The 553,067-nt window shown below is 41.3% G+C and overlaps 3 protein-coding genes and 1 non-coding gene across 12 annotated transcripts; all 4 read left to right on the plus strand.

Moving 5' to 3' along the window:
- Positions 1-111,892: 111,892 nt before the first annotated feature.
- On the plus strand, positions 111,893-355,832 carry chn1 (chimerin 1). 3 transcript variants are annotated; one of them, XM_080198952.1, is made up of 14 exons: positions 111,893-112,068; positions 112,148-112,277; positions 149,510-149,548; positions 152,184-152,239; positions 168,946-168,977; positions 177,141-177,254; positions 250,985-251,273; positions 306,107-306,184; positions 310,732-310,816; positions 318,129-318,302; positions 324,971-325,048; positions 334,649-334,786; positions 347,936-348,041; positions 350,830-355,832. In XM_080198952.1, the coding sequence occupies exons 2-14, from the start codon at positions 112,259-112,261 to the stop codon at positions 350,999-351,001; spliced, it is 1,380 nt and encodes a 459-aa protein (XP_080055078.1). In that variant the 5' UTR covers positions 111,893-112,068; positions 112,148-112,258; the 3' UTR covers positions 351,002-355,832. The 3 variants fall into 3 exon arrangements, with proteins under 3 accessions (XP_080055078.1, XP_080055079.1, XP_080055080.1); XM_080198953.1 differs by lacking the exon at positions 168,946-168,977; XM_080198954.1 differs by lacking the exon at positions 152,184-152,239.
- Positions 355,833-398,051: 42,219 nt separating this feature from the next.
- Positions 398,052-398,124, plus strand: trnam-cau (transfer RNA methionine (anticodon CAU)). The gene has a single exon. It is a non-coding gene; the product is annotated as a tRNA-Met (tRNA).
- Positions 398,125-409,865: 11,741 nt separating this feature from the next.
- Positions 409,866-434,832, plus strand: chrna1 (cholinergic receptor, nicotinic, alpha 1 (muscle)). Of its 2 annotated transcripts, none has more exons than XM_080198955.1 (9): positions 409,866-410,110; positions 413,355-413,497; positions 415,707-415,751; positions 415,934-416,043; positions 419,776-419,971; positions 424,096-424,333; positions 425,325-425,548; positions 429,885-430,124; positions 433,473-434,832. In XM_080198955.1, the coding sequence occupies exons 1-9, from the start codon at positions 410,053-410,055 to the stop codon at positions 433,602-433,604; spliced, it is 1,386 nt and encodes a 461-aa protein (XP_080055081.1). In that variant the 5' UTR covers positions 409,866-410,052; the 3' UTR covers positions 433,605-434,832. The 2 variants fall into 2 exon arrangements, with proteins under 2 accessions (XP_080055081.1, XP_080055082.1); XM_080198956.1 differs by lacking the exon at positions 409,866-410,110 and adding an exon at positions 410,117-410,178.
- Positions 434,833-442,210: 7,378 nt separating this feature from the next.
- Positions 442,211-540,231, plus strand: wipf1b (WAS/WASL interacting protein family, member 1b). 6 transcript variants are annotated; one of them, XM_080198960.1, is made up of 10 exons: positions 442,211-442,644; positions 448,987-449,097; positions 459,454-459,534; positions 509,769-509,869; positions 528,962-529,091; positions 530,503-530,652; positions 532,136-532,966; positions 534,626-534,835; positions 538,689-538,802; positions 539,713-540,231. In XM_080198960.1, the coding sequence occupies exons 4-10, from the start codon at positions 509,810-509,812 to the stop codon at positions 539,772-539,774; spliced, it is 1,557 nt and encodes a 518-aa protein (XP_080055086.1). In that variant the 5' UTR covers positions 442,211-442,644; positions 448,987-449,097; positions 459,454-459,534; positions 509,769-509,809; the 3' UTR covers positions 539,775-540,231. The 6 variants fall into 6 exon arrangements, with proteins under 6 accessions (XP_080055086.1, XP_080055088.1, XP_080055083.1 ...); XM_080198958.1 differs by lacking the exon at positions 442,211-442,644 and adding an exon at positions 445,265-447,708; XM_080198959.1 differs by lacking the exons at positions 442,211-442,644; positions 459,454-459,534 and adding an exon at positions 445,265-447,708.
- Positions 540,232-553,067: the final 12,836 nt, after the last annotated feature.

Raw genomic sequence — 553,067 nt, forward strand, 5'->3', positions numbered from 1 at the left:
ACAAGACAGATGAAAATGACATATCGTGACAGCAGATATTCTGACAGGAATAGCTACAAGGAGCAGCAAAGAAAAATTATATTTTTAAACAGCCAATTTGGAAAGAAATGTAATTCAGTATTTTTTTTACAGCATTTTTACCTCATTAGTTTGCTTCTCTTGCTGTCTGTCTGCCAACATGTTTCCAGCTGTTCTATGGTCCATCTTCCACCTAAAGTTCCCTGCAGCCTTTGAGAGTACAGAAGATGGCTGAATTGATAATACAAATAAAAATAAATTATTTTATAATACCTATTACAGAAATGTGGTTACAAGGTGACCAAAACTAGGTCCTGAATATTCAAATGCATTTGATATTTCGAAAGACGAGGAGGAAAGGAAAAGGAGGTGGAGTTAATAAAGGATATATACAATAGTAAGAAATGATCTTTCGGAAAATCAAGATTTAGGGTGGAACTTTCCATTCCCACAAACAGCAGAAATCATGGGCAAAACATTAAATTTGGCATGATGGATAGTTGGTTTCCTGCTAGCAGGAAATTAATTTTTTTCCCCCCAACTTTGATATTAGGTTAAAGATGGATCAAGTTTCCTGCTGAGCTATGTCGGGAACCATCATCAGAATTATGTCCATCCTCCAAATTAAGTGAGCATCACTGGATAATTAGAACTGTCTGCTTCCTGACTGAATGGCATGTATCTTCAGTTCATTAATGACTTTGAGGTATGTAGACACTTCTTTCACCTACATTTAAAAGCAATGACGCCTGTATCACTAACTGCACCAAGGATGGCATGGGAGGCCATGTTGGGGGAATATAGAGAGACTGCCCTGAGATTGAGGCCATGCTGTTGGGGGCATATTGAGAGACTGTCCTGAGGCTGAGGGCATATTGAGAGACAGTCATGAGGCTGAGGGCATGTTGTGGGGGGGCTATAGAGAGACTGTCCTGGGGCTGAAGCCATGTTGTTAGGGGCATATTGAGACTCCTGAGACTGAGGGCATGTTGTGGGCATATAGAGACACTGTTCTGAGGCTGAGGCCATGTTGTTAGGGGCATATTGAGACTGTCCTGAGGCTGAGGGTATGTTGTTGGGGGCATATTGAGATTGTCCTGAGGTTGAGGGCATGTTAGGGGCATACTGAGACTGTCCTGGGGCTGAGGCCACACTGCCATGAGCCTATTGAAGATATTGTCCTGGGTTTGTGTGAATGTTGTTAGAAGGCTCTGCAAGGCACATATATCTCGGTCCTGAACTTGGGTATGTGAAAGCCTCTGTGCAGTGATAGTTTTGGCGATATTCTTCCTGGGGTTAGAAGCATGGTTCTGTAAAGCAGCTAACACCATCAGTCAGGGGAAGCTTCTGGATTCAACAAGTCAGTTGCTGAAACTCCTGGGTGATACTGGATTGACTCATGGGTGAGCTCCAGGGAAGTCAGGATTCATGTAACCATGAGAGGGGAGGGGTCAGGTCAACAAAGTGCATGGGAACATTGATATCACAGGAGTCACGCTGGAGAACAGGATTACACAAATGGATAATGATGTGTTCAAGGATAACAGGAGGCTAAATAGCAATAGAAAGAGAGATTAGGAGGCTTTGAGGCTGCAGGAGGATGGGAGTGACTTGTTGGTTATGGGGAGGTCAGAAACTGGTCTCCCAGATGAAATTCTGCAGCACCATTTTCGAGCTCACTTTACAATGAAGCAGTTTGATAAACAAGCTAGAGAAATATATTGGTCAAGGATGGATCTTAGGGCATGTGGGGAATTCAGCACAGCAGATCTTAATGATATAACTATCTTGCTCAAACCAGGGAGAGCATAGGTTAATTGAGTGCTAGACTCGAGAGTCTAATGCATAATGAATGAACTGGGTTCCTTTCCTAATGGGACCTGTTCAGATGACAATGAATGTCATGAAAAAAATTCATTATGTTTATTTGCTGCAGTGCATTTGTGCATTTGAGGCTTATCGGAATGGTTGTGGATTCAAAAATCAGTGACTGTATCTACTGAGCAGGGGCCCTTCAAGCCTCTGTGTTCCCAGTGCACTGGTCATGGCATTCAAGGTATTATGCTTGCCATCAGGACATTTGTAAATGAATTGGGTATCCAGAGTTACTGCCAAGGCTACTGGAGGACAACACATCACTGGCTAGCTTCTATGACTTGAATCTTTTGACATGAAGACACTCATTGTGAATGTGCAATCATATCTGAGGTTCAGCCACTTGTTACCTTTTCTGAAAGGGGCAACCTTGGTATATGATGTGCAGACTGAGGGAAAGTCAAGGACTAGAGAAAGCATTTCTGGTTTGTACATGAAGGGAGACCCACAGGAAGTAATGTTGCTTGCTCAACTATAACCAATTGCTGATAAAAAGGGTGAAGAATGCAGGCAATGTGCCTTCCTAATAGTGTTGATTGAATTGAGAAGAAACAAGACTCATTGCCAATTGCTACAGCTCAGGGAAGACTGTTGCTCTGTGGATAAGATTCAGTCGGGCCTTAGGAAGACACTGATGCTGACGAGGAGGCAAATCCACAAAAACATTTCATGCAACAACGGTTGTACAGAAGACAGAGCTCATACGTGGAGATGAATGAAAGACAGCGGCACAGGAGCCTTCAGCTGTAGGGATGGAGTAGCTCATATTTTCCATGTTCTCCATGAGGAACAGACGCAACAGGGAGCTGAGGCTGAAGCACTTGCTCTAATTCTTGCTTCACTTTTTCTGGCTGATGTCTAGGATCAAAAGGAGAGAAAGTGAATGATTGACAAGGCAGGCTCCAATACTATAGTTCACTCACACTCATTGTCCATGTGTGGCTTTCTCTAGGCCTTGACTTTCCCTCAGTCTGCACATCGTGTATGTATATATATATATATATATATATATATATATATTCAATAGATGCTCACTGACTTGTTGGGGAAGGCTGATCTTGCCTTCTGTGTAGAACAGGTCCCGATCCTTTCCAGTGAACTCTACTGCATGCTCATCATGAGAGGATAGTAACCTGAGCTCTAGGAGAGCCCTCTGACCTTGGCTCTCTCATGTTGATTGTGGGTGAGCTTGTCCTGCATAAAGACAGATGGATTGACTGTGAGAATAGTACGAAGTCTCACAATACCAGGTTAAAGTCCAACAGGTTTATTTGGCAGCACACGCTTTGGAAGCATTGCTCCTTCTTCAGGTGAGTGAAGAGTCGTATTCACAAACAGGGCATATTCAGACACAGACACAATTTACAAGATAATGGTTGGAATGCAAGTCCTTACAGGTACAGACAATGCAAGTGGAGAGAGGGTTAAGCACAGGTTAAAGAAGTGTGAATTGTCTCAAGCCAGAACAGTAATGAGATTTTGCAAGCCCAGGCTTGCATGGGGGTTACAGTTAGTGTGACATGAACCCAAGATCCTGGTTGAGGCCATCCTCACGTGTGCAGAACTTGGCTATCAGTTTCTGCTGAGCGATTCTGCATTGTCATGTGTCATGAAGGCTGCCTTGGAGAACACTTACCCGAAGATCAGAGGCTGAATGCCCTTGACTGCTGAAGCGTTCCCTAACAGGAAGAGAACACTCCTGTCTGGTAATTGTTGATCGGTGATCATTCATCCATTGTCGTAGCAACTGCATGGTCTCACCAATGTACCATACCTTAGGACATCCATTCTTGCAGCGTATCAGATAGACAGAGTCGCAAGAGTGTATACCCGGTGTCCATGTATGCCCTGTTTGTGAACACAACTGTTCATTCATCTGAAGAAGGAGCAACGCTCTGAAACCTTGTGTTACCAAATAAACCTGTTGGACTTTAACCTAGTGTTGTGAGACTTCTTACTGTGCTTACCCCAGTCCAACGTCGGCATCTCCATATCAGAACTTTGGATGACAGAGAAGTTTAGAAGAATGTACATCTGATGTGTTGTCTAACCCTCTCCAGTAAGTGATTAAGATGGTGTTTGTGCTACAGCTTACATGACATAGTCAGCTGAAAATGTCCCATCTACTGGTAATATGTGATAGCTCCATGGAGTCTAATCCTTAACCTGCCTAATACCCTTATGAGCGTGTGAGCATTGAATGAGTAGAAGTTTCTATTACCCAGCAAAGCATCAGATCATTCATTCATTTCCTGCTTTGAAGAATGGTTCCTTTTTTGAGTGGAATGGGTGCTGACCTTTCTAGTGACCTCCAAGGCTGGCATGGTCAAGTGAGAGGACCATCCTTCAGAAAGAAGATTTGATGTCTCTTCTGGAAGGCCTGGAGTAGAAACCCTCGGTGGGGGGTGGGGGGGGTGCTCACTGAACCATGAAACCAAGGGTTTACACGTTTGATCACCGTTGGTAGAATTTTTTAGCCCACACCTGGCCAGCTGTAAGTGAATGTCTGTACAGGTGCAATTTAAATATGGCACCATGATCTTCAACTCTGAGAAGCAGGCAAATCATTGCCCATCCTGCCATGAGATTCGATCATTGTTTCATCAATGTATAATTAATGAACTGAAAAGTGGAAAATCGGACGTGAAAAGCTATCCCACTAACCAGTGGGGATCACATTAACTTTTCCACCATGGTCTCCAAATGTAAAATTTTGGCATGAAATCAGTTTGAGTAAGATAGGAAATAGCAAAGGAGAAAAGTCACTGATGGGAGCTATTTATTGGCCTCTTTATTGGTCACAGAGTATATATCAAAAACTAATGGTGGGGTTGGAAGAAAGGCACTGCAATAATTAACATCAGTTTAATGTTCACATGGAGTAAACAAATCAAATTGGCAAAGGTAGCAGAGCATAAGTTCAAAGATTGTATTCAGGATGGTTTCCTAGAACAGTGCATTTTGAAACCTCTGAGGGACAAGACTACTTTGGATCCTGTAATGTGTAATGAGGCTGGATTAATGAAAGATCTCAAAGAATTGTTCAAGTAAGAATGATCATAACATGATGGAATTTCATATTTGGTTTGAGAGCAAGAACTTTGTGTTCATAAAGAATGTCTTAAACTTAAAGACCATTACGGGGGTATAAATACAGAATTAGTTAAAGTGTACTGGCAAAGTAGATTAAAAGATAAGATGGTAGATAAACCAGCGGCAGATATTTAAAGAGCTATTTCATAACTCCCAACAAAGACACAGGGGGCAATTCTCCTGGCCCATTGCTCTGCTCGAAGTATGCAGCGGGCTGGGAGATAGCAGCAGCAGCCTATAACAGGATGCAGGACCGGCTTCCACCCAATCATGATTCTCCCAGCCACTTTTTTTAACTTAAACAGCCTCACACAGGAAATCAGCGTAAGACTGATTACATAGAACATAGAAAAACTTCAGCACAAACAGGCCCTTCGGCCCACAAGTTGTGCTGAACATATCCCTACCTATTAGGCTTACCTATAACCCTCTATCTTACTAAGTCCCGTGTACTCATCCAAAAGTCTCTTAAAAGACCCTATTGAATCCTCCTCCACCACTACTGCTGGCAGCCGATTCCACGTACCCACTCTCCTCTGGGTGAAAAACTTACCCCTGACATCTCCTCTGTACCTACTCTCCAGCACCCTAAACCTGTGTCCTCTTGTGGCAGCCATTTCAGCCCTAGGAAAAAGTCTCTGAGAATCCACTCGATCAACACCTCTCAACATCTTATACACCTCTATCAGGTCATCTCTCATCCTTCATCTCTCTAAGAAGAAAAGACCGAGCTTTCTCAACCTATCCTCATAAGGCATGCTCCCCAATCCAGGCAACATCCTTGTAAATCTCCTCTGCATCTTTTCAATGGCTTCCATATCCTTCCTGTAATGAGGCAACCATCTGAGCACAGTACTCCAAGTGGGGTCTGACCAGGGTCTTATAAAGCTGCAGCATTATCTCCCAACTCCTAAACTCAATTTCTCGATTGATGAAGGCCAGTACACCATACGTCTTCTTAACCACATCCTCTTTCTGCGAAGCTGATTTGAGAGTCCTATGAACCCGGACTCCAAAATCCTTCTGATCGTCCACACTGCTAAGAGTCTTACCCTTAATATTACATTCTGTAATCCCATTTGATCTGCCAAAATGAACCACCACACAGTTAACCAGGCTGAAGGCCATCTGCCACTTCACCCAGTCTTGCATCCTATCTATGTCTCGTTGCAACTTCTGGCATCCCACCAAACTATCCACAACACCTCCAACCTTTGTGTCATCAGCAAACTTATCAACCCATCCCTCCACTTCCTCATCCAGGTCATTTATAAAAATCACAAAGAGCAAGGGTCCCAAAACAGATCCCTGAGGCACTCCACTGGTGACTGATCTCCATGCAGAAGAAGACCCATCTACAACCACTCTTTGCCTTCTGTGGGCAAGCCAGCTCTAGATCCACAAAGCAATGTCCCCTTGGATCCCATGCCCCCTCACTTTCTCAATAAGCCTTGCATGGGGGACCTTATCAAATGCCTTGCTGGTCCATATAAACAAAGAACAATACAGCACGGGAAACAGGCCCCTCGGCCCAACGAGCCCGTGCTACTATTTTAACATTGTGAGTGCCCTCCTCTACTTATGCCCTTTGTCTACGCCTATTGGAGAAGATTGAGGGAAGACTAATTTAGGGACAATTTGTTACACCAATCAGCCTACGAGCACGTTTTTGGGGTGTGGGAGGAAACCGGAGCACCCGGAGAAAACCCACGCAATCACGGGGAGAATGTACAAACTCCCACAGACACTGGCCCAAATCCACGTATTTGCACAGCAAACAGTGACCACACCTACTACTCTTCCTTCATCAATATGTTTAGTCACATCTTCAAAAAAACACAACCAGGCTCGTAAGGCACGATCTGGCTTTGACAAAGCTGTGCTGACTATTTTTGATCATACTATACCTCTCCAAATGTTCACAAAACCTGTCTCTCAGGATCTTCTCCATCAACTTACCAACCACTGAGGTTAGACTCACCAGTCGATAATTTCCTGGGCTATCTCTACTCCCTTTCTTGAATACAGGAACCACATCTGCAATCCTCCAATCCTCCAGAACCTCTCCCATTTCCATTGATGACGCAAAGATCATTGCCAGAGGCTCTACAATCTCTTCCCTCGCCTCCCACAGTAAACTGGGGTACATCCCATCCAGTCCCAGTGACTTATCTAACTTAACGCTTTTCAAAAGCTCCAACCCATCCTCTTTCTTAGTGTCAACATACTCAAGCTTTTCAGTCTGCCGCAAGCCTGCACTACAACCACCAAGATGATTTTCTACTGTGAATACTGAAGTAAAATATTCATTGAGCACCTCTGTTATTTCTACCAGTTCTATACAAACTTTCCCACTGTCACATTTGATACGTCCTATTCCTTCACATCTCATCCTTTTTCTCTTCACATACTTGTAGAATGTCTTGGGGTTTTCCTTAATCTTACCTGCCAAGGCCTTCTTATGACCCCTTCTGGCTCTCCTAATTTCCTTCTTAAGTTCCTTCCTACAAGTCATATACTCCTCTCCTCTAGATCCCTAACATTACCTAGCTCCCTGAACCTTCTGCACGCTTTTCTTTTTGACTAGATTCATTACAACTTTTTTGCACCACGGTTCCTGAAATCTACCAAAATCTACCAAAACGACGTTGTCGTGCAGAACTCCAGACAAACATTCCTTGAAAATCTGCCGCATTATTTCTGTACATTTCCCTGATTTAATTACGGTAGTGAGCCCAGGATGGTATCCTCGGAGCTCACTAAAGTCTCCCGTCCCACCGGGAGAGATTCACACCAATAGGGATTTAAACTGGTCCCGATCAATGGGAACAAGATGTGACCACCCTGCTGGTGGGGATAGAGGCCACTGAGGCTCCCCCAGGACACCAGGGACAGGAAGGGTGTGCCTTGGGCAGTGCAAAGGGGATGGGGCTTGAGAGGCAGTGCCCACGGGGGGGACAGGTCTGATCAGTGATGTGGGGGGGGACCCATTTCGCACTCTGCATTAGGGAATGATGGAGTTGCACGATTGGGACTGGACGTGAAAAATGGGAGGTCAGGTTGATTATTAGGGGAGATCAGACTGAACCGGGATTTGGGGGGGGGGGGGTGAAATCACAGATCTGGCAATCAGGGCGGGTGGGGGGGTCATGGAAACAGCAATCGGGAAGGAGGGTGGTAGGCCAGCTATCAGGAGATTGGCTATGGGGCCAGGGCGCATTCGCTAATCTCACCACTAACAGATCGGCACATGCGCAATGGCCCGCTTAGGGTGCTGATGCTGGCCTCTCCAGCAAGAGGAGGCCTTGCACCGCACCCCCCACCACCGCCTCCCCCACCAAACCCCTCCCCACCTCCAGCAGCATAAATTGCGGTAGGGACGCCGTGATGCAGAGTTGTGAAATTCATTGCACTCAGCTGCCCAAAGAAGGTAGGAGAAACTCCTGTATTCCCATCCATTGGATATTTAGTTTTTTTGGGGGGAGACTCGCACCCATATTCTATTGAGGAAGAAAGACACTACCAGAAGGATGTACCAACAGTGACTAACTGAGGAAATTAAGGATGTTATCAAATTGAAAGCAAAAGTATACAATGTTGTGAAGATTAGTGGTAGGCCAGAGAATTGGGAACATTTTAGAAACCAGCAAATGATGACTAAAAAAAAATTAAGAGGTACAAACTGGAGTACGAGAGAAAACTAGATGATATATAAAGGCAGACAGTAAAAGCTTCCATGGTATTTTGGACAAAAGAGAGTAGCTAAAGAGCTCCCTCTAAAGGGTGAAACTGGCAAAATAATAATGGGCGACTTGAAACCCTCTTCACAATAGAATACACCAAGAAGGAACTTGGGGAACAATGGAAAATCAAAAGGCAAAAGGGAGGGAGAAAGTTGAAGTAATCATGATCAGTAGGGAAAAGATACTGGGAGTACGGGTGGGACTTAATACTTACAAGTCTCCTGGACCGATAGCCTGAATCCTAGGGTCTTAAAAAGGTGACTACTGAAATAGTGAATTCACATGTTATAATCTCTGAAAATGCTCTAGATTCTGAAAGCCATAAATGTAACAGCTCTGCTCAAGAAACTGAGAAAATGCTAGAATGCATTATTAAAGAGGTAGTAGCTGGACATTTAATAAATCATAATACAATCAGATAGGGTCAAATGAATTTGTGAAAGCAAAATCATAGAAAGAATCATAGAACCCCTACAGTGCAGAAAGAGGCCATTGAGCACATCGAGTCCCCACTGACTACAATCCCACCCAGGCCCTACCCCCGCCCCCCATATCCCTACATATTTTACCCACTAATCCCTCTAACCTACACATCTCAGAACACCAAGGGGTAATTTTAGCATGGCCAATCAATCTAACCTGCACATCTTTGGACTGGAGTACCCAGAAGAAACCCACACAGACATGAGGAGAATGTGCAAACTCCACACAGACAATGACCCAAGCCAGGAATCGAACCCAGGTCCCTGGAGCTGTGAAGCAGAAATGCCAACCACGGTGCTACCATGCTGCCCCAAATCATATTTAACTAATTTATTAGAGTTTTACGAGGATGTAACAAGCAGGGTGGGTAAAAGGGGAACCAGTAGATGTGTTTTTTTGGATTTCGAAGAGGCAGTTGATAAGATGCCACATGGAACATTACTATACATGTTATGAGCTGATTGTGTTGGGAGTCATACATTAGCACTAATAGAGCACTGGCTATCCAATAAGAAACAAAGGTTCAAGGTAAATGCATAATTTACAGGATGGCAAATGGTAACTTAACGGGAGGCAGTGTCAAATCATCACTGGATTCCAGAGACCCAGGACAAGATCTGGGGACCTGGGCTCAAATCCTGCCATGGCAACTGGTAAAATCTGAATTCAATTGAAGCCTGGAAGTCAAATGATGACCATGAAATAAATCAGGAGATAGAAAAGGCATATAAAAAAGGCAATGTTACAATGATCATGGGAGACTTCAATATGCATGTGCACTGGGAAAATCAGTTAGGTAGTGGATCCCAAAAAAGGGAATTTGTAGAATTTCTAAGAGGTGGTTTTTTGGAGCAGCTTGTGACAGAGCCTATTAGGGAATAGGCAATTCTGGATTTGGTGATGTGCAATGAGACAGGCGTGATTAGAGAACTTAAGGTGAAGGAACCCTCAGGGAGCAGTGACCGTGATATGATAGAATTTACTCTGCAGTGTGAGAGGCAGAAGCTGGAATCAGATATAATGGTATTACAATTAAATAAAGGTAACTACAAAGATATGACGGAGGAGCTGGCCAGCGTTGATTGGAAAGGGAGCTTAACAGGGAAGACAGTGGAGCAGCAATGGCAGGGGTTTTTGGGGTTATTCAGGAGGCACAACAGAAATTCATCTCAAGGAGGAGGAAACATGCTAAGGGGAGGATGAGGCATCCATGGCTGACGAGGGAAGTCAAGGACAGCGTAAAAGCAAAATGAAAAGCATACAAAGTGGTGAGGATTAGAAGCCAGAGGATTGGGAAGCCTATAAAAATGAGCAGAGGATGACTCAAAAAGTAATAAGGGGGGAGAGGATGAAATATGAGTGTAAGCTAGCTAGTAATATGAAAGAAGTTAGGAAGAGTTTTTCAATAACATAAAAGGTAAGAGAGAAGGAAAAATAGCCATTGGACCATTGGAAAATGAGGCTGGAAACATAACAATAGGAAAAAACAAATGGCAGGGGAACTGGATAGTTACTTTGCATCAGTCTTCATGGTGGAAGACACCAGTAGGATGCCAGAGCTCCAGGAGAATCAGAAGGCACACGTGAGTGTACGGCCATCACTAAGAAAGTTCTGGGGAAACTGAAAGGTCTGAAAGTGGACAAATCACCTGGACTATACCCCAGGGTTCTAAAAGAGATAACTGAAGAAATTGTGGTGGTATTGGTGGTGATCTTTCAGGAATCACTGGAGGCAGGGAAAGTGTCAGAGTACTGGAAAATGGCTAATGGAACACCACTGTTTAAGAAGGGAGGAGGCAGAAGACGGGAAATTAGAGGCCAGTTAGCCTGACTTCAATCATTGGCAAGATTTTAGAGTCCATTATTAAAGATGAGATCACAGAGTACTTGGAAGTGCATGATACAGTAGGACTGAGTCAACAAGGCTTCATCAAGGGGAAGTCATGTCTGACAAATCTGTTAGAGTTTTTTGAGGCGGTAACAAGGAAGTTAGAAAATGGAGAACTATTGGACGTGATTTATTTAGATTTCCAGGAGCCCTTTGACAAAGTGCCGCATAGGATACTGCTAAATAAGTTAAGAGCCCGTGATGTTAAGGGTAAGATCCTGGCATGGATAGAGGATTGGCTGACTGGCAGAATGCAGAGAGTGGGGATTAAGGGTTCTTTTTCAGGATGGCAGCCGGTGACAAGTGGTGTGCCTCAGGGGTCAGTGCTGGGACCACAACTTTTCACAATATGCATTAACGATTTGGAAGAAGGAACTGAAGGTACTGTCAATAAGTTTGCAGCTGATACAAAGATATGTAGAAGGACAGGTAGTATTGAGGAAGCAGGGGGCTGCAGAAGGACTTGAACAGGCTAGGAGAGCGGGTAGATGGAATACAATGCGGCAAAGTGTGAGGTTATGCACTTTGGAAGGAGGAATGGGGGCATAGACTATTTTCTACAAGGGGAAATGTTTAGGAAATCAGAAGCTCAAAGGAATTTAATGTTACTTTCAAGTAACAGAAACAGCTGCAGGAACTGTATATTTCCTTAATGTCAACTTCTTGATCTAACCTCTGTATTCCACCTGCCTGTACTATATCATTAGGATCTTCATCTACTACTGGTCTCTGATGGCTCAGTCTTTCTTCTTTTACATGGCTTTTAGGGAAAGGAGTGGCATAGTGGTATTGTCTACTAATCCAGAGGCCCAGGGTAATGATCTGGGGTTCAAATCTTACCATGCCAGATAGCAACATTTACATTTAGTAAAGATTTGAAATTAAAAATATGTAAGTCTAATGCAGACCATGAAACCATTGTCAATTGTTGTAAAAACCCATTTGTTATCTATCTGGTCTGACCTACATGACTTCAGATCTATAGCAATATGGTGATTCTTAAATGACTTCGGGAATGGGCAATAAATGCTGGCCTAGCCAACAATGCCCAGATCCCATGGGTGAATAAAAAGAAACATAAGTTTTTGTTTGCAATTCTCAGTCTTTGTCTTAGTTTTATTAGCAACTGGGCTGACCAGTTTCCTTTCTCAGTTTCCCTTTGCAGAAAAGGTCTGTCTCAAAGAATGCAAGCTTTATGGTAGTACAATGGTTAACACTGCTGCCTCACAGTGCCAGGGACCTGGGTTCAATTCCTGGCTTGGGTCACTGTCTGTGTGGAGTTTGCATGTTCTCTCCATGTCTGCATGGGTTTCCTCCAGGTGCTCCGATTTCCTCCCACAGTCCAAAGATGTGCAGGTTAGATGAATTGATGATTAGGGGATTTTCACAGTACCTTCTTCGCAGTGTGAACATAAGCCTACTTGTGACTAATAAATTAACTTCACTTTACCCGCAGATTTCATCACAAATGCAGGAGCACAGTTTGAAAATAAGGGTTCTTCCATTTAAGGAAATGAATTATTTTTCCCAACAAGCAGGTTATTGGCTATACTCAAGGCTGAGTTAGACAGATTTTTGATTTACAAGTGAGTTGGGGGTCAGGTGGAGATGGGGTGGTGACTGCAGGGGTGCAGTCAAGAAAATGGAGTTAAGGGCACAATCAGATCAGCCACAATTTTATTGAATGGTAGAGCAGACTTGAGGGACAAAATGGCCTATCTTACTCCTATTTCTTATGATTTTATGGTTTTGTCAATGTTGCACAGGAAGAGGTGGAAAGAGGACAGATGTCTTGTATGTTTTTTAAAAAATTTGTTTATCAATTTCACAAGTAGACTTACATTAACATTACAATGAAGTTACTTGAAAATCTCCTTGTTGCCACACTCTGGTGCTTGTTTGGGTACACTGAGGGAGAATTTAGCGTGGCCAATGCACCTAACCAGCACATTTTTTGGACTGTGGAGGAAACTGAAACACCCAAAGAAAGCCCACGCAGACACAGGGAGAACGTGCAGATTCCACACAGACAATAACCCAAGCTGTGAATCGAACCCAGGTTTCTGGAATTGTGAGGCAATAGTGCTAACTGTGCCATTAAGAACCCTCCAGACATGCACTGAGATGGCAGTGGGAACAGATAGCCACGGAGGCCAATTCCAGGAGTCAAGCCACAAGAACCTGGATGCAGTTTTGCAAGAAGCTCACTGACCTCACGCTTTCTTCAAATGCCAAATCCAACCAACTGTACTACTAATCTTTCACAATATTCAATTCACCACAAGCACATCACTCACTGAACAACAATCCCCATTGATCAGGATTTATGCCTGACATTCATATGCTCCACTGCATAGTACTAACTAACATATCTCTCTTGCAGGGCAAAGTGACCCAAACCGAAGGCAGCATGAGTTAATCAGAGGAGTAATCTTCATGACCTAACTCTTGGAGGTCATAACTGAGGCCATGGCCAATGACAGGGCTGAAAACATCTAGCCAGTCTCATTCTCCATGCCCCAACATCCCAAAGTTTTTCCTAGTTTACAAGTTGTAAATGGTTTAAGCATGCACCTCGTGTTTCATCCCTGGGAATCAAACTCCACACCCCCTCCTCCCACTCCCCCGCCAGCCCCACTCTGCTGGTCCCCCTCCTCCAACCACTACTATATAGGACTCATGGGCATTTCAATCTGGCAGCCAACAGAAGATGGGTATGCACATTGGGATGCTTGTAAGAATGCTGATGTCAATATCAAAAAGCATGGAGGAATCCAGCACCAATTTGGGGGCAGATCTTAGTGTCCCTTCTCTCAAGCATGGAAGTCGTGGCCAACTCCACGCCAAGAAGATACAATATGCAACAGACCTTCTTATACAGAACTGCTCACAGTTATCCACTAAAATGATCTGCAGTTTCCTCCACTGAAAATCAACAGCCTCCCATCAGGCATGCTAGGGGTGCTAGGTGTAGGAGCACTGTAAGTATAAGTGGGGTATAAGTGAATGCACAAGGATTATTATTGACTTTGGAATGCAACATAGCATTATTTCATTTATAAGTTTTGTTTGTAAAGTTTATTCTCTGATGACTCTGGGAACATCCATAGCATTATTTCAGCACACCAATACTCCACTCTTATCATATTTTTGAGGTAGTATGACTTCCATTTTATGCATGCTATGCACATGTGTGTGGATTACACATAGGAGTTATCTCCGTGGTCAGCAGATGACTCCCTCTTCCAGCAGCTTGTCTATATGCCCTTTGTTCCCTCTGCAAGTTATGCTATAGTCCCAGAGGGATGCCTACTATTACACCAATCTCTAGAAAAAAACTGGCCTGAGCAGAGGCCTGAAGTCAGCAAACGTTCCTTCAACATCTACCTTATCACTGCCTGCAGAATTTTGCAACTTGAAATAACTATTCATAGAATCATATAGCAACAGCCAGAATAACTCAGTCAAAACTAGCATGTGAGAAGTTGGTGATCCCTTTAATTAGTGGAGGAATAGGGCCATCTGATTGCTGAAAGCATATTCAACTGGGCAAGGTTAAAAGAGGGCATTAGCCTGAAAGGTTAAATTTCAAAATAGGACAGATGGTGTCCAATCAACATTGCACACATGGGATGGAATTTTCCCATCCTGCCTGCCATGGGAATCATAGTGGGTAGGGCGAGGGAGGTGGGTCAGCTATGCAAAGGTTTGTTGATCTCCGGTGGGATTTTCTGGTTTTGGGGCAAGCATAGCTTGCTCCGCATATTTCCAGTGGCTGTTCACTGTGCAGGTTCACTGTGTGGCAAGGTTCACCACAAAAATGGGACTCAGCATGTGCCAATTTGAAGCTTTAGAAACACTTACGGTGCTCAGAAATGAGTGAATCAACCCCAGATTTTTGCCAGAAACTTGCTTAAGAAACTCTGGGTATGAAAAGAGATTTGAAATACTGACACTATTTCTCCAGGATCTGGAAAGGCCAAGAGAAGGTTTAGGCAAGGGTTTCGAAATGAAGGATTTTACTAATGATGTATCTGTCCAATTCAGATACTTCAACTGGCTTCATAATCAAAGTTATACCCAGGTTCCTTTACTTATGAAAAGAACAAAGTACAGACAAATGTGTAACACAACAAACCTTCTAAATATAGTTAACCCATAAATTACCCACTATATATACACGAAATGCCTAGGAATCGTCTATATTACTCATAAAAATTACTTGGTAAACAGTAGATCTGGTCAGTGAGTCCCTCTGGTTAGTCCCCACAAAGGTGATTGTCACTGGCCATTTCTTCCTTGCTTGCATCCTTCCGTCCTTCTCTGATCTAGTCCAGTCTCAGACGTCTCCCATCTTGAGATTCACTCCCAAGGTGTCCGGAATGCCTATTTTATCTCCTGTGGCCTTGAACTTTTCCCACCTGCCCTTGGCCTTCTGCCAATGGGGGCTCGGGAGGTGGGTCTCAGCACCCAATGGTCTAGTGATGACCTGTTGACAGGACACCTGATCCCACCCCGGATGCCTTGGATCTGACCCCCATCTAGACTGGGGACAATGGTCTGGTGCATGTCAAATAGGAGTGATGATCACTATAATAGCGATGATCACTTAATGAGTTATCGATAGGGCAGACCCAGCCATGCCCCAGCAGTCTGTCTGAGTTCAGTATATTCAAACTTTGGCCAGATCCGATTTTCTGAAGTTGACTAATTTAGAGTGCCCAATACTTTAATTTCAGATGTCCAACTTTACTTTGGGCTCAGCCGTACGCTAAAATGAATTGGGAAAGACTATGGGGTTATTTTAACATCTAGAAGTGGCTGTTCAATTGATTTGGATGAGAGGTTAAATTACTGAAAATCCAAAATAGGAACTCAAGCCATCCTTGAAAGAGGGCTGTGAGACCAGTTTACTCTCAGGCAGTGGGCTGTATGGTTATTTGAATATTATAATGAGGCTCAGTGCCTTCATTTTAACAGTGATTTTACTCTTTAGTCCTGGTGGCCACATTTCCCAGGTCTTTGGAAATAGCAGTGGTGAGAGGGGGCTGGATAAGTTCATGAAGTAACTGGGCAAAAGGGATACGTATTATCTTAAGTTGATCTGACTCTACACCTTAACAACGACTGTAACATTATATTCTGCACCCTCTCCTTTCCTTCTCTCCTTGTACTATGTGCAGTTCTGATCACCCTATTACAGAAAGGATATTATTAAACTAGAAAGACTGCAGAAAAGATTTACTAGGATGCTACCGGGACTTGACGGTTTGAATTATAAGGAGAGGCTGGATAGATTGGGACTTTTTTTCTCTGGAACATGGAAGACTGAGGGATGATCTTATAGAGGTCTATAAAATAATGAGGGGCACAGATCAGCTAAATAGGCAATATCTTTTCCCAAAGGTAGGAGAGTCTAAAACTAGAGGGCATAGGTTTAAGGTGAGAGAGGAGAGATACAGAAATGTGCAGAGGGGCAATTTTTTCACATAGAAGGTGATGAGTGTCTGGAACAAGCTGCCAGAGATAGTAGTAGAGGCGAGTACAATTTTGTCTTTTAAAAAGATTTAGACAGTTCTATCAGTTATCTGAGTAAGATGGGTATAGAGAGATATGGGCCAAATGTGAGCAATTGGGACTAGCTTAGGAGTTTAAAAACAAAAAGCAGCATGGACAAGTTTGACCAAAGGGTCTGTTTCCATGCTGTAAACCTCTATGACCCTATGACTCTATGACTATTCTATGAACAGTATATTTTATCTGTATAGTGCACAAGAAACAATACATTATCCCAATACATGTGACAATAATAAATCAAATCAAATCAAAAAGGTGAGCCCTGAGTACTTCCTCCAGGCCCAACAAGGCCCAGCATACTCAACCATAAACCCCCTGCCCTGAAGGACGTATTTTCTATAAATTTTTGTAATTCCTATTAGCACAAGGAATGGCAAGTTTCATGCTGTCCAATCAGCCAGAATAACATTAATCATTTCAATATTGCTATATCATATTATAGAAATTACAGCATACATTCTAATCATTCAATCAGGTCTGTTCCAATACACTGGATTTGAACTTCAGTGATAATTCCCCGACTATTTCTCTTTGTCTTTCACATTATTTCTTTTCAAATACTTATCCAGTTTCATTTACAGCGATTTTATAGTCTATGGCTCAATAACTGCTAGTGAGAAAGCAATCCATGTTTCAATAACATTCTTTATGTGAAAACCATTTTCCTAATTTTTCACCTTTTCTCCTATCAATATTTCTGGGTCTATTTTTCAAGGTTTTCTATCTCACTGTAAACATTAATTTTGTTGGTTGTTCTAGTGTAACTTAAAATTGATTGCATTTTGGATAAATTTTTAATTACTTTCTGCAATTTTTTTTACATCACATTTATCTACATTGAACTGTTACCTGCCCACTCTGCTAACCTATCATCTGTTACCTTGGCAAAACCATATGCCTAATCTTCCTGCTTCTCTTTACACAGAGAAAACAATATCCTTTCCTCAATCATCTGGCCATGCTGGAAACAATGAGGTTGATTTGCTACGGAGCCTGTCCTCTGTCATAATTTCCATTTCCAAATATGTTTGGAAAATTGTCATACATTTGCTTTTTCCTCTCAGATTTAATTCAGCATTGAAGGAGACATTTTTATTTGTCATATAATTCCCTTTTGAATAATGCCCTTATGACTAATATCTCCAGTTCTCGTCCCAATCCTTCTCAGGTTACACAGATAATCCTAATTCTTACTTTATAAACTATTAAATATGCATCTTTACTGTTCCCTTCCTTATGAGTCTTACTGACTTTTTTTCATCTCCAAGTGGTTTCCAGAAATCAAGTAGGAAGAATCAATTCAAAACCAAACCATTAAGTTCCATGAGTGTCAATCATCAACGGTGCTGAGAAACACATAATTCAGGTGCAGTTATTGGATTACACTTTCCAACAAAGAACAGATTTAGTTTCAAAATTCCATCTTCTGGCTTATCATCTTGGAGCCATCTCAATTCTAAAGCATGTCTTCCTCTTACAGAGGAGATAATCACTAATAAGAAGTGTAATTCTGCCAAGTGAGAACTGTCCCGTTAACTTTCCAACCTCTAGTAATTGACTCTGAAGCCAATTTTAATTGTTTTCACTAAAAAGAGGGAACCTAGTTGCGGTGTTGAGTCAATTATCAACAGTTTAAGTTCTCCCTCTGGGCATTACCTAAACAAGCACTCCTTCCCCAGGATGTTTTTACCCCGGGCTTGAATTCTTTAAGTCCCATAGGAACAAAACTGTTATCCACTTCCACTAGTGAGATGGCTTGAGGCTTCTTCTGCCACTGGCAACTTGCCAGCTACATGTGAATGATGCCCAGGCATCAAAATATGTGCCTAAAATTTATATCGGCCCCTTTGTAGCCACAGTAATTCAGAAGAATCTTGAGTTTCTATGAGGCAGGTTACTGCCACTACATGCTCCTCCTTTAGCCGACACGAAACTCTCCATAAATTGAAGACCTACGCTTGGTGTACAGTAACACAGGTCATCTGATGATTCCTGATCTTCAGGCATATCACAGGGAAAACTTTCAAGCCACCAGTCTGAAGTGCCCTAATTCCTGTTCCAAATCCTAGAGGCTATTTGCCGAATATGGATTGATAGTCGTGCTACATTTGGTGCTGTTGTGTTGTCCTTCTCTGTTGGAGACAAAGATGAAGTATTGTATCAGGACTTTGTCATAATATTAAAAGGTTGGCTGTGTCGGGAGAAGTTGCCCCAGAACTTGGATCATTGTTCTCTTCAAACTGGCATTTCACAATCTTCTGGGCTGCACATACAACAAGATCAGACTCTGACATGCTATTTCCACCTGCAGGTGTGCTTGTCATTACAGGAATTCCAATAGATGTCCCATTTCTTCTGGTGATGTTCAAATGAATGGAGAATGGATGCAAAATGTGTCAACTCCCAATTCCAAGATGCAGATGGATCCCATCCCAAATTTATCAGCAGCCTACCAATATAGGGTTGTTTCATATCACCAAGGTCCAGGAATTTCAGGATTTAGATATTTTCAAACTAGTTGGTAAACCAAACTGAAAGATATTAACTTGACCAATCCAACTGATCCATACTGCAATGACATGGATGGCACAATGGCACAGTGGTTAGTGCTGCTGCCTCACAGCATCAGGTACCCCGGTTCAATTCTGGCCTCAGGTCACTATCTGTGTGGAGTCTGCACATTCTCCCCGTGTCTGCATGGGTTTCCTCTAGATGCGCCAGTTTCCTCCCACAGTTCAAAGATGTGCAGGTTAGGCTGATTGACCATGTGAAATTAACCCTAGTGTCAGGGGGATTAGCAGGATAAATATGAGGGGTTACAGGAATAGGGCTTGTGTGGAATTGTGGTCGGGGCTGACTCAATGGGCCGAATGACCTCCTTCTGCACTGTATGACTGCCATGGTCGTCAACAGAAATAGTCTTCTTCTGAGATGGAGTAGGTTGTTTCATGCTGTAACTTCGGGGCAGTTGCTTCCAAAACAGTCTGTGTGGTTTATGATACACCAATGAGAGTAGGCGTATTGATTTTCTTATCATTTGGGATTTTGTACCAATTCAGTGGAATACCCATTCTTTTAATTTGGAGATCAGAAGTAAGATTGCCGCTTGCATGACCTTGTAACATAGAATATGGTACATTCATTTCTGTTTACAAAAATTATGAACTTATTCAATTGGCTGGAGTCATTCCTATCACAAAGGTTGTGGTTGTTGGAGGTCAATCATCTCAGTCCCAGGACATTGCCCTAGGAGTTCCTCAGGTTAGTGTCCTATTCCCAACCATTTTCAGCTACTTCATCAATGATGTTTCCATCATAAGGTCAGAAGTGGGGATGTTTGCTCATGATTGCACAATGTTTAGCACCACTTGTGACTCCTCAGTTACTGAAGAAATATTCAGTGTCCATATGCAGTAAGTGCTGACAACATTCAGACTTGGACTGATAAGTGGCTACAAAAAAGTCATGCCACGTAAGTGGCAGGCGATGATTATCTCCAAGAAGAATCTTGCCATGTTTCTCTTGACATTCAATGGCATTACTGTTGCTGAATCTCCTCCTGTTTATTTATTATTTATTAGTGTCACAAGTAGGCTTAAAATAAAACTGTGAAAATCCCCTAGTTGCCACACTCTGGTGCCTGTTCAGGTACACTGAGGTGGGAATTTAGCATGGCCAATGCAGCTAACCAGCACATCTTTTGAACTGTAGGAGAAAACTGGAGCATCCAGAGGAAACAGACACGGAGAGAACATGCAGATTCTGCACAGACAGCTGGGAATCAAACCCAGGTCCCTGGTGCTGTGAGCTTTGGGGTTAATATTGACCAGAAACTGAACTAAACCTACCATGATGACACGAAGATGAGTGGAAAAGCAAATTGAGTGGAAAAGCAAATTGCGTGGAGGGTGTGGAAAGTCTGCAGAGAGATCTGGATAGGCTGAGCGAGTGGGCGAGGACCTGGCAGATGGAATATAATGTTAGCAAGTGTGAGGTTATCCACTTTGGCAGAAATAACAGTAGGAGGGATTACTATTTAAAAAGCGAAAAGCTGCAGCATGCTATGGTGCAGAGGGACCTGGGGGTCCTTGTGCATGAGTCGCAAAACCCCAGTCTGCAGGTGCAGCAGGTGATCAAGAAGGCGAATGGAATGTTGACCTTTATAGCAAGGGGGTTAGAATATAAAAGTAGGGAGGTCTTGTTGCAACTGTACAGGGTCCTGGTGAGGCCGCAGCTGGAGTACTATGTGCAGTTTTGGTCGCCACACTTGCAGAAGGATATATTGGCCTTGGAGGGAGTGCAGAGGAGGTTCACTAGGCTGATACTGGAGATGAGGGGGTTGGACTATGAAGAAAGACTAAATAGACTAGGTCTGTACTCGTTGGAGTTTAGAAGGATGAGGGGGGATCTTTTAGAGACGTATAAGATAATGAAGGGGATGGATAGGGTAGAGGTAGAGAGATCCTTCCTGCTTAGAAAGGCTAGCAGAACTAGAGGACACAGCCTCAAGATGGCGGGGCTTGTGGGGGGGGGGGGGGGGGGCGGGGGGGCAGGGGGTGCAGTTTAGATCAGAGTGGAACATCTTCAGTCAAAGGGTGGTGAATCTCTGGAATTTTCTGCCCGTTGAAGTGGTGGAGGCTACTTTGCTAAATATATTTAAGTCACGGGTAGATAGGTTTTTGACAGACAGGGGAATTAAGGGTTATGAGGAGAAAGCGGGAAAGTGGAACTGATCCACTTCAGATCAGCCATGATCTTATTGAATGGCAGGGCAGGCTCGAAGGGCTAGATGGCCTACTCCTGCTCCTATTTCTTATGTTCTTATATAATTACTGTGGCTACAAGATCAAGTTGGGAATTCTATGTCAAGTAGCTCACCTCCTGAATCCCCTAAGTCTGTCTACAATCTACAGGGCACAAGTCAGGAGTGTGATGGAATACTCTCCACTTCAATTAGAGGGTGCGGGGAATCTAAAATGCAATGCCGAGGAAGATAGTCGAGGCCAGAAACCTTACTACCTTTAAAAAAATATTTGGATGAGCGCTTCAAATATTATAATATTCAAGGATATGGGACAAGAGCAGAAAAATGGGATTAGTGCGCCTATAAATGTAGATATTGTTGATGTAGACTTGATGGGCTGAAGGGCCTTTTCTGCACAGTATGACTCTATGACTCTTTGGCTCTATGCCTGGATAACAGCTGCTCCAGCAACACTTAAGCTTGACACCATATTAAATATTCACTCCCTTCTCCGTGGGGCAGCATGGTGGCACAGCAGTTAGCACTACTGCCTCATAGCGCCAGCAACACAGATTCAATTCCCGCTTCGGGTGACTGTCAGTGTGGAGTTTGCATATTCTTCCTGTATCTGCATGGGTTTCCTCCCACAGTGCCGAAATGTGCAGGTTAGGTTGATTAGCTATGCTAAATTGACCCTAGTGTCAGGGGTTAGCCGGGGAATAGGGCCTGGGTGGGATTGTGGTCAGTGCAGACTCAATGGGCCAAATGGCCTCCTTCTGCACTGGGATTCTATAATTAACTGCCAGGGACCAGGGTTCAATTCTTGGCTTGGGTCATTGTCTGTGTGGAGTTTGCACATTCTCCCCATTTCTGCGTGGGTTTCCTCCGGGTGCTCCTGTTTCCGAAAGAAGTGCTGGTTAGGTGCACTGGCCATGCTAAATTCTCCCTCAGTGTACCTGAACAGATACCGCAGTGTGACGACTGGGGGATTTTCACAGTAATTTCATTGTTGTGTTAATGTAAGCCTACTTGTGACTAATAAATAAACTTTAGCTAACTCATCCTGGAAGTAGTGCATACCATTTACAAGATGCATGCACCAAGTCAATAATGTTCCTTCACAGCACCTGCTAAACTCATGACCTCTACCACACCAAAGGACAAGGGCAGCAAATGCAGGGGAACACCACCTGTAAATCACACACCTGAGTCAAAATCCTGGAACTCTCTCCCTAACAGCACTGTGGGTGTCCCTACGCCACGTAGGCTGCAGCGGTTCAAGAAAGCAGCTCACCACCACCTTCTCAAGGACAATTAGCAAGGGGCAATAAATGCTGGCCTAGCTGGAGAAGTCCATATCCTGTGAACAAATATAAAAACATATTCTTTCTGTGTATTACTTTCTTACAAGAAAAGTCTGATCAAATATAGAACCTGTTTCCAGCCAAAGTTCTACGACATCACTATCTTTAGATTTTGTTTCTTCATAGCTTTGTAAATCTAAAGTAATAACATGATAATCCCTGAGTGATAATCAGAATTAATGGTTTGTAAAAACTCTCATTCCAGCATCTTTTTATGTTGCCTGATGTGTAGTTCATCAAAAGTGACAAGAAACTGATGATAAAGTGTATATGTGCATGAAAGTACTGTAGTAAAATTGTTACAAAGGCCAAGAACCGATGATAAAATGTTGATGTATCAAAAATCTATCAAGAGTCTATTGATATAATTTGACTTTCAGAAAAGTGACAAATGAGATGACAGTAAAATTGTTCTACTGAATATTTTATTTCTTTTCCACTTGCATGCTAATTCTCTTCCTCATTATCTAAAGGTATTGCCTCTTCCCTTGAGTAAGAGTCTGTTGTTGATCATAAATGTACATCCGCTTTGACAGTGAGTATCAGAATACTGTTGAATCTCAATGGGGTGATGTTTCCAAAATAGTCAAGTATGTGCCTACCTCCAAAGGCACTCTCAGGGCTTACTGGAGAGTTATCAGGAATCTAAATAGTTTCCCTTAGTTGAAGGGTCAGCACGAGGGGACACAATTTCAAGGTGAGGGGCAGGAGGCTCAGGGGGTTGTGTGGAAAAGCTATTTTAACAAGAGGGTGGTGACCGTCTGGAATATGCTACCTGGGAGGGTCGTAGAGATGGGTTGCCTCACACCTTTTTAAAACGTACCTGGATGAGCACTTGGCATGTCGTAATATTCAAGGATTTGGGCCAAGTGCTGGTAAATGGGATTCGATGGGAGGTCAGGTGTTTCACACTTTGTTGGCATAAACTTGATGGGCCGAAGGCCGTTTTCTGCACTGTATGATTCTAGGATAAAATCCCATCCCCTTATAATTCAGAGGCACTTAAGTTAATTGACATGTTCCTGTCACTTTTCATCTGAGATCAGTTAACTTGGTGGAGATTGAGAGCACAATAATGACATTCTTCGTCTGTGTATCTCACTTGCTTCTGGTTAACCTCACAGGACCACTGGGAAGCAAAATATTTTCAATGTGCCTCACTCTCAGGAGATCTGCATTTGAAGTTATATATGCATTATTCCTGTCTTTAGAGACAAGATGGTTGCTGTGCAGGGGTCTAAATTCTGCAAAACCAAGGTGGGCTGGATCTTTGTCAACAACGTGTCATTCCTGAGGTCATAACGGAACTGAGTGCCACTCCCACTTTCTCTCCTTTTACCTTTTCCCACACAATTATTATTCCAATTCTAAGTTCCAGCGGTGTGCATGTAAAATATGTGTGATTTAGCAGTGGGGGGATAGTTTTTATTGATGAAACCTGTAATGTACTGACAATGCTACATGCATGGTCTAACAGCAGGCTCAGCATCATGGCTACAACTTTCCTACCTAACCAGAATGCCACTAACATAAGATTCCAGAGCACAAAGATGGCACAGGTAAATACTTCACATTGCATTGGTTTCATTTTATTCATGTGTGCATCATCGTTATCTGTTGAGACTAGCTTAGTTGGAGGAATAAGTATACTGACACTCCTCATGTTTGTATGAAATGGTAGTTACAGGGCAGTTAGGGACATTTATTGTGCAAGAAACAATTTTTTGGTTTGCTCTTATTAGCATATTCACATTAGCATCTCATTTGTACTCACCACTCTGTGGGTCCCCTCCCACCGAACCTGCTGGCTTTGCTGGCCCTCCCTTTTAGCCACTGTAAAGGACATTATGTAAGATCAATCTCATAAGGGATCACTGAAATGTTGTAGATGAACTCAAAGCCCTGTGAGGACTCTGCCTGCCAACACCCTGAAGTGGACACACATTTGGACAGTACTGACACCGACCTTTAGATTTCTCATTTTCTTAGTTCAACTGACTGTCCCCAACCCCAACCCACCCCCCCAACCCCAGCACAGCCAGGACACACCAGGCCTTTCCCACTTCTCGATGTCCCTTACTTTATTGTACAGTCCTCTCACCACTGACTCATCCTTGCAGGTTCCATGGAAGAAACCATTTTCCTGCTCCTTTCCCTTGTGCCATTGAGATAAATAAGGAAGACCATTGAAACATCAGATCATTTATGTCCTGGGTCACACAGCTCGGGAACACAATAGTGTTCCATGACGGTCTCAGCCCCAAAACTGAATAGATAATCTGAATAGATAATCAAATCTGCATCGATTTGATACAACTCAATAAGGTCATAACCAGAGAAATACACCCAATATCCTGAGTGGATGAAAGCCTGATTAAATTCTCAAAGAGCACAGTATTTTCAAAACTAAAAATCAACAGTGGCTTTTGGCAACTTCCCATAGATAAATAGTCCAGGCCGCCGACTACATTCATTAACTCCTTTGGTAGATTCTGCTTCAATTTCCTGCCACTTGGAATCACCTCACACCAGAAATATTTCAACATACAATGTCAGCCATTTTGCAAACCTACAGAATGCCATTTGCTACTTGGACAATGCTTTGGTTCATGGCACAACAGTGGAGGAACAAAATGAAAAACTCATAAAAGAATGCCTGCAGAAAGCAGAACTGATGTTGAATGAGAAATATGAATTCTCCAAGACTCTAAGACAGTTCTGTTCATGGAATACACCGTCAGCAATAAATGTATCAATAAAGAACCCACAGCTATTAGTGAATTTTCAACTCCATCCAGACCTCCAGAGATTCGTAGAGATGGTGAACCAGTTGGTAAAACGCTTACCAAATCTGGTACAGGTCACCGGATTTTTGAAACATCAAACATGGTGCTGTCAAGAACAAGTACTCACTCATATCAAAGCAATGCTGCTCTCATCTGACAGATTAAGAATCATCCCTGCTCATTACCACAGCAGAGGATACTTCACTTATGGGCCTTGGAATGGTCCTATTTGAAGAGTAATTGGATGGAAGTTGCCAACCTTCCTGAGGATACTCAGATACAGAGACAAGATATGCCATCATTGAAAAGGAAGCTCATGTGGTCACGTGGATGTGCGAAAAATTTTCAGACTATATCATTGGCCTAAAGGTCACAGTTGGAACATGCCATAAGGCATTGGTCTCATTGCTGGACAAGAAGAAGCTGGTAAAGATGTCTCTGAGAATCCAGTAATTTCACCTACGCCCCATGAGGGTCATCTATGACACTGTATGGGCCCGATTTTACCATCAAGTTGCACCCATTTTTGGGCACGAAAACTTGGTAAAGTTGGGCATGAGGCAAGTAGTGTGATCCGCGCCTGCCTCCACGCCGGTTCCCCCTTTACCAAGGCCCAAAAATGGCTGCAAGCAGGACCATGCCCAAAACAGGCACCACAGCCATTTAAATGTATTTGCATTAATGGGCTGCACACCCTACATTACTGGCTTCATCACTGCATTCGCCCATCCAGAAGTGGATGAAACAGAAATGCTCCATGTAAGTCCAATTCGGGTGCTCCAGTCAGTGAGGAGATAAGTGCCGAGTGTCCAACAGCTCTCTGCTTAAGATCGGGTTGGGGGGGGGCGGGGGGGGGGGGGGGGGGGGGGTGTGTGGGGGTGGAGGTGCCATTCTGCCTGAGATCGGTGAGGGAGAAGGGGAGTTTCTAGTAGTTGAACTACCTAAGACTGCAACTACTTTAATAAGATCTACTTAACCTTACAACAATGGTGAATGTGGTTTCAACATAAGAACATAAGAAATAGGAGCAGGAGTATGCCATCTAGCCCTTTGAGCCTGCCCTGCCATTCAATAAGATCATGGCTGATCTGAAGTGGATCAGTTCCACTTTCCCGCTTTCTCCCCATAACCCTTAATTCCCTTGTCTATCAAAAACCTATCTACCCGTGACTTAAATATATTTAGCGAGGTAGCCTCCACCACTTCAGCGGGCAGAGAATTCCAGAGATTCACCACTCTTTGAGTGAAGAACTTCCTCCTCAACTCCGATCTAAACTGCCCCCCCACCTTATCTTGAGGCTGTGCCTTCTAGTTCTGCTATCCTTTCTAAGCAGGAAGAATCTCTCTACCTCTACCCTATCCACCCCCTTCATTATCTTATATGTCTCTATAAGATCCCCCCTCATCCTTCTAAACTCCAACGAGTACAGACCCAGTCTATTTAGTCTCTCTTCATAGTCCAATCCCCTCATCTCCGGTATCAGCCTAGTGAACCTCCTCTGCACTCCCTCCAAGGCCAATATATCCTTCTGCAAGTGTGGTGACCAAAACTGCACACAGTACTCCAGCTGCGGCCTCACCAGTACCCTGTACAGTTGCAGCAAGACCTCCCTGCTTTTATATTTTAACCCCCTCGCTATAAAGGCCAACATTCCATTCACCTTCTTGATCACCTGCTGCACCTGCAGACTGGGTTTTTGCGACTCATGCACAAGGACCCCCAGGTCCCTCTGCACCGTAGCATGCTGCAGCTTTTTGCCCTTTAAATAATAATCCCTCCTACTATTATTTCTACCAAAGTGGATAACCTCACACTTGCTAACATTATACTCCATCTGCCAGGTCCTTGCCCACTCGCTTAGCCTATCCAGATCCCTCTGCAGACTTTCCACGCCCTCCAAGCAATTTGCTTTTCCAGTCATCTTCGTGTCATCAGCAAATTTTGTCACCCTACACTCAAACCCCCCCTCCTGATCGTCTATAAAAATGGTAAATAGCTGAGGCCCCAGCACCCATCCCTGCAGCACTCCACTAGTCACCAACCGCCAATCTGAATAGCACCCATTGATACCAACTCTCTGCTTCCTATTAGACAGCCAATCCTCTATCCACGCTAATATTTTGAAGGGTAGGTCTTATGAGGAAAGGTGACAGAGCTGGGGCTTTTCCCTTTAGAGCGGAGGAGGATGAGAGGCAACTTAATAGCAGTTTATAAGATGATGAGGGGAATAGGTCGAGTGGACGTGCAGAGCTTATTTCCTCGGGTGGATGTAGCTGTTATAGGAGGCATAACTATAAGGTTCATGGTGGGAGATATAGGAGGGCTGTCCGAGGTAGATTCTTTACTCAGCGAGTGGTTGGGGTGTGGAATACACTGCCTGCAGTGATAGTGGAGTCGGACACTTTAGGAACTTTCAAGCGGTTATTGGATAGGCACATGGAGCACACCAGAATAATAAGGAGTGGGATAGCTTGATCTTGAGGTTGGATGTAGCTTGGCACAACATTGAGGGCCAAAGGGCCTGTACTGTGCTGTACTGTTCTATGTTTCTATGAAAGTGGTTAACAGTGCTTAAATTAAACTTGAATGAGCTTTTTTGCATAAACGTGAAACACACATACATAAAGTTTAAAGAAACCAGCAAGCTAATTTAAAGATGCACAAATTGTTATGCATGTTCTTGTTAAACAAATTCTAGATTCAAATTGGAAACAGGTCAGATGTCATTGAATCACGAATTGGCATATTCTTTATTTATTTATTGTGACACACCTCACACTACTATTCGAATTGTTGTTTTAGAAAACAGTCTAGAACAAGCTCTCCAGCTTTTTTGTTCAGGGGCCACATTTGTATATTTTACTCAGTCGAGGAACCGATAAGCAAATTTCAGAAAGTTAAGGTTTGACACAACAATAAACTGATTTTCAAAAGAAAAGTTGAGGTTTTAAGGACAGAAACAATTGCTGAACAAAAGTACAGAAACGTCATAGCAATAAATTGTAAAGTTAAAAAAGAATGAGTAATAAAAGTAAACAGTGTGTGAGAGGCTCAGGGTATGTTTGCGGATCAATGTGGTTGCATGTATTTATGTACTGATGGGTGGTATTGAGAAGGGTGGGAAAACTGAAAGTGGGAGTAACTCATCCCCACACACAAGTCAATATCAGTATCTTGCAGACTGCCACACCCTCACTCAGTGTCATGCTCTGCTACACACACACACACACACACACACCCCCTTCGCATCGACAGTGACTACACTATGCCATATACCCTTTTGCAGGTGTTTGACCAGTTTTGCTTGTGAACCTCATGACTGCCACATTTGACAATCCACAAATCTAAAGTTTGCACTACAGGGCTAGTGAGCATGTTCAGCAGTAATAATGAAGCATTATTGAAACCAGTGGTGTTCCACATTGATTTTGGAAGAGAGAGCAAAAGAACAGAGTATTATTTAAATGGAGAAAACTGCAGAAAGTTGCAACACAAAGCGACTTGGCGGTACTTGTGCACAAAACACAAAGCCAACACACAGGTGCAGCAGAAAAGCTAGCGGAATGTGGGGCCCTTATTTCAAAAGGGTTGGAATATCAGAGTAGGGAAGCCTTGCTGCAACTGAACAAGGTACTGTTGAGACCACATCAGGAGTACTTTGAGCAGTTTTGGTCCCTTTATTTAAGGAAAGATATTATTTTATTGGAGACAGTTCAGAGAAGATTCATTCTGATGATCTCCGGTATGGAAGGACTGCCTCAATAGCAAAGGTTAAATATGCTGGGGCTCTACTCATTGGAATTTAGAAGAATGAGAGGTGATCTCATTGAAACATATGGGATTCTTAAAGGGCTTGACAAGGTAAATGCAGGGAGGATCTTTCGCCTCATGGGAGAGGCTAGTCTTAGAGGGCATAGTCACAGAATAAAGGGGCACCAATTTAAGACTGAGACAAAGAGGAATTTCTTCTCTCAGGGGGTTGTGAATCTTTGGAACTCCTTTCCACAGAGAGCTGTGGGGGTGGAGTCATTGTGTATATTTAAGGCTGAGATTTTTGATCAGTAAGGAAATCAAGGTTTAAAGGGAAAGGGCAGCAAAGTGGATGTGACAAATGTCCTATTGAATGGAGGAGCAGACTCAAGAGGCCAACGACTTACTCATAGTTGTGTATCTTATGGTCATTTTGTTGGTATTCTTCCCTCTATGAGAGATATGGACACACAGCAAGCAGTTCATTTAGATGAAAGGTCTTCACCTGTTGCATCTTTGCCAATGGCTGTAAAGGCCATTCTTTGAGAGGCAACTTCTGCCACAAATGCTGCACAAGAAGCTGCCAAGTGATGTGGTGCCTGTTGCTGAGCTGCTGTGGGCACTGATTGTCTTGGCTGGTGCACATCGGCCCATAGGAGGTATCGTCATTTCCCTCTGTCACTAGTTAGTGACTCCCAGGTGTGACAGTCGATGTTTAGGGATTTCAGGTTAATAATTGCAAGCACCCTTGAAGTGGAACCTGGGATGTCTGGTCATCTGGCTCGGACTACCTCACCATACACAAAGTCCTTGGGTACTTGACCATCTTCCATTCTGCAGTCATGACCGACCCACTGATGCCACCTTGGTTTGATTTGTGTCAGCACACTTGGGAGCTGTGCTTTTGAGAGGACTGCCTGGTTCGTGGTTTTGTCCTGCCAGGATATACTCAGAATACAACAGGGAACAGGGAGCATATAAGATGCTTGAGGAGTATAAAAAATGCAAGAAACTACTTAAGAAAGAAATCAGGAGGGTAAAAGAAGACATAAGGTTGCTTTGGCAGTCAAGATGAAGGATAACCCTAAGAGCTTCTACAGGTATATTAAGAGCAAAAGGATAGTAAGGAATAAAATTGGTTCTCTTGAAGACCAGTGTGGTCGACTCTGTGTGGGACCAAAAGGAATGGGGGAGATATTAAATGGGTTTTTTGCATCCGTATTTATGAAGGAAACTGGCATGGAGTCTATGGAAATAAGGCAAACAAGTAGGGAGATCATGGAACCTATACAGATTAAAGGGGAGGAGGTGCTTACTGTCTTGAGGCAAATCAGAGTAGATAAATCCCCAGGACCGGACAGGGTATTCCCTTGGATCTTGAAAGAACTAGCGTTGAAATTGCAGGGGCCCTGGCAGATATACTTAAAATGTCAGTATCCAAGGGTGAGGTGCTGGATGATTGGAGGATAGCTCATGGTGTTCTGTTGTTTATAAAAGGCTCAAGAAATAATCCGGGAAATTATAGGCTAAGTTTGACGTCAGTAGTAGGTAAATTATTGGAAAAAGTACTAAGAGATAGGATCTACAAATATTTGGATGGACAGGGACTTATTAGGGACAGTCAATATGGCTTTGTGCATGTTAGGTCATGTTTGACCAATCTATTAGAGTTTTTCGAGGAGATTACCAGGAAAGTGGATGCAAAGAAGGCAGTGAATGTTGTCTACATGGACTTCAGTAAGACCTTTGATAAGGTCCCGCACGGGAGGTTAGTTAGGAAGATTCAGTCACTAGGTATACATGGAGAGGTAGTAAATTGGATTAGACATTGGCTCAATGGAAGAAGTCAGAGAGTGGTAGTGGAGAATTGCTGCTCTGAGTGGAGACCTGTGACTAGTCGTGTGTCATAGGGATCAGTGCTGGATCCATTGATGTTTATCATCTATATCAATGATAATGTGGTAAATTGGATCAGCAAATTTGCTGATGATACAAAGATTGGAGGTGTAGTGGACAGTGAGGAAGGTTTTCAAAGTTTGCAGAGGGATTTGGACCAGCTAGAAAAATGGGCTGAAAAATGGCAGATGGAGTTTAACGCAGACAAGTGTGAGGTATTGCACTTTGGAAGGACAAGCCAAGGTAGAACATACAAGGTAAATGGTAGGACAATGAAGAGTGCAGTAGAACAGAGGGATCTGGGAATACAGATACATAATTCCCTAAAAGTGGCGTCACAGGTAGATCGGATTGTAAAGAGTGCTTTTGGTACACTGGCCTTTATAAATTGAGTGTAAGAGTTGGAATGTTAAGGTGAGGTTGTATAAGACATTGGTGAGGCCGAATTTAGAGTATTGTGTGCAGTTTTGGTCACCTACTTACAGGAAGGATATTAATAAGGTTGAAAGAGTGCAGAGAAGGTTTATAAGGATGTTGCTGGGACTTGAAAAACTGCATTACAGAGAAAGGTTGAATAGATTAGGACTTTATTCCCTGGAGCATAGAAGAGTGAGGAGAGATTTGAAAGAGGTGTATAAAATTATGATGGGTACAGATAGAGTGAATGCAAGCAGGCTTTTTCCACTGAGGCTCGGGGAGAAAAAAACTAAAGGACATGGGTTAAGGGTGAAGGGGGAAAAGTTTAAAGGGGATATTAGGGGGGGCTTCTTCACACAGAGAGTGGTGGGAGTATGGAATGAGCTGCCAGATGAAGTGGTGAATGCGGGCTCACTTTTAACACTTAAGAAAAACTTGGACAGGTACATGGATGAGAGCGGTGTGGAGGGATATGGTCTGGGGGCAGGTCAGTGGGACTAGGCAGAAAAATGGTTCAGCGCAGCCAAGAAGGGCCAAAAGGCCTGTTTCTGTGCTGTAATGTTCTATGGTTCTAACATATCACAGACAGTGAAGATGGAAATGATTGAGCTGTTTTGCTGGTAACTGTAACATAAGAACATAAGAACTAGGAGCAGGAGTAGGCCATCGAGCTCTTCAAGCCTGCCCCACCATTCAATAAGATCATGGCTGATCTGAAGTGGATCAGTTCCACTTTCCCGCTCTCTCCCATAACCCTTAATTCCCTTGTCTGTCAAAAACCTATCTACCCGTGACTTAAATATATTTAGTGAGGTAGCCTCCATCACTTCAACAGACAGAGAATTCCAGAGATTCACCACCCTTTGACTGAAGAAGTTCCTCCTCAACTCTGATCTAAACTGCCCCCCCGCTTATCTTGAGGCTGTGCCCTCTAGTTCTGCTACCCTTTCTAAGCAGGAAGAATCTCTGTACCTCTACCCTATCCATCCCTTTCATTATCTTATACGTCTCTATAAGATCCCTCCTCATCCTTCTAAACTCCAACGAGTACAGACCCAGTCTATTTAGTCTCTCTTCATAGTCCAATCCCCTCATCTCCGGTATCAGCCTAGTGAACCTCCTCTGCATTCCCTCCAAAGCCAAAATATCTTTCTGCAAGTGTGGCGGCCAAAACTGCACACAGTACTCCAGCTGCAGCCTCACCAGTGCCCTGTACAGTTGCAACAAGACCTCCCTGCCTTTATATTCTACCCCCCTTGCTATAAAGGCCAGTATATGCTCGCAATAAGCAGCAATAGTTAATTTAATGCACATTTCAACAAGGTGTACCTTTACAAGAATTTAATGTGACTAACAGTGTCAGAATGGAGGGTCTTCTCACCTCAACCTTCCATTGATTGCAGTCTCAGGGCGCCTCAACAACATGCCCTCTGGAAAAGTGTCTGGATTTTGATAATATTCTGCACATATGCAGACTCCAGAGGTTGATATCAATTTCAGTGGCATAATGACAGTGGACGCTGACAAGTCTACCCACAATGCCACCACAAAATCTGGCTTAATATTTATTGTAACATTCACTTTTCTGATGAAGGGCTTGACCTGATAAGTTGTCTCTGTTCAGGGTGTTTGAAAACTATCCACGATTTGAGAGATCTATTCGGTTCTAAATTTCTAATTGCACCATTAACAAGTTCCAAAGCAGGCACAGACTATCAATTTAAGCTGATACAATAATGACAGAAATATTTATACCTGCCAAAGGAATGTTTCAATTCCACATATTGCAGATTTTCGTCAGACTGAGAATTCAGCTGGCTCATGATCCTATTTCCGAAAGGAATATTTTTGTCAGTTAAAGACAAGGACAGGAAAGTGAATGTAGTTTCTCATAGACTGTTGAAACAATCATTCTTTTAAATATAAATTCAAATGTATATATACTTAAATAAAAATTTACATCAACTTTAAATTACATAGACTCTATTGATGCTTGATTTTTTTTTATTTCAGTAAGCAGACTACATAAAAAAACACAAACAGCATCTATTTTAAGAGTTAATGTTCCTGTTTATTTCCTATTTATTCTTTGATGTTAAGCTTCAACCAAATCATTTCAAGCATCAACCCTAAAGGTTAAAATTTACAGATTGAAAAACTAAGCAAAAACAAGCAAGGTTAAAAGAAAGCCCCGTCCGGAAGCATAAGCTCAGATTTCTGATTGTAAATTGTTACTAAAATACCCTCTGGATATAAAACTCTGGCAAAAACATACTTTTTGGAAGATGGAAATGTAAACAATAAAGACATTTCTTTGGACAGCCTGAAAACCGACACAACTTTGCCTTTTTAAATTTTAATATTGTTCTGCGATGAAAGGTTTAACTTGAGGCCTGAACTGCACAATAAATTCGCAAATCAACATGATTTAGACTGATGATGTTATCATTGCTTATGCCAATGGATGGGAAATCAAAAGTGCAAATCTCCCAAGGTTATTACTCCTCAACTCTTCATGTATTTCAAATTTGGATGTTACTCATTTGGATAAATGTACTTCCTTACTGAGTAAATGTTATGATATTTGTTAATTTATTTAAGGAATACCACTCCCAGAAGCTCTAATTAGCAACAAACTACGTCATAGAAGCAATCACTTCATACAGAGATAGTTAACTTCTCAGCAGAAAAGAAAGCCCACACTTTGTATTTCATAAATGATAAAGTGCATCTATTATTTATATGTCCCAAATTCCACAATCTCTGGGAACAGATGTTCCTGTCTCTCCCACTGAGCACCAACTTCCATCCCTTGTAAACCAGTTAGGTTGCTATCTTCAAATCAGAATGGTTTAAAATTATTATTGGTGCAGTTGAGTTCAAGTCCTCAGTTAAGTAAACAGCAGTAACATAAGTTAAGCTGTATGTATGTCATTCAGATTTTTTTCTCTTGTCTTGTTAATGTTATTTTGCCTCTGTAAGAGAACTTGGAGCAACAGAAGCAAAATAACATTGCCTTCCACAGTTCATCCACCCCAAAAGATATTTACCCAACCCCTCATATAGCATTTTACATTTTCAGGACTTTTGACTCCTACTGCCCTATTCAGCAATCCATTCAGGGATCAAACAATTGTGTGAAGGACTAATTTACTTTTAATTAGTTTAAGTATGCATCCTCCAGTCCTACTTTCACAATATAATTTGATTTTACAAATCTACCAGAACATTTACTGTCTTGCAAGCCTCTATAATATCTCCTCTCAGATGCCCAGACTTCTACAATCTTTTGTTGTAAACCAGACCTTGGACGGTACAGAGCAGCAGTGTGGTTCTTTTCTGCACTGGCTCCAGCACCTCAGTGTTTTTTGTCTCAATACACAACTGAAGATTTACTATGACCAAAGTACCTACTTAGAGATACCTACTCATTAATAATCTGCATACTAAAGCTGAGTTCAAAATCACTCCTTTTTTTTCTGTTTTCATCTAGCGAGAGAGAACTGAGAGAAACTGTGCTCAGCATCAGGGGGTACATTCAACCGAGTATGACACTATAAGGATCCCAAGCAAATCTGAGGTCAATGGAAGTAACTGGAAATAGCATCCAGCAGCTGGAGTCATACCTGAAGCAGAAGAAGATGGTTGAGGATATCACAAAACAAATAGGTCAGGACATTACTGCAGGAGTACTACGGGCACAAACACTGGTCTGACCATTTCCAACTGTTCACTTATTTGCTTCCCTCTGTTATGAGGTCATGAGTGAGGCTATTTGTTAATGATTCTTAGACTTCAGTTCTTTTCACAGATCCTCGCATAATATAGCAGCCCATATCTGTGTTTATAGTCCATGCTTAGGTTAACAAGTGGCAGATTATACTGATGCCAGATGATGTATCAGATCATGAACATTTCCAGGAAGAAACGGTTCAATCAGTCCCAATCTTTAACAATACAACCATTGCTGAGTGCCCCTGCAACAAGAGGAGGGGTCTCTTTGATAAGTAACTTAGCTGAATGCATCTCTAACATTCTTTGGTTGCAGTATTTCCAGTCTCATAAAATCATAGAGGTTTACAGCATGGAAACAGGCCCTTTGGCCCAATTTGTCCATGCTGCCCTTTTTTTAAACCCCAACACTAATCCTAATTGGCTGCATTTGGCCCATATCCATCTATACCCATCTTACCCATGTAACTATCTAAATGCTTTTTAAAAGATAAAATTGTACCAGCCTCTACTATTATCTCTGGCAGCTTGTTCCAGACACTCACCACCCTCTGTGTGAAAATAATTGCCCCTCTGGACACTTTTTTATCTCTCTCCTCTCACCTTAAACCTATGCCCTCTAGTTTTAGACTCCACTACCTTTGGGAAAAGATATTGACTATCTACCTTGTCTATGCCCCTCATTATTTTATAGACCTCTATAAGGTTACCTTTCAGCCTCCTATGCTCCAAAGAAAAAAGTCCCAGTGTATTCAGCCTCTCCTTATAATTCAATCCATCAAGTCCCGGTAGCATCCTAGTAAATCTTTTCTGCACTCTTTCTAGTTTAATAATATTCTTTCTATAATCGGGTGACCAGAACTGCACACAGAATTCCAAGTGTGGCCTTACCAATGTCTTGTACAACTTTAACAAGACGTCCCAACTCCTGTATTCAATGTTTTGACTGATGAAACCAAGCATGCTGAATGCCTTCTTCACCATTCCTTCCATCTGTGACTCCACTTTCAAGGAGCTATAAACATGTATCCCTAGATATCTTTGTTCTGTAACTCTCCCCAGTGCCCTACCATTAAGTCCTGCCCTGGTTCAATCTACCAAAATGCATTACTCGCATTTACCTAAATTAAACTCCATCTGGCATTCGTCAGCCCATTGGCCCAAATGATCAAGAGCCCACAGCAATTGGAGATAACCTGCCTCACTGTCCACTATGCCACCAATCTTGGTGTCATCTGCAAATGTACTAACCATGCCCCTATATTCTCATCCAAATCATTAATATAAATGACAAATAACAGCGGGCCCAGCACTGACCCCTGACGCACACTGCTGGTCACAAGCCTCCAGTTTGAAAAACAACTCTCTACAACCACCCTCTGTCTTCTGTCAAGAAGCCAATTTTGTATCCACTTAGATACCGCACCCTGGACACTGTGAGATTTAAGTTTATGCAACAACCTACCATGCAGTATTTTGTCAAAGACTTTGTTAAAGTCCATGTAGACAACATCAACTGCACTGCCCTCATCTACCTTCTTGGTTACCCCTTCAAAAAACTCAATTAAATTTGTGAGACATGATTTTCCACTCACAAAGCCATGCTGACTGTCCCTAATCAGTCCTTGCATCTCTAAATGCCTGTAGATCCTGTCTCTCAAAATACCTTCCAACAATTTACCCATCACAGATGTGAGGCTCACTGGTCTATAAGATGCTTTGCAAAATCTCACCAACCTTTCTTCAACAATATCATGTAGCCCCTGTGATTTCAACTATTACAAAAGCAGCAGCATCATGGGAACATAATCACCTCCGAGTTCCCCTGAAGTTATACACCATCATGACTTTCATACTTATCACCCACTATTCCTTTTTCACCTTTAGGTCAATGTGCTGAAATGTGCTAACACAACTATGGGAGCATGTTTGCCACAAAGAGCATGGTTCTTCAAGACAAAGACCCATTATCATCTTCCCAATGCAATTTGAATGAGCAACAAATGCAGCTACATCTCTAAAACAAATTGCAACATGAACATATGTAAAAATTTCATGGCTGCATAATTGTTCTCCTTAATTTCATTAGTTTTAGTGCTACAGGTGTCAGTTTAGGTGAGAAATAGGCCTGTGCTGCTCGGGTCGGCTTATGGCATTGCCCACACTGAATGCTATATTGCTGAGTGAGTGTTCTGCGCATGTACTGGAAGTATGCAAATACAGACAGATCATGACGCCAACCAGAGTTTAACATTGATTTGATGCTGACTGGCGTCATTTTCAATCTTGCTGCTCTAGTTGACATCCTCCCTTAAACACACAAGACTGAACATGATATATATCAAAGACAAAAGATTCAAATGTTAAATAAAAATGCAGTAAAGCAGTAAATGTGTGAAAAATCTTTAATCTTTAATCTATTTGTTCATTCTTAGAATGCCCTGAACCTGTAAAAGGTTAGAGCTTTGCATTCAAAAATGTCAAGACGTGGCTGCAGAAAACTTGGTAATTATTTTCTGCTCAGCATACTGCCTTTGGACATGTGCGATCCAATTCACCATGTTGTCAATCCAGTCAAACGTTGTCAGTTTTTGTATTACCGTGTGAAATCCCAAAGTGGTTCTATGATCTTTGTAGCATTGGCCATGGAAACCGACGGGATAGCAGATGGACATTCATTGAACTCTTCAGGGTCATTAGCCTTCTTGGGTTCATTGGTTGAAGGATCAATGATTGCATCATCTGTTAGTTTCATCATGCAGCTTATGGCATCATCCACCTCTATGTATGTTTCTGTGGTTGTCTTTGCTGGAATTTCCATGCTGGCTTCCCGCAGGCAAGCAAAAATTGCCTAGTCATCAGGTTGGTTGATGGTTTTGCTCACTTGTGTGGTTTAACTCCTCTCTGATTGATCACTGCAGTCCTGTGACAAGGTTCGACAAGTTCAGATTCTCTAGAGTTAGCAGTTTTGAAACTGTGCCTTATCGCTGGCATCGTTATATGGGATTTGCTATTTGCCAAGTGGGATGGTTGACAACTTCGACATGATTCGAATTTGTCATCCAAGTTTGACTCATTATGATTTCACATTAATTGTTACCTCTATTCAGATGCTGTCACTCTCTCCTTTAGATCTGCTGTCATCATACCTCTCTTCCAAAAAAACAAACCTTCATACCATCATCATTATAAATTACCACTCTGTTTCCAACTACCCTTTCCTCTTCAAAGTCCTTGAACGGTCTTGTTGCTCCATCCTTCTCAATCTGTCTAGAGCCTTTGACACGGCTGATTACACCATTTTCCCCATTACCTTTCCACTGTTGTCCAGTTGAGAGCAAATGCTCTCATCTGCTTCGATTCCTCACTCTCTAATCATAGCCAGTGCATCACTTGCAATGACTTCTCTTCCTGCTTCCACACCATTACTTCTGATGTTCCCCAATGGCCTACCCTTTCCTCTCTCCTGTTTCTCATCTATGTGCTGTCCCTTGGTGACATCAGCTGTAAGCACAGCGTTAATTTTCTCAGGATAAAATCCTGGAACTCCATCCTTAACAGTACTATGGGTGTACCAACACAGACTGCAGCGATTCAAGAAGTCAGCTTACTGCCACCTTCTTAAGAGCAATTAGAGATGGGCAATAAATGTTGGCATATCCACTTGAATTAATACAAAAAAAACCCACCTGCACCAAGGACTTCAGCATGACACGTTGGCCCATTTCTGTTCTTTCTTCCACATCTTCAAATCTTCTAAAAGTAGTTTTAGCCCTTGTTGCAGCCAGGAGACGCCCAATGTAAAGGGGTTCAGTCCAGCATCAAGTAATTCAAGATGTCTGTAAATAGACCTAGCCTCAAATAAATTTGGGACTCTTGTTGATAGTCTTGCATATCGTCACTCAGCTGCATGTTCAATGCTGGCTGCATGCCTCATTTATTCAAATGAAATGTTCTTGGCTGCCTGCACTCACTTTATAACAATATGGGGTAATCAATCATGCATCACAGTCCCTGCACCTAATTTTGGGGGCTATCAACTTAGGCCCTCCCACTAGTAATAGCAAACAGAATAAGATATTAGTAGGATACCATATTGATCGACAGATGTTACCATTATAGGGTTAATCAGCTCACATTCTAACTTCAGACAGTACACTGATGAAGCTGAGAATACTGTGGGAATGGAATGTTAAGTGCTGGGCACATGTCAAGTTGACTATGAAAAGGTGATAAGGAATCAGAAAGATAGTAGATTTAAGCATGAAAAATGTTCTAAGAGATAGGAAAGTGCACAACTGCAAGGCCAGCTTGACCGACCAAGCTTTTAAAATGTCCAGAATAATAAACAGATGGAATCACAGTGTCCATGCATGAGTGTGAGGGATGGGGCTGCGGGGGAAGTGCTTTGTGTATTTACATACTGATTAGGGATGGCAATGATGTTTAACCTTGCATCCTACATGCTTATGTATCAACCTTATATGTTGGATAATAATGGTAAGATACACTGAGAAATTGTAGAAATGCTGAATAGCCTTATGAAGCACTACAGTGAGTGATTAAAGAGGTTAGTTTATGAATTCCCAATTAATCCTTTAATCATAGTTTTAAATAATAGAAATGTCACGGATAATGTTAGCTTGTTAAATAAATAATATGGACAATTCTCTGTCCCTTGGGTCCATGAGCCTGCTTGGACCCAAAAGGATAAGGGTTAAAGGATTTAAGAATCTGGGATTGTTTTCCTCAGAGCAGAGAAGGTCAACGGGATCCTAACAGGAGTATTCAAAATTATGAAGGTTTTGATCAAGAACTAGGAGGAACTATGCCTTTGTCTGTGCTGTCATTATTCAGTGATTCTACTTAGAATAATTGGCAAAAGAGCTAGAGTGGAAATGAGGAACATAGAACATAGAACACTACAGCACAAACAGGCCCTTCGGCCCACAAGTTGTAGCGATCATATCCATATTTAACAGGCCTATCTATAACTCTCAATCCCATTAAATCCCATGTATTCATCCAGAAGTCTCTTAAAAGAACCCAGCGAGTTCGCCTCTACCACCACTGACGGCAGCCGATTCCACTCACTCACCACCCTCTGAGTGAAAAACTTACCCCTGACATCTCCTGTGTACCTGCTCCCCAGCACCTTAAACCTGTGTCCTCTCATAGCGACCATTTCAGCCCTGGGAAATAGCCTCCGAGAATTCACCCTATCTATACCTCTCAACATTTTATAAACCTCTATCAGGTCGTCTCTCAATCTTCGTCTCTCCAGGGAGAAGAGACCTAGCTCCCTCAACCTATCTTCATAAGGTATGCCTCCCAATCCAGGCAACATTCTTGTAAATCTCCTCTGCACCCTTTCAATAGCTTCCACATCCTTCTTGTAGTGAGGCAACCAGAACTGCGCACAGTACTCCAAGTGGGGTCTGACAAGGGTCTTATAAAGTTGCAGCATTACCTCCCGACTCCTAAACTCAATCCCTCGATTAATGAAGGCTAGCACACCATATGCCTTCTTGACCACATCCTCCACCTGCGAGGCCGATTTAAGAGTCCTATGGTCCCCAAGGTCCTTCTGCTCTTCAACACTGCTAAGACTCTTACCCTTGATATTGTACTCCTTCATCCCATTGGACCTGCTAGAATAGACCACTCCATATTTATCCGCGTTGAAGTCCATCTGCCTATTCTCCGCTCAGTCTTGCATCCTATCTATGTCTCGCTGCAACTTCTGACATCCGAGAAATGTTTTCAGAGGACTGTTTAAATCTGTCTGTGTACTACCTGAACAGCTGGTGGGATTAGATTCCTCCAGTATTTTCAGAAGGCAATTGCACTAATTTACTGGGAAAAAAGTGGGTTGTGGGACTGAATTGTTCAATTCTTTCAAAACACTGGCACAGGCATAATGGGTCAAATGGCCTCCTTCTTGCTGTAAGATAATTCTATGATTGTACTAATACTCCAAAGCATTCAAGTAAATTGGGAACATTACTGCTTCTAATACTGAGCCTTAGAGCACCCCATTCAGTACTTCTCCCTGAAATAACTCCCATGAGGCCAGGTCTCCTCATCAAATCCAGACTTATTTACAATAGTTAATAATACTCAGACAGGTACTTCCCAGTACAGTGTGCAACCTGGACACTCTACATTATATACCTCTGCAGGGCTCCCAGAATAGACAGCATTAACTGCCTTAATCAGGGAGCTAATATTCGAACAGGTCCACTTTATGGACCTGATTAAAGTCATTACACCTCTACCCTAAATAACTCCTCTCATGGGTGCTTGTTGCTTCTTACCCTTCAGTCAAGAACTTCTGTGATGCAACTCCTTCCTTTGTCCCTCAAATTGGTGGAAGTCATAGGTTTGGAAAGTATTGCCAAATAAGCTTTGGCAATTTGTTGCAGTCCTGATTCACACACACAGATTGCTGGTAGAGTTTTAGGCTTGTGTATGGGGTACTGATCAAGTGGACTGACTTTGGATGATACTAAGCTTCTTGAGAGTTGTTGTATATACACCCATCAAGACAAGTGAAGAATATTCCATCACCCCCTGACTAATGCCTTGTACATGGCACAGAGAGTTTAGTGAGTCAAACACGTTGGAACAGAAGGAGGCCACTTAGCCATGCAAACCTGTTCTATTATTCATTGAGATCATAGTTGGCCAGCAAGCTAATTCCATAAGCCCACCTTTTCCCAATATCCCATAATGCCTTCACAAACAATCCCCCATCAATCAGTTTTAAAAACTATATCGGCTGCCGTGCGCAGAAGAGTTTCAAACTTTGAGCACTCTGAAAAGAAATGCTTCTTAATTGCACTCCTGAAAAGTTTCTCCTAATCCACCCTATCTGTTTCCATTGACATTTTGAAAACTTTGATCATTTCACTCTGAACCTCCTATATTTCAGGGAATACTATCTTACTCTGTTTTATCTTCCCTAGTAACTTAACTCTTGGAGTTGAAGCAACATTCTAGTGAATCTTTGCAACACTTCTTCCAAAATCAGTATATCCTTTCTAAGGTGTGATGCCCAAAACTATACACAGCTTTGTATAGTTGAAGAGTGATTTCGAGACTTTGGGCCTGACTTTACTATTTTCATTCTAAGTACTGAATCTGGGTGCAATTCAGATCCAACTTGCAAATCTGCTTTCTGGCATCCCCATACGCACTTAGCCTGAAAAAAAGATTGCAAGTCTGAATTGCACTGTGGACATGGCTTAGCATGCCTGAAACGATTGGAGCTCTGAGCTGCGCATGCGCAGTGAGGAAAAAAAATTTGAAAAATCGCACCCCTGTCCACATCACTGCTGGTTGTAAAATGCGGATAAAGCAGCCCGGGAGTGATGGTCCCCACAGACATCACCCCCACCCCTACAACATAACTTTCCCCCCTATCCACCCAATCCCCGCCCCCCCACTACTCAGACCAATCGTGACCCTCTGCCCTCTTTCCACCCCACCGATAGCCCGCAAAGTGGCAGCGGACCCCCCTGTCCCTGTCCCCGTCCCCCCCGCACCCCCCGCCCCCCCCACCCCCACCACCAACTAGAGATCCATCTGGTCTCCCCCCCAGCGTATTTCACATACTCACAGCCCAATACTTGGACAGTTTCACTAATTAAGTGCGTGTGCGCTATTATAGCTGTGGAATCTCTCTGCTATGTGTTCTTGCGAAATCCACTGAGGTACATATCCAGGCCTTTATTGAAGATGTGTAATGAAACATATAGGTGCATGTACAAATAACCATTACTTGATTCAACAACCTTTGGAACTGTGTTTAGCAACAGCCAACTTGCAGTAAATTCTAAGCTGCAAGTTTAGAAGATAATTTGGGAAATGGTAATAAGATCGTTTCTACTTAAGAACATGAGAACATAAGAAATAGGAGCAGGAGTAGGCCATCTAGCCCTTCGAGCCTGCCCCGCCATTCAATAAGATCATGGCTGATCTGTCGCTGCTCAGTTCCACTTTCCCGCCCTCTCCCCATAACCCTTAATCCGCTCTCTTATCAAAAACCCATCAACCCGCGTCTTAAAAATATTTAGCGAGGCAGCCTCCACCACTTCAATGGGCAGAGAATTCCAGAGATTCACCACCCTTTGAGTGAAGAAGTTCCTCCTCAACTCCGTTCTAAACCGCCCCCCTTTTATCTTGAGGCTGTGCCCCCTAGTCCTACTGTCTTTTTTGAGTGGGAAGAGTCTCTCCACCTCTATCCTATCCATCCCATTCATACTTCTTCTGAACTTGCTGGCAAAGGGGGAAAAAAACATTCATGGCAAGTGAAATACAAACTAAGTAGCATTTATAACAGGAATAATCAGAATTAGAAATGAGATGGGATAGAATTAACTTCCCCCCCTCCACCAGAGAATGATTGGGCCTCCTGCGACCACACCCCCACCCCCACCAGAGAATGATCAGTCCTCCCCCCCAAACCCAAAAATGGTCAGGCCTCCCCCACCAGATGACAATCTGGCCTCCCTCCTCCCTCCACCCTGCCCACACCAGACAACGATCTGGCCTCCCCACCCCACCCCCACCAGAGATACATCTGACCTGCCTCTGTCCTTGTGCATCTGTCCTTGTGCATGAGTCGCAAAAACCCAGCTTGCAGGTGCAGCAGGTGGTCAGGAAGGCGAATGGGATGCTGGCCTTCATCGCGAGGGGGATTGAATATAAAAGTAGGGAGGTTTTGCTGCGGCTGTATAGGGCATTGGTGAGGCCGCAGCTGGAGTACTGTGTGCAGTTTTGGGCGCCGTACTTACGCAAGGATATTTTGGCCTTGGAGGGAGTGCAGAGGAGGTTTACTAGGATGATGCCAGAGTTGAGGGGGTTGAGCTATGAGGAGAGGCTGAATAAACTAGGCCTGTACTCGTTAGAGTTTAGAAGAATAAGGGGAGATCTCATTGAGACGTATAAGATGATGAATGGGATGGATAGGATAGAGGTGGAGAGACTCTTCCCACTCAGAAAGGATAGTAGGACTGGGGGCACAGCCTCAAGATAAAGGGGGGAGCGGTTTAGAACGGAGTTGAGGAGGAACTTCTTCACTCAAAGGGTGGTGAATCTCTGGAATTCTCTGCCCGTTGAAGTGGTGGAGGCTACCTCGCTAAATATTTTTAAGACGCGGGTTGATGGGTTTTTGATAAGAGAGAGGATTAAGGGTTATGGGGAGAGGGCGGGAATGTGGAACTGAGCCACGACAGATCAGCCATGATCTTATTGAATGGCGGGGCAGGCTCGAAGGGCTAGTTGGCCTACTCCTGCTCCTATTTCTTATGTTCTTATGCCTCCTCCTCCCTCCCCGCCATCAAAGATACATTCTTGGTTAAGTTTTGACCTTAACATCAGCCCTTAAAAAAACGCCTATCTTTGTGTCATCAACAAATTTGGACATTGGTTTTCTGTCATCTAAGTTCTGAATGAATGCAGTGAAAGGTTGGAGCCCCAACACAAATTCTTGCAGGACACTACCAGTCATATCCTGTAAATGCAAATACCTGCCCAATATCCCTCCCCTCTGTCTCCTTCCAGTTGGCCAATTTTTCAAACAGATCAACAATTTGCCTTCAATCCCAAGAGCATCAACTTTAGATTATAGTTACTTATGAGGGACTTTATCAAGTATCTTTTATAATGCAATATAAATAACATCCACATAAATTCTCCTGTCTGCTACTTTAGCCACCTCTTCAAAGTTCTTGATCAGATTCACCAGACATGACCTATCCTTTAATAAATCCTCAATTTTCCAACAATTGATGTCAGGTTAACCTGTCTTTCGTTGCTGGTTTCTTGAATAGCAGAATGACACCAAATTTTCCAACCCAAAGGATTCCTCAATTGGAAGCACTTTCAAATACGATGATAGTTAGGCAGCTACAATATCCTCACCTAGTCTAGAATGGAAACCATTCATACTCTGGAGATTTGTCACTTTTTCATGTCATTAATTTTCCCATTACTGTTATCTTGATTATGTTAATTTTGTTGGGTTCCTGTCTGCAAGTGGAACCCCTAATGGGGTGGTAAGATTTTCAAACTAGTAAACATTAAAGCACTGAAAGAACTAGCAGCATTCAGTTAAATGACTTTTAAAATAAGTTTGGGTTAATAAGAAGCAGTTTACACATATGGGATGCAGTAATTGATTCAAACAAGTGATTATGATTGTAAAACACATATACTGATACTATGAATGTATTATCATTGGTTTTAAAGAATATTGTTTGCTTTATCAAAAAGCATTTTACTGCAAGGCATCATGTTAAAAAGCTATTAGGGCAAAGCCATATTTCGAGAGAATATTTGGACCCTAATAATATGCAAGTTTTATCAGTACAGTTTTGAATGGTAGAACATTTAGAACATTTGATCATATTTCATGAATAGGGTTTATTCACTGTCTGGATGAGATGGACTGGTACCATGGGGGGTGATTTTACCATTCTGATTCTAAGTGCTGAAACTGGGCACAATTCAGATCCAACTTGGAAACCTGTTCTCAGGTGCCCCCATATGCACTCAGCCTGAAAAAAATCACGAATTTGAATCGTGCTGTGGGTGGGGCTTATTGCATCTGAAACGCTGCTGCTCCAATTGGAGCCTTCAACTGTGCACACGCAGTAAAAAAATTTGAAAAATGCTCCCGTCACATCATTCCCAGGCCGCAAAAAAGCAGATAAATCGACCCAGGAGTGATGGCCCCCACAAAAAAGTGGATAACAGCCTGGGAGCAATAAACGGGAGTGATGGCGCCCAGAGATATCCTTATCCGCCTTATCCACCTTATTCACCCACCCAATCCCGCTATCCAGATCAATAGCGACTCCCTGCACCCTTCCACCCCACTGATCACCCACAGAGTGACAGCGGAACCCCCGCCCCTGCCTCCCGACCGGAGATCCATCTGGCCTCCTCCTCCTCCTCCAACCCCACCAGAGAATGATCAGTAACCCCCTCCTCACCAGAGAACAATCTGGCCTCACTCCTCCTCCCCGCAACCAGAGAGCAATCTGGCCGTCCTTCTCCCCTTGCCCTCCCCACCACAGAATGATTACACCTCCCTCTTACCCCCTACCCACCTCACCAGAGGGAGATCTGGCCCTCCCTCCTCCACCCTCCCCCTCCACCAGAGAAGCATCAGGCCTCCATCCTCCCCCCCACCCCAACAGAGAGCAACCTGGCCTCACTTCCCCCCCACCATAGAATGATCGTGCCTCCCTCTTCCTCCCTCCACCCCACCAGAAAATGATCTCACCTGCCTCCTTCCCCTCCAACCTCCGATATGAGTTAGAGAGCCACTGGAAGCTCTGAACTTCTTCAGAAGCTGGAGTGCCCGAAAGAGACCTTTGCTGAGCATGTCTGTTTCGCGCCGAATCTGGACGGGCAAATGCAATAGTAAAGGGGGAAATGCTGGTAAGATTGGGTGTCCAGCTCATTAAGTCAATTTAAATGCACGTGAATACATTTAAATTGACATCGTGCCCGTTTTGGATACAGTTCTGATCGTGGCCATTTTCGGGCCTTGGTAAAGTGGGCATTTGCACCGATGTAGGTGCGAATCATGCTAATCGCCTCATACCCAACTTTACCAACTTTTCATGCCCGAAAATGGGCGCAATTCAATGGTAAATTCGGGCCCATGGAGTCACGAGTTAGTCTGGTTAGACAGTGAACTTTAAGGGAACCCATGGGAACATTTATTTGAACTCTGGACTGAGCCTCTTGGGCTATTAGGCAAACAGGCAATGGGGTCAGCCAAATAGAAGTCAACTTCCTGATTTCACGGACTAATAAAATACAATTATGCTGAGGGGTAGAATTCGACTGACTAAAATATTAGACACGTATTATTGTTGATTTGTGAGTCCTGAAGATGATTGATTTAAACTTACTGAAAGGTGGGAATGATTGATAAGAAAAACTATAATTGATCTGTTTTTGATAGTATATGTTAGATTCATCGGAGAGGTTTTGCTGCTCTATGCCAGAGCTACTTAACCCTTTGATGAACTTCTGGCAGCCGCTGGTTAAAATAAAGTTACATCTTTATGCAGAGAACCTGTCTCATGAGTCTTGTATTGTCTAAATTTTAGGCAGTATTGTTCACCTCGGGTACCCCATCAACTCTGTCCCTGATTCAATAATAGTTTCCTTGTGATGTTTGGAACGTTAACTTCCACCTCTCCTATAAATGCTGATGCAAAACAATTATTTGCCATATCTATCATTTCTTTATTTTCACTGACAATATCACCATAGTCAGTTTTCAAGAATTCACGCTGCATCCGACAATCCTCTATTCCTGATGTAATTATAAAAAGTTTTCTGTGTTGGCTTTGATATTTCTTGTGAGTTTCTTTTTATATTTCCTTTTTGTAGATCTTCTTATCTACTTTGTCACCCTTTGCTGCACTTTGAAACTTTTCTGGTAACTAGGATGTTTACTAGCCTTTGCAGTTTTACGTGCTTTCGAGGTCAGTTTTATGTTGTCCCTTACCTCTTTAATTGTCCATGACTGTATTCTTTAGAAAATAGAATCCTTGCCCTTTAATGTCTTTTGGTTTCAATATTAAACCAATACCCCACCTGCCCCTTCAGATATAAATGAAAGATCCCATGGCACTACTTCTAAAAAGAGCAGGGAGTTATTCCTAGTGTCCTGACCAATATGGAACCCTTGTTCAGTATTATGGATTATTTGGTCATTATGATATTGCTAAATCAGACTTTCCATACATACATTGGTTGCCATGTTCCCAACATTAAACCATTAAGTAAATTCCAAACATACCTCACTGGCTGTGAAACACTTCACGATCATGAAAGGTGCTACATAAATGTATAGGGGAATGGGCAGTAGCATATAGAAGTGAAAAAAAAAGGATAAGGTGCATAAAGGGATGAGTGTATTGGATAGAACTAGAAAAGGAAGTAGTACCATATTAGATAGGAGCAAACTAAGAAAGACTACAAGGAACAGAAAGACAGTGTGTGCATGATGAATAAGGCTGATGTGTTAGAAACACAAATAGTTGTGTGGAAAAATGAGATAGTGGCAATAAGGGAAACATAGCTTAAAAATGATGAGGTCTATGTACATAATATTTGTGGATACAAACCGAACAGGAAATATAGAGAAAGATAAAAGGAATGTGGCATGACAGTACTGACTGTTGAAGACATTGTATTATTGGAAAGAGCAGGTATTCTTTAGGAGGTAAGGGCAGAATCCATATGGTTACAGCTGAGAGGCAAAAAAGGTCACACTATTAAGGATATTCTTGTTCATTCATTTTCACCATAGCCTTAGTGGAGCCATTGGCATCACCTTGTTTGTACTCCATATGGGTATTCTATTAGTCTCCAAATAGTGAGAGAGATAGAAGAATAAATCTGCAGAGAAATCACAGAGTTGTGTAAGAATATAATTTCCCTAACCAGTGTGTTCTTGGTCCAATGAGAAGGAAATGTTGCTAGATCTGGTGTTAGGAAATGAGATGGGCCAAGTGGACCAATGTCTGTGGAGAAACACTTAGGTAAGAGTGATCAGAACATCGCAAGGATAGGGTTAGTAATGGGAAGAGCAAAGACCAGTCTAAAGTAGAATTTCTAAACTGGAAGTGAGATCAATGAGATGAAAAATAATTTAAACAGGATAAAACAGATCCAAAGACTGAGAGGAAATGGTAAGGGAAAAATAGGTGATATTTAAGAAGGATGTTTCAGGTACAGTCAAGGAACAGCCCAGCAAGGATGAAGATTGGGGATCAAAATCAAGACACCATGGCTAACAAGGGAGATAGAGAACATGATGAAATGGAAAAAAAAGTTTATGATGCATGTCAGATGAATTCTTCATGTGAGGAGCAGGTATTATACCAAGATAAGGGGGGCAGTGAAGAGGAAATTAAGACTGGAAAAAGAGAATAGTAAAACAGGTATCATAAAGGGGAACATAAAAACCTATATTGGCATGTAGTGGGTAGATATAGACTGGGTAAGGCCTATTAGGGGCAAAGAGGGTGAATCCTCTCCTTGCTTTTACTTCTTCAGTACACTGAAAGTAGGCTGCAACAATGACAATTGTTTCTGAGGAGAAACCCATGATGAGCTCTCCATTCCAAAGCCAGCTAACAGTTGGACAACATTTATAATGTTCTCACTCACCTGGCAACTCAATGACATCTCCTCTAAGGCATAGGATTTCACTGTGGACAACCAACTTCTCAAATGGGCCTTAACAAAGGCTGCTTCTTAATCTGCACCTGAATCACCCAATCCAAGCCAAGTCCACCTCCAACCCCTCACTACTTCCAAAGTTACCCAGCTCCTAATAGAGGGATGAAAGGAAATGGCATGAGAGGGAAAAGATGGAATTGCATGGGATGGGATGACATGTTAGGGATGGCATTGAAAGAATGGATGAGCTGATGGAATTTGATTTGATTTGAATTGATTTATTACTGTCACATGTTTTAGTATACAGTGAAAAGTATTCTTTCTTGCATGCTATACAGACAAAGCATACCATTCGTGAAGAAGGAAATGAGAGAGTGCAGAATGTATTATTACAATCATAGCTCAGGTGTAGAGAAAGATCAACTTAATGCAAGGTAGGTCCATTCAAACGACTAACAGCAGCAGGGAAGAAGCTGTTCTTGAGTTGGTTAGTACGTGACCTCAGACTTTTGTATTTTTCCCTGATGGAAGAAGGTGGAAGAGAGTATGTTTGGGGTGCGTGATTATGCTGGTCCTTAGTCATGCTGGCTGCTTTGCCGAGGCAGTGGAAAGTGTAGACAGAGTCGATGGATAGGAGGTTGGTTTGTATGATGGATTGGGCTACATTCAGGACTGTTTGTAGTTCCTTGCGGTCTTGGGCAGAGCAGGAGCCATACAAAGCTCTGATACAACCAGAAAGAACGCTTTCTATGGTGCATCTGTAAAAGTTGGTGAGAGTCATAGCTAACATGCCAAATTTATTGTTAATTATACTAATTTGACTGCAAATCGTTTGCATATTTCTGCTGGTCATATTTCTGAGTCTACCAAATAGTTGGTGTCAAAACATAAATAATTTGTGCCTATATTTTGACAGATACTCTTCATTTCAATCAGGTATATTTCAGAGTCTGTAACAACAAATCTGTTCCACAGTTATAAATGGTCAAAAAGCCTATATCTGATTTCACAACAAGAGCAGCTTGACTCAGACAGTTCTTTATCATATTACGGCATTTTAAAATATATTTGTTGCTAATTCCTTATTGTTTGTGATTACTTGTTCACCTATTTCTGTGTTCAATGACTCTGTGCATTACAATTATGAACTGAACTATGAACAGATTCAGAGAGTAACTACTGTGAGCATTGTTTTTTAAGAGCACAATATCCATGATAGGGATATAATTATCAGAAGTTATATATAATTTCAGAATGACAAGGCAAGGTGCAATGATTTACCAAATCAGTCTTGATCTCATTGGATGGCAGAGCAAACTCAATGGGCTAAATGGCCTGCTTCTGCTCCCATGCCATATGGCCTCTGGTCTTATGGCCTTAAAAAATCACTGACAGTAACTTGCTTTTACCAGGAATGACTACCAACCTATAAGGGTGAAAAGCAAGGAAATGATTTGGCTGAGGAGAGGAGGTTACAATGAGAAAGTATAAGCTAAAAAAGTTATCCCTGTTACTGTCTTGTTCATAGATGCATTTAAAGACACAGATGTCAGGGCTGAATAAACTTCACTTATTTTAAGCTCTGGTCTAAGTGTCCAATGGGCCATTGGGTTCTGCATCTACTTCAACTCGCAGAAACCTCATTCTATATGATACTTCATTAATAAGAAGTTCTCCATTTTGGACAGAATGATGCTTCACTGTTTCAGCAACCAGACAGAACTGCTGTGTTTACATCCCACAGTGGTTGACCAGAGATTTCAAAATTGGGAAATATTAGAATTCCTTTATTCACTAAGTTCATTCATTATAACAGTAATTGGAAAGATAAATGGTAGCTACTTCCTGTCATTGAAATAGTATTTTATAAATTCAATAGCAGGAAACAACTGTCTGCCAACTATATGGTTATCAGGTATTAAAATACTGATGAAAGTTTTAAAAATTTGGTTTTCCCAAACATACAGCAGAAATTTAACAAACAAAATAACAAAGACACAGAACTTCCATTCAATGGGAGGAGACCAGGAGATGTGTTGTGGGACCAGGATGATGCGCAATAGGATCCCCCCATGTCTGGGAGTACCCACAAGGACTGCCCGGGAATTGCGCAGGGAGGTTAAACTTCCAGTGAGCAATTCCCCTGCATTCTGAATGATCCGGTTTAAAACAGAGACTTTCAATTGTTCTAACTCTCTTGGCTGAAATGTAAGAAGATTAAAGCCACTTTGAACTCCTGGGTAGCTATGGAACTCCCACTGGAGCCCTCGCAACCACCTGACACTCCTACACACACCCACAACCCAACTACTTCTCCACTATCAACGACTATCCACTCAACCCCTAACCCCGACCCACCAAATACCCTCCTGGCTCTAGACTAAACCTCCAATCCCTCAACTAACTCACAAACTGACCCCCAAAATACACATTAAACCTCCCTTCTTTCCCAGCAGCCCCCGGCCCCTCTTTTTTGTGGGCATCTTTGTGGGCATCTCGGAGCAGTGCTCCTTCATCAGATGGTGAAGGAGCAGTGCTCTGAAAGCTTGTGATTCCAAATAAACCTGTTGGACATTAACCTGGTATTGTGAGACTTCTTACCATGCCCACCCCAATCCACCGCCAGCATCTCCACCTGAAGGGAGAAATGGCAGCCAATGGATGTTCAACAAAATTGTGCAACAAATCTGATTGATCTATTTTGTGGCAATTGCTGTTTTCTTATTATTGGCTCTGAAAAAATGAAAGCAAATTGATTTGGGTGTCTTATTTAACAACTATAACTTGCTTTTATAATTAAGCATCTTTAATATGGGTGTTTCATAGGTGTGTTATCAACCAAGATTTAATACACTTACATCAGAACAGGTGCCTGGTCAAGATAGTAGGTTTTAAGGAATGCCTTAAAGGAGAAGAAAGAAGTAGAGAGAACATCAGCATTGAAAACTGACCAGACTGCTATGTGTGTGTGTGGAGAGCAAAAGGGAGACAGAGGGAGTGGGAGAGAAAGGGAATGTGAAATTGAGAAGATGATTGAGAACAATCTCAAGCAGGAAAAATCTCATACAAAATGGACAGCTTGAGCAAGTATGGAAGTAGAACCAAATGCAGATGCTGTGGGTGCTTTTAATTCTATTCCTGTAAAACTATGTTTTGACGACAGACTCATAAACTGATGCAGCAGTCACTAAACTCAAAAAATACACTGTTGTTTATGAAATGCATTGGGATGTCCAGAAGTCATGATAGATGCGAATGTAAATCTATTTCCTTTTCTCATGAAACTTATATCACATTGTGTAAGTTAAAGTAGTCAAATGGCAGGGCAACATGGAACACAAAAGTCATGTATGGTAAAAACGTACTGGGCGGAACATAAGCACAACATTTTAATAAATAAAGAAGTCAAAAACAGTGGAACCTCAAGCTTAATGGTTTAGTGCTGAAGCTAGCCAAATGATATGTTGCAGAGCCGGACAAATTTGCATTGAGGCTGTTTTCAAACAATGGCATAGCCCATGGTGCAGTCATATTACTTCATATCTTAAGATCACAAGTAGGTCCATTGTGGTCAATGTAAATGCAGTTTACTTTTCAGGGGTAATCCTGATCAAGAACTGGCCTGGGTTCGCATACTTTTGATCTTCATGGCAGTCCTACTTGTGAGTATAATATTTTTTTTTGCTTTATAATCAGGTATGGAACATAGAACACAACAGCACAAACAGGCCCTTCGGCCCACAAGTTGCGCCTATCATATAACTTCAATAAATCTTGAGATTTAAAGTAGAGGTCTTATGTTGTGTCAGTCCAATACACATTTCTTTTCTTTTAGGATAGGAACGGAGGGATATAGTCCCCAGAAGGGTAGGGGTTTTAGTTCAGTTGGGCAGCATGGTCAGTGCAGGCTTGGAGGACCGAAGGGCCTAGTCCTGTGCTGTAATTTTCTTTGTTCTTTGTACATGCAGACTTGTTTCAGCTTGTGTTACTTACATCTATGTTCCCTAGTTTTCCCCAATCTATCCAATTCAAATTGTATATCCTCATGAACATAACTAATCTGGGTTAAAAACCGTAATTAAATTTCCCCAGATTCTTGGGCAAAGAAAGAAGTTCCCAATGGCTGAAGATTGGTTTCCCTTTATGTACAGAGTTGTCTGTCATTCAGAGTGAAGCCAAAAGGATTGGTCAATAAGGAGTGTTGCAGGGTCATCAGAAATAAGGCTATGTGATGAAGGGAGGGTGATAGATCTGAAATTACAAATATTCTAGCTTTTCCAAGTTGCTCTGTACTGACTGCCAGTAAATTTTATATGTGATTGAAGGATTTATCTTGCAGCAGTTGTTACGCCATCTCAAGTGCAATAATCATTCCCTGTTTCTTGGTGAAAACTGCCACCTAGTGGACTTTTCTGGGTTTGTAAACTGAAATTGCATTGGTTACAAAGGAAGAAATAACTTCAGATCTCTGGAGAGTTGTATGCTGAAAATGCCCCAGCAAATGGCCTGGGGTGCGAGGGGTGGTGGGGGTTTTTATCCCTCTCTCTCTCTCTCCCTCTCCAAGGCCCCTTTACAAAGAATTAATGGGACTGGTCCAGGGAGTTTAAACTTTTGATGGGCAATTGCTCTGCACAGTGAACCATCTGATCCTCTGACTTAAGTCAGATACTTCAGATGCTTCCAACTGTCTTAGCAAAATAGTTACACAGGAATAGTTAGAAGAATTAAAACCGCTTCCAACTCCTGGGTAACTACATTACTGACAGCCCCCATCCCACTATGACACCTCACCAGATTCCTACTTTTCAGTAGAAGTGTAAGCTGATGGTTTAATTTCCCATCCACTTCCAGCAAAATGAGGTTAAAGCAAAGCTGCTGGATAACTTGGTGGGAATGATCAGCGGAAAATCAGGTAGCAAGACAAATGTAGGGACATGAGGGGGAAGGAGTCAGAGGTTGGAAAAACTCTGACTCCTTCCAAAAAAGGTATCTTTTGGCGGGGTCCAGGTTGCATCATAGACGCCCTTCTGTATATTTAAGGAAGAACACTGCTGGCTTTGAATGGACAGTTTATCCACCAGTCCAGAGTATGATGAATACCTGAGACAACATGTAACCAATCCAAGTCAGTTTTCTGCCGAAGGGTCATCCAGACGTGAAATGCTGGCTCTATTTTCTCTCCACAGACACTGTTAGACCTGCTGAGATTTTCCTGCATTTTCTGTTTTTGTTTCAGATTTCAGCATCCACAGTAATTTGCTTTTATCTTGTGTCACCAATCTATCACTGCTTTCATCTAACATTCTTAACATTGCTCTTTTTCCATCAAATCGAGTGAAATGGGATCACTGAAAATAAGTTCAATATCGTATAAACGGTTGGCATTAAAAAGAAAATAACCCCATGGCTTTAAAGAGCCAGCTGCTCTCATATCAGCATGTGACTGGCATTTCCCAACCATTGAAAAGAACACTGTATGAGGGACTGGGGGACATGCAAAATTTTCCCATTAGCATGCAGGGTACAGGCACCTAAAGCAGAAAAGCAATTCCGGATTTTCACGTTCAACGGCTAGAATTTTACATAGAGATTGTGGTCCCACCCTCCAGCTAAAAAGTCAGGGGCATGCCACCTCTCTACTTGGCTGGGTCGCCCCACAACAATATAATGGCTGTTGGCCTAATAATTGGCTCAGGCCAAGACCTCTGCCCACCCCCAGGATGAAATACTGCTCTGAGTGCTGTCAGCCAATCAAATAGCCAGCAACCCTCTGGTCCCTGCAGTGCCATTAGGACTACTGGCAGTCTCCAATACTAAGGAGCTAGATGGTCCAATATTTCACTGGGACCAGGCTGGTAGGCCCTGGCAAGGAAGTTGAGGAACCAGGGTTGGGAGGAAGGTCAGAGACAACATGTGGTGGGGGGATACAGTGGGATGGTGGGTCTCATTTGGCCACAGGGTGCCTGAAGAGTGGGGCAGCCTCAGCAAAAAGCCTGCCAGGTGGTGAGGCATGGATACATTCTACCAATGGTAAAGTATCAACAGTGGTAGAAGGAGGCCCTTAAGTGGTCATTAATTTATCACTTAAGGGCCTTAGACACCTCAATTAACTCAAGACAGGTGGACAATTCAACATTTTCCCACAGCTGGTAAATACCAGTGGAGGCAAGTGGGCAAAAGGCACAGCAGCACTATCATAGCACCCGATTTGACATCCCTCCACCTGCCAGTCAGGGAAAGTGGCCTTTCTAGGCTCCTTAATTACATTAATTTGATTGGCTAGCTGCTACTTACAGATTGCTATCTGTTCATAACCGGCTTCTGAGCCTGGCCAAACTCGCAATCAACAGGTCCAGGCAATGGACAATCGAGGGAATCATCCAACCTGACTGTCTGCCTCTGTCATTGCTACACTCACAGTAGGGAGCCCTTGGAGAGGGAGCATGTGGTGTTCACAGGCAGCAATGAGGTCTTCCATACCCATTGGACACCACAGGGACTGAGATTTGATGTTGTAAGTTTCATTTGTGATTTGATTTTGTTTTGGACTGTTCCCCTTTAAGGGGCTGCCCTTCTTGCTTTTGTCCCTCTGTTTATTTAATTTAGTTTAACTGGTTCAATTAAAAAAGTTGGTATCTCTTCATGCCCTCAATCTCTAGCCCTTTAAAGCAACTGTCATCACAGTATTTAGCACTGGTGCCTCAAGGCACCAGAGACCTGAGTTCAAATCCAGCCTTGGGTGGCTGGCTGTGTGGATTTTGCACCTTCTCCCCATGTCTGCATGGGTTTTCTCTGGGTTCTCCAGTTTCCTCCCACAGTCCAAAGGTATGTAGGTTAGATGGATTGGCCAGGGTAATTGCATGGGGTTATGGGTATGTGGTAGGGAGTGTGAGCCTAGGTAAGATGTTCTTTTGGAGAGTCAGTGCAGATCTGATGAGCTGAATGGCTTCCCTCAGTACTACAGGGATTCTATGGATCTTGCCTTTCTGAAAATAGTTCAGGGTTATGATTATGGTGCCACAATAACATGGTTGGCTGATGAAGCCAAATTGCAGGCCCACCTGTCTCTGATCCCTTCCCTAATCTTCTTTGAAAATTCAGCCTATTCTCACAGTCCAGGCCATAAACTCTGTTCCCCACCCATCAACTTCAACCTTCTCACTGGAACCGACTGCAAATGAATCAAACCTTGATGTTGTACTTGACAGGTTGATCATGGGTTTCCAAATTGTAGGTTGTAATCTCAGTAGAGTTGATATTCAGGATTTTGGGATTAAGAGATTGCTCATCCCCCATCCCCACTAAACAACCCAAAAGCACACCCCGATCAAGTTTTCATTTTGGTTCCACGCAAAATCTGAGGCATTAAAATGGCAACACTTAGGGAAATCTAAATTTGGCTTCTACAGCATTCAAGATTTCCATCATTCTATCAATGTGTCTTCAGCTGTCTGGGCTTTAAGTTCCAGAATTCCCTCACTAAATGTCTCTGCCTCTTTTTCCTTCTTTACATTCTTCCTTAAAACCTACAAAATTTGATAAAGCATTTGGTCATCAGCCCTAACATTAATGAAACTCAGTTTTGTTTAATAATGATCCTGTGAAGCCCCTTGGGACATTATATTACATTATGTGTTTTTTACATACAAGTTGTTGTTGTTTACATAATAATCCACGTGATCCTTCTCCAAGAGATTTTTTTTATTGCCCAGCTCATTGAGATTATCCTCAAATATTCTCACTTTTTCATTCCCAGTCAAGCATTTTCAGAAAGGGATTATCATCCACCACTGCAACATTGGCCACGATTCTCCCATCGCAACCCACAGCTTTTCTGACGGGACACAGTGGGAGAGATGCATTGTCGGCCTTGTACCGGGATTTGCACATGTGCCGGAAATGCATGCGCATTTCCCAGAGCCAGTGAACAGTTGCTGGTCAGATCATGCTGGAAACTTTTGGAAAGGCAATAATTTGAATCCTTTTTAAAGATATTTTAAATATCTTTAGCAGTTCATTATCGGGAACTTTCAGGTCCTGATTGAAACTCCCACCCTGCCAGGAGTACTTCATTGCGCCAGGGTATACACTAGCTCCCCACGTTCAGGGAACTAGTGGGAGACCCCGCCGGAATGAAGGGAGGGCAATTGTGATCCCCGGGGGGTTGGACGGCAAGCGGGTGGGTGCCCCCTGGGCACGGGGACCTGGGCAGTGCCAGCGTGTGCCCCAGCAATGCCCAAGTGGTAAAGTGTCCATGCCGAGACAGCACCTTGGCACTGCCCATCAGGCATCAGGTAGTGCCATGGGGTGGGGTCTATTGTAGGTAGGGTCTAGGGGTGATAGGTGGGATTGGGGAGTACCACTGCCACACTGCAGACAGGATCAGTCTTGGATGGAGAGAGGGCAGCGATTGGGGTGGGCTGGGGGGGGGGTGTCTGCCAGGAAGAAGCTGCCTCCAGGTAGGGGGTCTGACTCTGGGGGAAGGTCAGTGATGGGGGGCAGGGGGGGATCGGTCTGCCAGAATGAGGGGGGTGGGAGGATCGCCACTGCTGGAGGGGGTGGACTATAATTGGGACACTCTGGAACGGGCGGGGGTGGGTCAGTGTTGGCCCAGGAATTGTTCTGGGGGCCACAATCAGGCCATCGAGGGGGCTGGAAGGGCAATACTGCAGGATCCCAGGCTGGCCAGCAAATGGGGTATCTGACAGATTGGGGCAACTGCGCCTGCACAGAGTTCCAGAACAGTCAGACTCCCGCGTGAATAAGCCCTGCCCTCCTGGGTTTTTAATGATATTCACGACTGGGATCTCTGCAGTGCACAGAGTGTGGAGATTTGGGCGAGAAACTGAACTGACAAAATAGTCAGAAGCTAAAACAGTTTTCCTGCCAATTCAGCACTTTTGGGAGAATCACGGCCATTATTCCAAATCCTTCAAGGCTTTATCCATGATCTCCTCCTGTTTTCATCTGATTTGATAGCAACATCTACAGACATAGATACTGACAATATCTAGCTTTCTCCATCGCTTCTCTCAAACTCTCCATTGCCTCTATGTTCAGTAAGTAGTCTCACAACACCAGGTTAAAGTCCAACAGGTTTATTTGGTAGCACAAACTTTCAGGGTGTTGCCCCTTCATCAGGTGAGTGAAGAATTCGGTTCACAAACAGGGCATATATAGACACAAACTCAATTACAAGATAATGGTTGGAACGTGAATCTTAGCAGGGAATCAAGTCTTTCCAGGTGCAGACAATGTGAATGGAGGGAGGGTTAAGCACAGATTAAAGAGGTGTGAATTGTCTCCAGCCAGGACAATTAATGAGATTTTGCAAGCCCAGGCAAGTCGTGGGAGTTACAGATAGTGTGACATGAACCCAAGATCCTAGTCAAGACCGTCCTCATGCATGCACAACTTGGCTATCAGTTTCTGCTCAGAGACTCTGCATTGTCGTATGTCGTGAAGGCCGCCTTGGAGAACACTAACTTGAAGATCAGAGGTTGAATGCCCTTGACTGCTGAAGTGTTCCCCAACAGGAAGGGAACACTCCTATCTTATGATTGTTGAGCGCTGTCCATTTATCCGTTGTCGTAGCATCTGCTTGGTCTCGCCAATGTATCATGCCTCGAGACATCCTTTCCTGCAGTGTATCAGGCAGACAATGTCACAAGAGTATGTACCATGTACCTGGTGGATGCTATTCTCACGTGAAATAATAGCGTTCGTGTCTATGATCCGGCACATTTTGCAGAGGTTGATGTGGCAGGATTGTGTGGTGTCGTGGTCACTGTTCTCCTGAAGGCTGGGTAATTTGCTGCGGACAATGGTCTGTTTGAGGTTGCACGATTGTTTGAAGGCAAGTAGTGAGGGTGTGGGGTTGGCCTTGGCGAGATGTTTGCCTTCATCCATCAGGTACACGATACATACTCTTGTGACTCGGCCAACATTGTCCACTGACATGCCGCAGGAAAGGATGTCCCAAGGCATGGTACATTGGCGAGACCATGCAGATGCTATGACAACGGATGAATGGACACCGCTCGACAATCATCAGGCAGGAATGTTCCCTTCTTATCGGGAACACTTCAGCAGTCAAGGGCATTCAGCCTCCGATCTTTGGGGAGGCGTTCTCCAAGGCAGCCTTCACAACACACGACAATGCAGAATCACTGATTGGAAACTGATAGCCAAATTCCGCACACATGAGGACGGCCTCTGCCAGGACCTGAGGTTCATGTCATGCTATTTGTAACCCCACAACTTGCCTGGGCTTGCAAGATCTCATTAACTGTCCTGGCTGGAGCCAATTCACACCTCTTTAACCTGTGTTTAACCTGCTCTCCATTCACATTGTCTGCACCTGTAAAGACTTGATTACCTGTTAAGACAAGCGTTCCAACCATTAGCTTGTAATTAAGCTTTGTCTATATATGCCCTGTTTGTGCACCAAACTCTTCACTCACCTGATGAAGGGCAATACTCCGAAAGCTCGTGCTACCAAATAAACCTGTTGGACTTTAACCTGGTACTATGCCTACCCCAGTCCAACACCGGCAACTCCACATCATGTCTCTATGTTTCAGGTTGCTTGTTGACAGATCGTAAAATCGTAGAATCTCTATAGTGTGGAAGGAAGCCATTCAGCCCATCGAGTCTACACCGACTCTCTGACAGGGTATCTTTCTCAGGCCTCTCCCTCACTCTGTCTCTGTAACCCCACACATTTACCATGGCTAATCCATTTAACCTACACATGTGGGACACTAATGGGCAATTTAGCACGGCCAATCCACCTAACCTGCACATCTTTGGACTGTGAGAGGAAGCCGGAGGACCCAGAGGAAACCCATGCAGACATGAAGAGAACATGCAAACTCCTACATGAGATGCCTTCAGATATTTTTCCAAATAGTTTATAAATCAAAGGTGTCATAATTACTACTGAACTGCTCAGTGCTCTGTATTTACCTGACATCTCCTGATGAATCTCAAAGTTTCTTTGCATCTAAAAAAAGTGCAGTATTGTAAAGTATTTTGTGAATGATAAAAATGATAGTTACTAATAACTGTATAGCAGCCAAGTTATTTATGTAAGAAACAAAAAAAATTGTACAAGTTGCACTGGTAAAAGGAGAGTTAAAAGATAAATAGCATATATGCAAGAAGAAAAAAAGCAAAAGACATTCTAACGAATGCGTTTGACCAGTTACATTGGCTGTGGCACGAAGACTAGCTGACAGTGCTAAAGTGTACTGACTATGACTGCATTAATATTTCATGAATGTGTTGGATCATGGATGAACATTTAAAATTTAAGCCTCCAGCTGTATCACTGTCAGAAAGCCTTCTGTCACTCTTGCAGGCTCATAAGATTTATTTTTCATTGCAATTTTCAATATGATTTGCAACATAAATTTACATATAGATTTTAGCAGTGTCAGAAATATGGTCCTCCAAATAAGATCAAGGCCTTATCTGTCTCTTGGTGGTTCCGGGACAAGATATTCAAAGATGAATAGGAAATTCATCAGTTCTGGCAAATTGCCATTAAATAACAATTAATTATTTTTTAATCTGTTGCAGTTTGTTCAATTTTGCTATGCACAAAATGATTGTATTTTCTAATGTTATTGTAAATGCACTTCAAAGTAGGTAATTGTATGCAAAGTGCTTCGAAATGTTTCTCTGAGACATGCATAATACAAATGCAAGTCTTTTTTTCTGTTTCTTTTCACTTGAATAATTAAATTGACAAAAATAAGTAATAAAATGAATCAACCCCACGAATACAAGGAAAGCATGGCAGTAAGGCAAGTACTTATGCATATCTCCTAGCAACATTGCACCGATAAAATATGACTACAAAGTCGTGGATCACCTACAATTTAAAGATATGAATGTGTTATGAAGGCAGTTGGAACCAATAAACTATACCATTGCTTTTCACTGCCAATAAGTCTGGGCAGCAAGCACAGACCGTGTTAGGGAATGGTGTTGCAGCTCATCAGTTTAGGCTGCATGAAAGGTTGTTATCAACAAGTGGTGAAGTACTGACACTATGAGGGATGGGATGGAGGATTGGAAGGTAAAGAGTGTGTGATTGAACAATCTTGACAGTTTGGGAAGTACAGAGTGTGAAGAGATGGTGCTGACACATTAAACAGTGGCAAGAGTGTAAGGCAACACTACAAGTAGTTATAATGAGTGTGAAGGGACAGTGTTGACAGGTTGTGATGTGCAAAAAGTGTAAAGAGATGATACTGAACTCATACTAATTGGGGTAGGCAGAGTTTGTGAAGGGTGGGTGTTGATATGTTAGAAATGCAGCAAACATGAAAGTACAGAGCTAATTTGTCAGAAGTTGCAGCATGGAAATCCTTTTGTGGGATGTGACAGCCGCTGGTGAGGCAGCATTTGGTGCCATTTTTAACTATCCTTGAGAAGGCGGCAGTGAGCTGTCTTCTCAAACATCAGTGTTGAGTTGTTGAGGAGTGCAACGAGTATAACGTGACTGTGTTGATAGGTTGGGAAGTATAGTAACAATGAGGGGTTGATGCTGACAGATTGCCAAAGATGGAAAGTGTGCGGTAATGATTTTGATTTGTTCATAAACATAGAGAGTATGAGAGAAAATGTTAACAAGTTGTCATGGAAAGTAATGGGGAAAAATTTAAAAGTTGCAATGGCTGAAAAGGCAAAATTTTTAAATATTGAAAAAGTATGAAGAGCATGTTCATGTTTAAGAGAAAAAACTTAAACTTGTTAGGAGAGGAAGTTCTTTTGGAAGCTAAATTTTAAAAAATGGTGAGATAATAGGTGAGCAAGTAAGAATTATGAGTGTGGAAGAAGTTATTTTGAGAGAATAGTGAAAAACTTGATTTGATTTACTATTGTCACATATTGGGATACAGTGAAAAGTATTGTTTCTTGCGCGCTATTGAGACAAAACATACTATTCTTGGTGTACAATCGGGATTAGCAAAGGAGAGAGTGCAGAATATAGTGTTATAGTCATAGCTAGGATGTAGAGAAAGATCAGCTTAATATATGGAGGTCCATTCAAAAGTCAGATGGCAGCCGGGAAGCTGTTCTTGAGTCCATTGGTAAGTGATCTCAGACTTTTGTATCTTTTTCCCAATGGAAGAACATGGAAGAGAGCGTGGGGTCCTCGATTATGCTGGCTGCTTTTCCAAAGCAGTTGGGCATGATAACTGGAATTGTGAAAGTGAAACAATAATCTTTGCACAATAGCTTCTGTTGTATATAAGAGGAAGAGAAAGCAGAAAGCCATCAAAAGAACATCTAATAAAAAGGAAAGATATATAAAAAGTATCAAGAAAAAAAAAACAGAAGAAAAGATGGCAAAAAAGGGAAAGATAATTGAAGTTACTAAAAACTATTTATAGTTGCATATTTTTTGCAACGTATCTTTTATCATTGTCTTTATGTGAAATGATCATGAACCTCCAAGCTGGAGTCCCAGACTAGCCACACAGCCCCTGCGTCTACGGTAAGGTCTGCAAGACATAACAGGTTACAAGGTAAAGGCATGTAAAATCGCCAGCACCAATGCACCCCTCCCTATGAGCTCAATGCATTCTATGTCTGTTTTGACCCTCCACCCCAGAAGTTTCAGATGAACCTGTATCCAATGTCTCCACTGTAGATGTCAGAGCAGCCTTCGCAAAGGTCAACCCACAGAAAGCAAATGGCCCGGATGGGGTACGTGGAAGAGCACTTAGATCCTGCATGGATCAGCTGGCGGGGATATTCACAGATATCTTCAACTTCTCTTTACAACAATCTGAGGTCCCTATTTGTTACAAGATATGACCATCATCCCAGTACCAAAGAAAAGCCAAGCAGCATGCCCTAGTGACTGCTGTCCAGTGGATCTTGCATCTATCATTACGAAGTGCTTTGTAAAGTTAGTTATGGCACAAATCAATTCCAGTCTCCCAGATTGCCTGGATCCACTACCATTTGCCAACTGCTGCAACAGGTCCATAGCAGATGCCATCACTCTGGTCCTGGACTCAAACCTGGAACACCTAGATAACAAAGACACCTATGAAAGACTCCTTTTTATTGACTACAGCTCAGCCTTCAACACTGTTATTCTCATGAAACTCACCTCCAAACTCCATGGCCAGGGGCTCAGCTCCTCCCTCTGTTGCTGGATCCTAGACTTCTTAACCCAGACACCAGAATCAGTAAGGATAGGCAACAACACCTCCTCCATGATCATCCTCAAAACCGGTGCCCAACAAGGCTGTGTCCTCAGCCTCTTACTATACTCCTCATACACCTATGACTGTGTGGCCAAATTCCCCTCTAATTCAATTTTCTGATGACACCATTATACTGGGTCAGATCTCAAACAATGATGAGATGAAGTACAAGAATGAGATACAGAATCTGATGAACTGGTGCATTGACAATACTCTCTCCCTCAATGTCAACAAAACGAAGCAGATAGTCATCGACTTTAGACAACGTAGTGGAGAATATGTCCCTGTCAACATCAATGGGGATGAAGTAGAAATGGTCGAGAGCTTTAAGTCCTTAGGTGTCCAGATCGTCAACAACCTATCATGGTCCCTGAATGCCGACACTATAGTTAAGAAAGCCCAGCAATGCCTCCACTTTTTCAGAAGACTAAGGAAATTTGGCATGTCAGCTACGACTCTCACCAACTTTTCAGATGCTCCATAGAAAGCATTCTTTCTGGTTGTATTACAGCATGGTGTGTCTCTTGCTCTGCCCAAAACTGCAAGGATCCTGACTGAAGCTCAGTCCTCAAACAAGCCCAGCCCAGTCCATCAAGCAAACTAGTCACCCATCCATTGACTCTGTCTACACTTCCTGCTCCCTCGGAAAAGCAAACAGCATTATTAAGGACCCCATACACCCTGGACATTTTCTGCTTTGGTTGGGAGAAAGATACAGAAGTCTGAAGTCATGTACCAATTGACCCAAGAACAGCTTCTTCCCTGATGCTATCAGACTTTTGAATGGAACTACCTCGCACTAAGTTGAGCTCTCTACGCCCTAGCTATGACTGTAACACTACCTTCTATGCTCTCTTCTTTCCTTCTTTATGATCGGTATGCTTTATCTGTATATTATGCAAGATACAATACCTTTCACTGTGTACTAATACATGTGACAATAAATCAAATCAAATCAAATCAAAAATCTTTGCATATTTATGAATGATTTATCTTTTAAACAGGTTTAATAAAGATGTTATTATTACCAATACAGGATTTTTGGGAATCACAGCTATGGAAATAATTTGGAAATTATTGAGGACCAAAACAACTTAACAGATAAGTTGAAAGAATCATTTTTTAAAAATATTACGTTTTTACAATAAAATCATTGAAGGCAATGAAAAGGAAAATCAGGCAGTGTGTATAACTGGTGGCCAATCTACTACCACCTATTAGATTCCCCATCAAAGTTAAGTTTTATTCCCAGCTGCTTTAGAGGAGGAGGGTCAACATGAAAAACGATGGGGAAAAATATTTTATGAAGAAACCAAGTCTAAAGTTTAATTAACCAATAACACCCATCTTTTTTAGATGTAACCTAATAACTTCAAACATACCTAATCAATGGTTCTACATTTCTTAAACAACGTGTTCCAATAAACAGGTAGCTAGGTGGATTGAAAACTGGCTGGGCAATAGGAGACAGAGAGTGGTTGTCGAGGGGACCTTTTCGGGCTGGAGGCCAGTCACCAGTGGTGTGCCGCAGGGCTCAGTACTGGGATCTCTCCTCTTTGTAGTATATATAAATGACTTGGAAGAGAGCGTACATGGTGTGATCAGCAAGTTTGCGGATGACACCAAGATGGCAGGATTGGCAGATACCGAGGAGGAATGTCAGGTGACACAGCAGGATATAGATAGGTTGGTATATTGGGCAGATAGGTGGCAGATGGAATTTAATCCTGACAAATGCGAGGTGATGCATTTTGGAAGGAATAATGCAGAGAGGAGCTACGTGATAAAAGGTAGACTGATTAGGAGTATAGAAATACAGAGGGACCTGGGAGTGCAGGTTCACAAGTCTATGAAGGTGGCGACACAAGTAGAGAAGGTTGTGAGGAAAGCTTATGGAATGCTAGCCTTTATAGGAAGGGGTATAGAGTATAAGAGCTGCCGTCTAATGCTTCAGTTGTACAGAACGTTGGTTAGACCGCATTTGGAGTACTGCGTCCAGTTCTGGTCACCTTACTACCGGAAGGACGTGGAGACTCTGGAGAGAGCGCAGTGGAGGTTTACCAGGATGTTGCCTGGCATGGAAGGACTGAGTTACGAGGAAAGGTTGGAGAAACTGGGGCTCTTCTCCTTGGAAAGACGGAGATTAAGGGGGGACATGATAGGGGTATACAAAATACTGAAGGGAATAGATAGAGTCAATAGTGGTAGGCTGTTCCCTAGATTGGGGACAATTACGAGAGGTCACGATCTAAGAGTGAGGGGGGAGAAGTATAATTTGGATATGAGAGGAAGGTTCTTCACGCAAAGGGTCGTGGGGTATGGAACGCGCTACCGAGTAGGGTGGTGGAGGCAGGCACGTTGGACTTGTTTAAGGTTTACTTAGATAGACACATGAGCGAAACAAGGATGGAGGGTTATAGTAGAGGGTATTAAATAGGGTCAGAGCCTCGGGACGACACCGGAAATGTAGAATTACATGTTAACGTTTTTGTCTTTTTATTCCACAGGTGTCGGCCCACCTTGTTGTCAAACGAGGGGCATGCACACGGTGGGTCGTGCGTGGGCTGCTCTTGGAGGTTCCGGGAGTGGCCTAGTACTTCGTGTCGGTGTGTGTGCTTAATCCTGGACCAGTAGACGGACGCCGCAACAGCTCAGTGACTAGCACTGCTAGCTCTGCAGATACATGGATTTGGGCCTGTGTCTGTGGGAGTTTGTGCACTCTCCCTGTGGTTGCGTGGGTTTCCTCCGGGCGCTCCGGTTTCCTCCCACACCCCAAAGATGTGCTCTTAGGCTGATTGGTATACCAAATTGACACTATTCTCCCCTGAATCTGGCTAAGTTAGGGGTTCCACTCACATACACACAGGGCAGGGTAGGTGTAGGAGGATGCGGCGGCGTGGGCTCGTTGGGCCAAAGGGCCTGTTTCCCGTGCTGGGTTGTTCTTTGTTCTTTGTTCTTAAACACAGCTATGTTACTGGCTCTGTGTAACTATTTACTGGGTTACTTGGCTACTGAGCAAGCAGCTGTGTTATTGCCTTGTTTCCTGATTTGATTTTTTATTTCCCTGTAGGTAATTTAAATTATGGCATTTAGAATCTGCAGGGGCACTGTGAAGGTGAAAGGATGTAGTATAGCAATATTTTTAAAGCCCCAGACTTTACATGAAATGAAAAATAAAGAAACCTAGGCCAGCATTTAATGGAGCCTAGCCAGTGCACCTAGGTGACAGATGGGACAACATTATTACGGGGAAACCACGTGGCCCATTCCTGCCAATGGGTAACCTGACCCCCATCTTGTTATTAGCCAGAACGGGCTGATGTGAGAACTCACAAATTAGGCTCATTACCGAGCCACTTAAATGCCATTATCCCTGATCCCACCAGGATTTAATGGTGACTCAGGGATTCTGTGAACTTGTATGGTGTCAGATTAGCCAGTATCCTCCCTGCAGGGCTCCACTTCCAAAGGCTTGTAAGGCCCAATTAAGGTACCCAGCGCTAGGAATGTGACTGCCTGCTGAGAACCACCTACAGTCCTTGCTTCCGATATTCCTCCCCCAAACATTGGGAACTCGAACCCAACCCATTCACCTATCTTCAGGGATCCAGCAATGATTTCTGGTAAAGGCCTCGGAGCATCATTGGCATCATTCACCACTCTGGGTGGCACTAACAGTAATGGAGAGCTGCTGGTCTCCTGACTGGCAGCTATCGAGGGCCGTATTTCAACCCTTCTGGAGTCTAAATTCTGAGGGAGGCCCAATAACAATGTCCCTTATTGCCTGATTGCACTTAAGTAGCATCCCGCACTCCTCGGAGAAGTTACATGGGTTTCCCACCCATTCTATCTCAGTGGGCTGAACCCACAACACATTCAATAATACCAGCCCCAGACAGAATTAAACAGTAAGAACATTACAAAAAAGCATTTTTAGCTCAGGCAAGAAAGAAATAAATACAAAACAAGCTTTTTTTATTCTTTCATATGATGTGGGCATCACTGGTTAGAATAGCATTTATTGCCCATCACTAATTGCCCTACAGGAGGTGGTGATGAGCTGCTTTCTTGAACTCCTGCATTCCATATGGTGTATAAAATATACAGTGCTATTAGGAAGGGAGTTCCAAGATTCTTGTCCAGAGACGGTAAAGGAACGGTGATATAATTTCAATTCATGAATGTGTGGCTTAGAGGGGAACTTGAAGGTAGTTGTCTTCCCATGATCTGCTGCCCTTGTCCTTCTTGGTGGTAAAGACCATGCTGAAAGAGCCTTGATGAATTGCTGCAATGCATTTTGCAGATGGTACACTCTGCTGCCACTATGCATTGGTGGTGGAGCAAGTGAATGTTTTAAGGTGCCAATTAAATGGATTGCTTTGTTCTAGATGATGTCAAGCTTATTGAGTGTTGTTGGAACTGGCACTCGTCGAGGCAAGCAGAGAGTGTTCCTGCCGTGTAGATGGTGGACTGGAGAGTCAGAAGGTGCATTAGTCACTGCAGAATTCCTAGCCTCTGACCTGATTTTGTAGCCGCAATATTTATATGGCTGGTCCATTTCAGTTTTTGGTCAATGACAACTCTGAGAACGTGTTGAGGTTTCAACAATGGTAATGCCATTTGGTGTCCAGAGGAGATGGTTCAGTTTTCTCTCTCTGGAGATGGTCGTTGCTTGGCACTTGTGTAGCATTAATGTTACTTGCCTAATATTAGCACAAGTCTGAATGTTCTCCAGGCCTTGTTGCATTCAGGACACAGAGTGCTTCAGTATCTGAGCGGACACAAATGCTGCTGAACTTCATGCAGTCATCAGCAAATATCCCCATTCCTGACCTCAAGATAGAGGGAATATCATTGATGAAGTCACTGAAGATGGTTGGGCCTGAGATACTACCCTGAAGAATCCATAGCATGATATCCTGGGATTGAGATGATTGATCTCCAAAAACCACTTGGAATTATGGATTTGGGAAGAAATAAAATTCACACTGGTACAGTGAAGGATTATCTTCTCTAATTTAAACAAAGAGATGTGATATTAAGAACATAAGAACATAAGAAATAGGAGCAGGAGTAGGCCATCTAGCCCTTCGAGCCTGCCCCGCCATTCAATAAGATCATGGCTGATCTGTCGTGGCTCAGTTCCACTTTCCCGCCCTCTCCCCATAACCCTTAATCCCCTCTCTTATCAAGAACCCATCAACCCGCTTCTTAAAAATATTTAGCGAGGCAGCCTCCACCACTTCAACGGGCAGAGAATTCCAGAGATTCACCACCCTTTGAGTGAAGAAGTTCCTCCTCAACTCCGTTCTAAACCGCCTCCCCTTTATCTTGAGGCTGTGCCCCCTAGTCCTACTGTCTTTTTTGAGCGGGAAGAGTCTCTCCACCTCTATCCTATCCATCCCACTATTGAAAGTCATAGAATCATAGAATCCTTAAAGTGCAGAAGAGTCCATTCAGCTTCGACCTTACATTCTTGGTATTGATTGTTATGAGCCCCCATGTTCATGACAATGCTAATAGAATGCCAATTATTGTTAGTTTATCTTATCAATAAAAAAGATATTTAAATAGTTTCTCATCTCAAACATTTTAAATTAAAATGAGGTTGTTGAGAAACTGAACACAACCAAAAGAACATCTGAAATAATTAAAATCAAATCAAAGTAGCAGATTAAAGCTATTCTAAAATCTTCAACAGTAATGCTAATATCTACACTCGGAGCAGTGGCATCTGTTTTACAAATGAAATTTTCTGCCAGAAGTATTTACCATCTCAGGCCCTTTAGTGGAGTCTCAGCAGGTTCTGAGTAGCACAGCCAAATAATTTGTAAATGCACTAACAGAAGAAACTGTTAATGTCATTAAGAGACTGCTACAGAGTAATGTGGTCTGTCAGGGGCACACCTACCTCTCTCCGCAGCAAAGAAAGCAAAGCCTTCACTCATGGTGCCTTGATCAGACCTGGGAGCGAATGGTGGTGACAGCAGGTCGGGAGTCACAGGCCACACTGCTTCCCTTTTCCATTTTATTTATTCAAGGACAAGGAAGTACACAATAAATGGCAGAATACCAAGAAGAGCAGAGAAACAGAAGGATCTTGGAGCGCATGTCCACAGATCCTAAATGTAGTGAAACAGTGTGATAAGGTTGTTAAGAAAGCATAAAACACCTGTTAGATCATGCATACAATTCAGATCACCATATTACAGGAAGGATGTGAACCACTAGAGAGGACGTGGAGGAGATTTATAAGCCTATTGTCAGGAATAGGGAATTTTAGCTATGGAGAAAGATTCTATAGACTGGAATTGCTTTCTTCGCAACAGAGGTAGCTGAGGGAAGATGTAATTGAGGTGTGTAAAATTATGAGGAGCCTGAATGAAGTGGATAGAAGAACCTGTTTCCCTGAGTAAAGTGACCAGAGAACATAGATTTAAAATAATTGGTGTAGGGATTAGAAGAGGTTAAGGAAGAATATTTTCATCAAACGGGAGATAAAAACTCTCATTTAAAAAATAGTTGGATATGAATTTGAAGTGTTACTTGTAGGGTGACAGACCAAGCTTGAAGTGGGATTAGGAACTGTTTTTTGGATAGTAACAACACCAGGGGTGAACTTTAAAGCCCCTTCTGCCAGCACAATTTTCCAATCCCAAAAAAAGCAATGGAGTTTTGAACAGTTCGCCACATTTTCCTGTCCCACCACTGCCACTCAGGACCATAAAATTCCACACAGGTGGAATGTCTTCTTTCTAAACTATAAATTTGTTATATTTCTAAATTCCTATAATCCACAATTTAAAGATACCTTTGTCAGAAGATATGAAGAAAGCTTTCCCTAACTTATTAAAAATTTTGTAAAAAGACGTCCAGTTCGGAGGAGTAACCCTGGAGACAATTGCCAGGCTCCATGGTTGAAGAGCTGGCAACAACAACATTCATGTACATGGTGCCTTTAACTAGAAGAACATCTCAAACCCTACACAGAGGCTGAAGCAAAAATATGACTCAGCCAAAGGAGAATTTAAGAGAGGTGAGTAAAAGAAGCTATATCTAAAAGATATGGGTTTTAAGGTGGTCTTAAACTTATTCAGGCAGAGAGGATTTTGAATAATTCTAAAATGTGTGAGCCAGGTGGTTGGACATGCTGCAATGATGGGATAAAGTTTGGAGGAATGCGCAAGAGATTGGAGTCGAAGGAGTTGGAATATTGTAAGACTCCAGAAAACAACAGATAGAGAAGGATGAGGCTGCAATTTAAACATACAGATGATAATTATAAATTAGGGAATTAGCAGCAAATATGAGTCAGCGAGGACAGGGTGATGATTGAGCAGAAACTGGGTGAGGACTAGGAGATGAGGCTGGTATGAAGAATATTGGAAGCAGCAATGGGTGAGGGGTTCGGCTGCAGATGGGTTGGGGAGGGGTGATGTAATGGAGGTGGAAAAAAGTGGCCTTTACAACGGAAAGGATGGGAACTTTGAAGCTTGAATAGGATGCTAAGGTCACGAACAGTTTGGTTCAGATTTGATAAGAAAAATAGAATTGTTGGTACAGGTACAGATTGTGGTGGATTCCAATTTGGCTTTCCTAATGTTTTGTCAGAAGAAATATCAGGGAAAGTAAAGTTAGGCAGCTTTTTAAATGTTATTATTTAACCACAATATTGAAAAGCTAGTTATAGCTTTTGCCTTGTATGCATGCCCTATCCAAATGATTCCTTTCTGGATATTTGACTTACAAAAATAGTATACTTAGTTAAAATATAATGTTCAGTAATTTTGTCAAATTTTAATCTTAAAAATGCAAATTTAGAAGATTAAAAACACTTTTAGTACGGTATCACATTGATTTTTGACTCTATTTAGTGAATTTATTTCTTAACTTTTATGATTTTAAAGATGCCATTGTATCAAATAAAGGAATGTTATTGTGACAAAGCTGAATTTATGTCTAAACCAGTAGCAATGCCGTTTCTTTATACAGATCCCAAGAGGAAAGCTAAGCATTGTTGCTAAGATTCCTCCTATATTTTTGGAGCCCTTCTGCTTTCTCAAGGTTAATGGATTCTCTCTCCTGCAGAAGTCTGCACATTTTTGACGTCTCAGCATTTGCAGTTTATGGTGGAAAGTGAAGTTGTTCATTTTTTCACACTTATAAACGTTGTGGATTACACAAGCTTTTCAGATTAGTTTATGTTCTATATTGACCCATTTAATACAAATTTTGTGCTTTTTATTTAGCATTATACGTCTTGCATATTATTAGATATGTCCAAAGAAATTCTCAGGAGTTTATTCTCGTTTGTGGATTCATTGTGCCGCAACATCTGGATTCCATTTACATGTGCTAGTAATGTCTTTTAATTCCTTTACTATGATGTACTGTTGTGGTTTAAATTGGGATACAGGGAAGCCTGTTTCCTTACGTATTGGCCAGTATGCCTTTTTCTCAAAAGGTTTGAGTTTTTGAGATTGTAAATGGAAAGTAACAAGCTGTTCACTAAAGAATGTAACATGTGAGCAAGACGGGAAAAAAAATTCTATTGTTATGGGCATAAGAGATTTTTCCATTCATGCTTCTAATAATATTTATACCATCAGTGTATCTTGGATTTAAAGCATGCAAAATGAAAAGTTATTAACTATATTTATTTCACAGCTTTAACCAGTTCTGTTGAGAATTTAAGTGGCCACAACTAAGTATATTATACGGATCTGAGGTAACTAAATAAAATGTATTAACTTATATTTCACCCCATAAATGATAGAAATTCATCTGTAAGCTTATTTCATAGAATCATTTTTTATAGAATTTTAAAAATTGGAATTTTTAAATACTGAGGCTAGCAATCCTTGTCCATTTTTAACATGTATTTTGGTTTGTCAATTTCTGATTTTCTTTATTTTAAAATCTGTTTTTACATGTCTACTTCAATATAGTCAACCTTTCTTGCCTTTGCCTTACACACTATCAACTGGTAGCAGATAAAAAAAAACCACAGAGTACAATAACCATAGTCAAACTTCTCTCATCATAATTAATTGAACAATATGTGGGTGTTTTAACTTCTTCTTCTACATGACATCTTACATCTTTACAAGTCTAGGTTGAAGTTGGGCCATCTGTTGTTAGGTGGATTTCTTTGAATCCAAAGGCAACTTTTTGTAGGCCACGTTCATTCACAATGTGGCAAGTAGTCTGATCCAGTGATCAGAGTTATCTGTTGGGCTGCATTTGAATTTCTATTTGTCGGAGGAGGTGTGATATCCTTGCATGGAGTGTGCAAATCTGTTGAGTGGAAACCATTGTTTCTGAAGAAGGTTGAACCCTGGAGGCTCTATTATCAGGGCATCATTGTTGCCGATACTGGTGTCAGCCCACATGTTGTGCCATTTGTCCTTTTTGTGAAAACCTGCAATGTGCAATGCAATCACAGAACTCCTGAAAGGTTTTGTGTGATTTGAATTGCATATTTGATAGGTTCTGAATATCGTCATGGTTTGGTTATTCTAGGTTGGCTTTATGTGGCCAAACTCTTCCAGCATTTTTGACTACCAGCGCGAGTCAGGAGGGAGTATACCAGACAGAACTGGGAGGCATCATACGGGTATTGATTTAACACTATCTGCATTGATGTCAAGGACAGTGTCCAAGCATTATATGTGGCTAAAAGCAAAATACTGTGGATATTGGAATCTAGCTCTGTCAAAGGGTCATCTAGATTTGAAATGTTGGCTCTATTCTCTCTACACAGATGCTGTCAGATCTGCTAAGATTTTCGAGCATTGTATGTGGCTGATCTCTGCCCAAACAGGGGAGCAGCATTCTGCTGAAGAATACATGACAGCAAGGTGAGCAGTATGAACGATGCATGCACTGGATCTCCAGATAATGATGATTCTGGTCTTGGTCTTTGTGATCCTTTAAAGTGCATAAGGCTGTGATACAAAGTTACTCCAAATTACTTGGCATAAGCTTCTTTCTTAACTGATTTGCTTCATAAATAAACTTGCAATTTGCTGTTAGCTGGTTGATTGCTGAACAGTGACTCTAGTCTTAGTTGGATTTGGGTGGATTTACCACTAGTTACAAAATTGCTCAATCATTTCTAAATCCTGAGACAAGATACAGCTAGTTGCCTGGGCAGCAGGAGCCAGATCATCTGCTTGGTTAAACTTCCTAGAAGTAGTGGGCAGCATATCACAAATTGATGTTGTAGTGGATTTGAGCTAAAACAGAATCTTGAGTTACATTCAAGGTCTTTGCAGAACTTGTTTGGTCACCAAGTGAAATTCTACACATTCAACTACCGAAAGGTCAAGTTGCCATAGTCCCAGATGACCATAGGGTGCTCTCCACTTTGACGGGGAGGACTGACTGGTGGTGATTTAACCTGAGGGTCACCAGCCTTCGGATGAGGGGCAAGGTTGAGAAGGTAGGGCCTTCATGAATAACCTTAGCCAGTACAGGAATTGAACCCATGCTGTTGACAATGCTTTACATCACAAACCAACTGTCTAGCCAATTGAGATAACTAATACGTACTGAAGAAAGGACAAACATTGTAACCTGGCACTGGAAAAGTCCATCAACTTTCAGCAGAAGATTATGTCACCACGTAGCTAATGAAAGGTCAATAAAAAACCCTTGGAATGGTTCATTACATTAAAAGTGCTATATAAATATAACTTGTTGTTATTGATGATGAGTGCAATACCATATTTTGAGCATGTGATTCAGGCCAGTCCCAATATGAGTGGCAAATGCAAGTACTTTGTCATCAAAATTCCTACCAGGTCTGAAACAAGTTTGCTCCTTAAGAGGTTTGGGCTCCATCATTGTAGACAGCCAGGCCAGAAGCATTCGCTCAGTAAATCTGTAAGAGGTACATAGCAGAGGTATGAACCAATAACTAGCTGGGTTAGCAGCAATTCACCCTGATTGAGGATGGTGATGACTTTAACCTTTTTTCCAGATTGGTGCAATGTTGTTAATAAAGAAAGAAGTCCACCGGTCATATCCACTAGGTTCCAGTGCTTCAGGAATTCAGGATTGATGCCATTGATTCTTACTTCTTTCCTTGTTTTAGTGGAGGAAAGACTTATGTCAATGCCAGCTCTGGTGTAGGGTGATAACCAGAGATGTAAGATGAGATATTGAAATAGTTTTGAAGAGTTCCTTCTGAATTTCATGATGAGGTCGATGAAGGACGAGCCGTTGATGTTGTCTATATGGATTTCAGTAAGGCATTTGACAAAGTCCCTCATGGTAGGTTGGTTGAAAAGGTTAAGGCTCATGGGATACAAGGCCAGGTATCTAGATGGATTGATAACTGGCTTGGTAAGAGGAGGCAGAGAGTAGTAGTGGAAGGGTCCTTTTCTAGCTGGAGGTCTGTCACTAGTGGTGTGTTGCAGGGCACAGTACTGGGACCTCTTCTATTTGTAATATACATAAATGACTTGGAAGAGGGAGTAAGTGGTGTGATCAGCAAATTTGCAGATGACACTAAGATGGCTGGATTGGCGGGCAGTCAGGAGCAGTGTCAGGCAATACAATGGGATATAGATAGGCTGGTATAATGGGCAGATAAATGGAGTTTAATCCTGATAAATGTGAGGTGATGCATTTTGGCAGAAATAATGCAGGAGGGAGTTATATGATAAAGGGTAGACCTATAAAGAGTATAGAAACACAGAGGGACCTGGGGGTGCAAGTGCACAAGTCTTTGAAGGTGGCAGTACAAGTGGAAAACCTTGTGAAGAAAGCTTATGGTATGTTAGCCTTTATAGGAAGGGGTATAGAGTATGAGAGCTGGAGTCTAATGTTGCAGTTGTATAGAACGTTGGTTAAGTCGCATTTGGAGTACTGCGTCCAGTTCTGGTCGCCTTACTACCAGAAAGACGTGGAGACCCTGGAGAGAGTGCAGAGGAGGTTTACCAGGATGCTGCCTGGTATGGAAGGGCTGGGTTATGAGGAAAGATTGAACAAATTGGGGCTGTTTTCCCTTGAAAGATGGAGACTGAGGGGGATCTAATAGAGGTATATAAGATTATGAAGGGTATAGAGTTAACAGTGGTAAGCTTTTTCCTAGGTTGGAAACGCACATTATGAGGTGCCACAGGCTTAGGGTGAGGGGGGTGATGTTAGAGGGAGGTTTTTCACAGAGGGTAGTGGGGGGTATGGAATGCTCTGCCAAGTAAGGTGGTGGAGGCAGGCATGCCGGAGTTGCTTAAGAGTTACTTAGAGAGGCACATGAGCGGGATGGAGAAGGAGGGATATAGGAGACTGTTTTAGATAAGGTTCAGGAGCCTTGGGACATCCCTGGGAATGTATAAGGATGTGGATGATACTGATGTTTTTCTCTTAATCCACAGGTGCTTCGGTCTGCCTTGTTGTCCAACAAGGGACATGCACGTAATGGGTCGTACGAGGGCTGCTCTTGGTTGTTTCGAGAGTAGCCTAGTACTTCACGTCGTAAGCGTATGCTTAAACTGGACCAGATGCTGGGCAACACGACAGCTCAGTGACTATCACTGTTTGCTGTGCAGATACATGGATTTGGGCCAGTGTCTGTGGGAGTTTGCGCATTCTCCCCGTGCTTGCGTGGGTTTTCTCCGGGTGGTCCGGTTTCCTCCCACACCCCATTGATGTAACAAATTGTCCCTAAATTAGTCTTCCCTCAATGTGGAATGCCATAAGCATAGAGAAGGGTCATGGGTGGAGGGGGGGACTCATAATGTTAAAATGGCGGCGTGGGCTCATTGGGCTGAAGGGCCTGTTTCCCGGGCTGTTTTGTTCTTTGTTCTTTGTTGTGATTTCTTACTTGAGGTGACCTTAGAGTTGAGGAGCAGCCTAGAAACAACAGCATTCACTGAAATTTTGGAAGGTTGACGTTGAGCAGGTGAAGCAGCTCTGAGGATTTTGAGCAGATTGAAAGCCTTTTTAATCCAGTGAGTGAAATTGAGTCTCCTCCACAGTTTCTTTTCATTTTCGTTGTCTGGCCGTATCAAGATATTCCAGTGGCAATATCTGGATCTCAGAAGCTTCATACTGTTGGAGGAGTTCATCAATTTCGGGTAGCAAGCAAGATGTGTAGCACTTACAAAAACAACATGGAATGTATTTTTTGGTTGCATCATTCATAATCTGACAGAATTTACTATAGATCTGAGGGACATGATTAAGGATAGTGAACTGCTTTTCAACCTCCGTTCTGAATCCATCCCAGCTGGCTTTACAGAAGTTCCAGCACAGCTTATTCTAGAGATTCTCTTGACCGAGTCTTGCCTTATTCTACCCTATCAATCTCTTCCAGCCAAATGCCTGTCATGTATCCATCGCTCCTCTAACACAGGGATATTCTTTATTCCCTGCTCCCAATACTGAACAATTACTGACCATTCTTTTAGACGTTATGCCAATTCTCTCTGTCTTGTAACTTTCCTGTTTTCAATAACGTTATTTTAAAAACTCTCCTTGTTCATTGTGCTACTACATTTAATTTGTCCTTTGTATACAATATACAATTTTCTTTTGTCCTCGAAAGCACTTTGAGGTTGTTTTTCTATATCTACACTATAGAAATCTAAATTAGCAATAACTGAAAACATTTTGAAGTTGGTTTTACATTATTTTGATTTCGAGATGAGCAACACACTGATACCCACATGTACGTCAGCACAACATTCTAACTGATTAACAGTTTCTGTGAGAAAACAGGCAGATAAACCCAAAGCAAAGGGTACCTACCTGCATAACTTATCTCCATAGCAATGTGGCATCACTAAGTTTAAAGTTTCTTTATTAGTATCACAAGTAGGCTTACATTAACACCGCATTGAAGTTACTGCGAAAAAGGAGTTCCAGATAGAAATTTTAACAAATTTCTTACAACTTTAAATCCGTCCTTTGATCTGAAAAGTACATGGATACTTTAAGAGACTCCCTTGTTCAGCCATTGCTTTCAAACCTTTCTTTTGTCTGGGACCAACTTAATTAATTTAAACCTCTAATGGAGACATGTTTCAAAATCCACCAAGACTTGGAAAGGGATTGTCTACTTTTTACTGCTTTCCCTCTTCCAACTTTGACCTTATTAAATAAACACGGGCTACAGTTTGAATTGCCATTACTTTAGCCTTTGTTTACTAGCTTCTCACCAGGGGCTTTCACTTACCTTGCAGTTAAAAATGTCAATCTCCAAACTAAACTTTATATTGCTAAAACATGTAAATCATAAAATTATATCTTTTCACAACAATTGACCTCAGTGTGACAATACCATTATAACTCAGATCTACCGTCACTATAATTGTTCGCTAATTGCAGCCTCTGTTTGACATTAAAAATTCAATTAAAATTTGAAGAAAATCATGAGCAAAATGGCTTTGTAACCAATGTAATACACACTGTCAACCAAATAACACATGATCATGTTTATTGCAGCAATGGGTTTTGCTTACGTTTGCTGGCATGATTCTTTCAGTTCAAAATATTCTCAAACATTTTATTAACAAGATGGAGGTGCCTTAAAAATCTTTCATTGTTATTAAATACTGTACACAATATAAAATGAAAGATAATTGCCTTTTAGGGAATAAATGGGATTAAGCAGATGAAATACTAAATAACAATACTAATCAGGAACAATGATTTGCTTCAGTTAGGTTTCATTCAAAATGCAATAAAGCACAATTATTTTTGGAAGGAAATCAAACTGGATTAGCTCCAAATCATAGCAAAATTTGTTGTTAAGTTGATGTGATTATAGGCCAACCATGTTGCTGAGCTAAAATGTTATAAAGCTTTCCAATATGTGATTTAATAGGCAAGGTACAATAGAAGAACTTGAAAATTATACAAATTGTAAAGCTTTATTTTCACTGCTCCAGAAGTCAGAATTCTTTAAAATTAAAGCCCAAGTTTATTTTTTTTTCAACAGAAACCCAACTTAAGGTCTGCAGTGAAAGTATTTAGTCATATGACTGTAATGTGGGGAACAAAATTTTAGGGCATCAATTCAGATGGAACATTTTCTGTGACTGCAACATTTTCAAAGATAGGTTTTTATCTGTAAAATTTCTTGAATATCACATGTTATGAGGCAAGTTGGCATTCTTAAAGAGTGCAGAGTGGGGTGGATTGTTATGCCTGTACTTTTATTTTAATACCCTAAAATATACTTTTTTTACAATCCCTGTGCTGCAGCCAGTCAAAATAATAACAACCGCACCAACTGCACACCATTCTATCTCTTTATTTTCCTCACAAGTACTGGGTTGTTAAAAGGTTTTACAGATGCCATGGGGTAAAACTGATGAATTATTCTAGGACTTTAATTGCTCTAGGAGTAAATGTTATATTGCAACTGTAATCAATCTCAGTCCCAGATGTACATTCATGTACACACCCACACACAGTATCAGTTAGTGTTGCCAGATTCTCCCTACTGCCTATTGTGAGATAACATTGGGCTAACTCAGAAAAGTACTGAAGAAATCTGCCACTTCTCCACTCTCTCAGGAGACCCAATAAAAAGTAGAATGAATGAAGGTGAATGGATTTAACTGTTGGGGTTGGCAAAGGGCAGGTGTAAGGGTCTGGTAAAGTGGAAAGATTAAGAGAAATGTTAACAAATGAGTTGGTCTCGAGTGAGGCATGTACATACTCTATACTGTGTCAAGCATGTTATTCATATAATCACCTGATAATTAATAATTTGAAATGGTTAGAATATTCTGGTACTTGAACTTTGCTTATACGAGATGTGACTTCAAATTAATTTATTGCATAAATTGATACAACATAGGTAAAGAAAAGGGTCAACGTCACTAAATTAGGTAATGCAGTTCAGTATCTTAGTGTATACATGTATATAAATGAAAATTAGTACAAATTCACACCAACTATACAGTACAAACTGTAAGTTTAAAGCAATTAATATTTCATGACCTTTTCATCATAACTTAATTTAATAGGTATCTTCAGATGTTAGTCAGGTACTTCTCCTACCTGATACAAATCCCAAAACATTCAGAATGTTTGAATAATGAAACAACAGTGAGCACATGGGACAGACACACTTCATTCTCACCTACAGGAGTAACTAGGATTCATAATTCAGCTCTTCCCTTTCAGGATAGATGGAATTCACATGTTGTTGTTTAGATTTTAATACTGAAATAGTTAATGACATTTACAAGCTGCCACAAACTTTGCCCAGTCATAATTTGTCCTGTTATAGATATAGTATGATCCTGTAAAAAAGACAGATCATGCCCTTGTTTTCAGTTAATAAATACAACATTTCGTTCTGTAGTGGCTATATTTTTGACACAAGGGCCTTGTTTTGATGCAAGGTGATATTCACATTGCACACCAACATCCTGCACAATCCGCGCTGGATGGTGTTTTGGGGAAGGCATTATCATGGCAATTAAAGTTTGCACTAGAATTGTGCAGAGTAGGCAGATGGTGATGTCAGTCAGTCTGCAACACTGACTTAAATTTATATGCTGCCATTTTCAACCTCATTGCCCCAATTAAACCCTGCTTTAACTTTGCACAGCTGAAAGTGCAATCAGCAGCAGGAAGGACATCTCACCAGTGCTGTTCAACATTCATATGAACTGCTGGTTGACTTCCACTGGCTCGGACTACGTTTGTAGAATGCTCTGTATTTTTTACTGCTTTTTAAAATTGGAGAAGCTGACAGGAAGTGGTGGTGAAGGCCTTGGTTCTGATGTTCTGTTCAGAACACTTACTCATAGCCATGGTATTATAGTTAATATGCCCCACGGTCTGCAGCATGGGAGGGTGATTGAACAGAGACAACATGAAGTAGGACAAGCTGCCACAAAGGGAGGAGATGAAGTGAGAAAACAGCTCACAGCAGGAGGCCATAACCACTCAGGATCTTCAGGAAGCATTACTCTTACCTCAATGTTGCTCAAGAAGAGTGTGTTCTGCATCTACATTTGGTAGAGGAGGTGCTCAGTGAAATCTGCATCTCTTGCAGACAGATCTGAGAGCAGTACCAGGGCGGTGCTGCCAGGGGCTGTGAAGGTGCCTGTGCCCATGAACTCCTCCTTATTGGGATCCTTCCAAGCTGGAGCAAATGGTATCTGTAACATTGCCAGTTTGCTAATCAGTGCTTCTTTCAAGGAGTTGACTGATCCTCTTTGTGCCAGGAAAAGGAGTACATTTCATTCCTTTTGGCCAGAGAGAAACGGGCACTATTATGCATGGCACCCTTTGGAATGCTCCACCAGATCTTCAAGACACTAGGAATTCACTTTCAGGATCCCAAAGGCATGTTTCATCAAACTCCAGGTTGTGGTATGAGCCTTGTTATACCTTCTCTCAGCTGGAGTCTCAGGCCAATGCACGGCATCAACAGTCACGTCCTCTGTGTATGCACCAAGCATTTCATTCTGAATACTATCAGTCTTTTATTGTACTCTGCTCCATTAAGTGCTAGTCTATGCTCTTTGCAGCAGAACTAGTGCATGACTTTGCCCTCAGGCCGAGCTGGCACCGAAGCCACTCTTTCTCCCTGCCCTTGCTGTAAGTCACTCGTATTTTGTGTTTCAGCACAAACAGACTGCACCTCTTAAGTTAACATCTAAAATACATGCAACGTCAGTATCAGAGCCCAGGGCTGAGAGTTTAAGGTGATGATGTTTCATCATCATCATTCCTTTGTTCCTCTTGCACTTCATGCTGCTACATCTAGCAGGTTGGCAGTTCTTGGATTTCTGAAAGGAGAAAGGCACCAGTCTAGGTTCTAGTGAAGGAAGTAGGGGAAATCAAGAGGTGCATGCTTCCATCACATCCAGCTTGTAAATTGGAAGAGATTATGAGGTGAGGAGGAAGTGGCATGTGACAGGGTCAATAAGGAAGGAATAAGTCATTTTAATGGTTTCAGCCCTGTCACTGTCAATCACAGCTCCTTCAATGATGGTGAACACCATCTCATCCATAGGTAAGCACAGGCAGCTATGCCTGTTTCCAAGTGGTTTGTTGCTGCTGCTTTTGGCTAAGTGCCACCTTGTCTCACAAGACAGGTATATCAGTGAGTGCAGTACAATGTGATTGGGTGATAGCTGGGAAAAATATACTGTTGGACTTTAACCTGGTGTTGTGAGACTTCTTACTGTGTTTACCCCAGTCCACTGCTGGCATCTCCACATTGTTGGGTGATGTGCCAGTCATAGTTAAATAATTGACATTGTTTGCAAGGTATGAGTTGCGGGTGTGAGCAATGATAATTATGTGAAGGTGTAGAGAAGCTAAGAATATGAAATATTAGTGATGGAGACTGTTAACAGGTGTTATAAAGCAGAGGTAGATTAATCCCTCTGAGAACTAAGATCAAAACACCCAAAAAGGATACCTCACCCTATGATCTGTAAAAAGTATGTGTGGTCTGTTCCTCAGCAATTTCTAGTGGTTAAATAAAAAAAATCCTTGAGACTCACGCTAAAGTCAACACGTAACCATTTATTTATCTAACTACCAAGACATTGGTAAGGCCACACTTGGAATACTGTGTGTAGTTTTGGTCACCCTATCATAGAAAAGATATTACTAAACCAGAAAGAGTGCAGAAAAGATTTACAAGGATGCTACCGGGACTTGATGGTTTGAGTTATAAGGAGAGGCTGGATAAACTGGGACTTCTTTTCGGAATCTGTAGGGGCTTGAGGGGTGATCTTATGAGGAGCACAGATCAGCTAGACAGTCAGTATCTTTTCCCAAAGGTAGGGGAGTATAAAACTAGAGGTTTAAGGTGAGAGGGGAGAGATACAAAAGTGTCCAGGGGGCAATTTCTTCATACAGAGGGTGGTGAATGTCTGAAACAAGCTGCCAGAGATAGTAATAGAGGCTGATACAATTTTGTCTTTTAAAAAGCATTTAGATAGTTACATGGGTAAGATGTGTATAGAGGGATATGAGTCAAATGCGGGCAATTGGGGTTAGTTTAGAGGATTATAAAAAAGGACAGCATGGACAAGTTGGGCCGGAGGGTCTGTTTCCATGCTGTAAACCTCTATGACTCTATTACATTGAACAAATTAACTAATAACAGATCAATAAAATCCCTTCTAACTATTAGCTATTCCCAAATCAAACATGTTTCTAATGGAATGCTTTTCAAATAAATATAATTCCCACTCACGTACAAAAATAGAATTTACTCACTCTCTAAATTACAAACAGGTTTTGTGTCTTCCAAAATATTCTGGGCTTTCTTGTTGATTCTTCTGTCTGGAACTTCTTTCTTCTTTGGTACTTTGCTATCTAGATGGTGCTTTCTCTAAGACATAGATGAAGCTATGAGAGCCAGTGATTCTCTTTCCCATTTTCTTCTCTCTCGAGAGAGAGAAAGAGAGAATGCTCTTTTTCTTTGTTCTATTGCCCCTTCTTTTATACCTGTGATAACATATCAATATATCAATATTTCCCACAATAGGATTGGTTCTAGGCTGTCAAAACCATCAGACTTAAATTTAATAGGTTTTCGGTATCTAAGTGCCTGATTCAAATTGACTGACTAAATTCAAAAACCTGTCGGTCTTGACAAAACCAGCTGTTTGGCCTTTCAATACTAATATTTCAGTTTGGGCTCTCTATATACTTGCATTTTACATCTCTAACCACTGAAAAAGCACTGCCATTTAACGGGACCATGCAATGCTTTCCCTCCTAGCATTTTACGATTTTACAAACACCAAATTTTAACTTCCTACCTCCCAATCTACAAATACCCAACCCAACTTCAAAATAGTAGATGAGTGAATGGGATTGGTGAAGCGAGCAGTGTGAAACTAATGGTTCATCTGTAAGAATATGGCATTTGAAGATGCATTCCCTGCCTTGACTACTCTTGTGTGGCCATTGAATATTGCATCCAGGTTCTCTGGGCTTTCTCATGATGGCTATCTGCACCCGCTGCCTTCACAGTGTCTGTCTGAAGAGTCTCCTAGTCTCTCCTCTTATCCACCTCTTGCACCAAGAGTCCAAGTGCTGTGATTGAGAATTTTGGAGCTTGTTGCAATAGTATTTAGTGTTCTTCCTGCTCAGATTGTCTTTCCAAGCCACTTCTAGCATCTACTACAGACAGAATACAGCTTCTTGCATGCCTAATTGGGCTACACTGAAAACCTAACTAATAATCTTGAATTGGTTGTCAGTTTAATTCTTAGCATATTCAGGATTGTTTAGCAAATATTGTCCAACCATGGAATCAATTCATGATGGAATCATGTTATGAACGGAGAGAATTCAACAAATCTTGCAGAAAGGCCATAGCCCAGACTCATGCAACACTCATGATATAGGTGTAAAGGAATTACATGTCTACAACGAAAAGATCATTGTAACCAGGGAATCTGAAATCATTGAAGCAGCAGAAAGCATCAAATGAGTCTTTTTATAGAATTATAGGCTTAGGGCCCGATTCTCCCAAGGCAATATGCTAATTTTTTGGCGCATCAGGTTGGGAGATGCACGTGTTGATCATTTTGCGGGATTCATGCATGCGTTCCTGATGCATGCGTGTCTCCCATCGCCGGAGAGCAGACACAGTTGAGACCACGCTGGAAACCAGGGGGGAGATTGGGTGGGGGGGGGGGGGGGGGGGGGGCGCAGTGGGTAGTGGAAATCAGGTAAGAACAAAGACAATTACAGGAACAGGTCCTTTGGCCCACCAAGCCTGCACCGACCATTCTGCCTGAACGAAAACCCTGTACCCTTCTGGGGACCATATCCCTCTATTTCCATCCGATTCATGTATTTGTCAAGACACCCTTAAAAGTCACTAACGTATCTGCTTCCATTACCTCCTCTGGCAGCAAATTCCAGGCACCCACTATCCTCTGTGTAAAAAACTTGCCTCACACATCTCCTTTAAATCTTGCCCCCTGCACCATAAACCTATATCCACTAGTAATTGACTCTTCCGCCCTGGGAAAAAGCTTCTGACTATCCACTCTGTCCATGCCCCTCACAATCTTGTAGACATCTACTAGGTCGCCCTCAACCTCCATCCTTCCAGTGAGAACAAACCAAGTTTCTCCAACCGCTAAGTGATTTCAATCTATTTGTAAGGCAATTTAAGTGTCATTATCGGGTCTAGGACTGAATTGTCCAAGTCCAATAGCATTTCCCACCCTGCCAGAAGTATTTCAGTCCGGTGGAGTTTAGAATAACTCCCCACATTCGGGGACCTAATGGGAGACCCTGCTGGAGCGAAGGGGTGGGGTCGGGGGGTTCTACCCTGGGCATAGGTAACCTGGCACTGCCAGCCTGGGCACCTTAACACTGCCCAAGAGTCAAAATGCCCATTCCCATGAGGCATCTTGGCACTGCCCATCGGTCTTTGGGAAGTGCCAAGGGGACAGGGCCTATTGTGGGCAGGGCTTACGGGTGATTGGTGGGAGTGAGGGGTCCTGCAGCCACTTGGCATGGGGATCAGTCAGGGCTGGAAGAAGCCAGCAACTGGGGCTGGCAGGGAGCAGATGGTCTGTGGGGGAGGGGTCTGCCTCCTGTGGGGAGTATGCTAGGGTGGGGGGATCATCACTGTTGGGGGGAGAGTGCTGGAGATTGGGGGTGTTCCGGGATGGGGGCGCTGTCAGGGCTATGAGGGGCCGTGATTGGGCTGTGAGGGGGGGTTGGAGGGGCAGCACTGAGGGATTCCCAGGCTGGTCAGTCATCGAGGTGGCCAGCAAATGGGAGGCTGACAAATTGGAGCCACTGTGCATACACAGAGGCCTGGAACTGTCAGACATGAATAGGCACAGCCTCCCCGAGCTTTTAATGATATTCATGACCTCTGCATCTTTCCCCCAATTCAGCACTTAAAATTTTTTGGGGAAAATCACCCCCTTATTGTCTGGATAAGGAGGAAAAATATTCAAAATAAAAGGAATTTAGTGGGCCACAGCAAATTCTTTACATTTTGTCTGCTTTGAGTTTTATATTATGCCATAATGTTATTGTTTATGAATTTAGTCTCTTTTTTTCATCTTTTATTCCAAGTCTTATGTTGATTTCCACTTAACATAACTAATTGTCTATTAACAATAAGTTGCAGTTTTTCATTGAATAGAATCATAGAATCTATTTACCATTTATATAGATGATCTGGAGGAGGGAACCGAGTGCAGGGTGTCGAAATTTGCTGATGACACCAAGATTGGGGGAAAGGCAAATTGTGCGGAGGGTGTGGAGAGTCTGCAGAAGGATCTAGATAGGCTGGGCGAATGGGCCAGGAAATGGCAAATGGAATTTAATGTTGGCAAGTGTGAGGTGGTCCACTTTGGTAGGAAGAATGGTAGGAAGGACTATTACTTACGTGGCGAAAAACTGCAGCAGGCGACGGTGCAGAGGGACCTCGGGGTCCTTGTGCATGAGTCGCAAAAACCCAGCTTGCAGGTGCAGCAGGTGGTCAGGAAGGCAAATGGGATGCTGGCCTTCATAGCGAGGGGGATTGAATATAAAAGTAGGGAGGTCTTGCTGCAGCTGTATAGGGCATTGGTGAGGCCGCAGCTGGAGTACTGTGTGCAGTTTTGGGCGCCGCACCTGCGCAAGGATATTTTGGCCCTGGAGGGAGTGCAGAGGAGGTTTACTAGGCTGATACAGGAGTTGAGGGGATTGAGCTATGAGGAGAGGCTGAATAAACTAGGCTTGTACTCGTTAGAGTTTAGAAGAATGAGGGGAGATCTCATTGAGACGTATAAGATGATGAATGGGATGGATAGGATAGAGGTGGAGAGACTCTTCCCGCTCAAAAAAGACAGTAGGACTAGGGGGCACAGCCTCAAGATAAAGGGGAGGCGGTTTAGAACGGAGTTGAGGAGGAACTTCTTCACTCAAAGGGTGGTGAATCTCTGGAATTCTCTGCCCGTTGAAGTGGTGGAGGCTGCCTCGCTAAATCTTTTTAAGAAGCGGGTTGATGGGTTCTTGATAAGAGAGGGGATTAAGGGTTATGGGGAGAGGGCGGGAAAGTGGAACTGAGCCACAACAGATCAGCCATGATCTTATTGAATGGCGGGGCAGGCTCGAAGGGCTAGATGGCCTACTCCTGCTCCTATTTCTTATGTTCTTATGTAATCCCTACAGTGCAGAAGGAGGCCAATCAGCTCATTGAACCTGCACTGATTCCTTGACAATGCATTTTACCCAGACCCATCCCTGCATTCCATTCCCTTAACCCCACACATTTTATCCCAAAATCCCTCCAAACTACACATCTTGAAACACCAAAGGGCAATTCAGTATGGCCAATCCACCTAACTTGCATATCTTTGGACTGTGGGGTGAAGTCAGAACACCCAGAGGAAACCCACACAGACACAGGGAGAATGTGCAAGTTCTACACAGACAGTGACGCAAGACCAGAATTGAACCTGGCACTGTGAGGCAGCAGTGCTATCTATTGTGCCACCCATTTCCTTAGTTTGTTTCACAGGGATGTATATCTGAGGAACTAACAACTAACTACTTGCTTTAATCTGGATTTTGTATGAATTTATATTATACTACTAACATGAATGGGGCATCCTGACACTATGAAAGGCCCAATATCAGTCCTTATTTTCTATTCCAAACCTATTCAAAAGGACATACATCACAGAAGATTATGGATTAAAGTCATTAATATTAAAACACTTCACCTGACAAAGGAGCAGCGCTCTGAAAGCTTGTGATTTCAAATAAACCTGTTGGATTATGAGCTGGTGTCATGTGACCACTCATCTTGTCCACCCCAGTCCAACAACAGCACCTCCACATCATGGCCACCATTAAACTTTTAAAACAAACCTCACATCAACAGCTCATGACAGGCAGCTTGTTTGCAAATGTCATGAATTTGCTGCACTTACACTTTCTGCATGTTCTACAAATAATAAATTTCCACACACATGTGACAAATTCCAATTTTGCTTTGAGGCACTGAAAACATTTGAGGCATTTTTATGCAATAAATTTGCAACACACGTACATGTTGTGCTTGTGCTGGGAGTTTTTGGAAAACATTTTTCATATTTTGTCCACTTTACTAATCCGTAACCACATCACACCTCAATAATAAGGTTCCTGCAATCTTGAAGTTGAAAAAAAAACAAATCAAAATGAGATGCTTTGTATTGGATAGAAACAGTGAAAACGGTTTGGCTAAAAACACTGCAACCTCCCAGCTTTATTGGCTCGGCTGTATTATGAGTACCCACACTGTACTAAAGTCTTATGATATTTAATTGCAGGAGAGTTAAAGACCAAGAAAAGGGTCAAATATCTGAGAGAAAAAATAGGTTTTCAAAGTTTTGTTCATTTACTGAACATGTAGTATGGAATGTTACTGCCATTATTTATGGTTTACAGAAGCAAGTATCAATTGCTAAGGCACCTGTTACAATACTGACCACCTACTGTGGCAACATTATTCAGGAGACATTTTAATTGCTAACATTATCTATGGTTTCCCTCAGCACTATCTATATCATTGAAAACTATATTTTTAATACCCTGTGGTCTCACTTTTTCACTGTCTGATCATTGAATTTCCTTTACACTTTGTAGTTTACAATAACGACGACATTTTATAATATGTACGAGATTCAACAGTACAGTTACATTTGCAGTTAGAATTGAACATATTTTCAAAAACACAATCCAGCACTGATGGTTAGTGTTACATTAGCTTGCACAGAATAACTTGCTTCAATAACTAGCCCTTTGGTTTTATGAAGATGGAATTTGAGCTGGATGTATTGCTTGTACAAAAAAAATTTGCAATATACCAATTGATCCTAAAATGGCTGCGAAAATTCCTGGGCTGGGATTTTCTGCTCCTGTTCGTGTTGAACGGGTTCGGGAACAGGAGGGAAAATATCATGAGAAATGCAAAGTCATGTTTTGCATTGGTATGGAAGCTTGCCATGTTCGTCCTATCCACAACCCCCGCCCCATCCCCACCCTGTCAGTCGTAAGCCATATTTTCAATGTTGGAAAAACATTCACATCTCATTTTTGGGCCCAAATGCTGGAATCATACCACCTTGTCAGAAAATCCATCCATGGTATAATGGTGCGAAGCATGACTGGCTTCAAAAGTCATGCACCTGGCAAACATGTCTCTGAGGAGAGCTTAGAGGTGAGCACAGCATTCGCAGAGCGGTACATATTCACGGGCAGACGGATTACCAGGGTTTGACTTGGGGACACTAGGGTTGACTCCAAGGCAGAGCAGGGTAGAACTCAAAGGGTATTGTGGTGAGACTGGAGGGAAACTGGGGATTTGACTCAAGGGTATAGGATGCCTAGTTGGGATAGACCAGGAGATTGACACAAGGGAGGGGTGAGGGAAGGGTGGGTGGGATGGTGGGCTTCTGGAGGCAGAATGTTGCCGAGGCCAAGGCTAATCGAAAAACATATCAGTCATCATTACCCTGTTGCAGTTCAGACCATCCAGCTGTAACTCAATTGATATGTGGAGAGTCAAACTAGTCATACAATTATGCCAACGCAAGCACCACTTACATGTGTGAGTACTACTGACTGTTCCTCAGCATTTAACCCCTGACACATTGACTTTCAAAACTGATGACTGGCATGATGTAGCTGTATCATTGCCCGACTGGGCAAGTAATTATAACCCCTTAGAAAGTTGGGAATGGTATGCTGCCCAAGGAGATCACTCATAATCTTTGGATGTGTGTTGAAATGCATATTGACAAGTGTCGCTATAGACCAGCAAAAGCCTTGAAGTGAAGCTTTGGACAATGTCTACTCCTGAGATGAGAGCTCAGGATGCAACAGAGTGGCTAAAGCTGTGATCACTCAATCACGTGATGTGGGGCAAGGGTGGTATGGGATCTTGCCAAAGCAAAATGCAAAATAAAGACTGCATCAATGTTGTGGCCAAGACATGTCAGTGGGCATTGAGAGGCAGCTTCAGACTATGAATGGATAAAGAGTGATCCTTAGGAAACAAATACTAACAGTCAAGACCCTCTCTTTGATACTGCAGTGAGGAGAACATACGGAACATAGAGCTTGGTGATCTTGTCATTCTTCTCGCTTATAGGTAATGAAGAAAAAGAAGACATTCCTGGCTTGCCAAAGGCAGGAACAGATCTTAAAGAGGAAGAGGTAGCAGGGCCTTCTTGGCATACAGAGAATGAACTCCAGAGAACCATCACTGTGTCTAACATACCTGCAGATATTTGTGAACCAATGTTGCTGAAGGTGCGCATGTCAAGGGAGTTTGCCACGTTCTTTTGAATTTGATACCAGAGGGTTGGAGGGCATCCACCACCAGTGTCATTGAAAGTTACATGGATGCTCAGTTTGAATGCCAGTGGCTCCTTTCAGGGATCCACAGGTGACCTCTGCAGGACTTCACCAGCCTCCATACACAAGTGCATCCAGGAGGTGAGGGATGCAACCTTCATAAGGGCACACAACTTTGTTCATTTCAACCAGGATCAGGCAAGCCAAGATGCAAAAGCAATTGGCTTTGCACAGTTTTTTGGTTTTCTACAGGTGCAGGGTGCCATCAAATGCATTCATGTGGTACTAGGCCTGTCACCTTGCTGGCTGGTTTTATTCCCGGATGCGTGCAAGCACAGCATGGTGGGCTATTACAGCACCGAGCACTCTCTCTGAAAACGGGAAATAAGGGCCACTGGAGCCATGAGAATTCCAGCAGGTGCTCATTATGCATATGGTGCACAATATTTTGTTGGTGACTGCTTGCTATCGATGCCTTCATTCTGGAGCAGTCAGGTTTTCCTCCTGCCTTTGTACCTCCACGGAGACTCATGGACCTTCTTGGGGGAAAAATGGTTAAGCCCTTATACATGTGTCTCATGAAGTTCACCTCGACCACGTGACCATGCAAGGGCATATTTGCGAAGCCACCACAAACCTTGCCGAAGTTTTCTGCAGCAGGTCATCAACGTGGTCAAGCAATGCTTCTAATCCTCAACTGAATGAAGAAAGTCCTGTTCATACACCTTGGACCAGGGTAGTGCCAGAGCAGTGTCAGTTTGATGGCAGGGTATTGCCAGCGGTTGCCAGCCCGACACCAGCAAGTGCACTTCCTGGTTTACTAGCTGTGCTTTGGGGCAACATCTAAAGGTGACACCCAGATCTAGTGTTTGACTTGATGACAGTGCGGGTAATTCAGAGCTACCAACCACTGACATGCTATGGAACCTGTGACTGCAAGTTTTCTTTTCTAAGTCCCAGATTATATGGTGGAAAAAGCTGCCACCGCCTTCAATAGCCTTAATGATGTTTTCCCAGCTGACATTGGCCTTTGTCAACATCAGAGTAAATCTCATCCTATAATGTTCTTCTCTTCTATAATAACCCTTAAGATGGCAGCATATCAAATGTAGTGCATTTGGATTTCCAGAAGACTACTAGTTCCCCTTTATCCAACCTACTTGTAACATCCTCAAGCAAAATAAATTTGTCAAATATGATTTCCCTTTCATAAAATCATACTGACTCTGCCTGATTGCATTATAATATCCTAAGCGTTCTGCTACTGCATCTGTAATAATGATTCTGGCATTTTCCCAAGGACAGATGTTAGGCTAACTGGCCTAGTGTTACTTGCTCCCTCATCTCTTGAATAGAGGTATTATATTACATTACCGGTTTTCCAATACCCGGGGCAGATTGCTTTTAAGAGCTGGAGGCTAGTTAAAACAAGTGCTAGCCTCACATATTGTAGGGCCATTGATTTACATGCTGCCAACCAGCAATGTGGGCCACACAGGGTTTCATGAAGAACACATGTAAATTAGCTGGCAGTACAAAGTTCACATGCTACCTGCCTTAGAGGAACGGTGTCGGTAGACCACAAATTTTGACCCCTCATGCCAGCAAATAAACCTTAATTTTTAGCCCCAGATTCTTTCTTTTTAGGGAATGTTTGGAGATCTTCTCTGTCTTCTGATTGTAAAGGTCCTTAAGTGAAATGACATTGGTAGTTTCGATTCACTTCATAATGGTAACGGGCCTTCAGGAGAAAAGTAACTCTGATTAGCATGGCATTGGCAATCTCAACAAGATGCCTCAGGTGGTTGCTGTGAAAAATACAATGGTTGCTTTAGTGGGTGCTCCTGAGATTGGGGGTGGGGGATGTTGTTAAACTAGAGAGAGTAAAGAGAGCTTCAATTCTCCCTGGCAATGCTTACTGTTGATGCCAGTTGCCTGAAATGGGAAGAGTTCAGGTGCAGGGAAGACTATGTTATCCGAATTACATCAGTTCTCTGCAACATGAATAAAATCCACTGTTTAGTGAGGATCATAAAACTAAATTTCTAATTTCTCAGCTTTGAGTTCCTCATGAACTATAGATAGCCATGGACCTTAATGGTCCAAGTTATGTGTGCTTTTTTACTTTCCCTGCTTTGTTGAGTCAAATGGAAGTAATATAATAAATAATGATAAGAGGTGTTGTCAAACAGAAAGCACAAGTGACAGAGTGCTAGCCCCTGCTGCACAGTTATGTTTCAGAGAATCAATCTGGTATGTAACTAGCCACTATAGCAGGACAACCTTATTTCATCTCCTGTCTTGTGGAAAGAAGATCAATTTTATCAACATTTCCTGTGATAACCTCTGAAAGGTTCTAATAAGGAAATGTATAAAGTGGAAGACTAAGAATTATTTTTATATACTCTTAATTACACAACATTTTTTTCATAATGGTTGCTTTAACGGGTGCTCCTCAAACTAGAAAAAGATTTGCTATTTTCAGCCATTCTTAAACTGAAACTATGCTTAGGAAGATTTGTACCTTGTTAACAGTATATGGCCCTATTATGAATAATAAACTCCTGACTAGGACTGGGCTTCCTGCAGGACGCTTATAATGATGTAGACTATCCTGTTCATTTATAGCTCTGACAAGGGTCTGACTGCTACATAAAGGGATATTTACTGGAAGTAGAAACATAAAACAGAATTTACCATTTATTCAGACACCAGCAATGGCAAATTACTACTCTAGAAACTGATTTGTTGATGTTGCGAAATGGATTGTGCAAAAGAGGGATTGTCTTAAACTACACACTTGCCGCAGGATCTTGGTTCTGTGCTATTACAGACAATACTAAATACGGTAAATGCAGTGTTAATCATTAGAGGAGCATTAGAAACAGATGAAGAAGTTTGTTATCTTCAGAACATTGTCTAAGTAAGGCTATTGACATGGCATGAAACTGAAATGATTAACATGTTTGTACTAGACATGCAAATCCTCAAAGTAACCTTCCAATAGATCTTAGCTGCATGATATTCATTTGTTTTTAACGCGCAATCATAGCTAGTTGGGCATCATTGTACATCCTATTCAATCTCTGAAATACCTCAATACTGTCTTCCTGTTTGTAGGACACAGTGATAGACAACAAGTGGGAGCTAAACCACAAGATAACAGGGTCTGGAAACTTTCCGATCTTTGGTTTATTTGAAGAGATCATTCTTTAAATTCCATGAATGACCACAAATGCCCTTCTCCCAGACTCAGGGTTCATAACATTATTTTCCTGTCAAGTGTTTGTTCATTTTTTTTTCTTTTCAATCCTTTTCCCTCCCTTTCCTATCTCTTTAACCATCTATCTTTCCTCATTTGTCTTTTCTCTCTCCCTACCTACTCCCTGCTTTGTAGATTTTCAGAGCTACCATGCAAGTATCCATAATCCTCATTGCAATCTAGAGGTCAGTTCCTTGTTCATCAGTGAACATGGTGAGGTATCTCATAACAATTGAAATAAGGCTAGACAATACATTAATGAGACCATTGTTTCACAAATTAACACTGCATCTGTTCTATCCAATCCTCCATTGCAATTATATGCTATTGCTTGATCAACGCAAGTAGGAAGAAGGCCACTCTGGGAAATGTAGGGCAAACAAATCTAGAGCTCCATGGATGAAAAATGAGATATGAATTGAGATTAGGATGAAAAAAGTGTGCTAATGACAGGTTGTCAGGTAGAAAATACAGTTGAGAACCAAGAGGAGTACAGAAAATTCCACCCAAGGTAGCAGTAGATTAAACAATGGTAATTCATTGTGTTTGAGATAGATAAAGTACAATGGAGGACAAAGGATCATAGTCAGTCTTCCTATGCTGCCAAGGCAATGCATTCTCTCTATATTTTGACAGTAGTGGTAATGTGGAAAAGTGTCTGCTTGAAGCTTTTTGCACATGGTTCTCAATACTTTGGTCAAAGAACAATGTCTTCATATGCATTCATCTATGAATGCGAAAAACACCCACTCTGGTGCTCTAGAGCAGGTGTCTATAAACTACAGCCGGCGGGCCACATTAGGCCCGCAGCGGGCCGCATCCGGATCGGAGTTTGGAGACCGCTGGTCTAGAGGGCAGCATGGTGGCAGAGTGGCTAGCACTGATGCCTCACAGCCCCAGGAATTCAGATTCGATTCCTGGCTTGGGTTACTGTCTGTATCAAGTTTGCACATTCTCTCCATGTCTGCATGGGTTTTCTCCAGGTGCTCAAAGTCCAAAGATGTGCAGGTTGGTGAAGTATTAGCGTGCACGCAAGGGGCATCTGCCGGAAGAATGGAGAGAAGGCAGACTGTGATATCAATCAGCATTTAACATTCACTTGATGCCAGCACCATTATTTTGAAGCTCAATGTTCCTTTCTTAACCTCACACCACTGAACATGCATTTGGTAACAGGAAAAAATGTCACTTTCTGGTTAGTTGCTGATTGATTTATATTGGCTCCTGCAATGATTGTTGAAGTGTTTGGTAGTTTATAGTCATTGTTTAAACTTTCTAAAATCTACAGTGGCACTGTGCTGAGGTTTTCCTCTCAACTTCATGGATTCTGCACAAAGCACTTGCTCCCAGGCATGGGTGCAGTAAAATGCTTTCCCCTTGGACTATAGCTTGAGAGGTGAATATGACACAGAGCAAGAAAAGCTACAGAAAGAGGAAGGACCACTTTAAACTACCCTTAACTTAAAGCCTACTCAAAATTCATCAAGAAATTCATCTGTAATTACATAAGAACATAAGAAATAGGAGCAGGAGTAGGCCACCTAGCCCCTCGAGCCTGCCCCGCCATTCAATAAGATCATGGCTGATCTGTCGTGGCTCAGTTCCACATTCCCGCCCTCTCCCCATAACCCTTAATCCCCTTGCCTATCAAAAACCTATCAACCCACGTCTTAAAAATATTGAGCAAAGCAGCCTCCACCACTTCAACGGGCAGAGAATTCCAGAGATTCACCACCCTTTGAGTGAAGAAGTTCCTCCTCAACTCCGTTCTAAACTGCCCCCCCTTCATCCTGAGGCTGTGCCCTCTAGTCCTACTGTCCTTTCTGAGCAGGAAGAGCCTCTCCACCTCTATCCTATCCATCCCATTCAATATCTTATACGTCTCAATGAGATCTCCCCTCATTCTTCTAAACTCTAACGAGTACAAGCCTAGTTTATTCAGCCTCTCCTCATAGTTCAACCCCCTCAACTCCGGAATCAGCCTAGTAAACCTCCTCTGCACTCCCTCCAAGGCCAAAATATCCTTGCGTAAGTGCGGCGACCAAAACTGCACACAATACTCCAGCTGCGGCCTCACCAGCGCCCTATACAGCTGCAGCAAGACCTCCCTACTTTTATTTTCAATTCCCCTCGCTATGAAGGCCAGCATCCCATTCGCCTTCCTGACCACCTGCTGCACCTGCAGGCTGGGTTTTTGCGACTCATGCACAAGGACCCCGAGGTCTCTCTGCACCGTCGCGTGCTGCAGTTTTTTGCCACGTAAGTAATAGTCCTTCCTACCATTATTCCTACCAAAGTGGACAACCTCACATTTGCCAACATTAAATTCCATTTGCCAGTTCCTGGCCCATTCGCCCAGCCTATCTAGATCCTTCTGCAGACTCTCCACACCCTCCGCACAATTTGCCATTCCACCAATCTTGGTGTCATCAGCAAATTTCGACACCCTACACTCGGTTCCCTCCTCCAGATCATCTATATAAATGGTGAATAGCTGAGGCCCCAGCACCGACCCCTGGGGCACTCCACTAGTCACCAACTGCCAATCCGAATAGCACCCATTGACCCCCACTCTCTGCCTCCTGTTTGACAGCTAATCCTCTATCCACGCTAACACCCTACCCCCAACTCCATGCCCCCTGACCTTCTGCAATAACCGCTTGTGAGGCACCTTGTCAAACGCCTTCTGAAAATCAAGAAAGACCACATCCACCGGCTCGCCTCTATCCACCGCCCTAGACACATCCTCATAGAACTCCAATAAGTTCGTCAGACACGACTTCCCCTTAATGAAATCGTACTGCGTCTGCTCTACCAAACAAACAGTTCTAGAGTAGTTACATGCATATTACTTTTAAAAATACCTCTGTCAAAACTTGTTCATCTCTTAGAGATTAATCTACAAAAAGTTCTGACAGATGGCTGCTTTCCCAACTGGAACTGTTATATCTGTTCTTATTCTGAGGCATAGGAACCGAGAAATAATATGTTGGCACCAAGCTGCGGGACATAACAAACCGCTGTTCACTGAAATTAGTACAGGATTTCTTAGCAACTGAGACATAAGCAGGTAAAGCTTTAGAAAGTTACCTTTTTGCATTTTGAAAATATTTCTGGCTTATAAAATACTTAGCATCCTGCTGAAAGATCATTTTTTGCATTGCAATGATTCAAAAAAGTCAGTGCCATGAAATCTAATTTTATCTACCTTTTCTTTATACATGCTCTACGTACTTTAAAATAATAGAATTTGGAGAATGAATTTTTCTATGCAATACCAAAACCGTTTGAACATGTCCTAAATAATAGTGGTCTCTTTTAAAATAAAGAAATAGCTTTAACAACAGTGAGTATGCATCTTTACATCTCAGTGCTTAAGAGACACTCCATTAATCACAGCTCGTTTCATGTGACAGTAAGGATCTTTAATATTAATTTGTGTCAATGAGCATGTAATTCTAATGAGTCATGTTCCTGAACATTGATTGGTTTCTATGGACATGCTTACCTTAGCCCAATGTGTCGTGCACTCAAAGTGCTCAAATACACAACATTTAATAAGCATATGTGCATTTGTCTGCATTATTTGCTCATATTTCTGTACACAAAAAGTTGAAAACTTTGTCATTTGTTAACATTAGATGATGATATTCATATGTAAATTTATTCAGTTAATGAAATTAATATGGATGGGCTGTTTCTGAAACAAGTTCTGATTTTTTTTTATTCTAAAGTAGAGATTTGTATGTTGAGCAAGCCATTGGTCATTACCTGAACATATTATGTAGTTATCGATCACGTATTTTTGCTTTCGAAAATTCCACATACTATTTTGCACATATTTTGTAATTTTGACATAATTATGTCAAAGTTGGTGAAAGCACCTATCTAGTAAATAGTAATTCCTTAATTTGGATCTCAGCAAGTCCAATATGTTTTTTAAACATTTCATAGAGAGGGAAGGCGAGGTTTGGTGACAACTCAGTTGGCTGGAAGGCTAGTTTGTGATGCAAAACGGTGCCAATAGCACTGGTTCAATTCCCGTACTGGCTTAGGTTATGGTACGATGGTTAGCACTTTGGCCTCACAGCACCAGGGACCCACCTGGGTTAAATTCCAGCCTCAAGCAACTGTCTGTCTCAAGTTTGCCTGTTCTCCTTGTGTCAGCATGTGTTTCCTCCAGGTGCTCTGGCTTCCTCCCACAGTAAAAAGTCTGACAACACCAGGTTTTAGTCCAACCTATTTATTTGATAATATTCTCACAAGCTTTCGAGGGGACAGCCTCTTCGTCAGGTGAATGGAGAGTTCTGGCCTCAGACAGAGCATATAAAGCACAGACAGTTTAGAGATTACTGATTAAAATGCGAATCCTTACACCTAACCTGCTGTTCAAGACCTGAAGTGGCTGACAATGTGAGTGGAAGGAGCACTGATCACAGTTTAAAGAGATGTGTATTGTCTCCAGACAGTACAGTAAGTGAGGTTTTGCAAACCCAGGCAAGTCACGGGGGTTACAGATAGTGCGACATGAACCCAAGATCCCTGTTGAGACCGTCCTCATGTGTGCGGAACTTGGCTATCAGTCTCTGCTCAGCGACTCTGCGCTGTCGTGTGTTGTGAAGGCCGCCTTGGAGAATGCTTACCCGAAGGTCAGAGGCTGAATGCCCGTGACCACCGAAGTGTTCGCCAACAGGAAGGGAACAGTCTTGCCTGGTGACTGTCGAGCGATGTTCATTCATCCGTTGTCGTAGCGTCTGCATGGTCTCCCCAATGTACCATGCTTCGGGACATCCTTTCTTGCAACGTATCAGGTAGACAATGTTGGCCGAGTTGCAAGAGTATTTACCATGGACCTGGTGGATGGTATTCTCACGTGTGATGATGGTATCCATGTCGATGATCCGGCATGTCTTGCAGAGGCTGCTGTGACAGGGTTGTGTGGTATTGTGGTCACTGTTCTCCTGAAGGCTGGGTAGTTTGCTGCGAACAATGGTCTGTTTGAGGTTGTGTGGTTGTCTGAAAGCAAGAAGTGGGGGTGTGGGGATGGCCCTGGCGAGATGTTCATGCAGACGCTACGACAACGGATGAATGAACATCGCTCGACAGTCACCAGGCAAGACTGTTCCCTTCCTGTTGGCGAACACTTCAGTGGTCATGGGCATTCAGCCTCTGACCTTCGGGTAAGCATTCTCCAAGGCGGCCTTCACAACACACGACAGCGCAGAGTCGCTGAGCAGAGACTGATAGCCAAGTTCCGCACACATGAGGACGGTCTCAACAGGGATCTTGGGTTCATGTCGCACTATCTGTAACCCCCGTGACTTGCCTGGGTTTGCAAAACCTCACTTACTGTACTGTCTGGAGACAATACACATCTCTTTAAACTGTGATCAGTGCTCCTTCCACTCACATTGTCAGCCACTTCAGGTCTTGAACAGCAGGTTAGGTGTAAGGATTCGCATTTTAATCAGTAATCTCTAAACTGTCTGTGCTTTATATGCTCTGTCTGAGGCCAGAACTCTCCATTCACCTGACGAAGACTCCGGAGAAGATGTCGTAGCTTCTCCGCTCCGGGGAAGTACTGGACGACGAAGGGAACTCTGTCCACTGTGTCCCGTGTTTGTCTTCTGAGGAGATCGGTGCCACTTCTTGCTTTCAGACAACCACACAACCTCAAACAGACCATTGTTCGCAGCAAACTACCCAGCCTTCAGGAGAACAGTGACCACAATACCACACAACCCTGTCACAGCAGCCTCTGCAAGACATGCCGGATCATCGACATGGATACCATCATCACACGTGAGAATACCATCCACCAGGTCCATGGTAAATACTCTTGCAACTCGGCCAACATTGTCTACCTGATACGTTGCAAGAAAGGATGTCCCGAAGCATGGTACATTGGGGAGACCATGCAGACGCTACGACAACGGATGAATGAACATCGCTCGACAGTCACCAGGCAAGACTGTTCCCTTCCTGTTGGCGAACACTTCAGTGGTCACGGGCATTCAGCCTCTGACCTTCGGGTAAGCATTCTCCAAGGCGGCCTTCACAACACACGACAGCGCAGAGTCGCTGAGCAGAGACTGATAGCCAAGTTCCGCACACATGAGGACGGTCTCAACAGGGATCTTGGGTTCATGTCGCACTATCTGTAACCCCCGTGACTTGCCTGGGTTTGCAAAACCTCACTTACTGTACTGTCTGGAGACAATACACATCTCTTTAAACTGTGATCAGTGCTCCTTCCACTCACATTGTCAGCCACTTCAGGTCTTGAACAGCAGGTTAGGTGTAAGGATTCGCATTTTAATCAGTAATCTCTAAACTGTCTGTGCTTTATATGCTCTGTCTGAGGCCAGAACTCTCCATTCACCTGACGAAGAGGCTGTCCCCTCGAAAGCTTGTGAGAATATTATCAAATAAATAGGTTGGACTAAAACCTGGTGTTGTCAGACTTTTTACTGTGTTTACGCCAGTCCAACGCCGGCATACCCACATCATTCCTCCCACAGTCCAAAGATGTGCAGGTTAGCTGGATTGGCCATACTAAACTTTAGTGTCCCAAGATCTGTAGGTTAGAAGAATCAGGGAGGTAAATTTATAGGGTTTCAGAGACAGTGCATGGGCAAGATGCTCTGCCTGAATGTCTGTGCTGACTCGATGGGCCAAATGTCCTCCATCTACAACGTAGGAATTCTATATGGAGAATGATAAAATTATAGAACTGTTGCAAGACAGAAGGAGACTATTCAGCCCGTCATGTCTGCATTGGCTCATTGAATGACAAATTCACCTAGTTCATAGCCCTTCCTCCTCCCTGTAATAGTGCATGTTCTTCCTTTTCAGATCATAATCCAATTCTCTCTTGAATGCCTCATTTAAACAGCCTCCACACACTCTGTTCGCAGATTCCAGATCTTAACCCACTTGCTACAGGAAAGAATTTCCCCTCATGTCTCCATTGTGTTTTCTGCAAATATAAGAACATAAGAACATAAGAAATAGGAGCAGGAGTAGGCCATCTAGCCCTTCGAGCCTGCCCCGCCATTCAATAAGATCATGGCTGATCTGTTGTGGCTCAGTTCCACTTTCCCGCCCTCTCCCCATAACCCTTAATCCCCTCTCTTATCAAGAACCCATCAACCCGCTTCTTAAAAATATTTAGCGAGGCAGCCTCCACCACTTCAACGGGCAGAGAATTCCAGAGATTCACCACCCTTTGAGTGAAGAAGTTCCTCCTCAACTCCGTTCTAAACCGCCTCCCCTTTATCTTGAGGCTATGCCCCCTAGTCCTACTGTCTTTTTTGAGCGGGAAGAGTCTCTCCACCTCTATCCTATCCATCCCATTCATCATCTTATACGTCTCAATGAGATCTCCCCTCATTCTTCTAAACTCTAACGAGTACAAGCCTAGTTTATTCAGCCTCTCCTCATAGCTCAATCCCCTCAACTCCGGTATCAGCCTAGTAAACCTCCTCTGCACTCCCTCCAGGGCCAAAATATCCTTGCGCAGGTGCGGCGCCCAAAACTGCACACAGTACTCCAGCTGCGGCCTCACCAATGCCCTATACAGCTGCAGCAAGACCTCCCTACTTTTATACTATAAGGTAATCAATTTTTTAAATAATTCACCTTCAATCATAAAGGTATTTTAAACAAATTGGAAAGCATATTTAAATTCATAAACAGAGATCAAACTGCATTCCACAATGGAAAATGCTGCATTATAATCTTAATTAGTATTATTTAACTTCATATTAGCCAATAGTTCACTTAACCTGTCACGTGACTTTGGGCAGGTGAGCATTAGGAAACATGGGCTGTATAGTGGCATAGTGGTTAGCACTGCTGCCTTGCAGCGCCAGGGACCCAGGTTTGATTCCCAGCTTGGATCACTGTTTGTGCGGAGTCTGCATGTTCTTTCTGTGTCTGCTTGGGTTTCTTCCAGGTGCTCTGGTTTTCTTCCACAGTCCAAAAGATGTGCTGGTTAGGTGTACTGGCCATGCTAAATTCTCTCTCAGTGTACTTGAACAGGCGCCAGAGTGTGGTGACTAGAGGATTTTCACCATAACTTCATTGTAGTGTTAACGTAAGCCTACATGTGTCACTAATAAATAAACTTTAAAAATACCTGTTCACATCTTGTGCTTGTGAACAATAATTAACCACAATGTTTACATCGGGTAAGAGATATTCATATATAGTTAGTATTGCTGCAGGCCACATAATGCTAAGATTAGTGGTGTTGGGAAGATGCAGGCTACGTGGTGTAAAATTGGTGGTGTTAGTGGTAATACAGGTCATGTGGTGAGTAAGGCAGGATGATAGATATTTTTGTGATCTATATTTTCTGATAATATTTTTCTTTACCATGTTGAGTGAATTAGAAATTGCAAATGCAATATTTCTCAGAAGTGTAAAGTTCCCAATACAAGTAGTTAAATTTATCAACATTAACTAGTTGCAGGATGTTATGCCAAATCTGTAAGCTGCATTAAGCATAATGCTTACAATTTTAATAACTGTGGCTACAAGAGAAAGAAGTTTTAGTAAGCTTAAACTGATAACAATATACTTAAGGTCTTCCATTTGTTACAGACTTAGGGAGGTTAATTTTAAACAGCCTTGATTTCTCCTTTCACCAGCAGTCCATAAACAGAAAGGTGATTTTGGATTTTTAATTTCCCCCTTTACAGGTGACAGTGCATTTTCCTCATTCCTCGGGTTTGGAGTAATCCAATCCTCTATTAATAACCTCACAACACACTCGACAGGGTAGAACCAGTGGGTTAGTTTATTTTACAAACACTCAAAACAAGGAAACGGGGTTCGTAAAGTAGCCCCCAGTATATTCACATAATAAAAGAGAGATAAGGGAAAGGAAAAGGTATAAAGCAAAGTCAACAGACAAAATAAGAAGTATTGTTTCACATAATCGAAGAAGTTCAGAGTCCAGAATCAAAAAGTCCAATGATGTATCATTCTGTGAAGTTAGCAGGCTTAAGCTGATGTTGGCTGATCCACTCACCAAGTAGTGCTGACTTCCATGATGGAAGAACATACAGATGAATCAGTCTTGCAGTAGGCACTAGTACAGATGTTCAAATATTCCACTAGAAGCTGTGTAGGTGGGTGTCAGGCAATTTAAACCTGGTCAGAAATCTAGTTCTATTGCTGTTTTGTTGACGGAAGATAGCAGAGAGAGAGAGAGAGAGACAGGCTGCTAGCCTGAAGTCCTACCTCTCTCTTGTGTTAAACAGTGACTGAATATAGAACCCAAAAGCTGTATACTTGAAGTAATTCATTCAACTCTAGTCTTGGTCATGTAACTGGGTGGTTTCAGGTCAGGTCATTCAGCCAAAGAGGTCCCCTTGTTAAAATGCCATTGTATTTCGTGCAGGTAACTATGGAACAATTAGCATGACATCTTTATCCAGAGCTAGCTGATGCAGATGTCTCATCTACTAGTTTGATAAGTTGGCCTTTGTTAATTTTTAAACTGATCAGAAAATTCCAGAACTAACATCATGTGGTCAGACTGCAGCCATTTTGTTAGCCCAGCCATTGGTCCTGTTCTTAAAAAAGCAGAATTAAGCAAGGGAATATGGAAGGGAAACAATTTTTGAAGTATCTTCTATGTCTTCTTGGCATGTCACCTGACACAAGAAAAACTAAATAGGATAATATAAGAATTTGTATGTTTGTTGTGTTCGATTTAACTTTATCTTTAATTTTTTTAAAACTTAATTTGTACAGAGTAAAATTTAAGTTTTCTTTTTCCTTTCTCCTATTTTGTTATCTTGAAAATACTCTTAAAATTGTAAAGGTCTTAAAGTTTCAGTTGGGATAACGTGCGGTCCATCAGCAAGCAAGATCCAGACCTTCCTGTCGCTTGCCACTTCAATGCATCACCCTGCTCTCCTGTCCATATGTCTGTCCTTGGCCTTTTGTAATATTCTAGTGAACCTCAATGCAAACAGGAGGAACAGTACTTCATCTTCCGAATGGGCACTTTACAGTCTTCCAGACTGAACATTGAGTTCAACAACTTCAGAGCATGAACCCTCCCCTCCACCTTCACCCCATTTCAATTTATTTTCTTTCACTTTCTTTTCTCTTTTCATCTCATTCATCCTTTTCTAACATCCTTCTTTCTCACTTTCATTTTTCCATTACTCCATTCCTAGGCAGTCCCTTAACCATCTGTACCTCTGTTCTGCTATTCATACATTCTGATCACTTAATGGACACTTTTAGCACTTTCCTCAGCCTTCTTCATCCTCATTTACATTCTCTTTCCCATTTACAGTCCCCCCACCCCCCCACCCTCATGGTATAAATTTCTGCTGATTTTCTTTGCTCTTAGCTCTGACAAAGGGTCATCCAGACTGGAAATGCTGGCTCTATTCTCTCTCTACGGATGCTGTCAGACGTGTTGAGATTTTCCAACATTTTCTATTTTGTACAGATTTGAAGATCTGTTTTGATTTTTTTAAAAATTTAATTGTAATAAATTATTTATTGTTACATCTGTATTTTGTTGTCATTACAAAGTAATTACGAAAACTGCAAAAAGTCTTCAGGGTACTGAAATTTAATTTATCTGGGTCATTAACAAACCTACAATACAGTCTTTCTGGGGCTGAAACTGGCTCATGGAATAGAATGAATACCAAACAGCAATTTGGTAGTACAGAACTAGTATTGCTGAAAAAAGATACATGTTGTCAAAGTTTTGTCTTGCACTCATCAGGACAGATTGACGAGAACAATTGTAAAGAGAACAGCAATTTATACTGCATGAGAAGAAAGTGTTTGGCAGTGAATTGTCCAGTGGTGCATTATTGGTGGCAATGTCTCTACCAGTCTACTTGCCAATTAATCAGCACTCTGTCGTGCAGTATAAATTGTTGTTCCCTTTATAATTAGAAATTTTATGAATCTGTCTTGATGAATGCAAGACGAAAAGCTTTGACAGTATGTCTTTTCCTTCATAGTATCACAGAATCTGTACAGTAAAGGAGGCCAATCGGCCTATTGAGTCTGTACCAACCACAATCCCACCTAGGCCCTATTCCCATAACCCCACACATTTACCCTGCTAATCCCCCTGACAGTAGGGTCAATTTAGTGTGGCCTTGGTGTTGGTTGAAGAAGGATTATTCATATGTCTCTCTTGAGATCTCTAACAAATGTTTGAAAAGCAAGATGGACATCTTGTCTGATGGACAGCATAGAATCATTGAATCCTACATTGCAGAAGGAAGCCATTCAGCACATCAAATCTACACTGACCACAATCCCATCCCAGCCCTATCCCCATACATTTACCCTAGTTAGTCCCCCTGTCACTAAGGGCAATTCAGCATGGCCAATCCACTTAACCTGCACATCTTTGGACTATGGGAGGAAACCCACGCAGACATGGGGAGAATGTGCAAACTCCACACAGATAGTCACCCAAGTCAGGAATCGAACCTGCGTGCCTGGCGTTGTGAGACAGCAGCGCTAACCACTGTGTCACCTGACAGAATGTTGACAATTCAGTATTTCTAGAGTACTAAACCAGTGTCAGCCTAGGTTATGCTTTCAAGTCTTGGAATCAACACTTCAGAGTATTATATGAGGAATGTAAACTTCTCTCAATTCCCTTGTTGTTTCTTCCATTTCCATGGTTCTGAAAGAAGAATATTTCTGAAGTCAGTTGCAGATAAATATCTCGGTTTTTAGTAACCGCCCTGGAAGTATTTATGGAAGAAATAATGGTGAGGAAAGAACGATTGTTTGTTCCTCAGCAGTACCAGGAATGTTCTCAAGTGCATGCAATCAGGGGGAAGTGCACTCCTAGGCAGTGGCAACAGATTTCAGAGGTTGTCAGCTCAAGACATTTCACCTCGCAGGCCTGAAAACAGTAAGTCCTTTGGTTACTGGACTGGAGTAGAGAAAGTAAGTATTGTTCTTCATTTATTCCCCTTTCTCTAGAATATATTATAGCAGACCTTTAATCCTTCTCTAATATTTCCAACAATTTGTTTCTCTTCATTGTTTCCATTACCTTCCATCACTTTTCATTCTCTTTACAGACATTCATCACTTCCTTGTTCTCTACATATCAGCCATTGGCACCATTCTCCTCTCATTTGATTGCTTTTGCAGACAAACCAACTTCCCTCAGGACTCCTTCCTCACTGCACATATGCAGTTCCTCCTCACTCTGCTTGAATTTTGCTTCATTTTACTTTCATCTCTTAAGCATCACTTTACTCTTAAGCAATCAGCTTAAGCCCCACATGTCTGCACTTTTCTGATCGGGAGCCAGTACTTTCCAATTATCTGGAACACGACAGTTGAATAATGCAATTTTTGAGAATGCAATTTCTTGATTAGGTATTAATTTCAGAAAAACACAGGCAATCTTCTTTTGTACTTTGTCTCTGCAGCTCCAGTTTATGACTTAAAAAAACCAATATATTGTTTAAAAACTTTCTTAAACAAGAATGATGCAACTATAAATTGTCTTACTCAGCTTTTCCTTTTGAAGCTATTTATTTTATTAGCAGTACATCTCTGATTATTGCAGTCGTATTCTACTAATGCTCACAATTGATAAGATTACAGCTCCCTCCAGTGAATCTGTGGAGTATTGAAAACAATTATCATATAACTTCATTTAGTTCAATATAGACAGAATCAATCTCAAGGTTGAAGCAAACTATATAAATAAAGGTAAAATACAAGATGTGACTATTTTATATACTCATTACTGTGTTACTTGCTTACATCATATGTACTCATTAATGTGTTACTTGCTTACATCAATTTTGTGTAATTTTGATGTACTATTTTTGAGATTTATTTCCTTTTGTAATTGTAGAAAATCATGGTAAATTTAAAATACATTTTAGCTTTATTTATCTGTTTGTGGAAGTAACACTTATTAGCTTCAATTTCAGAACACAGATAATTACAAGAATTTGATTCTTCATATAATTGTTTGAGTTTTCTTTTTAGGAGTTCTCCCAAAATAATGATGCCTCCACAGGAACCTACCTGAGATCCTGGCATAGTTGCGGCAGTAGGCAGAAGTCTCATCCCAAACCCTCTGCAGTGGGAAAGGGAAATCCCAAGCTGTAATTTGTGAAATAGGAAGCAAATGGCCTATCACAAATAGTGTAGCAGATCAACAGCAGCAAGGTTAAAAGTGTGGTCTGACTGTGCATACAGAAGATTCTATGTCAAAAGCAAAATACTGCAGATGCTAGAAATCTGAAATATTGAAGAATGCTCGAAACATGCAGCAGATCTGACAGCACTGGTGAGCAAGAAACAGGTTAACATTTCAATCTGATGACCTTTCATCAGAACTGGAATTCAGATCTAAACTCAATGACCTAAAATGTTGAGCTAATGTTTTCAGAACTTGAGAAGTCCTGCTGCAGGGATTGGAAGTAGGAGCCGACCATAGTGGAGGCGGAGCACTTTGCTGGCTGTGGAAAATTAAGGCTGCAGTCTAACTGAAGCAATCATGCCTAGGGAATTGGGGTGGGGTATCACAATGGTGTCATTGCCACAAGGGTGGTCATTGTCTTTGGCTAGAGGGCGGGGGTGTCTCTTTGTGGGCCATATTATAACTGTAAAGGAGGCCCTATTCCTGGAAACCCAGGGAGGCTGCCAAGGTTTACCTCATGATGGGCAGGCCCTGTCCATGTGCATGAAATGCTGATGGGGTCAGGAAATTATCCTTATTGGACCATTAGTTGCTTCAAGTGGCTGCCTAGTGGGTGACCATAAGTAGAGGTTGCTGCCATGATAGTGGGAAGATGCGAGCACCCCTCCAAAACTGTCCCCTGCCTATTATCAGTTCTCCTACATCCCAGCCCATCGCTATAGGGCTGCAAACATTCAGCTCACTGACTCTATTTCTTTCTCAAGAGATCCAATACCACAATCTAATGACAGAATGTCTATTCTGTATTTTTACAAGCAATTGTTTACATAGCAAAATCTAATTGTGATTGTTTGCATGGACAGTTTCAATATTAGGTGAAGCAAAGTTAAATGTCAGGAGACAATTAGCCAGAATGCACAGATGTATTTTAATTCTATTTTAAAATCTGCTGTGGCTTTGGCATCAGCTGTGGCTCAGCTGGTATGTCTCTCATCTCTGTGTCAAAATGTTTAAGTCCAATTCCAGAAAATTGAGCAAAAAGTCTAGCTTGATGCTCCAGTGCAGTATCAAGGCAGTAATATACTGTTGTAAGTGCTATATTTCAGATAGCATGTTAAACCGAAGGCCTATCTGTTTTCTAAGGGGGCCATAAAGGACTAAGTTTTACAGGTCACAATGACAGAAGCCGCTCTGCCCTGTATCCACATAGCAATTGAGCTTTGGCTGGCCAAATAGCAGCCAATTGCAGGGAGGCTGACAAATTGATGGCCAAGAGTGGGAAGTTATAGTATGAAGGGTTAACATGGCACATCACCCATACAGTGATGTAAAAGAAAGCATAATCCGCACCTAAGGGTCAGTGTAGTGTTGGACAGAGCTGTGTGTAGAGGCAAGCACGGACCTAATGAACTATACCCAACATCTTACAACATGGCGTATAGGAGGCATGGTTAGTAAGTTTGCAGATGACACTAAGATTGGTGGCATAGTGGACAGTGAAGAAAATTATCTCCAATTGTGATGGAATCTTGATCAATTGGGCTGGTGGGCTGACAAATGGCAGATGGAGTTTAATTTAGACAAATGTGAGTGATGCATTTTGGTAGACCAAATCAGGACAGGACTTACTCAGTTAATGGTAGGGCACTGGGGAGAGTTACAGAACAAAGAGATCTAGGGGTATGCGTTCATAGCTCTTTGAAAGTGGAGTCACAGATGGACAGAGTGGTGAAGAAAGCATTTGGCATGCTTGGTTTCGTCGGTCAGAACATTGAATACAGGAGTTGGAATGTCTTGTTGAAGTTGTACAAGACATTGGTAAGGTCACACTTGGAATACTGTGTGCAATTCTGGTCACCTTATTATAGAAAGGATATTATTAAACTAGAAAGTGTGCAGAAAAGATTTATTAGGATGCTACCAGGACTTGATGGATTGAGTTATAAGGAAAGATGGCACAGTAGCACAGTGGTTAACACTGCTGCTTCAAAGCTCCAGGGATCTGAGTTCCATTCGCAGCTTAGGTCACTGTCTGTGTGCAGTCTGCACATTCTCTTCGTGTCTGTGTGGGTTTCTTCCCACAGTCCAAAGATGTGTGGGTTAGGTTGATTGGCCATGCTAAAATTGTCCCTTAATGTCCTGAGATGCATAGGTTACAGGGATTAGCGGGTAAATATGTAGGGATATGGGGGTAGGGCCTGGGTGGGATTGTGGTCGGTGCAGACTTGGTGGGCCCAATGGCTTCTTTCTGCACTGTAGGGATTCTATGAGCGGCTGGATAGACTGGGACTTTTTTTCTATGGAGCATAGGAAGCTGAGGGGTAATCTTATAGAGATCTATAAAATAATGAAGAACACAGAGCAGCTAGATAGTCAATATCTTTTCCCAAAGATAGGGGAGTCTAAAACTACAGGGCGTAGGTTTAAGGTGAGGGGGAGAGATACAAAAGTGTTCAGAGGGGCACTTTTTTCACATAGGTGGTAGTGAGTGTCTGTAACAAGCTGCCAGAAGTAATAGTAGAGGCAGGTACAATTTTGTCTTTTAAAAAGCATTTAGATAGTTACATGGGTACGATGGGTATTGAGGGAAATGGGCCAAATGCAAGCAATTGGGATGAGCTTAGGGGTTTTAAAAAAAAGGGCAGCATGGACAAGTTGGGCCAAAGGGCCTGTTTCCATGCTGTAAACCTCTATGACTCTATGGTGGCGGCGAATAGAACTCAAAACCTCACAGAGACTGCAGAAGAAAATTAAAATCCTAGAAAAAGGAAAAATTGAAGAAGCATTTTGACCTGAAGGAAAGTTCAATAAATGAAGAAGCAGAAGAAAATCACCAGAGAAAAGTTCCAAAGATAGTCTTAGAAGCTAAAGATAGAAATTGGATTCCTCACTGCAGCAGAAGGCTCCATTGAATCCTGTGGAAGTCCAGACTGTGCAGAGTCGGCAAATCTAGCAAGGGTGCGCTAAATGTTTATAATTCTTGGGTAACATAAGTTATCCTGAAAAAATTCAATACTGCTGCTGTCAGAAATTGCCATTAAAGTTGCAGTCTGAGAAAACCAATTCATAAGTCATCACTTGAACATCTGATAGCTGAGTTAGCTCTGAACTAATGACCAGATGGATGGGGGTCTGCCAGGGGACTCATTAGGAGGGTTCTCATGCCCTGATGCCAGTGACGTGTGTGTGTGTGTGTGTGTGTGTGTCTGTGTGTGTGTCACAATGCTGCTGATGATTCAAGAGTGGAGTCCGATGGCTGTGGGGACAATGGGAAGAGGTCTCCCAGACGGGCACCCTGGGCACGGCGCCTGACCGCTCTGCAGCTGTCTTTCCCGCTGTACTTTGGCTCCGGTCTGAAATTAAGTTTCAGGAAAACTATAGTTTCACCTTTCCTTTGTGTACCAAATGGTACTTGGCTTCAACACCTCAGACCAGGATTTGAGCACACACATTATGAACTAAAAGATGGTGGTTAAAATGGACTTGAAAAAAAAGCGCAGTCTTTCCTGCCTGATTTGCCTGTTTGAAATCAAGGAAGAATTTCTTGCCAAGTCATTCTGCTAGCCCTCTATCCGAAATAAGTTCATAAGATGTAGCATCAGAATTAGGTCATTTGGCTCATTAAGTTCACTCCGCCATTCGGTCATGGCTTATACGTTCCTCATCCCCATTTTCTTGGCTTTTCCCCATAACCCTTCAACCCATTACTAACTAAAAATCTGTCTAATTCCTCCGTAAATTTACTCACTGTCCCAACACTTTGGGGTAGCGAATTTTACAGTTTCACAACCCTTTCGGAGAAGCAGTTTCTCCCCAACTCTGTTTTAAATTTGCTATCCCTTATCCTAAGACTATGTCCTCTCGTCTTAGAATGCCCCACAAGAGGAAGTATCTGTCCACGTCTACTTTATCCATACCTTTATCATCTTGTATACCTCAATTTGATCTCCCCTCAATCTTGTAAATTTCAGAAAATATCAGCCTTAACTATTCAATCTCTCTTCATACGACAAACCCCTCATCCCTGGAATCAATCCAGTGAACCTCTTTTGAACTGTCTCTAATACCATCACATCTTACCTCAAATAAGGGGACCAAAACTGTGCACAATACTCCAGGTGCAGCCTCACTAATGCTTTATGTGGTTGCAACAATACTTCCTTACCTTTATATTCTATTCCTTCAGCTATAAATGCCAACATTCCATTTGCTTTCTTTATTATTTGCTGCACCTGCATACTAGTTTGCAGTTGCAGTTTACTGCATCTCCTTTCTCAATCTTAACTCAGTGCTATTCCAACTGAGCCTCTTATGATACTGAACTTTACTTCAAATCTCAAATGGTCTATTACCAGGATCATTTGCTACTATCTGGTGAGCATCACCTGTTTTTCCATTCCCATTGCTGCAGAAACACTTGTTTATGCCTTTCTCCACATCCAGAATGTATTTTTCTGAAGCTTTTCACACCATTGCCCTGAGCTACATCCTACAAACTCCAAATGATCCAGAACTTTGTTGGCCTTCTGTTCTCTACATTTCCACTCACTTATTAACTCAACTTCAACTGACTCAGGGGTCAGCAGAAAATGTTCAAGCTTGTCTACAAATTCATTTCTGGTCTCATTTCTCCTTACCTCTGAAGCTTCGTTCAGCTCTATATCTTCAGCCCTATTTTGCCTGATATTCCTCCCTACACTAACATAACGTGCAATTTGGTAGCAACCCTCTCACCTGCAATAGTGTCAAGTATCTGTACAAGTCTGGATGGGCTCACCTGCATTCGAGATAAAATAAATTGAAGAACTTCTTTTCTTGCTGGTGGCGCACTCCAACCTGAGGAATATTTTATGAAGGCGAGATAGGGGAGCAGTACGCGACATGTAATCAAATTAGTCGGGATTCTGCTCAAAGCAATTTTTTTAAAAATCGGTTCTATGCAAAATGCAGCGCAGGACATAAAACAATTCGGTTAATTGTTCCGGAATTAGAATGTAATTTAATTAGGATGTAATTTGTCATCATCGAAAAGGGTGCGGGTGAAAACTCTCCCACTGACAGGGGCTATCCATATTTCTAAAACATCAGAAAAAATCTTGCACCTGAAATAAAGAGGATGCTTCCAGATTCCTCCTCATATCCCAGGAATAACAGTTGGTGCCCTCTCCAGGGGAGCAATGCTGCTGTCGATGCTCAGGCTGAGGAAAGGATGCTGCTGAGCTGGGCCTCCTGGAGGGGTTGCCATGGTGACCGCATTGACGGCCTTCTCCAACCTTGGGGGGGGGGGGGGGGGAGCGGTCATGTGCTGAGGCAAAATGGCGTCTTGGAGGATGCAGCCTGATGCAGACTAGGATTTGTCATTTTGCACTATTAATTCCCTCTGGGCTACATGGCACACAGTTTACTTATAATATTTGCCGTTTGAAGCAATTCTTTTTTAAATGGGATTGGATAAAAGCGCACAACTTTTCCCATTTAATTCATCTAGGCTGATCTTTATAATCAGGGTAAAATGTCTTTTTTTTAGCTACTTAGTAAGTTAAGAAATGTCGTCTCAAAAATGTAATTGTTTTTCTATGTTTACAGGGGAAGGATTGGAAGTGTCCTTGAAGCGTTGAAGTGACTGGCATTGGCGGGTGTGAATCAGCGAGTGGGCAATAAGCACCCCGAAAGGAAAGGACCGGATTTCCAGAAATAATGGCTTTAACGGTGTTTGGTAAGTTGCGCTGGCAAACTTGTAACAAAGCCATCTGATATTTCTGTTCATCCTTCTAGAAGCGGAATCCGTTGCGTTGCACTGCGGAATTGTTGCTTTTTTAAAATATGATTAAATGGGAATTGCGAGAGTTGTCTGTGGACTGGAGTCTGGTCATTGTGTTTGTTGCTGCATGCAAAGGCTTAATCTAAGGGCGTATGCTCCGAAACATGGCATGTTGGCAAATTTTAACATGGGGAGTTAAGACATATAAGTTTTTGTAATTGAAATTTGTTTTATTTATCGACAGATATATTTCTTTGACAGCTTTTAGTAAACAGTACTTTAATGATATGTACATTAATCCTGAATTTGATTAGTTTGAGGGATTGAAATCGCCATCTGTTTTAATCTACACAAAAAGATAACCTTAACTGTGCAAAGTATATAAGTTTTATCAGTCATAATAAAATGGAAGTTATTTTGTGTCAATGTTACTGATACAGATCAATGTCACTTAATTTCTAATGCAAGCTATTTTTGTTTCAAATGATCAAGTATTATTTTAATTATGGTAAAGCAAAGTGACAATAGGGGAAAGGGGAGGATTGTTAATTACCTGATTAATAACAAAAAAAGGAATAAAGTAATTAAGAACCCACCAACAGGTTGTTGAATCGTCCTGTGACCAATGCTGTTCCTGCTTGTAAGATTGACATGAAATTAAATGCTGGTATGACCCTTTTATGTGCAGATTGCTAGCATTTACATTTATTGTCAGTTCAGTGGTGAAATCTGAAATATTCCAACAGGCAGCACACAACAGTGCATGGCATGGCTGAAGTTCTGTATTTTAATACGTGAAATTATAAAAATGCCAACAGTAGAAGGATACAATTTGACCCATTTTGTTTGCACCAATGATGGTTCTTCAGCTGGAGTTGCATCCATAGCAAAGCTATTCTAGTGCAGCCACAACACTGGCACCTGTCTGGCAACGTGGAAAACTGCCCAGGTATGTCCCATCTGCATAAGCACGAAAAATCCATCCTGACTGATTGCTGCCCTAGCCTACTCTTGATTATTATCAAAATAATGAAAAATGTTGTTGACAGTGATACCAAGGGCACTTACCCAGCAATAATCTTCTCATTGATGCTCAGTTTGAGTTCTGCCAGGGCTACGCAGCTGTTAACTTAATTGCAAACTTTATCCAAACATGGAGAAGTGAGATTGACAACCCTTGACATCAAAGCAGCACTTGACCGAGTGTGGCATCAAGGAGCCCTAGTAAAATTGAAATCAATGAGAACCAGAGAAAATAATCCAGTGGTCAGAGTCATAACTAGTGGAAAGGAAGATTATTTTGGTTGTTGGCGGCCAATCCTCTCAGACTCTGGACATCACTAGAGGAGTTCCTCAGGTAGTGTGCTAGGCGCAGCTGTCTTCAATGACCTTCCTTTCATAAGGTTAGAAGTGGGGATATTTGCTGACGATTGCACAATGTTCAAACCATTCATGACTCCTCAGATATTGAAACAGTTTGTGTCAATTTGTAGCAAGACCTGGACAACATTCAGACTTAGGCTGATACGTGGAAGATAACATTCATATCACACAAAGACCAAGCAATGACTGTCTCCAACAAGGGAAAATCCAACCATCTCTCTTTAACGTTCAATGGCATTACCATCGCTGAATTCTCCATTGTCAACATCCTGGGGCGTTACCGTTGATCAGAAACAACTGGACTAGCCATATAGATACTATGGCTACAAGGCAGGTTCAGAGGCTGGGAATTCTGCAATGAGTAACTCCCCTCCTGCCAACCATCTACTAAGTACAAGTTAGAACTGTGATGAAATACATTCCACTTACTGCCAGTGAAGTTCAGATAACATTCAAGAAGCTTCAACATCCACTCCCTCCATTACTGACATTCAGCGGTGGCAGTGCTTACCATCTACAAGGTGCATTGCAGAAACAAAACCAAGGCTCCTTTGATATCACCTTCCAAACCTGGGACCACTGTCACCTAGAAAAAGAAGAAGGATAGCAAGTTCATGGGAATATTATCACATACAGGTTCTGCATCAGGTCACACGTCACCCTGACTTAGAACTATATCAGTATTCATTCACTGTCATTGGGTCAAATGCCTGGAACTCCTTCCTTAACACCATGGACTGCAGCAGTTCACCACCACCTTGAGGGCAATTAGGAATGGGCAGTAAAAACGTTGGAATAAAAACAAAAATGCTGGAAAAATTCAGCAGATCTGGCAACATCTGTGGCAAGAGAAACAGAATTAATATTTTTAGCTGTTAAGAGGGGTAAGAATGTGAAGCATTTTATTCTGTTGAAGAATGGGGGTGGAACATATGGAGCAAAATAAAAGTTCAGGGATATGTAGAAGCTTAGGGAAGATGTAAGGGACACAAGGCAAAGGGAGTGATAATAGTGGTAAAGACTAAGGCAGGTGGCAATAGAAGTGCTGAAAAGATTAAAAATAATGTTTGCCCTTTCCATATACCTATTTCATATTGTCAGCTGTGGCTTAGTTGGTGGCACTCCTGCCTCTCAGTGAGAAGAATGTGGGTTTAAGTCCCATACTTATGAAATCATAGAATGGTTCCAGCACAGAAAGGGGCCATTTGGCCCAATAGATTCTTGTTGGCCATGCAATTTTATTTCTCTTCAAATAATTATCTAATTCTCTTTTTTGAAGGCCCTGATTGAATTTGCCACCACCACACATCCAGGCAGTGTATTCCAAATTCTAACCACATGCTGTATGGGGACAAAAAGTTTCCCTCATGCCGCCATTGCTTTTTTTCTGCCAATCATCTTAAAATTGGTGTTCTCTTTTTCTTTATTCTTTGCCAGTGGAAACATCCTCCACCTGTCTGCTCTGTACTTGTTTTTGAACCACCATATATTAAGCTGATCTTTCTCTGTATCCTAGCTCTGACTATAACACTATATTCTGTACCCTTTCCTTTTCTTTTCCCCTGTGTATTCTATGGTTTTTTTGTATAGCAGGCAAGAAATATTACTTTTCTCTCTATACTAATACATGTGAAAGTAATAAATCAAATTTCTTCCTAATCTTCTCTCCTCCAAAGAGAAGAATCCCAGCTTCTCCAATCAATCCATATAATTGAAGTTATTCATCCTTGGAATCATTCTCATGGACTTTTTCTGCACGCTTTCTAATGCTGTCACATTTTTCCTAAATGTAGTTGCCAAAATGGACACAATACTTAGCTGAGGCTGAGTCAATATTTTATACGGGTTTATCATAACTAGCTTGCTTTAATATTCTGTAACCCTATTTATAATCTCAGGCCCTCTGATTTACTCATGACTTTCTTCTGCCTTGCCTCCTTCCATGATTTGTGCATATATATTTTCCTTAGCCCTCTATTCCTGCACTTCCTTCAGAATTGCAACCTGAATTTTATATTAGCCCTCCTCATTCTTCCTATTGAAATGAATTACTTTGCATTTCCTTGTCTTAAATTTAATCTGCCATTTGTCTGCCCAATCCATCAGCCTGTCTTATGTCCTCGTGAAGGTTAACACAATTCTCCTCACATGGTTCACAATACTTCCGAGTTTTGTCATTTACGAATTTTGAAATAGCACTCTGTATACTAAGCAAACGACTGTTAATTCTACCCTGGTGATTGCTTCTAAAATGTTTCCTACCACCAAGGTTAAACTGACTGTCCTGTAGTTGCTGAATTTGTCCTTGCACTCTTTTTTTAAAAATTCCAGACAAGGCGATAATATTTGCAATCCTCCAGTTCTTTGACACCACCCTGTATCTAAGAAGGATTGCAAGATTATGGCAACATGTGTATTCAGCTGACATTCCAGTGCAGTGATGATAGTACTGTACTGTCAGAGCTGCTGTCTTTCAAATGAAAAATTGAACCAAGGCCCTATGATATCCATAGAATTCTGGCAAATATTTCACAATAAACATTACTAAGGTAAAATAAATTATCTGGTCACATTAACATTACTTTTGTGAAGTCTTGCTGTGTGCAAATTGGCTGCTAGAGGTTGTGAAATGGTCTGCATGAATTCAAATCTCCCCACTCCTTTCAAATATTGTCCAGATCTGCTTGAAGTGATCTAGTGTCTGCCGGTATCTGATTTATTATTGTCACATGTATTAACAGACAGTGAAAACTATTATTTCTTGCGTGCTATACAGACAAAGCATACCGTTCATAGAAACAAGAGAGTGCAGAATGTAGTGTTGCAGTCATAGCTAGAGTGTAGAGAAAGATCAACTTAATGCAAGGTAAGTCCATTCAGCAGCCTGACAGCAGCAGAAGCTGTTCTTGAGTTGATTGGTATGTAGTCTTAGACTTTTGCATCTTTTTCCTGAAGGAGGAAGAGAGAATGTCCAGAGTGCTTTGCCGAGGCAGCAGGATGTGTAGACAGAGTCAATGGATGGGAGACTGGTTTGCGTGATGGATTGGGCGACATTCCCGATCTATAGTTGTTCCTTGTGGTCTTGGGCAGAGCAGGAGCCACACGAAGCTGTGATACAACCAGAAAGAATACTTTCTACGGTGCATCTGTAAAAAATTGGTGAGAGTTGTAGCTGACGTGCCAAATTTCCTTAGTCTTCTGGAGAACATAGAGGCATTGGTGGGCTTTCTTAACTACAATGTCGGCATGGGGGGGACCCGGACAAGTTGTTGGTGACCTGGGCACCCAACAACTTGAAGCTTTTCACCCTTTCTACTTCATCCCCATTGATGTAGGCAGGGGCATGTTCTCCTTTACGCTTCCTGAAGTCAATGACGATCTTCTTCGTTTTGTTGACATTGAGGAGAGATTATTGTTGCCGCACCAGTTCACCAGATCATCTATCTCATTACTGTACTCTGTCTCGTTATTGTTTGAGATCCGACCCACGATGGTGGTGTTGCCAGCAAACTTGAAAATCAAATTGAGAGGAATTTGGCTGCATAGTTATAGGTGTATAAGGAATTTAGCAGAAGGCTCAGAACACAGACTTGTGGGACACCGATGTTGAGAATGATCGTGGAAGAGGAGTTGTTGCCTATCCTTACTGATTGTGTGGCCTGTGAGTTGGGAAGTTCAGGATCCAGTCGCAGAAGGTGCCAAGGACCAGGCCACAGAGTTTGGAGATGAGTTTCGTGGGAATAATGGTGTTGAAGGCTGAGCTGTGGTCAATAAATAGGAGTCTGACGTAGGTCTCCTTGTTCTCTAGGTGTTCCAGGGTTGAGTGCAGGACCAGGGAAATGGCGTCAGCTGTGGACCTGTTGCAGCAGTAGGCAAACTGGATCCAGGTAGTTTGGGACGCTGGAATTGATTTGTGCCGTGAATAACCTTTTGAAGCACTTCATGATGATGAATGTCAGAGCCACTGGCCGATAGTCATTAAGGCATGCCGTTTGGTTTTTCTTGGGTACCGGGATGGTGGTCATCTTCTTGAAGCAGATAGGGACCTCAGATTATTGTAAAGAGAGGTTGAAGATGTCTGTGAATACCTCTGCCAGCAGATCCGTGCAGGATCTGAGCGCACGCCCAGGTACCCCATTTGGGCCAGTTATTTTCCATAGGTTGACCTTCAAGAAAGGTGCTCTGACATCTGCAATGGTGACCCCAGATACAGATTCATCCAGGGCTTCCAGGGTGGAGGGCATGCTCTCACTGACCTTTTGCTTAAAATGGACGTAGAATGCATTGAGTTCATCAGGGAGGGGTGCATTGGAGCCAGTGATTTTACATGCCTGCATCTTGTACTTGCAGTAGATATTATTTTAATAATGCAATGAGGACAGAATCTAACGTTCCATAGTTCTTCAAGTGATAATCATCCCTTGGTCCTTAACCCGTTTGCAACAAATTCACCATCCTAAGTAAACAACATTTTTTCTTCTCATTTGCTCTTGGGATGTGGGTATTGCTGACAAGGCCAACACCTATTGGCCATCGCTGATTGAAAAAGTGGTGGTGAACTGTCATCTTGAGCTACTGCAATCCTTGTGGAGGATTGCCATATCCAACTGTGAATAATAGTGAGCCTTAAATTATTAATAAGAGGATAATGCTCCATGGACATTCCCATCCTCAATGATGGGAGAGTCATTGATGCAAAAAGCACTATCCTCAGTGTTGTTGGGGAGGGATTTTCAGAATTTGGCCCAGCAACAAGAAAATTAGCAGTTGATGGTGTTCCCATGCATCTGTTGCCCTTGTTCTTCTAGTTGTTAAAGATGCTGTTGAAAGAGCTTTGGCAAAGTGCTCCCACTATGCATATTCTGAATGCAGTGGTGAGCGTGGGTCGGGTGCTAATCAAGTAGCTTGCTTCATCTGGGATCGTGTCAATCTTCTTATATGTTTTTGGAGCTGCACTCATTTGCATAAGTGGAGAGTATTCCATCACTTTGCTGATATGTGTCTTGTAGATGATGGAAAAGCTTTGGGAAGTCAGTTGTTGCAGAATATCAATTCTCTGACCTGCTTTTGCAGCCATAGGATTTATGTGGCTTGCCTGGTTAAGTTTCTGCTCATTGTACCTCAGTTGATGGTGAGGATTCAGAAATGGTAAGGATATTGAATGTTAAGGTAAGTGGTTAGATTCTATAATTAAAGTAAAAGCAAAATCTTGCAGATAATGTATATGTGAAATAAAAACAGAAAATGCTGGATAAAGAAAGCTGGCCTGGCAGATTCTTTAGTTACCTGGCACTTGTATGGCATGAAGATTGCTTGCCACTGAAAAGCCCAAAGTTGAAGATCTTGATCCATGTGGGCATGGACAGCTTAATTATTTGGTTGTAGATGCGCACAGTTCAGAAGATTTACTAATCATTAGGCTGATTGCTGGAATGAGAGATCTGCCTTATGAGGAACAGGTTGGGCCTATACTCATTTGGAGTTTAGAAGAATGAGAGGTGATCTTATTGAACCATATAAGATTCTGAGGGACTTGACACTACATGCTGAGAGGATGTTTCCCCTTGAGTGAATCTCGAACTAGGAGGTATCATTTAAAAATAAGGGATCTCTCATTTAAGATATTGGTGAAAAGGAATTTTTTTTTTTGGAAGGTCATTGGTGTTCCACAGTGAGCAATGGAGGTTGAATCATTAAATATATTGACATGAGTTATGGGGGCAGGCAAGAAAGTGAAGTTAAATCCACAATCAGGTCAGCCATGAACTTATTGAATGGTGGAGCAAATTTGATGGGATGAATGGCCTACTCCAATCACACGACTACAGACAGCTAGAGATATCAATCAGACTGGATACATTTTAAAACCCCAAAATTACCTCCCCCTTTCATATTGAATTCAAGATACAATTACCCTCTTTCCTAGTGAGTAAAAGATATATTTGCATGCATGTCCTATTATCCAGTGTTCTCATACGTTAACAACTGTTTGTTCTACTAGCCAATCTTGGCACGTGCATTGCACATATGGGGTGGGATTTTCCGGCCGCACTCACCCCAAGTCCGAAAAATCCAACTCAAGATCAATGGGACTTTGCACGGTCTGTGTTCTGCCTGCCACAATTCCCGTGGTGGATGGGACAGGAAAATTCCACCCATAGACTTTAAATTTTGGAGGTCTGTCTATAGAACATGTGCACATTGACTGTCTGTCTGGTTGTTCCTTGTCCAGAGAATATTGTTCCACATAGCCATTTTTGTCTTGTTGACTGTTCCATTGTGGTTGTTGGGAACACATGAATCTTTGGGATTGATAGTAGTTCTGTACTCAGAGTTGGTGAAATTGCTTTCTCGTTGACCTGCTGATTGAAGTGAAGGAGCAGCTTTGCTACTTGAGTGTATGTGCCTGCAGTTGTACCTATATAACTGTTTGAGTGATTTCAAATCCTGCTTTTGAGTTGTCAACTGTGGAATTATGGTCCATTCTTTCCTCCTGGTACCTTTTTTTTATTTCCCTGAAATTTGTTTGCTCAGATCTCGCACAGCTTGGTTTATTGGCTTATTGTGCATTTTCAAAGGTATACACTCAGCTTGGTTCTATCTCTCACATCTTGTTTACTTGATACTCTCCCTCTGTGATCATCATTGTAACAGTTACAAACCATTTGCTAACTATGGATTTGACTGAACTAATCTGTTGTGTATAATTCTTCATCAGACTTGTCTGCAGATATCTCTTCAGTGGCCGTTTATACAGGCTTGTTTTGCTTTTATCTGCTCAAACACGTGCAAAATTATTTTGTTTCTTGCAGTTAAAACACCAGTTTCCCCATGCTGGGCAATTCTTCTTTTCCTGCTGCACTGTGCAGTATTTGCATCCTTATTGTCTGCGATTTGCTCTGCTCTGTCAGCTCAAACTGTCTTGTAGCATAATGCATCTTTTGGTCTGCCCTGTCAAAAATATTTTCTAGCTGATGTTTCACATCTGCATTTTAACACATGTCTATTGCTTTCTTTAGTGCCAGTTTCTCATCTTTCTGTAGATTTGCACTAGCTGCGGGGTCTCGTGATTAAGACTAATCTATCTTTTAATCAGATTCTCTTTTAACTGTGCAAATTTGCATGATTCTAGCTGCATTATTGCTGTGATGTACCATTCCATAGTTTCATTTTCACTCTCAACTCACGTGCTGAATATATAACGTTCATACATAATATTCATTTCAGCGTTCAACACGTGTATTCAGGGCTTTTAAAATCTCTTACTACTTTTGCTTTGCTCATCTGTTAGATTTAGGGTGGTAGTGGTCACTCCCCAGTAATGTTTGGAGAGTGGCTACTCTTATTGGTCCAGATGCGTTAACTAAGTTTGTTGCAATCCCATCATTTTGCCATTGTAAGTGGAAAAACTGTCGGTTGTGCCACGCATCATTTTTTCAATTGGATTGGAGATGGCATTAGAAACTTTACTGCAGCTATTTTTACTCAATCAGCTTATTGATTACTCCTTGTAGCCCTGGTCTTTTTCAGCAACTTTCTTTTTGCAGATGTTGAATTTTTCTATGTTCCTGAGTTCAGTGTCTTCTTTGCTGCTTTCTCAGGATTCAAGAATCTATTTTTATTCACTTTTGTATACCGTGTTTCATGTCTAAGGACAGCTGTCCTCATCATTGTGTTTTCAAGGAGCATCTTTATTGAACTGATATTAATACGTCTGTCTTCAGAGACAGCCACATGGTATAGTCACATAGCTATGGAAAGCTAGAGGTGTCAATTAGACTGGTTACATTTCAAAACTTAAACTATAATAGAAAATTTTCTTACCCATGTTTGACCTGATGCCGTGAATAGAGTTCAGAGTTGGCATTGAGGGACCCCAGGACCCCTCCTTCATGATTGCATATCGCTGTGCTGTCTGTCTATGGGATGCAAAGTATCTATGGCTGGTTATAGAGGAGTCTGATACATTGTCTTTATTCAATTTGGCATGTTGGCACAAGTACTTTCATAGTGAAGAGCTACGTTCCAGAGGTGAGATGAGAGTGACTGCTCTTGACATTGAGGCTGCATTTGACCGAGCAGGGCATCAAGGACCTCCTAGCTCCTTTAGCAAAACTGGAGTCAGTGGGAAATGGGGCAACAGCTCTCTGTCCGTTGGATTCATACCCAGCACAAAGGATGGTGGTTATGTTGTTGGGAGTTCAGTCATCTCAACTCCAGGACACCACAGCAGGTGTTGCTCAGGAGAGTGCCTTAGACCCAACCATCTTCAGCTGCTTCATCAATGACCTTCCTTCCATTATAAGGTCTGCAATGCTGAGGATTGCACAATTTGTGACACCTTAGATACTGAAGCTGTCCATGTCAAAATGCAGCGAGATCTGGATAATATCCAGGCTTGGGCTGACAAGAAGCAAGTAGCATTTGAACCACATAAGTGCCAGGCAATGACCATCTCCAACAAAAGAGAATCTAATCACCTGCTCTTTACATTTAATAATATTACCATTGCTGAATGATCCACCAATAACATCCTGGGGTTACTATTGACCAGAAACTGAACTGGACTAGCCATATAAATACTGTGGCTCCAGGAGTAGGTCAGAAATGAGGAATCCTTAATTCCTGATTCCCCAAAGCCTGTGAGGCAAGGTCAGGGGTATGATGGAATACTCTTCCCTTGCTGGGATGAATGCAAGTCCAACAACATTCAAGAAACACTATCCAGGACAAAGCAGCCCACTTTATTGGCACCATAAACATCCACTCCCTCCACCACCAATGCACAGTAGCAACCCTATGTACCATTTACAAAATGCACTGTAGGAACTCTCAAAAGCTCCTTAGACAGCACCATCCAAACCCATAACTACTACCATCTAGAAGAACAAGGGCAACAGATACATGAGAACACCACCATTTGGAACTTTTGCTCCAAGTCAATTACCATCCTGACTAGGAAATATACCACCTTCATTCCTTCCCTGTCACTGAGTCAAAATATTCTGGAACTCCCTAACAGTGCTTTGGGTGTATCTACACCACATGAACTGCAGGGGTTCAAGAAGGCAATTCCTCACCTTCTCAAAACAATTAGCAATGGGCAATAAATACTACCCTAGCCAGCAAAGCCCTCGCCCCTGAAGTGGAAAGGTAAAAATCATTTTCCATAACCAAATGGGAAGTCTGTACAATTGTTGTGTTTAAATCCACTGTATAGGTTGTGTAAGCTGTTTTATTCTTTGTATGATTTTTTTTCATCAGCACGAGGGGCTTACAAGGCCATTTCAGAGGAGGGCAGTTAATAGTCATTCATTTTGCTGTGGATCTACAGTCACATGTGGGATCGAAGATCTCCTTCCCTAATGCATATTAATGAACCAGGCAGACTTTTACAAAAATGCCACAGTTTCATGGTTATTATTGATATTAGCTTTTTATTCCAGCCTGTCCTGGTTAACCAAATTTAAATTCATCAGCTGTGTGGATCATGTTCCTCGATTATTAGCCCAGGTTTCTGGATTACTGGTCCAATGACATACTATTGTGCACCCCAGAAATGCAAACATTTCAATCATGCTCTAGTAAATATCTTGTACAAACTCATTGGTTAGTGAAAATGTCTGCAGGGAACTCACCCCTACTTGCAGTGGCTGACCTGCAGCCATTCAATACTCTGAGCATTAATGAAGTGTGTTTTCCATATCCATTAGGGGAGGAAGGCGCACCTCAGAGTTTCTGGCCTTCTGATTTTTTTTCAGCAGCTCCCTGGTTCCAGCAGCGTCAACAGAGTGGTGGCCACTGCTGTGATTGCATACAGTTCTGGTGAAGAAGAGCCAGATGGAAGGGGAGTACTGGGGGGTCTCTCGGCAAGCCCAGGGCATAAACGTCTTTTTCTGCCCGAGGACCAAGCAGGTGACCCAGCCATTAATTGGCCACTGAAGAGCCTCAGTTGGAGTGGGGATGGATGGGGTGTGAGCAGTGCCAGGAAGAATGAGCTGTGTCAAGGTTGAGGATTGGGGAGAGGGTCCGAGAATTAAAACAAATTAGAAACGAAGACAGATGGATTTGAAAACAATGAGATTCAATTGTGTAAAGGCAGACTTTTTCACTTCATGATGTCAAAGGGGGCCTGGCTTTGTTGCAATTGCACTTCACGACTAGGCCTCCTGCATGACCTTGTTGATGGATCCATGCTGTAGCCAGGACAGGAAGGTCCTGAGGCCCCAGTATTTAAAAAAAACCTGGTCACAGTTTTATGCAGGGCCAGCATCTGCATTTTTGCTCCGCTGCTGACTGGAAGGTCTGGGCCAACATTTCTTTGTTTATTAATGTAAATTTTGTACTTGAGTGAAAGTCTTGTGGTTCTGTTTAGAAGTTGACAGATGCATTGTTTGGTAAAGACATGAATGTTAAACTGTATAAAACAATGTCATCGTATGGGTTCTTTCACATGATGTGACTGTCTACTATAAACTACAAGAAATTCCATTATTATATGCATTTTTTTGTGATGACCAGTAATGTCTCTTGCAGGGACGAACCTGCTTTCTTAGTAACTGCCATGATGTATATTTTATTTCAGTTGTCCAACCGCTTTCTTCCCACCTGTACAGCATGTTAAAGGTTGACTATCTGGAAAGGAAGGCTATGTTCCACGTGCTTAGTTTATGACCTTTTAGGCAGCCACACCTGCCTGTAAAATCTGGTACAATCAGACCCATTGATCAATTGAAACCCTCAACCATGATTTTAGATGTGCAGTTGTATATGATTGATTTGCTGAGTTACATACCCTTTAATCTGCAATAAGAGCAACACCAATGGAGAAGGATGTTTAACATTATAAGCAATAGTGGACACTGAGGTAATGGATGATGTGGAATTTGGAAGAGAAGGAAAGTTTTCTGCAGCAGCTCATTGAAGAGAACTTCATTTGAAGGTGTACTTGCCTATAGCTCGTTATCAGTCACAACTCCTCAGCTACTGAAGCAGTCTATGCACACATATATAGAAGACTAAGACAACATTCAGGCTTGGCTTGGTATGTGGCAAGGAACATTTATGCCACTTAAGGACTAGGCAATGACTGTCTCCTACAATAGAGAGATTTAACCCTTGACTTTAATGACAGTGCCATTTGCTGAATTCTACATTATCAACATTCTACGGGTTATCATTGACAAATTTAATTGGTCCAGCTATATAAACACTGAGGCTCAAAGAGCAGTCAGTCTTGGGCATTCTGTAGTGAATAACTCACCATCTGATTCCTGCAAAGCTGGCCAACATTTTACAAGTCAGGAATATGATAGAATGCTTTTTACTCAAGTGGATGAGTGCAGGCCCAACAACACTCCAGGAACTCTACATCATCTAAGACAAAGCAACCTTCTTATTTGATATCAATATCCAATCCACCATTTTAAATATTCAGTCCCTCCAGTGCAGGTGCACGGTGGTAGCAGTGAAACAGGAACATGGAGGTGGCATGGTGGCATAGTGGTTAGCACTGTTGCCTCAAAGCAGCCAAGGGACTTATGTTTGATTCCTAGCTTAGGTCACTGTCTGTGTGGAGTCTGCACATTCTTCCCTTGTCTGTGTGCATTTCCTCTGTCGATAGTAGTCATGATGTGGATATGCCCGGTGTTGGACTGGGGTAAACACAATAAAAAGTCTGACAACACCAGGTTTAAGTCCAACCGATTTATTTGATAGTAAACTCACTAGCTTTCGAGGTTTCCCTCTTCTTCAGGTGAATGGAGAGTTCTGGCCTCAGACAGAGCATATAAAGCACAGACAGTTTACAGATTACTGATTAGAATGTGAATCTTTACACCTAACCTGCTGTTCAAGTCCTAAAGTGGCCGACAATGTGAGTGGAAGGAGCACTGATCACAGGTTAAAGAGATGTGTATTGTCTCCAGACAGTACAGTAAGTGAGGTTTTGCAAACCCAGGCAAGTCACGGGGGTTACAGAGAGTGCGACATGAACTCAAGATCCCTGTTGAGACCGTCCTCATGTGTGCAGAACTTGGCTATCAGTCTCTGCTCAGCGACTCTGCGCTGTCATGTGTCGTGAAGGCCGCCTTGGAGAATGCTTACCCGAAGGTCAGAGGCTGAATGCCCATGACCACTGAAGTGTTTGCTAACAGGAAGGGAACAGTCTTGCCTGGTGATTGTCGAGCGATGTTCATTCATCCGTTGTCATAGCGTCTGCATGGTCTCCCCAGTGTACCATGCTTTGGGACATCGTTTCTTGCAACGTATCAGGTAGACAACGTTGGCCGAGTTGCAAGAGTATTTACCGTGTACCTGGTGGATGGTATTCTCACGTGTGATGATGGTATCCATGTCGATGATGCGGCATGTCTTGCAGATGCGCCACAGCAAAAAACCGCACCGATCTCCTCAGAAGACAAACACCGGACACGGTAGACAGACTGCCCTTCTTTTTCGCCGGAGCGGAGAAGCTACAACATCTTCTCCGGAGTCTTCAACATATCATTGATGAAGACGAACTTCTCGCCAGGGCCATCCCCACACCCCTACTTCTTGCCTTCAGACAACCACGCAACGTCAAACAGACCATTGTTCGCAATAAACCACCCAGCCTTCAGGAGAACAGTGACCACAATATCACACAACCTTGTCAGAGCAACCTCTGCAAGACATGATGGATCATCGACATGGATACCATCATCACACGTGAGAATACCATCCACCAGGTAAGCTTTCTCCAAGGCGGCCTTCACGACACAAGACAGCGCAGAGTCACTGTACGGAGACTGATAGCCAAGTTCTGCACACGTGAGGATGATCTCAACAGGGACCTTGAGTTCATGTCGCACTATCTGTAACCCCCGTGACTTTCCTGGGTTTGCAAAACCTCACTTACTGTACTGTCTGGAGACAATACACGTCTCTTTAACCTGTGATCCGTGCTCCTTCCACTCACATTGTTGGCCACTTTAGGACTTGAAAGATTTGCATTCTAATCAGTAACCTGTAAACTGTCTGCTTTATATGCTCTGTCTGAGGCCAGAACTCTCCATTCACCTGAAGAAGAGGGAAACCTCAAGCTAGTGAGTTTACTATCCAACAAATCAGTTGGACATAAACCTGGTGTTGTCAGACTTTTTACTGCATTTCCTCTCTCAGTCCAAAAGACATGCTGATTAGGGGATTTTCACAGTAACCCTGCAATGAAGTTAATGTAAGTCTACTTATGACTAACAAATAAAAGTAAGATTCGGTCATTTGACTCTTTTGAGCCTGTTCTGCCATACAAAATAGTCATGGTTGATCCTCTACCTCAATACCACACTCCAATCCTCTCCCCATACCACATTAATCTTATTTCCTTCTTAAGTATAATCAGTGACTTGGCCAAAAATTCTACAGGTTCACCACCCTCTGAGTGAACAGGTTTCACCTCTTCTCAGTCCTCAATTGCCTACCCTGTATTCTGAAACAGGGCAGGTTCTATACCCCCAGCCAGAGGAACCAACATCCCTGATCCAATCTGCCAAGCCCTATCAGAATTTTATATCTTTCAACTAGATCCCCTCTTATTCTTCTAAATTCCAATGAATACAGGCCCAATCTCTTATACAGCAATCCCAGTATGCCAGGAATCAGCCTAGTGATCTTTGCCGCACTCCCCCTATTGCAAGAATATCTTTTTTAACATGAGACCAAAACTGCACACAAACCACCAGATGTTGTCTCACCAAGGCCCTGTACAGCTGCAGTACCTTCGCTCCTGTACTCAAGCCCCCTTGCAATGAAGGCCAAATACCTTTTGCCTTCTTAATTTGTTGTATCTGCATACTTGCTATCAGTGACTGGTATACTTGGACATCCAGAATCCTTTGTCCTGTGAGTACCAATGTGCTCCTTTGACAGCAACTTCCAAACCCTCGATTATTTTACACTGGACATGGAGACCAATTTGGCAGAGTACTCAAAAAAAAAGAAATTAAAGACCATCTTTAATTCATGTAGTGTCATTCACCCTTGCAGACTCTCCCAGTCAATTAAATACTTTTTTTGGTAAAGACATTATTGTAATATTTTGAAAGCGGAAAGCAATTTGTGCACAGCAAGGCTCCATGAACAGCAGTGTGATGATGATTAGGCAATCTGTTTTAGTTGATTGAGGCATTTAATTCATTAGTCTGAACATCAGGGAGAATGTTTGTACTCATCTTTTGAAATAGTACAACTCTGCCTGCAAGGGAAGACTGGGCTTTAGCGTAACATCTCGTCTGAAAGACAGTATTGTGCAATTGATGTTCAGCCCTTGTTTTTCATCAAACTCAAACTTGGTACAATGAGAAAGCTGATCATGATAGATTTATTATTACAATATTAATTACATGCTAGGAAAACTGGCTTTTAAAATATGCAAACTTCAGAAATTGAGTCCTCTTCTTCCCAAGTTTCATTTTGCTGCTCTTGTGTGCATTTTTTTCTATCCTAATTTTTCGAAAGTATGCTGAGCGCTTAGCTTTCTTTCAGAGCTTCCTCAATCCCACCAGCTGCTTTGAAACTGGGAATAACGGAAATAGAATAATGAGTCTTTGTCTTCTCCCGGTGTGAGAGGCTGACTGTCTTAATTTTCTTGTTACTGATATGTAGATTTTTAGAATCATTTAAAATTCTGTTTTCCTCTATTTGCTTGTATTTAAAAAGTAGCTATTCAACTGACTAATGCATAATGTTACAATCAGATATTTGCACTTCAGAAGTCTAAATGAGAAATCAGTAAATTGAATTGTACAGAGAAAAAATACTGGTTTATAAAAGAGTGATAACATGTGAAGGAGAAAGGTAGTTTAATTTTCTGATGAGAGACTTCACATTTGGAAAAGACCATCTTCCAGCTTTTTTTATCTTTATTTCCAATATCCAACATAAGTTCTAATTCAAAATAAAATGTTACTAACTCCTTAAATTTTCCCCAAATATTATTCCTGTGTTTCTTCAGGGAAACTAATTAATAGATTGATTTTGCAACTGTAATGTTGTTTATGTCTGTGTGAATGGGGCCTGTTTCTATCCTTCTGACTATACTTATATTGCATGTGATCAATAATATCTATTGTAGCTTGGTCTAAGAAATGCAGACACAGCTTCTCTGTCAGTTTAGCAAGTTTTTCCAATGAGTTAATGAGCCATATAAACCCTGCAAGGTGCCAGGCTCAATCTTCAGCGTAAAATGCGTTAGCCATTCTCTCTGTTGCACTTATTTCACATCTTGAGTTTCTCAAATGTCCCAAATGGTTGAGTATTTGTGAGAGTTCCATTTGAGGCCAGAAGAATGGCGAGGCTTTGTGAAAAGGTAAAGTTTCACCTTTCAAAGGACCTTTTGTGAAAAGGTAAAGTTACTAAAGACATGAGTTGTTGCTAAACTTGTGAGAAACATGAATGACTTGTGTGTTTGAAGAATTAAAGCAACAGCTTTCATTGCAAAATGAAAACTAAAGAAGAAATTCAATACAATTTCACTTTATTGTCCATACGGAAATCCATTTCCGATACATTTCTTGTATGTTAATGAAAGTACATTAAAAAATGATAAAATAACCCATCAAAGATCTAACTTTAATGAAAATATGTATTAAAAACTGTCCAATGCATTAAAGTAATCAGTGAGGCCACTGAGTGCATTTCCCCATCCATGCATCAACTCCTGCTAAAAGTTCTGGGAGAGATCAGCACAAATGAATTTAGAAACTGATTTGTTCTGCATGTGAGCGAATGCATTATTTTTCCTGAATGCATCCAACTGTAATACTGAAACATAGGGTGATTCTTATTGTTCACACCACATTTTACTTCTGTCAAAATTCTTTGAGAGCCAGTTTCCTAAAGGAAGATCTGCACATCAAACCTGTCTGGTTCAATAATCTCTGTATCCATAAATAGTCTATTTTCTTCAGACAATACTAGGTAAGATATTGAAAAAGGATAGCACTCTTGATTACAGCCATATAAAAGAGTTTCCCAATTGCAGGATCTACTGGAGATGATTTTAAATTTACGAACATAAGAACATAAGAAATAGGAGCAGGAGTAGGCCATCTAGCCCTTCAAGCCTGCCCTGCCCTGCCATTCATCAAGATCATGGCTGATCTGAAGTGGATCAGTTCCACTTTCCCGCTTTCTCCCCATAACCCTTAATTCCCTCGTCTATCAGAAACCTATCTACGCGTGGCTTAAATATATTCAGCGAGGTAGCCTCCACCACTTCAATGGGCAGAGAATTCTAGAGACTCACCACCCTTTGAGTGAAGAAGTTCCTCCTCAACTCCGATCTAAACTGCCCCCCGCCCCTCCTTATTTTGAGGCTGTGCCCTCTAGTTCTGCTATCCTTTCTAAGCGGGAAGAATCTCTCTACCCTATCTATCCCCTTCATTATCTTATACGTCCCTATAAGATCCCCCCTCAGCCTTCTAAACTCCGAGTACAGACCCAGTCTATTCAATCTCTCCTCATAGGCTAGCCCCCTCATCTCCGGTATCAGCCTAGTGAACCTTCTCTGCACTCCTTCCAAGGCCAATGTATCCTTTCGTAAATGCGGTGACCAAAACTGCACGCAGCACTTCAGTTGCGGCCTCACCAGTGCCCTGTACAGTTGCAGCAAGACCTCCTTGCTTTTATATTCTATTCCCCCTCGCTATAAAGGCCAACATTCCATTCGCCTTCTTGATTGCTTGCTGCACCTGTAGACAGGGTTTTTGCGATTCGTACACAAGGACCCCCAGGTCCCTCTGCACCATAGCATGCTGCAGCTTTTCGCCCTTTAAATAATAATCCCTCCTACTATTATTTCTACCAAAGTGGATAACCTCACACTTGCTAACATTATACTCCATCTGCCAGGTCCTCGCCCACTCAGCCTATCCAGATCTCTCTGCAGCCTTTCCGCGCCTTCCACGCAATTTGCTTTTCCACTCATTTTTGTGTCATCAGCAAATTTCGTTACCCTACACTCAGCTCCCTCCTCCAGATCTTCTGTGTAAATGGTAAACAGTTGAGGCCCCAGCACCGATCCCTGCGGCACTCCACTAGTCACCAACTGCCAACCAGAATAGCACCCATTGATTCCAACTCTCTGCTTCCTATTAGACAACGAATCCTCTATCCACGCTAACACCTTACCCCCAACTCCGAGCACCCTAACCTTTTGCAGCAACCTTTTGTGAGGCACCTTATCAGACGTCTTCTGGAAATCCAAAAACACCACATCCACCGGTTCCCCTCTGTCTAACGCGCTAGTCACATCCTCGTAGAAATCCAATAAATTTGTCGAACACGACTTCCCCTTCACGAATCTGTACTGCGACTGCTTGATCAAACCGTTCTTTTCTAGGTGCCTTGCTATCTCTTCTTTGACGATGGATTCTAGCATTTTTCCAACTACAGACGTTAAACTAACCAGCCTATAATTCCCTGCCTTTTGTCTGCTACCCTTTTTAAACAGCAGCGTAACATTAGCCGTTTTCCAATCTTCCGGCACTTCCCCAGAGTCCTGCAAATTTTGATAAATAATTACAAAGGCATCCGCAATCACCTCTGCCATTTCTTTCAGAACCCTGGGATGCATTCCATCCGGTCCTGGGGACTTGTCTACCTTCAGTCCCGTTAGTCTATCAAGCACTACCTCTCTAGTGACAGTAATTGCATTAAGGACCTCATCTCCTACCATCCTTCTATCTTTAATATCCGGCAAGCTATTTGTGTCCTCCTCCGTGAAGACTGACACAAAAAACTTACTTAAAGCCTCTGCCATTTCCTCGTCACCCACCACTAAACCCCCCCCTCATCCTCCAAGGGTCCAACATTCACTCTAGCCAGTCTCCTCCTCTTTATATATTTGTAAAAACTTTTACTATCATTCTTTATATTTAGAGCTAGTTTAGCTTCATACTCTATCTTCCCTTTCTTTATCGCTTTCTTAGTCATTCTTTGTTGTTTTTTAAATCTTTCCTAGTCTTCTAATCGCCCACTATTTTTAGCTGCTCTGAACACATTAGCTTCTAATTTAATATTCTCCTTTATGTCCTTCGATAGCCACAGCTGGTTATCTCTTCTCTTACGGTCCTTCTTTACCATCGGAATATATTTCTGCTGAGTACCGAAAAAGATCTCCTTAAAAATCCTCCACTGTTCCTCAGCCATCCGACCAACCAATCTGCGCCCCCAATCTACATTCACCAATTCCGCCCTCATCTCATCATACTCCCCTCTGTAATAGAGTACACAGGTTTGGGACCCTACTTTCTCATCCTCCATCTGCATCAGAAATTCAACATACTATGATCACTTGTTCCAAGAGGATCCCTCACAAGAAGATCCCTAATTCTACCTGCCTCGTTACATAGTACCAGATCTAAGATAGCTCGCTCCCTTGTGGGTTCTGTTACATACTGTTCAAGGAAACTATCCCGACAGCATTCCAAGAACTCTTCCTCAAGCCCACTGCGTCCGACTTGGGTCATCCAATCAATATGCAGATTAAAATCCCCCATAATTATTGCCGTTCTGTTTCTGCACACGTCAATTATTTGTTTGTTTATAGCCCGCCCCACCTCAAAGTTATTATTTGGGGGCCTACAGACCACACCCACCAGTGTCTTTCTCCCCTTACTATTCCTTATCTCCACCCACAACGATTCCACGTTTTACCCTTTGGAGTCTGTATCTTCTCTCACTATTGCCCTGATATTATCTTTTAGTAACTGAGATACCCCACCTCCTTTTCCCTCCCGTCTATCCTTCCTAACACCTGATACCCCAGGATATTCAGTTCCCAGTCCCTGTCATCCTGCAACCATGTTTCCGTAATGGCCACTAGATCATACCCATTTGTGCTGATTTGCGCCATCAGCTCATTCATTTTGTTCCGAATGCTTCGTGCATTCAGCTGAAGTGTCTTTATACCAGCCTTTATCTGGACCTTATTTGTAGAAACACTACTAACCTCTCTCGTGCCCCCTACTCCTTTTTTAATTAGCGGCACATCCTCAACATTAACCTGCACACGTACCCTCTCCTTTACTTTAGATTTTGTAATTTCCCCCACCCCTGCACGCCCGCCCACCACCACCACCACCAATGAGGTAGTATAATGTTGGTCACCACACCTGTACAGTGTTCCAGTTGGTAACTGTTTCAGTATCAACATCATGAATTTTCACAGGAACAATATCATTTAACACACTTTCTGGAAGTCTATAATTAGCCTACAAGTGAAGCAGTCCTTAACTGCATGCAGCAAGTACTGGACAATATTCAGGCTTGGGCTGTAAGTGGCAAGTAACATTGCACCACACAAGTGCCAGGCAATGATCACCTTGAAAATAGACGATCTAAGCACCTCCCATTTATATCGCTAAATCCTCCACTGTCAACATTCTGAGGGTTACTGTTGAGCAAAAAATGAACTGGAGTAGTTATAAAAATACAATGGCTACAACTAGAGGTTAGAGACTGGAAATTCCATGGTGAGTAACTCACCTCCTGATTCCTCAAAGTCTGTCCACCATCTACAAGGCCCAAGTCAGGAATATAATGTATGATTTCTCCTTATGTGGATGAGACCTAATGCTCAATGCATTCTATACCCGTTTTGAGCAAGAGGTCAGTGAGAGCATGCCCTCCACCCTGGAAGCCCTGAATGAACTCATATCTGGGGTCACTTTTTAAGATGTCAGAGCAGCTTTCTCAAAGGTCAACCCACAGAAAGTGACTGGCCTAGATGTGGAACCCAAATGAGCACTCAGATCCTGTGCGGATCAGCTGGCGGTATTCGCAGACATCTTCAACCTCTCTTTACAACAATCTGAAATCCCTATCTACTTCAAGAAAACAACATTCATCCTGGTACCTAAGAAAAGCCAAACAGCGTGCCTTAATGACTCATCCAGTGGCTCTGACATACATTGTTATGAAGTGTCTCAAAAGGTTAGTAATGGCATGAATCAGTTCCAGCCTCCTGGACTGCCTGGATCCACTACAGTTTGCTACCGCTGCAGCCAGTCTACAGCAAATGGCATCTACCTGGCCCAGCACTCAATCCTGGAATACCTAGATAACAAAGACGCCTAAGTCAGACTCCTATTTATGGACTGCAGCTCGGCCTTCAACACCATTTATTCTGAGGAAACTCATCTCCAAATTCAGTGGCCTGGGCCTCGGCTCCTCCCTCTGCGACTGGACACTGTACTTCCTAACTCACAGACTACAATCAGTAAGTGTAGGCAACAACACCTCCACCTTGATCATCTTCAACACTGGTGCCCCACAAGGCTGTGTCCTCAGCCCCCTATACTCCTTGTACACCTATTACTGTGGGCAAATTCCCCTTCAACTTGATTTTCAAGTTTGCTGATGACACCACCATAGTGGGTCGGATTCAAACAATGACGAGACAGAGTGCAGGAATGAGTTAAAAGAATCTGGTGTACTGGTGCAGCAACTATAATCTCTCCCTCAATGTCAACGAAACAATGGCAATTGTCATCGACTTCAGGAAATGTAGGCAGGGGCATGTTCCCCTTTACATCAATGGGGACGTAGTGAAAAGGGTCAAGAGCTTCAAGTTTTTAGTGTCCAGATCACCAACAACCTGTCCTGGTCCCTCCATGCTGACACTTAAGCCTATCAACACCTCTACTTTCTCAAAAGACTAAGGAAATTTGGCATGTCAGTTACGATTCACACCCAAAGTTTACAGATGCACCATAGAAAGCATTCTTTCTGACTTTATCAGAGCTTGGTATGTCTTCTGCTCTACCCAAGACCACAAGAAACTATAGAAGGTCGTGAATGTAGCCCAGTCTAATGTGCAAACCAGCCTCCCATCCACTGATTCTATCTACACTTCCTGCTGCTTCAGCAAAGCAGCCAGCATAATTAAGGACCCCAAGCACCCCAGATATTCTCTATTCTACCTTCTTCCATCGGGGGAAAAGGGTACAAAAGCCTGAGGTTACCTGCCAACCAACTCAAGGACAACTTCTTCCCTGTTGCTGTCAGACTTTTGAATGGATCTGCTTTGCATTAAGTTGACCTTTCTAGCTATGACTGTATCACTACATTCTGCACTCTCTCAGTGCCTTCTCTATGAACAGCATGGTCTATATAGCATACAAAAAACAATACTTTTCATTGTATGCTAATACATGTGACAATAATAAATTAAATCAACAACATTCAAAATGCTTGACACTATCCATGACAAAGCAGCTTTGGGTGGTACATCATCCACAAATATTCACTCCCTCCCAGCAGTGTATACCATCAACAAGATGCACTGCAGCAACTCACCAAAGGTCCTTCAACAGTACTTTCCAAACCCATAACTTCTATTATCTAGATGCATGGGAATAGCACCACCTGTAAGTTACCCTCCAAACCACACATCCACCTCACTTGGAACTATATTATCTTCCCTTCACTGTCACTGGATTAAAATTCTGGATCTCCCTTCTTAACATATCTGAGTGTTCCTACCACACACAGACTGTAATAGTTCGAGAAGGCTGCTCACTACAACCTTCTCGGGGCCAATTAGGGATGGACAGTATATGCTGGCCTAGCCAGCAACACCCATATCCCATGAATGAATAGATTAAAAAAAGGAAATTCTTCCATCTTAGTTCAATTTAAGAGAATTGTTATACTATTTTATGAACCTCCTGTACAGTTTTTTTGTTATTTCTTATGGAGTGCACAAGTACAAATTAAAATGATCCAACCATTGAACTATGAAAATGGAAGTTGTATGCTGTATAGGATTGTGACCTGTAAGGAGTTGAGAAACGTGTAATCAGAGAATGTGGTTAGAATCATAGAATGGTTGCAGCATAGAAGGAGGCTATTTAACTTGTCCATGCCGATTCACTCACTGCAAGAATAAATTACCCAATGTTACTCGCTTGTGTTTTTGCGATTTCCCTGTAAATTTTTCGTTTTCAGGTAATGATCCAATTCCTTTTTCAATATCATGATTGATTCTGCCTCCATTGTGTTGAAATGGTACATTCCAGATCCTAACCACATACTGTGATTTTTTTTTTAAAGATTTTCCATATATTGCTACTTTTGTCAATTACTTTAAATCTGTACCCTGTGGTTCCCGATACCAATCAGAACAATTTGTTTATATTTACTCAGTCGTGTTGTTACAATCCCAATTGGACAGGAGGGTCCTAGAATGGAGCCCAGGCTGTAACATTTTGCGTTTCTTTTAGAAAACGTGATGAAATAGTCAGAGGACTGCCAATTAGCTTTGAATAAGAAACAAAACATTTGCTAAACGTGAGAAGTTTGAATATAGTATAATACCCCTCTGTTTGCCTCCTATTCATGTGTCGATCAAGCAGGCACCCACCACTCTATGAAAGATTTTCCCCACACGTCGCCCCTAAACTTCTCCCCCTCACTTGAACCTGTGACCTCTTATAGTTGACCTTTTCATCCTGGGGAAAAAGCCTCTGATTATCCACCTTATCAAAACCCTCATTATTTTGTAGACCTTTATCAGGTCTCAACCTCCATCTTTCCAGTGAAAACAATCCGAGTTTATCCAACCTCTCCTCACACCTAAAATCCTCCAAAGTAGGCATCATGCTGGTAAATCTTCTCTGCACCCTTTTCAATGCATCCACATCCTTCTGGTAGTGTGGCGACCAGAATTGCACACAATATTCCAAATATGGTCTAATCAAAGTTCCGCACAACTGTAGCGTAACTTTTATATTCATTGCCCTGGCTGATCAAGGCAAACGTGTTGTATGCTGCCTTGACCATCTTATCCACCTATGTTACCACTTTTCAGCGATCTGTGGACCTGTATGTCTAAGCCCTCTGTATGTCAATGCTCCTATGGGTTCTGCCATATAATTTGCACCTGAATTTGATCTTCCAGAGTGCATCACCTCGCATTTATTCTGATTAAACTCTGTCTGCCATTTCTTTGCCCAAGTCTGCAATCTATCTATATCCTGCTGTATCCATAGACAATCATGGTCACTATCTGCAACATTGCCTACATGTTCCCCTGGTGTAATTATTCATATATATCAACATATAACAACCAGAAGGTGGTGAATGTTGGAAACACTGTCACAAACTTCTAAATTGTTCCAAATTATGAGTTGAGTCTCCCACCGTCCCACTTCACTCTTGAGCTGTTTCTGGCAGGTATATGAGTAGAAAAGCAGTTGGGGGCATGTCACCAAAAGAAAAAAATGCCAGAAAATTTCAGCAGATCTAGTAGCATCTGTAAGGAGAGAAAAGAGCTGATGTTTTGAGTCCAGATGACCTTTCATCAAAGTCCGGCCATGTCATGCTTTGTCACTCCTTTTGCACTTCCTTCCCATTTTGAGTGCTTGGTCCCAGAGGTGAGGAATGAACTCCCCACATATGGACGAAGTATGAAAAGAAGTTTCAAATGAGTGAATTGCATGCTCCATTGGATACTGGAGTGAACATTAGGCTCAGGCAACAACATTTAAGGGGATGTGGACAAGGCTTGGTAGTGGAGGGAATGATCATTCTGCACTTTAAGTGTGGGGATTTCAATTGGAAACAATTAAACTAAAAAGGCATTTTGACATTTTATTGGCAGATTAGAGTCTTCCTGTACCCCAAAAACTATATCAGGCCTTCAAACTCTGTCAGTGCAAAACTCCACCTCCACGTTTGTAGGATTTCTTGGCACAGGCCAGAGAGCTGGCCTCTTTTACTTACATAAATCCAAGACTTGGAGGTTGTTCTGGATTGGGAATACATCTGTGTGGCAGGTTCATTTGACCATGACTATAATAGGTTTTATTAATTTCCAAATTGGTGAAGCCTGTGTTTATTTGTTAGTTCCATCATTAGCATAAATAATTGCATCACTTGTACATACTGTGATTAAAATGATGTGCAATTGTTCTATCATCTGCCTCTCCAAAGTAAAGAACTTATCAAGAACATTTCATTACATTTGCAGCTGTAATCTGAAGTTGTTTCAGTCTAACTAATTACTTAACAACGTTAACAAGTTGTAATGAAGCAAATGTAATTAACTTGTACTGTAGTACATGATTTCCTGCGCTCTGAAGATGAAAATTTTTTAAGAACACAGTTTATGAACCCACTTTGAGAGTTTCTAGTTATTTTGTGTTGGCAGTTATCACAGTGCTTTACTCATTTATACAGTGAAGTATGGTAGTATATCAAATAATACAGCACACATTAAACTACACCAGGTTCTTTGTTCATGGCAAATATGATATTTTTAAAGGACCTTCAACTTCCAGGACAGCTAAGTCAACTTGCTGCGCTAATATATGGAAGATGGCCAGACGTAAACTGTAATAAGGAATAAAACATTTATTTTAATGTTGAGTCGTCAGTGAGGTTAGAAAAATTAAGATCTGCAAGAAAATATTACATATAAATTGAAAAGAACTTAAGACCCATTAAATTTCTTAGGAAGTTCCTTTCAAACACTGTCATCTTGTCAAAACTAGAACAAAATTCATCCATTTCTACTCAGCAGGTGAAATTTTGAAGTCCTAAACTGCACAAACAGTGAGTAAAATAATGAAGCTATAACATGTATTTAACTAAGGAAAATAATTAATGAATGTATAAGAGTATTTCAGGAGGGCATTTAGCAGTCATGTCTCTGCCTACTCATTAAAAGAGCTGCTGTTTAATCTCACTCCCTTGCTTTTGCCCCATAATCCTAAAGGTTTTTCTATTTTAGGTAGTAAACCAATCCTCTTTTGCAAGTAATCAAATCTACTTCCGCCACCCTGTCAAGCAATGCATTCGGGAGGATTAAGACCAAAAATGTAGATGATAAATTTGTCTAAACTCATGTAAAGGGGAAGCATGTTGCCCTTTGATCTGTAATATCCTCAAAATTATGGTGAGTTGTCCTCCATGTTTTTGTATCTTTAATTATCATTTATATACAATGGCTTATCACAGACGATGTGGAAACATACATTTTGTATAGAATTTTCACCTACATCCCCCCCCGCCCCCCCCAACCACTATCTGGCATTGTGAATTTTGTTTCTGATGATGAGTTCTCAGAGCCTCTATTAATATTTGTGATGTAGTGGCTGCTATGATCGGATTGGATAGAACAATAAGGGGATATATCTTAATCATAAACATTAGCAAAAGACTAACTTTCAGTCTGGGTTTCAAAATGGCAAAAACACTTCAAGTTCAAGGTGTTCTCTGTACAATTATACTTTTATTTTGGATGAGTATGTGGTGCAAGGTTCATACGTGAATTTGGATATTTCCAAAATATTTCACTAACTTTCACTTATCAGTTGTCTAAGATTTACAAAAGAAAACTTGATATAGGGCCAAAATCCATCCCATTTTCTTATGAACATCAAACCAGTTCAAAGAGACATAATAGTTATAGTGATGCCAGTCGAAGAGTGGCAGAAAAGATTCTTGGGGGCTGACTGACTTACTGTGACAGGTTGTTTGTCTTGCTGCTCACAGAATGCATTGCTTGAAATGGTGGTGGAAGTAGATTTGATAACCTTCCACTTTGCGTTGACCAGCATGGACAATAAGTTGTCTGTAACATTTCTTGAACAATCCACTGAGCTACGGTCAGACAACTCTCTCTTAAGTGACAACATAGCAATGAATGAATTCTTCCCCTTTTAATGATAAATGATCTTTCCAGAAAATGGAGGCGGTTTTAAATTCGTCACAGTGCTTTCCAGGCTATGATTTCCCATCATAATTTTGAAAAAAACTGAGTTGGTTTTCCCTTGTGTGTAATCAGCTTGGGTAGTTTACACGTGTATCACATCAAAAAGATGCAGCTGCTCATGTTTTTCCAATCCATGAATGTTTGCATGCCCTAGTCAGATTCCAAACATTGGGTCATGCGTGGAAAATCCTCAAGGCAGTGCCGCCACAGCTGCAGGCTTGGGCAGCCTGTGGCTGAAATTCTGACCATTGATATTTGAGCCTTGTGATTGTCCAGGTCAGATATGTCATTATAAAAAGTTAACTGCCTGTGGAGTCTTTCAACCTGCTCCGAAGAATTGGACTTGATTGGATTGAATTAGATTTGAAAAATAAAAAAATCATAGAATGGATCATCAAATCTTGCAGCCTCTGTTGTGATTGTGGAGAAGACACTTGCACCAGTTTTTGTCTTTTGTCCCTCATCCCTACTCACCCTGCTTCTGCCTTATTGCAATAACTATGCTATCCTGCACCAGCTACAGTAGTAGGTGCAAGCCCAGCCATGGGAACCTTCTTTCCTTCAGAGGTTGAGGACGATTTATTTATTATTGTCACAAGTAGGCTTACATTAACATTGCAATGAATTTAATGTGAAAATCCCCTAGTCGCCACACTAATCTAACCAACTCATCTTTTGGACTGTGGGAGGAAGCCAGAGTGCCCGGAGGAAACCCATGCAGACATGGGGAGAACGTGCAGACTCCACACAAACAGTGACCCAAGCAGGGAATCGAACCCGGGTCCCTGGCACTGTGAGACAGCAGTGCTAACTGCTGTGCCACCATGCCACCCATGGTGGCACAGCGGTTAGCCTTTTCAGCGAAAAACTGTAATGGAATACAAAATGAACTCATCCCAGGGTCATTAGTACAATTCTGGCTTGAAAATGACTTGAATTTATGTTGCACCTATAACGTAGTGAAACATCCCAAGGTTTTGCACCACAATCAGATAAGAATCGACACAGCCAATGAAGGAAGTATTAAAACATGTGATCAAATGCTTGATCAGAGAGACAGGTTTTATGAAATGTCTTAAGAAATGTGTTGTAAGTGGGTTAATCCTAAACTTTGGGCCTCACAGCTGAAAACCACATCACCATTGGTAGGGCAAATGAAGTTCGGGATGCACAAGACGTCAGAACTTCACAGTTCTTGGGAGTTATAGAGCTTCTTCCTTGTGTTGCTTGCCAATTTCATTTAATTTTGAAAATGGTTTCCTCATTTTAATAACCTTAACATCCTCTGCCATCCACAAAATGCTACATAAATATATATACTTAAATGGAAATCAACCAAATAAGTTGATATTGGGTCCATATGTTTGGTCAACGAATAAGATTCAAGCAGGTTATTTGGGGTGGAGAGACAGTGATTTAGCTAGAGAAGCTGGAGCTTGGGGACTTAGGTGACTGAAAACATAGCTATCAGTGGTCGGAAGAAAAGAGAAGTTGGGTATATAAAAGAACAATGTCAAAGAAATGGATTGTTTTGAGGGTGAGGATGGTATTCTGACAACACATAGACTGGAGCAGTTCAAGAGTTTAAATTATGTATTAGTGTCACAAGTAAAGTTTTCATTAACACTGCAATGAAGTTCCTGTAAAATTCCCCTAGCTGCCACAGTCTGATGCCTGTTTGGGTCAATGCACCTAACCAGCCCGTCTTTCAGAACATGGGAGGAAACTGGAGCACCCGGAGAAATCCATGTAGACACGGGGCGAACATACAGACTCCACACAGACAGTGACCCAAGCTGGGAATCGAACCCGGGTCCCTGGCATTGTGAAGCAGCTGTGCTACCCTGCCATTCCTTTATTAACACTGCAATGAAGTTATTGTGAAAATCCCCTAGTCATCATACTCTGCCTGTTGGGTACACTGAGGGAAAATTTAGCATGGCCAATGCACCTAACCAGCACGTCTGGAGGAAACCCTTGCGGACATGGGGAAAAACTCCACACAGTCACTCAAGCCAGGTGCTGTGAGGTAGCACAGTGGTTAGCACTACTGCTTCACAGCTCCGGGGTCCTGGGTTCGATTCCTGGCTCGGGTCACTGTCTGTGTTGAGTTTGCACATTCTCCTCGTGTCTGCATGGGTCTCCTCTGGGTATTCCGGTTTCCTCCTACAGTCCAGTGATGTGCAGGTGAGGTTGATTGGCCATGCTATGAAATTGCCCCTCAGTGTCCGAGGGATTAGTGGGTATAATATGTAGGGATATGGGGGTAGGGCCTGGCTGGGATTGTGTTTGGTGCAGACTCGATGGGCCAAAGGGCCTCTTTCTGCACTGTAGGGTTCTATGATTCTATGAACCACTGTGCCACCATGCCACGATGTGGAGATGCCGGCGTTGGACTGGGGTAAACATAGTAAGAAGTCTCACAACACCTGGTTAAAGTCCAACAAGTTTATTTGATATTAAACCCACAAGCTTTTGGGGTTTGCCCCTTTGTCAGGTGAGTGAAGAGTTCTAGTCTCAAACAGAGCATATAAAGGCACACACAGTTTACAGAATACTGATTAGAATGTGAGTCTTTACAGCTAATCAATTCTTAAAGGTGCGGACAATGTGAGTGGAGATAGCATTAAGCAAAGATTAAAGAGAGGCCTGTTGTCCCCAGACAGGACAGTAAGTGAGATGTTCTGCACACACAAAGATGGCCTCAACCGGTATCTTGGGTTCATGTCACACTATCTGTGACCCCCATGACTTGCCTGGGCTTGCAACATCTCACTTACTGTCCTATCTCCACTCTCATTGTCCGCACCTTTAAAAATTGATTAGCTGTAAAGACTCACATTCTAATTAGTATTCTGTAAACTGTGTGTGCCTTTATATGCTTTGTTTGAGACCAGAACCCTCCACTCACCTGACAAAGGGGCAAACCCTGAAAGCTTGTAGGTTTACTACCAAACACTTTTTGGATTTTAACCACCATGCCACCCCAGATCACCACCACCTCAAGCACAAATAAAGATTGGCAATAAATGCTGGCCTAGCATGCAATACCTGCATCCCATGGATTAAATTTTAAAAATTGTTTCTGATTACTGTCACCATGTATCACCAACTCTGGACTCATGTCACATCCTTCTAATGTCTAATAGCTCAATTGACAGAGTGTGAGCTCATCAGATGTCACACTGCCTCCTCAGCCATTTCTTCCGCTTCCTGATTGAGGGGTGAGTGACTGGCATTGGGAGCTGGCAGTGAGAGACGAAAGGAGTTAATGAGATCTAGCTCTTTACATTGTGGGAGCACACTCTGATGCAAGCCGTTGCTCTTTAACCAAAGCCACACTGGTCTTATCGTGCAACTCCACCTCACACTCCCTCTCATGCCAACATCCCATTGTGCTCATTGAACTAACTGCATTGCCTCTAACAGTACAAAATGCCTCTACAACCACCGTTAGTACCTTTTACAGATGATTCACTATTTCATGCCAAGCAGGCACCCTGGCCATCTGCATTTGTACTGACATGCGGAATGGAAAAAGAAAAGGCATATAAGACATCAGTTTTGAATGGTCTCACATGTTTGTGTGCTCACATTCATGTTCTCTATTTCATCAATGACTAATGTTGATTGGGATGGGAGGGGATGGCAAAATATATCTAGACAAGTGCAGGGTAGCCTTGTGTTTGTTCCTGTGAAGCCCAGATGGCATGCAATGCTGCCAACCACTATCCTGTTGCCTTACATCCTGAGCCACTCTGTTACACAATAAGGTTGTGCAGCTGTGAAGGTCCAGGTCAAAGCGTATCCTGAGAGATGGTCAGAACACAGGTTAGTGGAAGGTAGAGGACTGAGGTATTAGACCATGCGGTGAGAAAGAGTAGAATGGTCCCTGCAAGAAGGATATTTACCTTGTCCAGGGTGTCCAGAATAAAGGATCGCAGTTTCACATTAATAGTAAGATCACCCAGGACTGAGACTTAAAGGAGCCTGTGCCAATGGAAGGTCTGGATTGATTGCTACTCAGTAGGAAGTCTCAGAACATCAGGTTAAAGTCCAACAGATTTATTTGGCAGCAAAAGCCACTAGCTTTCAGAGCGCTGCCCCTTCGTCAGGTAAGTGGGAGTTCTGTTCACAAACAGCGTATAAAGACACAAACTCAATTTACAAAATAATGGTTGGAATGCGAGTCCTTACAGGTAATCAAATCTTAAAGTTTCAGACAATGTGAGTGGAGAGAGCATTAAGCACAGGTTAAAGAAATAGAATCATAAAAATCATAGAAACCCTACAGTGCAGAAAGAGGCCATCTGGCCCATCAAGTCTGCACCGACCACAATCCCACCCAGGCCCTTCCCCCATATTCCAACACATTTACCCGCTAATCCCTCTAATTTACACATCTCAGGCCACTAAGGGGCAATTTTAGCATGGCCAATCAACCTAACCCACACATCTCTGGACTGTGGGAGGAAACTGGAGTACCTGGAGGAAACCCTCGCAGACACGAGGAGAATGTGCAGACTCCACACAGACAGTGACCCAAGCTGGGAATTGAACCCAGGTCCTTGGAGCTGTGAAGCAACAGTGCTAACCACTGTGCGCTTGTCTCCAGACAGAACGGTTAGTGAGATTTTCCATGCCCAGGCAAGTCGTGGGGGTTTCAGAGAGTGTGACATGAACCCAAGATCCCGGTTGAGGCCGTCCCCATGTGTGGATCTTGGCTATCAGTGTCTGCTCAGCAACTCTGCGTTGTGTGTCGTGAAGGCCGCCTTGGATAATGCTTACCCGAAGATCAGAGGCCGAATGCCCGTGACCGCTGAAGTGTTCCCTGACAGGAAGAGAACACTCTCTTGCCTGGTGATTATCGACTGGTGTTCATTCATCCATTGTCATAGCGCCTGCATGGTCTCCCCAATATACCAACTCTCGGGACATCCTTTCCTGCAACGTATCAGGTAGACAGCGTTGGCCAAATTGCAAGAATATGTACCATCTACCAGGTGGATGGTGTTCTCACGTGAGATCATGGCATCCATGTCGATGATCCAGCATGTCTCAGTAGTTTGCTGCGTACAGTTACTTCCCCGGAGCGGAGAAGCTACGACTTCTTCTCCAGAGTCTTCAACATGTCATTGATGAAGACGAACATCTCGCCAAGGCCATCCCCATACCCCCCACTTCTTGCCTTCAAACAACTGCATAACCTCAAACAGACCATTGTCCGCAGCAAACTACCCAGCCTTCAGGAGAATAGTGACCACAACACCACACAACCCTGCCACAGCAACCTCTAAGACGTACCGGATCATCGACAAGGATGCCATCATCTCGCGTGAGAACACCATCCACCAGGTACACGGTACATACGCTTGCAACTTGGCCAATGTTGTCTACCTGATATACTGCAGGAAAGGATGTCCCGAGGCATGGTACGTTGGAGAGACCATGCAGATGCTACGACAACGAATGAATGAACACCGCTCGACAGTCACCAGGCAAGAATGTTCTCTTCCTGTTGGGGAACACTTCAGCGGTCATAGGCATTCAGCCTCTGATCTTCGGGTAAGCGTTCTCCAAGGAAGCCTTCACGACACACGACAACACAGAGTCGCTGAGCAGAGACTGATAGCCATGTTCTGCACGCATGAGGAAGGCCTCAACCGGGATCTTGGGTTCATGTCACACGTATCTGTCACCTTCACGACTTGCCTGGGCTTGCAAAATCTCACTAACTGTCCTGTCTGGAGACAATACACATCTCTTTAACTTGTGCTAAACACTCTCGTCACTCACATTGTCTGTATCTTTGAGACTTGATTACCTGTAAAGACTCGCATTCCAACCATTATTTTGTAAATTGAGTTTGTCTTTATATGCCCTGTTTGCGAACAGAGCTCCCACTTACCCGACGAAGGCGCAGCAGTCCGAAAGCTGTGGCGTTTGCTACCAAATAAACCTGTTGGACTTTAACCTGGTGTTGTGAGACTTCATACTGTTTTTACCTCAGTCCAACACCGACATCTCCACATCCTGATTGCTACAACAATCCATAGTGCAGGTGAGGAACTCTCCATGAGTGAACTTCAGATAATCTTTAAAACTTTTCAGCATGATAAAGGTCATAGGCATTCGCTATGGGCAAGTGGTAATAGGATGTCAGGAATACAATCTTCCTTGATCATTTTGCATGCAAGGGAAGTCTCAAAGCCAGATGGCATTCTCACTGCCCTTCCCTGGTTCTGCTTGAAAGAGTTCTCTGCAAGGTCTTTTCTCAGTTAGGAGCAGGTGTGAGGGTGACAGGAGTGAAACCCTGCCAAGGTAAGTTTTGATATTACTTCCAAATTTTTGTGCATAAGGATGTTGTGAGGACATGGGGAAAAATGTTATTTTTGTTAAAAGGAGCTCAAGATTGTGGGTGAACAGAGTGCTTTGCATGTTCTAATGTGAGCACTTAGTTCTGGGGTTCTATATAACAGCATAGTTTGGCATATGGAAAGGATCAGACCACCAACAGAACAGACATTAAGTCAATTGCAATTTAATTCAGCTGCCATAAATCAAGGCATACTAGAGCAAAACATAACTTCTGTTACCACAAAGGAGCTTGGTCCTGCCAACCAACAGAGGATGGAAAATCAAATAATAAAGGAAATGTATTGGCAGCATACTCTGCCTGGAATCTGTTAGCTGTCTGATTGTGATGGACCTCTCTGCTTGGTTGCAACTCTGGAATGCTTCAGCGGCATCACTCACCGTCACCGTCAGTGGAGACATCTTGATCCCCCATGTCTCCCTCAGCTAGGATGTATCCCCTTTGTAACACCGCCTTGCAGAGAGCAGAAGGGAACACTGGTGAGTTTTGGAGAGCCTATTTTCAGCAGGCCAAATATCTGAATCTCGTTTTAGGAAGTTATCGACTACTAAATCATGGACCTGTGGAAACGTGTGTGACATTGAACCTGTCAACAGTGACACTCTGCTAATGATGAACTGGCAAGATTAGCCAGACCCTCTGGGGAATATCTTTTGTCCTGAAGGAGTCAGCCCTGCAATTGCTAAGGTCTTTCAAAATGTTATGGCATTAAGGAGTGTTCAGAATGTAGGCATCCTGAGAGCTTCCTAGGAACTAAGCACAAACACACAGGATTAATGTTCCGTGATCACACACCAGCTGCACATTCGAATAGTGGAAATCTTTCCTGTGGATGAATGTGACTGGATCTTGCCTAGGGAGCTCTGCAGATCAAGTGTGCAGTCAGTGGACCATTGTGTTTTGCAGGGTTCACGCAAATGTAATGTTCTTGCAGCTTGGCTTTTGGGATCTAGGTGAGATTGAACAAATTGGTGTGCTCTCCTGAACGGAGCATTTGTCACCTCCAGGGTGCACCTGTATTTTGCTGAGAGGTGCCTCTGAGGTCCCCAGTGGAGCCCTGAAAGGAACCATGAACAAAGTAGTTGAAGGCAGCAGTGACCTTTAGTACCACCGGCATAGGATTATCTCCAAGTCTTTCAGAGGTGGTTCTTTTGGAGAAGCTACCAGATGTGAGCAACCATGTTCCAGGGCATTACCTATTGCTCATTTGTAAAAGGGTGCACCACCTGTGGTATACTTGATGAATGGTACAATGCCGCATTTGTCTCCACAGGTACATGATTGCCATCGTGCTGGTCCCGGCTGCCAGCATCCTAAATTCCTTGAGGTGCCGCTGTCTCTTGCTGCTCAGGCTTTTGCACTTCCTGGCCCTGTGCCAACCTGCACCAGTCCCTGCTCATCTGGATGAGAACCACAGGATTCTGTGGTTCTTATCCAGATGAGAATGGCAGGATTGCCTGAAGCATGCTCCATCAAGCCTCAGTAGATTTGTGAAACAGTTGCAGAAATTGAGCTAGTCGGCATATCCTTTTCTGATTTGTCTGTGTCTTGGAACCACCATGCCAGTGCTAAGCCCTGTACCTGTCTTCTGTCAAAATGTGGCAAAAATCACCCTCCCACTTTCAGGTGGTGGACATCCTGGAGGGACAGAGATCTTCCTCCATTTATACGTGATTGTACGTTGAGACGTTGTTCTTTGACTGGGGCGATGACAGTCATGCATGAGGATCCTTTTTCAGATATTATTTAGCTTGCCTCCATTGCCATCAGGACTTTATAGAGAGACTATTGCCTTTGCAGCATTGAAAGATTTGCCAGTGAGCTGTTGTGAGCGATGACCATTCACTTTGGAGGCATCCTTCTCCTTCCCTCCCTTATGTCTGCCTTTGACACCAGCAGATGGCAAATCGCATAGAATTGATGGCTGCTGCAGATTATGCTGGGACCTCTGTTATGAGATCCAAGATCACAGAGCAAACCTGTTGCTGTGTGGACGTCACCAGGGAGATGAGAATAAAACTAAACGTTGTTCTCATCAAATTGCCTCAATCATCAGCATGTCCTGTTAGTCAGCCAGTTGTGTTCACCTTGAACTCCACTCACCCACTCCTCCCACTTCAAAGGTGTGCACATGCAGGGCAGTTATGTTGCCAGGAAAAGCCTTGAAAAAAATGGTGTGTGTGACTTTCCAGACAGCTCCACCATCTTCTACTCTCCCCTGTCAGCTATCAACTGTCCCCATTCACCTTGATGCATCTAATTAACGATTCCTCTTCCCTCTGTTACCCTTCAATCTTCCTGCATATTCTTGCAGCAAATACCTTTGCCTTCTTTCCCTTCTGAGACCACCCATGCTCACTTTGACTCCTCCCGTTATTAGAGCCACCTGTTTTGTCAATCTGTGACCCCACTCCATTAGACCTTCAGCTGGGCAATTATCAGCGTGAATATGTCACCCTACCACTTTCTACTCCTGCCTCTCGCTATGATTGTTCCGCCTGCAGCCTGTACCCTCAGTTCAACCCAATGGGGTCATTGTAGATGACTGTCCATGCCGGGAAGCCCCCTTCCACACCTGACCACAAACCCAACAATCAAGCCTCTTCATTCAATCCCACGTCCCTGCACCCTTGCATTCCCTCGCAGCCTTCCTTCCTGCCCCAGACATTTTGCCTTCCTTCCCCAGACAGCTTAGCCTTATCTGCTGGGCTCTGCTTTCTTTGGTTGGGAACTTTGGGGAGTTTTTGTTTGAGCTGAGCTTCAGAGCAAATATAAACTGGTACTTTTGAACGTTGTAGTGCTTTTACAGATCATGTGGCTCTCTAGGTCAGAAGCTCTGAGTTCAAGTTCCACTCCAGGAGTTCTTGGCCACAAAAGGACTTCTCATGACATGGCCGAGAAGGTTGATAATCTGTTAATCCTTCCATGACATGCAGTAAGCACGAGCGAGATTCCTGGTCAGCCATTACTGGCAACATACTTTGCAGAACTACTATTAAAAGCACGAAGAGAAGTACGGTCTACACTGGAAGAAGGAGAAATGTTGTTACAAATTGGGATTAGGAGGTCTGGAATGTCACAACAAAGTTCCATCTCCCGTTGCAAATTTTATAATGCTTAGCTTACGGCTTCTCTGAGCCAACCAAGCATGACCAAATTCCGGCATCTTCTGAAGGGCACCTATATGTCAAAAATGAAGACAGAACATGTAGAGTCTGTCTTAGAATCCATAGAACCATAGAATCCCCAAAGTGCAGAGAGTGTCCATTTGGCCTATTGAGTCTGCACCGACTCTCCAAAAGAGCATCTTACCTGGGCCCACCCGCACTCTATCTCCACAACCCCACACATTTACCATGGCTAATCCACATAAGATGCACATCTTTGAACTGAGGGGAAGCTGGGACACCTGGAGGAAACCCATGCAGACATGGAGAGAAAGTACAAATTCCATACAGTCACCAAGGAATTGAACCCGGGTCTCTGGCAGTGTGAGGCTGCAGCGCTAACCACTGTGCCATCGTGCTGACACTGTCTCCCTCATTAATTTTGTATACGTTTAGGAATTGTCAATACCAAATGGGGGAAAATTGCCAATAATAAATGCTGTTTGCTTAAGAAAATGTAGTTTCTTTATTGGTAATGTTCTTCAACTTTTTTTGTACACAGAAAATGATGAATATAAGCCTCCTGTTTGGAAATCTTACCGTAAGTACCAATTTATTTTAATTAAAATTCCAATTGGAAGACTTAATGTGGACATGCATTGTTTGCAAAAGCAAGTTCCCCTGAACAGCCTCTTCATATTTCTGACATGCTTTCCCATTCCTCAAACTTTCAAGTTGTAAGGTAGCTCATTTGGTCTTTTGGTATCTACGCAGCTATGCCTAGGCAGAATATAGTTCTGGTTCCCATCCTATGCTTTTGTACTAAAGTGAAGAGAAAAAAGTAAATTTAAGTTTCTGACTGAAGTACTGTATTATAAAAACATTTATCAATTTCTGGGTGAACAAAGTGTCTTACAGTACTTTCAATAATTGTGTATAGATTATCTGAAGACTTCTGAAATCTTAAAGTCTTGGTAGCTCAATAGCTGTAGTGGTACAACATTCGATTTCCAACCAGAAGTTCACAAGTTCAAGTCACAGAGCTGCCTCTCACTGGAACTCACTTGCCTCAGTTGGGTGAGTTCTATGATTTATCAGCTAGGTCTTAATCAAAGTGCCACAAATGAATCAAGTGTACAAATATTTGGAGGAAGAATGTAACAATGTTACTACCCCAGCTTGAACTATATAGCCTTTTCATGTTTTCCTGATCATGGAAGAACACTAACCATGATATTGAGCCTTAAGTCCATCTTTCTTAATTTTACATGAAGAGGGGCGCATGATAATAAACTGAGTTCACGTGGTAGGTAAAGTGTGTGTTGAGGGAGAAGAAATAAATGCTGCATATAGTTAAATAGTAATTTCAAGGTGGTTGACTAGCACTGGACGTTTGTGTAATACAGATTTGGTCTGACCTGCACTTTGAAGTGAATTGAAGTAAAGCATCATAAATTGTTACAGCGCACAAGGAGACCATTCTGCCCATCTGGCTCTTCAAATGAGCAATTCACCTAGTGCCACACTCCACCTTTACCCATAGCTCTGCAGATTCTTCTTTTTTAAACAATCTAGTTCCCTCTTGAGTGCCTCGATTGAACCTGCCTCCTCCACCACCACACTCGTGCAGTGCATTTCAGACCCTAACCACTTGCTGAAAAAGCTTTTGTGCACGTAACTATTGCTTCATTTGCCAGTAACATTAAATCTGTACCCTCTTCAACCAGTCAGAACAGTTACTCCCAGATTTACTCTGTTCTGACTGCTCACAAATTTAAATACCTCTAACACATCTCCTCAGCCTGAATATGAAGGCAAAATACTGCAGATCCTGATCGCCTGATCTTAGCTGTGTTGCTGCGGGGAGAAGCCAAGGTATTTGAGATTAATGCAGCGAACCAATGAGAAAGGGAGATGCATTTGCAGGAGGAGTCATTCTATCAATACTCCAAAAAAAAGTCTGAAATGTAAGCAGTCATCCCCTTTGTATATCTTCAAAACAGGAGATAAAGAAAAGAAAAAATTCCATTAAATGCATTAATAACAGACTTGAGATTCTGAAATCCAAGAATCATAAATAAGGTTAGCTCAATATATTCATGTTGAGCATACCAAAGCATTTTTGCACCTAACTTATAATACAAATTGACTTGGGATTAAAGTTGCAAAGTGTATCTCCTAATTCCAGCAGCATCCACATGATTTTTTATTTATGTACAAATTGAAAAATTGGTATTTTCCTTCCATTGTGTAAAAGTATAGCTTTTTTTTCTATTGTTGTTATTTCCAAAACTATGTAATGCTAACAAGTAACAGGTTTCAAAATCCCACATATCATGCCTAAACTTGGTTGTAGGAAATGGACCATTTTGCCTATGGTGCCACTTGCATGTCATAGTCTCCTTCTGTAAAGATACTTGCTGCAGGTAACAGTCTGTAGCTGTTATATAGCTTTCTGAAGTGAAGAACAGAATGTTTATTTTCCAAATGCAAATATGATTGTGGTCTACTATTGGCTGAATCATGAGCTAACAGAATATCACAAGTTGAGAAGTGTCCTCGAAGCTATTTTGAAAGTATTGGTGAGAAATGTTCAAAGGCTGTGAAGCATAACTGGTGCTCAATGAGTAGAATTATTTTGTAAACAATTTTGTGTCAAATGTGTTAATCTAAGATGATAAGGATATACACCATTTCAGTTAGTGGAACTTTCTGACAGAAAGCGTTTTTGTTTTCCATTTAACACTATCTTTTGGATGACAGATGTAGTATGTACTAGATTCTGAATTTTCCATTTTGTTTAAATGGGCTCAATTAGCACTTTAGCTACATTAAAATAATAACATCCAGTTGAGAAAGTCAAGGCATGTATAAGATTGTGAACACAATGTCTAGAAAACGACTAAAACAAATCCACTTCCTCACCATTTCAAAGGACTGTAGGCTGGGACTTAAGTGCACTTCACTTAATTGATTAAGATCAGTCTTAAAACACAAACATTACTGCTGAAACGAGTGCTAGATTTTTGCAAGTAGAAGCAAGGTAGATGAGCCCTGTTGACTTCCACTGCAACCCATTTGAACATTATTTTGTTTTTGAAATTTGTTGATCTGTAAGGTTATCTTGTTTAGTTAATATTTTATTTTACCCTCCTTTTCTAAACTATTAACCATTACTAATTCTGTAAATCAGTTGTGTTTTAATTATAATTTAACTTTGGTTCTTCACTTCCCAGTGTATCAGTTACAACAGGAAGCTCCTAATCCAAGGAGGATTACGTGCACATGTGAGGTTGGTTTCATATTGACCCTGTATCTTTGTAAATTTTTTGCTGGATTTACAGTCAAGTGGTTTCTATCTTGTTCGTTTGTTTAAAATTACTTCAAATTATTCTTTAAGTACTTCAAAGCCAACAAAAATCTTAATACACGATAGCTTATAAAGATTGTTTTCAGGTTTGAAACAAATTCTGATTGGATGAAATATTCCTACATTTTGGCCCAGCTGTCAAATCAGATTCTTGTGATTGCAGGTCCATTGCTCAAATAAACACAGAATTTAAAGGAAAATTATAAATAAGGTGGTAATCTCAGAGGGTCTACATAGTTAATGGGATGGGAAAATTGACATTCTAGACAGAGAAATGTGTGGTAGTGTATTTTAGGAGAATGAATAGTAAAAGGAAGTATACCCTTAATGGTAATATGTTCAACAATGAATAAATGAATGTCTAGGCGTTCGGCCACATAAAATTTTAAAGATGACACTACAGGTAATAAAGGACATATGTGGTTCAGGGTTTTATATATGAGAGCATTTTTTTTTATTTGAGTGTTGACCATAAAATGATGTTTAATTTGTGCAATATATTGATTAGGCCACCATTGGAGTATTGTTTATTGTTCTTAATGCTCCTTTAAGGAAGATATCAGAGTTGTTAAAAGATATTGAACATTTTGGCTTTGCTCCAGGTATTTTCTCAATTTGTGCATCACAGATCCAATGTCAGGTGTTTACTTTTCATTGTCTCACATGTCTAGTTAAATGACAGGAGGATTGAGGAGTTACAGTTGTGAAATGTTTTGTTAAATGAACTGAACATTGAACTTTACTCAAGTCACTCCATTCACTATTCTAGTTATCTGAAAAAGGGACTGATAAAAGCAGTAAGAAAAATCTAAAATCAGTTGGCTTGCTTTAGTTGTCAACTGAACAGGGTGACATTTAGAATTAATCTTACTGCCGTTTAGTTTAATTAAGTATTACTCATTATGACACGAGAAATAAATGTGCCCCACTGTCCTCTTGGCAAGCTAAGTTTTTGCTTAGAATTTCCTGTACCTCTAACTGGCATATCTTTGCTGTTTTTATGTCTCCCTGAGCAGATCTTTGTGAACTGACTGTAGATTGTGTACTTAGGTCATTTTCTCCCTGAACTGTATAGAAAGCTTTAGATTTGATTTTTGATACATTCCTAGCTCTCAGTGCAATTTAGAGCTACAAATTTAATCTTCTACTCTCTCTTTCTCCCCTTTCCTTCTCCTTTCCAGTAAGATCTATTTGCAATATTTGCTTTCTACATATGGATAATAATGACAAAGTGATCTTTTATTCACCATTTCTTGTTAGTCTGAGAAGATGTAGCTAAAACTTTTCCTTAATATGCTTTCTGTTCTTCTGTTAATACTGCTCCCCAAAAGGTGTTGGATTTTTATCCCAGCAACAATGAATACTATATGCCAAAGTCAGGATGGTACCAGGGTGGGCGAGGAAGAAATGTTGGAGATTGGAAGGGATCTTGGAGGTGATCTCATGATCTTGCTGCTCTTGTCCTTCTAGGTAGCAGTGGTTGTAGGGCTGGGAGTTGTTGTTGACATAAGCCTGATGAGCTGTTGCAGTGAAGCTTTTGGGTGACACATTCTATAGCTACTGATAGTGGAGGGGTTGATATTATGCCCAGTAGAAGGGCACTGATCAAGCAGATCATTCTGTTTTGAATGGTGTCAGACATCTGAGTAATGTAGCTGTACCTAATGAGGAGGGTGATAAGTATTTCATTACACTTCTGAATTGAGTTTTGTAGATTGGAAGGAGTCTGAGGATCCAAGAGTTGAGTCATTGATAGTAGAAAAGTACGTTAAGTTTCTATTATAGTTCTAGTATGCTGAATAACATTAAAATGAAGATAATTTGTATGTTTTAATTCATCAGGAAAATTTATTTCAAGTTCTTATGTTGCAAACACACAATCCTTTTGGGCTTTCAGTAAGATATACCCTACAAAATAAATGTTTTTTTCCCATATAACAGTCCTCTCATTACACTATTAAAAATTGATAAATAGTTCTTTATAAGGAAAGCATAATTTAAGCGCCAAAATCAAATGTTTAACTTGTGTTAAAATATTTTTTCATAAGTCTTATGATTCCAGTATGTAATAATTAATAGTGTGCAGTTACAGGGCATTTTTGAAGATGTTATGAGAACAAGGTCTTTTTTAACTCCCATAGTTACTTAATGTTTGTATTGTGCTGAACCCTACAATTGAAGATCCTGAATTTGCTCATTATCAATGATGGAAGTTTTGTTTCAATGTCTTTTGGTTAAACAGGAAAGTTAGCCAGATTTTCTACTCCTGGTTAATATTAACATTGGGTGAGAAATGAATTGAATTTGAGCCCCTATGAATTAAAGTGTCTTGTACCTTGCCTTGTACATGAAGAATGGTCTGCTGATGAGTGGAAGGTTCTTGGCAGTATGACTCATTGCAATTATGGTAATCACAGGGTCACAGGGTCTTTTTGGTTCAGGGATGAGATGAAACAAAAAGTAAGTCATTTTAAGATGATCAGAAATGTGTGACAATTGTATAATCTGCTTGCAGAGTGCACATAGCTAAATTTAAAAAAAAGAAAATGGAACAAAGTTATTTGGCAAATAACATAACATCCCAAGCATCCAAACCAGTTAAGATTGAGATATATTGTACAAGTCATATACTATACCTCAAAAAACTATTCCACATCATAGTTATGTCTTGAGGTTCCCAGAAGTTTGAGATAATCAACCTTTTAAACTCAAATGCTGGTTTTCAAATATACTTCTCAAATCACACCATTAGCTGCGGATTGTTGCTCAGTACCTTGGCTAGTGCAGCAGTGAATAATGTGGCACTCGGATTTGTTTATATCATGAACATATAGTTCCTAAATCATATTGGAGTAATATAACATCTCCCTTTTAATTTGTTTGTGATATATCAATTCTAATCATTAACTTTTTCTTTGTTTTGACCTGAATCTTCTAAGTAGTACCAATGATTTCCACAGCTCAATGCTGCTTCACGTTTCTTATCGAATCTTTCTATCCCAGCTGTCACAGAAATGCACAGTGCATCATCCCTCTGGGAATTCCATCAGAGCAGGGTAAACAGGACACAGCCCCTTTTTATGGCACTAGCTGCTGTATTGTAAATTTGAAGGTCCATTCTTTGAATGTCAGTGAATTGATGAGTAAATTGGTAGATTGATAGGGTGGATGAGCGGACAGGTAGCTTAGCTGAGTCAGAAGGTTGTGTGTACTAGTCACTCCAGAAACTTGAGCACAAAAATCTAGGTGGTTACTCTAGTGCAGTACTGAGGGAAATGTTATATTACCGGGGGTGGTTTCTGGGAATAGAGGATTTCAGGGATAGCAGGATTGTCCATTTGAGGAATTGAGACTGGGGCTGTATTCTTTGGAGTTTGAGAAGAGTGCAAGGTGATCTCACTGAAGCATTCAAAATTCTGAGAAGGCTCAACAGGGTAGATACAGAAAGGAAGAATCCCATGTTTGGGGATGTCTAGAACCAGGGGATAAAGTCTCAGAATAAAAAGTAAGCCATTTAAGATTAAGATGAGGAGGAATTTCTTAACGGGAGGGTGGTAAATCTTTGGAATTCTCTTTCCAATGCAGCTGTGGAAGCTCAGTCTTTCATTATGTTCAAGGCAGAGATGATAAATGTCTAGATATTAAAATATCAAGGGATACAGGAATAGTGCTGCAAAATTACATTGAGGTAGAAGATCAGCCATGATCTTGTTGAATGGTGGAGCAGGCTTAAGGAGCTGAATGATGCTTCTATTTTTTGTGTTCCTGTGTCAGGAGTTGTCGGGTCAGGCCAGGAGGGCAGTAAGGTCAGACCAGGGAAGGGGTAGCTGAGTGGTTGGGGGTGGGGTGCAAGGGTGTTAGTTGTGGAGTTCACAAGAGTTTACTGTCCAGGTAAGTACACTGGAACAGTCCAAAGTCTCTAGCTCAAAATCAGAGACATTTTCTTGGGGAACAGGGAATCACCCATTGGAAGTTTAAACTTCCTAGAAAATTCTCATACAGATCTGCATGTCAGGACTCCCACACATCATGTCATGCGTTCGGTTTCTGATGATCTGGAGATCAGAAGATTTGACCCTTTATATCGAAATGAAAGAAGATTAACAATTGACTTTTATGTTTAAAGTGAACCACAGGAGTCTTGTTTTCATTTTCTCAAAAGCATTATTTATTCATTCTATTGCCAAGATGAAAGAATGTGCCTCTTCTGAGTTAAAGTGGAATGCTGAGGTTGGCCTTAGAGTTCTAAGAAAGTGAGAGGAGAGCTGGGAGTTTCAGTTTAAAACAGTTTAAAAGTGAGAGGAGAACCAGGAGTTTTAGTATACACTTGGAGTCTCTGTGTTTAAAACACTGAGAGGAGGGCAGCATAGAGTTCTGCTTTTGGCTGTATTAGAGGGCTTAACTCGGAGTTTGGTGACAGAGAGTTTGGTAAGGAGGACAAGAAGGTGCTCCTTGAGTTTTCTACCATTATTTAGAAAGAAAAGCAGTGGCCTTAGCAAGTGGGAACAGATGAGTATTTCTACTGTCTTTAATATTCTCTAAACTAGAGTAAGTAACATTAAAGAGAATAATTTAAGGATAAGTCATGGCAGCACAGCTTGGCCATGTATAATGCTCTTCCCTTGCAGTATGGAACATCAGAGACACTTCCAGTCTCTAGGGCACATATGCAGGATGTGTCTGCAGCTGCAGACACTCAAAATCCATGTTTTGGAGCTGGAGTTGCAGGGGATGACTGTAGAGCATCTAGAAGGATGAGATCTTTGTAGAAAGCATGTACAATGAGATAGTCACACTGCAGGTAAAGAGTGCAAAGGCAGAAAGGGAATGGATAACCATCACAGAGAGTAAGAGTACTAGACAAATAGTGCAGAAGTCCCTGGTTCCATCAACCTCCCTAACAGATTTTCAGTTTTGAATCCTGTTGGGGGCCATGTATCTCAGGGGAATGCAGCAAGAACCAGATCCGTGGCACCACACTCTGCTGAAAAAGATTGGTAGAGCAATATTGATGAGGAAATCTATTGTAAAGGGAACAGATAGACATTTATCTGGCCACAGATGTGAAGCTATGGTGCTGTATTGCCTCGTGAGTGCCAGGGTCAGGGATGTTACTAAATGGCTGCAAGACAATCTGAAAGGGAGGGTAAACAGTGAGAGCTTGTGGCCTATAGTGGTACCAAAAACGTAGGTAGAAGAAGTACAAGATCCTGAAAGCAGAATATAGGGAGATGAGAAATACATTTAAAAAGTAGAATCTCGGTGCGACATGCTAAAAGGTCAGGAATAAGAGAGTAGTTCAGATCAGTGTGTAGCTGGAGAGATGATGTAGAAGGGGAGAATTTAGAATCATGAGGCATTAGGACCAAATCTGGGGAAGATGGGATCTGTACAAGCTGGACCAACTGGGACCAATATCCTCACAGAGGTATTCACAAGTATTGTGGGAGAGAGTTTAAACTAGAGGGGGATGGGAACTGGAGAGGGAAACAAAGATAGAAACAAGAGACAGAAAGCAAAAATGGTAGGCAGTGGAAACTAAGGTTACCAACAAATAAGGCCATTGTACAAAATATGTGTAAAAATGTTAAAAAGGCAAGTCTAAAGGCACAGTATGTGAATACATGGTGCATTTGTGATAAGGTAGATGAATTAACAGTGCAAGTAGCTGTACATGTACGATAAGATTGCAATTACGGAGACATAGCTGCAGCATAACCAAGACTGGAACTTAATATCTAAAGGTAGTCAATATTTAGGAAGGATGAGCAAAAAGAGAAAGGAGGTGTGGTGGCACTGTAAATGGATGAAATCATTGCAGTAGTGAGAGCAAATCTAGATGTCAACTCAGTCTGGAAGGAGCTAAGAAGCAACAAGGGGCAAAAAACATAGTGGAAGTTGTCTTTCGACCTCCGAGCAGTAGTGGTAACATAGGGAAAATTAAAGATGTATGTATCAAAATGGATGACTTTAATCTGCATATAGATTGGGCAAACCAAATTAGCATCAGTATTGTGGCAGATAAATACTGGAATGTGTACAAGTTTTTTCTAGACTAATATATTGAGGAACCAATTAAGAAACATGCAGGGGTTAATTAATAATGTGTATGGTCCTTTAGGGAACAGTGACCATAACATGATAAAATTCTTCCATTAGGATGGAAAATGAAGTAGTCCAATCTGAAACTGCTATGCTAAAACTAAACAAAAGAAATAACAAAGATATGAGGTTTGGATTAGGGAACTTTATTGAAAGACATGACAATGTATAGGCAATGGTTAATATTTAAGGAATGAATGTATGCATCTCAATTAATTTCTGGCACAAAAATATGACTGACAAAGTAGCCCAACCATGGCTAACAAAAATGATATCATATTAAGTTGTTAGAAAAAGTAGCAATCTGAGGATAAGGAGCAGTTTTGAATTTAGCAAACGACGGCCAAGATATTAATCAAGAGAAAAAGGAGCATGAGAGTAAACTTGCAAGGAACATAAAAACGGATTGTAGAAGCTTCTATAAGTATGCCAAAAGTAAAAGATTAGCCAAGATAAATGTCCCTTACAATCTGCAATAATTTAAAATGGAGAACAAAGAAATAGCAGAGCACTTAAACAATTACTTTAGTTCCGTCTTCATGGAGGAAGATCTAAATAACTTGCTAGAAAAGCTAGGGAATCAAGGGTCTAATGAGAAGGAGCAATTCTTATAGTGCTTCAAGTGGCCATTCAGCCCATCGTGTCTGCACTGACTCTCTCAGACAGCATACCTTACCCAGGCCCTATGCCCTACCCAATCCCCGTAAACCCACACATTTACTATGCATAATCCATCTAACCTACAGATTTTGTGATACTAAGGGGCAATTTAGCATGGCCAATCCACCTAATCTGCACGTCTTTAGTCTGTGGGAGGAAACCAGAGCACCTGGAGGAAACCCACGCAGACATGGGGAGAATATGCAGACTCCACACAGTCAGTCACCCAAGGCGAGAATTGAACCTGAGTCCTGTTAACCACTATGCCCCCATGCCACCCTTGAATTAATATTACTAAAAAATAGTGCTGGAGAAATTAATGGGACTGAAAGCTGATAAATCTCCAGGGCCTGATAATTAACATCCCAGGACACTAAAGGTATTGACCATGGACATAATGGTTGGTTATCATCTTCCAAAATGTTATAGATTTTGGAACAGTCCCGGCAGCTTTTAAAGAGAGGGAGGGAGAAAATAGTTACTGATTGGTTAGCCTAACATCCAAGGCATCCCGGTGGCACAGTGGTTAGTACTGCTGCCTCACAGCACCAGGGAAGCTGGGTTTGATTCCCAGCTTGGATCACTATCTTTGCAGAGTCTGCATGTTCTCCCCGTGTCTGCACGTTCTCCCTGTGCCAATGCAGGCTTCCTCCCATATTTCAAAAGATGTGCTGTTTAGGAAAGATGTGCTGGTTAGGTGTATTGGCCATGCTAAATTCTCCCTCAGTATACCTGAACGGATGCCAGAATGTGACGACTAGGGGATTTTCACAGCAATTTCATTGCAGTGTTAGTGTACATCTACTTGTGACACTAATAAATAAACATTAATCAATAGGGAAAATGCTAGCATCTATAACAAAAGGATGTGGTAACAGGACACTCAGAAGACATTAATGGGATTAGACAAAGTCAGTATGGATTCATGAAAGGGAAATCATGTTGGACAAACCTGCTGGAGTTTTTTTGGGAGTATAAATAGCAGAATAGATAAGGGAGAACCAGGGATGTAGTGTATTTGGATTTTCAGAAGTTGTTGCTACCCCACATAGGAGATTAATGCGCAAAATTAAAGCGCATGAGATTGGGGTAATATATTGGCATAGATTGAGAATTTGTTAGCAGACAGAAACTGGAGAGTAGAAATAAATGGGTCTTTCTAAGGTGGTGACTATTGCGGTCCCACAGGGATCAGTGCTTGGGCCCCAGCTACTCACTCTCTCTATGATTTGGGTGAGGTAGTCAAATGTACTATTTCTAAATTTGCTGACAACACAGAACTGGGTGGGAATGTGAATGCTGAGGATCTTAAGAGGCTTCAGAGTGATTTAGGCCAGTTGAGTGAGTGGACAAATACATGGTAGATGCAGTATAATGTGAATAAGGAAAAATAGAATGTTAGAGTATTATTTACATGGTGATAAGTTTGGGAAATGTTAATGTACAAAGGGACCTGGGTGTCCTTGTACACCAGTCACTAAAAACAAGCATGTAGGCGCAGCAAACAGCTAAGAAGGCAAGTTGTAAAATAGCCTTCGTTGCAAGAGGACTTGAGTACAGGAACAAGGATGTCAGCTATACAAGGTCTTGGTGAGACCCCACCTGGAGTATTATGTTTAATTTTGGCCTCCATATCTAAGAAAGGATATAATTGCCGTAGAGGGAGTGCAGCAATGATTCACCAGACTGATTCCTGGGATGGCAGGGTTGTCATATGAGGAGAGATTGGGCCAACAAGCTTTATATTCACTAGGGTTCGGAAGTACGAGAGGGAATCTCACTGACAATCTTTCCTTCAATGTCAACAAAATGAAGGAGATGGTCATTGACTTCAGGAAGTCTAGTGGAGGGCATGCCTGTCTACATAATGAGGATGAAGTCGAAGTATTCGAGAGCTTCAAGTTTTTAGCTGTATAGATCACCAACAACCTGTCCTGGCCCCTCCATGCGGATGCTGTAGTTAAGAAAGCCCACCAATGCCTCTGCTTTCTCAGGAGACTAAGGAAATTTGGCATTCCTGCTACAACTCTCTCCAACTTCTACTGTTACACCATAAAAGGCATTCTTTCTGGTTATATCACAGCTTAGTATGGCTCCTGCTCTGTCCAAGATCGCAGGAAACTGCAGGGGGTCGTGAATGAATCCCAGTCCATCACTCAAACCAGCCTCCCATCAATTGACACTGTTTACAATTGCCGTTGCTTGGTAAAGCAGCCAGCATAATCAAGGACCCCATGCACCCCAGACATGCTCTCATCCACCTTCTTCCGTTGGGAGAAAGATGCAAAAGTCTGAGATCACATACCAACTGCTTCAAAAACAGCTTCCTCACTGTTACCTCATATTAAGTTGATCTTTTTCTTCACCCTATCTATGACTGTAACACTGCATGCCGCACTCTCTCCTTTCCTCCTCTATGTACAGTATGCTTTGTATAGCGCACAAGAAACAAAATCTTTCACTGTACACTGATACACGTAACAGTAAATCAAATCAGATGAAGAATATAAAATTCTGACAGACTGGATACAGGGATGGACTTGAAGGGTCAAATGGGCTACTCCTATTATTTTTATCTTCTGTGTCTTTGCCTTGGCAGTACTTCTCAAGTTCTTCATTGCAATGCTGCAGCTTATGTTTCTCTTCCAATCACTGCTTGGGTTCATTTACAGGATGTTGTGTTCCCTGCGCCATCCCCCGACTAAAACGTCAGTCAGGAACCTGTCCACAAGGAAACAAGCTGTCCTACAGCCATTTTACATGTGGCAGGTTGTTCATAGGCTCCTCGGGAAGACTTCTGTTCCCATCATACCATAAAGAGCTGCGCGCAGCTCTGTAGTCTGTATTCTGGTTGGTAGTTGGTGACTAGTGGAGTGTCGCAGGGATCGGTGCTGGGGCCTCAACTGTTTACCATTTACATAGATGATCTGAAGGAGGGGGCGGAGTGTAGGGTAATGAAATTTGCTGATGATATGAAGAGTGGAAAAGCAATTTGCGTTTAAGGCGCGGAAAGTCTGCAGAGAGATCTGGATAGGCTGAGTGAGTGGGCGAGGACCTGGCAGATGGAGTATAATGTTAGCAAGCGTGAGGTTATCTACTTTGGTAGAAATAGTAGTGGGAGGGATTATTATTTAAAGGGCAAAAAGCTGCAGCATGCTACAATGCAGAAGGACCTGGGGGTCCTTGTGCACGAATTGCAAAAACCCAGTCTGCAGGTGCAGCAGGTGATCAAGAAGGCGAATGGAATGTTGGCCTTTATGGCGAGGGGGATAGAATATAAAAGCAAGGAGGCCTTGCTGCAACTGCACAGGGCACTGGTGAGGCTGCAACTGGGGTACTGTGTGCAGTTTTGGTCGCCGCATTTGCGAAAGGATATATTGGCCTTGGAGGGAGTGCAGAGAAGGTTCGCTAGGCTGATACTAGAGATGAGGGGGTTAGCCTATGAGGAGAGATTGAATAGACTGGGTCTGTACTTGTTGGAGATTAGAAGGCTGAGGGGAATCTTATAGAGAGACATATAAGATAATGAAGGGGATAGATAGGGGAAAGTAGAGAGATTCTTCCCACTTAGAAAGGATAGCAGAACTAGAGGGCACAGCCTCAAAATAAGAGAGGGGGGGTGCAGTTTAGATCGGAGTTGAGGAGGAACTTCTTCACTCAACGGGTGGTGAGTCTCTGGAACTCTCTGCCCATTGAAGTGGTGGAAGCTACCTCACTGAATATATTTAAGTCACGGGTAGATAGGTTTCTGATAGACAAGGGAATTAAGGGTTATGGGGAGAAAGCGGGAAAGTGGAACTGGTCCACTTCAGATCAGCCATGATCTTGTTGAATGGCAGGGCAGGCTCGAAGGGCTAGATGGCCTACTCCTGCTCCTGTTTCTTATGTTCTCAGCAGCCAGGTTTGAGTGGTGGCTTCTGCGTTTAGAGTAGCTAAGAGTAGTGGGTGAGAAGGGGATTGGGAGAGGTTTAAATATCAACAAAGAATGACAAAGAAGTTGATAAAGAAGGGTAGGATAAACTATGAAGCTGGGCTAGCGCTTAATATAAAAAAGGATAGTAAGAGTTTTTATAAATATATGAAAAGGAAGAGGCTGACTAGAGTGAACGTTGGACCCTTAGAGGATGAGAAGGGGGACTTAGTGGTAGGGGATGGGGAAATGGCTGAGGCCTTGAATAACTTTTTTGTTTCGGTCTTCACGGAGGAGGACGTGAATAATTTGCCGGGTGTTAGCGACGGAAAGATGGTAGGAGTGGAGGGCCTGAATGACATTATTGTTACTAGAGAGGCAGTGCTCGAAAGACTGGAGGGACTGATTGTGGACAAGTCCCCAGGACCGGATGGAATGCATCCAAGGGTTCTGAAAGAAATGGCAGAGGAGATAGTCGATGCCTTGGTGATTATTTTCCAAACCTCGCTGGATTCCGGGGAAGTGCCGGAAGATTGGAAAACAGCTAATGTTACACCGTTGTTTAAGAAGGGTGGCAGGCAAAAGGCAGGGAATTATAGGCCGGTTAGTTTAACGTCTGTTGTAGGTAAAATGTTAGAATCCGTGATCAAGGAGAAAATAGCAAGGCATCTTGAGGAGAATTGCCTTTTAGAGCAGACGCAGCACGGTTTCGTTAAGGGGAAGTCGGGTCTGATGAATTTATTGGAGTTCTATGGAGATGTGTCTAGGGCGGTGGATAGAGGAGAGCCGGTGGATGTGGTCTTTCTTGATTTTCAGAAGGCGTTTGATAAGGTGCCGCACAAGAGGTTATTACAGAAGGTCAGGGGGTATGGAGTTGGGGGTAGGTGTTAGCGTGGATTGGGGATTGGCTGTCAAATAGGAGGCAGAGAGTGGGGGTCAACGGGTGCTATTCGGATTGGCGGTTGGTGACTAGTGGAGTGCCCCAGGGGTCGGTGCTGGGGCCTCAGCTATTCACCATTTATATAGATGATCTGGAGGAGGGAACCGAGTGTATGGTGTTGAAATTTGTTGATGACACCAAGATTGGTGGAACGGCAAATTGTGCGGAGGGTGTGGAAAGTCTGCAGAAGGATCTAGATAGGCTGGGCGAATGGGCCAGGAACTGGCAAATGGAATTTAATGTTGGCAAGTGTGAAGTTGTTCACTTTGGTAGGAATAATGGTAGGAAGGACTATTACTTACATGGCGAAAAACTGCAGCATGCAACGGTGCAGAGGGACCTCGGGGTCCTTGTGCATGAGTCGCAAAAACCCAGCCTGCAGGTGCAGCAGGTGGTCAGGAAGGCGAATGGGATGCTGGCCTTCATAGCGAGGAGGATTGAATATAAAAGTGGGGAGGTCTTGCTGCAACTGTACAGGGCACTGGTGAGGCCGCAGCTGGAGTTGTGTGTGCAGTTTTGGTCGCCGCACTTATGCAAAGATATTTTGGCCTTGGAGGGAGTGCAGAGGAGGTTTACTAGGCTGATTCCGGAGTTGAGGGGGTTGAGCTATGAGGAGAGGCTGAATAAACTAGGCTTGTATGCGTTAGAGTTTAGAAGAATGAGGGGAGATCTCATTGAGACATATATGATGATGAATGGGATGGATAGGATAGAGGTGGAGAGGCTCTTCCTGCTCAGAAAAGACAGTAGGACTAGAGGGCACAGCCTCAAGATAAAGGGGGGGGGGGGGGGGGGGCGGTTTAGAACGGAGTTGAGGAGGAACTTCTTCACTCAAAGGGTGGTGAATCTCTGGAATTCTCTGCCCGTTGAAGTGGTGGAGGCTGCCTCGCTAAATATATTTAAGACGCGGGTTGATAGGTTTTTGATAGGCAAGGGGATTAAGGGTTATGGGGAGAGGGCAGGAATGTGGAACTGAGACACGACAGATCAGCCATGATCTTATTGAATGGCGGGGCAGGCTCGAAGGGCTAGATGGCCTACTCCTGCTCCTATTTCTTATGTTCTTATGCTGGATCTACAAGCCGTTCCCAAGCAAAAGGAGATTATGGACAGAAGTTAAGTCTGGTGAATTGGTAGACTCTGGCTAGCAGGCCGTATTGAGAGTGGGTTTGGGAGCAGGGTTTGAGAGGCAAGATTGGGAGTGGCCAGAGTTAAAGGGAGAGGGTATGATCTTGGGAAGGTGCCTCCAATGGGCAGAAGGAGACTATCAGAGGAAGTTCTTTCCATGCCCCCCTTGGCCAGCATCAGTTTGCACAGTAAAACCCACCTGGCTACCAACTTGGTGTAAGCCTCTCTGTTGTGGATAAAGTAGCAGTGGGGGACGACTACTACTTTAGGAGCCTCAGTAGGCCCAAAGATGTGTGACCCGACTGATGTTCCCACCCATCTCTATAAAATGGAAGGCAAGTTGGGAATGGGTGGGAGATCTGTGGAAGGCCACATGCTGCATTCTATGAGCCCCTTTACCTTCAAACACAATGATGGTTGAGTAAAATCCAATCCTACATGCCTATCTTCCACCACTTTTTCTGCTTCTTGCTGTGTCTGCTCTGCTTGTTTCATATTTTTAAAATTCTTCAGCATTTTTCACAGTTCATTATTCATCTGCAGTAAATTCTTCTCCAACTGGGATATAATGTTAAGCTACATCTACAGATCATTACTTTGCTGCCTGAATTCAGTGCTGTCATTTCTTTTGCAAGTTCTTATATTTGAAGCATGTGCTTTTGTAGTTTTCACCTAAGGTTCACGATTTTCCACTTGAACATCTCTTTTGCTAACTGTATGGCCTGCAGTATCTCTTTGTTATGCTCTGTTACAGCATGCCAAGTTATGTCCAGCTCAGACTTCAGTCTCTCTCGGTCAACAACTTTATTATCTAGTTCTATCTTTTCATCCTGGAGTGCTGTAAGTTTCTGAAAAGCTGCTTTTTTCACAGCCCCAACTTCCTGAATTAGCTTTTTTTCTTTCAATATTGGCCTAGAGAATTTCAGTATCTGGCTTCAACCCATTCATTTGATTTTGCGTGTTATATGGCAGTGGAATTTACCCAATTTCTAGGCTTTGTGGTTTTGCCAATTTTTTTTCAATCCTTTGGCGCGTTCTTTCAAGCTTTCCTTTCAGTTCTTTTGGTTCGTTACTTGGGGAATGAATCACTGGTTTCTTTGAACCAATCGTGACATGATACTCAGTCAGCTCATCAAAGCACTCTTGATACATGTGGGCAAGATCTTTCTTGCTTCTGATCGGATAGTGCTTTCAAGGGGATGTACTATCTTCAACTCTGAGACATCACTTTCGTGCTTTTCTGAAGTCAGCTGCAGCTCTTTGCAACTGTTGAACCCAATTTGCACTACTGAATCATCTATTTCCCTGATGTAGAACATGCAGTTAATGTCTCTTCTCTTGTGTATGCCTCTGATTTGGGTATTTCCTAGCTGTCAAATCTGTTTCCCTGTAGTTTGAGTGCCTTTCCTTAGGTACCTATTTTCATTCAGATTTTCAGAAAGATATTCTAATATAATCTGGGATGATTGTTCTGTGCTCCAGTATCAAGTTTCAACTTCAGATTAATGATTATGGGCTTATTTCTCACCTTCTTCCTGATCTGAATGGTTATGTGAATTTCTTTTCTTTGAGAGCAGTTGTATTGCTCCTATATTTGTTGTATCCTCAAACTCATTGCCATTTTTCACCTGTGAATGTTTTGAGTTTTTTTCCCTTTGTATTCACCTTGTTGCTCTGCCTGTGGTAATTCCTTTACCATAATTTTTCTTTGTAGTACACATCTTTCCTGAGTGATTAGACTTTCCACAATCTCTGAAGTTTAATCTGTATGCGGGACGTTTCCTACTGTCTGAATTTGTGGTCATCCACAGCTGTTGCGTATCTTTCTCTGTCTCTAAAGTGTTGTTTCACTGCATCAGTACTGCTGTCTTTCCCCTTCACTTAAATGAGGGCTAGCAGTTTGATGGCTAGTGTCTTCATCTGCCTATTCGTGCCTTCATGTGCTTTGGCAGTGTCAATTGTCAATGATATTGTGAGCTTGTCCTGTACCATTAGAGATTTTTGTACATCAGAGTATGCGGAGTCCCAGCTCAGCTGATCTACCAGGCTTTCATCTATTTCTTCACATTGACGTTTTTTGGCTATGTTGCTCAGTGCTGTTGAGAAACTGTCAACAGGTACACCTGGTATTTGCCTCAAGCTTTGAAATTCACATTGGTGGATCCAATGGTTTGACTTTGGCTGGAGGTGCATCCTGAATTTCTCAAACGCTTTTTGCGTTCTTACTGTCATGCTCACTCGTCTCCCAGCTATTAAATACATCTAAACCTTTTTCTCCTATCCACAATTTGTACTCGGTTGTCCCATTCCACTTCGCTCGTGGCTTTTAGAAAGCTACTAAATGTCAGTATATCACTTATGCTTATTTTTCTCAAATATCTCTGTGACAATGTCAGTTTCCCCATTCATCCTGAGCTGGAGCTGAGCACTCATTGCTGCAGTGTCAGCCATTTTTGTGTTGACAATTCACTCTTTTTTTTTCTCTCTAACGTTGATTTGGATTGATTTTTCTCAATCTAATTCAACATTTATTTCACTTTTAATGTTTTGGTTTTGCACACACACCTTCTGCCACCACATTATATCTTGTGGTTTTTCGAAATTTTTACCTTTTAAACACAAATGCTGGAGCTTGATCGAATGTATTTCCCAGATCATACCATGTGCTGTGGATTGATGAATTGTTGCTTGGCACCCTAACTGCGGTGCAGGAGTGAGTGATGTGGCACGTTGGATACTTGTGTAAACATACATATGAACATGTAGTCCCTAACTCATTGGAATAATATAAGAGTATAGCAATAGTAATATAAAAGTGCCAACATTTAGACAATAACCAATTGCTTAATTACGATCCCAAGCCTTGTTTGTATAACCAGTGCAGGAATTCAAATAATTATGTTTAATCCATTTCAAACATAGCTGCAGACAAAAAAAAATGTTTAAACTGTTATAAGTTGTATTGGCTAATTTCCTGAAGCCTTGAAAACATTAGTGAACTAAATGTGGCTTCAACTGTATTACTTTTGCATAAACTCTCAGTTAACAGTTTCCATGCGTGTTCTTCTAGGGCGAAAATTGGAGACTTATTAGCCACCAGGGGTTCTTGCTCTTTAGTGAGTTACTGAAATAATCTTTATTGAATTGACAGGTGTACACTTAATGGCAGAGTCAATTCCTGCTGTTTGCTTTCACGTTGAATTAAACCAAGATTAAGTATTCAGTGTTTTTAAAGGCATTTAATTTTTAACTAGAAAAGTATTCAGTTCATACAGTTACTAAAATCTTGCTGAGTGCTTTATCTCTTAACTATTTATGGAATTACTTTTGAGGAGAGTTGAGAGGCTCTCTTAGCATCAATTCACAGATTATGTATCTGACCTTTTTAGCTGAGGACAATATTATGTCTTGATTTTAAATGTATTTTCTTTGCACTTTTTAATCCATCTGACAGGAACAAGTGTTTTATATTTATTCTGTTTAAATGTATTTTTTGACTCTATGATAATTGTATCTGTAAAAAGGTGATTTTTCCTCATAGTGTAAGCATTCCAGAAAAGAAAGCATGAAACTGATGCTCAAGTGTTGAGTATGGTGGACAGGTTGCATCCACGCATTCCAGGTTGGATATGCTCTGATCCCAGTATTGATAATATAGGCATCAAGAGCATGCAACCAGGTGTTGGGCACTTCATTAAAGGAGCCTAATGCCTGTTTGAAGCTCATTTTGCAACTCAAATTATTTATACTCGCCATGCCCCAATTACAGTTAGTATTACCTTTTGATTAAGTTTTACAATGCATGTTAAATACAGTACATTTTGACTATTATGCATTGCAGTACACATAAGTTTGTTCTTAAACAAGTAGACTTCTTTTTACTTGCAGGTGGAGAACAGACCCAAGTACTATGGAAGAGAGTGAGTGCAGGTTTAGTTTTTAATTTTGTATTTTCTGAAGCTCCTTGCTTAATTATGTTTTAGATAGAGTTGTGAAAAAAAGTTGAATTGAATGAAAATTATATTCTATACATTTCTGCCGTAGCTGCAAGTTTGTGAGCTTTAATAGGATTACTTGCCTTACTGTTCTTTCCATTCACTGTCCCTAATAATATATAACTTGTAGTTAAGGTCATTTATTGCAATGTAATTGAAAAGAACTTTACATAGAATTACATTGGCCATACAGCAGTGAAACCTATCCAAGCCAATGTTTATGCTCCACTCCAGCTTTCTCCTATCTTTCCTCACCTCATCTAATTATGTCAGCGTAGCCCTCCACTTCCCCCATCCATTACTATTATTGTGTCTTATATCTCTCTGAAATATTCTGAAGAGCTTCATATACAGTGAAATGCTTTGACATGCAGAATCAAATACATAGCATGACTTGTATAGTGAGCACTGTATGTCCTTTTGAAGAGTCGTGGGCTACAAATGGTATGTATAAACAGAATTACTCACCTCTGCTATAGGCAAAATGTTCAATGACTAACACAATTCATGCTGACAGTTTACCCATCAAATTTAAATGACACACAAAGCTGAAAAGGGCGCATGCCTGATTTGCTGTCATCAGATGAGTGACTCATCTGAGTCACTATGCTAGACTAGTATCTTAATCTTTAATGTTTACCATGACCCACATGTATGCCAACTTTTTTAGCTCAAGATGTTTTGCAGCACCAAATACAATACTTGAAGTTACATTCACATTTCTACCTTTGCATTCTCTGTGCAGTGTTTGTGTATTTAAGATACGCCCATTATGGCGATTAGGGGCGCTCATCTTGCCCCTGGGCAAGAGATCCAATTACTTGTACAATTAATGTGCTGGACCTCATAAAATTTGTGTAGAAAATGACTTTAGATATTAATTTATCCAGAGAGTTTATGTTGCCAGTATTTACTAGTAGTTTACCCACCCAGACATCTCTGAAAAGGAATGCACGTTTCTCTGCATCACTATATTCAGAACTTTTCAGTCAGAAGACTAAAGCTTAGTGTCATTCTGGACATTTGTTTTTGTGCAAGTAAGCATTAAATATTCTAATTGAATCAATGGATTTCTAGATAGGTAGTAGAATTTCTGTTTAATGTTGTAAAATAGTAAAATTGTGCATTGGGAGGAACCACACGTACTACTATTACTAGGTATTAAAGAAAAATCACGACTGGGATTAAACATTTCAGGGCATAACACATTATGAAAAGATAGAGAAGGATAAAAGGGAAGTGGAATAGCGGTGTTTATCTGGAGTAATGCAATGACAGTAATAAAAAGTGACACAACTAACAGCAAGAAAAAATGAATAGCAATTAAAAAAAGGAAGGATTAATCACACTAATGGCTCTAGTCAAAAGACCACTTAATAGTAGAAGGAAGGCGGAGGAAAAGACATGCAGACCACTTTGGAAATTGAGTAATGAACAAAGTATAATAATCATGGGATATTACTTGGACAGAAGAGGTAGGAAATAGAGTTCTTATTATTTCTACAGGACACCTTTCTAACCCAGTATATTTAAAAAATGCAACAAGGGAAGGTTCACTGTTGGATCTGCTAATGGAAGGTGAGCACAGTAAGAAGCCTCACAACACCAGGTTAAAGTCCAGTAGATTTATTTGGTAGCACAAGCTTTCAGAGCCCTGTCCCTTCTTTGGGTGAGCCCTGTCCCTTCTTTGGGTGAGCCCTGTCCCTTCTTTGGGTGAGCCCTGTCCCTTCTTTGGGTGAGCCCTGTCCCTTCATCACTCAGCTAATGAAGTGGCAGTGCTCCAAAAGCTTGTGCTACCAAATAAACCTGTTGGCCTGTAACCTAGTGTTGTGAGACTTACTGTGTTTACCCCAGTCCAACGCCAGCATCTCCATATAATGGAAGGTAAACCAGACCCAATACAGAGAAGTAAAAGTAGGGGAACATCTTGGCAATAGTGACCATAACACAATATGTTTTATGATAACGATCTGGAGGACATAGGTATAATAAAAAGTAGATGGGCAAAAAGCTGATTTTTGAGGGGCTGAGAATAGAACTTATGAAAATAAAATCAATACCAATATTGAAAAAAGTGATAGAATTACAATGTTAATCATTTACAACTGTGTTCAACAGATTACGGGAAAATACATTCCACAAATAAGAAGGAATAAACTAAACACCAGTGAGACTCCATGGACGAGCAAAGTCATAAGGAAACAACTGAAAGTTAGGAAAGGGGCGTGTAAATGGACAACAGAGGAGCACATGATGAGAGAAAATTTGATAAGATTAGGAGAGCTATGAAATAAACAGTTAGGATGGCAAAGGAGAACAATGAAATAAAGTTATCAAAGATCATAAAAATAAAATATTTTACAGACACCTATCAAAAAGGCTGTGCTGAGAATAGGGACTGACAGGATAATATCACAGGTGACGGGAAATAGAAGAAATATTAAATAATTATTTAACATTGTTATTTACCAAGGCTATAGAACTTCTAGGTATGATATTGAATTATGAAATGAGAAATGAGATAATTGAATTTAAAATTTTTTTTAAAAAGGGATGTATTGAGGAAAATACAGTCAAATTCGATGAGGATGGAGTCCGTTCGCCAGATTCTTTGCATCCACATGTTTTAAAAGACTCCAGAGAAGTGGTGCAGAATCATTTCTGCACTTTATTTAATAATTCATGTGAAAAAGGTACAGTGCCTGAAGACTGGTGGATAGCTAATGTAATTCCTATATTTAAGAAAGGGAACAGAACATGTACAGGAAATATAGACTGGTCACCTTAACATCATTAGTGGGGAAAATAATGTAAACTCTACTAAAGCTGAAAGTAGCTGAATTTCCAGTAGTTTTGTATTATATTGTAAAGTCCGCATGGATTCCAACCAGGAAAATTTTGCTGTGTCAACCTATTTAGTTTTGCGTGGCAGTAACAGAGAGAGTAGGTAGTGGAATGGATGTAATTTATCTGGATTTTCAAAAGGCCTTTGATAAGGTCCCCATAATAGAGTAATTGAGAAGATCTGAGAATGCAGAGTCAGGGGACAAATGACAGAATGAATTTTCAGCTGACTTCAATACAAAAAGCAGAGAGATGGGGGTAAAGGCCAGTTATTCAGAGTGGCAGAGGGTGGGAAGTGGTGCTCCACAAAGGCAGAACTAGGATCACTGCTGTTCATATTGTGGAATTTATAATCAAAAACATAGTTTCTAAATATAGATGACACCAAAGTGTTTGGTCCAGTGTTAGGGGGGAATGGAGGAATAGTCAGTACTGAGGAGGACTGCAACAAATTACAAAAGGACATTAATAAACTTGCAGAATGGGCAAATAATTGGCAAATGAAATTCAACACAGATAAATGTGAGGTAGGATATTTTTGGCAAGAAAAATGTGGAAGGTGCACAGTGAATTGAAGTAGAGGAACAAAGGAATCCCAGAGTACAAATTCACTCAAAGTTACACATAGATTAGCAAGGCCAAAAAAAAGCAAAAGGATGAAGCTTTCTTTTAGAAGGATAGACTTTGAGAAATAAGGAAGTTATTCTACCTTAATTAGGCCACTGTTAAGAGTACTGCCTGCAGTTCTATCATAATATTATAAAAATAATATAGAGACACCAGAAAAGGTGCAAAGAATATTTACGAGGATAATACTAGAAAGACATGGGTTTACATCAAAAAACATTCTCCTCTACACTTGCAGGGACAAAAAAGGCTGAGGGGGTGCCCTAATAGAGGTCTCTAAAATTATAAAAGATTCCGATAGAGTAGATATAAAGAGACTGCTTCTGCTTGTGAGAATGAGCATAATCACAGATCATCAATATAAGATAGTCACCAAAAAATCCAAAAGGGAATTCAGAGAAAACTCGTTGATTCAAAGGATAGTAAGAATGTGGAATTTGCAACTGTGGGGTGTGGTTGAAGCGAATAGTATAGATGCATTTAATGGGAAGCTAACAAGTATTTGAGAGAGAAGGGAATATAGAATTATGATGTGGATTTAGTCAAGGAAAGATAGGAAGAGGCTGAAGTGGAGCATGAACACTGGCATGGAAATGGTTGGATATCCTCTATAATCTGGGTTATATATCCTATATAATCTTACGTAGTCATTCTATTCAACTGTGACCCCACCCTTGGACCAGTATCAGGTAACCTAGTTCCCAACCACGAGCCTGTCCTGTACCAATTTGACCCTTCCTGGGACAGTATCAAATTCTGTCAGGTCTGAGGCAGCAGTATGGTGCAGTTGGCCTATAATTAGTAAACATTAGGATCTAGAAGTCCAATGGTATTGGAACTTTCAGGACAGGTTTGCAGGATTTTGATCCAGCAATAGTGAAGGAATGAGGATATAGTTCTTAAGTCCAGATGTATGTGACTTGGAATGGAGCTCGCAGGTGGTGCTGCCCTTGTTCTTGGCTGAAATTGAGAGTTTGGAAGGTGCTGTTGAAGGAGGCTTGGCACGCTGCAGCAGTGCATTTTGTTGATGATGCGTGCTGCTGTCACTGGGTGGAATCTTGTGGAGGTGATAAACACCTCTTGCACTATCTGCCTCCAGTGGCAGATATACAAGGCAGACCCTGTTCCAAATCCATTTCCCCATGACTTACTGTAAAACCTCTGTTCCCAAAATCGCTTCCCTCACTCAATCCACAGACCCTTTCCCTGGGCCATATCAGACTCCCCAGGCCTGCTAGATCCCGACTGTTTCACTATTCCAGGCCTAACATGTGCCTCCATCCCTGACACCACCTGAGAACTCTGGCAATCCCATGGCCCCCTAACCACCCACCTACAGAACTACCTTGGAACAGAGTGCTCAGCTGGATCGGTGTTCCAGTGTTCCTTCTGCTTTCAGCAGGCCCTCCCTACCTGATGCAGGATCCCATGATCAGGAACTGAATACCTTTGATTGAGGGACACTACCACCACCGCCACCCACCCTCTCCCCTGCCCCCACACCTCCAAGGACTTGATCAGGCTGATGAGAAAGCGACATGGTCCTCACCTGCCATTATCCTATCTGATTATTTCCTCCCTGCCATCAAAGTTGCTGTGGGAGAGGACACACGATTATGCCAGTCATGGAGGGGATGAATATTTAAGGTGATGTAAGGTGTCTCGACCAAGTGAACTCTATTATTAAGGAGGTTCTTAGAAGATAGTTTGATCGAAGTTTACATGGTTTTATGACAAATGTATTAGAGATTTTTAAGGATATTACTAGAAGAGAGACAAAGGGATGAGTAGATTGTAGTATACGTCAGTTTCCCATATGCATTCAATAAGATGCCACATAAAAGTTTAATACACATGATAAGGGCTCATGGAGCTGGAGTAATATATTAATTAGCATGGATAGAGGAGTGGTTAACAGATAGGAAGTAAAGAGTTGTGATAAATGGGTCATTTTCAAGTTGGTAAATTGTAATTAGTGGAGTGTTGCAAGAATCAGCACAAGCTACAGCTATTTATACTCTATATTAACAATTTAGATGAAACTAACATTAATGTATCACAATTCACTGACAATTCAGAGCTGGTAGGAATGTAAGCCTTGAATAGTACATGAAAAGATTACAAAGAGATAACAGACAGGTTAAGTGAGAGAGCAGTAAGTTGGGAGATGGGGTATAATGGGGAAATGTGAAGTTATTCGTTTTGGTAGTAAGAATAGAAAAGCAGAATAATTTTTAAAAGGTATGAAATTTTACATGTATGAGTTTCAAATGGAACTGGTTATACTTGCAAAAGAAACACAAAGTTAGCATGCAGGTACAGCAAGCAATTAGGAATCCAAAAAGTATTTTGATTTTTATTGCAGGGGGATTGGAGTACATGAATAAGAAAGTCTTGTTAGCTTTGACGAGACCACATGTGGAGTACTTTGTGCAGGTTTGTCCTTTTTAAAGGAAGACTTAGAATCTGTTTAACAATGCTTCTTTACATTGGTTCCTGTGTTAGGGGGTTGCTCTGTAACGAGAGGCTAAATAAATTAGGCCTACGCTTTCTGGAGTTTAGAAGAATTAAACCTCATTGATCTCATTGAAATGTATAAAATTCTGAAGGGGCTAAACAGGGTGGACATTGAGAGGTTGTTTCCTCTCGCTGGAGGATCTAGAACTTGGGGACATAATCTCCAGATAAGTGACTGATCGTTTATGACTGATATGAGAAAAGAATACTTCACTCAAAGGTTTGTGAATCTTGGGAATTCTGTGCCAGAGAGTTATGGATGCTCCACCGTTGAATGCATTTAAGGCTGAGACAGACAAAGTTTTGGTATCTCGGGAAATCAAGGGATATGAGGAACAAACAAGAAAGTAGAGTTGAGACAGAAGATCAACCATGATCACATTGAATGGTAGAGAGACTGTATTGTTGACTGCTGCCCCTGTTTCTTGTTCTTTTTCCTTTTGTTCTTATGGCTGCTTAAGGCTTGGATGGATTTGAGCTTCTGGCACCTGGCCAGTGGAGAATATTGTTTCTGTAGATAATAACTAGGCTTTGGGGAGCTGGAGGTAAGTTGCTTCTGATTTGGCCTTGCAACCATAGTATTTATGGTTTCTTGTCAATGATAACCCTCAGGATTCTGATGGTGGGAGATTCAGTGGCGACGTTCTATACTTCTGATCTAACAATGGAGAGAAGGTCATTAATAAAGCAGCTGAAGGTGGTTGGATCTAAGACACTCCCCAGAATTCCTGGGGTTTAAATAATTTATCTCCAAGAAGCACAACCATGTTCCTTTGTGCTAGGTGTGATTCCAATCAGTGGAGCATTTTCCCCAATTCCCACTGACTTCAATTTTGCCAGGGCTACTTGATGCCACACTCAGTGAAATATTGTTTTGATATCAAGGGCAGTCACTCTCACTTCATCTCTTAAATTCAGTCTTTTGTCCCTGTTTGAACCAAGACTGTAATGGTATCTGGAGACTTGAAGTTATGACCCTGGTAGGGACCATTAACATTTAAAGATAAATTCAAGCCATGATCAGCTGAAATAAACAGCACCATGAAATTTCACTCCAATCAGGACTGGATTAGTGAGCAGAGGCCATGTAGGCTTTCCTTCATGATGGTTCTCTCACCACCTGAAGCAGGACTCTGGCAAATCAGTCAGTCTGATGCTACTGAGCCACTTCAATATTGGATTTTGAAATTCCCCCACCCAGAGTACGTTTTGTACCCTTGCTCAGGAACGGAGGAGACTGAAACCTTGGCTTTAAAGTATGACTTTGTGAGCTTGACTAGTCTGTGGGACAAATTTCTCTGAATTTTGCCACAAGTCCCCAAATGTTGGTGAGAACTTTGCAGGATCAACAGGACGTCGTGTGCCTTTGTTGTTTCTGTTGTCTAGGATGATATTGGATGATATGCTCAATTCTATTATTCTTTGAGCTTACTGTAGCTGATGCAAATAAGTTGCTTGCTAAGACATTTCAGAGGGCAGTCAAGAGTCAACCACATGCTTTGGGACTGGCATCATACATCTGATGAGGTAAGGACAGCAGAAAAGGAAATTAGTGAACCAGTTAGGCTTTTATGACAATCTAGTATTTTCATGGTCACCATTGCATTAATTAATTCATTGAATTTAAATTCCCACAGCTGTCGTGAATGGGATTTGAAGTCTGGTTCCCCAAACAATAGTCCCTTCTTTTTGGATTACAGTTCAGTGCATTACCCATTTCCATTAAGCTGCTGTCCCCTTGAAAATGCATGAAATCCCTCTAAACTTCCACTGTCAGTGACATTGGTGCCCACTTCTAATATTCAGCTGATCCTGTTGCTGGAACAACAATTTCTAGGATTATGTTTACATCTGTTACTTTGATTTTAGTTTTTAGTTAGATTTGTATGATTGTTTGTTTTTTTCTGCTGTTTCTTTGAAAAGTGTTCTGTTATTTGCACTATTTTCCCTACAGGTACCTTGGCTGAAAAGACCCAAGATTGTATTTAATTATTAATCCTGATTTGTATGGTGATTACATTTTCTAGAAGACAGCACATGCATTGCATGTCTACTGTAACTAACATTTTATGACAGAATTTCCATATTTTCTGTAAACAGGTTTCATGGAATGATTTCCCGAGAAGCAGCCGATCAACTGCTAAGTGTAGCAGAAGGCAGTTATATTATTCGGGAAAGTCAACGTCAATCTGGTACCTACACCCTGGCACTGCGGTTAGTAGTGATTTTAGTGATTAAGTTCAGAGAAGAGTAAAATCTTAAGGCATAAGCTACCAGTCAAATGATTGTTATTCTGTACCGTCAATAAACAAGGCACTGTGATGGTAGAAATAAGAACTATTTTGTTTTTTTTACAATTTTCATTGTGATCAGGTCACTACTACTATCTGTATTTTGTATAACTATTAGTAAACTGACTGCATGTCAGTATATTTTGCCATCTGATGTTTACATTCATAGTGCACCCACCTGTTTCTTGACATAGTGATACATTTTCAGTGTGTGGCCTTGAATTATTACTTTTTTAGCCGCATTGAGTAGTTTTGACAATGTATTATTGAACATTTTAAATGTTTGCTGTGTCTTGGTTTAAATATTAAAATAATTTTCTGGAAGTGGTTAAAACTGATAACTGCTATTCTAATTGAATTAAGTTTCAAGAAACATCTAAATTGACATTACAAATCTCATCTTGAAGTATGAAAACAATCTAGGATGACTCATTCTTGATTCGGAAAGTATATAGGCACATCCCTACAAAATAAGGGAGTACTTAAGAACATAAGAAATAGGAGCAGGAGTAGGCCATCCAGCCCCTCGAGCCTGCCCCGCCATTCAATAAGATCATGGCTGATCTGTCGCTGCTCAGTTCCACTTTCCCGCTTTCTCCCCATAACCCTTAATCCCCTCTCTTATCAAAAACCCATCAACCCGCGTCTTAAAAATATTTAGCGAGGCAGCCTCCACCACTTCAACGGGCAGAGAATTCCAGAGATTCACCACCCTTTGAGTGAAGAAGTTCCTCCTCAACTCCGTTCTAAACCGCCCCCCTTTTATCTTGAGGCTGTGCCCCCTAGTCCTACTGTCTTTTTTGAGCGGGAAGAGTCTCTCCACCTCTATCCTATCCATCCCATTCATCATCTTATACGTCTCAATGAGATCTCCCCTCATTCTTCTAAACTCTAACGAGTACAAGCCCAGTTTATTCAGCCTCTCCTCATAGCTCAACCCCCTCAACTCCGGTTAGTAAACCTCCTCTGCACTCCCTCCAAGGCCAAAATATCTTTGCGCAGGTGCGGCACCCAAAACTGCACACAGTACTCCAGCTGCGGCCTCACCAATGCCCTATACAGCTGCAGCAAGACCTCCCTACTTTTATATTCAATCCCCCTCGCTATGAAGGCCAGCATCCCATTCGCCTTCCTGACCACCTGCTGCACCTGCAAGCTGGGTTTTTGCAACTCATGCACAAGGACCCTGAGGTCCCTCTGCACCGTCGCCTGCTGCAGTTTTTCGCCCCGTAAGCAATAGTCCTTCCTACCATTCTTCCTACCAAAGTGGACCACCTCACACTTGCCAACATTAAATTCCATTTGCCATTTCCTGGCCCATTCGCCCAGCCTATCTAGATCCTTCTGCAGACTCTCCACACCCTCCGCACAATTTGCTGTTTCCCCCAATCTTGGTGTCATCAGCAAATTTCGACACCCTACACTCGGTTCCCTCCTCCAGATCATCTATATAAATGGTAAAAAGCTGAGGCCCCAGCACCGACCCCGGGGCACTCCACTAGTCACCATCCGCCAATCCGAATAGCACCCGTTGACCCCCACTCTCTGCCTCCTATTTGACAACCAATCCTCTATCCACGCTAACACCCTACCCCCAACTCCATGTCCCTCGACCTTCTGCAATAACCTCTTGTGAGGTACTTTGTCAAACGCCTTCTGAAAATCTAGAAAGACCACATCCACCGGCTCTCCTCTATCCACCGCCCTAGACACATCCTCATAGAATTCCAGTAAATTTGTCAGACACGACTTCCCTTTAATGAAACCGTGCTGCGTCTGCTCTATCAAGCAATTCCCTTCAAGATGCCTCGCAATTTCCTCCTTAATGACAGATTCTAACATTTTACCCACCACAGACGTTAAACTAACCGGCCTATAATTCCCCGCCTTTTGCCTGGCACCCTTCTTAAACAACGGCGTAACATTAGCCGTTTTCCAATCATCCGGCACTTCCCCGGAATCCAGCGACGTCTGGAAAATAACCACCAAGGCATCCACTATCACCTCCGCCATTTCTTTCAGAACCCTTAGATGCATTCCATTCGGTCCTGGGGACTTGTCCACAATCAGCCCCTCCAGTCTGTCGAGCACCACCTCTCTAGTAACAGTAATGTCATTAAGACCCTCCAGTCCTACCACCTTTCCATCGCTAACACCCGGCAAATTATTCACGTCCTCCTCCGTGAAGACAGAAACAAAAAAGTTATTCAATACCTTAGCCATATCCTCATCCCCTACCACTAGGTCCCCTTCCTCATCCTCTAAAGGACCAACATTCACCCTAGCCAGCCTCTTCCTTTTTATATATTTATAAAAACTCTTGCTATCCTTTTTTATATTAAGCGCTAGCCCAGCTTCATAGTTTTCAGGCACACTTGTTCATGTTTTTCTAGTTTCTTGTGGCATTTCTTCAACACTCCGTTTTCAGAGGATAAGAGAGTTAGAGCTTTGGAATCTTTGGGCAGAATCTTCTGGTCCCACCAAAGTCAATGGAGGTTGTCATATCTGCCATAGGGGAACAACCGCACTAGGGCCAGAAAATCTTGGCCATTATCTTCCATATTTATATTCTATTCCACAGAGATTGCCTACAGACTCACTGGACACACTGTAGGAGAAGTCTTGTAGTTAGTTGAGGACAAATCTGGTACCACCATTACTAAAGGTATTAAGTAATTTACTAGAATCATATGCAGTGCATTTGGCAGTGGAGCAGCATATTTTTCACTGTGATGCTCACAAAACAAAGGTGATTACCAACTGTCATTCTTTTAACTCATCACAGTTCCATATACAATAATTGCCAGTGAACATTGCCTGAAGATTTAGAATTTTGTAAGGAATTACAAGACTAAGGTATTTAAAAAATAGCTTTTTGTAAATTATTTTTTATATGTTATTGGTAAGTCTATTCAGAAGCTCTTAGAAGCAAGAGAGTAAATAAATCATCTTCAGGGAATAGAATTAATTTGGAGAAAGACGGATGTATTCAATTTAAATTCTCTAAGTATTAAATTTTTTTTTTGTACGGCAGCTTGCAGTTTCACCGGGTTCATGGATTGGATGATATAATCATCTGGTGGAAGCCAAAAGATGGCAGTTGCTTACTTAAGGTGTTTCAGAAGAAAGCAGCAATTGGAATAGATTCTGATACCTCTATTAATGTTACTCTTTAATTTCCAAAATGCATTTGTTAAAGTGTCCCATGTTAGACTTTTGATAAAAATAAGAGCAATATAGGAGTATTGGACAGATGGGTTATGCTGGTTAGGTAAATTGTTGAAATTTAATAATCAGTGGATTGTTATTATTGGAACTGCTCTGATTGGGGCCTGAATGTGTGGATTTCCATTGGACTTATTGTTGGAACTATTACCGTTCTTCATGATTTTGATGAGGGCACAACTGAGATTTGATAGAGAGCTATATGTGTGTGTGCACGCGCATGTGCGAGTAAACAAGTATGTATGCATGTGAGAGAGGCAAGTGTGTACGTGCAGATACATGCAAGAGGCGAATGTGTGAGAGAGTGTGTGTGCGGATCTGTGCGAGAAAGTGATGTGCATGTGCGTGCATGGGTGCCAGAGAGAGAGGCGCATGTGCCAGAGCAAGAGGCATTCAAAAAAATAAAAGCCCATTGGATAGAGGGTAATTGTGGCAAACTGGATCCAAAATAGGCTTAGTAACAGAAAACGAAGGATAATGATCCTCGGCTGCCCTTGCGAATGGAAAGCTATTTTGAAGTGGTGTTTCACCAGGCTTGGTGTTGGGACCCTTGCTGTTTGTTTTATATTTGATTTGACTTATTAATGTCATATGTATTAACATATAGTGAAAAGTATTGTTTCTTGCATGCTATACAGATACACTATACAGACAAAACATACCATTCATAGAGAAGGATACAAGAGAGTGCAAAATATAGTGTTACAGTCATAGCTAGGGTTTAGAGAAAGATCAAGGAATGTCTATTCAAAAGTCTGATAGCAGCAGGGAAGAAGCTGTTCTTGAGTTGGTTGGTACTTGGCCTCAGACTTTTGTATCTTTTTCCTGAAGGAAGAAGGTAGAAGAGAGAATATCCGGGGTGCTTTGGGTCCTTAATTATGCTGACTGCTTTGCGGAAGCAGTGGGAAGTGTAGACAGAGTGAATGGATGGGAGACTGGTTTGCGTGATGGATTAGGCTACATTCACAAGCTTTTGTAGTTCCTTGTGGTCTTGGGCAGAGCAGGAGCCATACTAGGCTGTGATACAGCCAGAAAGAATGCTTTCTATGGTGCATCTGTAAAACTTGGTGAGAGTCGTAGCTAACATGCCAAATCTCCTTAGCCTTCTGAGAAAGTTGAAGCGTCGGTGGGTTTTCTTAACTACAGTGTTGGCATGGGGAGACGAGAATAGGTTGTTGGTGAGCTGGACACCTAAAAACCTGAAGCGCTGTATCCTTTCTACTTTGTCCCCATTGATGTAGACAAGGGCATGTTCTCCTTTCGACTTCTTGAAGTCGATGACAATCTCCTTCATTTTGTTGACATTGAGGGAGAGATTATTGTTTCTGCACCCGTTCACCAAATTCTCTATCTCATTCTTGTACTCTGTCTTGTCATTGTTACAATATACAAAAGTCTGAGGTCAAGTGTGGTAGTGTCTTCAGCAAACTTGAAAATCAAATTGGAGGGGAATTTGGCCCATAGGTGTATGAGGAACATAGTAGGGGCTGAGAACACAGCCCTTGGGGCACCAGTGTGGAGGGTGATCATGGAGGTGGTGTTGTTGCCTATCCTTACTGATTGTGGTCTGTGATTTGGGAAGTTCAGGATCCAGTCACAAAGGGAGGTGCCGAGGCCAGGCCATGGAGTTTGGAGATGAGTTTTGTGGAAATAATAATGTTGACGGCTGAGCTGTAGTCAATAAATAGGAGTCTGACATAGGTGTCCTTGTTATCTAGGTGTTCCAAGGTTGAGTGCAGGGCTAGGGAAATGGTGTCTGCTGTGAACCTGTTGCGGTGGTAGGTGAACTGTAGTGGATCCAGGTAGTCCAGGGGGCTGGGATTGATTCGTGCCGTGACTAACCTTTCGAAGCACTTCATAATGATGGATGTCAGAGCCATTGGCCAATAGTGATTAAGGCGCGCTGCTTGGTTTTTCTTAGGTACTGGGATGATGATCATCTTCTTGAAACAGATAGGGACCTCAGATTGTTGTAAAGAGAGGTTGAAGATGACTGTGAATACCTCCGCCAGCTGATCCGATCTGAGTGCACGTCCGGATACCCCATCTGGGCCAGTTGCTTTCCGCGCATTGACCTTCAAGACAGCTGCTCTGACGTCTGCAATGGTAACCCAGATACAGGTTCATCCAGGGTTCTAAGGTGGAGGGCATGCACTGACCTCTTGCTCAAAACGGGCTTCGAATGCATTGAACCCATCAGGGAGGGGTGCGTTGGAGCTGGCAATTTTATATGCCTTCATCTTGTAGCCTGTTATGTCTTGCAAAACGTGCAATAGTTGGCGGAGATCGCTGTGGCCTAGCCTGGGACTTTAGCTTGGTCTGGTATTGTCTTTTGGCATCTTTCTGGATCTCCTTAGATCCACCGGTATATTAGTAATTTGGAGTTGAACGTGGGGAAATTTGCAGATGAGACATAAATTTACTGTGTAGTGGATAGCAGCTGGAAGTTCCAAAATGATAGGTTGGTGGAGTGGGCAGGAAAGTGGCAGATGGGATAATGCACTTAGGGAGATTAAACCATTAAAAGAATACTAAATAAACAGGAAAAACTGAGAGTTCATCTTGGGTTCATGTCGCACTATCTGTAACCCCCGTGACTTGCCTGGGTTTGCAAAATCTCACTTACTGTACTGTTGGGAGACAATACACATCTCTTTAACCTGTGATCAGTGCTCCTTTCACTCACATTATCGGCCACTTTAGGACTTGAACAGCAGGTTAGGTGTAAAGATTCACATTCTAATCAGTAATCTGTAAACTGTCTGTGCTTTATATGCTCTGTCTGAGGCCAGAACTCTCCATTCACCTGAAGAAGAGCTTAACCTCGAAAGCTTCTGAGTTTACTATCAAATAAATAGGTTGGACTTAAACCTGGTGTTGTCAGACTTTTTACTGTGTTTACCCCAGTCCAACGCCGGCATATCCACATCATCACCACAGGAAGGACATAATTGCTCTGGAGAGAGTGCCACGAATATTTACGAGAATGTTGCCAGGAGTGGAGAATTGTAGCTACAACAAGAGATTGGGGTTGTTTTCTTTGAAACGGACAAGACCGAGGAGTGACATGATTGAGGGTTGTAAGGGATGGGGAGAGAATAGACAGGAGCAACCTGTTTACTTGGCAGACAGTTCTAAAACAAGGGGTCATAGATTCAAGCTAAGTAGCAGAAGGATTAGCGGGGCCATGAGGAGGAATCTTTTTATGCAGTGGGTGGTGGGTTTCTGGAATTTGCTGCCTGAGTTTGTGGTGGAGGCAAAGACCCTAAATTCATCTGAAAAGTACCTGGGTCTGCACCTTAAGTGCTGAAAGTTGCAGTGCTCTGGTCCACGTGCATCTGGGTGCCTTTGGGTTAGCATGGACAAGTTGGGTCGAATGGGCCCCTTCTGTGCTGCATCATTCCTATGGTTCTATGGTATGAAAATGGAGAGGTTTAAAAATAAAGATGAGGATTTTAAATACGAGATACCACTATAGCATGGTGGCACAGTGTGCCTCAGCGTCAGGGACCCAGCTTCGATTCCCAGTTTGGTTCGTTGTCTGCTTGGAGTTTGCACGTTCTCGTCGTGTTTGCTTGGGTTTCCTCGCGGTGCTCCGGTTTCCTCCCACAGTCTGAAAGACTTCCTGATTAGGTGCATTGACCTGAACAGGTGCCAGAATGTTGTGACTAGGGGAATTTCACAGTAACTTCATTTGCATTCTCAACTTTTATTTCTTTGAAGTGACAAAGAGTCGTCCTGACATAGAACATTACAGCGCAGAACAGGCCCTTCGGCCCACGATGTTGCGCTGACCAATTAAAAAGCAATGACCCTCTAACCTAAACCAATCCCTTTCCATCCATAAACCTATCCACGGATCTCTTAAACGCCCCCAAACTAGGCGCATTTACAACTGCAGCAGGCAGGGCATTCCAATCCCTCACCACCCTCTGGGTAAAGAACCTACCTCTGACATCCGTCCAATAACTACCACCCCTTAATTTAAAGCTATGCCCCCTCGTGCTAGCTTTATCCATCCGAGGAAAAAGGCTATCACTGTCCACCCTATTTAAACCTCTAATCATCTTATATGTTTCAATAAGGTCCCCTCTTAGCCGCCTTCTTTCTAACGAAAACAACCTCAAATCCCTCAGTCTCTCCTCCATAGGACCTCCCCTCCATACCAGGCAACATCCTGGTAAACCTCCTCTGCACCCTCTCCAAAGCCTCCACATCCTTCCTATAATGTGGGGACCAGAACTGCACACAATACTCCAAGTGCGGCCGCACCAGAGTTTTGTACAGTTGCAACGTGACGCTGCGGCTCCTAAATTCAATCCCCCTACCAATAAATGCCAAGACACCGTATGCCTTCCTAACAACCTTATCTACTTGATTCCCAACTTTCAGGGATCTATGTACACGTACACCTAGATCCCTCTGTTCATCCACACTATTCAGAGTCCTACCGTTAGCCCTATACTCTACACATCTGTTATTCCTGCCAAAGTGAATTACCTCACACTTTTCCGCATTAAACTCCATCCGCCACCTCTCGGCCCAGCTCTGCAACTTGTCCAAATCTCTCTGTAAACTATGACACCCTTCCTCACTATCTACCACACCTCCGACTTTGGTGTCATCAGCAAATTTACTAATCCAACCAACTATACCCTCATCCAGATCATTTATAAAAATTACAAACAGCAGTGGCCCCAAAACAGATCCCTGAGGCACACCACTTGTAACTGAACTCCATGACGAATACTTACCATCAACCACCACCCTCTGTCTCCTATCTGCTAGCCAATTCCTGATCCAATTACTTAAATCACCCTCAATCCCATACATCTGCATTTTCTGCAGAAGCGTTCCATAGTGAACCTTATCAAACGCCTTACTAAAGTCCATATATACCACGTCAACTGCTTTACCCCCATCCACCTCTTTGGTCACTTTCTCAAAAAACTCAATAAGGTTAGTAAGACACGACCTACCCTCCACAAAACCATGCTGACTATCTCCAATCAATTCATTACTCTCTAAATAACTATAAATCCTATCCCTAATAATTTTTTCTAAAACCTTGCCCACAACAGAAGTAAGACTCACCGGTCTATAATTCCCGGGGAAGTCTCTGTTCCCCTTCTTAAACAATGGGACAACATTCGCTATCCTCCAATCTTCTGGCACTTATACCTGTGACCAACGACAACCTGAAGATCAGAGCTAGAGGCTCTGCAATCGCCTCTCTTGCCTCCCAGAGAATCCTAGGGTAAATCCCATCCGGCCCACTTGAAATGTTGAAGTGACTTGAAATGTTGGCTCATTCTCTCTCCAATGATACTATCAGACCTGCTGAAATTTTCCAGCATTTTCTGTTTTTGTTTCAGATTCCAGCATCCACAGTAATTTTATCTTATTTCGAATGTTTACCAATACAAATATAAATTCTAACACTGTACACTAGATGGCACCAGACCAGTGCTCTGCACAAGTTCAGAATCATTTCTTGACATTTGTACTGCATCCCTTTGCCTGACCAGTCTGAGATCCTTGCTGTCTTTGCTGTTTCCATACAAGGTGCCTTCAGCAATCTCCATTCATATGTCCAAACCCTGCATTGGTATTGATGCCTGTAAAATTAGGTAGCATTACAATTGTTTGTCATAATTTCTTGTATTTTACATATGAAATAGCATCTTCAGCTATTCAACCCAGCTCTTCAGTGTTTCCGGTCCTTTTCTATTTGATCAATGAATTCCTGATCTTTTGAAATCCTTGACAATTTGGTATTACCTGCAAGAAACCACATACAAGGAAAGAGACCATCTTGAAAAGACTTCAAAGAAGTCTAGGAAAGATTTATACGCAGCACATTTTCAACTCATATTTTCAGTCAGTCTCCAATTATCAAGTCCTGATGTCTTGTTTGAGCCAAAACCTATTGGCCAGGTTTTATTGTTTAACTCTTTTCCTTTGTATTATAAGAGGAAAGTATTAGATAAATGAGCATTTTTCATATAAAAAAAAACTGAAAGCATAAACTATGGACTTTAGGACCTTTATCTTGAGTACAGGATGTAGAAGTCCTTTGAATCTTTGTGATTGACAGCAAGATTGGCAATTCAGTAAATTTGAAATCTGCCTTTTGCTCATCCCTGCAAAATTGAAATTCTTGGCAGATCAAATACAGGAGGTCTTTTTTGATATCAACTAAAAATATTTTTAAACATTTATCAAAAAATAGAAATGCTTAAAAAAATTTAATTTTGAACACCATGTGGTTAATCTTTGTATCCACTTTATGATTAAACAGAAAAGCCAGAAAAAGTGCTGAATAACAAATTTATTTAGAATTTAAAAAATGAGAACAATGGAAGCTTAATTTTGGGACTTTAATCTTGTAAATGATCTCTTCAGAATTAAAATATATCTGACTGACAGCAAATTGGACTTGATGGTTATAAGCCCTACTTCCCAGCCACTTTACAGTTATGCAAAAATTCCTGACAAAGCAAAGCATGTGAAACATGAAAATTGCAACATTATTTGTTCAGCAGTTTCTTTTTATGTAATTTGTTTATGAAAACACCTATTTATATTTACCAATCTAGAAATCAAATGTTAGAAACAGAAGGTTGAATTCTCTGTACTGAGGTGGGTAGCTTAAGATGAGAAATTTCCCAACTTGGCAGACTCACCTAGGTATAACGTTCTCCTTTACACACCCTTTATCATTCTGGGGATGTGAGGGTGAGAAGAAGTTGGCCCACCACTCTTAGAAACATGTTGGAGGTGGCCATGGGAGCCTCAGTTTATTGGGACTTCATCCAGTTCTTTGTTTTCATTTTAGTTCATCTAACCATCATTTCTAACATAGAACATTACAGCACAGAACAGGCCCTTCGGCCCACGATGTTGCACCGACCAATTAAAAAAGCAATGACCCTCTAACCTAAACTAATCCCTTTCCATCTATAAACCTATCCACTGATCTCTTAAACGCCCCCAAACTAGGTGCATCTACAACTTCACATCCCATCATCTCCTGTGACCAACTCCCCATGCCACTTTCATGCCAAGAATTATTTTTCTTTTGTAAGTGCCTCTATGAACAAAATTTTATGTTTCCCTGGTTTGCAGCCAGATTGGTGGAGTGGCACGGGGAGGGGTAAAATTGCTTAGATAGTCTTCCCACCAGGGTTCCACCTGTCCCAATCTTGCCACAATTTTACAGTGTGACAGGTGAGACCGAGGATGACCTGCCTGTCCTGTCCCCATTTAAGACCTTTAAATGGCCAATAAATGACCATGTAAAGGCTACCTGCACCCCCACCCCCCGACTTGTCCACTAATCCTCCCCCCATGTCCCCTCTGCTCATCTTTTTGGCTGCACCTCCCTTCTCAACCCTGTGATTCTCACACTTACCTGTTCCTGGACTCTGGGACGTTGTCTTTGAGAATTGCTTCCAGTCCCGGTCCTGGCCACAGGCGCTGCTGCGACGAGAGATGTACTTACAAATCAGATCAACCAGATCAGAATTTCTTCCCGAGTCCAGGGCAGAATCCCCATCTTCAGCCAGTTAATGTCCTTTGGAGCACTTGCTACTGATTCTTCGTATGGCGGTGGGAAATCTCGTCCCATTTTATTTACCAAGGTTGAGGTGTCAAGTACTTAAATCTTCTGTTACTGATAGGTTAATGGTCTGTTTGATTGATACTTTATAGGCTTGAGCACCAATATTTTTTTCCCCCAGATTTGTGACAGGGTACTTTTTTTTTCTAAGCTGTTTTACACTTGCCATTGTTACTATAGGGCTCATTGATTTTGTACATGGTGTATATTGAATGAGCATGGTAAGCGTGGAAAGGCATGAATTCATATGGAGGATGCAAGGGGCCAGTATGAGTGGGTGGTGAGCATGAGTTAGAATGGCTAAACCCTCTTGAACTTGCCTTTCGAAAGATACCTGAATCCAGACTATGGCTCACGGTTCCCCTGAGATCTGTGAATCACGAGTGATGGAGAAGCTGACATAATTCCAAGGAAATTGTGAGGGAATAGGAGGTGTCTACCCCTGAAATTTAGCCCACCAGTTCCTGCACCCTTGTGCTGGCAAAAAATTAGCAACACTGGGAATTGGGGGAGGAATCCCAGAATTGCCTCCTGTCTGCTATTTTTAAATGGCTCTGGAGTCCTTCCAACTGTGTGACAATTGGGGCCAGAGTATCAATTTTTAATTGCTGCTCGCCAGTGTTTCACCATAAAAATGAATGGCTAGCAGTTGAACATCTGCAAAGCATCTTGACACTCCCATTGTCACCCAGTGCAATTTTCAGGTGGGCTTGTAAATGGATGAGCAGCGTGTTCTGGAGAGACGCTGCTTCTATATGCAAATTTTGGATCTGCATAGTTAGAGGATCGCAGTTGCATTTTATGGATACAGGTGAACAGAATGTACACAGCTCAACTGTACTAGATGTTGAGAAGTCTTGACCAAAGTTCCTTGAATGAACTGCTGGAAGTTGTTCAAGGTTGTTGTATAAAGCAGTAGTTGGCCTTAGCTGTATTGTACATTTCTGGGCATCGCACTTTATGTCCTTGGCCTACACAGCAGATTCTGATCTCCAGTCATTTTGGATGCCCTTGCAAATGGATAAAGGCCTTACTCAATCAAGCCCATATGGTAGCTGGTGTACAACAGCCACCCCATGTTAAAAGAACTCGATGCACAGTGATCTTCCATTTCTTAAAATGAAGTTTGGGATCTGGAACATCACGGCCCTCTTGGATAGCAGCAGTGATAGACTGGAATGGTGGACCGCTATCATTGTCTGGGAGTGCAGGCATTTTGACATTGACACCGGTGCCTTAAGCAAGATCCAGTGGGCAGTGGAAGGCCAACTCTAGGAACAAAGTGGCAATTGCACCACCTTCTGGATAAATGCATCAGAAGATTGCTTCCTCCAAGGTGTTGGCTTCACCATTAAATACAAAGTAGCAGGCCATCTCAGAGACTTTCCTTGCAGGATAAATGAACGTTTCAAGATTCTTCGGTTAACCCTGGCCGAGAACCAGGGCATGACAGTCCTCAGCACCTGTGCCCCGACACTGGAAGTTAGAGTGGAAATTTACTATGGCTTTGAACAATCCTTGGCCCAAGTCCCAATGAGCAACAAGCTAATTCTCGCAACTTCAATGCCAGAGTTGGAAAGGACACAGGCCTCTGGGGGAATGTAATTGGCAGAGAGAGAGAGTATGGAATTCCAACATCACTGGCACACTGCTCCTGACAAAAGGCCTAGAATACAGCCTTGTCATAACAACCACCTTTCTCTGCCCAGAGAGACAAATGCAAGACCTCATAACAATGCCCTTGCTCCAAGCAATGGCACATGTTCAGCGACTTCATTGTCCACTCGAGGGACCACAAGGAGGTGTGTATCACCCATGCCTTGACAGGAACCGATGATTGCTGGAAACACTGTTGACTAATCCATTCTGTGGTAAACAGCAATGTCGCCCCAAAACAATGATGGCAACAAAAGCAAAACCACAGGAAAATTGATGCTGAGGCACTCAGACACTGATAAGAGAGTCCTATTCAGCTAGAACTTCATGCCAACCTGTGACGGTGACGATGACAATTCCCAATGACCCAAAGACACAGACTGTCCACAGTGCCTAGTCTGCATGCAAGGCCTTCATAATTAGCACCTACAAAGAGACACTTGGTCACTTGACCAGCAAACATCAAGGCTGGTTTGATGAGACCACCAGGAGTTGATAAGTTGCAAATGCAAGGCTTTTCTGAATCTGAAACAGCAACCCAAGTCAAGAGCAAGAAAAGAGCTCTATAGATGGGTGAAGGCTGAGGTCTACCAAAAAACCTGTGACCTAAAGAACCAGTGGTGGTTGGAGAAAATGCAGGAGATCATATGGTTATCCAAGAACCACGTCAGGCAAGGTTTCTTCAGCGCAGTCAAGACCTCCTACGATCTGAGCACCCAATGCCTCACCCCACTGCCAGCCAAGAATGGAGAGATGCTCATCTAGAACAGAAAGGAAGCCAGCAGCCTCTGGAAAGAGCTCTCCAAAGATCTCCTTAACCCAGGACTCCATCTTCAATGCGGGTTCCTCAACTCCATCCCACAGGATGCTACCCACCACCATCTCAGCGTAACCCCAACCTGGCAGGAGGTAGAAAAGGCCATCTGACAGCTAAAGGTCAACTAGACATCAGGAGCAAATGGAATCCCTGCCAAAGCACTAAAACATAGCAGAGATGCACTATTGATGCAAATACATGATCTCATTTCCCTTATCTGGAAGGAGGAGAACATGTTACAAGATCTGAGAGACCTTGTAACATGATCATGTTCAAGAAAGGTGACAAGTCTAACCCAGAAGAATTTCCTTGCTGTCAACCATGGGGAAGGTCATCACCAGAGTCCTCCTTAATTGCCTTCTCCCTGTGCCTGAAGAATTCTTAAGAGTTGCAATGCAGATTTTGATCACAAAGGGGCAAAATGGACATGATCTTCACATATGACAACTGCAACAGAAATGCAAGGAACAGCACCAACCCTTGTACATGGCCTTCTTTAACATCATAGAGGCTTTGACACTGTGAACCGCGAGGGATTATGGAGTGTGTTCCTCCATTTCAGCTGACCTCAAAAGTTTGTCACCATCTTCTGCTTGCTCCACCATGACATACAAGCCATGATCCTGACCAGTAGATCCACCAATTCATGTTCGGACTGAGATCAAGCAAGGCTATTCTTGCTTGATATTCTTGCTGCAATGCTGCATTTCATACTGAGCAAGCTGGATTGGAGCTAAACTGCAGAACAAACAGGAATCTGATCAACCTTTGTCACCTGCAGGCCAGATCCAAATGCTATCATTGAACTACAGACTCCAAGCCAATGTCAACATTTTCACCAAACTGTACAAGCTTTACACTAAACATCTGTAAGACAAAGGTCCTTCACAACCTGCCCCACAACACAGCACTGCCCTTGATTATTAAAATCCACTACAAAGCTTTGGACAAAGTGGACCACTTGTAATACCTTGGGACCTTACTCTCAACAAGGAAAGACATCAACAACAAGGTTCCAAGACCATCTTCAGAATGCCAGCACACCTTTGGTCACTTGAGGAGCAGCGTTTGAAGACAAGGGCCTCAGACCTGGCATCAAACTCAAGGGCTGCAGAGCAGTAGTGATATACGATTAAATCTAGAGTAATTATTTTACGAACTTTGATCTTGCCACCAATAAGAATATAAAGAAGCAACTTTATAAATCACAAATGATATTGACAAATAAACACCCTGTTCAGGACATCAGTTCAAGGGACATAGTTTCTGAATCAACAGTTATTTAATTTAACAGGGATACATGAAAAAGGTCATGTTTGGTACTGTGTCTAACAGGGATGAATGAAGAATAGATAACTTTTGCTTACCAAAATTGTGTTCATATTAAAGGCTTGTTCTGGTTCTTTTGAATAAACTCTTTGTCTCTATAAAATTTGGCTGAAGTAGGTGACAGGTTTTTGATGTTGGCCTTTCCTATTTGATTCCTGGACTCAAATTCAGTTAAGACTAATGGGACTAATTGCTCCTTTATCTAATATTTGAGATTTAACATTTCCTGTGCAAAATGCACTGAGATCTCTCAATTAATTTACTAGTAGACATTGGTCAAATTTGTTTTATACAAGTTGTGAATTGCAAGAAAGATCAGAGGGATGCAATAGTTGGTACACTCTTGAGGTTAGGAGTGAGTATAAATAACTTTCCTTTGCATCTGATTCTGCTGCATCTGATCTGGAAGTGCTTAAGGCAGACACGGAGTGTTGATTTTTATTCAGTAAGTGAATGGGTTTTGTTGATTAAAATTGAGGTCTTGCATGCCCAAAATGTGAAAAATTCAATTCTCCAGTGTGAACATCCCTTGCTTTAATGGGTGTAACATGATTTTTTAAAAATGGTAATTTATATAAAATAATTTATTAATGGCATAAACGAACAAAATATTTTAATCAATGGCTGCAGTAAACATTTGCATAAAATTTTCACAAACGTTCTACTATTTTGCTGAATATCAGCAGAGAATTATCTGTTGAATTGATACCCCTTGAATCATAATTGTTTCTACCTATTTACGTCATTGTGCCCTTTGGGTAACGGTTCAATCTTCAATTATTTCATTGATCAAATAGCATTATTCCTAGAATTAACAGTCATTCTTAACAAATGTTTAAACATATGAATTGTTGACCAGGAAAAATGGTGCTGTTAGTCAGCAGCTTTTGTCATGTTGTCTACTCATCCCTGTCTAGAAAACCAGTGTTTCTCTAATTTATTTAAACTGCAATTAAAGGGATATTGTTTTTGATTCTAAATATGGGTATGTGGAGGTGGAAACCTGTTCAGCCTTGAAAAGTTATCAAACCTTAATGTCACACACCTTTATTTGTTTAAAAAAAATTCTGCAATGCAGCATGATTGCAAACTTCTGAAGCATTGTGAAGGTAAAACTACTTTGGGTAGATAGCTTATTTTTCTGGCACTGGAAAACTAAAGTATTTAATATTTTCACACTCTTCTCCACTGCTCCCACTCCAGTGTTTCAAAAGATGCTTAACCATTTTAACTGATTTCTTGATTCAGAATTTTCATTCCCAAGGTTGGTAGTGAGAGTCAGGGAATTTACCAGCTTGTCACATGGAACTGGGGGAGGGGAGGGATGGAATGGGGAACCCCCACCACCCCCATGACAGTACCTTTGTTCTAGGTGGCCAGGTGTGGGATGGCCAAACCCCTGTCCTCGCTGATGCAGATTGGAGACACTCCATCCCAGTTGATTGTTCATACTTTAGGCCCTCTAGTCCTCATATCCGCTGCCCACACTCCATGACCCAACCATGCCCCTCTCTCATCCCATGGTCTCTTTTTGTCTCCAGTGTTGACTTAATCAACTTATGCCCTTTGCTGTTACAATCTTCACGTCAATTCATCCAGTATCCACCATGGGCACTGCCATTTATGAATGCCCGTTCAAAATACTTGAATACCCTCAAGTACTTAATCTCTTATAACACAAACAATCAAACTTGTATTCGTTTCCCCACCCAACTCATGAAGACAAGTACTCCTTTAACAACCCATTTGAGCTCTCAATCAAACTGAGCTTTGGTCCATGTGCTAGGATAATTGGTAGGTTGTGGAAAGTTTTCAAGCATTAATAATAATATAATGATAGTCCTCGGGGTATTGTCAACAAACAGCTATTATAACTGCTAGATCATTTTTGTAACCTTTCACTAATACAGGCAGCCTTATTTTTAAAGGACTGGAGATTTAAATAACTTCACAGCTTGACAGTTCCACAGACCTTCTCCATCCTTCACTAGCATTTTCATCTCTAAAAATTCATAACTCCCACACTTCAGGTTATGGAGTTTGTTTGAACATGGTGCTGAGCTCAAATGGCCTATCTGAGGCCAGGTTCCCTTTGTGTGTGAGTTGCACCCATCCACTTTCCCCTACTAGTGAAAATGAGATCTGTCAGAAATAAAGTATGGTTTCCACATTTAGATTCCATCTGTCCTTTTTTTAAAGGCCCACGGAGTGCTTCCGCAAAAGCTTTGACACGTAACATTTTAAAAATTGCACTTGTTTACGGTTTTATACAAGTTTGATGGGCTGAATAGCTTTTCTAATTATTTCCACCTTCCTAGATCTTTAAAGTTTATTTAAATGAAAGTTCTTGAAAAGAGAAAATTATTTTATGGTACATTTTGCTTCATGGAAAAATAATATAAAGTATTATTTTCATATAATTTAGCACTAGATAGAAATACAATTTGATAAAAGTTGCTTTTTTTAAACTGTTACTTTTCAATTCCTGTTTATTTTACCTTTTCTGACCAGTAACTTCATTGCTAATTACATTGTCAATGTAAGCCTACTTGTGACACTAATAAATAAGTTTTACACTTACGTTGCGAAGAAAGCACATGGTCTGTTCCTGCTCAGCTGTCAATGCATCTAGGATTGTCCAATTGATTGAACTTCCTTCCCAATTTCAAAAATAGTGGATGGAGTCTTCACTTGATGTTCAGATTATGATTTAAAGTTGCTGTTGTGGTTTGACTGTCATACAGAGTCAAATAGTCAGATGGCATTTTTCACAAGCAAAGTGTGTTTCCCATAAACTCCCATCTTCCCTCTCTGCTATACATGGATTAGGATGGCTCAGGATTAACCCTGAAATGTAGTAAACTGGAGAATATGTGGAGTACATATTGCCTTTGACAAGGTGCTGCATGGTAGGCTGATGCATAAAGTTAAATCTCATGGGATCCAATGTGAGGAATCAAAATTGACTTCTTGACAGAAGCCAGGGAGTGGTTGTAGAGAGTTGTTTTTCAAACTGGAGGCCTTGACCAGCGGTGTACCTCAGGGATCAGTGCTGGGCCCATTGTTATTTGTCATTTATATTAATGATTTGGATGAGAATATAGGGAGCGGGGTTAATAAGTTTGCAGATGACACCAAGATTGGTGGCATAGTGGACAGTGAAGGAAGTTATCTCCAATTGCAACAGGATTTTGATCAGTTGGACCAGTGGGCTGACGAATGGAGTTTAATTTAGACAAATGCGAGGTAATGCATTTTGGTAGATTGAACTAGGGCAGGACTTAATTAATGGTAGGGCATTGGGGAGAGTTACAGAACAAAGAGATCTAAGGGTACATGTTCCTAGCTCCTTGAGAGTGAAATCACAGGTGGACAGAGTGGTGAAGAAGGCATTCATGCCATGCTTGGTTTCATCGGTCAGAAAATATGAATACAGGAGTTGGGACGTCTTGTTAAAGTTGTACAAGACATTGGTAAGGCCACACTTAGAATACTGTGAGAACTGGTCACCCTATTATAGAAAGGATATTATTAAACTAGAAAGAGTGCAGAAAAGATTTACTAGGAGGATACCGGGACTTGATGGATTGAGGTTGAATAGACTAGGAGTTTTTTCTCTGGAGCGTAGGAGGCTGAAGGGTGACCTTATAGAGGTCTATCAAAAATGAGGGGAATAGACAAAGTAGATAGTCACTATCTTTTCCCAAAAATAGGGAATCTAAAACTAGAGGGCGTAGATTTAACGTGAGATGGGAGAGATACAAAAATGTCCAGAGGGGCAGTTTTTTCCCACAGAGGGTGGTGGTGAGGGTGCTAGAGGTAGTAGTAGAGGCGGGTACAATTTTGTCTTTGAAAAAGCATTTAGATAGTTACATGGGTACAATGGGTATAGAGGGATATGGGCTAAATGTGGGCAATTGGGATTAGCTTAAGGCTTTTTTTAAAAAAGGGCAGCATGGACAAGTTGGGCTGAAGAGCCTGTTACCATGTTGTAAACTGATACGACATACAATTTTTTTGGCAGGATTCACAACATTGTATATATGCAGGTGAGGTAAACAGCAATTTTAAGACCATGAGTAAATTCTTAGATTATGAGGATATTTTCAAGCACTTTCTTTGAATATGATATTGCTGTGACATTTGTTTGCATCTGGCATGAAAATAACCATGGTGGCCTATCCCATGACACTGATAGCAGTCCTAAAACACGCATCACAAGGGATCTACATTCGCTTAGTAATCATGAAAACAAAACATCTGCATCCAGCAGTTAACACAACCACTGAAGCACGGTAAAAATTGCACCTCCAGCTGTCAAATTGCATATATTAACATGTTTAACCATCTGTAGCTATCAAAGGGAATCTTTTTATCGGCTGTTTCCTGTTTATTTTTGTGTTCCATTTTGAATCTAGTGAAAGAGAATGATCCTTGCCATTTAAAATTCATAGCATCAAAGATGATTACCTCAATTTATATCATCTTTGCATTTATTTTCATTACATGGCACTTGGTGTTAGCATGTTCCGTCCTTTCATAATATATGCCTTTTACATTGTAAAGCCGTATTGTCCAATGTGTGAAACACTTGCTACATGAGTAATTAATTAGCCAGATGTGGATAGTTAATTAGTAAATAAAAATCACTTGCTTGGCTTATATGTAATGCAATAATGTGCAATTCTGGCTAAAATGATAGGACAAGAAGCACTGTGATTTGTTGCTATTTGAATGTGGCTGGCGTTTCTTAGTTACTGAAAGGTAATGGGCCTCAAGTAAATATACAGGTATGTTGTGTTTTGTGTGCAAGTTTGTAAGGTTCCATTAAAATTTGTGCGTGTAGCTAAAATGGTACAACTATTTGTTTGTGGCTGGTCAGCAATTTCTGTTGGACAGCAGCTTGTTTTATACATTTTAAGCATTCACTGAATTTGAAATTGCATTTAACAATGTCTTGATGCAAGTTGAGAAATATCTGACATGTTAATATTGATACTAAATTAAGCATAAAGTTGTAAGAGTAAAAACATTATTCCTAAATTCTAATGCAATATTATTTACAAACTATAAATAACTTTTCTGTCCTTATGACAGTATTTGAGGTCAGCATGTCAGAAGGGATTAAAAATTACTGGTGTTGACCATCCCATTTGATTCGTAAGCCTGAAACATGTTTCTGCCCTCTTCCTTCATTTTGAATGTTTGCATAAAACCTACAGTTAGTCTCATCCTTCGCTTGCTTGATGCATTTGCAGTAGATAAACGATTGAGGATAGACATTTTCTTTGATGTAACTGTCCTATCAGTTTTGGCTTATCCTCACAAAAGGAAGTTAACAATCCAAAAATACCAGCTGATTTGATTTGATACATCAAGGCAATTTTTATAAAGATTAGAGGTAGCTTCAGGCAATATTATGTTATCCCAAGATATAGTAGTTTTTGTCTAGTTAGATGAAATGTTTTGTTGATCTGAAGGTTGGATTAATAGCATTTTCAGTGTAATGTCTTTACAAAACAATCACAATCAATTGTTTAGAAAAACAACTAATCTGTTCTTTAAATGTTTGAGCATTAACAATCATGGAGTCCTGGTGATCAGTTTCAGCATTCATTTGCAAATCTTTCAGCTAAATCAATGATCTTATACCAGATCAAAAGATGTTTCGCAATGCTGAGCAAAACTAACTGAATCAAGTTTCCCATAAAAATAACATGTAGAAGGCTAGGCACAGTGAAAGCTAAAATGTTGATTTGAAGTTGCCCATTAAACATGCATCACTGCAAGACATTAAAGAACTTATTTGCCACCCTTCTAAGGTTCCAAAAACTGCAGCACTTGTGTGTATACTAAAAATAGAAATTATGCAGGACATGCATTCCATACCCATGAAGCTTCGTTCCTGTTGTAACTATTCATGATCTCACTTTTGTTTCAGCTGTTCATATTGTAAATTTCTATATCTGCATTTCTCTCATCAGCTAGCACCTGTCATAATATAATGACAAGTTTTAGTGATTAAGGTATTCTTTTTCAAAAATGCATTCTTAAAATATGCGTGCCATTTCTTTTTTGCAACTGATATTTTAAATGTTCAAAATAAGATATGAAACATTTTTAAGTCATTTAATAGTTGGCTAAAGAGACAATTCAATGGGTAATTTATGCTTTCTAATGCCTTCATTTAAGTTTTTACTTCAGCTTCTGAGCTTCAATTAATATTTTGTCCAGAACTATGACTCTTGTTAGTTGAATACAGGATATGCAGTTTATGTACAAGGCTATGCCCAATTTCCCAGGATACCAGGTACCTTTTTGAGTCTGAAGTACTGGAATATTTTTCTTTAGCTTTCAGCAGTTTAGTGCAGTCTTTAAATATCATTTGAAGAAAAACTAACGGTTAAGTTCAAGAGCATTTATTCAAGTAAGGCTTATAGACAACGATGAAAGGAGGGGCAGCAGTAATGAGAACAACTACTGTTCCCACCAGAACATTTTGACATGGGTTTTGATTGCTGAAACACACGTCATTTGACATCAAAAGCACTCAGTTAGCATCTTTGAACATCATTATATCTTTCAACTTCAGGAGTCAACAAAACAATCAAAAGTGTTCAAAAGCCATCATAGCTTGTTAAATTTGTGAAAGCGACCATTAGTATAGAAAAGTGATAATTTGGCATATCAGTACAGCTTCCACAGATTATGATAGAAAAAATAAGAAACAAATGTAACCACTTATTTTCAGTACATTTCCCAGGAACTTCCCTTGATAGTCCATTTCACCTTACCCCTACGTTACCCCTTCCTTCAAATCATTTTGTCTTCTCGCCACCTCCATGGCTGTGGCTGACTCCGTTGTTATTTCCACTGTTGCTGGCTCCTCCTGTTCCACCACAGCCAATTTGTCCTCCTCAGCCACCACCTCTGCCATTGTTTCCACCTGCTGCTACAGCCACTACCTCAGCTACTGCAGGCACAATTGTTGTTGCTGTCTCCACCATTGTTTCTGCCTTCATTTTCTCTTTTACTGCCATAGGTGCTGTCTCAGCCGCAGCCTACATTGCTTTTTCTACCACTTCTACTGATGTTGCTACTTCCGCCAAGGTAACCAACTCTGGAGGGGAAAAATAGTCAGTGCTTTGCCAAAGAGTTTGTGGGATTCAGGACCATATTTAGTCAGGCCTGGACACTCCCCTCTTCCCCCATCAGACCCGCAAGAAACACATCTGCATGTACCTGTCCTGACACTGCCCCTGCCACACCGCCCGCTGCCACGCCACCACCACCCCCCCACCCCCCCCCCCCCCCCCCCCACCCCGGCTGTTTCCATCCCTGGATCGTGATGAGTGGGTGCAGGGAGGTGCTGCACTCTAGGGTGGATGGGATAGGATGGTGTTTGCAATCTGGGGGTGGTGCTGAAATCTGGTGTGTTGGGAGCAGTGAATTGCTGCATATGGTTGGCCAAATTGTGTACCCCACAGAAATTTGCAAAACACTAGTGTACAGAGTAAATCCAATCTTACTGAATAATATTGAAATAAATAATGAAACCATGATTGAGATCATGAAATAATCTTTTTATTGTTTTTGTGATTTGTGATATGTGATATTGTAAATGAATAAACCCGATTTGTGAGTTGATTCTTGAGCCAGTTAAGATCGTGAACATTTCAGAACTTCATTGAAATTGTCATTTATGTAATTCTTGCAGTTTTTTGCTCTAAAAAAAATGAGATAATGAATATGTCCCTCAATTGAAATTTCTTTTAAGAGAACACATCCAATCATAAGAAGATATAATTTAAAATAAGGGTTAATGGGTGCAGGAACTGGAAAGGTGGAGGCTGGGGACAAAAGTTGGCACATAATGCTTAGATGTATAATGGATCGCAAATTAATGGCTCTGTATATATGTTGAAGGACAACCTGAAATTATGTTTGGTATATCTGTTTAATGCAGTATTCCTCCAGATTCTCGCAAACTCCAATACAATTACTATAATAATTTGTGCACTGACCCTGTTAATCATCTGCACGTTGCATGCATACTGCATCAGCTGGGACTTAAAAATATCTAATGTTTGAAACTCAGCCAATTTTGCCATGATCGTTGGAACTTAAGAGATTTTCCTCACAAACAAGTTCCTTGATCAGTTTTGATCTCAGTTGAATGCTATCTGAGCACCTAAATGATAGTAGATGATTATAAATTATGTCTCTCAGCTTGGTGCAATTTCATTTCGTGGTAGTTGGTGGCCAGTGAGATTGCTTTCGATGTTGGAAACGAGTGCATACGAACTCTATTGAACGCAGAATGATGTCACAATTTTCTGGTAGGGACAGCTTTAGAAAGAGATGATGTACCTGAAGGTTTGAAGGCAGAAATTAGTTGGTTATTATTAAGAAACAAAAGAGGATATATAATACTGTGTGTATACTGTAGGCCTTCATATAATGGGAAGGATGTTGAGAAGCAATATTGCAGTCACATTGCAGAAAAATGTAGTGATAATGAGGGACTCCAATTATCCTAACAGGCTGAGGAAATAGCAGTGTGAAGGACAAAAAGGAGAGGGAATTCCTGTCATGCATACAAGAGAACTTTTTTGCTCAGTATGTTTCCGGACCAATGAGGGAAGAAGCAATGCTGAATCTAGTTTTAGGGAATGAAGAGGGGAAAGGAAGGACGTTCAAAGCTGGAGCTCACTGGATAACCAAAGACAGGCATTAAAAATTGTCACATTGGTGTGTGCATGGGTCACTTGAATCTTTTATTTCATCAGCTAGTCATTGAACTGCTTTAAAAAAGACTTCTAAAAAGCAAGCAAAGGCACTGACTTAAGATGGCTGCCACAGGTCATCTGTTGTCACATTTTTTGATTTGATTTATTATTGTCATATTTATTAGTATAGACTGAAAAGTATTGTTTCTTGTGTGCTATACAGACAAAGCATACATAGAAAAGGAAAGGAGAACATGCAGAACGTATATTACAGTCATAGTTAAGGTATAGAGAAAGATGATACAAGGTAGGTCCATTCAAAAGCCTGATGGCAGCAGGGAAGAAACTGTTTTTCAGTTGTTGGTACGTGTTCTCAGATTTTTGTATCTTTTTCCTGATGGAAGAAGGTGGAAAAGTGTTTGTCTGGGATGCATGGGGTCCTTGATTAGGCTGGCTCATTTTCTAAGGCAGTGGGAAGTGTAGACAGAGAATGGATGGGAGGCTGGTTTGCATGATGGACTGGACTTTGTTCATGACCCTCTGTAGTTTTTTGTGGTCTTGGACAGAGCAGGAGCATACCAAGTTGTATGAAAGAATGCTTTCTATGGGTGCATTTGTGAAAATCAGTGAGAGTCGTAGCGGACATGCCAAATTTTCTTAGCCTCCTGAGAAAGTGGAGGCATAGGTGGGCTTTCTCAACTATAGCGTTGGCATTGAGAGACGAGGACAGGTTGTTGGTGATCTGGACACCGAAAAACTTGAAGCTCTTGACCATTTCCACTTTGCTCCTGTTGATGTAGACAGGGACATGTCTTCCGCTACGCTCCCTGAAGTCGATAACTATCTCCTTTTGTTTTGTTGACATAGAAGGAGAGATTAATGTCATTGCAACAGTTCACCAGACTCTCTATCTCTTTCCTGTACTCTGTTTCATCATTGTTTGAGATCCAGCCCACTATGGTGGTGTCATCAGCAAACTTGAAAATCATGTTGGAGGGGTATTTGGGCACACAGTCATAGGTGTATAAGGAGTATAGCATGGGGCTGAGAACACAGCCTTGTGGGGCATCGGTGTTGAGGACGATTGTGGAGAAGGTGGTGTTGCCTATCCTTACTTATTGTGACCTGTGGATTAGAAAGTCTGGGATCCCATCACAGAGGAAGGAGCTGAGCCCCAGGCCACGGAGTTTGGAGATGAGTTTTGTCAGAATGATGGTGCTAAAGGCTGAGCTGTAGTCAATAAATAGAAGTCTGACATAGGTGTCTTTGTTATCCAGGTGTTCCAATGTTGAGTGTAGGGCCGGGAGATGGTGTCTTGTGTGGATCTGTTGCAGCAATAGGTGAACTGTAGTGGATCCAGGCAGTCTGGGAGGCTGGAATTGATTTGTGCCATGGCTAACCTTTCAAAGCACTTCATGATGATGGATGTCAGAGCCACTGGACGATAGTCATTAAGACATGCTACCTGGCCTTTTTTTTGGTACCACGATGATGGTTATCTTCTTGATGCAAATGGAGTTCTCTGGTGTAAAGAGAGGTTAAATATGCCTGTGAATACCCCCGCCAGCTGGTCCATGCAGGATCTGAGTGCTTGTCCAGATATCCCATTCAGGCCAGTAGCTTTTTGTGGGCTGACTTTCGAGAAGGCTACTCTGGCGTTGGCAGTGGTGACCTCAGATACGGGTTCGGCATGCTCTTGCTGACGTCTTGCTTAAAACAGACGTAGAATGCTTTGAGCTCATTAGGGAGAGGTGCCTTGGTGCTGGCTATTCTACATGTCTTCATCTTGTAGCCTGTTGTGCCTTGTAGACCTTGCCACAGTTGGTGGGAGTCGGTGTGGCTAGCCTGATACTCTAGCTTGATATGGTACTGTCTTTTGGCATCTTTGATGGATCTCTGTAGATCAGATCTGGATTTCTTGTATAAGTCAAGGTCACCTGACTTGGACACTTCAGATCTGGACTTTAACAAGCAGCGGATATCCTTGTTCATCCATGGTTTTCAGTTGGGAAACACTCAGATTTGCTTCTTTGGCACAGTCTTCTACACATTTACTAATGAAGTCAGTTATTGTCATGGCGTATGCATTCAGGTTGGTTGCTGAGTTTTTAAATATTGACCACGCTACTGACTCGAAGTAGTCCTGTGGGAGATCATCTGATTCCTCAGACCGACATTGCACGCCTTTCTTTAATGGATTCTCCTGTTTCAGTTTTTGCTTGTGAACTGGGAAAAAGAGCACAGCCTTGTGGTCTGGTTTGCCAAAGTGTGGGCGGCTGATAGAGTAGTTGGTATGTTTGATTTTTATGTAGCAGTGGTCTGGAATGTTTGGGTCGCTGGTGGAACAGGATAACAAGTTGTATTACAAATTGGCCAGGTTCTGGAAGGTTACAATGTGGATTACAATTAAGACATGTCAAGACATGAAATTTCACACCTGCTGATGTCAAGAATTACTTCAAAGGTTTACTAAAATTGTACTGCCCCTCTCCGTTTGCATTTCTATAAAGCTATCTTTTAAGTGAAGACAGAAAGTCTACCATGATAACAGCTATATAGATGGTGTTCTTCCTGATCAAGCTGGAGGATGTATCATTCAGGAATTAATGGCCAAGACACCAAAGAAACTAATTACCTATACCATACAAATAACCACGATTTGTTCTGATGTAAACTAATCACATTCCTTCTCAAATCACGATGGGAGAGATGTAATGTGACCAGAATAACCATGTTGAAATGTCTTTTAGTATAGTGCCCAAGTTGCAAAAAACAAGAGTCTTGAAGAAATATGCCAATGGAGCAATAACATCACCTATCTACTCTCTTTCACAAGTTCAAAACCCTCTGCCATTAGGAAACCACCACAGAGACAGAAAAGAAACTTGGGCACAATTAGATTGACTTTTGGAAAAGGCGAAGTACAGTTGAAAAGACTGTCCCCAGAAATTGCAGTTTACCTCAGCCTCAACTCCATTGGCATCTCAAGATCAGCATTGAAAAATACTGCCTCAGCCATAGGTACCATGGTGAACTCAATTACTTTTGCCTTTTATCACTGAATATGAATTTGGCCAACGGGTAGCTTCCTACTGAACAACTTGTCATTTTGTGTGTGTGGGTGTTTTGATGGATGAATGGGTGTCTCAAAGGTTGGGACATGGGTTTCTTCTTTTCAGTATCTTTTATATCTTTATTGAATCAATATTTTTAACCTTAAATTACAAAAAAAATCCTTATTTCAATCAATCGAAGAGTGGGGAGGAAAGCTAAGCCCTGAAGTGTGCTCCCTGGCCAAAACTTGGCTCAAGTCCAAGATTCATCCATAGGCAATGACAATAATTGGAAATAGGAGCTAAATTAATCTCTACACATTTATAAACACCAGTACTACTGGCTTTCTTGTGTACAGTTCTACAATATTAACAACCATATTCACATTCAAATATAGTAACTTTCTAGCACACATTGAGATTACTTTTGATAATTTAATGGTTCTGTGCCTTGAGGAGTTAAAATAGTAAATAGTGAGTTGGAGTTAAAAGTTTTTTATAAAAGCTAGAAACCTGAAATTACCGAACAAGTGGCTAGAGAGTTGAATTGAGAACCTGGAGAAACTGCAAAAAAAGCCTAGCATCAGTGAAATTACAACTAGACTAGAGATTGCTAGTGCTAGAATTCCAAGGTAGGGAAGGAGAGAGAAGAAAGAAATAAGAGAGAAAAAGACAGAGGAAGAAAGAAAAGGAGAAAGAGCTTTCCAAAGGGAGATGAGAATACTCAAACTGCACAGGGACAAGTCCTTTGTGCCACTGAAGGAGATGTGGTTGGTCAGTAGGGGGACAGTAGTGGCAAGTGGGTCAGTGTGAAAAGTGGTGAACAGGGATAGTCAGATGAGGGGCAGGGATTATAGCCAGGGAATGTTGTCAGGGCGGGGTGGTGTAGCCAAAGATGGGTTGGGTTGGGGAGGGGATGTTGTCGGGGTGGGTGTTGATTGGGCATTGTGGTCAGGGAGATGATTGGGCAATGTGGTGGGTGATATAGCTGGTGGCTGGTGTCCTCAGTCAGGGGTGGTTGGGTGGTGTAGTTAGGAGATGGGCAAGGTAATCGGGAGTGGGTTGGGCTGTGTAGTGGATGATGAGTAGGGTAACGTAGTCGGGAAGTGAGTAGGCTAACTGGGGGTTGGGAATGTAGTGACGGGGAAGGACATGGCAGGAGGGGTTAGTCATGGGGGCATGGGATGGGGGAGATGTAGTCAGGATCCGGTGTTTGGTTGGGGAAAGTCATGGGTTTCTGTGGGGTTTGTGGGAATGTCCCAGGGTAGTTCTGTGATTGGGATCTTGCAAATAGTTGGGGTGCAGTGGGGGAATGGTGTTCATTTGTGGCACTTCACTTAAGACGCAGCTGATAAATCATAGAGTTCACCCAATTGAGGAAAGTGAGTTCAAGTGAGGGCAGCTCTGTGACTTGAATCATGCCTTCTGTTTGGAAATCAAGTACTATGTTCTACCACTACAGCTATTGGGCTACCAAGACTTTAAATTTCAGATAAAAGCAAATTACTGCGGATGTTGGAATCTGAAGCCAAAAGAAAAAATGCTGGAAAATGCTTTGACAAAGGGTCATCTGGACTCAACATCAGCTTTTTTTCTCTTCTCACGGATGCTGCCAGACCTGCTGAGATTTTCCAGCACTTTTTCTCTCGGTTTAGGATTTCAGACGTCTTCCAAAAATCTATACACAATTATTGAAAGTAGCGTAAACACTTTGTTCACCAGAAAGTTGATAATTTTTTCTCTAATACAGTGGTGGTCGGGGGGCATCCATGGAGAGTCAGCATATCCTGTAAAAGCTCACATCCTTTTTGTTGTTTTCTTCCCGATAGTTTAGTTTATTTTGGAATAATTGAAATCTTCCAGGACACTTGTTCTCCTGCTTACCTCATAGAATGAATTGCCTACATTTCTTCTAATTTCCTTCCGCTTTTTAGACTGATGGATCCCTTTTTTTTAAGTTAGCCGGATGGGTTCTGGATTTTACTGGTAGTTAGATCATTTTTTTTCTCCTGAATTAATGTTATCTCCATTTAATACAACTATACCTCTCCTTCCTTCCCTGTCCTCCCTAAGTTTGCTATATCCTGCAGCCAATCTTGTTCACTATATAGCCTTGTTTCAATCATTCCTCCTCTGTTTGAATCCTGTTTGCAAGTTGTTGTATCCACACCCTCACTTACTTATGGAGCCTGGATCAGATGCAGGCCCTCCCAGTAGTGCAGTTTCTTGTCTCACGACAGCCTGTTTGCCATGATAGAACACCTCTTTCCCAGGCCACTCCTTTAGCCATGTGTTTTACTCTCATTGTTACAATTACTTCCTTGTATTATAAAATCTGTCAATCAGCTTCTTTGTCACAGAATCTGAGGAAACATTGGGCGGGATTATTCTGGCCCTTCCTGTCAGCAGGATCTTCTGGTCCTACATATGGTGACAGGATGAGTAAGCCACACAAAATTCCACTTGGCATCACCAGTGGCTAATGGTGAGCTGCCTTCGTTGCTGGAAAACACACCATAAAATCTTGCCTATTGTTAACAGTTTATCAAAATATTTTTATTAAGTATTTTTTCTGAAATGACCTGATTTTTCTTATTAAGTCCAGTATAGTGCAGCTTTTGAATGTTGAATGTGTCCAAAACTCCATCTGAAGGAGAAATAATGGCCTTGCTCAAAGGATGTTTCTCATTTGATCTAGTCATCTCCCATAATGTACAACAATGGAGCTGGCACGGTAGCATAATGGTTAGCACTGTTGTGTCTCAGCGTTAGGGACCCAGGTTTGATTCCTGGCTTGGGTCACTGTGCAGAATTTGCACGTTCTCCCTGTGTCTATGTGGGTTTTCTCTAGGTATTCCAGTTTCTTCCCAGAATCTGAAAGATGTGCTGATTAGGTGCATTGACCTGAACAGGTACCTGAGTGTGGCAAATAAGAGAATTTCACAGTTGTTTCATTGCAGTGTTAGTGTATGTCTTTCTTGTGAGACTAATAGGTAAACTTTACTATGCTTATGATCTCAATCTCTAGTCTAATAACTTGTGGCTCTACTATTAGTTCTAAGGATAAACAATTGCAAGAAATATCACATTGAATGACAATTGGAAGAGAACTGCAGGACTAAGTTTCAATTCAGATGTATTTTAGGAGCATATTTATGATGACTATTAAGTCCATACAGTTCCAACATGAATTAAGTAGAAAATTTTTTAAATTTGCACTGTCGATATTGTATATTTTTTTGGTTATAACACGTTTGAACCATAATTATTTTACTTGACAAGTCCACCAAAAACAAAATTATAATGAAAAGTTTGTATTAACTAGTCAGTGTTGGAAAGTAGTAGATACTGTTGTGGGAAATTCACCACTTCGGAGTCAGACTTGGAGGTTCAACATAAGTTTTATTTGGACAAAGCTTTGGGAGAAGCGCTGATACTCCGCAGTACTGGCAGCCACCTTCTCAACTACACAATGGCAGTTGAGCATCTTTTATACTTTTTAGATAATAGACTGTACGGACATTAGCCGTTAGCACACCATTACGAGTTGAGTAGACAGATACGGACATCGACAGTTAACATATAATTATAAGCAGACAGGTACCGACATTGATAGTTAACACATCATTGTACATAGAGTGGATACATTTATGCAGTTAGGTCCTCTATAAATGACTGGTTTTGTTATATACATTTATGCATTTGTGTCTCTATCAGTGGCTAATCTCGTTATCAAACTCATTGTTCTGGGTCTGCTCTTATCTCAAGTTTTAAGATGCCTCAAGGTCTGACCAGCTTCTTGCAGTGATTTACATACTACAGGTTTAACTCTTTGTGTAAATGTCTGTGCCCAAAGTCAGTGCCTCTTAATGTCCCTTCCCAGAGTCCATTTTGTGTGCCAGATAACCATTTTGTGTCCATCACTTCGATTTCACCCTAACAACTCCCCCTTTTGGTCAGGATTATTATTTAATAATCCACAGACCAACAACCGCAGCATTGTTCACAGGTAGATGTTCATCTTCTTTCCTTCCTCATAGTTTGTGATATCTTCAGGGGTTCCCATCATGTATTCTTCCCTGATGGTTACACTGGCTCCTGGCACAATTTGTGTCACCATTACTTTGTAAAAGACATTAAGGCATCCAACAATTAGGCAACAGACAATTACTATTACAATGAGAATGATCAGTCCATGCATTAAATAGGATCCCCAGGATTCCCCCACTAGCCATTCTAGCTATTCCCTTTCTTGGGTCCTTGTCTGAAGTTATCAAGCTGTTCTCTTATGTTATTAGTGACTTGAGTGATGTTATAGGATTCGTCTGTGACATGTGTTATGCATTTGTCTCCTATGATTGTACGTACTCCCCCCTGTTGTGCTAACTGGTAGTCTACTGCATATTGGGTCTGCTGTGTGTATAATCTTAATTCAGCCATTTCTTGATTGACAGCCTCCAGTGCTTCTGATGTTCTGTTTACCAGGACTGTTAGTCCACAGATAATATGGTTCCTATTTTTGGCACTAATTACTCCTGCTGTGTCCCCCTGCCAGATATGGCTCCAATGAACATGTATCCCAGTAATGATCCCATTGTGCCCAGGGTTTCCCAATCGGCACTGAATTCTTTGCTGATGGCCCAGGTGACTATCTTTCTCCAGACAGGCTCTTCTGAGGGCATGGAACAATGAGTGGCCCTATTGTTCCTACTGCAAAAAGGATCGGGAGGGTTGTGTTGTTGTTGTGTAGGTGCCGTCGAAGAGAAATACAAATCCCTTCTTAGTCCGGTAGCACTTAGTGTCCTGATCGTTGGTTTGTATATACCACCAATTGCTCGGTTTACTTGACTCCTCATTTGTTCCCATCACCTGGTAAGTATCAAACGGGTATGTCCATTCAGCTGAGCTGACATGAGTCCCATTACACTGTCCACAAATGAGCTGCCTCCCTGCGGTTACATTCAGGCATTTCTGCTCGTTACAGGTACAAGTAAACTGGCCCCTATTTACCCGACAGTGCTGACGGACGCACTGCGTCTGTACGCAGGAATTCTTGGGGACCAAGGCATATGCACATCCCCATCCCTGCCCCAAAAAACAAAGTGGATAACTTGCATTATCCGGGCACGATCTTCCTCCCACTCTCTGGAGCCCCCTGCACACAGGATCTGTGGGATTTGCAAGTTCCACACAGCTTCCCTCTATACACCATTTATATTTGCCAATTCGTCCCTTACAGGGTCTGTCTGAAGTGTCTACTGTATATAAGTCATGGAGGGTCCACCCAGGGGTGGTCACAAATAGGGCTTCTACAGATTGGGCTAACGGGTAACATTCAGTTCAATTCCTGTGTAAATGTATATGAGCCTTGTAAAATAGGTTATCCTCTAGCCCATTCAAGTTTACAGTCACGACAACGCAAAGTAATACAGTTACATGTGCGATCTTATACATGTCCACAATAAGCAAGTATCAATCTTATTACTTTAAGTTATACAATTCTCCAACCCAAACGCTGTTGCTTCCAGTCATCACCTGTTTTGGGGAAAGCACTCTGGTCACTAATTCATTCATTCATTTCTTTGTGTATTTTCAGCTGAGTCCAATGTTTCCATACATTTTTCCCTTTTATGTCTAGACAGACACAGATGTCTCCACTAATTATAACTTCATATGACCCATTCCATTTTGGTGCAAACCCTGGTTTTTCGGGTAATGTTTTTACTAGGATGTGACTTCCCGCTGTTGGGATGTCAGGGAGCATTTCAAGCTGTGTGCGTCTCTTTCTTCCTGGTTACCTTTTACTAATTTACGCATCCCTTTTAGTTGGGCGCTTAGTTCCAAAACATATCTTTTGATTTTATCTTTTAGTGGATCTACATCAGTCCCACCTGTTATGGTGCGTTCTGGTAATTGCATCGCCCTTCCTGTGATTAGTTTATAAGGGGTTAATCTGGTTGTCCAGTTTGTGATAGCTCTTAGCCTCGTTAATATTAGAGGGCAATACTTCTGTCCACATTTTCCCTGACGTTTGAATGGGTTTAGCAAAGGCATTCTTAAAGGTTCTGTTCATACATCCCTTACCATTCCAGAACTCTGTGGATGGTATGAGATGTGGAATTTTTGTTTTATTCCCATCAATTGGCATGCTGTTTTTACTACCTTTCCGGTGAAGTGCGTCCCTTGATCTGAATCAATTTGTAGGAGTACTCCCCATCTCGGGATTACCTCCTCTGGCAATAGTCTAGCGACCATGGTAGCAGTACAATTTGTAGTAGGGAACACTTCTACCCATCTGGTGAACTGGTCTATAATAACCAGACAATAGGTTTTGCCGTGAGATTGTGGTAGTCACCCTGTGAAATCCATTTACAGATGTCCCCAGAGTCCCTTTGGTCGAGGCTGGTGTCCCGTCTTAATTTTTATGGGTCGACCAGAATTGTGGTGTGCGCATATCATGCATCAGTGACAATGCTGGCCAAGTCCCTTCCCATTCCTTTCCATCACCGTTCCTTTCCTATACTAGTTGCCTCTTAATAAGAACATAAGAAATAGGAGTAGGAGTAGGCCATCTAGCCCTTCGAGCCTGCCCCGCCATTCAATAAGATCATGGCTGATCTGTCGTGGCTCAGTTCCACATTCCCGCCCTCTCCCCATAACCCTTAATCCCCTCTCTTATCAAAAACCCATCAACCCGCGTCTTAAAAATATTTAGCGAGGCAGCCTCCACCACTTCAACGGGCAGAGAATTCCAGAGATTCACCACCCTTTGAGTGAAGAAGTTCCTCCTCAACTCTGTTCTAAACCGCCCCCCCTTTATCTTGAGGCTGTGCCCCCTAGTCCTACTATCCTTTCTGAGCGGGAAGAGTCTCTCCACCTCTATCCTATCCATCCCATTCATCATCTTATACGTCTCAATGAGATCTCCCCTCATTCTTCTAAACTCTAACGAGTACAAGCCTAGTTTATTCAGCCTCTCCTCATAGCTCAACCCCCTCAACTCCGGCATCAGCCTAGTAAACCTCCTCTGCACTCCCTCCAAGGCCAAAATATCCTTGCGTAAGTACGGCACTCAAAACTGCACACAGTACTCCAGCTGCGGCCTCACCAATGCCCTATACAGCCGCAGCAAGACCTCCCTACTTTTATATTCAATCCCCCTCGCAATGAAGGCCAGCATCCCATTCACCTTCCTGACCACCTGCTGCACCTGCAAACTGGGTTCTTGCGACTCATGCACAAGGACCCCGAGGTCCCTCTGCACCGTCGCCTGCTGCAGTTTTTCGCCACGTAAGTAATAATCCTTCCTACCATTATTCCTACCAAAGTGGATCACCTCGCACTTGCCAACATTAAATTCCATTTGCCAGTTCCTGGCCCATTCGCCCAGCCTATCTAGATCCTTCTGCAGACTCTCCACACCCTCCGCACAATTTGCCGTTCCACCAATCTTGGTGTCATCAGCAAATTTCGACACCCTACACTCGGTTCCCTCCTCCAGATCATCTATATAAATGGTAAATAGCTGAGGCCGCAGCACCGACCCCTGGGGCACTCCACTAGTCACCAACCGCCAATCCGAATAGCACCCATTGACCCCCACTCTCTGCCTCCTATTTGACAACCAATCCTCGATCCACGCTAACACCCTACCCCCAACTCCATGTCCCCTGACCTTATGCAATAACTTCTTGTGAGGTACCTTGTCAAACGCCTTCTGAAAATCAAGAAAGACCACATCCACCGGCTCTCCTCTATCCACCGCCCTAGACACATCCTCATAGAACTCCAGTAAATTTGTCAGACACGACTTCCCTTTAACGAAACCATGCTGCGTCTGCTCTATCAAGCAATTCCCCTCAAGATGCCTCGCTATTTCCTCTTTGATGACGGATTCTAACATTTTACCTACAACAGACGTTAAACTAACTGGCCTATAATTCCCTGCCTTTTGCCTGGCACCCTTCTTAAACAACGGCGTAACATTAGCCGTTTTCCAATCTTCTGGCACTTCCCTGGAATCCAGCGACGTCTGGAAAATAACCACCAAGGCATCCACTATCACCTCCGCCATTTCTTTCAGAACCCTCGGATGCATTCCATCTGGTCCTGGCGACTTGTCCACAATCAGCCCCTCCAGTCTGTCGAGCACCGCCTCTCTAGTAACAGTAATGTCATTAAGACCCTCCAGTCCTACCACCTTTCCATCTCTAACACCCGGCAAATTATTCACGTCCTCCTCCATGAAGACAGAAACAAAAAAGTTATTCAAGACCTCAGCCATATCCCCATCCCCTACCACTAAGTCCCCCTTCTCATCCTCTAAGGGACCAACGTTCACCCTAGCCAGCCTCTTCCTTTTTATACATTTATAAAAACTCTTGCTATCCTTTTTTATATTAAGCAGTAGCCCAGCTTCATAGTTTCTCCTACCCTTCTTTATCGACTTCTTTGTCAATCTTTGTTGACATTTAAACCTCTCCCAATCCTCTTCTCGCCCACTACTCTTAGCTACTCTAAACGCCTCCGCTTTTAATTTAACACTTTCCTTCACCTCCTTCGTTATCCACGGCTTATTACCTCTCCTCCTACGGTCCTTTTTGACCATCGGAATAAATTTCTGCTGAGCACCAAGAAAGATCTCCTTAAAGATCCTCCACTGCTCCTCAGCAGACCTACCTTCCAACGCGCTCCCCCAGTCCACATTCGCCAATTCTTCTCTCATCCTACCGTACTCCCCTCTGTTCAAACAAAGGACGCGCGTCCGGGAACCCACTTTCTCCTCCTCCATCTGCACCGGAAACTCCACCATACAATGATCACTCTCCCCAAGAGGATCCTTCACCGCAAGGTCCCTAATTCTACCCGCCTCATTACATAACACCAGATCCAAGATAGCTCGCTCCCTCGTCGGCTCCAACACACACTGTTCAAGGAAACTATCCCGGCAGCATTCCAAGAACAACTCCTCGAGCCCACCGCGTCCAACATGGGTCGACCAATCAATATGTAGATTGAAATCCCCCATAACTACGGCCGTCCCATTCCTGCACGCCGCACTTATTTGCGCGTTAACAGTCCGCCCCACCTCCAGATCATTATTCAGGGGCCTATAGATGACACCCACCAGCGTCTTCCTCCCTTTGCTGTTCCTAATCTCTACCCACAACGATTCCACTTTCTGCTCCTTGGCTGCAATATCATCCCTTGCTACCACCCTGATGCTATCCTTAATCAGCAGAGCTATGCTCCCCACCCCCCTTTTCCTCCCGCCCCCCTTTTCCTCCCGCCTATCCTTCCTAAACACTTGATACCCCTGGACATTCAGCTCCCAGTCCCTGTCACCTTGCAGCCACGTCTCTGTAATGGCCATCAGATCATATCCATTTGTGCTGATCTGCGCCACCAGCTCATCCACTTTATTCCGAATGCTTCATGCATTCAGATAAAGTGCCTTCATCCCAGCCTTCACCTGGACCCTATTTGCCGTAACGCCACCAACCATACTCACGCCCCCTACTCCCTCTATTATTGGGACATCCTCGGCCTCTTCCCTTACCTGTACCCTCTCCTTAACTTTAGACCCCGTAATGTCACCTACCCTCACACACACACATACACACCACCACCCCCCCCCCCCCCCCCCCCCAAATTACTTTAAAGCCCTGTCTACAGCCCTCCTTACTCGATTCGCCAGCACTCTGGTCCCAGCACGGTTCAGACCAACCCCATCCCGCCCGAACAGGTCCCACCTACCCCAATACTGGTGCCAATGCCCCATAAATTCAAACCCATTCCTCCCACACCAATCCCTGAGCCACCCATTCACTTCCTTAATCCTATCAACCTTACGTCCGTCTGCACTCGGTTCAGGCAGTAGCCCAGAGATAACCACCTTGTTGGTTCTACTTTTTAATACCATTCCCAGCTTTTCATACTCCCTCCCCAGATCCTCAGTTCGCATTTTGCCTATGTCGCTGGCACCCACATGTACCACAACGACCGGATTATCACCCTCCCACTCCAGGTTCCTCTGCAGCCCAGATGCGACATCCCAGACCCGAGCACCAGGCAGACAACACACCCTTCTGTGCACTTTGTCATTGTGACAAAGGACAGTGTCGATACCCTTCACCCCACTATCCCCAATTACTACTACGTTCCTTTTCACCTTCTCTTTGCCTATGTCCTGCTGCATCACTGTACCGTGTGCAGTTTGCTCACCGACCTCACCTCCCTCGTCCTCGTCCAGACCGGAAGCAAGAACCTCAAACCTGTTATGCAGATTGAGAGGCTGAGGCCTCCGCTCCCCACCCTCCTTCCTCCGCTCCCCACCCTCCTTCCTCCGCTCCCCACCCTCCTTCCTCCGCTCCCCACCCTCCTTCCTCCGCTCCCCACCCTCCTTCCTCCGCTCCCCACCCTCCTTCCTCCGCTCCCCACCCTCCTTGCTCCGCTCCCCACCCTCCTTCCTCCGCTCCCCACCCTCCTTCCTCCGCTCCCCACCCTCCTTCCTCCGCTCCCCACCCTCCTTCCTCCGCTCCCCACCCTCCTTCCTCCGCTCCCCACCCTCCTTCCTCCGCTCCCCACCCTCCTTCCTCCGCTCCCCACCCTCCTTCCTCCGCTCCCCACCCTCCTTCCTCCGCTCCCCACCCTCCTTCCTCCGCTCCCCACCCTCCTTCCTCCGCTCCCCACCCTCCTTCCTCCGCTCCCCACCCTCCTTCCTCCGCTCCCCACCCTCCTTCCTCCGCTCCCCACCCTCCTCCCTCCGCTCCCCACCCTCCTCCCTCCGCTCCCCACCCTCCTCCCTCCGCTCCCCACCCTCCTCCCTCCGCTCCCCACCCTCCTCCCTCCGCTCCCCACCCTCCTCCCTCCGCTCCCCACCCTCCTCCCTCCGCTCAGCAGCCCCCTCTTGTTCCTGACCCTTAGAGTTAGCCAGTCTAGGGGGGGTGGATGTCACTTGCACCCCATTGACAATGGCACCCTCTCTCCCCCTGATGAGCCTCAGCGTCTGTAGCTCAGAGGCCAGCTCATCTACCTTGAGCTGGAGCTCCTCCAGCACCTACTGCAGACATGGTCACTGGGAAGGACCCTGGGGTCCACCAGTTCCCACATCATACAGAAACAACACATCACATGCCCCTCCATTATTCACTGTAGTAGTATTGAAAATTTCCACACGAACTTACCTGGCCCCTTTTCTCTCCAGCCCTTTTGATATTAAGCCCTAATAGCTCACTCTGCTTCCCCCTCACTCCACTGCCCACTCCGACGCTGCCTGCTGTCTATACCAGGCCTCCTTTTAAACCTGGCGCTGATTTAAAGCTTGCTGGCCCACAACTCCCTTCTAACCACTCCCTCAGAATTCTTAAAGCGGTAAATACAAAAAGCCTGCAAAAATGCTTTTAAATGATTTAAACAGTTCTACAAGGTACAAACTGCTTTAAACTTATTTAAACAGGTTTTTAACAGGTAATTTCTTATCTCTCTCTCTGCTCCTTCACTCGTCTGCTCCAGCAAACAATGGAAGGCTTCACCGTGTCCCCACATGTGAGAGTCCATGGTGTAGTTCCAATAGGGTGTTTTGTATGCACTCTGGTGCCATTACCTTATCATCCCTTTCTCCAAACGTTGTCAGTCCCTTTGCTCACTCCCTGTGCTTCTCACTTCCCCTTTTCCTCTCTCAAGGTATCCTCATGTAAGTCCCGAATATCTATTTCATCTCCTGTCTGTCCCATTACTCTATTGGCAGCTCTCCGGCTGCCTCCTGCTGTAAGGCTAATTGTGCTGCTCTATCTGCTGCTTGGTTTCCTTTGAAATTCCTCCTGCTCTAAGGCTAATTGTGCTGCTCTACCTGTGGCTTGGTTTCCTTTGAAATTTAACCACCCTTTGTTATCTTTTCCTGGTTCTTTCTGGTGTGCTTTAATTTTTATTACTGCAGCTTCTTGAGGTGTCTCACTAGCTTTTAGCAATGCCTTGATCCTTTGGTGCATAATAGGAGTTCCTTCCGTGGTTACGAACCCCCTTCTACCCCTTGCAGTCATATAATCATGTATTACCCTGAATGCATACCTACTGTCTGTATATACGTTTACTGTCTTGCCTTCAGATTACTCCTAATGCCTTTGTGAGTGCCACTAGGTCTGCCATTTGCACGGCTAGACCTCTGTCAATTCTTTTTGACCTTACTGTTTCCAATTTCTCATTTACTACTGCCCACCCTGTCCGGGGTGATCCTTCCACGTATTGGCGTGAACCTTCTACAAAAAGAGTCTCCTCGGCCGTTGTTAAAGGTACATCCTTTATCCTATCTTCTTTTACATCCATATCTATATCCCCACAATTGTGTGGCCCTCGTGTGTCGAAAATTCCTTCTGCTGGGTTATCTCCCATGTCCCTTATTATAACTGATTTGCTTGGAGGAGGACAGCTTCCCATTTAGCCATTCTCATGTTTGAGACGGACCTTAGCTTTCCCTTGTTCAGCATTTCCACCACGGTGTGTTTCATGTGGAGGATTCTATTCCCTGTCATTATTATTGGCTCGCTAACCTTTATGGCCCAGGTGGCGCAATCCAAGGCGGCTATGCACCTTGGCAGTCCGGTGACTACCAGCCCTTCTGCTGTTGAATAGTAACCTTTTATCGCCATGATCTTGTGTTACCGTTGCGGAATAGAACTCTCCTTCGTTACTACAATGTATGTGGAAGTCTTTATTAGAATTTGGTAATCCTAGTCCAGGGGCTGATATCAGTTCTGTTTTTAATTTGTTATAAGCCTCTTCCTGCTCGGGTCCCCATTCTACAGGATTTAAGGCTGGTTTTCCCCCTTTGGCTAGTCTTTGTATAGATTTCTGCCAATTTTGCAAATCCCGGGATAAAACTTCAGCTATAGTTAAACAGTCCCAGCACCTTCCTGATTCCTCTTATGGTGATGGGCTGTGGCATTTGTTGTACTGCCTTCTTTTAGTCTGTTGGCATTTCTTTAATCCTTTAGGACATCAGGTGTCCTAGGTACACGACTTGTGTTTTCCCGATTTGTGCCTTTCTGGGGCTCACCGAACGGTTTTTAGTTCATTTAATACTAGATATAATGTTTCCTGATGTCCTGATTTGGATTCTGAAGCTATTAACATATCATCTACATATTGTAGGATTGTGCTACTCTGGCAGTTCTACCCTGTTCAGGATGTCACTCATTACTCAATGGAAGATAGCGGGGCTGTTGTGGAATCCCTGTGGTAGGCAAGTCCAAGTGTACTGTTTGTCTCCCACTGTAAAGGCAAATTTGTCTTGGATCTCAGGGACCAGAATCCATTGGCTATTTCCAATACCGTAAATATTTTGTGCTTCGGTGACAGTCCATTCAGGATTGTCGAGGGGCTTGTTACAATGGGGTACAACTTGGAAGTGACTTTATTGAGTCTGATGGAGTCTATCGTGAGCCTATAGCTTCTGTCGGGTTTGCTCACTGGCCAGGTTGGGGAGTTGGTGGTACTTATGGTTTCCCTCAGAATTCCTTTTTCCACTAACCCTTTAACTATCTCCGTTACAGCTGTCTGTGCTTCTGGTTTTATTGGGTATTGTCAGTGGGGCTTATACTCTGGTCCAGGTACCTTTTTTATTGGGTCCATTTTAGTTAAGCCAGTATCTAATTTTGTCTCAGCCCATACTCGGGGGACGGAGGCATAGATGGCTCCGAACCCTCCTGTCTCTAATCCCCAATCTCTGGTGAGGACTGTGGCCATATTAATAGTTTCGAGGTGACTTGAGTTTCCCTAGTCTAGTTTTCCGACCATCCCATTTTGGCCAGATTAATTCTCCCTTTCCATAGTCTATCAAAATCTCATATTCTTTCATTAAATCATTTCCCATTATTGTATCCTCATTATTTTTACACACATAGAACCGCATTGGTATATACAAATTATTTATTTTTATTAACATGGTCTCGCTCAGATAGGAGAGTGTTTTGTTCCCTCCTATCCCTGTTAGGTAAATCATCCTACTTGTAGTGAATATGGGTAGGTCGGTGGCAGATATGGATGCTTCTGTGTCCACCACATCTCACATTGTCTGCCCCCTACTAGTGCAGACACACAAATCCTTCCCTCCTTCTTACCCTTATGAACAAGGGCTGCAGACCGTCAATCTCGCTGACCTTCGCGGTTCCTTGGTTCCTCCGATTCTGCTGTGCTCATGGATTGGGTTGGGAGTCTCCCATGTTTGCCTCAACACACTGCTTCTGTGTGTCCATTTTTATTGCAGTGATTACAATGTTTCCCACTGCTTCCAAATTTGTTTCCTTTCCTTGGGATCCCGCAATCCCTTGCAAAGTGCCCTTGTTGGCCACAATTGTGATAAGTCGGTTTGGACTTAATCCTGTTCCCGTTACGGTAAGCGGCTACTCTTTCTTGCCTTAGTCTTGTCTGCAATTTCTCCTCTCCTCCCCTCAGTACGCCGCTAGCCCATTCCACAAGTTCATCTTAATCCTGGGACATAATCACTCCCATTTTTAAGATGGTTTGGTGAGCGCTAGAGAGCCCATCCTTGAAAGCCTGGATGAACGCCCCCCTGAGCATTCCTGGTATTCGTGGAACAACCATTCCCTGTATTGAGAAGCTCCTTCCCCCTTTAGCTGCTTGATTGTGGTAATTCTGCTCCAGTTAGTAGGAGCATTTCTTAAAACTCTCTGGACTTCTGTCTTAAACTGGGTGAAGGGTGCCTGTTGGGCATCTATTTCTGCTGTTAGGGCGACTACATGTATCCAACGTCCCCACTATAATCTTGTGCTGGGGAGTGGCGGGTCACCTGCTACCTGCCTCCACTTATCCACTGGACAGGCTGCCCTGTCCAGTTGGTCTCTCAGGTGTAGTTAGTGTGCTACCTAGACTGTATCTAATTCTTCCCAGAATTTAATGTTTGCGCTTCTTGGTTGTAGTTTACCCAGGGAACCATTATCTGCTGCCTTTCGATTGGGGTGAATGGTTTTTAATTTGCTATTGGCTGCACAACTGTTCCCCCTCGGGTTACTGGCACTAAGTTTTGTTCTAGCGCTTCCCATTCCTTTGGAGGGGCGGTTGGTCCCTGTTGTGTGGACTCATAAGGGGGTAGACGAACAGTTTCCCTTCCCCATTGATTCTCCTTTAACACATGGTTTCATTTCTCCAGTTCCCTTACACTGGATTCTAATTCTCTCATCTTCTCTTTATCTTCGCTCCACTTTTTGGTGGAAGTGACTACTTGTTCAATTAGTCTCGCTAATTGATGTACTAATAATACCCCTGCCTTCTTTGTCTTGTCTCTGTTTTCCCCATCTATCCACTTTCTCTGCTGTTCTAAGGTCTGAGAAGCATCTCAGCCATACTTTGCATCCCCTTTATTAACATGTGTCTGTTTGTCATGTACATTTCAATAAGAGATCCTGCAGGTCCCCTCTCAACTACTTTACCTGCCATCTCACAGACTTCACTGCCCCCGATCACTATTGCCTCCTTGATAACGTGTTTCATAAACCGTACAGCCATGACTACTTCCTAGCAATGTGTTTCTCTACTGTAGGGACTTCACTATACCCAGCCACAATTACTACCCTAGCACCGTGTTACTTTACTGTTTCAGGGTTTCTGTTTATACTCACGGCCACTATTACTGCCTCGGCAATGTATTTCTTCACCGGAGTCCAGCTCTAGGTCAGAGTTGATCAGCTTCTTTTCTGCATCGCTTTACAACAATGACAGTCGAGTACTCAACTATACAAACAGGTGGCAAACTTTGCATTTGTTCGGCACTACAGAGTTTGATGACCTTTGCCACTTGTGCTTCATGATCCGAAGTGCCCTTGGTGCCTCTACGCCCACGTCAGGGTCCTGACCTTCGCGTGGGGAATTTCCCCTCTTAACAGCTGGTCTAAGGCTGTGCGTTTGAGATAGGCACTTCCTTGTCCTCTAGTCGGTCAGTATAATTAACAGTCAACCAATATTTATCACTATACCATCAACAATCAGTACTTATCTCTATAATACCCCTTAATTTTTACTCCTTTTGAACTGTATTGTTGACTCTGTCTGACTCTCACAGATTCAATGATCTCTACCCTGGTTTGCTGATCGAGGCCAATCGATCAAACTTACCACATAGTGAGATCCAATTTACACCAATTTGTTGTGGGAAATTCATCACTTCGGAGTAGGACATGGAGGTTCAACAAAACAGTTTTATTGGGACAAAGCTTTGGGAGAAGCGCTGGTACTCTGCAGTACTGGCAGCTACCTTCTCAACTACACAATGGCATCTTTTATACTTTTTAGATAATAGACAATATGGACATTAGCACATCGTTACAAGTTGAGTAGACAGATACAGACATCAACAGTTAACACATCCTTATAAGCAGACAGGTATGGAAAATGATAGTTAACACATCATTGTACATAGAGTAGATACATTTATGTCCTCTATAAATGACTGGCTTTGTTATATACATTTACGCATTTATGTCCCCATCAGTGGCTGATCTCATTATCAAACTCATTGTTCTGGGTCTACTGTCATCTCAAGTTTTAAGATGCCGCATGTTCTGATCAGCTTCCTGCAGCGATTTAAACACTACAGGTTTAACTCTTTTTGCGTAAATGTCTATGCCTGAAGTCAGTGCCTCTTAATGTCCCTTCCCAGAGTTCATTTTGTGTGCCAGGTAACTGTTTTGTGTCCATCACTTCGATTTCACCCCAACAACATGCTATCAGGGTTTCTGAATATAATATCTAAATTGTATTTTATTTTGATTGCAATAGTGCATTTTTGTAAGTTGAAATGTTTCCATTCCAATTAGTTTGATTTGCTGTTTATATACTGTACATAAATAATCAGTTTGAAGTCCTTTCTAGACGTCAAAATCGTATGTAGGTCATAGTGGTCAGCTTCTCACAGCTTATTGTTCATCTTGATTGATGCTCTAATCAAAATACATTGAATAACATTAACTACTAACTAAATAGATTATTTTAAATTTATGATTCTATTATATACTAATGGAAGTATGAAATAGTATAAATGTCAAGTTTTACCTTGTTATGGTATACTGAAAGAATTTTTACTCCCTGACAAATAATACTTACCACATTTTCTGATTCAAAATGATTTATAAATTTTACAATGCAAAAGGGAAGAAGGCTTTCCTGGATCTGGTTCGGGTCAAGTGTCAGTAGGGGAGCACTTAAGGAATAGTGATGATAGTATCATAATGTTTAGGTTGGCTACGGAAAAGGTCCAGTAGCAATACAGAGTAAAAGTAATTAATTGGGGGAGGGTCTTCATTGATAGTGTGGGAACAGTTCTGGCTCAGATAAATTGAAATCAGAACAATGAATTGTTTATAAAGCAGAGATGGTTTGGGTACAGTTGAGGTATATTTCCAAACAAATCCAGAGCTCACTAGATAACAGAAGTGATAGAAAATAATATAAAACTGAAAACATGCATATGACAGATGTCAAGTGGATGATACAATTGAGGCTGAAGTTGAAAATAGAAGGTTCATGGGCAATTGAGAAAAATAAATAAGAGAAACAAAGAGTGTATGAGAAGAAACTGGCAGATAACGCAAAAGGAAATCTATCAGTCTTCTACAGCCATACGAACAATTGAAGAAGAAACAGCTGAATACCCACCTAAATGGGAATTTAGATATGGCGTGGAACTTTTCTAAAATTCGGCTGTCAGTCCTAGTGTGAATCCTGCTGGTCCAAAAGTGCAATCCAGACCATAATTGTTAGGCAGTTTAAAAAAAAGTTCCCCACATCTGAAGCTTGAATTGTCTGATTCACCTGAGCAGTTTTATTGAGGAGATGCTGCATTCAAATAGCTCCACAATACTTGCACTTAGTCAAACCAGGAGGATGGCAGCAAAGAAGCCAGCACCATCATTCACAGAGGGGGCTCTCGCCTGTCTCCTGGATGTCATTGGAGGAGAGAAGGATGACTGTATTCCTGCAGGCTGGCATAAGACCATCCAGCAATGTCAAAATCCACAAGGGAGACAGTAGCCGTGCTAGTGAGTACCAGCGCCCTCCACACGAGGACAGAGGTTCAATGTCGGATAAAGGTGAATGACTTCCTCTGTGCTATCAGGTTAAGTGCTTCTTGCCTTCTCTTGCCGTTCTCCCTTTCAGTCACCCCTCTCCTTGCCACATTGACCCCACATGCTGCCACCTCACTGGGCCCCATCACCTCAACCTTCCACAAGCTCCCTCATTACCCCGGGTACTCCCCTTCTCAACAATTCATTCCTGCTCATATGCAGTGCCCGTACATGCCAAGTATCATCACCATCTAACCCTGCAGGCAGTCTGCTCACATCATCCCTATTTGTCTTTCTGCAGAGGAAGCTTGCTCACAATTGCCACAAGTGAGCAAAGACAGGCAGTGGCATGGTGGAGCTGCAGATTCTGGCTCCTTTTGAGGAGAGATCCCTGGAGCTTGCAGGGGAGGAACAGGAGCATGCCTCTGCAGAAAGTGAGGTGAAAAGCCTCAGCACTTTCAGCTGCCCACAGTCATGTGAATTGTGTGTGTCCCAGATCTTTGCCTTTGTCATGCACTAACACCACGTTGCTTTCCTCACAGGAAAATTACCCAAACAGCCTGTCCCATTCACCAGCATGAATCCCAGGACAATCCTCAACACCAGTCCCAAGGAGATGTCAGAGGATGACATGATGCATCATAGCTGTCACCCGCACCCTCCACTAGTGCAGAGATGCACGCGTCAGTGGGCGTTCTTGGCAGATAAACTTCTGGGTCACTATCTGATGAGCACCACACTGACACTGATCCACATTAGATGGTGGCAGGAAGGTCGCAGTAATTGGACAGTCAGAGGTCTGCTAGATCTCAGGACTCAGCTGTGTCCTGAATAGGCGCCATGCCTCTGGTGTCGTTCATGCTTCAGCTAGTTGAGAGGCAAAGATAGAACCAAGAAAACCAGGAGGGGGGGTGTCAGCAACCGCAGTGCTGAAAGCCAAGTCCCAAAGCATTCTCCTGCAAGAGATTCAGTTGGCAATGTCAGGCACCTAGGTCAACAATGCAGGAATGTGACTGCAATGGAGAGCTTGGGCCTTCGCATCAGATCTGTGGCGGCAGATGTCCAAAGCATGGTTCAGTCCATGAGCTCCATGGTTCAAGACATGAACTCAATGGTGCAGACACTGGTGGGCATCCATAAGTACCAGTGTCAGAGAATGGCGGTGTTTCTTGACCTCACTCCAACAGCCCCTCTATCCTATGGAGTGACCCAGAGGCCCACGAGCACCCACAGGTGCACAGTCTAAGGCATTCCATCCAGAAGATTGAGTGTCCAGCCCATCTGATTTTCCCCTTTCTAAAGACCGGGATACCTTAAGCACAGCAGACAGGATGGTGCAACAATTGTGCCACCTGCAAATAGGATGGAGCCCTCCAGATCCCAACTCTTCAGAGAACACTCGTCATGGCTTCTTGGGCATCAGGGGTGGTAGACAGCAGGCCACTGTAACTTTGATGTTGATCCTGGGGACACACCTAGACATAGCTGAAGGATTTGTAAGATTAAAAGATTGTAGGTACTCAGCGTGGGCATGGGTGACGTTAGGCTTCATAGTTCTTCAGCACTGACATTTGTCGCATTGTCTATTAATGAATTAAATCTTACTAGTGTGTATCTCTTGTAGGCTGCATAAACTTAACTGATATCGCAATTGAATGGTGCTTCTCACTATCGGGATGCATTTGGGGTCTGTGTCTCCATGCCCTCCATGTGATGATGTCATCTCAAGGCAGCTGTTTCATTTGAAGTGACAGGACTCTTCATGATGCAGGGAGTTGTCAACCCCCAGCCCAAGCCCCTCCTTAACAGCGTAAGGGAATGTGAATATCAGCACTCAGCATCAGTGAGATAACTGGAGGCATCTGTGAGCTGGCATCAGACAGGCAGGAGTCGGACATTAGCAATATCTCTGCGGAGCAGCACAGACCTTTCTTCATTGAGTGATCATCATCCTCCTGTATGGAATAGGCCTCTGGATTTGTGGACTCGCCATTCCCGCCTTCCTCAATAGCTGCTCATCGCATCCCCCTCATCCGTGGTTGCATCGGGGTGACCACGTCCTGAAGGGGCACCCAGTTGTCCATCTTATTCGTTGTCCTCCATGAAATATGTGGCAATGGGAGTGTCTCTAGCCCTTGTGCACTCTCCTGGCCTCCTTTCTCCACCTCCTCTGCAGGCACCTCCTCAGTGCTCTCCTGCACTTCTTCCTCACTCAAGAAGATAGGGCGGCACGGTAGCACAGTGGTTAGCACTACTGCTTCACAGCTCCAGGGACCTGGGTTCAATTCCCAGCTTGGGTCACTGTCTGTGTGGAGTTTGTACATTCTCGTTGTATCTGCATGGGTTTCTTCCAGGTATTCCAGTTTCCTCCCACAGTCCAAAGATGTGCAGGTTAAGTTGATTGCCCATAATGTCTTGATGTGTAGGTTAGAGGGATTAGTGGGTAAATATGTAGGCATATGGGGATAGGGCCTGGGTGGGATTGTGGTTGGTGCAGACTCAATGGGCCGAATGGCCTCTTTCTGTGATGTAGGATTTCTACGTTTCTATGTGCTGCTGCTGTAGATTCTCATCAGGCAACTCCTCACCTTGTTGAAGATCAAGGTTGTGAAGGGCACAGCAAACCACCACAATGTAGTAGACCCTCAGGAGGCAACATTGTAGGGCTCCACCAGACATTTTCAGGTGGCAGGAAAGTCCTCAGAAGTCCGATGGTCCCCTCAATAACTGCATGAATTGCACTGCATGCCTCGTTGTAGCAAGTCTCTACCATGTTCTGTGGCCTCCCCACTGGCATCATCAGCCACACTGTGAGGGGATAGGGATAAGCATAAGCCTGTAAGAAATAGGAATGAAGTAGGCCATTCAACCCATCCAGCCTTATCTGCCATTCAATAAGATCATGGCTGATCCAGCATTCCTCATGTCCACTTTCTTGCCCTTTCCCTGTAACCCTTGATTCCCTTACTTATCAAATGTTTATCTATCTCAGCCTTAAATATACGCAAGGGCTATTTCCCCATACTCTCTGCGGCAAAGAGTTCTAAAGACTCTTAATCCTTTGACAGAAGAAATTCCTCCTCACTTCAGTCCTAAATTGGTACCCCTTTAGTCTGAGACTATGCCCTCTGTTTCCAATGAGGAGAAACGCCGTCTCAGTATTTATCCTTGACCTTGTGGAGCTATCCCTGTAGCCTTGTTTAGGTGATGGACAAAAGAAGCAATGGTGACATGTGGAAATACTTTTTACAGTGTAAGGTTAAGATCCTGGGATGTTCTGTTTGAGGTTACGGTAGAGGCAGTCTCAATAGAGACCTTCAGAAGAGAATTAGATAATAAGTGGAAGAAAATAATTTCAGGACTCTGAGGAAGGTGGTGGAGTGGGACCAGCAGCCTGAATGAACTCCTTCTTTGCTGTAACCATTCCATCATTCTATAATTAAATATGGCATAATTCTGAATAGTAATTGTTCTGTACCATTCACTTCACATTGAAATATTACTGATTTCATTCAGAATTTTTCTAATTTTATGTTCTAGTCCAAATTTGAGTTATATACTATCTAACAGAACAGCTTGTTTGGATTGTGACTATGGACGGAATTTTAACCCTCAAAAACAGACAAGTAACTAAGTGGCTAGAAATATGAAGCAGTCCAAACTACCCACTTCCAATTTTGATATTCCTTCAGAACTACAAGCCTCAGGAAACCTAATAACTGAAAAAAAGTGAGAAAGGTTTGATTATTTGAGAATGTCACAAGTTGGCTTACATTAACATTGCACTTAAGTTACTGTGAAAATCCCCCAGTCGTCACACTCCAGCACCTGTCTCTGAGGGAGAATTTAGCATGGACAGTGCACCTAAACAGTATGACTTTTGGTCTGTGGGAGGAAATCAGCGCACCTGGAGGAAACCCTTACTGACAGGCTCTGCACAGTGACCCGAGCTGGGTATTGAACCTGGGTCCTTGGTGATGCAGCAGTGCTAACCACTGTACCATTGTTGAATCCACGAAGTAAGTCTACAGCATTGTTTGTGGGCTAGGCAGAGCAGGAGTGTTCCATTCAGGCCCAACAAGCTGACCAGTCAAATCCTCCCCCTCTAACCTCTGACTGCATCTCACCCTATCCTACGATTGGGCCTTCGGCCCTATCCTAAACTTGCATACTCTCAGCCCAGCTTGGCTGCAAGCTTTTGCTCCTGGATTCCCATCTGACAAGCAGCCAGCCTATCAATCAGGTTGGCTGTGGGCAGGCAGCATATAGAAAAATATTTAAAGCAGGACATTGGTAAAGTACATCGAGGTTTCCCAATTCCAAAGAAATTCCCTTGACTTAAAATTCAACGAATAGGGTATGTCTGGTAAAGAAATATAATGTTAGTTACTGGCCCAGGAATTTGATCTCACTTCATTTATTTTTCAGGCTTAAGCGGTTAAGTGCCTCCTATTATGGCAGGTAAAGCACGTGCTCATTATGAGCTAGAAGTGTGTCTCCCACCATTTAAATTGACCTGCTTCGTAAGTACCCAGAGTGTACTTCAGAACTATTTAGACCTGTGACTAAGAAAATTAGAATTGTTTGCTTGCTGGAGGGCATTTTCAACTCGCCCAACAAATTGTCAATAACTGGCAGGCTAGCACTAATTCAAGAGTTAATTCAGTCCATGTAGGTTGATTTTTTTTGTCATTCAGGCTGTTAAGTTAACTCCTGGGCATTTTTTGGCCTTTTAAACAATTTAAATTTGATTGCTGAGAAGATGATTTTTGCTAGTTTTGAATTATATTTGTCTATTTTCAAAACACTTAGCCAGCAGTCACGTGTGGTCTTTGGGGTTGGAGGCAGAGCAGCAAGAAAGACAGCAGAGAGCAAGTAATTAAGGTTACGTTACATGAACTTGTCTGAGGAGCAATGAATGAGCCTCTCTGCTTCATCAAAAAGGCTTGTTACCGTCAAACTATGTAACCTGCTGCAGCTACAATTTGAACTTTGCACCAGGATATATAGCCAACTCTACATGTGGCTGTAGAGGTCAACGTGGCCCTTAACTTTAACTCTTGAACACCTTTTAAGTTGTAGCAGGTGACATTTCAAATCACAGCTATAATAGTATAAGTAAAAGCTGTAAAAGTCAATTGCATCCATATTTTTTCCCCATATTGGGGAGGCAGTGGCCTGACTATTAATTCAGAAACTCCTCTAATGTTCTGGGGATCTGGGTTTGAATCCTGCCACGGCAGATGGTGGAATTTGAATTCAGTAAAGTGAATCCAGAATTAAGAATCTACTGATGACCATGAAACCATTGTTGATTGTCTGAAAAACCAATCTGGTTCACAAATGTCCTTTTAGGGAAGGAAATCTGCTGTCCTAACCTGGTCTGGACTGCATGCGACTTCAGAGCCACAGCAATGCGTTGACATTCAAATGCCCTCAGGCAAATAAGAATGGGCAGTAATTGCTGGCCAACCAGTGATGCTCATGTCCTACGAATGAATTTTAAAAATACTTCATTTTCTGTGACCAAGTTGACATGTTTATCAACCAATCAAAAAGGATTTCCTTCAAAATACTCAGTCACAGGCAACATATCATGCAGATTTGTGTTTGGTTTCTTCGCAATAACTGACATTATGCGCCAGTTCCACACGCCATCTTTGTTCCAGTTAGGCCATTTGGTTATATGCTGGCTACCCTCTCCAGACACAATTCATGATTCCTAGCAGGAACCCAGACATAGTTGCAGAGCTGACCTATTAATAGAACCACGCTGCTACCAGAAGCAGCAATGAGTAAATGATTAGCGTGCCAAACAATGTTTACTTTGCCTGAAATGTTCAAAAAGAGCAATGTAGTAGGTTTAGGCTTAAGTTTATGTTTACTTATTAGTGTCACAAGTAGGCTTACATTAACACGATAATGAAGTTATTGTGAAAATCCTCTAGTTGCCACACTCTGGCGGCACCTGTTCAGATACACTGAAGGGCAATTCAGCATGGCCAATGCACCTAACCAGCACATCTTTCGGACTGTGGAAGGAAACCGGAGCACCCAGAGGAAATCCACGCATACACGGGGAGAATGTGCAGGCTCCACACAGACAGTGACCCAAGCCAGGAATCGAACCCAGGTCCCTGATACTGTGAGGCAACAGTGCTAACCACTGGATGTAATACATCCCTGTGCAGATATCTAGTGGTCTTTTGCAAGCTCTATAACTTTGCTATCATGAAACAATCTATCCTTTATCACCAGTGGTATAGTCACAAATGAGACAAGAGAGTATCAGCAAAGAGGATGAATGGGACTGACTGGAATGCTCCACAGGGAACAGCATGGGTTCAGTGGACCGAATGGCCTCCTTCTGTGTTGTTATGACTGACTGTCTCCATGAGATGGAAAAGCATCGACCACGTTCACCATTGCTGTTATAGTTCTCAAAAAACAGCTTGTCAAAGCATCCTTCGCCTAAAATTCCTCCCATCCCTCATTACATCAGTCGTTTCTTGCTTTCGTTTCAGTTGCTGAAGATGTGCGGATACTGCTTCCGTTTCAGGAAGAGCAGGCCAGCCTTTCTAATGATGCCAAATCACTTAATCTCATGCTCACAAGTGCATGATTGATACTGGCATCATGTATGCTTTATAGGTTAGGTTAGCTCTTCAGAGTCAAGCCATATGAAGTGTCCTAACATTCTTTAGGCGCATTACGATGGTTCAGTGAGCACAAATGACAGCGCCTAAGAGTTTGCAGAATGATGATTCATTATTTAAATAACGAATAATTATTTCCAATGACTACTAGAAACAGATGGAATTGGATTGACACATTTATTCACTGTTCTGGATCTTGGGTCGTATATTTATGTTTGCTGAGACGTGAGAACAAGACTAATAAGGTTGGCTTGAAGGACAGCAACTAGATAGAAGTAGCAAGGATGGTTGCGTTAAAGATTGAGTGATTAATGCTGAAACTGCACCAGTGCAAACACGCTGTGGAGCAGATATAATTTTTCCAAGACTGCATTCTGATAAAAGAAAATAAACTGCAAAAGGCAGAAAAGCATTCACATGCTTTATGCATATGTATTTAAGTGAAATCGTTACTTATAGTTCAATTGGAATACGAATAAATCAGTGTTATTGTGATTGAGGAGTTAATGAGACGTGTGAATGTGATGTACATAGTTAACAATATGTTTTACCCAGTTACAGTATAAATTTGGAAAAGCGTCAGTGTGTTTTGAAACCTGATTGTACATTCACACAGTGTACAGATTGATGGATTGAAACATTGAAGTAATTGCATATAAATAGAACGGTGAGTCATCCTGTGGGCTGGTTTGCATAGCACTCATCTGCTTTAGGTTTAATTTTTGCCATAAAATTATATTGATCTTAAATCAGAATTTAGATCTGTCTTTTGAAAACGTTGAGAGACATTAAAAATCACCTTTGGGAAATCATTATATCAAGAAATATTAATTATATTAATTTAAAGAACAAGGCTTACAATGTCTTAATACAAGGTCAGTATAATGGATAACAATATCTTTTTACGAGTGGCTTTGTGTTTACAAACTGTACAATGCTTTTATTGTGGTTATCAAAAATAGTAATAGTGAGGATTTTGGGTAAAGTTAGGCAAGGATTTTGCTTTGCTTGGTTCTAAAAATCTAAAACACCTCAAATCCCAGACCAAAACAAAAATTCATTATTTTCATAATGTGCATCTAATATTTGTCAGTTATTATGTATAGTTAAGTGTATCACCAAAATAAGCCAAATATGTTCATTGGCTGAAAAAGAAAATAAATGTCAAATTATAGTGCAACATATACAATATGCTTGTTAAAATTTAAAGCACAGCCTTTTATAAACATTCGATGGAATTCTACTGTCCTACCCGCCATGGGAATTGGAACAGAGGAGGGGCGAACAAATGGGAAGATCCGTTGATGCGGGTGGGATTTTCCAGTCTTTGGTTGAGCAAGACCATAAAATCCGCCCATAATCTCTACTCATCCCATTTTTCATGAAGCAATAAACAAGAATTGTGGGAACAGAGGACGGTTGTCTTTTGTCATCTTGCCTTGTGTTTTCTTAACAAAGCAAAATATCTTTCACAGCTCCACCAATTAAGGTATTCTGGAGTTATGTAGTGGTTTCAGATTTTAATTGTAGCTCTGCGTTTTTATGACTATTTTGTGTGCAGTTGATGGAAATTGTTGTGTTCAAAACTAAGTGAGTAGCATTGGAGAAGGTGAAGAAACAATAAAGGTATGATTACACTGCTGGATGTACTCTAATAGCCTCTTACTAGTGATATAGAAGATCAAATTTACAGGGAAATTATAGAGAAGTGCGAAAACTATCGGAGTGATATTAGGGGCTTCGATTATTCTAAGTGAAAAAGGAAATGAGAGGCAAAGAGAGAGTATGAGAGTAGACTAGCAGCAAACCTAAAAGGGAATCTCGAAAGTCTTATATTAGTATGTTAAGTAATGAAAGGGTAGTAAGAGGAAAAGTGGGACTGATTAGGGGTGAAAAAAGGGATCTATGCATGGTGCAGAGAGCATGGCTGAAGTACTAAATTGAGCAGTTTCCATTTGTCCTTAAAAAGAAAAGTTTGACTTCAAAGTCACGGTGAAAAAGTAGGTAGTGATCAAAAGAAGGTGTTGGAAAGCCTACTTGAATTCCAAGTTGATAATTCAGCAAGGCCAGATAATTTCACCCTAGGATACTGGGGTAAGGGTGGGAATTATGAATGTACTGGCCGTATTCTTGCAATCTTAGAGACAGAAGATGGTACCAGAGGATTGTGAAGTTGCAACTATTACGACTCTGTTAAATAAAAAGTGTAAGGATAAACATAGCAACTACAGCCAGTATAACCACAAGGGTAGAAAGGCTTTTGGAAACATTAATCCAGGACAAGATTAAAAATTACTTGGGCAAATGTGGCTTAATTAAGGAAATCCAGCATATATTTGTTAAAGGCTAGTTATGTTTAACTGGCTTGGTTGTTTTTCAGACCGGATGAAGGCGAGCAGTGAAGTTCCCCATGTCTGAGGACTAGGATCGTAACTTTTCCTGATATAAATGAGCCAACTCATTGGAAGCCATATGTGCTGAAGGCAAGCTAAATTAGCAGCCAGTGGAACATCTGCCCCTCATTTGGGTGGAAGGCCAAGTCCTGCCCTTGGGAACTGCCAGCCAGCTGAATTAGCTTCAGTCCCAGCAGCACCAAGTAGACACTACTGGGACTGTAAGAAGACCCATGGATCCAGGAACAAGCTAAGTTTGGAGCCTTGGACAGGGGGAGTTTGGTCAGATTAGGGATTTGGGGGTTGGTATGTTTTGTAGAACAGGCAGGTAGGAGGAAAGGGGGCAAACTACCTTATGGGGTGCTAATGCCCTGAGATGCATAGGGCACCGTCAAAGACAGTAAACCTCCTTTCTCCCTACCCACTTCTGCCCATGCCAATCATGTTATGGGTGGACAACATATACAGCAAGTGATTAGGAAGGCCAGTAACATGGTGGCATTTATTACAAGAATGGAATATAAAAGTAAGGGAGCTTTACTACAGCTGTACAGGACATTAGCAGTATCACATCTAGAAATCTGTGTTGGAACACTGATTTCATCCATTTCAGAGGTCGAGCTAGATTGTTCTGATCCCAAGCAGATACCTGCATCATCACTAAGATCGCCCATTTCATCTCTGAAACAGTGTCTGCCTCCACTCCTACCTCAGCTCATCTGCTGCTGAAACACTCACCCATGTTGTTGTTACCTCTACACTCAACTATTCTAATGCTCCTGGCTGGTGTCCCACATTCAATCTTCTACTTGAGGTCATCAGAAACTCTGCTATCCTTATCCTTAATCACACCAAGATGTTGGAGGCAGATTCAATTGTATCTTTAAAAAGGGAATTGGCAAGCACCTGAAAATAGACATTATGCAGGTTTACAGGGAAAAGGTGGGACTAGTTGAGTTACTCTTGTACACAGCCGGCATGGTCATGTTCAGCTGTTTGCAAGTATAGCAAGTGGGGCGGCACAGTGGCTAGCCCTGCTGCTTCACAGTGCCAGGGACCCGGGTTCGATTCCAGGCTTGGATCACTGTCTGTGTGGAATTTGTATGTTCTCCCTGTGTCTGTGTAGGTTTCCTCTGGTTGCTCCAGTTTCCTCCCACATTCTGAAAGACATGCTGGTTAGGTGCACTGACCTGAAGAGGTGCCGGATTGTAGTTAGTAGGAGAATTTCACAGTAACGTCATTGCAGTGTTAATGTAAGCCTTGCCTGTGACTAATAAATAAACTTTGCTGATTAGTAAGGCAAGTAAAATGTTGGCATTTATTGCTTGGGGAAAGGAATATAAAAAAAAGGAAGTTTTACTGCAGCTGTACAGGACACTGGCAATATCACATCTGAAGAATTGTATTCAGTTTTGGGTCTCCTCATTTGAAAATTATTTCATTGCATTTAAAAACAATTCAGAGATGATTTGCTCAACATATTCCAGGACTTGAGGCCTTATCTCATGAAGAAAGGTTGAATAGGTTGGGCCAATATTCATTGGAGTTGAGAAGAATGAGAGGTGATTTATTGAATCATCTAAGATCTTGAGGGGATTTGATAGGATAAATGCTGGGAAGATGTTTCCACTTGTTGGGAGAGACAAGAACCAGAGGACACAGTTTAAGAATAGGAGATCTATCTTTTAAGTTGGACATGGGAACTCTTTTTCTCTCAGAGGGTTGTTAATATGTGGTATCCTCTTCCCCAGAAAGCATTGAAGGCTGTGTCATTGAATTTATTTAAGGTAGAGTCAGACAAACTTTTGATAGACAAAGGAGCCCAGGATAATGGAGAGAAAACAGGAAAGTGGAGTTGGGATATAGCTCAGCTATGATCTTATCAAATAGTGGAGCAGGTCCAGAGGGCTGAATGGCCGACTGCTGCTCCTAAGACCTGTGTAATCATTTTGTGATTGTATTCTATTGTTTAGTGTTACAATTTGAGGTCTATCAAAAATAAATTTAAACATTTTTGTTAAGTTTAAAATTTATAGAATCCTACGAGTTTTGAAAGATTGCATGAAGTTTCTTGTTCCCTTTTACTTTGCATTAGAAATGTATACGTTGTTGAAAATCTAATATGAAAAACATTTATTTTGAAAACTGTAGCAGGAGTTGTCACTTAGTAGAAAAGCAGTTAACCTACAACTTGTTTTGTCTTCAAACATGTTTTATCCCAACCTTGATGGATATTTTATGTGCAACATAATTCATATTTGCTGTGGCTGAACTTCTATTTCCAGCTGGTTCTGTTTAATAAACAGGGAGTAGTTTGTCCACCAGACATCAACTGTTGGCGTCACATAGACTTAAAATTCCAGAGTATCGTATTACCACTTGTTTTCTCTCCAATGAAAATATTGAATGGAAATTCACAATAAAAATACAGAATACAATATAAACATTTTGACAGATAATAAAGCAAACAATATTTAATAAATTGCAATTTCCAGAGATTTAAGAAATGTGCATAATCGCCAAAATCTGAAGTTTAATTTGGACCTGAAACAAAAAGGAATTATTTTATTTTGATCAACCTGAAACTTGAGATATGAATTGAGTTGACCTGTTTCTGATACATTCTAAATACTTGTATATATTTTGGAGTTAAATGTAACAAAACAGCAATTCATTTTACATGTACGACTTACTGTATGCTAATAAAACCAGCTTTTATTTCCTTTTTTCAGTGCAAGCAATACTCCCTTTATTTCCAGTGGGTTTGGATCCTGCTGGTCCATGCTTGGCCCTTAAAAGCACTTTAGATATCAGGAAAAAGGAGCACAGCATATTTTCATATTTTGATATGAAAGAGATACTAAGATATTCCTAATGATACTTATTAATGGAAAAGGAGCTGATGTATGTATTTGCTTCTCTGTACCAGACAAGTGCTGATTTAATTATGATGCTGATATTTGTATCTTCTCAAAACCATTTGACTTGTACATAGGCAAGGAATTTGTTTTCTGTACCACTTTTTTCAAAGATTATCATATTTGCTCCTTTTTGGACCTTAAGGAGTGGAGGACATGTGCGCTACTCCCAGGAATCTATTAATGCAAATTATGATAAGTATTCTCTAGAGATGTGAGGAAGTGACTCATATCTCACTTTATTTTAATTCAGTAGAGAAGCACATGTCTTGCCTTATGCTATTTATATAATCGCAGTTGGGAATCCTGTTTCTCTGCATTGGGGCAAGGCATGCTGCAGGACTGAAGTACAATGTTCCCATGCTCCTCCTCCTTCAGGCATAATGCCCTAATAGGGCATTATTGACAATGGACTTGCATTGGATTGGTCCATTGTAAAACTCCAATGGCTTGTTGGTAAGAAAGAAGCCAAGTCACAGCTTTATTCCAACTCATAAAACTCAGTCTGCTCCCCCTTTATTATTCTGAGTATGAACTGAACAAAAAGGTAAAATTAACAAATGGTCAAATTAACAAGTTAATGAGAAACCCCTTAAAGGGGCACTAACAAAAATTGAATTCCTAAGGAAATTTGTAAAAAAAAAATGTCATTTTGGGGTCTGATAATGCACTCCAGCTCCCATCGTGGCAACCAGTCACAACAGGTCTCCAGTGTGCTGGTGGACACCTATGTGGACATAACCTCGATACAGAGGCAGGGAGTCAGGAGTTGCGACCCCTTCCATGGCCCACTACCAGGGTAGATTTTTAATCAGAAGGGAATAAAGAGTTATGGGGATAAAGTGGGAAAATGGAGTTGAAGATAATCATACTGTCATGATCTCATTGGATGGCAAAGCAGACCCTGTGCGCTGAATGGCCTTCTTTTGCTCCTATGGCCTATGGGCTGCTTATGGCCAGGTCCAGGAGCAGGCCAATGAGGAGGTCCTCCAACTTGCCTGGTTCCCTCCATACCAGGTGCTCAAAGATCAAGAACATGGGGCGGAAGTGCAACCAAAAATTAAATAAAAAACTACGTAAGCATATTCCATGGACTTCACAAGGCTGCAAAAAGTGCAGGCATCTTGGGAGTCCATGAACCACCACTCTTATGGTTGTATGGAACTGCTGCATGCAACATCATCCCTGGTCACCAGTGGAAAGCAGGAGGACTCCCGTATAGACAGCCCCCATCTGGGACTCTCCACTGCCAAATAATAAAAGGGCATGCTAAGATGGATCTGGATGGCAGGCAAATGTAAGGAGGTGAATGGTAGGCAGTAGCAACCCATACAAGAAACCCCTCGCACCAAAAGGAAAGGTATGGAGTGAACCTCTGTGATGTGGTTCAAATTATGGGGCTTTGGCTCCTGAGAGAGATTTCAGGACATGGGGCCAATGTGAAATTACGTCCAAGCAGGTGTATGCTTAGACGTGTATCCACTGCATGTTTGACTACTTCATGGCCTAATATGCCATCAGGGCCAAATGGTATCATTTTATGCTTTTAATGACATCAGTTGCAGGCTGGTTACTACCAATGTCAACTTGTCATCCAGTCCAATGCCCCACCACACAGCAACCCAACTCTGGTCACCCAAGCAGCCATGTGCTTAACCAATTAACCTCTAATTAGCCAACAAGCGATTATGTTAGTATTAATTATTCCCTATCCTCGCAGGTTCTCCTCTTTTTCTTAATAAACACAACCTTTAAGTAGAACTTAGATGATCAAAATAATCCTATTTTAAATTCTATATGTGATCATCAAAAAAAACAATTGTTATATTTCATAAAGTCAACCTTCCAAATTTCCCCTTAAAAATACATATATTAAAATGTCTTAAAATAATGGTCTTTGCTCCTTGTATCAACAGACACCCCTCTTTGAGAATCTCCATTAGTTTCTTAGAGCATACACCTCTTTTTGTGAAAGTCAGACAATTAATGGCTGATATCAAGCTATTTTAATTGAGAGTTTTTTTTCTCTAATATTTGTTTTAAACTCCTAACAATGTCAATTTGTAATTTTTTTCATCAACACACTTTGTAGAATACACATTATCCCAAAGTAACCTATTGTCTATGTAACATTTAATAGGTGTTGTTCCTGAGTTCTTTTTTAGAATTTGTTGCAGTTTCTTCAATATGAAGAATGATGTATCTACCACTTCAACAAGGATGAGAGTTTCTGCTGCTTTCCATATCATTTTAGCTTCCCAAAGGACAACACTTATCTCTCTTACCCCTTAAAAAAATCATAAATCTTTCTGAGCTTGAAGATCTATCACCGACATTAACATAAGCGTCACTCAAAGATGGGAATTTTAAGACACAATGCTCCGTATTTTAATTTTCAAACGACAGCTTGGGGGAAACCTTGGAGGAACGCCCTGAGAAAACCTCCGAGGCCAGCACCAGTCAGTTGACACAGGCTTCCACCACGCATTCCAGCAGCACAGATACTATCACTACTGTGGAACAAGTAAATGGTGAGGCTTCTGGGTCACTCTGTGATGAACATGACACAGCCTTTGAAGTACATTGGAAGGAGAAATGTCTGAGGCCTCAGGCATGTGGAAGCCTGCCAAAGGCAAGGAAGCAACTAGCCCCAAACCAGGTGTTGGGCTGCTGGGAATGCAGGAGAAGCTGTCAGCAATGCTATAGTAGCTGTAAGGCTGTTGGGAGGAATCCTACAGTCTGGAGATGCAGGGAATATTGCCAGCCTTGTTTGGTACCAAGGCCAACATTGTAAGGGTGGTGCCGGCAGTGGAAAGTTTGGGTCAGGAAATGATTGCCATGGGTGGCAGGGTCCAAGGTCACAGTGGGTCATGGCCGAGGGGCGTGGGAGCATTCTCGAGGCACAGTGGGTCATGGCTGCAGGCCAAAACCATAGTTCTGTCACAGCGGACCATCATTGAGGGGCTGCAGGGCTTAGCACAGTCTCAGAGAGCACGCTGTGGACATTGAGAGCTTGGCCCAGACTCAGGGCCATTACAAAGGGCAGTTAGGCCTCCAGGATTGGCAAGGCCAGATACACCAGGGCTTCTGGAGATTAGTCCAGCTGCTCTGCCAAACCAAGGGCCAGTGTGCACCCCAAGAGGAGGAAATGATGGAGCCCGTGCAGGGGCCTTCTACCCAGGAGACTCTGGCCATCATTAGGTTTTCTGAATTCCCCCCTTCCTAACTCTTGTGCATCTCATGGCCAGTGGAATGAACAGGGTAACAGATACATCCCCGAAATCAGAAAGCCAGCCAGGGCCTTGCAGGTCCCAGCCCTCAAGTGGATGCCCGCCAAGGGCATAGAATGCAGCTGACTGCTTCCGCCTCTAATGCACATCCTGGGGGAACACCTTGATGTGGCGGTTGGCCATGGAAGATTGAAATGCTGTAGGATCTCCAGGAGGACGGGTGGAAGGCTGCACTCGGTAGGTTTAGGGAAATAGACGCTTTAAAATCACACACACCTTCTTTATTGTACTGTTAAATATCACCACTTAATGTTATTGCACTGTTAGTTTCACCAAAAATGTTACTGCACCCCACAACTGTGACTAATCTCTGTAATTCACCTCCCACAAGGATGACCATATCCTGACCAGACCGAGTGGGGCTCAGAGTGTCACTCTGCATGGGAGAGATCCTTTGGCCACCAAATATGCAATCCCCATTTCCTAATGCCTGTGCCAGACCTTGACTGGCGAGAGACTCCAAGCATTCATCCCAAGCAGTCCCAGCAATGCGTGTCCTTTAAGTCCACTGTGTCACACAATTTGGGTACCCACTGGATCTGGGATTACTCACACTTCCTCCCCCCAACACACCCGGGACATTGAACTGGACACTGAGCTTCTGACCCTCAGATGAGGGCCCAGGTGCCACTGTGCGGCCACAGAACAAGTGGGAGTCTGACTTGTGTGGCATTGGGGCTGCATCACAATGTGCTGCACAGCGAGTTGTCATCACCCTCATGCCTGGACCGGGACCACTCTAACAAAGCCAACTGAGGTCCATCACCCTGGATGTGATGGCAGTGACACCTATGGGGAGGAGGTACGGACAAGGGTTGGGGTGAGGAGCTGGGTTGCAAGCTCCAGGGGGAGGGGGTAGAAGGGGCTGGATCGCACACACCCTAGTCATTGAACCTTGTGGCAATGAGAGCCTCCCTTGCCACCTTGACAGACCCTTGCTGCCGCATGTCTGCCATCCCCGGCTCCTGCTTAGCTTCCTCTTCCTCTGCATCTTCATAGGCCTCAACCTCAGGGGCATCCATCTGCTCGCCACCCTCCTCTTCCAGAAATTCTTCCCACTGCTGTGCCAGGTTGTGGAGCGCACCACAGTGATGCAGGAGACCTGCACGGGGCTGCACTACAGGGCCCCGCCAGTGGTGCAGGCAGTAGAACTGTATCTTCAGGCACCCAGTGCACTGCCTGATGATGCACCGGTGATACTGTGGGCCACATAACAGATCTCTGGCCTCCATGCTGGTGTCATCAACCAAGCCCTTAGTGGATAGTTCTTGGCCCTTCAAGAGCCATCCTGGCAGCCTGTGCCAGTCTTTGAAGACTCTGGGAATGTCAGACCTCTGCAAGATGAAGCTATCATGCATGCTGTTTGGGTGGCATGCACACAGACGCATGACATTCATCTTATGGTTGCGCATGATCTGCACATTCAGGGAGTGGAACCCCTTCCTGCTCACAAAGTGCATTGCCTGAGGCTTTGGGGAGCACAGGGCACTGTGTGTGCAATCGATAGCTCCCTTCGTATTCGGCATGGTGGCAAAACCTGCAGCTAGGGCTTCCTGCTGAGCCTGGCTCATGTCAAAGTTAAAGCACTGGCCTGCAGGGCAAGCAGGGCATTCGTCACTTTGCGGACACACTTGTGGACTGAGGACTGGGAAGTCCCACTGGCAGCCTGGAAGGACCCAGTTGTGTAAAGGTGTAGGGCCTTGTAACCTTCACTGCCACTGGGAGCAGGTATCCCTGTGTCCTCAAGGTGCCAAGTCTGTGAGGTCTATCTCCTTGCTGAGCTGGAGCCTGCAACATGGCAAACGACGTCCGTCTGCTCATTCAAGAACATGCATGTCCTGAACTGCCGGTCTCTATCTCACCTGTACCCTGATCCGCTCTCCGGAGCGATGGGTGCCTGCCTCCTGCTCCCTGTCCTTCTGCTGCATCCTCTGGCCCGAGCAGGTCTTGCAGTGGATGAACATCTCCCTCCTCCACCAAGAGAACGAACGCCAGTTCTGTTGGCTCCATGCCAAAATCCATCTTTGCTCTGAGTGGTGGCAGGATGGGTGGGCGGGGTTGTGGGAAGAGAGACATACAGCCTGTGAGATTATCTATCCCAGGACCCAAACTACCTCTCAACAACCTGTGTCCCCATGAGTGTGGACAGTGGTAGCCCGGCACCATCCCCAGTGTCCTTGATGTGTTGGCAATGTCACTGCACCCTTGCCTTGGGACACGGAAAGCACGCGGTGCCCCCATTTGGAATCCTTGAAAATAGGCATGGGCGTCATGCTTCCAAGAATGGTTTGCGTTCAGACAGACATTGGAAAAGCACCCTCGTAACTGGGTTTCCATCGAGGGCAGCACTGCAGAGTCCATGAGTTGTGAGGAACTGTATTAACATCTGCAGAGCTCTCTTGAATGGACCAGCAGCTGATAGATCTGCTGCTTGTTTCTGTTAGTGGAGCTTGGGGTGGAATATCAGCAGTCAGCTAGAGAGCCTGCAGACAAATTGCCAGATAACTGGCATGACTGACATGAGTCACCCCTCCCCTCCAAACCTCTGTCCTCATGCAAGTTCCCCAACCCCTCCCCGCAACATACACACACTCTAGAAGTTGATGCTCAGTGGCACTCACCTCTTTGCTCATCTTCATCAACGCTGTACTTGAAACTCACTTATATAGAGCAGCTGTAATTCTCGCCAGTGTGATCTCTGATTGACGAAGTGGTTAATGCAAGTGAGGGTGGGATCGATTGCGTGCACAGTTGCTAATGATATTGAAATACATTCAAATCCATGCAAACTGACCCATTTTGGACTCAAAGCTGTTCATGTCTGGAAGAAGTGGCTAGTAAGATGGGAACCAGTGTGAAACCAGCTGCGTTTCTGAAATATCACTTTGGCAAGGCAAGGTGGTAAGATTGCGTGCAAACGATGGGCAGGACGAGTTCATAAGATCATGTCCTTGTTTTTCGTCAAAACCTCATGCCACTAGTCTTTGGTCTTATAAATCCTATCTGGTTTCTCTTGATCCTATAAATATAAATCCTATCAGACAACATTCTTCCGTGCATAACCATCTCTACAATGGTTGGTGGTCCCTTATCTTGGACCTCTGTTTACATCCCAAATTATCTCCAGTGATGTAATGCTTGCTGTTTGACCTTTTTTATTAACTTGTCTTCTAATCTGTTCGTAGCACTAAAACTTCTTGAATACATGGGCTTCTGCTCCTTGCAGCATTCCTGGTCTGTGCCATATTCCTTGACCTTGTTAAACACCATCCGCTTATCGTGCCTGCCTTTTGCTCTGCACTGCCACTGTTTGAGCTTCTCCCTTCTACGAACAGATTTTCTTTCAATAGTTTGATTTCTTCCAACAGACATGTTCACTTCCTAACACATTGTCTAAACTCTCATTACTTTTTCTTGCCGATCATTGCATTTTAACTTCATTTTCCCAGTCCATGGGCCTAACCTCCTGCCTCTTGTACATTTAACCAGTTTTTGTATTTATGGTGGTCTTCTCTGCTCTACCTATAATTGCATCCCTGCATTGACATACGCTTAAACTGGACCATCTGACGGGCAACATGACAGCTCAGTGACTATCACTGTTTGCTGTGCAGATACATGGATTTGGGCCAGTGTCTGCAGGAGTTTGCACATTCTCCCTGTGATTGTGTGGGTTTTCTCTGGGTGCTCGGGTTTCCTCCCACATCCCAGAAATGTGCTCTTAGGCTGATTGTAACAAATTGTCCCTAAATTAGTCTTCCCTCAATCTTCCCCAAAAGGTGTAGACAAAGGTCATGGGTAGAGGAGGGAACTCATAATGTTGAAATGGTGGCGTGGGCTTGTTGGGCCAAAGGGCCTGTTTCCCGTGCTGTTCTGTTCTTTGGCCCCTTCCAGCATTATGTGACACTATTGCCAGCTTTTGGGACAATTTGCCTCAGAATTACTGAATTGGGACAGAATTACTGCATCCATCTTCAGATGCGCTGTCGATTGCAGCAGTCCAGTCCTCTAAATTATGTAACATATGGGTGCAGCATATGAGTATGAGAAGTACATTATTTCTCATCATTTCCTATAATCCTTTCCGGATCCACAATTTTAGAACCCATACGAACTAACCTGAATGATTGGACCCAAATAGCCTGGTTCCCGTGCTGCAAAATTATTGCTTTTCCATCTTTGCCAATAATCTTTCCCAGGCAGCTCCACTCTTTAAGTCTCTCCCCTTTGTAATACACCATCTCTCCCTGATTGAAAATTGTTTCAGATGGCTGTATATTGCGTCTTAACACTCGCTAAATACTTTCTGACACTTTGACTTTAATGAATGTTCTTCTGCCCACGTGCAGTGCATTCACATGCTCAAAAAAGTGAACCTAATGCTATCAGACCTGCTGAAATTTTCCAGTATTGTCTAGTTTTGTTACTGTGAAGCTAACTGTAATTCCCTCACAAGCTGGGGAATGGCCATTCATAACTGAAGGAATTTTGGGTACCTACCAAAAACCAACTGATATGAACTATGGCCCCTAACCATCTGCACTGAATTATTGGCATTCACAGCCCATGCTGGGGCAGATGTTAATTTACAGCTTGGTTTATCTACCATCATTTTACAAAGTACCTCATCTATCATTGTGTGATTCATTTCACATATCCCATTGCTAAAAATGAGTTCCTGTTGCTGTATTCATAACTATTGTATTCATATTTTGCACATCCTTAAATTTATCATTAACAAATTTGCCCCCACTATCAGTAAGGAATTTTCCTTGTGTCCCCAGTCCATTTTTCTGTTACATTATCCACAGTTATTTTATTCACTATTATTATTGTTGAATGGCCAAACCTAGTTGCCAAACCTACAAAATGTAAAATGAAACTCTTTTTCTTTATCACACTTACAAACGCATTGCAACGGGTAGACTCACTATGGGCTTTGACGGTGTCCTTCTGTACTACACATAAATATCACATCTATCTCTTATCTCCCCTATAAATTTAGTGCACTCTTCATCCCTTATCCCTGCATCTTTTAGCAGCATGTTTAATCGTTGGGAAGAGGGATGGGAAAACTGCCAGTGCAACTTTAACACAATTAGCTTTTTGTTCTCTAAATTCCCATCCCCATATGCTCATAGAACTTCTTTAATTTCCTATGTAGAAAAGGTTTCATTGCTTCTCTGAGCGGAGGCTTGTGACTAGTGATGTGTCAGAAGGATCAGTGCTGGGTCCATTGTTGTTTGTCATCTGTATCAGTGATCTGGATGATAATGTGGTAAATTGGATCGGCAAATTTGCTGATGATACAAAGATTGGAGGTGTAGTGGACAGTGAGGAAGGTTTTCAAAGCTTGCAGAGGGATTTGGACCAGCTAGAAAAATGGCAGAAGGAGTTTAATGCAGACAAGTGTGAAGTATTGCACTTTGGAAGGACAAACCAAGATAGAGCATACAAGGTAAATGGTTGGACACTGAAGAGTGCAGTAGAACAGAGGGATCTGGGAATACAGATACATAATTCCCTAAAAGTGGCATCACAGGTAGATAGGGTCGTAAAGAGTACTTTTGGTACACTGGCCATTATAAATCGAAGTATTGAGTATCAGAGTTGGAATGTTATGGTGAGGTTGTATAAGACATTGGTGAGGCCGAAGTTAGAGTATTGTGTGCAGTTTTGGTCACCTAATTACAGGAAAGATATTAATAAGGTTGAAAGAGTGCAGAGAAAGTTTACAAGAATGTTGCCGGGACTTGAGAAACTGAGTTACAGAGAAAGGTTGAATAGCTTAGAACTTTATTCCCTGGAGCATAGAAGAATGAGGGCAGATTTGATAGAGGTGTATAAAATTATGATGGGTGTAGATAGAATGAATGCAAGCAGATTTTTTCCACTGAGGCTAGGGGAGCAAAAAACTAGAGGACGTGGGTTAAGGGTGAAGGGGGAAAAATTTAAAGGGAATATTAGGCGGGGGCTTCTTCACACAGAGAGTGGTGGGAGTGTGAAGTGAGCTGCCAGATGAAGTGGTGAAAGCGGACTTACTTCTAACATTTAAGAAAAACTCGGACAGGTACATGGATGAGAGGGGTGTGGAGGGATATGGTCCAGGTGCAGGTCAGTGGGACTAGGCAGAAAAATGGTTCAGCACAGCCAAGAAGGGCCAAAAGGCCTGTTTCTGTGCTGTAATGTTCTATGGTTCTAAAGGAATACAGTAGTGTCTAGATTGTGTAAATCATTTGGTTTTCCAAACAAAATAGCCCTGATATTTTCCATGTCCAGTTTCATTTGCACTTTCTTCATCGATGGCCTGCTCAGTAGCAATGGTATTTTGCTGGATGCTACATCTGTGCTTATGAAATGATTAAGTCCAGCTATCTTACAGGGATCATCTCCAAATCTGAAACTAGGGGAACTCTCAAGTTCCTTAACTTTGTTCAGATCCTTATTACTTAAGGAGTGTCTGTAGCATTTTAGTCTAGCCCACATTCTGTAAACATGCACTTGCTGTCTAACACCACACTATTGAAGGAGTCTGAAACCAACACATTCACCACTAGGCTGAAACCTCTTGTAACTAAAACAATGCCCTCTTTTTGGTCTATATCTCCATCATCTTCCATCTTTGTGTTTAATTTCAAACAACTTAACCATTTAGGACAGTTCATTGCTTAATGGTACTTAGAATTTCACCTAAAGGACTGACCACTTCCTGGGCATTTGTGGAACTCATTTTTTTGTTGTAATTCCCCAGTTATTTTCACTTGTCATAATTGTCAAAAGCGTTTCTGCCCTTATTTTTCTATTTGCCATTCTCCTTTCATACTGATACTTTGAGCCCTGTAACTTGCCAGTCTCGGCTATTCCATTAACATCGTATCCTCCATTTTCTGTCTTACCAGCAAATGATTTACTTGCACCATGAATGCTGTGGAAAGGAATGTTTTCCAAGGAATTTTTTTCAGAGCCTATGACATCTGTTTTAGTAGTATGTGCCTTCCTGTAAACTTAACTCGCATCAATATGAAATGTCTGTCTATATTCAATACTTTAACACAGTTTAACCCAGCACTAATTGGGGAATTTCTAGATGGAATTTTTGCAATCTTGCATGTAGAATCCCTACAGTGCTTGTATATTCAGCCCATTGAGTCCGCACAATCCCTCTGAAAGGTCATATCCCCATAATCCCACATATTTACCCCACTAATCCTCCTAGCTGAGACATCTTGGGACACCAAGGGGCAATTTAGCATGGCCAATCCACCTAATCTGCACATCATTGGACTGTGGCAGCCAGAGGGAACCTACACAATGCAGGGAGAAAGTGCAAGCTCCACACAGTCACCTCAGGCTAGAACTGAACTTGGGTTCCTGGTGCTGGGAGGCAGCAGTGCTAACCACTGTGCCACCCAGTCAGTTCAGTCTACTGAATAATTTTCTATGGAATTATCCTCTAATTTTCTAAATTTGTTGAAATCTGACTGTGCCTTGTAAGTACTTAATATGTCATCTTTTTGATAAATTTTATCCATAATATCTAATAAAGTTGCTAAATCTTCATTCGTGTCCAAATGCCAGGCTCCAATTCTGAAAATACTTTTCATCTTATTTTGCTTTTGTAGAGTAGCAAAGATGGCAAGATCATCCTTTGTTTTTCCTTCAGCAAGGCCATAACCCAAATCCACACGCTTTCTTCATCCTTCATTGCTCATAAGGTTAATCCTCAGGAAACAGCGGTGAATAATCATACCCCAGACAGGCAACACAGTGACATAGTCATTAGCATTGCTACCTCACAGCACCAGGGACCCAGTTCAATTCCTGGCTTGGGTTGCTTCCTGTGTGGAGTCTGCACGTTCTCTCCATATCTGTGTGGGTTTTCTCTGGGTGCTCCAGTTTCTGGTCAATATTAACCTCAAAGTTCACAGCACCAGGGACCCGGGTTTGATTCCCAGCTGTCTTTGCGGAATCTGCATGTTCTCTCCGTGTCTGTGTGGGTTTTCTCTGGGTGCTCCAGTTTGCTCCCACAGTCCGAAAGATGTGCTGGTTAGATGCATTGGTCATGCTAAATTCTTCCTCAGTGTACCCGAACAAGCACCTGAATGTGCGACTATTGGATTTTCACAGTAACTTCATTGCGGTGTTGATGTAAGCCTACCAATAAATAAACTTTGAAAAAACAACTTTAATTCTATTTTGAATGAGCCATTTCCAAAATGACTCGAAACCACTGTTCATTTAAAATTAAATCCAAACACAGTATTTTGCTGAAGAAAAGCTTACTTTCCAAACTTTTACTGACATGAAGCATGGAAGCCTTCTTTTGCTACAAGTTGTAAAACTTCAATGGCTAGTTGGTAAGAAAAAAAAACCAAGGGCACGATTTTCCAGTCCTTCTCACCAATGGGATCTGCTGGCACTGCTGAAGGCGACTCATGGTTTCCCTAGTGTGGAGTGTTGGAAGGGTTGGTCAAGTCATACGAAACACCATAGACCCTCAGCAGGACGGAAAATCCCACCGCCAGCCAATGACCAGACGTCTCCACTATTGGAAAATAAACCATAAGAGGGACTGGAAAATCCCAGCCCAAGTCTTATTGCAGACAGAGCTTTCTTCCAGACATGTGAAACTCCAGTCCAAGATTATCATGTTTCTGCTTTATATTTTTGCATATTAACAAATTGAGGGGGACAAGATTGTCCCTCAAAGGGACACTGACTAAAATCAAAACCTCAAAGGAAACTTATCAAATAAAAATGTCTAAGATACTTTGGGAGGCAAGGGATGAAATTACGGAGCCTTTAGCTTTGATCTTTGGGTCCTCACTGTCCACAGGGATTGTGCCAGAGGACTGGAGAGTGGCAAATGTTGTTCATCCCTTCAAGAAAGGAAATAGGAATGACCCTGGTAAATATAGGCCAGTTGGTTTTACTTCGGTGGCTCGTAAGTTAATGGAAAGTGTCCTGAGAGATAGGATTTATGACCATTTGGAAAGAACACAGTAAAAAGTCTGACAACACCAGGTTTAAGTCCAACCGATTTATTTGATAGTAAACTCTCACCAGCTTTCAAGGTTTCCCTGACGAAGAGGGAAACCTCAAGCTAGTGACTTTACTATCAAATAAATCGGTTGGACTTAAACCTGGTGTTGTCAGACTTTTTACTGTGTTCACCCCAGTCCAACACCAGCATATCCACATTTGGAAAGATGCAGTTTAATCAGGGATAGTCAGCATAGTTTCGTGAGGGGTAAGTCCTGCCTCTCAAATTTGATTGAATTCTTTGAGGAGGTAACTAAGTGTGTAGATGAAGGTAGAGCAGTTGATGTTGTATACATGGATTTTAGTAAGGCGTTTGATAAGGTTCCCCATGGTAGGCTCATGAAGAAAGTAATGAGGTGTGGGATAGAAGGAAATTTGGCCGATTGGATAAGTAACTGGCTGTTTCATAGAAGCCAGAGGGTGGTGGTGGAGGGAAAATTTTCACACTGGAGGCCAGTTACCAGCGGTGGACCACAGGGGTCAGTACTGGGTCCTCTGCTATTTGTGATTTTTATCAATGACTTGGATGAGGGGGCTGAAGGGTGGATTAGTAAATTTGCTGAAGACACCAAGATTGGTGGAGTAGTGGATGAGGTGGAGGGCTCTTGTAGGCTGCAAAGAGACATTGATAGGATGCAGAGCTGGGCCGAAAAGTGGCAGATGGAGTTTAACCCTGATAAGTGCGAGTTGATTCATTTTGGTAGGACAAACTTGAATGCCGATTATAGGGTCAACAGCAGGGTTCTGAGGAATGTGGAGGAACAGAGAGATCTTGGGGTTCATATCCACAGATCTCTGAAGTTTGCCACTCAAGTGGATAGAGCCATGAAGAAGGCTTATAGTGTGTTAGCGTTTATTAACAGGGGGTTTGAGGTTAAGAGCCGTGGGGTTATGCTGCAACTGTACTGGACCTTGGTGAGACCACATTTGGAATATTGTGTGCAATTCTGATCACCTCACTATAAGAAGGATGTGGAGCATTGGAGAGAGTGCAGAGTAGATTTACCAGGATGCTACCTGGTTTGGAGGGTAGGTCTTGTGAGCAAAGGTTGAGGGAGCTGGGGCTTTTCTCTTTACAGCGGAGGAGGATGAGAGGCAACTTAATAGAGGTTTATAAGATGATGAGGGGGATAGATAGAGTGGACGTGCAGAGACTATTTCCTCAGGTCGACGTAGCTGTTACTAGGGGGCATAACTTTAAGGTTCATGGTGGGAGATATAGGAGGGATGTCCAAGGTAGATTCTTTACTCAGAGTGGTTGGGCTGTGGAATGCACTGCTTGCTGTGATAGTGGAGTTGGATACTTTAGGAACTTTCAAGCAGTTATTGGATAGGCACATGGAGTACACCAGAATGATAGGGAGTGGGATAGCTTGATCTTGGGTTTGGACATAGCTTGGCACAACGTCGAGGGCTGAAGGGCCTGTACTGTGTTGTACTTTTCTATGTTTCTATGTATTTTGGGGGTCACCTTTGCACCATAGCTCCCCTTTGTATGTTCTCAGTGCTGTGCTTATCCAGTTAACCTCCAATTACTAACTTAATTATTTGTTGACTATTCACTATTTCCTATCCTAATATCAATGATTATGCTTGGCAAAGTAGTGCAGTGGTTTACTGTTGCTTTTTGCAACAGGAAAACTCTCCTGGTCTTCAATACCTGACATCGGGTGTACAAGAAGGATTTGCAGGCTGATAAACTGTTTAGTCACGCACAAAAATGATCTAGGATTAAGATGTCAAAGTTGGTACATGTGTTGATCTGTAAAATTAATGTCTCGTGTTAATTTTTTTGAATATCAGCAATATGCTTTTTCAATGAGACATATGAATCTGGATGCTCCCTGTTATATATGAAATATACCCATATGGAGATAAAGTATAGATCTTAAGTTTGAATAAAACTGATCTGTTGCCAGATGAGTGGGCAACTTTGGTGAAGTAGAGAAAACTGACAATTTCTGTGGAACGTAGTGAGAGCCGCACTAAAACAAAGCTCAGGTTAACAAATGCCACCCAGAGTGAAACGTTACCAGTTTTGTCACTTATGTCAATGAGCAATAAATGTGGGGAGATATCAAATACATTTTAGACTATCATTTATGTCTGAAATTTATTTACTATGTTGAATCATGTATTAATTAAATGTGCTCTCTCTCTTCAGGACTGTGTATCAGGTGACCAAAATTTGGTCTCCAGCAACCCTTTATTTAAATACTTATAAAACAATGATCTCTTGCTTTAATTAACCTGTACAGGGGTATCAGTGGTCACTTTTACAATATCAATGGTAACCAGAGTAGATGCGTGCTGGTGTCCTTGACAACAATACAGATTTGACTTTAGAGAGGAGAAATAGCTGCAGCCTCGAAAATAACTGCATGAAAAAGCTGGCAGTCAGAGACCTGGCAAGAGATGACAAAATTGGAATATGTTTAGGTCTCATCCACTCAGGGTTATCTATATGCTTCTCATCACAATTATTGGATGAAAAAACAAACAGAATCATCTTAAGTCATATGTAATTTTGTAAGCTTAAATTATATTAAAAATTGCCAATATATAATTCTGGAAATTTTATAAAATACTTCTGTGCATGGAATTTTCAAAATAGTGATGTCTTGGGGAGTGTGCATTTAACAGAAAAGGAGATGCTGGAAGTCTTAAAGCGCATCAAGGTAGAGATAAATCCCCAGGACCTGATGAAGCATACCCTAGAACATTGTGAGAGGCTAGAGAGGAAATTGCGAGTCCCCTGGCAGAGATATTTGAATCATCAACGGCTACAGATAAGGTGCCTGAAGATTGGAAGGTGGCAAATGTTGTGCCTTTGTTTAGAAAGGGCTGCAGGGAAAAGCCTGCGAACTACAGGCCAGTGAGCATCTCATGTGTTGTGGGTAAGTTGATGGAAGGTATTTTGAGAGACAAGATCTTCAGACTTAGAGATTTAGAGACACAAGGACTGATTAGGAACAGTCAGCATGGCTTTGTGAGTGGAAAACCATGTCTTATAAATTTGATTGAGTTTTTCGAAGGAGTAACCAAGGAGGTAGATGAGGCCAGTGTAGTTGATGTTGTCTACATGGATTTTAACAAGGCCTTTGACAAGGTACCGCATGGTAGGTTGTTGCATTAGGTTAAATCTCACGGATCCAGGGTGAGGTAACGAAATGGATACAAAATTGGCTTGATGACACAAGACAGAGGGTGATTGTAGAGGGTTGTTTTTCAAACTGGAGGCCTGCGACCAATGGTGTGCCTCAGGAATCAGTGCTGGGTCCATTGTTATTTGTCATTTATATTAATGATTTGGATGAGAATTTAGTAGGCATGGTTAGTAAGTTTGCAAGTTACACCAAGATTGGTGGCATAGATGGTCTTCTTCAGTACGCACTATGATTGCAACAGATTCTTGATCAATTTGACCAGTGGGCTGATGAATGGCAGATGGAGTTTAGATAAATGCAAGGTGATGTATTTTGGTAGATCACACCAGGGCAGGATTTACTCAGTTAATGGTAGAGCACGGGGAGATCTAGGGGTACAGGTTCAGTGCTTCTTGAAAACGGAGTCGCAGGTGGACAGAGTGGTGAAGAAGGCATTTGGCATGCTTGGTTTCATTGGTCAGAACATTGAATACAGAAGTTGGGACATCTTGTTGAAGTTACACAAGACATTGGCAAGGCCACACTTGGAATACTGTGTACAGTTCTGGTCATCCTACTGTAGAAAAGATATTATTAAACTAGAAAGAGTGCCAAAAAGATTTACTAGAATGCTACCAGGATTTGATGGTTTGAGCTATAAGGAGAGGCTGGATAGAGTGGGACTTTTTTCCCTGGAGAGTTGGAGGCTTGGGAGTGAGCTTGTGGACATCTATAAAATAATGAGTGGCATAGATCAGCTAGATAGTTAATATCTTACACAGTTTACAGTGAGAGGGGAGAGATACAAAAGGCTCCAGGGAGGCACTTTTTTCACACAGGGTGGTGAGTATCTGGAACAAACTGCCAGAGGTAGTGGTAGAGGGGATCTTTTAAAAAGCATTTAGATAGTTACATGGGTAAAATGGGTACAGGGAGATGGGCCAAACGCAGGCAATTGGGATTAACTTAGTGGTTAAAAAAAGGGGTAACATGGACAAGCTGTGCCGAAGGGCCTGTTTCCATGCTGTAAACCTCTATGACTCCATGATAAGGGACAGAAGTCCCTCAGTTCTGTATTGCAAACAAAGTTTTGTCTATGACATTGATTGCTGCTAATGCAGGACATAGACACTTTGTATACCAAACTTAGCAATGAACTCGTAGCTTTCAAAGTAAAAGAATACTTTCTGTTGTGCCTTTCAGTCTTACTTTCCAGCTTCTGGCAGCAATTCTACATGAATGTCATTGTTGGCTTTCGGATTGAAAAACATTCCAGAAAGCCTATTCCTTCTGAAACTGTGGGGCAGAGAAGTCCAATTATTGCATTAAACTGTGGTCTTGATTTGTTAATAGAACACCATTATGAAGGCAAATCAGAACCAGAGGCTAAGCAATCTAATAGAGATCCTAAAATTCATATATAAAGATTTGCATATTTTTGAATTTCTCCACAGCTGTGACTTGGTGTTTGAAAAGTTTTGAACAAAACAAAAGGTTCACTGCAGCAATTTGCCAAGGTCTAACAGTGGTCTGGCGATCATTCTCTGATTTCCTTAATATTCTCTTCCCATCTGCACATTTCAGTTTTATATTGCTGTTATAGTACAACATACAATGAATGCTTTGATAACTTGAAATTTTGGACATAATGAAATTCTGCTTTGCTCACTTTGTTCTGATTTCTTTTCTCAATTGAGACAGGTTTGGAACTCAGACCAGAAACTTCCGTCTTTACTACGATGGGAAACACTTTGTGGGAGAAAAACGGTTTGAGTCGATCCATGACCTGGTAACAGACGGATTGATTACATTATACATTGAGACTAAGGCTGCAGAATACATTGCCAAGATGACAATTAATCCAATCTATGAACACATAGGCTATACAACTCTAAACCGAGAGTCTACCAACACAAAATGTCTTCCAGCCCTTAGAGACATTCAAGCAGAGCCCCAATCTGCCGCAGAGGGTGGCACTCCAGAGGAGAGGGTAAGGATTCAAATAATGTTTCATTTCTTCTCCCTCCTTCATCTCTATATTTTTCTATGCTGTAAATTTTTACTCAAATGTGCATGGCTTCAGAGCTATTCTACTTGGAAATAAGGCTGTTTGGTTTAATCATACATTTTAAAGCAGAGCAATGTAATTGAAGTGCTTTGAGTAGTAACATAGCTAAAACACAAAAACCTACATATTCTGATGTTAGGAGACTCTATTGCAGTTTAATACACATCAGCTTGTTGCACTGAACCCATATTCCTGTAATAAGGGATCAGAGAAGATTCTAATGGTGAACCAAAGTAAGAGGTTCCCTACCAATAGGGAAAATAGTCATGATGTGGAAATGCCAGTGTTGGATTGGGATTGACAAGATGAGAGGTCACATGAGACCAGGTTATAGTCCAACAGGCTTATTTTAAATCACAAGCTTTTGGAGTGCTGCTGCTTCATCAGGTGAAGAGGAGTGAGGTGTGCAGGCATTGAATATACAGGTAGAGTGACGACAGCCCAACACTAACAGGTAAGCAAGGGTGTCAAAGGATAAGTACAGTCAGCGTAGTGCAGTGTAGGCAAGCTGAATGACAAGTCTTTACAAGTAATCACGAGCTAATGGACAAATGCAAGCAGCTAAGTATAATCAGTCTGTATAACATGTGAAGGGATGACCTAGGAACCAATAATTTAAGGCAGAGAGATAATTACAAACAATCAGAGAGTAAGATGGTGCTAAATGCTACGCAAACTAACTCAGGCAGAGAGATCATCACCTGGTGATGCACTACACTGTCTGAACTTATCCTTTGACACCTTTGATTACTTGTTAGTGTGAGGCTGTCGTCACTCCACTTATATATTCTGTGCCTGTGCACCTCGCTCCACTTCATCTGATGAAGGAGCAGCACTTGGGAAGCTTATGATTTCAAACAAATCTGTTAGGCTATAACCTGGTGCATGTGACTTCTAATCTAGGGAAAATAGTGTAATATGTAAAGTGAATACATCGGTGGGAATATTATTTATAAATAATTATATAAAGCAGAAGGAAAAATAGAATTGCTTTGGAAATATAATCTAAACCATAATAGTTCGTTATAGTCTTAAATGCACTAATGGTGTTTTATTTGAAATTTGCATTTTGATTAGTATTCTTAATTTTTTTGCTGATATCATTGGAGTTGATATCTTTTAATGCTGACATTAAACAGTGCATTTTCATATGATATCACCAGCAGAGTGGGCCTTCTACCAGGACTAATAGTAGATCAGCACTATAATTTTATCTAATTTGAAGCAATGGTTCAACATCAAATCAGTAAATGGCATGATACACATCATTAATTTTTTTTGTACTCATTGTTACTAACACAAAAACACACAAAATAGGACATGGAATAGACCACTATAGCCCGTCAAGCCTACTGCACTATTCCAAATGATCATGACTGATCTTGGCCCTCAACACCACTTTCCTGCCTGCTCCCCATATTCTTTTGACACCCAGAGAGAACAAAAATCTGTCTAGCCCAGCCTTAAATGTATTTAATAGAGCATCCATAACCCTCTGGGGTAGAAAATTCCAAAGATTCACAACCTTTCGAGTGAAGTAACTTATCTTCTTCTCGGTTCTAAAAGATCAGTCCCTTATCGTGAGACTGCTTGTGTTTTAGACTCCCCAGCCAGAAGAAACAATTTCTGTGTCCACCCTTTCAAGCCCCTTCAAAATTTTGAATGTTTCAATGAAATCTCCTCTTCTGAACTTCATAGACTAGATCAATTTACTCAGTGTGCCATCACAAGATAATTTGGCAAATAATTCTATAATGATTTACTGTGGTCACTAGAAACCACATTCTTATTATTAAAGTACAACCTGTATATAAAATAGTTTTGCTGTAACCTGTGGCTATTTATTGCATAGTATCAATATTGACTGCAACAGAGAATGTGGATATGAAATTGTGCAGGTAATGCATTACTTTAAAATGGCCGGCCCAATGATATTTACTTAGTTCCATTTCTCAGTTTTGCCTTGGTAGAATGTGGACTTGTCACTCATTCTCTGAGACTGCTGTGTTTTAGGCAACATTATCCTCTAGGGGCATGTATGATTTAAACATCATCCAGCATTGTTTGTGTAATGATTGCAAGATAACTGGCCAAGAACGCACCTTTATCTCTTCTACTCATTATAATAACTTCAGAATAGATTTATTCAGTTTACTTTCTTTTGAGATGTTGCTGTGTGTAAAATGACTGCTGCTGTTAAAATAATGAATTAGATGTGAAGCAAATTGAGAAGTTTCTAAAAGACTTGATGAGCAGCTGTATAAATACAAATATCTTTCCAATAAGCCATATGCTTGGATAATTTGCATAAACAACAGTCTTTATTGTTTGCCTGAGGAGAAATTACTAAAACCAAGTTTGACACATTTCATTTTAAAAGTTCTGGACGGATCCATCATTCAGAACATGCTAAGTAAATGTATTGCAGAGAATCTGAACTTCAAAGATAAGTGGGTACTCATTGAAATGATTAAGTTTCCAAATAAAAATAGATTGTCTTAAAACATCATCCTTACATTACAACCTGCCACTTAGGTGTCAATTCTGTGATTCTATAAGTCAATACCTTCAGAAGAGGAGAGTGAAGTAAAACAGCAAAAAAAGGAAGAAAAAGAAAATACACAGAGCCGGTATGCCGTTTCCACAGCAGAACTATGCCTTTAAAAAGCCTACGATTGAAATAGCAGCAATTGTGGGCATCTCTAGAACACATTGTTCCATTCTCAAAATCAGCCTATCTGTTACAGTAGGTAGAAAAGTGCAGTTTAGTACAACTATAAACCATTTAGTTCTAGATGTGAATCGATTGTTCTTCTGTGTGCTGTGAATATAAATCCATTCAGGAAATTGAGTATCAATGTAAATTTCCATTTGGGGTCATGATGCAAATATCTGATCCAAGTCTAATTTATCCTAATTAGTTTTGTACTGAAATTTAAGTGCTTGAATATGTTTCTTTTGTATTGCTGAGGATTTACTTCCATTTTTATATATCAGTCAATGATTAATTGTATGTTGTTATACTTTCCATAATTTGTGCATATATAGAGCATCACAGTGAAGAGAATAACATATATCTTTTCCTCTACACAAATACACAAAATTTTTGTTTGCTCATTTCCTACTGCAAAATGCTAAGTTGCCTGCAAATTTATACATACACACATGAAAACAAAAACATCTTTGCTGCCAATAGTCAAAGGATAAATTTCTTATTCTCTTTGTTGCATTATTTAGCATGCCCTAGAGATGTATGCTAAGTTGAATAAAATTTTGAAATGGATCATAATGCTGTTAGTTCCTGTTTCATGTCCAGAATCTGTTGCATCTTAATTGACGTATGTAATAAGTCTATATTGGCTGCAATCTATAAGAGATTTCATAAATTTAACGTATTGGAAAACTCGAATTGGAAAAATAAATTCACAGTTTAGTTTATTTAAAATGTAGAATACTCAATAGATTATTCTATTCCTAATACTAATTCATTTTAATCATAACTTAAAAAGTTTCAAAACAATGTTTTCAGTTGTTCTAACAGGCATTCATTGGTTTGAAGGTCATTGCCATATTCCTTATAAGTTTGCAGATGAAACTACTAGCTGCTACTTAAAAGGACATGCACTGTTATCAGGCCCAGCAATAATTCAGTAACATTAGGCAAAAACAGCTTCAGAAGCCAAATGGGACAAGCCTTTTGGCAGAGGCCTGGCTGATGCAGTATCTCACATTTGTATAGTTTTTATGCACAGAAAGATTTTTTGAAGTGTTTACTTAACGTTAGGATGGGGAATATTGGGGTGAAGGGGAGGGTGGGAGGAGGTGTGCGTTGTGGGGGGAGAGGCCAATTGCTGGCTGAAATGCAGGTAAAGGTAAATTGAGGTGAAATGAAGAGGAGTGAAACAGGCAATGATTAATTACTTTGAAATGGACAGTGGACTGATGGTGGAAGTAAACACATGCATCATTACAGTAGTTGACCAGAAGAAGCATAAGGCAAAGAGATCTCATTGGAGATAATACAGATGGTTTACTTCCAAGTTAAAAAGGAAACGCATGAGCGTGAAAGAGAAATAAAAAGACTCAAATGTTTTTATTGTAATAAAGTTGAACACACAAAGTCTCAGTGTTGGTGGTTTAAGAAAAGCACTGGGAAGACAGACATCGTAAAAGAGGATAAGCCAGTGGGGTTTGTTCAAATGGTAAATGAAACAGTTGAAGCTAAAGCGGTGCAAATAATGTACAGCCTGGTCAGAAGTTGATTGATAAGCAAGTGCCAGATCTCTTTAAAAGAGTTTATTTGTGTGGGTAAGGTTTATTAATGTATACCATGAGGAGTAGGTAACGAAATTAAGATTTTTAGAGATACAAGTCAAACTTTAATGGTGAGAGGTGAGGAGATAGTAGTTTAGAAGGAGTACTGTTAGAAAAGTCTAATATGTGGAATTAGTGGTGAGGGGGGTAGTGTTCTAAGGTAAGGTTGAAGAGTCCGTTGAAAAGTGGTGAATGGAGTAAGGGTAATAGAGAAATTAGCTTTTTCAGTGGTACAGTTTATCATAGGTAACTGTTGGCTGAGACCCTTGGTCCAATTATTTGATAGACACAAAACTTTATCTTTAAATCAAATCAGATTTTTATTAGGACAATGCAACAAAAGCTTTAGAATACTTATGACTGCTGCAAGGCTAACTCTCAACACTATCACAAATAATTGCTTCTCTTCCATTATCAATCTCCTGTACTAAGTTTACAGACATAGATTTTAACTATTAATACTTATTTTATAGATCTGTAGTGTTGTCTCTATCCGCTCGCGCTGGCCAGGCATGGACAGGGAACAGATTTCATCAAGCTTACAACTTGAAGTTCCTTTCTTATTCTGTGGTTATTTGGTTCTTCAAAACGTCAGTATTTATTCATTTCAAGACTGGTTGAAATTCATGCATTTCTGCATATAAGCATGGACCATAGGCCTATCATTCATATTGATTTATTGTAGGCTGTCTGACCTTAGGGCTGTGTCCTCCATTATCTTAACACTTACAATAGAGCCAGAAGGCTGATTTTTATCTGTTACCTGTCCATTTGCTCGTTATCAGGAATCCTGCTGCTTCCCTTGAAAATAACCGTTGTCCAATATCTTGCTGACTTTATCACCTATCATAAACAGAGCAGTACATATACTCAGCCTAGAGTTAGCCACATTTCCCATCAGGCACTTGTACTGTCCTTTTCTTTGCAATCTATTTTGTATTAGACAATAGCTCACTGGCTGTAGACTGATATAAGCTGATATATACTGTTTCCTCCACCTTCACCTCACTTCCACATATTTTGTTTATTCTTTTCATCTCATTCATTCATTTTTAGCATCCTTCTTTCCCACTTCCATTTTTCTGCTTCTCCATTTGAGCTCTCTCTCTTCCCCCGCTTCAGGGCAACTGCCGTTATCCTCAAGTAGTCCCTTAACCATCTGTACCTCTGTTCTGCCATTCGTGTATTCTGATTACTTAATGGATACTTTCTCAGTCATCTTCATCTTCATTTACATTCCCTTTGTCCCATTCCAACTCTTCCCCTGCTGATTTTCTTTGCTCTTAGCTCTGACAAAGGGTCATCTAGACTCAAAGCATTGGCTCTATACTCCACAAAGATTGAGATTTTCCAGCATTTGCTGTTTTTGTTACAGAATTATATATCTGGATCACAGATGGAAATAATGCCTACTGTCGTTGAAAAGCCAGTGGAAAGTCAAACAACTAAGGTGTTGCAGGAAGCATATCCTTATGTCTTTTCTGGCTGTGTGGTAACAAGATCACAAAACCACAGGTTGAGATAGGAGAAAGAGAAATCAAGGAGTAAAGATAAGGAGGCTAAGGTTCAGTTCTCTGAAACAGTCTTTGACCAGATGGTTGATAAAGAACAAGAACAGATGGAGAATGAAATGGATATCTTTGGTTCAGGAAAGTTGGCAGAATTACAACAGCAAGATGCAAAGGTAAAGCAGCTGTATCAGAAAGCATACAGTTGAATGTGTATGGGAGTGTTATTGCATTAGAAATAATATCTTAATGAGGAAGTGGAGTCCTTTACATGTTCAGGTGGATGAAATATGAGCAGAAGTTATAGAGTCATAGAGGTTTACAGCATGGAAACAGGCCCTTAGCCTAACTTGTCCATGCTGCCCTTTCTTCAAACCCCTAAGCTAATCCCAATTGCCCACTTTTGGCCCATATCCCTCTATACTCATCTTACCTATGTTACTATCTAAATGCCTTATATGCACCTCTACTACTACCTCTGGTAGCTTGTTCCAGACATTCACCACCCTATGTGTGAAGAAACTGCCCCTCTGAACACTTTTGTATCTCTCCCCTCTCACCTTAAACCTATGCCCTCTAGTTTTAGACACCCCCCAGCTTTGGGAAAAGGTATTGACTATCTAGCTGAGCTGTGCCCCTAATTATTTTATAGACCTCTATAAGATCACCCCTCAGCCTCCTATGCTCCAGAGAAAAAAGTCGCAGTCTATCCAGCCTCTCCTTATAGCTCAAACCGTCAAGCCTCGGTAGCATCCTAGTAAATCTTTTCTGCACTCTTTCTAGTTTAATAATATTCTTTCTATAATAGGGTGACCAGAACTGCACACAGTATTCCAAGTGTGGCCTTACCAGTGTCTTATGCAACTTCAACAAGACGTCCCAACTTCTGTATTCAATGTTTTGACCGATGAAACCAAGCATGCCGAATGCCTTCTTCACCACTCTGTCCACCTGTGACTCTACTTTGAAGGAGCTATGAACTGTACCCCTAGATCTTTTTGTTCTGTAACTCTCCCCCATGCCCTACCATTAACTGAGTAAGTCCTGCCCTGGTTCAGTCCACCAAAGTGCATCACCTTGTATTTGTACAAATTGAACTCCATCTGCCATTCATAAGCCCACTGGCCCAATTGATCAAGATCCCGTTGCAATCAGAGATAACTTTCCTCACTGTCCACCATGCCACCAATCTTGGTGTCATCTGCAAACTTAATCACGTGTCTCCTATATTCTCATCCAAATCATTGATGTAAATGACAAATAACAGTGGACCCCGCACTGATCCCTGAGGCACACCACTGGTCACAGGCCTCCAGTTTGAAAAACAACCCTCCAGCCAATTTTGTCTCCATTTGGATACCTCATCCTGGATCCTGTGAGATTTAACCTTGTGCATCAACCTACCATGAGGTACTTTGTCAAAGGCCTTGCTAAAGTCCATACAGGCCACATCAACTGCACTGTTTATCAAATTGTTTTACCGGTGGATAATAAAAAGGAGATCTTGCAGGTAGTCCATGAAGTTTCTGTACTCTATATGTCAGATAATAGGAAAATGTAATTAAACCAACACCCTTAATATCCATTCTGACATTTGAGGAACCTTTTATTAGGGTCCTAATTGATTGCGTGGGGCCCTTATCTAAAATGAAAAGTGGGTATCAGTATTTGTTGGCCGTAATGGGTCTGTCCACTAGATTTCAGGAGGCCATTCCATTACGTAATGTTATAGCTAAGAGAATTGTAGAGGAATTACTTGAATTTTTGACCAAATATGTACTGCCGGCAGAAATCCAATCACAGCAGTGATCCAATTTTATTCCAAAGTTATTCAGGGAAGTTATGGATTCTTGGTAGTAAAGCAACTTAAATCAACTGCGTATCATCCAGAATTGCAGGGATTGTTAGAACCAATGGCATCAAACTTTAAAGACCATCTTGAGGGCTTAGAGTCAGGATTATTCAGAGGATTAGGATAAAGGAATTCCATTTGTACTCTTTGCAATTAGGGATGCACCTAATGAATCAACTAAATTCGGCCTATTCAAATTGATTTTTGCTATGAGGTAAGAGGACCACTTAAATTGATCAAGGAGAAATTAGTGAGTAAGCGTTCCAAAACTACATTTTTGGATTGTGTCAAATTTTAGGGAGAGATTAACTAGGACTGGTGAGTTGGCTAGACAGCATTTCAGAGTGACACAGCATGTGAAGAGAAAAAGATGCGAATGAGATATCAATAATTCTTTGTTTAATGGGGAGAAAATATTATAGTATTACCAGTTGCAGGTGAACCATTAAAAGCAAGGTTTAGTAGACCTTTTCCCAAAAAAAAATTGATTAAGGTGAAATATTCCATAAAGACTCTAGATAGAAGGAAACCTCACTGTGTTTCATGCAAATATGCTAAAATAGTGATTTGATAGGGAAGGATAGTAGAAGGAGAATGTGTTAGTTGTTACAACTCAGGTGGCACAGTGGTTAGCACTGCTGCCTCACAGCAGCAGGTGCCCAAGTTCATTTCCGGCCTTGGATCATTTTCTGTGTAGAGTTTGCACTTTCTCCCTGTGTCTGCATGGATTTTCTCCAGGTGCTCCAGTTTCCTCCCTAGTGTCAGGGGATTAGTAGGGTAAATATGTGGGGTTATGGGAATAGGGCCTGGGTGGGATTCTAGTTGGTGCAGACTCAATGGGCCAAATGTCCTCCTTCTGCACTGTAGGGATTCTATTGTATAACTCACAGTGAAGAAATAAATCCAGATTGTTCTGAATTTGAGATTCTTCAAATTACTTTCTCATTGTCAAATCTAATCAGAAATTGGGATAAATTACTTAAGTTACCTTCTGGAGGAAAATCAAAATGACCTGAAAAGAGTTATTACAATCACATATGTGGAAATAAATTGGGAAGTACCAAAGTAATTGTGCATGATGTAGATGTTGATGGAGGAAATGCTGTTCTAATTAAGCAACATCCATATAGACCCAATCCACTAAAATTGACACAAGCTCAAAGGGAGATTGAAAGTGTACTCAAGAATGACATGATTGAAGTGAGTTGCAGTGATTGCAGCTCACCCATAGTGATGGTACCTGTTGCAGGCTTTGATGTTCAGTCTTTTAATTGATCACAAGTTCACCCTTCAAGTAACTGGACCAAGTCATGGAGTTCTCTTAAAACAGTGGTTTTAATGCAAGCTGGAGCGAGGACCCTGGAAAGTAATAGCCACAGTCCAGAATTCAGGAATGCTCAAGCAGTTATAATTTCAAATTTGATTACATGTACCAATCAAGTTTTTTGTGTTATCTCTGTGCACTTATAGTTATTGATTAAAGTTTCATCATTCATAAAGTACAGATATTAAAACTACTCAATCATCTTATGCATGCTTAGTTATAATATCTGATCAGCATGAAGAGTTAATTATGTTAGTTAACCTAACTCGTCATTGTTACAAGTTATCATTTATGTCCCAGTTTACGCTTATGTATATCACTCCCTCCTCCCAGTTCCAGATGACTGATTTAATGAATTCTCTCAGACTAAAGGCCTTGGTGTTTATGTTCATAAAGACCTCTGTTTTTTTCACATAGCAGCTTATGTGATTTTTAAACTTGTGTGGTTATTAACCTTTTTGGTACCGAAACCAGATGGTACATACAACTAACTGTGGATTGCAGAAATGTCAGTGGGGTTACTAAGTCAGATTTGTATCCTATTCCTCAATTGGAAGACTGTATTGAAAAGTGGGACAATCAGACTTCATTACGACAGTTGACTTACTTAAGAGATACTGGCAAGTAGCTTTATCAGAAAGAGCAAAAGAAGTTAAGGCTTTTGACCAAATGGTCTGTATTAGTTTAAAGCCATGCCATTTTGAATGAAAATGAAAAAATGCACCAACAATATTCCAGAGACTAACCAACGAAGTCATTTCTGGACTAAATAATTGTGCGATGTACCTAGACGATCTGGTGGTTTTCAGTCAGGCTTTTGGAAGGAGCATTTGCAACAAGTTCATTTGGCTGCAGGAAGCGGGCTTGGTGGTAAATGTGAATTTGCAAAAGCCCAAGTCACATTCTTAGACCATGTCATTGGACATGAACAAATGACCCCACAGAATGTGAAAATGAAAGTTATTGGGGAGCTCCCATTGCCATCAACAAGAAGTGCTGAGATTTCTGGGCATGAGAGGTTTCTACAGGAAATTCATGCCAAATTTTAGCGGTGTGGTTGCTCCCTGACTGAACCGCTGAAAAAGTATATGAAATTTCGATAGACATCAGGAGGCATTTGACAATCTGAGAACAGTGTTAACCACTGCACCAGTTCTGATGACATCAAATTATGCAAAGCAATTCAAAGTGGCTATTGATGTGGGTGATCATTGCCTTGGTGCTGTATTGTGACAAGAGGATGACAATAGAAGAGAAAGACCTATTGTTTATTTTTCCGAAAAACTAAATGTTTACCAAAAGAGAGATTCAACCATTGAGAAGGAGACATTGAGTTTTATATTGGCATTGCAACATTTCAACAATTGTGTTGCCAGCAATTCATCAGAGACAGTTATTTACACTGACCATAATCCATCAGAGTTTCTGGAGAGCTTTAAAAATAAAGATGTAAGCAAATTAGATAGAGCTCAGTGTTATAGTTGTTTAATTTGAAGATTATACATGTGGCAAGAAGAGACAATGTGGTTGCTGATGCTTGCTTTGTCATGACTATGATATGTAAAAAAGATGGAATTTTCAACTTTGGCAAAGAAAGGCTGAACTGGACTATACTATTAATATAAGGTGTTGTAGAGTATTAATATTGTAGAAAAAAAAGCCAGAGACTTATGAAAAAGCTATCTTTTCATCCTGTTGATTCATTTTTTAAGGGGAGATGTGATGATAGTACGATTGATATGTATATATATATATATATAGTTATATTTCAGGGGAATGTTTAAAAGTTCAGCTTTATGCTACAGGTAGTTGATATGTTTGGAAGGAATGCAGCTCAAATTTTGGGAGAACAAGATATTTATTTGTTTCAACTTGCAAGTATTTATTTTGATTGATCTAATGGACGTTTGTTTACTTAAATCCCCTGAGATTTCTGATTAAAATGATTGATAAGGTCATGTGATGATGTGGTACAGTGCAAAAGTTGGTCTGTAAGGGAGGGGGAAAAGACTTCTGTCAGGAAGCAGTTTAAAGTTGCTGTTTTAGCTGGGAATTGTTTGAAGACAGGCTTCTGCAAGATGCTCTGAATCTCATTTTCTCTCTAAAACTTCAAGCTGCCTATGCTCATCATAGCAAGTATATTTATGATTGCTAACCATTTAAATTGGCATTTGAGTCTAAGAGGAATGATGCTTATTTAGAACTGAAACAGTGTTAAGTTAGAAATTAAAGTTTTTCCGTCTTGTGATAACCCCCCATGAGTTTCTTGGGGAATCTCTAATTGCTCTCCCTGTGGGACTCATTGAATATGAGTTCCCTTGATAACAGGCAATTGCCTACCAGGTGGAAGTCATCATCTGAGCCCATTATAAGACAGACACCAAGAAGAGCCTGCAGAACTATTGACCAAGATGAGACTCATATGTGTATACTATGGAATAGTGATTTTACTTTATGATTTGCAATAAATACTGTTCCTTTCCATTCAACTTCCTGAGTTATTACACTTTTCATTTTTAACTATTGTTCAACTGTAAATAGTTAAATTCCTTAATTTGCTTGTTATATTTAAACTATTATTAAATAACATTTGTTTTACTATAGAAGATCTCTAATTTGTCAATGGAGCAAAACATCCTATCCTCATATTTATGCCAAAATAAAAAAATTGCAGGGGTCCAATCTGGCATCTTGCTGTAACTTGAGGTTCTGGTCTGGGGCCCTAACAATGGACAAAATAGATAGGGAGAAACTGTTCCCATTTGCAAAAGGATCAAGACCAAGAGGGCAGGGATTCAGTGATTTGCAAAGAAAGTAAATGCGATGTGAGAATTTTTTTTCTACGCAGCAAATGATTCAGGTATAGAATACACTGCCTGGAAATATGGTGGAGGCAGGTTCAATTGAAGCATTCAAGAGGGCATTAGATGATTGTTTCTATTCAAGTAATGTATAAGGGCACGAGGAAAAGGTAGATGAATGACACTAAGTTATAACTCTTATTTGGAAAGTTGGAGCAGACATGATGGGCCAAATGATCTTTTGCACTGTGACAATTCTGTGATTTGATAAATGAGACACATGTTCTAAATGCAGAAATAGATATCTACAATGATTTTTGTACGATTGAAATGTTATGTTGGCTAATGAAACAATATCTGTGTGCAGTATCTGCAAATCCTTATTGATATCTAAAAAATCACAGTGGTGAAGATTGGTTTCCAGACTTTTCTTCAAACCAAATATTTTTACTGACAAATCCAAGTCTCGGGGAGGACAGTAAATTTTCTGTTCTTATCAAAAAGGGATGTTTCTTATCTTAAAATATTGTTGCTTCATTTTTGGAATTCTTTGAAGATGTAAGCAGAGTAGAGTTGACAAGGGGGAGCCAGACGTTAAAGTATATTTGGACTTTCAGAAAGCTTTTGACACAGTCCCGCACAAGAGATTATCATGCAAGGTTAAAGTGCATGGGAATGGGGGAAGTATATTGAAATGGATGGAAAACTGGTTGGCAGAGAGAAAACAAAAAGTACGAATTAATGGGTGCTTTTCAAATTGGCAGACAGTAACTAGTGGGATGCCACAGGGATTGGTGCTGGCACTCCAGCAATTCACAATATATATTAATGATTTGAATGAGGGAACAAAATGTAACATCTCAAAGTTTGCAGATGATACCAAGTTGGGTGGGAGGATGAACTGTGATGAGGATGTAGAGATCCTTCAGAATGATCTGGACAGGTTGGGTGAGTGGGCAAATCAATAGCAGATGCAGTATAATTTGGATAAATGTGAGACTCTTCAGTTTGGAAGCAAAAACAAGAAGGCAGACTACTACCTGAATGGCTGTAAATTGGGAGAGGGGAGTGTGCAGTGGGACCTGGGTGCCTTTGTCACTGAAGGTAAGCATACAGGTACAGCAGGCGGTAAAGAAGGCAAATAGTACGTTGGCCTTCATTGTGAGAGGATTTGAGTGCAGAAGCAGGGATGTGTTGTTGCAATTATACAGGACCTTGGTGAGGCCAGACCTAGAATATTGTGTGCAGTTTTGGTCTCCTTTTGAGGGAGGATGTTCTTGCTCTCGAGGGAGTGCAGCGAAGGTTTATCAGGCTGATTCCAGGGAAGGGGGGAACTGATCTATGAGGAGAGATTGACTAGATTAGGATTGTTTTCGCTGGAGTTCAGACGAATGAGGGGGGGAGGAATCTGATAGAGACTTATAAAATTCTAACAGGATTAGACAGGGTAGATGCAGGGAGGATGTTCCCGATGGTGGGGGAGTTCAGAACCAGGGGTCACAGTCTGAGGATTCAGGATAGACCATTTAGGACGGAGGTGAGAAGACATTTCTTCATCCAAAGAGTAGTGAGCCTGTGGAATTAATTACCACAGGAACTAATTGATGCCAACACATTGAACATATTGAAGAGGCAGCTAGATATAACACTTGGGGCGAATGGAATCAAAGGTTATGGGAAAAAAACAGGATTAGAATTGGACGATCAGCCATAATCGTAATGAATGGCAGAGTTGGTTTGAAGGGCCAAATGGCCTCATTCTGCTCCTGTCTTGTATGTTTCTATGTCTATTTTGACTTGTGTTACTTAATTTCCACAACAGATGAAAAATTGTCCTTTTCTTGATACTGTGCTCTAGCTTTAACCACCTGTTGGAATATAATTATTTAGAGCTAGAAACACCAGAGAACATAGAACACTACAGCACAAACAGGCCCTTTGGCCCACAAGTTGCGCTGATCATATCCCTACCTACCAGGCCTATCTATAACCCTCAATCCCATTAAATCCCATGTACTCATCCAGAAGTCTCTTAAAAGACCCCAACGAGTTCACCTCCACCACCACTGACGGCAGCTGATTCCACTCGCCCACCACCCTCTGAGTGAAAAACTTACCCCGACATCTCCTCTGTACCTACTCCCCAGCACCTTAAACCTGTGTCCTCTCGTAATGACCATTTCAGCCCTGGGAAAAAGCCTCTGAGAATCCACCCTATCTATACCTCTCAACGTCTTATAAACCTTTATCAGGTCACCTCTCATCCTTTGTCTCTCCAGGGAGAAAAGACTGAGCTCCCTCAACCTATCCTCATAAGGCATGCCACCCAATCCAGGCAACATCCTTGTAAATCTCCTCTGCACCCTTTCAATAGCTTTCACATCCTCCTTGTAGTAAGGCGATCAGAACTGCGCACAGTACTCCAAGTGGGGTCTGACAAGGGTCTTATAAAGGTGCAGCATTATCTCCCGACTCCTAAACTTAATCCCTCGATTAATGAAGGCTAGTACACCATACACCTTCTTGACCACATCCTCCACCTGCAAGGCCGATTTAAGAGTCCTATGGACCCGGACCCCAAGGTCCTTCTGATCCTCTTGACTGCTAAGAGTCCTACCCTTGATATTATACTCCTCCATCCCATTGAACCTGCCAAAATGGACCACTACACATTTACCCATGCTGAAGTCCATCTGCCACTTCTCTGCCCAGTCTTGCATCCTATCTATGTCTCGCTGCAACTTCTGACATCCCTCCAGACTATCCACAACACCACTAACCTTCGTGTCGCCGGCAAACTTACCAACCCATCCCTCCCCTTCCTCATACAGGTCATTTATGAAAATTATAAACAGCAAGGGGCTGATTCACTGAAGAAAATTATTGGGTTTTTTGAAGTAGCAACATATTTCTATTTTAAAAACTTGTGTTTGCTCTTGTGATTGTTGCACATTGAACTTTGGGACATTTGCTGCCTGGAAAAAAATTGATGCACTACTAAAGTTAATGCCAAGAATATTGTTTTCTGAAAAACTATGTAAAATATTCAGTTTTTGAGGTATATACTTCTGCATGCATATTTATTCTACTGTCAAAATGGAAGGTTTGTTTTTACCAGTTCAGTTCATTTATGCTGATTTCTTTAGCAGTTTCATTTTTTAACAATTTGATGTCACCTCTATCATTTTCAACCTTACCAAATACACACAGCTGAATGACCTCTCCTACCAGTGCTATTTAAAGAGACTACCAACCATTTTCAGGTTAGATTGCTGATTAATTTCTGCTGGCTGTATTTAGGTTTGTAGAAGTGCTTGATGGTTTCTAGAGCTCTTTAAAGTTGGTGAAGTTGACAAGGAATGTTGTTGCATTTAGAGAACACTCTGGTCTGACTTCAGTTGTTGGTTAGACTACAGCTGGAATTTTACTGGCACGCCTGCCCCGATTCCAGGCGAGTGAAGTTCGGAGAACGGCATTCTCTGTTGGCCTCAGGCGGGATCATATGAAACTTGGGCGGATGTGCTGATAAAATTCCACCCTACTTGTTCCGCATATGGGTACCATTTCTTTACACACAGGGTTGTGAATCTTCTCTACCCAGTCTGTTAGATTTCTGATTAACAATAACATAAAGGGCCATGGGGATTGTATGTGTAAAAGGCATTGAAGTGTCTGATCAACCATGTTCACAGGTTCAACGGGCTGAATGGTGTACTACTGTTCCTAATTTCCTGTGTTGGACAGGCAGCAGTACAAGAACAAAGGAGAGCAGTTTTGGGCTGCACAGAGACACTGCTATCCACATGAGACAACATCTCAGTAATCCTAATAATCTGTTGGAGAATAGATTTCTGGATTACTGCGAGATTCTGCAAGACCTATCCACAGCTATGATGGTTGCATCTTAGCTGTGTAGTATCAAACTACATTGCATATCAACCAGCTGAAATTTTATGACCTCAGTCATGAAATAGCTTCAGAACTTCCACTGCAGCACTCCAATGTTGATTGGTTTCTGCTTGTATTGTAACAGAAGCCAAGACATCAGCAGTCAGATGCCGCATTGTGACTGAGTCCAGTATTTTCCCATTTACGCACCAGGGTGGAGGAAACCTTCTTGCTGGAGACAAACTTGGAGTGGTGGGAGGTGGAGAAGGATCAAGTTATCATGCTTTAATGCAAGGAGCAATGACTTGAGTAGAATGAAAATGGTTTTCTACTAGTTGGGTCCAAATTAGAATCCAGAACTTCAAAGGTAATACTGTCTGGATTATTAACTGAGCAATGTACCAATTGGCACAGGGTCCAGAATATTAGAATTAAATGTATGGCTCAAAGAATAGTGTGGGGAAGAGGGGGTTTCAATTCATGGGGCACTAGCACAAGCACTGGGGAAAGAAGGAGCTATTCCATTAGAATCTGCTTGTCAAGAACGCAGCTGATAGTAACTGCGAGGGTGTCCCAACTTGGGACATGGTGTATAATTTTGTCTGTAGGAATGGTGAAAGCGACCAAATGTGACATTTAGGGAGAATACCTGTGCCATCTTTTTAAAGACTCTTTATTACAACAAAAAGACACATAAACACAAACAGGACCATGATGATCTAAGATGGTTACTAGAAGACTACTAAACACACCCTTGCAATTTAAGTAGGAATTACCCTTCTGATCTAAAATATGTTTACAAGATCTGAGCTCTTTCAGGATTTCCATCTGCCCGAGCAACATCTAATTCAACAGATTTCCAAGTAAAGGCCAGCTTATCGTTACTACATTGTAGCTACTACGATGGAGTAATAGTTCTGGGGAACGTCTTGTCTTTACAAAGGTACTCTGCATGTTTGCTTGCTTGTCTGCCAGCCAGTTTACAGGCTGCTAGCTGGACTCTGCTAGATGGATAATGCCTCTGCTTCCAAAAAAAGGTTGCCAATTATATAATTGTTTCCGTTAGATACTCTATATATTTGGCTGTCTGTCCTCTTAGCATCTGTTAGTTCTAACATCATGTGTATGTCTTCCTTGAATGGTACCATCGCATTTCCTCTTAGCAGGATGATGTATTTCTTGTTGGTCATTTACAACTGCTAATCTCATAATTGGGATTCCCATCCTGTGAATTACCTTTTGGAATACTGGTGGTTCCTAATCTTGTTATTGGGACTCACATCCTGTGAAGTACTTCTGAAATGCTGATGGCTTCTAACCTGCTGGCACATTCATGACAGTGCTCCACTTAAACCAGGCTTGAGTCAGTCTTCTGGCAAATTATGTAACTACGGCTGTGGACTTAAATGAAAATACATGGATTGGGGACAGAATGTTGCTGTGAAAATATGCATTTTAACATGCAGGTTATGGTCTACAGTTTTGGAGAGTGATGGTCAAGTCTCCAACTTCCTTTCCATCACATGGAATTCCTCCTACTCTTACTGCGGGCACTGAGATGTGTAGGAATGACTTGAGGTTGATACACAGCCTGTTTGGCTATATTCTTAACGCACCTTCCTTAGCCATCAAATCCTGGAATGGGACTTGAACCCAGAGCTTCTGGCTCAGAGGCAAAAATGCTATCCACTTTACCAAAATACTTCCAGAAAGGGATTTTATGTTTGATAAATTTATTAGAGTTTCACATGGATGTAACTGGTGGGATAGATAAGGGAAATTTGTAAATGCTTGGATTTCCAAAAGACATCTAATAAAGTGTCACACTAAAGGTTAATGCATAAGATAAAGGCTTGTGGCATTGGAGGTAATATAGAGTATGGATTGAGGATTGGTTAACCAACAAGCAGTAAAGAATCTGGATAAATGGGGTATGTTGAAGTTGGCAGGCTGTGACTAATTGGGTGACGCAAGAATTAGTGTTGGAGCTTCAGCTATTTACGATCTATGTTAATATTTTAGACCAAGAGACAGAATAATATATTGAAACTTGTCCACAAAACATAGTAAGGTGGGAATTTAAGCTGTGAAGACACAAGTTGAGAGATATATACAGGTTAAGTGAATGAGCAACAAAATGACAGATGGAATATAATGTGAGAAAATATGAGATCATTCATTGGTAGTAAGAATAGAAAAGCAGAATACTTTTGAAAAGGTGTGAAACTTGTAAATGTCAGTGTTCAGAGGGACTTGGTTATATTCTTACAAGAAATGCAGAAAGTTAGCATGCAGGTAGAACAAGCAATTAAGACAAATAGCATGTTTTATTTACAAGAGGATTAGAGTACAAGAATAAAGAAGTCTTGCTACAGTGGTCGAGGGCTTTGGTGAGACCACACCAGAGTACTATGTGCAGTTTTGGTCTCTATGTTTAAGGAAGGATATACTTGCATGGGAAATGATACAGCAATAATAGATGAGGAGAAATTTCTTCATTCAGAGGGTTGTGAATCTTTCAAATTCTCTATGCCCCAGAGTTGAATATATTCAAGGCTAATATGGATTTTTTGTCTAATGCAGAATCAATGAGAATAGGAGCACATAGGAATATGGAATTGAGCCCAAAGATTAACCATGATTGAATTAATCCTACCTAGAATTGATGTCTACCTAGAATTGATATCTACCTGGAGAGCCTCCTGTGAATAAAGGACCTTTCCTGTTCATCTGCTGTACTAAAGCCCATAATGCTGTGTTAGAGGCACAAGTTCAAGGGAGCTTTAAAGTCTACTACTGCTCCAATTTCTTATGGTTTAAAGTTCTTATGACCCTTTTCCCATGTCATGACTGCAGGTCATTCATGTTTGGTAACTCACTACATCCACCCTCACCTCTATTCCACCCTGTAAAGTACACACAGTGCCAATTACTTGAGTTGGTGGCTGTGAGTTTGAAATTGAGTGGTTTCCTTGTCATCAGTTCAGTTTTTTTCTAACTCTGGCTCCTGCACCAATGCTTGACCAAATACAAACTCTTAAGTATCTAAAAGAAAAAAACATGCAACATTAGGGTTGCAGGGAGGTAAGCGGGACCAAACGAGATGTGCAGCTCTTTTATCAGAAGGCATTGTAAGATGAAGGGGAAGTAGGTTGTGAGAAGGCAGGTTGGCCAGCATTGTCTCCTTCCTGGGAGTGAGTTCATGCAACCATGTCAGCTCTTGCCAATTAGGTGTTGCTGTCCCCAGTTAAGGGTCACCTTGTAAGAACATATAGAACATATAAGAAATAGGAGCAGGAGTAGGCCATCAAGCCCTTCGAGCCTGCCCCGCCATTCAATAAGATCATGGCTGATCTGTTGTGGCTCAGTTCCACTTTCCCGCCCTCTCCCCATAACCCTTAATCCCCTCTCTTATCAAGAACCCATCAACCCGCTTCTTAAAAATATTTAGCGAGGCAGCCTCCACCACTTCAACGGGCAGAGAATTCCAGAGATTCACCACCCTTTGAGTGAAGAAGTTCCTCCTCAACTCCGTTCTAAACCGCCTCCCCTTTATCTTGAGGCTGTGCCCCCTAGTCCTACTGTCTTTTTTGAGCGGGAAGAGTCTCTCCACCTCTATCCTATCCATCCCATTCATCATCTTATACGTCTCAATGAGATCTCCCCTCATTCTTCTAAACTCTAACGAGTACAAGCCTAGTTTATTCAGCCTCTCCACATAGCTCAATCCCCTCAACTCCGGTATCAGCCTAGTAAACCTCCTCTGCACTCCCTCCAGGGCCAAAATATCCTTGCGCAGGTGCGGTGCCCAAAACTGCACACAGTACTCCAGCTGCGGCCTCACCAATGCCCTATACAGCTGCAGCAAGACCTCCCTACTTTTATATTCAATCCCCCTCACTATGAAGGCCAGCATCCCATTCGCCTTCCTGACCACCTGCTGCACCTGCAAGCTGGGTTTTTGCGACTCATGCACAAGGACCCCGAGGTCCCTCTGCACCGTCGCCTGCTGCAGTTTTTCGCCACGTAAGTAATAGTCCTTCCTACCATTCTTCCTACCAAAGTGGACCACCTCACACTTGCCAACATTAAATTCCATTTGCCATTTCCTGGCCCATTCGCCCAGCCTATCTAGATCCTTCTGCAGACTCTCCACACCCTCCGCACAATTTGCCTTTCCCCCAATCTTGGTGTCATCAGCAAATTTCGACACCCTGCACTCGGTTCCCTCCTCCAGATCATCTATATAAATGGTAAATAGCTGAGGCCCCAGCACCGACCCCTGGGGCACCCCACTAGTCACCAACCGCCAATCCGAATAGCACCCATTGACCCCCACTCTCTGCCTCCTATTTGACAACCAATCCTCTATCCACGCTAACACCCTACCCCCAACTCCATGTCCCCTCACCTTCTGCAATAACCTCTTGTGAGGTACCTTGTCAAACACCTTCTGAAAATCCAGAAAGACCACATCCACCGGCTCTCCTCTATCCACTGCCCTAGACACATCCTCATAGAACTCCAGTGTCCTGCAGGAGAGATCAAAGTGGGAATGTGACTGTAGTGCAGTGTGTTTGGATGATGCCTGTTGTTATTGCAGGCTGTGAAATGTAGGTGTGAGACTTGTGGCAGTGCTGAGTATGCAAATGTGAGATGAAGATATGAATGTTAGTTATGAGTCTTGTTTTGTAGAGAATGTTGGTAGCTATGCAAAGGGGAAGGAATTGTACTAAATTGAGCAGTGTATAAGGGTTAAATTTCACTTATGATATTTTATAGATACATTCATTGATCTTGACCACTCGTTTGAGTTCATTAAACTTTTTCCTGCAGTGCATCAAAGTTCCTCAAGCTTACATTGACGTCTCCTTCCACTGCTTTCTCAGTGCCTACTTGGAAAGCCTTCTCTGCGTAGAAGCCCTTTCCTGTTCGCATTTTGCACTAAAGCTCATAATGCTGTGTTAGAGCTAAAAGCAAATTACTGTGGATGCTGGAATCGGAAACAAAAACAGAAAATGCTGGAAAATCTCAGCAGGCCTCACAGCATCTGTGGAGAGAGAATAAAGCCAGTATTTCAGGATGACCCTTCCTCAGAGTCCCAGAGCAGAACCTTATTTTCCACTCAATTGCTTTGTATTTACTCTTATTCCTGCTCAGAGACCCTTCTCCTCTGCAACCAGAATCATCTCTTATAAGTTGCAAGCTTGCTTTGTGCTACTATTCCACATGAACTTGGCCCATCTGCTGAGTTGCAACAACTCAGTAGTGTGCTTACTTCTAGGCTGCATTCTGCTAACATTTAAATTAGGAAGCTGCACGAAGTTCACATACTGTCTGCATTACAAACCCACCCCATGTTTTCAGGCTTCGTCCAATTGCAACCCACCCACCCCCCACACCCAACCCCCATCTCCACCACACTCCCACATGCCACCCAACCAAACCACCCCACCCTACCCACCCCCCCTCCAGTATGAGGGGGAAAAGTTCTTCCTCATATTCCCCCTAAACCTCCTGCCCTCCACCTTGACTTGCCCCCTCATGATTGACCTTTCAACTAAGGGGAACAACTGCTCCATGTCCATGCTGTCCATGTCCTTCATAATCTTGAACATCTTGATCAGATCATCCCTTAGTCTTCTCTGCTCCAACAAAAACAACCCAAGACTATCAATCTCCTTTCATAACTTAAATGTTATATCCCAGGCAGCATCTTGGTGACTCTCTCTGCATCCCCTCCGGTGCAATCATATCCTTCCTATAATGTGGTGACCGGAACTTCATACAATACTCCAGTTATAGCCTCACAAAAGTTCTGTACAGTTCCAACATGACCTCCCTGCTTTTGTAATCTATGCCTTGAATGATAAGTGTCCCATATGCCTTTCCACTTTCATAGATCTATGGGCAAACATGCCAAGGTCCCTTTGTTCCCTGCTGAAAACAATAATATGCAGTTCTGTCACATTTTTGATATAATAAACATGCAAATATGCTTCATGGTGGAGAAATAAATATAAACAAGTGGTGGTAAAAGAGGAGTTAGGGGCATTGAATGGAAATCAGATCAAATTGATCAGCCTTAAACAGGTATAAAGAAAGGGGGTAAGATAGAAAGTTTATGGAGAGAATCCAGAATTTGGCTCCAAGGTGACTGCAGGCTTGTTGCTGAAAATGGAGTGGATGGGCAAACAAACAATGTACATGGGACCAAAATCTGAACAGACCAGATATATTAGAAAATAAGGAAGTTGCAAATATAGGAATGGACGAGGCATATAGAATTTATAGTTAAAGACATGGATTTTCAAATTTAAAGTTTGAAGATAGGAGGCCAATGGAAGTTAGCAAGGATACAAATACAGTTAGGATGCAGGTGACAATGTTTTCAATATGCTGGAATGTTCAATGATAAGAATGCTCAGTAGAAAAATAGTTTATTATGGTTCCACAAGTGAGAGTGTTGGAGCACTCAAAAATCATAGGTGTGAGTTATGTGGAGAAGATTTTGATATTCAAAGGCTAATTGTCAAAAATTCAATTTATACAATTTAAATTGCAAATGGATGGATTGAAAGTAGTCAGATCATTTTAATAGTGACTTCTAAACTTTGGAGATAATTTAGTTGAAAATGTTCTTTGCCATGATTGTTTGCTGATGCTGAACTCTAAAAGTGAAATACTTTAAACCATAGGCTGGTTTTAAAGTTTAAACAATACAACTGCACCTTTTACAGATCAGAAGCCAAACTAGTCACTTCACAGTTTGCAATGTCATTCTATCATCTGCCAAATAGAGTGAGTCAGGTAGTGTCAGTTTCCCTTCCTGGGGTGGAATAATTTGCTGCTGTGCAGTGAGGAATTGCCAAGAGCCAGCTGAACTTATTGATGTACATAAGTAAGTATTAAATAACTTGGATTATCAACGTGGAGACTTCTGAAATTACTTCGTAAATTTCAAGGAATATATGCTTATTACATATATTGTTGTGAATAAGATTTTTTTTTACAATTGTGTTAACATTTTAAATGGAGGTGTTAGAATTCGTAAAGGTTATTTCAATAATATTACCAGGAAAATGTGACTTTTTTCCTCTGAATGGCAGTAAATTATAATTTGATGCTTCAGTGTAAACATTATTCAACAGGCGCATAGACCACATTTCAGCAAGAAAGTAGCAAATCAAATGAAAGATGTTTTGTAAACACCAGTGTATATTGTAAAAATAGCCAAAGGAGCCGTTACAGCAGGGTACACTGGTTAGCCCTGCTGCCTCATAGTGCCAGGGACCCAGGTTCGATTCCTGGCTTCTTAGATCACTGACTATGTGGAGTTTGCACATTCTCCCCGTGTCTGCATGGATTTCCTCTGGGTGCCCCAGTTACTTCCCACAGTACAAAGCTGTGCAGTTTTGGTGGATTAGCCATGCTAAATTGTCCATTAGTATCAGGGGAATTAGCAGGGTAAATATGTGGGTTACAAGAGTAGGGCCTGGGTGGGATCACTGATGACGTAGGCTCGATGGACTGAATGGCCTCCTTCTGCACTATAGGGATTCTTTAAAGATTATGCTGTCAGCTCTGTTCAGATTACTCCAATAATGACTCCTAACAGCACTATAGGTATAACTACATCACATGAACTGCAGTGGGTCAAGAAGGTGGCTCGCCACTACTTTCTCAAGGATGATTAGGGATGGGCAATACATGCTTGCCTGGTCAGCAATGCCCATGTCCCATGAACAAATAAAAAATAGAATAAAATAGTGTTTTCAAAATCATTGTTGGAAGTTCTCTGCATTTATTGTGTAAAATTGTATTAGCATGAAAATGATAAAATTCTGTTATCTTTCAAGGATGACCTAATCTTTCTTTCTAATGAATTTCTAGTTAAAAATTGTGCATCTATACACCCTTCCTGCTATCATGCTGCTGTCACACTTCTTGTGCCAAGCTCTTAACATCATAGATTCTCTTTCCCAAAATGACAACAGTTTTTGCCCATGGAAACTTTGGTCTTTGTAACCCTACAATCTGATCATTGGCTTTGCAATCCAAATTGGAACTTTCTCTGTAGCTCTAACATTATCTTGATTATTTTGTACATCTCAAAGTTCATTTCAACTTTTTTATTTTGTTTTTTAATTATAAAAGTCAAATTCTGTCCATTTACAGTGCTCTGCAGCTTTGTCAAAGTAAGTTAAAGAATTTGCCATTTCATATCAATACAATTGTTATTAACAAAATGTGACAGAAAAATGTTAAAGAAAATAAATGAGACATTATAAGAAGTGTATGCTATATGCAAGATTTTGAATATATTACTATTTGATCATTGGTGACATTGCATATCAGAGAGGCAATTTTAGTTCCCTCTGCCTGGCAGAAATGGAGTGGTCGTAGAGTTAAAATCTCAGCAGTAGTCTTGCCTCTTCATTACATCCTACAGTCCACCACATTACTTGCAGAGATTTCCTGGGTGACAAATGCTCATGAATTCATATAAATCAGAGTCCTGTAACAGCCAACTGGGCAGAGTGTATAACATAGACAGTGCTCAGTAAAGACTGGCGGACAAGGGAAAGGGTCAAAAGTAGCTGGAATGCTCTTCTGGGTTTCACAAGACTGACATGGGGCCAGTTCCGTAGTCTGGGCTCATCTTCCCTGACAGTCACATCCATCCCTTTCTATCTGGCCTATCTTTCTGCCAACCAGTAGGCATCTGGGCCAATTGGCAAATGCACCTCACTGGATATATGTGGCTGAAATTCAAGCCTCCAACCAGCAAGGGCACTGTGGCATAACCTATTCACATCTTTCTGCCATTTTTTTAAAACTTGATCTCCAGATATTTCACTACCAGCTCTTCCTAATACTGCAACTCTATTTGGAGTTTCAGCTGACTTGCAATAGAAACAGAAAAATAATGGAAATAGTTGGCAGCTCAGCATCTGTGGAAAGAAACATGTTATACATTTCAGGTCAGTGACCACTTAGCAAAACTGGGAATAGTTAAAAATGTAATCCCTTTTACACAAGTTAGAATGCTACAGTACAGAATGAAGCCATTCAGCCCATCAGGTCTGCACCGACCACAATTCCACCCAGTCCTTATCCACATAACCCCATGCATTTACCCTAGCTAGTCTCCCTGAAACTAAGGGTCAATTTAGCATAGCCGATCCACCTAACCTGCACATCTTTGGAATTTGGGAGGAAACCGGAGCACCTGGACGAAACCCACTCTGACACAAGGAGAATGTGTAAACGCCACACAGACAGTGACCCAAGCAGAGAATCGAACCTGGGTCCCTGGCGCTGTGAAGCAGCAGTGCTAACCACTGTGCCACCGTACTGTTAAAGGAGGAAAGGTGGTAAAAGAATAAAACGGAAGGTCTGTGATATGTTGGAAGATAGGAGAGAACAATAAAATAGCTGGTGGTACAAGGTCAAAGGGAGTAGTAATGAGGTTGATAAAGAAACAAAAGTTGTGTTGAGAGGAGGGTGAATGATAGACAATGAACAACTGCCATCTGAAAGCAAAAACAAAAAGCCAGAATCAGTTGAAACAAAAAATGAATGATGCTGGAGGTCTAAGTTTATGATCCGAAATTGAACTCTTAAGTGCAGAAGGCTGTAAAATACCTGAACAAAAGATGAGTGCTGTTCCTTGAGCATACATTGAGTTTAACTGGAACAGTGCAAGAGACCAATGACAGGCCAGTACGAGAGCAAAGAGATGAGATTTAAAACAGGTAAGAAATTTCCAACATTTGGTGGATTTTTGACAACGACTTCTTAGAATTCACCATTTTAAATGCATGTTCTGATCTTCGGGGCTAAGTTTTTTAAAAAATCGTATCTTTGCGCTCAATGAGATTGGGAACTGCCACAGAACTATTGGAGGAACAGCAAGCATGGAGAGACAGAATCTGTGAGGAGCATCTTCTCTAATCGCAGATTCGTTATCTCCCATGCTGCTGCTCCAATTCTTCCAATCATAAGTTCCCTACTTTCGAATATAAAAGCAGAAAACTACGAATGCTAGGAATCTGAAATAAAAACAGAAAATACTGGAAAGACTGAGCAGGTTCGGCATCATCTGTAGAGGGAGAAACAGTTAAAATTTCAAGTCTGTATGAAGAGTCAGAGCATTTCCAGCTTTTATTCCCTCCTTTGTACTCTCGCTGTTCCTCCTAGAACAAAATCTATAACTGATGGCAAAGCAAGAGTGAAAGGGAGGAAACCTTTGGAGCGGCTGGAGCAACAATGAGAAAGACCTGAGAATTGAAACCAAAATAAACTTTTCCTGGAGTTGAACATAGAGAGAAAGAGATGGAAACAATTCTATTCAGATCAGAACCTCAACCTGGGAGTCAATGGACAATTGACACCTCTTTTTACTTTCTTTGGAATTACTTATTTTCTGAAAGCCGTTGACTTTTTTTATTGGGTAGAGGAAAGAAGGGAAGTGGAGGAAGTTGTTTCAGGCAGTCTGGGAGAGGATGCACTGAGGTGAGTTTTTTAAAATTTATAAATGAACAGTTCCCTCTCCACCCCCACCCCACTCCCAGTTACAGGACATTCTTTCAAGATGAAAGAGAAAGGAAATGGCATTTTGGCTCTGCCATTGGAAAATTTGGAGGAAGGAGAGAGACTAAGATGGCAGCAGGTAAAGCAGCTCCATTGTGTCAGTGACAGAGGGGGAATGTGGATAGGAGGGAGGGAGAGAGACTTGAGGAAGAAAAGGGGGGATCCATGGAGGAAGGAGGATACCCAGGGAAAGAGAGTGAGTGTGTGAGCAACAGGCAACATTTCTCATTTCCACCACTTGCAGCTTTATTTATGCATATGAGGCTTTTAGAAGGAAAAATAATATTTTTATTTTTCCCTTCTAAAACCCTCCTCCGGGACCTGGCTTTTATGTCTACAAACTACTGCTGGAACAACAATACCAAATGGAGAGGAAAAACAGTTAAACCCTTTTCAATGGCTTTCTTCGACTCATTGTCATAGAGGTTTACAGCATAGAAACAGGCCCTTCGGTCCAATTTGTCCATGCTGCCCTTTTTGTTAAACTCCTAAACTAATCCCCGCATTTGGCCCCTATCCCTCTATATCCATCTTACCCACATAACTAAATGTTTTTTAAAAGACAACATTGTACCCACTTCTATTACTACCTCTGGCAGCTTGTTCCAGACACTCACCACCTTCTATATGAAAAAATTGCCCTCTGGACACCTGTGTATCTCTCCCCTCACACCTTAAACCTATGCCATCTAGTTTTTAGACTCCCTTACTTTTGGGAAAAGATATTGACTATCTAGCTGATCTGTGTCCCTAATTATTTTGTAGACCTCGAGGATCAACCTCAGCCTCCTCTGCTCAAGAGGAAAAAGTCCCAGTCTATCCAGCCTCTTCTTAAAGCCCAAACCATCAGATCCCAGGAGCATCCTAGTAAATCTTTTCTGCAACTTTTTCTAGTTTAATAATATCCTTTCTATAATAGGGTGACCAAAACTCACCAATGTCTTGTACAACTTCAACAAGACGTCCCAACTCTGTATTCAATGTTCTGATCAATGAAACCAAGCATACCAAATGCCTTCTTACCACTCTGTCCACCTGTGACTCCACTTTCAAGGAGCTATGAACATGTATCCCGAGATCTCTTTGTTGTGTAACTCTCCCCAACGCCCTACCTTTAACTGAATAAGTCCTGCCCTAATTCAGTCTACCAAACTGCATTTGTCTAAATTAAACTCCATCTGCCATTCGTCAGCCTACTGGCCCAGTTGATCGAGATCCAGTTGCAATCGGAGATAACTTTCTTCACTGTCCACAATGCCACCAATCTTGGTGTCATCTGCAAACTTATTAACCATGCCCCTTATATTCTCATCCAAATCATTAATATAAATGACCAATAACAGTGGACTCAGCACTGATCTCTGAGGCACACTGCTGCTCTTAGGCCTCCAGTTTGAAAAACAACCCTCTACAACTACTGTGTATCCGAGATTTAACCTTATGCAACAACCTACCATGTGGTATCTCATCAAAGGCCTTACTAAAGTCCATGTAGACAACATCAACTGCACTGCCCTCATCTACTTATTTGGTTACCCCTTCAAATTTGTGAGACATGATTTTCCACTCACAAAGCCATGCTGACTGTCCCTAATCAGTCCTTGCATCTCTAAATGCCTGTAGACACCTTCCAACAACTTACCCACCACAGATGTGAGGTTCACTGGCCTGCAGTTCCCAGGCTTTTCCCTGCAGCCCTTTTTAAGCAAAGACAGAACGCTTGCCACTCTCCAATCTTCAGGCATCTCACCCATGACTATCAAATAGGGGACCTGCAACTTCCTCCCTAGCCTCCCACAATATCCTAGGATACGCTTCATCAGGTCCCAGGGATTTATCTACCTTGATGCGCTTCAAGACTTCCAGCACCACCACCTCCGTAATATGTTCACACCTCAAGACATCACTCTTTATTTCCCCAAGTTCCCTAACACCCATGCTTTTCTCAACAGTGAGTACTGATGAAAAGTATTCATTTAGGATCTCATCCATCTCTTGTGGATCCACATATAGATGACCTTGTTGATCCTTAAAAGGCCCTACTCTCTCCCTTGTTACTCTTTTGACCTTTATATATTTGTAGAAGCTCTTTGGATTCTTCTTTGCATTATCTGCCAAAACAATCTCATGTCCCCTTTTTGCCCTCCTTGATTACTCTCTCAACTCTACTCCTATACCCCCTATACTCTTCAAGGGATTCATCTGATCTCAGTTGCTTATGAATGTCATGTGCCTCTTTCTTCTCGACCAGGGCATCAATATCCCGAGTCATCCAGGGTTCCCTACTTCTGCCAGCCTTGCCCTTCACTCTAAGAGGAATGTGTTTACCCTGAACCCTGGCTAAGACACTTTTGAAAGCCTGCCACTTATCAGACATCCCTTTGCCTTCCCACAGACTCCCCCCAATTAACTTTTGAAAATTCCTGCCTGATACTATCAAAATTGGCCTTGTCCCAATTTAAAATTTTAACTTTTGGGCCAGACCTATCATTCTACATATCTATCTTAAAACTAATAGAATTATGGTCACTGGTCCCAAAGTGATTGCTCACAAACACTTCTGTCACCTGTCCTTCCTTATTTCCCAAGAGGAGGTCAAGTTTTGTCCCCCTCTAGTCAGGCCATCCACATACTGAATGAGAAATTCTTCCTGAGTTTCTCTCCATCCAACCTTCTAATACTATGGCTGTTGGGAAAGTTAAAATCTCCGATTATTACACTCTATTTTTCTTGGAGCTATCTGTAATCTCCTTACATATTTGCTCCTCAATTTTCTGCCAACTATTTGGAGGCCTAGAGTACAATCCTATCAAAGTGATTTTCCCCTTATTTCTCAGTTCTACCCATATAGACTCAGTGGCCGAACCCTCGGATATATCCCCTCTCAGTACGGCCCTATCTCTTGCCCTATTTTTCCATATGAGACTTCCTTCCATCACATTCATACTCCCCTTTTCCATTTTCCTCTCCTCTCGCTGCCTCATCTTGCCTCACCTCCCCTTCTCCCCCATTGCCCATTCCTCCTCCCCACTCTCTCACTGATCTTTGGTGAGGTTCATATGCTGCTCTGTTTTGATGAGGTAACTGGAAAGTCAGCATCCCAGCCAAATCTGATGGTTGTTAGAATTAGAATCCAAAAATAATCCCAACTGCATTTGTTTCATGGTACTTTTATAATGCTACCCAACTGAAGTGTTCTAGAAACACTACCCAATTGAAGTGTTCTAGAAGCATATGCGTTTCACCACAAGTGATATTTTCTGGCCCCTCGCATGCAGTGACTTTGCAGCTTTACAATTTCATGTCACAACTTTTGAGACTTTGTTGTTTTTGGCCACAAATTTTAAACCATTTTGTCTTTGGTCACTCTCATCCCTGTTAAAATTACAGATAACCAGAAGCTCAGGGTCATGTCTATGGACTGAACAGATGTGTTCAATGAGGAGGGTCTGTCAATCTGTATTTGGGCTCCCTAATGTAGAGCAGACTTCATTTTAGCATCCATCTGCCTCACGTTATTTTTTTAAAGAGTAGCGTTAGTTCAAGCTCTGGCTTTCCAACTACCAGTAAAATGACAGTGGAATCTTCAGTATGGCACAAGATTCTGAAGTGGAGGAATACATGTTAACTATGTTTAAATTTCTTAGCAAATTAAAAAACACTTTTAGTTTTTCCTCAAATTTGGTGAGTAACTATAAACTATTATAATACTTTGAAAATTACAGTACTGAAAGTCGTGAAGTCAAGTTAGCAGCTTTGGAGGTTAGGAAACAGCAATTACAAAAATAGGAAGGGGTGCCAATTCACATTTGTTGCACCATTAATTTGTCGATTAGCTGGTATGTTTGTGCATTCTAAGTCATTAATTTATTGATGCCAATCACGTCATTAAATCCTTTCTACTGCTCCATTAGTTTATTGATTTTGTTTTAATATGTTTTCTGCTTCATTAATTTATTAATCCACTGACTTGGAGGAAGGAACAAATGTACTGTAGCCAAGTTTGCAGATGAGGGGAAAAATTGGTGGAAAGGCAAGTTGCAAGAGGGATACAAACAGTTTGCAAAGAGATATTGGTAAAGGAAGTGGCAAAAATGTGTATTTGTTCATTTTGGAAAGGAGAACAGAAGAACAATATTATTTAAATAGAGTAAAACTGCAGAAAGCTGCAACACATAGGGACTTGGGGATACTTGTGCACAAAGCTAGCACACAGGTGCAGCAGGTAATCAGGAAAGTTAATGGAATGTTGGCTTTTATTTCAAGGGGGTTGGAGTATGAGTAGGGGAGGTACTGGTGAGACCACATCTAAAAAGCAGTTATGGTCCATCTTAACTAAAGAAAGATAGTTTTTCATTAGAGAGAGGCAGTTCAGAAAAGGTTCCCTAGGATGATCCCCGGTATAGAGCCTTACGAGCGAAGGTTAACCAGGTTGGCACTAATTAGAATTTAGAAAAATGAGAAGTGATCTCACTGACACATGTGGGATTCTTAAGAGGTTTTACAGGGTAAATGCAGAGAGGATGTTCTCCATCATGGGAGAGGACTAGAGGACATAGTCTTGGAATAAAAGGATGCCAATACAAGATTGAGATGAGGAAGAATTTAGAATCACGAGCTTTCAGGGCACTGCTCCTTCATCAGGTGAAGAATGTTAAATCAGCTATGATCCTATTAAATGGTGGAGCAGGCTGGAGGGGCCAAAAGGCATATCCTGTTCCTATTTCTTATGGTCAAAACAAAGAGAAAATTAATGTTCCCACCCACTTGAAGTCTAATAATCCCACTTCTTGAAGTAACCTAAAAGAATCTGCATTTTACTATAGATCATGAACAGATCATACTATAGATCATACTTTTGTGGTTCCCTCACACTGCAGTTACTTTGCCACTTTGTGCTATGTGTACATGATGCTTGTCATGGAAAATGTTCACACCTTTTAGTCTTCACCTACTCTCATCCCCATTAACTCAACAACTCTAACACATTCCTAGCTGATCTCCTACGTGGAAACTTGAGGCCATCCAAAACTCAGCTGGCCATATCTTAACTCACCCACAGCAAATCTCATTCCCCTATCACCCTGTGCTTGCAGGCCTACATTGGCTGTTGGTCAAGTATTGTCTTGACTTTAAAATTCTCATTCTTGTTTGCAAATCTCTTCATGGTTCTCCCCCTCCCTAATTTTTGCCAGCCCTACAGCCCACTGAGAAATCTCTAATTCTGGCCTTGTGCATTCCCAGTTATAATTGCTCCAACATTGGTGGCTTTGCTTTCAGTTGCCAAAGCTTTGTGTTCGGAAATTCTTCCCTATACTTCACCATGTCTCTACCTACTTTCCTTTTATTAGACACTACTTAAAATATACATTTTTGGTGATCTGATCTTTTTGCTTATTATGTGGCTTAGTATCATGCTTTCAGGGGTATTTATCATCCCCATTTTCAGCAGGTAGGAATGGGGGCCTGGGGTACAAACTTGTATCTGATTACTAATCTGCCCTGTTACTCCACTAAGGTGTTTCTCCTGGTTTGACTTCTGTTGCCCCATTTTCTCTCTCCTTGATGTCAAGATCCAGCATGCTCTGGTTCACTTCAGCTCTCCCTCCAGCTATGCCCCACTTATGAACCATTCAGATGATTAATTTCTACCTTTGTGACTCAGGCCTTGTTTTTCCTTGAAGTGTTCCCTCCAACTGTAGTTCTGCTACATCTGGAAGTGTTGCTTTCTTGGCAACAATCCTTCAGTTAAGAATTTTAAGCTTTATATTGCTAAAGAGACAAGTCAAAGCTTTTCATCTTGCACTCACAAGAACACCTATGTAAGGGAAAAACAATTTATGTGAGAAGAGAATGTTGATTATTTGGCAAGTGGACTCTGGTAGAGGCATCACCATGGACAATGTACCAGTTGATGGTGACTTGACAGTTAACTGCTAAGCATTTTTCTAAATTTTAACTAGGCAGCTTGACTTTGATTGGCCAAGGCATTGCCCTGAAGGATGAGTCAGGAAATGCCTATAACTTATTTTGTTTAGCTGAAACTGATTCAATGTGTGTACATGTTCTTATGTAACTTTCACACCACACTATGGAGTCTAACAGTGAGATACCAATGCAGGACAGCTTCTAATGGGGTAACTCAAACAGCAACGTCCTGATTTCCATGTTTAACTATGGCATGTGCAGTTGACAGAAGTTGCTGTCCAATTTACTCTTTAATAATAGTAGACACTAATAGTTTTTGCCTTTTACAAAATTCAGGCTGTTAAGAATTTAGTTAAATCACCAATCAAGATAAAAAAAACCCAAACTATGTTTAGAAAATGTTTTTGTCTTATGTATTTCATTCAGTAATTGAGAAGTTAAGGTCTGATAATGACCACTTTTGACTGAGTGTGGCATCAAGGAGCCTTAGCAAAACTGTGGAAATCTGGAGGAAACCTCTTCACTGATTGGAGTCATACCCAGCACAAAGGAAAATTGTTGTGGTCGTTGGTGGCCAATCATCTCAGTTCTGGGACATTGTTGCAGGAGGTCCTCATAATAGTGTCCTAAATTGCTTCATCAATGATTTTCCTTCCTTCATAAGATGAGAAATGGGGATCTTCACTCAAGATTGCACAATGATGAGTACCTCTCAGATACTGAAGCAAAGTAACTTTGCACTACTTGTAATACTTTTGGGAACCAGATCAGAAACTCCAAGGTATATTACGCATTTTAATGCACAGAAACACAGAATTTGGGATTTAAAACTTGTCGGCGTATTGGGAGCCAATTCCAAGCACTAGCTTCTGCATTTAACTGTAGTGCATTAGGCTGCATACAAACAATTCCTTAAATTAATTGCTCAATTACAGTGATATTAACATGACCATATCATTTTAACAGAGAGTCTACAGGTTTCCTGGGCTTTCTGGAATTCACCAGTGTAAATATCCCCATCCTCATTCGTAAGGGAGCCCAGCACATCAGTACCAAAAACAAGACTGAAGCATTTGGAACTACCTTGACTATCTTGCCAAATTCCCAAGATCCGCAGCATGACAGATGCCAGTCTTTAACCAATTCAATTAACTCCATGATGTCAAGAAGTAGCTGAAGGCACTGGATACTGCAAAGACTATAGTCCCTGACAACAGCAGTAGTACTGAAGACTTGTGCTCCAGAACCAGCTGCGCGCTTAAGTACAGCTACAACACTAGCATCTGCTTGACATTGTGGAAAGCTTTCCAGGTACTACACAGAGAACATGACAAATCCAACCTGACTAACTGCAGTTGATAGGTGGCTTTTACATAGCAATAACCTGCTCACTGATGCTCAGTATATGTTCTCCCAGGACCACTCAGCTTCTGACTTCGTTACAGTCCAAACATAAACACAAGCTAAACTCAAGAGGTGAGGTGAAAATGACTGCCCTTGCCTGAGCGTGGCTTCAAGGAGCCCTAGCAAAACTGAAGTCAGTGGAAATCTGGAGGAAACCTCCTCACTGGTTGGAGTTATACCCAGCAGAAAGGAAAATTGTTGTGGTTGTCAGTGGCCAATCATCTCAGTTCCAGGACATCCTTGCAGGAGGTCCTCATAATAATGTCCTAAGCTGCTTCATCAATGATTTTCCCTCTTATAAGATGAGAAATGGAGATCTTCACTCAAGATTGCACAATGATCAGTACCACTCAGTTTCTCAGATACTGAAGCAAAGTGACTTCGTGCTTTTTGTGGTATTTTAGGAACCAGTTCAGAAGCTCCAAGGTATATTATGAAGTTAGCATAGATCCCAGCTTTTATTAATTTGGCATTTGGATGAGGATAAGGTGTTTCGCTCCCCATATGATTCAGTTGACCCAGGAGGAAGCTTTTATTAAAAAACATTATTTAACAACACAATTAAAATATAACAAAAAGAATTAGCATAACTATTAGTTGAAACATCTGAACACTTGAAACATGAAGAGGTATAATTCTTAACAGCTAGCTAGCTCTATAGTTCCAATTTAGGCAATATCCCCACAGACAAACTCAGCACAAAAACAGATATGCTCACCTGGGTGCTACATTTCCAGCCTTTTAACCCTTCTGGATAGATACAGAAAGACAGCTGTCTTCTGATTCTTATACAGCCTCCAGAGAAAAAGATTTATTTCCTGACAGATCCCAAGTCTCCAAACCCTCTCTGTAAAGGTCCCAGACAGTAACTGACTTTATTTCTACGTAAGCCTAGTCATGCCCAGTCACATGATTTTTTACTGTCAATCAATCAAATCAAGCCCTACTCTGAAAAATACTAGAACCACCTTAGTCTAGATTAAAACAAACATTCCAACAACTAGAAGCAATTATACTTCTGTAGTATCAACATGGACTGCCAGTTACAAATAAAGCAGCACTGACTGAATAGACTGACTGCTCAAAGATCTTGCAAAAGAAACATGACACAAAAATTTATTAAAGACATAGTATCATCACAATATTTTCCACTTCTATTGCCGAATTTGCCCAACACAAATGGGAGCGGAGAATCCCACACTTTATGTTGCTGATTTCCTACATTGCTAACTAAAATAACTTTAAAAATAAATTTAAAAATATAAAAGTTAAATAATAACTTTCTGTTTGTGTCCACTGCCAGTCCTGCTTAATGCTAATTCTCCCATCCCTCATACAGGACACCCTCTTTCTCACTGATGCACTGCTTCATGGTCTTTGCCTCTCTCTAACCCACCCTCTTGCTGTCAATCTTCCAACTTTTGGCCTTTGACCCTCCTAGACCCACCCACTTGCTGATTCTTTCTCTCATCGAACCTCTTACTGCCTGTCTCTCCTACTCATTGCTTCCCCCTGCTGAACACTTGCTGGAGATGAGTAGTGAGAGGCCAGAGGTTTGAGGTTGACAATGAGAGAAAGATTTGGGGAGTGCAAAAGATGCAAGTCTGAGGGTCAGCAGCAGAAGGGTAGTTTAGGAGGGTTGGCAGCAAGAGGGGGTGTTAGGGAGTGGGAAAGGATGCAAGCCAATGGATTAGCAGCGAGATGATGGGTTAGAAAACAACAGAGGCCAAAAGCTGGAGGGTCAGCAGTTGAGAGGGTGTTTTAGGGAGCAGAAGAGGCTGCAAACCATAGGACTGACAGTGAGAGAGTGTGTTAAGAAATGGGAGCGGCTGCAAGCCAGAGGGTAAACAGCAGGAAGGTGGATTAGGAAATGGAGAAGCTGGGAACCAGATGCCAGTTGTGGGAATGTGGTTTAGGGAACAGGAGTGGCTGTGAGCCAGACAATCAGCAGCAGGAGAGTGGGTAAAGAAACAGGAAAGGCTGCAAGTCAGAGGGTCAGTCATGCGAGAAAGGTATGGGAAAAGTACAAGACTGAGGGTCAGCAACAGAAGGATGGATTAGGGAATTGGTGAGGCAACAGGTTGTAGGGTTGTTAGCAAAAGGGTGGCTTAAGGATCGGGAGAGGCTGTGAGCCAGAGGATCAGCAGTGAAAGGTTAGATTAGGGAGTTGAAGGAGGCTGAGAGCCAGTGGGTCTGTAACGAGAAGGTGAGTTAAAAAGCAGGAGAGGCTGCAAGCCAGAGGGTTGGCAGCGAGAGGGTGGGTTAGGGAGCAGTAGAGGCCATAGATCACTGGATTGGCAGCAAGAGAAAGGGTCAGGAATAGGAATGGCCACTCCAAAATGTCACAACTCAAGTCATATGGCCCTATGTCAGACCAGTGCTAAACAACTTTAAAACAGAACTCAAAAGGTAACTGAGAATACAGGTCCCATTTAACTGACCAGTCATACAGCGAAACAACGGAAAATGAGACAGTGCAAAACAGGGACTTATTGTGTGCTGCAGTCTTCATAACATTCCCCTCAGCAGGGATTGAATTTATACGTGCAACAAGTTTATATTACACACTTTTTGGTTTTACAATAGTCTTTTTAGCTAGTAATTTTCACTTTCTTAAACTAAGATAATTTTAGTAGAAAAGCAGAATATTGTGGATGTTGAAAATCTGAAATAAAAATAGAAAATGCTGGAAATACTTAGCGTATCAGGCAACATCTGTGGAGGGAGGTCACTGACCTGAAATGTTAACTCTGTTTCTCTCTCCACAGATGCTGCCTGACCTGCTAAGTATTTCCAGCATTTTGATTTTATTTATGATAATTTTAATTATGTACAGTTTTAAAATATTACAGAAGCTTTGGGACAACATTTGCCACTTTAGAAAACATGTCAAACATTCAGCAGCGTAACTGATAGATTAATGTCCAGTCTTTTGACTAAGCCGAGTATAGTATCTGTTCTTATATCACTTCTCGGCCTTTTGGTTAAGATCAAGCATTGGATCAGTCCCAAGATGGGGACACAATGCCTTATCTTGTCAGCTTGGATCTTTTTTGTCTCCCTTGTGGGGACCATGAATTGAATTCAATTTAGATTTTGAATTACGTTTTTGGAACAAGCAAGGAATGTATTTGGGTTTGCCTGGTCTGTTCTGAGCACTGGCTTTGTAAGTTTTGGAGCAATTTTTAAATGAATGCTTTAGGCAAAACCGCAGTTTGCTGAGAGCATTATTATAGATGCTGTCTTAAATCCCACGTGTTTGCATTATGCATTAGTATGTAGCTTCCATCCTATTAATTTTTTACATGACAACCATAACTGTATGTGGCAGATGAGTTCATGACAAAAAAGGAATACTACTCACATTCAAATGAATGTAGTGGGCTATTTAATTTTAGCCTCAGTTTTGTAACTGAAAAATTCTGTAAAATACAGATTTTATTTAAAAGAAAGATATTCTTATATTCCAAAAGTTGGATAACTTTCAATTCGTTCTGTTCTAACCACAGAATTGTTACGGCTCTGAAGGAGTTACTTGTCCCATTGTGTCTTCACCAGACAGTCTAAAGTATTAATCTGATCTAAACTAGTTTATGTCTCAAAAGACTAGATGAAACTGCTTTGAAATTATTTGGTCACAACAGTAGTAAAACTTGAAGTAATTCTAGCAAATCCCAAACTGTATATTTAAAGGAATGACAGATTTATACACTGGTTATTAATGGTTTAATATATTTTTTACATGAAAAATACAGAGTAGGTTAAGATAGTTTGCAGAAAGCCATCAACTATTTTTATTGGCCTAATAACTATATAATTTATAGGCAGCAATGTTTAATAAACATGCAAAATAAGAACGTGTATCATCAAGATTTTGTGTAATATTCATTAGGAGATAGTAGTTTCATATACACAGTTCATAGTATTTCAGGATATGACAGAACAATCAGTCAATGCTTTTTAAACTGAACATTTAAAATTACTATTAAAATTGCTACTGCAAATCATATGATCTTTGGAACTTTGAGCTTCATACACTCTTGACTCTCAAGCAAATACCTAATTAAATATGGAGGGAATTCACACATCCCTTTATTTAAGAATGGATCAACGTATAAGGACTATATCATTCCATAAAGGATTAAATAACCAACCTGACTCTTGGCTTTATCGTGGACAAAAGGGAACACTGAAACTTTATGGCCAGAATTTTCCAGCATTTCACACCAGCAGAATCTTTTGATCTCCCCGATGTGAACTGAGATTTCAATGACTCATCATCCCCACGATGAAGGGGCTAGAAAATTTCAGCCTATGTGTGTAAGGTGGATGTGAATGGATCCTACTAACCTTTCATTATATTATGATGTTTCTCTCATCCAGGCTAGGCTAAGTGAATCTCAAGATGTCAAATGACAATACAGGATGGTTGGAGTCAACATGCATACCACCATTTCTTTGGCAAAAGAACTTTAAACTTGTGGAAGTCACATTATGAAAGGAACATTTTGTTCTCCATTTTTAAAACCAGCACATTTCTTAGAGCTCCACTGAAACCATCAAAATAGCTACAAGCAACCAAGGTAATCAACAGCAATAGTTTGAAAGGGGAAGATTCTAACACAAAGTAGGGATGGCTAACATTTCCAGTTAAAGTTCACCTGAGAACCTGAAAATTTGACTGTAAGAAACCTCACGGTTTACTGCTTTGCCTTCACTTTACAGCCTTTCTAAACTAAAGCATCAACGTCACCCAAGCTACTACAGGTCTGCCATAAGAGACTGAGATACCTGTAAGCTGTAACAGTACATTGCCTTCCCCTGTATCTAATTTTTGTGTTTGTGTGAGATGAACGAGTGAAATGTTGCATCAAATTTGGGGGGAATGTATAATAACAAATAACCTTCTTTATTTTTAAACTCACAAAAAGCTTGCTGCTGGAATTATTTAATTGGGACACATATTCCAGGTAAGAAAACACACACCTCTCAAATGCAAACATACTGATCACAAACAGTAAAAAAGGTTCATAAAAATTCTGTCCCTGTCCAGTTGTAAATACTACTGGCAAAACTGTAATATCCAGGGGAAGATAATGATAATTTTTCTCTTACCTGTTTAGATTTTAACTTCCAATCATAACTTTTGTTCTGTATTGGTTTGAAATATTATTGGTTGTGTTCCTAATCTAAATTAGAAACTAACTTACAAGCAAAGGTGGATGCTCCTAAAACAACTTCTTGAATTACAACTTTTTCACTAGTGAAAATGTGTGTTTTTCCTTGTGTACTGGGAATTTATATGTCCTGAGTGACCAATTGCAAGTTGTTTCGACTCACCTGATGAAGCAGCACTCCATAAGCTCATGATCCCAAATAAATCTGTTGGACTTTAACATGGTGTTGTAATACTTCCTACTGTGCCCACCCCAGTCCAACGCTGGCATCTCCACATCGTTTCTAGATGAAGCTGAGGCAATTAAGTCACAAAATGTTTACATCCTTGTAAAAATGAAATTGAAGAATCCTTGGAGTTAAAGACGGAAGTCTTAGTTATGTGTTCAAATTATTTGTAATGTACTTACATGATGAACCCCCCCCCACCGCCAAAGGGATTCATAAACCCAAATAACCAAATTTACCAACAACCATCTGAATGAAGAAATACCAGTTAAGATTTCACTTTTTATAACTTCTACTTAAGTTCACTGGTAGCATGGCCCAAGGCACTGGAATTGGGCTCTGTTCATGGAGGTGTGGATTCAAATCCTATGGGTGCCAAAATTTAATCTTATTTAAATGGTGTTTTTTGGTAGAAAGAACATGGAGAGACAATACAAAATAAGGAGTAACATTCTAAAAGGGCTACAGTGACAGAGGGACCTGGGTATTTATGTAGATAGATCATTGAAAGTGGCAGGGCAGGTTGAGAGAGCTGTTAACAAAGCATATAGTATTTTGGGCTCTATTAGTAGGGACTTAGAGTACAAGAGCAAGGAAGTTATGTTGATTTCATGCAATAAGAAGTTTCATCACACCAGGCTAAAGTTCAACAGGTTTATTTGGTAGAACAAGGCTTGTGGCTTGTGCTACCAAATAAACCTGTTGGACCTTAACCTGATGTTGTGAGACTTCTTACTGTGCTTATCCCAGTCCAATGCTGGCATCTCCAATAACATGAATTTTATACAAGACATTAGTTAGATTTCAGCTAGAATATTGTGTATAGTTATGGTGCCACACTATAGGAAGGATATGAATGCATATGAGACAGGCAGAAGAGGTTTACAGGAATGGTTCTAGAGACGAGAAACTTTGGTTATGAGAACAGATTGGAAAGGTTGGAACTGTTCTCCACGAAGGGAAGAAAGCTAAGAAGACATTTGATAGAGATGTTCAATTTATGAGAGGGCTGGACAGAGTAGATAGAGAGAAACTGTTTCTGGTTGAAGGGGTATGAGAAAGGATAGGGGAGTGGCACAAAGCCACGATACTCATTTCTAAAGCCAGTGCCTGCACAGTGTACCAAGTGGCTTCCTTCGGCACTGCAGCAATTCTATGATTCTGAGTGTGGCATCAAGAAGCCTGGGCAAAGCCAGTGTCAGTGGGAATCGGGGGAAATTGTCCACTGGTTGAAGTCATATCTGGCACAAAGAAAGATGGTTGTGGCTTTGGAAATCAATCATCTCAGTTTCAGGACATCTTTGTAGGAGTTCCTCAGGGTTGTGTCCTAGGCCCAATAGTTAGTGGCTTGATCAATGACCTTCCTTCCATCATAACGTTAGAAGCGGGGATGTTTGCTGTTCAGCAGCATTCATGACCCAAACACCGAAACAGTCCATTATCCAAATAAACTTAAGTACCAGGCAATGACCCTTGCCAACAAGACAGAATCTCACCTTCTGCCTTTGACGTTTAAAAGCATTAGCACTGCTGAGTCCCTCACTATCAACATTCTGGGAATTACAATTGACCACATACAACTGGACTAGCCATATAAATACTGTGGCTACAAGAGAATCTGTGGTGCGTAGCTCGTCTCCTGGCTCCCCAAAACTTGTCCACCATCTACAATGCACAAGCCAGATTTATGATGGAATACTGTCCACTTAGTACAACTCCAACAACACTTAAGAAGCTTAAGTAGCTTGCTTGGTTGAGACCTGATTCCACAACCATTCACTCCCTCCACCACCAACATTCAGTTATAGTTGTGCGAATCATCTACAAGATATACTGCAGGAACTCAACAAGATTCCTTTGCCAACACCTTCCAAATCCATGACCAGTCTCATCTAGATGGGCTAGGTTAGCATCCCTCCAAGCCACTCACCACCCTTGGAAATATAAAGCTTGACATGGTGGCCACAGAAGGACAAGGGGATCATCAACAGATCACCCCGTAGTCTTTGTGGAGTATGAAGGCCCTTATTGAATAAGTGGCAGCTCGGGAAATGAGCAGCAGAGGCTTAAAGCCCAGTGCCTCAACCCAGACCAGTATTCTGTAGGTCATAGAGTCAGAGGTTTACAGCATGGAAACCCTGTGGCCCAACTTGTCCATGCTACCCCTTTTTTTTTAAACCCCTATCTAACTAATGTCTTGTATAAAATTCATGTTATGGAGATGCCAGTGTTGGACTGGGGTAAGCATAGTAAGAAGTCTCACATCAGGTTAAGGTCCAACAGGTTTATTTGGTAGCACAAGCCACATTTGGCCCACAACCCTCTATAGCCATCTTACCCATGTAACTGTCTAAACACTTTTTAAAAGACAGAATTGTACCCGCCTCTACTACTATTCTGGCAGCTTGTTCCAGACACACTGCACCCTCTATGAAAAAATTGCCCCTCTGGACACTTGTTCTCTCACCTCTCACCTTAAACCTATGCCCTCTAGTTTTAGACTCCCCTACTTTTGGGAAAAGATATTGACTATCTAGCTGATCTATGCCACTTGTTATTTTTTGGACTTCTATAAGATCACCCCTAAACCTCCTTCACGCCAGAGAAAAAAGTCCCAGTCTATCCAGCCTCTCTTATAACTCAAACCATCAAATTCCAGCCGCGCCTTAATAAATCTTTTCTGCACTCTTTCTAATTTAATAATATTCTTTCTATAGTAGGGTGACCAGAACTGTACACAGTATTCCAAGTATGGCCTTATCAACGTCTTGTTCAACTTAAACAAGATGACATTGAAGTTCTACAAGACATTCAGGTCTCTGGTCTCAGACTTGTGAGCTTTATTACTTTGTAAATAAAGGGTTGTGGTTATAGAAGACTGGCCTTGGCGAGATTATTACATTGGCTACGAGGAGTAAAAAAAATTTCTCTGCACAACCTTCATCGTCAAGAACAAGCAACTCTTCTCGGGTAAGAAAAAACAAGCCTCTCTCGTAAACTTGAAACCTATGATGCGAGCGGAGAGGACTGGACCTAATACGCAGAGTACATGCCTTAATTCTCCCGGGCTAATAATACTCACGAGAATGTAAAACAGAAAGTGATCTTATTAACAGCATGTGGGGCCCCAACATTCAACATGATTAAAAAGTCTGACCTATCTAGATCTCTGACTCAAACTTTAAATGAACTAGCAAACTTGGTTAAAAAAAATCACTATGGCCCACAGTCCTCTCCAGAGGTACCATTTTAACACAGAAAGGAGGACCTCTGAGGAGTCTGTGTCCACATTTTTGGCCAGGTTATGAAAATTCACAGAACATTGTGAATTCAGGACACTCTTGAACTAAACGTTGCAAGACAGATTGGTATGCAGAATTAACAACTTGACAGCTCAATAAAAACTACTGGCAGAACTCAATCAGGATTCTAAAAAAAGCCATTGACATAGCTCTATCACTGGAAAATGCAGGAAACGGGGCTCAAGAGCTTCAGGGGATGTCAGACAGCAATGTCCTCCAGCTAGGAGGAGGGGTCTCGTGTAACAGTAATCATACTTCAACTGAGAGAGCTTACTTAAGAAACAGAGCCCATTACAAAATTGGAGCTCAAGTCCCATCAACAGGTAGTCTAGGAAAGGCAATAAGGACTCGAGAGTACTAAGAAACATGTTCCAGAAGGTTGTAGATGCCAATCGCTGACTATTGCAAGCACTGCCAAAGAGCGCAGCCAAGGCAAAGTTATGGGAACAGGCAAAACACATGCTGTTTGGGAAAGAAGCCAGAGCCAGTACTGGATCATGCCATACAGGCATACCAGAAACTGGGACAACGCAACTAAACTGCATCATCACAACAAAGGTCGCCCCTATGATGGTGAAGCTGCTAGTAAATGGTCATCTGTTGAAAATAGAGGTGGACATGGATCTGCAGTCTCCATTATTGAGGAGCAGGCATATAATCACTTCTGAACTGGTATTCAGTCAATGTCTGAGCTTAGAATTCACAAGGCCAGACTAGCTACCTCCATGGGGGAACCATTACAAGTCAAGGCACCACAATGACCCCAGTGACTTAAACTTGACACCTCAGTCTGCTCTGTGGAGACAATATGCTAACAGTCAATCGGATTTCCAAAGTTGATAGACACTCTGTGCCCTGAATCAAGGTCCTTATTGATAACCAGTGACGGGCAACGCCTCAAAGTCGATCCACAATGCCCACAGGGAGATCTATCAATGATCCCCTGTGGTCACCATAACACCTCCGGATAATGAGCACTCGGACTCTGAAATGGAAGTGGCAAAAACTGTTTCCCCAACTGAAGCAGAACCCGAGGAGGAATCTGCATCAGTAACTTTGCAATGCTCCCTCTGGAAAGAAATATCCCTAGTTTGATTCATCCAGTCAGACTGGTTCTGCCTTCAACTGACCTCACTGATTGCCAAGCAGCAGAGGGGCTTTCTCACAGCAAGGGTACTGTGGGAGAAATGGAAGTAAGTGGGGAGGGATATTATGGTGGCCACAAAGGATCATCAGCAGATCTCCCTGTGAACACTGTGAACTCCCCTATTGCACGAGCAGAGGCTTATCCACTGGGAAATAAGCAACGGGGGCTTAAAATCTGCTGCCTCAACCTAGACCAATATAATGTAGGTCTCCGGGCTCAGACTTTTGTAAGCCACAAATGCGGCCCTTCTCTGTGTTGTAAACAAAGGGTTATAGTGATGGAAGACTGACTTTGGCGAGATCATTACTTTGGCAAGATTATTACTTTGCCATTCCTTTACTGTCACTGGGTCAAAATCCTGGAACTTGATCCTAATCAAACATGGGCTTGATTGCACTGATTCAATCAAGAAGGCAGCTCAACACCACCTTCTCAAGAGCGATTAGGGATGAGCAGTAAATACTGGTCTAATCAGTGATGCTCACATCGCAAGAATGAATTTTTAAAGCAGTATGCTCATGACTGAATAATATTGACTTTAAGATTGGCCAGCTTGTTCTTTTTGCTTCCTGACCTATGTATAGCACATGTGCATGTTACTTTATTTTTAGCCCATTCTAAATTTATTTTTTCCCTGGTAATGCATTATTTTGTTTTTTTTTTCTTTCAAGGACCTCTTGGCACACATGGTTAGAGAATGAATGGAAGTTAATTGTGAAGGTGATGTGCATGGCAATCCACTGAGTGGGTAATGCAGGCCTTAAGCAGAAAGTTCCAAGGAGAAATGAGAGGGGCACCATGTGGATGAGTAAAGGTGGTGGAGACACAAAAATTGGCCATGTAGTGGCTAATGTAAGGGATAGCTGTATGCTCCAAAATGATATAGATAGGTTGATGGAAAAGTGGCAGATGAAGTTAAATTCTAATAAGGGTCAGGCAAATAGTAAAAAGGAATACACAAATGGGAAAAAATGAGGGTAGGTGAATTGAGAGATCTTGGTGTGTAAGTACACAGGTCCCTAAAGATAGCATTACAGTTAGATAAGATTGTAAAGAAGGCATATGGAATGCCTTCATCATCAGAGGTATAGAATACAAAAGCAGGGATGTAGTGATGAAACTGTACAAGAAACTGATAAGGCTACAACTGGAGAATTGTATGCAGTTCTGGTCATCACATTACAGGAAGGACGTAATTTCTGCGGCGAGAGTGCAGAGAAGTTTTACTAGAATGGACCATGGCTGCAAAATTGTAGCTACGAGAAATTGGAAAGATTGGGGTTGTTTTCCTTGGAACAGAAGGCTGAGGAATTGAGGTGTACAAAATTATGAGAGGTCGAGATAGAGAAGACAGGAAGAACCTTAGCAGAGAGTTCGAAAATGACAGGTCATACATTCAAATAAAATGGCAGAAGGATTAGAGGGAACACGACGAAGAATTTTTTATGCAGACTGTGGCGGGTGTCTGGAATTCACTGCCTGAATTGGTGATGGAGACAGAAACCCTATATTCATTTAGGAATTGGATCATCACCTTAAGTGCTGTATGCTAAAAGGCTAAGGTCTTGTGCAAGAATATGGGGTTAGAAAGGGCACCTGGGTGTTTTTGGGTCAGCATGGACAAGACTGGCCAAATGGTCCCATTCTGTGCTGTATCATTTTTATGAATCATAGAATCCTTACAATGCAGAAAGAGGCCATTTGACCCATCAGGTCTGCACCGACAACAATCCGACCCAGGTCCAATGCCCATAATCCCCCAACCTACACATCTTGGGACACTAAGGGGCAATTTAGCATAGCTAGTGCACCTAACCTGCACATCTTTGAACTGTGGGAGGAAACTGGAGCACCTGGAGGAAACTCATGGGGCCAATGTGCAAACTCCACAGTTACCCAAGATGGGAACCCGGGTCCCTGGCAATGAGGCAACAATGCTAACCACTATGCCACTGTGCCGTACTTACATATAATTACTGCATATTAACAAGACTGGAATTGTTTTCTTTAGGACAGAGGAGGTTGAGGAGAAATTTAATTGAAATATCCAAAACTGTGAGGGGTCTAAATAAAGTGAACGGGAACAAACTATTTTCCTTAGCAGATTTAAAGTATTTGCAGAAGGAATAAAGGAGAATTGAGAATTTGTTTCTCAACAAATTGCAATCTGGTGGCAGTCTAGAACTTTCTGTCGACTAGGTTGGGAGGACAGAAACCTTCATTGTATTTATAAAACTTGAATGTGCACTACGTGCAGCAAGATACAGGACTACTCATCAAGAACTGAAAAGGTGAGTTAGGCTGGAAAGCCTTTATTCAGCCAACACCAATTCAATGGGCCTTTTTCAGTGCCATAAACTGTCTGTGCTTATCTAGCAGAAACAACACTTTCAGCCTTCTAGACTCCTAACTTCACATTCTGAAATGACTTCACTAAGCCTTCTCTCTCCAACTCTCTTTCCTTTTTAAGATCCTTCTTAAAATCATTTGTTTTGTATCCCCTCTTAATATTTCTGTCTTTGTTCTGTGTCCATTGTACTTTATGTCACTGTTAAATGCCTCAGGCTAATTTTCAAAAAATACAATGCAAATGCATATTGATGGTAAAACTGATAATAATGGTTCCACTCACATTTGGTGCCTGAAATGGAGCATTGCCTCCTTTGGTGTCCTCCTTGACGAGCACAAAGTTGTTTTTTAATTGCTGCATTGGGCACGAAAAGAAAGACTTCTACTCTTAGAGACAGCATCTGTTTATAGCATTGCCACCTAACCATGAACACAAGTTAAACGTGTTACAATAAAAGGAGCAAACTATGACCATTTCTACTGCAATACCAGAACCATACACATTTTTCAGATAAGTGCCAATCAGTGCTATCTATATTCATTATCACTTTCTTGTACAAATTCTCCATGCCACTGGTTATATATCTAAGATCTTGACTTTGATTGACTGTGCTGATGACTTAAGTAAACTATTCACAAGTATTCCATGATTATGTGAACTTGTTCTGTCTCTATTTATATGATTTATGCCCCTTCCTAAATCTTATCATTTCATTCATCCCCATTAAACAACATCTCCCATTTATTTTGTAATCTCTCTCAAACCCTCTGTATTTGCTTCAATGTTGTTTGCAGCCATTTATTTAAAAAGCTTTTTTATATTCGTAAAGGGGGTTGTGATTTGAGAAACAGAATCACTTATGTTTAAAAGCAACAACAACTGTACTCATTCAGATTTATATCATAAAAGCAGAAGCAATCTGTCCTATTTCTGTTAATGTGAATGAGTCATCCACTTAGTCCCTACAGATGAAGTGCTTTGCGATTGAAATAAAAAGTCCTTATATATTGGATATGTTGTGCTATTTGTCATTTCTGAAAAACTATTATTTATTTTTGTGAGTTTCTAAGTTAGAGCACTACCAATCCACCAAACACTTGCAAGGATTTAAAATTGGGCTTCCTGACCTTAGAATAGTATTTTATCTATCTGCCGCATTGATCTAAAACAATTATTCTAACAAAATTTGCAGTTAACAAAAAATATCCAAAAATTAAAGAGGGTCATTTTAATTCCTTCAACAACTGGGAAGTGGGCACTTGAAATGGAACATGAAACATAGTCACTGGCTAATCTACCAGTACTCCCCATTTCAAATTTTAAAATGCAGATGGTGAGGGCACACAACTAACATTGGCTGGGTACTATTTAAACATGCAGATCCAACTCCAATGACATAATCAAAGCTTGATGGCAATATTAACTTGAGGCCTGAACAGAGATATATTGATGGATTTGTGCCAGACCAAACCTGTTGCGAACTTGTTCCAGGCAGAGAGGCCAAGTTAATTTTTTTTTCCCAAATAAACTGTTTATTAATTGGAAGAAATTTCTGCTTATCCAATCTGGCATATCAGAAAAACAAGCAGTCTTACAGTTTAGCAACAGTGAAGGAATTGGGAGAAATGGTGAAGAGATAGAGCTGGCTGTCATCAGCATACACGTGAAAACTGATGCTGTGTTTCTGGATGATTTTGTCAAGGGGCAGCAAGTAGTTGAGAGACAGGAGGAGCCCTGGATAGATCTTCGAGGCAGTAAAATGTCTCACAACACTAGGTTAAAGTCCAACAGGTTTAATTGATAGCACAAGCCACAAGCTTTTAGAGCGCTGCTCTTCATGAACACCACTCGACAATCACCAGACTGGAGTGTTCTCTTCCTGTTGGGGAACACTTCAGCAATCACGGGCATTCAACCTCTGATCTTCGGGTAACTGAAGTTCCTCATCCCTGGAACGATTCTACTGCATCTTCTCTAATGCCTTCACATTCTTCCTAAAGTGTGACGCCCAGAACTAGACATTACATCAAAGTTGAGGCCAACGAGTGTTTTATACAGATTTATCATAATTTTATTGTTTTTGTTCTCTTTGCTGCTATTCATGAAGCCCAAGATCCTGTATGTTTTATTAACCATCCCCTCAGCTCATTCTGCCACATTCAATGGTTTGTCCACATATTCCCTGAGGTCCCTCTGCTCCTGCATCCTCTGTAGAATTGTACCCTTTACTTTATGTTGCCTATTCTTGTTCTTGCTATCAAAATGTATCACTTCACATTTCTCTTCATTGAGTTTTATCACCACTTGTCCACCCATTCTACCAGACTGCATCCTTTTGAAGTTTAATGCTGTCCACCTCACAGTTCACAATTGTTCCAAGTTTTGAGTCACTCACAGATTTTGAAATTGTGCCTTAACATCCAAGTCTAGGTCATTAATATGTAGGAAGAAAAGCAAGGGTCCCAACACCAACTCCCAGGGAACCCCATTGTATGTATTCCTCCTGTATGAGAAACAATCATTCACCACTACTGTCTTCTTGCCAAGAGCGTATCCATGCTGTCACTGCCCCTTGTATTCCATGGGCTCTAATTTTGCTCACAGGCCTATTAGGTAACACTTTGTCAATGTCTTTTGGAAATCCACCACATCAACCACTTTTTCTATTACTTCATCAAAACACTCAAGCAAATGTGATTTGCATGATTTGCCCTTAACAAATCCAAGGTGGCTTTCCTTAATGAAACTGCATTTTCCCAAGTGATTACTAATTTTGCCCCCCTCCCCGCCAAATCATCGATTCTAAAACATCCCCACTACTGAGGTTAAACAGTCTAACCCATTGTAGCTGGACTTAATTCTACATCCTATTTTTTGAAGCAAGGATATAACATTTGCAATTCTCTCGTACTGTTGAACTGTCCCTATACCTAAGGAGGATTGGAAATCGATAGCTCGAGTTTCTGAAATTTCCGCCTTTAGTTCTCTTACAGATGCTTGAAAGCATCTCATTTTGTTCTGGCAACTTATAAACTTTTAAACTTTCAGTCAGCCTACTTAAAATCTATTTTTTATTAGTGATTAGCCCATCAAAATTGGTTTGATATAATTTATTATTGTCACATACATTGGGAAAACGCACTATACAAAGCATACTGTTCATAAAGTACATAGGGGAAAAGGAAAGAAGAGGGTGCAGAATGTAGTATTACAATTTAAGCTAGGGTTGGGAGAAAGATCAACTTAATATAAGGTGGGTCCATCCAAAAGTCTGATGGTAGCAGGGAAGAAACTGTTCTTTAGTCGGTTGGTATTGAACTCAGACTTTTGTATCTTTTTCCCAACAGAAGGCGGCAGAAGAGAGTAGGGAGAGATATTGTCATTGCACCATTTCACCAGATTCTCTATCTCTTTCTTATACTCTGTCTCATCATTGTTTGCAATCTGACTCATTCCGGTGGTGTCATCAGCCAATTTGAAAATCAAGTTGAAGCAGAATTCGGCAACACAGTGTCTCAATTACCTCTACTTTAATTATAAATTGGCCAGCATATTCTTCCTTGGCGAAGTACTTATTTATTAGCTCAATATTCTCCCTTTCTCCATGCACAAATCCCCTATTAGGTCCATAATTGGTCCCATTCCACTTTTTTCTACCTTTTTTAACACTTACAGGCCTACAGAAGACTTTTGGATTTCCTGTTAACTGCTAGTCTCTTCTCAGACTCACATTTTACTTTTTTTAAATTCAACTTCCCTCTGAACTTCTATATTGAGCCTGGTTTTAATTGTATTATCCACATGACATATGTCATACACCCCCTTTTTCTGCTTCATCTTGGTTTCTGGATTTGTTTGTTCAGTTTTTCACCTTCATGGAATAGACCTTGACTATACACAAGCTATCTCCTCTTTAAAGACGACCATTGTTCTGTTGTAGTTTAATCTACCAATCTTAGATTCCAGTTTATTCTCACCCCATTGAAGTTGATCCTTCCCCCAAGCAATTATTCTTATTCTGGATTAGTGCCTTGTAACTTTCAGTAGCCAATCTAAATATTATGATACTATGATCATTGTCCCCTAAATGTACCTTACTGTTATTTGATCCACTTGACCCACCTCATTCCTCAGAATCAGATTCAGCAATACTTCCTCCCTTATTAAAAAAGTGAGTCAAGTACCTGGGCTTCACCAAGGAGCCTGTCATCTTGTTGCAGTCACAGCTGGAACCTAGAACCATGATATGGACAGCATTGCCTGTAGCTGTTAAGGCCACCACAGACTATAACTTCTAAGGTATATGAATGTCCAGGATTCAATAGGTGATTTCAATGATAATTTGTTGTGTACTGCTGTACAGGATAGTGGCTAAGGATCTCTATGCTAGGGGGAACACATGCATCATGGTCTGGACAGCATTAATCAGAATAGGTGAACAAAAGACTTCCTCAGGTTCCAAGGTGCCATTAATTAACTGTAGCCAGTTTACTTACGTGCTTCCTGTGATCAGCCTGACATATTTCCTAATGGAAGGGGATAGAACTCACTGAATGAAAACTTGTTTGGCAGCACATCATACAAGTCTGCGAAGTTTCCTGGAAGCAGAAACCAGGCCTTCAGATAAAGACTTGCTACTTGGCAACAAGGAATATTTCTTCAGGATTTTGCATATAACTTCTGTCAGAAACAGGGGACAGACTCAGAACTAAACAATAACAGCCATGCTACCTTCAGAAATATAATTGAGTAGACCATCTGCATATGCAAACATAGCTTTCCAATACTCTCAGTCTTGTCATTCTTATAATAGCAATTTTCATTACCATCATCTGATTGCTTTCCCGCAATCCATCATCATGGGATCTTCCTTCATTAAACTCTCAGTATCAACATCCATACCAAATCCAGAACAAAACTACTCCCAACAACTCATTTCTTAAGTTATTAAATTAAAAACCAACCTTAGTGCCTGCCTAATGTATGTTTTTAAAGTATTCTAATGTTTCGATAAAACGTATGCCTATCAGCTTGGGAGGCTGAGGAGCTTCCATTGAGGACACTTCAATAGCCAAGGTGAGTAACATCGAGCAACTTTGCATACTGAGGGCTCAGCTATCAATTTCAGCTGACGTGAACCAGCACAGTCTGATCCAAATGTCTGTCTGGTATCAATAAGAGCATTGACATCTCCTGCTCTGCTAAAGAACAAGTTACAGGAGTGATGTGACTCTTGAAACTACTATCAATGCTGTATCTCAGCATTAGTTTAGTCATAGTGTGAGCTGCCATGAAAGCTGTTGGATTTATCACAAGGCACTTCATCTTATCGGCAGCACTTTGATGATCGTGGAATTGACGACATGCTCCACTTTGGTCAGAATGGTTTCTACATCTGTGCAAAACCTCAAGACAGGTTGGAACTGGACTCCTCCATGCTCACAGGCATTATGCTTGTGAGGCTTTAAACGAAATTGGAAAACTCGCTGAGCTTTATCTAGAGCGAAGAAACTCAGACCCATCTCTCACTGTGAAAATCAGTTATAGAGTCATAGAGGTTTACAGCATGGAAACAGGCTCTTTGGCCCAACTTGTCCATGCCACCATTTTTTAACCACTAAGCTAGTCCCAGTTGTGCGTGTTTGGCCTATATCCTTCTCTACCCATCTTACCATGTAACTCTGAATACTTTTTAAAAGACAAAATTGTACCTGCCTCTACTACTAACTCTGACAGCTTGTTCCAGACACTCACCCCCTCTGTGTGAAAAAATTGCCTCTCTGGACCCTTTTTTATCTGTCCCTTCTCACCTTAAACCTATGCCCTTTAGTTTTAGACTCCCTACCTTTGGGAAAAGACGTTGACTATCTAGCTGATCTATGCCCTTCGTTATTTTATAGATCTGTATAAGATACCCCTAAGCCTCCTATACTCCAAGGAAAAAAATCCCGGTCTATCCAACTTCTCCTTATAACTCAAACCATCAAGTCCCAGTAGCATCCTAGTAAATCTAGTTTGGAGTGTAGAAGTTATTTGGCTAAGAAAGAAAAAGAGAGAAAACAAGCTCTCTGGAGCTAAGATAAAGGCAAAATACTGGGATGCTGGAATCAGAAACAAAAATAGTCAGGACATCCTGACTCAAAATGTTGGCTCTATTCTCTCTTCAGAGATGCTGTGAAACCTGCTGAGATTTCCAACATTTTCTGTTAAATGACAGACTAAAGCATAACTATGGACAGAGATTTTTAGTTATTTTAAATATTAAGTGGGAGATATTTTCAGTTGTTTCAAGTATAACTTGCCTCCTAGAATAGTGTTTCATCAATGTTCTTTTTAGTTTATCTGTTACAGTAAAAGTCTTAAAATTTTAAATCTTATTATGCACTTCCTTTGGGAATTCAGGTTTCTTTTTAAATGTTATCAGTCTCAATACAGATTGTAACATTTGAAAGAGAGAGACAAAGGTTAGCTTTTACTTGGAAAGCAGAGCAGGTGGAGACCAGTCGTTGACTAAAGTAGCTGCAGTTTGAGATGCAGTGTGTGTAGGATACAATTAAAGGTGGGATTCAAAACAGGAGTATGGTGTAAAAAATCCCTGTGCATGACCATCTCCACTGATGTCACTCACCATAGCAATGACTCATCCCCTCATCCTGATGTCCAACATGTTATTCTCAGGTTGATAGAGCTTTTACAGACATGCTTGACCTCCCCCAGTTCCCATTTGCTACCTCAATGTGTGACCTTCCCCTGGAAGAAAGAAGGGAGTGAACTAATGATAGCTTGAGCTCGTGAGTTATTTTAATAATGTGCCTTTTATGACCAAATACTATGAATGTTGTGTGCAAGACGTGAGGTGAGGCAAAATGATGGTTACAGTTGGAAGTACCAAATATGTGATTAGGCGGCTAAGGAGATGGAGTGAACTGCACTACAGTGACTGGTAACTTTGACAACCACCTCTTCCTACATGCAGTGAAAGTGTTGCTTGGAAGGCTTTCTGTCCCTCAAAGGACACAGTTTGCCTCCTCCTGCCCACCCCCTGGACCAGAGTCGCTGGTGCTCCACTGGAAACCTTGGTTACCTTCTCTGGACACCAAGCAGACAGCCTACACTTTTCAGGCACCTATCTAATGCCTGGTAAATGCCTTTAAGAGGTGCTAGCTGTTTTTAAGTGGTGTCAGGGATGCCTGATTTGAAGACCCCTCATCTAACACTCCTACCTAACAAACAGGCACACAGTCAATAAGTGTAAACAATAATACTGTATGCCTCAAACATGGTAATGAAGTCTCAGCACAATCTTAGCTTGTTCCTATACCCATTTGAAGAAACATATGCAAAGCCTGCACTGGCCCCTGCACGTTTGTTTTCTGGGCAACAATATTATTTCTATGCAATAGTCTTCAGAAATTGAAAAGCCATTTCGTTTAGAATATAAAGCTAAAATTATTTAAATCTCAAGAGAAGGTATCAATGCAAACTAGCAAAACAACATAGAAGCCTTTCAAAATAATTCAACTTTCAACTGAAAATAGTTTATTTTATATTTTAATGTCATTTGAAGCTCTTGATTACCATATCCACAATTGTATTAATTAATGTCTTAATACCACACCAAAATGAATATTATAAAAAATGTAAGTTTATGATAAATGAAATGTCACACAAACCAACTGCTTTCTAAAGATAAAGAGAAATGGAATATCTTAATCTTATTTGATTTGGTTATCAAAATGAGACATTTCTCTAATAACTAATCCTGTTTCTAGAGAAAAGCCCCCTGAGTATATTCCAGTTTGAAATTTGTAATACGCTTCTAATTTGAATATATTCATGAATAGGAGAAAAGAGACTAAATTGTGGTTCTATTTCATTTCTAGTCGCAAGAAGCAATGATTTAGAATATTAAAGCTGATACAATTGTACTTGTAGCTAAAAAGGTGTTTGATATTTAGATAAGAATACTTAAAATATTTTCTAACATTATTTAGGAGTGAATAAGAAAGAGGAAGTTACATACAAAATTGGTTACAAGATCCATTTAAACATGTGTTTTTGATGATGCGTGACTCATTCATTGCTCATTATTTTCTTACTGATCGTTGTTTTTTAATCTAACATGATGAAAGCGCACAGTCCTCAGGAACAATGGATCAGTGCCAGGGATTTGCTATTGGCTGGCTGATTTCTTAATATGACCTGACTAATCCACTGTGCCTGCTGAAACCCAGCCCCCACCCCTCCCCCACCCCACGAGATTAAGGTTGTCAGGAGCTTGGTCTCCGCAAACTGGTTGGAGGCACGAGTTGGAGCATCTTTAATTCAGGAGAGCATCCGAAAAGTGCAGGGAAAATGACTTTAACTGCAGACTAAAGCTGACCTACTCAGCTTTTAAGTATAGTTTGCAAATGAGTTGCTAAGTGGATGGGCTGACTTGAATATTTTATCTGTTGAAAGGATAATAATTAAAATAATATGCTTGTTTATTTTTCAATTTACCTTTTATTTTGAAAGAAAATTAATGACGAGATCTGTTGTAAATCAAGATAATGAAAACATGTCTCCTTTAAGTTGTCTTTTTAAAAATTTTGCACATCGCGTACAGTGATCCCTTTCAACAGAACGTAGTCTAGGTTTCATCATCAATACAGTTTAAATTGTTTAAAATTTATTAGACTGTGAGCTGATTTGATTAAGAAAACCATTTTGCAGATTTTTAACCTAAGTTATTAGTCCAGGTTGGCCATAGAAATTGCAAAGTACAAGCAAAATGCCTTCTAAGGAATGTTGGTCAGGTCGTAAACCTTATAAATTCCTAATTCCTGAACCTACGCAAGGGAATCATCAACTGATAGCAGCTGTAGAAATGAGAATGGCACCCCAAAAAACATCCTCAGCGCTCTGGCAACCACTAAAATTGTTTGCTTATTCACAGTTGACTTCACTTGTTCGAAGAGCCACTCTGAAGGAAAATGAAAGGATTCCGAAATATGAAAAAGTACATAATTTTAAGGTAAGCAATTGCAATTAATATAGTTAAAAAACCAAATGTATACATTTTCAAATATATATATTTAAATGCCAATTTACTTAGATATTTTGTTAAGAATCATTAGATGCTACAATTGTCTATTATGAAAATAAATTGGTTATTATGAGTTTGAGTTGGAATTTTTTCCAATGTTACAATGAAACAATTATTTCACTGAACTGCTTCACTCAAACTTTATTTATATTGTTATGCAGCAGTTGCATTTGTATCATTATTCAAAAAAAGTTACTGCATGTATGCTGTTTAAGAAAATTTGTTCAAACTTCAAACAAAGCATCCACAAAATTAAACAATCAAGAACATAAACTAAGCAGCTTTCTCCCATTCAATGTTAAGAACAACACAATATTAGTCACAGTAAAACCAGCATTCTGTCACTTCTTTAGAAGAGCACATTACCATTATGAAAATATTTATATATATATATATATATATATATATATATGATTTTCATTTAAATACACAGCTAGACAACCATTAGACCTTTTTGATATGCGTTGCAGATAACCTATCTCAAATCTGAGAGTTTGGGCTGTCTATACTGGTAATAACATCTGGCCTACATCATTATTTCTAGTGAAACCTTCCTTTACTAATGAGGTGATTGTGTTGAAAAGTGCAGAGCAGCTGGAGTACACAAAATTGCTCTAGCTAGTAAAATATCCTATTTCCAGTATTCTCTTTTTAGCAACCTTCCTACCAGCTTATAAGTAGAAAATTGTAATTCATAATTTTGTATTCCTTTGCTAATGGAATTAATGTGAATAAATTCATAAGATAATTGTATTATAATTCTGTTTTTCTCTGTATACTGGCTTATGATCACTGCTAAATTGCACTCTTAGTTTAGCAGTACTGTATCTTGCACCTTAATCATTGATCACTTAAGACTATTTGAATATTTATGCATATGGTTAGAAAATATTCACATGATTTATTACATCCTTGTTGCAATTTCCAAAAAACCGTTTTTCAGCTCTTGTGATGTTGTTGGAAAAGGAACTGCTTTTATTTGCACTATTCAGTAATTGTGTATTTTGTACTCAAGCTTTCTGATTTGATGAAATAAGTGCATTGTCGGTTTGTTTCGACCTGGGAGCCTCTGACAATTAGTTTTTCTAATGTTTAAAATAATCTTCATCAACTGATTCAGTTTACATGCTGAACTTCATTTGTACATGAAGGAGTTAATGCTATCCAAATACAATTTGGTTGTCATAGCACTTTTTCTCCAGAGATCAGAGTAAATGCTGCTTTATTTGATAAGAACGTGGCACAAAATTAATGTTGGTACCTGACATATTTAATATTATTCATGACTGTTTTTTGATAATGTACCTTGTATACAACCGAACAGTTCAACAGTTCATTCTTAATAATCTACTCAGATACATAACCATCAAGGAAAATTTTCCTTTTATTTCTATGCAAAAATAGGTTGCAAATTGCTAAAATTGTCATTTTTATTTTGTGTTTACGTACTCCATATATTAAAACAGTTTCAGAAAAAGACATTTCAATCATACAAATGAAGTTCAGACTGATTTGTGTCAATGTACTCCAGGTGCTTTACTAACTGCATGTCTGATTTAAAAGCGATGGTCTGACTTATGCTTTTATTTTGTATTTCTGGAAAATGGTTTAATTAAAATATCCCATTCTGGTCTTGAGTATTGAAAAATGCTAATACTATTGCAGTAGCATCACTGATAGTTGCCATAGTAACTCACCTCCACTCAATTAGCCACCTACAGACACTGCTCTCTATTTCATGTATTACATAAGATAGTTGATTACTAACCATCTCTCCGTGACATTCAATGGCATTACCCCCACTGAAACCCCCACTATCAACATCTTGGGGATTGCCATGGACCAGAAACTTAACTGGACTGGACCAGCCATATAAATATTGTGGCTACAGTTTGGCTTAGAGGCTAAAAATTCAGCAGAGAATAACTCACCTGCTCACTCCCAAATCCTGTCCACCATCTACAAGGCACAAATCAGGACTGTGATGGAATACTTTCCACTTGAGTGTAGCTTCAACAAAACGCAAGATGTTTGACATCATGCAGAAATTGTGGTAGACAATTAAATAAATAACAGGAGGAGGAAGACTATTCGATACCGCCATCTTCACTGATAACGACCCCATCACAAGGCTGAAATCTTTGCAATCACTATTGTCCTGAAATGCTAGATGGATGATCCATCTTAGCCTCCACCCGAGATCCCCATCATTATAGATGATAGTCTTCAACCAGTTCGATTCAGTCTATGTGATATCAAGAAATGGATGAAGGCAATGGATAATGCAAAGGCTTTGAACCTCGACAACATTCCAGCAACATAATATCAGATTTATGCTCTAGAACTAGCTGCAGCTGTAGCCAAGTTGTTCCAGTATAGCGACAGCACTGGCATCAGCCCAGCCATGTGGAAAATTGGTATCAATGTCCTGTATACAAAAAGCAGGACAAATCCAACCCAACAAATTACAGCCCCATCAGTCTACTTTCAATCATCAGCAAATTGGGTATCGTCAACAGTGCTATCAAGCTGCACTTACTCAGCAATAACCTGCTCAGATTGGGTTCTGCCAGGACTACTCAACTCCTGACGTTATGCCTTGGTCTAAACACAGATAAAAGAGCTGAACTCAAAAGTTGAGATGAGAGTGACTGATTTTGACATCAAGGCAGCATTTGACTAAGTTTAACTAAGGAATCCTACCAAAACTGAAGTAAATGGGAACGTCTACTGGTTGGACTAATACCTAGCACAAAGGAAGTTAGCTGTGTTGTTGGAAGTCAGTCATCTTATTCTCAGGACATTGTTGCAGAGATTCCTCAGAGTAGTGTCCTAGACCTATTGCTTATCAATAACCGTTCATCCATCATTCGGCCAGAAGTGGGGATGTCCATAGATGATTGCACAATGTTCAGCACCATGCACTACTTCTTAGACATTGAAGCAGTCCAATTTCACATGCAAAAAGACCTGAACAACATTCACACTTGGGCTTATAAGTGACAGGAACCATGAGACTGATACAAGTGCCAGACAATGACCACCTCCAACAAGAGATAATCTAACCTTCTGCCCTTGATATTCAATGGTATATCCATCACTGGATCCCCCGCTATCAGCATTCAACATTCTGAATATTACCATTGAGCAGAAACTGAACTGGATTAGCCATATAAATAGTGTGACTATAAGAGCAGGCCAAAGGCTGGGAATTTTGCAGACAGTAATTCACCTAATTCCCCAAAGCCTATCCAAGTCACAAATCAGGAGTCTGATTGAATACTCTCCACTTGCCTGGATGAATGCCACTCCACTAACAGTCAAAAAGCTCAACATGATCCAGGACAAAACAGCCATTTGATTGCAATCCCATCCACACCTTATACATTCCTCCACTGACGCACAGTGGCAGCAGTATGTACCATCTACAAAAGGCATTGCAGAGGCTCATCCAAACTCCTTCCAAACCTGCTATGTGTACCACCTGGATGTACAAGGCAGAACCACCACCTACAAGTTTCCCTCCAAATCACATATCATCCCAGCTATGCTATATTGCCATTCATTCACTATTGCAAGGTCAAAATCCTGGAGCAACCTTCCCAACAGCACTGTGGATATTACTATAACACATTGACTGCAGCAATTCAAAAAGGCAGCTCACCACCACCTTCTCGAGGGCAATTATGCATGGACAATAAAGGCTGGCCTAGCCAGCAATTCCCACATCACATGAACAAATAAAAAAAAAACAAAGCAGCCTACTTGGTTAGCAGTCCACCCACCACCTTAAACATTAATTCCCTCCGCCACCAATGCAAAACATACCTCAGCAACACAGCAAGGCTCTTTCAATTGCGTCTTCCAAACCTATGACCTCTGCAACCTGAATGGAAAAGGGCAGTTGATACATGGGAAAACACCATCTGCAAGTTCCCTTCCAACCACACACTATCATGAGTTGGAAATGTATTGCTGTTTCTTCACTATCACTGGGTCAAAATCCTGGAACAGCCTTCCTAACAGGACCTACATCACATGGTTCAAGTTGACCGCCTACCATGATGATCTCAAGAAATTAGGAATGGACAACAAATGTTGGCCTAACAAAGGTCCCCACATCCGTGAAATGAATTAAAAATACGAATGGAGATGGGGCACACAGTGGTTGTGCATTTTACGTTTATTTCTCAATTTTTTTAAATTGTGAACTTAAAAACTCCTAAATTTATAAGAAAAATGTATTTTGCAAGCAGCTGGATTTTATATAACCATTTTCGCACTCTATGCGTTCAGTGTTGGCTCCTTTACGTGTTCTATCACCATTAATTTAAGATTTTTACTCTTTAGTTTTTTTTATTTTAATCTGACAATTCACTTGAATAACTCAATAACTCTTAATGTTAAACTGTTCATTAAAGCTCTAGTTTTGCTACATCACCTTATTTCCCTAATATTGCACTGATACATTGCAGGTTCACACATTCCGAGGACCTCATTGGTGTGAGTACTGTGCCAATTTTATGTGGGGTCTGATTGCTCAGGGCGTGAAATGTGCAGGTACTTTGCTGTTCCAAATATATAATCTGTCTTTGTTACATATAATTGCATGTGGTCTTTTCAGTGACTTGTTTTTAAATCTTCATATACTTTTCACCCTAGATATGCTTGTAATGTACATAACTTGATCATAACTCAAGATATGTAACAGAGTTAATTATCAAAGCTCACACCAGTTTCCTGAAAAGGCACACTTTTTACTGGAATGATAATGTTAATATGAATGGGCTGTGCACATAATTTCTCACTCCTAGTTATCACATATAAAGCTATTCCTGGCTATCCTGAAATAAGGTAAAAAGATTATGTTCAAGCACTACATTTGTAATGTACCCATAGGTAACTAGTCATTTGTATGCAATAATATAGCTGGTGTTCCAATTGTGCTCCATAACAATGCAATCTAAAATGTGACATGAAAAAGTTAGCCATTTATCTTGTATGACATTTTACACAGTTCAAATGACTGCACGGCATGAATGATGTTTATTGGAGGCACAAAGCAACAGCAGCAAGATACCACAGCAACTTTCATATAAAACCATTACAGGACCAGTACCACTGTACTGTGACAGTCCACATTTGAAATAATTACTTCTATTCAGTAAAAAGTCGTTATAGTCCCAGATGACTGTAGCCTCCTTTCCCCTTTAAGAGGGAGAACTGACTAGTTCTCGATTTAATACGAGGATCACCACGTCTCAAGCAAGGGGCAAGACTGAGAAGGCAGAGCCTTTATGAAGTAACCCCAGCTGGTACGGGAATTGAACCTCACTGCCGGTGTCGCTTTGCATCACAAATCAGCTCTCCAGCCAATTGAGTTAACCAACCCCACAAGTACAGATATGCAAACCATGGATTGTGATCTAACTTCATTCCTAGCATTTTTAAATGATTGGAATGCAATATGCCTGTTAAGACCCTTTCCATTTATATATAAAAATGACATGTAGTGCTCCTGCACCGGTTGTTTAAATCTACCTGTTTGGAAGATTCCAAGACACAAACATACAACTTCTTTAAGCATAGTGGTTTAATTACTATATTGGAACAATTCATTTCATTAGAACATTGAAAGTTAAGAGAAGATCTGAAAGATGTTCAAAATTCTGATAAACAGGATAAACCTATTTCCTGCTAGCCAATCAATTAATCAAAAAAACGGTTTAAATTAAGATGATCGCAAAAAGAAACAAAGTTTGGAATTCTTTTGCACAAAAGATAGTTAAGACATGGGTATCCTACCAAAAACCAGGACAATAGCCTATTTGTGAAAATATTCTTTGTTCACAAGTTTTATTAGAACTAGATATAGTTTAATTAAGTTATTTACCTAAACAACTTGCTTTGTTCTGTAAATGGTCCATTCAGACAAAATAATTTTGCTGTCACATAACATATAAATTTAGTTCTGATAATTATTATATTGACATTGCTGACTTGCCAAGAAATAGTCGCTGGATCTATGAATGTAAGCTTTATTTGATCATTAAAGTTTCAATCAGGATGTTCATTATTCTTTCAAGCTTACAATATCAAATTTAAAGTCTAAAATGTAACAGTCATTTTTGATTCTCATTATTTACAGTGCTTCATTGCTGTACCAGTATTTATTAAAGTTCTGCTAAATTCTCCTACACCCTTTAAAATGTTTATTTTCTAATTATTTATCCAGAAAATGGCGTAGTAGGTCAATAACATCACCGCATCTTGTTGGGGTGGATGAAGTTGATGATTTCTGTGCCCTTCTTGTCATACCTTTATGTGACTTAGTTTTGTTACTATGTCAAATGTGAAAACAACTATTAAAATAGTTGTATGAATTTGCAGTGTATTTATCTGCTCTGCTTTTAATGCATAGAACTGAAGAAGCTTTATTTTTTGTGTTAATTTTCAGGATACATAGGTTATATCTAATACTGCATGCAACACCACATTCCTGGCTTTTCAGGATAAGGAAGCATAGCCCTGATATTCAGTAGGGCACTGGAAGGAGTAATGGGCGGAAAACCCAGAAGACTAGGTTTCCCTGCCTGAACACTACGTTGTTTCATTTTTAATAGATTTCCTGGCTGGAGGATGCATAAAGATTGATTACAGCATAAAGATGCAGTCTCAGAGCAAATAGTATTAAAAGGTTGTTGGAGGTATAGATCACAGGAGTTGGAATGGGGAAGGTTTGGCGAGGAAATGGTTGAGAGAGTTGTGATGATACCAGCGTAGTTGAAGATTATGGAGATTTGGAGAGAGATCAGAGACAGAAAGAAATTGGGAGGGATTTTCCGGCCATGCTCACCCTGAATCCGAAAAATCCTGCCTGAGGTCAACAGACTTTTGCAGGCAAAGGCCTTCAATTGGCCACTTAAGTGGCTCAGTTGAGTTTTGGGCAGGAAGGCCATCCGCAACCTTTCCCACTACTGACAAGATGGTGGGCACCACCTCCTGCAACATTTTGGCATCCTTCCTACTTTCCAGCCTGTCCCCAAAGGGCTGACTAAGTCCTCTCCATTAATTCTGCTTAAATGTAGGTTTATGGCAGAGTTTCCATATTACAACCACATATTGTGTAAGCACCTCTTTTAATTATTTTTGTTGTCAATTATCTTAATTTTGAGCTCTCTTGTTCCTATTTTTCCTAGTTAGTGGAAACAATCTAGTACTACTTGCCTGTCATACTCTTCCTAATTCTGAAGACCTGTACCAGGTCAGTTCCCAACCTTAACTCCATCGAAAAATACCTTGGGCAGAGGTTTACAGATGGCGGTGTCTCCCATCCCCATTGCCAAGGCAGGTAAATAAGCTTGAGGAGGACCATCTGTTCCCACCTGGGAGGAAGCTCCATGTCAAAGAGCTGCTGACCACGGCTGGGACTACATCCAGTCCTGAAGATTAAAAAACAGAAGTCGGATGAGAATGTCAATACCAGTGTCCTCACAATCATTGAACACATCATTCCAGTTCCAAAAATTTATCTTTCCCCTACACTTTGTTTTCTGCTGTCTGATTACCTCTTTACCCATATGTAAAGTGGAACAAATGATTAGCTGATGTGCGCATTGCCACATACAGCCTGAACAATGCAGTGGCAAAACATTTAGTGTTGTTGTGATCTTGACAGCCACAGAACCCACTTGTTTTAAGTGGCAGGCTTGTCTTTAGCGAGTGGGGTAGGACAACAACAGGCTTGTAACTAAACTGAAGCTTCTAATGCATTAGTCATTCCTTGGTAAAACTGAGGCACATTATTAAATTTCCCACACCCTTCAGTGCCTTTGTGCAGATTTTTCCTTTCCTGTTATTCCTGCTGCTCATGTTCCTCCTCCTCTTGCACGACCCAGCTTGGAGTTGCCAATATGACACCCATAATGAAGAGGTGTTTAAATCTGAAAATTATAGCATCATGGAAATTTTACAGCACAGAAAGAGGCCACTTGGCCTATTGCGTCTTCGTCCTGACCCAAAACAAGCCACTCAGCCTAATCTCACTTTCTAGTATTTGGTCTGTAGCTCTGAAAGTTAAGGCACTTGAAGTGCATACCCAGACACCTTTAGAATGGGTTAAAGTATTCTCTTCTACTATCCTTTCAGGCAATGAGTTCCAGGTCCCCGCAACTCTCTGGGTTAACTTTCTTTTTCTCATCTCCCCTCTAATCTTCCTACTGACCATTTTAAATCCAAGTCCCGCGATCACTCTCTGTTAAAGTAAATGGGCCCTTTGCATCATTGTATTCAGGCTCTTCACCAGCTAATGCATCTGAATCAAACCTCCCCACAGCCTCCTGTGTTGGAAGGAAGAAACTCTAGCCTATCCAGTCTTTCCTCATTGCTGCAATTTTTCATTCCTGGCAACATCCTTATAAATCTCCTCTGCACCCTCACTAATATAATTTCAACCTTTCTGTAATGAGGTGACCAGAACTGCACACTGCACTCCAGTTGTGGCTTTGCCAATGTTTTATTTAGTTCCAGCACAACTTCCTTGTCCTTCTGTTCCATGGCTAGAATTTTTAGAATGGTGAGCAATCGGCATTCGCTAGGCTGACAGTTGCCACATAACATGCTACTGCCGATTTTCAGAAGCCCACTGCCATTTCACTTGAGGGTTGATTGGCAGTGGGAAGAACTTTCGACCACCCTCAGAACAAAATCCCAATCAGATTGGCCGACGGTTCTCCAACCCTGCTAGGCACAGTGCTGCAGTAGCCAGGAGCGTTACTTCAGCGCTCTGCCTAGAACTAAGTCCGAAGACCATGGTAAAAGTCCCAGGGTGGGATGGTAGGGCACCCCCTGGGGGAATCGGCGCAGGAGGGAGGTTCAGAGCTCCAAGTCCTGGAGAGGAGGGCATCCCAACTCCTGATTTGCCTTCAGATTGAGGCATCCACTCCCAGCTTCCTGCCCAAGATGGAGATAAGTTTTTTTTCTCAGTTTCCCGCCCTACTCATGCCCAATCCTAGAACTGAGGCTGGATGGGAAAATGCCCTTAAATGGCCATTAAGTGGCCACTTGAGGGCCTTAATAGGTGAAAGGGTTCCCTGCCTGAGGCCCTTCTTGTCCAAGTGTGAAGTTGCATCTGGGTTGTGGCAGGCAGGTTCCCAAGGAGGAGGGAACCAGTCCATTCAAATTTGCACTCTCCCCATTGCCTTAGAACCCACTTTGAGGGAGCGTAAAATTGTGTCCTATGACTTGACAAATGACAGGAAAGGATTCTATATTCCTTCTTAATCACCTTATCAAATAGTCCCGTGAGATAAAACATTGATATAAAATATCAGATGTTTTGAGCCTTTATGTAGTTCAACCATGGGATCACAGTCAGTGGAAATAAGAAAAGCCTACCTGCCATCGAAACACAGGACTGATGATGTTAAAAAGTCTAAAGAGGCAAAATAAAAACATTGTAGCCACAAGGTCAATCAAAGCCTGGGTGGATTTGAGAGTTGGGTGAAAATCTGTTCAAATTGACAAGTAGATTGGACTCCTACATCACTTGAAATGCGTTGATGGCTTTTAGAATTAATGTTAAAATGAAACACATTTTTATTGCTAAAACCAATATAATTTGAAATAAAAGCCGGAATAAAGCACATGTTAATAAAATAAAAACAAAACTGTAGAAATAGAATAAAAAAAGAAAATATGGGCAGGTGACAATCAGTGGTCCATAAAAATCTGAGGAATTTACAATATTAAGAGTTTGGAGGCTCGATGGTGAAATTTTTGAAGTGAACGATCTGTAAAAATTTTATTACCATTGACTTTGTGAGCCAAATATTTTTACAAATGCCGGTTAGAGTGCTTTGATTCTGTTAAATGGTAGTTTCTTGACCCTTTCTTCCCAAGCCTTCTGTGAGGAATTATTATTGTCTTCAAATCTAATTGTAATGCCTATGATAGACATATCATCAGTTTTACAAAAGATCACAACTGGTAGAAATAGTGATCCTTTTTCTGTTCAGTTGCCTGGCTCCAAGTAGGCGATACATCCATGTTTGAATAATTTATCTTTGAGGAGGTGAAGAATTTTTTTGTGTTTCAGAAGTCTATGGACATGCACCCCCAAAGTCTCTCACTCCCTGTACACATCTCAGTATCCTCCCATTTATTGTGCAATGCTTTGCCTGGTTTGACCTTCCCAAATGCATGACCATGCACTTTTCTGCCCACCTGACTAGTCATAAGAACATAAGAAATAGAAGCAGGAGTAGGCCATCTAGCCCTTCGAGCCTGCCCCGCCATTCAATAAGATCATGGCTGATCTGTCGTGGCTCAGTTCCACATTCCCACCCTCTCCCCATAACCCTTAATCCCCTCTCTTATCAAAAACCCATCAACCCGCTTCTTAAAAATATTTATCGAGGTAGCCTCCACCACTTCAACGGGCAGAGAATTCCAGAGATTCACCACCCTTTGAGTGGAGAAATTCTTCCTCAACTCCGTTCTAAACCGCCCCCCCCTTATCTTGAGGCTGTGCCCCCTAGTCCTACTGTCCTTTCTGAGCTGGAAGAGTCTCTCCATCTCTATCCTATCCATCCCATTCATCATCTTATACGTCTCAATGAGATCTCCCCTCATTCTTCTAAACTCTAACGAGTACAAGCCTAGTTTATTCAGCCTCTCCTCATAGCTCAACCCCCTCAACTCCGGCATCAGCCTAGTAAACCTCCTCTGCACTCCTTCCAAGGCCAAAATATTCTTGCGTAAGTACGGCACCCAAAACTGCACACAGTACTCCAGCTGCGGCCTCACCAGTGCCCTATACAGCCGCAGCAAGACCTCCCTACTTTTATATTCAATCCCCCTCGCTATGAAGGCCAGCATCCCATTCTCCTTCCTGACCACCTGCTGCACCTGCAAGCTGGGTTTTTGCGACTCATGCACAAGGACCCCGAGGTCCCTCTGCACCGTCGCCTGCTGCAGTTTTTCGCCACGTAAGTAATAATCCTTCCTACCATTATTCCTACCAAAGTGGACCACCTTGCACTTTTAGTCACAGTTGCCTTCTTGCTGTCGATGGCAATCCTCCTTGCTAACTACCACATGGCAAATTTTTGTGTCATCTGTAAACTCCTTGATCATTCCTCTGACGTTTATGTCAAAATTCATTATATATATAGCACAAAAAGCAGGGAACCTAGTACTGGCTGCTGCAGAACCCCACTGGAAATAGCTTTCCAGTCACAAAATCATCCTTTAAAAATTATCCTTTGTTTCCTGCCACTGAGCCAATTTTGTATCCCAGTGCTACGTTCTCCTGGATCCCATGAGCTTTTGTTTTTTTTAAAGACTAAGCGATGCAAAGAAATCCTATCTCTTTCAAAATATACAGCTCTTCAAAAGCCAGCCTTTAAATAATCCATACTCCTCTACCACTCACTTTTCTGAACGGATCCTCCACTAGTCAGTAATCCTCACTTTTCTAAGTGAAAATTCGCAGCAAAATCCTATCTACATGATAGTGCCCACATTATGTGGGTGGATACCTGGATTACTTATGTGCTTATGGTAGTAGAGACAATATGCACAAGAACAGGGAGCAAGTACAGCACCACCATTTGCACTCAGCACCTTGGAGCAAGTGAAAATTGGCCCAAATTTCCCAAGGCAGCTGCAACCACAAAATTAAAGCATTTCATTTCTGATGTTGACACAAAATTACTGATGCTTATTATAGCCATTAAATATCAGAGATGAGAACACAGTCTTTATTGTAACCCATAACTATGGTATAGATATATCCTCCTTTTTGAATTGTGTTTTTTCTTAAGAGTAATTGTAATTTTCTGTTAGGACTTAGAAGTGCCTTTCTTCTTAGATTGTGGCTTGAATGTTCACAAGCAATGTTCCAAGATGGTTCCACATGATTGCAAGCCAGACCTGAAGCATGTGAAAAAAGTCTACAGCTGTGATCTGACAACGCTAGTTAAAGCGCATAACACAAAACGACCAATGGTGGTAGATATGTGCATTCGAGAAATTGAAAACAGAGGTAGGAGCTAGCAGTCAGTCTGAGATTATGGGCAGTCACTAATACTTTCTATGCTAACTAATTGGAAAAGTTTCTTAAACTGTATTAAAGACATTTTAAGTTGCTGTTTTAGACCAATTATTCCTGACGTTATGTTCAATTCTGCACATTCACATCTGTATGCAGTATGTATTTACTTATTAACATTGAGTATATTTTCATGATGAAATGAATACTTCTTAATTATTTGCTTCAAGGCTAAATATATAATGTTTAAAAGATATGGATCAAGAAATGTGAAGACAGCAATGAATATGCTTGGCAACATTCTCGCAAGCAGCATGCTCTGAGCCAGACATGCACTGCCCACCATTTTGATATAAGACATTAAAGAAGGTTCCCAGGACCCACATCTGAAACAGACATTGAGAGTGCCATCTTACTGAAAAAATTGTAAGGGCACAATCTTAACGGTGCAAACCAGTTTTTCTTCCTGACCCTGTTTTGCCAGCAAGATCAGCTTCGTGCCCAAAAAGAGCACACAATGCATTTAAATATTAATGACATGCAAAACAAGTTCTGGATGGCATCATCCAGGCTCACTTACACTTACCTACTCATTGGTCAGTCCTCATGCTGGTGAGAGTCACAGCTGCTCTCCATCAGTAGAGACCAAATGTGATGGTCTGACGGTGGGGGGTGCAGAATGGAGACCATTGAAGCCCCCAGTGGTCGGGGCATGGCCGGGAAGTGCCCATGCAGCAGTGCTCATCAGGCGCCAGAACCAGGCCAGGAATAGTGCCAGTGGGTTGGGACTTGAATGGGAATGGAGCCTGAAGGATGCTGGGACAGTGACAGGGGAAAAAATGGGGGTGGACCTCTGCAGTGAGGGAGGGTGCAGGCTGGGGGGGGGGGGGGGGGGGGAAGAGAGAGCTCTGTAGATGAGGGAGTGATCAATGGGGACATATGCAAGGGAGGGAGGTGAGATCAGCATGTGGGGGGTATGCTGGGTGGGCTGCAGAAGAGGTCATGACTTTCGGGGGACTCTTTGGAAGGGTTCTGATTCCTGATGCCCCAATGCTGGCAACCTATTTTGTCATGGGGTTGGGGAGGTGGGGGTTACATTGCCACCATTGGTGAGTTAGGGTGGGGAAGGTGACTGCAGGAAGTCTACCAATTCACTAGGTGATCAGGGAGCCTGTGCAATGGTGCCCCAAGCTGTCCTCAACTGGCTTCACCAGCGAGTTTAGGCTCCCCCACCCCCTTGTTGAGAATCACACTCCTGTACTGGCCTGCTGACCAAGGAATTGGAGAATGAAAATATCCATTGAACTTGTGCAGAACTTTATGGTTTCGGGACAAGCGAGACCATAAAATCCCACCTACAGTGTTATAAGATTGCCTTTTCAATCTCGTCCAAAAAACAAGTCGGAAACTCTCCCATTTTCTCGCTCAGTAATCACTTTGGGTGCTAGAACATAGAACACTACAGCACAAACAGGCCCTTTGGCCCACAAGTTGCGCCGATCACATCAATACCTACCAATCCATAGACCTATCAATAACCCCCAATCCCATTAAATCCCATATACTCATCCAGAAGTCTTTTAAAAGACCCCAGCGAGTTCACCTCCACCACCACTGACGGCAGCCGATTCCATTCACTCACCACCCTCTGAGTGAAAAACTTACCCCTAACATCACCCCTGTACTTGCTTCCCTGCACCTTAAATCCGTATCCTCTCGTAGCAACCATTTCAGCCCAGGGAAATAGCCTCTGAGAATCCACCCTATCTATTCCTCTCAACATTTTATAAACCTCTATCAGGTCGCCTCTCAACCTACGTCTCTCCAGGGAGAAAAGTCCCAGCTCCTTCAACCTATCTTCATAAGGCATGCCTCCCAATCCAGGCAACATCCTTGTAAATCTCCTCTGCACCCTTTCAGTAGCTTCTACATCTTTCCTATAGTGAGGCGACCAGAACTGCGCACAGTACTCCAAGTGGGGCCTGACAAGGGACTTATAAAGTTGCAGCATTACCTCCCGACTCCTAAACTCAATCCCTCGATTAATGAAGGCCAGTACACCATACGCCTTCTTGACCACATCCTCCACCTGCGAGGCCGATTTAAGAGTCCTGTAGACCCGGACCCCAAGATCCTTCTGCTCTTGAACACTGCTAAGACTCCTGCCCTTGATAGTGTACTCGTTCATCCCATTGGTCCTGCCAAAATGGACCACTACACATTTATCAGCGTTGAAGTCCATCTGCCACTTCTCCGCCCAATCTTGCATCCTATTTATGTCCTGCTGCAACTTCTGACATCCTTCCAGACCATCCACAACACCACCGACCTTCGTGTCATCGGCGAACTTACTAACCCATTCCTGCACTTCCTCATCTAGGTCATTTATGAAAATGACAAACAGCAAGGGTCCTAGAACAGATCCCTGGGGCACTCCACTGGTGACCGACCTCCATGCAGAAAAAGACCCATCCGCAACCACTCTCTGCCTTCTGCAGGCAAGCCAGTTCTGGATCCACAAGGCCAAAGCCCCTTGGATCCCATGCCCTCTCACCTTCTCAAGAAGTCTTGCATGGGGGACCTTATCAAACGCCTTGCTGAAGTCCATGTAAACCACGTCCACTGCTCTTCCTTTGTCAATGTGTTCAGTCACATTTTCGAAGAACTCAACTAGGCTCGTAAGGCACGACCTGCCTTTGACAAAACCATGCTGACTATTTCTGATCATGCTAAACCTCTCCAAATGTTCATAAATCCTGTCCCTCAGAAGCCTCTCCATCAGCTTACCAACCACTGAAGTCAGACTCACCGGTCAGTAATTTCCCGGGTTATCCCTGTTCCCTTTCTTGAAAATAGGAACCACATCCGCAATCCTCCAATCCTCCGGAACCTCTCCCATCTCCATCGACGACGCAAAGATCATCGCCAGGGGCTCTGCAATCACCTCCCTCAGTAACCTGGGGTACATCCCATCTGGTCCCGGCGACTTGTCTATCTTGATAGAATTCAAAAGTTCTAACACATCCTCTTCCTTAATATCCACATACTCAATCTTTTCCATCTGCTGCAAACCTGTAGCAAAATCTCCCAGATCAGTTTCCACCGTGAATACTGAGGCAAAGTACTCATTAAGCACCTCTGCCATTTCTTCTGGTTCCACACAGACCTTTCCCCCTTCACCTTTTATAGGTCCTATCCCTTCTCTTCTCATCCTTTTACTTTTCACATATTTGTAGAAAGCCTTGGGATTCTCCTTAATCTTACCCGCCAAGACCTTCTCATGACCCCTTCTGGCTCTCCTAATTTCCCTTTTAAGCTCCTTTCTACAATCCTTATACTCCTCTAGATCCTTAACATCTCCTAGCTCCCTGAACCTTTTGTACACCTTCCTTTCCTTCCTGACTAGGTTCACCACAGCCTTCATGCACCACAGTTCCTGCGACCTATCAAAACCTCCTTGTCTCATCGGAACGTTGTCGTGCAGAGCTCCAGACAAACATTCCTTGAATATCCGCCACCTTCCTTCGGTACTTTTCCCCAAGAATGCCTCCTTCCAGTTTATTTGTCCAATTAACTGCCTGACATCTTCATGTTTCCCCTTACTCCAGACAAACACCTTCCTAGCCTGCCTGATCCTATCTCGTTCCAATGCAATTGTGAAGGAGATAGAATTATGATCACCATTCCCAAGATGCTCTCCTACCGAGAGATCCGTCACCTGTCCTGGTTCATTCGCCAGTACCAGGTCAAGTACGGCCTCTCCTCTCGTAAGCTTATCCACGTACTGTGTCAGGAAACCTTCCTGAACACACCTAACAAACTCCTCCCCATCCAAACCCTTTACCCTTGGGATATTCCAATCGATGTTTGGGAAATTGAAGTCTCCCATCACGACAACTCTTATTACTACATCTCTCTAGGATCTGTTTCCCTATCTGCACCTCAATTTCCCTGTCACTATTGGGTGGCCTATAGAATACACCCAGCAAAGTTATCGACCCTTTGCTGTTCCTAACTTCCACCCACAGAGACTCCGTAGACAGTCCCGCCACAGCATCCTCCTTCTCTGCAGCCATGACACTGTCCCTGATCAACAGTGCCACTCCACCACCTCTTTTGCCCCCCTCCCTGTCCTTCCTGAAGCATCTGAATCCTGGCACCTGAAGTACCCAGTCCTGTCCCTGAGACATCCAAGTCTCCGTAATGGCCACCACATCACATTCCCAAGCAGCAATCCACGCCCTAAGCTCATCTACCTTATTTACTACACTCCTGGCGTTAAAACAGATACACTTCAGCCCCTCAGTCTGGACATTTCCCTTCTCTACCACCTGTCTAACCTCCCTCTCATACTGCCTGCAGTCCTTCCCTACCTGGGAGCTAACCTCCTCGGTCCCAGTCTCCCCATCACTATTCCCTCCTCCCATCCTTTCTAGTTTAAAGTCCCCCCAGTAGCCCTAGCCAGTCTTCCCACCAAGATATTAGTCCCGCCACCCGTCTTTACTATACAGGTCACACCTGCCCCTAAAGAGGTCCCAATGATCTAGGAATCGAAATCCCTGCCCCCTGCTCCAGTCCCTCAGCCACGCATTCAGCCTCCACCTCATTCCATTCCTGCCCTCATTCTCCCGTGGCACAGGCAGCAATCCTGAGATTACTACCTTCGCTTTCCTCTTCCTCAGCTGCCTACCCAGTTCCCTATAGTCCCTTTTCATGACTGTCTCCCTCTTCTTGCCTACGTCAGCAGTACCTATATGCACTACAACCTCCGGTTCCTCACCCTCCCCTTTCAGGATGTCTGGGACACGCCCAGAGACATCCCGGATCCCAGCTCTAGGGAGACAAACCACCATCCGCGACTCACGTCTACGTCCACAAAAACGCCTGTCCACCCCCCTCACTGTGGAGTCCCCTATTAGTACTACCTTTTTGCTCTCTTTTTTAATTTTTTGACATACTGGCTCAGCTCCAGAGACCTGGCCACTGCTGCCTCCCTCGGATGAGCTGTCCCCCCCGGATGAGCTGTCCCCCCCAGTAATACTCAGGCAGGAGTACTTATTTTGAAGGGGGACATCCACCGGCGTGCTCTCCATCACCTGAGGTTTCCCCTTCCTAATAGTTATCCACATGCCTTCTTCCCGTTGCCCTGGTGTGACTACTTACTGATAGCTCCTGTCAATTATCTCCTCACTCTCTCTAATGAGCCGAAGGTCCTCGAGCTGCATTTGCAGCTCCTTAACCTGGTTCCGTAGGGACTGCAGCTCCACACACAGAGCACAGGTGTGGATGTCTGGTAGACCAGGAGCCTCTAAGACCTCCCACATGTTGCACTGGCAACAACATACTGACCTCACACCCATACTTGCCCCTTTTTAGTAACCCAGAGGAAAAAGTAAAAAAAAAGTTTAAAAACTTATAACTTACCTTGCCTCACCCTTATCTCTTTGGCCCTGTGAGCCAAAGCCCTTACAGCACACTCAAAAACAAGAACAAACTTACCTGCTCTCAGTCACAGCCCTTCTCTCTCTCTTTTTTAGGTTAGAGGAGGAGGGAGGGTTGGGATACTCTACTTATGTAGAGTATCGGGATTCCTCACCGCTCTAATTTATAGTAAGGTTAAAAAAAAAACTCTACCCGAGTGTCTTTGCAACTGCTTCCGGTGTAAAATTTAAAGAAAAAACTAGTAAAAAGTTAGCTTTAAAAAAAAAATCGCTCTACTCACCCACAAGCTCTCCACTCGCAAATCGCTGCCTCTCTTCAGTGCTCCCAGGGAACAATGCTATCTTACAAGAAAAATTCTAAGTGCTAAACGAGCAAGAAAATGGGAATGATTGGTGCCAGTTTTTTCAATGAGCTGTGAGTCATAATCTTACAGTACTTAGTCAAAGAAAAAAAGAGCCTTGATACGATTCTCACCACCATGCTACCAACCTGTTTAATATGTAAGATGTAATTACTTCTGAATAATTTTTATTACTACTGTATTGGCAGTTTCTTATGAAAGTTTTATTTCCATCCATAACATCATCCAACTGAGTCTTGTCAGAGCTCGTCTGCTGCTGAAACCCTCATTAAGCCTTTTTTAATCTCTAGACTCAATGAATCCTAACTACTCTGTTCTAACACTCCTGGCTGGTCTATCCAACATAAATTTGGCTGCCCATTTCTTAATGGTCAGCCAGTGCCATTTCCCTGTCACCGTTGAGTTTGCTGATGTAAACTGACTCAGTCAAGTATTTTCTTGATTTTAAAATTCTCATCCTTGTTTTGAAATCCCTCCAGGTCCTTGCCCCTCCCAACCTTTGTAATCTCCTCCAGTGCCACAACCCTCCAAAATATCTATCATTCTCTAATTCCCCTTGTATATTCCCAATTATAGTTACTTCACAAGTGGTGACCGTGCCTTCAATTGCCTTGAGCCCTAGTTCTGGAATTCCCTCACAGATACTTCTCTATCTCTCGACCTCATTTTTCTCCTTCAATACTGTAATTTAAACTGCCTCTGACCAAGCTTTTAATCTGACCTAATTTCTCTTTATGTGACTCAGTGTCATATTTTGTTTTATTAAGTTCCTGTGAAATACCTCAGGACATTTCATTGCATTATAGGTACGTTGTTACATCTGGAGAACCCTTTTTTATTCAAATTTTATGTTTTGTAGGTCTAATGTCTGAAGGTTTGTACAGAGTATCAGGGTTTAGTGATCTAATTGAAGATGTCAAACTGGCATTTGACAGAGGTATGTCCAGTTTCATTTATAACACTTTTACACAACTAATCACTATTTACAGCAAGTAGATGGATACCATTACCTTGACTAGTTTCTAAATTTTCAGTTTTGAAGATAACTGCATGAACCTAGATATGTCAAAGAGTAAATGAAGTGTTCATTGGGTGGAGATTGTTGAGTGGTCAGTGGGGAAAGGGGATAAGTGGTCATTGGGGGGGTCAGTGCGATGGAAGGGACAGTCAGGAGGTGCGGGGGGTAGTTCGGGGATGGTGAGGGTGTAGTCGGGTGTGGAATTATAGTCGGGGTGGAATTGTAGTTGGGGGTGGGATTGTAGTCAGGTGGTATTGTAGTTGGGGTAGGGAGTGTATAGTACTATACTTACCCAGAAATTAGAAATGCTTTTAATTCCTCTAACACTTTTTAGTTACTATAAGACAGGCGGAACCATCCAAATTTTGTGATTTAACTCACAGTACGAAATTATTCTCATGCAGGGCAATTGTTCAACAAAAATTAGAATTTCTTGGGCAATTGCTGTACAGTTCGTACATGGGGACCTCTGGTGGCTGGGTTCCCCAGTGCATTTTGGGATAGCCCCAGATATGATGTCCTGATGAACGGAAGTTATAGGCCATGACTCAGCAGTGTCAGCACAGACTTATAAAAGGTAAATCATGTTTTAAAAGTCTATTAGAGTTTTTTTGAGGGTGTAACTAGTGGGATATATCATTTCTTTGCAAACAAATTCACTTGTGTGGACAAAATGCTATCAGGGACAGAAAACTAGTTTAATCTATGTTTGCCTTGTATGCGTACACATCGAAAATAACATTGCCTCAAGAGGATACAATTACACACCTCTCTCCTTAATGAAAAAGTTACAATGACTCAAATTTTACCGCCCTGCCCATCACGGGAATTGGAGAGGGCAAGGGACAGACAGTGGAAAGATCCGTTGACCTTGGGTGGGATTTTATGGTTTTGGGACGAGCAAGGCAGGAAAATCCCTCTCAGTATGTTTGAGATTCATACAATCTTTATACACATTTTTCATTTACTCATAAATCAAACTCAATCATTTGTTTCCTATTCTGAAGTGAATACTCCTTTTCCTGATTCAAACTTTCAGAACTTGACCCATCTTATCCTGATCTGAGGCAAAGTTTTCTCAAACAAAGATTTATTTTGACTTTGACCTTCAATTGCATTTTCCACTTCATCAGCAATGTCTAACTCTGAGTTGGATCTGAATTGGTTTCTGGCATGACTTGCGTCAAAGTAACTATTGGTATTCTACTATTTATATTACATCTGATTCATCAGACTCATTTGATTCAAGAATAATAGAATCCCTACAGTGCATAAGGAGGTCATTTAGCCCATCAAGTCTGCATTGACCACAATCCCATTCAGGCCCTATCACCTTAATTCCATCTATTTACCCTGCTGGTTCTCCTAACACTAAGGGACAATTTAGCATGGCCTTTCGACCTAATCTGCATATCTTTGGAATGTGGGAGGAAACTGAAGGAAACCCAACAGACACAGGGAGAACATGCAAACCGAGGCAGCAGTGCTAACCACTGTACCACCATGCTGCCATTCTCCCCATCTTCTGCCATTTTTGTGAACTTTTGAAGGAAAAGCATGATATATATATAAATATATAATATTTCCACCAAACATTTTGACCAAATATATGCGAGTGTCACATATTTTCTTGACTCTTCCTAATAGTGTGTTCAACTATTTGTGAATATGAATCTTCATTCTAGCCTTCTGGGCAACTTCAGACTTTTTTCTCTCACTTTGTTCTTGTTGTGACAACCTATCTGTCTTGATTGTTTCTCTTCTACGGACTGTGCTAAGTGTGGTGTCAGCAATGAAAACACCACTCTGAGCTGCCTTCAAAAAAAAATTTAGTTCACATTCTGCCAGTAGTATGACGTGTGTTACGATACATAAGGAGGAAATTCACTCACCTGTGATCCAATAACAAACAGCATTTCTTCCAGTTCATGTTTAGCATTTGCTTAGCAAGATTTACCAAACTTCGCTGGATTCCGGAGAAGTGCCGGAAGATTGGAAAACGGCTTATGTTACGCCGCTGTTTAAAAAAGGTAGCAGGCAAAAGGCAGGGAATTATAGGCCGGTTAGTTTAACGTCTGTTGTTGGAAAAATGCTTGAATCCGTCATCAAAGAAGAAATAGCGAGGCATCTAGAAAAGAATGGGTTGATAGAGGAGACGCAGCACGGATTCGTTAAGGGGAAGTCGTATTTGATGAATTTATTGGATTTCTACGAGGATGTGACTAGTGTGGTAGACAGAGGGGAACCGGTGGATGTAGTGTTTCTCGATTTTCAAAAGGTGTTTGATAAGGTGCCGCACAAAAGGTTGCTACAGAAGGTTAGGGGGCATGGAGTTGGGGGTAAGCTGTTAGCGTGGATCGAGGATTGGTTGTCTAACAGGAGGCAGAGAGTTGGTATCAGTGGGTGCTATTTTGATTGGCAGTTGGTGACTAGTGGAGTGCCGCAGGGATCGGTGCTGGGGCCTCAGCTATTTACCATTTATATAGATGATATGGGGGAGGGGGCTGAGTGTAGGGTGACGAAATTTGCTGATGACACAAAGATGAGTGGGAAAGCAAATTGTGCGGAGGGTGCGGAAAGTCTGTAGAGGGAACTGGATAGGCTGAGCGAGTGGGCGAGGACCTGGCAGATGGAGTACAATGTTAGCAAGTGTGAGGTTATCCACTTTGGCAGAAATAATAGTAGGAGGGATTACTATTTAAAGGGCGAAAAGCTGCAGCATGCTACAGTGCAGAGGGACCTGGGGGTCCCTGTGCATGAGTCGCAAAAACCCAGTCTGCAGGTGATCAAGAAGGCGAATGGGATGCTGGCCTTTATAGCAAGGGGGATAGAATATAAAAGCAGGGAGGTCTTGCTGCAACTGTACAGGGCACTGGTGAGGCCGCAGCTGGAGTACTGTGTGCAGTTTTGGTCGCCATACTTGCGCAAGGATATTTTGGTCTTGGAGGGAGTGCAGAGGAGGTTCACTAGGCTGATACCGGAGATGAGGGGGTTAGACTATGAAGAGAGATTAAATAGACTGGGTCTGTACTCGTTGGAGTTTAGAAGGATGAGGGGGGATTTATAGAGACGTATAAGATAATGAAGGGGATGGATAGGGTAGAGGTAGAGAGATTCTTCCCGCTCAGGAAGGACAGCAGAACTAGAGGGCACAGCCTCAAGATAAAGGGGGGGCAGTTTAGGATGGAGTTGAGGAGGAACTTCTTCACTCAAAGGGTGGTGAATCCCTGGAATTCTCTGCCTGTTGAAGTGGTGGAGACTACCTCGCTAAATATATTTAAGTCACGGGTAGATAGTTTTTTGACAGACAAGGGAATTAAGGGTTATGGGGAGAAAGCGGGAAAGTGGAACTAATCCACTTCAGATCAGCCATGATCTTATTGAATGGCGGGGCAGGCTCGAAGAGCTAGATGGCCTACTCCTGCTCCTGCTCCTTTTATGTTCTTAAGAGCATTCTTAACGAGTGTACTGTTCACTCTGCTGCTCCTTTGAAAGTAGGATAATATGGTGGACTCTAGTGTGTTTTACTCCATTAATTCTTCTGAATTGTGCAGCTTTTTCTGAACAAAACTGACGACTATAGTCAGATACAATTTCCTCAAGGAACCCATAAGCAGCAAACAAACTGTGCAAACTATCTAAAGTTTTGCTAGTTGTTGTTCAATTCACCGGAAACTGTTAGCCTGTTTTGAATAGTTGTCTATCACAATGAGTAGCTATTTCCCTTCAAATTGTGCAAAATCTAATTGCAGCCATTGCCACACTCTGGCTGGCCATTTCTATAGTTGAAATATACTAATAGTAGCTTCTGTTTACAGGTTGGCTTATTCTGTACTGTTTTCTCTGTCTATACATTCTTATTTAATCCTAGCCCCAAAGATAGTGTCTTTCGAGGCTGTTTCTCGTGCTCATCCCTAAATGGTGATCCTGAAAATCACTTAGCAACATTTCAGGGATTACAACCCTGGTTTCCCACATAACATAATCTTCATCAACTGGTAACACCTTCTAATGCCTAAAAAGCTGGTCTGATTTCTGAATCCACTATCTGTTGGCCACCAGTTTGTGACATAGTTGTACACCCTTGTCAGTATGGTGTTCCAATGAGTTGTTGTACCAATGTTTTCTACTGTAACATCCATGTGCAAAGAAAAATACGTCTTCCCTCTTGGTTCTACCTCTGATGGGAATAGTATTCTAGACATGGCATCAGAATTACAATCATCTGTATGTGACATCGTGCTGATAACCAAACAAAATTAAAGCCCACCTTTGCATTCAGACAACAGCTTGAGTGGGCACTGGAGTTTGGATTTCAAAATAGCTGCCTGGTTTCTGATCAGTTTTGATCGTGAAATTATGACTGTACAAATATTTATGGAATCTTCTTACTCCAAAAATCAAAGACAGTGCTTCACATTCTATCTGAACATAAATTTACCCATTGGCATTTAGGGTGCATGATGCAAGTACAATCAGTCTTTATTCACCATTATCCAACACGAGAGATCACAGTACTTATTCCCTGTGGAGAAGGTTCACATGTTAGCTTAATCTCTTTGAACGCATCCCAGGTGGCACAGTGGGTGGCACTGCTGCCTCACAATGCCAGGAACCCGGGTTCTATTCCTGGCTTGGGCCTCTGTGTGGAATTTGCACATTCTCCTGAATCTGCATGGGTTTCCTCCGGGTTCCTCCCACAGTCCAAAGATGTGCAGGTTAGGTAGAATGGCCATGCTAAACTGACCCTTAGTGTCAAGGGGACTGGCTAAGATAAATGCATGGGGTTATGGGGATAGGGCCTGTGTGGGAATGTGGTCAGTGCAGACTCGATGGGCTGAATAGTCTCCTCCTGCACTGTGGGATTCTGTGATACTATGACATCGAATATAACTGCATTGTACCCTCCAAGTTGAATCTTACATGGTCCTTTTGTCATTTTCCTTCATCCAATTCCACTGAACACCTTTTCTGAAGAGATCATCTAATAGATGCAATGATGTTGCCAAATTTAGTATAAATCTATCATATTAATTTACTGGGCACAATAAAGATCTGAGCTCGGACATATTCTCAGAGTGTGGCACATTTATTACTGCTTGAACTCTACTCTTCGTAGGAAATAACCTATCTTTATCTACCCTGTGATCCATGTGCTCCACAGAGTTTTGAAACATTTCAAAAATGCATGCCTCTACCCAAACTTTATGCTGTTCCATACCTAGGAGCACCTTTTGCGAGCTGTTATCATGGATATGCCTGTTTGGAGCTGAAATAAGTATCCAAATAGCACTATACTCCATGAATTCCTTGCAAAATCTGGGTTCAGCAACACTTCAAAGATTTCGGGGGCTGAAGAAACATCAAATGGCAGTCTGTGAAACTGAAGTAGACTCATGTGTATTGACGGTGAAGTGTGACTTAAGACTCATCATCCAGTTCAAGTTGCAGATAGATGTCTGTACGATCAAACTTTGAAAAGGTCTGGCCTCCAGATAAGATTGTGAACAGATCCTCCAAATGTAGTAAAGTATTGGGTGGATGACTTTTTCAGTATCCGATTTACAGTTACCTTTTAATAGCTACATATTCTCACACTACCATCTGATTTTGGTATTGCCACAATTGGAATAGTACATTTAATCTGCTTTACCTTAGAGATAATGTTCGCAGTCTCAAGTCTTTGAAGTTCTTGTTCTACTTTCTCTCTTAGAGCATAGGGTTCTGATTGCAGCCTGCAATAAACATGCATTCCTCTGAATAGCCTTTTATCCTTGAATCGGTTTGCTGGTTTCACTAAACACTTGAGGGTACTTGTCAGTTACATCATCTTGCATTGTGAATTTTGCTTCAACATGAAAAATTCATTCCAATTTAACTCGAGTGCTGCTAACCAATTCCTTCCTAACAAGGCCGATCTTTCACCTTTCATCACACAGATGGCCAATTTTACATGTTGCTCATTGTACGTGACCGGAACTGATAGACTTCCAATTACGGGAATTTTCTCTCCTCTCTAACTGATGTGGACTCAACTTTTCACAAGACAGCAACTCGGGAATTGCACTGTCAACCATTATGTTTACAGAAGCTTGATCCAAGGTTACTTGGATCATGATGCCCTGTGAAATTCCATTGGATATCCTTATGCTTCAGTTTATGTGGATCTTAACCAATCCCTCATCAACCTATTCCTGTTCAATAACAATATTAAATGGTTGCTGTTTCCTCCAGCCAAAGACTTCTCTATTTACCATATTGTGGCATCCCTCAGCAAGGTGACCCTCCTTCTTGCAGCTGTAGCACTCTGCCTTCACAAATATACAATTCTGTACTCCTTGGAAGCACCCAGGTCAGGACTTTGTTGTACCATTGCTATATCATCTGCAGCTCATTTACTTCAGCACATGACTGACAGTCCTTAACCTTAACTTCTCTTGAGTGACATTCCATATCCATGGACAATGCTGTACAGCAGCTGCTATTTCAAAAGTTAACTTTGGCAATGTCATCAACTTAATGCACACATGCTTACATTTTAACTGCAAACAAATCTGCTCCACAGAATGCTGCCTTGATATTCACTGAAATTACAGTGACTGGACCGCTGATTTCTTTCCCCATACCAATAGCTTTCTGCAATTTCCAATGGTTTGGGTTGGAGTGCTTTTAAGTTTACTCAAAATATACAATAATGTCATGTCTTTTGGCTTTGCTAGGGTGAGCATTTTTTACCCTTCGGGGCTGCTTCTGTCAAAAATATCACAATTTTCCTTTCCCCCACTGCCTGGCTCGCAGATGGATTATCAAGAACTTCAAGGATATGGCCATCAGTGAAAAACACTTCCAACCACTCCACATTAACACTGAAAGATTCTTGGTCATGGCTGCTCTCTCCATTAACGCAGCCACCTTGGAAGACAGTCCACCTATGAACAACACACTTTTCTCTCGACCACATTTTTAAAACTATTTATCACAGAAAGAACACTCGCAAGTTCCTCAGCTGGTTAGATGGAAAGTTCTCTAACCCAGATTTGTTTGGCTAAAAAATCTGTGACCCCATCTCTTCGTAAAATTTGTCATATTTTTAAATACAAACTCATTCATGCGAACAACATAGCCATTGGCAACAAAAATCTAATTTAATCCCATTTTCACATTCATACATATATACGTGACCACAAGAGGGCACTGTTAACTTTGATAATGATGGTAAGTAAATTGAATTTCAATAAATCACATGAGATTATTACACAAAATTAGGACTCATAAGATTGGAAGTAATATATTGGCTAATTCCAGGTTTAAGGATTGCTTAGAAACAAACAGACCATTTTTGATTGGCAGGCTATAAAAGTGCATACCCCAAGGATCAGTGCTTGGGCCTCAGCTATTTACAATTTGTATTAATGACTTGGATGAGAGGACCGAGGATAACATATCACGTTTCCTGATGATACAAAGTTAGCTGGGAGTGTAAGCTATGAGGAGGATGTAAGGAGGCTGCAAAGGGCTATAGGCAGCTTGAGTGGGCAGGAAACTGGCAGACGGAATACAATGTGAATAATTCTGGAATTAAGAGCAGGAGTAGGCTATTAGACCCTTTGAGGCAGATATACCATTTAATAAAATTTTGGCCTATCTGCTTGCTTTTTTTGTTAATTTCATATTCGAATTTCCACATGTAAAGTTATCCGATTTTTTAGGAAAAATGGAAATGCAGCATATTTTTTTAAATGGTGCAAGACTGAAATATTTTAGTAGTCTGTAGTAATTCATCTCCTGACTCCCCAAAGCCTGTCCACCATCCACAAAGCACAAGTCAGAAGCGTGTGATGATATTCAAGTCAGAAGTCTGTGAGGAATTTGCTTAAATTGGAAATGATTATCAGTTAAGAATTGTATCCTGTCATGTTTAAGTATTTAACTGGTAAAAGGTGAGCTAATTAATTTGTTATATTGGAACTGTATTGTTAAAAATATAGTTTGTTTTAATAAAAGCTTCCAAGTGTGTCAATAGAATCACACCTAGAGTGAAATATCTTATCCTCACATTAATACTAAAAGAAAAAAAAGGTTGGGATCTGGTTCAACTTCATACCCTAACAAGTGTGATAGAATATTCTCTACTTGCCTGGATGAGTGCAGCTCCATACCACCCAGGTACCTTGATTCATACCTCATCCAGCACCTTCGACATTCACTCCATCTACCACAACATACAATGGCAGCAGTGTGTACCATCTAAAAGATGTACTGCAGTATCTCACCAACACACCTTAGCACCTTCCAAATATGCGTCCTCAGCCACCAAGACGGACAAAGGCAGCAGATCCATGAGAACCTGCAAGTTCTCCTCCAAGCCACCCACCATCTTAACTTGGAACTATTTCACTGTTCCTTCACAAGTCGCTAGGCTAAAATCCTGGAACTCCCTCCCTGACAGCACCGTGGGCGTTCATACACCACTGGGACTTCAGTTCAAGAAGGTGGCTTATGACCACCTTCTCAAGGACAATTAAAGATGGGCAATAAATGCTGGCTTAGCCAGTGACATCCACATCCCTTGAAAGAATAAAAAAAAAGACCTGGGTCTCCTTAAACATGAATCACAAGGTTAACATGTGCCTAAAGGAGGTAGTTAGGAAGGTCAATTGTATGTTAATCTTTATTACAAAGAGATTGGAGTATAAGAATCAAAAAACCTTACTGCAATTATGAAAGGCCTGGAGTACTACGTACAGTATTTGTTTTCCTATCTAAGGAAGGATATAATTACTCTAGAGGGAATGCAATGAATGTTCATTGGACCAATTTCTGGGTGTGAGGTTTGTCCAATGAGTAAACTAGGCCTATAATATCTATAATTTAGAACAATGTGAGGTGATCTAAATGAACCATAAATTTCTTAAGGGACTTGACAAAGTAGATCATCCTGGCAGGATGTTCCCTCTGGTTGGGGAGTCTTGAATTTGAGTCACAGTCTCAGAATAAGAAGCTGACCATTTAGAACTGAGATGAGGAGAAATTTCACCATTCAAAGAGTTATGAATCTCTGGAATTCTCTGCCCCAGAGGGTTATGGATGCTCGGTCATAGAGTATATTCAAGATATGGATTGATAGATATTTGGATACAAAGGGAATCGGGATGTGGAGATAGTGTGGGAAAGATGGAATTGATGTAGAAGATCTGCAAAAAGCAGGGCCAAAGGACAAAACTTCTATTTTTTATGTTCTTATTATCTCATGCATCAAAGATCGCCATGATAGTACATGTGATTGAAGCAATTGCCTTATTGTTCAAGATGTGGCCAAATTGTTATTATCATGGTTATGTCTGCAGCGTGGTCTGATATGCTTTTTCACAGAAGGATATTGTGTGAAGTAATTAGAAAAATGGAAAAACAAAATAGATTTTCTTTTATATTGATCAACACTGAATGTAATACAAAAATATGATTACTATATTGAACTGAATATCTGTTTTGTATTGGTTTTTTCAATTGGGATCGCAGATGGTGAGAAAGCAGACATTTCAGTAAATATTTATGAAGATATAAATATTATCACCGGTGCACTTAAACTGTACTTCAGAGATCTGCCCATTCCACTTATCACATATGATGCTTACCCAAAATTTATTGAAGCTGCACGTGAGTATACTGTTGTACTTAAATCAAATAGTCATGTTATTGAGTTATGTTCATTTAAAATTTATATATTGTTAAAATTGGTATGTCATGGCATTTGTCAATAACTTGAGTTTAAGAGTTGTAATTGGCTGGACAATTGAGGAACAGTGAAGGATTTTCAAAGCGATTTTTTTACAGTGCTCAGCAAAAGAAATACCAGTGATAAGGAAGGACTGTAAAAAAAGGTAATCAGTCATGGATAGCAAAGGAAATGACGGAGAGTATCAAATTGAAAGAAAATGCATACAAAGTGGCAAAGACTAGAGGGAAACTAAAGGATTGGGAAATCTTTAAAAGTCAACAGAAAGCTACAAAAAAAGCTATAAAGAAAAGTAAGATGGATTATGAGAGTAAACTAGCTCAGAATATAAAAGCAGATAGAAGACATTTCTACAAATATATAAAATGAAAAAGAGTGACTAAAGTAAACATTGGTTCTTTAGAGGATGAGAAGGGAGATGTAATAACTGGAAATAAGAAAATGGCTGAGGCATTAAACAGGTATTTTGTGTCGGTCTTCACAGTGCAAGACACAAATAACATGCCAAAAATTGATGACAGGCTTTTACAGGTGAGGACCTAGAAACCATCATTATCATGAAAGAGATGGTGTCGGGCAAGGTAATGGGGCTAAAGGTAGACCAGTCTCCTGGCCTTAATGGAATGCACCCCAGGGAACTAAAAGAGATGGTGGGGGAAATAGCAAACACATTAGTGGTAATTTACCAAAATTTGCTGGACTCTGGGGTGATTTCCGCAGATTGGAAAACAGCAAATGTGATGTCACTGTTTAAAAAAGGAGATAGACAAAAGGTAGATAACTATAGGCCAGTTTGTTTAACTTCTGTAGTAGGGAAAATGCTTGAATCTATCATCAAGGAAGAAATATTGAGACATCCGGATATAAATTGTCCCTTTGGTAAAACGTAGCATGAATTCATGAAGGGCAGGTCATGTTTGACTAATTTGGTGAAATTATTTGAGAACGTTACATACGCAGTGGACAATGGAGAACCTGTGGATGTGGTGTATCTGGATTTCCAGAAGACATTTGACAAGGTGCTGCACCAAAGACTGCTGCACAAAATAAAGATCCAGTGTTACGGGTAACGTATTAACATGGATAGAGGATTGGTTAACTAACAGAAAGCAAAGAATAGGGGTAAATGGGTGTTTTTCTGGTTGGTGATCAGTGGCTAATGGTGTGCCTCAAGGATCAGTGTTGGGACCGCAGTTGTTTACGATTTACATGGATGATTTGGAGTTGGGAACCAAGTATAGTGTGTCAAAATTTGCCAATGACACTAAGATGGGTGGCATAGCAAAGTGTGCAGAGGATGCTGAAAGTCTACAAAGAGATAGAGATAATCTAAGTGACTGGGCAAGAGTCTGACAAATGGAGTACAATGTTGGTAAATGTGAGATCATCCATGTTGGTAGGAATAAGAGCAAAATAGACTATTATTTAAATGGTAAAAAATGGCAGCATCCTGCTGTGCAGAGGGACCTGGGTGTCCTTGTGCAAGAATAACAAGGAGTTGGTTTGCAGGTGCAATGGTAATTAAGAGGTCAAATGGAATTTTGTCCTTCATTGCTAGAGGGATGGAGTTTACAAACAGTGAAGTTATGTTGCAGCTGGAGTGCTGTGTACAGTTTTGGTCTCCTTAATTGAGAAAGGATATACTGGCACTGGAGGGGGTGCAGAGGAGATTTACTAGGTTGATTCCGGAGTTGAAAGGGTTGGCTTATGAAGAGACAACGAGTTGACTGAGGCCATACTCATTGGAATTCAGAAGAATGAGGGGAGATCTTATAGATTATGAAGGGAATAGATAAGATAGAAGCAGGGAAGTTGTTTCCACTGGCGGGTGGAACTAGAACTAGGGGACATGGCCTCAAAATAAGCAGAAGCAGTTAGGACTGAGTAGAGGAAGAACTTCTTCACACACAGGTGGAATTCCCTGCCCAGGGAAGCAGTTGAGGCTACCTTGTTGAATGTTTTTAAGGCAAGGACGGATAAATTTTTGAACAGTAAAAGAATTAAGGGCTGTGATGAATGGGCAGGTAAGTGGAACTGACTCCACGGTAAGATCAGCCATGATCTTATTGAACAGCAGAGCAGGCTCGAGGGGCAAGATGGCCTCCTCCTGCTCCTAGTTATTATGTTCTTATATTGCCCATGATGTCTTTTAAGTAAAGCTCCGATATGGTTTTCAAATATGCAGAGTCATGTATTTGTCACTCTTTCCAATCACAAAAGCCTGTGTCTACAATTATCTTTATTTAGAATTTGCTTGCAGCCCACCTATGGTTTCACACATTGGCCACCTAATTGCTCAACATCAGTTGAAGGAAAGCTGGAACTGATTCCCATCTAAGGAATCGTTACGTTCTGTTTACACTGTTTTCTGACTCTAACAGAAGGTGGCTCTGATTGGTCCCACTAAGTGTCTATGGAGCAACTTTCATACAACATGAATTGGGGGAATGCTCAGACACTGTAGGCACAATTTTCACATCCAGACCGTAGCAAGTTTTGTGCCAGGTGGGGTCGAAGAATTTAGAGTGAGGCCAAAAATCAAAAATGCACCGTCAGTAAAATGGTTCGTAATTTTCCGCTTACCACTTTCTTGGTGGGTGAATGGCAGGTCAGGTTACCTGCTGATCCATGGCAGCAACCCCACTGGCATGCATTACCATACCATGAATGCTCATTAAAAGCACTACTCACTGGAATCACAAAACCCCTTCCAACTATATGCAACATTAACAGGAAACCAGATCGATATAAAACACATTTGGATACAAGTGGCATGCAAAAGGTGGTCTTCACTTTGCACATGGCTTATAGGTGAATGCATCATCTGGATCCTGCCTCCAGATACTGGTGGGGTTATAGGCTTGCTGCCTCACTGGCTTCCTCTGTTGCTAGGGAGGGTGTTCTCCAAGAGCTCATAGGTAGGGAAAGAATCTAGACAGAGACCAACATTGCAGCTGGGGCTGGGGGAATGTGGGAGGAATGGGGAAATGAGACATGGGGACAGTGGACAAAGGTAGAGTTAGCGGAGGGAGGGGAAGCAATGATAGGCAGAGGTGTCAAGAGGTGGGGCCGGGGAATGATGGCAGGCAGATGAGAGATCAGGGGAGCTGGAGCCCAACATAAAAGACAGGAATGCAGACACAGTAGAGGGAGGAATAGGAACTGTATGAATTGGAGGAGAACTATGCATAATCAAGAGGGGTTGTGTTAATTTGGCATATGAGGGAAGGCGCATAATGACTCAGAGAGTTGGGGGAGACAAAGGAGTGCACTCAAGGGAGGGGTTGCATGAGAGACTCATGGAAGATGGAGAGGGGAGGCTCACTGTGTTGTCAACAGTTAGGAAGGAATGGGAGAGCAAACATAAAGACATTGTCCCTTCTCTGGGACTAAGTATTCAGGGTGCCAGAGTGAGGTCAGTCCTGGGGCTTTGTGGGCCATGCTAGAGAGAAATGCATGGCACACACATTGTATTCCTGTTCCAGGGACGGGCAATGGCGATGGTTAGCCATTAAGACCTTGAAAAATTAAAGTGCATGGGATTTTGGTGATGTATTGAGATGGATAAAAACTGTTCGGCAGACAGGAAACAAAGTAGAAATAAACAGGTATTTTTCCAAGTGGCAGGTAGTGACTAGTGGGGTTCTGCATGGATCATAAAAACATAAGAAATAGGAGCAGAAGTAGGCCATCTGGCCCTTCGAGCCTGCCCCGCCATTCAATAAGATCATGGCTGATCTGTCGCTGCTCAGTTCCACTTTCCCGCTTTCTCCCCATAACCCTCAATCCCCTCTCTTATCAAAAACCCATCAACCTGCGTCTTAAAAATATTTAGCGAGGCAGCCTCCACCACTTCAACGGGCAGAGAATTCCAGAGATTCACCACCCTTTGAGTGAAGAAGTTCCTCCTCAACTCCGTTCTAAACCACCCCCCTTTTATCTTGAGGCTGTGCCCCCTAGTCCTACTGTCTTTTTTGAGCGGGAAGAGTCTCTCCACCCCTATCCTATCCATCCCATTCATCATCTTATACGTCTCAATGAGATCTCCCCTCATTCTTCTAAACTCTAATGAGTACAAGCCCAGTTTATTCAGCCTCTCCTCATAGCTCAACCCCGGTATCAGCCTAGTAAACCTCCTCTGCACTACCTCCAAGGCCAAAATATCTTTGCGCAGGTGCGGCGCCCAAAACTGCACACAGTACTCCAGCTGCGGCCTCACCAATGCCCTATACAGCTGCAGCAAGACCTCCCTACTTTTATTTTCAATCCCCCTCGCTATGAAGGCCAGCATCCCATTCGCCTTCCTGACCTCCTGCTGCACCTGCAAGCTGGGTTTTTGCGACTCATGCACAAGGACCCCGAGGTCCCTCTGCACCGTCGCCTGCTGCAGTTTTTCGCCACGTAATAGTCCTTCCTACCAAAGTGGACCACCTCACACTTGCCAACATTAAATTCCATTTGCCATTTCCTGGCCCATTCGCCCAGCCTATCTAGATCCTTCTGCAGACTCTCCACACCCTCCGCGCAATTTGCCGTTCCCCCAATCTTGGTGTCATCAGCAAATTTCGACACCATACACTCGGTTCCCTCCTCCAGATCATCTATATAAATGGTAAAAAGCTGAGGCCCCAGCACCGACCCCTGGGGCACTCCACTAGTCACCATCCGCCAATCCGAATAGCACCCGTTGACCCCCACTCTCTGCCTCCTATTTGACAACCAATCCTCTATCCACGCTAACACCCTACCCCCAACTCCATGTCCCTCGACCTTCTGCAATAACCTCTTGTGAGGTACTTTGTCAAACGCCTTCTGAAAATCTAGAAAGACCACATCCACCGGCTCTCCTCTATCCACCGCCCTAGACACATCCTCATAGAACTCCAGTAAATTTGTCAGACACGACTTCCCTTTAATGAAACCGTGCTGCGTCTGCTCTATCAAGCAATTCCCTTCAAGATGCCTCGCAATTTCCTCCTTAATGACAGATTCTAACATTTTACCTACCACAGACGTTAAACTAACCGGCCTATAATTCCCCGCCTTTTGCCTGGCACCCTTCTTAAACAACGGCGTAACATTAGCCGTTTTCCAATCATCCGGCACTTCCCCGGAATCCAGCGACGTCTGGAAAATAACCACCAAGGCATCCACTATCACCTCCACCATTTCTTTCAGAACCCTCGGATGCATTCCATCCGGTCCTGGGGACTTGTCCACAATCAGCCCCTCCAGTCTGTCAAGCACCGCCTCTCTAGTAACAGTAATGTCATTAAGACCCTCCAGTCCTACTACCTTTCCATCGCTAACACCCGGCAAATTATTCACGTCCTCCTCCGTGAAGACAGAAACAAAGAAGTTATTCAATACCTTAGCCATATCCCCATCCCCTACCACTAGGTCCCCTTTCTCATCCTCTAAAGGACCAACATTCACCCTAGCCAGCCTCTTCCTTTATACATATTTATAAAAACTCTTGCTATCCTTTTTTATATTAAGCGCTAGCCCAGCTTCATAGTTTCTCCTACCCTTCTTTATCAACTTCTTTGTCAATCTTTGTTGACATTTAAACCTCTCCCAATCCTCTTCTCGCCCACTACTCTTAGCTACTCTAAATTCCTCCGCTTTTAGTTTAACACTTTCCTTCACCTCCTTCGTTATCCACGGCTTATTACCTCTCCTCCTACTATCCTTTTTGACCATCGGAATAAATTTCTGCTGAGCACCAAGAAAGATCTCCTTAAAGATCCTCCACTGCTCCTCAGCAGACCCTCCCTCCAACGCGCTCCCCCAGTCCACATTCGCCAATTCTTCTCTCATCCTACCGTACTCCCCTCTATTCAAACAAAGGACGCGTGTCCGGGAACCCACTTTCTCCTCCTCCATCAGATCAGTACTGGGATCCCAGCTATTCACAATGTATATTGATGATGAAACATGAGGAAGATGCAGAGATGCTTCAGTGTGATTTGGACAAGTTAAGTGAGTGGAAAATAGATGGCAGATGCAGTATAATATGGATAAATGTGAAGTTATGCACTTTGGTAGCAAAAACAGGAAAGTAGTTTATCTGAATGGCTATAGTTTGAGAGAGAGGAATGTGCAATGAGACCCGAGTGTCCTTGTATACCAGTCACTGAACGTGAGCATGCAGGTGCAGCAGAGGGTGAAAAAGGCAAAAGGTATGTTGGCCTTCATAGCAAGAGAATTCAAGTACAGGAGCAGGGATGTCTTGCCGCAGTTATACAGGGCTCTGGTGAGTACACACCTGGAATATTGTGTGCTGTTTTGGTCTCCTATCCAAGGAAAGATGCTCTTCCTATAGAGGGAGTGCAGCAAAGGTTTACCAGACTGATTCCTGGGATAACGGGATTGACGTATGAGGAGAGATTGAGTCATTTAGGACTGTATTCACTGGAGTTCAGAAGAATGAGGGTGAATCTCTCAGAAATCTATAAAATTCTAACAGGACTAGACAGCGTAGAAGCAGGAAGAATGTTCTCAATGGCAGGGTAGTCCAGAACCAGTGGTCACAGTCTGAGGATGCAATGTAAACTACTTAGGACAGAGATGAGGAGAAATTTCTTCACCCAGAGAGTGGTGAGCCTATGGAATTCTCTACCACAGAAAGCAAATGAGACTAAAACATTATTTGTTTTCAAGGAGGAGTTCCATATAGCTCTTAGGGCTAAAGGAATCAAAGGATATGGGGAGGAAAAGTGGGATCAGGATACTGAGTTGGATGATCAGCCATGATCATAATGAATGACACAGCAGCCTCAAAGGGCCGAGAGATTGACTCCTGCTCCTATTTTCTGTGTTTCTATATTAATGTCGCTGGCCTCGATGTGGTTTTGCCTTGTAATGAGTTCCAGAAGGGGTAGTCAAAGTGAGGGGAAGCATCTGAAAACTGTAAAGGGGGAATAGGTAAGGCGGGGAGCAGGTATGTGAAACTTTCCTGGGGGAGAGGTGACCCTTCTATGTGACCGTGTATGAAGTCTCAACATGGGGTGGGATGAGGTTCATGGTGGACATTGGGACGTCAACAGTTATGGATTCAGGTGGGAGGATTGGAATATCCACAGCAATGACACTTGCGTCTAGGATCTTTGGGGAGGCCTGGAAAATAATGGGAGGCATCTTTACCTGAACACCATGGGATTCCAGGAAGATTGGAGGTATAGTGACAAGCACGGAGAGCGTATCAAAGCTGGTCTTGAAGTGATACCTGAGCACCATCATCTTGTAAAGCCAATTTAAAGATGCAGACAGAAATCACAACAGCTTCTTCTGTAGTGGTTGATCTCTGGTTACTGCTGCTGATGTCTCTGATTTTCTCCTTCTTATGCAGATGGCACTGATCATTCTTCCAGTCATGTACTCTCAGAACAAGCCCGACCCAATCACACTTTTTTTGATAACAAATGCTGAAGAATTGTGTTTCTGTCAGGGGTCATAATTTTCTGAGGAACACGTAATTTTCTCAGGGCTCGGTGTTCAATCACTGTCTGTTCAAGGCATAGCAATACCTGCTGTCCAGTCAACTCCCATGGTTGTTTCATGGCTGCACATCTTGTTCTTTGTTGCTTCCACAGTCCCTAGACTGATACAGGGTTAGACCTTTTAACCATCAGTCTTTGCTGGCATCTTCACTTTGTTAGTGCCTTTATGAATACCCATCAGGCTACAGTTCCCATGATTCATACATCCTGAGTCACTCTCAGATACCTCAGATTCAAGGAACCTCAGCAATTACAAAGCTAGATGCTTGGAGATAAGGAGTACCTGCTCAAACGATGGCTCATGACACCCCTAGATTGTCCTCAGTCTTGGGCAGAGGTACAACGAAGCACATTGTTCCACACAATCCATAATCGAGCAAACCATTGGCATATTAAAGTTAGGCTTGTGATGTTTTGACCGCTCAGCTGAGGCTCTGCAATACACTTCAGAAAGGGTATCCCAGAAGGAGTTCATGAGCAGGTAGAATACAAGATTACCTGTCCCTCACTGTGAATGTCAAGAGGTGATTTCACCGTCCCAACAGGAGAGATCCCTGCCCACCCCAGCCACTTGGCAGCATCCTCCTCAAATTTGGACAGCTCTTCATTGTGGGGAACTGGGACTGCATGAAGTAAAAAGGAACATGATGAGAGGAAATGCAACAGGGGTTGAGAAACTTACAGTCATCTGTGTGAGGTGAGCCCTCTCCAGAAATGGCTGCAGATAGAGATTATGTAGCATGATAGATGTGATGGTGACGTGTAAGCATCCATGAGACAGTGTTAATATGTGTGCTCCACTTATAGTATGTGCAAGCCCTGAAGATTGTATCCCTTTGACTGCATAATGGAGTGAACTGAAGGTTGTCTTGCCTGGCAGAGTGGCTGAGGTCATTCATCCTCTTCCTGCACTGGAAGACATTACAGGGGTGGTTGTCAGCCACATTGACCAGACTTGCTGTTGCCTCCCAAATCGGAGAAGTGAGACTGGTGTGCTTTGGGTAAAGCACATCTGGTGTACTCCATATCTAGGCAGTCGTGACTAAACCTCAGGCCAGTCTTCTGCTACACAAATATCTCTATAGGTCTCCAAAAACACAGCTGGGCTCGGGGGCAATTAAATATGGTGCCCAGACCTTCGACCCCATTAGGAACATTGGGGCAGACAAATCAATTCCCCACTCACAAAGTAATTCAGAGAGATACTTGCATACGCATAATTAATGAGATTCTGAGTGCAAAATCAGATACAATTTCCTGCCATGCCACTGAGCAGGAAGTGCACCGCCAAACCCACTCTCCACAACACTGTTTCAAAACAGTCCTCGGTTGTTTTCATATTCCGCAAGGAACCAGATTTTGTGGTACTAATGACATCAAAACTGTCAACCTTCACAATCATTACTCCTCTAAAACCGACAAACATCTGGAATCCACATTGCCAGTTAACACAGAAATCCAGAAGTTGCTGTTTTACCCTTAGTTTTGCTGTAAAAACCCTTGAAAAAGTTAAGCTTTGTTGATGAGCTGTAAATGGATTTTTAACAGTGTACTACTTCATAATTATTTTTGAAATTCTCTGTGATTTGGAAAACTAATTTTATGTTTGTGTAACGTCAAATTTCACCATTGTGATGTAGGGCAATCGTATTTTTGAAATAATATATTACTTAAAAGTCTGTTTGATACTTCAGTTTCTACTTTAACCCCATATGTATGTCCAATCATTTATTTTGATCTGTAGAATTTTATTCCAAATAAAGATTAATCCGTGCCCATTATTCCCTGGCCTGCATCTGTCAGTGTGATTGGCTGCTTACCCTACTTGATCACATCGCTGTTGCTGGATGCCTGGAAGATCCCCTTGACTTGGTGCATTCACTCTGACCTCAGCAAAGGTGAGGTCCACACCACAGAGATAACTAGATTTCAGTGTTCCTAAGTTCATAAGATATAGGAGCAGAATTAGGCTATTCGAATATGGCTGGTATGTTCCTCATTCCCATTTTTCTGCCTTCTCCCCTTAATCCTACAACCCATTAAAAATCTGTCTAACTCCTCCTTAAATTTATTCACTGTCCCAACATCCACCACACTTTGAGGTAGCGAATTCCACTGATTCACAACCCTTTGGAAGAAGTAGTTTCTTCTCAACTCTGTTTTAAATTTGCTACCCCTTATCCTAAGATTATTACCTCGTCCTGGAACGCCCCACAAGGGGAAACATCCGCTCCACGTCTACTTTATTCTTATCTTTTACCATCTCGTATACTCAATTGGATCTCCTGTCATTCTAAATTCCAGAGAGTACTGCCTAAACTGTTCAATCTCTCCTCATACAACAAACCCCTCATCTCTCGAATCAATCTAGTGAACCTCCTCTGAACCGCCTCCAATGCCACTACATCGTTCCTCAAATAACGGGACCAAAACTGTGCACAATGCTCCAAGTGAAGCCTCACCAATGCCAATGTTGCCTAGTTGCAAAAATACTTCCTTATCTTTATATTCTATTCATTTAGCTGTAAATGCTAACATTCCATTTGCTTCCTCTATTATCTGCTGTATCTGTGTGCTAGTTTTCTGTGACTCATGAACGAGGTGCCTCCCCATTTTTTCCACCAGAATGCATGACCTCACACTTATCCATGTTAAACTCCATCTGCCACATTTTGGCCCACTTTCCTAACCTATCCAAATCCATTTGTAAGATTCTTATTTCCTCATTGCAACTTACTAATCCGCCTATTTTTGTGTCATCTGCAAATTTGGCTGTAGAGCCTTCTATCCCTGTATCCAAGTCATTAATATAGATTGTAAGTAGGTGGGGCCCAAGGACCGATCGGCGTGGCACTCCACTAGTCATTTTTTGCCAACCAGAAGAAAAACATTTATCTCGACTCTGTGTCCATCAGCCAGTCACCTATCCAAGCTAATAAATTACCCCCTATTCCCATGTGATCTAACCTTGTGAATAACCTTTTACGCGGCACCTTATCAAACACCTTCCAGAAATCCAGATATACTACATTTACAGGATCCCCATTATCCACTTTGTTTGTTACATCCTCAAAGAGCTCTAGCAAATTAGTCAATCATGATTTGCCCTTCATAAAACCATCTTGACTTTGATAGATAGTGTTTTGACTTTCCACGTGTCCTGATATTGCTTTCTTGATAATTGACCCTAACACTTTCCCAACAATAGATGTTAAACTAACTGATCTGTAATTTCCCACATTTTGCCTCCCTCCCTCTTTGAATAAGGGCTTTATATTAGCGTTTTTCCAATGCATTGGAATCTTTCCTGTGTCCAGTGGAATATTACAACCAATGGACCCATTATCTCCTCCACCACTTCCTTTAATACCCTATGATGTAGGCCTTATCTGCCCTCAATCCCAATAGTTTGCTGAGTATCTTTTCCCAATCGATGTTGACTGTTCTAAGTTTCACCTTTTCTATTACCTCTGACTTGCCCAAAAGGGATGGTGCTAGTTTCCTCCATCGTGAAAACTGAGGCAAAATATTAATTTGGCATCTCTGCCATTTCAGTCTTCCCCACTATTAACTCTCTGGTTTCATCTTCCAAGGGACCAACATTCACCCTCGCAACTCTCTTCCCTTTTATATATATCTATAAAAGCTTTTGCTATTCTTCTTGATATTTTGTGCTTGTTTTCTTTCATAATTTACCTTAGCTCTTTTTATTCATTTTTTAGTATCCCTTTGTTTATGTTTGAAAATTTCATAGAATCATAGAAACCCTACAGTACAGAAAGAGGCCATTTGACCCATTGAGTCTGCACTGATCACAATCCCACCCAGGCCTTACCCTCACATCCCTACATATTTACCCACTAATCCCTCTAACCTACGCATCTCAGGACACTAAGGGCAATTTTAGCATGGCCAATCAACCTAACCCGCACATCTTCGGACTGTAGGAGGAAACCGGAGCACCCGGAGGAAACCCACACAGACAGAGGAGAATGTGCAAACTCCACAGACAGTGACCCAAGCCGGGAATCGAACCCAGGTCCCTGGAGCTGTGAAGCAGCACTGCTAACCACTGTGCTACTGTGCCACCTTTTTTCCCAATCTTCCAGCTTGCCACTGGCCTTTGCAATATGGTATACCTTAATTTTTGTCTTTATACTTCCTCGACCTCCTTGTTTAGCCATGGATTTTTTTTTACTCCACCTTACAATCTTTTGCCCTCACGGATATATTTTAGTTTTGAGGACTATTTTGAGTAGCCCCTTAAACAACTGTCACTGCTCATCCGCTGCCCAACCTTTTAGCCTTCCTGCCCACTCTACCCGAGCCAAATCTGTCTTCATGACTATGACATTTCCTTTGTTTAATTCCAGAACGCTAATGTGGGACTGCACTTTCTCACCCCCAAACTGAATTTTGAATTCTATCATATTATGGTCACTACTCCTGAGAAAATCCTTAACTATGAGGTCATCAATTAATCCTTTCTCATTACACAATACCAAATCCAGAGTAGCCTGCTCCATGGTTGGTGCCACAACATACTGTTTCAGGAAACAATCTATAATACATTCAATGAACTCTGCGTCCAAGCTACCCTTGTCAATTTGATTCTCTCAATCTATGTGCATATTAAAATTACCCATGAATATTGGCATACCTTTCCTGCAAGCTCCCAGTATAGATTTCCTGGCTTATACTGAGCCCCACTGTGGGAATTACTGCTTAGGAACTATAGATTATTTCTACCTCTGGGTAACTTTCTTTGACATCTGCAAGGAGTCTGAAAAAGAATCTGTTGGCACATGAAACAGCTTTAAATTGAAAAAAGGATCCTGAAAAAGTCCAAAAAAATACAACAAAGAAACTGACGGGCTGCAAACAGCAAAAACAGAACAAAGCCTGCAGTTGATTGGGTAAGTGAGAAGTCTCAAAAGTTGCAAAAATGCAGCCATAATCGCAGGCCTCCAAAGAAAAAACATGGGAAAAACACAGAAACTCACAGAAGTTGCAGACTACTGAGTGAAAAAAATGATGACAGTCTTAAAGCAGTTGGCATTCAGCCAAAACTCTATTCACTGCAGCAGCACCAGAGTGTCCTAGCCATGGACGAGGTCAGACGATGAGGTTTTTTTGTCCTTGCAAATGGAGTTGAAAACAATAGAAAGGTGGCAACTTTATTAAGTGTCATGGGGCCTAAAACCTTTGGCTTATTAGGAAGTTTGGTACTACCTGACAAACCTGGCACATAATCGTATAATATCCTGTTCAGCTGTATGAGGGTAAGAAAGGATGTTAACTGGAATGCTAAGCTCCGAATGGTAGATGGTGTCAAATCAGTGTTACATACGGAATGATGTCATGATCTGCCTGTTTTGTCTGTATGCATTCAGTCAACAATTACTTTGTAGGCTCTAGTGTTCTCAGCAAAATAGGGCCTATTATGATTTTTCTGGCACATGTTCGGATGTCATCCTGGCGCTCTAAGGATACTCCTGGCATCCAGAAAACATTAATGAACCCAATTTCTCATCCTGGATTTTTGATATTCTTTTGTTTCTATTCCAGAGATTCCAGAACCTGATGAGAGATTGGAATCAGTTCATGAAGCATTGAAAATGTTGCCACCTGCACACTGTGAAACCTTGAAGTACCTTATGGCTCATTTAAAAAGGTATATCATAACCACTCATATTAATCATTCCTAAGCGAGTACTATGAAGTTAACTAATATTTTAATCTATTGATGTAAATATTATTTTTCATTTTTTCTTAGAAATATGTCAATTTACAGAATATCGAACATAACTTTTTTTTATTTTACATGCCTATGCTTTTGTTCTCTTGCACCTCTCACAAAAAATCATGGTATTCCTAGAAAGGGAAAACTGAAAATCCTTTTGATTATTCTAACAGAAAATGGATAAATGAAAATCACAAGGAACCAACTGAAGTCAAAACAGTTTCTCTTTAACCTATAAACAGTTCAGTTAAGAATAGTGATCAACCAAATGACAAATTAAAGACAGTGGAGAGATTGAGAGAGTTGGTATTGAGGTGTATTTACTGTAGATGTGGAACATGACATTTTTGGATTATGTCATCAAGGGCAGCGTGTAGATGAGAAAGGAACTAAGGATAAATGGGTGGCATGACAGCACAGTAGTTAGCACTGCTGCCACACAGTGCCAGGGGATGTGGGTTTGATTCCTGGCTTGGGTCACTGATTGTGTGGAGTCTGCACGTTCTCTATCGGTTTCCTCCCACAGTCCGAAAGACATGCTGGTTAGGTGCACTGGCTATGCTAAATTCTCCCTCAGTGTACCTGAAAGGTGCCGGAGTGTGATGACTAGGGATTTTCACAGTAACTTCATTGCAGTGTTAATTTAAGCCTACTTGTGATTAGTAAATAAACTTTACTTTAAATCCTTGGGGACATCAGAGTTAACAATGCAGCAATGGCAACAGAAATCATTATAGATGATTCTCTGCCTATAACTGGATAGATAAGAATGGAAGTAGGAAGCTGTAGTCCCACCCAGCTAGACAATAGAGGAGAGATTTGGAGGAGGATAGTTTGGCTAATCGTATCAAAGCTTGCAGACAGGTCAAGGATGAAAGTGATTGTTTACCATGAAAACCCATCACTTAGAATGTCATTTACTACTTCTATAAGAATCTTTGCAATTGCTCAAAAAGAGACAGAAACCAGATTGGAGGAATTTAGTGAGTTCTGGGCAAGATAGACACAGATTTCAGAGTGATAAAACATTGTAAGACTTTAGAGAGGAAAAGGCGATTTAAGATAGTGCAGTTGTTTTACCATGATAGGAGTGGTCAAAGGTGGATTTTTTTTGGAGCGGGGGATAATTCAAGAAGATTTGAAAAAGAAGCATGGAGTCCTTGACAGAATGAACTGTTGACATCAGATAATTAGATATCTTGGGGTGTCAGCAGTTTCGTGTAAATCAAGGGAGTAGGAAGTGGCTTTGGTGTTGAACTCAGAAGGGGGCATGATGGGAGGTAGGAGAGAAACTAGAGAAAGATGTAAGTTGAGAGCTGGCCAAGGTACCTTAGGAAAAGTTTGATCTGATGGGCTAGGATAATGGAGAGAAATGGTAAAAGACAACTGAACAAATGGTCTCAATCTTAGTGAGAATTAAGTCCATAGGTGGAGAAGGATTTAAGACTACAGTTTGTGTTAAAGAGTAGCCACAGTTATCTTTGTGTTCCAGGATATTCCACTTATTGGAAAACAGTGATTAGAATGTTAGATTCTGCCAAGTTTTATTACATTACCTTACATGTTCAGGAATATGTTTCCCTGAACTTTCTTCTATGGCAGGTTCATTTGTTAGTTAGGTAACGGGAGTCAATGGGTAGGATTCTCTGGTCTCTCATCTTTCTTGCGGTGGAAACAGTGTTGTTGGCTGGTGACGGGATCTTCTGGCCCTGCCATTGTCATTGGGATTTTCCTTTGGCACCACCCCACAGTACCTGGAAACCTGCACATTGTGTCCAGTGGTGGTGTGCCATTGACAGGAGAAGAAGATCCCACTAGCATGAAGAGCTAGAAACTTCTGGCAATATATCTGATGATATATTTGAGTTTAGAAGGATGAGGGGGCATCTAATTGAAACCTACAGGATACAGCGATGTCTGGATAGAGTGGACGTGGAGAGATGTTTCCACTAATAGGAAAAACTAGAATCAGAGGGCACAACCTCAGTCTAAAGGAACGATCCATTAAAACAGAGATGAGGAGGAATTTCTTCAGCCAGAGAATGGTGAATCTGTGGAACTCTTTGCTGTAGAAGGCTTTGGAGGCCACGTCATTGAGTGTCTTTAAGACAGAGATAGATAGGTTCTTGATTAGTAAGGGGATCAGGGGTTGAGGAAAATGCAGGAAATGGGAATGAGAAAAATATCAGCCATGATTGAATGACGGAGCAGACTTGATGAGGTGAGTGGCCTAATTCTGCTCCTGTCTTATGGTCTTACAAGTCCATGACATCATATATTTTGCAAAATTTGTTGAATGTAGCATATATAGTGGACTAAGTGACCTTTTCTTGTTTGTTATTTTGTTCTTATGTTTTCTGGTCTATTTTAATTGAGAACTAGACATTTAAAACAAAAGATGGGAAATACTCGATTGATGTTTTAGATGGAAATGATTATATTTAAATAATACAATTAGATAACTTTTTAAAGGGAACATTCTAAAGAAAGAAAAGTACTTCCATGCAGAGTTCTACACAATTTATTCTTGTTTGTAAAGGTGCAGCAACTATAGCAATTGGTCTGATTTTGAGTATCTTTGGAAAGCTGGTCAAAATTAATAGTAGAATTTAATGACAAAAGTACCAAAGAGTATTAATGCTCAAATATTATTTGAGTTGTAATGTCATAAATATTACAATTCAGTAGTTTACTAAAACGGATGGTTGTTTTTCCACAGAGTTACTCTCCACGAGAAGGACAACCTGATGAATGCAGAGAATCTTGGAATTGTTTTTGGACCAACTCTAATGCGAGCCCCAGAACAGGACCCCATGGCAGCCTTAAATGACATACGTTATCAAAGACTATTGGTAGAGATGCTTATCCAAAATGAAGATATTTTATTTTGAAACTGTTGGGAGCAGAATTTTAAACAGTGATAAGAAGAATGAGTTGTATTATTTCACCCAGGTAGTTGTTTCAGTGAGCAGGTTGAAATGACAGTAATCTTTGTACTTTTTTATAGTATGGTCAACTCAGACACATGGTAATGCAATTTTGAGAACTAAAACATCGGGGCTGGACTTGGGTTCTTTAATATGAACTAAAGCTACTGCATGATTTGATCCTTGTTTTTGTCAGGGATGTTTGTTGGAAATCAGAAAATGTTGCAGTTTTTTTAATCATATGTAGTAAATTTTTGCCTCATGTTGGTAAATTGTGGGTGTTTATTAAATTATGTAACTACACCCGTAATGTAGTTTATAATTCTGGACCGGGGATGAGTTGATAAGACAGGATATCCAAATATAATGTAATATTAATATTGCATTTGGTGACCCTTGCCAGTGTTTATTTCTGCCTTTTGAACTATGGTATAGTTCGTCAGAGTTGTATAAATTTTGCTTATAGATCTCTTTCAATCTGAAACAAAATGTTTTGTATAATATTTCTGTACAATCTGCATAATCAGTACCAAAACCATCAGGTGGTTCTTCAAAACTATCTCTGGTTTCTCATATGTAACTTTTGCTTTCTTACTTTGGCATGCAAACATTAATTTATTAATATTTACATCCACAATTATTTTTTTAAGTAAAACTTTATATATTCAAATATTCAGTGAAAATAGCAAAATTTGGTGATATTACTGGATAGTTATTTAATTGTTGTAATTTCAAAGTAAGGATAAGTTACTGAATTACAATAGATGTTGAAAGCAGTGGGAAATGACTGAACTTTGGAAGAGCTGGTCCCATAGGAGTTAAAATTTATTTATTTAAGAACTTATCGACAAGTTCGAGGAATACATCAGCTTCTGAATACAAAGCTCATCTGAGTCAGTGAACATACATAACATTATATTCTGAATTGCTCAAGACCTGAAAAATTTGTTTATAATTTCTCAAGTTAAATTCAATTTTTAAAAATATTTTGCATAGGTAGTTAAAGGTTATATAAGCCTCATGGAAATATATTTCCTTACTTTAAATTTCTATTTTCTCTCTGAAGTTCCTTTGGTTATTTTATTCTGCAGTCATTAATGCACTATTTTAATAATAAATAGTCCTAAACAATCACTCAAACAGGAAAGACGACATCCACTCTGTATATATGAGTAAGTAGATAAAGGAATATGGTACAATTGCTAATTACTTGCTACGATAGAGAAAAAAAAACACTTTGATTGTGCTACAGAAATTGTGTCTTAATGGCATAGAAATTCTCTGCAGCATTGAATAAAACAATACTATAGAATCTCGGTACATAATTAATATTAGAATGGGCTTTAACTTTTACTAAGTAGAAAATAGGTTCTTAACCCAATGTAATTAATTGCAATTCTGGGCCATTACTAATTTTTGTATAAAATATAATTTATTTACCTCGTGATAGTTTGGTCTCAGGGAACAAGTATTCATTTGAAATTCCACTTTAATCAAATATGTTTGATTGGCAGTTGTACTTGAGTGAACAAACACCTTTGAATTCAGTTAATTGCTGAGCACTTAATGTGGTTTTGAGAGAGACACTTCTTAACATCTTTTGTTCATTTGTATCTTCAAAGGACTTGAGGGTATATTAATTTGATGTCCTCCCAGTCAGCAATCAGCTTAAAGCTGTGAGGAATAGAAACATGATAAACATTCTACAAAATGGCCCATAAAATTGATCAAGGAACATGGTTCAAGGTTCAATTTATAATGAAGGTCATTGTGTGTGAAATGCTTTGTTGCTTTTGAAGTTCTGAAGGAGCAGAATATTGTGCCAGTTACTTAGATAGTAACAGTTTAAAAAAACATGTTCCAAGAGAAAACTGAAAATTGAACCACAGCTACAATATAGCTCCAAAAAATAGTTCTAGTACTAGTAAGTGGATAGTTAAATAAGTTGAAATTCTAAAGACTTATTAGTTTTTTTGGTTTTTATAGTGGAGATTTTCATTGCTTCTGCAAATTTCTGTATTAAAATAAATTAGAATTTGTAAACAGTTGAATAGAAGATATGTAAATGTCCAGAGCTCCATTGTCACTGAGCAAGAATTACATGCAAGTTTTCTGGCTAAGCATGTTATTTATACAACTACTGATCGTAAACAATTGCATGAAATACAGATGACTCTAAAGTAAAATAAGAACAAAAGAAATAGGAGCAGGAGTAGGCCACTTGGCCCCTCAATGTTGCTGTGCTATATAAGTTCATGCTGATCTTCTACCTCAGCTGCACTTTCCCATATGATTCCCATGGTATCCAAAAATCTGTGGATAGCTTACTTAAGTATATTCAACAACTGAGTATCTATATCTCTCCGGTGCAGAAAATTCCAAAGGCTGAGAACCCTTTGAGTGAAGAAATTTCTTCTCATCTCAATTTGAAACGGCCGACTCCTTATCCGAGACCCTGATCTCTGGTTCAAAATTTCCCAGCCAGAGAAAGCATCTTCCCAGCATATACTTTGTCAAGTTCCTGAATAATATGTTTCCATTAGATCATCTCTCCTAAATCTTAGGGAATATGGGCCTAGTTTATTCAATCTCCCCTCATAAGGTACTTTTCTCCTCCCAAGCATCATGCTAGTGAACCTTTGTTGCACTCCTGTTAAGGTAAGTATGTCTTTCTTGAACCAGAATTGAACACAGTAGTCCAGGTAGGATCTCACCAAGACCCAGAACAAGTGCAATAAGATTTCTTCTCTCTTATACATTAATCTTTTTGTAATAAATGTGAGTATATGTTTACCCTTCCTAATATTTGCTGTACATTTGTTTACATGAATACACTGATCCCGCTGAATACCTTTATTTCCCTCAGCAAATAAAAATAATGTTTTTCTAATTTTTCTACAAAAATAATTTCAGATTTCTTCACATTGTGTACCATCTGCCATGTTCTTGCCCATTCACTGACATGTTTAAATCATTTTGCAATTTCTTTGCATCTTCTCCATAGCATACTTTCCTAATTTGCATCATCAGCAACTTGGGTAAATTACATTTGGCTCATCATCTAAGTCATTGATGTAGATTATAAATAGCTGAGTTACAAGCAGTGATTCTTGCTGTACCCTACAAGTCACAGTCTGCCAAACAAAAAGGATTCATTTATTCTGACTCAGTGTTTTCTGTCTGTTAACCAATCCTTAATCCTGGCTAATACATTACCCCATGAGCCCAAAATTTCTGTAGTCTTGTGTGGCACTTGAATGCTAATTTAAAATTGGAATACACTACCTCCCTTATTAGTTCCAACCTCAAAACATTCGTACAGATTAGCCTAGGACAAAGGTAGCTAATTTCCAGAAAGTCTTATGTCAACCAAAATGGTACTCCTTTAAATTTGGGAACAGGTTTTGTCTTTTCCTTTTTAAAACAAGCCCTATCATGACTTAAAGAGAGCATTTAAAAACATGACTTTTGTGTATGTATACCCATGACTGCTGAACTGCTATTTATGTTGTTCACAGTAAGACAGAAATTGCATTGAATTATAATAGAAGTATTGTACCATGTAATGGGTAATTTTTTATCTAAAAATGAAAGGAATATTTATGTCTTGATAAGACTGCCTTTAACTAGCCTGAAAGGATTGCTTTGAGAAAAGCTTCCTTTTATCAACATAGAGCTGTATTTAACTTAGAAGTTTCGTGACCAAGAAGAGACATTCTCTCATGTGGCAGATGGTCTAAAAAGGCATACCTGAAGATCATTTAGAGGGTGATTCTTGTAGGAGGAGGGAGTCAATTTGTAGATTGACTGGTGCTTGTAAGTCTCTGCTGCGTTCTCTGGTTTGAGAGCACATGAGGAAGGCTGGCAGGAATCATAGGGAAATGACTGGCTTTTTTCCTGACACAATTTTAAAGATTGTTTTGCTGTTTTTTTTTATTTTTTATGAATGATACTGAAACCAAACAGTTCATGAGATTGAATATATATTCTATATGTAGGTGTATACATGTCCACTCATGGCAGACAATGTCCTGATTTATGAAGACAGGAGTATTCTATAATGTATCATACAATACTGCTGTTAAGGTGGTAATCCTAAAATCAGAAGATCTAATTGCTGTAAATTGAGAAATCAGGCAGTCACTCCCATTTGCTACTTTCTAAGGTCGGTTGGATGATCTTCTGGGTAGATTGCCAGCTGATTTCAAATCAGTGGCTCCTACTGAGGTTAGAAAAACCACCAAGTATTCAGTAATTTCTTGTTATTTCTTTTTAAAGATTAATTTGTATATGTAATAAAGTTTGGTGTCTGAAATGTGAAGCAGTTAAAACTTATTTTTAAAATTCTGGCGGTTCTGTCATGATGCTGCTCATGGTAAATCAGATGGCATGAGATTTTATAACAATGGGATTATCATACCATATAATGCCCAGAACAGCAGTCTGCTACTATAGTGGAACTACATTTACCCAAATACTAAAAAGTCTAATTATTGTAAGTAAATACAATTTAGTTATTGGTTAAGGAACTTTGAAAATCCAAACATGCCCGTCAATTTCAGTTTGCAGCTGAGAACCACCCTGTAATTTAAAATTCTTTTGCATCTGTAACATAGTGAGAGATATGGAGTGTGAAGTCTGCATGTGCTGATGTGCCATCTTTAATATATTAATGGATAGATATATATATAACATTTTGAGAGTTGCTTGCAACTTTATTATCTGTGATGTGTTTTATTTATAAAATGTCAATGTGAACTGCTTGATTACCAAAATAAATTTGGATTACTGCTGATAGAGGAAGCATTGACCTGCTTTTCATCTGATATTGTGTTGTCTTATTTGTATTTTTCAAAGACAGTAGCAGGAAATTACTTTGCAAATGAAACAGAGTTACTAATATAATTCTATAAGTCTGTCAACATGAAATAAACAATCTACTGCTTTTTTAAAAAATTATTTATGGAATATGAGTGTTGCTAGCTAGGCCAACATTGATTGTCCATCCCTAATTGCCCATGAGAAAGTGGTGGTGCACTGTCTTCTTGAACTGCTGCAGTTCCAATAGAACATAGAACGCTATAGCACAATGGTGCTGTTAAGGAGGGTGTTCCAGAATTCTGACCCAGCACCAGTGAAAGAACAATGGTACATTTCAAAGTCAGAGTGGTAAGCGTCTTGTAGGGAAACTTCTAGGTGTCGTGTTTTTGCGAATGGCTCTTGAACCCTATATCCATGTTAAATATTAATTTGATTTCTCATGAATTGTCAGATATATCAAACTTTATTCAATGTTTAATACAGAAATCATTTGTAGAGGGCATTTGTATTTTGTTACTCAGACCCCAGTATGAATTGCAAATAGCTTTAGATAATCTGTAGTGATTTTAATAAGGGAAGTAAGTAGTAATTCACTTTGGAAACACCAATTTGTGACCTGATTTTAATCTTGATGCTGAAGGTGGTGGTACGTGTTTAATCACCAAGATTGGAGTCCAGTTTAGTTAACGTGTTAGCTACAGTACTGGAGCTTTGAATTCAAAAAACATCTTAAATCAAAAGTTTAAGACTAAACCAATGTTTTGCATGATATTTTCCAGGACTGAATTCAGTAAAGCTTGTCTAAGAAAAGGTTGCAAACTGACCAGACAAAATTCTTTGCCTTATATTAAACTTCATATCACAGTGAGTGGATTATGAAGTAGCTTTCATTAAATTCTTGAGTACATCACATCTCAGACAGAAGCATCCTAACCTCCAAATTGAGGGAGGCAGTATAGATCTTGGAGGCTGACTTTTGATTTGGAAATATGAGAATTAGAAAGTAGGGTTGCAGCTATAATATAAATATTGTCCTAATATCGTCACTGGTTCTTTTGCCAGTTATTAAATCTGTGTCCACTGAGTGCCTACTCTTGCCACTGGAAACAGATTCTCCATTGTTACACTAATAAAACCCTTTATCATTCTTCTATGGATAACAACTCCAATTTCTCTGGTGTCTCTGTGAATCTGGAGTCTTTCCTGCTAAGTATCATTCTATTAATCAGCACCCTCTCTAAAGCCTTGAAATCTTATGATCTGGTGTTCAGAAATCACTGTGGCAAAACTAGTGTCCTATAAAGTTTCAGCATAATTCCCATGCTTTTGGACTCTATGCCTTTTTATAAAGGCAAGGATTCTGTATGCCTCATTAACAGCCTGCTAGCTTGTCAGCTTTGAGAACTTACATCTCAGGCCTTTGCCCTCCCTATATCTGCTTTCAAATTGCACCACTTAGTTTACCTTGTCTCTCCTCATTCCTTTTTAAAATTTATTCATGGAATGAGGATTTTGCTGGCAAGGTCAGCATTCATTGCCTTGCTCTTGAAAAGGTGGTGGCAGTAAGCCTCCTTGATTGCTTGCGTGTGTACACTCACAGTGCTGTTAGAGAGTTTATAGATTTTGGCCTAGCAACATCGAAGAAATGAGCAATATATTTCCAAGTTAAAAAGTTGTGACTTTAAGGGGAACTTTAAGGTGGTGACATTCCCATGTACCTATTGCCCTTGTTCTTGCATTAAAGATTGTGGGTTTTGAAGGTGCTGTTGAAGCATTTGAAGCAGAGTTGTGGTGCATCTTATGGATGTAGCAGCCACGGTGCAACGGTGGTACAAAAAGAGAATGATAAACATGGTTGATGGGGTGCCAGGCAAGTAGACTGTATTCCATCACATTGCTAACTTGTGCCTTCCAGATGGTAGAAGGGCTTTGGGAAGTCAGGACATGTGTTACTCACCTGAGAATGCTCAGCATCTTACCTGCTTTTATACCTACAGTATTGATTTCTGGTCAATGGCGATCCACAAGATGTTGAATATGGGGATTCAGCGATGGTGATGCCATTGAATATAAATGGGAGGTAGTTAGTTTCTCTACTATTGAGTTGGTCATTGCCTAGCATTTGTGTAACGCAAATGTTACTTGCCATTTTTAAGCCAAAATATGAGTACTGTCCAGATCCTGCTGCATGCAGATGTGGACTTCATTATTTGCAGAATTGTGATGGTACTGATACTGCTATCATCAGTGAACATCTTCACTTCTAATCTTATGAGAGCAGGAAGGTCACTGATGAAGCAACTGAAGATGGCTGAATGAAGACACCGCCCTTAGGAGGACTGAGATGATTGGTCTTCATTAACAATAACCATTTTCCTTTGTGCTAGGTATGACTCCAACCAGTCAAGCGTTTTCTCTGATTCCCAATGACTTCAATTTTGCTAGGGCTTCTAGATGCCATAATCCATCTTGTAAATTAATGCTGGCCAAGCCAGCGAATAAATAAAATAAATCAGTCACTCTCACCTTTGGAAATCAACTCTTATCTATGTTTGAAGTAAAGTTGCAATGAAATCTGGATCAGCGTGATCTTGGCAGAACCAAAGCAGGGCATCGGTAAGCTAGTGATGTAAAGTTTAAAGTTTTAGTGTAGATAGGGGATTGGCTGTCAAATAGGAGGCAGAGAGTGGGTGTCAACGGATGCTATTCGGATTGGCGGTTGGTGACTAGTGGAGTGCCCCAGGGATCGGTGCTGGGGCCTCAGCTATTTACCATTTATATAGATGATCTGGAGGAGGGAGCCAAGTGTAAGGTGTCGAAATTTGCTGATGACACAAAGATAAGTGGAACAGCAAATTGCGCAGAGGGTGTAGAAAGTCTGCAGAGGGCTCTAGATAGGCTGAGCGAGTGGGCGAGGACCTGGCAGATGGAATACAATGTTGGCAAGTGTGAGGTTATCCACTTTGGTAGGAATAATAGTAGGAAGGACTACTAATTACAGGGCGAAAAGCTGCAGCATGCTACGGTGCAGAGGGACCTGGGGGTCCTTGTGCATGAGTCGCAAAAACCCAGCCTACAGGTGCAGCAGGTGGTCAGGAAGGCAAATGGGATGCTGGCCTTCATAGCGAGGGGGATTGAATATAAAAGTAGGGAGGTCTTGCTGCAACTGTACAGGGCACTGGTGAGGCCGCAGCTGGAGTACTGTGTGCAGTTTTGGTCGCCACACTTGTGTGAGGATATTTTGGCCTTGGAGGGAGTGCAGAGAAGGTTCACTAGGCTGATACTGGAGTTGAGGGGGTTGAGCTATGAAGAGAGGCTGAATAGACTGGGCTTGTACACGTTAGAGTTTAGAAGGATGAGGGGGGATGTTATTGAGATGTATAAGATGATGAAAGGGATGGATAGGGTAGAGGTGGAGAGGTTCTTCCCGCTCAGAAAGGACAGCAGGACTAGAGGGCACAGCCTCAAGATAAGCGGGGGGGCAGTTTAGAAGAGAGTTGAGGAGGAACTTCTTCACTCAAAGGGTGGTGAATCTCTGGAATTCTCTGCCCGTTGAAGTGGTGGAGGCTACCTTGCTAAATATATTTAAGACGCTGGTAGATAGGTTTTTGGTAGGCAAGGGGATTAAGGGTTATGGGGAGAAAGCGGGAAAGTGGAACTGAGCCACTTCAGATCAGCCATGATCTTATTGAATGGCGGGGCAGGCTCGAAGGGCTAGATGGCCTACTCCTGCTCCTATTTCTTATGTTCTTAAAGTTTATTTATTAGTCACAAATAAGGCTTACATTAACACTGCAGTGAAGTTACTGTGAAATTCCCTTAGTCACCACATTCTAGCACTTGTTCAGGTCAATGCACTTAACCAGCACGTCTTTCAGTCAGTGGGAGATAACTGGAGCACCTGGAGGAAAGCCACACAGATACAGGGAGAACATGCAAATTCCACACAGACAGGGAACCAAGCCAGGAATCGAATCCAAGTTCCTGGCAATGTGAGACAGCAGGGCTAACCACTCTGCCAGCATGCCACCCACTTGGTAAGTGTCACTTAATATCACTGTCAACAACATCTTCCATTATTCCTTCCTACGAAAATTAAATAACTTAATACTTTGCAAACAGGTTTCTATCCCTGCCACAGTAACAAAATTGCCCTCATCAAAGTCACAAATAACTTCACATATGACTGCAACCAGACTAAACAAGCTATCCCTTCTCAACCTATCTGCAGCCTTTAGCTGATCACACATCCTCTTCCAACATCTCTCCACTTTCGTCCACCTGGGTGGAACTGCATTTGCCAGGTTCTTATCTGTATTATTTTACTCATGGAAGCATGCAATGACTTCTCACTTCCACACAGTTAGCTCTGATGTCTTTCATGGATCTATCCTTAGCCCCCTGCTATTTTTTATCTCCATATTGCTCCTCTGTGACATCATCTGAAAACACAGCAGTTTTCACATGTGCTAACGACACCCAGCACTACCTAACCTACATCGCTCACGATTCTTCCACTATATAGTGAAACTGCTTGTCTGACATCAGTTCTAGATGAGCAGAAAGTTCCTCCAATTATGTATTACTAGATCAAAGCCTTTGTCTTCAGTTCCTAATAAACTCCATTCTTCCCTGTTCCTGATACCTGTCTGACACTGAACTAGTCTGTTTGGAACCTTGGTGTCATATTTGACCCTGAGTTGTGCTTCCAAGCATAAATCCGCACCATCACTGATGCTGTCAATTTCCACTCTGCACCATCACCCAATTCCGCCATGCCTCACTTGTTGCTGAAGCCCTCATTCATGTCTTTGTTACCTTCAAACTTAACCATTTTAATGCACTTCTAACTGGCCTTCCATATTGTGTCCTCTGTAAAGTTGTCATTCAAACCTCTGCTGTCCATTTCTTAAATCACACCTATACCCTGTTACGAACATGGGAGAGAGACAGACTGAAACCCCATAATTCTTTAACCTTTCAATAATCAGTGTGGTTCAACTTAGATAAGGCTGAGGTATATTCATAAACCCCTGTTTTGTGTGAGATCATTTTTCATAAGGTCACTAGCAGCAAACATTCATGGATTTTTAAACCAGGAGCATTATTTATTCACACACACATCTCCAGGAAAATTTATCACTATTCCATGTACACAAAAGAAAGAAGCTTCACTTCTTCGAATATTAAAACCAAACTGATAGTTAGCAGTTCATGTCTTTGTAAGAGTCCAGTAAGAGGATGTTTTCAGTTTAGGAGCTCAAGTTCAGACAAGTCCAGATGGCTGAAGACAAGATACTGTGGGAGGTTTTTGGAAAAAGAGATGCACAGCAAGCAAAGCAGATGACTTTAATACCCTTAACAGATTTAAAAGCAGAGATGAGGAGAAAATGCTTTACTCAAAGGGTCATGAATCTGTGGAATTCACTACCCCAGAGCGCGGTGGATGACGAGATATTGAGTAAATTTGAGGAGATGGACAGATTTTTAATTAGTAATGAGTTGAAGAATTATGAAGAATGGGCAAGTAAAGTGGAGTTGAGGCTGAGATAAGATCAGCCATGACTGTATTGAATGACAGAGCAGGCTTGAGGAGCTGAATTGCCTAATCCTGTTCCTAGTTCAGAAAAAGGAAGAAGCTTTAAAACTTTAATCATTGTGGCTTGGTAGAAGGCTGAATGTTAAGACTGATTTCAGTTACTCCTGCATTCTGCAGTCCATAGCAAAAAGCAATTAGGGCTTATAATAAAAGGCTGTCAAAAATCAGAGTTCAGTCATGTGATGACTGGCCATTGATAAGAACTAGGAACAGGATTAGGCAATTCAGCCCCTCAAGCCTGCTCTACCATTCAATACAGTCATGGCTGATCTTATCTCAGCCTCAACTCTACTTGCCCATTCTCCATAATTCTTCAGCTTATTACTAATTAAAAATCTGTCCATCTCCTCAAATTTACTCAATATTTCGTCATCTGCCGCACTCTGGGGTAGTGAATTCCACAGATTCATGACCCTTTGAGTAAAGCACTTTCTCCTCATCTCTGCTTTTAAATCTACTAACCTTATTTTAAAACTATGACACTTGTTCTAGATTGCCCTACAAGAGGAAGAATCCATTCTGTGTCTACTTTGTCAATAACTTTTATCATCTTATAAACCTCAATTAGATCTCCTCTCATTTTCCTAAACTCTAGTAAGTATAGGCTTAAACTGCTCAATCTCTCTTCATAAGACAAGCCCCTCATCTATGGGATAAATCTAATGAACCTCCTCTGAATTGCCTTTAATTCTCAAATAATGGGACCAAAATTGTACACAGTATTCCAAGTGCAGTGTCACCAACGCCTTATATAATGGCAACAACATTTCCTTACTCTTATACTCTCTTCCTTCAGTTATAAATGCTAAAATGCCATTTGCTTTCCTTATTACCTGCTGTACCTGCATACCAGATTTCTGTGACTCATGAACAAAGAAACCCAGATCCATCTGCACTGAAGGAACCCAAAGTCTCTCTCCATTTAGATAATACGTTACCATTCCATTTTTCTAATGGAAGTGGATAACCTCACATTTAGTCACATTAAACTCCATCTGCCATATTTTGGCCCACTCACCAAACTTATCTATATTAATTTGTCGATTTATTTCCTCATTGCTACTTACTTTCCCACCTATTTTCGTGTAATCTGTAAATTTGGCTACACTACGTTCTATCCATGCATACAAGTTATTAATATAGATTGTAAATAGTTGGGGCCCCAAGGACCAAACCCTGTGGCACCCCACTGGTTATATCTTGCCAACCAGAAGAATACCAATTTATGCTAACTCTTAGCCTTCTATCCATTAGCCAGTCTTCTAAAGTGGGCTTACCTTGTGTACTGAACTTCTGTGTGACACCTTATCAAACATCTTCCTAAAGTCCAGATATACTATATCTGCAAGATCTCTATTATCCACTTAGCTTGTAACATCTTTGAAGAACTGTAGCAAATTAGTCAAACATTATTTACCTTTCATAAAACCATACTCTGATAGATTGTTATCACCGTTATTACTTCCTTAATTATAACAATTTTCCAACAACAGATGTTTAACTGGTCAATAGTTATCTGTTTTATTTACTCCCTACACAATGTAAAACAATCAATCTGAGGCCAGACCAACTGATCCCCATACACGTGGAGAGTATCCCACCCTCCTCGAACCTTAAAAAAAACTCGGAGTGAGAGCAGGTAAGTTTTTTTTTCCTCTTTGTTTCTTGGTAAAGGACGTAACAGGGATGTCAGTGCAGGCAGCACGATGTTCCTCCTGTGGGATGTCTGAGGTGAGGGACACCAGTAGTGTCCCAGCTGAGCACACCTGCAGGAAGTGCATCCAATTCCAGCTCCTTGAGGACCACATTAGAGACCTGGAACCGGAGGAACTAAGGATCATTTGGGAAGCAGAGGCAGCTATTGATAAAAGCTACAGGGAGATAGTTATTCCTAAAAGTGATACGTGGGTGATTGCTAGAAGGGATAAGAAGCAGTCAGAGCAGCAATCCCCCGTGGCTGTTCCTCTGCAAAACAAGTACTCTGTTTTGGATGCTGTTGGGGAGGACAACTCAACCAGGGTAAGCCATGGGGTACAGGTCTCGGGAGTAGAGCCTGTCCTTGATGCTCAGGTGGGAAGGCGGAAGAAGGATACAGGATTAGTGACTGGGGATTCCATAGTTAAGGGGACAGATAGGAGAGTCTGTGGGAAGGAGTGAGACTCGCGGTTGGTATGTTGCCTCCCAGGTGCGAGGGTCTGTGATGTCTCTGATCAAGTGTTCGAGATCCTTAAGGGGGAGGGGAATCAGCCCCAAGTCGTGGTTCACGTAGGCACCCATGACATAGGTAGGAAAAGGGATGGGGATGTAAGACAGAAATTCAGGGAGTTAGGGTGGAAGCTTAGGGCTAAAACAAACAGAGTTGTTTTCTCTGGTTTGTTACCTGTGCCACAGGATAGCATGGAGAAGAACAGAGAGAGAACATTTGAACTCATGGCTAAAGAGATGGTGCAGGAGGGAGGATTTCAGATACCAGGACAATCAGGGCTCATTCTGGGGTAGGTGGCACCTCTACAAAAGGGATGGTCTGCACCTGAACCAGAGGGGTACCAATATCTTGGGAGGAAAATTTGCCATTGCTATTCAGGGGTGAGGCGGTGGGGGGGGCGGGGGGGGGGGGTGTTAAACTGATTCAGAAGTGGGATGGGAACCTGAATTGTAGCTCCAATGTACAGGAGGTTGAGAATAGGGAGGTCATGGATAAGGTTTCAAGGTCGCAGCAGTGTATTGGCAGGCAGGAGGGTGGTTTGAAGTGTGTATACTTTAATGCAATAAGGTGGATGAATTTGAGCCTGGATTGGTACCTGGGACTTCGATGTTGTGGCCATTTCGGAGGCATGGATAGAGCAGGGACAGGAATGGTTATTGCAGGTTCCGGGGTTCAGATGTTTCAGTCAGAGCAGAGAAGGTGGTAGAAGGGGTGGAGGCGTGACTTTGTTAGTCAAGGACAGTATTCCGGTGGCAGAAAGGACGTTTGATGTGGACTCGTCTATTGAGGTAGTATGGGCTGAGATTAAAAACAGGAAAGGAGAGGTCACCCTGCTGGAAGTTTTTTATAGGCCTCCAAAAAGTTCCAGAGACGTAGAGGAAAAGATTGCAAAGATGATCCTGAATAGGAGCGAAAGTAACAGTTGTTATGGGGGACTTTAACTTTACAAATATTGATTGGAAAAGCTATAGTTCAAGTACGTTAGAGGGGTCAATTTTTGTCCAATGTATGCAGGAAGGTTTCTTGACAGTGTGTAGATAGGCCAACAAGAGGTGAGGCCACATTGGATTTGGTACTGGGTAATGAACCAGACCAGGTGTTAGACTTGGAGGTAGGTGAGCACTTTGGTGATAGTTACGTTTACCTTAGTGATGGAAAGGGATAGGTATATACCAAAGGGCAGAAGTTATAGCTGGGGGAAAGGAAATTATGAGGTGATTAGGTGAGATTTAGGATAATAGGTTGGAGTAGGAAAACTGCAGGGGCTGGGAACAACTGAAATGTGGAGCTTGTTCAAGGAGCAGCTACTGCAAATCCTTGATAAACATGTACCTGTCAGGCAGGGAGGAGGTGGTCAAGCGAGGGAACCGTGGTGTACTAAGGAAGTTGAATCTCTGGTGAAGAGGAAGGAGGCGGCTTATGTAAAGATGAGACGTGAAGGCTCAGCTGGGGCACTGGAGAGTTACAAATTAGCCAGGAAGGAGCTAAAGAGAGAGTTAAGAAGAGCTAGAAGAGGACATGAGAAGACTTTGGCAGGTAGGATCAAGGAGAACCCTAAAGCTTTCTATAGGTATGTCAGGAATAAAAGATCGATTAGGGCAAGATTAGGGCCAGTCAGGGACAGTAGTGGGAAGTTGTGCTTGGAGCCTGAAGAGATAAGAGAGGCACTAAATGAATATTTTTTGTCAGTATTCACGCAGGAAGAAGTCAATGTAGTCAAGGAGAATACTGAGATACAGGCTTTTAGACTAGACGGGACTGAGGTACAATAAGGAGGAGGTGTTAACAATTCTTGAGAGTATGAAAATAGATAAGTCCCCTGGGCCGGATGGGAATTATCCTAGGATTCTCTGGGAGGCTAGGGAGGAGATTGCAGATCCTTTGGCTTTGATCTTTATGTCGTCATTGGCTACAGGTATAGTGCCGTAAGACTGGAGGATAGCAAATGTTGCCCCCTTGTTCAAGAAGGGGAGTAGAGACCATCCTGGGAATTATAGACCGGTGAGCCTTACTTCTGTTGTGGGCAAAGTTTTGGAAAGAATTATAAGAGATAGGATCTATAATCATCTAGAGAGAAATAAATTGATTAGGGATAGTCAACACAGTTTTGTGGAGGGTGCCTCACAAACCTTATCGAGTTCTTTGAGAAGGTGACCAAAGAGTGGATAAGGGTAAAGCAGTTGATGTGGTGTATATGGATTTCAGTAAAGCGTTTGATAAGGCTCCCCATGGTAGGCTACTGCAGAAAATACGGATGCATGGGATTGAGGGTGATTTAGCAGTTTGGATCGGGAATCGGCTAGCTGAAAGAAGACAGAGGGTGGTGGTTGATGGGAAATATTCAACCTGGAGTTCAGTTACTAGTGGTGTACCGCAGGGATCTGTTTTGGGGCCACTGCTGTTTGTCATTTTCATAAATGACCCAGATGAGGGTGTAGAAGGATGGGTTAGTAAATTTGCGGACAACACTAAAGTTGGAGGAGTTGTAGACAGTGAGGATGGATGTTACAGTTTGCAGAGGGACATAGATAAGCTGCAGAGCTGGGCTGAGAGGTGGAAAATGGAGTTTAATGTGGAAAACTGTGAGGTGATTCACTTTGGAAAGAGTAACAGGATTACAGAATATAGGGCTAATGGAAGGACTCTTGGTAGTGTTGACGAGCAGAGAGATCTCGGTGTACATGTGCATAGTTCCCTGAAAGTTGGCACCCAGGTTGATAAGGTTGTTAAGAAGGCGTATGGTGTGTTAGCTTTTATTGGTAGAGGGACTGAATTTCGGAGCTGTGAGATCATGTTGCAATTGTACAAAACCCTGGTGCGGCCGCACTTGGAGTATTGCGTACAGTTCTGGTCACCGCATTATAAGAAAGATGTGGAAGCATTGGAAATGGTGCAGAAGAGGTTTACCAGGATGTTGCCTGGTATGGTGGGAAGGTCTTACGAGGAAAGACTGAGGGACTTGAGGTTGTTTTCGTTAGAGGGAAGAAGGTTAAAAGGTGATCTAATTGAAGCATACAAGATGATCAGAGGGTTAGATAGGGTGGATAGTGAGAGCCTTTTTCCTCGGATGGCAATGGCTAACACGAGGGGACATAGCTTTAAATTGAGAGGTGATAATTATAGGACGGATATCAGAGGTAGGTTCTTTACTCAGAGGGTAGTAAGGGCGTGGAATGCCCTGCCTGCAGCAGTTGTGGACTCGCCAACTTTAAGGGCGTTCAAATGGTCAGTGGATAGGCATATGGATAACACCGGAATAGTTTAGCTTAGAGGGTCATTAGATTCGTTTCACTGGTCGGCGCAACATCAAGGGCCGAAGGGCCTGTACTGCGCTGTAATGTTCTATGATCCCCGCAGTCTCTCGCCACCTGGAAAGTGGGTGTGATCCACCCCCCGCCCTCCCTCCCCCGATTGCAAGTGCAGAGTGCAGTGGGTATCCCTCCCTCCCCCCACTAGTCACAAATGTGCAGCAGTCATTCCCCCAGTTATTTTATAGAGTTATTTCCCCCCCCACCACTGATTGGCCCCCTCGTGGTGGGCAGTGCCAGACTGGTGCCTTTGCTGTTTAGGGGTATATCCTGACATAGGCAAATGCAAATTCCACCATGGTGTGGTCTTGGCATGTTCATTACAATCTACCTTTTCGAAGCTTTCAGTGCTTGGCCAACTTTCACTTCCAAAAGTCAGGTGATCTGTGACAGTTATTTTAAAGCTCAAACATGTTCTTTGTAAAGAGGATGTACAGCTCTTTTAAGAATTATAATGTTTTCACGTCTATTATACAGGACGACCTATTTATCCATCACCCCTGATCTCACTGACTGACACAGACTCCTGGGCCATTTTGTATCCACTGCACCGATAATCCGACAGGGTTTCAAATTTGCTTGTAAATCAAAGTAGGGCTTCATCAAATGTTTTTTGATTCTAAATACACAACCTAAACTGCATCATCTTTATAAATGATCTCCATTATTTCATCAAATAACTTAAATCAAGTCAACAAAAAACATGATTTGTCTTTAAGAAATTAATTCAGTTTCTCAGTTACTAACCCACATTTTTCTAAGTGATAGTTTTGTCTCAGAATTGTTGTCTTTATCCCTTTGGTTCATCTTTCTCCTGAGCTTAGTTTCGAGTTATTTTACCAAGCAAGTTGGTATAATCCACAGATTGAATGGGTGAAAAGCAGATTCAATTGTAACATTCAAAAGGGAAATGGATATATACCAGGTTGCTGTTGGGCAAAAAGAAAGAAATACAACTATCTAGCAATGATATCTGAACTCTTCTTAACAAACAACATTAGACAGACATGCAAGCCATAAGCTTTAAAAATATTAAAGCAACCAGTAAAAACTTCACGAAAAAATAAATGCATACTAAATTTCAGTTTTATATAGTCTTTTCCAAATTCTGGTACAATGGCGAGCTAACTATCCTGTGCTCTACTTCTAAGATAAATCAAATTTTCAGCTACTCTGTCAGCAATCTTGAGATTTTGTAAAGACTCAACAGATTCAAAGATATACTACTTGATGTGGGGCATTTGGTGAGTATGGGAATTCAATACAGTGAGGGAAGAGGTGAAGTTCTAGTAATTTACAGAATAAGGAGTGGTCCAACAGAAGGAGCAGGAGACAGTGATATCTGAGATCTAAAGGCATTAACTAGCTGAGCAGTTGGGTAATGGTTGCAGAGTCTTGACGATTTTTTAGCTCTAAGCTTCAGCAGTAGTTTAAACTAGGACAGTGAGATTTTGAATAATGGATTGAATTTAACTAATTAAACTAATGATTAAAACTACAAATAGTTGTTGAATAAATACTTTTAAGTCAATATATAAAATAAAACTTATCTAAGAAATGGCAGAGCAGGTTATATGTTTTGACTGCAGAATAATGCGGGAATTCACAGACATTGAAACTAACCCAAACAAACACATTTACAGGAGCTGCCTCTATCTAAAATCTCTCCAGCTCATGTCATTGACCTGAATGTGAACTGGAGAGATACTGGTGCAGAGTGGGAGGAATTTCTGGATGGTTTTATCCAGAATACAGTCAAACCCCAGGGAATAAAAAACTGTTTTAACAAAGAAAGAACATGACTATTAGGACGCTGGGTAGCAGGAATTTAGGAAAGATTGAGGAGGCCCCCCGCCATGATCTTGTCCAACACATACAATGTACTCACTACCTGTGAGGACAAGGAGAAAGACTACAAAAAAGATAGTCACAGTGCAGAACTTGGCTCAAAAAGCTGTCCAAGTGTGGAAGAGAAGGGCAGGTAAACAGTAGGGTGATATAGAGGGGGCTTTGAACTAAATAGTGGTGCTGGGAGTAGATCATATGAGGGAATATGTGATAGGTTAAAGGCAAATGATACGGCAACAGAGAAGGGTAGCAATAAGGGAAGTGATAATCAAAGCTTAGCAGAAGAGGACAGAGTTTACAAACTTATAAGCAGATAAGCTGGGAGTTTGCAGAAGTGGGAAAGATAGAATTAAAGGTTTTGGGTGGGATTTCCCCAAGACTAAAAAATGCTGCCCGAGGCCAATGGACCTTTGCATGGTCCTGTGTCCACCTGATCCTATTCCAAAGGCTAGCAGGATGGGAAAATTCTGTCCTTTGTATCTGAATGCAAGTAACAGGCATAACAAAAAATAAATGAGTTGTTAGCTCAAATAAATATGTACGACCTGTTAGTCATTACATAGGTGTGGCTACAAGATGACCAATGCAGGTACCTGCATATTCAAGGGTAATTGACATTTCAGAAGGAGAGGAAGCTAGAATGCAAGGTGGTAGGATTGTTTAGTTAATTAAGGAATCTACATCTTACTCTTTAAAATGGTTTGCGTTGAGGTAAGAAATAGTGAAAGGAAGCAGTCAATTATGAGAGCAGTTTATAGGCTTCCTAACACTAAACAACACTGTAACATTAGGTATACCGAAGAAATAATGGGGGCTTCAAAGAAAGGTGCTGTAATTATTATGGGTGATTTTAATCTACATATAGACTTGAAGAATCAAATGGATAAATAAAGCCTGGAGGATAAATTCACCTGTTTTGGGGACAGTCCATAGCAGCATAAAGGAAGGGAGGAATTTAAAACAATTACAATCAGCAAGTAAACTATTAGAACTAAAGTCTAATAAGTCTCCAGGATGTGATGGCCTACATACTACAGTCCTAAAAGAAATGGCTGCAAAGATCATGGATGCATTGGTTTTAATTTTCCAAAATTCCCTTGATTCTGTAAAGGTACCATCAGATTAGAAAACAGAACATCCTGTATTTCAAGAAAGGAAGAAGACAGAAAGCAGATAACCACAAGCCAATAAGCCTAACATTTACCATAGGACAGTGTTAGAATCAGTTATTAAGGAGGTTAGACCAGGGCAACTAGATGGAGTTAATATGGTTTTCTGAAAGGAAAATTATGGTTGACTACTTTATTAGAATTATTTGAGGAAGTAACAAGTATATATAATGGAACCTGTAGATGTGGTGTACATGGATTTCCAGTAGGCATTTGATCAGGTACTGCATCAAATATTACTACACAAGAGCATCTGATATAGGGGAACATATTAGCATCAACAGAGGATTGGTTACCTAAAAGCAAGCAAATCAGTGCTGGGCTTCAACTATTTATAATCTACATGTATGAGTTACAGTGAAGGCAGACACCAAATATCTATTTAACCCCTAAGCTTTCTCAAAGGTCAATCCATGGAAAGGAACTGGCCCGGATGAGCACTCAGATCCTGTGCATATCAGCTGACGGGGATATTCACAGACATCTTCAACCTCTCTTTACAACAATCTGAGGTCCCTATCTGCTTCAAGGTGACCATCATCCCAGTATCTAAGAAAAGCCAAGCAGCATGTCTTAATGACTACTGTCCAGTCGCTCTGACATCCATCATTATGAAGTTCTTCGAAAGACTTGTCATGGCACGAATCAATTTCAGCTTCCCAGACTGCGTGGATCCAATACAGTTTGCCTACCGCCGCAACAGGTCCATGCCATTTCCTTGGCCCTGCACTCAATCCTGGTACATCTAGATAATAAAGACACCTATGTCAGACTCCTATCTATTGATAACAGCTCAGCCTTCAACACCATTATTCCTACGAAACTCATCTCCAAACTCCGTGGCAAGGGCCTCTGTGAGTGGATCCTAATCCACAGATCACAATCAGTAAAGACAGGCAACAATACCTCCCTCACGATCATCCTCAACCATAAGGCTGTGTTCTCAGCCCTCTACTATACACTTTATACACCTATGACTGTGCGGTCAAATTTTCCTCCAACTAACGACATCACCATAGTGGATCAGGTCTCAAACAATGATGAGACAGAATGCAAGAACGAGACAGAGAATCTGGCCAACTGGTGCAGTGACAATAATTTCTTCCTCAATGTCAACAAAATGAAGGAGATTGTCTTTGACTTCAGGAAGCATTGAGGAGAACATGTCCCAGTCTACATCAATGGGGACAAAGTAGAAAGGGTCAAGAGCTTAAAGTTTTTAGGTGTCCAGATCACCAACAACCTGTTCTGGTACCCCCATGCTGACACTATAGTTAAGAAAGCCCAGCAACACCTCTACTTTCTCAGAAGATTAAGGAAATTTGGTATGTCAGCTACAACTCTCACCAACTTTTACAGATGCACCATAGAAAGCATTGTTTCTGGTTGTATCACAGCTTGGTATGTTTCCTGCTCTGCCCAAGACCGCAAGAAACTACAAAAGGCAATGAATGTAATCCAATCCATCACGCAAACCAGCCTCCCATCCATTGACTCTGTCTGCACTTCCTGTTGCTTTGGCAAAGCTGCCTGCATAATTAAGGGCCCATGCACCCCACACATTCTCTTCCACCTTTTTCTGTCAAGAAAAAGATACAAAAGTTTGAGGTCACAAACTAACCGACTCAAGAACAGCTTCTTCCCTGCAACCATCAGATTTTTGAATAGACTTACCTTGCATTAAGTAATCTTTCTCTACGTCCTAGCTTTGACTGTAACACTACATTCTGCACTCTCATATTTCTTTCTCTATGAATTGAATGCTTTGCCTGTATAGCACGGAAGAAACAATACTTTTCACTGTATGCTAATACATGTGACAATAAGGAATCAAATCAGCTCAGAAAGGATTGAATGGCATTCGAAGAAAAGATTCATTCAACTGGTTCCTTGGATGATGGGTTTATCTTGTGAGGAAAGATTGGACAAGTTGGGTCTACATCCATTGAAGATTAGAAAAAAATGAGAGAAAATCTTACTGAAACAGAATTCCTGAGAGTAATTGACAGTGTGAAACCCAACAGGGCGCTTCCCCTCATGGTAGAGATTAGAGATACAGGACGCAGTTTAAAAATAAGAGTTTCACATTTAAGATGGAGATAAGGAGAAATGTTTTTTTCTCAGGGTGTTCTTGGTTTGTGAAATTCTTTTCCCCAGAGAACAGAACAGACAAGTTCACTGAATATTTTTAAGGCTGAGTTAGATGGAATCTTGATTGACAAAGGAGTCAAAGGGTATGGGGGTGGAGGGGAAAGTAGAGTCGCGACCACAACCCAATCAGCTATGATTTTATCAAAGGCTGCCTCAGGCTTGGAGAGGGCAATGGCCTACTCTTGTTCCTATTTTTTATGTTCATATATAAATAATTTGTGATGAATATTTTAGATAGTGTTTATTAAATGCATTGACCATCTCTTTTGGAAACAGCTTGCATATTTTTAAACCCTTTACCTCCCAGAAGTAGTTCCCCACCTTCTACATTTACAAACAGATTCATAACCATTATGATGACCATTCAAAAATATTAAAAGTAATTTATCTTTCAGGTGCTACAGACTTGGTAGCCCATTTGATGTTTTGTTCGTCTTGTAAGCAAAATATACAATCAAAGTTTGATATTTATGTGGTCACATAATCTGCTACATTTCTTCTTCAACCTAAGGTTGGGAGTAAATGCTACCATGAATTTAAATGTGACACTGAAAGGGTTTTTTTGCATCTTAATTCTCTAGTTGATTGTTTTGTTTTTTTTCTGCAAATTTCACCCTGTCCAGACTTGTTGCCCTGCTGGAAAATAATTTCACCTCCACTAAATGCCTTCAGGTAATCTCCAATATGACCAGTGAATCTGGAAAGAGTCAGCAGGCTTTAATCATAGGAAGGATGAGAATAAAACTCAATCCAGCGCTTATCAACATCCATCTGCACTGCTAGCACAAATCAGAATACGATCAGGAGCAAGAGCCCTGACTGCCTTTTCTCACATTAATTTAAATTGTGGAATTGCAACATCTCTACAAAGTGCCTATGCTAACTGCATACATAGAGGGAATCACACCTGGGACATCCTTCCTCTCTAAGGTTCGTTACACATTGTCTTGACCAGTTCAGCAATCAGGAAGCCTCTTTACATATATGTCAAAACTATCACCATGTAAATCATAACTTTTTCCTGCACATTTGAGACAGAATAATGCTCACAACTGATTGCAGTAAATGGTAATGTTTAGGCTAAATTAATCAGACAGAATTGAAATACCATGTTAATGTTTTACTCATTTGTGCATTTTTAGAAAAATAAAAAGTATGGACAATCCAGCCATCAAAAATTGAATTAATTTTATAAACTGTGACCAGGATTATTATTAATCAATTGAATTAAAACATGCATACATAATTGTAATCATGTCACAAATAGATATGGTCATAGTTAAGTCACTAATGGCAATTGAAAACCGTCCATACTTTGTATTTTCTGTTAACTTAAATTGAAATTTTAAATTTCAAGTTTCATTTGTGATTTGCTTTCTATTTCAGGCACTGTCCCTTTAAGGGATTGCCCCAATTTGTTATTTATTCAAAAGTAGGAATAAACTGGCAGGTAATGATCAGCTCATTGATATTGTGGCTCCCAATTAGAGTTAGCATTCTTAATCATGAACATACAGGCATTCCACCACCCCTACCATCCCCAACCCCCACCCCTCCTCCATCCTGCCCATCACCTACAAGCCATGTATCCCCCCTCCCTGCTAATGAACTTTCCCCTTCACCCCTCTGTGGCCCCACAGCCTTTGCTCCCATCCCTCCAACTGCAGCTCCTGTCCCCTGATGCCTTCGCCATGTACCACTGCAGCCCCTGCCTTCCTCACCATCCTCCCCACTGCAAGCCTAGTACTCCTGTGCCTTTTCTCCCCATCCTCCCCATTACAGCCGTGCTGCTTCATCACCATCACTCCCCTCCACCCCCTGACCCCACCATTGCAGTCCTAGTGCATTGTCCTTATCACCCCTCCCTCCGCCCCCCCCCAATGCAGGGGGGGAGGATCAGAGATTGGAAGCCTCTGAAGCCAGTTTAAGTCCAGTGCACTATGAAGGTAGGAGGCATCAGAGGCCAGTTCCAGATCAGAGCGCCCAGTGGTGGGAAGGTTGGGAGGCCACAGAGGTCAGTTCAAACAGGCCCACTGCCCGATGCCTTCCTCATCATCCCAGTGCTATGCTCCACCACTGAAACATGAGCCCTATGGCATGGTCTCTCCATAGTGCCCTGATCTTGAATGTCTTAAATGGACTTTTCAACATGGGGCAAAGTTCTTGGGGGGAGGGGGGGGGAGAAGCCCACAAATGATATTTAAATGTATGCTACTGGAGTACCCGACCTCGGATGGTGGGACCCCATTATGTCACTCTTGGAGGTGTAAGGACAATTGCTCCAGAAATTCTGCCCACATAAATACTATTTTTCTGCTCTTTTGTGAGATTTTGCACTCTGTTGACATTTCCGTCATGGCAAATGAGAGTGCAAAATCACACCAGAGAGAAGGCAACATTAGTTTCTTTCTGACTGACAGAATGCAACAATTAGTGTGCCACTGGGATTAGTGTTCGGACTTCAACTTCTTAAATAAAGTTTATTTATTAGTCACAGTAGGCTTACATTCACACTGCAATGAAGTTACTGTGAAAATCCTCCAGCGCCTGTTCGGGTACACAGAGAGAATTTAGCGTAGCTAATTTACTTAGCCTGCACATCTTTGGACTGTGGGAGGAAACCCACACAGACGCAGGGAGAACATGCTGTCTTGGCGCATGAATCACAAAATGCTAGTATCCAGATAGAGCAAGTAATGAGGAAAGCTAATAGATTGTTATATATTTAAGTAGTTGCATAGTTGCTTTAAGAGACAGTCACATGATTTAATGGCAATGTCATTAGGGTATTTCACAGAAACTGTGTAGTTTCAGTTTCTACTCTATGCAGTGCAAAGGATAGCTTTTCAATAAACCTGTTGTGTGTTTAATTTGAATGTGTGTGCAAACCATGCCTTTTTCTTTTTGTGTAAAACCCATAATCCCTGACATAATGAGGATATCACAGAATGTTATTGTTTATTGCAAGGGGAATTGAATATAAAATAGGAAGCTTATGATTCAGTTATACAAGACACTGGTGAGACCACATCTGGAATCCTGCATAAAATATTGGTTACCTTATTTAAACATCAATGTAAATGTCTTGGGATGTAATTCAAAGGAGGTTTATTAGACTAATATCTGGAATGGATGGATTGTCATACGAGAAAAGTTTGGACAAGCTAGGCTGTATCAACTAGTGTTTAGAAGATTAGGAGGTAACTTGATTGAAACCTCTAAGATCCTGAGGGGTTTTACAGGGTGGTTGTGGAAAGGATGCTTTTTCTTGTGGGAGAATCTTGTGCTAGGGATCACTGTTTAAAAATGTATGTTCATCTGTATTGAGGATGTATGAAGCAAAACCAAATTTTTATTTGAGTGATTTTATTTTAGGATTGCACAGCAGCACAGTGATTAACACTGCTGCTCAAGGTGCCAGGGGTTTGATTCCTTGAGTGACTGTATGGAATTTACACATTCTCCTTGTGTCCGTGTTGTTTTCCTCTGGGTACTCTGGTTTCCTCCCACAGACCAAAGATTTGCAGGTTAGGTGGACTGGTCATGCTATATTGCCTCTTGTGTCCAAGGATATTGCCACTTAGAGTACAGTCAAATAAACAAAATATTTCAGGGACCAGTCCACCAGTGCTGAGTTCAGGTCCCATAAAAAAACACCAATGGGACAAGACTCACACATCTAAGTTGTTATTCAGAGTGTTAGCATCAGGTGGGACTCTCCTCACCAACTTATAGAAAGAGAGAGAACAAGAGACGAGCAGGACTGGATATAATCTCAGAGCAGGGTTGTTTGGATTCCATTCCTTGTCTTTGTACCCCATTTTGGGGCCACAGCCCACTGTTTGGGAATGGCTGCATTAAGGGTTTCAGATTTCCTTTCTAAATGGCAGCGAATTCATCATATTTCCCCTCCTTGTCAATTGGTGAGCTGCCTTTGTGATTAGGGTTGGCAACATTCCTACTATATTTAAATAAAACCTTTCCATGCAAATTAGAGTCATAGTCATAGAGTCATAGCGGTTTACAGCACGGAAACAGGCTCTTCGGACCAATTTGTCCATGCTGCCCTTTTTTTTAAACACCTAAACTAATCCCAATTGCCCACATTTGGCCCATATCCCTTTATATCCATCATATCCATGTAACTATCTAAATGCTTTTTAAAAGACAAAATTGTACCCGCCTCTACTACTACCTCTGGCAGCTTGTTCCAGACACTCACCACCCTTTGTGTGAAGAAATTGCCTCTCTGGACACTTTTGTATCTCTCCCCTCTCACCTTAAACCTATGCCCTCTAAGATTTAGACTCCCGTACTTTTGGGAAAAGCTATTAACTATTTAGCTGATCTGTGCCCTCATTATTTTATAGACCTCTATAAGATCCCCCTCACTCCAGAGAAAAAAGTCCCAGTCTATCCAGCCTCTCCTCATAACTCAATCCATGAAGTCCTGGTGGCATCCTAGTAAATTTTTTCTGCACTCTTTCTAGTTTAACAATATCCTTTCTATAACAGAATGACCAGAATTGCATGCAGTATTCCAAGCGTGGCCTTACCAATGTCTTATGCAACTTCAACAAGACATTCCAACTCCTGTATTCAATGTTCTGACCGACAAAACCAAGCATGCCGAATGCCTTCTTCACCACTCTGTCCACCTGTGACTCCACTTTCAAAGAGCTATGAACATGTACCCCTAGATCTCTTTGCTCTGTAACTCTCCCCAGTGCCCTACCATTAACTGAGTAAGTCCTGCCCTAATTCAATCTACCAAAATGCATCAGCTCGCATTTGTCTAAATTAAACTCCATCTGCCATTCGTCAGCCCACTGGCCCAACTGATCAAGATCCCATTGCAATCGGAGATAATTTTCCTCACTGTCCACTATGCCACCAATCTTCGTGTCATCTGCAAACTTACTAACCATACCTCCTATATTCTCATCCAAATCATTAATATAAATGACGAATAACAGTGAACCTAGCACTGACCCCTGAGACATACCGCTGATCACAGGCCTCCAGTTTGAAAAAATAATTCTCTACAAACATCTTCTGGCTTCTGTCAAGAAACCAATTTTGTATACATTTAGATACCTCACCCTGGATCCCCTGAGATTTTGATTAGATTTTCCTTTATTGTCATCAAGCAAGCAGAGTGGGCACACCATCCAGTCAATATTCCTCATACAGAAATCACCCCCATTCTATTATAAAACAGTTTGTCACAACAATCATGATATCAATTTCTTATGTAAATAATGCCATAACAGGATCATCCTTTAAAATGGTTTAACTCAGAACTGGAAGGCAGCACATTTCAATTTTTCTCACACTGGGAAGGCCAATGAGCACTTTTTAGAAAGTTCAGGTTTGGCACAACATTAAACATGAATTTTAAATAAAAACTGATGTACGGAAATAAACAACCTACTTTGCAAATAAAACCATAACAAATTGATTTGAAAAAAAAGAGTAATAAATAGAGATGCAAAAGAGATGTTCACATCCAGACTCAGAGTGCTCACCCCTTGTGAGAGTAGGTTAAAGTGCATGCCTGTATGTGGAGTTAAGGGTGAACGGGGACCCTAAAGCTGGGACTGAGCTAAGCACATATTCTCCCCTCTCAGTCTCTCGCACACATACACAATCACCCTGCCCTTTCTCACACAGACTCACATACTCACTCTCTCTCTCACACTCATCCCCTTTCCCAACACATAGACTCCACCACCTTCTCTCTCAACACATTTGCACAAACTTGCCCCCCCATTTAATCTCTTTCTCACATACACTCACCCACTCTCTCACACACATACATTCACCCCTCTAATGCACACTCACCACCCTCTCCCTCACACTTACTCACTCCCCTCTCACACATGCACTCTCCTCTGTCGACAGCACACACACATTCAAACCTTTTTTCTCAACAGACTTACCCTGTCTCAAAAACACAAACTCACCCTCTCTGTCCCTCACTCGTCTGCTCGCTTCCTCACTTACTCATCCTCTCCCTCATTCACTCAACCATTTTTACCCACTGATCCACCATTACTCTCAACCACCCGCCCTCACTCACAGAAACAGGCTGTGATTGGATCTCATTGACCAAAATTCTCGCCACTCTGGGGATCATACAGACGACCTACTACAGCCTGTTGGCCATGGGTTGGACAAATCTGGTTTAATTATTATCGAGAATGATCTTTTGAAGTTCAAATGAAAATTCTAATATTTCTTGAATTTGCATCTTTCTATTTAGCTAATATTTTGTCTGCTGACAAAAAAAAAATCAAATACTACACATCTCACTAAAATGGTTCTTTAAGTTCCTTCGAGCTATTCTCATTCATTTCATTGATTACTCAGTGGAATGTGCATTCATATACATTTACGACACGTACAGAAGAATATCCTGTTAAGACAACAGACCCATGTCCAAGAGCGTCTTCCCATGCTGAAAATGAAAAGACTTGATTGTTATAAGATTATGCATTATGTACAGTGCAACATAGCAGGCATTGTCAGTAAATTACTGCACTTCCTGTGGTTTTTACAACATGTCTTTCATCTAAAAACAGACTTTTTTCTAACTGCACAGATGTTTTCAATAAGAAGGCAAAGCACAATGTGGTTCTTGACTTTTCCATCCTGATGGGAACAAGATCACAAAGTAGGATGTTTAAAAAATGTATTTACTTTTGATTTTTGTCAATCCAAATTGTGACCACCCTTTTATAAATTAAATTCCATTAAATATTTAATGAAATTTGTTATTTTGTTTCATAAACAAGGACAAAATCAGTGGCAGCTCAATTCAGAAGTGTGTCCCTAGATGTTAGCTTGAGGCCCAATCAAAACTTGGCCTCAGGTCTGTTGTAGGATGTTGAATACCACTTGGTAGGTTTTAACCTACTTAAGACTACAAAGACTTAGTTAACTGTTTGTATTTATTAACTACAAGAACTATGTTCAGTCTATCTCCAGTAAAGGGCTCAAGCTAGGAGCTGTCTCCATACTTGCACGTGCACACAGTTCTGTCCAATCCCAGACTGACTCCTAAGTGTGCGTTATGTATACTCTTACATCACTGTTTGATTTGTACTGTAGAGCTCCCACATTACGTTACCTTTATATGTGTCAGACTCTTATACTACAAGGTCTTCTCTGCATCAAATGCAAAAGCTGTAGATGCCAATTGGTTCTTCTGATCCAGCTGCTGAGTGTCTTAGGACTTTCAGTCCGCTCCAACACCAAGTTGGCTACCAGCTAGATGTTCAGAGTGGGCAGCACCTGGACAGCAATCATGTGCTCAAAGGATACACCCAGCTAGCAGTTAGGTGCTCAGAAGAGATAGTACTTGGTCTGCAATATTTTGTTGAGCCAGTGGTATCATACATGTGATCACCATTGAAAAGGTAAGTTAAATATTTCAGTATTTTACTCCTTTAGAACCAGGAGCTGCCATCGCACGACTGTAACCATTAGGTGGAGAGTGTGCAGTTAATTTTGAGGCAGGGAACGAAAACTAATGCTAGGACCACAATTTGAATATTTGATGCATATACCCTCTTCAGGAGAATGTCCGCACACCTGGGATTCACCTTCTTTCAATTTGGCTGCCTCTGGAAAGAACACAATCCAAAATGTGTCCCCATAAAGCTCAATTTCGACACAAAAAGCAATAATGTTCAATTTCTTTCCTTGTGACTTACAGAAATCTCTTATCTCAAGAGAAAATTGGGTCATGTATATTTCAAAGCATTTGTATAAGAGTTGTGAAGATAACTTTCTTTTTGAAAGCTTTTTATTTATTGATTATTAATGTCTAACTCAGCCTTAAGTAAATTCCTTTTCAAAACCAATATAGTATCTTGGTATTATAGAACTCGAGTATTACTGTAAAAAACAGCATGTCTCTTTGACTGTTTGCAATAGACAGTACAAATCATACTCAAACAGCCCTGCTTGCAAAATTCAGCACATATTTTCTAGTGTTTGATTTGATTCCACAATTTACAGCATTTGTTGAACAATCCCAAGTGTGCTAAAAATTATGCTAATAACCAATTTAACATTATCATTTGGGTTTGCAATGTGGCTTACTTACACCTACTAGAAGCTACATATATTCAGATGCAGGGACATGTACTTTGCAGGCAAAGGAAACACGTGCAGGCATATTTGCATGCTTTTTTTTGAAAACAAAGCAGAGGACACTAGTTCCTGGCTGTATTCTCCATGGCAATGCCTCAACCAGAGTCACAGTCCAACCAAACCAGTTGGCATCCTATTCTCATGTTCTCTTTGAAATTTATCTTTCTTGCATCTGTCCTGATGAGTGCAAGACTAAAAACTTCAACAGTGTGTCTCCTTTTCATAAAATTGCCTTGTCAGTTATGTGATTGAGCTTTTCTTGCATTCTGTTAGTGAAATGTCTTGTTTTGCTTAATCTTTTATGATATGACAATGTGATTGACTCTTAACTAACCCTTTAAAATGGCCTAGCGAACTATTCAGTTTGATGGCAATTAGGGATTGGCAATAAATGCTGGCCCAGTCAACAACATCCATATCCCACAAATGAATAGAAAAAACTATACATTGGGCATAGGCTTATTTTACCTCTACATAAGCTCTTTCACATTCTTCTGTCCAGTGCCATGCCTGTTTGACACAAGCAAACTGTACAATGGCTTCAATAGCACTGATAAATTTGGAACAAATTTACCATAATATTTGACCAATTCTAGAGACGATATCAGTTGCATCACATTTTGAAGGCATGGTGCTTCTAAAATTATCATCCTTTTTGGTTTCTTAAGCAAGCCATTTTAATCAATGATGTGACTCAAGTAATTCATGGATGAGTTGAAAAAGTTGCACTTTTCTTTTTTAACCACAGATTCTGTTTTTGCAGATGTTCCAATGTAGCTTCCAAGTGCTTCAAGCACACTTGTTTACTTGAACCTGAGATGAGGACATAATCTTGGTAACACTGTACGAAGGAGATTGTCATCAACTTCAGGAAGTGTTAAGGAGAACATGCCCTCGTCTCCATCAATGGGGACAAAGTAGAAAGGGTCGAGAGCTTCAAGTTTTTAGGTGTCCAGATCACCAACAACATATCCTGGTCCCTCCATGCCAACACTATAATTAAGAAAGCCCAACGCCTCTACTTTCTCAAAAGATGAAGGAAATTTGGCATGTCAGCTACAACTCTCGCCAACTTTTACAGATGCACCATAGAAAGCATTCTTTCTGGTTGTATCGCAGCTTGGTTTGGCTCCTGCTCTGCCCAAGACTGCAAGAAACTACAAAAGGTTATGAAGGTAGCCCGATCTATCACGCAAACCAACCTCCCATCCACTGACTCTGTCTACACTTCCCATTGCCTCGGCAAAGCAGCCAGGATAATTAAGCACCCCACGCACCCAATATTCTCTCTTCCACCTTCTTCCTTCAGGAAAAAGATACAAAAGTATGAGGTCACATACCAACCGACTCAAGAACAGCTTCTTCCCTGATGCTGTCAGACTTTTGAATGGACTTGCCTTGCATTAGGTTGATCTTTCTCTACACCCTAGCTATGACTGTAACACTACATTCTGCACTCTCTCATTTCTATGAACAGTATGCTTTGTCTGTATAGCACGTAAGAAACAATACATTTCACTGTATGTTAATACATGTAACAATAATAAAATCAAATCAAAATTTAACCCACTCAGAATTTGATCCATAAACCTCTGGAGTAGAGCAGTTGCAGATGTTATCCCAAAAGGCAGGCTCCAATATCAAAACAGACATTTGTGTGTCATAACAGTGGATAATAGTTGTGAACTCACAGCCACATTCACTTGTAAGTATTCTTGTGATAGATCTTCTACTGAATTTCTGGCCTCCAATAGTCCAGCAAATAACTGCAATCAGCGGCACTGGATATTTATCAGCGCACAATACTGGGTTAATTGCTGTCTTGAAATCTCCACAAATCCTTACTGAGCTATCAGGTTTCAGTGCAGGCATGACTGGCGTAGCCCAATCACTTATAGTAACTGGTTCAATTATTCCTATTTTGACTAGTCTTTCTAGTTCTTATTTGATTTTTGGTCTGGTGGCAAATGGTACTGTTCTGACTTTTAGCCATTTTGGCGTACTATTTGGCTTAATTTTGAGTTGGACTCAACTCCGTCATTGAAACGACTGTTATAGGACTACATTTTTCCCAAAATTTTTAGTAACCGGGTTTTATACTTTCTCCAGTTTCTCCCTGTTCCTCGCACAATGCAAGAGATCACCCAACCTAACAATGCAACAATTTTCTTTTGTCTGGAACTTCTCTCCCAACTTGCAGCTTCTCTTTACGATCCCACAAACTTTTTGTTTCTCTGTCTAGTGAGTCTCCATTCCCGCAGCCTATTTCATCTTGCCAAATGCATGGCCTCTGCAGCTTGGAAGCCTATCCACTTTATTTAATGGTAAGTTTAACCTTTGTTTCTTGCGTACTCATGTGTTTTTTTCAAAACTTTTTTGAACTGTGTTGAAGATTTATTTTTCTTGCTTGTCATCTTTTCAATCCCAAGTGTTGGGTTTTTTTCTTTGAACTTGGTCGAATTTTTTTTTCTCCAACTCTCATTGCCAGTTTCCTCTTTGTTATAGAATTGCCACAAAGAAAAAAGTAAAAGTGCTACACTGGCAGGTTTCAGTGAAACACAATGCAGGTTTACTTACAAATTTTTGCTTGTTCCAGGCCCAGGATAGAAGTGCCTCCCAAAGCCGCAAATCTCAACTGGCCAGATGCCACTTTGGCTGCTAATGGCTCCACTGCCACTCTCTCACTGCTAATGGCCCCACTGCTGCTCTCTTCTTGTTAATGACCCCACTATTGATGCTGCTCACTTGTTGTTAATGGCCCCACTGCTGCTGTCTCGCTCTGAAAGGCCCTGCTGCTGGTCTTTTGCAGTTAGTGGCCCAGCTTTCCTCTCTCGCTCTTAATGGCGCCGCTGCAGCTCTCTCCTTGTTAATGGCCCCATTCCTTGCTGTTACTGGCCCCACTGCTGCTGCTCTCTTGTTGTTAATGTTCCCGCTGCCGCTCTCGCTATTAATGGCCCGGCTTTCCGCTCTCACGGCTATGGGGCCAATAAGACCAGAAAAGATGTAGCCACTTCAAAATACTGAACAATTTTCATCTCAAGTACTGAACAATAACCTACCGATTGCAAGAGACCCTAATTAACCTTCCTTGATATTGAATGGAATTTCTATTGTTGAGACTCCCACCAGCAACATCCTAGAAACCATACATGATAATAACCTACATTAGATAGTCACATAAATGCTACCAGAACAGCTCAAAGGCTGAGCTTTCTGTGGTGAGTACTTCATCTACTTCCTACCCAAAATATCACTACTATCTACAAGACACTGATAAAGCACTACACACTAGCCTGATGAACGTTATTACAGCATTCAAAAAATTTGACATTTGAAAATACAGCATTTCCTCAGTATTGCCCTAGATTTAAGTCTGGGGGACACTGACAAGACACATGGAACATAAGAACTAGGAGCAGGAGTAGGTCATTTGGCTCCTCAAGCCCGCTCCCCCATTCAATAAGATCATGGCTAATCTTTTTGTGACTTGGCTCCACTTACCCACCCATCATCATTAATTCCTTTACTCTTCAAAAATCTATCTTTGCCTTAAAAACATTCAACAAGGTAGCCCCAACTGTTTCACTGGGCAGGGAATTCCACAGATTCACAAGCTTTTGGATGAAGAAGTTCCTCCTCAACTCAGTCCTAAATCTGCTCCCCCTTATTTTAAGGCATGCCCCCTAGTTCTAGCATCACTCGCCATTGAAAACAACCTCCATGCTTATATCTTATCTTTCACCTTCATAATTTTATATGTTTCTATAAGATTCCCTCTCATTTTTCTGAATTCCAATGAGTATAGTACCAGTCTACTCAGTCTCTCTTCATAAGCCGACACTCTCAACTCCAGAATCAACCTAGTGAATCTCCTCTGCATCCTGTCCTATGTCAGTACATCATTTCCCAAGTGAGGAGACCTAAACTGTACACAATACTCCAGGTGTGGCCTCATCAGTAACTTTATACAGCTGCAACATAACCTCCCTGTTTTTAAACTCCAACTCTCTAGCAATAAAGGACAAAATTCCATTTGACTTCTTAATTACCTGCTACACCTGCAAACTAACTTTTGCAATTTTACAAGGACACCCAGGTCCCTCAGCACAGCAGCACGCTGCAATTTTTTACTTTTTAAATAACAGTCCATTTTGCTATCATTCCTACTAAAATGGATGACCTCACATTTACCAACATTGTACGCCACCTGGCAAACCCTTGCCCACTCACTTAGACTATTTGTATCCCTCTGCAAACGTTCAATGTCCTCTGCACACTTTGCTCTACCACTCATCTTAGTGTCATCTACAAACTTTGACATACAATACTTGGCCCCCAACTCCAAATTATCTATATAAATCATAAACAATTGTTATCCAAACACTGATCCCTGAGACACACCATTAGTCACTGATTGTCAACCAGAAAAACACCCATTTATCCCCAACTCTTTGCTTTCTGTTAGTTAACAATTCGCTATCCATGTTAATACATTACTGTAACGCCATGCACCTTTATCTTATACAGCAGCCATTTGTGTGGCACCTTGTCAAATACCTTCTGGAAATCCAAACACATCACATCCACCGGTTCCCCATTGTCCACCACACTCGTAATGTTCTCAAAGAATTCCACTAAATTTAACATAACCTACCTTTCATGAATCCATGCTGCTTCTGCCCAGTGGGACAATTTCTAGCTAGATGTCTTGCTATTTCTTTCTTGATAATAGGTTCAAGCATTTTCCCCACTACAGAAATTAAGCTAACCAGCCTATAGTTACCCGCCTTTTGTCTACCTTTTTTAAACAGTGGCATCACATTTGCTGTTTTCCAATTTGTGGAACTGCCCTAGAGTCCAGCAAAATTTGGTAAATTACCATGATATCCATGGCTGATTATCCTTTTCCTACAGTCCTTCCTTTTCATTGGTATACACTTTTGCTGAGCGCTGAAAAATTGCTTTGAAAGTCCTCCATTGTTCAATTGTCCTACCATAAAGTCTTTGCTCTCAGTCTCCCTTAGCCAACTCCTCCCTCATCCCAATGCAGTCTCTTTTGTTTCAGCACAAGACTCTGGTATTAGATTTTACCTTCTCATCTTCTATCTGTATTTTAAATTCAACTGTAAAAAAATGGAAAATTGATAGGAATTCAGAAGCCATTCGACAAAAGATAAATAACATAAATGGGAACTATTTGGGTATGGCATTCTCTTTACTTAAGAAAAATGAAAAAGGTAACAGCATCTTGCAACTAAATAACTTCATCTATATCCGACTGTTTTGTATGAGGTTGGTCATGACTAAAGGGCTCTTACCAGAGTCACTGTGATTCTGTCCATCAAGAGGTGCAGTGGGCATGATCTTCACAGCATGATAAGTCCAAGAAAAGTGCAGAGAAGCAGCAGCAACCTCTTTTCGTGGCCTTCTTTGACCTCACAAAGGCCTTCAACTTTATCAACCTGGAAGGGATGTAAAGAATCCTCCTCAAATTTGGCTGTCCGCAGAAATTCGTCATCATCCTCTGCCTCCTGCACGATGACACGCCAACTGTGATCCTTATCAGTAGCACAGACCTCGTACAAGTGCAAACTGGGATCAAGCAAGGCTGTGTCACACCAACGTTCTTTTCCATCTTTCTCCCCGCAAAACATTACCCCACCTCAATAAAGCTTCTCACCACAGCTTCTGCTCCACAGTACTGACCCCAACTATATTGACTAGAAATTCTTTAGGGCAAAGGGTCCGAATAGTGAGGAATTTGTAAGGTGTGTCCAGGAAGGCTTTTTGAAACAATATGTCAATAGTGCGACTAGAGAGGGGGCTATACCAGACGTAGTACCAGGGAATGAGCCCAGCCAGGTCATCAAAGTTGCAGTGGGGGAACGTGTGGCAAACAGTGACCTCAATTCCATATGCTTTCAGATAATGATGGAAAAGAATGAGTGTTGTCCCAGAGTTAAGGTGCTAAGCTGGGAGAAGGCTAACTACAACCAGATTAGGCAGGATTGGGAGGCTGTTGTTTGGGAGAGGCTGTTTAAGGGTAAATCCACATTTGTCATGTGGGAGTCTTTTAAGGAGCAGTTGATTAGAATGAAGGACAGGCATGTGCCTATGAAAAGGAAGGCAGGATTCAGGAACCATGGATGACCAGAGAAATTGAGAGTCTAGTCAAAAAGAAAAAGGATGCATACATGAGGGCTAGGCAATTAAAAACAGATGAAGCATTTGAAGAATACAGGGAAAATAGAAAAGAGCTCAAACAGGGAGTTAGGAGGGCAAGAAAGGGTCATGAAATGTCCTTGGCAGACAAGATTAAGAAGAATTCCAAGGCATTTCATACATATATTAGGAACAAGAGGGTAGCTAGAGAAACAGTTGGTCCATGTAAGGACAAAGGAGAGAAATTATGTGTAGCACCAAAGAAAGTGGGTGAGATCCTTAATGAGTATTTTCCATCAGTATTCACAAAGGAGGGGGACAATTGATTAATAGTATCTTGGTGAGGTGTGTAAATCCTTTAGAACAAGCCATCATTACAAGGGAGGAAGTATTAGGTGAGTTAAAAAACATTAAGGTCGACAAATCCCCAGGCCAGATGGCATCCATCCCAGATTACTGGGTCTCTAACAGAATTCTTTGGTACCTCACCAGTGGCCAAGGAGGAAACAGAGGACTGGAGGATAGCCAATGCTGTCCCATTATTTAAGAAGGGTATCAAGGATAACTGAGTGATTATGGCCCAGTGAGCTTGACATCAGGGGAGCTGTTGGAGAAGACTCTTTGGAATGGGCTTTATACATATTTGGAACTGAATAGTCTTTTTAGCGATAGACAGCATGGTTTTGTACATAGGAGATCATGTCTCAATTTACTTGAGTCTTTTGAGGTGACAAAACTGATTGATGAGGGAAGGACTGTGGACGGTCTACATGGACTTTAATAAGGCATTCAACAAGGGCCCTCATGGCAGGCTGGTGCAAAAGGTTAAATCTCACGGGATCAGGGTGAACTAGCTAGATGGATTCAGAACTGGCTTGGCCATAGAAGACAGAGGATAGCGGTGGGTGTTTTTCGAAATGGATAGTGGTGTTCCACAGGGATCAGTGTTGGGACCTCTGCAATATATATAGATATATAAATTGTAATATATATAAACGACTTGGAAGAAAAAATAGCTGGTCGAATTAGCAATTTTGCAGATGATACTAAGATTGGCAGAGTTGCAGGTAATGAAGAAGACTGAGAGAATAGATAGACCGGAAAATTGGACGGAGAAATGGCAGATGGAATTTAATCCGAATGAACGAGAGGTGATGCATTTTGGTAGATCCAATTCAGGTGGGAGCTATAAAATAAAGGGCAGAACAAGCAGGAGCACATACACAGAGAGATCTGGGAATACAGGTCCACAGATCCTTAACAGTGGGAGCACAGATGGAAAAGGCGGTGATGAAAGCAGATGGCATGCTTGCCATTGTCAGACAGGACATGGTGTATAAAAGTTGGCAGATTATGTTATAGTTGTATAAAACATTGGTTAGGCCACATTTCGAATACTGCATCCAATTCTAGTCACCACATCACCAGAAGGATGTGGAGGCTTTGGACAGAGTACAGAAAAGGTTTACTGGGATGTTGCCTGGTATGGAGAGTATTAGCTACGAGATAAAGATTGAATAAACTGGGATCGTTCTCCCTAGAAAGACAGAGGCTGAGGGGCAACCTGATAGAAGTTTATAAAATTATGAGAGGTATAGGTGGGGTGAACAGATGGAAGATTCTTTCCAGTATAGAAATGACAATTACAAGGGGGCATAAGTTCAAGATAAGGGAGGAAAGGTTCAGTGATGTGCGGGGAAAATTTTTTTTGAAACAGAGGGTAGTGGGGGCCTGGAATGCACTGCCAAGTGAGATAGTTGAGGCAGTTACTTTAGCCACATTTAAGACTTACCTTGATAGGCATATGAACAAACAGGCAATACAGGGATATAAGCAGTTGGTTAGATAGGTAAATGTGATCAGCGCAGGCTTGGAGGACCGAAGGGCCTGTTCCTGTGTTGTACTGTTCTTTGTTCTTATTAATATCCATGGCAAACTGGACAATGTGGATCATTTATCAAACCTTGGGAGCCTCTTCTGAGTGGGGATTGACACCAATACAGAAACTGTGCCTTCTGCAGTCTGAGGAAAAGAGTGATGACAAAGTCCTCAAACCTTAGCACCAAGCTCATGGTCTACAGAGCTGCAGTGTTACCTGTCCTCCTGTATATGTCACAGACATGGATACCATACAATAGACACCGCAAATTCCTGCAGAATTATCACCAGCAATGCCTCCACAAAATCCTGCACATTGAAATTCAATGGCATGATAGGCACTCCAATGTCAGTGTCCTTTCTCAGGCTACCATCCCCAATATCGTGGCATTGGCTATAGTAAAACAGCCATGTCAGGCAGGCCACACTGTCCACATGCCAAACACAAGACTCCCAAAACAAGCTCTCTAATCCAAGCTTCGTCACAGCAAGCAGTTGCCAGGTGCACAATGGAAACATTTAATGACACCTCAAAGGCTCTCTGAAAAAAACGAACATCCCAAATATTTTGTGGGAATCTCCTGCTTGAGACAACCCAAACTGGAAAAGCAGCATCCACAAAGGTGCCAATCATTTCAAACATCTCTGACAGGCTCAAGTGGAGGCCAAGTGCAAACAGCAGAAGGAGTATACTAAACACAGGAAGAACGTCATTCTTGGTCCCAAGGGACTACCTAAGAAGGGAAGATATGAATAACTGAAGAACATAGGTTATACTATGGAATAAAGTTAAGTGTTGTGCTGCTGGTGGTCTAAGATGAGAGTTATTTTTAATGTAACATACAATATAGCAGCAGTAATTTCTCATTACTGTATTACGATCACTGGTAATTTGTAGTAACATGATCTCACACAGGACAATCTAAATATCAGCATCTATTGCCCTGAAGCATTCTATCAGATACATCCTTAAACTAATCTGATCGTTTTATATTTGGCTACAGAGTTCCGGTATTTTGTGACCAGCTGGATCACATATATCTAGCTGCCTTTGACAGTTTCGTTCACTGGCTCGTCATTGCTGTGTCCCAATACACCAGCTGTTGCATTAGCGTGCTCAGCATTCTCAATCTTTGTGATAGCTTTTGCTCATAATTAACTTTGACTGTTGTTAAATTGCTGGCTCTCAGGGTAGTATTTTAAGATTCACTTTTTGTTAAATCCCTCCCTAATACCTTTGAGCATTTACCAAAGAAACCATAAAAATCCTCCAGTACAGAAACAGGCCATTCAGCCTATCGAGTCTGCACCGACCACAATCCCACCCACGCTCTACCCCCATCTCCTTGTATATTTACCCACTAATCCCTCTAACCTATGCATCTCAGGACACTAAGGACAATTTTTAGCATGGCCAATCAGATGCTGGAAAATCCACTATTTGTGGGCAGATCACGTACCTCACAGGTATGGTTGACAAGCGAACACTGGAGAAGTACGAGAGAGGCGCCAAGGAAAGAAAAAGAGAAACATGGTACCTTTCCTGGGCCTTGGTTACAAATCAAGAGGAGAGACATAAGGACAAAATGGTGGAAGTGGGCCATGCATATTTTGAGACACAGAAGAAGCACTTCATTTTTAGATTTAACTTTAATTTGATTTTAATCATTCCACCATTGGTGGTTAACGTGCCAAGGCCGTAAACTCTTGAATTCCCTCAATAAACCATTCTATTTAAGACATTCAATAAAATCAATCCCTTTGACTAACTTTTGGCCATCTACCTTAATATCTCTTTATATTGCTCCTTGTCTAATTTTGTTTTAGAATGGTTCTATGACACAATTGGTACGTTTTATTACATTAAAGGGGCTATATCAGTGGAATTGTTGTAGTGACTTTGGTATTCATAAGAAAGAGTTCTATATTAACCCTAGTAGCTCAGTTACAGGGCCAGAACGTGGTTTACATAAGTGGTCCAAGTATTGTAGTTTTGTTATTATGAGGTTAAGTGCATTGGCCATGCTAAATTCTCCCTCAGTGTATCTGAACAGACACCGGAGTGTGGCAACTAGGGGATTTTCACAGTAAATGTAAACCTACTTGTGACTAATAAATAAATAAACTTTTAGTTTAACAATTACTACCAATTTATTCATTTTGCATAACGCATACCTGTTATAAAATAGTTGGCCAAAATTATCGGTACCATTCTTACTAAAAAAGAAAGCATCCTAGGCTTGATATTGAGTATTCAATATGCACATGTTTCTGTGCATGTCCAACGCTCAGGAAGGGGCCAACTACAGCAGTAACATTGTGCACAGGTCCAGGGAGATGGAGGAAGATCGTCTGTCTTTGATCTCTCAGTAACTCCTTCCATTGATGGCAAGTGTTAATTGTTTTTTTTGTTAAAAAATAAAGATTTTTTTAAATAATACATATTTGTTTTTGTGGGTATTAGGAATGAAATGTACCTTTAAGTAAGCTGAACATGTTTGTGTATTAAGATTTAAAAATTTCAGTAGTGGTTTCATTTTTTTTTAAATTGCCATCAAGTCTGTGGGTCTGTTTAAATGCCTGCATTGTAATGAGGTTTACGAAACCCTAAAATAAACACAGGGTATAAAAATCTAGGCTGTTTCATTGTAACCAGGAGCCCACGCAGGAAAGCAAGAGCAGTTTGAGTCAGTTGGAACAAGGTAACCCAGAAGGAAGCAGCATTTCCAAAGACACTAATGGAACAGGCAGAACAATGCACAGAGACAAAAAACCAGTCCCAAACTGAAGAATTAAAAAATGTACTAAAACCGGGGAATGGGACAGAACAGAGTTTAGGAAGACTGTGGCCAGGAATCTCCCAAAACAATTTGAAGTAAATGGGAGTAAATCCTGCTGGTTTTCTTCAATCATGCTTTCCAGAAAGAACCTCTGACACTCTGTGCATCACAGTGTCCTAGCATAATTCACTCTGGAAATCTGGGGCAGGGAAAGGGGCTATTCCCACCCGACCAGCTGGCAGCATAGTGCTAAGAGGGCCACTGCGCATGCGTCGATCTGTCAATGTGGAGATTGGCATGTACACGCTGGCCCCATATTGCCAGCCTCCCAATCGCTGGTCTTTTAATTGCTGGCCAGCCCGCAAACTTCAATCAGTGGGCACCCCCCCCCCCCGGTCAATCGCTGGACTCTTAGACCTCTCTAGGCCAGCCCCAATGTAACCCCAACCCGAACCTACCCAGACGAGTACTGGACCAAGCTAGAGTCCCAGGTTAGCTACATGGACCCCCACCAACTTTGATAAGGTCTGCAAAACATAACAGAAGACAAGATGAGGATATGTAAAATCACCGGCTCCAACGCATCTCACCCTGATGAGCTCAATGTATTCTACACTCATTTTGAGCAAGAGGTCAGCAAGAGCATGCCCTCCACCCTGGAAGCTTCAGATGAACCTGTATCTGACATCACCCTTGCAGATGTCAGAGCAGCCTTCCCGAAGGTCAATCCAAGGAAAGCAACTGGCCGAGACTGGGTACCCGGATGAACATTCAGATCCTGCACAGATCAGCTGGTGAGGATATTTGCAGACATCTTCCACCTCTCTTTACAACAATCTGAGGTCCCTATCTGCTTCAAGATGACCACCATCTCAGTACCAAAGAAAAGCAAAGCAGCATGCCTTAATGAAAATCATCTGTTGGCTCTCACATCCATCATTACAAAGTGCTTCGAAAGGTTAATCAAAGCACGAATCAATTCCAACCTCCTGGATTGCCTGGATCCACTAGTTTGCCTACCGCCGCAACAGGGCCACAGCACATGCGATCTCCCTGGCCCTGCATCAACCCTGGAACACCTAGATAACAAGGATACCTATGTCAGACTCCTATTTATTGACTATAGCTCAGTCTTCAACACTATTATTTCCATGAAACTTATCTCCAAACTCTGTGGCATAGGCCTTGCTCCTCCATCTGCGACTGGATCCTGAACTTCCTAACCCACAGACCACAATCAGAATGGATATGCAACAACACCTCCTCCACGATCATCCTTAACACCAGTGCCCCACAAGGCTGTGTTCTCAGTCCCCTACTACACTCATTATAAACTTATGACTGTGTGGCCAAATTTCCCTCCAACTCGATTTTCAAGTTTGCTGACACCACCACCATAGTGGGTTTGATCTCAAACAACGACGAGACAGAGCACTGGAATGAGAAGAGAATCTGGTGAAGGCGACAATAACCTCTCCCTCAGCATCAACAGAGGAGATGCATTTTGGGAGAAATAATGTAGGGGGGAGTTATATGATAAAGGGTAGACCTATAAAGAGTATAGAAACGCAGAGGGACCTGGAGGTGCAAGTGCACAAGTCTTTGAAGATGGCAGTACAAGTAGAGAAGGTTGTGCAGAAAGCTTATAGTATGTTAGCCTTTATAGGAAGAGGTACAGAGTATAAGAGCTGGAGTCTAATGTTGCAGTTGTATAGAACGTTGGTTAGGCCTCATTTGGAGTAGTGTGTCCAGTTCTGGTCGCCTTACTACCAGAAAGACATGGAGACCCTGGAGAGAGTGCAGAGGAGGTTTACCAGGATGCTGCCTGGTATGGAAGGACAGGGTTATGAGGAAAGACTGGACAAATTGGGGCTGTTTTCCCTTGAAAGACAGCTACCGAAGGGCGATCTAATAGACGTATAAGATTATGAAGCGTATAGATAGAGTAAATAGTGGTAAGCTTTTTCCTAGATTGGAAACGCACATTATGAGGGGCCACGGGCTTAGGTTGAGGGGGGCGAGGTATAATTCGGATGTTAGAGGGAGGTTTTTCCACACAGAGGATAGTGGGGATATGGAATGCTCTGCCAAGCAAGGTGGTGGAGGCAGGCACGCTGGAGTTGTTTAAGAGTTACTTAGATAGGCACATGAGCAGGATGGAGATGGAGGAATATAGAAGACTGTTTTAAATAAGGTTCAGGAGCCTTGGGACATCTCTGGGAATCAATTGATTCCTATGGACCTTCCAACATATTTTCTGGCTCACTTGTTTTACTTCTCTATTTACTTTTGAGCTTCTGGGGATTCCCTTGAATGTTTGTATAAGGATGTGCATGGTATTGATGTTTTTCTCTTTTAATCCACAGGTGCTTCAGTCCGCCTTGTTGTCCAACAAGGGGCATACACGTGATGGGTCGTACGAGGGCTGCTCTTGGTTGTTTCGAGAGTAGCCTAGTACTTCACGTCGTTAGTGTACGCTTAAACTGGACCAGATGCTGGGCAACATGACACTCAGTGACTATCACTGTTTGCTGTGCAGATACATGGATTTGGGCCAGCGTCGGCGGGAGTTTGCGCATTCTCCCCGTGCTTGCGTGTGTTTTCTCCGGGTGCTCCGGTTTCCTCCCACACCCCAAAGATGTGCTAATAGACTGATTGGTGTAACAAATTGTCCCTAAATTAGTCTTCCCTCGAAGTGGAATGCCATAAGCATAGACAAGGGTCATGGGTGGAGGGGGGAACTCAATGTTAAAATGGTGGCACGGGCTCATTGGGCCAAAGGGCCTGTTTCTCATGCTGTGTTGTTCTTTGTTCTTATTTGTCATTGACTTCAGGAAGCATAGTAGAGAACATTCCTTTAACCACATCAATAGGGACGGAGTAGAAATGGTCGAGAGTTTCAAGTTTTTAGGTGTCCAGATCACCAACCTGTTCTGGTTCCTCCCATGCCGACATCATTGTTAAGAAAGCCCACCAACGTCTCTACTTTCTCAGAAGACTAAGGAAATTTGGCATGTCAGCTATGAGTCTCACCAACTTTTACAGATACACCATAGAAAGCATTCTTTTTGGTTGTTTCACAATTTGTTATGGCTCCTGTTCTGCCCAAGACAGCAAGAAACTACAATCCATCATGCAAACCAGCCTCCCATCCATTGACTCTGTCTGTACTTCCTGCTGCCTCGGAAAAGCAGCCAACACGATTAAGGACCCCACGCATCTTGGACATTCTCTCTTCCACCTTCTTTCATCAGGAGAAAGATACAAAAGTCTGAGGTCACGTACCAACCGACTCAAGAACAGTTTCTTCCTACTGCCATCAGACTTTTGAATGGACCAACCTTGCACTAAGTTGAGCTTTTTTTTTACACCCTAGCTATGTAGGGTGCATTACATTCTGCACTCTCATTTTCTTCTCTACGAATGGTATGCTTTGTCTGTATAGAGCACAAGAAAATACTTTTCACTGTATACTAATACCTGTGACAGTAATCAAATCAAATCACACTTGGACATCCCCAATCTCTCAATTTCCCACCTGCCTGGCAGTCTTGACCCTCCTAGTATCTCCTGAACCCCAACCCGAATGGCTGGTCCTAATAACCTTTTCCTCCCTCTCCCAGTCATCCCAATACAGAGTGGCAGTGGGTCTCCATCATCCCACCAATCATTCCCTCATGCCAACGATTTCTCCCAATAGCCCCTGCTCCCAATAAGCTCCACCCCCTTGGCGGCACCAATGCCGGATCAGCAAAGCCAAGGTGCCAAAGTTACCCCTAACCTCCCAGGAAACCTCACTTTCCTCCAGCGGGGTTGGGTCGCCTGTTCCCTATTAGTAAACCCCACTGGAGTCAACCACGCCTGGCAAGGGGGCTTTGGGGTGGGTGGCAGGGGGTGTAGAGATGCTGGCAGGCTCAGAGACTTCAGTCCCGGCCTGGTAATTAAATATAAATAGAGATTTCCATATTGTAATCAGCTCCATGTCAATTTATGTGCAGAGCTGATTACACTGGAGATCTTAGTCTTAGAGACTTGCAGGGGCCATGATGCCCAGTGGGAAATCTGCAAAATGGCCTCTGCTGATGTGTCCTGGCCTGGTGCACTGCTCAAGTTTGCCTATTGGTTTACTTGGACTGTGTACTTACTGAGAACATTAGAACAAGATGGATTTTTAAATTTTTGTTTGGAAAGGTATTGTCAGGATGGAGGACTAGTACAAAATAGTTAATCTTTTCTTATTTAATAAACATTTTATTCTTTTGTTGAAAGCTCATCAACTGACTCCCTTGACTGTTCAACTGCCACCTCCAAGTGTCAAAAACAAACAATAAAAGATAGGATCTATCAAACCAGGTTCCAATCTGAGATCGGAATTGTCCAACAATAACATCAGCTGGGATCGTAACATTTTTCAGTACTGGGTAGCTCATGTTTTTGTTTACTTTGGTTTATGACTAAGTGGATTTCATGTATGGGGGCTGAAAGTCATGGGTTGCTGTCACACTAATACCTGATAGTAGCTGTAGTTCACACTACTCACAATGTTAAAAGTACCTCATCCAATACCGAGCTGGCAAGAAGGCAGGCAGGCACTCAAAACTTATGCCACCAGTGGATCCTTATTGCACCTAAAAGGTCCATACATATAGTAAATGTTTGAGAGGGAAAACAAAACACAGTAGGTGCAAGGCAAAGGAAACAAAAATATATTCAAATATTCAAAGAAAATGACTTGTTACTTTGTTGATTTAAGACAGAGCTCTAAAAGCATCAGACTCCAAAATCACACTTCAGCCCTAGGCCAGAACGACATGTATTAATAAGATTAAGACAACCCTTTGGGCTAAACTATTTAAACATTTGAAAACATAAATTGTGACATAAGCCATTACAAGACAATGTAGCTTCTTTAGGGATTGACATCTTCAGGAAAGGTAGTTTTGTGGGGCTTAGATGCAAAACAAATCACTGTAATTGAAGTGGATTTATTTCTTTGCTTTTGTTAACCATGTAGATAATTACTTTTTGATACTTAAAAACTCTTGCACAGCCAAAATATTGTGGATTTTGGCAATCTGAAGTAAAAAAACATGGACTGCTCAGTGTATCTGGCAGCATCTGTGAAGAGAGTAAACGTTGCAGACCAATAACTTCAGCTTGATATGGCACCCGCTCTGCCCAATGTCACAAGGAACTACAAAAGATTGTCAAAGTAGCCCAATCCATCATGCAAACCAGCCTCCCATCCACTGACTCTGTCTACACTTCCCGCTGCCTCAGCAAAGCTGCCAGCATAATTAAGGACTCCATGCATCTCAGACATTGTCTTCCATCTTCTTCCTTCAGGAAAAAGATACAGAAGTCTGAGGTCATGTACCAATTGACTCAAGGACAGCTTCTGCTCTGCTGCTTTTGAATGGACTTACCTTGCATTAAGTTGATCTTTCTCTACATGACTGTAATGCTACATTCTGCTACATTCTCTCATTTTCTTCTCTATGAACGCTATGTATAGTGCGCAAGAAACAATACTTTTCACTGTATGTCAATACATGTAAGAAGTCTCACAACACCAGATTAAAGTCCAACAGATTTACTTGATAGTAAACACCACAAGCTTTTGGAACGCTGTTCCTTCAACAGATGAGTGGAGAGTTCTGATCAGAAACAGGGCATATAAAGGCATATGCTTTATATGCCCTGTTTCTGATCAGGACTCTCCACTCACCTGACGAAGAAACAGCGTTCCAAAAGTATGTGGCATTTACTATCAAATAAACTTGTTGGACTTTAACCTGGTGTTGTGAGACTTCTTACTGTGTTTACCTCAGCCCAACGCTGACATCTCCACATCATGTTAATACATGTGATAATAATAAATCAAATCAAAATCAATTGTTTCTCTCTTCCTGAAACAATCTTAGGTGAGTTTTTGATCGATATAACTTCTTTTCTGAATATTTACTACACGTTTCCAAGGGGAATTCAACTTTCCCTCCCACCTTATACTTCAAAAAAACTCAAAAATATGATACTGCGTACAGTTCTGGATGTCAGGGTTAGGTGCACTGACTATGCTAAATTCTTCCTCAGCGTACCCAAAAGGGCACAGCCAGAGTGTGGTGACGAGGGGATTTTCACAGTAACTTCACTGCAGTGTTAATGTAAGCCTATTTGCAACAATAATAAGTAAACTTAAACAACATGGGAAGGATGTGAACGTATTGGAGAGAATGCAGAAGAGGTTTACAAGAATGGCTCTAAAGATCAAAAATTTGAGTTGAGGATAGATTGTAAAAGTTGGGGCGTTCTCCTTGGATAGAAGACTAAGAGATTTGATGGAGGTGTTCAACATCATGAAGAGGCTAGAAACAGGAGAGAATTCTGTGAAATAGTTGTCGCATAAATGTTTTGACTTAAAACCTTGAAAACTATAAACATTTACTTTTATTATGCTTCACCACTGCAAATACATTTAGAAGTTCCTGTCGCAAGATTAGACACACAAATAAAAAACCCCACCTCTTCATGTTACGACTGAACTTACGGCTAAAACCTGTACAATAGACATTGTTGAAGAGACGGTTAGGGAGCGCAACGCCTCGCGCTCCACTGCCGCTCGAGCTATGCAGCTCGTGACTTACATTTCGCGTCGCGTGCGGAAGGAGGGGGCCGGAGCGGGCCCACGGCCTTCCCCTCCCCGGGCTTAGCGCCTGTCACTCACTGCCCGGAGGCCGCTCCTTGTTTATTAAACCCGTAAGCGCAACTGCGGGATCAAATAAAACTGTCAACAGATCGCATCCCCCGCCCGCCCGCAGAAATAGCAGACAGTGTGGTGAAGTTTCTTCAGTGTGGTGCTTAAATACCGTTTAAAGAAACAACGATAGATCGATTTTGACTACATAGAGGCTGATTCCGAAGTTTTGAGCGGAGCCTCGTTAGCGCAGTAGGTAGCGCGTCAGTCTCATAATCTGAAGGTCGTGAGTTCGATCCTCACACGGGGCACAGAATTTTGTTTTTAAACTTTTTTTAATTAACATATTTCAGTCCCTGAACGCGTGCTCAATTTTAAAGTACGATCTCCTCGTTATCAATGCTTTATTAGGTTCTACATTTGACGTAAGATTTTCAAATTAATTTGCCCACTAGCGTTCTATGATCTCTGTCGCACATTATTTCAATGATGCCAATTACTGCGGATGCTGGAATCTGAAACAAAAACAAAAAAAACTGGAAAATCCTCAACGTTTTGAGCCAAATCGTTGGATCTATTCTCACCCCACAGACGCTGTCAGACTTGCTGAGTTTTTCCAGATTTTCTGTTTTTGATTCTGATGATGCCACCTTCCATACCAACACTTCTGGTGTCTTTTTTTTGCCCAATTGTGGATGCTCTCTCTGCCATAGTTGACAGGGCGGTTGACTGCTCATTCCATTTCCTCCAGAACCACAGCATGGGTCCATTTGTCTTCATCTTCCACACTACCAGCCTCCTTGTACTAAACTGGAAGCAGTATGGTAAATTGCCATTTAACCTGGAAAAAGTATTTTGGATAGTGAGAACACAAGAAATAGGAGGAGTAGGCCATCTAGCCCCTCGAGCCTGCCCCACTGTTCAATGAGATTACGGCTGATCTGAAGTGGATCGGTTCTACTTTCCTGCTTTCTCCCCATAACCCTTAATTCCCTTGTCTATCAGAAATCTATCCACCCGTGACTTAAATATATTATTATTGCAGAATTGCAGAGGTTATTGCAGAAGGTCAGGGGACATGGAGTTGGGGGTAGGGTGTTAGCGTGGATAGAGGATTGGTTGTCAAATAGGAGGCAGAGAGTGGGGATCAATGGGTGCTATTCGGATTGGCGGTTGGTGACTAGTGGGGTGCCCCAGGGGTCGGTGCTGGGGCCTCAGCTATTTACCATTTATATAGATGATCTGGAGGAGGGAACCGAGTGCAGGGTGTCGAAATTTGCTGATGACACCAAGATTGGGGGAAAGGCAAATTGTGCGGAGGGTGTGGAGAGTCTGCAGAAGGATCTAGATAGGCTGGGCGAATGGGCCAGGAAATGGCAAATGGAATTTAATGTTGGCAAGTGTGAGGTGGTCCACTTTGGTAGGAAGAATGGTAGGAAGGACTATTACTTACGTGGCGAAAAACTGCAGCAGGCGACGGTGCAGAGGGACCTCGGGGTCCTTGTGCATGAGTCGCAAAAACCCAGCTTGCAGGTGCAGCAGGTGGTCAGGAAGGCGAATGGGATGCTGGCCTTCATAGCGAGGGGGATTGAATATAAAAGTAGGGAGGTCTTGCTGCAGCTGTATAGGGCATTGGTGAGGCCGCAGCTGGAGTACTGTGTGCAGTTTTGGGCGCCGCACCTGCACAAGGATATTTTGGCCCTGGAGGGAGTGCAGAGGAGGTTTACTAGGCTGATACCGGAGTTGAGGGGGTTGAGCTATGAGGAGAGGCTGAATAAACTAGGCTTGTACTCGTTAGAGTTCAGAAGAATGAGGGGAGATCTCATTGAGACGTATAAGATGATGAATGGGATGGATAGCATAGAGGTGGAGAGACTCTTCCCGCTCAAAAAGACAGTAGGACTAGGGGGCACAGCCTCAAGATAAAGGGGGGAGTGGTTTAGAACGGAGTTGAGGAGGAACTTCTTCACTCAAAGGGTGGTGAATCTCTGGAATTCTCTGCCCATTGAAGTGGTGGAGGTTGCCTCGCTAAATATTTTTAAGAAGCGGGTTGATGGGTTCTTGATAAGAGAGGGGATTAAGGGTTATGGGGAGAGGGCGGGAAAGTGGAACTGAGCCACGACAGATCAGCCATGATCTTATTGAATGGCGGGGCAGGCTCGAAGGGCTAGATGGCCTACTCCTGCTCCTATTTCTTATGTTCTTATATTCAACGAGGTAGCCTCCACCACTTCAATGGGCAGAGAATTCCAGAGATTCACCACCCTTTGAGTGAAGTTCCTCCTCAACTCTATTCTAAACTACACCCCCCCCACCTTTATTTTGAGGCTGTGCCCTCTAGTTCTGTTTTCCTTTAAGTGGAAAGAATCTATCTACCTCTACCCTATCTAGCCCCTTCATTATCTTGCAAGTCTCTATAAGATTTCCCCCCTCAGCCTTCTAAACTTTAATGAGTGCAGGCCGAGTCTATTCAATCTCTGTTCATAAGCTAACCCCCTCATCTCCAGTATCAGCCTGGTGAACCTTCTCTGTATTCCCTCCAAGGCCAATATATCCTGAAGTGGGGAGGTAAAGTGGGGAGTTACATTTCCTATGTTGGCATAGGAAGGTATCATGGGAAGAGGAGCAGAAAGGGTGTTTGGGATGATTAAGGAGTGGATCAGGACATCATAGTCCTTTCAAAATGCTGCAACAGTGGGGAGAGGATGCGTTTAGTAGTGGCATCTTGCTGGAAATGGCAGGTTCCAAAGTCAAAAGGAGAACAAAAACAGTAGTCCCTGTAAAAATCCTTGTGGAAGGCCACTTCCCAGCTTCTGTCATTCTAAATTGCTACTGTTTATACTCCCCCACCATTTCCCCCCTGCCCACCCCTTACTTTTAGTATTACAGTCTGATAGCTATGCATTCTGCTTTTTGTCCCCAACTTGTTCGGAGTCTATTATGTGATACCATTGCAAAGGCTATTAAATAAATTCACTGCATTATCCTTGACTACGTCCCCTGTTAATTGGATAAATTAAGGTTAAGTGTATACAGATGCAGGTACTCATTGGCTAATTACTTGTGAACATAAACATATAAGACACTTCTTCCAGAAATTATATTTTGGTTTAATTCGTTAAATTTCCTTTGATATTTTGCTTTAGTTATAATGCTCCGCAGCTCTTCATTTTTGTTAAATTTATTGATACTTTTGAAATAGTAGATCAAGGCACTTACAGAATGGTTTGCTCCATGGGCTGGAATGCATCATTATCCTGGTAATGTTGTTATTTTAATTTCATTCAGTAGGTTTGTGTTAAAGTTTTTTGATTATTATTATGGTGCCCCTTTAAGAGGCTGTTAATTGGTTAAGTTTTTCTAACACATTCAAAAGAACATAGAGAGACACTTCTCCATGCTCTTTCTCTTTGGCTACTTAATACAGAGAAGTTTGGAGGGGAGAGAGGAAAAAAACACACTCAACCTGACTGCCTCTCTTCCTTGTGCCTGTGTATCCCTGGAGAAGAGTGATATGGTATCCACCAGTGCTCTTAAGGCATTCCACTATCAGATGGCACTGCCGTGCACCATCAGCCCCAGGAATGTTGTTTTAGTTTAAATTAATAAGTTTTTGATTTTTGTTACAGTACCTAGTTAATTTATTTGATTTACTCAAGAGCCCAATGAGACACTTCATCAACTGGTGTTGCCATAGGGTCTGGAATGCATCATCAGCCCAATGAGATTAATTTAATTGGATCTGTTAATGTTTTGTTATTTTTGTTCATTGTTACTCATTTACACAAAAGGGCATAAAGAGGCACTTCCACCATGCTTCTGCTCCTTGACTGCCAGGTGCAGAGGGAAGTTTGGACCCGGACCCTCGTCAAGATAGCCATTACCAGGCCCAGGCATAGGCAGTTGAGGGATCAGTTGACCTGACTGACTGCCCCTCTGCTATGTTAATTTTAAATGTGGGTATGTCTGCAGAAAGAGAATGCAGAGCCTGCTAGTTTGCATATTTCTTTCATTCTTTCAAGTTGAACCAAGCAAACAAACTTAAATTACATTCGGACAAAGAAAAAGGGGGCAGCTCCCCAAAAGGAGGGGGAACAGCCCAAACAGAAACAAAAAGTACAAAGGAAACTTAAGACACGTCAAATCAAAATGTGATTGTCAGGGTCTATAACGCACCTCGGCCCCTGCGGTGCCCAACAGGCATGGAAGGCCTTGACTGTGCCCGCGGACACCGCGTGCTCCCTCTCCAGGGACACCTGGCCGCGAACGTAGCTGCAGTAGAGGGGCAGATAGTTGGGACTGACGGCCCCGTCGATAACATTTGTGACGTCTTATTTTGTGAATGAATCTAAAATTTTAAAGTTTGACTTCTGGCCTCCTCCTTCAACTAGCTGTAAGAGGTTTACCAGTTGCCTCCTTAAAATAATCAGTAAGGCTGGACAAGCAAGACTTTCCCTTTTTTGAAAACCACGTTGACTATTCATTGTTATATTTTTTAGGTATTGATTCTTCATTATTATAACTTGTTCTGGTTGATTGCAGTGCGTTTATTTAATGAAATCTCAGATACAATGCCTTGATTCTATTCCCATTCAACACCTGACCACTCATTTCCCTTATAATTAATCCTTTTAATTCCCCCACTCTTCTGTCCTCAGGCATTGTTTCTCCGTTTCATTTCTGGCCTTCTCCACATCTGCACCCTTATCCTCTTGTCTGTATAGTGCACAAGAAACAATATTTTTCACTCTATGCTAGTACATGTGACAATAATAAATCCAATCTTCAAGAACTGCACCATCTCTATTCTTCAGGTTCCCAAAAATACTGAAATATCATTGCCTCCCAGTTTTATGTCCACCTATCCCAACACAAAATGACTTAACCAAGTTTCCTTCTCTGACCGTGGCGCATTATTCCTCCTCGTCCCCTTATCCCCCTTAATATCTTCACTTTTTTTATTATCAGCCAGTGTACCATTTTCACACAGTTCTTTCCTCCATCATCCAGCATGATTGAACAGCTGATTTGGTGCAATAGGTTCTTGAGGCTGAGATGGCATTAGTCTCATGACAGCTGAGTTCAAAGAAGACCTGACAGGTGGATCACATCTCTGGTGTAACTAATTGCCTGGTTACCTGGGTGTTCTTTCAACAGATCTAGAGGAGTTAGGCCAGGGGTTTGGAACATGTTGCTATCCTAGAAGATAGCAACTTCAGGCCATTCAACTCTAACTGTACCATTGGTACTCAGCTGGACACTGATCACTAAAAATCTTCCTGAAAGCTTGTGTTCTCCAATAAGCCATGAACTCCTAACCAGATGAAAGTCAGAATAGCTTTTCAAGCTGTCCACCTAGCCCTCCAGCACTGCAGTTTGTACTTCCAATAAAGAAATAACATTGATTTGTTTTTGGTTGTTGTGGATATCCACATATGAGGGCTCCACCAATGAGGAAAACATTTCCTGTCATTGATACATGTGAGGGCAGTAGACTCTATCACCCCTGCTACCTGACATGCATACTGGAAAAGTAATCTCAGAGCTGCGCACACGTGATGTTGAATGACTAGGCTCTTTTCCAAAACAGGAGCCCTCATCCACACACACACCAACTCCCCAGTGGCCTGTCTCCCCCCAGACAGTGTACTAGTTGGAACAGCATTAAGTGAATTCGATCATCCGAGAGATCACACCCAGGTGACACCAGACAAATACTAGGGTTGGTGAGCTAAAAGGATCTCATAACATGTGAGGTTGTAATTAATGCACAAATTCTGACCTTTCTTGACACTTGAGCAGCTGACAGCAAGCTGCTACTTTCACAAGCAGAGTGGCACAAATTGTTCAGAAATTTAGGGCAATTTTCAGTTCAAGGTTTTTCATCACATTGCTGTTATTTACATTGTACTAACAGTGTGCACATTAAATTCACCATCACTGTGCCATAAATTCTGACTTAATATCTCCTTTTGTGGCTTGGGGTCAAATCTGACATTCCTTAGGACATTTTACTACATTAGAGGCACTGTGTGAAAACATGTTGTTTAGTCATTTAATCATTGAACAGTCACAACACAGTCGGAGGCCATTCACCCTGTCCTGTCTGTATGGTTCTCTAAGAGAAGCTCAGCTAGTCCCATTTTGCCATCCTCTCTCCATAACTGTACAAACTTTTCCACTTCAGTTGTTCATTCAATTCCCTTTTGAAAGCCACAACTCAATCTGCCTCTACCACATCCTCAGGTAGTGCATTCCAGGTCTTAACTCTCCCGAAGTAAAAAATGTTTCTCCTTGTGTCATAATTAATATTTTTTCCAATCACCTTAAATCTTTTGGCCTTCTGGTTCTCAGGCCTTCTGCCAATTCTCCCAAACAACTCTGTCCACACACCTCCAGCATTTGAGCATCTCGATGTATTGGGAGCTATCTTTGACAGTATTACAAAGCATCATTTAGTCACCTGCTTGCCAATGCTCAATTTGGATTCCACCAAGATCACTCAGCTTCAGACATCATTACAAACTTGAACTCCAGAGATTAGGTGAGAATGACTGACATTGGCATCAATGCAGCTTTTGAACAAATGTGGTGTCAGGAGACATAATGGGTGGAATTTTGAGATTTATTCGAAGTGGCCACTAGTGTGAAAACAGGAAAGTTCCTGATCTATTTTTCAGGCGAGTTTTCGTGTTGAATCTTATGCACTGTCTGTGAAAATATGAGCTAGACCATTTCTAGCCACTAGAGGGATTGGGCAGGACTTAATTTGCTAGACAGCCTACAGCTCAAACTCCACATGTGCAGAAAAAGTTAATAAAAAAGCAAGTCTCTTGACAGAACACCCCTGGAGCCAGATACACCCCCCCCCATGGACATTGGAGACTCCCCCAACTTTACCAATTCCCTTACCCTCCTCCTCAACCTCCTTGCAGATGGTGCCCTCATCACCCCCCCCTAGCTGACTGACTTGACCCTCTCTCTCCCCTGCCCTATTCATCAGAGGCACAAATTCCACCTCCTCCCCCTTCATTATCACACCTGTAAGTGCTGACTTGGTTTCCCCTTCACGATAACAAGACAAACTGCATGAAACTTGCTGGAATGCTCTAATGGGCATGTGACTCACCAAACTGCCTGCAGCTGATCTGCCTTACAAAGGCGAGCTTCATTAAAAACCTCAAGGATGGATAGACAGGCAGACAGTGCAGGAAGAAATGGCCTCTGTGAAGATAGTTCTGTTTTTAATGCTGATCTGGCTAGGTTACTGGAGACAAGGCAGGGTGCCCCAACCCCCAACCCAGCAGGACACAGTTCCAGTAGAAGGGAAGGAAATGTAGACTGGGAGGCAGTGGCAGCATGAATTAGTGCCAAGGCACTGGCCAGAAGAACTGGGAAGCAGCACTACAAGAAACTGAATGGCTTCATCTGGGCAGCACAGGTGAGGTTTTAACCTCATTCAGTGTCCTCTCTAAATGAACCCCAGATCTCTTTTTCCCCCCCCCCACCCCCACCCCCAACACACTTTCAGCCCCTGATCTCCAAGTACCTCCCTCCCCCAAGAGTATCACAATCCTTGATCTCTTAAGGGCCATCCCCTGATACCCTCCAGGACTCATGCCATCTAATTTTTACATGGCTTCTTCTATCCTGACTGGAGAAGAATGCCCATAATTGCCAGGGGAGGGTGAAGACAGAGGGTGGTGTGCCAGAGATTTGGGTGCTCCTCCTCTGAGGAGCAGGCACTGGACCATGGAAGAGAGGAAGGGTTGTGGACCATTCATGACAACATGGTTGGGCTGGAGCATAGAAGCGAGCGCCTGCCAATCCACCATTTGTTGGAGAAATAGCAAGTAAGTTGCATGCAGCTCAGATTCTTCTCTCTGTATTGCACTTAACCTTGTGTCCTGTGTTGCAGGAAGGGACCATGACATGCCTGGGTCATTTTGCATCACAACCCCCGATGCTGCTTCCACCCATCCTGCCCTGAGAGCTCCGTGGACTCCTCGGAGGAAGCTGATGAAGGGACCTCTGAGGCCAGCACCAGTTTTGTCAGCTTCTAGCTCACCACTTACCATCCCAGAGATTCTTGCATCTGGGTCATTCTCTGGTGTATGTCAGGTGGAGGAGGGAACATTAAGGCCCCTGGCACGTGGGGGCCTGCCAGAGATGAAGACTTGGATGTCCATAGACGACATGCTGGGCCTCTGTGATCACTAATTCATCAGCTACTGGAGATGCAACAACAGAGCCAGGAAATGCAGGAGGGGCTGATAGCCACACTGGACTGACAGTGAAGCTGCTGGGAGGAGTCCCAAAGTTTTCAGCAGGAGCAACTATTGCCTGTCTTGTGTGATTCCCAGGCCAACACCGCAAGGGTGGTGTCCACAGTGGAAAGCCTGAGGCAGGGAATCTTCACCATGAGTGGTAGGGTCTAAGAGATGGCCAAGTCACAGGAAGGCACAGCTGAAGGCCTCAACCAGCTTCGAGATTCTGCGGCCTGCAGCTGAGAGGCTCGAGAGCTCTCAGGAGACCTAGCGGGTCAGTGCAGAGACACAGCAGCTATGGCTGTAGCCCTTGAGAACATGGCCCGTTCACAGGTCATGGCTGAGAGGTTGCAGAGCTTGCAGGACATGCAGTGGGACAACACTAAGACACAACAGGCTATGACTGCAGCCTTTGAGAATGTGGCCCACTCAGTCATGGCTGAGATGCTGCAGAGCATTTCCCAATTTGAGGGCACTTGCTGTTGCCATTGACAGGTAGCTCCTGACTCAGGGCCATCACAATGGGCTCAGTCACTATGACAAGAACACAGGTGGATCTCCAAGACTGGCAGGGCCAGGTGACACCAGATCCTCTGGAAATATTACAGAAGCACTGCTGTCCCACAGGAATCCCAAGGGAGGAAGAAGGGCTCAAGGCCGTGCCAGGGTCTTCCAGCCAGGAGACTGGCTGTGGCTACACTTTCTGACTCCCCCTTTCTGACACTGGGGAATCTGAGGGGTGGAGAGGGTATGATGAATATGCCCCTGACATCTGGAAGCTGGCCAAGGCCTCAAGGCTCAGGTCCTCCAGGGGATAATAGCCAAAGGCATCATAGGCCATGGGGCATGGTAGGCTGGTCACCTCCACCTCTGAAAACACCAAGATCGAGTGGTAGGCCATGTAAAGTTAAGACGTAGTGGCACTAAGATGGGATGGGTGAAGGGCAACACTAGTTAGAATATTTAGGCATGTTAAAGTGTCATGTTCACATGTTTTTATATCACTTATTTTGCAAGCATTATTGGCATCAATAAATATCATTTCACCTCATACCTGTGGCTAATTTGTCTCTGATTAGCCTCTAACATGAATGTACTTACCCTGACAGTTGCCAGAGGGACCCTGCACATTGATGTCAGTGAGAGAGGCCTCTCAATGCACTGCTGCTGTGAAAATCAAGGCTCAAATAATTAATTGGCTACAGTGGGTGGCATATAGTGGCAGTGACTTACAGCATTTGCCATGGCATCCTCAGGACCCAGGAGATTGCACGAACTGCACAGGTTGTGGGTTGGAACCCATGTGCAATGACACAGGCCCCTAGTTTACAAAGCATGTGGTGATCAGGGCCACCCTTGCTGCCACTAACCCTCCAGCAGCTGGATGGTGTTGCTTGTCATCCTCCTCCCCAGTGATGCCTGGTTGGTTGACCTCCACATCATCCTCCTCCTCCAAATGATCTCCTCACTGCTGTACTAGGTTATGTAGGACACAGCACACCACCACAATGTGGAATGATATCAGGGCCCTGCTAGAGCAGTCCAGGTACCCGAACCGCATTCTGAGGAGCCCTATGCACTTTTCCACTATTAAACAGGTGGCAAAGTGGGCCTCATTATACCAGGTCTCCATCTCAATCTCAGGCTTCAGCATAGGTGTCAACAGTCAAATCCAAAGCAGGTACCTTATGAGCCATCGCTGCATCCTGGGCTCCTCCAGGACATCAGAACTCCTCAATATGAAATTGTCATGCAAGCTGCTGGGGTGACTGGCACAGACATGATAATGTTCAGCTGATGGTCACACACCAACTGCACATTTATTGAATAGAGGCCTTTTCTGTTGATGAATATTCCTGGATTCTTTACCAGGGCCTTGAGGATGACATGGGTGCGGTCTATAGCCCCCTGGACATTTGGCACCCCTGCACTGGCTGCAAATTCTGCAGCTGGCACTCCTTGTTGGGCCTGATTCAAGTCATATTTAATATGCTGGTCAGCCCGGGCATACAGGGCATCTGTGACCTCCTTCACAGACTTGTGAACGGATGATTGGGAAATGCCACAAAGATCTCCCCTGGTGGTCTTGAAGGATCAGGTGGTGTAAAAGTTTAAGGCAGCTGTCACTTTCACAGTCACTGGGAGTGGGTGCCCCCTGTTCCCTGAGGTGCCAGGTCCTACAACAAATGGCACAGGTGTTGCACTGTCTCCTTTTGGAGCTGGAGCCATCAGCAGCACACAATGACTGACAATTGTTCAAAGGGCACTTGTGTGCAGAACTACCAGGGTCACTGCTTCCTTCTTCACCTACCTCCCCACCTCACAGTGAATGGATGCCATGTACTGCCTCAGCCAGTTGTTTCCCTCTGCTCCTGCAAGTGGTAAGGTCTGGGACTCCTCTGCCGTCAATTAATCCTCCTGCTCTTCCTCCTCAGCTCCAGCACCTCAAAGGCCAACTTGTCAATCTGAAGTGGGGCGGTGGTGTGTTGGGGAAGGGGAAAGGCTGAAGAACTCTGCACATCCCCAGCCCAGCAACACACATTCTCCATATCATCCCCACAGAATGGCAACATGGCTCCCCTACCCATTTTCAAGCACACACCCAGAACTCATGCAGTAGTGGGCACAGACAGTGCTGCTTGAAAAGTCCTGAGCCTGCAGTGCTGCCCCTTCGGTGCATTTCCAGCCCATACCCACCAGCAACAGTACTAGCAGCTGCCAGCACTAAACCCAAAGTCAGTGCTCAGACCTTGGGTCCATGCTGAGAGTCTGAAATCAGAGCCCACGAACAACAGGCACCTGACCCACCCTTGAAATGCAAATACAACATGGCGGCACCACCACCACCCCAGCGCCTGAAAACGACTTTTATAGATGAGGTGTTTTCCTGACTGATTCCAGTTGCGACAACTGAGGTGGTTAAAGTAGGTGAGCTGGGGCAATTGGAATAAAGCTCACTAATTACATTGTGATGAATACAAAATAATGCAAATCATTATGCCCATTTTGGGGGAGGTCCCAATCACATCGATCTTTTTTCTTGATAAAATGGGTGCCATTTCTGCTGGTCGCAGCATGCTCAATTTTATGCTGCAAAATGGGCACGTTGAGGTCGTAAAATTCCACCCAATAAAATTGAAGTCAACCGAAAGCCAAGGGAAACCTTTCCAGTGACTGGAGTCAAATTAAGAACAAAATGAAACATTTGTGATTGAGGCTAATCATCTCAGTCCCAGGATATTGTAGAAGGAATTTGTTAGGGTAGTGATCTAATATCAACCACCTTCAGCTGTTTCATTATAAGGTCAGAATTGGGAATATTTTTGATGATCGCACAGTGCTCAGTAACATTCACAACTCGTCCACATAATTAAGCCATTTGTGTCTGCGGGCAGAAAGACTTTGACAATATTCATGCTTGTACCGATAACTGGCAAGTAAAAATCGTGCTATACAAGTTTCAGGCAATGATATCTCCAACCAGAATGAGTCTAATCAGTTCCCGTTGACATTCAGGGACGTTAACACCGCTGAAATGCATCGCAATTCCTCTATATTGCTGAGTCAAAATCCTGGAGCTCTCTCCCAAACAGCATTGTGGGTGTACTGCATACAAAGCTTGCAGTGATTCAGAAGGGCAATTAGGATTGTGCAATAAATGCTGGCCTTGAAAGTGATGCCCACATCCCATGAATAATTTTTAAAAGAACTGGAACCGATTATGTGGTTTGTGACCCCCCCCCCCCCCCCCCAGCCACCACCACCTGCTTTTGACAGCTGTCACTGAGACAGGTGGCACAAGAGCAGGGGCTGGAGGAATGGGCAGTTGAAAAGGCAGGAAACCCAGCTCCACTCTTCAGTAAGAAAGGAGCCTTAGCCCTAATACTCAGAAATCCGGAACAGCCAGCAAGTCTCAGTGTTGGATGAGACAAATTTGCTGAAAGATCAATAACTCCATTGGAAAGTTGGAGAATGTTTTGGTGCACTGATCCGCAAGCAGCATTGGTGATACTTTTATTATCATGTGGTGGTAGGTCATCGAATCTCTGCTAACTTCGCTTTGTTCGGTTGAGAATTAGGAAATACTCTCAGTTTTGTGTAAGAGTTTATAGTTTCTTTTTATTGTTTAGTTATGAAATTAATGGAGAGACAGGCGGTGCTGCAGATTGACAGTTCCATGTGCTCCTTGGTTTTATTCCTAGAGTTTTCTAACAAACATCGCTGTATCCGAGATGTGAAAGGAACATGAATTTACAACCTTACATAGCAAAGTGTGTGTGAAATTCGTACTGTGATATTGCATATTCCTTTTCTGTATTTCAGTAGACCGTCTATAAATCGTTGGATTTTCGACTGTTGTCTAGGAATGGTCTTTATTTTTGACTCAGGGTTTGGAATGGTGAATGTTTAACCAAGGTCACTTTCTGGAGCTTGGCTGTCAGTCAGGAGTATTGCGGGATCCGTGTTACATAGCGGAAATGGGAGCTATGTAATAGCCATCATGTTGGAATGTGCCAGGGTGCCCTGTTACTAGGGATTAGAAAGTTTTTTTTAAATGGTCGGGCTAAACAAGTTGACCTAACTGAGTTGATTGATTTTAGTAATACATTAGCCAAAGATAGAATCCACTGCGAATTAATGGAGGTTATAGTAGAGACCATAGAACTACATATTGAAAATTATGTGTTCCTGTTTATTTAATTCCATTCACATCTCTGTTCCTTATTTGTAAATAACACTGTGAAGATCCATGGGGTATTTTTGAAACATCCATGGACTGTTCCGTGAAATTTGATATGGCTGCTGCCCAAAAGTCGGGCTACTTTTAAAGATTTATTTTGTTTTGTCAAATACCTTGGTGGGTATGCAGCAGCTGTTTGAGGCTTGTAATGCAATATGTAGAATAATCTATCTGTAATTCTTCCTGGATGCGTAGTTAAAAATATTCTAGCAATTGAAAATATATAACTGAGAGAACTGTTTCAGAAGCAGGGTTTACGCACGTGTGTTCGTTACTATAACTTCAATCGTTACATTGAAAACATATGCGATATTATCATATTAAAGGAAATGTATTATTATTAAGACATTTTAAATCTGGTATCTGTGTAGTCTGCGCGTATTTAAAATGTGAATACTCTTTAAAGTAAGATTTAAGTCTATATGGATGAATTTGACAGGGTTTAGGGTTAAATGTAATCAATGGCAAGTTAAAATAATTAGCATTAGAACATAAATAAGAACATAAGAAATAGGAGCAGGAGTAGGCCATCTAGCCCTTCGAGCCTGCCCCGCCATTCAATAAGATCATGGCTGATCTGTCGTGTCTACGTTCCACATTCCTGCCCTCTCCCCATAACCCTTAATCCCCTTGCCTATCAAAAACCTATCAACCCGCGTCTTAAATATATTTAGCAAGGTAGCCTCCACCACTTCAGCGGGCAGAGAATTCCAGAGATTCACCACCCTTTGAGTGAAGAAGTTCCTCCTCAACTCCATTCTAAACCGCTCCCCCCTTTCTCTTGAGGCTGTGACCTCTAGTCCTGCTGTCCTTTCTGAGCAGGAAGAGCCTCTCCACCTCTATCCTATCCATCCCATTCATCATCTTATATATCTCAATGAGATCTCCCCTCATTCTTCTAAACGCTAACGAGTACAAGCCTAGTTTATTCAGCCTCTCCTCATAGTTCAACCCCCTCAACTCTGGTATCAGCCTAGTAAACCTCCTCTGCACTCCCTCCAAGGCCAAAATATCCTTGCGTAAGTGCAGTGACCAAAACTGCACACAGTACTCCAGCTGCAGCCTCACCAGTGCCCTGTACAGTTGCAGCAAGACCTCCCTACTTTTATATTCAATCCCCCTCGCTATGAAGGCCAGCATCCCATTCGCCTTCCTGACCACCTGCTGCACCTGCAGGCTGGGTTTTTGCGACTCATGCACAAGGACCCCGAGGTCCCTCTGCACCGTCGCATGCTGCGGTTTTTCGCCATGTAAGTAATAGTCCTTCCTACCATTATTCCTACCAAAGTGGACAACTTCACACTTGCCAACATTAAATTCCATTTGCCAACTCCTGGCCCATTCGCCCAGCCTATCTAGATCCTTCTGCAGACTTTCCACACCCTCCGCACAATTTGCCGTTCCACCAATCTTGGTGTCATCAGCAAATTTCGACACCATACACTCGGTTCCCTCCTCCAGATCATCTATATAAATGGTAAATAGCTGAGGCCCCAGCACCAACCCCTGGGGCACTCCACTAGTCACCAACCACCAATCCGAATAGCACCCATTGACCCCCACTCTCTGCCTCCTATTTGACAGCCAATCCCCCATCCACTCTAACACCCTACCCCCAACTCCATGCCCCCGACCTTCTCTAATAACCTCTTGTGCGGTACTTTATCAAACACCTTCTGAAAATCAAGAAACACCACATCCACCGGCTCTCCTCTGTCCACTGCCCTAGACACATCCTCATAGAACTCCAATAAATTCATCAGACACGACTTCCCCTTAACGAAACTGTGCTGCACCTGCTCTATCAAACAATTCTCCTCAAGATGCCTCGCTATTTTCTCCTTGATCACAGATTCTAACATTTTACCTACAACAGACATTAAACTAATGTCTTATAATGCGAAATAGGTGAACGATAGAATAACATTAACTAATTAGCACTTTAAATAAATCTTAGAAAAGCCAATGTTTGGAGAAGTAATTTCCTAGACCTTTCTTCTAATTATCGTTGGAAGTCCCACAGACACTAAGTAAATGGTCCCTTGTATAATTTCTTTGGGGGTTTGGCTAATCTTCCGTTGAAGTTAGGGGAGACTGGGAGCATCAGTTATGGAAGGCTCAATTTGAATCTCAGCTACTAAATTACTGCAGTCAAATATGATAATCCTGGGGGATTCTGAGCAGTAGAATGTGATGGAAATTCATGAATCTCCAAGTGTAGGTTAGTTACTGGGGCAAATCCAGAATGAAGCCCTCAAGTGCAGTTTCCAGAGAAGGGGAGAAATTGAGAGATATCCGTGTGAAGTTTAAGATCAAATCAACAAAGAATGCTGCCCCTTTTAAGTAAATTGAAAAAGGAATAAATAAGGTGCTGTCAAAGAGAACGTGGAGGAAGAAAATGGTGCAAATAGTAATTTACCATTTTAAGGGACCACATTTTTACAAAATGTATTGTTAGGGCTGAAGCAAAGCTACAAAGATTCAATGATAGTAAATCGCTTGCAAAACTTGTTTTTGACTCCTCTTTTCTCAGGGCTGGTGCTAGCTTCTGAACATGAGACTCGACTGGTGGCTATGTTATTTAAAAACTATAACAAGGTGATTCGTCCAGTAGAGAGCCACGATCAACTGGTTAACGTTACAGTGGGACTGCAGCTTATTCAACTCATCAATGTGGTATGAACAAAGCAAATTTCTCTATTTAAAGAAGAATAATTCTCCATATATTACCAGTTTCCCACCACTTGTCTCTGCAAAAAAATCCCCTTACTTACTGCAGCATTTAATTACATTACTAGTTTTATGTTAAAATAGGCCACAGAGATAGTATTATGGATCTGAAATTAAATTACAATGATATCATGTTATATTGGATTTCAAAACTATATTTTACAAGCCATATGATTTGTTATAAACTGTCAGCACTCAAAGGCCTTGAAACTCATTGGAAGGTTCCTGATCTTCTAGCATAACTTTATTGGAAAATGTGTGGAACTTCCAGAGAAACAGTGGAATATTTGTAGAATAAGAGTTTAACTTCCCCCTACGGTTTGGCTGCGTCTCTGTTTGAGACTTCAGTGTGGGGAGTGCAGAATCATTGTTAGGATTCTTCTACCTTTTCAATAGTTGTTCTGTTTTTCTGGAAGCAGAGGAAGAGGCAGACTGTAAGGAGAGCAGGAGAGACATAACTTCCTCTTCCAGACTACAGGATGATTGATGATCAGAGAGGTCAAATCACACGTGAATTCCTTGGTCATTCCTACCTCGTGCTGCTCTATCACAAACACTGGCTTTTTAAATCTTGCTCTCCAGCTCATTTCAGGGGATGGAATAATGCATGAAAAGATGAAGTACTGGGTGATTTGCAGAGCATGACAGAGCTGAAGAAATAGGGAATTGAGAAGGATTTGCCACCTTCTCAGTAAAACCTGAATACAAGGCTGTCTTTTGCTCAGAACTATGAGGTCCTATAGCACAATCATAGCCCAAACTGTAGGATATTTGAGGAATCATCACACATACATGCAAGCTCTAAAGTCAGTTACAAAGAGATGTGACACCAAACAAATGAATTTATATTCTATATCCTTTTCTTGTGGCGATATAGGGAAAGGTTTCCTTCATTTCAGGTATCAATGAAACATGTGGCAACTTCACTAAAATCTGTAGTGCTCAAAGCAATGGCATTCTGATACTTTCCTCCATATACTTCCACTTACAAAGCAAATGGGATTCCACTTCCTGAAGATTGTCCATATCCAGGGATTTTTACATGTGATTATCTTGAGCAGGCCATAGCATGGTATAACTGTATGGGAAACAGGAGCTTTAACGCATTGCAGAGTCCCACACAGTCTTTAAGATTGGAATATCCATTGTTTGTGTACTGAGGTGGAAATATGAGTTTCATTGCAACTCTATTCTCCTGCAATTTGTGCAACTCTTAGTGGGATCACTATTAATTGGATTGGGGATAGGCTTTGATACCCACTGGCCATCTTTGATTTGATATTCCTCTTGAACTTAAGGAAAACTGAATTCTGATGAATGAATGCATTGCAAAAAATCTCCAGTAAATCTCATGTTGATGTATACAGTCATTTATTTGCTGTCACATAGAATCTCTATGTTAAGGGTGTGGAAGATGTTCCAGTTGAGGTATTTGTAGCTGTTAATTGGAGAAGATCAAAAAAGCAACATGGGTGCCATCTATTATCCCCACAGCACATAAAAATAAATGACCCTTTGCTTTGCTTTAATTGTTTTTTGGGGCAGAAAATCACAATTTTCTGGCCAGTCATGTGAATTGCATCAGTTGTAGTCCCTGAAATACAGAATGTTGTGTATGTATCTTAAATTTTACATAAAGGTTTCTTCATATTCTGCAACTTCTTTACAATGATTGAGAAGATGGTGGACCATTAGAATCATAGAATCCCTACAACGCAGAAAGGCCCATTAAGCCTGCACAACAATCACACCCAAGCCCAATCTTCATAACCCCATATATTTACCCTATTAATATCCCTGATACTTAAGGGGCAATTTAGCATGGCCAATTGATCTAACCCACACATCTTTGGACTGTGGGAAGAAACCGGAGCATCTGGAGGAAACCCGCACGGACACAGGGAGAACATAGAAACTCCACACAGACAGTCGCCCGAAGCCGGAATTGAACCCCGGTCCCTGGCACTGTGAGACAGCAGTGCTAACCACTGTGTAGGAATTACTACTGTCATTTTTTTAATGTTAGTGGTTATAGAATGGTACATGTATATAAAATTGACTTTAATCAATTCAATCCTTAACTTTCTGTGGGATTACTATTTAGAAGAGCACTAATTCATGAGTCTTTGCTAATGTTTTACTATTGTTTTATTAGGATGAAGTAAATCAAATTGTGGAAACAAACGTGCGTCTGAAACAGGTAACAAGAAAAAAACAATTGTTTTAATTTGCTCAGGTCTGTGTTTTAGTACAAGTGAAACATTTCTCTTAAATATTTAACTACATTTGTACTGTCTCTAAAATGTCATACTTTGTTAACCAGCTACGTTTAAAGTTGATAGGGATTATTAGATTAACATTTGTGAAATGTTTCATCTTTAGCAATGGGTTGATGTGAAGCTTCGCTGGAAACCATCTGATTATGGTGGAATTAAAAAGATCAGGGTGCCTTCTTCTGACGTTTGGCTTCCAGATATTGTTCTGTACAATAAGTGAGTAAACACAGTAATATTTAAAATGTATGGACTTAGATTAGAGACATTACCATCTTCAAAATTTTACTTATCTTGATGACCCATTACTGGCATTCTTTTCACATTGTGACCAATTTTAACTTTATTTCCAACAGAGACAGAGTCCAAGACCCACCCTGCATAGAGGATTAATTTTCATTCCATTTGGCAAAGGTTGAGAGAAAGTTCAGCGCACAGCACAGAGAGGGCAGTGAGGGAATCTGAACTGTAAATGGGAGTGAGATGACCATTTGGACTGCAATGGACATTGGGTTGAGAGAAATGACACTAAGCTGGACACAGGACTGTAAGGGAAGTGGGCTGAAACTGGCATAGGGTTAAAAGGAATGCAGGACTGAGGGACGCCGGACGGTGAGGAACCAGGGAGCTGCGAGAAAGAGGGGACAATAAATGGCTAAATGAAGGGCAACAATATAAATGCAGAATAGAAACAAGTCAACACTTCTTCATTGGAGATGGACCTGACTAACAGAGAAGCTAGAAAGAATTTAGCTGAAGTTAAGACAAGTAGAAATGAAAGTTCCATTGTGAAATGTATGTATCCAGTAAGAACATGGTGGACTCACCTCAGAATAAATGTAGGAATTAAAGAATTCAAAAACACAGGAACTATTGAACATGAAGAGGAATCAGCAAAATGAATTAAAGCTCCAGATAAACATTGTAACCAGATGAAATGACTGACAGCAAACTTCAAACAGTTGCAAAAATTTACAAAATGAAGTTAGAGAATTCAATGAGACAATGAAGAATAAGCTAAACTCCATGAAAAACAACCAACAAATAAAAACAAGCCCAGTGAAAAATTGAATCAGAGAATAAGAGCTTGACAATGAGAAATTAGCTGAAGAGATAAAAACATTGAAATTGACAGCAGGATCAATAATTCAGACAGAGAAAGAAAGTATGATTACATGTCAGAACAAGATTGCTAAAATGGTCATGGGAATGGAAAAGCAGCAAGCCTGTATGGAAGAGTTCCATGCAAGACTAAATTTGAAACTGTATATAGTTAAAACCTACCTATAAAAGTTTACATTTGGACACTCAAGCTTCAAGATCTCATCAGTGACTTGTCAGTAATTAAATACCCATATATAATGTGTCGTACTTGATGATGTCATGACATGAAACTTTGGTAGCAAATCAAGTTAGACCGTTGGAATTATTGTCTCTGTGATCAGACTCCTGTTGTGCTCAGTAGACATGGAGGGACGAATTATATGTAAACTTGTGGATTACTTGATGAGTAGAAAGATGTTCTAGCAGTCAGTATTGCCGTCAAGAAATGTTTTCTAACCTGTAAGCACCAAAGTACCTGATCGACCAGTTATAGACATTACTGATGTCTCTGTGGAAGCGAGGAGTGGAGCACCAGAAGAGGTACCCATTATTGTAGTTGTTGTTAATGTTGATCTGCTGGAAGCATCTCAGATTACAGAATTACACAGCTCTATAAGAAAGAGGAAAAATCCCTCAAAGGCCCGATTTATAATTGTCCATCACGTGTGTAATGTTTAGTTAGAGTTTAGGGCTGAGTAACTTAGTTATTAAAGATTATATAAAGGAGTTAAAAGGGGATTGTGGTGATTGTCCCTTTAAGGGCAACAAGGCAGAAGAGGACCACCTAGCTTGAGGGACCAAATAGTGTGTGATCACTCCAGATAGAGTGCGCTCTTGGGCAGAAGGCATGTAGAGACTGAGACAACTGATGGATGTTCTAGGGCAGCTAGGGAACTGCCAGCCTCTGTACACTTTTTATTAATTAATAAACACCTGTGTTCCTGATGAAGCCTGTGAACATGCATTATTACACTCCACACTCATCTGATCAAAGGCTAGTTTTTGTGATTTCTTCTTGTGTCTTGTACCATGGAGGGGGCGTAACACCAGGACCGTCACAAGAAACAGAGACATCAGAACCAGCATTGTCACACCTTACAAATGTACTATCTACCTCCTCAAATACATTCTTAGAAAGTGTGGCACTGGGTGAACAGAATGCATTGGTTAGCAAGAGGAGGGAAGTGAAGCAGAGACAGTTGTGGGCAGTCCCTCTTGGAGGATGGAGGACTGCTGCCATGGTCAGCTGGACATGGCTGCAGAGCCTTAGAAGTCACAGTTGAACATCGGAATTAGGGGCAGGAGTAGGCTACTCAACATCTCGAGCCTGTTCCACCAATCAGTAAGATCATGGATGATCTGATTGTAACTTCAACCACACATTCTTGCCTACTCTGGATCATCTTTCACTCCACTGTTAATCAAGAATCTATCTAGTTCTGCCTTGAAAACGTTCAAAGATTTGGCAAGGCTTCTGCAGGGAAATAGATGATGCTCCCTTCCAGTGATCCAGAAGGTGCCATAATTGGACAGGGACAGTCACTGAGGAGAATGAGGGAGCTTCAACTAATATCATTTGCCTCCTTGCACCCCACTGGTCCCACCACAAGGCTAGCCATTGCCACTTGCATCTCCGCTACAGGCAGACACAAGCAAGCAGACTGTCTCTCCCTCATCCAAAGCAACGGGGGCATCATGTAGAAGTGGCCAAGTACAGACCAATATTTGGGCAGAGCACTGAATGGGTCATTTGTAAATGTGGACTTTGTTACTTTTTGACACATTGACATCAGACTCCATTCAAGAGCTCTCGTTCTTTATGGTGAAATTTGGAACTCGGGTGGTGAAGTGGTGAAAGGAAACAAAGATTTTTAAAGATTCAAATGGACTTGCCACATAAGCACAGTGGCTACAAGAGCAGGTCAGAGGCTAGGAATACTGCAGTGGGTAACTCACCTCCTGATTCCCCATAGTCTGTCCACTGTCAAGAAGGCACAAGTCAGGAGTGCGAGGCAATACTCCCCACTTGCCTGGATGGGTACAGCTCCAACAACACTCGGGAAGCTTGACACCATCCAGGACAAAGCAGCCCGTTGATTGGCACCACATCAACTCCCTCCACCACCGACACCCAGTAGTAAAAGTGTGTACTATCGACAAGATGCACTGCAGCAATTCACCAAGATCCTTAGACAGCACCTTCCAAACCAACAACCATTTCCATCTAGAACAAAGGTAGCAGAAACGTGGAAACACCGTCAGCTGCATGTTCCCTTCCAAGCCACTCGCCATCCTGACTTGGAAATATATTGCAGTTTCTTCACGGTTACTGCATCAAAATCCTGGAATTCCTTACCTAACAGAATTGTAGAGCAACCCACAGCACGTGGACTGCAGAGATTCAAGAGGGCAGCTCACCACCACTTTCTTAAGGGCAATTAGGGATGGGCAATAAATGCTGGTCACCAGCAATGCCCATGTCCCATGAATGAATACAAAAATGTACAATTAGCATGCTGACTACCTTTATTAATTTTCATACCTGCCCACTTCCGCACTTACCTTCATCGGGATATAAAAATCCTGCCCTACTGTTATCACCTTGGCTTATGTTTGGAACCTTCCAAATTCAAAGTCAACATGCAGTGCAGATGATGTTCTTTGTATCTATTTTTGAATAATTAAAGGACTGTGATAACATGGAAATTTGCAAAAAGCTGAATCTTCTTTCCAGATTTCTAAAGCTCTCTAATAGAGCTGTTCCATTACAGTGACGCTAACCTAAATATTGCTATTTACTGGAAAAATGACAGTTGTTAATAATTGTTTTGTTTTGTCTTACTGCAGTGCTGATGGTGATTTTGCCATTGTTCATATGACGAAGGTGCTTTTGGAATATACAGGAAAAATAATCTGGACACCTCCAGCAATTTATAAAAGCTATTGTGAAATTATTGTGACACATTTCCCATTTGACCAACAAAATTGCAGCATTAAGTTGGGAATCTGGACATATGATGGTACAAGAGTTGCCATATTCCCGGTATGTTTAAATCTTCATCTAAAATTTTTACTTTTGCTGTAATATTTTGAAAATATAAGATACCCACTTTGCACATTAAATTTGATTCATCTTCTGAATGTACCAAATTACATTGAGATACAGACAAGTTGTCACTGGCAGCCCACTAAGACCTTGTCCAAGTGAATATTCTTTGAGCATCAGCCTAGTTTGAATTTCTCAAATTCGGACAATGCAATCCTATCTGCACCCTATATCCAGAAAGATGCCCATGGGGGTCATTGGCTAATTGATTGGGTGCAATGAATATGAGGGAAGTCCATATCTGCTGCAGAACCTGCCTAATTTTCTGTCCATGGATATAAAAATCCAGCAGTTTCTATTCAGGGAATGCATTGCTCCCTGTCAGATTTTCTTGTAATTGTTGCACTTAAGTAATCTAATAGCTTCAGGCACAGGACTAGGAAATCCTACCACAATATATTTCATACAGACACAGATTTTTCAACAGAGGAAGTAGCTTCAGGGAGTATGAAAAGAAAGTTTAGGTTTAAGTACGCTACACAGAGGATAATTGATTGCCAAGGGAAACGTGACGGATGATTATATCAGCAAATTCAGGAGAGAGTTGGAAAAATACCTGGATAAAGTTTTGGTAGAGTGTGTGAGCAGTATCATGGGTTATTGTAATTCCCAGACACAAGATTGGCCATATTGATGGCACTGATTTGATCCAGCCCTTGCATTCATAACTTCTTATGTACTTAATCAACCTTAAGAGAGTTAGTGAAGGATAATCATGTTGCAGTTTACCTCAGCTACTTACATGTTTTAAACAATACTTTAAGTCACAACTGGAGGATCACATCTGGGGTTCAAAAATGTAAAGTTTATAATTAATCAGGGCCAATTTTCTTATACGCACTTGGGGGTCTCTCGAATCCCAAGCACAAAGGGAAGGAAATTGGACAGAGGTCTGTGATCCCTAATCTTTGATTTATTTATACTGCTTATGGATTTCTGGGATATGGTTTGAAGTTGAAGGGGGAGTCATATCTGCTTATCTTCCTCATTCAATGCCAGAAGTTTACTGATTTTAAGGGATACCCCCCAAAATAAATTGGAAATAGAGTTTAAGCCTGCCACTCATCCCTATTCCAGGAAGTACCTACAGGTCCAAAAATTGAAATCTTCTTTTTTTTATGGGGAAAGTAAGACAAGAATCATGGGTGGCCGCAGCACCATGGCTGTGGTTTTGGATTCAACCAGAAAGTTTCAAGGACAGTGACCAATACAACTGTTACAGGTGTCGCAAGCCTGTAAGAGTGGAGCGTACTTGAAGGACAGAATTGGCCTCCTCCTGCACTGTAGAGATCCTGTGAGGAATTCTATGATTTTTACTTTGTTTACAGGTGTAAGATAATTGGGGTTAATACAGTGGGTCAGAATGAATAAACCTGAATGCAAAAATGGACATTTTTCCAGATATTTTTAACACTGCAATGAAGCTACTGTGAAAATCCCCTAGTTGCCATACTCGCCTGTTCAGGTACACTGAGGGAGAATTTAGCTTGACCAATGCACCGAACCAGCATGCTTTTCGGACTGTGGGAGGAAACTTAAATCCATGCAGACATGGGGAGAATGTGCAGATTCTGCACAGACAGTGACCCAAGCTGGGAATTGAACCTGAGTTCCTGGCGCTGTGTGGCAGCAAGGCTAACATGAAAGGTTTTAATAAAAATAATTGACACGGAAAATTGTACAATTCCAATTACATTGCACAACTTCAAGTAATGGTAAATATTGTGTTCTGGTTAAGAGGCTTGCTGATTGATGTTGCCATAAATGTGACAGGGCCTCACACTAATTTTCACTATTATAGTTTCCTTCTGTCCATTGGGGGAAGCCAATTTCCATTTGTGCAGAATAGATGTCAATATATGAAAGAAGGAACAAATTCTTTACTGGTCTCAGTTCTGGGGTGTGACCTATTGAAGACCAGTGGAACATAGTTTTCACAGATTTAGACAAATGTCAGTGAAACCTGCTTTCTGGCACTAGAATTTATAAAGCTCATGGTGGACCTCTAGTGGCAATTGTTATTATAAAATATTACAAACTCGAAGCTGCATTTTTGTCCCCCTGCCACCTTTGCCCTAGTTCTTTTTTCCCTAAGATTCCCTTTTAGAAATTAATTAAGGGGAAAAAGCATGTTGTTTTGACAATATCAATAGACGATTAACTTTTCCATTATAGGACAGGCTCTGGCCTCTGCCTTTGCCCATTTAGACTCTCCTTTGATTTCCCTCCCTTAAGCACTCTAACACTGGGATTTCTGACAGGAGGGTGATATGCTCACACATCCCTAAAGGCCAGGGTCTACTTGATGGTGACATCTGCCTTGGGGGCTAATGGATCCTGGTTCACCCAAGTTGGGACCACGTATATAAGCAAGCCCTGAGCCTCTTGACTCTGTGAAACCAAATGCTAGGCCCTGAACCCTGAGTACTCATCCCATTTTTTTGACTTTGAGACTGTGGGCAGCTAACATTGTTAAGGGTTACCTTTTGATGACCAATTAGTTTGACAAACTTAAGTCTCAGGAATGTTACAGGGCATAATTGCTTTATGCTTCATAGAATCATAGAATCCCTACAGTGCAGAAGGAGGCTATTCAACCCATCGAGTCTGCATCAACTGCAATCCCCCAGGCCCTATATCCATAACCCCACATATTTACCCTTCTAATCCCCCAGAGACTAAGGTCAATTTAGCATGGTAATCAACCCAGCTTGCATATCTTTGGGATAAAGCTAATGGGTATCCTTCTTACTGAAGCAGCATAATTCCAAAAGCTCATTGCTGTCATGCCTTAATGTTTAAGTCTCCATGACAGCTACTCCCAAGTTTGTGCGCTCCACCCACCACTCCTCCTGCCCAAACACCACCCTCCCTTCCCGTCTGGGCACCACGTTACCTTGTCTCTTTTGGAGACTCAGCCCATTAGCCCAGTTTCCTCATTCTCATCACACCCCCACCCCATGTGCAGTGCAGCTGGAGCTGCCCTATACCTCATGCCACGGATAACAGGCTAACACAGTCCTAAAGCCACTTGTAAACAAGAGCAAGTGGACTTCAGGATCACCTGTACCAACTGCAACCCTCCCATCCCAGAAACCCCCAACTCTGACCCCCACCAATACACCCTGGGCACCCCCTTCCCTCATCACTCTGTATAGAGCTGAGCATTGGGATCTGTCCACTTGGACTCCTTGGTGCTCAATGGAAACAGTGGTGCTCACCACCTTCTTCCCCATCAGAGATCATGGCACACAGTTCCCATTTTTATAAAGCAGTAGTGATTCAAGCCAGCATGGCATCATGCCTGGTGATTAGCTCTGTTTTCCAGTGTTTTTGCTCCACAGCGACATGGCCCGAATTTGCATACAATATTGTATCATCCACAAACTTTCAGACAATTTCCTACATTATTTGGGAGAATAGATTCAAGGTTCTTGGTTCAAGTATCGCTCAATGGCTTTAAGGACAAAAATCAAGGTTGACACTCCAGCGCAATATTGAGGGAGTGCTGTTTTTAAGACTAGATACTAAACTGAGGCCCCATTTGAACTCTGGAGTGAATGTAAAAGATCCCCTGGTCCCTGATAACCCAATTAGACAATATATACAGTGCCCTCATTCACTAATATTGCAACTTCTTATACGGGCAAATTAGTAAAACATACCTTATTTTCCAGAAGCTGTGCTGAGTGTCTCTTATGATTCCTTCTTTATCCAGGTATAAGATTTTAGGGTTTCAAGCTTTAAAACATTTCTAATTTAAAATTTCTATGTTGCAAATTTTTTATTTCTAACATTTTAAGGTCCTCAGTTGTGTATAAAGAACATCTTTTATGATCCTACAAGCACCTTACCTACAACTGACATCAGATTAATCGTTTTAAATTTCCTTGGATCTGATTTTTCAACCTTTTTGAAAACTGAAACTTCAAAAACAAAGGAATAATAAGTTGTTAAAAATGTGGAAAATTGTTTAAAAGAAAGTACATGTCCCACCTGAGATAAAATTCAATTGTCAATTTAACATAACGTATAATTACAATGCTATGGTTCCTATTCAGGAAAGTGACCGGCCAGATTTGAGTACCTTCATGGAGAGCGGAGAGTGGGTAATGAAAGATTATCGTGGATGGAAACACTGGGTGTATTATACCTGCTGTCCGGAAACTCCTTACCTGGATATCACCTATCACTTTGTCATGCAGCGCCTACCTCTTTATTTTGTTGTGAATGTCATCATCCCTTGTCTGCTCTTTTCCTTTTTAACTGGATTGGTATTTTACTTACCAACTGATTCAGGTATGAAAATAATATTTGAATATATTTTGCAATTTGTCATTGCAGAAAAAGTTCCTTCGATTTTTATGAAAAATGAATGCAAAATTAAAGTATTGTTCCAAGTGTATTATTTTATAGCAGAGTACATTTCTAGTTAATTATATTATTTCCCTTTGCATTCTACATTTTCTCTGCTCCTCAGCCAGGTTTGTTTCTCAGGTGTTCAAATCTGTCTCTTAAACGCTTCATCCAGAACAACCCCAATCCCTTGACATATACAAATACATATAATATTAGTTTACTTAGTATTCATTCACAAACTCCCTATCAAACACCCTACTTATAGTCTCCGGTTTATTCACTTATACTTTTTTGTTCAAATATCATAATTACTCAATCTTCTTCTTTTATTTTACCATTACTTCCTTTCTTGGTCTCATATGTACTTTGGATTCACCTCACATATATTCCATCTTTATCCACATTACATTCACTTATATTTGCTCTCTATCTATCTACCATATTCCCCCTCAGTGCACATTGTATTCATTTGTGAAACTTGATGCCTTATGCTATTCCTTGGTACTTTGCTGTGACAGAATACAATCATACTATCATATCAGCAATCAACTGTTGGCAACTTACCATGTTTTCAAATCATTAAATACTAAACATTAAAAGCAAGAACAAACTACAAATGCTAAAAATCTTAACTGAAAAATAAATGATCTTTTTTCCAGATTCTTCTGTTTGTGTTCCAGAATATTAGTGTTGTCCACAATTGCTAATAAGCTACTACACAATATTTCAGATGTAATTTTATTTTGTCCACCATCACAATTCATTTTCTCAGATTCTCCTTGATTTTCAACTTGTCAGCCATCTATTCTTCATATGAGAAAAGGGTGCCCAACAATAGAACATCATCTCTCATGCCAAGTGTAAATAGTTCTTAATGATAAAACTAATTCCTGGTTCATTTAATTTTTAATGACTTCTGATTTCTTTGCAGGCGAGAAGATGACTTTGAGTATTTCAGTTTTACTGTCTCTGACTGTGTTCCTTCTGGTTATTGTTGAGCTGATCCCTTCAACTTCCAGTGCTGTGCCTTTAATTGGCAAATACATGCTCTTCACAATGATTTTTGTCATCAGTTCCATCATTATTACCGTTGTTGTAATTAATACCCATCATCGCTCCCCAAGTACACATACAATGCCACAATGGGTGCGAAAGGTGAGATATGCATCATTTGTTTCATTCTTTTTGAAAGATAATCAAAGTCAACAGTAATGTTTAAGGTAATCAGAAGACCGGGTCAAATTGCTGATCGTATGTAGAATTTCTCAACAAGAAGCATGGATGTCCCAAACTGGAACATCACTAACTATAAAGTAAACAGATAAACAGCAGATGCAGCAAGAGTTTACACCAGCTTTAAAAATTATTATGGAGGTAAGGTCCATCTGGTTTCAAACATCACATTTCAATATTGTGGCTTCACTTCTGTGATCCTGCATTGTTTGGCTTCTGTTGCAACAAGACTAACCTCATTGTTTCTTGAAAGATCAACCCCAAGCATATAATGTAATAAGGTCTCTATGTGTGTCACCACAGGTCAGAAGAAAGGAACTTTCATATTGATCAAATATTTGTATTTGCTAAGACTGGAAAAAATGGATGACAGATTCCTTTCTTTTGATGCTTCAGGAATCCTGCTGCAGAAGGTTTCCTGCTGTAGGGGGTGCAGAGAGGGAGGCTGCCCAATCTTTGTACTGGAGGGTGATATTCTGTAAATGTACAAGTGTGGTTGAAGTCTTCAGTGAAAATAAGTACAGTATATATGGACCTATGATCCAATGAACTGGGAGTGCATGCTCAATAGGTTTTCAAGTATCGAGAATAGTATCAAGTGTATAGACATTCACATTGTTCCTATGGGTGCATAACTTGCAAGGAATAAACAGAACTTTTTAAGTAGATGTTGTCTGGTCTGGAGGGGTTCTATCAATTTGAAGCCCCTATTATGTCTAAGAAGATCACACTAGCGCCACTTGATATGAATTTGTGGCAGGAGTAAAAAAAACCTTGGATTTGTCTTGTGCCTTTCACAATCTCAAGATATCATAAAATGCTATACAACCAATGAAATGTAACAGCCAATTTGTGCACAGCAAGTTCTCTCAAGCAGCAACATCATAATGACTGCTTTTTGTGAATTTGATTGAGGGATAAATATTGATTATAGATACCAGGGATAATTCTGACATTCATATTCAAAATAGTGCCAAGAGATCTTTTATATTCATCTGAAAGGGATGGTGAGACCTTGATTTACATATCATCCAAATGACATTGCAGCACTCTCTCAGTATTGCAGTGCAGCTCTGCTTGGATTTCTGTGCTCAAAGTGTGGTACTTGGACTCTTCTCATGCAGAAATGTGCTGCCAACTAAGCTAAAACTTAGTAGGGGAGAAAACCTTTGGTGGTGAAATACTCTTCCTGTGTCACAGTTTCTGAGTTATAGTTCATTAAAAGCTGCTGCCTGATTTGGATTTTATACCTCTCAACTAAATATAAGAGATTCTCGTCTCAAGATCTGATCACAAAAGACTGCGCAACCATCCTCAGTAATGATCTATTTTGCCCAGATTTTTAAATTACAGCTAATATGCCTGGAAATTGTAAATGGTTAAAAACGTGTTTACATGCAATTGAGAAAATCCTTGGGACTTCAAATGAAATTCACTTAATGAGAAAAATGTTTTGCTTTGTGAGCAAACTTCTCATACCAGGTATTCCTGTGGTGCAGCCTAATCCTAGACCCTAGGCATCATTGTTACTGTGCCTAGAGTTCATGATTTATTTCACTTAAACTCAATAAAAGCTTGAAAAGGGCTAAGAAACTAAAATAATTTGTTGGGTGGATGTCAGGAAACTGTTTAGTGTACCAGTGAAAGTCAGGTACTGTACTGTTATTTTAATGGGTGGTGTCAACTTGGCTGTGTGTATATGATAATTTATAGTTTAGCATAAAATATGTTTTGTCAGTATGGTGTTTTTCTGACTATTGGTGAAATTAGGAATATATGGTACGAATCTCTAATTTGGGCTGTATTTTCAGGGCCCTTAAAAACAGAAATAGAGATGGGGAGCTCCAAATATTTCAGTTCCATGAGGTGTCAATTTCAAGGCACTAATCCCAGCTCTGGCAATATTCACCTAGGTAGGGAGGGCTCAGGACAACAATCCCACTCTCCTCCCCGTTGAAGTAAAATTTATTTATTAGTCACAAGTAAGCTTACATTCACACTGCAGTGAAGTTACTGTGAAAATCCCCTAGTCACCACACTCCGGTACATGGAAGGGCATCTTAGCATGGCCAATTCACCTAGCATGTCTTTGGACTGTGGGAGGAAACACCTGGAAGAGACTCGTGCAGACACAGGGAGAATGTACAAATTCCACACAGTGACCCAAGCCAAGAATCAAACCCACGTCCCTGAAGCTGAGAGGAAGCAGTGCTAATCACTGTGCCACCTTCTGATTAATCTGGTTTAAAAGCTCACTTAAAGCTTGTTGAATGGTAGGCACAAGATTTTAGAAATTGTCAGTTTCAGAACAGCTAAGGGGAGATGGGTATATAGTAGGAATCCTGCCCCAATCCCATAAGAGGGTCAGGAGGGCAAATGGGGACTCGGCATTTGACAAGTAGATATCCTTGGCACTGTGCATGTAGCAGGGAGAGTCAGCACTCTGTACATGGGCATTGAGGACATTCAACCCCTGGGTTGAATGGCAGGGACAGAAGAGCATGGGGAGAGCATGCCAATCACAACAGAACAGTCACCTGTCTAAATGGAAGGTGACAGCTGAAGATGTGGACACAACTGTCAGATGTTAGAGCAGTGGTAATGAGGGGTAACGTTCTCCGCTGGAAAAGCAGAACACTGGTTGTCAGACACAAGAGAGGAACGACAAACAGGGAGAAAAAGGCACAAAGGTTATACCCTCAACACAAGATCTATTGCCAAAGTTGGAGCCATCTGGGGATGACTGAGACCTTGTGTCCTACAAAACCGCCACTCTCCAGGTCACTGAGATCTATACCTTTTGTTGCTGATTACTTTGCTGCAGTGGTTGTCATGCCTTGCATGGCTGTCAGATTCATTGTGGTCTTGAATCTCTATGCTTCTGGATGCTTCTGAGAGGCAGCTGTGGTGGCATTTTGCAAACAGCTGCATGCACTCTGTCATTAAATTTTGGTAAAAAGTCTGACAACACCAGGTTTTAGTCCAACCTGGTGTTGTCAGACTTTTTACTGTGTTTACGCCAGTCCAACGCCGGCATACCCACATCATTAAATTTTGGTCCCATGTGTTCAACTATTTTAGCTGCTGTCCTCCATTTTCAGCTTCTTTATGAAGCTAAATCTCCCTCCAGACTCCCTGCTCGGTCCTGTAGCTTCTCTCCTACCACCCCTCATTAGCACTCTGATCTAATCTTGTCCGTGAATCCTACCCAATGCTCCCTTGATGATGTTTTCACAGAACTGCTCGCCCAATATTCAATTTTGAACGAGTCTCATGTTTTCCAGTTAAATATTGGAAGATTAAATCCATCAACTTTGTTCCCCCACCTCAAATTCTAAATACTTGCCACCAGTTTATTCCCCCTCTGATAACCCTCCCAGTTGGGCTTGTTGAATACAAGCTCCCTAGGGATTGGTGATTAGCCAAACAGGTGGCACTTGTATACCAAGTCCTGTATAAAGCAAGACTCTGAGAGGGGCATTAACCTTTTAGTCCCAGTTGGGACCTGTTGTGTTCACCACAGGCTTGGGGTTATTGTTTATTTTCATTTTGTGTAATAAAAGCAAAGTTCCTTCACAATCGACTCCTGGAGTTATTCTGTTCCCTTCTTAGGCACTAATTTAACTTGAATCAGACTGTTCATGATCTCTGTTTTGCATGTCCTATTCACGTTGAACTTGTAGTTCCAGATGCTCTCCATGACAATAACCATCCACATGCACCTCCATTCCACTGCCTTGGCTTTATTAAGGTAAAGCTGTATAAATGCAAGTTGTCATTGTCCTTGCTGCTTTATGTTTGCTGTCGGTCCTCCAAATTTCAAATTCTCATCATTACCTTTAAATCCCCTTACTTTATAATCATCACCTGTCTTCCCTCAAAATTATCATTGCTCTGATGCTCATGTATGTGTATCACTTTGTTTCATCCTACTGTTGGCAGCCATTCTTTCACTTGGGCCCAAACATTGGAATTCTCTCTAAGCTCCCAATTTCTACAAATCCCTCTCTTCCTTTGAGAATCTTCTTGAAACCTACTTTTTCAGTTAACCTTTTGGTCACTTCCAGTATATATTTTGTTGTTTGCTGTCACATTTCTTTAATCATACATCCAACAGTGCTTCATAGATTTATTTTTTTACGATGAATGGGTTATTTAATCTGAGTTGTGGTAGTAAAATTAATTGTAACATAAACGTTCAAAGGATGATTACAAGAATTACATTGTGTATTTTCTAGTATGTCATTTTGTTTTACAGGTTTTTATTGATACTATACCCAGCGTCATGTTTTTCTCAACGATGAAACGGGTCACTAAGGAGAAGCCAGAAAACAGAATATTTGCTGAGGACATTGATATCTCTGAGATTTCTGGAAAACAAACATCAGGAAACATTGTTTTCCAAACTCCTCTAACAAAAAACCCAGATGTCAAAAGTGCTATTGAGGGAATCAAGTATATTGCAGAACACATGAAGTCTGATCAGGAATCAAGCAATGTAGGCATTTTACATTCTTTATTTCTACTTTAATTTATATTTATACTGAATAATCTTTATCCACTTCCAAAATTTTGTAATATGCTGAGAATGGTTCTGAACTTTTACTTTATTTTACAAAGTATGTGAACTAATCAGATCCAACATCCGCTCCCCCCACCACCCCCCGCCTCTGCCACAGCATTAAAATGGCCCCAAAGAAGGTCACAAGTGAAATCCTATGTGAGTACGGTGAACTCGTCCTCATCCTTCTTGATCTGTCTGTAACCAATGACATGGGTGACTTCACTATCATCCTCTTATGCTTCTCTTCCGCTGTCCAGCTGAATGGGCTGCCATTGCCTAATTTCATTTTTATTTTCCAGTCGAGCCATAGGGCGAGATCTCAAGCCGACTTTCGCTTCCAGGAATGGCAGCAAAGGCTCAATCCGGTGAAACCTGAAAATCGTGAATCTCGCTGGCAAAGTCACGATTTCTGATTTTTGTGATCCTTCGCTGGTGAAGTAATCAGATGTGAACCTCAACTGAACACATCTTAACATACTTTAATATGATTATGAACTCCCCTGCCAGATACTGATCCCTCATTGTAATTTTAAACCTTGGCATGTCAAGACATGAACTTGACATGGAGATTCCCCCCCTCCCCCTGCAGTGAGTACAGCCCCCATAGGGGAAAAACATGGCCAGGCAGTGCCCTGGCATAGTCCCTGGCACAGTTTGGCATTGCCAGGTTGATGTGGTGGTGCCAACCTATATGCAAGAGAACAGTGGGAGGGGTGGACTTTTGTGGGAGCCGCCATGAGGCAGGGAGGAGGACTCATTTATTTGTGGTAACAGGGGAGTGGACATGAGCGCTAGGAATGCTGGTGGTGGTTGTTTGGGTGGAAAGTTGGGGGGAAGATGTCTGGCAATGTTTGAGAGCAAGGGTGTGTGGTGTGCCAATATTAACAGTTTGGTGGGGGAAGAGGGGGTGTGGAGCCCCTGAGACCCCTGTGGTGTGGTTGGGGGAGGTTTTCTTTTAGTTTTAAAGAGCAGGGCACCCTTTAGACACTGCCCCAATCACAGTGCAGCCAAGCTTTGCCAGCATGTTGAGACCCCATTCCCAAACATGAAACACTTTTTTTTGTCAGAAACTTAGAAAACAGGTGCAGGAATAGGTCTTTCGGCTGTTCGAGTCTGCATCATTTAATATGAATATGGCTGATCATGCACTTTCAGTATCCCACTCACACTTTTTCTCCAAACTCCTTGATCCTTTTAGCCACGAGGGCCATGTCCAGCTCCCTCTTGAACATATTTAATGAACTGGCTGCAACAACTTTCTGTGGTAGAGAATTCCACAGATTCACAACTCAGAGTGAAAAAGTTCTTCCTCATCTCAGTCCTGAATGGCTTACCCCCTTATTCATGGACTTTGACCCCCCTCATTCTGGACTTCCCCAACATTGGGAACATTCTTCCCACATCTAGCCTGTCTAGTCCCATCAGGATTTTATATGTTTCTGAGATCCCCACTCATTCTTCTAAAAACCAGTGAGTACAAGCCCAGTTGATCCAATCTCTCTTCATATGTCAGTCCTGCCATTCTAGGAATTAGAGTGGTGAACCCTCACTGGACTCCCTCAATAGTAAGAATTTCCTTCCTCAGACTAGGAGACCAAAACTGCACACAATACTCGGTGTGGCTTTACCAAGCCCTGTATAACTGCAGCAAGACGTCTTTACTCCTACATTCAAAATGCTCTTGCTATTAAGGTCAGCATGCCATTAGCTTTCCTCACAGCCTGCTGTACCTGCATGCTAACCTTCAGTGACTGTTCCACCATGACATCCAGGCCACATTGCCCTTTTCCTAAACTGCCACCATTCAGATAATTATCTTCCTTCTTGCTTTTGCCACCAACGTGGATAAGCTCATATTTATCCACATTATTTTGAATTTGCCCACTCAGTCAGCCTGTCCAAGTCACCCTGTGGCCTCTTTAGCATCCTCCTCATAGTGCACACTGCCACCCAGCTTCGTGTCATCTCCAAATTTATTGCATTCAATTCCTTCATCCAAATCATTAATGTATATTGTGAATAGCTGGGATCCCAGCACTGAACCCTGTGATACCCCATTAGTCACTGCCTGCCACTCTGAAAGAGACCTGTTTATTCCCACTCACTGCTTTCTGCTTCCAGAAGATCTGGAGAGAAATCTGACCTGTAGAAACACTCAATTTTTCTCACCAGAACTGACGCTTTGCCAAATTCTGAGAAGATTCTCCACTGATGGATTCTCTTTGTTCCCAAACTTTAATTTTGGACTTTCCCAGGGATCTGTGCTTAGACTTGTCCTAATTCTCATTTATGTGCCACAGCACATGCTTGGATACAGCATCGAAAACACCATGTCAATTTCCACGTGTACTCTAACAACACGCAGCTCTACGTCACCACCATTTTTCTTAACCCCTCCAATACCTCTGTGCTGTCAGGCTGTGTATCCAATCCATACATTCCTACTGTATCCCCCCTCTGTCCATTGTCTTCAGATGAACCAAAATGTTCATCTCAATATCTCTTTGAAACTAATATAAGTTTCATCCCACATATCTTCATAACTAAAACCATCTACCTCACTCTGTAACATTGTCTTTCCCTTCCCCTGCCTCAGCCATCTACTGCTGACACCTTCATCCATGCTTTTGTTATCTCCAGGCTCAATCATTCCAATAGTCTACTGGCCAGTCTCCTATCTTCACCCTCAAATTCTATTTCCTATATCCTAATTCACAAAGTCCTACTCATCCATTATATGTATGTTTATAACTTTCATTGACTGCCAGCCCCCAAGTACTTGCATTTAAAATTCTCACCCCTCCATGACATTGCCTCTTCCTTTCTCTGTAATCTCTTCCAGTCCTACTGCACTGTGAGAATCTGTGCTCCCAATTCTGGTTTCTTGTGCATCCTGACTTTCTTCACCAAACTAGCCAAGCTCGAGGCTTGCATAGACCCTAAGCTCTGGAATTCTCTCCTTAAACCTTTTCTAACCTCTCCTCCCTTAGATCAGCGTCATTTAATTTGTTTGAATGTACTTCCGTGAAAGACCTTGGCATGTTTGACTATATTAAGGGTACAAAATAAATGTAAGCCATTGTTGTTTATATTTTGTGCCTTTCTCAGCAGTGATCCCCGAGAAATGAAATGTAGCTTCATCAATTTTTTTTTGTTCAATGGAGTTCAAAATTTCCAATTGCATTAAAAATGATAAATCGTGGAAAATAATTCAGCTCTTGAAATTCTCAATGTAGCTGCTGATTGATAATAACATTTATTTACTTTTCATTTCAATACCAGGCTGCAGACGAATGGAAGTATGTTGCAATGGTGATTGATCACATTCTGTTGGGTGTCTTCATGCTGGTTTGTATTATTGGCACCCTTAGTGTCTTTGCTGGCCGTCTCATTGAACTCAATCAACAGGGCTGAATCATTTTAATGAACAGACAGTATGGTACTGGAAATGGGCATTGCTCCACAGAAAAGATGAACAGGCTTACTGTTGTAATTGTAGTCTGTTGTACAAAATACAATCTTATTGTATTACATGTAGGAATTAGAATATTTTTTAAAAATTAAATCATATTAGTGAACAGTATTGATGCAAAAGCACTGAAGCATGAAAATAGTAGACCATAATATAATTCAAAACATTGTGAAGAATTACATTTGAAGTAATTTGATAGAGAAATATAATTATGTAGAAAATTAACAGTATAGTAAGATCTCATCCATGGCTTTATATCTAAAGGATGTATTACTATATATTTAGAAACATTGTTCTACAATACACTTTTATGTTTAACAGTTTGTTAATAAATAGATAAATGGTACTGGATTAAACAACATTTTGTATTTATTATTCAGTTTAATGCAGATACAGCTGAACTATTTGAAAATCAATTTCATTTAATCAAAGAACAGAGTGATTGCAAAAAGGAATTGAAAATAGATTTTTGATAGATCATTGAGCATATGAACTTGCCAAAGCATTATTTTAAGATTTCATTAGAAATCTTCACAACAGCATAACCCTTGTTTATTAAAAGCTCCATTGATGCTGTGTCAGCTATCATATAAACCAGAACAGTTGGTCACATATATAAGTAAAAGGATAAAGTATTGCGTTTAAAAAAAAGTTGTGAACCCTTCACTGTTAGAATAAAATTTAAATATTGCTGAAAAGAGAGACATGTTTCCAAATCAGAGTCAACTTACCAACCAATCAGTACCCTTTTCTCCTGTATTATAAATTATTGTGATCCTTTGAAATTTGGCATTCTAGTATTTGTCCAGAAAAATGCAAGATGAAGTTTTGGCAACATGTCTCCCTTTTCAGCAATATTGAAGTAAAGCATTATTGTTGGCTGTTCCTTTTACGTTAACCACAAAAATTTGGTAAAGCTGATTATGTTTAATGCATGGGAGTAATTTTAAACAAAAGCTAACAGGATCAGATCCTACTGACCCACCAATTTATATGCCATTTGAATTAACAGACAGCCTGATTCTGGGTGGAATAGGTAACAATAACTCCCTGGTCTTAAATTGAACTGGGTTGATTGCACCTACTGGATTTTAAAGTAATATTATTATATCATAACCTTGACATCCAATAGTTGTTTAGCGCTTTCAAAAATAAATAAAGCTAATTTAATTGTGGAGTCCAAGTTTCACTATTGAAAGAGATGTGGGGATGAATTTTAATCTACCAGAGTGAGCAGGTATTGGTGTATTCAGGAGGCAAAAGAAGCAAAACATGCTGAAATGTCTGGAATCTGGCAAGAGCGCACACAAATTCCATTTAACATGTATATGCTTGTTAGTACACAAGAAACTTCTTTGAGACAGATAAGTCTGTGATTAATATATGTTAAATGATAATTAACTGTAGCTTTAATCTCTAGCTTTAGCTGTAAGTGCTCTGTCTTCCCAAGCTGTCTGAAACTCTTTGGGTTGAACATGTCGTGAGGACGGTGGGGGTTGACGGGGCTGAAAAATCGACAGGCTGGAAAGCCTTTAAATACAGAGATATGACAGCTCCTTCTTTGCCCAAATGAAAGGATTTTGTCCACAGTACATGTTCCGAGAGCACACTTTCATTGTTTTGGAACTGAGTTTTTAGATTTTGAAGGTCGTAAGACGGTATCCTTGGACTTTCTTGACTTGGTCTCCACTTCCACTGCTGTTCCTGTCTCCAGCTCCTGTTCACTTGTGTCACTTGCTTCACCATAGAACATAGAACATAGAACATTACAGCGCAGAACAGGCCCTTCGGCCCACGATGTTGCGCCGACCAGCTTTTAAAAAAAAAACAACACTAACCCACTAATCTAAACCAATCCCATTTCGTCCATAAACCTATCCACAGATCTCTTAAACGCCCCCAAACTAGGTGCATTTACAACTGCAGCTGGCAGGGCATTCCAGTCCCTCACCACCCTCTGGGTAAAGAACCTACCCCTGACATCAGTCCTATAACTACCCCCCCTTAATTTAAAGCCGTGCCCCCTCGTGCTAGCTTTCTCCATCCTAGGAAAAAGGCTATCACTATCCACCCTGTCTAAACCTCTAATCATCTTATATGTTTCAATAAGGTCCCCTCTTAGCCGCCTTCTTTCCAGCGAAAACAACCCCAAATCTCTCAGTCTCTCCTCATAGGATCTCCCCTCCATACCAGGCAACATCCTGGTAAACCTCCTCTGCACCCTCTCCAAAGCCTCTACATCCTTCCTGTAATGTGGGGACCAGAACTGCACACAATACTCCAAGTGCGGCCGCACCAGAGTTGTGTACAGTTGCATCATGACGCTGCGACTCCTAAATTCAATCCCCCTACCAATAAACGCCAAGACACCGTATGCCTTCTTAACAACCTTATCTACTTGATTCCCAACTTTCAGGGATCTATGTACACATACACCTAGATCCCTCTGCTCCTCCACACTATTCAAAGTCCTCCCGTTAGCCCTATACTCAACACATCTGTTATTCCTACCGAAATGAATTACCTCACACTTCTCCACATTAAACTCCATCCGCCACCTCGCGGCCCAGCTCTGCAACCTTTCTAAGTCACCCTGCAAACTATGACACCCTTCCTCACAATCTACCACACCTCCGACTTTGGTGTCATCAGCAAACTTACTAATCCACCCAACTATACCCTCATCCAGACCATTAATAAAAATTACAAACAGCAGTGGCCCCAAAACAGATCCCTGAGGCACACCACTCGTAACCGAACTCCATGACGAATATTTACCATCAACCACCACCCTCTGTCTCCTATCTGCTAGCCAATTCCTGATCCAATTACCTAGATCACCCCCAATCCCATACATCTGCATTTTCTGCAGAAGCCTACCATGGTGAACCTTATCAAACGCCTTACTAAAATCCATATACACCACGTCAACTGCCTTACCCCTATCCACCTCTTTGGTCACTTTCTCAAAGAACTCGATAAGTGACAGCCCACTACCTGACTTAGAAGCCCCACTGTTTTGTCTACATCTGAGCTGGTGGAAAGTATACAAATCATGAGACAGTGCTTCCTTGGAATGTGTGACCCGTATTGATGAACCTACATCCACCCCTGGAAGCAACTCCTGAGTGACCTTGAAAGACCTATCAGAGATGAAAGATATTAATTAGAACTGGCAAATTGAAAGAATTCAACGCCAACATATGGCTGATCATCATATTTTAGTAGCTGCTTACATCAAGTCAACATGAGTGAGTGTTCTGTGTTCTGGCTGTGTGATACCTAAAGTCTACCATGAGGTATCTGGGAAATCACCATCTCTCCACCACAAAGATCATGTACTCCAAGATTTTGCTTGATTACAGCGTCTTCTCTGCAATAGTCAGGGTGGCTACAACTGCAGGACTACCCTGGTTCCATCTGACTCTACTTCGAGTTCTATACTTTCTTTGACTGCAATGAGAGATAGAAGAAAGTTATGAGTGTGAGAAGTGGACTGTGTTGAGAGGATGGAATGGCAACATTTGTGGAAAGTGATTTGTGAGGGGTGTGTGTGAGATGGCAATAAGATGAGGGTGATTGTCAGTGGTGGATGTTCAGATGGGGATGGAAGGATGTACCAAGAGAAAGGGATGGGTGGACTTGCAAACTGTGTTGATCTGACAAGTGCTGTGTAGGAGAAAAATGGCGAAGTCAGAATGAAAGGGCTAACGCTGAACGTGCCGTGTTGCTCACCTTCCCTGCCTTCATGACATAACTGAATCTCTTGCACCACTGTATCCATGAGCAAGCAACCACATTTGTGCTGCTCACTCCTTTATTGACTTCTAGCCTTGTCCCATTAATTTCAGAGACACCTTTCACCGACCTGCAGGAAACAATTTTTTTCTGCAGGCCCTGATAGCCTGTAGCATGATCTCCAAGGATGCCTCAAATAATCGGAGGATAGACTCCATCAATCCAGTTGCTGTATCTCAGTTAGCAGTTGTGGACTCCTTCCATTTTGTCCCTTGCTGTGGACCCTTTAAATATTGAAGCTTTAAGTCAAGTACAGGTCAAAATCCTGTTAACCTGCTCCACTTGGTCAGGAAACCTGGAGGCAGGACACTAATACCATAGTTCAGTTAAAGAGCCTCAAAAAAACCAGCTCTGTGAATTTTTTAATACCAACTGCACTCCTGCATCCACCACACATCCATCTCTCAATGCTGTGAGCAGATCCAAAAGTTAAAATCAGCTTCTAGACTGTAACTTGCAACCGTCTGTAATCATGTATTAAGTCACTAGCATATTCATACACGTCAGCCAGAAAGAGCGCATTAGTGTTCCAGCCCAAATTTGCTGGCTGGAAGAGAAAAAAAGCACTCAGCTCCTCCAACAGAAGACATAATTTTAGTAAGGCAACTGTTCCATTTCAGACTGATTGGCTGGAATTTTACCATCTCACCCGCCACAGGAATCAGACCAGGCAAGGGGCAGACAATGGCAAGGTCCGTTGACAGTGGGTGGGATTTTATGGTTTCAGGACAAGTGAGTCTGTAAAATCCCACCCATAATCTTTAATTGGACAACATCTGGGCCCTTTCTGGGTTATAAATAGATTCACACCAGACTTCAGGAAAGTAGGAATGCAGACAGAAATATCTACCCATTTCCCACTCACTGCAATTGAAAAAAAGACACGAGTTAAAAATTTGGGCAAAATCCAGGCATATTCTGGTTCTACCCTGTTTTCTCGTGTCTTGTACAAGGATTCATCGTATTTGTACTTTTGATCAGAATTAAAAACTTTGGGCACTTAATCCATCCAAAGTTTACCAGACAATAGTTCTTCCTAAATGAAGCCCCAAGAATATATTACAATGAAATTAAAGTCTATTGTCCTTGAAATTAATGACAATAATGACTTAAAAGGTTGTGTCACAGCTCTACAATTTATTTCAAACGTTTGCACTCAGTATTTGAAACTACACAACTGACACAGTGCGAATATACTGATTTTTTTTTTAAAAAGAAATAAATATAAATTCAACACTGCAGGAACATGAATGAAACATAAAAATCCATTTGACTTTGCTCTTTTTTATGTTTAACTTACCACTATTTTGTTTAAGAACTGATATTGATGCTGTGACTGAGCTGAAAGGAATAACTGTACTTGACTATGAAGGAGCTTAAATAACAATAGTAGAAATCAGTCATACATTCAGGGATAATTCCACTTCAACTGAGAGGGATAATTCAATACTCTTACATTGTTGGGGATTAGTGATTCTTGTATCTCCAAATCCTCCAGTCCTGTTATTTGCAATTTGAAATATTCAGAAGAAAAAAAATTCAGTTACCAATTTTGCACTTCTCTCTTCAGTCCTCCTCTGCCTTCAAAACAACAGCAAACACAAAAAAAGGAAGCAGGAGTAGACCACCAGGCCCTTCAAGCCTGCTTCGCCATTCAATAAATCATGGTTGATCTATGGCGGCTCAGGACATTTTCAGTGCCATTTCCCCATAGCCTTCTATTCTTTGATCTATCAAATATTTATCCACCTCCACTTTAAATACTTCCAATGATCCAGCCTCCATTACCCTTTGAGGTAGAGAGTTCCAGAGATTCACCAGAAATTTCTGTGCACCCCAACTTTAAATGACCAGCCCTATAGCTATATCCTCTGTCTGAGACTCTCCCATTAGTGAAAATATCTCACCACCTGCCCTGTCAAGCCCCCTTAGGATCTTATATGTTTGAATCAGGTCACTCCTCACTCTTCTAAACACCAAGAAATATAGAACCAGACTATTTAGTCTCTTTTGATAGGACAAATTTTTCATCCCAGGAATCAGCCTGAAGAAACCCCCTTGGGACTGCCTCCAATGTTACTATATCCTTTCTAAGATAAGGGGACCAAAACTGTACACAGGCCTCACCAACATCCTGTACAATTGCAACAAAACCTTTTTTTTAAAACTCCAACTCCTTTGCAACAAAGGCCAAAATGTAGTTTGCTCTCTTAACTACATGGTGGACCTGTTTGCTAGCTTGTTGTGATTCATGGGCCAGATACCTAGGTCCCTCTGTACTTCATTCTTGGGCAGTCTCTCTCCATTTAGATAATAATTATCTGACTTTTGATTCCTCCTACCAAACTGCATGACCTCTAACTTCTCCACATTAAACTCTATTTGCCAGGTTTTCACCCAGTCACTCAACCTATTTATGTCCCATTGCAGAATCCCAATATCCTCATCACAATCTTCCCTTCCACCTATCATTGTATCATTGGCAAATTTGGAAACCTTGCATTCTATTCCTTCCTCCAGGTCACTAATGTAAATAGTTAACAATTGCAGGCCAAGAACTGATACTTGTGGTACTCCATTAATTACACCTTTCCACTCTGAAAAGGACCAATTTCTTCCAACTTTTTGTTTTCTATCTGACAGCCAGTTTTCAATACAGGCTAACATATTTCCTTCAATTCCATGTACTTTTACTTTATGCACCAGCCTCTTATGTGGCACTTTGTCAAATGCCTTTTGGAAATTTAAATACATTGCATCCACAGGTTCCCCTCTATCTACTCTCCTGGTTAGTTGTCCTCAAAGAATTTGAGGAAATTTGTCAAATGTGATTTACCTTTCATAAAACCATGTTGACTAAGTTTGATTATATCCAGCTTTCCGAACTGATTAGCTATTTCCTTTTTGATTATTGACTTCAAAATCTTACCAATAGTAGATGTTAAATCAACTGGCCTGTAGTTGCCTGTCTTCTGCTTTTCTCGCTTTTTGAAGAAGAGCATCACATTGGCTGTTTTCGGACCTTCTGGTACCCTCCTGGAATTTAGTGAGTTACGATAAATTTCAACCAACGGGTCCAATATCTCTGCAGCCACTTCCATGAAAACCCTAGCATGAAATTTATCAGGTCCTGGTGACTTTTTTTTAGCCAGAGTTTTTCTAATACTCTTTCCTTTGTAACTGGGATTCTTGTAAGTTTTATTATGCTATTTGCAATCAGCCCATTTGATAACTTAGGGATGGTTGCAATGTCTTCCATGGTGAAGAGTAATGCAAAAAAATTATTTAGCATAGCTTCCATTCCTTTATTTGCTATTATCAATTTAGCCATTTCATTCAGTAGAGGTCATGCATTTATCTTAGCTGCCTGCTTTCTTTTTATATATATATATAATATACATCCATAGAAACTCATACTGTTTGTTTTAATGCTGCATGCAGGTTTTCTCTAAAAATTAATTTTCTTTCTTCTTATAAGTATTTTAATCTTTTGCTGCTCGATTTTAAAAACTTTCTAGTTCTCTGGACTATCATTATCACTTGCTGCTTTGCGTGTAGTTTAACATTATCCTTGACCTGTGTTAACCATGGATTTTGCCTCTCTCTCGTGGAATTTCTCTTTTTGATTGGAATAAATTTTTCATAATTAGTTTCCCAACCCTTGCACAGCCTAGTGAATATATTCTGTACATTTGCTATAGTTTAAATGGTCTTCCTATAATGGGGCACTAAGAACTCCATAAACGTATTGTGACTCAAGCCAGTCTTCTCATGTCTTGTAGCAATGGTTTAGCATTTTTCAAAATGTTTTCTGACTGAGACTTCACTGTATTTTTCTATATCTCTTTCATACCATCACAAACTATTATATTAAAGCACATTATGTGTGGAAAGGATTTGATGGTTTCAAACTTTAATTTTCATAACATCGATGATAAAGTGGGTCTTACAGAAAGAACGTTGAAAGGGAGTTTCTCTAAGTTGCCAGCATTAAGTTTGACTTAGAAACTGGAATTGTATCCTTTTTAGGAAATTCCATGCTAACCATTTCACTTAACTAACCTCACCGATTATTCCTTGTGCAAGTGTTACAAAATAACTGTGGTGCGTCAGGGATACATTCCAGCATCCGTCCACCCGTAACCCGTACATTTGCACAAATGTAAATCAGTTCCATTTTAAAATCATGAAATTTATCCTTATTTTAATTTGCAATTTCGTTATCCACGTTTAGAATGTCAATTTGTCACGCTGTAATGAAACCATCCAGTAAGCAGCAGCGTCGAATAGCTCTGTTCGAAGGGAAAATATGAGCAGGGCAAATTTTAGCAAAACCGATAAATGTAAGGCATGAGAATTTATAATAGAAAACATTAACAGGAAACAACGCGTGATGTTAATCAGTGCCTACTGTAGTTCCTCAAGCAACCGCCGTCGCTAATGTTGGGTAAAGGCAGACAGTGCTGGTGCGCTGGAAATGTTAGTCTAAGATGAATGCTGCAGGTTGTGTGAGCTGGGTGATCTTGTTGAGGGGATTTTTGTTGTTGTTCTCAGTGCTTGGCCCTTGCCTGTATTTGCCAGCTGCAGAAAGCAGACTTGTCCTCGCGCCCAGCATTCCTGTGGTGGCGACAAACTCGCGCCCCCACAGCACACGCTCCCATCTCCCTTCACTAGAGAGAAATAAAACATTACCCCCGCCCGCCGGTTTGCAAAATAAAAAGCTGCCATGCTGGGGAAAGTGGCTCCGCGGCCACACTTCTAATCTCTTTATTTTTTTTTGCTCACAATTTGAAGTTTTGGTGTTCCGAGTTAGCCAGCTGCAAACATTACATCACTGACAGAGAGCCCAGGGACCCGGATCCACTCCCTTAAACTTTTCAGCAATGGGCTTGGCTCAAGTTTTAACAGGAAATGTCTGACCCTTCAGCTCGCCGGAAAGTGTGGAGCCACTGCCCGTGAGCAGTTACCGGGCTGGCGGGAGGCTGCTGCTGGCAGGACTGTGACCCCCCCCGGTCTACACTCCGCTGTAGTCAGCCAGCAACTTTAAGCCTCTTGTCAGACCCGTTCTAGGTGTGGCTTCTCAAAGAGCGTCTGCGGAAGTCTTCCTCTTTACAGATGTAGGCTCGGCTTGGTGAATTTTCAACAGTTTATTTTCTCTCTGGCTGTGGGAAGGTGGAAAGGTTTGTGAGTATTTGTGTTTGGGTGGGAGTTGGGGGGGGGGCCGCATAATAGACTGAGATGGGTGGGTGGGTGGGGGGAGGCACAATTGTTCCTTGAGGCGTTAATTATATGACATGATATGTAGATTGCATCATTTAGTTACAGTGATGCTGCTGTTGTCAAATTCAGCATATGTGTGTTAGCTCAGTTTTTGAGTTTTTCTTCATTGTTGTTTCATTCTGCTCCATTTGTTAGCAGAGGTAAATATTTATTTTCACTCGAACGTTGCAGTTTATAAATTTTGACTTTCAAATACGGGAGTGGGCGGTCCCTTTACCGGACAGCTGGAGAACTTTGGTACCTACCACTTGAGTACAACGTTTCCTGTTTTAGCTTTCACAGTAGGCTGCCCTGTCACGCTTCCCAGGACTTTCATTACCTTTTGGCTACAACCCAGTTCTTTATTACCAACCTCCTCCCCGCAAAATAACACAAGTTTTAAATCCCTGCTTTTACTCACCCGGTAAGAAGTCTCACAGTTAAAGTCCAACCTGGTGGTGTGAGACCTCTTACTGTGTTTACCCCAGACCAATGCCAGCATCTCCACATTATTTACTCACGCCTCAGGTTCAACGGGAACCTTTGCCAGCTTACTTCTGCACAAGTATATCTCATCCCATGCATATATGTGCACTGCTTAAAACTTTACTTTTACCTTCTTTGTAATGTTGTTGTGCAAGTTGGAATGTTTTTGCCCTCTGCGTGACGCTGCTTATAGAGACACTTGGCATCTAATCCAAATTTTTCTTTCATTAGATGTGTAATAGCTTAATTTTGAGACAGCATACAGATTCATCAAATTTGCAGTCTTCCTGACGAAGCATTTTATTTACCTTCTGGCACTATGACACTAACACACCCTAACATTAGAGTAACAAGGTTAAACAAGTGTGAGGAGCAGCTTTATTTACGTTTAAAAAAAAAACAAAATTTAAGTAAAACATTTTATTTGTCCAAATCTCTCTTTTCCAGTATAACATAAATTTGCTTCTGCTTAATTTGTTTCTATGTTGTAACTTAAAATACTTTACTATTGATGGTATCAGCTGTCTCACTCAGTTTTCAAGATGGAAATCACACATAAAGCTATCCTTCAGTTGATTGAGAGTTTTTTGGTGCCGAAGGAGGACTATTCATTGAAGGAACATGTCCTTTGGTGTGATTTTCTGGCTTCCACTATATTATTAATTCAGCCACTTGTTAGACTGTGACCTACCAGGGTAGTTTTTACACTTTGGGATTTAGTACTTCCACATATCATATTAGATGCACAATAAACTCCTTTTACTTTGTCTAATAATGCTTCTTAGCGGCCTTGGGTTCGCTGTTACAAGTAAGTTATCATTACTGTTTCTGAGACTGGAACTCTTAATACTGATCTAATAGACAGTTTTGTACACTCAGTCTTTACTACTCTAGGATGGATTAAGATTGCACCAATTCAAGTTCTCTTAGGTCAATATTCTAGACTGGAATTGAACTCATGGGAAAGGCCATCACTGAACCATTGAATATTTCAATTCCGTTAATAAACTATGAATAGGTTTTTAGGCCCCTAATATAACAATATTTCCCAAAGTAACTGTTCAGTTGGAGCCCATTAAGTCCTTGTTGCCAGAAAAAAAGGAAGATTTTATCTAATTTAGTTTCTGGGGGCTGCTTGCAAACTGGTTCACTTTCAAAACAAATACTGACTTAAGTTGTTCTACAGTTTTTAAGAAGTGAACTGTGGATTACATTTACAGCCATGAGATAAAATTGCACCCTTTTCTGTATCCTTGTCCTTTCTCCACACATCAGGATCTCAATAATTTTGTCACCATTAAAAGTTTGATGTGGATGTGTATGTGACAAAGTTGGCAGATTCATGTTTGTATTTTGCAAAGCCTGTTTTCAATGTTACTTTAATGTTCACCCTGAACTTGTTTGCTGCAAACTTGGTTCAAACACTATCTCCTTGGGATTCACTAATGTTATCTATCTTTCAATCTCATTCTGGTCCCGGAATCTTCTCAAACATAGCCACAGCTCCACAGAATCTTGGGATTATTAAGCAGATGATAACTAGAAACAAAAAGATTAAAGCCCAAAAGACAAAGCAACAATGATCCATGACCCTCCTAGAGTTTTTCCTCCTCCCTGTTTATTTTCAGAAAATGTGAAGATAAAGAGCCAGCAATCCAATTAATAATGAAATAAGTACTTTAGGACTACCAGAGCCTTAAGTGTGGAAGTTTTACTTGTGCCTCAATTATTATGTGCATCAACATAAACAGTAAGCATTCCATATTAATGTATAGAGATGAGACCAGGATTTCTCTTGTTTGTTGAACAATGCTGGACGCCAACATAAGTGGGTTCAAGATAATTAGATAAGGCTGTACAATTATTTAATATACCTAAAAGTGGTATCAAGAGAACTGGCTGTTATGTTGTACTGTTGTGTGAAAGAAGTCATACACTCAGACATGTCTCCAAAGGCAGAGTTCCACTCTAAATTCTAGCCTTCTAACCTATATAAAAACATAGCTGCATCTGTTATCCTCCATGGTAATCATACTTATGTTCTTAAAAATCATTCATAACCATACATTTAGTGACATATTTGTGTGTTATTTGAAAGGTTACATGAAATTAAAATGTGATAGACTTACAGAGCTGATATTGTTTTCAGAAGTGGGGGCAGAAGCTGGCAGAATGAGAACTAATCTGAAACAACCTTACAAGCATACAAAAATGACAGACAAAAAAGATGTCTAATAGTCTGACTCCTTCAGTCAAGTTGCAACTAAGCCATGCGGCCGTCCATTCTCCTGACCTACTAGAAGCCATGTAATATCCTGAGACCACGAAAAACATTAAAAAAAAACTCTAGGTCAATTTAGGGCCAAAATAATCCTAAGAGTTTTGGAAGGAAGAATGAGGAGTTGTGATATAAACCATTCCTATGGGGAGATGATGGCATAGTGGTAACGTCACTGGACTAGTAATCCAGAGGCACAGCTTAATGCTCTGGGGATGCAGATTCCCACTATGGCACTGATGGAATTTGAATTTAATTTTTTTAAAATCTGGAATTGAAAATTAATCTCAACAATGGTACCCATAAAACTCCCATCACTTGTTGTTTAAAAACCCATCTGGTTCATTAATGTCATTTAGGGAAGGTCATCTACTCTCCTTTATTTGATCTGATCTACATGTGACTCCAGATAATGTGGTTGACTCTTAAATATCCTCTGAAATGGTCCAGCAAGCCAATTAATTCAAGAGCAATTGGCAATGGGCAACAAATGCTGCCCTTACCAGCGGTGCCCTCTTCCCATCAAAGAATAAAAAAAGTAGAATTTTAAAGGGGTGCATAATAAAAGACCTTGATGCTTACATATACAAATCCTATGAAGGTGACAGGATAAGTTGTAAGGCTCCTTCCTTTTTATAAAAGAAAAAGAATCACTAAGGAAATTGGTCAAAATCCTTAAATGGATTGAATGGCAGATGAAAGTTAACTTTAATGTAAATTACTGGACAACATGCATACCTCAATGAATACTGTATAAGCAGCTAAAGTTGATGTTGAAAACACTTGTATTCGACTCTGAACTTAACATTTCTAGTTGATGCAGAGCAATGTTAATTAGAGCATACAGACTGCAGAATAGTATTGCTAAATCAGTGAAATAAAAATTGGTGGATATCATGCTGAAAATGTATACTGCTCTGTTGAAATTGCATCTTGTACAGTTTATCCAGTTATAGTCACCCAAGCACGCATAAATTCTCTGTAGGGATGCAAATAAGTCGATTGAGAGAGAACCTGAGCAGACTCTTTTTGGATCAAATTAGAGCTGAATAAAATTTATATGATAATAAATGTTAAAACAAAAGCTTGAGCCAGAGCACTATATGATAGTAGGATAATGGGACATAGGTTCACACAAACGAAAGGCAAATTTAAGTCATGTAAGAATTTCTTCATAGAATAGGCATTTAATGCTTGGAGTGGACTTTAGATTAATGTTATAGAAGTGAAAACCTTAGTTTTTCAGACAGCATATATCAATGATTAGGACTTAAATATGGGAGACAAAAAATATTTGTGTCGTTGATTTTGAGGAAGAAAGCTGTGGACTTCAGAAAGCTATCAATGGACTGGTAAAATGGGCAGAAAAGTGGCAAATGCAATTCTGTCTGGAGAAGTGTAAGCTAAGGCATTTGGGGAGGGAAAACACTATGGAATGCACTATAAATGATTGGATACTGAGAAGTGTTGAAGGACAGAGGGGCCTCAACAGTGTATGTGAACAGATCCCTAAAGGTAACGGGACAATTTGTTAAGGTTTATCTACCTGAACATATGGCTTAGGGGATATTTTACTTTCTTAACAAAAGCATTGAATGTTATGTGGTAACTATTTACAAAAACTAGTTAGGCCACAGAGTACTGTATTGAGGTCTGACCACCACAATATGGGAAATACGTGATCATACCCAAGAAGGTATAGAGGTGATTTACAAAAATGTTGCCAGGACTGAAACTTTGAAAGCCAGATTTTACATAATTAACAGAAGGATTAGAGGAGGAATATTTTCACCTCAAGGGTGGTGGGGATATGGAACTCGCTGCTTGAAAAGGTTAAAAACTCTCATTGCGTTCTCTGCATTTAGAAAATACATGGATATGCACTTGAAGTCCTGCAACTTACAAGACCAAAATCTAGAAAATTTGATTAGGCTGCATAGCACTTCTTCATCCTGCTCAAATATGATGAGATAAATGGCCTTATGTGCTGTAAATATCTGATTCTATTTCTATCAAGAAAGTTAGTGCTTGGCTGAAGTTTCTTTCTATGGATTGATGAGCTAAATAAATATTTTGATTTGTATTTATCTTGTATATTCTTTATTGCTTTGCTACTTGGATTTTCTGTACTCGTTATTTCCTCAATTAATCTCTATAACAGGCTAAACACCTTTGGTCAAGAATGAAGTCTATGTTGCCCTTAAATGGAGCATATAAATAACATGGTAATCATTAGTTCTCCCCTTTGCACTTGAGCTCTGGAAATCCTTCTATGTGAAAAAGTAAAATCAGCAACAATGAGTAGAAACTGTTGTCAGTTTGGCAAAGTTCTTTGCATTCTGCTTTCTGAATTAGATCATGGTTCAAGTCCCACTTGAGGACTTAAGCACATGATGTAAGTTTATATTCTAGTGCAATGCTAATAAGAATAAAGCATTGCAAATAGCGCTTGTTACAATTTTTGGCTTCCATATATTTCTCATTCTAAACACAAAAGGCACTCCAATAAATAATCCTTCACTGCCAATGAATTTGGTCTTGTGCCCACAATATCTGATAAATTAACATTGAACCAAACACCCTTGTTGCTGCATTTCTTTATTACCCTTTAGTTCTGTCTTTAAAATCATACTGCTCAATGATTTGTGAATTATATTTAATAAAGTAATACATTACATCCTTATTGACTCAAACCAAGGAAGTATGGGTATGCATGTAAAATAATGCTTTATTAAATCAATCTTAAATAACATGGATACAGTGCGTATCCTCTGCTTCCAATGTCTCCAGAATACCAACTAAATAAAATACCAAATAAACCAAAGTGGAGATTCTGAAGTTGGATTTTGTGATCCAACATGTACAACCATACGTACTGCCTCAGGATTGATCGATACCTTATAATTAGTTATAGTAAGGGAATTCTTTTTTGGTTTTTAATGATTCCCACTCAGAAGCTTTGATTAAAATAATTTTGAATAACTAAGGCAAACATTCATTTGGTTAAATCTGTATTAAATGCTTTTCTATAATGTTGAACATGTGAGATAAGAAAGAAAACTAATATTGGACAGTTTATATGTACCTGTTGTTTTGTGTTTCATAAGCTAAAGAAAGTGGGTTGAGTTGTGAAGATCCTTGTCCTTTATGGGGAGTGGGGGGAAGGAACCTGGATTTTGTTTTGGGAAGGTCCCTTTAATTCCAAAGTGAAAACGATCTATTTGGGTTACCTAACAAACATATTATTTCCAAAAAATTCCAATGTGACCTGAGGTTGCTCTGAAAGTGGAAGCTAAAAGGCAGAGGGTAAATAGAAAACTAACCATATATATTACAACTGGCCTGAGCAGACACAGTTCAGGACTAATCCTGGTGAAAAAGCAAGAAGAAGACTGAGAATAGAGCAGAGACTGTTACTATGCGAGTGTACAGTTGGAAAGGACAGAAAGCAGAGATTATGGATTGGACAAGAAAGACCCCTAACTTCTCAGTTTATTTGCCAGAGTCATCAGATCATTTAAAGGTATCGCTGGGAATTCTGTGCCATCAAGACTGTTGTGAGACTAGCTGGAGAGTTGTGTAGCTGAAAGTGACTCAAAGGCCAAATCCATAAAGTAAGAAGTAATGTACTGGAGGATGGGTTAGAAAAACTGAGATTACATGTGGTGCCACATTTATTTGGGAGTGATGTGAATGTTTGTAGCTACATTATGTATGTCTTTGTATCAATTATTTAAAGTCAAATTTAACTTTCTACTTCAAGTATCAGTTGGTTGCATGTTAATGTTTAAATTATGTTGTATTTAGCTGATACAGTAAAACTTCTTAATGAGAAAATTTTGTCCATTGACTTTTTTTCCTTTCTGTTGGAGTCATTGGGATTCTTTTCTTTTAGGAAGTTATCTAACTCTACAGGAATCATAACAGAGAAAGAAAGAAAAAAAAAGCATCTTTCTTCACGTTAGTCTGATCAAAGTTACATGAGTCTCAAACCAGCCAATTACTTCACCTGTTTTGCAAACAGAAAATGTAATAGAGAGAATATAGACTTAATCTCTTCGACCTTTCCTCATTGGACAATCCTGCCATCCTTGGGATTAGTCCAATGAACCTTCATTGCACAGCCTCAATGGCCACTGTATCCTTCCTTAGGTAGGAAGACAAAACTGTGCACGTTGTTCACACTTTTCCACATAATATCCCAACTACCATGTTCTTGCCCATAAATCTCCTTGAAGCCTTTTTCCATCTTCCTTACAACTTATATTTTCAGCAAGTTTTGTGTCATCAGAAAACTTGTAAATATTACATTTGGTGTCCACATTCAAACCATTGATATAGATTGTGAATGACTGAGACCTAAGCACTGACCTTGGTGGTACCCCATTAATTACAACTTGTCAGTCTGAGAATGATTTGTTTATCCTTACCCTCTGTTTTCTGTTCATTAACCAATCCTCAAACCGTACCAGTATATTCCCCCATCCCACAAGCTCTAATTTTGCTTATTAATTTTCAGTATTGGACCTTATCAAAAACATCTGAAAATCCAAATACGCCACATCCACTGGCTCTCCTACTAGTACTCCCCTATCTATTTTGCTAGTGACATAATCAAAAAACAGTTTTGTCAAACATGATATCCCTTTATAAATCCATGTTGACGCTGCTTAATCTTGTCACTATTTTCTAAATGTATTGTTGTCACATCCTTTAGAATAGAATTTAGCATTTTCCATATAATTGATGTCAGATTGTCTGGAGCTCTTTTCTTTCCTCCTTCCTTTCCTTAAATAGTGGAGTCACATTTGCTATCTGCCGACACCATTCCAGAACCTGTAGAATTTTGAAACATGACCATCAACTTGATGGCCAACGCTACAGCCACCTTTCTACATTGAGATGTAGATCATCAGAGATTTGTCAACTTTCAGCAGCATTAATTTCTCCAGCGCTACCTTTTCACTAATACTGATTTATTTCATATCCTTAATCTCACTAGGCTTTTGACGCCAACATTTCAGGGAGGTTTTTTTGTATCTTCCACTGTGAAGGTAAATACAAATTATATGTTTAGTTTCTCTGCCATATCCTTATTATCCATTATCCATTCTCTGCCTGTAATGGGCTCACAGTTGTCTTTATTAACCTTTTTCTTATTACATAACTGTAGAATCTTTTTGCAGTCTGTTTTTATGTTCCTTACTAGTTTAATTCAATATCCTACTTTATATTTATCAACTTCTTGGTTCTCTTTTTTTTTTGGTAACAGTATATGACTTTTCCTTTGATCTGATAGAGTCATGAATGGGTGGCATGGTGGCACAGAGGTTATCACTACTATCTCAGCACCAGAGGCCCAGGTTTGTTTCCCAGCTTGGATTGCTGTGCTGAGTCTGTACGTTTTCCCCATGTTTGCATGGGTTTCCTCCGGGTGCTCTGGTTTCCTCCCACCGTCAACAGACATGCTGGTTAGGTGTATTGGCCATGCTAAATTCTCCCTCTGTGTATCTGAACAGGCGCCAGAATATGGTGACTAGGAGATTGTCACAGTAACTTCATTGCAGTGTTAATGTAAGCCTACTTGTGACACTAATAAATAAGCTTAAACTCATCTTGTTAGTTATGGTTGGGTCATTTTTCCTACTGTCTTTTGTACCTTAAAGGAATATAAGTTTGTTGCAAGCCATGTATTGATTCTTTAAATGCTAGCTATTTGCCTGTATACCATCATACCTTTCAAAATAGTTTCCCAATCTACCTCAGCCAACTTGTCCCACGTACTTTCATAGTTCCCTCTATTTAGATTAACGATCCTAGTTTTGGGTTGAGCTACATCACTTTCAAACTTCATATAAAATTCCATGATATTATGGTCACTCTCCCATAAAGGTTTCTGTACAATGAGATTAATTAGCCCTTTCTTATTGCACAATACTAGGTCTAAAATAGCCTGTTGTCTAGTCAGTTCTACAGCATACTGTTCTTGAAATCCATTGTGTTTCTATACACTGCCTGGACAATATGTCGCCACCGGCCACAAAAATACCGTTGACCACCCAACTTTGGATTGAATGCTCACTTTATCATGTTGTTGCCTTAATGGCCTCATAATATTGGGATCATACAAATCAACATCAATTGTTTCATTTAATTGGGATATAATCATGATGTATGTTGTCAAAGTGCACCACAAAGTGAAGCTCCAATTTGGCATCTTTCACTCATGCCACTCCTAGAGTGATTCACTGTGTGATTGAAGCAGAAGTGGAGGCTGGCTGCTCTTTTCTGTTAAAACAGATGCCACTGGGGCACCTGTCTTTGTCACAGTGTTAGTGAGGCACTGTCACAGGCTAATCCACATGTGAAGATGCAGGAGTAGACTCAGGCGTGGGGGCCTCCTATTTAGATGGTGCGTCAATCAAAGAAAACAAGGGGAGAGACCCCTTAAAGTTATCTTGCCTATCCCAGCTCCTTTATAGCATGCATTCACCTCTGAGTGAATCAGCATCTGCAGGGGCTTCTAGTAACCATCCACACTGATTTGTGCAATCAGTGCCACTGACTGGTCAATGTTACGGAATGTGGCATGCATTCTGAGCATGGTAGTATGATGTTCCCATATCCACTCATCAGGATGTTGTGTATGGGCTGTCAACATTGGTAATTCTTTCAGTGGATGAGCTCATGCATTCATATGCCAAAGACATTGTGGAATGAATGGACTCCTCCATTCTCTGCCCAGAACTTTGCACTGCGATAAGGAACTCCAACATTTGCGCACACATCTATTGCTGCTCCAAAGGTACCTGCTTGGTGAGTGATTCCCAAGGCTCTGCATCTCTGTCCAACTGAGCGTGGCTGGAGCTCATCCTCCCAAGTGTAGGCTGCTTGAAGCTACCTCTACATCCTCACCACCTCCTGTTTACATGTGAAGTGTTGGTCAATTTGTACTAACTGTTTTAAATTTTGCATAAAGCCCTACCAGGGTGAGTATTTCTGTGCACACTCGGGGTATATTTAACTAATGTGGCATTTCAGGCTCAGATACATTTCCCCCCCGCTGAACTTGCTGCTATGTCACAATGGTATTCCAAGACCCTCACTCCACAACTGGACTGGCAGGAGAGCTAAGTCTTAGGTCAGAAAATCTCTCCTATGTTGATAGCTGCGTTTGTAGAGCTGCAGCAGCCCAGATCAGCTTAGGCATTGACAAGGTCTTAGCAAATAAGAATAGAGCTCCATCCTCATCACATGGAAATGTGATGACGAGCTGTCATCTTTTCACACACGGACACCCATTTCATCCGCACGATTTCCTGTAAAGCTGCCATCATAGCAATTTCAAAGCAGCTTCCATGGATGTTAACATGGCAAGAAGTACCATTCCACTACCGGATTGACCCCTTCCTTACACGTTGTACACTCTTTTCATCCTGCAAGGTCAAGAGTGAGAGAGTTAAGATCATATTGATCTCCCTCATCACATCCTGTGGTTCACTCACATGTGAGCATGTTTGCCATGCTGCAGAAGAACATTGACGCACTTCCTGCATTGTCCGCGTGTATTACTGACCACCATGCAGCTGCTTACTTGTGGATCCACTATGCCTGCTGGGTCTGATTGGCTGCCTGCCTCCTGCCATTGCCTGGAAGCAGGACAATCTGAGCCGCCGTTGTCTCTAAAGCACCTGCAAGGAAGTATTAGTGAGTAATGGGGCTGCCCTTCCAAATGTGATCCCATACTCCTGCTCTGCTGTGTTCTGGCCCAATCCATCAACTGAACACCAGTATCCACTATCAATGGGTGCTCTTTAAATTGGGCTCTCCACATCTACATCTCACATCCTCAAGGTGTTCACCACCCTTAACTGAACAGTGAACCCAACATTGGCCTGCCACTAAATGGCCACTTCCTTCAGAATAATGTGCATGCATAGAGATGGAAGCCTGAAGCCTGGATATTGATTAGTGATTTATGGGGAGGAGAGCAGTGAGACTTTGATGTGGGGAAGGAGTATTGCAAGGAAAAAAAGAATGAGTTTGAGTGTGTGATATGTTACAAGTTGAATTTGAGGGCAAAGAATGCCATATGAACAGGGTAATTGAAGTGGATTGCATACAGTATTTTTCTGAATTAGACCAAGGGGGTTGTTGGAGCAAGAAAGTGATGGTTGAGACAAGTTTTGAGGAAATGATGGTCCAGTTGGTCAGCTGAAGATTCAAAGCAAGATTAAATTATTTGGATTTTAAGTATAGAAATGCAGAATGCACCACTTTAAAGATAATTTCCTGTGGGACACACCTAGCAATCTCGGTAGAAAGGCACCAACAATTTTACCTCAAAACTTTAATTTCCTCCTTTGCTTTTGTGTGTTTTTTTTTTAGCCACCAGTATAAATTAATTAATATTTGGAAAACAGGCTTATCTTACAAAATGTGCATAAGTGCTAGTTTCCATAGGCTTCTAATCAAGTAATTTTGTAGTTGTTGGTCAACATTTGCTGATTTATCCAAACTGGCTTGCATGAATATATTATTTTACCCACAGAGGAGATGTCAGGGGTAAGTTTTTCACTCAGAGGGTGGTGAGTGAGTGGAATCGGCTGCTGTCGGTGGTGGTAGAGGCGAACTTGCTGGGGTCTTTTAAGAGACTTCTGGATGAGTATGTGGGTTTTAATGGGATTGAGAGTTATAGATAGGCCTGGTAGGTATGGATATGATCGCAAATTGTGGGCCGAAGGGCCTGTTTGTGCTGTAGTGCTCTATGTTCTATATTTGCAGTATTGAGGAAGGGAAAAATAATGCAGTTTGACAGAGCTGAATGTGACCCTAAAGTTTAGTAACAAATTCTGAGATCTATTTGTACAAGAGAATTTAGAGTTTAGATAGAGCTAGTGGTGGAGATTGTGGGATGTGGGGTTTGAATTAGTTTATTTCTGGCTTCTGTCAACAGTGAAGGGGAAAGAGAATCAATGTCTGATAGCATTGGAGGGGGAACCTGGGTGCTGAAGCACTAATTTCTCAGAAGAATATAGAGGTAGAAAAAACAGATGCCTAGCCAATTGTTCAAACTGCTTTTGTTGATATAATTGCCAGATGACCTTTTTCTGAATGCTTGGCTGAGCACCAAGATTAGACTCATCTCTGTAGGTAATGTTTACATAGCTCATGGCAGAGTGATAGTTTTGTTATTTTTATTACCTTGTAAAAATGTGATCTTTCTTTGAGTTTCTTAAATGCTTACGTGTTTATTTGCGCAAGGTTAAGAGGGTGAAGTAAATTAAAACTTTTCGTCATTGATACTATAAATAGCTCTGTGTGATTGACACTCACGAGCGTTTTTTTTCCTCAAAGGGGATCTTCAAAACATGTTTGCTTATGTTGTCAATTTCACAGGACATAGAACTTCAGAAGGGGAAGGCCGTTTGGCCCTTTAAGCCTGTCCACCATATAGTATCATGGCTGATCTGATTGCAGTCTCAATCCCACTTTCCGATTTTTCCTCCATAACCCTCAACTCTCTTGTTTATCAAAAATCTATCAAACTGCCTTGAAAAAGTTCAATGATGTGGTCTCTACTGATTTCTGGAGAAATAATTTCACAGAATAATGACCCTCAGGAGGAAAAGTTTCTTCTCGTCTCCATTTTGAAAAGGAGACTTTTAATTCTTAAACTCTGTCCCTAGTTTTAGTCTCCCCCACATGCGGAAATATCCCTCTGGCAGCTACCCTTTCAAGTTCCATTAGAGTTTTGTATATTTTAATGACATCACTTCTCATTTTTCTAAATGGCTTCTGTTGTAACCTCATTTCAAAATTGAATTGAGTGAACCTCCTCTGAACTGCTAATGCATTCCAGTTAATTAGAGTTTAATTTAAGGTTTCAGGAACATTTCAAAGATTTGCCAAATTTGATGATAACCTATTGGTTCTCTGCATAGTGAATACAGGAAGAGTGCGTATGTAGGTTGCAGGGGGCACAGGGCTAATGGAAAGGGTATGGAGGAAGTATGGAGTAGGTGGGTGAAGGCTGGAGAGCCTAACATTCACGAGTGCAATAGGGCCAGCATCCAGTAAATGGTGACAGGTCTGCTAGCCTTGTTATCCACCTGCCTTCATTACCATCTTAGGCCTGATTTCTGAGACAGCAGGCCCATCTCCACCCCTGACAGGTGGGCTCATGGAATCTCTACAGTACAGAAGGAGACCATTCAGCCCACCAAATCTGCAGCGACCCAGCCCCTATGCCCATAACCCCACATATCTGTTTTGTTACTTCCCCTGACACTAGGGCAAATTTAGTATGGTCAATCAACCCACCCACATCTTTCACTCCTCCAAGGTGGAGATAGGATGCAGTGTTAAAAAAATTCCTGACTCCTGGTACCTACCTACTTAACAAAAATCCAGTCCAGCAACACTGTCAACCTCTGGACAATTGACAACAGTCTTCTGAGAAGTGACGCTGTATGCACAAATTTCTCCCAATAGGTATTTAACCCATGAATTAAATCAGATTGTACAAAACTCTGTTCTTTTTTAAAAAGCGTACCATATGTTTGCTTGTTGAGTAACTAACTATTGTTCATGTCAGAGAAGCATTTGTTGCATTATATTTTTACAATTTGTTACCATTCTGGTTGCATTGATCAAGTAATTTTAGTGCCAAGACTTACCAATAAATTCAGTATTAATAAATTGCATAAGTGTGTGGATGACTTTACTTCTGTAGAAGTTTAGATTAAATTAGTAAATGTACCCAAATCAGATTGAGATCGTCTTTACCGACTTTATATGTCAGTGGTTAGCACAGCAGCTTCATAGCGCCAGGGACCCAGCTTAGATTCCCAGGTTAGGTCACTGTCTGTGTGAAGTCTGCTGGTTCTCTCCGTGTATGCGTGGGTTTCCTCCCACGGTCCGAAAGACGTGCTGGTTAGGTGCATTGACCATGCTAAATTTTCCGTCAGTGTACCTGAATAGGCGCTGGAATGTGGTGACCAGGGGGTTTTCACAGTAACTTCATTGCAATGTTAATGTAAGCCTACTTGTGACACTAGTAAAATAAAATTCAGAAGAAATCTGGGCGCAACTTTCCATGTAGCTTGGAAAAGAGTGGAACTGTACTTTTTCTAAACGTAGAAAACTACTGCCACGAGTGAGCATTAAATTAGAATCACTACTGCCAATTTATTTACATGCAAAGCTTTAATTAAGTGAACAGCATTTAAGTCTTGATTGAAACTTGCAGTACCATAGTGGTAGATTGTTGAGCAAACATAGTCAATAATCAGGGACAGAAGGTCTATTAAAAACATGCAGAATTTACATTCTTCTGTTAACTGTATATCCAATGCATGTTTGCAACACTGCAGATCAAGCCTTTAACTGTAGTTGCAACCTGAAAACTGATTGGGGTGATAGGAATGGAAGAAAAATGATGTTAATCAGAGAGAGTCTGTAATATCTGAGTGATTAGCGGCCACTCAATTTGAGCAATAACTATTCATTAGAAGAACTATATACAGAATGCAAGAATGTACTACTGCTTTCTACAGCTCTAGGATCGATTCTGCCCAGGAATGTCCGCACTTAGCCCTGGAATTCGGGCTCTATGGCTTGAGTGGCCAGTTGGGTCACATAACTTGCTACTACAGTGCCTAATCATCTAAATGCCCAGCAGTTTACTGTGAAGCACTGCATTATGGCACAAGAGGGAAAGTTACATATATTTAAATTTGTATCTTCTATGTAGGTAAATAACATCATTACCACTATGTTTTAGTCTATATTTTTGCCACAGAAACCTGTAGCACTTGCAGTAAAAGAAACAGATAAATATTGGGAATACATGAAGCCATAAATTTATAAAGCACCTTTAACATAGAAACAAATTTCCCAATGTGCTTCACAAAGGCATACTCAGACCAAAATCAGCACTAAGCCAAAGGAAATATTAGGCAGGATGACAATATTCTTATTCAGTCTGGGTAATAAGGAATGGAGAGAGATGGAGCAGTTTAAGGAAGGAATTCTAGAGTTTAATGTCTGGAAGACTGAAGCTGTGGCTGTGATGGGGCAAATGGGTTAGAAAGGGCCCAAAAGACAACATCTGGGGTAAAACTGATCTCCTCCTGGAGCAGTGTTTCACAAACCATTGGAGCCATGATATCCTCATGACTTCCCAAGAATGTCATAATGTCAATGCCCTTTTTTTAACCACCAAATAGGTGCAAACACAGAAATCAAATGTAAACAAGTCATTTCTAGCTATATCTTTGCAATTATTTGGAATTAGGAAGAGTCTTACAGTAAGAAATACAGTTGGCAGCTACACAGCCCCTCACAACACCAAGCCACATTCCCATGGCTCCTTAACATTAAACACTAGAAGTTTGTCATTTTTAATGGGGGGGGGCAGTTGATGCTAGAAAGCTGATTCTTATATTGGACACACACACACACACCATTCCCCCCCCTCTGTGTCTCTCGCATGCACACAGACACACTCTTGCCCCTCCCCCTCTTGTCCACAGCCGCCCTCCTCTTCAAGTCATACAGAGTTGAAATGTTAACTGTGTTTCGCCCTGCATAAATGCCTCCAGATCTGCTGAGCTGGGCAACATGGTAACACAGTTGTTAGCGTTGCTGCTTCACAGCTCCAGGGTTCAATTCCTGGCTTGGGTCACTGTCTGTGTGGAGTTTGCACATTCTCCTCATATCTGTGTGGGTTTCCTCCAGGGGCTCCAGTTCCCTCCCACAGTCCAAAGATGTGCAAGTTAGGTTGATTGGCCATGCTAAAATTGCCCCTTAGTGTCCTGAGATGTGTAGGTTAGAGGGATTAGTGGGTAAATATGTAGGGATATGGGGGTAGGGCCTAGGTGGGATTCTGGTCAGTGCAGACCCAATGGCCTTTTGCTGTACTGAAGGTTTTCTATGATTCTATGAGTTCTTTCAGCATTTTCAGATATCCGGCATCCGCAGTATTTTGCTTTTATTTCTGATGTTATAATGTGCTGTTTGAATGCTTGCAGGATTGACCTATATTTGACCCTGATTCCTTAGTTCTTGGAAAGATAATTACCAGACTTGAGATGGATCAAAATCAGTGGCATAAATTGTGTTCAATGTACCTTTGCAATTTCATTATTGTTTTGAGAGGAGCTTAGAATGGGGGCTAAGATATCGTAGGCAGCCCCAGAACATTGATATGCCAAGGAACTAAACTACAGTACAACCTCAGGACAGTTTTAATATTCTAAATATGATAGAAGTAAAAATATAAGTGACCAGTTTCTCGCTAGTGCTTTTACTCTTCTGAAACTGTTGTTTCTAAACTTTAGGATACAGAACTGGGGCAGATGGATGGAATTAAACTACAAATTAACAATGACCTGATTGAAGGGCAAGCAGACATGAGGATCAGTGGCCAATTCTTGTTCCTATGTTCCCAGGCCAGCAAAACGGGGCAATTTTAGCTTAGAAAGAAGGCAAGTAAAATGATGCCATAATAGAAGATAGTAAATGACATTTTAAAAAAATCCACAGCTGCCCTTCAAGGTCATCAATAATAGTAGGGAGCAGGTGCAGGTTCAAACTGGTGAACTTGGAGGTAAGTTAATGGGGAAAAAACCTTAGGAATTGAACAGCCAATTATATACTCAACTGCAAAGTTTGGGGAAAGGTGGAATTGTGGTTTTGCTTTCTGGACTGATGAACGAAGATGGGTAGAATTGCTTTCCTTATCAGTATTTATCTTGTGATCAGTATGATGACATACAAAACAGGAAGTGGCTGACAAGAATCTTAAAATGGTAGGATGAGAGGAACATGAGGCATCCTAGTCATCACAGGAATTCGACTTCCATATCCTGCAAGAATTCTAGAAATCACTCAAGCTGAATTTCTATATTTGTTTATGTACGCAGTTCATGTTGCTTCACATCTGATGGCCCTTAATTCCATTTCAGAATTTTTACTGAAGTATTTGCAGATTCACAGCTGCATGTCAAAGAAAGATAAAATCTGAATAATCTATGAAGATCAACAAGGTACTTCAAATGGAAATTAGATTGTCCCGATTAACTTGCATTTAACATTTTCTATCCGTAGCCAAAATTAGTTAAATGATTCACCAAATCCTGCTTCTCAAGTGAAATATTTTCACATGTCCTATTTTTGGATGTATTACTGAATTGTCTGCATTTCTGTCACACTGCCTGGGACAGTTATCTGCCATTCAGCACTACATTGAAACTTAATTAGTCTTCTCAACCCTTGATTGCATAATTTATTGACCTTTCCCTTCTGTGATTGGGAAGCACTAGTGCATGATCCCAATGCAATATGTATCCTGTCTTGTCAGAAAATAGTCTGGTAAATCTTTTACAACTCTTTCATTGCATATGTGAACAAAGAAAATTACAGCACAGGAACAGGCCCTTCAGCCCTCCAAGCCTGCACTGAGCATGCTGCCGGACTGAACTCAAACCCCCTACCAAAGAACAAAGAAAATTAAAAATACTGTGATGCAGTATTGATAAAACTTTTACTTTTTTAATTAAAAAATTTAATTTTTTGAACAGTCATAGCCTAACTGTTTAAACTGAGGCCATTTTTTATATCTAAAGAAATTGATATTCATATAGGCTGCAGTTGCTGAATGAAGAAAAGGTTAGCTCAAATTTGCCATTGAAGACCTTGATATCATATAGTTAATCTCGTAACTCAATTGACTGCATAGAATTGTACAATAGTACACACAAAAGGAGTCTGTTCAGTTCAGTGAACTCACACTGGTGCTTTTGGGAGTGATCCAGTTAGCTCCACTTCAATGCCCTTTCCCTATTATGCTACTCTTTTCTTCAAGAATTTATCCAATTCCCTTATGTAGACTACTGTTGAATCTATTTTCACCAAAATATTAGACAATGCCTTCCAAATTCTAAGCACTTGATGCAAAAAAAATTATCAATTTTTTTTTCTGACTGTAGGAAACTTGTGTAGTAAACTCTGGCCCAAAGCACTGAACATTCATTAATTTCTTTAAAAGTAATCTCTCAGTTTTACACAAATTGATAACTAGCTGCTGTTGATCTTTTGCAGGCCTCTTAGAAGAGGCACAGCCATTAAAACATTAATGAAAAATGTTAGTGATGCAGAGTTTGCAAACTAAGAGCGACACTGAAGCTCAAGTTCCAGATGCAGCTGTTTTTCCACTCCTGATTGTGACCAAAATATTTCATGGAATTAGAATGTTGCAGCACAGAAGAAAGCCATTTGGCCTGTTGTGCCTATATCAGCTCTTTGAAAAAGCAATCCAAATAATCTCATTGTCCTGCTCTTCCCCCACAGCCATCCAGACTTTACTTCTTCAAAAACTGTAATTATCCAATAACCATTTTTGTAAGTCATTATGGACTGTGCTGCCACCGCCCTTTCATTCCAGGTCATTGTAACTTGCTATGTAAAGAAATTTATATTCATTTTGCCTCAGGTTAAGGTAATTTTGCTTAAATCTCTATCTACTAGTTACTGATCATTCTGCCAATGGAAACAGTTTCTTCTTCTTTGCCCCATCAAAATCATTCATCCTTTTGAACTTCCCTTTTAAATCTTCCCTTAGCCTTCTGTGCTCAAAGAAGGAAATGTCAGCTTCTTTAGTTTGTATGTAACTGAAGTTTCACACTCCTGATAAACTTCCACTAAATCTCCTCTGCACCATTTTTAAGACGTTGACATCCTTCTTAAAGTGATTGGAATTGAAAAGATCAAGCATAGTTTGCCCATTCTGTGCAAGGTTTGCAGTGACACCGCAGTCATCCACAAATTGCAGATGTCCATTATGATCAGTTTAGTTTTGGTGCAGAAATAATTGAGGTTAAAATGTTGTCCATCTAGCTGATGTTTAATTCTTGCACCAGAGAGTAGTTAATTTAGTTAATTTTTGATGAAGTGAATAGCTACTGTCCAGTTGATTGTAAATAGCATAGCTATCACACAGCCTTGCTTGACTACTGTCATGGCTTTGGAGGTATCCGGTTTAGATCTCTCACTCAAGATGGTTTCAGTCATATCATCATGAAACAGTTGCAGGATTATGAAGCACAATCCACGGAGCCTCGCAATATACTCTGTCAAATGCTTTTGTCAGATTAATTGATGAATTGAAGAATTACTCTTGGTGTTTTTAACATTTCTCTTGGATTCTTCTGGTAATAAAGATCATGTGAGTCATTCCACTGGAAGGCCACTCTCTATCCAGGAAGGTTTCCTCAGCGACAGAAAATACATGATTTAAGACAATGCAAGCCAGGATTTTCCCAGCTATTGACAATTTAGGGAATAGCTTGATAATTTCCACAGTATGATTTATCTCCCTTCTTGAAGATAGTTACAATTACTACATTCCTGAAATTGAGGGCTGGTGTTCTTTATCCTTCCAAATCCATAGGACGTATGCATGGAGTCTTGTGAGCAAAAGCCATCAGCTCTGAAGACCTTGGCTAAAATATTATTGGCTCACAAGCCCAATCGTTTTTCATTCATTTGATTGGTTTTTGAAACTCTCTCATATATGGTTGTTCACCCACTGATTCTGCCACAAGAAATTGAGGGATAGTGTGCGGTATAGCCTGGAGAGTATCAGCTGCCACTGTGGATTTTTCAGTAGAGCCATTGTTGGAAATACTCTTTCTAGCATGGCATTATCATTGTTAAGAAGAGAGATGCTGTCCGGAGAACGAAGGGGAGTTTGTTCATTTGACTTTGGTTTATAGGTGGCCTCACTGCTTTTCAAAAAAGTATTGCGTGTCAAGCCGGACAACATGTTGGATTTGTCAGGTTTTCTCTTCCTACTACTTATCCTTTATCTTCTTCATTTGTCTTCAAGTGTCAAGCTTGAGCTTTTGGAATGTTGCCACCTTCTCTTGTGATCTTGGATTGTTCTGCCAGGCAATGAAAGCTACTCAACTTTGTTCTAGGAGGTTACATATTTCTATAGCATACTAGTTGATTCAGTTCACATGATCCTCAAACCCAATAATCTGACACTGGGGTCTACTACTTTGTTTAATCCCATTATTGTCCAAAATTGAGTTGGCTGTCTGAAGATTTTACGGGTTGGGTATGAATTGCACTTGGAATTCTTTTCGTTGGCAAGTCTACTTTGTCTTGAGCACTTATTTCTTGTGATGTCTTGGTGCTAGGTGGATCTTCATCATTGATCAAACAAGTGGATGACCTGCCCAGCAGGCATCAGTCCTATTGAATTCTGCAGACAAGAAATTCAGCCTTTCCTTGAATGTTGCTAAAACAAAACTCGTATGTTAACACAGACCTGGTCAGTCAATTATTCTTCTCCCATATCTGTTGAAGGAAAGATTTGGGAATATGTTGAAGAATCCCAACCATCTCTGTTGAAATGAAAAGATCCAACAAAGAGTGAGCTGTGCCAACTTGGCCTTCTGCAAACTATGACATAGTATTTGACAACAAAGACCTCTGCAAGTCATCAAAATTCCTAGTGTACAGAGCAGTGTCATCACCATGTTCCTGTACAGCAGTGAGACTGGACTGTATATCAGCGAATGTAACAGAGCATATTACACCAGCAATGCCTCCATTGCTGCCTCTGGATTTAATGGTAAGACTGCCAAACAAATCACGGTGTCCTTCTTGAGCCAGTTCCACAAGTATTCAGGCAAAACTTCTTCAAAATCAACTTCAATGGATTGAACACTGTCTGGATGGCCAAAAAGCATCTCCCCTGCCAGATCCTATTTTCTCAACTCTTGAATGGTCAGTGTTCCAGGTAGGACAATAAAGCAAACATCAAAGACACTCTGAAGTTCTTATTGAAGCATGGCAGCATTGACATTAACAACTGGGAGGAACTTATTACAAATTGTTCAAAACAACAACTTATCCATCAGCTTGCGTCATGAGTCCAAATACAGAGTGGCAGGAGGAAAGGAAAGAAAAGGAAGCATTTTGGTTTCCACTGGCACGTGGGACATCCTGTCCCATATGGCCAAATTACCTTGGTTCAAGAAACGGTCAGTTGTTTCATTTGATGACACATTAGCTCAGAATCGAGTAGACATCCTTCAATCGAAGGCTGGCTGACAGTGATGTTGCTGAGTGCCCAGAATTGGGCAGAGTACAATCTGGCTGTATATTGTGGGAAACCAACATGGTCACTAAATCTTTTGGAACAGTTGTACAAACTCCACCTTTCCATAGCAGGGATAGATTTATGTGTAAAATCATCTGAAACTCTTGGACCTTCCAATAGTATGTCAAAGTTTTTTTTTTGTATTTTGAACAGAACTATTTTCATTATGCACTTCTCTAGATTTTGTGTTTTGGCTTGATTTAACTTAATTTGATAATTTATGTTGAAAACCAGTCATAAATTATATCTGGTTTTATTTTTCACTCTGCATTATGGTTGTGAAGCACATGTTGAAACAAAGTTACACTCATAGCAATTCCATATAATGTGCAAGCTTTTGGTCTTCCTGCTAGTTTAAGTGAATAAGACTAATACTTTTTGGCAAGATGTCGTCATTATAATTATTCCACAACACAGCAGTTTATGAGCAACATCTACAATAAAGTTAGTGAAAAGAAATCTCTCAGAACTCTAGAAAACAAGTGAACGTTGAGTTTTTTGAAAGGTAGCTGGATTCACAAATGTTTAGAGACCATTGTCAACAAGCTGAAGAGGAATTTCAATTGTGCGCAATTCGCTGACTGTGATGTGCCCAAATACAGGTGGTTTCTTCACACTGCCCAGTTATTTGTTGAATTTTCCTGTAGTGCACGCATCATTTATTTTTGTATTTCTTTGACATTTGCAAGATGAGTCAAAAAATCATTTATTTATATTTCTGTTCCAAGAAACAAATTCCTGCTAGAGATCAGCTGCAGAGTGTACAAAGCTATTATATATTGATGCTAGTTTTGAAAGACTCTGCACTACCAGTGATCATGTTGAAATATAGCTGGGATATATAAACACATGCATCCAAATTGTGCTTCATGGCAAAGAAAATTGACCAGAATCACTATCATTGTACTATGCTAATTTCATTTGTTGGGTATAAGACTGAATTTCACATTCTTTAGGTAAGCTCTGCCTTTCTTCCATGCCTGGTACTCATTGTACCCATAAAAGATTTGGAGGTGGGGGGTGGGGGGCAGTGTGCCTGGTCCAGCAGCTTGCAGAATTTGGATAATGTAATCAAGTTTCTCTATCAGAGGTTCATATTTCCATTTTTAATGAAGCAATTATAAGTATTAAATTGCATCTTATCCCCTACATTGGTTTTTATTCATGTGAAGGGCACCATTTCTGCATGAGAATGTTTTTTTTCACAAAGCTTTCGTCCATTATCATTTATTGTATTTCAACTTGAAACTGTGGCAAAGTGCTGGGGATGGAATTTTCTTTTGGAATTCCCAACTGTGCTCCAAAACTGAGATGAGGAAATTGGCCTGAGGGGCACCAAATTCAAGCGCACTGTCCGGACCTGATATTTTGTCTATGCTTGATAGCAGCCCAGAACACGGATGTTGCTAATCACATACAAGAATGTCAAATATGTTTAAAAAGAAAGTTGGAACTTGTTGGTGGAATCATAGACTAATTAGCTTGTCAGCGATAGTAAAGTTAATGCAGAAAATATAATAAAGTCAGCATGGGTTTGAAAACACAAGTTATGCTTGACCAACTTTTAAAAATTGAGGAAGTAACAAAGGATAGCCAAGGTAATGCCATAAACTTCATATATTTGGATTTTTGGGAGGCTGGCCAAATCATAGCAAATTCATGATTAGGGTGAGAATGTGGAGTCAATTGCAAGTGGCAGAATGGATTAAAACCTGGTGTCAAGCAGAGAACAGAGTAGTGACTGAAGGTAGGTACTTGAATTGGCAAATGATCCGTAGTAATGGTGTTGGGACCATTAATGTTCATTATTTACACAAACAATTTAGACTCGGAAATTGGGAGTACAGCTTAAATTTGCAAAACCCAACTTGGGGCAGTACAATTAATGTAGAGAACTGCAATGAAAAATCAAAGACATTTAATAAACATCAGAATGCACAAATAATTGGGAAATAAACTTCAATATGGATAAATGTATGTGGTGCATTTTGGTAGGAAGGGTGAAAAGGCTATATACACCTTAAAAAGCAAATGCCTAAACAGGATTTTAAAAAAAGCAGAGGGATCTTGGGAACAGGTATTGAAAACACATATTCAAGATGTCAATGGTCTGCTCAATCATTGAGCAAGTTGTAGAATGAATGGTTTTATACTTCTGAGGCACTTTTGTGGCTGCTGAAGTGGGGGCATCAGCCGCATCTATTAATGGTCGCCGTTGTCACCAGGGAGCCAGTTCCTGGGTGTGCTGAGGGCCCTCAATGTTCTGTGGCACATTTGAATGATTTGTGATTTCCAAGTCATGGGAACTTCCAGGCTATCTCACTTATACCTGCATTATCTGCTACTGGTAATTGCAGACCAGCTGCATATTGAGAAAGTGGAGACTTTTCCTGTTGATGAATTCTAGTGGCTGCTACCAGGAAGCTCTTAAAGCCACGTGAATTGAGTTGATGGCACTCTGCACCTGTGGGAATCCGAGGATCATTGCAAATTCCACTGCTCTGGAAAGCTAACTGGCTTCATCTGGGATAAACTGGATGTGATAATGCACCTTGATAAATAGGGTATCCTCAAGCTCTCAAATGCATTTATTCTTGAGAAATTCCACTGAGGTCCCCAGTGATGTGCTGGAATGAGCCACTTGTGAAGAAGTTCGGAGTGGCCATCACTTTTGGAGCCACTGGCCTCCCAATCCCAATGGCATCAACTCCTCCCAGAAAATGTGGCAGATGTGAACCACTTTGTAGCTCACCTGGAGGTATGAGAAATATCTGTTCACTTGTCTTTGACAGATGCCTCCAGTCAGTGGCTCTGTCATCCTCAGCTTCTAGGTCTTGAGAGTGCCTGGTTGGCGCTTGTTCATTTAGGGTGAGGCTCTTCCCTTAGCCACCTGGCAATGACTGTCTCTGTCTCTGTCTCCGTCTCCATCAACTGATTGCCAGGTTGAATGCAACACCGCATGCTCCACCCATGAGGCACTCGCTCATTTCTGTGGAAACATTGAACAGAAGCCTACGATGATCGCCTTCCATTTGTGAACCTGGAAGTCAGTGTGAAGCCCATGGGCTGAGTTCATTCCAACCATTATATCCAGTACAGCTTTCTGAATTAATGGTAGGATACCTACTGCTACCACCCCCACCCCCTCGCCTCAGTCCCAAAAGGTTCACCACTTATTCTCAAACTATGACTCCTAATTCTGGACTTCCCCATTATCGGGAACATTCTTTTTGAATCTATCCTGTGTAATCCTGTTAAAATTTTGAGTTTCTATGAGATCCCCTCTCGCTCTTCTGAACTCCAATGTATATAATCCCAACCGACTTGATTTCTTTTCATATAACTGACCTGCCATCCCAGGAATCGGCCTGGTAAACCTTTGCTGCAATCCCTCTATAGCAAGGACATCCTTGCGCAGATATGGACATGAAATTGCACACAATACTCTAGTGTGGCCTCACCAATTTCCTTTACAATTGCAATAAAACATTCCTATTCCTATGATACTCAAATCCTCTCCCTATGAAGGCCAACATACTATTTGCTGCCTTTACTGCCTGCCATATGCTTACTTCCAGCTGGAGCCCCAGTGAAAATTAGCTATGAAGAGTGGTTGGAGAAACTTAGTTTGTTCTCACTGGAACGACTGAGGTTGAGAGTGACCAATAGAAATCTACAAGATTCTGAAGGGCATGGACAGAGTGGATAGTCAGAAGCTTTTCCCCAGGGTGGAAGAATCAATTACTATGGGCAAGGTTTAAAGGAGATGTATAAGGCAAGTTTTTTTTTACACAGGATGATGGGTGCCTGGAACTTGCTGCCAGGGGAGGTAGTGGAAGTAGATACAATAGTAACTTTTCAGGGGCATCTGGACAAATACATGAATAGGATGGGAATGGAGGGATATGGTCCCTAGAAGGGTAGGGGGTTTTAGTTCAGTCGGGCAGCATGGTTGGTGCAGACTTGGAGGGCCAAAGAGCTTGTTTCTGTGCTACAATTTTCTTTGTTCTTTGTTAGAGCCTCAGTTTTTTAAATTCTGATTCTTGTTTATAATTCCCTTTATACTGTCAACCCTTCTTTTCTGTGTAATCTCCTCCAACTCCGGTCCCACAACTCTCCATGATATCTGCATTTCTCTAATCCTGGTGTCTTGATTTTAGTTGTTCCACTATAATTGGCCTTCAGATGCATAGACCCTAAGCTCTGGAATTCGCTCTCGAAATCTCTCCACTTCTCTCTATCTGTCTTTCATCCCTTTGTGTTCCTTAAAACCTACCACTTTGGGCCACCTGCCCAGTATTGCATTATCTGTCTGTCATATTTTGCTGTGTAATCATCTTTAGATGTTTTATTGCATTGAATCTGCTACATATTGCTGTCATTGTTAGAGTGTGGATGACGCCACCCCAGAGAGTAGTTGAGAAGACTAGCATAGGTATATTTAAGGAGAATCTGGATAAACACGGAACAAAGGAATAGAAATATATTTATGAGAAGAAAGGTGAAAACAAACTTGTAGAGTATAAGCGCCAACTTGAAGAATGCATCTGCCCCAATTCACAATCCAATTCGGGACCAAATTGGCATCCTGAGACTGTTTCCTGATTACTGGTGTAATCTCTGTCAATGAGGCCCCCATTTTGGTGCCCATCTCTAGATCCCACCCTGGCCTATCCCTAATTCTCCTGACTCCTGTACCTCATGCAAGTATGTCACAGTTTTATCATTCCCAGTGCTCCTTTTAACAATAACAACTTGTTTTTAAGTCTTTAACATATAAACTTTGTCAAGGTGCTTCAGAACTGGAGCATTATCAAATAAAATTTGACACACAACCGCAGAGTTAATATACCTAAGTAAATATATAACTCTGAGGATGAGTCATATGGACTTGAAATGTTAACTATATTTTCTCTCTCCACAGATGCTGCCAGACCTGCTGAGTTTTTCCAGCATTTTCTGATTCTGAGTGTGAGTGTTTGGTCAAAGGCATAGATTTCAAACAGCGTCTTAAAGAAGGGTAGGGAGCGAGGTACAAAAGTATAGGGTGGAAATTCCAGATCCTCCAGCCTGGATAGTTGCCATAGTAAGATCCTTTTCTGACAAGCCAATTAGGAGAGGGGGTTTTTAATTGGGTTTAGTGGTCTTTGAAGTATGTATTGCCTTCAGATCTAATCTAAGACTTAAATCCAATAAAACGTGACTAATAGACTCCTCAGTTTGAACCTATACATAGGTGATCCTGTGAAATGCTGCTTCCTATCTGGGTTGTTGATGGACAGGTTGAATGATTTGTGTGGTCTAATCACTGACAAATTATACTACAGTGTCATGTGGACAGAAATCATACATTGGACTAGAAACTCCTCACTTAGTTTGAATTTTAAATTTTATTGTTCAAATCCTTACATCATGCTCAATGCAAGTTTGGGTGCTAGAGAAAGTAACTGAAAGTTACTTATATTTGGCAAGTAAATCTCCCTTTCTCATTAAAACACACCACACCAAGTGACCAAAAGCTATCACAAATAAACACAAATGAGTAAGAAATCAAAGAACGTAAGAACCAGGAGCAGGCCATCTAGCCCCTCGAGCCTGCCCCGCCATTCAATAAGATCATGGCTGATCTGTCATGTCTCAGTTCCACATTCCCGCCCTCTCCCCATAACCTTAATCCCCTTGCCTGTCAAAAACCTATCAACCCGCATCTTAAATATATTTAGCGAGGCAGCCTCCACCACTTCAACAGGCAGAGAATTCCAGAGATTCACCACCCTTTGAATGAAGAAGTTCCTCCTCATCTCCGTTCTAAACCGCCCCCCCTTTCTCTTGAGGCTGTGCCCTCTAGTCCTACTGTCCTTTCTGAGCGGGAAGAGCCTCTCCACCTCTATCCTATCCATCCCATTCATCATCTTATATGTCTCAATGAGATCTCCCCTCATTCTTCTAAACTCTAACGAGTACAAGCCTAGTTTATTCAGCCTCTCCTCATAGTTCAACCCCCTCAACTCCGGTATCAGCCTAGTAAACCTCCTCTGCATTCGCTCCAAGGCCAAAATATCCTTGTGTAAGTGCGGCGACCAAAACTGCACACGGTACTCCAGCTGTGGCCTCACCAGTGCCCTATACAGCTGCAGCAAGACCTCCTACTTTTATATTCAATCCCCCTCGCTATGAAGGCCAGCATCCCATTCGCCTTCCTGAACTCCTGTTGCACCTGCAAGCTGGGTTTTTGCGACTCGTGCACAAGGACCCCGAGGTCCCTCTGCACCGTCGCATGCTGCAGTTTTTCGCCATGTAAGTAATAGTCCTTCCTACCATTATTCCTACCAAAGTGGACAACTTCACATTTGCCAACATTAAATTCCATTTGCCAGTTCCTGGCCCATTCGCCCAGCCTATCTAGATCCTTCTGCAGACTCTCCATACCCTTCGCACAACTTGCCGTTCCACCAATCTTGGTGTCATCAGCAAATTTCGACACCATACACTCGGTTCCCTCCTCCAGATCATCTATATAAATGGTAAATAGCTGAGGCCCCAGCACCGACCCCTGGGGCACGCCACTAGTCACCATCCGCCAATCCGAATAGCACCCATTGACCCCCACTCTCTGCCTCCTATTTGACAACCAATCCCCTATCCACGCTAACACCCTACCCCCAACTCCATGCCCCCTGACCTTCTGTAATAACCTCTTGTGAGGCACCTTATCAAACGCCTTCTGAAAATCAAGAAACACCACATCCACTGGCTCTCCTCTATCCATCGCACTGGACACATCCTCATAGAACTCCAATAAATTCGTCAAACAATCATAGAAACCCTACAGTACAGAAAGAGGCCATTTGGCCCATCAAGTCTGCACCAACCACAATCCTACAAATCCCTACATATTTTACCCACTAATTCCTTTAACCTATGCATCTCGGGACACTAAGGGGCAATTTTAGCATGGCCAGTCAACCTAACCTGCACATCTTTGGACTGTGGAAGGAAACTGGAGCAGCCAGAGGAAACCCATGCAGACATTGGGAGAATATGCAGACTCCACACAGACAGTGACTCAAGTTGGGAATCGAACCCAGGTCCCTGGAGCTGTGAAGCAGCAGCACTAATCACTGTGCTATCGTGCCGCCCGTGGATGCCAATGAAAGTATATATTGAGTTAACATTATATTGATACTAAAAATTAATACTAGAAAATCATGGATATATTCTTAACAAGTCAGCATTTAAAAAGAGAAAACTTGTTTATCATTTAAGGTCAGACTGTTGACCAGAACCAAAGTTTTGCTTTATTCTGGAAAATCTCAGCAGGTCCAGCAGAATCCGTGGGGAAGGAAATAAGTCAGACAGCCAATATTTCTGATTTTAAGACATTTCTTCAGGTCTGGAAGATATAAATAAATAGTATTTTAAAAGAAACCAAACAAGTTCATAAGATATATGAGCAGAATTAAGTCATTTGACCCATCAAGTCTGCTTGCCATTCAATCATGCTGATATGCTCCTCATCCCCATTCTGCTGTCTTTTCCTCATAACTCTTCAACCCATTACCAATTAAAAATCTGTCTAACTCCTCAAATTTACTCACTGTCCCAGCATCCACCACACTTTGGGGTAGCGAGTTCCATTGATTCACAGCTCTTTGACAGGAGTAGTTTCTCCTCAACTCTGTGTTAAATTTGCTACCCTTTATCCTAAGACTATGACCTCTTGTTTGAGAGTACTCCACAAGAAGACGCATCTGTTCCACGCCTACTTTATCCATACCTTTTATCATCTTGTACAGTTCTATTTGGTTTCCCCTCATTCTTCTAAATTCCAGACAGTATAGGCCTCAACTGTTCAATCTCTCTTCATATGACAAAATCCTCATCTCTGAAATCAATATAGTGAATCTCCTCTGAACAGCCTCCAATGCCACTACACCCTTCCTCAAATAAGAGAACCAAAACTGTGCACAAGGGGAAAGAGAACAAATTACACAGAAAAAAAGAAATGAAAACCTGCTGAAGTGCTTGAGTGGAGAATAAGAGATGCTCAAGTGGTGCAAAGGATATTACCAAAAGACAAAAGAATCAATAATGAGACTGATTTTGATCAAAGACCCAGCATTTGTTCAAAGGCCAGGATTTTATGCATCAACCCCCAGAGTTGGGTCAGCAGGTGGGGTTGAGGCTGATCCAGGGAAAGTGCCTCCTGTACTGGCACCCAATGTCCATCAGAAGCCCATCCCAATGTGTTTCTCCACAGACTATTTCTCCCATTCGCTGAGTTCTGCCAGCCTGGCTCTGCTATGACCACAGACGTATTTGATGATCTGGGACTCGTGATCCCACTTTTTTGGGGACTGCCTGTAGTTCCAGCAGTGACCTTCCTCCTGGTGATGCTGCTGAGACAAGAGAACTGTCAGTCATTCAATTAGCCACCAGAGGGGAGATTTACTCCCCAATGGAGGCAGAAGACTGGCCTCAAACCAATTGAAGATCCAGTGACCATTATCTGCCTGCAAAGTGAGCTGGCATTGGAGGAAGGAGTAGGGTGGGGGTTTGAGGGCAGGGAAGTAAAACATGACAAAGCCACTGCCCACCTCCAGAAAATTCAGCCCAAAAAATGAAAGTAGCTAAAGGATCATTAAGAGGGTCTTTTATTTCCCCTTTATAGGAATTTAGGCATAGGTTTAAGGTGAGAGGGGAGAGATACAGAAGTGTTCAGAGGGGCAATTTTTTTCACACAAAGGGTGGTGAGTGTCTGGAACAAGCTGCGAGAGGTAGTAGTAGAGGCGGGTACAATGTTGCCTTTTAAAAAGCATTTAGGTAATTACCTGGGTAAGATGGGTATAGAGACATATGGGCCAAATGCAGGCAATTGGGATTAGCTTAGGTGCTTTAAAAAAAGGGCGGCATGGACAAGTTGGGCCGAAGGGCCTGTTTCCATGCTGTAAACCTCTATGATTCTATGTTTCACTATTTTAATATTTCATATTCAAAAAGAACGGAAGATTGTAGAATGAAGAGTATGCTGGAGAAGCTGCAAGAATCTTTTTTAATTTCCTGATTATTCTGTGATTAAAGTAATCCCTTTAAAGACTATTACATCTACATAGTTTTTTATTTTGTTTATTATCATAGAATCCTTACAATGCAGAAAGAGGTCGAAAGAGCATCCCACCCAGGCCCTTCCCTATGCCTGTAATGCTGCGCATTTACCATGGCCAATCCCCCCTAATCTACACATCTTTGGATGTCAAGAGATAACTGTGCATGGCCAATCCATCTAACCAGCGCATCTTGTGGGAGGAAACCGGAGCACCCAGAGGACATGGGGCTAATATGCAAATTCCACATGGAATCACCTAAGGCCGGAATTGAACCCAGGTCCCTGGTGCTGTGAGGCAGCAGTGTTATCCACTGTGCCATCCTCTTGCATTCCTACATCCTACAAATCTGGTTATATTATTTAAGTTTAAATAGTATAGAGCAATTAAGCTATCATTTAGTATTTTGATATTTGGATTCAAATGCTGATTAATGCATTGTATTTATGGGATTTAGAGGCCTTTGAGAAATGGTCAACGCTCTTGTCAGAATGGTTTTGGAAGAACTGCTCAATTCCAGAAAAGTTAAGTGGCAATCAGCACGAGTGGGGGCAATAGAACAGATAAGAATGTGATATAGGATGCAGTGAACAACAAAGAAGTCCAATTCTTTGAAATTTTCTCAAGGCTGTTCATGTATAACTTAGTCTGACTGTGTACATGTTTATAGTGAAGAGGTTATATACACAACTACCTATGGAGCTATTAGAATGTAGTTAATATTTAAGTATTCACCTGAATATTTATAGACAGTCTTTTATGTGAGTGACTTGCAACTCAATTTACTTTGATTTGCTCAGATATGTAAACTTTGCAGATGACAAAACCCTAAAAAAACTTAAGAGGAAATTGAACAGCTTTCTGCTGTGTAGTAAGCTGTCAAAAGGATGTTGGCTGCTTCCTTTGTGGATCAAGTAACTTAGCAAATGTAAGAAACTTGAACTTCAAAAAAATACTCTTGCAGAAATGTAAGAAATATAAGTGAGAGCTTGCTCAGCAAAATGTGTATAGGGAAAATGATTCTAGCTAAATATATTTTATGTGTTGATGTGAAAATAAAAGACTCGTCTGTTTTGGTTCGGCTATAAATACTGCAGTCACAAGCACTGCTGTTTCTACTATAAGTTGCGGTTCTAGAAAACTAGTTAATCCTAGCAAGGTTATTGTTTTTAAAGTGCAAATCTGGGAGGTCAGTGAAGATGGTAAAATATAAAAATAATTATCAGGTATATTAAAGAAAAACAAATAATATTTTTAGGATGCTACTTATCTGCATGTAAATGCATACTGACATTACAACAGCAGTTGTACCCCAAAAGTATTTCATTGACTGTAAGTTGCTTTGGGATATCCTGAGAAGCAATGAAAGACAGTATATAAATGCAAATTCATTTTAAATGAGCAGTATAGGCATATGGCAGAAGTTGTCAATGTATTTCTTTGACAAGTGCTTTAAAGGCTTTTATTTTTAGGTCACCGTTACATTTACTGTATGTAATGTTGAAAGATGGAAACAGGCCAATAGTGTTGTTCCACCATGAGCTTAACCACTGTTGTGAGAGCATTGATCGCAAATGAGGTGCGGTGAGGAAGTCTGACGTTTAACATGCAGCTAACAGGAAGCAAGCAAAAAGAATTTCAGGGAACTGTACAAATTTAAAGCTTTTGAAATAGACTGAAACATTCTAAAGGTAAGCAAATTCAATTTAAACATAAAACAGTGCTAAGCAGTCCCTTTGGTATTTCCAATGCCGCAGTAATTAGTTTTTGTAGCTAATCTGCATTTTGAACGGTCAAAAAGTCTGCATCAGATGAAGCTGTAGAGGACAGAGTACTCTAGTTAAAACCACAATTTAGAGGAACTGAAATATGAATGCAGCATTAAAGTTTGCAAAAGCTAGCAGCCATGCTCAAAATAGAGGTTGCGCTTTAGAAATTCTTTTGAAACAAACATGGGACAAATATCTTCATCATGTTTGGAAGAATTTATCAGAAACATTAATTTGGAACTCAAATGTTCTGATTCGTACAAGACTTTGACTAACTTTGAGATGGATCAATACAGAAGACACAAATCCAATATTGCACTGTGACTTTCTTCAGCAGGAACTTACTGTACAATATACTTTTATGGATTTGCAGTACAAATATTAGAATCCTTTAAAGCATTTCTTTAAAATGCTGATATGGCAAATAATGTATTTTGTTATACTGTAAGCTGTTTATACCCATAATTTCAGAATAAAACATTTGATCAATAACATAATACCATGTTAACAATTTTTTTTAAAAATTACAAGTTGCTGGAGCACAAACTTAATTTGATGAAGTGTATCTCTGGTCCATTTAAATAAACTCTCTCCACAGGAGAATACTCTGTTCAACCCTTTTGAATAGGGAAAGATTTTTGCAGGTTTTTAGTGTTTAATTTTCAAAGTGCTAAAAACTATCTCTTTCAGCTGCTTTTTTTCTATTAATGGTGTTGCAAAACACAACAGTCCATTCTTCATATAGGTTTTTGTTTTAGGAAGTTCAGTTCAAACAATTAATGTCCCACTGATGCGCATACAATCAGTTGAAAATTGGTGAAACATAACTTGGTTATAAAAGGAGGGGGTGTATGCTGAGAATTCTAAACCTTTTAAATATCTTAGCAGCAAATGTCTTAAATTCTTGTCAGCCACTGATTCTATGTTGAATTTATTTAATTGTGTAAAGGTACTTAGAAGTGTCAAACTAGGCATTTAACATAACTTTGTTACAATTATTGACCATCCATTGAGTATTTTTATTTGGTCTGAAATTTCAATGTCCGGGTTGTTGAGGCTTCCGCACAGTGTATGGCATTTATTTAAAATAAAACTTCAGACGGCAATATGTAGCTTCAATGTGCTCAACTTGAAAATATTATTTTTAACGAAGTAAGAAGTTACTTTCATTGGTGTCATGGGCGAATTTAAAGGGGTACAATTTTTGTATGTTAGCATGATAGTGACATGCACATTTGTACTAATACATCTAAGCAATTTTTAAAGAATTGACAGAGATCTGGAGATTTATCTTTTACATGAAGCAAAAAGTAGGGGAATTGGAATGTATGTGGGTTTTTCAGCAAAGTGCTAACGTAAGCAGAAGTTCAGTGTTTTTCCCAAATACTAGCTGATTTAGCAATTGTGTTAAAACATGCTAAATGCCTTTTATTAAACAGGAAATATGAAAAAATGCAACTTTTGAAGCCTGAAGGTTTTGAAGACTTTGTTGATGGGCTAGAAATGCTAACCTGTAGAGAGAATTATTTTCTCACATCTGTTTAAAAAAAAACATAAAAACGTGATTGGCATTTAAAGTTTTACAGTTGCACTTGTCTATCCATTTCACCAGAAGTAAAGATTTGTAGATTTACAGATTCAGACTACTTTCTGGATGTACTTTGTGCTCAGTTAGTCAAGCAAAGCAGTGACATTGTGAAGAAATGTAGGGGTTGAGAGTGCACAACGGAAGTGTCTGAATGGAAATAGAGTACTTCCATTTTGTCTTTCATAATTGCTGAGACACGAATATTGTTTTTACTGTCAACAATTGCATTGAAATGTAACTGAGTTTCTAAATTGTATTTAATTATGTTATCAAAATTTAGTTACTTTAATACAGAAAACCTGTTTCAGAAATTATACGAGCAGGGATTATAAAAGTCAGTACATGATTAGTTCTGTGGTTTGGCTGATAAATTATCATCTTATTCTCATAATCCTTGAAGGTATTTGGATAAGAATTTGACTGGTTCCTAAAATCAAAATTGTCCTGAAAGGACCTGCTTTCTCAACATCTATAACACTAGTTCTTGTAACTGGGTTTGCTATAAAAGTCTCATTGTTCATTGTCAACATATTTCCAAGAGATATTTATGGAAAACAGGTCTCTGGTTTCTGACAGTTGAGGAAATGTATCATTTTATTCAACCAGTTTTTCATTTTGGAGATCAGTCCTTCCACAAACATTCTAAATGCTTGACTCCATTTTAAACAAAATTGCATGTGAGCAGTTAATCATTTATGATAGAAGGTTGTAAATACCTTGGTGTATCACTTGGTGTATCAAAATAAAATTCGGTATTTCAAAGAAATAATTCTGTCCATCAGCCTATAATGTGCTGCTTATGAATACTTTGTCATATATTTAATTGTCCTTTCAAGTATTATTATTTGTCAACGCAAGTAATCATGGAGCCAAGATTAAAAAAAGAAGGAAACTACATCAGATGGAATTTAATTTTTAAGCAATGTAATAAAATATTTACAAAGCATTCTGAGTGAGTTAATGCTGGACAAATATTGTGGCACTGATGCACCTTTTTGCATGCATGTTGTTTCCTTAGAGTATTAAAATATTTTGCCCCAGTTTTATTTTTCCTCCCCTCTTATTTTTCTATCAGCTGTCAACAGTGTTAGCACAGCTGCCTCACAGCATCAGGGGCCTGGGTTCAATTCCAGCCTTGGAGGACTGTATGGCATTTGCACATTCTCCCTGTGCCTGCATGGGTTTCCTGCCACAGTCCAAAGATATGCAGGTTAGGTGGATTGACCATGCTAAATTGCCCCTTAGTGTCCAAGATGTGTACGTTAGGGGGATCAATAGGGCTACATAGATAGAGCCTGGGTAAGATGCTTTTTTGGAGAGTTGGTGGAGAGGATTGTTCCCTGAAGTCCCTGGTCGCACTAGGAAAGGAGAGAAATGGGCAAGTGAAGAGAGAAACATACGAAGGAGCCAGGGAAATTAGGTGAGAGAGGCAGGCAAAGAAAATGAGAGACAAGTGGAAAGAATGTGAGAATTGGAAGAAGAAAGAACAATGCAGGCAGTTAGAAACAATGATGAACAAAATCTTTACACAATAGAGACAGGAGATTTAAGGAGTGGAAGGACAAACACAAGAGAATTGGGGAGTGTGGTCAGTAAGTAAACACTAGCAAAAATGATGCTGCTTGTTGCCATTTTGTCTGTGATCAGCATTGCGGAAGTATTAATACTACTTCAATCTGATGAAATTCTTGTTACCTCCCCCAATGATGTGGAGGTGAAAGTGCCACATTAAAAAAAATGTGGATAAATTATTCAAAGTAACACTTGGTTACTTAGAAAACATAACAATAAATAAAAGTAAATCAACAAACTGCATGAATATTTCTTCCTCATTAAACAAAATGACTATGATGTCAAATCAGTCCAAGAATTACAATTATGTTTTTTGTACTTTACTTTGGGAATCCTATCCTAACAATTTAATAAACAGGACATCCAAATATCAATTATCAAATGTGATATCCTCAGTGAAGACTGTGTTACTTTTAGCTTTGCCAGATTTTCTTATTTCTGTGTATGTGTATTTATTATAAAAGGGCTCTGTAAGAAGTCTCTCAAAACCTGGTTAAAATCCAACAAGTTTATTTGGCATCATGAGCTTTTGGAGCACTGCTCCATCATCAGGTGAGTGGATGTAGGGTCTCCACCTCACTATTACAAAAGAAACACTGATATGTTTAATATCCAGGATTAATATTGATGACAGCTGTATTCATTTTAATAAACAAGTTGCTTTGATGGACAGAGATCATTATAATATGAACAGATAGAGGAAGATCAGGAATCAAAAGGCTGATGGCATGCTGTCATGTATATCTGGGAAGACTTGAATTCAGTGGAGTAGAAGTCCTGCTTCAGCTAAACAACGTAAAACAAAACCTTGGTTAGTCCTCTCTTAAAATACTATGAACAGCTCTGGACACCAGAACTTAGAAAGGATATATTGGTCTTGGAGAGAATGCAGAATGTTACCTGGGCTATGGCAGTTACATTTTGAGGAGAAATTATGCAAGCTAGGGTTACCTTCTCAAACTTAGTTTAAGTGGTGACTTGATTGAAGTTTCCAAGATATTGAGTGGGATGAATAGGACATATAGAAATTATTTTTAAAAGTGAGGGCACCCCAAAGCTGGATTTTCCATCTCCTAGTGGAAATGTGAATTGGGCCATGAAATGCTGAACTTTATTTCTTGTCTTGCTGGAAAAATAACCTGCCTGGCTGACCCATATCATATTGGTGTGGTCATTTCACCAATTGCAACGGCCTCGGGTGCAAAATGCACACTCATTTCTTTCAAGATCAGTGTCCTCTTTGTGAGGGCCACAGGAAAATTGTATTTTCTCCTTCACACAGTTTTTGTGTGCTAATGTGAAATTTGGAATCCTAAATATAAAGCACCTCCTTGGAGAGTTTATGATATTAGGGCAAGGCTGCTGAAGAGTGGGGAGCATTCTGAAAGGCATACCTTCAAATGTCAATATTAGATGCTGCATTCTATACTTTTAAAGCAGTAATTCATCATTTGGATCTGTCTTAAAAAGGTAATTTGATCTTTATATTGACCACCATTGTTTCAAGTGTCACCATGCTTTGGAATACTTTTTACATTGGAGGAAGAGCCATAGTGCATTAAAAATGTTATATAAAAAGGCCATGTTAGCATCTGCTGTCATGTCTTGTGCCATGATTTAAATCAGCTGACAGCTCTAGCTGTTTAAACCCTGTTTATGAAAAATTCAATCTGCACCCGCTCTGCTCCATTAATTGACAGGCAATCTATCCTGAACTGTTTTGTCAGTTTCAGGAAACTTAACTGGAAGCTTCTGTCATGACAGTTGTTGCTATTTTGAATGCTTGGCTGGATTTCAGAAGCTGTAAGCTTGGTAGGTGGTCTATTGATCCAAGAATAATTGAAACTTGTAAGAAGTTGTAACACAGAATATGCCTTTGTGGTTTCTTGCTGGTTGGAAATTAAATAGGCACTTAAAAATTACTTTTATTTGCACTGCAGTATTTTTTCTTTCCAGGTTCAGTGATATTGTATTTGAATTCAGGTTTTGGTTATTGTTAGAGGTTTAATTTTATTCAGTTGTTCTAAAGATAATCCCTATTACTTTTCCATGGCTTCAGAGGACTGCACGTAGTGTATACATTGGGGCATATAGATGGTGAGATTTAGGAATGTTGTGAACTCGGCTGTTGTGTTTGAGAATCAAGGTCAGCCTTCTGACAGGCACCCACACTCCTCATGAATTCCACTGTGGCTCGAAAGATACATTGCTGGTCTGACCTCTGCATGATAGACAAAAATCCAAAGCAAAGTCACACTTAGATTGGGTACGCATTTTGGAAGATGCAGCATTGTACAGGTTGAGCTTTCACAAGCCCATGGGAGATTTCAGCCCTAAGTCAATGGCTATAGTCTGAAGATTAGAGGCAGACTTTTAGAAGTGAGATTAGGAAAGAATTCTACATCCAAAAGGGTGAAAAAAGTTTGGAACTCTTCTGTAAATGGTAATTGATTCTGGATCAGTTTGTAATTTTAAATCTCATATCAATGGATTTTGGTATCCAAAGATATTAAGAGTTATGGGGCAAAGGTAAGTGTATGAACTTCAGTCGCAGATTAGCCATGATCTCAAAGAATAATGGAACGAACTTGAGACTAAAAGTCAGCTTTGTTTATATGTTCCAGTGGTGCTATAAAATCAGTTATTTAATGTATTGAGACTTGAGGAATCCCATTTGTTGAAAGCTTCAGAAAACAGCAATTATATAGTAATTTTAAGTTAAATTATTGTGTGGGATTGAAAGACTTAAGTGATTTTGTAATGGCTGAAGCTACTTCCTGAGCACAACGGTTTTTCTGAGCTAAGAAGCTGTCTGCCACAACAAAGGCAGTGAAGTAGTGACTTTAGGCATGACAAGAAATGTTGGTATTACAGAATTGTAGTTTTTTGATTTGTAACATTGTCTCTTTCGACATTTCTTTGAAATTGTTCTTCTGATAAAATGGATTCTACTTTTACCTTCCATTTAACCTGCGCCCGCCCCCCCCCCCCCCCCCCCCCAAAGATGTTCTTGAATCTAACTTTAAATTAAAACTCACCTACCTATACAATTTTTTTAACGTTTTTAATTTTTTTGCAAGCCTTTGTCATTTTTGTAGTGACATTATGATAAAAACATTGTTTTGGTGCTTAATTAATATATTTACAGACAGAAAGCAACCTTTCTTCTTTCCAAGTCCATCATTTTCAAAACAGTAGTGTAAAAGTATGTCCTGAGATGTGACTTGAACCGAAGTACTTTTATAAACTGTCAATCCACAAAATAAAACCTCACAGGTCTGTGCTAACCGCTGTGCCACCATGCTACTGGTACTGTGAGGCAGCAGGGACCCAGGTTTGATTACCGGCTTGGGTCACTGCATGGAGTTTACACATTCTCCCTGTGCCTCCATGAGTTTTCTCCAGGTCTCTGGTTTCCTTCCACAGTCTGAAAGATGTGCTGGTTAAGTGGATTGGCCATGCCAAATTCTCCTTCGGGGTACCTGAACAGGTGCTGGAGTGTGGCGACTAGGGGATTTTCACAGTAACTTCATTGCGGTGTTAATGTAAGCCTACTTGTGACTAATTAATAAATAAAATATAACATTTGTATTAGGGTAAACACCACTATGTTTTGTTATTTCCAAGCTGATTGTAATCTGTAGTTTTTTTTTGCTCTTGGTGTCTGAACTTCCAAATTGAAATGAATCTTTAATCTTATTAATATCAAATTTCTAAGTAAATAGGTCATCAATACTACTGTAATGAAATGGAAAACATATTTTATAGAAAAAAATCAATTCGTTAGGCTGGTATTTGTAAAGCTGCATACTGTATTTGACCTCTAATTTACAAACTATTATTTTACTGTTTCAATTATTTCCGAACCTATTTCAATCTACCTAGTTCAAATAAAATGGTTGACATAACAGTTTATCAGTTGAATAAATATATAAGCTAAGTTGTATTTCACATCTGAATGAAAGGTTATAAGTTTGATAGCCTCAAGTGACTGGCATTTCTTGTCTCCGACGGGGAGTTTTATCAGTGCGGTGCCCACTCATTGACACATTATATGATGTTGCATCTGATAACTTGGCTGTGTTTGGGAGATGGATGTTTTCTAACTAAAAATGTAGAACAATATGAGGAACGGTTAAGAAAGTTGATTTTGTTCACATTGGAAAAATGTAGCTTTGAATCATTTTATGCCTTTATTAAACTTTTTACTTGAAGGTTTCAGTGTCATCCAAAAATAACAGTTTGCATGTCATTATTCAATCCAGGGCTATGACGTAAGCTAAGTTTAGATTGCAAAGTCTTTAAACATGCAGAGCCTACTTAATTTCCCAGAATGATTTTTTTTCAGTCAGCTGTACTAGAATATTTTTCTTCATGTTCTTGCAATTTAAACAAATTTGTTTTTCAAAATTTTCCCAGAAATAGCTAGACATCAAGTTGCAAACGAGAAATTCAGCTAAAGGTTACATTAAACAATTGAGGAAAAAAGTGTTTCAGAGCGGAAATAATGAGAAAGTATGATGGTATTCTGATTTTGCAGCTTCACTTTTTAGTTTTGTTTGATAAACTTGAAGTTCAAATTGACTAGGGCCAAAGTATTGATTCAGGCCAATATTTTATTTTGGTGCATAAACAAATTTTTAATTAGCCTGTTTTCTTTTAGGGTTTAAACAACTGTGATCCCATTAGTCTTTATATTATTGGAGACATGATGCAAAAGCTCTCCTGAAAATAAATTGTTTTTGATTGATTATGTTATGTTATGGAATTCAGTGGAACAGTTAGTAATTTCACTGCTGCACCTTTAACCACATTTTTTGCCTACAGGTACCCTAGAGGTTGTGATCAGGGCAGTGGAACTCCAAGGATGCAATCTTACCAAAATAATTCTAAGTGCTGAACAAATGAACTGGGAGAGCTACGAGCAAGACCACCCCCCTCCCCCACCCAATCATTGACCAGTGTAACCCCCCCCACATAGCAACACAGGTCCCCAGCATTGGGCATCAGTACCCTGCAGATGAGTCCCCAATCACGACCCCTTCCATGGCCCACCCTGCAACCCCTATCCCCACCACTCACCCTCCTCTCCCATCTGCAGGGCTTCCCCTTGTCTCCAGCACACCCCCAAACCCCCCACCCCCCTCACCATGCAGAGCTCCCTGCTGTGGAGCTCCTCCCTTGCTAGTGGAGACCAGCTGTGATTCTTACCGGCATCTGAACTGACTGATGAGGGGTTAGGTGCATTGACCCGAACAGGCGCTGGAGTATGGTGACTAGGGGATTTTCATGGTAACTTCATTGCAGTATTAATGTAAGCCTTACTTGTGACTAATAAATAAACTTAAAGTCTTGCTTCTGAGGTTGATGTATAAAACTTTACAGTCATGACATCCATTGACAAAAAGTGAGAAATGTAGCGAAAATCTATACAATGATCTAAGATGATTCTTGCATGTTGGGTAGTTTGGAGATTCTTTCGTGTTCGTTCACAAAATGTGAGCATCACTGGCTAGGCCAGCATTAATTGCTCATCCCTATTTGCCTTCAAGAATGTGGTAGCGAGCTGCAGTCGATGTGCTGTAGGAACAGCCTCTATGCTATTAGGAAGCCAGTTCCTGAATTTTGACCCAGTTGCAGTAAAAGAACGATACAATTCCAACTCAGGATGGCATGTGACTTGGAGGTAAACTTCCAAGTGGTGTTTCCCCCTGCATCTGCTGCCCTTACCATGTGGTAGATGTCATGGGTTTGGAAACAGCTGTTAAAGGAGCCTTGCTACAGTGTATCTTCAGATGGTAAACACCGCTGCCAGTTGCGTTGATGGTGGATGGGATGCCAATCAAGTGAGCTGCTTCGGCCTGGAAGATGTTGAGCTTCCTGAGTATTGATAGAGCTGCGCTCATCCAGGCAAATGCGGAGTAAAGTTGCCATAATCCCAGTTGATCATTGGCTGCTCTTCCCTTTTGAGGGAAGAGCTGATTAGTGCTGATTTTAACATGAGGATCTCCACACCTTGGACGGGGAGCAAGGTTGAAAAGGCAGGCCTTTGTGAAAAACCTCAGTCAGTACAGGAATTGAACCTGTGCAGTTGCTGTCACTGTGTGTCAGAAACCAGCTGACCAGCCAACTGAGCCAAACAACAACCCAGAGAATACTCCATCACACTCCTGATAGGCTTTGGGGAGTTGGGAGATGAGTTGCTTTCTGCAGAATTCCCAGCCTCTGGCTTGCTCCCATAGTCACTGTATTTATCTGGCTGGTCCAGTTCAGTATCTAGTCAATAGTAACCTCCAGGTTATTGATAGTGGGGGATTGGCAATGGTAATGCCACTTAATGTTAAGGGAGGTGGTTAAATTCTCTCCTTGAAAATGATCATTATCTGACACTTGTGTGGTACAAATATTACTTGCTACTTATTAGCCCAAGCCTGAAGGTTGTCCAGGTCTAGCTGCATAAGAACAGAGACTGCTTCATTAACAATCTTAAAGGAACAAGCTACATTTACAATTGTGAGGAATACGAAGCTTGGGTTGTGTCTCGTGAGATTATAAAGCATTTTGAATCTTAGGAAAAAATCACATGCGTTGTTTTGTATGATCTTTGATCTGTGCTTCATGCGGAAGTCATAAAATCTCCAAGACATAACCAAACATAGATTTTACCTAGAATGTGTACAGTAGTGCCACAATCTGTCAGGAAAATGGGAAACTCCAAGTTTAACTCCTTTGAAAGCAAAGTATCTGCCAGCACTTATTGCCAATACTTTGTTTAAAAGCATTATCAGGGATAACCAGTGAATCTGTTCTGGATATCTCAACAAAATATCTTTTGAGTATGAGTTAAAAGATACATGGGCCATCTGTCACAGTTAATTTGTATCAATGGCATGATATACTAATAGATTCCAACTTCAGCTTGAGCACAATGTCAATCTGTGCTCAGAGGTGGCAAAACACACAGTTTCTCAGTGATAATCTTGTCATAAAGGTGTACAGCATGGAAACAGGCCCTTCAGCCCAATTTATCCATGCCGCCTTTTTTTTAATGTTGTGGTGTGGGGATGAAAGCAAGTTTAGAGCTGAATTTTTGCAGCAGTACTGATGTAAGCTTACTGATGTAAGCTTCTCTTATTCTGTGACCACAGGCAGAAAGGAGCTGATGGTAGAAACTTTAGAAGCAACTGGGGTCTCATCTGTTGACTAGAGAGGCAGCAAATTTCCCAGGTCATCTCATTTCAAGAAGGCCTAACACATCTTGTGCCACTCAGATGCTTGACAGGCCAGTGGTGTGCCTTTCCCTGGAAACAAGGAGCCCACGTCGAAGGTCTCACCTACTGAGAGATGTCAGCCAATCAGAAGTCAGCAGCTCTTCTGTATTCAGCAGAACCACCAGCGAGGCAAATGTTGCAGCCAGTACTACACCCAGTCAAGGTCTGTGATTGAGGAGGGACCCATGCTCAAGTGAGCGATTGCAATAAGGAGTTGCGGAGGAGATGGGTTTGTCAGCAAAGGCAGCGGAATAAATTTCAGAGGGCTGCTTCTTCCTGATGCCAGGTCTCTCAATCAGGCAGAGTGCCTTTGAACTAACACAGACGGGGGCACACACACACACACACACACACACACACACACACACACACACACACACACACACACACACACCACCTCCCCAAGAACCTGGTGAACTGTAATTAAAAACAGCAGGGTTTGCTTCTCATATGGCCAGCTGCCAACCCACCCTTGGGTTAAAACCAGTGGCAGTGTGATGAGGCTCTTAAGTGCATGTTAATTGCCTACTTGTGGGCGTTACTTGACAGCAGGGTAGGAAAGTCTTCCACTGGCCTTGCTGCCACAGATTAATCAGGGTAGAGATAGAATAGTGGTGGGATCACCACCCACCGGATTAAATGCACCCACCCCAACAAACCCTGCATGGAGGAACGCACATGATTCCTCCTAATGGTAAAATTGTGAGCAAGACTTTTCAGATGGTGGGGTTTCTTGCCCCACAACCCGAAGAGCTGGAGTTGAATGTGACCCCACTGACCGCAGCAGCCCCACAGCCATTCAGTAGTGAAAGGAACATTTAAAGAGACAGGATTTCAGTCCTACCCTCGGGCAGAAGTCCCTCCTTGATAAGTCCACAGAGATGGGTGCATCTACTGGGGTTGGGAGGTAGTATTTGTGCACAGAACTTGGGGGAAATGTGAAAAAGGGGCCCCTGTGGGATGTGCCCTCTCCCTTCCTTGCTAAGGCCTAAGCAGAGTGACCTTTCAGCCCCACCAACTCTGCTGCCTCAAACTCCTTCCAACAAGCCCTAGCATTGAGGAATGGGATGGCAGCTAGAAAATATGTTATGGTCACTCCTTCCACTTGTAAATCCACTGGCAGGGAACCATAAAACTCTGCCCTGAGTATGTGCTTCAACACTTCTTTTCCCTAAGTGATTTAGAGTACTTTTAAATTGTCTATAAATTACAAGCCTACTAACAATATTGGCTGCCTGATTCCTTCCTGGATTTTGTTCTTCCCCCCCAAGAGGGGAGAAACGTTCCACAGAAAAAAGGCCTCATAAGGTGAAGCCAGGTCTCTCCATGCCAGCAATTGGAACTAGCAGCAGAGATTAGTGCCATTGATTTGACTTTGGGATGTATTGCTATATTAAGTGTGCTATATAAATGTAAGTTGTTGTTGTCATCAACTGCAGCAACCACGACTTGAGTTGTAACTGTTGGGGTTTGAAACCAGACCATTTGGCAATACCTAATGAAGGCATTTTTGTTTCCAGTTTTTGAACAGCCAACCACACCACCACCATCACCCCACCCACCCCCGCCCCGCCAAAAAGATTATATATTACTGGATGTATGGAAACATTCATTACTTGGGAGGTGATGGTCTAGTCGTATTATCACTGGACTATTAATCCAGAAACTCATCCATTGTTCTGGGAATCCAGGTTTCAATCCTGCCACACAGATGATGGAATTTGAATTCAATAAAAATTATCTGGAATTATAAATCTACTGATGACCATGAAATCATTGTCAATTGCTGGGAAAAACCCATCTAGTTCACTAATCTCATAGGGAAAGAAATCTGCCATCCTTACCTGGTCTGGCTCACGTGACTCCAGAGCCACAGCAATGTGGTTGACTCTTATTTGGGCAATTAGGGATGGGCAATAAATGCCAGCCAGCAACACCCATATCCCATGAATAGGGGGGAAAAAAAATAAAAAAACTTGTGTGACCATTCTTCATGTAGAATGATCAGTACTCAAAAATCAAGGAGAACTTGGCTTAAAGTTAGCAGAAGTTCAACAAACAAATCTTGCACTTGAAGGTGAACAGGGCTGAAGCCATTGTGGGGTATCATGGATACATAGCTTTTAGTGTGGGATTTTGGTCTATAACTATAAATTGTAAATGAAAACCAAGTTGAGGAACAGGAGCCATAAGAGTTGTATAAGATTTATTTGAATTGTTTACTAACAAAGACAAATAGAAATAGTGCTTTCACTGTCCCAGTATCTCTCAGAGCACAGATGAATTTTGGACCAATACAATGAGAATTTGCAGGATTGAGAGAATTCTTTTTAAGGAATGAGGACCAACTAGCAAGGCAAACTACCAAAGACCAAAATAATCCCTTTCTTGAAATTTACTTTTTCAGTTATAGTATTTTGTTTCAGTTGCTCAAAAGAAACGGAACTTATGATGGGTTGAAATCAAATACTGAGTCAGAGGACTGTTCAAATAATTGCCAGGTCTTTGTGAAATTGGTGCAGGAATAGTGACAAGGGGGGCAGTGATGAAGTGGCAGACCATGGTGATGATTGGTGCATATAGACAGCCTGGACCCTGATTACTCAAGTGTTGAACGTTTGAGCCAGCAGCATCATTATTTAACGTGCATACGCAGCGAAGGAACTAGAAAAGTTGCCCTAAAACGTTGCTAGCATCCTGACAGCTGGATTGACAAAGCAGAGCATTATAAAATGGGCAACAAGAAAATCAGAACTAACATTAGCTTCATTAAACATCAGATCTCATGACACAAAGGGTAGAGATAGACCATGATGGAAAAATGTGTTGATGAATGAAGCTAGCTTGGCAAGATATCAGTATTGCTGCTGTGAATGAAATGAGGCTGCCTGGAGAGGACTTCCATCTTCATTGTCTGTGAATGGATCTAAACACAAGTAAATTGTACCAAGCTATCATCCCTTCCCTGCCTCTCCATTTGTACAAAAAGGTTGTCAAACTTCAATGTGCAGTCTGTGAGGAAATCTCTTTGCAATCTTAACTTTATGGTACTGCATTGGCCACTGCTGTTGCCCTGGCGCACAGTTTGCTATACCTATAACCTCTAGATAGAAATTAAAGCAAGAATAGGACAATTGGCCAAACTAGCCCTCTCTGTCATTCTATCTTAACACCATGGTCCAACTTTCTCTCCATGCCCATGATACCTTTAGTGTCTAGAGATCTAAGTTTTTTTTCTTAAATGCATTCAGTGACTTGGACTCCATAGCCTCTTATGGCAAAGAATTCCATGTTCATCACAGAGTGAAAAGATTTCTCATCTCAGACCTAAGTATCTTGAGGCCATTACCCCTTCTTCTACAAGCCACCCCCACTCCCCCAAAATCCAGGGAAAACATCATCCCTGCATCCAGTTTGTCAGTCCTGTAGAAATTTTATGTTTAAATGAGGTCCCCTCTCATTGTTCTAAACTCCAGTGAATACAGGACTAGTACATCAATCCTATTATCCCAGCAGCCAATATGGTGAGCCTTTGCTGCACATTCTCTATGGCAAATATATTTTTTCCTTGGGTAAGGAGACCAAAATTGCTCATAATATTCTAGGTATTGCCGCATTAGGGCCCTCTATAGCTGAAGTAAGACATTTTTGCTCCTGTACTTGAATATTCTTTCCTTTTCATTTGCCTTCCTAACTGCTTGCTGCAACTGTATGATTGCTTTCAATGACTGGTGTACAAGGACACCCATCCCTTTGTACATCAATATTCCCCAATCTGTCACTATTTAAATATTATTCTGCCATTTTGTTTTGCCTAACGAAGTGGATAACTTCACACGTGGTTATGTTACACTGCATCTGCCATGTATTTGCCCACTCACTCTGCATTAGATCCAATGGGATGGTTCGGGTATACTTGCATGATTGACAGATCTCTAACCATTGGCCTCCTTAATAGAGACATGTAAATTACTGCAAAATAATTGAGGGTAGGTTGAATGGAGGCCGGGCAGCTGGAACAGATGTCGAGAAATTAATTTTAATTTGGTAGTCAGTTCTGCTTTACTATCAAGCAGCTGACAATGATCACCTTCATCTTAATCACAGTTTTAATTTTAGTCGTGCCATTAGCATTTTAATCAAGTGCAGGGGAGAAAAAAAAGACTGAAACTAAATAAATGATCTCTCACTGAAAGTACCAGCTTATGATCCAGAATAAACTACATTTAGCTCTTTTGTGCTTAAATAATTATTTTCATATACATTTGTATTGCTGTGTACTTTTTGGTGCCTTTCTTTGTTTGAAGTGTTCATTAATATGATGAATATTAGTTTCAGCTTCTCTTTTAAGCATTTCTGACTGAAACATAGTACAGGATTTATGTAGACTAAAAATCATCATTCATTTTCCACCTATTCGTTCAGAGAGCAGTTATTAGTTTAACACTAAATTATGCAAAGATTTGTACTTTGTTTGTGTCCACTAGGAATTGGACTGAAATTGTCCACACTTATTTCTTTTATAGCCAATTGGAACCCTGCTTCCAGAAAGATGAGAGAATAATTCACTACTCGATTCTCCTATTTAACTGGTAACAATAAATACTTGAATACTTTTGACCGTAGAATCAAGGCCATAATTTTTTTTAATGTTAATAGCCGGGATGAGGCGTGGAGGGAAGCTATCAGTATTTCTACAGATATACTGGATTTTAATTACAAATCAACTCTTCATATTTCTTGGTGCATAAATAAAGGTACTACTGATAGGAAAAAACTGGTTTATCGTCGGATACTTCAATGTTAACATTCATAGTTTTTAAATTCTAAAATAACCACACACACAAATCTTAAAGGAGCACCCGTTAGCTTTAAACAATTTGTGTTTTCTTTTGATTTCCCAAAGTTGGTGACTCGTAATGGAGGACACACCTGCAACCCTCTGGTACTGATACTCATCCATGTGATTACTCATGTTGGTTTAAACTCAGTGCTAGTTAAAAGTCATATTCTAAAGTCCTTGGCCTCATTTTTGCTGTAAGAGATGCCACTGTAAAATAATGGTCCAGTGTATCATCACAGCTGTCAGTGAGATCTAAACTGCATATTTTCCCCATAGGATAGATCACAATTTATAGCATCAACATATTTCTGCATTGGAGCTTGAGTAGATGGTTGTTTGATATATATTATAGTGCAGAACACTCATTAACCTAAGGGCCTGTATAAAGAGAAAAGGTGCATTTATTATTCAAGAGTATTTAAAGTACTTTCAAAGATGTGTGCGTTAGGTTGATTGGCCATGCTAAATTGCCTGTGTCAGGAGGATTAGCAGGATAAATATATGGGGTTACAGGGATAGGGCCTGGGTGGGATTGTCAGCGATGCAGGCTCGATGGTGGCCCCCTGCACTGTAGGGATTACTTGATTCTATGATACTTCACAGCCAAGAAAATACTTGCTTTGAAGAGCAGCTATTGCTTTTTGAAGGAAAATCTGACAACTAATTTGCACAGAGAAGTTCCACAAACAGCAGTGAGAAATATATTTCTAGTAACGTTGACAGGGGAATAAATGGGGATGAAAAGTTTTGTTGCACTGACTTCCATAGTGCTTTTACTCTAGACTCTACTGTGTAAACAGTGTTAGAAGTATTGCCACTTTGTTGTTTCATTTTCAAAGAAGTTCTGAACACTTCTAAGGTCAACTTTCATATGGTTATGACTGGAAATTTACTACGGGATTTGAATACAAGGTCAGCTGTAGTATAACACAATCTTACACAGACTGGTCTGAATAAATGTAGACCTCAGTTACTGTTTATGATTCATAAACAGTAGTAGTTAAAACGTGGATAATTGCTGTATATGTATTATATACAACTAAAGTAACTGGTACTAGGAGCCAAGTAACAGAATCAATATTGAGACCTGTGAGATATGATTTATATCCACAATTGAGTTGATCTGATAACAATCAGCAAACAAATTATAGTCTGCGCATTTAACATTTCATTTGAAGGTTTTCAAGATGCATTTGTTTACATCATATACTAAAAAATGACAAGATAAAATTAATGTCCAATATGTTGCATGTTGGCTCAAGTACTGATTAAGATTGTATATGTACTTAGAATCCTGAGGATTTGTTTTAAGAAAAACACATGTGGAATCTCTGTTACACTTGAGAAATGATTGATCACACTCCAGCAAAGAAAATTAGTGATTGGAAAAACACAAATGTCTATGCAGACAATATAACCAAACAAAAAGCCTACACATTCCATTATTGGAGCTAAAATTTATGTGACCTGAGAAGTATTAACTCTTCTCTGACTGCAATTTTGTAATACTATGATGGCAGCGGGTCAGGAGATGTAAGCGGAGACTGTTTCGCACGTTCCCCGCTGGGCTGTATGGCCTTCGCGTTCTTCGGCTGCTGGATTTTCAGCAACGTCAGGTCTGTGCCAGAAAAAGGCATGGAACTACTTAAAATATGCTAACCGCCAGGTGAATCTGATTAGCGGGCCTGGGACAGAAGTCCCTGTAGACTATAGCCTCTGGAGACTGCATCCTCCCTTGCCCTGCCAGGAGTAGTTCACTGCAGTGGGGTTTACAACAGCTCACCACTAATTGGGAGTTGGCAACCTGAACCTGTTGAAGTGAAGGGGGGGGCACTATGGAGGCCACCTAGGAGGTCATGGGGGGGGCGGGGGGGAGAGTTCCCTCTGGGCATTGTCAACCTGGTAGTCCTAGCCCCCTGGCACTGTCCAAGGGGCATCTTGGTACGGCCCTCCAGGCAACAGGCAGTGCCAAGGGGGTGGGGCCTCATGGGGCAGGGCCTCTGGGGGCAGGAGTTGGGGGGGGGGGGTCCCACTGCCATTCTGCAGTCAAGATCACAGGCAGAGGGTGGGAAAGAGCTGATCAGGGCTGGCCATTCAGGTGGGTCAGCCTGCCAGGAGGGTGCCGGGGCTGCAGTCAGGATTGCCGGTGGGGGGGATTGGGGGTCGGGGAGATCGAGGCTGGTTCAGAGATGTCAGGGAGCCCAGCGACTGAGGGGTGGGGGCTTCGCATGCCTGCATTACGGGGTCGTGGGACGGGCTAGCGATTAAGCTGACCAGTGATCAGGAGGCCAGCAATGCGGGGCTACCATGTTTGCGCTGATCTCTGCTCTGACACATAAGTGCATGTGTAGTGACCTGCTTAGCACTATGCTGCCAGCCCCTCTAGTCCATCCCTGTTTTTTTTTGCTGTGATTCAGGCTGGAGCACTCTGCAATGCTCAGAATGTGGGAGATTTGAAAATCCAGCTTAAAAAAAAAAGGGGGGCATTTATTCCAGCTTTTATGCAGATTTGGCACTTAGAATTTTTTGGGAGAATCCAGGCCTATATTCCTGTTTTTCTTCCCTATGTTCCACGTAGATGCATCATTGACTGGATTTTGTTATTTGACCATCTTTATTCTCTTGGCATTCTTTCTCTGACGATTACTGCTCTCTTTGATGTGTGAGAGTAACTGGAAATGGATGAGTAATTTTCCATCCTAAGAGGTTTAGCAAATCCAACAAACATCATATCATGGCAATAGTTTGAATATTCATCATGATGAATTTTGGAGATTAATATGCGCAATCAAATGCAGGTTAAGAAAATGAACATTTTGCATTTCAGAGTACAAAATAATTCATTGCTTACCCTGAAGTAGTTTCCATTTGTAACAATCTGTACCTTGAGTGATTTGAGGCAACCTTTCATGATTTACTTCTTACTCAGTTATTGAAATGAAGAGAATATTGGGGAAATATAAATGAATGACTCCTGATGCACAGAAGCCTGAAAAATATCTAAGAGTAAGAAGGGGAAGCTCAGCAAGTGCTGGAATGGAACAAAACTCAAATTTCTGATCCAGAAATTTATTTTTCTGTAGCATAGATTACTGGACAGGTTTCCAACAGTCTTGGACAATATTATGCATGAATAACTTGAAACATGCCTTTGTAGATTACTGCTTTGTGATTAGTAGCTTTTATAATCATTTGGAAATCTAGTTGAGTTGCAAAATTTTCAAATATTTAGTGATAGTGGCACAGTGACCTTTTTTCGTGGCATGAGGGAAGAGAGTATTGGATTTTATTTGTTTGATTGAATTAGCATTTTGAGACAAGGCAATAGTGTTTTCCAAACACCTCCGTATAATCAGAAGTGCGATTAAACTATTCCAAGAACTGATGGTTAACCAGCTTAGTGCTTTGTGATGCAGCATCACTTAAGCATTAAAAATTTGATTTTTCGATTTGATTTATTATTGTCACGTATTATTAACATACAGTGAAAAGTTTTGTTTCTTGCATGCTATACAGCCAAAGCATACCGTTCATAGAAAAAAAACGAGAGTGCAGAATGTAGTGTTACAGTCATAGCTAGGGTATAAAGAAAGATCAATTTAGTGCAAGGTCAGTAAACTAATTTTTCATCAAAATTATAGAACAGATTCTGGTCTTATCCATTGTATCGTTTTAGCCAGACGAGAAAATTGAATAAATAACTAGACTGAGGATATCTTTTTGTTCAGGGTGCTTTTGTATACAATGTGAATTTCCAGTAACAGGATTTTCCTAAACGTTTAACCTAATGCTTTTGAGATAACTGATTTTACTATTACATCTGATTTAACTGGAAACAAAATTTTTAATTCGCTTGTAGTCATACTTGCACTTTTATTGAATTAATTTTAAATTAAGACACAATAAAACAGAACAAAAATGGCTGTGAAATGTAACAATAGTTAGAAAATCTGTGGCATTTTCATATAACTAACTGTATGGCGGAATGGAGACTTTAGTTTGTAGGCTGCTGGGTTTTGTCTTGTGCAGTTAGCATATCCGTTGTTTCCCTTTTATAAAAGCTGTTGGGCCATGTGCAGTAGCTGAATTCATAAATGTATCATTTTGGTATTTTGTGTGATTCTATGATTCACGGTGGAGTGATCAGAATTTATCCATCGCAGTATCTCATTAGTAGAAATACGAATGCTCATTAGAATTTCACAAGCTAAAGTAGTTCAATGGTTTGATGAAAAGATTGGTTGACTTAAATAAAGAACGGATTTATGAAAGTAAACTATCACAAAATATGAAGATAGTCTTGGGATTTTACAAATATATAAAATGGAAGCGAATGACTAAATCTTTGTCATTTGGAGGATAAAACTGGGGAATAAACAATTGGAAACAAGGAAGCGTTAGAGACTTTGGACAAATACTTTTCTATCTTTCTTTCTGGCAGAAAATTTTAAACCTGCCTCAATAATAGAAAATCAGAGGTCAGAGGAAGCTAAAGCAATAATTATCACTGGAGAAAGTGAATGAGGCAAACTACAGGGGCTGACAAGTCCCCTGGGGCTTTAAAAAAAATGGCTGCCAAGAAAGCCAATGCATTAATTTGTAATCTTCCAAAATTCTCCAGATTCTGAAAAGGCCCCACCAGATTAGTAAGCTGCAAATTTATCACCCTATTGAAGAAAGGAGGGAGAAAGAAAGCAGGAAACTCTGGACGGAATTTTCCTGCCATGCTTTCCCTAAAACCGTAAAATCCCACCCAAGATCAATGGACCTTTCCAGGGTCTGCACCTCGCCCGCTACAATTCCTGTGGAATTACAGGAAAACTCCCCTTATATGTCAATTATCTTAACATCTGTCTTTAGGAAAATGCTGGAATCCGTTATTAAAATGTAGTAGGGGGGCGTTCATAAAATCATATTGCAGTCAAGCAGCATCAAGATGGTTTTGTGAAAGGGAAATAATGTTTGACAGAGTTCTTCAAGGATGTAACGCGCTGGCCAAATAAAAGAAAACCAGAAGATGTGGTGTATTTGGATTTCCAAAGGGCATTCATTCAATAAGGTAGCACACAAAAGATTACTGAACAAAAGAACGGTTTCTGGTTTTGGGGTTAATACGTTAGCATGGCTGGACAATTTTTAATGAACTGAAACTACCAAGGTGGGTTGTTTAAATTGGGAAATTTCCCAATATGCTGTACCCGCTTCAGTAAAAGTGCCCTGAATTTTGTGACTTTCACTTGGTGAGGCAGGGTTGGGGGAATCATGGAGGAGCTGCAGACAAGGGATGGAGTCAAGTACACCAATTGCAGAAGCAAAGTATAAGCAGCCACAGAGGTATGAGAGTGCTAAGGTGTTGTGGTTGGAAGGCCAACCTAGGTTCACTAGGACTCCATCCCAATTGTTTTATGAATTGTTCAGTCTTCTAATCCTCACTCCTCAACTCACACTTGCCCTTCACCACCCACTCACACTTCATACCCTGTTTAGCAATTCATGTCTCCAACCCCCCTTCCATGATCCTCATAATCTCCATGTCACCTTCATAACCACTCACCCCAGAAACTAAACTTCTGGCCATCTAACACAGCTCTCACTCTTACACACTTCTCTAGTTTAAAAACGAATCACAGAACTCATTAAAAGCTTTTAAGTCTCCTTAAATGATCCCTTACTTAAGAAAAACAAACTTCTATTCAGACCCTTCATAAAAGACAGCTAATCCTTTAAGACCCTTTTTAAACTATCAAATTGTGAACTCAGCAAACCATTCGAGGTAATTGTAGCTTTTGAAACTCAGCTAAGTATTCATAATGGCATGATATCAAGCCATGGGAAATTGTCAACAAAGATACTTTCTTTTTTCTAAGCTGCAACAGGTGGCTTGACGATCAAAGCATTCCAGTTTTTTTCTTTTCTCAGCGATTGTTGCAGCCATTTTTAAGTTTAAAGGACAGGGAGTTTAATTAAACTTATATGCCAACCTTTTCCATCTTCCAAAAATGCTTGTGTCTGTTCCATCAATTCAACCAATGAGGGCAACACAGTAGCACTGTGGTCAGCACCAGGGGCCTGATGCAATTCCTGGATTGAGTCACTGCGTGAAGTTTGCGTGTTCTCTGTGTCTACGTGAGTTTCCTCCAGTGCTCTGATTTCCTCCTGCAGTCTGAAAGACATGCTGGTTAGGTGCATTGTCCAAGCTAAATTCTCCCTCGGTGTACCCAAACAGGTGCTGGAGTGTGGCGACTAGGAGATTTTCACAATAACTTCATTGCAGTGTTAATGTAAACCAACTTGTGACACCAATAAATAAACTTTAAAACTTTGATGTGTGACTACCGCACTGCTGGTTAAGCTCCTTGCAAAAGCCAAAGTGGGACGTTCAGATATTCTGCTGAGTTCAGGTTTCCCTCCCGCGTGAATCATGCGGTGTTCCCTTTTCCCTTCTAGCAAAATTAGATTTGTTGGAAATTGGAAGTGACTTTGACATCCAGATCCCACTTGCCATTCTTATTAACTATCCAGCCTCTCTGAAAATCTAGCCCAGAGTTAAGACAAATGGGTCATTTTCAAATTGGCAAGCTGGAATTGGTGGGTGTCTCTGGATTCAGTGTTGGAATCTCAACTATTTTAAGTTTATATTCATGACTTGGACGAAGGGACCAAGTTTATTCAAACTAAATTGCTAATGATACAAAGGTAGGCGGGAATGCAAGTCATAAGGAGGACACAAGTCTGAATAAGTTACAGATGGATTAAGTGAGTGGATTGGAAGGTGGAATACAATATGGAAAAGTGTGATATTATCTACTTCAATAGAAAGAATAGAAAAGCAAAATATTTAAATGGAGAGAGACTACACAAGACTGTGGGGATCTGGATATCCTGGTAGACAAAACACAAAAATCAAGTACACAGATATAATTAGGAAGGCAATTGGAATGTTCTCCTTTATTGAAAGGGGAATGATAAATGAAAATAGTGAAGGCTTGCCACTACCATACAAAGCTTTGGTGAGACCACACTTGGATTACTGCACTTATAAACAGAATTAGGCCATTCAGTCCCTTGCCCCTTCTCTGATATTCAATAAGGTCATGGTTGATTTGTTTGTTTTTAATTCTACATTCCCATCAACCCTGCCTACTTGAGGGTATTTAATGACCCTGTCTCCATATCATCTAAAACAGCGAAAACTAAAGCCACACAATCCTCAGAGAAAAAGTTCCTCCTCATCTCTGTCTGAATTTTAAAGCAATGCCCCCCAGTTCTGGACTCCTCCACAAGAGGAAGCATCTTTTCCATGTTCAGCTTATCAAAACGCTTCAGGATCTTGTATACTTAATTTAGTCCCTCCTCACTCCCTTAAGTTTAAGTGGAAACAAGCCCAGCCTGTCCAACTTATCCTCATAAAACTACCCATTCATTCTAGATATCAATACAGCAAACTCCCCTTAAACCGCCTCCAATGCATTTGCATCCTTCCTCGAATAAGGAAATCAAAATGATACACAGTATTCGAGATGTCATCTCAGCAGTGCCCTATTTAACTGAAGCATAGCATCTTTACTTTTATGTTCAATTCCCCTAGTAATAAAATATAGTGTTCTATTAACCTTAATTACTTGTATTTGCACACTAACTTTGAATAACTTGCATGCTAATTTTACTGCGCTTAAATAAACTTTTTTATTCTTCCAGCTAAAGTGAAAAAATTCACATTTTCCTACATTATACGCCATCTGCCAGATTTTTGCCCATTCACCCAACTTATCTATATCTGTCTGCAATCTCCTTATGTCCTCTTTGCAATATACCTTCCAACCATTATCTGCAAATTTAGCTACCGTGCCTTTGTTCCCTTATTTAAATCATTAATATAAGTTGTAAAGGGTTGAGGCCCCAGCATAGACCCTTGTGGGACATCACTCGTTACATCTGCCAACCAGAAAATGACCGGTAGAAAACACTGTTTCCTAGCAATAACTCAATCTTCTATTCAGGAAAAAATATTAAGCCCCGCCACCCTGCCCCCCCCCCCCCACCCCCAAACACCCACAAGTTCTTATTTTAAGCAATAACTTTTGATATGGCACCTAATCAAATGTCTTCTGGAAATCCAAGTACAGTATGTCTGCAGGCCCCTTTTTTTAAATCCATAGTGCAAGTGTCTCAAAGAGCCCCAATAAATTGGTTAAACATTATCTCCCTTTACCAAACCATGCTGACTCTTCCCAATAGGACACAGCTATAACCTTCTTAAAGGTCAATACCAGCACCTTTCCCATGACGGATGTCAGACTAACTGGCCTATAGTTTCTTGTTTTCTATCTCTCTCCCTTTAATAGAGGGGTTATATTTACTATTTTCCAGTCCAATGCTACCTTTCCAGAATCTAGTGAATTTTAGAAAATTAACACCAACACATCTACTACCTCATTATCTCTTTTAAGACCCTAGGATGAAGTCCATCAAGACCCAGAGATTTGTCAGCTCATAGTTTGCTCAATAAAGCTTCCTTGGTGATTATAATATAGTTTTATTTAAGGAGGGATATGCTGTCTTTGTTTTGGACTCACTTTAGAGAAGGCCACCATCTTGAATCCTGGGGTTAAGGAGTTTACTTATAAGGAAGGGTTGGGCAAATAAACAATGGAATTTAGAAGAATAAGTGATGATCTGATTGAAACATGTAAGGTTGAGGGAGCTCATTAAAGTTGAGTTGAAAGGATGTTTTTCTCTCTGATGGAGTAATCTAGAGCCAGGGATCATCAATTCAGAATTCAGGTTTGAGATGATGAATGAGGTAAGGATGGCATGTTTTCTTCCCCAAAACAACATTAGTGAACTAGATATGATAGTCGATGACTGTTTCATGGTTACTAAGACTGATTTTCAACTACAGAATTGCCAATTTAATTCAAATTTGTCCAGTTGCAAAGTTTAAAGTTTATAGTTTATTTATTATTGTCGCAGGTAGGCTTACATTAACACTGCAATGAAGTTACAGTGAAAATCCCCTAGTCACTGCAGTCTGGTGCCTGTTCGGGTACATTGAGGGAGAATTTAACATGGCCAATTCACCTAACCAGCACATCTTTTGGACTGTGGGTGGAAACTGGAGCACTTGGAGGAAGCCCACACGACACGAGGAGAATGTGCACACTCCGCACAGACAATCACCCAAGCTGGGAATCGAACCAGGATCCCTGGTGCTATGAAGCAGCAGTGCTAATCACTATGCTACCATGTCACTACTATGTCGCAATGGGGAGATTTAAATCCATGTCCGCAAAATATTAGCATGGATCTCTCCAGTGACATCACGTTAATGGCATCATCTCCCCAAGACGTATCAAATTATCATATGTCTTCTAAAATGTAAATTATGTCCCTTCAAATAATTCAGTTAGATTAATGAGATGTGATTTGTTACATTATAAAACAATGTTGACTGCTCCTTATGACATCCAGATGAGCATCACCAAAGCTTAGCATGTTATTCTTGGACCTTACTTTTTTACTATAATTTACTATAATTATATAAGATCCAGTTTTATGGAAAAGGAACTTTTTTTCTGTTTCACTATCTCACTTGCTGCTGTTTTCCATTTACCACAGAGCAATTATGTCATTGCTGTCTCCATTTTGATCTAAGTATTGCTTCTTTAGCACTACAAACATTGTGCCACTTTTGGCATCATGATGTTTGATAGATTAAACAGACACTGTGCATTTCAAGCGCCAAAAACAGAACCAGTTAATTAAAGTTTAAAGAAATCAAGACAAACTGATCTTTCGTACTGCCAACACAAGAAAGGCCAATTTATTTGTATTGATAAGTGTAACCAATGAGAGAACACAGCGCATTTGACATCAGCTGTTAGTGTGCCTTTTGCAGCATTCTGAATGCTCTCCAGTTTCTAGGTTAACTAATTACTTTGGAGTATTAAGTTGTGGTCCTTAACAATAATCACTTAAGTTTTAGTGCAAATGCTAATCTGCCATTTAACATTTGCTTTTGTATGTAGCTTCATCTTCATATGGAGAAGAAGAACATGCTCAAGCTGTACCCTGATAATGTCCTGGGTGGGGGCGTTGGAGGGGAGGGGTGTTCTCTTCCTCCAAGGAAACTATGTGGGGAGGAAGCAGAATTTCATGAGTGGGGGGGAGGAGGGGGATGTTCCCTGTGTGCGTTAAGGGAGGATCTTAGGATGGAAAATTCTCCCCATTGCCTTGAAATATACTCGTACTATTTTTTTCCCACAGATTTCTGTGATCCCTCTACCTTTAGAATGTTCATTTTTATGTCATCACCTCCACTGTCTATTATTTTAATCGTTTAAAAGGCTAGCAATGTTGAGGGTTGTACTTCCCATAGTTTTATTTTAACATATATTGCAATAAGTACTTGCAGTGGAAGTTATAAGTGAGTTGCCCTAAAGCTGAATCAATAATTTGTATTCGCCAGTAGAAAGAAGTTGACTACCACACCACCTGCTTAATAATTATCGTGCTTTTTTTAATCTTTAAATCTTGTAGTAAACCATCAGTAACTCATTTTTTTAGCAAGCATTGCAAAAAAACCTTTTGTACAATTATTTTTCTAAGTTTTAAATTTAGTTTTGCTTTCAACTGTGACTTGCCGTTTAAGTTTGGCATTGAATACTGCAAAGAGTCAGCAGTAACTGCTAACTGATACCACACAAATGGCAGCGTGGCTGTGGTAATTCAGAAGCATTGTTTTTCCTGTTGACCACATTAACAGGAAATCAGGCTTCATAAGACTTGCACATCAGTCATTTTAAATCTTAAAAAAAAGATAAGCATTGGGATTAATGCTCATGATGTAAATCTTTGATTCATTTGTATATAATTTTAAAAATATACAATGACTTGAGATTTTATTTTGAATCTTACCTGAGAATGCAATTTGTCACCAAGAGTTGATGCACAGATAACATCTTTGTGCTTAGAGGTGTGCAGTATGCAACTGTCTTTTGTTGTATGAACCACAGAACAAACCATTAAAAGTTAGGAAGGTTGTGTTAATTTAAATTGTAATGAAATGGATTCTATGTGCTGTTTTACCTTTTAAGATTGAATTTAGATTTTTTTTGCAAAAATATACTTTATTCATAATTTCTGAAGGAAACATTATAAAACATTTCAGATTGCCATAACAGTAAAGTGTAATGGTATTTGCATTTTCAACAAAAATCAAAATGCACTTTTGAAGTGCTTCAATACAATAATGAGAACATTACAAATATTTCAACATTTTTGTTAGCGTACAATGATCAAATTAGGCCATGTTATTCACTGAGGTGCTTCAACACAGTTGCATTTACTATGTACAGTCAAGAACAAGCTTACAGCCTGAGAGGTTCTATAGTGCCTTGCTTAAAAGGGCTTAAACACTGGATGTAAGTATTTGTAATTTGAGGACTCAAACATTTTTGTGGACTGCAACAGTTAGGCTTTAGCTTTACCACACTTTTGGTCATGCAAAAACCAGTTTACATCGATGCAAATTGAAGACCGGAAGAATGTTTGTCCACTGCTGGCACTGAATTTCAGTTTTCACATTGCTAGATTAGCTGCACTCAACTGAACCAATTCAGATTAGTTTGTCAGTTATGCAGACTGTCAAAATTGAGTCCATTGTGTATCTCTGCTTTAGTGAGCAGTGATGATTTCTGAAATATTTTCGGACAAGATTTATTTTCTGTTTGAAAGTGCCTTTGAGAATTGGCTTTAAAGAAAAAGAAACTTGCACTCAAGATCACATCTCAGCAACTTCTTAAAATGTTTCATATTGAACTGCTTTGAATGTGCAGTAACTTATTCAGACAAATTCAGCAGCAGCAAAATTAATTCATGAGATTTAGCCAAATGGTCAGAATAAAGTGTTTTTACATGTGCACTGTTGTTGAAATGTTCATTTTTTGCAGTGTAAGTTAATTAATATGTTAACTTGTTTATATTTAGTTGAGATTGAAAGCAACTAGTGAAATGATTATTTGCATGTCTTTAAATGTCTCTAGCATTTTAAATATTTTGATGTATCCTCACTTGTTGCAGATATACTAATCTTTACCATAATTCGTGGTTAAGGGTTAGATGAATAAACTTCCATATGTTCAGGAAATTTCTTTGAATTTACCCAAATGTACTTGTATTTACTTCTGTTTTCATGCTCATGGAAAATTTTTCGCTTCCCTTAAATGCTCAATTTTACAGTAGTGTGAAGTACAGAAGGGTTATATGTTAAAAATGTGAATTTCGTCATTTCACAGCACAATCTAGTTAACATGAATGATGATCCCTGATAAAACAACTTGCTCTTTTCTTTAATTCAGTTTCTCTCTTTAATTTCTAAAACCTTTTCTTGGCTGCTGCTTATTTCATTGAATTGAACAATACGCTTGCTTGTTTAAACCATTTGGGTTTCAATCAGTCTGTTCTTTTACAAACCAAGGAACTAGATTAGGATATTCAATCCCTCCAGCTGCTTCTGCCATTTAACCAGATCATGGCTACTTGGTGTCTTAACTCTGTATGTTCACCCACTGACGTATATGTCTTGGCACTGTTACCTAACAAAAATCTATCACTCAGTCTTGAGTATTGGAACTGTACAGCTGTCACAACTATTTTGAGGTAAATTCCAGATTTCCAATGTCTTCAGGGTGAAAAAGATGCTACCTGATTTCACCACTGTAGCTAGCTGTGATAATAACATTCTTCTGAATTCCCCCAGCAGAGGAAATAGTTTTGCTGTATTTATGTTAGCAAATCTGTTTATCTCCTCAAAACACCTCATTTAGATCACACAACAAGATTTCAATTTTTAAGACTTTTATTGTAATAAACAATCTAAAAGCAATGTTAGACAACATTACGTTGTTCCTTAAGTAGACACTTAAGTAGACAATTACAAAAGATCATGAGTGAAACCTAGTCCATCACGCAAACCAGCCTCCCATCCATTGACTCTGTCTACACACCCTGCTGCCTTGGCAAAATAGCCAGCATAATTAAAGACCCATGCACCATGGACATTCTCTCACTATCATCCGTTGGGGAAAAGATACAAAAGTCTGAAGTCATGTACCAACTGACTCAAGAACAGCTTCTTCCCTGCTGCTGTCAGAGTTTTGAATGGACTTACGTTGCATTAAGTTGATCTTTCTCTGCACCCTAGCTATGACTATAACACTACATTCTGCACTCGTTTCCTTCTCTATGAACAATATGTTTTGTCTATATAGCACGTAAGAAACAATACCTTTCACTGTATACTAAAAATTTGACAATAATAAATCAAATCAAAAACTTATTATGCTGGAACTATCTGTTTCCTTTTTTCCATTCTCAGCAGGTTAGCTTCTGACCCCAGAAAGTTAACATACCCAAGATATGCTAACCTTCCAGCCTCCTTTAAATCTTCATGAATTTAGTCTCTTTAATCGGAGCACATGACCCCACCCATATTCTGCATTGTGAATGATAATACCAACTTTTTCTCTGCTTCAGTACTAGGGGTAGCTACCTCCCAGTTGCTCTCTATCTCTCAGCTCAGTGATATTTTAGGAACCCTGTAACCATAATATAGTCGGAATTTTACCGCCCTGCCCGCCATGGGAATCTGAGCAGGTGATGGGTGGAGCATGGAAAGGATTTTATAGTTTCAGGATGAGCGAAGCTGTAAAATCCTGCCCTATTTCTCCCAATGGATATTTCCCTGCTCAAAGCTCATCTCCATGGTAATATGAACCACATGGGCCCTGTATCCAGGTAGAAGAGCTAATTAAGCTAACGTATAGACCCCAACTCCATTCTTCCTTGAACTTAAACAGTCTAAAATATAACCATTTGTAAAACCTGACATTCCTCATACCTTCCTGTGAGTCATGGCCAGATTTTGTGGAACTGAGTGGACCATTAAAAATGGTGGACCAGACACAGGTTCTGAAGTCCCATACTATTTCTGGCCAAAGCCAATTTCACCAGTAGGGAAAAGAATGTGGGGCATGACTCTACAAGCCTTAATCACAAACCTGGTGATCCATTTAAAATGAATTGAAAGTTGCAACAGACCCCACTTTGGATGTTGCAAGGGCCTTAACTTGCAGTGTGGGAGTCTCAAATTGATTCAGTAGGCATAAGCATTCTTGAAGGGCAGAGAATGTTATATAATTGTTATGATCTGAAGTTTTTTTGAAGTCCTCACGTTTTAAATTTTAAAAAATGTCGGTAGAAGTCAATGAGAATTTAAAAAAAACTATTGGATTGCTTTGATTGATGGGCATAGGTTAGAAAAAAATATTAGCATCTCTTTGAGCAGTTTCAAGAAAGCTTTTGGTTGACATTTGCCCAAAGACTATTTGTATCATTATGAATGCTTGTCTAAGTTTCTAAAGCTACAATTACTTTAGCAGTGGTTTCTGAGTTCAGTTTGATTCACAACTTAGAGGCTATTATTCATTCACTGCCTTTGATGTTGTTAGTTAAATAGATGTTTGTCTTTATAAGAGATTGACCACTCGAGATTTGGCCGCTTTGGGTGCTATGGATAAGATTCTTTTCGTTTGCAGGTGTGTTGGACAGAGCTGTATTAGATCATTAGAAGCTTATTTCTTTTTCAATTCCACGTGAGGTCCATCTACGGTGAATACTAAGGGAGTGACTATGGGGGTTATTTGGGGACATGCATTAGCACAAGTAGTGAAAGCATGTCAGGGGCAAGGGCTAGAGCACCTAATAATTTCTGAAGCAACTGGGACAAAGTTCTAGTGAACAAAAGCTTCTAACCAGCCTGTCTCCATCCTACACCACAGCCCTGAAGCAAAGTTTTCACCTATTGAGGTATTTTTTGCCAAGGTGGGTCCAATGAATTGGGCAATTCCCAACTTGAGCTACCTGCCTTGTTAGCCAAGACCCACCCCTAACAGTGCACCCACACAATACAACTGCTCTTACCATTGCTCACAGGTGTGAACATCTTGCACTTTCTATCCTTTAACCATCAAGCCCCCAGTCTTATTGTCTGATAGAACTCCAAGCAGGTCACATGACCCTCCTTCATTCCTCCACTTTCCCTAAAATTAGAGTGTTCAAAATGTAATCTTCTAACCTTTGTACTTTGTATTTTTATATATTGACCTCGCTGTAAAAACAGTTCTAAAGCACTCATTTCAGAAATTTACCATTTCTTTACAGACTGCTCATGTTGCTTTTATCTGTCTTTAATTAGCCCATGTTCTTTCTTTCTTTAATAAATTTATACATTAGCTTTGTCCTTGCAAGTGTTCTTCATATTCCATTTTTGTATTCCTTTCTTGCTTTTTTTATAGCTCCCCCAATCTGCAGTTTTCCACTTTTCTCCTTTTCTTCTCTATATTCAATATACTTTTTTTTTGCTTCATACCGCCTCAATTGTTGACCTTGGTTGCTAAGCTACATAAATAGAGCATTTCCTCTTTTAGTATGTGGTGGTTTTGTATTGTACCAAATGCTTCCCACTGGTTATCCCTAGGTTAATAGTTCAGTTTGGTTTACTGTGGTCAGCATATTTCTCATTTATACAACGTTTGCCTTGCTTAAACCTAAAACCTTGATTTGTGGCTCTCTTTTTCTCTCTTTCGAACCACTTATGGTCATTATTTGCTAGATGTCCCCTTATAGTTGATAGCTAATTCTATTTTATTACTCATGATTAAATCTAATGTCCTATTCCTCGCTTCTGCCAACAAAAACATTGTTCAAAGAAGCTGTCACAAATGCCTTCTTGAAATCTGTTGACTTTACTTCCTGGGCTACTCAGCTTCTCCATTCTGTGAAATTTCCTATGATCATATTATTTCTGCTGTGTATATCCCTGCTGCTCATATTTACCCATATTCCCCTCTCATCACAGTTGTCTGTGGAAATACCCCAGCAGAACTTTGCTGTCCCACAGTTGTATCCAAATTGTTTGTTTTTATTGCCTGATTAGCCTTACTGAAATCCTTTTGCTACAAAACAGACTTGGAGTTTCTGGATGTAAATCATTTCCCCTATTAAATTATTCTGAAGCAATGGAACAGATGCCATAGGCGGGGCAGATAATGGCACTACTTCATTTATCCATAATTCTTGTACTAAAATTTATGACAATTCAAAAGAAAAAAGATAGATGAAACCTTGCTGCACTTGACCACAGAGAAAAGTAATATTTTGAAAGAAAACATATTTTAAACATGCTGGAAACTTATTGCAAAAGATTGCAGACATGCACCTTACTCTCTGTGGGACAACACATTGAAACTTCATTCTGTGGTATAGAAGAGCACTTTAACTTGTTTAAAGCATTGCCAATATGTACATGCGGGTATAGATATATGACTGTTATGTGTTGATAGGTCAAATTGATAGGTGGCATTGTTTTGATTCTTTTTAAATATATGACATATATATTGTATATAATTAAAACAATGCCAGTTATCAATTTAATCAAGCAACAAAAAACAGCCATGTACTGTCTGCTGCATTCAGACACATCACCCTGACTATGAATAAAAAAAAAGTTCACACTTCACATTTGTTGTGCAGTATGTCTATGATATCTTTGTGCAACTTTAAACTTTGGACATATACATGATAGAACCAACCAGGAATGGCAAATGAAAGCATAATTTGTAACGACTTTTAAAATGAAAATACTGTGCTAACGCTGAATTGATTGAAAATAGCGAGAACAGAAGGAAAGGTAAACTGTCAGAAAATCAGGTTGAGCAATGTAACATAAAGGGTCATTAACATGATGAAACCCAGAAGTCTGAACTATATTGTATTAAAATTGTATGAATTGTGTTTTCATAGCCCATTTGCAGTTTTCTTCCATCGTGTATGTCCAAAATGATTAAAGTTTAAGGATATACAAGGATTTTATAAACATTGTATAAATAAGGTAAACTTAATTCAATCCTATATACTGCCTTGTGCAATAGAAAAGCCCTTAAATGACAGTTTGCGAACCATCAATAGATTGAAGTATTATTTTAGTATTTTTTGTTATTTTAAACAAATCAGTTAAGAGTTTTCCATTACACAAACTTGTTCTGACTCGAGCAGCTTCTTCCCTGCTGCTGTCAAACTTTTGAAAAGACTTAACTTGCATTAAGTTGATCTTTCTCTACACCCTAGCTATGACTGTAACACTACGTTCTGCACTCTCTTCTTTCCTTATCTATGAATGGTATGTTTTGTCTGTTTAGCGTGCAAGAAACAATATTTTTCACTGTATGTTAATACATGTGACAATAATAAATCAAATTACTTTCAGATCAGTTGAAGAATCAACAAGTAAAGGCATTGCTAATTTTGACCAATTTTTGCAAATTCAGAATTTATTTACTAAGGGAGGGAATATTTCAGGTGTTCTTCTCTGGTAGACATATCAGAAAGATTGAAGGAATCCCAATATCACCCTAAGCAACAGTTACCCCACTTACCAACAACAATTCCAAAGATGTCACATTAGACCCAAAATGTTAACTGTTTCCCTCTCCACAGGTGCTGCCTGGTCTGCTGAGTTTTTTCCAGCACTTCCTTTTTTTTTTACTATACCAGATGCAGGTTTCCCACAATGTCTTATGTTGATTCAAATGCAGAAATATCACATACAGGAGCAGACTGCTACAAGCTAAAATCATTAAAGTATTTGTTTACACTTAAATCATATGTACCTTTTTTACAAATTAGATATTACTGTACAAAAACTTAACTTCTATTGATATAAGACAGGAACATAGCAAAAAATCCCATAATACTTTGAAGTTGGGATTTAGACTGAACAGAAATAGAAGGTGACTAATTAAGAGGTGACTGAAAACGATTACTTTCAGAAAATTCTTGAAGACATTGAGAGTTCTTGCAGGTAGAAGGTATGTAGATATAGATAGGTTAAGAGATTGTGCAAATGGGGTATAATGTGAGAAAATGTAATCCACCTTGGCAGGAAGAATAGAAAAGCAGACTACAGAACTCTGCAATATGGAGAGATCAGAGTGTCTGGTACATGAATCACAGAAGTTATTGTGCAGGTACAGCAAGTGATTAAGATAGTAAATAAAATATTGGTGTTTATTGCAAGAGGAATCCTATGTAAATACAGGGGAGCACAATTGTTGAGAAGACCACATCTGGAGCATGGTATAAAGTTCTGGTTTGCTTCCTTAAGAAAAGATACCATTAGTTCAGAGAAGATTTATTCACCTGAATCCTGGGATGAAGGGGTTACCTTCTGAGGAAATGTTTGGACAGGTTGGAACTGTATCCAATAAGGTTTAGAAGAATGAGAATTTTATTGAAACATAAAATCCTGAGGAGATTTGACAGGGCGGATATTGAGTGGATGTTTCCCCTCATGGTGGGAGACTAGAATTAGGGGCCACAGTATAAAAATAAGAGGTTTTCCATTTAAAAAGGAAATGAGGAGAAAACTTTTCCCTCTGAGAGTTAGTTGTTAGTCTGCAGAATTCTCTTTCTCAAAGAGCAAAGGAGGTTGGATCAGTGAATATTTTTAATGACAAGATAAATTTTTGATTAGCCAGAAAGTCGATGGTTTGTAGGGCTAGTCAGGAAAGTAGAGAGTGTATCATGTCCAAGACAGTACAACATTAATATTCTATTTCATGAGAGGTACCAAATATGGATCAGATATCTCGCATGAAAAATTTAAATAAAGCCAGTGATCTTTAAATTGTTTTTCATTTACCTTTTTGGTACTTGTATAGTCTATATGTAACATATGTTGGAATGTGTTTGTCAAAAATAAATTATTATATAAAAACAACGTAATGTAAGTGAATAATTGTAGAATAAGGGATATAAGAATATGTGGCATAATTTAACACCATACACCTTCAGTCCCTGCAAATTCTAGCATCTGGGTACTGATAAAAGTATTTGTATTTTATGTTACATTTAAATTGGAATATGTAAATTTAACATTAAGCAGAAGGGAGCAGTGGCATCAGTAAATAGCCAGAACAAAGATTATCAATGCTGTTATAACAAGACATATTACAAGCTTGAAACTCCAGTCTTTACATTTGCATAGTTATAGTGCCAAAGCTCTGCTCCCATATTCTAACTGCTACCGAGCTCCATTTACCCATCACCCATGTGGTCGCTGACTTACAACTGCTCCACTGTCATTGTTTTAAGCTTCTCAGCCATCTGTTCAAATCCCATCCATGGCCTTATCTCTCCCTACTTCCATAACCTTCTGCAAACCTCCAAGAAAATTGTAATCCTCTAGCTCAAGTGAGTCTCTCCCTTTGCTAACCATTGGCGACTTCACTAAGCTCTGGAATTCCCTCCCTAATATCTCCAATTCTCTCTCCTTCCTGAAGATGTTCCTTAAATCTCACCATTTAGACCAAGCACTTGGTCATGTGTTCTAATGTCTCCTCCCTTGCTGTAGTGGGGATTTATTTTCAAAATGTGGCCAATGTCTAAAAACTTAGACTCTATTCAAAAAAACTCACACAAGGCAAAATCTCTGTTCAAAAGACATAACCAAAATTTATTCAAAACACAAAACTCAAACAATACATTAATGTATGGCTGTTTGGAGCTCTCCAAAGGGTCAAACAGTTTGGGTTCAAAGTTGAAACCTCCGCACTCAGCCAAAGTATAGAACAATTATACCTTTCGTTACCTAAGATACATCCCTTCATTAGTTTAAAATCAATTTCATTTAGTGTTCACATGTCAGTCCAGTTTTTGACAAAGTGCGGCCAATCCTTAACACTGTTGTACATCTGGGTGGCAAGTTGAAAAGTACACCTCTGTGAATCTGTTCATTTATTACAAGAAATGGCGGTTCATTAATTGACTTGTTTATTTGTTTCGTATTCTTCTGTTTGAGGCATATTAAAGTGGATCTCTAAAATGTATTTTTTTCATCCTGTAGGATTTTGAAAGGCTATCCAGCACCCTCGCTGAATACGGAAGATGCCTCCTCCGCCTCCTCCACCGCCACCTCCCTGTCCTGCTCCTCCAACACTTGCATTGGTAAGGATGATTGAATGTTGTCAGTTTTTGTTTAATGATACAAATCCTTTATTCTTTGTATCAAAAGATACAACCCATCAAAAACCATTATACTGCTAAAAGTGCTGCTATAATATACAGCTAAGCAGCCTAACTTCATTGCTCCCATAAATTTACTAATGGCTTATGTAGTTGGTCTCCCTATGTAGCAGCAGCACTAAGAGCTTTTTCCAAAAAAAAACTTTTACTAATTTTATAAATAAAGTCTGTTATTTGTCAATTTAAACCAACACTAAATAAAGTGCAGTAGTATTCAATTTCTTTCAGAGCACTCTGATGTACCTCACCAACTTTTATAGTTACAGGTTATATTTGTATGCTTTGAATGTCTTGATGGCTGCAATCCTTTGAACAAAGCACATTGGTGCGGTTTACTAATAGAGTTGTGAAGCACTGCCATTAAATATATTAGCACAGGAACAGGGTGTTTACTGGTTCAAAGTGGACTAGTGGCAGATGAGTTTATCTAGTGAAAAACTGTAAAAGCAGCGTAAAAGGTCTTATGATCTAGAGTATTTTCTTTACTTCAATTTGCACAGTCTCGAAGGTTACTGCACTGACAACCTTCATCTTTGCCAATATGGCTTAATTTATTTCAAGTTAAATGCACTCCAGTTGTGCCAATCTACATAATGAAAAGCATCTGTGTTGTAGAGTTGAGACTTTGCCTTCATAGAGACTGTTTGATAGTCACTATCACCAAGCAAATGGGTGCATTGCTGAGGATAGGGAGAAGGATAAATAGATTATCCCCAAAGACCTCTCCTTTCACCACCTTATGCAGGTCTCAGTCTGGCAGAATTTGGACTTCTGATCAACCATGCCCCTCCTTCCCATCCCCCTGCAGAGCTCCCCCATACATGCCTGGTGGGCAGTGCCAGGGTGCCAGACTGGCATTGCTTTATAGGCACTGCCTGGCCTTGCCCCAACCTCCTGGGCTTCAATGGCCTCCAGTCCCGCTAGCAGGGACATCACATCTGGGTCTGGTCCCCACTGGTGCAGGCCATCTGTGATTCTTGCCAGTAAGGACTTTGATTAGCAATAGGACTATGGTAAATGAGCCCAGAGGATTGCACCCCAGGCTCGTTAATATGCTAAGCACATCATTAATATTTTAAAAAGCCTCATGCTCTGATTTTGCATCAGAATTCCCAATTCCCTTACCTTTTGAGGGCATGGCCAATTTAAACAAACAAACTTCCATATGTTTAAATAAAGAGGATTGTTTGGTCACATATTCTGCAAGGGGATGGGAAGGAGGGGCACGGTTGACCAGCTAAGCGCTAATCAGGCGGGGGGGAGGTTGAGGGGGATATCCTTGGGGCAGGGAGTGTCAGATTTGGACTGTGTCCCCCATGTACACAGTACACTGGGAGATTGGGGCACCTGAGCAATGGAACCCCAAGAGCTCAGCAGCTGGCCTCTTTGAGTGCAATGAGACACCACCCATGCCCCCCTCCACCCCCCACACGCAGGTGAGATTCACATTATGCCCTCTGTATTGCACAGAATGCCGTAAATTATCATTACTTGCCTCGCTGAAAAAAGTGGTGTGAAAATCTCCTGATTTCTCGCCCATTTTACACTTCGAATTTTTTTTTGAGAATAGTCCACCCAATATCTGGTCAGACAATCTCAGCCCAGCCAGCAATGCAAAGTCTTCTTCATTAATTTCTTAAGGTAGCAAAGAGTCGCACTGTTGCTTAATCAAACACGGAATAATATACTCAAAGAGAATAATGCACTTTTACAAGTCATAAACAAAAGAATAGTTTGTAATTCAAATATTTATCTTCGGAAATGGTTCTTGGGTAATGATATTTGTGTGCACCGTCTGCAAAACACACTGCAGCAAGTTGTCAACCCTCCGTCGAAAGAAGTACATTCCAAAATCCATGACCTATGCTATCTGGAAGTATAAGGGAAATTGACATAGGCAACAAATGTTGATTTTCTTACTAAAGCTCAAATCCCAAGAAAGAATTTTAAAAATTGTTCATATTGCAGCCTATGTCTTAACTTGCAACAAGTACCATTCTAATATCCCCTCTGCATTGGCTTGAGGTCAAGCAATAAGTTTATTTTAAAATTTTTGTCCTTGTTTTCAAATCATTCCATGGCAAGATCATCCCTATCTCTATAATCTCTTCTAATCCAACGACCCTCCAAGGTAACTGCGCTCCTCTAATTTTGGCCTTGTATACTTTCTCAGTTATAATTGCCTTCACTTGTTTTGGCCCAAAGCTCTGGAATTCCCTCCCAGGACTTCTCCACATCTCTGACTTTCCTCCTTTTAAGACATTATTTAAAACATAGCTTTGACCAAGCTATTGATCATCTGACTTACTATTTCCTTTGTTACGTGGTTACATACCTTGTTTTATAATGTTTCTGTGAAGCACTTTGTGCGCTTATGTTCAAGGTGCTGTATGAATGTAAGTTTTTGCTTTTGATGTTATGGTGGCAGTGCTGGCCATTGGACTGTCAATTAAATGGCTTTGTCCTGAATGGTGTCCAGCTTCTTGAACTTTTCTGCAACTGTGCACTCATTCAGCAAACTGAACAAAATTCCATCGCATTCCTGACTTGTGGATGTCTTGTAATAGGTGAACAGTCTTTGGGGAGTCGGGAGAAAATTTACTCGCTGCAGAATTCCCAACTTCGGACCTACTCTTGTAGTCACAGTATTTATATTGTTGGTGTAGTTAAGGTTCTGGTCAGCGGTGGCTTTCAGTATGATATGGTGGAGGGTTCAGCAGTAGTAATGCCTTTGAATGTTCTGGAGAGAGATTTAGATTCTCATGTTGAAGATGGCCATTGCCTGGCACTGGTGTAGTGCAAATGTTACTTGAGATTTATCAGCCCAAGCCTGAATGTTATTCAACACCTGCTGCACGTGGACACAGACTGCTTCAGTAGCTAACTCACTAATGGAACTGGATGCAATCATCAGGAAACATCCTCACATCTGACCTTATGATGAAGGGAAGATGGTTGATGAAGCAGCTGAAGATAGTTGAGCCTAAGACACTATCTTGAGAACCCTCTGCAGTGATGCCCTGTGGCTGAAATGATTCACCTTCAGAAATGATCAGCACTTTCCTTTGTGTTAACTATGACTGCAATCAGCGGAGTGCTTTCCCCAGATTCCCATTTACTTCAGTTTTGCTGGGGCTCCTCGATACTATATTCTGTCACCTGCTGCCTTGATATCAAGGGTAGTCATCTCATCCTTTGAATTCAGCTCCTTTGTCTATGTTTGGATCAAAGCCTTAATGAGAGTTGTTACTAAGTGGGCGGAACCCAAATGGAGCATCAGTGAGCAGGTTGGTACTACTTGATAACACTGTCAATTACATTTTTCATCACTTTGCTAGTGATTTTAGAGTAGACAAGCAGGGTAGTAATTTGTTGGGTTTGTCCTATTTGTGCACTGGGACTGGGCAATCTTCTATAGTAAATATCAATGCTCTAGCTGTTCTGATTCAGCCTGTCTAGCTGTTGGTCTGGAACACAAATCCTCTGTCAGAATATGGTTTCTTGCTCCCAGTACATTCAGCCATTTCTTGATGTCACATGCAGTGAATCGAATGGCCCAAGGTTGGCATCTGTGGTGCTGGGAATCACAGGAAGAGGCCAAATGGATCATTCACTTTTCATTTCTGGATGAAGGTGATTGAAAATATGTCGTGGCCTTGTCTTTTGCACAGATGTGCAGGGCTCCCTCCTCATCAAAGAATCATAGAATCTCTACATTGTAGGAGGATGTTATTCAACTCATCGAACCTGCACTGACAACAACAATCCCATTTGGGCCCTATCCCCGTAACCCCACATTTACCTTGCTAATCCCCCTGACACTAGGGTTAATTTAACATGGCCAATCAACCTAACCCACATGTCTTTGGACTGAGAGGAAACCAGAGCACCTAGAGGTAAACACCACACAGATAGTGACCCAAGGCCGGAATTGAATTGGGTCCCTAACACTGTGTGTCCCAGGATGGGGACATTTGTGGAAAATTCTTACTCAGATAGTTGTTTGATTGTCCACCACCATTCATGATATAATCATAATAATAATGTCACTTATTAAGGAGGTTAAAGCAGGTTACTTAGAAAATCAGAATGTGATCAGGCAGAGTGAACATGGCTTTGTGAAAGGGAAATCAGAGTTTTTGAGGAAGTAACAAGCAAGGTGGATAAAAGGGAATATGTACATGTGGTTTACTTGGATTTCCAGAAGGTATTTGATGAGTTGCCACATCAAATACACAAAGGATAGCTCACAAGATAAGAGAATATGGTGTAGGGGGTAACATATTAACATGTGTAAAGGATTGGTTAGCTAACAGGAATCAGGGAATAGGGCTAAATGGGTTATTTTCTGGTTGGCAAGCTGTGGAATACCAGAGGAATCAGTTTTGCAGCTTCAACTATTTACAATCTATATAAATTACCTTGGATGAAGGGACCAAATATGTAGTAGCTAAACTGGTGAAGACACCCAAGGTAAGTGGGAAAGTAAGTTGTCAAGAGGTGAATAGGGGAAAAAATTGGCAGATGGAGTATAATGTGGGAAAATATGAACTTGCTCACTTTTGACAGGAAGAATAGAAAAGCTGTATTTTTTTAAATGAAGTTAGAGTTTATTTTATTTATTACTGTCACAAGTAGGCTTACATTAACACTACAATGAAGTTACTGTGAAAATCCCCTAGTCGCCACAATCTGGCAGCTGTTCAGGTGCACTGAGGGAGAATTTAGCATGGCCAATGCACCTAAATGAAGAGAGATTGCAGAACTCGGTGGTATAGACAGGTTGTATGTCCTGGTATGTGAATCAGACAAAGTTAGTATGCAGGTACAGCAAGTGATTAGGAAGGCAAATGGAATGTTGAAGTGTAGTTTTACTGAAGCAGTACAGGGCCTTGGTGAGACCACATCTGGAACACAGTGTACAATTTTGGCCTCATTTGAAAAAAAGATCTAATTGCATTAGAAGCAGTTCCAAGAAGGTTTACTTCACTTATTCATGGGATCAGGAGTTTATCTTAGGAAGAAAGATTGAACGATTGAAAGATTGCCTATACCTTTGCAGTGCAGAAAAACAAGAGGTGATCTTGCTGAAACACACAAGATCCTGAGGGGACTTAATATAGTGGCTACCAGAAGATTGTTTTCACTTGTCGGGGAAGCTAGAAATAGGATCACAGGAGAGCAAGGAGAGGTCACCCTGTTAAGATGAGCAGAATATTTTTTTCTCAAAGGGTTCTCTTCTCCAGAAAGCATAGGAGGCTGGGTCCTTGGCATGTTTGTCTGTAGATCGCTGATGATGGAAGGGCATGTTTAGGGTGGTGAAGAAGGCATCTAGGACGCTTGTCTTTATCAATTGAGGCATAGATTACAAAAGCAGAAAAGTCATGTTGGAGTTATGTAGAACTTTGGTGAGGCCACAACTAGAGGACTACGTGCAGTTTTTGATTATCACATTGTAGGAAGGATGTGATTGCACTAGGAGTGGGTGCAGAGGAGATTCACCAGGGTGCTGCCTGGGATAGAACATTTAAGTTATGAAGAGAGGTTGGATAGGCTTGAGTTGTTTTTGTTGGTGTAGAGAAGACTAAGGGGCAACCTGATTGAGGTGTACAAGATTATAAAGGGCATGTATGGAGTGGATAGAGAGCGGCTGGTCTCCTTAATTGAAGGGTCATTCACAAGCGGACATGGGTTCAAAGTGACGGGCAGGAGGTTTAGAGGGGATGTGAGGTAAAACTTTTTTACCCAGAGGATGGTGACGGTCTGGAATGTGCTGCCTAAGTGGGTGGTAGAGGCAGGTTGCCTCACATGCTCTTTAAAAAGTACTTGGATGAGCACTTGGCATGTTATAACATTCAAGGCTATGGGTCAAGTGTTGGTGAATGGGATTAGGTGGGAGGTCAGGTGTTTCTCGCGTGTTGGCGCAGATCTGATGGGCTGAAGGGCCTCTTCTGCACTGTATGATTCTACAATTTATTCAAGGCCAAATTAGACATATTTTGAAACACAAGTGAACTGAGGGTTATGGGAAGCAGGCAGAAATGTGTTGAGACCATTTCTGCCTGCTCAGCTATGATCTTATTGCATGGTACAGCAGGCATTGAAGGGCTGAATAGGCTACCCCTGCTCCTATAAGTGCTATGTTCCTAATATATCATGGCAAAACTATGCAGAGTTTTGATCCAACCCATTGTTGTGGGATCAATTTACCCTGTGTGTCTCTCTCGTGCCTCTTCCACATGTGCTGTAGCTTTATCAGGTTGGTATTTTTAGGTATGCCTTGTGCAGCTCCTAGGTGCCTCCTGCACTCCTCATTTAAACTGGGGTTAGTTCCCCCAGTTTGGATAATGAGTGTGGGGTATGCTGGGCCATGAGGTTACAGATTGTGATTGAATATAATTCAACACCTCATGGATGCAGTTTTAACCTGCCGGATCTGTTCTGAAACTATCCATTTACCACAATTCGGGTTCTTCCCACCAATTTTCTCTTGTGCTGTCCTGAAGATATAAACTCTCTGCTGAGGGAAGATTCTACAGACACATGACAACCTCTGCTACTGGACCCCCAAGTCGCCCTTATTCATGCATGAATAAGGCTAAATGATCCTGGGAACATTGAGTAAGGTTCCTTAGACAGCATCTTCCAATCCCACAATCACTACCATCTAGAAGGACAAGAGCAGCAGATCCTTTGGAACACCATCACCTGGAGGTCCCCCTCCAAGTCAGTCACCATCCTGAATTGAAACAATATTGCAGTTTCTTCACTGTCACTGGGTCAAAATCCTGAAACTCCCTCCCTAACAGCACTGTGAGTGTACCTGCACCTCCGAGACTGCAACAGTTCAAGAAGACAACTCATTGCCACCTTCTGAAGGGGAGCTCAGGATGGGCAATAAATGCTGATCCAGCCAGCGATGCCCATGTTCCATAAATAAAAAATAAATTGTTCCCCACCTGTCATCTCACTCACTGAAAACTGCTGAAACCAATTCTAGTTTTGCCTCAGCATTCCAGCTGCAATCAACTAACGTGCATTGTGACTTTCCTTGTCTTTATGTCTCAGCTAATTGTTGGATAAACTCATCCAGACAGTGGAATGATCACAGGTTTTTAAGGGAAGTTAGGTATTTTGTTTTAGGTTTCTCATCTCCATTACGTGCCAGACGACTGCATTTTTATATTTGTTGACGGGATATGGGCATCACTTGCATTTATTGCCCATCCCTAATTTCCCTTGAGCAGGTACCCTTGAAAAAGGACCTTGTAATTGTCACAGTCCTGGAAATTTTTTCCTTATCTCAAAGGTGTATTGTGGTTGTTTATAGTTGCGTCACCTTGCTGCAAACTGAGAATTTGGCCAGATAGAATGGAAACTCCTTTGAATCTGACATGAACACTACTTGTTTAAGAAGCTATAAAAATGGTGACAATACTTCGAAAAGACAACATCTTCAAGATAGGAAAGATAGAAATTGTTTTTTCTTTTCTCCTATTTTCTCCAACTTGTCTTCTAAACTAATCACTATCTACCAGGTGACATTCTGCATACATCATCAGCCTGGTTGGTCCCTATCAACAATGAGATATAAAGCAAATTTGATCCTGTCCTCAATGAGAGTGCGCGTGCGCAATTGTCTAGGAAGCAGTTCACAAATGTTGGCAACTTTTTTTTCCATTCTCAGCCCAGGTGCGGTCTATGATAAACTGCAACTGAGATGAGCTAATCCTTCTCAAACTGGGACATCGCTAGTGTATATTGCTCAGCTACATTATTTTAACAGTTGAGCCATTGCTTGAGCTGCACTTTACATTTTAATGAACTCACCTATGAGAATGCTCTGACCACTCTAGCATGTATACCTATAATTGCTGCCACCTTCAATGGCAAAGCACTTTGTGAAAGAGGGAAACGCAATAAGTATTATGAATGTAGAAATTATTCAACTTTCAGAAGTATGTATTGTATAGCTACATTTTTTGAGCCCAGAAGTGATTTCTTACAATTAAGTAAATTAATGGTGACACTGTTGTCATTCGTTGATGGCTTCTCATTCGCTACGTAAAACAGGTTATTAGTTTTACAAGCCTGTTGGCATTATGACTGATCACTAGCCTGGAGCAATGTCAGTGAGTAAATGGAGAATACACCATGGAGACCTATAAAATAGGTCATTCCTCATGTTACAAGTGATGCATATCCAATAACTCTTGAATATGTCTACTTAATGTCATGCCTGGTCAAGTTTGACAACATATTTCAAGAATATAGAGAGCATATGTCGGTCGAGGATGTGCCTCCATCTTGGAGATGTCAGTTCAATTCTGTTGCTGGGTTAAATATATTTGGTTTAATTGGGTGAATTTAGTTAGAATTGAACTGAATATCTGAACCAAACCCAGCTTGTCCATCTAACTGAAACAGTAATTAGTTTGCATAGTGGTTTTAACAATTTGCTTTCCTGATGTGTTTATTTGCTGTCTTAATTGGATGTTTGTAGGTTGAAGTAATTATGAGAAGCATTGGATTTGAATACTTTGAGAGTTATTATCTGCCAAAAGGATTTGTGGAGTTCCTTGATTTATGGTTTCAGTATTCGGCATATACATTATCATAAAGCTTACTGTATGAGTGAGGATAGTTTATGTTTGAAAATAATTTCTGGAAGGTAAAATAATATTGGAAGCAAGTAAAATTTTCAAAACTAGGAATAAATATTTTGGGTGGTCAGTTTCCTAAAAAGATCACAATAAACAGTCTTCCTTAATTATGTGGTTGCTTGTAATGCTAACTACATTAATATCTACTACAAAGAAAACAAAATGAGAAGTGAAAAAAACTGAGTTTTTTAACCTACAAAAATAGGTTTGTAGGCTGATTTTATTTTCTACAAGCAGGAAAGGACCCATGTCTAGTTCTCGAATACAGATCTTGTTTTGTTTGATTATCATACTGCAAATATCAACAGAAATAACAAAGTCTCAGCCAGCTTATCGATTGTGAGAAAGAGATTTTGAGCTAATTAAAAAGACAGTATGGTTTGATTAACCAGCTATAGTTTAACATCAAAGTATTGAATGTAATCCAAAGCAAGTGGCAATCCCTAGACCATGGAAGGTTAGGACAAAAAAGCTCAGATATGTATCCTGTCTTTTTCTGTTAATATCTTGAAGGCTTCAATCAGATCATTCCCCAACCTTCTAAATTCTAAACAAAACAGGATAAATTTGTATAACTTAACCCCTGAAATCCAGATATCATTCTTGTAAACCTACATTGTACTCCGTCCAAGGCCAATATATCCTTCCTTCAGTGTGCTGCCTAGATCTGCTCACAGTACTCCAAGTGGAGCCTAACCAGGATTTTGTACAGCTGCAGCATAACTTCTGCATCCTTACACTCCAGTAATCTAGATATAAAGGCCAGCATTCCATTAGCCACCTTGATTATTTTCTGCACCTGAACTCCCAAGTTTCTTTGGACATCCACTATATTTAACTTTATACCATATAGAAAGTACTCTGATCTATCCATTTTTGGCCCAAAATGGATAACCTGACACTTGCTTACATTGAAATCCATCCTTCACAGTTTTGCCCATTCACCTAGTCTATCAAAATCCATTTGTAATTTTATACTACCATCATCACTGGCTCCAATGCTGCCTAACAGTGTCATCAGCAAATTTGGATATATGACTTTCTACGCCATTATTCAAGTTGTTAATAAATGTGAATAATTTAGACCCCAATACAGATTCTTGTGGGACGCCATTAGTCACAACCAATTTCCCAGTCGTCAATAATTGGCCCTTATTTTCATGGACTTCTACCTTGTTTAACAGCCTCTTATTTGGGACTTTATCACATGTCTTCTGGAAGGCCATATAAACAATATTTGTAGACATTCCACTGTCCACCTACTTGGTCACCTCTTCAAAAAATTAAATGAGTTTTATGTTAGGTATGACCTGCCTGATATGAATCCATGCTGGCTCTTCCTGATTAACTGAAAGTTTTCCAAGATGTTCAGATACCCTATCATTATTTGTAGACTTCTAATAATTTCTCCACTACAGATGTTAGGCTAACTGGTCTGTAATTCCCTCATTTTCCTCTCTCATCTTTAAACAATAAGGTGACTTAAGCAATTTTTCAATGCTGAGGGACAACTCCTGAATCAAGGGAACTCTGACAGATTATAGTTAAGGCATGTACAATGTGCTCCCCTATGTCATTTAATACCCTCAGATGGAAACCATCAGATCCTGGGGATTTGTCACTCTTTAATTTCCGCATTATTGATGTTTTACATACCTAAATTTTATTGAGACCCTGTCCCCAATCCAGTGTTAATTTCCTCTGGACTTCCAAAAAGCTATCCTCCTTTTCTACTGTAAATACTACAGCAAGATAACCATTCAACATATCTGCCATTTCCCCACAGTCATTCAGTCTTTAATGGGTCAATATTGCTCCTGATCACCCGCTTTTGCCTTGCACAATATTTTCTCTTATTGATTTTGATGTCTCTTGCAAGTTTTCTTTCATAATCCCTTTTTGGTAGCTTTTATAAGCTGCATTGTGGTGCTTTTCTGGTCTTTGTATCTTTCCCATCTGGCAGGACCTGTGCTGTTTTTTGCATTTTTTGCCTGCCCTTTCTTTCAGTTTTATGCTGTGCCTTGTTCCTTTAGTTGTCCAGGGCTTTTTTTTTTCTGTGAAGTTATGCTTTTCCTTCTCTGGGGTATAAACTGGTTCTGTATTGCGTAAAATGTTTAATTAAACATCCTCCATTGCTCTTCAGTTGGGTTACCCATTAGCAGATTTTCCCAGTTTAGTGTGGACAGTCTCAGCCTCATTTCATCAAAGTCAGCCTTACCTAAATCTAAAATTCTAGTTGCTGATTTGTGTTTTCACTTTCAAATGCTACATTAACTCAATCGTGTTATGTTCACTATTTGATAAATGTTCACACACAATTAGGTTACTAATTAAATCCAGCTCATTAATAATCTGTAAAATTAATTAATAATCCAATATTGCTTGTCCTCTTGTTGCATCCAGGACTTATTGGTGTAGGAAACTGTCCTGGACACATTCCAGAAATTCACTATCCTTCTGAAGCATCTATGTGAAAGTTAAAGTTCTCTATTAATCCTGTTCTGTTTTTGCAACATATTTGTCTAATTTCTGCATTTATACAATCTAGCACTTCAGAGCTGGTGCCAGGGGTGTATACACAACACCTATTACAGTTTTAGATCTTTTACTATTCCTCAGTTCCACCCATAAGGCCTCCACTGGATGCTTTCCCCTCATTATATCCATGTTTGGACCAAGATTGCAAAGCGGTCAGGAGCTGAACAGCCCTGGCAGAACTCAAACTGAGCAAGTGTGTGCAAGTATTGCTGAATGTGCAGTTTGATAGCACTGTTGATGACACTTTCCATCACATTATTGATGATTAAAAGTAGGCTCATGAGGTGGTAATTGCCTGGACAATTTTCTACATTGCTGGGTAGAAGCTGGTGTTGGAGCTGTACTGGAACAGCTTGGCTAGGGTTGGTGTTAACTAGCAGGATGTTTCCTTGCCAATGTTTGACCTGACGACATGAGACTTCATGGGGTCCAAAGTCAATGTTGAAAACTCCCAGGGCAACGCTGTCCTGACTGTATACCACTGGGCTGCCACCTCTAGTGGGTCAGTCCTGTCATGCCCAGGAATGATGATGAGGCATTGTAAGGTATGCTTCATTGTGGATAACTATGTCAGGCTGTTGCTTGACTAGTTTCTGAGACAGCTCCCCAATTTTGGCACAAGCCCTAGATGTTAGTAAGGACGACTTTGCAAGGTTGGTATGGTGTGCCACTGTCATTTCTAGTGCCTCGATCGATGCCAGGTGGTCGATCTGGTTTCATTCCTTTTAGACTTTGTAGCAGTTTGATACAATTAAGTGGCTTTCTAGCCATTTAACAATCAACCACATTGCTGTGGAATTGGAGTCCAATATAGGTCAGACCAGGTAAGGATGGTCTTCCTTCCTAAGTGACATTTGTGAACCAGATGGGCTTTTATTATAATTGACAATGGTTTTGTTTCATCATTTAGCCAGTTTTTAATTCCAGATTTATTAATTGAATTTAAATTCCACCAGCTGCTGTGATGTGATTTGAATGTATCCCCAGAGCTAATTAGCCAGGAAATCTGGATTACTAGTCCAGTGACATTACCGCTAAATCACTACCATCCCTTGCACGTATTATTGGTGATGTTGTGGGATCTACTTCTGGCTTTACATAAGAGTATGTTTGTGCTATTGCAAATTGATGGCCAAAGTAAAGAATGTGAGATGCCCATTACCAATTCAATGCATATATATTATTTACCATGGTGCTGTGTGGTGAAATGTTAAAATTATATTTCAATTTGCACCTCTTATCCTCTTTCAGTTATACATCTGTAAGCCACAAAGAGTTGCATTGAATTTTACAGCACAGAAATTAGTCTATGCCAACGTTTATGCTACCTACAGGGCTCCCTCCCCCTTCATCTCAATCTATCAACATTCCTTTCTATTTCTTTTTTCCTCACCTCTCCTTATAAACATTTCTACTATTCCCCTCAACCACTTCATGTGGTAGCAAGTTCCACATTCTGAATTCTACATTCTAAATCTGCAAGAAGGAAATGTAGTTGTCATGATTGTGGTGAATTTGAGTCATGTGAAGAAATATTCAAGTCGAACAGGGCTCTGGGTGAGGGAAGAAAGGTGAATGATCACTTATGGATCCACAACATACTTAGATTAATTGTAGATTTCTCCCAATTTGAAATGTTTCTAACAATTAATGACATCTGATGCAACAACCAAACTGCATTTATTGTTTTTGTAACAAGATTGGTGCTGTCGTTTTGTTCCTGTTTTTACCACTTCCTGTTGCAGAACTGTGGCACAAATGTTTTAATGGTAATTGTTCATTATGCAGAATAATTCTACAATTACAAGTATGAATTGCAATAACTTTACATCTGGATTTCAAGTTGGACCCTATTAACGAAACCAGTTACAGGGGTTTTATTGGTTCATCTTCTCTTGGTGCAAATGGCCCTTCCAATTTATATAGTTTCACTTCCTATTTCTTTAATTGAAAACAACAAAAGCTTATGGTGAGGCACTTGCCAATTCATCATCAGGGGCACAGAGCAACTGAATGTAATGTAATTAGTTTGTGAAAATATCTATGCTTTACAGCTCTTTCCCTTCTATTTCCTGTTCCCAGTCACAGTAATTTATCTTACAGGTTTAATATTTAGAACAGTGAACACTATGATACCAGAGAACTCTTTATAACTCATTCTGATAGCCTCAAATATTGTGTGCATACATAAAATGTAGCTCATTGGGAGGAAGTTGTGTTTGCGTCAATCTAGCAGTGGATATATCATGAGACAGGAAGTTGGTGGAGGGCTTGCTATACGATTTGTTTTCAATGGAGGTGGGTTATATTGGTGCAGGCTTGATTGGCTGAGTGCCACCAGATTCCAGGATAGCGGGTATGAGGGGCCATGGGGATTGCATGGGGGAAATGTGTTGACATATGTTGACATGGATGGAACATGAGTGGGCAAGGACTGGATGGCCTTTTTTTATTTATTTATACTGATTTCAACAAAGTATTAGTGGACAGAGGCAGCCTTTCACCCAACCCCTCTCCATCCCTGGCAGCCTCCACACTCATTCTGGGTAGCAGTGGACCTGACTAATCCAACCCTCTTCCTCAGAATGAAAATAGGAACTGTGGGCCATCATTTTCAAAGGGCTGATTCACTCAGCTGGGATTTCTCCCATCTCTGTACAGACAATGAAGACGGCTCACCATTGGCCACTGGCATGATCTCCTGGTACCACTGTGGCTCACTCGTATTTCCATTGGGGAACCCATCATAGGGGATTGCTTTTCGCAGGATTAGAAGATCCTGCTGGCAGGAAGAGCTGGAAAATACCATCCATAGTGTCTGAAGGATGCCCTTGCTTCAGTGAAGGTTTACCAGGCTGATTACTGGGATGGCAGGCCTATCGTATAAGGAGAGACTAAATTGGTTAGGATTATATTCACTGGAATTTAGAAGAGTGAGAGAGAATCTAATAAAAACATATAAAATTCTAATAGGGTTAGACAGGGTAGATTCAGAAAGAATGTTCCTAATGGTGGGGGAGTCCAGAACCAGGGGTCATAGTTTGAGGATAAGGGGTAAACCTTTTAGAACTGAGGTGAGGAAAGAATTCTTCACCCAGAGGGTGGTAAATGTGTGGAATTCACTACCACCAAATGTAGTTGGAGCCAAAACTTTGCCTGATTTCAAGAAGAAATTAGACATAGCTCTTGGGGCTAAAGGGATATGGGAGAAAGGGGAGATCAGGATATTGAATTCAATGATTAGCTCTGATCAAGATGAATGGCAGAACAGGCTTGAAAGGCCAAATGGCCTATTCCTGCTTCTAGTTTGTATTTTTATAAATGCCCTCAAAAGGTGCTCTGACTTTGACGGCCTCAATGACTGCTTACATTCCAATAGTTCAATATATTCCCCTAAGATTGTGTCCTATAGGCAAAGCTGCACTCCTGCCACTAACTACAAGACAATTCAATCTCTTTGCAGACCACTAGCTTCACTAAACTGGTACTGCCCCTTGGTCTCCCAGCTGCACTAACTTATAAATAGCTCCCAGGGCTTCTCTGAGCCCAAATTGCCTTGAGCATGTAAATGACTCCCAGTGCTATTATGAGTGGGAAACCAGATGAGAATCCAAACTTCACCCATCCACCTCTTCCAACAAACACACTTAAACTAAAACCAGAGAACCTTCTTAAGCTCCATCCATCTCCATGACAACGCAGCCTTTTAGTCTTCACTGAAATTTTTAAAACTAATTTAGCTCTGATTCCTAAAACAAAACATATCTCTAGATTGCACACCTCTGCAAGCAGTGTAGACATCATATCTTCAGTTCTCCAAGTCCACCTGCTGTTTTATGGTTCCATCTTCTACTCCAACTCCAATAAATAAACATGGATAACTTTCTCTTGGGTGTTCTAGCGTCTGTATAGCCCAGAATTTTAGCTACCTTTCCTTCACAACAATAATATTTCCAGAACTAAACATTACCTCTAAAAATATTAACATGAGCCAAGAAGTAGATCGTCATCACATTAGTGCAGAGATTAGAGGCATTACAGAGCAATGAAAGTGCACAGTTAAGATGAGACCAAAGGACATTGTGGATGGTGAATTTTATCCTGTTTCAATTACTTTTTTCTCCTTTTAGTGTCAGTTTTTTCCTTCTTTGTTCTTCTGGCTCTCCCTTTTTCATTTTGCTTTCAAATGAAGACAGCAGATTGCATGATGTTACGGGAAGAATGGCACTGAGCATTGGATATCACATTTTCTGATGGTGTGCGTGAAGAAAATGCAGTCTGCAGCTCATGTTGTGAATCCTTTCCTTCCTTGATTTCCTTCCCTCCGTTACCCTTTCCAAGGCTTGTATACTGATGTGTTTTCAGAAAATAGAAACCTCCAATGGAAACATTCCCTTGTGTTTTACTTGTGATGCTAGCTAGTTTTGCTTCACTATCAGTTTGAATTGGAATTGTAATGAGAATCCCCACCAGGTGGTGCTGTGGAGCTTGCTGGGTCACAGCCCAGCTTCTTTTCCATTGCTGAAGTCTTTAATGTTTAGTCTTATAAGGACATGCATGGTGACTGGATTGGGTTCGTCTGCCCAGCCACTTTCCTCAGGCCCTGCTTTGCCCAACCAACTTTTCTACCCATTTTTTTAAAAAAATCCTCCCCTTTTAAGGAGCGTCTGAACAAATACATGAATAGGATGGGAATAGAGGGATGTGGTCATGGAAGGATAGAGGGTTTTAGTTCAAGTGGGCAGCATGGTTGGTGCAGGCTTAGAGGGCCGAAGGGCCTCTTCCTGAGCTGTAATTTTCTTTTCTCTTTGTTATAGCTTCAAGGAAATCCCATGGGTACTTGCACTCTAGACAGGCTACACTCTTGAGCTATAAGAATACAGAGAAATGTAAAGAGTAGATGTTGGGCACGGTGAGATCTTCCAGTCCCGCCGCTGTCAGTGACTTTTCCCATTGCTTGCATGTTCTGTCGTCACTGAGGAACCCACAGCAGGAACAGAAGATCCCACCAGTGGAAAGGGCCAGAAAACTTTGGCCAACATGTGGAAATTCAAAGATACACAACATCAGAGGGATGGAACAAGTAGCCCAATGTTATTTATCCAGATCCCATTTACTTAATAGTATATTACTATCTGTTGCACTTTACCTGAAAGCAATTCGAAAGATTCAACTGCTGTTCAATTAATGACATAAGTTTAATTAATCTGTTTCCACTAAAGGGTTCCATTTTTGAGAGTCCCCACCACTGTCCAACTTAGTGATTGGTTTTAATAGCCACAGATAAATGACGTAAATTAGAACAGATGAAATCTAGCTTCAAACGCAACAGATCAGTGGTAATAAAATGATTAAACATAAATGATAAAACATACACTGAATACATTTGAAAGTCCTCATTAGACCTATACTCAGTAACATCCCCCAATTTACTAACTGCTCCCTCTGCAGTTGCTCATTTTTCCAACTCAGTTTTGATTATTGCATACATTTTGCCTTGGCTACTGTTGCATTTTTGGAATGTTTTGAACATTTTGGTGCATTTTTGGAATGTTTAAAAGATTTATCTTGGAAGGCAAATTTTTATTTTAAATGATGGGATTTTAAAGCATGTATTCAGACAAAATTTTGAAACGTCTGCAATGGCAGGTAATTGAGATAATTAGCAAGCTTTGATTCTCTTTAATCAATTTCTGAAAAGCATCTTGAGATCAATTTCAAAAAACTCAGAACAATATATTGGAAAAGTTTTAATCTTGTTTTTGGCCATGGATAGAGAAATATGAGAATCTGAGCAGAGAAACTTTTGAAACAGGATATTATTCTAACAGCCATTTCTTTTAAGAGAAATCTGTGAGAACTTCCACAGAAGTCAGTAAATAAGCAATGGAGGAAGATTCATTTGTGTAAGTCAAGCAACATGAACCATTTAATGTGAGGAAGCATGGCTTGTTCTTTATTTTGTATCATTATACAAATAAGTTGTAATATTTGATCTAAGTGAGTTTTACTTATGTTTCAGTTCTATGTGCCTACCTTACTTGAAATAGAGCAGCCTCATAACACCAGATATTTGTTTGGGTTTCCTTTGGAAATACTGAAGCAGTAAACTACATAAACTATATGACAAATATCCAGTTTCAGATCACAGGATTACTAATATTTCACCCCTACAATTCCACTATCATTCTAATGAGCTAACTCCTGCATACAGAAAGATGGAAGCAACTGTACCTAAGGAATTATCTGCAGTTGTCATCTTATGCAGTTCCTCAGATCAAGGATGACATACTTCCACTCCAGTTTAATGGGTTCTGAAATGGCTGATAAGTCCAATATGCAGTCTGTAGACTTAGCCACATGTGGGTCAAGTGGTGCTTGAAGGGTTGGGTAGACTGGTTGTTTTGCGGTTTGTGTACTCCCTCACACCTTGACTTAGGTTTCATCAGGAACACTCAGAGGCTGTCTCTTGGTTAGGTGTCTTTCCAAATGAGCCTTCTCCATTTTGCCCAGTCACAAGCCAGGCACTGCCATGAGTCAGTGAAGATGTTTGACTTCTTCTTGAACTGTTTGAGGATATCCCTAAATTCTTATCCCTCCTGTCATGGCCAACTTCAGAATAGAACAGTTACTTCAGGAATTTGGTGTTAGGTTTATGAATGAATGACATGTCCTGCCCAGCAGACCTGATTTTGAGTGATTAGTGCCTTAATATTGGGCATGTTGTTTTGGGAAGGGAAGTTGCTGTTGAACTGCCTTCCTTGCCACTGAATACAGTAAACCTCATTTGGTAACAATTATTTACGTATCTTTCCAATTTCTTTCTGCTCTACCAACTATTTTCTACTGCTACATGCCACTCTTACTTCAACCACTCTTTCCCAATTCCCATCAATTCAATATTATCATGCTTCCCCATACAAAAGGTAAATACTATGGGTGCTGGAAAACTGAAATAAAAATAGAAAATTCTGGAAATACTTAAATTTAAGTCTATTTATTAGTGTCACAAGTAGGTTTATGTTAACACTGCAATGAAGTTACTCTCAAAATCTCCTAGTCGCCACACTCTGGTGCCTGTTCGGGCACACAGGGAATTTATCATGGCCAGTGCACCTCACTTGCACATATTTGGAGTGTGGGAGGAAACTGGAGCACCCAGAGGAAACCCATGCAGACATGAGAACAACGTGCAAACTCTGCACAGGTAGTGACAGAAGTCCGGAATTGAATCCGGGTCTCTGGCCTTCGACATGCCATTCAGCATTTGTGGATAGAGAAACAGAATTCACATTTCAGGTCTTTGATGTTCATCAGAACTGGGAAAAATCATCACTCTCTCTGCTGCCAAATGTCCATTACCTTCTCCAAACTGCCCAGCATTCCACATTATGCCTCACCTCCCTGATCCCTGAACTACTCATGCACCATCTTCTGAATAATTACATAACTAATGTCTTTCCCTGATTCCACATCCTCTCACCACCATTTCCAACACCACAGCATCTCCAACTTCAACTAACATTATTTCCTCCAGTTTCCCATCGTCAACAGAATAAGACTTGACAATTAGAATGGAAGTATTTAAAGTCCACATGAATTGAACATGGAAATTGTTTCTTACGTGATATGTTACAAAATAAGATCGTATTTTTGAGTGATCAGTGAACCTGTCTAGATCTGCAGTTCCAGTTGCTTTGGTGAACCACAAATAGTTACAATTGCTCCAGGTAATATTGTAAAATGCTACGTTAAGATGCTTATCAAGTGAGTAACAGCTGTACTTTTTCTTCCCTAACCTTGCAAAAATTAGGCAAATACAGAAAAGCCTGTGCTAAATAAATCTGAGCAGATGGGAAGAAATGCTCTTTTATCAGATATATGCAAACAAAAGAAGTTGAAGAAGACTGTTACCAATGACAGGAGTGCACCAATCGTTAATGGTAAGTTTGAAAAATAAAGACGCTTATTGCTCTAATTTAACCAATTATGTAAAATGTCTTGATGCTTTGCTATATTATAAAGTTGTACGCTCCTGGATATGTTGTTCAAAGTCTGTAGCCCTGTATGAATTTACACACAATGTATAATTAATTTACACACTGTTGAAATGCTTTCCACAACACAATTTGCATTTTGCAGCCCAGTATTGTTTAAAATTTTAATTAAATCAGTTCACTTTTTTTAAACCTACCCACCGGGATTCATATAAATAAATGAATAAGGAACAGGAGTATGGCCCCTCAACTTCTCCACCAACTTAATAATTTCATGGCTGATCTGATAGTAACATGAAACCTGCATCTCACTACCCACCGATAGGTTATCGACCCTTGCTATGCAAGAATCTATCCACCTCTATCTTAAAAATGTTCAAACACTCTGCTTCCACTGCTTTTTCAGAAAGAGATTTCCTAAGACTCTCAACCCTCTTGAGAAGATAAAATTCCCCTCACCTTTTTAAATAGGCGACCCTTTATTTTAAACCGTGACCCCCTAGTTTTAAATTCTCCCACAATCATTCTCTCGACATTCACCCTGTCAAGACCTCTCAGGATCTTGTATGTTTCAATCAAGTCACCTTTTTACTTTTCTAAACGTCAGCAGATATGAGCCTAGCCTGAACAACCTTTCCTCATAAGACAACCCACCTATTTTGTGTATTATTCTGTTAAACCTTCTCTGAACTGCTTCCAATGCATTTACATCCTTCCTTAAATAAAGTGATCAATAATGTATACAGTATTCCAAATGTGATCCCACCAATGCCCTGTGTAACTGAAGCATAACCTTCCTAAAGGTAAAGACACCATCGTCCCAGATGACCATTGACTGGTGGTGATATAACCTGAGGATCACCGCACCTCAGATGAGGGGCAAGGTTGAGAAGGCAGGGCCTTCATGAATTATCTCAGCCAGTACGGGAATTGAACCTGTGCTGTTCGCATCGCTCTGGTTCACAAACCAGCCGTCCAGCCAACTGAGCTAAACTGACCCCCATAACCTCACTGATTTTATATGCAAAAGGATCTTTTTGCTGTTTCATTACCAAAGTTATTTCATGTCTAAGTTGTCTCAAGGAAAAAAAAACATTTTAACTTGCACAAAAGTGTTTTTCTTTGGAAAAGAAATTCAAGTCTAGCATCCTGTCACAAGAATACATCATTTGAGGATAAATTTTCCAACTTTAAATGAGCAGATCAGGAATCGCAAACCATTGGCTTCCATTTCAAATTTGTCAGACACCTCTTAGCAAATGAGACTCTGCTACAACTCAGTGTACATTCTGTATGATAGAGATGGTTTATCGATCCTTCACAAACAATAAAATATATTGTATCTCTTTTTAAACAGCACCTAAAGGACCTGGAGGAGGAGGAGTTGGCGGTGGCGGCGGCGGCGGCGGCGGAGGAGGAGGTGGTGGAGGTGGACCTGCTGGTTTAGGTGGATTGTTTGCAGGAGGAATGCCAAAGCTTAGGTCTGCAGGAAACCGAGATGGCCCAGGTAAGTTTTAATTAATTTCAATCTTGTTGAATATTTTTCAATGATGCTTTTTATTACTTTTACATGCTTCTCACTTTCTATTTCCATACAGTGCAGTATCCTTAATGGAGTTACTCTCCTGATTATGTTGACTAATATGGTTGAAAACCTCTGTGTACTTATGATTAACTTTCAGAAAGTATAGATAAGAATCAAAGATATTTAGTTTGCCAAGAAATGCAGAAGTGTTAATAACTCTCCAAAGGAGGGTTTTTATTATTGTTTAAACTTAGACTCCATAGATGTGAAAAACATGAGATCACTGCCTCCCTCTGTCAGAAGATCTTTTGCCCTTCAAACAGACCCAGTATCTGACCATACCTAGTTAAACCAGTGTACCTCTAGGGATTCCTGGCTACAGTCAGGGCCTGGACTCCTGAACCACTGAAGAATTACATTTATAAAGAAACATCACTGTGACCAATATTCAGAGAGGCATTCGAGGCACCCTTTTTTTTTGTTTTGTTTTTATTCCAATTCAATCATTCAAGTCCAATTCAGAGTCTCAACAAGTTTGAGACATTCCTAATCCAAGCTGACAAGACAGGGCTCTCACCTCCTGTCTTGGGCTTGTTCTACGTGATCCAAGCTGATTGGAGTAGTCTTAGCTCCTCCTCCAAGGCTTGATCTTATTTGCATCTTAGCCAAAAATGCTGCTTTTAAAAATTGTTTCAAATGAAGCTGAAATGTAACCTAATGACTTCAACCAAGCACAGCATATCCACACTACACTTGATCTGGCACCTTTGTTACACTTACGGAGGAAAGATAGTACTAATCCTGACCCCAACCTCCACCAGACTTCACATATTTATTACAACGTCAGACACCCACTTCTTGTTTGTGAAGGCACTGGCTAATCACGTGATAATTAAGAGGCCTCCACAAATTCCATTGCCTATGTTGGGGCAGTGCTTGAGATCTTAAATGAGAATACACGCTCAACCCTCCTGCTGCATATTAAAAGGACCACTCATAGGTGGTGATTAGAAATGCAGATAATGAGTGTGTTCAGATTGCGCGCAAAGCAGTAACGTGACGATTGTTCACCTTTAATGCAGCAAAACATTTTTTCTCAGAACAATCGTTAGAGGCAAGTTCTAATCTCTCCTTCCATCAGTTTTAATTTAAAATTGCTGTACTAACCACAAATGGGTGGTTATTTCTCCCCCAGTGTAATTTAAAACCTTAGTTGTATTCCTGGAGCCCCACATCATGTTACTTTGTGGGTTTCAAGTACCTTGAGAAAAATGAGACATGTTAGAGGAGTAGATGAGTCTGTAGGAAGCAACTCGATTTATTCTGTCTACAATTCAGACATGTTAATTGCTGCAGAACCAGACTGTACAGAAAAGCTAATGATGCTGTTCTACAATGTGTAGTTGTTTGCAACTAAACTGCATATTCCCTGTACATCACACACTTATTACATTTCTATCCACAGATTCTGGTGGAGGCAGACCTCCAATTTTGCCTCCTGGTGGAAGATCATCTGGTCCCAGACCATTTGCAGCAAACAATGTTCCGCCAAGGATGCCTGGGGCGTCGTCTTTTCCGAGGAATAACAACCCTGAACTACCAAGAAATAAGTTTCAGCCACCAAACCAACCAAAATTTTCAAGGCCAGATATAGGTTCAAAGCCTGATGCAGGACCTCCACCTTTACCAAATGCACCACGACCATCAGCATCAAACATGCAGAACAGGGGTCCTCCACCTCTACCGGGAAATCGAACGCCAAACACAGGACCGTCTCTACCAAACCGCAATCAAGGGTCTTCTCGTCAGTTCTCTCCTACTCTTCCACATAGCAATGTAAATAAACCTTCTCTGCCTCCCACCCCCAGCAGAGTTGCCGAAGACAAGCCTTCACCACCAGCTCCTCCAATTCCCAATATGAACAGACCTCCACTGCCTCCTACTCCTGTTAGGATGATGGATGATAGGCCTCCACCACCACCTATGACAAGTAGGCCCTCATCCAACAGAGATGGCCCTCCACTTCCACCACCACAACATCAGAAGCCACCTGTCCCTCAAACACCTAGGCCAACTCCCTCTTTCCAAGCTCCACCCCCACCACCACCTAATCGACCAGGACCACCTTCCACTCATCCAAGTACTGCTCCAGATGTTGAAATTCCAAGGCTCCCTCAACGAAATTTGTCTCTCCACGGCACTTCTTCTTCAACATCACCTGGGCCAATTCGAAGTGGTCCCCTTCCTCCCAGCGAAAGGCCTCCACCACCTGTAAGAGACCCCCCCAGCAGATCAGGTAAGTTCAATGAGCGTTTCAACATTTTCTATTTGTTGTCTGTAAGCCCTCCTTCCCATAGTTTTAAACCAAGGTTAAAAACAAAGGCTCCTGCCATTTAGTATTGCTGCCTATGTTAATTGCAGCATCTGACTGCTACATTAGAGCTTTGTATCTGTTTGTTATTCTTTCAGCACTACTACTGATTTCCTATTTTCCACAGTTCCGATGGCAGAACTTGTTATCTTCTGCTTCTTATGTTGCAGTAGTTGCACTAACACATGTTCTGTGCTGCTGAAGTAGCCATGGTGCGTATTCCTTTTTCCTTCTTGCAACCCCGTTTGGCAGTGTGAATACCTCAACTGGGAGTTATGGCAGTGGTATAGTGTCATAAATCAAATAACAAAGAGGGAATGGGAGGAGGTAATGGGAATGAAATGAGGATGAGTGAAGGTCAAGGTATATGAAGAATGAGGACAGTAAGTAGTGGAAGGAATGTAAAGAAAGACAAAGAAAGAAGACTGATTTCTGGTTTCCTTTTAATTCCACAAATAGTTGAAATTTCTGAATAATTCAGATCTTTGCGCTTTTCCCCCTTCCATTTCTTTAGGCTGAATCAGAAATTTATGCTGCGTCAAAATGACAGAAGAACATTCCATGTGCTTTGATTTGACAAACTTCAAATTACAAAAATCTAATTGGAAAATATGAATTGAGACAGGAATTTAGCCATGATAATTGTCTCTTCCTTGTGTTTGAGAAATCAGTAACATGACAGTAAACTCCTTGCGTTATTTCTAAGCCAGAAAGTTATAGGTCCAAAACCAAACTCCTGTAATTTGAGCATATAATCTAGGATGAATTGTGGTGCGGTATTTAGCGAGTGCTGAATTGGCAGACATGCCACCTTTCTGATGAAATAAAGGTCTCCTCGGCCTGTCTAGATGGGTGTAAAGGATCCTATAGCAGTATTCAATGAAGAATTCTTCTTGTATCCAACGTAGCAGTTTGCCCTCGATCAACATCTTAACTGTTTCAACAGCAGGTTAATTGATCATTTTTCTATTACTGATTGTGCAACCCTGCTGTGCACCATTTAGCGATACGTTTGCTTGGATAACAACAGTAATTACCAAGTAATTAACTCTGAACACTTGGGGGTGTCTAGGGACTTAAAAGATGATTTATCAATGAAAGTTCTTTATTTATCTCAATTTTGGTTTGGGACTTTTAGGGTGATAAGTATGGATTTTTTTCAACAATAATATGCAACACTTATGGTGTAATATGGCATACATTGTGAATGGAGCTAAGGGCATTATACATTGGGGAACTGGTAAAACAAAGAAGTAGGGAAAAGGTAAAATGTTATAAACTCCACAGTGGCATGCTTCCAATCAAACTAAATCTAATTTGATGTACCCTAACATTGAAAATAAATCTTGGGGGAGAAAGATGCTGACACTTCAGAAATAAAATAAGAAACCCCAACTTAAAGAATATGGAGAGCACAGATATGAATAATTTCCTGATGATCAAAATAGAATGTTGATTTGAATTCTATTACCATTGTTAAAAAGCTCTTTGCACACACTGCATTCACTTTCTAGAGGAAACTGACTTCTTGGAAATTATCTTACAGGACTGCATACTAATTACTTTCTCAACATCTTAAAACAGGACCTCTTCCACCACCACCTCCTGCTAGCAGAAACGGTAGTACCCTGAAAGCACCACCTGTCCCACAGCCCCCCAGTAGAATGGGTTCAGACACAAGGAGTGGCTTCAGACCCCCACTCCCTCCTGATCGAGGAAGTCCTGTTGCCCCACCACCCCCACCAACGTCAATGAGGAATGGCTTTCAGGAGTCCTCGCAGTCAATGTGTGAAGGTAAATATTACACCTGTTTTCATCCACACACTATTCATCCTCCCCAGTGTTTTGAGAATACATACTCAAAATTATCAAGAAATAACAAATGTAAAGTTTAAATTAGTGGCAGCAGTCAGACGATGGAGTTGTGAGAAAAAATTAATTGATTTTATTTATAACCATCTTTCATGTTCCAACTCTTATTTCTGTGTTGCCTCTCCTTATGGCAGCTAAATGTAAATAACTCCTATATCTTCTAGAACGTCTCTGAGCAGTTGCAGGACATTCTTAAGGGGAAGGGTGAGCAGCCAGAAGTTGTTGTACAAATTGGTACCAATGGCATAAGTAGGAAAAGGGATGAGTGTGAATATAGAGTGTCAGGCAGAAGACTAAAGTGCAGGACTTTGAAGGTAGTAATTTCTGGACTACTACAGTGCCACGTGCTAGTGTGAGTAGGAACAGGAAGATTAGGCAGATGAATGCATGGCTTGAGAGCTAGTGCAGGAGGCAAGAATTTAGATTCTTGGTTTATTGGGATCTCTTTTGGGGAAGGGCTGACCTCTTCAAGAGGGAGAGGTTACACCTGAACTCGAGGGGGACTAATATCCTGGCAGGGAGATTTGCTAGAGCCATTCGGGAGAGCTTAAACTAGTTTGGCAGGGGGAAGAAGACGGAAGAGAAGGTTGAGGGCAGCACAGAAGTTAAAGAGAGCACAGTAAATGGTAAAGGCAGTGTCAGTAATCCTAGTTCCAAATAGATCAGGCAAAAGCAAGAGAGAGTGAAGGAAGTCCAGATTGAACTGCATGTATTTCAATGCAAGAGGCCTGAGGGGCAAGGCAGATAAACTCAGGGCATGGATGGATACATGGGACTGGGATATTATAGCAATTACTGAAACATGGCTAAGGGAAGGACAGGACTGGCAGCCCAATGTTCCAGAGTACGGATGCTATAGGAAAGATGGAACAGGAGGTAAGAGAGGAGAGGAAGTTGCACTTTTGATTAAGGAAAACATCATGGTAATACTGAGAGGGGAATATATTCACCCACTGAGTCTATATGGGTTGAACTGAGAAATAAGAAGGGGGAAATCATTTTGATGGGGTTGTATTATAGGCCCCAAGTAGTCTGCAGGAAATTGAGGAGTAAATATGTGAGGAGATTACAGATAGCTCCAAGAAAAATAGGGTGGTAATAGTAGGGGACTTTAACTTTCCCAACATTAACTGGGACAGCCATAGTATTAGAGGCTTGGATGGAGAGAAATTTGTTGAGCGTATTCAGGAGGAATTTCTCCGTCAGTATGTGGATGGCCTGACTAGAGATGGGGTAAAACTTGACCTCCTCTTGGGAAGTAAGGAAGGGCAGGTGACAGAAGTGTTAGTGAGGAATCACTTTGGGACCAGTGACCACAATTCCATTAATTTTAAGATGGCTATGGAGAATGATAGGTCTGCCCCAAAAGTTAATTCTAAATTCAGGCAAGACCAATTTTGATGGAATCGGGCAGGAACTTTCAACAGTTAATTGGGAAGGCAAAGGGACGTCTGGTAAGTGGCAGGTTTTCTAAAGTGTGTTAACCAGGGTTCAGGATAAGCACATTCTTAAAGTAAAGGGCAAGGTTGGTAGAAGTAGAGAACCCTGGCTGACTCAGGATATTGAGACCCTGGTCAAGAAGGAGGGGGCACGTGACATGTGTAGGCAACTGGGATCATGTGGATCCCTTGAAGAGTATAGAGGGTGTAGGCGTAGAGTTAAGAGGGGAATCAGGAGGGCAAAAAGGGGACACGGGATTGTTTTGGCAGATAAGGCAAAGGAGAATCAACAGAACTTCTACAAATACATTAAAGGGCAAAAGAGTAATAAGGGAGAGAGTAGGACCTCTTAAGGATCAACAAGATCATCTATGTGCAGATCCACGAGAGATGGGTGAGATCCTAAATGAATATTTCTCATCAGTATTCACTGTTGAGAAAAGCATGGATGTTAGGGAACTTAGGGAAATAAATAGTGATGTCTTGAGGAGTGTACATATAACAGAGAAGGAGATGCTGGAAGTCTTAAAGCACACCAAAGTAGCTAAATCCCCGGTACCCGATGAAGTGTTTCCCAGGACACTGTGGGAGGCTAGGGAAGAAATTGTAGGTCCCCTGCAGAGATATTTGAATCATCAATAGTCACAGGTGAGGTGCCTGAAGATTGCAGGGGGGCAAATGTTGTGCCTTTGTTTAAAAAGGACTGCAGGGAAAAGCCTGGGAACTACTGGCCAGTAACCTCACATCTGTAATGGTTAAGTCGTTAGAAGGTATTTTGAGAGACGGGATCTACAGGCATTTAGAGATGCAAGGACTGAGTAGGGACAGTCAGCATAGTTTTGTGAGGGGAAAGTCATGTCTCACAAATTTGATTGAGTTTTCTGAAGGGGTAACCAAGATGATAGATGAGGGCAGTTCAGTTGATGTTGTCTACATAGACTTTAGCAAGGCCTTTGACAAGGTCCCACATGGTAGGTTGTTGCATAAGATTAAATCTCATGGGATCCAGGGTGAGGTAGCAGATGGATACAAAATTGGCTTGATGACAGAAAACAGAGGGTAGTTTTCCAAACTGGAGGCCTGTGACTAATGGTGTGCTTCAGAGATCAATGCTGGGTCCACTGTTATTTGTCATTTATATTAATGATTTGGATGAGAATTTAGTAGGCATGGTTACTAAGTTTACAGATAGCACCAAGATTGGTGGCATAATGGATAGTGAAGAAGGCTATCTAGGATTGAAAAGGGATCTTGATCAATTGGGCCAGTGGGCTGATGAATGGCAGATGGAGTTTAATTTGTAGAAATGCAAGGTGATGCATTTTTGTGCATCAAACCAGGGCAGTTACTCAGTTAATGGTAGAGCGTTGGGGAGACTTATAGAACGAAGAGATCTGAGGATACAGGTTCATAGCTCCTTGAAAGTGGAGCCACAAGTGGACAGAGTGGTGAAGAAGGAATTCGGTATGCTTGGTTTCATTGGTCAGAACATTGAATACATGAGTTGGGACGCCTTGTTGAAGTTGTACAAGACATTGGTAAGGCCGCACTTGGAATACTGTGTACAGCTCTGAGCACCCTATTATAGAAAGCTTATTATTAAACTAGAAAGAGTGCAGAAAAGGTTTATTAGGATGCTACCAGGACTTGATAATTTGAGTTATAAGGAGAATCTGGATAGACTGGGACTTTTTTCTCTGGAGAGTGTAGGAGGCTGAGAGGTGATCTTATGGAGGTCTATACAATAATGACTGGCATAGATCAGCTAGATAGTCAATATTTTTTCCCAAAGGTAGGGGAGTCTAAAACTAGAGGGCATAGACTTAAGGTGAGAGGGGAGAGATACAAAAGGGTCCAGAGGGTGGTGAGTATCTGGAACAAGCTGCCAGAGATAGTAGAGACGAGTTCAATTTTGTCTTTTAAAAAGCGTTTGAACAGTTGCATAGTAAGATGAGTGTAGAAGGATATGGGCCAAATGCAGGCAATTGGGACTAGCTTAGGAGTTAAAAAAGAGGCGGCATGGACAACTTGGGCTGAAGGGCCTGTTTCCATACTGTAAACCTCTATGACTCTATAACTTGCTGTATAGAATACTGCAGCCAAAAGCCCAGATTACATCACTCTGCTGTACCACATGGCAATGCTGGAAACATTTCATGAAGTCCAGTATCAATTAATGGATTCAACATTATATGTAAATTTATGTAATTTTCCAGGAATAAGCTGCAACCATTGCAAGATTTTATATTGAAATGTTAAAATTTAACACCTGTATAAATATAGATACGCTGATGTTCATGTACTGTAAAATTAATAATTATTTTCTCTCACTGCAGATGAGTGGGAAGGCAGATTTTCTTTCCATTCCATTTCTGAGTTTCCACCACCAGACCCATATGTAAACTTTCCAAAAACGTACCCTAGTAAACAGAGCAAGGCAGAGAGCAGAGGTGAGTCGCAGTGGAACTTGCCAAAACCTAGTTATGGAGTTTGGAGCAATAAGAAAAATTGCCTCCTTTCATTTTAAAAAGCTTATAATTTTTACATTTGTACATGTATATTAGCCAGGAATTGTACTATATATTGTACCTTCCTTGATCTATGGGGATTTATAGAACAAATCGAAAGTTTAAACAATTAATAGCTGAGCTTTACTACTTGGTTTAATTTTCTGAGGATAGAATTGGCTCACTGGTGATTACAACCAGGGAAAAGTAGCATACAAGCATTCAGTCACACATGAATAATGGCTACACGTGTGAAGAACCAGAACATACGCTGCATTCCTGACACCAAGACCCACTGCAGAGGGCAGAACAGTGACACAAGTTTTTAAAAATAAGGTGCAAATACGTTCAATATAAATCTACTTCAGAATTTAAAATATTGTATGAATTTCAGAACAACATTTGCGTATTTTTAAAAAAACTGAATTGTGTAATTGTTGAGGGAGAGAGAGAGAGAGAAATTCAAGGGACATCCTTCCACTCATATCACTTAAGGGTTCATTACTTAAACTTTCTCTCTCAGGAAGAGGAAAGATTATTGGGACAGAGAAGAGCTTAAATTTTATTCAACTAGTTTAATATTTCTCTTTCAGTTACAGAAAACAGTTAATATCTATTAAAATACCACTTACGGAAAATGCTGTGTGGGTTTCCTCCAGTTGCTCCAGATTCCTCCCACAGTCCAAAGAATTGCAAGTTAGGGACATTGGGCATGGTGAAATGTGCTGGGATACTGGAATAGGGTGGGGGGAGATGCAGACTCAGCCCACCTTCTGCACTGTAGGGATTTTATGGCAATGTTACTCTATAATTTTAGAGATTGTGCATTAATTATAATCTTTTACTGTTACAGATACAGGCCGGAGAGAGCGAGGTGCTCCACCTCTTCCACCAATTCCATCTATACCAAGGTGAAAACAGATCTGGCTGTTGAAAGCTCATGGAAAGCCATTCTACTCTTAGACCAACTTGCATGCTTTAACTGCAGACTTGCTACAAGGATGTTGAATTTGCCTCTTATCAACGTCAGTCATGTTCAGCTGTTGAAATGCTGGCTGTCTGGCATTTTGTCAATGTGATGCTTACAGCATCTAGAAATTAAAAAAATAATTTCTTTTTGCATTTTTTGACTGCTTTAATGTAAAACATGCTAACTTGTTTACAATATTATGGACCAGAATAAATACATGTATTTTGCAAGAATATTTCTTTAACCTATTTCATTTTATACAGTAGCAGTATTGGCTGGGTGCTCAATGTATAATTGATGTCTTCTAATAAAAATAGGCACTTTGGCTTAATATTGAATATTCTTAAAGGTTATGTTATCAAATTGAATTTAAATAAAGAGCAGAATTGCATTTTTTTTCAAGCTATCTGTTGTAAATTGTAAACCAGAAAGGTCTGAAAAATGGAAAACTAGCTGCTGTTAATTATTGGGTTGCCTGTTGTACTCATTAACTTTGGTAGTTACACATACTCAGCAATGAAAAATACCAAATAATGAGTACAATACCTGCATGAAGCTGCACCAATGGGTTGACTTGAGGTTACCAAATTAGAATGTTCAGTCTAAATAAAAGCTGTACAGAACTAGTCCATTTGAGGAATATACTATACCAGTCCATATCTTTTTTAAAAGTTATATATTTACTTTAAAGGTATAAAATTAACAATAACTTATCATTATTTAAAATATTAGAAATAACCTGGTAAGATGCCATCAAGAAAATGGAAGAGACAATTACTTTGATGGAATTAAAAACTAGCTGGCATATAACTCTAGCTGTACATTTTCTGTTGCTCTTTGAGTGACTGTCTTCAACCAATTTAGTCATCATAATGTTTTTAATCTTTCTATCATGTTTCTAATAGGGATAATAATGATGTAAATGATCTAGTCAGAGACAGGCATTTTTGTTGTGATGAATTACATGGATTGTACAGAAATAAGCCATAGTCTTTGCTGGTGTTCAGGCTTCACATTCTATGTAACTCAGCATTTCTTACTATCATTTTTTTTCTTTCAGACTTGTCTTGTTTCCTTTCAAAAGCATCTAAACTTTAGTTGCTTCAGTCATTTCCTTAGCAATGAATTCTACATTCTAACCATTTTGGATGATGAAATTTCTCCTCATTTCCTTTCTAGATTTGTCAGTAACTGTCTGGTATTTATGTCCCCTTGTTCTGGATTCTCCACCAGTGTAAATATTCTCTCCGTATCTACTCAATCTGACTTTCAAAATGTTAAGGTCACCTCTCAGAACATGAAAAGCATAAGGGAAGCCATAGACAGCAAAGTAGGAAGTTTTTTAAAAGAAGGAAATATAAATTGCATTTAAATCATCGTACAGGAAGAGACATAAAGAATGAGTTCTAAACATGGGATTAAGGGAAAATTTAAGCAGCATTTCATGTGGGTATTTAAATCTGTCATTGTCACATCTGAATAAAACTTCACTTTTCCACAGCTGGTATACCAGTTCCCTCTGGCAAAAGTTTGTCAGAGGATTTATGTGGACATGTTTTTCATCCTTTGAGAATTTCAAACTGACAAGATTAGGATTGTGGATGTTTTTAGCAAAACATCAGGAGAGGAAGACCATCACCATTCAAAGCACCAACAATGTATTGTGAAATCTGAAGTTGCATGGAGAGAGGAACTGATGTCACAGGACGCACTGCCCACAACAGTTTCCTGAAATAGGGTCATAGCTTGTATTCTTGGACCTCTCAGATAAGTGGTGCTTCCACAGGTTGTGTTTCATGTCAGACAGTGCAAGACATCTGCAAACTCCTACAGGGCGATCTACTCCCTGCTGAACCTGGTGGCTTTGTATAATCAGTGGCTACAAAAGTGACCTTAAACTTTCTCTTCTCCCGATCCTTTCACAGTACTATCACAGATATATCTGCACATAAACGAATGAGGTCACTGGATTATTTGCCAGGGCTAACAATATTCTCTTTGAGGACAATAGCCAGAAGAGGGGCACTCAGTTTCACCTTTCTGGCTCAACTTTTCCAGGTGTAACCTGTCCTTGACTGCACACAAGGCATTCTGAGTATCAACAGCAACCAGGAGTTTCAGTGGGCATCACAAGAAAAGATTCATGCAGTGCTCTACTAGATTCCATGGGAAATGTCTTGATACCTTCATACTGTTCATATTACTAGATGGTCCAGGATGCATTCTGAAAGGTTGACTTGTAAGTATCAAATGATATGCACTTCAAACCTGTCTTATATCGCATAAGAACATAAGAAATAGGAGCAGGAGTAGGCCATCCAGCCCTTCGAGCCTGCCCCGCCATTCAATAAGATCATGGCTGATCTGTCGCTGCTCAGTTCCACTTTCCCGCCCTCTCCCCATAACCCTTAATCCCCTCTCCTATCAAAAACCCATCAACCCGCGTCTTAAAAATATTTAGCGAGGCAGCCTCCACCACTTCAACGGGCAGAGAATTCCAGAGATTCACCACCCTTTGAGTGAAGAAGTTCCTCCTCAACTCCGTTCTAAACCGCCCCCCTTTTATCTTGAGGCTGTGCCCCCTAGTCCTATTGTCTTTTTTGAGCGGGAAGAGTCTTTCCACCTCTATCCTATCCATCCCATTCATCATCTTATACGTCTCAATGAGATCTCCTCTCATTCTTCTAAACTCTAACGAGTACAAGCCCAGTTTATTCAGCCTCTCCTCATAGCTCAATCCCCTCAACTCCGGTATCAGCCTAGTAAACCTCCTCTGCACTCCCTCCAAGGCCAAAATATCTTTGCGCAGGTGCGGCGCCCAAAAATGCACACAGTACTCCAGTTGCGGCCTCACCAATGCCCTATACAGCTGCAGCAAGACCTCCCTACTTTTATATTCAATCCCCCTCGCTATGAAGGCCAACATCCCATTCGCCTTCCTGACCACCTGCTGCACCTGCAAGCTGGGTTTTTGCGACTCATGCACAAGGACCCCGAGGTCCCTCTGCACCGTCGCCTGCTGCAGTTTTTCGCCTCGTAAGTAATAGTCCTTCCTACCATTTTTCCTACCAAGGTGGACCACCTCACACTTGCCAACATTAAATTCCATTTGCCATTTCCTGGCCCATTCGCCCAGCCTATCTAGATCCTTCTGCAGACTCTCCACACCCTCCGCACAATTTGCCGTTCCCCCAATCTTGGTGTCATCAGCAAATTTCGACACTCTACACTCGGTTCCCTCCTCCAGATCATCTATATAAATGGTAAAAAGCTGAGGCCCCAGCACCGACACCTGGGGCACTCCACTAGTCACCATCCGCCAATCCGAATAGCACCCGTTGACCCCCACTCCCTGCCTCCTATTTGACAACCAATCCTCTATCCACGCTAACACACGTGTTATCACCTGTGAGGAACACCCCCAATGAGATACAGGGGCACTGCCATGAGACATGACCATCAAGAATGTTCATCAAACAAGCCATTAGAGCATTGAAGATGTGCTTCGGGTGCCCTTCAGTTCTCACTAGTGAGGAATTCCAGACAGCTAGTGATGATCTGTAGGTGGAATAACATTGCACAGCTGCTAGGACTGCAAGTGGAAAAGGTTAACAGAGCCAAGCGCTCAGCTTCAGAGTAGGAGGCAGAGGGGAAGATTTGAGCCAGAACACTTGCATTCAGGGCATCCTCCTCTGCATCAGTGAGCTGGACTACTTGTGGAAGCTCACCTCCTGTACTGTCCCTTTCTCTCTTGCATTTTATTTGCTCTTCTACAATGGGCAAAGAAGCAGAACTGAGAGCAAATGAGTGAAAGTAAGGTATTCATCTATTAGAGAGACATGTCGCATTGTATAAGGATTTGGGTAAGTGTCAACATTCTTGGATAAATGAGAAAGGTGATGGAGCTCAAAGAAAGTGAAAACTGGGTGCTGCTGAAAGTTAATAGGCAAGGAGTGATATGAAAAACACGTGGCAAGAAAGAGTGAAAATGGGGTGGGGACTGCTTAAAGAGGGAATATACTTATTTTTTTCTAAACCAGTTAGGTCATTAAACCATTTCCTACATTGCATCCACAACCTGTGCATAACATTAATTTCTTCAGAAATGGCCATAAAGTATAAAAAACAAAACAACAAAGAACAACACAGCACAGGAAACAAGCCCTTCGGCCTAACAAGCCTGCGCCACTATTTTAACATTGTGAGTGCCCTCTTCTACCTATGACCTTTGTCTACGCCATTGGACTCCACAACAAAGGAACCATAACCAGGTTGAGGGACGACTAATTTAGGGACAATTTGTTAACACCAATCAGCCTAAGAGCATGTTTTTGGGGTGTGGGAGGAAACCAGAGTACCTAGAGAAAACCCACGCAAGCACGGGGAGAATCTGCAAACTCCCACAGACACCGGCCCAAATCCATGTATCTGCATAGCAAACAGCGATAATCACTGAGCTGTCATGTTGCCCATCAGTTGGTCCAGTTTAAGCGTACACTAACGACGTGAAGCACTAGGCAACTCTCGAAGCAACATCCAAGAGCAGCCCTCGCATGACCCACCACGTGTATGCCCCTTGTTGGACAACAAGGTGGACCGAATCACCTGTGGATTAAAAAAAAATACATCAATCAACATGCACAACTTATACAGACATTCACAGAATCCCCAGAAGCTCAGACATAAGACAAGTGGGCCATAAAATATGTTGGACGCTCTATAGGAATCAGTTGATTCCCAGGAACATCCTAAGGCACTTGATCATTATTTAGAACAATCTTTTGTATCCCTCCATCTCTAGTCTGCTCATGTGCCTATCTAAGTAAGCCTTAAACAACTCTAGCATGCCTGCCTCCACTACCCTACTTGGCAGTGCATTCCAGGCCCCCACAACCCTCTGTGTGAAAAACCTCCCTCTAACATCCGAATTATACCTCACCCCTCTCACCCTAAGCCCGTGGCCCCTTGTAATTTTTGTATCCAACCTAGGAAAAAGCTTACCACTGTTCACTCTATCTATGCCCTTTATAATCTAATACACCTCTCTTAGATCTCCCCTCATTCTCTGTCTTTCTAAGGAGAACAGCCTCAATTTGCCCAATCTCTCCTCATAGCTCAGTCCTTCCATACCAGGCAGCATCCTGGTAAACCACCTCTGCACTCTCTCCATGGTCTCCACATCCTTCCTGTAGTAAGGCGACCAGAACGGGACGCAATACTCCAAATGCAGTCTAACCAACATTCTATACAACTGCAACATTAGACACCAGCTTTTATACTCTATACCCCTTCCTATAAAGGCAAGCATACCATAAGCCTTTTTTGCCACCTTCTCCACTTGTACTGCCACCTTCAGGGACTTGTGTACTTGCACCCCTAGGTCCCTCTGTGTTTCTATACTCTTAATAGTCCTACCATTTATTGTATAACTCCCCCCTACATTATTTCTTCCAAAATGCGTCACCTCGCATTTATCTGGATTAAATTATCTGGATTAATCTGTAAACAGATTATTAGATAAAACAGTTGGTGAGCAAATGTATCTAAACAATGGATGAGCAATGCAGTAATAATTCCAGTGAATACATTTCTCAGTGTTACTGAGCCAAGATGATCCCCAGGTCCAAGATTCCAAAAGAGACCGTGTGCTGTAAACATGTCTCAGTTGATAATAGCAGTGAGGGTATTAAATAAGTTTATGTAGACCTTTTAATTAATGGTACAATCTGTGGGGTAGTGAGCTCAATAATATGCACACTCCTCACATCCTAGTCGTAATAATAGACCGTCTACCAATATTCATACAAGTCTACCGCTTCTCACGGCTATCTTAATTACAACTCCTCATGCTCTGCTTCCTGTAAGGACTCCATCCCGTTCTCCTAGTTTGGAACAGATGTGTTTCCCACACTTCCGGCCATACCCCTTCCTAACTTCCCAAGACATGGTGGCACAATGGTTAGCACTGCTGTCTCATAGCACTAGGGACCCAGGTTCAATTCCAGCATCAGGTCACTATCTGTGTGGAGTTTGCATGTTCTCCCTGTGTCTGTGTGGGTTTCCTCTAGATGCCCCAGTTTTCTCCCACAGTCTAAAGATGTGTAGGTTAGGTGGATTGGCCATGTTAAATTGTCCCTTAGCGTCAGGGTGATTAAATACATGGGGTTATGAGGAAAAGGCCTGTGTGAGATTGTGGTCAGTACAGGCTCGATGGGTCAAATAGCCTCACTCTGCATTGTACAGATTCTATGAGAGGGTTCTCCTTCTTTTCGCTTTCCATCCCAACAGCCTCCACAGTCAAAAGATCATCCTCCACTATTTCCATCAACTCCAGCATGATGCCACCACCTAACACATATTCTCCTCACCTCAACTGTTCGCATTCTGTAGGGACAGTTCCTCTGTGATACCCTGATTCACTTGCCTATCAACCCCCACAAATTCCCTTCCCACGGCACCTTGTGATATAATCACAGGAGGTGGAATACCTGCATCACGATCTTCTCCCTCCTCAATATCTAAGGGCCTAAACACTCCTTTCAGGTGAAGCAGTGTTTCATTTGCACATCCTTCAAATTAGTTTACTGTCTTCACAGCTCACGATGCAGTCTCCTCTACTTATCCTGACCTGAAGAAGTCACACAGGCTTGAAATGTTAACTCTGTTTTTCTCTCCACAAATGCTGCCAGACCTGCAGAGTTTTCTCCAGCATTTTCAGTGTTTATTTCAGGTTTCCAACATCTTTAGTATTTTGCATTTATTATAATCTTGTAAACTTCAGACAAGTCTCCCCTCAACCTTCTTTGTTCTAAGTAGAACAACCCCAACTTCTCTAAGCTAACCTTATAGCTAAATTACCTTACCTCTGGAATCATTCTCATAAATCCCTTTTACACCTTCCCAAGGACCTTCACATCCTTCCTAAAGTTTGGTGACCCAAACTGAATGCAAAGAGCTACTTCTGGCCTAACCAGAACTTTATAAAGGTTCAGCATAATTTCCCTGATGTTGCATTGCATATGTCTATGAAGTCCAATATCCATAAAATTTACTAACTACTCTCTCATCTTTTACATCCCTTAGTAACCTGGTTTGCAAGCCATTTGAACCATCAGCTTACTCTAACCATAGCCAGCTTTTCTAATAAATCCTTTGCATCAATTTTCACCCCATTCTTTACTTTTGTCATGTTCACTTCTGCTGATATTTTGTCAGCATCCCCTTCCTTGGTAAAGATTGATACAAAGTATTCTTTGACTATTCAAGCCTTGCCCAGCCCTCATATTTCACTTGCTTTGTCCCCAGTAGGCCTCGCCCCACCTCTTACTATTTACATGCAATGGAAATTTAATAAAGAACAAAGGTTAGTTAGGCTGTTATATGAACTGTGAATACAATCTGCGCCTGATTCTGAAGCACTGCGTGGACATGAATGTTCATGACCCATGTCACACCATTTGTTTATTTTTGCCAAATGGATGATTCCAGGTTTAGGTTTGGCTGAAGAAAAACCTGAAGAAGGTGAAGAGAATCCTGTTGTTGGAGTCCATGAGTGAACCAACAAAATGGATAGAACTAGGAATGAATGAGAGATTGACAATCTATTGTACAAGTTAAAAAGCAGAATCTCAATAGTAATAACCTTTGGATTACTACCTGAACCACGTGCAAGTTGGCATAGGAACAAACAGGTTAGAGGTCTAAATGTGTGGTTGAATATGTGATGTGGGGAGGGGGGGGAGGAAAGGGTTTCAATTTGTGGGCACAGCCACCAGTACGGGGGAAAGGTACTTGTTTCATTTGAATGGATTCCTTTTAAATCAAGCTAGGATCAGCGGCCTAAGGGATAGAATAACTAATAGATGGGACTTTAAACTAATAAATGAGGGGAGGGACAGTTGTTCAGAAGAGTCTGATACTCTAGACCTGAAAAATAAAGTCAAGACTATTGAGCACAGTAATGATTTGAGTAAAATCAAGCACATTATGTCAGGAATGGACAGAGTTTAACAATGGTAACAGAACATTAGCAATTAATGCCACAGTCAGGGAAATGTAGTGAAATGTCAAAATTAATGGTGCTTAATATAAATGCACGAAGCATCTGTTATCTGATGAGTGAATTAGTGGCACAAGTAGAAATAGCTGACAGGCAAAGCTCTTGACCCATGTCAGCCCATTTGTGTTTTGTTTTGTCTAAATGATTGGGTAGTTATTATTGAGACAAGTTTCTGGGGGGGGGGGCAAAGTTGGAAACTAAACATTCCAAAAGGTAGGCAAAATGGATGAGGAATTGGAGCACTCTAACAATAAGATAAAGGCAGTAATAAGAAAGGATCTCAACTCAGCAAATTGGATGCCATATCAGTACGGTAGAGCTAAGAGATACCTAATGGCAGATAAATTGGTAGGGCAATGTTTAGATCCTCCAACCACAATCATAATGTTGGGCAGAGTTTAAATCTGCAAATTAGAGCAGCGTGTAGCAAGGGTAGTCCTGTAATCCTGTGAGGGATTAATCTCCTCATAGATGGGGCAAACCAAGTTAACAAAAGTAGCTCAGAGGATGAGCTCATGGAATGCATTTGAGAACAATATGTTAAAAAATTGTCTAGAAAACAGATTATTTTAGCTCTTGTATTGTGGAAGAAGACATGGTTATTTAGTAATCTTATAGTAAAGGATCCTCTGGGGAGGGTTGATTATAATATGACAGGATTTCATTAAGGTTGAGAGTGATATGTGTTATGACCACAGCAATGTTAATCCCAGAGGAAAACTTGGTTTGCATGCCACTTTTATTTGTATTCTAAACTAGAAGAAAGGTACTGATCTCAACAGCAAGAAATCCAGTAACGCTCCTGGGATTTTCAAATTAAGACTAAAAGGTTTATTAGCAAAAATAGAAAAATTAAGCACACCAGATTATAGTTACATAGTTAAAATTAGTCTTATAAAATATTCCACCAAATGGCTCTCTACTTGGTCAGATTCACAAGTAAAACACTTTCCAGGCTAACTACAAGAATCCAGTAATATTATCCAACGCCTATTGCTGTAATTTTAATAAAGACATACTGCATAGCCTTTCAAGCCCTCTTCCACTGTACTGTGGAAATTCAGAACAAGTCTGCTTTTTGAAGTCCAAGACATTTTTTGGCTTGACTGGATGTTTGATTCAAACTTCATCTTCTCCCAACCCAGAGCTGTTTTCAGGAATCTTCGTCACACTGCCAAAACCTAATCAGCTCAATATCCCTCCTTAGATATCATTTTTCTCTTTCATCTACGATTCAAATTTTCCCAGCATTTCATTGAACTCAACTTTTCTAAAATATAAAAATCTTTCATGTTTTTATATCACACCCACTTTCAGGTCAAATAAAATGTAATAACCTTCCCTAGTTTACTTATGTTTTTACTTCTCTTTGAAATTTAACAGCTGAAAAGAGCACACCCCTAAGTATTTACTGGTGCAAATTTCTAAACCTAGCCTATTATAAAACCACTTCACCGAACTTCCATTACAAATGCATGCATTTAGCACCTTCACTCCTTTTCATGTCTCAATTCTTCCGAACAGTCTCCATTAGCCTTTTCCATCTTAATTAAATCATTTACACACACACATACACACACACACACACACACATACACACACCCTTCTTCACAGAATAACACAATATTACTTAAAATATTTTTAAAGTAACACACATTTTCACATGTAGTTAAGCCCCAAACTGGGGCCTTACATCAAATCAAATATGAACATGAAGGTATGAGAAGTAACTTGGCTGAGATAATTAGATCAAATTAGATGAAAACTATGATGAAAGATATCAATGGAAACATTTAAAGAATTCTCAACAATATGCATTTGCTTGAGGAATAAAAAGCTACAAGCATGGCTGATTAAATAAATTAAGGACAGAATTAGACTAAAAGAAGAGACTTAAAATATTGTCAGAGGAGCAATAAACCTAAGGATTGCAAGAGTTTTTAAAAGTCAGCAAAGGATGAGCAAAAAGTGAATAAGAAGACAGAATACTATGAAAACAGATTCTAAGCATTTCAGCAAAATGTAAAATGAAACTTGAGAAAGTAACTTTGGATTCCTTAAAGATAGGTACAGGAGGAGTTATAATAGAAAACAAGAACTGGCTGAGAATTAAATAAGTATTTTGACCTAGAATTTAGCCTTGGTGCAGGAAACAGGAGTTGGGCAATTTCCCAATCTCACTAATACAAAACTCATTTCCTTACACAAATCCACATATTCTTGTTCCAAGTGACACACACAGGTATGATTCAGGTCTGGCACTTCCTGATGCAAATCCAAAGCATGGTGTCTGCCTTCACAGTAAAAGACAAAGAACATATCAGAAATATGGGGAACCAATGACTAATTAGAACAAGGATTTTAAAGTAATTAATATTTGTGAAGAAAATGTACCAGAGAAATTAATGGAATTAAAGCTGACAAATCCCCTGGAGACGATGGCATATGTCCTAGATTTTTAAAAGAGGTGACTGCAGAATGGACATTGGTTTCCAGAATTTCCTGGATTCTAGAATAGTATCCATGTGTTGAAAGATAGAAAATGTATCACCACTGTTCAGGAAGGGCAGAACAGAAAAAAAAATCGGGAACTACAGGCCAATTGGCATGATATCAGTAGTCAGGGAAATGCCAGAATCTATTATAAAGGTCATGATAAAAGGGAACTTGTTCACAGGGATTAGGCAATGTTAAAGAAAAATCGAAAGTGAAATTATGTTTGATAAATCTGTTAGAGCTTTTTGAGGGCATAACTGGCAAAGAAGTAGCAGGGAAACAGTAGATGTATGTTCAGACTTCCAGAATACATTTGATTAGGTGCCACACAAGAAGTTGTTACACATGGTTGGGATTGTTGTCAGTGTGGACTTGATGGACCACATGGCCTCTTCAGCACTGCAGGGCTTCTGTGGTTTCTAAATCACTCTGAGGAAGAGGTCAGTTTTTTTCTGTTTTTCAGAAAAAGAGACAGGAGCTCTTAGAGACAATGTTGATCTGACTAAAAAGATAGGAGAGCAATGAGGCTGGGGAGCAGGATTTCTAGTCATCTCTGAACCTTCAGAAATAACTGAGGGTACAATGATACAATTACATGATTAGGTGCTACAATGAAAGATGACAGGAATCCTCAGCAGAGAAAGAGTACATTAGGGATGGAGGTGACAGAGTGACTCAATGCTATTGAATTTCTGGACCAAATATGAAAATTCACTTGGGGCTACACATGGATGCCAAGCCAAATAAGCGGACAACTGTTTTCCTAAGCTGCTGATCATTATAAATTACAACAGCATTACAGAGAAAAAATTCAGGGAATCTTGTAAAACCACCAATACTTGTAAATACATTGGCATAGTTTTTGTGCATTTTTCAGTGGGTCATGTTGACATATTGTAGTGCTGCCCAAGTTGGCCATTAAGTAGGTCAATTGTCAAACAGTAATGTATTATAGCAACACAAGGTTCCTTATAATTGCATGTTCTAAAGCTTGCATGAGATGTATATTTTCCTGGATATGCAGTTGCATTTCATATCACAATCCATTTTATTTCATCTGTCCTCCTTCACACCTGAGGATAAAGGTGCACTCTGCGGGAAGAGGCTTATGCATGCCAACTGTAATTCATTGTGAGAAAAGGGTATTGGAGTCAGTGAAGGTATGGGCAGAGGTTAAATTCAGAAGTCACCTGTCAGATGTCACAGGGAGTGGTTGAAGAGAATAGCATAGATGCATTTGAGGGGGAGCTCGCTGAGCAAATGAGGGAGAAGGGAACTGAAACTTATAATGTTTTTTGGATGAGGAAAGATGGGAGATGGGTTGTTCCACTTATACCTGAATTTTCAACATAATGTTTCTGACTGCCTTAATTCTGCAGTCTCATTCACCATTGAATCACTCTCCATTATAATCTGACTTGTGTGCACAGTACTCATTTGTGTAGGCATTGATAGAGGCAAAGAATCTGATGAATTGGTGCGACAACAATAATCTCTCCTTCAATGTCAGTGAAATGAAAGAGATAGTCATTGATTTCAGGAAGCATGGCGGAGGACATGCCCCTGTCTGCATCAACAAGGGTGAAGTGGAAAGGGCAGAGAACTTCAAGTTTCTCAGTGTCCAGATCACCAACAACCTGTCCTGGTCCCTTCCCATGCCGACGTTATAGTTAAGAAAGCCCATCAATATCTCTACTTTCTCAGGAGGATAAGGAAATTCAGCATGTCCGCTGCAACTGTCACCAACTTTTACAGATACATCATAGAAAGCATCCTTCCTAGTTGTGTCACAGTTTGATATAGCTCCTGCTCTGTCCAAGACAGCAAACAACTACAACGGGTTGTGAGCAAAGCACAGTCCATCAAGCAAACTAGCCTCCCATCCATTGACTCTGTCTACACTTCCCACTGCCTCAAAAAAGCAGCCAGCATAACCAAGGACTGCACTCACCCCAGACATACTCTCTTCCATCTTTGGGAAAAAGATACAAAAGTCTGACTCAAGAGCAGCTTCTCCCCTGTTGCCATCAGACTTTTGAATGCACCTCAGCAGGTCTGACAGCATCTGGGGGGAGAGAATAGAGCCAACATTTCTAGATGAATATAAACTGGGTGCATTTGATCTTCCAGTTTCATGCGATACATTTACTCAAGTAAAGTACTATTAGAAGCATTAACCACTATGTCTTTATGGTTCCAATTACCTTGGCAGAACTCCCAGTACCACTGACTTATTCACTTGGTAATTTATTTTCCTGTATTGAGATCTCAAAAGCCACTTCTTCCAATGTTGGGGACCTCTGTATCACATGAAAATACTGGCATATTTTGCACATCTCTGACATTTAACTTGCAATGTTATGCCAATTTTGAATGGTGTATGCTCTGCAGCATTTAAAAAATATAAGAACATAAGAAATAGGAGCAGGAGTAGGCCATCTAGCCCTTCGAGCCTGCCCCGCCATTCAATAAGATCATGGCTGATCTGTCGTGGCTCAGTTCCACATTCCCGCCCTCTCCCCATAACCCTTAATCCCCTCTCTTATCAAAAACCCATCAACCCGCGTCTTAAAAATATTTAGCAAGGCAGCCTCCACCACTTCAACGGGCAGAGAATTCCAGAGATTCACCACCCTTTGAGTGAAGAAGTTCCTCCTCAACTCCGTTCTAAACCGCCCCCCCT

This window comes from Carcharhinus amblyrhynchos, chromosome 11, assembly GCF_965287045.1.
Source record: "Carcharhinus amblyrhynchos chromosome 11, sCarAmb.v2.hapA, whole genome shotgun sequence".
Taxonomy (NCBI): domain Eukaryota; kingdom Metazoa; phylum Chordata; class Chondrichthyes; order Carcharhiniformes; family Carcharhinidae; genus Carcharhinus; species Carcharhinus amblyrhynchos.

Excerpts from the sequence above, each read along its gene's own strand:
- chn1 (XM_080198952.1), top strand. Across the intron at positions 306,185-310,731 it reads AAAAAGTACATAATTTTAAG|GTTCACACATTCCGAGGACC; the intron begins GTAAGCAATTGC and ends GATACATTGCAG. Across the intron at positions 310,817-318,128 it reads TCAGGGCGTGAAATGTGCAG|ATTGTGGCTTGAATGTTCAC; the intron begins GTACTTTGCTGT and ends CTTTCTTCTTAG.
- chrna1 (XM_080198955.1), top strand. The coding sequence starts at position 410,053 with ATGTTTTGGTGCACTGATCCGCAAGCAGCATTGGTGATACTTTTATTA. Across the intron at positions 419,972-424,095 it reads CAAGAGTTGCCATATTCCCG|GAAAGTGACCGGCCAGATTT; the intron begins GTATGTTTAAAT and ends GTTCCTATTCAG. Across the intron at positions 425,549-429,884 it reads TGCCACAATGGGTGCGAAAG|GTTTTTATTGATACTATACC; the intron begins GTGAGATATGCA and ends TTTGTTTTACAG.
- wipf1b (XM_080198960.1), top strand. The coding sequence starts at position 509,810 with ATGCCTCCTCCGCCTCCTCCACCGCCACCTCCCTGTCCTGCTCCTCCA. Across the intron at positions 530,653-532,135 it reads AGGAAACCGAGATGGCCCAG|ATTCTGGTGGAGGCAGACCT; the intron begins GTAAGTTTTAAT and ends TTCTATCCACAG. Across the intron at positions 534,836-538,688 it reads CTCGCAGTCAATGTGTGAAG|ATGAGTGGGAAGGCAGATTT; the intron begins GTAAATATTACA and ends CTCTCACTGCAG.